The sequence below is a fragment of the Pseudorca crassidens genome, chromosome 2 (assembly GCF_039906515.1).
Source record: "Pseudorca crassidens isolate mPseCra1 chromosome 2, mPseCra1.hap1, whole genome shotgun sequence".
Taxonomy (NCBI): Eukaryota; Metazoa; Chordata; class Mammalia; order Artiodactyla; family Delphinidae; genus Pseudorca; species Pseudorca crassidens.
Window position 1 is genome coordinate 134,597,151 of NC_090297.1, and position 576,716 is coordinate 135,173,866.

Below are 576,716 nucleotides of genomic sequence, written 5' to 3' on the forward strand. Positions count from 1 at the left end.
CCGCCGGAGCTGAGCCGCTCAGCTGAGGTAATGTGTAAGGCGCTGCTCCGCGCCGAGGTTCCTAGGGGGAGGGGAAGGGGAGAGGAGGGGAGGGGAGGGAGAGGAGGGGAGGGGAGGGAGAGGAGGGGAGGGGAGGGAGAGGAGGGGAGGGAGAGAAGAGGAGGGGAGGGGAGGGGCGGGCCGAGGACCTCGCGGGGCGCCTGCCTCCGCGCTGGGACGGGGATGTGTCGGGCCAGCGTGTACTTTCGAGGGCGCCTCTGCAACCGGGTAAGCACTCCCCGGGGCCGCCGCCCTCTGCCTACCCCTATCTTGGCCGTGGCCGTGCCCGGCTGGCTCAGTGTCCGCGCTCGCCTCTTCTGCTCGGCCCCCGAGCCGTTCGCTCCGAGGGGGTGAGGGTGGACGTCTTGGGCCTCAAGGCCAGGCCGCGGGTCGCGCCGTCCCCGCCCCGGGGCGGGCCTTGCCGGGTCCCTGCCCCCGGCCGCACCGCTGCTGCTGCTGCTGCCGCCGCCTCAGCCCCACGTTGCCGACTTGCTCCCCGGCGCCTTCCGCCCGGCGGGACCCCACACGGACGCGGCTGCTGCGCCTCGGCGCCCGCGAGCTCCCGGGGACCATGCGGCTGCCTGGGCCCGCGATACGGCGGGCTGCGAGCGCTGGCCGGGCGCGAGTGAGTGAGCGGGGCGCCGGGCAGGGGCTGCTGACCCGGGGTGGGTGGGAGCGGTCGGACTGTGCGGCAGGGTGGATCCGAGCGCGCGGGCGCTCCCGGGCCAGCCTTGCAATCTGGGCTGGGTGTGCTGGTGGTTTTCCTGAAGTTTTACAAAATAAGGCGGGCGGAGGTGCGTTTGCGGCGCCGGGTCGGCCTCTCAGGTCCAGGACCGCCGGGGGCTGACCGTCTGCCTCAGGGACAGAGAAACCGGACTCTCACCTGGGCCGCTGTCCGCTTCCTCCTGAGACCCCGGGGCGGGCGTCCCGCACCCCATCCCCCAGGGCCGTGCGCTGACGCGCGGGCGCGGCGGGCTTGTCTCGAGGCGCCGGGCACATCGAAGCTCCGCTCAGCGGCCCGGAGGAGGGTTTGGCCGGGGTAGAGAGATCGGGAGGTGAGCGGAAAGCAGTGTCGGGGTGAAACCCGCATTCTGCTGCTCGAATCCCCTTCACTCGGAGTCTGGCTGGGATGGGCGGGTGGAGTGCCCAGCGCGGCGCCCGGGAGACCGCCTGCAGGGGGGCTTCCTCGCTGCTCTGCGCCTCCGAAGGCAGCGAAGGAGGGCAGGGGTGGAGAGCTGTCTTCTCTGTCAGTGCCCCATGGCTATTTACACCACCCGTGTTCTTGTGTCTCACGTGGGCATTGCTTTTCTCCGGTGAAACTGTGGGGCTCTGGAAGTTCGCTCTAACTAGTTTGATGTGGCGGGGATGTAGCCAGCCCGCAGGCTGGGGCCCCGCAGTCAGTTGAGGCACTTTCTCTCGTTCTTTCCAGTCTGCCCAGCTGCGGACCCTCCCCTAGCCCCAGGTCACGCTTGCGGCCTGGCTGGAGGACCCCGGTTGCGGGGAGGGTGGTTCTCACCGGCAGGGCTAGGGGTCGGACTCTGAGGAGGCAGACGTGTAATTGGCAGGGGTCGACGTCTACGCAGTCTGGTATCTGTGCCCTGCCCGGCCCGCCCGTGTCTGAGGTAGACCCACGTTTTGTACCTTGTGAAAGACTAACGATGGGGGACTTCAGATCCTGCATGTTCACTTTGCCTGCGATTGGCTGGGATCTGGAGTCTTGGGGGGGAAAGGCCACTTTTTTTCTGTACTAATGAAGTACTTGAAATTATGTTCAGATCTTGCCCGTTTCCTTCAAACTGACAGAGGTGGACTAAGGGGAAGAAAGAGCAAAGGAACATTCTCTGAAAGCAATTATAATTTCTCAGACCTCTGCCAGGAGGTTCCAGCTCCCGTGCCTGAGAGGATCCAAACCCACATATAGAATATAGAGATGAGGGTCGTGTTGGCACTCAGGGAGGAACTGAAATGTGGCTTCCTGAGGTTCAGCCAGGGCATTCGATCAGCAGCAGTGCCCTCCCTCACTATCACAATTTCTGCCATCCTGGGGGATGAAATGAGACAGGACCATGTGTAAATGGGAAAAGCCTCAAGTTCTTTGGGAGGAGGGAGTATTACATACCTAGATAGAAGCCCTAGCACCACTGGCATTCCTGCCAAAACTAGAAATCTAAATTTAGTGACATCATCAAAAATAGTGCTTGGGAAAGGAAAGATGGGCTCTGGTGCCGATGAGAGCAAGTCCTTCATGTTTTGCCCAAGGATGTCTGTTTTGCCTCTGACTTGCCCATCTGAAATTGGAAATGAGCTCTACTTAGACCAGAGTGCCCTTAGGCTGAATACAAACATCATCTGGCAGCAGTGGAGGCTGGCACAGAAACAGCCCACCCCTCACCCAGAGGCCTTGGGTGGGATTTTAGTGAGCTCTCCTGCTAACTTTGGAAGGAGGGTGTGGTGACTTCCAGGAGTTGGGAATCCTCTGGGTGGCCACTTAACAAAAGAGCCATTCGGCCCTGGCTGGGCTGTTCCAGGTCCTGTCAATTGTGAAAAGTGCCCTGAGGTTTAGAATCTGGCCTGATGATTATTAACACTAATGAAACCTGCTACTATTTGTTAAGTACCTTCTATGTACCAGAGATAAAGCTTTGCAAAATCAGTATTATGATCCCCATATTTCATGTGAGGAGACTGAGTTTGGGAAAGGCTAAGTAATTTGCTAAGATCATAAAGCTAGTCAGTAGCGCAGCTGTGCCTGGAACCCAGGTCTGTCTAATTCCAAAGTCTCTGCTCCTTCCACAGTGCAACACTTCTCCCACTAAGAATAGATGCACATGTGGTAGCTGAAAATCTAGAACATTGTGAATAAAGACTGTTATTTGTAGGTCCGAGAGATGTTTGTGACCCCATTAGATTTCAGAGAAAGTGCTGGCCTAGTAAAACTGGATGCTTTCTTTTCCCAGTAGGACTCAGGCATTTAATTCATACACAATGGATTAATTTCTTTAATATGTAAAGTGTAAGCTGCAGTGACATATTTATTTACCTTTCAGTTAGCAAACATCAAAAAGATTGATAAACTGTTGATGAGATTCTGGAAAAATAGGCAGTTTCGTATATTGCTGGTTGGAGAGTAAACTGGTACAACTCCTTTGGAGAGCATTTTAGAAAAGTATATCAAAATTAGAAATGCCCATGCCATCTGACTCAGTGATTTCATTTTTAGGAATCCGGTTTGCCATTGTTCTTGCATGTGGCCACAAAGACGTGTATATTATAGCATTGTTTGAACTATGAAAGAACAACCTACATGCTCATCAAAGGGGGACTTGTGGTACTTCCTGATAGTTGAATACTGTTCTGTTCATCCATAAAAAAAGATTTAGGAAGCTTACTATATAACTGATATATGACAGTTTTCAAGATATAGTGGAAAACATACATAGGGTGTTTATAATATGCTACTCTTCATGCTATAAAAGAGGAGGAAGAATGAGCGGTCCAAGATATTTGCTTGCATTTGCATAACCATATACACAAAACCTAATAATACCTGTTGCCTCCAGGGAGAGCGGACCTGTAAACTCCTTTGTACATTTTGTAACATCTTTATTGGAATATAATTGCTTTACAATGGTGTGTTAGTTTCTGCTGTATAACAGTGAATCAGCTATACATATACATATGTCCCCATATCTCCTCCCTCTTGCATCTCCCTCCCACCCTCCCTATCCCATCCCTCTAGGTGGACACAGAGCACCGAGCTGATCTCCCTGTGCTGTGCGGCTGCTTCCCACTAGCTATCTATTTTACATTTGGTAGTGTATACATGTTCATGCCAGTCTCTCACTTCGTCCCAGCTTACCCTTCCCCCTCCCTGTGTTGTCAAGTCCATTCTTTACGTCTGCGTCTTTATTCCTGTCCTGCCCCTAGGTTCTTCAGAACCTTTTTTTTTTTTTTTAGATTCCATATATATATGTTAGCATACAGTATTTGTTTTTCTCTTTCTGACTTACTTCACTCTGTATGACAGAGTAATATTCCATTATGTGCCACATCTTTATCCATTCATCTGTCGGTGGACACTTAGGTTGCTTTCATGTCCTGGCTTTTGTAAATAGAGCTGCAATGAACATTGTGGTACATGACTGTTTAAGAGGGGACTGTAAGTCCCCCTATGGCTACTTTCTGGAGAGTTTTTATCATAAATAGGTGTTGAATTTTGTCGAAAGCTTTTTCTGCATCTATTGAGATCATCATATGGTTTTTCTCCTTCAATTCGTTAATATGGTGTATCACATTGACTTGCATATATTGAAGAATCCTTGCATTCCTGGAATAAACCCCACTTGATCATGGTGTATGATCCTTTTAATGTGCTGTTGGATTCTGTTTGCTAGTATTTTGTTGAGGATTTTTGCATCTGTGTTCATCAGTGATATTGGCCTGTAGTTTTCTTTTTTTGTGACATTTTTGTCTGGTTTTGGTATCAGGGTGATGGTGGCCTTGTAGAATGACTTTGGGAGTGTTCCTCCCTCTGCTATATTTTGGAAGACTTTGAGAAGGATAGATGTTAGCTCTGCTCTAAATGTTTGATAGAATTCACCTGTGAAGCCATCTGGTCCTGGGCTTTTGCTTGTTGGGAGACTTTTAATCACAGTTTCAATTTCAGTGCTTGTGATTGGTCTGTTTATATTTTCTATTTCTTCCTGGTTCAGTCTCCGGAGGTTGTGCTTTTCTAAGAAATTGTCCATGTCTTCCAGGTTGTCCATTTTATTGGCATATAGTTGCTTGTAGTAATCTCTCATGATCTTTTGTATTTCTGCAGTGTCAGTTGCTACTTCTTTTTCATTTCTAATTTGGTTGATTTGAGCCTTCTCCCTTTTTTTCTTGATGAGTCTGGCTAATGGTGTATCAATTTTGTTTATCTTTTCAAAGAACCAGCTTTTAGTTTTATTGATCTTAGCTATGGTTTTCTTCATTTCTTTTTCATTTATTTCTGATCTGACCTTTATGATTTCTTTCCTTCTGCTAACTTTAGGTTTTTTTTGTTCTTTTTTCTCTAATTGCTCTGGGTGTAAGGTTAGGTTGTTTATTTGAGATGTTTCTTGTTTCTTGAGGTAGGATTGTATTGCTATAAACTTCCCTCTTAGAAATGCTTTTGCTGCATCCCATAGTCTTTGGGTCGTCGTGTTTTCGTTGTCATTTGTTTCTAGGTATTTTTTGATTTCCTCTTTGATTTCTTCAGTGATCTCTTGGTTATTTAGTAGTGTATTGTTTAGCCTCCATATGTTTATATTTTTTACAGATTTTTTTCCTGTAATTGATATCTAGTCTCATAGCGTTGCTGTTGGAAAAGATGCTTGATACGATTTCAGTTTTCTTAAATTTACCAAGGCTTGATTTGTGACCCAAGATATGATTTATCCTGAAGAATGTTACATGAGCACTTGAGAAGAAAGTGTTTTCTGTTGTTTTTGGATGGACTGTCCTGTAAATATCAGTTAAGTCCATCTTGTTTAATGTATCATTTAAAGCTTTTGTTTCCTTATTTATTTTCGCTTTGGATGATCTGTCCATTGGTGAAAGTGGGGTGTTAAAGTCCCCTACTATGATTATGTTACTGTCGACTTCCCCTTTTATGGCTGTTAGCATTTGCCTTATGTTTTGAGGTGCTCCTGTGTTGGGTGCATAAATATTTACAATTGTTATGTCTTCTTCTTGGACTGATCCCTTGATCATTATGTAGTGTCCTTCTTTGTCTCTTGTAATAGTCTTTATTTTAAAGTCTATTCTGTCTGCTGTGAGAATTGCTACTCCAGCTTTCTTTTGATTTCCAATTGCATGGAATATCTTTTTCCATCCCCTCACTTTCAGTCTGTATGTGTCCCTAAGTCTGAAGTGGGTCTCTTGTAGACAGCATATATACAGGTCTTGTTTTTGTATCCATTCAGCCAGTCTGTGTCTTTTGGTTGGAGCATTTAATCCATTTACAGTTAAGGTAGTTATTGATATGTGTTTTCCTGTTACCATTTTCTTAATTGTTTTGGGTTTGTTATTGTAGGTCTTTTCCTTCTCTTGTGTTTCCTGCCTAGAGAAGTTCCTTTAGGATTTGTTGTAAAGCTGGTTTGGTGGTGCTGAATTCTCTTAGCTTTTGCTTGTCTGTAAATGTTTTAATTTCTCCGTCCAATCATGTTTACTATCATTACTCTGAATTCTTTTTCAGGTAGACTGCCTATTTCCTCTTCATTTGTTTGGTCTGGTGGGTTTTTACCTTGCTCCTTCATCTGCTGTGTATTTCTCTGTCTTCTCATTTTTCGTAACTTACTGTGTTTGGGGTCTCCTTTCTGCAGGCTGCAGGTTCGTAGTTCCCGTTGTTTTTGGTGTCTGCCCCCAGTGGGTAAGGTTGGTTCAGTGGGTTGTGTAGGCTTCCTGGTGGAGGGGACTGGTGCCTGTGTTCTGGTGGATGAGGCTGGATCATGTCTTTCTGGTGGGCAGGTCCACGTCTGGAGGTGTGTTTTGGGGTGTCTGTGACCTTATTATGATTTTAGGCAGCCTCTCTGCTAATGGGTGGGGTTGTGTTCCTGTTCTGCTAGTTGTTTGGCATAGGGTGTCCAGCACTGTAGCTTGCTGGTCGTTGAGTGGAGTTGGGTCCTAGTGTTGAGATGGAGATCTCTGAGAGAGCTTTCACTGTTTGATATTACGTGGGGCTGGGAGGTCTCTGGTAGTCTAATGTCCTGAACTTGGCTTTCCCACCTCAGAGGCTCAGGCCTGACACCCGGCTGGAGCACCAAGACTCTGTCAGTCACCCAGCTCAGAAGAAAAGGGAGAAAAAAGAAAGAAAGAAAGAAAAATAAAATAAAGTTATTGAAATAAAAAATTAAAAAAATATTATTAAAAATAAAAAAGTAATTAAAAAAATACAAACCAAAGAACAAATCCACCAATGATAACAAGCGCTAAAAACTGTATTAAAAAAAAATGGACAGACAGAACCCTAGGACAAATTGTAAAAGCAAAGCTATACAGACAAAATCACACAAAGAAGCATACACATACACACTCACAAAAGGAGAAAAAGGGAAAATTATATATATATTAAAGAAAAAGGACGAGAGCAACCAAGTCAATAAACAAATCTACCAATGATAATAAGCTCTAAATACTAAACTAAGATAAACATAAAACCAGAAGCAAGTTAGATGCAGAAAGCAAACCCCAAGTCTACAGTTGATCCCAAAGTCCACCTCCTCAATTTTGTGATGATTTGTTGGCTATTCAGGTATTCCACAGATGCAGGGTACATCAGTTTGATTGTGGAGATTTAATCCACTGCTCCTGAGGCTGCATGGAGAGGTTTCCCTTTCTCTTCTTTATTCGCACAGCTCCTGGGGTTCAGCTTTGGATTTGGCCCCCGCCTCTGCATGTAGGTCGCCTGAGGGCATCTGTTCCCTGCCCAGACAGGATGGGCTTAAAGTAGCAGCTGATCAGGGGGCTCTGGCTCACTCAGGCTGGGGGTAGGGAGGGGTACGGAATGCGGGGTGAGCCTGCAGCGGCAGAGGCTGGCGTGACGTTGCACCAGCCTGAGGCGCGGCGTGTGTTCTCCCTGGGAACTTGTCCCTGGATTACGGGACCCTGGCAGTGGCGGGCTGCACAGGCTCCCGGGAGGGGAGGTGTGGATAGTGACCTGTGCTTGCACACAGGCTTCTTGGTGGCTGCAGCAGCAGCCTTAGCGTCTCATGCCCGTCTCTGTGGTCCAAGCTGATAGCTGCGGCTCACGCCCATCTCTGGAGCTCATTTAGGTGGTGCTCTGAATCCCCTCTCCTCATGCACCCCGAAACAATGGTATCTTGCCTCTTAGGCAGGTCCAGACTTTTTCCCAGACTCCCTCCTGGCTAGCTGTGGCGCACTAGCCCCGTTCAGGCTGTGTTCATGCCGCCAACCCCAGTCCTCTCCCAGCGCTCTGGCTCTGACCGAAGCCCGAGCCTCAGCTCCCAGCCCCGCCGGCCCCGGCGGGTGAGCAGACAAGCCTCTCGGGCTGGTGAGTGCCGGTCGGCACCGATCCTCTGTGCGGGAATCTCTCCGCTTTGCCCTCTGCACCCCTGTTGCTGCACTCTCCTCTGTGGCTCCAAAGCTCCCCACCCCCCACCCCCCACCCCCAGTCTCTGCCAGTGAAGGGGCTTCCTAGAGTGTGGAAGCTTTTCCTCCTTCACAGCTCCCTCCCACTGGGGCAGGTCCCGTCCCTATTCTTTAGTCTCTGTTTTTCCTTTTTTCTTTTGCCCTACCCAGGTACGTGGGGAGTTTCTTGCCTTTGGGGAGGTCTGAGGTCTTCTGCCAGCGTTAGTAGGTGTTCTGTAGGAGCTGTTCCACATGTACATGTATTTTTGATGTATTTGTGGGGAGGAAGGTGATCTCCCATGTCTTAACTCCTCCGCCATCTTGAAGCTATCCCCCATTAACTATTTTTAAAAAACCCTCTTTCCTTGCCCTGTGTCTGACATATTCCCTTAAGCTCTTCTCCAGCTGAACAGTGTGGGGCAATACTGCCCCTCAGGTTGCTTGAGAGGTTCCCTTTGGGATAAAAGCCAAAGGGCTGTGAGACCACACAGGGCTCATAGGCTCTGAGCCATCTAAAATTCCTTTAAATTTAACTGTGCAAGTTTTCTTGGAAAGCTGGGGAGAGAGGTGTCTTTAGCCTCTCTGAGCTGGGTAGGCAAGATATGAACCTCTAATCTTGAAAACAACATGAAGAAATAGAAACTATCCTTATTTTTACCGCCCTGCTGTTTCCCTATACAGAATAAAGTATCAGTGCCTGGACAGCACTAGGTGAGGGCGCAGGAGGAGCACTGGCTGGACATCAGAGAGAGCAGAGGAAGGTCTATTTCTGGCGTTGCATTTGGTCCTCAGAAAGGAGAGGAAGGGAGATACGCTTGAAAGAAAAGGTTTGAAAATTGCTCTGGGGTCTCTTGGGCTGTATTGCCCCAGAGAAGGAAGGAAGGTAGGTTATTGATGCAGTTGTCACCTGCATCAATCAGTATGTCTCTAGATGCCCCTTTGGCTGCTTCCCATCTGCACAGATGCCCAGTTCAGTTTTTTTCCCCCCATGCAGCTTGGAAGCCACCAGATGCACGAAGGGTGTGGGGACAGGTATTAGGCACTGCCTTCCCTGCTTCATGTAGGGCAGCTGTTGAATAGCAGAAGCAGTGGAAGAAAGACTTGCTTCTAATCACACGAGAAGGGGTCCTCCAGCACTGTTAGGTAGGAAGCCTTCACTGAGAGCTTTCTCTGTTCCCATTACTCTGCTAAGCACTTGCCTACATTATCTCATTTAACCACTTGATCAGGTACATGTGAGAACCCAGGCTCTTTGCCAGCAAGCAACGACACCTTTATGCTCTCCTTTCAATGACTTTTCCAATCTCTGCACAGTAACCAGCAACACAGCCACAGCAGCATCACAGAGGTGCTCGCATACTCAGTTTGGGTTATAACAGCATGTGGCTGAGCTGGAATCTTTGCAGGCTGGATAGGTTTGTATAAGGCATGGTTCAGGGACAAAGCAGTCAGCGCTTTTGGCTTGGATTTCCATCTCTCTTGCTTCTGTCTCTGTGTGTGCATTAGGGCTGGGTTGAGTGGACTGCAAGTGTGATGTTCCCCAGGGACAGAGGGAGGAGGGGTTGTCTCTGCTTTGGTCCAGACGCCAGTGGTGTGGAGGGCTGTGAGGATGTGCTCGGGAGGCCCGATGTCTGCCGCCAAGGGGGAAGATGAGCAGGGTGGCCCCTGAACGCCAGGGCTGTGCTGGGAGTCTGCTGTTTGAAACAAAACATCCTGAGAACTGAGAGCCTTGCTCACTGCAAACCTTTCTTCTCCCATGCAACTCACTGGCTAGGACTCACCTCTGACTCCCATTCCACTTCAAAAAAAAACAGCTTGAATTTTTCTCCAAATAGATTCTGGAGCACACAGGCAGCTGCTCCTTCTATATGCTCTGTTGCCAATAGGGGTGAGAGCGAGAAGCTGGACTGGGCTCTCAGCTAAGGCTGTCAGAACCTAGCCAGAAGGGGGAAAGCCAGATACCACAGCTGTTTTTTAAAAAGTCACCTTATGACACACACACAAATGGTATTTACATATATACTAGTAGTGGATGATCAGCCTAACACACTTCTGTTCAGAAAATGCCTATTGTTCAAGGCACTGGAAAGACAGAAAGATGAGCAAGGCCTGGTCCCTGGGTTTGAGTTGCCTGCAAGGCAGTGTGGGAGAGGAACAGTCATAACGTCAGCAGGACTCTGCAGACTAAAGAAGTAAATGCCAAGTAGAGGTACAGGCAACGTGCTGTCACATGCAGAGGGGCTAAAGTGAATCAGGCTGGCCCCAGTAATTCTGGTAGATCATGAAGGTATTTTTGGAGGAGCTGATTTTTGAACTGAGCCTTGAAGGTTAAGTACGATTTTGACAGACAAGCTCAGGAGAAAGGGCAGAGGTGGCTAAGAGAACAGCTTGGGCAAAGGCACAGGGTTACGATAGAATATGGAGTGTTTAAAGATATACTTGTATCAGTAAAATGTCATGATTTACCCAACTTCAGCTACAGACATAATACATAGCATTTTTAGATGCAGAATAAAACTTTCTCTCCACATTAAGTAGGCAGTCACTATGATTTTTTTTTTTGTGGTAAAATCAACAGGGCTTAATGATGGATTAGATATTAGAAGTGAAGCTCACAAGGGCTAGACCTGTAAAGTTATAATAGGTTTATATCGGATTCATTTTACTTTTAAAAATAACAGTGGATGGTATTTTCATATGTAAAATCTACGTTTCCGTTGTATCAAACCACTGTGTCACTGAGTTTTCCAGTTGGGAGGCAGCAGAGAATAGGAGGAAGAGCACTGAGGCTGAGGATTTAAGTTCTGTCTTCCTATTTTATTCGGTCTTTTATTCACTCAGGCATTTATTCCTGCATTCAACAAATGTGATCCATGTGCCTGGGCCATGTGCTGGGCTCACTAGGGAGAGGGAGAGGGAGAGAAGGAAAAGCCACAGTCCCTGTACCCTCCAGGAACTTGCAGTACATGAAAGATCACAGGAGAAGGTGATAAATGCTATAGTAAAAATAGGGACAAAGGGCAATGGGAAAACGTAATATTTTCTCAATAAATGCTGGTTGCTAGGGAGTTACCTGGTGGCGCAGTGGTTAAGAATCCTCCTGCCAATTCAGGGGACACAGGTTCGAGCCCTGGTCTGGGAAGATCCCACATGCCTTGGAGCAACTAAGCCCATGTGCCACAACTACTGAGCCTGCGCTCTAGAGCCCACGAGCCACAACTACTGAGCCTGTGTGCCGCAACTACTGAAGCCCACACACCTAGAGCCCCTGCTTGCTGCAACTAGAGAAAGCCCGCGTGCAGCAATGAAGACCCAACTCAGAAAAAAAAAATTTTAATAAATAAATAATATTAAAAATAATTTTTTAAAAATGCCAGTTGCTATGAATAACCAATATGATAAATTGTATGAGATACCACCAAGAGAACAAATCAGAAAACTAAAAACTTTTCTTTGGATTTGGCCAGTAAGTCTCAAACACTTGTTCATGTCATGAAACCCATGGGAATCATGGTGTTCTTTGGAGAACACCATGATATATTTATATATTAAAATGGATGAATTATAATTTTGAACTAAATCAGAGAGCATCCTATGCCAGATTCTACCACAGACATAGGAGAGTAGGTGTCACATATTAAGAAAACTTTCTGAAACAAAATCTTTAAATTGAGAATGATCTGTCAGCTCATTTTTTCCCCTAAGAATTGGGGAAAGACTGCCAGGTGTCTATTTTAGTGCAGGAAACCCTCAGTCCAGCTGGTAGAACATCAGGACTCCACAGGAGTACAGTTTTGGCATGTTGAAGGTTGTTGACTTCAACAAGGGCAATTTCAGAGAAGTAACGAGGCCAGAAGCTAGTTAGAGTCGGGTTGAAAAGTGAGGATCGCATTTTCAACATGTCAACAAGTACTTATTGAGTATCACAGGGGATACAATGCTGAGGGGGACAAAAACCAAAACAGTCAAAGCCGCAGCCTTCATGGAGCTTGAAGTCGCTTGCGGGAAACAAATTTGTCGCAAGGGAAATGTAAAGTGACACTGTGAAAAAAAGCTCTAAAGTGGAGAACATGGTACATTATAAGAGGGTTTAATGGGAGGTCTGGGGCCATCCAGGGAGGACCTGGGAAGTCATCCTGAGGGAGTGATGATTGAGCTGAAACCTGAAGAGTGAGCAGGAGCTAAGGAGGTGAGGGGACTTGGGGAGCTGGAAGAGGATATTCCAGGAATGGGGAAAGTCCCTGGCTACAGGGAGCATGGCATTTTGAGATGCCAAAGGCCTCGCAGTGGACTGGGGTGCAGAGAGTGAGAGGGAGAAACACACGAGATGAGCAGGAGAGGTAGAAAGGAGTTAGAACGTGCAGAGTCTTATCAGCCACAGTGAGGATCTGATGTTGATTCTGAAGCAGTGGGTAGCCACTAAAGTATTAAGCAGGAGAATGACATAGTCAAATTTTCCATTTCAAAGAGATGACTCTGGTCGTATGGTGTGGACAGTCTATTTGAGGTGGTCAAGAGTATATCCAGGGAGACCTGTTGGGAGACTCACTTGATACTTCAAGTGAGTCCAGGTGAAAGATGACAGTTGTTTAGGCTTGGACGTGTATAGTGGAGATGGAAAGAAGTAGGCAGATTTGAGAGGTTTAGAGGATAAAATGGACAGGATGTGATGGCTTGGATGTGAGAGTTGAGAAGGAAGTATTGAGGATAAGTCCTAGGCTTCCAGCTTTGTGTGGTGGATGGTGGTACCATTCCCTGAGGCAGGAGATAGTGAGGGAGAACAAGACTTTAGGGCAGGGGCTTCCCTGGTGGCGCAGTGGTTGGCGGTCCACCTGCCGATGCAGGGGACACGGGTTTGTGCCCCGGTCCGGGAGGATCCCACATGCCATGGAGCGGTTGGGCCCGTGAGCCATGGCCAGTGAGCCTGCGCGTCCGGAGCCTGTGCTCCGCAGCGGGAGAGGCCACAGCAGTGAGAGGCCTGCGTACTGCAAAAAAAAAAAAAAAAGACTTTAGGGCAAACATCACGAGTTCAACCTCAGCCATGTTGTACTTGAGGAGCCTTTGAGCCATCTGAATGGGGAGATCAGGAGGGCAGGTGGATATATAGGCAGGAGTTTTGAGAAGTCTGGGCAGGAAATATACCACTGTTAAGTCATCAACATCTAGGGGTAATTGAAGCCATGACATGGATGAGGCTGCCTATGGAGCAAGGATGGGCTTAGAAGAGAAGGCCTGGCACTAACTTCAAGTAGAGGAGGATGAAAAGTAACCAGAGAAGGATGGTCCAGGGAGATAAGAGAAAAACCAGAAGGCGAAAACTTCATGAAAGCCAAGAGCAGAGGGTTTCCTGAAGAAGAGAAGAGAGAGCATAGGTGCTGCTGAGAGGTCAGTGAAGACAAGGACCAATAAAAGTCCATTGGCTTTCACAACATGGAGATCACAAGTGATTTAAGCAAAAGCTTCAGCGATGTGATAGGCAAAAGTCAGATTGTAGTCGGTGGAGGAGAAAGTGGAAAGTGAGGAAATGGACACTGCATGTATAAATCTTTCCAGAGGTTTGGCTGTGATAGAGAGATAGGGTGGTTTAATTGTTTTAATGGGAGACAGCTGAGCACATTTAAATGCCAGTGGAAAGGATCCAGTTGAATGGAGAAGTTATAGGTTAAAGGAAGGATAATTCACAATGTGAGATTCCTAAGAAGATGGGAGGACAGCATCAAACGTGCAGGTGGAGGGACGGGCCTTAGGGTGGAGAGGGACCACTCGTGGGGCTAACTGGAGAGGAGGCGGGTAGGGTTAGGGCAGATGTCAGTATGCTTGTAAGTGATGCTTGTAAGCGGTGGTGGCAAGATGAGGGTGTTGCCATTGATGAAGAAAAGGAAGGGTGAATAGAGGGGAGACAGGAGGAAGGGCATTATCTTAGAATGGGCATGGTGAGGACAGTGAAGAGAGAGTGAAGAAGCTAGAGAAAGATGATATTGAAGCACTTATTAGGTGTGTGACATTGAGCCCGTTTTCTTACCTGTAAGATGAGAATAATACCCATGATGCCTACTCCAAAGAGTTATGCCTGGCACGTAGAAAGTGATCAACAAATGCAGGCTCCCCTTTTAACTTTTATCCTCACCGTCGGTGGCTAGCTGTTGAACACATAATTGGTTTTAGTATGAAATAGTCATCAATACTCCCCGGAAGTTAGTAGCTAAGAAGTAGATGGACACCTCTCCATCTGCCACTTGTCTCATGTCCCATCTCTGAAGCACCAACCTCTTTTTTCTCCAAGCGCTTGGAAGCTTTTCTACTACTTAATGCTGAGGGATTTGTACATGGTGCTTAGCCAGGGCAGATTCTATTAGGGGATTTAATCATACGGGCAGGGCACTGGGCCAGGGTGAAAAGAGAAGAGGTTCAATTAATTCGAGAGCCCAATCTCCTCTGACCTCATTCATATACAGAGGAACTCATTTCTTCATTCCTTTCATAATGTTAGTTGAAGCCAACTTAGCACCAGGCCTGCATCCGGGGCTGAGATACAGAGATGAATGGGAATGGTTCCTACTCTCGTGGTATTAATCTGATCAGATAAATGTTGTAATGACTGTATCACATGCTAGGAGCATGGGAGGAAGAGCCCCTGGCTGTGCCCAGACAAGGCAGGGAAGGCTTTCCGGAGCAGGTAGTGTTTGAGCTGGAACGTGAAGATGAAAGTCTTTGCAGACGAGAAGGGAACATCTTTGCAGACAAGGAGGGAAGTCTCCTGGATCTTGCAGTCAGAGGGAGGCCTAGGAGGCTCAAGAAATGGCAGGAGGAACTGGAAACTGCATATAATCAGTAATGTCAGAATAGGAAATGTTAGATTATGGAGAAGAAATGAGAGACTGGGCAGAGGGTGGCATGCTGCCTCCCTGGCTAAGGACCCTGACTTGACCCTGTAGGAGATATGGAGCCACTGTAGATTTTTGAATAGAGGCAGAGTGATGGGTCAGAAGACAGTGGTGGTAGTCTAAGTGAGGGTTGACCAGAGCACAGTTTCAGTGATGTGGGTCGAAGCATGGCCATGGTAGTAGATGAGTAAAATGAAATTAAAAGCCATTGGTGTTAAGGAAGTTTGAGGCTAGGCTGTTAGAGAGGTCATCTTTGTACATGTTGAAACTTTCTGGGATGATGGCAGAAGCTTAGGTGATGGGGAGACAATTGCTAAATCCTCAATGAGCGAGGGAGCAACAGTTGTGGGGCAAGGGGTAGAGTGAAGAATACTCAAATAGCATGGACCTCAAAGGACTAAGGATTTTTGCTAGATAATGGAAATAAAACACTCTAGACTCGACTTCTGGAAAGCAGAATAGACTCATGAAAGACTTTAACTGTTGCTTATGTCCAAGGTGAGGCAGCCACATAAAACAGCACATATTTCCAAGATCTCAGGCCACTGAGTACTGCTTGAGGACACCCTACAACATGACAGATGGGTACCCACAGATTCAAGATTCAGCTGAGTCGTCATGATAACTCCACAAGCCATGACGTTGTCCTTGGTGGACATTTCCCAGTCCGTCAAAGAACCATTTCCAGCTTCTTTGCTGAGGTCTTGTCCTCTCACTATGGCAAAGGAGTTGGGCACACAGCAGCCATCATCTCAGGGCACTGGCTGTTCAGCACCTGTCTTCTCTTGGCAGATGTGTCTCATTGCCGACTCACTTCTCTATTGGTCATCCACTCTGTACCCAGTGCTGTTCTGGGCACACTGGAGGATTCAGAAAACTACCAGACATGGTCCATGCCCTCAAGGATCGCATTGTCTAATTAGAAAAGCTAGACTGGTACACCTGGAATAGTAAGAGGCAATAGTAAGAGGCCTTGTCCAGTTTAAGGGGTAGGTGTTGGGTACAGACAGTCAGGAAAGGAGGTACGTGTATTCCTACTATCTAGTCAAGAGTTCAGGGGGTTGGAAGAGAGAGCGTAAGGAATCTGAAAAGACCTTCAGATTTTTGGATGGGAGGAGGTGGCGTGGGAAGTGGTGGTGCCGTTTGGAGAGACAGGAAGTACAATAGAAGAGATACTTGGAGGGGAGGTGAAGACCTCTGATTTGGAAATGGAGAGTTTGTAGGCTTATTTAGGTGGATGTGGGACTCATTTTTCTATGTTGATGCAATGGAAAGTTCTGAGCGTGCATTAAGACTAAATGTCTTAACAAAAGGAAAAAAGAGTTAATGAGGAGCCAGATGAAGACAATGGTAGTAAAAGGATGGAGAAAGCACATATTCTAGAAACAGTCATGAGAAAAATGGGCAAGATTTGGTAATTGATCAGATGTGAGGGGAGAGACTGGGATGACTCCAAGTTACTGGGCATGGGGACTGGGTGGACAGTGGTACCACTAATTAAGAGGAGGGAAAGCACGTTGCAGAGAAGAGCAGGTAAAATAATAAGGCCTGTTTTGGAACATTCGAATCGGAGATTACTGCGGGATAACTAAGTATACAGTGTCTAGGAGCCACTTGGTGGTGCAAGTCTGAAACTCAAGGAGTATTCAGCCCAGATACATAGCTCTGGGAATCATCTGTAAACAGGTGAGTGCCTGAGGCAGGCATGGTGGAGTAAGGAGGGAACCTTGGGAAAGACTCATGTTTATGAGGGGAATGGTCTAGAGAGAGGTCCCCAACCCCCGGGCCTCGGACCGGTAGCAGTCTGTGGCCTGCTAGGAACGGGGCCGTGCAGCAGGAGGTGAGCAGCAGGCGAGCGGGTGAAGCTTCATCTGAGGCTCCCCATCGCTCCCCATCGCCCACATTACCGCCCGCACCATCCCTCCCGCCCCCCCACCCCCGTGGAAAAATTGTCTTCCTGAAACTGGTCCCTGGTGCTAAAAAGGTTGGGGACCGCTGGTCTAGAGGAGACAGTCAAAGAAGGAATAGTCTGGATGGTGTGAGTTGAACCAGGAGAGGTAGGATCATGATTGAAGAGGAGAAAAGTTAAGGGCTAAAGAGTGAGGAGTAGGAGTACTTTCAAGTAGCAGTGAGTAGCCAACAGTAGATTGCTTGGGAGGGGCAAATGGGGTCATTGATGACCTACGTCAGAGCAATTTCAGAGTAGTGGTGGGAGTTGGGAACCAGGGAGTTCAGAAGGAAGTTGTGCGAAAGTAGAGAAACAAATATTTGAGAAGTTTTGCTGCAAACAGGCAGAGACAGGCAGCAGTAGCTGGATGAATATTATGAGGATGTGGAGACAGCAAGTGTAGATTTTTATTTCTAGTAGCTTTGTTGGGAAGAAGCAAGATTGTTGGGACAGTAACTACAGGGGGATATGAGAAGAAGCAATGGGTTGTTTTTAAGAGTGGAAGAAACTTGATCAGGCCCATGGGCTGAGGGGATAAAGCCAAGAGGAGAAAAGGGGAAGGTTCAGTCAGAGAGGGTATTCAGTGGAGCCTGGACTGGGAGGAGAGGGAGGTGGTGGGATCTAGATCACAGGTAGGAGGCTGGGCTGACCAACAGCAGGAGTCTTTCAGTCTTTGTAGAGTCAGGAAAGAGGATGAGGGTTGGGGTCGGCCTGGGTAAGATTTTGTGTTAGGCTAGGGACGGGGAAAAGCAGAGCAAGTAGTTCACCCTTGATGGTGTCAGTACCCTCCATGATGGAGACAGGGTTGTGTGCTGAGAATGAAGAGAATGGGGGTCTGGTGGGAGCATGGGAAGGAGGGTGAAGGTTTAGAACAATCCCTAAGGGGAATGGAAGTACTATGGAGTAAAGGCTTCCGGTTATTAAGCCCAGACAACTGAACAATGATGATCACGTTGACAGAAATTGGAGTTGTTCAAGGGAAAATGGGGAGGAGAATGCTAAGGGTCTTTTGAGCATGTTAAATTCAGGGTGGTGGCAGGAAATCCACAAGAACAAGTCCTACGGGTGATGAGACTATCTCAGGGTACATGACTCCTAAAAGCCAGCATTCTTTCCAGCCTCCAGGCTCTGCTAACAGAGCTGTTTAGCCCAGCCACTGCACAGAATGTCCCCTCAGACAGAGGAAGTGATGAAACCAGTGAGATGTTCAATAACATGCTATGAGAGCGTCTCTGAACACCAAGTGATATGGGCTCATAGATGTTGGTATTGTTATTGATTCTTGACGCCTTGTTAATTGAAAGGTCATATGGGGAAAGATAGGTTGGGCGAGAACTCTTCTTGTAGCTTTTTTTTTTTCTTCTTCTGTCTCTATTAACAAAGTCTGAATCAGAGAACATGCAGCTCTGCCTTGGGAGAAAATGCTTATCTGGTTGCCAGAGCTTTCCTCAGTCCAGATCATCTTCCCAAATGATTCCCTACTGGCAGACAAATGGTAACTGTATCTTCTGGATCTTTCAGAATCTAAAAGAAGGTATTTTACTACGTACAATATTTGAGGACAAAAGGCTGCTGTTTCTCCAAAACAGGCTTTTAATGGTTTAGGAGAAAACAACAGAAAAAATAAAAGCTAATGTTTCCCCTAACCCTATCACCCCTTCTCTCCACCCCGTCTTCCTGTCTGCTCATGCTTCCACCAGTCTGCATGCCTCCTCTTACTGGGTGAGCTTGAGTAAGTGTGAAGGGTACAGGAATGTATGACTATGTAGATGCTATAAATAGTTCCTCTAGTCCCTTTCCTTTCTTCAGCTCACTAGCTACTTCATTGGTGTTCCTGGCCTTTTGTCCACCCATCCATCTGTCTTTTAGCAGTTATGTATTGGTAGGGCCATGCAGGTTATTACAATTTTTATATACTTTCCTGTTGGATGGTAAATGGTCACTTTCTGGAGTTCTTTGAGTCTCCTACCCCTGGGGCTGCTCTAGCCCCTTGCTTAAGACTCCCAGATTTCCCCATTGTCCAGCAACCAAAAGGGTAATTAATGCCTGGCACAGTGGGGGCCTCCTCTTCATAGCCCCAGTGCTGTGGTGGACATCAGTACTGACTGGTCATGATGGGCCCTACCAGTTATTTTTCCATCCTGAGACTTACTGTGTATCAGATACCGGGCCAGGTGCTGGAGATGCAACAGTAAACAAGGCAGGCAAGGCCCCTGCCTTTGTGAAACCCATAGTCTAGACCAATGTTTCTCAGTCTCATCACTTGACAAGCTTAGGCCTGATAATCCTTTGTTGTGGGGCTGTCCTGTGCATTATAGGTTGTTTAGCAGCATCCCTGGCCTCTACCTACTAGATGGCTCGTAGCAACCTCTCCCCGCCCCCCGCCCCCCATCGTGACAACCAAAAATATGTCCAGACATTGCCAAATGTCCCCTTGAGGGCAAAATACCGCCCCTTCCCCACTGAAAGGATAAAAAGTATTATCAAACAATTGATCACAAAGATAAAAATACAAGGACCAAGTATAAAGATGCTCTGAAAAAAAATGAGCAGATACCATGATAGAGTGAAAGGAGACTTACTTTAGGTTTGATTATGAAGCAAGGCCTCATTGATGAAGTAACACTTAAGCAGAGGCCCAGGGGAAGAGAAGGAGCCAGTCACATGAGGAATGAGGGGCTGAACAAAGGGCTTTTGCTGTTTGAGGACAGAAAAAGAGACTCCTTTACTGGGGCCTAGGGACCAAAGGGAAAAGTGGTGCAAGATGAGTGTGGAGAGATAGAGAGGGGCTAGATTATGCAGGGCCTTTTAAACCGTGGTATTCTAAGAGTAATCCAAATACTTGTACAGTGTTTTAAGTAGGCAAGCAATATGCACAGGCTGATGTTTGAAGAAGGTCATCTGTCTGCTGAGTGGCAGCCAGTTGGGAAATGATTACAGTGGTCCAGGCAAGAGATTGAGGGTAGCCTGGGTCAGGGCAGTGGAGATGGAGAGATGTGGATGGATTTGGGATTTGCCTTGCTTGTTCCTGATGCCTCACACATTTTGGTCATATCCAAGGGTTGGCAGTACTGGTTTGGGGACTACCTTTACTTTATTCAGTAGCATTTATTGAGTGCCCACTGCATGCCCAGTGAGTAAGACACTGACCCAGGCAGCTCAGAGTCTAGTAGGGGAACAAACACAATATGATGCCAGAGTGTGGAGGTGCCATGACTCTGTCAGCATGAAGTGTTGTGGAAGTCTGTGGAGGGGAAGCTAACCCAGCCTGCGGGGAGGAGAAGAGTCAGGGGAGGACTGGAGGAGGTGGCACTTAAACTGATTTATAAAAAATAAGTTAACCAAGTGAAATGGAGGAGAACGGGCATGCCAGGCCTAGCACAACCCAGCCGAGACCCAGAGGATGCAAAGAGCATGGCAGGGCAGAAGCATAAAAACCAGGGCAGGGGCAGATGAGAGAGGAGGCTGCAGGGGTCAGCAAGGGCCAGACCATGATGGCAAATGCAACCTTTGGGTCTCAGGGGGCAACTGACAGCGAGGGGAAAACAGGAGCAGATGAGAGGTGTGGGGTCTCCAGCTCCCCCTCTTGCTACCAGAGGGTTCTCTCTAAGGTCTAGAACTACTTAAGACCTCTCAGGGTTCCCCTCATCTTGTATGTCCCACAGAGTTCCCCACAATGGCTCACAGTTGTCCTCATCGCACTCAGCTCCTGCCACACCAAGTGACATTTACCTTTACAAACCCGCCACTCTCTTCCATGCCACGTACCCTCTCTCATGCGGCTCCCTAACTCCCCCCAAAAAAAACCAGAAAGAGAAAGCACGAGATTGTCCTCACAGTTAAAATAACTAGTATCGACGGAAATGTTTACTGATCAGGGATTTCTTTAGTAAACTAGCAGCCACTTAAAATGATGTACAAACACACTTTACATGAAAAGTTTACATGATCTGTAGCTAAATTATAAAGTGGCATGTACATAGTGTAATCCAGTAATAAGCATGTGTGTATATGTGGGTATGTGTACGAGAGTATAATAAAACGTTAACTGGGCTTATCTCCAAGTGAACAGTTACAGGTGATTTTAATTTTTATCTTTTGACTTAACGTATTTTAAAAATTTTCTAATACACAATTATTACTTTCATGATGAGAAACAAACAATGAACAAAGCTGCTCTAGAGATCTGGCTGGCAAAGTTCCCAAGAGTGACTGACCTCTGGCTGGCTACCCTGACTGCTCGTTGTAGACACAGCAGTATTTTTCTCCAGGAGGACTGCAAGCAAGACTAATTCATTAAGTTCTTTCAGTCCTGAAGATGACAGGAGCCAGGAAAGCATAAAGTCTTGTTACTACGACAGCCGGTAGCCTTGATGTCTGTGTGTTTATTTATTAACAGGACTTTATGTATCCATCCTCCCACCAGTTCCAGGAGCTTCACAGCTGACTTTGATACAGATCACATTCTCAAAATGGTACAGCCCATCCAGTCAGAAGAAAGACAAGGCTGGCTCACCAGAGAATTAAAACAACAAGAACACGATCCTAGGAAGCAAAACGAACTTGCAAGATTTTGACTAGGGCTGGTGAGGTGTTAGGAGAATAGCATGTTGAGGAGCAAACTGGATTCTTGGGTCACTTTCTTTAAGCTAACAATTATTGAATGCCTTTATCGTGGCAGGCATCGAGTGTAGTTCTGTATACACTTCTCTCCCTTTAAACTTTGCAACAGTTCTGTGAGGAATTACTCCCATTTTAGAGCTGTTGAAACTGAGACTCAGAGAGGATGAAGAATTAGTTAATAAGAGCTTAGGTTTTAACACAGCTATCTCTTCAACGAAACATACCTCCCCACACATACCCCTCCCTACTTAATGGATGTGGCCTAAAGGAAGGGAATTTTAAGGCTTGGAAAATGCCCTATTGATTTTGGCCTAGAAGTTACTCAGCATGGAGTAGATGCCAAATGCTCTTGTTGAATGACTGGTTGGATGGATGGATGGATGAACCAAGAAAGAATGATTTTTTTTTTTTTTTTTACGGTACGCGGGCCTCTCCCTGCTGTGGCCTCTCCCGCTGCGGAGCACAGGCTCTGGACGTGCAGGCTCAGCGGCCATAGCTCACGGGCCCAGCCGCTGCGCGGCACGTGGGATCTTCCCGGAACGGGGCACGAACCCGTGTCCCCTGCATCGGCAGACGGACTCCCAACCACTGCGCCACGAGGGAAGCCCAAGAATGATTTTTAAAAGGTTTTATAGGGCTCCCCTGGTGGCGCAGTGGTTAAGAATCTGCCTGTCAATGCAGGGGACACGGGTTCAAGCCCTAGTCCGGGAAGATCCCACATGCCGCGGAGCTTAGTAAGACCGTGCGCCACAGCTACTGAGCCTGTGATCTAGAGCCTGCGCGTCACAACTACTGAAGCCCGCGTACCTAGAGCCCATGCTCTGTGACAAGAGAAGCCACCGCAGTGAGAAGCCTGCGCACCTCAACGAAGACCCAACACAGCCCCCCCCCCAAAAAGGTCTTACAATCATACAAAGGCACAGAGAAATAATCACATTATAAATGTGTCTCATAGACAGTTCTACAAATGGATGTGGCCAGGATTGTTCCCTACCAAAGACTTACAAGTGTGTGCCTGTAATGGGAGTAAACATCAGGAGAGTCATTTTTCGAGTGCTGGAGAGAATTGGGATCATGCGGGGTATGTGGGTCAATCAGTTCTATCACAGTCTGGGAAGGAGAGGTGTTAGCTTGGTAGAGTTCCCATGCACAAAGCTTAGATGTCTCCTGTTCTCCTTTGCAAACTGGTTACCAAGGTCCTACCAGGTCCTACCAGTTTGCCTGCATTGCTCTATTCTCGTGGTCCTGGGACACAAAGTAGCAAGGAGACCTAAACAGTGCTGCTTCCTGGGCTACTTGTGAGAGAAATGCTTTATTTCATTTTATTTTTGAAGGTTGTATGAGACTGACAGCTTTCTGTTGGCTCAAATGAAGAGCTGTTTTTCTCCGTGTGTGCTGTCAACTTTAGGAATGCAGGAGATTGGTTATTGGGTCAGCAAGTAGAAAATGAAGGAAGCGTTGGTTCACATCTGTTATCTCCTGAGTCATCTTCCTTGCTCTGCATAGAAGAGGTTCACATATTCCTTTTTCCAGCTCTGCCTTAGTCAGCCAGCAACAGGAATGAAGGCCATTGTGTCCAGACCACTGTGGGAGCCTAGAAGAGAAATACTTCAGGCGACGTGATGGTCCTTGTCTTCTAGGGGTTCACAGCTTCCTTGAAAAGAGAGTGTACACCAACTTTAGATCACAGAGCAATGCCACTGAAGCAATGATGAAAAGTCTCTGAGTGAAGGGGCTGCAGAACACTGGACTGACTAGTTTCTTCTTATGAAAAAATGAGGGCAGTTTGGATGGACTCTACTTTTTCCTATTCTCTTTCTGCTTTAAGAATGTGTACTTCTTTAATCACAAGCCTAATGAGGTTAATCAAGGAAGACCTGAAGAAGTTAACTTCTGAGAAAGGGCATAGGACACTTGGAGAACTGCATCTCATCCTGGGAGGAGACACATGGTCTCTGGTGGTAGGCTGTGGCAAGTCCCACTTTACAGATGTGGAAGCTGAAGACCAGACATCCCCCATACCCCCTGAAAGTGGCAGAGAAATCCTAATGCTTGGACTTGTGCAGTGGCTGCAGAACAAATGCTTTCGCTTGTATGAGAAGAAGAGGTCCTTTCCCAGAGGCCTCAGCCAGGTGTGTGGAGGGGTCTGAATTCCTCTCCTTGATCTTCCTGCACACTTTTTCCCTGGTGCTTCCTCACCAGCCCCATCCAATTTGGATTGGGGAACAGCTTTTCAAAGTTATTTCTAAAAGATCACACACACACATACACACTGAGTGAGCTCTTTCTTTGTATTTTATTCGGGAAATCATAGATGGCTCTCAGGCTAAATAGAAACCTGAACCAATCAAATGAGTTTCCCAGGGGCTCAAAAGAAACAAGATTCACAGAACTGGCTGGCAGTACTGCAGAAAATAGAGCTGATGGAGACCCCCATGTGGGTGTGGGGTGACCTTGACAAGGAAAGTACTAGCTGGTATTTTTATCCGCCTTCTTTTTCTCAGGACATTGATGCTGTTGAATGCACCAGTAACAGACTCCTGTTTGTTCTCATAACATCTGGGCAGAAGGGATGGGGAAGACAGCGTATACTCAGGTGTGGAGTAGGGAGGAGTAGCGAAACTGAGCCATAGATGGAGAGCGAGCCTTGTTTAAATTCCTGTGGACAGGATTTCGGGTTCCTCAACTAGAAACAGGTTACACACACTCTGATTCAGTGCTCTAACAGCTCGAATTCTATAATCTCAAGTATTTCCTATTACATTTAATTTCCTTTCCTTCTGTTTCTCTTCTGTTACTCTTCTGTGGGAGGTGAGGTATCAGGTATCGGTACGGCAACCAACTTGCCCAAGACTCCCAGTTTTAGCACTGAAAGTCTCACATCCAGGGAACCAACCCTCTGAGTTCCGGGCAAACCCAGATGGTTGGTCACTCTAAAGGTATGTCACTGCTTCAAAAGAAACTCCTGTGGAGTGAGATTGTTTCCCCAAGTTTTTTCTGGAGGTGGTCTCACATGGTAGCTAAAGTATGGGCTCTGGGCACATGGCCAGGGTGCACATCCTGGTTCTGGCAGGCGTCCCTGCCAGACCTGGGGCAAGTCACTTGACCTCTCTGTGCCTCAGTTGCCTCATCTGTAAAATGGGGATAATGATAATCTGTATCTCAAGACGTTGCTATGTGAAATCATGTAAATCAATACTTGTAAAGCACTTTTAAAAGTGACTGTTAGCTATAGTTATTATTTTGTTAATAAATTACAAAGATCGCAGGATCTCAGAATTGATGGGATGCCTTCTTAGATTTCATCTGTTACTAAATGCACTTCACACATTGTAGTGAACCCATTCTGTGTCTACCTTCCCCCTTTTCTGTGTCTCCCCACAGTGGTGACAACTGCAGCTGGTGGAGGTTAGTCTGATCGGCCCCTGTGTGGATGCTACTCCACTTCACCTGGTGGCAGGGGAGTGGGGCGTGATGGCTAAGTGTGGTACCTCTCAGACGTGAACGTGCACACAGATCACCTAGGGATCTTGTTAAAGCTTGTTAAATGTGAATTCTGATTCAGCAGGTGTGGGTGAGGCACAAGATTCTGGTGTTTTTTTTTAAAGATTATTTTGATGTGGACCATTTTTAAAGTCTTTGTTGAACTTGTTACAATATTGCTTCTGTTTTATGTTTTGGTTTTTTGGCCACGAGGCATGTGGGATCTTAGCTCCCTGACCAGGGATCGAACCCGCACCCCCTGCATTGGAAGGTGAAGTCTTAACCACCGGACTGCCAGGGAAGTCCCAAGATTCTGTATTTCTAACAAGGTCCCAGGTGATGTTGCCGGTCCAAGGCCCACACTGTGAGACCAAGGCCATATCGTATGTCAGCCTGTGTGGGTCTGAGCAAAAGCCTGTGAAATTCATGCCCAACAAGTTCCTGAGATTAGAGAATTAGTCCTGGGGGCTGGGGTAGGAATTTTTGCTTATTTTCAGCCTCAGAGCTGGTTCAAGACTATTGCTTTAATCCGACCTCCTAGCCCGCTTCTGTCCATGGCTTTGCTCTCTTGAATGGTACACAGAGGGGTGCAGTGCCCCACCAGTGCCCAGGAATCACACGTGGTGAGTAGGGCTGCAGAAAGATTCAGAGCTACTGGCCTGAAGAGACAGGAGCCCCCAAACCTAGGACTCTGGTGTCCCACCCCATACTCCCTCAGTGACCTTGCCAGAGGGAGGCGTCTAACACTTCCTCAGCCACCTCAGAACATGAGTCCAGATCTTATACCTCTGCTCTGGATCTATGGACCCAATTCTCCCAAACAATCTGAGTACCAAAATAAGCATAAAGAGCAGACTCCTCACGTTTGAGGAGTCTTTACTTCTTTTCCAAAACCTTGAACAGGAGTTCTCTTGCCATCCGTCTTCCCTCCAAGACCCTATCAGGCACGAAGATAATATCACCGTCTAGTGCAGTGAATCTGTTCTCTGCTCTCTGGCCTGTGCAGATGCGGGAGGAAACTTTGCAAGAGAGGTCAAAGAAAAGGAGCTGGAAGACCAATTCTGCCTGCTGCTTCCTGGATTCCCTGAGGCCAGACTTGTGCTAATTTGAAAAATGGCCTTATGATAATGAGCGCTAAAAGCACTCTGCAGACCCTGGTACCCTGGGAGGAGACTGGGGGACTCAGTCTTCCCAGCTCCCTTCCCTGCACAGCCGCTCTCAGCATCCGCGCACGTTTAATCTCCCACACGTCTGCCGAGTGTACTACACATTTGTATCTGTCACTTCAGATCCCCCCGCATGGCTGCTCCCGGCCAGCTGGGCTTTCTCCTTTATTCCCATAATGTTCCCCGAGGACAACCCAGCCCGTGATAAAGGCTTCCACTTTCTTTTGTTTCTCTTACTTTGCTGAACCCCAGCCCCCAACTCCAGCCATACAGGACCTGCCCAGCCCCCTGGCGCCCCCTACCGGCAGCCTGCCTCCCGATGGATTTGGCGGAAGTTGAGAAGGTTCCGAATACAGCTTCCCTCCCACCCCATTTCCCTGAGTGGCTCTCTGAGGTAGTGGCGTTCTGAGGCGCCTCCCAACACAGATCACACTAACAGCATCCTAGAACTGTATTACGCGCCTCCATTTCCTGCAAGCAGAATGGACCTCGGAAGTTGTTTTTTTTTGTTTGTTTTTTATTGTGGTAAAAAACATAACATAAACTTTACCGTCTTAGCCGGTTTTAAGTGTACAGCTCAGTAGTGTTGAGTATATTCACATTGTTGTGCAACAGATCTCTGTAGAGCTTTTTCATCTTACAAGACTCAAATTCTATACCCACTAAACACTAATTCCCCTTCTCCCTACCCCCAGCCCTTGACGACCACCTTTCTACTTTCTATGATTTTGACTCCTTTGGATACTTCATAAGAGTGGAATCATGTAGTATTTGCCCTTTTGTGACTGGCTGAATTCTCTTAGCATAATTTCCTTGAGGTTTATCCATGTTGTGGTATGTGAATGATTTCCTTTCTAAGGCTACAAAATATTCCATTGGGTGTATCCACCATACTTTCTCTATCTGTTCATCTGTTGATAGACATTTGAGCTTCTTCCTCAGGTTTTTAACCCCTTATTTTGCAACTGGTCACCCACTTAAACTAAATGACTTGTCTAAGACCACGCAGCCAATCAGATGTCAGTTGTTTTAGGATTTTATTGTTGTCTCCTGGGTTCCGGCATCAGCATTTGGGGAGATCTGGTTCACCCTGAAGTTATTGGGATGGGCCCTCCAGGATTTTTGCAGGCTTCAGAGGCAAATGATGGCATCCAGGCAAGTCCTGATGACTATGAGCCTATGAGAACATCCAGCTTCGGCTTTGGTGTGGCCAAACACCCTATGTATATGGACACTGGATTTTTATGATATTAGGCAATTATCATTCATTTGTTTAGGGGTGCTAATGGTATTGTGTTATATGTTTTAAAAAGAACCACTTTTAGAAATACGTACCAAAATGTTTATAAATTAAATGTGTGGTGACTTCGGGTGTGCTGCAAAATAATCAGCAGAAGGTATGGATGGAACAGGCTGGGGGCGCATTATACCATTCTCTCTACTTTTGTATATGTATGTTTAAAGTTTTATCTAGTAAAAAGACTTTAGTCTTTTTTTTTTTTTGCGGTACGTAGGCCTCTCACTGTTGTGGCCCCTCCCGTTGCAGAGCACAGGCTCCAGACGCGCAGGCTCAGCGGCCATGGCTCACGGGCCCAGCCGCTCCGCGGCATGTGGGATCCTCCCAGACCCGGGCACGAACCCGTGTCCCCTGCATCGGCAGGCGGACTTTCAACCACTGCGCCACCAGGGAAGCCCAAGATTTTATTCTTTAAAAAAATTTTCTTAATCTTACATTTGGTTAGGGTGACACATGCCGACTTTCCAGGAACTTAAATTCTTGCTGAAATTGGAGCACTTTTGACAGTTATCAATGGTATATTATAGAGAATAAAATACTGCCACCAATGGGCAAATAGTGTAAAAACAAGCAAACAAACAAACCAACCCCTGCAGGTTGTGGGATGACACCAGCAAACAGGTGTGTAGCCCTTTGGCAGAGGGTCAGTGGCATGAAGGGCTCAGATTTCTCTACTGGAGCATCACAGGCTCTGGGCTCAGTTCTTTCATCCTGAACCTGGGGAGCTTCTCCACCAGACCCTCCTGTCAGCAGTCACCAGCTTCCCAGCTTTCAAATATTTGGCCACAGTGCGAAGCAAATATGTCAGTTTGTTGTTCATTTGTTTACATATTCATTCATCTGCCCATCCCCAATTCATCCCATTTTCTAACCACCCACATCCAAGCAACACTATCTGTGATTGAATTCGGCTTCTAAATATCTTGTATCTGCTCACTTTAACCCATAGCCGTGGCCGCTACCCTAGTCCACCCCAGTCATCCTTAGCTCTGTTATTCTAACACCTCCTAATTGCTCTCCTTATCACCACTCTTACTCTCTTCTACTCCTTTCCATCCATTCTTCTGATCTTTTCACTCATCCCTGCTTAATTAAAACCCAGAAGATCTTCCTACTGCCCTTGTGATGAAGTCCAAACTCTGGCAGTGCCTTACAGAGTCCTTGGGAACCTGACTCTAATTGCCTCTCCAGTCTCATTTCTCATTCTCACCCCATCGTTCCCAGTGCCCCAGCCTCCCTGAAATTCTTTCAGTTCCTCAAAACACCATGCATGTTCTCATTTCCAGGTCTTTGCACAAGCTGTTCTTTCTGCCTGGGATACTCTCCCTCCCCACCCCCTTCTCTGGGTAACTCTTTCTCATCCCACAGGTGTCAGCGAAACCTCACTGCCTCCTAGAAGTGTTCCTTGACCCAGTCACTTGGTGTTCCTGCTCTGAGCTCATCACGTAATTCTCCCATCACAGCACTTACACCCATTTGGAGGTGTTCTGTAAATATTTTTTGAATTGACAGAGTAAATTTGGTTTGAAAGAAAGGGAAAATATAAAAATGTATATTCCAACAAGTAGGTTTACAGTATCTCAGTCCCCAGATACCCCCTGATCTGTCAATCAACCCACAAATATTCCCTGGTCACTGAAAGAAGTTTTCCAATTGCTGCTGAGTCCATTGTGCCGCCCTCTGCTGTAGGAACCTGCTTGCTCATGGTGTGATCTCACCCTCTTCTGAAATTCATTCTACTGAACTTGTCACTCCCCTCACTTCCACCCCACCACCATGCAGGACCAGCACAACACCCTCTGGCCACGCCCCCTTTCATCAGGGGAGCTGGGCGTTCCCAGCTAGTGGACGTTCCTGCCCAGATGCATCTCCTGTGCTTGCAGCCCTGCCACCTCTGCACCCACAGAGCCCTACCCAGCAGCGGGGTCCTCTCCTGCCCCTTAGATGCTCAGAATCCATCAGCCTTCACTCTCTAATCTCTGGGCCTTTCTGTGCTGCTTCTACGAGAGCTGCTATCACTGTTAATCTCCCCTTCGCAAAGTTTCTGTCCTTCCCTCCTTCTCTCATCTTGTCTCTGAAGTGTCCCTCTGACCTGTACTTCCAACCCCATCCTCCCCTTCCTCATTCAGGACCTTGTGCCATCATTGCCCCCTTTTTTCTAGTATCTAATCTGTCCCCCTCTTCCCTGTGTTCTTCCCTTCTGTCTACACCTGTGCTTGGACATCCATCTCTTATAAAATCCCCCCCCACCCTTCTGACCCCCATAAGTAAGTGAACATCCTGGCTCTCTGCTCCCTCTTCTCACCAGAGGCATCTCGCCACCTCTGTCATCACAGCTCCTCACCCCACATTGCCCCACCACTGTCACCAAAGCCACCCGTGCCCATTTAGTCTCAAATCCTAAGTGGTCTCCGTGACCTCTCTGCTGCCTTGGATGCCAATGACATCCTCTTCTCTCGGGCACTCTCTTCAGGTTCCCTGGCACAGCACAAGCCTGCCTTGGCTTCTGTCCTTGTCCACACATTCTGACTCATCTGCTGGCACATCCCCATCTTACCAACCTCTGAATATAAGTTTTGTTGAGATTCTGACCTCTGCCTACACCAGCTACCCAGCTGCTCCGAAAGACCCCTCTAAGTGGACACAGTATCCAGGCCAAGCATCTCTCCTGCTCTTGTTTTGCATTTCAACTTTGCTGAATAAGGCTAAACTCAAACTGCTCTCCTCTAAATGGCAACTCTTATGGACTTTCTCTTTCTGTCAGCAGTACTGTCATTCTCTGCTCCTCCAGGCTCAAAACCCACAGCCACCTTTGGCACCTTCCTCTGGCCACATCCACTCAGCCTCTAGGTCTGTCACTTATGCTCTCCCCAAGGTTCTCACATCTATCTCCTTTGAATTTTTCCTACCCCACCCTTAGTTTAGGTCTCACTGCCACTGGCAGAAACTGTTTGCCCTCTTTCCTTCTCCCCTAGATCCTTTTATTCTGGCCTTCATGCCTCCAGTCCATTGTACACTCTGCTGCCAAGTCCATGCATTTGAAGAAGTCGTTCTCAAGGTGCGGTCCCTGGACCAGCAGCTTCAGCATCGCATACTCTCAGGCTTCAGTCCAGTTTCTACTGGTTCAGAAACTCTCTGAGTGGGGCCCAGAAATCTGTGTGGGGTGATTCTGATGTATACAAAAGTTGGAGAACCACTGACCTAAAACATAGCAATAAGCAAATTTCTCCTCTGCTGAAGAACCTAAACATTTTGTTTAGTTAGGACTCAGTTCAGCTGGATATAACTTTAAAAAGTGGCTTAAACAAGATAGAAATTTGTATCTCTCTCACTTAAAAAATGTCAGGCCATAGATAGTGCAGGGATATAGCAGCTCCATGGTATCACCAAGAACCTAGCTTTCTATTTCAACTCCTGGAGCATGGCTGTAGTGGTCCAAGATGGCTGCTAGAGCTCTAGCTATCACATCTATCATTTTTGCTCCAATTCCAACATTTAGGGTTTGTTTGTTTTGGTTTTTTTTTTTTTTTTTTTTTTTGCCACACCAAGCAATTCTCAGACACCAGCTAGGTGTCCTACAATTCGACCCAATTCTGACACTGTCTGTCCAGAGATAGCATCAGATCCCACAGGGTAAGGGCTTAGTCTCACAAGACTGCCACCACCCCCATTCTTCAGATGCCAATAGCAAGTCCAGGTTGTCACCTGTACTTCTGACTGATTGGCTGTAGGTTAGAGGTTCCAATGACCCCCTTCCTTGGGTTCGATTAATTTGCTACAGTGGCTCACAGAGCTCAGAGAAATGTTTTGCTTACTAGATCACCAGTTTATCATAAAAGAATGTAACTCAGAAAAGCCAGATGTAAGAGATGCCTAAGGCAGTGTATGGGGAAAGGGCATAGAGCTTCCATGCCCTCTCCAAGTGCGCCACACTCCCCCAATCGCCACATGTTCATCAACCCAGAAGCACTCCTAACTCTCTCTTTTTGGGTTTTTATGGAGGCTTCATTTCATAGGCACGATTGATTAAATCATTGGCCATTGACGACTGAAGTCAATCTTCGGCCTCTCTCCCTTCCCAGAAAGTTGGAGGGTGGGACTGAAAGTTCCAATCCTCTAATCACAGGGTTGGTACCCCTGGCAACCAGCCCCCATCCTGGGGGTTTTTGCTTTGGTTACGTAGGGGTTTTCCAAAAGCCACCCAATTAACAGAACCAAAGACACGTTTATGCTCTCATCACTTAGGAAATCCCAAGGGTTTTAGGAGCTCTGTGCCAGGAATGGGACAATTATGTATTTCTTATTATAAATACCACAGTATCTCACATCCTAATACAGACCAAGAGGTTAAGCAAAAGAGCCAAAAGATGGACTCTTCCAGATGAGTCCCTTTAAGCAGCCACCTCAAAAGACCCAAGTAACACTTCCACTTAAATCCAGTTGGTCAGAATTTGGACACATGGCCGTATTGGATACAAAAGAAGCTGGGAAATACAGTTTTTGTTCTGCGCGGCAAAATGCCCAGCTAAAAATGGAGGTTCTCTCAAAAAGTTATATACTGTATGATTCAATTTATATAAATTCTCAAAATGGCAGAATTATAGAAGTGGATAACAGATTAATGGTTGCCAGGGGTTGGAGAATGGGGAGGAAGGGAATTGACTCTGGCTATCAAAGGGCCACAAGAGCCCATCCTTGTGATGGAGCAGTTCTGTGTCCTGACTGTGGTGGTGGTCACACGAATCTATACGTGTGATAAAATTGTATAGCGCTAAATATACATGTGCAGACATGCATGTGTTCATATAAAGCTGGTGAAATCTGTATCAGTGTCAATTTCCTGGAGTGATGCTTCACTATAGTTTTGCAGTGATCATTGGTGGAAACTAGGTGAAGGGCATATGGGATATCTCTTTATTATTTATTGTAAACTGTATATAAATCACAATTATCTCAAAATTAAAAATTGAAGAAACAAAAAAAATTGAGGTTCTGTTACTGATGAGAAAGGGGAGATGTTATAAACAACTAGCAGTTTCTGCCATAAACCTCACCCATTCTCCCGTTGTAATCAGTGCAAGCTTGTTAGCATAATCAAGACCTTTATAATCTAGCAGTAAGGAACCTCCCAAGCAACCCATACCTTATCACTGTAGGGGAGGGAAAACTCCCTGTACAGTCCTAGGTTCAATATCTGGGTCTATGAAATAAATTGACAATATTCAGATTAACAGGATAAAACACATACAAATTTATTAATTTTTAATATTATGTGTATGGGGGCATCCCAGGGGAAAAAAGATGACTATCCAAAAAAGCAGTGAGGGACTTCCCTGGTGGTGCAGTGGTTAAGAATCTGCCTGCCAATGCAGGGGACACGGGTTCGAGCCCTGGTCCGGGAAAATCCCACATGCCATGGAGCAACTAAGCCCGTGTGCCACAACTACTGAGCCTGTGCTCTAGAGCCCGTGAGTCTCAACTACTGAGCCCACGTGCCTAGAGCCTGTGCTCCGCAACAAAGAGAAGCCACCGCAATGAGAAGCCCACGCAGCGCAATGAAGAGCAGCCCCTGCTCACTGCAACTAGAGAAGGCCTGCATGCAGCAACAAAGACCCAACACAGCCAAAAATAAATAAATAAATAAATAAATAAATAAATTAGAAGAAAAAAAGGTCATGAGATTTAAGAGCTTGTATATGGTCTTAACAGGGGAAGGGGAGAGGGAATGTAGGAACTTAGGGGAGAGTAAATGATTTTTAGGAAGGATGAATGGGCCCTTAGGAGAATAGATGGAAGATATGACAGTTTGTGACAAAGTTTGTCTGCATGTGGTATTGACTTCTAGTATCCTCTCTTGTGATAGGAGTCAGTCTCTGTGAAGAAACTCTCTGGGGATTTATGACCATTGAGTTCCTTTTGGAGGAACTGTCCTTAGGCAGATAAGGGGAGTTAAGAGAAAGTCTCTCCATGCATTTACTGCTTTTCAAGTGCCTTCAACTCAAAATAATCAATATGCCAAAGTGGCATTTTTTTAAATGGCATTTTAAAAAATTATAGTTGATTTACAATGTATCAGTTTCAGGTTTACAACATAGTGATTCAATATTTTTATAGATTGTATTCCATTTAAAGTTATTATAAAATATTGGCTATGGTTCCTGTGATGTACAACATATCCTTGTAGCTTATTTATTTTATGCATGGTAGTTTCTACCTGTTAATTCCCTATCCCTACCTTGCCCTTCCCTCCTTCCCTCTCCCCTCTGATAACCACTAGTTTGTTCTTGATGTCTGTGAGTCTCTTTCTTTTTTGTTATATTTATTCCTTTGTTTTATTTTTTAGATTCCACATATAAGTGAAAACATACAGTATTTGTCTTTGTCTTATTTCAGTAAGCATAATACCCTCCAGGTTCATCTATATTGTTGCAAATGGCAAAATTTCATTCTTTTTTATGGCTAATATTCCATTGTATATATACACCACATCTCTATCGATTTATCTCTTGATGGACACTTAGGTTGCTTCCATATCTTGGCTGTTGTAAATAATGCTGCTATGAACATTGGGTTGCATGTACCTTTTCAAATTAGTGTTTTTTTTTCTTCTTCAGATATATGCCCAGGGGTGGAATTGCTGGATCACATGTTAGTTCTATTTTTAGTTTTTTGAGGAACCTTCATAATGTTTTCCATAGTTTACATTCCCACCAACAGTGTACTTGGGTTCTGTTTTCTCTGCATCCTCGCCAGCATTTGTTATTTGTGGTCTTTTTGACAGTAGCCATTCTGACAGGACAGGTGTGAGGTGGTAACTCATTGGGTTTTGATTTCCATTTCCCTAATGATTAGTGATGTGATGTTGAGCATCTTTTCATGTGCCTATTGGCCATCTGTATGTCTTCTTTGGAAAATTGTCTGTTTGGGTCTTCTGCCTATAATATAGCCAGGTTGTTTGGTTTGGGTTTTTTTTTCATATTGAATTGTATGAGCTGTTTATATATTTTGGATATTAAACCTTCATTGGACATATCATTTGCAAACATTTTCTCCCATTCAGTAGCTTGTCTTCTCATTTTGTTGATGGTTTCTTTTGCTGTGCAAAAGCTTTTAAGTTTAATTAAGTCCCATTTGTTTATTTTTGCTTTTGTTTCCTTTGCCTGAGGAGACCAAGCCGAAATAATACTGCTACAATTTATGTCAAAGAGTGTTCCACCTATGTTTTCTTTTAGGAGTTCTATGGTTTCTGACCTTGCATTTAAGTTTTTAATCCATTTTGAGTTTATTTTTGTATATGGTGTGAGGAAATGTCCTAATTTCATTCTTTTACATGTAGCTGTCCATTTTTCCCAGCACCACTATTGAAGAGACTGTCTTTTCTCCCTTGTATATTCTTGCCTCCTTTGTCATAGTTTCATTGACTGTAAGTGCTTGGATTTATTTCTGAGTTCTCTATTCTGTTCCGTTGATCTATGTGTCTGTTTTGGGGCCAGTACCATACTGTTTTGATGACTGTAGCTTTGCAAAGTGGCATATTTTGGGGTGACATGTCCTGAACTCTGTCACCATGTCTGTGTTGTTTGTGTTAAAGCATAAACCTCTAGAAGGCAGGCTCCAAGGGCATTTATGAAGCATTTATCTTTTCACTTACAAGGTCCTGAATAGAGCCAATGAAACAAATATTTTTCTCCCCTTCAGGAGCTTCCATTCTGAGAAAGTACCAAGATTCCTAGGTGTGTTGCCAACCTAAAAGAGAATGAAAATGGCTGTTTTCCAATCAAAAGGGGCAGTGAGCAAAGAGGGACTTTTTTTTTAGATCCATATGTTGCTGTAGTGACTATAGTGAGAGCAGGAAGAACTGAAGCATATTTTAAAATGACTTTTAAAGAATTCCATCCTGTCATCTTTCTCCCTGTTCTGATGCTATTTCCTGAAGGCATTACCCAGCACCAGCTGCTTTCTCACCTCTGGGCAGCTTTGTTGAACTTGACTGTGCCCCCACGGGAAGGAATTAAGCTGCTTGTTAGGAGCTTCTGCTCAACCAGAATCCTGCCCAGAGGCTTCTCCCAACAGCTTTCTGAGCTGCTCCAAAAGGGGCAAAGAAGGTGCTGAGGAGGGAGTGAAGGAGGAGGGTACAGGACCTGGAATGGAGCCACACCATGGAAAAATGGTGCCTTGGTGGCAGAAAGATGCTGAAGAGAGAGAAGGGACAGACATCTGAAGAAAGAATAAAGGGATGTAGGCACAGACCTGGGAGAACGAGGAGGAAGGATGGAGTCAGGCAGAGCCAGCATTAAGGGGCCCGGAATGAGAACCTGGAGGCCTGCCTGGCGGAGCTGTCCTCGCACCTGAGGGGCAAGCACAGTATGTGGCAGAGGCTGCCCGCTATGGAGAGGCCTACTGGGCTGTAGGTCAGGGCTTCCCAACCCTGAGCCACGGACTCCCCAGGGGGTTCAGGGTTGGGCTTTGGCTGTCCCATGAATTCCCTGAACTGGTAGGCAGAATTCTGTGAGTATGTGCTTTTTCCTTTAGAAAGAGTGTCCATGGCTTACATCAGACTCTCAGAAAGCTCCATATACCCCTCAAAGCTGAGAATACTACTCAGTAATGTAAAGGGAGGGCGCTTTGGAGGGAGGAGTGGTGAGGGAGCTGTAGGTAAGGGCCAGGTGGAACAGGGAAGTAGAAAAGCCTGTGAGAAAGTACTAAGCTGTGGCTTGTAGGCCAAGCTGGTACAGGCAACATCCAGTTCCCTGTGAGGACAGATGTCCTGACCTGTGCTCATTCCAGGCAGAAGTCATGGCCAGGGCAGCAGGACAGCCTGCTTCCACTCCCAGGCCCTGGGAAGCCCCTCTCTATGCTGGCTCCTCCTGATCTAATCCTTTGTCTCAGCTTAGTGAAGCCCTCAGCCTCAGGGAGAACTTCCCTGATCCCCCAGACCCGTCTGTTCCACTGAAAGACACTCCCTAACCCCCACTGCGTTTCCCTGTCCAAGCCCCAGCACTTGTCACTGTGGCCAGTGTCTGTCGTTCCGTCTGTATGGAGCCCTCCTCTCTTATTCACAGCTGTAGCCTCTGCAATAGCCTGGCCCGGTGCCTGGCATATGATAGACATTCGATATTCAATAAATATTAATTGGATGGATGGATGGATGGATAAAAATATAAAAGAGTATGTTGCCTTACGGGTGAGGACATGACACCCAGGGAATAGTTTGAGGCCCCTCAGAGAAACAGCAGAGGCTGACCTTTAATCCAGCAGGGAAGAATGGGAGAAAGATGAGTCTGACTTTGTGAAGTAACTTCATTGAGGTAAAGCCTAATTCTACCTACAAGATATACCCCATGGTGTCCTTGGCAGGAAAGATTTATTTTCATTAATTCTTTGCTATAAATTCAAAAGCAGATGAGGCTGAATGAATTGATGGGGTGGGGAGACATTAGGGAAATAGTTACATTTTGAGGGTGAGTGGAATAGGTGAGTCATGGATTCAAAACAAAAGCCTACTTATTTGTGGTCTAGTTAAGCAGTCTGCATTTTAGGAGTACTCATTGTGGGCCAGGTGCTGAAGAGATAAAAGCAGTATAAACCTGAGGCAGGACTCAACGTGGAAGAGAAGGAACCTACAACTTTACCACCCTCACATTCACTATCACCTCAGCTCTGCCCTATAAGGAGGTGAGTGTTGGCCTTGGTGAAGCTCTCTCATCTCCACAAGGATGTCAGCTCTGCCCTCTGCTCAGTCAATTGTCAGGTTGTGAAATGGCCTTTAATTGGCAATGCTGATGATCTGCCCTTCAAGTTTTTCTGTTTAATTTACTGGAGTGAAATTCACATAACATAAAATAACCATTTTGCAGTACAAAATTCAGTGGCATCTAGTACATTCACAGTATTGTGCAATCGCCACTTCTATCTACTTCCACATTTCCGTCAAGCAAGTAATACCCAATAACCCACTAAGCAGTTTCTCCCCGATCTGCACCCCGTCTCTATGGATCTGCCTAGTTTGGAAATTTGATCTAAATGGAATCACGCACTATGTGAACTTTTGTGTCGGGCTTCGTTCACTTTACAGTGTTTTTGAGGTTCACCCATATTGTAGCATGTATCAGAATGTCATTCCTTTTTATGGCTGAATAATATTCCATGTTATGTATATACCACAGTTTTTTATCCATTTATCTGTTGATGAACATTTGGGCTGTTTCCACTTTTTGGCCGTTGTGAGTAGTGCTGCTATGAACACACGTGCACTTGTATTTGTTTGAGTACCTGCTTTTATTTCTTCTGGGTATGTACCTAGTAAAGGAAACCCTCTACGTTTTTACCCCAAAATTTAAAAATGAATTTAAATTCTGCTGGCAATTGCTTATCAAAAGCTCAGTGAAGAGAAATGTTACTCGTGACGGGTTTTTAAGCCTCAGTTTTTTGCTGGAAAATCCTTTTGTCAAACAGCTGACCCCAACTCTAATAAAACAGAAAAGCAGAGATGCTCTGGGTGAGGCAGGTGAGGAGGTCAGAAGCCCTGTGAGATCAGCCTTCATACAACACCACCCCCCTCATCCACTGCCCAAGACCCGAGGAAGCTCCCCAAACCTCCTAGGCTCTGGGCAGCAGCTGTCAGAACCGCTGCTCCAAAAACCCTAAGCCCCAGATCAAGCTGCCCTGTCAGAGAGCTGCAGATTTAAACGCTGCCACCTTCAGGTACACTCCCTTTCAGAGAGTTGTCCCTGGGTGTTAGGCCCTTAGACTACCCTGGGAGATAGAGTAAGAAGCTGCTTTTTTATATATGTAATGATGTAGTAACAAGTTTCCCCTATAGATCTCGTCCTCCCCTTTAAGAGGGTCCTTGGAAGAAACTCCTCTTAAGGCTTAGTGGAAACAAAAGCTGAACTCCTCCTAAACTCTGATTTGTTTTAACTGACCCTATTTCCCTTTTTGCTTTGGTTGCTAAGAAGCTTAGAGTTAAATTTGCAGCCCACACATACCCAGCAATTCTGTATATCAACTTTATGACTGGCCGGGCATTGTTACGCTACCCTCCTTGCTGTCTTTTTTATTCTACTGGATGGTATGCATTTCTGAAGCACCAGTCCTTTTTGGGTTAAGGTAAGATGTAAGGAATCATTTTTTTCATCTTGGTAGTCATGAGTATAAATGTCCTCCCATCATTAGAACCCCAGGTGGCCTAGGTTAGATCATGAGGTGGCCAGAGCAGCCCCCTCACACCCTGCTGGCCCTGACTCCAAGGAGGAGACGTCCCCTGGGACAAATCAGGTGAAGGTGGGTGGGCCCAAGGCCTGATATCATCAGTTTCAGTTCAACCACCCCTGTGCACCTGCTTGTGAGCAGCACTTTATGGAATAAAAGACAACATAAGGATGATCTCAGGCCACTAGGGATTCTAGAGGGCAAGACAGTGTGGGCATTAATGACCATGATAAGTACATAGAAGTGGAGTGCATGCCCCAGGAGCAAGGGGAGAAAGAGACTTTTCTGACCATGGGATCTGAAAAAATGAAGATTTATTCTGAGTTTTCGGACAAGTGGTGGTAGGAAGAATAATAGCATTTCAGACAGCAGGAGTCACTTGAGCAAAGACTTATAGGCAGATGTGGGGGGAGGTACATAGATTAGTGTAGCTAGACACACAGGCTATAAACTCAAAGGCCTGCATGGGGTGTGCAGTTAACATACATGTATAAGGGGTGTGCGTGTGCGTGTGTGTGTGTGTGTGTGTGTGTGTGTGTGTGTGTGTGTGTGTGTGTGTGGTAGTAAGTGCCAAGAGGCTTGTAGTGGAGCCAGGTACCACCCACCCCACCTGTAACACTGTCCTTTCAAACGCTATGGGGAATAATGAACCAGCCCGTCAGACACATGTCTGATGGCTGCGTGACTCAGGCTGCAGGCTAGGATCACAGGGTTTAGGAAGGAGGTTCATAAGGAGAGATTAGATAGACCCAGGAATTCAGGGAATGTTTAGGTTTTATCTTAGAAGCAGGAGGAGCCTTCAAAATATTTAGGCAGGAGAACGATATAGTTGTATTTTAGAAAGTAACTCACACTCAGCCATAAAAAGGAACGAAATTGGGTCATTTGTAGAGACGGGGATGGACCTCGAGACTGTCATACAGAGTGAAGTAAATCATAAAGAAAGAAAACAAATATTGTATGTTAACACATATATGTGGAATCTAGAAAAATGGTATAGATGAACCAGTTTGCAGGGCATAAATAGAGACACAGGTGTAGAGAACAAACGTATGGACACCAAGGGGGGAACGCAGCAGGGGGCGGGGGTGGTGGGATGAATTGGGAGATTGGGATTGACATATATACACTAATGTGTATAAAACAGATAACTAATAAGAACCTGCTGTATAAAAATAAATAAATAAAATTTAAAAAAGAAAACAGTGCTCTCAATATACACTCATGTGTTGAAAATGATAGAAAATATTAACAGTGATTATCCTAGATATTAAGAATCTGGGTGGTTTTTATTTTCCTTATACTTTTTGTCTTTACTCATGTTTATATGATTAGAAATGGAGTCAATAAAAGTTATAGCAAAATAAACATTTAATATTTTATATGGGCAGTAATCTGCGAGGGGTCATAAGGCTCTGAACCAGGACATTGGTAACCAGGACATTGGTAGAAAGACGTGGGTGAACTTGAGCCTTTTTTGAAGTGGGAGTTAGCCTAGGCAGAGAGAGAGAGAGAGAGAGAGAAAAGGGTTGAACATGGGCTGGAGCAGTCAGGATCACGCCTTTCCTTTGTGGTCAAGCAGCCCCTGGAGAGCCCAAGTGCCCCCCTGGCCCATCAGTGTCCCTGCTCCCCTGCTACTTTAATGAGAATTAGTGAGGTTGAGGACTGTGGTGGCTCTTAGCTGACACAGAGAGCTGCTTCCTCCCAAAGGCCTTAAAAGCCCCAGTGGGACTTGGTTAGTGGGTCTCAGAGAAGAAGCCCAGGCAGTGAAGAGATGATGTTTCAGCTAAATGAATAGACTGAAATGTTCCAGGGAACATGTTCATTCATTCCGGGCATTTGAGACTAAAAACTGAATACTAATAGGCATTCACATTTCCTGCTTATCTGCTCCCATTGGTTTTTGCTCTTCACCTGTAGATAAACAAATTTATGTTGTTTTCAAGTGGAGGTCCCAAGGCCTTCATAATGACAGGTGGGGTTTTTAACTCTAGGAATCCATGTGAATGATAAAGTGGTAATATGTGGCCATGGCCTTGGTTAGAGGGCTGACTTCACCTCTGGCTGGGGATCTCAGGAAAATCACCTCAGTAAACTGAGTTGCAGTTTATTTGTGTGTTAAATAGAATAATAATGCCATTCCTTGTGTCATAGTGTTGCTTGAGCTTTATAGTAGATGATGTGAACATACTATATAAAGTATAAAGAGCCGTGTGTGTGTGTGTGTGTGTGTGTGTGTGAGTGTGTGTGTAGTCACTGTTATGAATATTACTGTTTCTTCTCAGAAGAGATATGGTTGTTTTTACAAAGAGTACATGCCCCTAAGAATGCCTGGCCATGACCCAAAGTCTCATGTTGGCTCCATCTCTGAAGCAAAACACGTGAGGGGCTGGGGCCAAGCAGGTTCATATGGATATTATGATACAAGCCATGACACACATGTTCAAAGGAGAACCCTGTAGATGATGGAACAAAAGGGCCCAGGACTACGTGAATGTATATTTATGTTATGGGTAGACATCTCAAAGGTGACCGTAACTAGTAGGAGAATATAATCTGTAAATTCACAGTCACGCTTGTGTTCAGAAAGGCAATTATTTACTATTTGATCATGCCCTTTGCAAGCACATTAAGGAGTTGCTGATCTTGGATGCCTAGTGTGAAATGGAAAACTTTGACCATAAAACACACTTATGAAGATACAAGCAATGTTATTTACCAATGACTGTATTCAAGACAAGATGTCAACTTAATTAGCTTGAAGGAGTGACATCTAAATAAGCCAACTGCATGAGGTGGGTGACTCTTCTTCTTTGCTATGGCCATTAGTCAATACAGGGATGGTAACCGTGCATGTACTGTGTCAGTGGTTCTCCAAGTGTGCTCCTGCACCAGCAGCATCAGCATCACCTGGGAACTAATTAGAAATGCACGGTCTCAAGCCCCACCCCAGGCTTGCTGAATCAGACACTCGGGGGCTGGGGCCGGCAATGCATTTTAACAAGCTGTCCAGGGGATTCTCATGTTGGCTAAAGGTTGCATGATTCCTGTCCAGGTACTTGCCCCCCAAACAGTTGGCATTAATTATGTTGGTGGTTTCTCGTGTTTGCTTAAAATGCCTTATTCTAAATGCTAAAATAAGGTTCTTGACATTGGTTAAACTTCTAACGCTAACTACTTATATCAGCTGGACTAGAATTATATTCCCAGGCTTAAACCAAAGAAACAGGAGTGCAGTAGTGCGGGAACAGAGGGCACCTGTCAATCACAATGTGTGGCAGGAACCCAGGAACCTGCAGCATTTAAGTGTTTTGAGATCTCAGGAGTAAAAGCACCTGATGTGTCTCATGCAAAGGTCTCCTGGTACCCAGTTATGAAGAAATCTAGAGATGGGGAGGGGAGAAGTAGGTGTGTAGGATGGCTCTTAAATCCAGTGATTTAACTGATACAGAAAGTAGATTGGTGGTTTTCCAGGGCCTGGGGAAGAGAAGAGAATGGTATGGGGTTTCTTTTTGGGGTGACGAAAACGTTCTAGAATTAGAAAGTAGTGATGGTTGCACAACATTGTGACTATGCTAAAACACTGCTGAATTGTATAGTTTAAAATGGTTAAAATTTGAGTTTTACTATGGGAATTTTATCTCAAAAAGTGTTTTTTTAAATTTATTTTTGTCTGTGTTGGGTCTTTGCTGCTGCACGGGTTTTCTCTAGTTGCGGTGAGCAGGGCCTACTCTTTGTTGGGGTGCGCAGGCTTCTCATTGCGGTGGCTTCTCTTGTTGCAGAGCACAGGCTCTAGGCGCACGGGCTTCAGTCGTTGTCCCTTGAGGGGCTTATCATCTTGTGAAGGCATGCGGGCTCTAGAGCTCTCTGTTAGTTGGCTGACTGCTCTGACCCCTGAGAAGGGGGTTCAAATGAGCAGGCACCTGGGGATTAACATGGTTGGACTGCGGTCCCAGAGGCAAGCGTACCTTTTCTTGGAATAAATCTGCACCTCTGGTTCGAGAGATTCCACTGGGATCATGGAGGGGAAAAGTGAATGCAGGTTAGAGAAAGATGACTTCTTGCTTTGAGAGCAAGTTGTTTCCAGTTCCCTGTGATGAGCACAAATCTGTTTATGCCATCAGAGGCAAAGCTTGGAAGGCCAGCTGCTGATCCTTGATGTGGAGAAGGCGCCTCTCCTGGGCTGACTCCTGCCAGCCGCAGACAGCCCCAGGGAACCTGGCGGGATGATCTCACGGTTCTGGGTCGAGAGGGCATCACGGACAAGGACCAGGCCCCTCTGCTCGCAGATATAATCAGCTTTGATGGGCAGAGGCTGAGGCATTTTTCCAATTAGGGTTGTTAGAGGATTCTGGCAGGGGCAGCAGTGGGCTTAATTTAACAGACCCGCACTCATTGAATTAGCCAGTGGAGAGGGGATGAGACGGGCGCTGGTGTGAGGGATGCTGGAGCAGAGACGGGGCAGGGATGATGGGGACCCAAAGGGTGAGTCAGCAGGGACACACAAGTAAGGCCTGGCCATGTGGTCAGGGGGCTGCCTTTCCATGCCTCCTCATTTGGTGAGGAAGCTTTGCAACCAGGTGTGGGGTGGAGCCTCTTCTGGTACCGATAGGGCTGCCTGGGAGCGCTCTGCTTGTGGGGAACTGGATTCTCAAAGGCCATCGGCAGGGTTCAGGACAGTGTCTTGTGCCCATCTGCCTTCCCAGGGACCTGCAGCTGCTGCCGTCTCCCCCCGCCTTCCAGAACCTCCAGTTCTAGGCCGCCCCGTCAGGCAGCCTCCTGTTTTGAGAACAAGGAACATGAGCACCATTCAGATCCTTAAAGATCCTGAATCCACACCTTCCTTTTGCAGAGGAGGAAACTGTTTCCTAGAGAAGTTTAGGAACTTGCCTGAGGCCACCTAGTCTATCAGAGGCAGTGGAGGGTTGCAATTCAGGCCTCCCTAAGTCTATCTTTCCTATCCCCCAACATTCCGTTGAAATAATAGAAGAAATAGGAAGAGATAATCCCATTTTATATATGAGAAAAGCAGGGCACAGAAAGGTTTTAAAACTTGCCCAAGGTCACATAGGTATTAAGTATTAATATAAGTAACAAATCTAGAATCTGATCGTAAGTCTATATGAACCCTCAACCACTGTGAGGGACTGCCACATGCTTTGTACTTTTTTATACTTTCCAGATTTTTTACAATCGAGCATATAAAAAACCTAATTGTACTTCCTGATGGGCTAGGCTAGGTGGCTGTAAGGAACATCCCTCTGATTATACCTCCCGACTCCAGAATTTGCTCAAACATTGGCCATTTTCACCCTCAAGGACACATTTGGAATAAAAGTCCCTAAGGAGAGATGTGCAAGTGAGCTTCCTTCCTCCTCTGGGCTTACTAAGGCCCGTCCATCTATGTAGGAGCCGGAGGTTGGCTCTGGTCTGCAGTGACCAGGCTGGAGGATTCCTGGAAGGCTGGGGCAGATCAGGGTTGGGCAGAGTTGGTCATAATTGAAGACAAGCCCGCTCTATACCTACCAGAACCTTGGGCCTTCCAGAACCTCCTGTCCTCTCCAAGAATGACCTGGCCACAACTACACTTACTTGTCCCTGTCCTCCTCTTGGGCCAGTGCCTCCTCTTTGAGAGCAGTGGTGGAAGAGGTGAGTGTGGGATCCAAGCCACACTGCTAAGTTCACAGCCCAGCTCGCTTCCCAGTGGAGTGACCTGCGCTAAAAGTTACTTTAATCTCTCTGAAATACTTGTCTGAAAATAAAGACAATTTCGCATTATAGAATTTGTGGTGAGGATGAGCTAAATTTGCAGTTACCGCAGTGCCTGGCACATGGAGGCTATCCTTCTGCTGTAACCTTCCGCAGTTCCCTCCTGTTCTGTGTCCAGCATTGCCCCAAATACCTACATACCCAAACCAGAGAAAACATGACATGGCATCGTCCCTTGAGGGGCTTATCATCTTGTGAAGGCAAAAACCCTGCACATATGAAACTTGGAAAGAAAAGTAGGCTAACATTTGCTGAATTCCTGTTATATGCAGAGAAAGAAAAAAGATACTGCATTGCTTTGATACAGAAGATAGCCCAGAATTGAGATACTCACAGTGTATGAGAGCTAGATGCTAGGGGTTTAGGACCTTCCTTCCAGTCACCTTTCCTGTGATTATTGTATTTCACTGACTTAAGTGACTTGAATCCTCCCCATTCCTGTCCTTTCAATTCTGCCAAGCAAGCTGGACTCTTCTGTTGCTTGGCTACCAGGCGGGTGGTCTCAAATGTGGAAAAAAAAGGCTGCCCAACCTTAGAAATTGGCCATGGACGTCACTGCGGGAGCACAAATAAATATAGAACATGAAGGGATTATTCATTTAGAGCCCAGCTCCTCGAACACCTCCCTGCTGTGATTCACCAGATCAATTCAAGATGCCGTAATTCAGTGTGTCAGGGAGGCTGGGAAGAGAACAGATTCACCCTCTCCTGCTGTCCCCCCCCCCCCCCGTCCACATCCCCCTCCACTCACCCCCAGCCCTCACCCCCGCCTCTGACCAGATTTGCTCCTCCCTTGCCTGGGATGTAAGTTACTACAGCTTGTTTCAAGAAAACCAATTGAAAAACCATACATTGTGGTGGACTCGAAGGGTCACTAAACAGGCTATAAATACAGGTGTTTCTAAACTGTGAATGGAAGTCTATCTGAAGCCCATTCTCTTCTCCACACCCACGTCTTCCAGCTGAGGCTTTCCTTTGATAAACGGAGAGCACACCCAGCCCAGGATCAGAAAGGCAATCCCTGGGTTTTCATTCTGCAGCCTGCTGTTTATAGTGTACCTGTGAATTCTGAACTCTGGTGGGACTGTAGGCCTTAGGCACCCCAGCCGGACTCCACGTTTTATTTTGTTTTTCTTCATAACAATCATTTCTCCACAATGCATAAAAGATATATGAGTTCAAGGTAAAAACTTAGAAAACACTGCAAAGCATAATGGGGAAATAAGAACCTATAATTCCACCCCTTAAAACAAATCTAACATTTTAGGATATATTATTCCAGGCTTTTTTCTCCCTAGGCTATATATATATATATATATCCATATTTGTTTTTCTTTACAAAAACATGCTTAAAGAGTATCATTTAGTGATACTGTTTGGAGCCTGCTTACTCAGCAATATTTATGTTAATGTTATTTTTCCATAGTATTCTCTATGTACCAGAATGTATTTAACCTTCTGCTGTTAAGCATTTAGATTGCTTCTAGATTGTCTCTCACATATAATGCTGCAGTGAACATTACTGACTTAGAGTTTGCATATAGCCATAATTACTTCTTTTGGGTAAATATGCGAAGTGGAATTGCTGGACCCCTTTATTTTTAAGACTGGTACATGTTGCCAAGTTGCCTTCTAGAAAGGTTGAACCTATTTCCGGTTCACCAGTGTATGCTTGTGACCATTTGCCCACACCCTTGCCAAAAACTGACCCTTGTTATGTATTTTTTAAAATCTTGACCACTTTGTTGGGTTGACAAAAAGAGCTCATATGGTTTTAATCTAAAAGCCACTTAGCATCTACTAGCACATCACAGAGGCTCCCAGAACCACCAGGAACTTGACCTGGAGTGGATGCCCCTTCCTCCCACCCTTGGCTAGGCCTTCTGAGGTCCTCACCCTCAGGAGGGTGGCAGTGACGGCACTGGGGCCTCAGGTTCCCCCAGGACAGATCCAGAGCCAGCACAACGGCCCCCGTCCTGATCATCCCTAAGAAGAAGGACACTTCAGGGCCAGCCACCAACCTGGGCTGCAGGCCTGAGGGTCACGTATAAAGTGAAGCACAAATTTGGATGGGAACCTTACCTAGACTGTGGGCTCAGGCCCAGGGCCTGGCTTTTCTGCTTCCCTACCAGAGCCTTCAGTTCAGCAACAAAGAGGGGTCTTGGGGCTCAGTCTCTTCAGCCACATGTGTGTGCAGCACATAACCACCTGCTAAGCCCTTTGACATAATTGTGTCATTTAATCCTCAAGACAACCCAGGAAGGAAGATACAAATATTATCCCCATTTACAAATGAAAATATCAAGATTCAGAAAGATTGAGTGATTTTCCCAGGGTTGGAAGGAAAACCAGGATTTAAATCTAGACTTCAGACCCCAAATACTAAGCATTTCCAGGGTGACCTATAACATATCTGGCCCCTGGCATTTCTCAGCCCAGGAGTACTGTCCTCATCCTTACGTACTTGTGTGAGTTTCAGGACCCAGGAACTCCTTCTCGAAGGTCCGGCTGTGGAACGTGCTGGCTGGGAAAGCAGGGTGCCTGAGCCGTCGCTGACACCCCGTTCCCTGCCAGTTCTGCCTGCACCCCGGCCACATCAGGCCTGCTGCCAGGAAAAGGGAGCGAGATCTCCTTAACCATCAGGGCTGTGGTAGGATTAAAGTCCATTAGGCAAACCTTGACATCCTTTGACTTACAAAGCAATATTATTAATAATGTTTGAAATGAGATTATATCAGAAACATTAAGTGGTCATGGAACAAGTGGTATCAAACCCAAAGCAGAGTCTTCCAGTTCCTAAGCAATCTCTTTAGTCCAAGGCTCCTCTTAATTTGTAATAAATACGCCAAGCTATTTAGCTGTGCGATTAGGTCTTTGAGCAAGGAGAGCTCATAAACATATCTATTCTTGAAACATGCTTGATCTAAAGTGAACATAAATGGCAGCTCGAGGTACCTGCATGCATGTATGCATTCATTCATTCAGCTGGTGTTTATAGAGCCCCTACCATGTGCTGGTCCCTAACCAGGCATGCAGGATTTGGAAATGAAAAGGCACAGCCCCCTGCACCGAGGGCTCCCTCCCCCAAATTCTTGTGCAGTTAAATGTGTCTGTAATCCCTGAGAGCAGTGCTAATAGAAGACACACAGCACCTGCTACAGGCCTGGGGCGAAATCAGGAAACACTTCCCAGAGGAGCTTTGCAGGAGTCGGGTGGAGGTGAGAGTGGGGTCTAGGCACACCACTCTATAGCTCCCCCCAAGCTCCAGGCTGTAGCCTGAGGGAGGCAGGGGAGGGATCAGATGTGTGTTAGGGAACTCGGTCTGGTGGCAGAGTGGAGAAGGGAGTGGGAGGGGAATTACTGGGGACAGGAGCCCAGCAAGGAGCCCACTGCAGGGCCCAGGTGAGAGTGATGGGCGGCAGTGGACACTGGCCTGGCTGAGAGCAGCAGGGCTCAAACCCAGCTCCCCATGGGAAGCCCCGTGGGAGCATTTAACCATACAGCTTCCACCTGCAGAATTCTGATTCCGTTGGTCTGGGTGGAATCTGGGGACCTGCATGGTAACACAGCTCCCCAGATGACGCTAGTGCCAGCTTGGGAACTACTGGCCCATGTGTCCTCCAGCTTGGCTATTCTAGGAGACAAGTCAATATATAGGCTTTGTAAGCTGTAAAATGTTATGCAAACATGAGTGATATGTTTCTCAGGATTTTCTGAGTGAAAGTAATTTTACCAAACACCACCTGATCACTTCTCTCAGTGTGTAATCAGTGGCAGGCTTGACCTTCGGTCTCTGACACTCTGCATCTGTTTCTCTGGTCCTCCAGCCTCTAACAGTCCAGGCAAAACAGAATTCTTCTTCAGCCAAGGGAAACAAAAAGGGGATAATTTTGACAGTAAATAATCCTCTCTCTTTCCCACCACTCACTCACCTGTTCATATATTTGGGAAATCCAAATGATATTCCTCTGGTTTTAAATAAGACCATTTTATTCGCAGACTGCTCTTGTTAACCATCCAGAGTCCATTTACCTCTTCCCGGGGGCTTCCTCGACCTCAGCCTCACAGGCAAAGCCTGCTCTGGCCAAGACCTGCTCTTATACTGACCCTATGACTGTCTTGTACTGGCCAAAGCTTGCAAGAGCTCTAATGGGCTGAGTCCAGATAAACTCGTGGTGTGTGATGCTTTGGGGCAAATTTAGGTGCCGATCTGGGTCCTGCCTCTTACCAGTTGCATGGGTTTGGACAGGTAATTTAAATTTCTGAGCCTCAGTTTCACAACCTCTAGAATGGAGGAAATAAGACCTATATCCCAGGGATCATATAAGATTGCAATGAAATGATGCGTGTCCTGTGCAGGGTATGGCATTGTGCAAGAATACTGAGATGCAGAGCTGCAGCTTTTGGGAGGAGAGGTGTCACAAAAAGTGAAAGGGCTCAAGAAGTCTGTGAACAAGGCACTCTGGCTCTGTGAGCGCTTTCCCATGCAAGGCCTAACCCTCCAGCCTGCCTCACTTAGCAGGCTGTGTGCTCACCTGGCACAGAGAACTGTCCCTCTCTGGACACTATGTTCAGGCCTCAGACCCTGTTGGCCTCCCATGTTCCCTAAAACAGTCTCCTTAGTTAGTACATATCAGCCTCCTACCTCCAGCCCCATGCTCATGCAGACAGTGTGGTCTCCATGTGGACACATCTGTTACCAGATCCCCTTCTGTGAGCCCAAAGATGGTTCTGGTCAGTCATCAAATCAATTTAAAATAAGTGAAAATTTCTGGTTATTTCATCTCAGAATCTTCCAGTGCATTCCTAGAAGAGATCAAATTCTTCTGTCTCCTCTTCTTCTACCATCCTCTTTTTTCTTTCTCCTTCTTTTTCTCATTTTAAAATGTTGTTAAGTCCTGGCTTTGATCATCTAGCCAGGAGGAAGTTTGCTTTGAGGTGTCTCTTAAAAGAGAAGGACAAAGAGTATCCTGGACCAGACCTGCAAGGACTAAAAATTTAATATTTGCAGAGTGATGTAAGCTTGCAAAGTGCTGTCACATTATCTTAGTTGGTCCACACAACTGCCCTAGGAGGAAGGTAAAGTCATTCTCTAATAAAGTAGTATTACCACCCCCATTCTGCAGGATGAGAACACAGACTTGAAAGCAATTAAGAGCCCTGTCCAGGGTCACACAACTAATAAATGGCACATACTGGGTTTCAACCCAAGATATCTGACTGGCAGGATTCACAAATAGACCAATCTGGTTTGAACCGAAGACTCATTTCAGATGGTGGTGAAAAGGAGGACGAGGATTACATTTTGCAGGGCTGAAGAGCCAAGTTTGTGTTTATGCAGTGGGCAGTGGTGAGTCCCAGAATGTTTTAGAGGAGGGAAGGAACATGACCAAAAAATGATTTAGGAAGGTGAATGTAGCAGCACACAAAAAAGTTGGAAAGAAGAGATTAGTAGGAAAGGGACAAACTATTTGATTTCTTTATTTTTTTAAAAAATTTATTGAAGTATAGTTGATTTACAATGTGTTAATTTCTGCTGTTCAGCAAAGTGACTCAGTTACACATATATATATTCTTTTTCATATTCTTTTCCATTATGGTTTATCACAGGATATTGAATATAGTTCCCTGTGCTATACAGTAAGACCTTGTTGTTTATCCATCCTATATATAATACTTTGCATCTGCTAATCCCAAACTCCCAATCCTTCCCTCCCCCGTTCCCTCCCCCTTGGCAACCACAAGTCTGTTCTCTATGTCTGTGAGTCTGTTTGTATTTCATAGATATGTTCCTTTGTGGAGTATTTTAGATTCCACTTATAAGTGATATCATATGGTATTTGTCTTTCTCTTTCTGACTTACTTTGCTTAGTATGATAATCTGTAGGTCCATCCATGTTGCTGCAAATGGGGACAAACTATTTGAAATGTGACCCTCAACGCAGATGGTGGCAGTAGGCATAGAAAGGAAGAGACAGATTAAATGCGGGAGACAAGTAAAGGATGTCAGAGATAGTACCAAGGCTCCAAGCCTTGGGATGGAAGGAATAACAACAACAGAGGTAGGAAGTATTATTAATAACAGCTGACATTTTTTTTTGAGAAGCTGTAATGTCCTAGCCACTGCAAAATTAAGAGCTTTTTGTGAATCTTTTCATTAAGTCCTCCTGTTGGCCCTGTAACATAGCTAAAATTATCATCCCCATTTTAGAGATTTTAGAGGTAGAAAATTGAGACCCAAAGTGATTACATGATTTGCTTAAGATTACAAAGCTCGTAAGCTATGGACCAGTATTTCAACCCAAGTCTGGCTCACAGTCTCCAGAATCCACATTCTTAACCCAGCACTGAACAGCACTTTCAACCCACCTGCAGATATAAGCTGGGATAAAGGGAGAGTTGGTTTGGTGAGCTAGGCAAACCTGGCCTCTGTAGCTGCTGTCACCCCTAAGAGACCAAGTTCACCCTTCCACTGACCTGGGTAGATGGCAGTCAGTTCTCATGGAAATTGGGATTTCTGTTTAAGATATTTGCTAAAGAAAAGGTGTACTGTAGACTGGGGGTGGGGGGTGTGAGGGGAGAAGGCAACTTCAGTTCAGATTCTGGACAGACTTGGGAAGATAGTGGCCTTTAGAACATCAGAGAATAAGGAGAGGATGGAGCTAGAGATTATCATACTAAGTGAAGTAAGTCAGAAAGAGAAAGACAAATACCGTATGATATCACTTACATGTGGAATCTAAAATATTGCACAAATGAACCTTTCTACAAAACAGAAACCGACTCGTGGACATGGAGAACAGACTTGTGGTTGCCAAAGGGGAGAGGAGGAGGGGGAGGGATGTACTGGGAGTTTGGGGTTGGTAGATGCAAACTATTAGATTTAGAATGGATAAACAACAAGGTCCTAATGTATATCACAGGGAACTATATTCAATATCCTGTGATAAACTGTAATGGAAAAGAATATAAAGAAGAATCTATATATGTGTATAACTGAGTCACTTTGCTGTACAGCAGAGATTGGCACAGCATTGTAAATCAACTATACTTCAATAATAAAAAAAAGAAAAACAGAATAAGGAGAGAGAAGAGATCAGTGGAAGAAAGTTGTGGGATAGAGGAGAAAAATTCCCCAAAGCCCAAAACATTCTTTTAAGTAAAGGACTTTGTATGGGCAGCCAGGCAGGGAGAAAAGAGCAAAAACAAAAGGAAATGAATTCATTTCCACCAGTTATTTTATCTGGGTTTCTCCAGCAATATTCCCTTTTAGGCCACTGCACCCAAAGTCTGACAGCCTAGCAAAGCTTCCCTAATGCCTAGCTCAGAATTATCCACCGTAGATGTCTTTGTCCCAGACAGAGGATTTTGCTCTTAAACTCAGATAATATAAACATCCAAAAGAAAGGAAAGACCCAAGGAACTTAACATCATGGGACTCTCATATTGGAAGTAGCCCTTAGACCCAGGCAAGAGAGGCCTCTGCCCTGGGTCTCCTTGGCCACGCCCCTGCTCTGTGAGGACAAGTCTGTGGGGTCAAAAGGACGTGTCTGTGCCTTCTCTTTTAAACCATTCCTTTTCCCTGTCCAAACAGCCCTGAGCTGCTTCCAGGACCTGTTCAGACCTCTTCTCCCTTGTCTGTCCTTCCACGGGTACGCACACATCTGTGCAGGGTGGCCAAGAGGCAATTCTTTGGGGACAGTGAATGGTGCCTGGACTTTTAGGCTGGAGTGTCCACACTCTGTGCACATGAGGTCCCTCATGGGTACAGGAGCAAGTCTGGAGTGGAAAAAGGAGGGGGGTGAGCTGCAGGCTAACAACTGGACCAGCTGTCCCCATGCTGCCTCATTTCAGCATGGAGCTCCAAGTAGTCTTGGCATTCTAAAATTGAAACTGGATGTCCAGGTGTCCAAGTATATTTATCATGGCAGGAGGGTAGAACACTTTTTATCTTACAGGTGCTAGCTTGATTTTTAACTTTGAGATATTTAGACATATGGTCTGTGGCCTCCATTTGTCATCTTGCCCTGGGCCCCACAGATGTTAGGAGGAAGAACTTGGATAAAAGAAACCATAAAAGTCATCTGCTTCAATCACCCAGCCAAGCTTGGGATCCCATTAAATGCTTAAACACCTCCAGTTATGATTGGCATTGGTCTCACTGCCCCCTGAGTCACTAGACTACTCTGTCTCAGCAGTTTCTCACTTCTAAAAAGTGCTCCTTTCTTTTGAGTGAAAGTCCATGTTCCTGTTCTGGAAATAACATTTAGTAGTACTAACTGAAGGCTTACTCTGCCAAGTAATAGGGTGCTGAGGTCAATGAGCTTTGGTGTCACATAGACCAGGATCCAAGTCCTGACTCTGCCGCTTACTAGATGTGTGCTTTGGGCAAGTTTCTTAATCTCTCTCACGTTCAGTTCCTTCATTTGTGAAATGGAAATAATAATTCCCACTTCAAAGGATTGTCATGGTTAATAAGTATCTATGATCGACACTATTCATTCCTTTTTTAAGGTAAAATTGACATATAACATTATATTAGTTGCAGGTGTACAACATAATGATTCCATGTTTGTACACATTGCGAAATGATCACCACAGTAAGTCTGGTTAACATCCGTTACCACACATAGCTAGTGGGAACCTGCTGTACAGCTCAGGGGGCTCAGCTCGGTGCTCTGTGGTGGCCTAGATGGGTGGGATGGGGGAAGGTGGGAGGGAAGTCCAAGAGGGAGGGGATATATGTATACATATAGCTGATTCACTTCATTGTACAGCAGAAACTAACACAACATTGTAAAGCAACTATACCCCAATTAAAAAAAAAAAAGATCCACTCTCTCTTAGCAACTTTTGAATATGCAATACAGTATTATTAACTGGTAGTCACCATGCTTATTTATTTATTTTGTAACTGGAAGTATGTACCTTTTATTTTGTAACTGGAAGTATGTACCTTTTTTATTTATTTTGTAACTGGAAGTATGTACCTTTTAACCACCTTCCCCCATTTCTCCCACCCCCCAACCCCCTGCCACTGGCAACCACCAATCTGTTTTTTGTTTCTATGAGGACAGTATCCAGCCTTGATATCTTAATAGAAGGTCCAGTCCCAGTGAGGAAGGACATAGTTAGTGCCAATAAATAGTGGCTTGCTTGTTATTGTTGCCTAGGTGCTCTTACACTTTTTCTCATGGGTAAGAAATTGGCATTCGACCTAGAAGACCAGAGAAGCAGTCTGCAACACCACTTACTAGTTGTGTGACCTTAGATGAGTCACCTGTTCTCTCTGAGCCTCATTTACCTCATCAACGAAATGGAGTTGATGATGACTCCATCACCTCACAGAGCTCTTATATTAAAAAGCTCCTACCCAAACAGTCATTTTTCAGTTTTTCATTCTGTAAACATGCATGAAAGGTCTACTCTGTATTAGGTGCTGAAATAGGAAAGTGTGCCCCAGCTCCTGCCCTCAAGGGCCCTACACGCTAGTGAATGAGACAAAGAGATAATAATAATTTTTTAAAAAAGAATACAGTGTGATAAATGCTGGCAGCCTGATGGAGGGGACAATTGGCTCTGTCTCGGCAAGGTTTCATGGAGGAAGTTGCGCTTGAAAGAGGTGGAGGCAGTGGCGGGGGGGGGAATATTATGAAAAAGAAAGCATGGAGTCACATCATTTAATGGAGCAGAAATACAGCACAAAAATAAGTCTTTCTTTTAAGAGACAGGTCTTCAGATATTTGACAAAAGTTATCATAGCCTCTCCTCCCATCTTTTCTCCAACATCTTCTCTATACAAGCTCAACAAGCCCAGTTTCTTCAACCATTGTTCACTTGATTGGCTGTGAACATGGTCCATTCCCTATATGCTCCAATGGCAGGGAATACTTAAAGGTCTATACATATCACATAATCACCATAACCAGTTTATTAGCTATAGAATAATTAAAACCTTATTTTAAAGCCATTTATACTTTCCAAAATTCCAGGAGTCTGTAAGCTACACTACAAATCAGGACGTTCATCATCTATTCACATAGTGGTGTATGGGCTTGTCTCATGGACATAGAAGAAGTATGTGTGTGAAGAGAGTATAAGGCATATAGAAAAGAGGAAAAGAATGTGTACACGCTCATGCAGAGATTTTGTGGACTTCTGGCTTAATGCTATTAGGAGACAATGAAAACCTCAATTCTAGATGGTGTCTTATTAAATCTCAAGGGATCTTGGTGGAATAGGTCAGAGACTAGGCCAGGTGTCATTTTAAAACTCTCTTAGGCTCAAAGGTCTCAGAATTGGCTTTGATGGAACTGGGTGCTTTTCCATGATTGTAAATTAAAAGGAAAAGCAAAATGAACAGAAGGAAAGTTCCCCTGGAAGGAAACAACAGCCCAACCACAGGAGCTGGAGGCCCTGCTGCTGTCTTAAATATCACACTGGGCATTGGGCAGATGACAGAGCCCCACCACAAGCTAGGTGGCTCTTGTTGGCCCCAGGCTGTCTGACTTAACATGGTGTTCATTCTCACTGTTGAATATGGGGCATTATTTGTGTAAATGAAGTCCCCTTTAAAGCCCCATCTCTGGGTGAAAAGAGCCTGGTCCTTGAAGGATAGCTGGAGGGGTACACTGGCACCAGTCCTGTCCGTTTCATTCACGGTGACCACAGCCAGCATCTCTCAAGGTAGCAGGAGGCCATTGTGGGACAAGATCTACCTAGGACACTAGCTGTCCTTGCTCACACTCTCAGCCATCTTCTGCTTCTGCCTACCCCAATGGTAGTACTGTAGCTGCCTGCTCAGCCTGTCAGTTCAGGGCCTTGTCCTTGCTGTGGCATACTAGGGAATTAAAGGAGGGAAGATACCTGGTTTCCATCATGAAAGAATTAGAGCCTTGGGCAGTGGTTCTCACACTTCACTGTAAAAGGAAATACTTGAAATGAGGGTGACTATCCTGGTTTATGCCAGTTGTCCCAGCATAGTTATTAATAGTGCCCCCTTTTACTCAGAAGTGTTCCAGTTTGGGCCATAAATTGAACAATCACCCTACTTAAATTCAGATAACCAGACCTCACCCACAGAGAGTCTGGTTTACTAGGTCTAGGGGTTACCAGGAATCTGGATTTTAAACTAGCATACTCAGTGTTTCTGTCGCATGCTTTAAGAAATTCTCATAGTGAGGTAAAAGCGAGTAGAAACAGAAAGAAACTATAAAAACAGCCAGAAGACAATTAACAAAATGGCAACAAGTACATATTTATCAATAATTACTTTAAATGTAAATGGACTAAATTCTCCACTCAAAAGACATGGAATGGCTGAATATTTTTTTAAAAACAAGACTCATTTATATGCTACCTCACTTTAGATGTGAGGACACACACAGACTTAAAGTGAAGGAATGGAAAAAGATATTCCATGCAACTGGGAAACCAAAGAAAGCTGCAGTAGCTATACTTATATCAGACAAAACAGACTTTAGAACAAGACTATAATAAGAGACAAAGAAGGGCATTTATGACAGACATGATGATGTAGGGTCAATCCAACAGGTTGGTATAACATTTGTAAATATTTATACACCCAACATAGGAACAACTGAACAACAACAATAAAGCAGGTATTAACTGACCTAAAGGGAGAAATAGACAGCAATACAATAGGAGTCGGGGACTTTAATACCCTGACTTACATCAATGGATAGATCATCCAGACAGAAAATCAATACGAAAACATCAGCTTTAAACAACATGTTAGAACAGTTGGGACTTAACAGATATTTACAGAACATTCCACCCAAAAGCAATAGAATACACATTCTTCTCAAGTGCACATGGAACATTTTCCAAGATAGGTCATGTTAGACTACAAAACAAGTCTTAATAAATTTAAGATGATTAAAATCATATCAAGCATATTTTCCTACCACAATGGTATGAAATGAGAGATTAATTACAGAAGTAAAACTGGAAAACTCATAAATATATGGCATTTAGACAGCATGCTACTGAACAACCGACGGGTTGAAGAAGAAAAACAAAAAGATAAATTAAAAAATTACCTTGACACAAATGAAAATGTACATGTAACATACCCAAATTTGTGGGATGCAGCAAAAGCAGTTCTAAGAGGGAAGTTTATAGCAATAAATGCCTACCTTAAGAAACAAGAAAAGTCTCAAATAGTGAAGGCTTACACCTCAAGGACCTAAAAAAAAGAACAAATAAAGCCTAAAGTTAGTAGAAGGGGGGAAATAACAAAGATCAGAGCAGAAATAAATGAAACAGTGACTAAAGAGATAATAGAAAAGATCAATGAAACTGAGAGTTGGTTCTTTGAAAGAAATCAAGAAAATTGACAAACCTTTAGCTAGATTCACAAAGAAAAAAAGAGAGAGGACTCAAATAAATAAAATCAGAAATGAAAGAGGAGATGTTACAACTGATACCACAGAAATACAAAGGATCATAAGAGACCACTGTGAAATTATATGCCAACAAATTGGATGACCTAGAAGAAATAGATAAATTCCTAGAAACATACAACCTACCAAGACTGAATCATGATGAAATAGAATATCTGAACAGACTAATTGCTAGTAAGAAGATTGAACCAGTAATCAAAAACCTCCAAACAAACAAAAGCCCAGACCAGACAGCTTCATTGGTGAATTCTTCCAGTCAAAGAAGAATTGGTACCAATCCTTTTCAAACTCTTCCAAAAAAAAAAAAAAAAAAAAAGAAGAGGAAGGAACTCTCCCATACTCATTTTATGAGGCCATCATTACCCGTATACCCAAACCAGACAAGAATGCCACGAGAAAAAAAATTATAGGCCCTGTCCCTAATGAATATGAATATAGATGTCCTCAACAAAATATTGACAGACTTAATTCAACATTTAAAGGATTTAATTAAAGTACATTAAAAGGGGGGCTTCCCTGGTGGCGCAGTGGTTGAGAGTCCGCCTGCCGATGCAGGGGACATGGGTTCATGCCCCGGTCTGGGAAGATCCCACATACTGCGGAGCAGCTGGGCCCGTGAGCCATGGCCGCTGAGCCTGCGCGTCCGGAGCCTGTGCTCCGCAATGGGAGAGGCCACAACAGTGAGAGGCCCGCGTACCGCAAAAAAAAAAAAAGTACATTAAAAAGATTATACACCATGATCAAATGGGATTTCAGAGATGCAAGGATAGTTCCAACATCTGCAAATCAGTCAATGTGATATACCACATTAACAAAATTAAGGATAAAAATCATATGATCACGATCTCAATAGGTGCAGCACATTTGACAGTCTTCACCATCCATTTATGATTTAAAACTCTCAACAAAGCAAGTACAGAGGGCACATACCTGAACATAATAAAAAGCCATATATGGCAAGCCCACAGCTAACATCATACTCAACGGTGTAAAGTTGAAATCCTTTCCTCTAAGATCAGGAACAAGATAAGAATGCCCACTCTTGCCACTTTTATTCAACATAGTATTGGAAGTCCTAGCCAGAGCAATTTGGTAAGAAAAAGAAATATAAGGCATCCAAATTGGAAGGGAAGAAGTAAAGCTCTCACTATCTGCAGATGACATTATATATAGAAAACCCTAAAGATTCCATCAATTAAAAAAAAAACTGTTAGAACTAATAAATGAATTCAGTAAAGTTGTAGGAGGCAAAATCAATACACAAAAATCTGTTGTGCTTCTGTACACTAATAACAAACTATCCGAAAGAGAAGTGAAGAAAACAATCTCATTTATAATTGCTTCAAAAAGAATAAAATACTTAGAAATAAATTTAACCAAGGAGGTGAAAGACCTGTATATTAAAAACTACAAGACATTAATGAAAAAATTGAAGACACAAATAAATGGAAAGATATTTCATGCTCATAGAATGGAAGAATTAATATTGTTAATATGTCCATACTACCCAAAGTAATCTACAGATTCAGTGCAATCTCTATCAAAATTCCAGCAGCGTTTTTCACAGAAATAGAACAATCTTAAAATTTATATGGGGGCTTCCCTGGTGGTGCAGTGGTTGAGAGTCCGCCTGCTGATGCAGAGGACACGGGTTCGTGCCCCGGTATGGGAAGATCCCACATGCTGCAGAGCGGCTGGGCCCGTGAGCCATGGCCACTGAGCCTGCACGTCCGGAGCCTGTGCTCCGCTGGGTCAGAGACCCAGGTGCAGGCTGTGCCTTGGCCTAGGCTGGGGCTTATGTTGGCTTGTCCCAGAGGGGCTACTTACTAGGAACATTTTGAGAAACTATTTATCATTTATGTTTCCTACCAAATCCCTATCTTCTTTGTGTCTTTCTGTTTAGGAAGTTCATAAATGCTCATCTCTCTGTCTCTTTTCAACTTTACCTAAATTGGCATCCTCCCATCTCTGAGAATTACTGGTAATTCCTACCGATCATTTTTCTTTGGACAAGTCATCCTCTTTTATGATGATAACCCTTGAAAGAACAGGAAAAGTTGCCTGTGGGCTCAGTCTCTTCGAGGTGTCTTATTTAAAGAAACTCAAATCCAATATGCAAAACATATGTGGAAAGCAATTTAAACCTTTATTGAAGATTTTGGGGAAGTCCCAATGGGATAAATTTCATTCATAATATACAAAAAAACTTAAAAAGTCTCTTTCCCATTTCCATCTCTCTCAATATCTCACGCACACAGCAGCCACCTCGAGTCTACTCCTCCCTGCAGTCTCTCCAGAATGTTTTTCAAGTACCTTTCATGCCAGCTCTTGAACTTCTCCTTTTCTCCTTTCATTGTCTAAGTGTATTCAGGTCAGGTCATATCAGTTCAAACAGCATGGTATCTCCCGACTTATCTTTTATTCTCCCCAGTCCAGGACATGAGCTGGTAGGCAGAGTTTAGCAGAAAGCAGAGGATATAAACATTATATGTTTCCCTGTTACACAATATGTTTTCCTATTGCACCAAAAAATGTAAAGTTGCTCTTTTAACCTGTTTTTTGAGAAAGCATGGCTCATCTGGATCAGCCTAATAGTGGAGGCTTCCCTGATGGGTAATCTGGCCACATGCAGTTTTCACCCACTTCAGCCCTCAGGGGCCAGTGGATGAAATGGGACTCCTGTCTCCATCTTCACTTCTGGGGGGCAGTTGGAAGCTCAATTTAGAATCAGCACAAGCCTCCCCACCGCATCTACAGGGTGCAAAGTGAGAGATTCCGCTGGAAGAGCCATCACAAGCCCCTCCCATGGCCAGAGAAATTAGAGCATGTAATGCAGAGAGAATTACGATTCATGGAGATATAACTACTGTTTGCTTAGTTTTGCTCCCTCTGGACGACAATATGTTGATAAGTCAAGTAGGTCAGTTTTTAGAAAAGTTTAACTTGGAACTTCACGAAGACATCCAAGGGATTAGTTGAGAATTAGCAAACCCAGAATGTGGAATAGGAACCATATATATTGTGGGATGCAGTTGACTTGAGTGTGTGTATGTGTCAACTATTAAGAATAGGAGGCATATTTGGATGTGAATTTCCCATTCTGCTCACTAAGCCCACGGGGTTCTGCCAGGAGCTCTCCCGTGGTTTTCGTGGAGTCCCGCGCCCACCTGCACAAGTAGCAAAAGGTCTGCTGCCTGCATCACTTCATCACCTGCAAATGGACTTTTGAGAGTCCTCCTCAGGGCCCTCTTGCCCATTTTAGAATGTTTTCATTGAAGTGACTAAGGATCCTGAATAAATCCTGGTGCAATTGTTAAGGCCCCCAAACCCTGTAGCTGCCTCGTCACACCCTCATCCTGCCCTCAGCCTGGTTCCATCAGACCCGACTGGCAGGATGAATGGACCAGGTCTCTGGGCTGGAGGACAGGAGAGGAGGCAGCTCAGTAGTGCTTCCCACACCTCCCTGTACCACATGGGTTGACAGTTTTCCAATCTTCCTGCTACATTTGTTTGTGTCCTGTGAGATTTGCCTTAGATTTGGTCTAAATTTTCCTTGGTCTACTTTTATCCCATTACTTCAAATCCTGTCCCCTTGGAGCACATTGAGCAAGCCTCCCCCTTCCTGCTACTCTGAGTTAGATGACTCTAGGGTCCTGTGACCAGTCCCTCACAGGCTAGCTCCCTCTGGCCCACTCATTAGCCTAATGCCTTGCCCTTCCTTATCTCCATCTGGCCTCAGAAATCAAACTCTCTGTCCCTTCAGTGGCCTGGCTTCTCTTATTTGTATCTCTTCCAGTCTCCTGACATCTTGCCAGCAAGGAGAAACAAACCCCATAGATGCTTCTGCCTTTCCTAACAAGCCCGTTCAGTAGTCATCAGGCTGGAGGCCTGCTGCCTGGGGATCTCGGAACACCTTCCAAACAATAGTAGAGATCGAATGGAGAGAAATCCAAGCGTGTGGTGCAGAGCAATGCACCTTGTGGAAAGGAAAAGTGAACCCCTTCCCAACACACAGGCCATGGTGCCCCTGAGCCTCCTGCAAATGGTCAGGTCAGGAAATAGAACGTGGAGTCAGAACTGGGGTGGGACAGAGATGGGACCCATGGCACAGGGCACATGTTCCCTGCAGAGCTAGAACTATGCTAGTCATGGAAGAATGGTGTGGGCAGGGTGTCCCAGCTCTTCCCAAAATAGCTGTGTGACCTTGGCCAAGCCACTTGGCCTTTCTGAACTTTTTGCTTTCTGTGAAATAAGAGAAATCAAAAAACTGCCATGCCTGAACATCAAACAAGATGAACATAAGAAAACTATCAGCAGTAATGAACGTTGTTTTGAAAGGCAGAAACGGAAAGAGAGCCAAGTCCAAGGTGAACAAAGCCCTTGATACTTTTACTGGCTTCTGCACCCGTCTTTCCGAAGCAGAGAGAACAGATCCATGATCAGGAACCCTGACCCCAAGAGCTGCAGGGACAAGTGTCATCTGCACAAAATAGCCCACACCCATCTAAAATGACACATAATTAAGTCCCTCCGTGCCCTCTAGACTATTAGCACAGTGGGAGTTGGCAGGCAGAGAGCTCAGGGAAGGCTGAGAGGTGGGGCAGGTGGGGCTTGGAGGTGCCGTGAGATGCTCTGTGGCAGGGGCGGTGGGTGGTGGGCAGTGGGCAGTGGGGGTGAGCGGGGGGAGTGGCGAGGAAGACCTCCCACAAACCTGGCATGTGTCTATTCACTAGTCTCTTTGTTTGACAAGCATGTATTGAGCATCTACTACATTCTAGGGCTGGGGATTCGCTGGCAGACACAAAGCAGTGTGCTTACTGGGTTTTAGATCAAAGTCACACCCCCTCCCCAGCCTGAGGGGCCCATAGCCAGGTTCTTAGGCTCTGAAGGTTTGAGGGCTCCTACACACATGCACCCACTGTTCTTCCACGATCGGCATGGTTTTTATTGGGGGACCACACAGGGCAGCCCATCTTTGGGACACCCTCGTCAGGGAGGAGGTGAGCTCAGCCTCACCTCTGACAGAGGCATCAAGGACACAGGCAGCACCTCTGGGGTGACGCTGGGCTTTGAGGAGCAGGGCTGTCTCCTCTTTGCTGTTTCTCTGCAGCAGATACTCGCTGATGACCCCGAGCACTGGATGAGCAGCTCTTCCTGCCCCAGGGAGTTTGCAGCCTCACGCACTGTGTTAGGCTGATAGGAACTGCAGAGTCACCCCCAGGCCTTCCATCTGGGGGTCCTGGGACCTGAGGACAGACTGTGCCCACTACTGTTTACTAGTCTCCCAACCTGTGAGCTCCTTGAGAGCACTCTGCCTGTTCATCTTTGTGTCTCTGGAGCAGAGCTCAACGCCAGGCACTTACTTAGTGCTCAGTAAATAGCAGATAAAGAATAAGTGAGGGGAATAGCACAGTTTCCACGAGTATCATGCTGAGACAACAAGGTCCGAGCCAGAACGCTAGTCACGGTCATGATCAGGGGCCTTAGGGACACATTTAATCTGAGAGCTAGGTCTAGGCTAGAACAAAAGAGGAATGACCATCTATTTTCACATGCAACACCTCAGGCATAACTCGTATATCAGCTGGGATCATGTGTTCTAAGGATCTAGATCGGACTTGCTCTAACCCCTGTTCCAGGGCTCATAGGAAGCCAGAATCTGTCCCAAGGGCCATCGTTCTCACGGTGACCTCTGGCTCTAAACTGCGCACACCAAATTAGTTCCTGTGTCATCTGCGTTCCACGGATATGCACCCAGGTCTGAGCTCAGTGCCTTCACTGGATTGCCACAAACAAGAAAAATATCCCTCACATTTGTGAGTTACCAACAGTTTGCGAAGACAATACAAAAAACTTAGAGACCTCCCAAATCTTAAAAGGTTTTCTCTCAAACTAACTGCTGGGGTTTTATCTGGCCAAGAGGCTCAGCAGGGTCCCCCAGTCTGGGCCATTCTTTCTGGCTCCTCTCTTCCTCACGCTGCCCTCCCTGCTCTTCCTGCCACCCTACACCCCAATAAATTCTTCTCACTCTCTTACACCGAGTGGTCCAGCTCTTACCAGGGTCTGCTCCCCAAACTTGGCATAGCCAATTCATCAAGGGATGAATGAGCACAAAGGGCCATCTCTCCTGTTAGCAGCACAGAGGACTTCAGGGACTCTGAGTCCTTGGAACAACACCCACCCTCCTTATAAGGCTGCAGCATTTTAAATAACCACACCCTTTCCCCTAATCCTCACCTCGTAAGGGAAGATAAATCATTTACCTTCGTTTTGTAGATGAACCTCAAGGAGATCATTCATTGTCCAAAATCGACCAAGCAGTGAGCGTAGAAAACAGAATTTAACCCAAAATCTTGGGACTCTTAGCCTTGTGCTCTTTCCACTGCATGCAGCAGGTGAGACCAGAATGGAAGGCTGTGTGTTGGGACAGCACTCTGCATGCAAAGCAGCTTCCCATTTGACCTGCCATCCCACTGTCTAGAATGTGAGGAACACCAGGCATTGGGAATGGAGCTTTATGAAGACAAAAGATTCCAAGTCTGTGCCCTCAAATGGTCTGGAATTTAAGAAGGAAGCAAAATACAGCCACTCGACACCAGTGTGTCAACAATACTGTTACCTGAGAACAAATAGGAAGGTCAAATAGAAATGTGCAGCATTGAGTCAATCATGGAAGGCCTCCTGGGGGTGGTGAGAGACCCCTTCTTTCTTTTTTGAGTTGGACCTCAGACATAGAAGGTTAAGTTAATTATACTCCTCAGTGTTACTTCTCAGATAGTCCACATTATTTTTCATCATTGGTCTTGGCAAGGCCCCTCTCCTCTATTATTTATTTTTTTCTCTTTTATTCTTATTCCTGTTCTCATTTTCCTCCTTCCACAGTCAGCCATTCTAGCATATTTAATGTGTATACATTTTGGGGTATGTGTTTTCAGTTTTGTTTTGTTTATTGAGGTATAATTGACATATAACAGTGTATTCATTTCAGGTATACCACATAGTGATTCCGTATTTGTATACATTGCAAAATGATCATCACAATAAGTCTAGTTATCATCCGACACTACACATAGTTGCCAAAAAATGTTTTTCTTGTGATGATAACTTTTCAGATCTACTCTCGCAGCAACTTTCAAATATACAGTAGAGTATTGTTAACTATAGTCGCCATGCTGTACATCACTTCTCCATGACTTATTTATTTTATAACTGGAAGTTTGCATCTTTTGACCCCCTTTGCCCATTTCTCCCACCTCCACTCCCACCCCCACCCCTACCTCTGGCAACCACCAACCTGTTCTCTGTATCTATGAACTTGGGGGGTTTTTGTCTTTGTTGTTTTGGTATATGTTCTTGAAAATGTAAATTGTTGGTCTGTGTGCCTGTATTTTAAATTTATATAAGCAGTATTATACATCTTTATACATCTAATTCTGGGGTTTTTTTTTTCACTTAGCCTTCTGCTAAGGTTTATCCTTGTTGCTCTGTGTTACTATGATCCACTTGGTCCACTGCTTTCAGCAGTTGCGTTATCCTCTGAGGTGTGCCTCTACCTGACTTTACCCCTCCACTCTCTAGTGATGATCACTGAGCCTGCTTCCAATTCCCTGCCACCATAAAACACAGTGATGAACGTCTCCACACATGGCCCCTTATGAATATATTGAGAAATTTGGGGGATACAGACCCAGGAGCAGAGTTGCTGCTTCATGGGGTCTGAACTTAACGTGACCAAGTAGTGCCAGGTCTCTCCCTCAACAGTTGTCGTAACTACACTCCACCAGCAGTGCCCTTAAATTCCCACATCTGCTCCAACACGTGACATTATCCAGCACCCTAATTTTTGCCAGTCTACCAGTGTAGAGCGATAGCTCACTGTGGTTTCAATTTGCGTTTCCCAGATTACTAATGAGTTTGGGCATCTCTTCATTTTCTTGTTAGCCTTTTGGATTACTTTTTTTATAAACCACCTGTCTATTACCCATTATTATATTGAGGGTCTCTTTTTTTCCCTTGATGATTTGCAGAGTCCTTGTATCTCTTAGAGAGGCCCCTTCTCAAACAGCACAGGCCTCTCTTTGCTGCTGTAGTACCTCATCTGGAGCAAAGGAACCAATCTGACCACCAACTCTTCCCACCCTCATCCGCGGGGTCCGGGCTTGGTGATGGCCATAAGTACAGTCAGAGTGAAAATAGCCCCTTCCTCTGATTCCCTCTGCCAGCAATGCCTGAGCATTGATGTCCGACGAGACAGGGAACAAGGAAAAAAACTGTTCCTCTTCTCCCGGGCTGCTAACCTGCTGTGTCAATTTCATGAGTTAATAAATGACTGGAGAAGGCTTAATTGCATCGGAAGAAATTGAGATCAGCCGGTGCTTAGGCCCCACTCAATTAACTTGTGCTCCTAAGGGGGCCAAGCAGGGTGCAGGGGGCAGCCAATCGTTAATTACATGTGCTAGGGCCAGCTACAGCAGGTGTTCTGCCACTGTTGGTCCAGGCAGTGAGGGAGGTGACCCTGCCTCTGGGCGCTGAAGTCACTGAGGGCAGGGGCCCTTCAGAGAGAACATAGACCCCTGGTCTTATGGGGAATGGGAAACCCATTTCCAGCACATTCTACCAGGGTGGCTTTTAATGCTCCCCCAGCCCCATTCTTCCCCTAGAAGAATGGCCTTAAGGTTCCGCATCCTGACCTCTTTATTGGCTCCAACCCACCCAGAGACACCATGTACTTTTTGTTCTCCTTGCACTCCCTTCCTCCTCCTTCTGGCCTGCTTGGCCCGAGGACACAGAATCCAGAGCCAGCCTTGTTATGGGCAGCAGATGATGCCACAAACTCTGCAAGGTCACCCGCCTCCCCTGCTGCCTCCAGCCACCTCCCCTGCTGCCTCCAGCCACCTCCCCTGCTGCCTCCAGCCTGAAATCCTCCCAAAGACCTTCATTCCTGCATCATTTCCCGAAAGGGCCAGATAGTAAGACTCAAACCTGTTAAAGACACAGATTCTGGGCCCCTCCCCTGGAGATGCTGCTTCAGTAGGTCTGGAGTCTCTGCTTTAACATGTGGCTCAGGTGATTGTTACCATCAAGCCAATTTGAGAAACCCTATTTCAGGGGACACCTTAGCTCCTGGGGAGACAAGTGCGGATGTTTTAGGAGGAGAGACAGCATCCTAATGGCAGGGCCCTGGACTGGGGCCAGGAGGCTTTGCTCCCAGCACCTCTCCAGCTCCATCTCTATCTTGCTGTGTGTGGTTAAGCAAGTCACTTGTCCTCTCTGAACTTGGTTTCTTCATCTAGAAAAGTAAAGATATTGGGCCAGATCTCTTAGAGTCCTTCTATTTCCATGGACCATTTTTGTGTAAGTAACTGGTTTGTTAAACAAGCATATTGCATGGTTTATGCTCAAAAAGCAACTTTGATTTTTTTTTCTTCTAGTATCCCTTTATTTTTTAATTTTAATTTTTTTTAGTATACCCCTCCATTTATTTAGTAACCTTTAAAAGTCTTTATAGGCTCAGTGCTTTGTGACCGCCTGGAGGGGTGGGATAGGGAGCGTGGGAGGGAGGGAGATGCAAGAGGGAAGAGATGGGAACATATGTGTATGTATAACTGATTCACTTTTTTATAAAGCAGAAACTAGCACACCACTGTAAAGCAGTTATACCCCAATAAAGATGTTAAAAAAAAAGTCTTTATAAAAATAAAATTTTATAGATTTCTACATAAAGTCTCTGTATAGCTTGTGTTATGTATATACCTAGGACCTAATAATTTTATCATCATTTTATATGTCTTTAAAATTACATTTTCTTACTGTTTTTTTGCTAGTGAAAAATGGTAATAAGATGACTTAGAATGTTTCTTCTTTTTCTGTTATTGGAATGCTCTGTGTAAGATAGAATGATTTCTTTATTAAATGTTTGGTAGGTGTTTCTGGTGAAGCCCTCTGGGCCTAGGTGTTTTCTTTTCTCTTTTTCTTCTTTTTTTTTTGAAAGTCAATTTTCGATGATTTGATTCTTCACATTATGTTTCAAGTAATTTACTTCTTGAGGAGGTGTTAGTAGGTTACATTATTCCATGAATGCATTCATTTCATCTGTATTTTTAGATTATTGGCATAAGGTTGTTTTTAATACCCTTTAGTTTCCTTATGTTTGCAGCATATGTGGTAATATCCATTTTCATTTCTCCTAGTCTGTAGTTGTGTTTTCCCTCACTTTTATTGATCAGAATCTCACTGAAGGTCTATCACTTTATTTTTAAAAAAATTTTATTGACATATAGTTGATTTACAATGTTGTGTTAGCTTCTACTGTACAGCAAAGTTATACATACACATATCCACTCTTTTTTAAAAAAAAAAAATTTATTTATTTATTTATTTTGGCTGCGCTGGGTTGTGTTGCTGGGTGTGGGCTTTCTCTAGTTGTGGCGAGCGGGGGCTACTCTTCATTGCGGTGCGCGGGCTTCTCATTGCAGTGGCTTCTCTTGTTGTAGAGCATGAGCTCTAGGCATGCAGGCTTCAGTAGTTGTGGCACACAGGCTGTAGAGCGCAGGTTCAGTAGTTGTGGCACACGGGCTCAGTTGCTCCACAGCATGTGGGATCTTCCCGGACCAGGGCTCAAACCTGTGTCCCCTGTATTGGCAGGCGGATTCTTAACCACTGTGCCACCAGGGAAGTCCTATCCACTCTTTTTTAGATCCTTTTCCCATATAGGTCATTACAGAGTATGGAGTAAAGTTCCCTGTGGTATACAGTAGGTCCTTATTAGTTACCTATTTTATATATAGTAATGTGTATATGTCAATCCCAAATCTCCCAATTTATCCGCCCCCCCTTATCCCCTGGTGACCATAAGTTTGTTTTCTACATTTGTGACTCTACTTCTGTTTTATAAATAAGTTCATTTGTACCATTTTTTTAAGATTCCACATATAAGTGATATCATATGATATTTGTCTTTCTATGTCTGAGTGACTTCACTCAATATGACAATCTCTAGGTCCATCCATGTTGCTGCAAATGGCATTATTTTGTTCTTTTTTATGGCTGAGTAATATTCCATTGTATGTATGTACCATATCTTCTTTATCCATTCCTCTGTTGATGGACATTTAGGTTGCTTCCATGACATGGCTATTGTAAATAGTGGTGCAGTGAATATTGGGGTGCATGTATCTTTTTGAATTATGGTTTTCTCCAGGTATATGCCCAGGAGTGGGATTGCTGGGTCATATGGTAGTTCTGTTTTTAATGTTTTAAGGAACCTCATACTGTTCTCCATAGTGGCTGTACCAATTTACATTCTACCAACAGTGTAGGAGGGTTTCCTTTTCTCAGCACCATCTCCAGCATTTATTGTTTGTAAATTTTTTGATGATGGCTATTCTGACCGGTGTGAGGTGATACCTCATTGTAGTTTTGATTTGCATTTCTCTAATAATTAGTGATGTTGAGCATCTTATCATGTGCTTTTTGGCCATCTGTATGTCTTCTTTGGAGAAATGTCTATTTAGATCTTCCACCCATTTTTTTATTGGGTTTTTTAAAATATATATTGAGCTGCATGAGCTGTTTGTATATTTTGGAGATTAATCCCTTGTTGGTCAATTCATTTGCAAATATTTTCTCCCATTCTGTGGGTTGTCTTTTCATTTTGTTTATGTTTTGCTTTGCTGTGCAAAAGCTTTTAATTAGGTCCCATTTGTTTATTTTTGTTTTTATTTTCATTACTGTAGGAGGTGGATCAAAAAAGATCTTGCTGCACTTTATGTCAAAGAGTGTTCTGCCTATGTTTTCCTCTAAGAGTTTTATAGTAGCCAGCCTTACATTTAGATCTTTAATCCGTTTTGAGTTTATTTTTGTGTATGGTGTTAGGGAGTGTTCTAATTTCATTCTTTTACATGTAGCTGTCCAGTTTTCCCAGCACCACTTATTGAAGAGACTGTTTTTTCTCCACTGTATAGTCTTGACTCCTTTGTCATAGATTAGGTGACCATAGGTGCATGGGTTTATCTCTGGACTTTCTATCCTGTTCCATTGATCTATATTTCTGTTTTTGTGCAAGTACCATACTGTTTTGATTACTGTAGCTTTGTAGTATAGTCTGAAGTCAGGGCGCCTGATTCCTCCAGCTCCATTTTTCTTCCTCAAGATTGCTTTGGCTGTTTGGGGTCTTTCATGTTTCCATACAAATTGTAAAATTTTTTGTTCTAATTCTGTGAAAAATGCTATTGGTAATTTGATAGGGATTGCATTCAATCTGTAGATTGCTTTGGGTAGTATAGTCATTTTCACAATATTGGTTCTTCCAATCCAAGGACATGGTATATCTCTCCATGTGTTTTTGTCATCTTTTATTTCTTTCATCAGCATCCTACAGTTTTGAGTACAGGTCTTTTGTCTCCTTAGGTAGGTTTATTCCTGGGTATTTTATTCTTTTTAAGGCAATGGTAAATGGGATTGTTTCCTTAATTTCTCTTTCTGATCTTTTGTTGTTAGTGTATAGGAATGCAAGAGATTTCTGTGTATTAATTTTGTATCCTGCAACTTTACCGAATTCATTGATGAGCTCTAGTAGTTTTCTGCTAGCATTTTTAGAATTTTCTATGTATAGTATCATGTCATTTGCAATCAGTGACAGTTTTACTTCTTCTTTTCCAATTAGGATTCCTTTTATTTCTTTTTCTTCTCTGATTGCCATGGCTAGGGCTTCCAAAACTATGTTGAATAAAAGTGGCGAGGGTGGACATCCTTGTCTTGTTCCTGATCTTAGAGGAAATGCTTTCAGTTTTTCACCATTGAGAATGATGTTTGCTGTGGGTTTGTCATATATGGCCTTTATTATGTTGAGATATGTTCCCTCTATGCCCACTTTCTGGAGAGTTTTTATCATAAATGGGTGTTGAATTTTGTCGAAAGCTTTTTCTGAATCTATTGAGATGATCATATGGTTTTTATTCTTCAATTTGTTCATGTGGTGTATCACATTGATTGATTTACATATATTGAAGAATCCTTGCATCCCTGGGATAAATCCCACTTGATCATGATGTATGATCCAAGTATCCCTTTACTTTAAAATGTATTTAGTGAGAGAAATCTGCCCCTGCCCCTAGATTAAAACTTGTGCCAGCCCCATTGCTTTTTTAAAAATTTATTTATTTTTGGCTGCATTGGGTCTTCGTTGCTGCATGTGGGCTTTCTCTAGTTGCAGCGAGCGGGGGCTACTCTTCATTGCAGTGTGTGGACTTCTCATTGCGGTGGCTTCTTTGTTGCAGAGCACGGGCTCTAGGCACACAGGCTTCAGTAGTTGTGGGTCATGGGCTCAGTAGTTGTGGCTCGTGGGCTGTAGAGCACAGGCTCAGTAGTTGTGGTGCCAGTCCTTGAGGCATGAAAATGTCTGTCCTTTGACCTCCAGCTTCTGGCTGAGGCAGAGAACCTGGAAGTGGTTGGCCCTGTCCTTGTGGAAGGTGGCTCAGTGCATCCCGTTAATGGTTGAGTTCCCTCCCCAGTACAAATACACCCAGTGGGGCACGTCCTTCTCAGGACAGTGAGCAGGGGCCCAGCGTCACCACCAGGGGGTGTCCTTCCCCCCTCCACCCCACCCTCACCCCATTCCCAGTGTAAGGCCTAGATGCTCCATGTTGAGTGGGTAAAGAATTTTGGCTTGAAGGGACCCCCCAGTAATTAGACTACACTGGGTTCCTCAATAGGGTCTCACCTCCCCCTCCTCCATCAGCACATCTGCGTGAACTTACCCATCCAACTCTCTGGTTGGTGGGTTGGCCTGAGGAAGTCGGGATATTGGAGTAAGAGAAAGGAGTGATCAGCTCTGGGCACTGGGAATACGGACAGGCCCAGGAAACAATGGGGAAGGAGATGGGAAAGAGGTGTGTGGGGCCAGAGAGAGGGGGATCGGCCATGCAGCCACCAAGGACACATCCGCCAGGGAACAGGTCGGCATTCTCCAGTGGAGTATGAAAGAGGCAGCTGGACTCCCTTCCCCCATTGAGCCTTGCTTCCCAGAGCAGGGAGAGGCTCTTGTCCTGATGGTGCATTGGGCAAGGGTTCCGGACAGCGACACTGAGGGAGGGAAACAAGGACGGGATACGATGTGGCCTTAGAGGTCTGACCTCAGGTTCTTAGGCTCAAGGACCTCAGACCAAGGCAGCCGTGGAGGTCAGGAAACAAGCCCCCTTGGGGATGTCCACTCCAGAGTCTTGGGGTCACAACCAGGTGCCAGCGTGTGCCCGTCTGTCCTCTCAGCCTCCCTTTCCAGCTCTCACTGACCTTCCCCTCTCTTCTCTGTCAGGGACTGACACCCTTGGCCATGACGTGCCCCCAGCTGCTGTCTGCTCAGGCACAGCCTGCGTGACTGGGCCGTCGCTGCTCCAGCTGTTTCACGTAAGTGTGAGGCACAGGAGAAGGTGCCCGGATGCTGGGTAGAGAGAGGTGTTGGTGGAGAGGGAGCTCCAGAAAGTCCTGGTCACAGAGGGCGGGCCCCGGGGGTCTGCAGTTGGCAACAGGTTTGTCCTTGTTGGCTGTCCTCAGCCCCTGAGTTGGTCACTACTGAATCCATTCTGTCCAGAGCTCCTAGACCCTGCAAGGGAACGTAGGGACCTTGTTCTCAAGGCCTGAGGAAATTAATCAGGCAACTGGTGCGACAGAAACTCCACAGCACTGGCCCTTGGGTCCTGACTCAGACACTTGCTATTGTATGACTTTAGGCAAATCGTATAAAGGTCTGGCTTTCCCTCCTGTGAGTGGGGTTTTTGTATGGTTCAAAGGAGGTGTGTTAGTTATCTTGCGCTGTATAACAAACTACCACAATTTAGCAGCTTGCAAGAACACACATCGATTATCTCACAGTTTCTGTGAGTTAGGAATCCAAGCATCGCCAGCTGGTTCACCGTTTCAGGGTTGGTCATGAGGCTGCATTCAAGGTGTCCACTGGGATTACAGTTTAATCTGAAAGCTCAACTGGGGAGGGATTCACTTCCACTCTCACTTAAGTGGCCGTTCGGTTCCTTTTGGGCCATTGGATTGATAGCTTTAACACCCTGCTGTCCATTGGACTGAGGGCCAGAGGCCATCCTCAGTTCCTTGCTACAACATGGGCCTCGCCAGAATCCAACTTGCTGCATCAAAACCAGCCAGGGCGAGAGCTGGCTCACAAGAGGGAAGTCAGAATCTTTGAGAATCTACTCACAGAGTGACATCCCATCCCCTTTGCTGTATTCTGTTAGTTAGAGGCCGGTCACAGGTGGCACCCCTCCTCAAGGGGAGGGGAGTACACAAGGCATGACTGCCAGGGGAGAGGCTCATTTGGGGCCATCTTAGAACCTGCCCGTCATAAATGGGGACAGAAATGGAAACACGTTGTAAACTGTACAGTGAATGCTGTTTAGATTCAGGGAGTTATTGTGATCATATGCATCTAGTTGCAAAGAGAAAATAAGCACCCCTGAAATCATAGAGAGCCACTGGGTGTGGGAATTTAAATGCTAAGTTGCACCACCAGGACTGGGCCCTCTGGGAAGCTGGCTGGGACCTGGCTAGTTGACCACATGCACTTCACATGTGCCTTCTTGGTTTCTGACTGTCAGACCAGACTTAAGTGATCACAGAATGTCTGGGCCTTCCTTCTCCCCACAAATAACCGTGTTTGAAGGACATCTTAGAGGTTACAAGGGGCCCTCACATACATGAATCTTTTTCCTGAGTTTTTTGGTAATCGCTCTTTTACCACGAGAAAGAAGGTCAGTTTCCAAGATGGGATGTCCGCTAAGCGGCACAGTTGGGCCCTGAATGGGCCTTCAGCCCTGTAGCTCTGCCTGCACTGCAGTGCTCCCCATTTCCAGGCCACTTCTGCTGTGCAGTCTTCATGGTACTGAAAGAGGGAGGCCAGGCATGGAGGGCAAAGAAGGGAGGGCTCTGTTCTTGTATGGCTTCATAATTCCCCGTTCTCTAAAACAGCCTGGACACATCCCAGGGGACTAGGCCAAAACTTTCAGTAGAGTGGACCACGGCTGCCTCCTCCAACTTCAGGTCACTAGGCCTCTCTGTCTCCTGAGCAGCCCTCAGGGGTGAGCATGCAGGGGAAGCAGGGGAGGGTGGAGTGGTGTGGCTGTGATGGTGTGTAAGTCCTCCCAAGGCTGAGGTTCACCTGCCCGCCCCCAGCGAATACCCCAGTGAACCCTGAAGCATGGCTCACTGTGCATTTGGGCAAAGTCAAATTGGTCTTGAACAAGGATGCTCTGGTCTGCGTATCAGATGTGAGCGGAGAGATACAACTTGCTGCCCTCTGGTGGCAGATCAGAGTCATTACTGCCAGGCCTGTGAAAGAAATGCTGTATGGTGAGATGATTACCAAACTTTTAAGTACCCGCTGTGTGCCAGGCACTGTGTATAATGCTGCAGGAGGATAGGCTACAGTATAAGATGCAACTCCTGATCCCAGAGGACTCATAATTTAGCACAGGAGTCAAGATGTTCCCACATGAAAGTTGACAAACATCATACCAAGACAGGATTTGAAAAGTGGCACATGGAAAGGCATTACAGTAGAATTCCAGCAGGAGAGAGTGCAGCACCATGAGGCAGTCAGGGAGGGCTTCTTAGAGCCCTGAAGGATGGGCAGAATTTAAATAGATGGAGACAGTGAGAGCATGCTGTCCCCTACCGAAACCCTTCAGGAACCCCCACTGTCTTCAAGAGAGTTAAATCCTAATTCCTTGCCTGCCTTACAGCCTCTCCAGCTTCAACCCTACCCCCAGCCTTCCCGGATTCCTTACAGTTCCCGGAGCCTCTGTGTTCTTTCACACTCCTGGACCGTGCATTCCGTCCTCTCCACCTGGTCTACTGGACAAGCCCCCATTCAGCCTTTAGGAGTCAGCTCAAATATAACATGTTCCATGGAACTTTTCCCCGAGTGGTTAGCTGCCCCCTCCTCTGTGTTCCCACAGCCCCTGGTCTGTGCATCTCTGGTTCGTAAGGTATATTAAGTGTCTTTTCATCACTTGGCTATAAGCTTCTTAAGAACTGAGACTACCTGATGGGCAGAGGATTCATGCAGGGGGGACAGTGGGCGGTGAGGAAGAAAAGATAATTGGTGGTGAGCATGCAGGGAAGTGGGAGAGGGCAAGGCCTCTGAAGCTTAGTCTAAAAGTCTCCAGAGGAAGAGGGGTGCAGGGGCATGACGAAGGGCTAACTGTGGGTGATGTGAAGGGTGCTCAGAGACAAAACCGGCGAGATCTGTTAGGAAACCTTTGCACCAGTGCAGGTATGCGGTGCAGAGTCATAATTGGTGTGAAGAACAGAAGACTGGAAGAAACCAAAGAAGAATTTGAGGATTTGAAAGTCTGGGCATCTAGGGGAACACGCCACAGCTTTGTCAAACTCTAATATGCAAATAATCACCCGGGACCTTGTTAAAACGCAGGTTCTGACTCAATAGGCCTGTGGTGGGGCCTGAGATGCTACATTTCTAACCAGCTTCCAGGTGCTGCCAGGCTGTGGTCCACAGACCGCCCTGTGAGCACTTTGAGTGATTTAGAAGCGGAGCCAGGTGCACACAGGGCTCCAGGAGCACAATGGTGAGGAACAGATGGTGTCTGGGTGAAGACAGGTGCCCCTTCCCCAGGTGAGCACAGCAGGGCGCCCGGCTTCCTGAGCAGCTGGCGTTCCAGCCCTCACTTACCCTTCGAGTAACCAACAGCCTGCAAAACCCTTTGTGGCAGCCCTGGTGGAACCACTAACAGAGGGGTTGGAGGCGGGGAGCCCACCTTGGAGAGAGGGCGATGACAGCCTGTCATAATTGGGTTCGAGGTGCCAGTGTGGGCATCTGAGGGACAAGTCTGTCCACTAAGCAGTTGGAGACACAGCTGGAGCTGCAGATTTGGGACCTCTAGGCCTGTTGATGATAGAGCCCGTGGTGAGAGAGCAGGGTGAGGTGAGGTGGAGCTCAGGGATTAATCTAACCCTTGGGGCCTTTTTCAGGCTAACACTCTTCTAACAACATCTCCGTCCCTTTCATTGTCTTGCAGGTCACCGTTCCCTTTATGAACGTAAGTGCTTACAGTCATTCTGTCCTCAAGATGCCAAGTCTCCTCACACGTTCCTGCTCCGTTGACACAGCCCACCTTGGTCCCCGTGTGCCTTGGGGGGTCAGGAATCCCCGTTCAGTGGCCTGAAAGGGGATTCGGCCCTCAGACAGCCTCACGTCCGGAGCGCACCTCCACCTGTTAGCCCCCATTAGCAGGACCCGTCTGGCCAGCCTCGCCCCAACCTTCCAGGGGCCAGAATGTGCCTGCCGGCTCCCTCTGAGCTCGCCTTGCCCTTGTTTTACCCAAGAATTGGAAAGAAAGGAGATATGCCCCTCAAATGAGTTGGAGCCAGGGTGGAACTTCTGAGGTTCAGACCCTGTCCCCTCCACCTGGGTCAAGGGCTCGGGGACCGTCAGCTCTTGTGCCCCAGAGGGCAGTGGTTAAGAGCATGGCCACCGGGGTGAACCAGGCTGGGTGGACTCTCAGTCACATCAGTCAAAGCCCCAGTTCATCGTGAGTGAAGTAAGGATAATCAAGAACTATCTCAAAAGGTTATTTTTTTTTCAAAAGGTTATTTTGAGGGTTAAGTGAGATAACCAGGGGAGTGCTTACCACAGTGCCTCACACAGACTAAGGCCTCAGTGAACAGAAGTTATTATTCTCTGTGTCTCGGCCCCGTGGGGTAGGGGAAGGGGTGAGGGTTAAGCCTGATGTGAACAGAGGGGAGAGGGGAGAGGAGAGGGAGAAGAGAATTAAAGCAGAAAGACAGCAAGAACCTTTGAAACTGGATGGAAACAGGGAGCAGAATCACACCTTCAGTTAGCTCTGTGCCGCCTCTCTTCCCTTCCGCAGCTATAAGCCCCACAGGTTAGGCTGGCCCAGGCCACAGCTACCCTCTGTCTTCAGGAAGCCCCTGGTGTTCCAGTGCCCAGGGCCCTCCCTGCTCTCGGGTCCCCCATGCCTTCAGCTGAGAAAGTTCCAGGAGGGCTCCCGGCCCCATGCCCAGGAGGGCAGCTGCCCCTCACCTCTCCGCACACGTCTTTGCAGAGTTTGATGGGGCGTCGGGCGGATGACAGCGGGAACGGTTGTGATCACTGGCGGAATCCTAGCTACGGTCATTCTCCTCTGCATCATCGCCGTCCTGTGCTACTGTAGGCTCCAGGTCAGTCCCCTGGGCCTGTGGCCAGAGGCCACCAGCAAACCACGTCCCCAACATGGGGGCAGAACCTGGAGGCCCACTGCGGGCGTGACAAAGCCCAAAGCTGTGGAATGTGGGAGGCGTAAGTCAAGGGGGCTGGGAGTTGGGGGGCTGTCAGAAGGGAGCTATGTTCCCCTCACGCCCTGCATACTTCGGCACCCAAGAGGGTGAGCTGGGAAAATACCGGGTCACTGTGTTGTGTCTCCCGCGCGTCTGAGATTTCTGGAGTGCTGGGAAGGGCACCGTGTGGGAAGACTCTGAAAGCAGCTCCCCGCACCCCAGCCTGTGCTTAGTAGGATCTGTATGTCCCTCCCTCTCTGCCTCCCCGCTCTCTCAGCCTCCGCCTGCAGTCAATGCACTAGGAAGTACGGGGAGGAAGAGGGAAGGAACTGGTCTTGCAGGGCTGGGAGGACATCGCTGTGGACCGTGGGCCTCTGGTGTTGAGTTTTCTCTCCGGGGCCAACCAAGCGCCTGGCGCGGGGTCCTCAGCGGAGCAGGGCCGTGGGCACCTGTGCGCAGCCAGAGGGGGGCATTCAGCCCTCAGGCAGCCCTCCCCACTCTCCCCTCAGTATTACTGCTGCAAGAGGAGCAGAGCCGAGGATGCACGCGAGGAGGAGGAGGAGGATCACGACCTGCCCGCACACCGCAGAGGCCCCACCTGCAATGCCTGCAGCTCCCAGGCCCTGGACGGCCGAGGCGGCCTGGCGCCTCCCACCAGAGAGCCCTGCGGCCAGCCGTGCGGGGTGGCAGCCAGCCACTGCACTGCCTGCTCCCTATACAGCTCTCCCTTTTACATACGGACGGCTGACATGCTGCCCAACGGGGGCGGAGGCGAGAGGCTCTCCTTTGCTCCCACATACTACAAGGAGGGGGGACCCTCATGCCTCCAACTGGCAGCGCCCCAGAGTTACCCGGTGACGTGGCCAGGCTCTGGCCGTGAGGCCTTCACCAATCCAAGGGCTATTAGTACAGACGTGTAACCCCTTCCACCCCCGCCACGCACCAGCGCTGCTGCCCCAGCAGGAGCAATGGGGACAGCGGACGACACCCCCCAGCACGGCCCACAAGGACGGTCTCAGTTTTCCTGGCTTTCCTTTTCCCACAGTGGAGGGCTCACCCGGATTCAGGCTATTGAGGGCATTAAGAACCAGGGCAGGGCCTGGCCCCGCGGTCCACAGGTGGCGGCCTGACAGGTCGTGTTGGCAGCTTAGACAGTTTCTCTTTTGGGACTGTCCTGTGGCCAGTGCCAGCACTGCCACCACCCTCTCACTTCCCTCAGTCCCCTGGCTTTGCCGGGCCAGGGGAAAGCTGAGCAAAGGCTCTGGGGGTCTCCGGAGTCCTTGGGGGATGGAAGGAGAAAGGGGGGTGTGTAGGGCAAAGGGAGAGGCCAGAGCTGAGGCATTGGCAGAACTCGAGAAGGGAGAGGAAGGGGTTAAAGGGACTCTTCAGGACCTGCTTGCTGAAATGAATCCAAGAGCTAGTTCACAATCTAGTTTTGTACTTCGCCTCTTCTAGAGACTGCACTCCCTGTAGCTGTTCCAGCACGGATATTGCTTTCTGAAACACATCACATCTGCATCTGCCTCTGTTTTCACAGAACACGTCAACTGGACTTTAAAGGCTGTGGCATAAGGTTATTTGTGAGGAATGCACCCAAAATGGATGTCTCCCCACAAATCCTCTTTCTCTGCCTCGGGAACCAGCTGCCCTGGCTGGAGAACCTTTTGCAAGTTTTGTTACTAGAGTTTGAGTAGCTTAGCAAAGGAAAGCCTACTGATGGTCTCGGGGCCCTGGTCCACCACGCTGAGCACTGTGCGTGGATGCAGCCCTGCGAGGACGTGTGCATTCCCAGGTGTGTGCACACGGGCCTGTCACCAACAGTGCACACCAGGACTTTGCCACCTGCAGGAGCTGCAGGGCGGAAGGGTCTCTGATGTACCAACTAGAAAGAAAAATCTGACTCCAGACAGCAGGAGCGAAAGGTGATCAAGGTGGCAGCCAATCCCCACGGCAGCCAGCTGGCTGGTACAGGAAGAGCCTGCAGAGTCTCCCCTGGGATAATGCTGCTGCGTGGAAGCCACGGAAGCCCCTCCAGAGACCTGGTGTTCTCCCTGGGCATCCAGCCACGAGGCCACAGAGCAGGACCCCTTCGTTTCACCATGGATGGCAGCCCTCGCTCTGAGGATGGGAGGGATTTGACTTAGCAATCAGGTTCCATGCTGGCTGCCCTCCCTCCGCTGACCCACCCCCCAGTCACAGGACAGGGGCCTGTTTATTGCTGTGTCACTCTAGCCCCAGTCCAACTCCCAGTTGTAACTCAGCTGTGGCCTTATGCTGCTTGAGTGAATGCATCTGATGAGTTTCCCAGTTGCCTCTGCAGTGAGGGGTGGCTGTCCCCCCACTTCCTAAGGGCATTAGGAACCCCCAGACTCTCTTGCGTCACCGAATGCTGCAGAGCGTGGGGCAGGGAGGGAGCTGGCCCCTCTGCTGAAATCTTGATTTTTGCATTTGCGACAGGGAGGGTGAAGCTGGGGAAGGGGAAGAGAATTCGCCGCACCTTTTGCGTCACTCTGGGCACTTGTCACCTTGCATCTCAACCTGTAATCGAGGATCACAGGGTTGAGAATCAGAGGAGCTCTAGGACCAGTCTCTTATCTCCTCTGAGATTCCATTTTCTCCAGGGAAATGAGACTTGTGCAGGTGGACTCTGAGGACCCTTTAATGCTCCATGAAGCCAGCACTCCCTGAAAAGTTCTGCCAGCCAGACCACTCTTTCTTGGCGCAGTCCTGGCAGGGGCTGGATGCGCTTGCCAACTGCCTGATCCTGTGTGCAGAGATTTGTGTTAATGCATGAAAGACCACAGTAAAACACAGGGTTCGCAGGCAAAACCATTTTAATCATCAGTGGAAAGCAGACATGTTTGACCGTCCTACTGAGTGACCTCAAATGATAACATTTCTCTGCTACCAGGAGACAGCTCTAGGTGGGGTAATGAGCTGTGTTTCAGAGCCGGGAGGGACCAGCTGAGGACGGCAGCTTTTCATGCCCATCCCACTGCCAGCCCTTACTGGGCTAAGCACGCCCCCTTGACACTAGCTGCTGGGCCTGGGCATCCTCGCCGCTTCCTGACGACCAGCGCCAGTGCCTTGCTTGCCGCCCTGGGAGTCCACGGTCACACAACCACAGCAGGGGCTGCCCCTCCTCACCCAGAAGTTCCAGTGCCACCCGCCTTGGGAGAAATCAAGACCCAGTCAACTCTCACCTGCTTCTTGGCCCTGATCTGTTGGGGTCCCTGAGTGAAAAGCATCTCGTGCAATCCTGTCTCCTCCAGAGCTTTCCCAGCCTAAATCAACCCACATATCAAAATCTGAGTTTGGGGCATTGGAGAGATGGTGGCCGCGGCCCTCGCCACACAGCCGCACGTTGCTCAGGGCACAGGCTCAAGGTTGCCTGCCCGCCTCCCTGCAGCCACAAGGGCCTTGCCTGTGGAAGAGGAAGCTCACCCCACTCAACCGCACTGTACTTTTTAGCTGCCGAGTCTGTGCTCTGGGACGCTATGTGGACACTTTTCAAACTGCACCCTAAACAGGAAGAGGAGAGGCAGGGGACACGCTGCTCTCTCCGCCTTTTCGCTCCCCTCCCACTTCACTGCTCCTGCTACAGGTTTCTTGTCCTGCGTCTTTGATAACTTGGAGTCACAGCTAAGTGAATGTCAAAATAAAGGAGGAATTGGACATAGAAATCCCACAGGGTCCTCCGTTCTTTACCTGGGGAAGGGGCAGCTGGGCATGGATTTAAGAGTGAAAGCCCCTTCTCATCGCCCAGCATGTCCTTTTTCAACACTGAGATCTACCAGCTTCCTCTCCCTTCCTGCTTCCCTCTGCCATGTCCACCCCGACACCGTGTCCTCTACCCGACACCCCCATCCCTTTCCTTGCCTCCGTCGGAGCTCTCATCCAGGAAGGATGTGTCATTTGTTGGGAGAGGGGATTGAAGGGTAGCCACGGCTGTCCCTGAGGCGGAAGGAGCTCAGTCAGTGATGCGGAGCCCTGGGGAGCAACCTGCCTCCACTCCACCCTCACTGTCCAGGCCCCTGGGGTCCTACCTGTAATTCGGGTCAAGGTCCCCGCTCTGAAGTCGGAGGAGGCCTCTGGGTGTCTCAGGGTGCCCAGCACACAGCACCGTCCAGCCCCTCGTCCCCCAGCCACAGCTGGTGTGCTGAGCACCACAGGAATCAGGGAAGGAAGAGCTGCTGGGTCACAAAGCCTCCTCTTTCCCTGTGACCTAACATCCCAGCAATCTAGTCCTGGTGGTCAGAGGTGGAGTTTTGTGTTAGACTTCACTTTGAACTCTGGTTCCACCACTTACCGTGTGACTTTAGGGAACTTTTTGGACTTCTCTGTGTCTCAGTTTCCTTATCTGTACAACTGGGCTCACGATGCCTACCTTATTCCATTGCTGTGAAAATTACGTGAGCCTGGCGCACATGGTAGCCACTGTCGTTAGTAGGATTTGGTGGGGACTCAAGTCTGAGCTGTGGAGGCAGCTGGGATTGTTCAGGCATCAGGGTGGAAGCCTCCTGGGGGCTCTTTTTCATCTCTCCCCCAAGCCTTCCAGAGCCTCTCCTCCCTCGCCACTTCTCCCTGCCTGTTCCAGACGCTGCCAGGACCACCTCTCTGCCCATTACTGCCTCTCCCTTCATTTGGAAACTCCCTCATAACTGCTTGTGACTCTTTGAGAGACCAAGGGTCCTATCAACCTAGGACTGAATTTTGGCCTCACATTTGCCCCAGTAAATTGTACGAACGAGGGAGAGAATATTCATACGTACAATGGCTCAGCTCTCAGCTTGGCACTGTGCATATTTCATTGGTTTCCAAGTTCAAGGCTTGGGTTTGAAAGTCAGGTCAGAAGGGGTCCAGAGGACATCCAGCTCCTCCTCTTGAGCCTGGACTCCCCAGATTGTCCATCCGTGGCCCTGCTGAGCCTCACTCAGAACTTGCTAGACGTTCTGGCTGCTCTGCTCCCAGGTGTTAGTGGGGAGGTGAGAGCGGGAGAAAGAGCAGGAGGGAGGGAGTCCCAGTGCCTGGTTGGGAGGAATGGGAATGTGCTTCTGTAGGACACCATCTGCATCTTCACAGAGTTAGGAAACCAGAGGAGAACTGGACCTGCCTCTCCCAGTGCTTTTTAGATGGGAGGAAAGAGAACCTGTAAGTATAATGTTGACACTTTGATCCTGAGTTTTGTTCTGGATCTAACTACACAACTCAAGGTTAAACAGAGGCCTGAACCTCTTCACAAAGTCTTCTGAACTCTTCTCGAACATAGGGCCCAACCAAAGGGAGAGGCCATCTCCAGACAACCCACTGTTCCCCACAGTAACAGTGTAGCTGAGGAGGCCACGACTCAACCCCCAGGGGGGGTTCTCTCGAACTCTTCCTCAGGCAGGACTCCTGAGCAGGGCAGGGTCCTGGGTGAGGGTGGGAGGAGGGTGGAGAATGGCACCTCCTCCTTCTAATCTCTAAAAGGCACGATCATCAAAAGCAACCACACACAGGCTCTGAAAAATCTCCACGTTCTCCCAGTCTGTGAAGGCACTGTCCACAAACAAATTCAAATACATTCAAGAATAACAGACTTATCATGAATATTCTTAAGGGTAATATTTTCTGCCTTTTAACCCATTTGTTGGGCAGCCGTGAACTCTTCCTGAAGCTTAGGAGAGGAACATTCACCCTGCCCTAATCAAGGCGGAAGTCCCCCTTTCTCAAGCAAACTGCCCCCCACAGTCCAAGGTGAGCCTGCTTCCCCAGGATGTCCTTTTCCAAGGGTGGCTGGTCTCTCGGGGATAATCTGCCCAGGCCTCCAGGGAAGTACTTGGCTCCCAACTTCTTCTCCATCCTGTCATCCCCCCCACCTCCTTCCTACACACACACTACCATCACCACCACTACCCCCAGCAAGGAACCACAGCCACAGCCAGGAGTTGGCAGGTAGATGAGGCAGCCTTCTCCCCGAGCTCACTGGCTCCCAGGCCTGCTCCACCCAGTGGGCAGGACAGTTCCAGTCTTCACAGGGGTGAACATCCAGAAGCCGGGTGGCTGGATCGCATTGGGCATCTGAGATCACCTTCCCCTCCAAGTCTCAACAGAAGATGACACAGCTCATCCAGCGCCGGCCATGGGCGCCTGAGGCCTTGGAGGCACACAGGGCTCGTGTGCTGGCCTGCCTGCAGGTACGAGCCAGGTCCCACATCCGCGCCAACCCATCCCAATATCTGCATATCCTCCTGGGCTGCGTTTTGCCTTGGGCCAGAGGTTTTCTTTCTAACCATTGGGAATTCCATCCTTGTTTCTATCAAAAGATCATTCCCTGAGAAGATCTGTGTTCCGGGTCTAATCAAGCATCCTGAAATTATAGCAGAGGCCTGACCCTCCTCACAACATCCTCTGAATTCTTTCTCCAAACATATAGGGCCCAACCAAAGGAATCCAGCATGGTCAGAAGACCCCAAAGCCCAGGCCCCTGCATAGACACCGAGGGTCTCACCAGACCCTCACCCTCCTCTTGCCTCCTTCCCACCATATGTGGCCCCGGTACCCCTATCTGAGGAGGAGCCCTGAGCTGGTGACAACAAATGAGCAGGAACCCAAAAAAGAAAATTTAAGAATTGAGAATTTCCAATGAGGTCAAAAAGTGGTAATATAAAAGGTTGGACATCGGAAGGATACATAAAAAACAAATACAAATGGCTTCCTATTGGGAGGGAGTGGGGAATCAATAAGATGAAGGTAGAAACAAAGCTTTTCAGTGTATGCCTGGTTATATTATTTTGACTTTGTAACTCGACATTTTGAAAAGTTTTTTCGTCTGTTGAATTATACCAAACTGTGCCTGAGAATAAGCGAGTACCTTCCTGGCAGTCACATGCAGGTACATACCCAGCTGTGAGCAGAGCCCTTGGGGGGAAGCCTGCTGAGGCCCGTGCTCAGAAGCCTAACTGAAGAGAGGCTGAGTCTCCTGAGATGCTGCCGCATTTGGATCCTCCCAGCCCTGGGGCTGGGTCACAGCTTCTGCCTGGGGACCCTCCACAGGCAAAGAGGCTTCTGTGCAGCAAGTAGGGAGCAGTCTTCTCCCCACAAGGCCAGCAGGCAGAAGGCTAGAGGGAGAAACAGTGTCAGCCAGCATAGGTCCTATCAGATCATTATTTTTTGAATATTTTTTGTTGTGGTAAAATATCTGTAACAAAAATTTACAATTTTAACCATTTCGAGGTGTATGATTCAGTGGCATTGGTTCAGCAGTGGACTGATTTATTTATTTATTTGAGATACAATTGACATATGACATTGTATTAATTTTAGGTGTGCAACATAATTTAATATCTGTATATAATGCAAGATGATCACCACAATAAGTTTAAAGGCCATTAGCACATATAGGTACACATTTGCAGTTGTTTTTTGATGAGACTTTTAAGATTCTCTTAGCAACTATCCCATATACAATATATATATATTTTAATACAGTATTGTTAACTATAGTCACCATGCTGTACATTACATCTCCAGGACTTTTTATCTTATAACTGCAAGTTTTACTTTTTTAAATTTGGTAACAACTTAAGTTCAAACACATTCTAAAGCTACTTTTTTACCCTCACCGCCCCACCGTGCTATGTTTTTGTTGTCACAGTAGGTTCTTTTAATACTGTGCTTCTCCAGTTCACTTGCTAGCTTTCTCCAGTAGAGAAGGCAGTAGCCAAGGGCTCAGGATCTAGGCTCTGGTCTCAGTTTTGCACTAATAACCACGTGGCCTTAGATGGTCACTTAGTCCCTCAGTTTCCCCATCTGTAAAATGAGGGATTTAGACTATACAGCTATTCCAATCATTTCATTTTGGTATTTTACGCCCCCTTTTTTTAGAAGCTTCTAGGCAATGAAACTCAAAGCCAAAGTGTAAGGAGCCTATTGGTTCTCTAAGTCCAATCAAATGATGTCAGAACATTTCAGTAAAGACAAAACAACCTGGTTGTCAGAAACCTGACTTGTTTGTAACTTTCAGGAACTGATGTGTTGCAGAAAGTTATAAATGAAGTTCAGGGGCCAGAAACCATCATTCCCTTGGTGATCCAAGTGGTTCCCTCTGCAGCCGTGTCCACAGCTTTGAGCCATGTGACCCAATTCTAAGGGTGAACCAAAGTGCTCCCAAGCTGAGCTAGGCAGGAAGGCCAAAGGGCACAAACTGTGGAAAACAGCCATGAGAGAGAAGGACTAACATAGGCAAAACTGTTCATTCAACTAGCATTTGCTGGGGATGCAACACTAGGTAACAAACATTGTGCTAGGAGCTGGAGAAATATAACTGAAAAGTACCACCCCTGCCCTCAAGAGGTTTATACTCCAGGGTGGAAAATTAACACATATTTCACAGGTAAAATACTAAACCCTCCAGGTATTCACTTGCCCTGGACTAAAACAGAGACTGGAGACTCAAAGGGTAGAAGATGGAGCTCATTATCCTCAGACTGGCATGGTCAAAGACAGGAAGGGGCAGTGTTCAGCGGCTGCCAGATGTGGCACCATTACTTTAGGAAATTGATACCAGCCTCAGCACTTCTTTCCTGCCAGACATTGTCCTCATGTTAGAAAGAGCGAAGTTGCTAAGTCAGCTCAGGCTGACAAATGACCATAGATAGGTGCCTTAAGCAACAAACATTTATTTCTCACAGTTCTGGAGGCTGGGAAGTCAAGATCTAGGTATTTTCAAATATGACGTCTGGTGAGGGCCCACTTCCCAGTTCATAGATGGCCATCTTCTCACTGAGTCCTCATATGGTGGAAGGGACGAGAGAGCTCTCTGGGGCCTGTTTTATAAGGGCGCTATCCTATTCATGAGGGCTCCACCCTCATGACCTAATCACTGCCCCCCCAAAGACCCCACCTTCTAATACCATCACGTTGTGGGGTAGGATGTCAATACATAAATCTTGGGGAGACACAAGCATTCAATCCATTGCAGATGGGTCTCAGGTCACTGAGACAAGAAACCATTGATCAAGGCCATTTGTAGACAATGAAGAGAGACTGAAATTCAAGCAGAGACAGGTACAGACATGCAGAGGATGTGCTAGGTTAAAGGCCTTGAGGAGGTGAAGGTACATAATGTGGTGAATTAAAGAGACACAAGAAGAAAGAAGATAGACTCTAAGACTCGATCCCAGCTGTCAGGATCACAGAGTCCTAGGGCTAGAAGACAGTCAGAGGTCACATAGTCAACCCCACCTCAATGCACTGTCAACGCAAATAATCAATAACCAATCTAAAAATAGAGGGGAGTTTTACTCAAGCCAAACTGAGAACTAGAGCCCTGGAGACAGCCTCTCAGTAGCTCTGAGGAATTCCTCCCGAAAGCATGGTTTTCAGCACAGTTTTATATCTTATCAGAACGAAGAACAACAAACATGACAGGGGTACATTCCTTCAAGTTTTCCAAAAAAGACAGATTAGCAAATACACAGTGAGTCAGTATGGCCTTGGCGCCTGGGAAGGGAGCCTTATCATCAAAGGAGTACTAGCATTGATGTCCCAGGAAGGGAGGCATTTATCTTTATCTTCAAAACGGACATTCTTTACTTCTGCACAGTGCACCCTCTTCTTTAATGGTTAGGGCAGATGTACAGTGTATGTGTGATGGGCCACAGACAGACTGTCCTAGTTGGCATAAAGTTCAAGCCAAATCGCATACAATATTTTAATTTTAATTTTAATATAGTGTGTTTTTGCTATATGACTATGAAAATTCCTGACAGCTGATGCTACCAGGTGGGGTTGGTGTATGGAGAGTTATTTAAAACACTAAACAACATAAATCTAGAAGTTTAAATCCTTCCTCTGCAAAAGGCCATCCATGGACTTGAACAAGCCACCCGACTAGTCTTTATTTAGTGTTCTGTGTGCTGTAAACTTAGGCTCGATGCTGCCCACCAGGATGTAGGGAACCAGGATGTAGGGAACCAGGGTGTAGGGAGGGGCAAATTATGGGGACTGAGTGCTGTCTGGACCATACCTGTGCATGCTCTGCACCCAGTTTGCTCTCCCCGTTAGATCATATCTCTTCAAGACCTTTCTGAAGGGCAGCTGTCACCTTCCCACTGGGCCTGAGAGGGTCACCCCCTCAGAGGAACACTTGCATTTTCTTTCTGTGTTTTGTGTTTGGGTGCTGTCAGATGAAACCCTGTCAGGGAATAACCAGCCCCAAAACACAACTGGGAACATAGTCTGCTGCAATGAGTGATTTGCAGGCTCTGGTGGGGTCGATCATCTCTAATGCAGGGCTGGTGACCCCTCCTGTAGCCTCTTGAAACCACGATGCTATTAAGCCCCCAAATATCAATCTCCTTCTTTCAGACTTTGGACAGCATGTTGTTTATGGGTATGTGACTGTCAGCAAGAAGGACATTCTGCCAAATATAAATTCTTGGTCATACTTCCTACAGATAGAAGAGGCAAGATCCTATTCAAGATTACCAACTTTGGGGGTGGAAGAAAATATTCTCCCAAACCAGGTGAAAGTATTTTCCCGTTGCGGAGCACAGGCTCCGGACGCGCAGGCTCAGCGGCCATGACTCACGGGCCTGGCCACTCCGCGGCATGAACCCGTGTCCCCCACATCGGCAGGCGGACTCTCAACCACTGTGCCACCAGGGAAGCCCCAGGTGAAAGTTTTGATTTTTCCTAAGTCATTGAGATAGCCAATGTTCTGTTCAGTTCTCGGCACACGGTGGGCACTTGGGAAATATTCACTGAACTGAAGGTAGCCTCATGCCTAAGATTACAGAAAGCAAAGTCAGGGGAGGAGAAAGAGCATTACAGGATGGGGGGGGGGTACTAGGAGAAGACTTAAAGACCACCAATAGCCTTGGTAAGAGGGCATTTACAGCCTTAGGCCAGGAACAAATATTCTCATAGAACTTCTGTTATTCATCATTATTTGCAAAATAATCAGAATTCCATGGGAGAGGGGCTTCCTTTCACAGAGAACCATGGTAGTTAGCGAACAGCATAGGCAGTATTGTTTTCTGTGAAGATCCTCAGTGAACTGAGTGATTCCAAAGATGAATAAACTCTCCCACTATTGGGGGTTGGGTGGGGAGGGACGGAGGGATCACTCTTATATTTGAGTGTGAATAAAATTGATGCTTTTATAGCGCAAAAGCTAAGGACTTCAGCGTACGGTAGGTTTTTAGATTTGAGAAGCACATTTTCTAGCCTCTTCTAGCTACGGTGTAATCAAAAAAACAAGACAACCCAAACTAAGCAGTTTATTTGCTTCTTGGATATGCAGAGTAAATGTCAGGAAGATGCCAGTTTCCCACCAGATCATTAAAAATTGTAATACAATCCCCATGAAAAACTCTAATCTTTTTTAGACAAGGCGATTTTAAAGTTCATTTGAAAAAATAAGTAATAATGGTAGGAACTTCGTAAAAATAAATAAATGAACCACCACCAGTATTAAAGCTCCAATAATTAAAACTGTGGTGTTTATGCCTAATGACCAGCTCAATGGATCAGAAAAGAAAATTCAGAAACAGGCACAAACACATATGGGAACTAAGTTTGTGACAAAGTGGCACTTCAGATCAGTGGGGGAAAGATAGATTCTCAGTAAATGATGTTTGAGCAGCTACAGTAATTCAGTGAAGTAGGTCACTCTGACTTTTTGTTAAATGTGAATATTCACTTTCAAATATGTAAACGAAGTCTATAATGTAACTCAAAGTTAAAATCACCATATGTGATAGGTTTGAAAAATCTATCATTTAATTTAATAAACAGTTGTCATTGTAAGAGTAAAATACTGAATCAGTTACGTTTGTGAAAGTTGTTAATTTTATGTAAAAAATATGAACTTGGAAACACTTAATAGGGAAATAAATTGACAGTTGATATGAATATCAAGAAAGATACATTTAGGAGAATAACATTACATTCTTTTTGAGATAAACACCACTTATTAAAATGTAAATAATAATAAGGAGATGTTGGTCAAAACTTTCAGCTGTAGGTTCTGGAAATCTAAGGTACAGCATGGTGCCTGCAGCTAATACTGTATTGTATACTTGAAATTTGCTAAGAGAGTAAATCTTATGTTCTCACCACAAAAAAGTGTAACTATGTAAGTTGATGAATATGTTAACGACTGTGGTGATCATTTCACAATATACGTATATCAAATCATCATGTTGTACACCTGCAATATATTAGTTTATTTGCCAATTATACCTCAATAAACCTGGAAAAATAAATAATTCAAAGCAGATGAGAGATTAGATATAATTTTAATCTTCCTATGATTATTTGGGGTGCTATTAGTTAACAAAATAATCTTTAAACACTGTATTTAATTTTTAAGTATGTAATAGGGAAGAACCTTCGTATTCTATTACAGGTTAATCACTAAAGGAATGTTGCCTATAAGCTTAAATTAGACATAATGGCCCATCTCTGGGAACCCTGCCTCCCAGGTAATGAGCATTAAGCTAAAATGCTTCGCAGGAATCATCCTGACCAGGCCCACCTGTGAATGACTGCAGGAGGAAAGAAATTATCACATCCTCCCAGAGGCTGATGGGAACCAGGAAATGCTTGACTCTGCTCCCTCCCCTTTTAGTATAAAAGAAGCCTGAATTCTAACTCAGGCAGGATGGTCCTTTGTGACACGGGTTCACCATCTTCTTGGCCTGCTGGCTTTCGGCATAAAGTTGCTATTCTTTGCCCCATCAACTCGTCTCTCGACTTACTGGCCTGTCGTGCGGTGAGCAGTACAAGCTTGGACTCAGTAACAGGTATTTATTTCCATTTAGGTCATGAGTCTTTCGTTTTTAGTCTTATTAGGAATTTTTCAAATCTTGTACAGATGCATTAAAAATAAGATGTCAGGGCTCCCCTGGTGGCGCAGTGGTTGAGAGTCCGCCTGCCGAGGCAGGGGACATGGGTTCGTGCCCCGGTCCGGGAAGATCCCACATGCCGCAGAGCGGCTGGGCCCGTGAGCCATGGCCGCTGAGCCTGCGCGTCCTGAGCCTGTGCTCCGCACGCGTACCGCAAAAAAAAAAAAAGTCAACTTTGCCACCTCAAACTATCATGGGGAGGAAATAATTCCAAAATTATGTATAAGAACACCTATGAATCAGATATAATAAAGAACAGAGTGTATGAAGAAAAGAAGTACAATATAAATGCTAACAACCCTTATTAAATAATATTCATTATTATTTAATAAAACAAAGGGACATTTAGTCATATGAAAAGAACACTAATGGTTTTGACAGCATGCTGGACTGATGATGAATTCATCTGTGCTTCTGCTTTTCTTGCTTTCTGAGAAATTTCTGAGAATTCCTGATCACTCAGAAAGCAATATGGTGAAAATCTGATTGAAGAAATATACACCTTATCTATGCTGTTTCTTTTGTAATTGGAGTAGCTAACCACTTGGTAATCATGCCCCAGACTTTCACCACTAAATAATAACCATTGAACTGATGGCGCTTGTCAAAGGTACTTTCCTTCTTTGTTTAAATTTGCTAATTCAGGCATTAAGTTTAAAGACAACTCTATAGGAAGAAAGACTATTACCTCGAGTTCACTTGTAGTGATTATTTGGGGTGATATTTTTTAATTAAAACAAGGGGGAGAATCATTTTTCTTCCTATACCTACCAAGAGTATAATGTAAAAAATGGCACCAGCTCTTGTGCTGTGGCTCCTGTTTATTCTGGCTGCTGCTGTATACTTAAATTTTTAAATCAAATGCAGTCGCTAAAGTTTTTTTGTTACTTCTTCGTTAGTTTCCTGTAAGCGTACTGACATTCTTCTAAAAGCCATTCATCTAGATTTTACCTGGAGAATATTCTACATACAGCTTACTTTCTCAGTGAAACTCATAAACAAATGGATGAAAAATTGATAAAATGTGCAATATCATTGACAATAGACCAACATGGTGATTTAGTAACCAGAAGCATATGTTTGCACTGTTCAGTAATGTGTCTGACAAGTAATTATAGCCCCACATCGTGTGATGAAATTACTGGCTATAATCACAAAGACAGTGGGGCATATTCAAATTATCTTTCTCCAGCCAAACTACATGGCATATAAGAAATTATGAAACTAACTTGTAGCATACTTACAGGAGGCATTCAAACAAGATGTTTTTTTAAAAAGCTGCTTGAAACCAAAGAATTACTGACTTTTTGTGGATAACAATACTAACTTTGCAGGGCTTGCCTAGCAGCCATCTTGCTTATATAACCAAACTGGTGTGCCTCACATGGGGCACACCAGAGCCTCTGCCTGACTGGATGCAGGCCCAGGAGGCCTATGGCTTTAGCCCCACTCGGCACTTTGTTTGTACCGTTTCTGATCCTTAAAGGTGCATCTCTTGGCTTTGTGTTATTTTTGTTTTTTAACTTTATTGAAGTATAGTTGATTTACAATGTGTTAATTTCTGCTATACAGCAAATTGATTCAATTATACGTATATACATTCTTCTTCATATTCTTTTCCATTATGGTCTATCACAGGATATTAAATATAGTCCCCTGTGCTATACAATAGGACCTTGTTGTTTATCCATCCTATAAATAATAGTTTGCATCTGCTAATCCCAAACTCCCAATCGTTCCCTCCCTCACCCCCTTGGCCACCACAAGTCTGTTCTCTATGCCTGTGAGTCTGTTTCTGTTTTGTAGATAGGTTCATTTGTGTCATATTTTAGAATCCACATGTAAGTGATATCATATGGTATTTGTCTTTCTGACTTTCTTCACTTAGTATGATAATCTCTAGGTCCATCCATGTTACTGCAGATGGCATTATTTCATTCTTTTTTATGGTTGAGTAATACTCCATTGTATATACATACCACATCTTCTTTATCCATTCATCTGTCAATGGACATTTAGGTTGTTTCCATGCCTTAGCTATTGTGAATAGTGCTGCTATGATCATAGGGGTGCATGTATCTTTTCAAATTAGAATTTTGTCTGGGTATATGCCCAGGAGTGGGATTGTAAGATCATATGGTAATTCTATTTTTAGTTTTCTGAGGACCCTCCGTACTGTTTTCCATAGTGGCTGCACCAACTTAGATTCCCACCAACAGTATAGGAGGTTCCCTTTTTCCACACCCTCTCCAGCATTTGTTGTCGACTTTTTTTTTTTTTTTTTTTTTTTGTGGTACGCGGGCGTCTCACCGTTGTGGCCCCTCCCACTGCAGAGCACAGGATCCGGACGCGCAGGCCCAGCGGCCATGGCTCACGGGCCCAGCCGCTCCGCGGCATGTGGGATCTTCCCGGACCGGGGCACGAACCCGTGTCCCCTGCATTGGCAGGCGGACTCTCAACCACTGCGCCACCAGGGAAGCCCTGTTGTCGACTTTTAATGACGGCCATTCTGACTGGTGTGAGGTGGTACCTCATTGTAGTTTTGATTTGCATTTCTCTAATGATTAGTGATGATTGATGGCTCTGTGTCTTTCAATTTCCCGTGAATTTATTCTATTATTGTTACATGTTTGGAGTTACAAAAAGATGTTAAAATGGCATCTTAGGTAATATAATAATAAAAGGCATTACAGAGTTGACGGTTCATCTTAAGTACTGGTTTGTATATTAGAAAATCAGGGATCCTAAAAAGTGTCAGGCTACAGGTCAAAAAAGACGATTTGTGTCTCATTTGTACTGTTTGTGTGGATGAGGGCCTCCGGAGGCCCTAAATTCATGTATCATGTGGGTGGATTCTTCAGTAAAGTGTGCCCTGCCCATATATGAAACAGGATCTCCTTAAGTAGCTAAGGACTTCACTCAGTAGCTAAGATCATTCCCTAGTTTAGCTTGATGAAGCTACTTTGTTAAAGAAAATAATATCCAATGACGCATGTTAAAAATGGTAAGGCAGACTTGATTCAGGACCCTCATTATAGGTATAGGGACCACTGCAGTGGGATGTCACAGTGGGGAGAGATTGGGTTCAACTCCAAATACAGCTTGGGCAAGGAGGAATTTATAACCAAGGAGCAGGGATGGAAAACAACTAAGAGGAAACACCAAGGAAACGGGGGTTCTGGCTAAACTGACCTATCAGGCCAGAGTGATCAGACATCACCTAGGGGATGCTGGAAGATGAGGAGCCAGGTAGGATATTGAGGGTGTGGGGTTCTAGTTAAATTGACTTAGCAGGATTCTTGCTAAAACTGTGTTTTCCAAAGAAGTACACAGATAGGCCTAGAAAAATATTCAGGAGGCTGACTAAAGTTTGGTCAAGCAAAGAACCATTGTCAGCTTCTGCATCAAACGTTCCATGACCCAGACTGCAACTTCAGACTTGACATCATTTTTATCGTACACTATTTAAAATTACAATTCCTACAGTAACTAAATAACTCATAGCACCTCTCTTCCTTATTAAGCAGTTTTCACAGTATTGAGGCTTAAGTCTGTTCCTACGTATTTGGAGAAGTATCTTAACATCCTCTAGTTGTGAGTTTATGAATTAAAAAATCACGTTGCTGAAAACCCTATGTTCTTTGCCTTCAGGCTCATCTTGTCCTTTGACTTTAGCCCATTCCACTGAAAGCTCTTACTTAAGACATGCTGACTCCCAAGAGTTCCTATTTTTCTAAACTGCAGGAATAAATCATATTTTCAAAACTGAATTCAGATTTGGTGGAAAATTGTTCAATAAAATGTCGATAGGTCTGTTGTTTTTAGTGGGGTACAAACAGTGGGGACAGAAAGCTGGGAGAAGGGTGGGTGAGGGGCTGAGATGGGTATTCAGGTGCTTCTGCGCTCTAACTCTGGTTTGACAACATTTTACGGCAGAAATTCTTAACACACTGTCCTCTCCCTCCCCCGACACACAACTGAAAAATGTCCACTCTTAAGATTAACACATTCCCAATCAGCACACCTAGGTTAGGAGCAATTCCCAGAGCTCTACTTACAAGCCCTCCCTCTCTCCTACTGAAGAAAACCTCGTTAAGTAGAAAGAGCAAACGAAGAATGCTAAATGAGGCCTGCAACTGATGGCCTGGTGCCTCCTGACACTCACAGGATTCTTTAGCTCTTGAACTTGTTACCAAAGGAGGGCAGTTTCCTTCCCCATCATTAATGACCATATGCCCATTTCTATAAACTTGCTACTTGGGGAACTATAATCAAGAATGAGTCAACGGAGAAAAATTAAGGAGATTTATTTTTCGTAAAACCACACAACTAATTTGAATAAGGCACTTTCTTCAACATCTATAAGAAACAAATGCAAACACAATCATGGTTACATAAGGAAGAAGGGGGATGCCAAGAATTTTGACATTAATACTGGCAAAGCCCGTTTCTTTTTGTTAGGCTAAAAAAAAAAAAGCAAATTGCAGTTGTTTGAAAGTTAATGTGCCGTTTCTTTTATGACAGGGATGGCAAACAGATTTAAATCTCCTGTAATCCGCTCAACCAGAAGCAGCTGCCTGGAGCTTTGGGCTGAGAAGGCTGAGGCTAGTGCGGGCACAGGGAGAAGGAAGGCTGGAACTGCCGCGGGCCTTCACATCTTCTTGCCAGCTCTACCCTACCTACTGAGCCCACTGCTTCCCAAGTCCAAAAATATTCTTTTTGGTTCAGGTAACTGCTCTTAGCCAAGGGCAAAGTTAGTTTATGAAGCCTCAATGAGGAAAAGTGGGAGATCATTTCCCAGTATAGGAACCAATCTATGGATTTTTAAAGACATCAAAACAAGCTGAAGTAAACACAACATATAATCCTGGAAGGAAAGGCATTGAAAACTGAATTATTTATATCTTTACCAATTATTTACAGATTAGGGGATACTGGTTGTGTTCTCAGGCCCTTTGGATAAGGCTAGTGCTCTTAACTAGTTTGTATATTTTTAAAAACAGATCGAGAAGCACTGCCATATACAGAACTGATAGGGCCGTGTATTAGTTGGAAGTGAGTTTCAGTAGCCCAGTCTCAGTCTGAATGAGGCAAATTTAGGCCCACATCATCAGCTACTTTACAACCTAATACCTAAAACTTAACATAATAGGAATAAGGCATATTTTAAAGTCATCTGGAAAAACTGTTTTACACAGATATCTTTAGTTCTGTCTAGAATTGGTAACACCTTCTTTGCAAATATATTATTCATAGCAAGTATTTCCCACGTGACTCATAAGCCTCAGTATTTCATAATCTCATAGATACCCTTAGAAATATTTTAGAATAATCATTTCATCATATTTCTATGGATTATGATAGTGATTCATAATCATTAATATTCACAATACATATATAAAGACAAACATCAACATTCCCATTGAACAAGTGATAGTGTTAAAGGTACTTTAATTTTTGAAAAAAACAAAAACAAGAGAAAACAGAACCACTAACTTTTCAACAAATTTCAAAATGAAATATATTATGCTCAGATTGGTGGACAAAATATTAAAGATTAATATTTAACCATACATTCAACATGAAAAGCAGACTAAAACTGCTTTTATAAAATGACATATTGAGGGCTTTACAAAGATGTCTTGGTTTATTTTTATAATTGTTAGATTTTATTTTCAGATGATAAAAGAAAAAAGGTATCATGTTCCTATTTGAAAGTACTTCTCTACAAATAAACTGTGTATGGATATAAGCTTTATTCCCAATAAATGATAATCAGCTATAATGATTATATCTTCTGCTTAACATTACTTTTTGAAGTACTAGACACCTGACTATGCTGCATAGAAACTGGTCAGATGTATGCAAATATAGTCCCAGAGAAGATCATCTTGCTGAATTAGTATCACTTTTACATGCTGAATTTGTTATATTTTATCATCAATGCTCCTTATGTTTCCTGTATAAAACAAACAAAAACTGTGAAAGGGTCAAAACCACCTCAGCTGCTAACACTGTTCAACTGTGTCATTACCTGGAGGATGGTGGGTCACAGGCCTGCTGAACCTTACCACATAAGCTTGGCAGCTTTCAAATGAAATATATTTAAATTACTTTATTGATTTAAAAATTAGAAGTAGAAACAACAGCATTGCTTGGGAGCTAACTGGGAAACCTAAAATTTACCCCACAGGGGAAAAAACTCAAGTCGAGAGACAGTTTATAATTCTACCAGTTGGTTCTAGAACTCTGGTATCACTCAAGAAGTGATTTATATTAATATATAACATAATTAGAGTTGTTCTATGATAATAATTAAATGGTGATGTTTGGGTATCATATATCGTATCAAATGCCCACAAGTCATTGTTCTAAGTCAAACAAGCAAACTATCTATTATAGTAATGAAAGATGAACTACTAGACACACAAAAGAAAATTTAGAAACTTGAAAAATGTAAAAAAAATAGGTACAATTGAATAGAAATTAACCTAAGGGTACATTAGATAATAGATTTTATTTGTACATTTAAAAAATATAAAGTTTTATGCTTTAAGAATAATCATTTTATTCATGAGGACACAGAGCTAATATACTGCTTCTTTTAAAAATGATTTTTGAAATAGTGGACAGAAAACTGACAACAGTTTCAGTTGATTGCACTTATACATGGAAGGAGACATGTTTTTTTAACAAAGGCTGAACAGTAAAAAAAAAATTGTGACATTTGGAAATATTTTCTAAATTATACTGAAAGGAAATGATGAAAAACCATATTCAACTGAATGACGAAACCATCTTTGTCTCAGCTGTGATCTGAGTCACTGACAGATTAGATGTGCACACTTCATACTGGTTCTTTATAAATCTGAGGTAGCACAGGTCAGCAGGCACCAGTTCTACAAGGCACCAATGGTTTTGTGTGATGTAATGCTAGCATCTGAGATCCAGAAATATCAAAAAATATTGAATATGGCATACAGATTTTTCTTCAATTTCCACTGATTTTAAATTGGATTGATATTATATTCACTATGCTTTAACTTTTTGTTCAGGAAGGTCTCTCCTCAAATCTAGCGGAAGAGTCCTTCACAAAGTCCCAAATGAAAACAGTTCCTTTAGGTATGGCCTTACGTTCAATTGAGCACAATGTCAGGTCTTGGTTAGAACATATCTGTTTTTCCTGTGACAAACACTTTCAAATAGATTCTTCCCCCCATGTCTTTATGCTCTCTGTTTAGGCATCAACAAAGACCCCTATATCTTCTTACTGTTTCCGAAAATCCTTCCATAATTTAGTCACATGACTTCAGAGGCCAAAACCTAACTGAAATATTCCAGGTTCATGGTGATAGTTCCTAGGTATGCCATGTAATGGGACAAATCCTTCATTAGGTCAAGATCATTTTACTAAAGTTCTGCCTTCGGGGTTGAGATGCAAATCAACAATCACTGTCTCCATAAACATCTTTCTCAAGCTTTCTTACAATCACAGAACATGGTCCAACAATTAATACTAGCTGTTAAAACCTCTTAGAATCTATCTACCATTTCCACTTCCTCTCACTAAGTATAGCATCTCTTGCATTTTTCTAATTGTTAACCTAATCATACTTCTAACTAGCTGGCCAAGAAATGAACTGCATTAGATAAACGTTCCATCACTGTATAATAAGTAAACAGTATGGTAAAGTTATGCTAATGTACCTATATAAAAATCTATGATTCAACTGGTTATTAAAATCTGTTCTGCTTAAAGCACTCAAACTCTCATTGTAGACAATTATAAAATTCCATTCAGGGGAGACAGAAATGATAACAGAGATTAACCAAAAGCATAGAAATATGCTAGTAAATACTAGTTTATACATTCTGCTATTCATCTGTAAGTCTTCATTCTTCATAAATAGCATGTCTCTTGATAAACCTGTATTTTATTTTCAACCTACTCATGAGTTTTAATATTTTCATTTTTTTCCTATCTTCCAAGATGCTTTTTCACTTAATCAGTGATTTTCAAACTTCATTATTAGTGGAACTCTTTATTCCAATTAAATCCAATTAAATCTTACGGGGGGAGCCCAATATATAAAATGGGAAAAAGAAGAACTTCTTTGATACAAAGGGGAGGGGTGCCAGTAGACAGCCTGAAAACCACTGCTGTAAATCATTCAAGAAAATTGAAGCGAAGACACAGCCAATTGGAATTTCTTCATTTGCAGTGATTATAAACAATTCCTCCATTGTTTTCAATTTTTAAGAACACTCCTTGAGCACAGCTGCTTTTCCCTCAGAGCTCATTAACGGAACAAAAACACAGTGCCTTACATATAGTATTTAGGTAAATAAGTATTTGAATTCTTATTTCCTTTTTCATACTATTCAAAAGTGCAAAAAAGCATAAGATGTAATCCCACAACTAGGTTATTAAAATGAATTTTAAAAATATTTAACATGTGATAGAAATTTTTTTTTAATTTTCAGTTTTATAATTGTAATTGCTTTAATCTGAGTCCAAATACTATCCAAAAGGCTCCTTAGAGCCTCAAGAAAACAAAAATCACTCCGTAGTTACTGAGAAGATTATCTTCCCATGTAATGATTCTGTTGCTCTACTTTTGGATTGAAGAACATTCCTCAGTTATATATACCTGATTTGCTTGAAAGGCAAGGAAAAAAAGTCAGGTCAACTTTTAGCTTTGTCAAGCTTAGATTAGAAAGATTTTACAAAAAGTAAAAAATGAAAATTTCTTTTCTCAAATAAGCTCATTTGTGCTTTCCAGGCTATTTCCTCACATTTGTCAACCTCCTTCCATATAAATGGAAGGCTTTTAAACTGACTTTTTAATAAACCCATGCTGAACATAACCAACTCTGTGCTTAGCTTATAGAAAGCAGCCCTGTTCTTCTATGCTCCTCACTGGCTGGACAGGCAGCACCAGGTGGGAAATACGGCTCCACAGTCCACTCAGTTTGTCTGAATCCATGTGGCGGAAGGAGCTGGGAGTGTTAGAGTTGGTAAACCTCGCCCAAAGTAAATCTCGCACTTTCTCTTCAGTTTCCCTTGGGCTGACACTTGCTTCTAATGTTTCCTCCTCCAGTAGGATGGTCAGGACCAGGGCCACATCTTTAAAGGCAGCGTTCTCATGGTCACAATACTTGTAGAAGATCAAGGTGGAGCCTGCAGGAAGGGATTCAAAGCGGTGGACCACAGCAGCCTTCTGGCCCTTCTCAAATCCATAGCTCAGCTTCTTGTCAACTGACTCCTTGACCTTATCACTGTCCTGAAAGGTTTTTCCAGCTCCATCAATCTGAATGGCAGAGACTTTCTGGGCAGATGTGTAGGCATCCGCAATGTGGTGGCTGAGGCACTTCAGGGTCTCTCTTCCCTCTTGAGCTGCTGTAAATATGATGGTGGCTGGCTCAGTGGGGTGTGAAGCATTGAGGTGCTTCTGGAGAAACTTACGTCCTCTCTGCCACAGAAAGGAACTCTGGCCTGGAAATTTATCCTTCAAATGGCTGAAATGAACCAAGAAGGCCTCCAAAGCTGGATTTTTGGGCACTTGCTGGGCCGGACAGGAATAATAGCTACTAACAGAACTTAGCAAAACAAGAATCAGAACCAGGAAGCCAAGAAAGATGGAGCCTATCAGAGAAACAGAAAATAAAAGACAAAATTAGAATGTGAGTCAGAAGTAAAGCCTGTGGTAAACTGAAAAAAGGCAGATACGCTGTCAGGTTTTACTGGCCTGTGGTGAGTTTCTTTTGCCTAAGTCCTTTAAACTTTCAGCTGTTGAAATCTACTGGAAATACTTTTTCTTTAATTTCTTAAGAAGAAATTTGAAGGTAACAACATCTTTGTTAAAAGGTAAAATCTAAGTTTATATGTTTTTTGCTGTAGCTACTGATGTGATTTAGAAATGAACTATCAGTATATTCTTCTACCATCTCAAAAGTATCTACTACCTACCTGTAGATAGGCCATTTTTTCCTAAACAGTCAAAATGTAAAAATGCCATTTGAGAAGTTAATACTTTCTTTTTCATTGAAAAGACAGCTTTAACAGGGAACTATATTCTTTTTTTTTTTTTTTTTTTTGCGGTACGCGGGCCTCTCACTGTTGTGGACTCTCCCGTTGCGGAGCACAGGCTCCGGACGCGCAGGCTCAGCGGCCATGGCTCACGGGCCCAGCCGCCCTGTGGCATGTGGGATCTTCCAGGATCTTCCCGGACCGGGGCACGAACCCGTGTCCCCTGCATGGGCAGGCGGACTCTTAACCACTGCGCCACCAGGGAAGCCCTATTCATATATCTTATAATAGCCTATAATGGAAAATAATCTGAAAAAAATATACATATATAACTGAATCACTTTGCTGTCCACCTGAAACTAACACAATACTGTAATCAACTTTACTTCAATTAAAAAAAGAACAGTTTTAGTTTCTTGTTTATGAAAAGCCCTTCCTCAGGTGGGAATTCCCATTTTGTTAAGGATGGCAAAATATTGGCTGCCACCCCTAAGGGAAAAATCCCCAGAACTCTATTGCTCTATTCTAATTTTACTATCAAACATTAAAAAAAAATATTAAAACAATGTTAAAACTATTTAAATCTGCTAGTTTTCTAGGTACTTCTCTGAGAATTTCTGAATGTGAATCACTACAGTAAGACTAGTTTTGTTCTTACCATAGCTCCGAAAATCCTTTTTATTAATCTTCCTTATGGTATCCTGTACATTCTCCTTGTTTCCTTCCAATTTTTGTGTTTCTTGTTGATGTCTCTCAACCTCTGGGGAAAAAAAAAAAAAAAAGGAACATTATTTTTAGACAGTACACTAATGAGAGTGTGTATACCTTTATACCTCTTACCGAAGCAAAGAATTACCTGACAGGATTTCCATACTTTATAAAATTTAAGCTAACTTCCTGTCTTTTCCTTACGGCTCACCATTACCTTTGTTCTACTTAGAATAAAATGAAATGCTGTGAAATTCACTTCAGGATAGTGTTGCTACACCCACAATCCTTCACTGGCTCTTACATCAAGGACAAAGAAACAAGCATCCTAATATTGCAGCCAAACGTATCTAACATGTGATTTAAGAAGGGATTTAAGAAATAATGTACACAAGACTCAACATCACAGGGCAATGATGCTCTAATTCCAGTGTTCACATCTCAAAAGGCTCCTGAAGACCCCCTAATATACAAATAACAGAGACATTAAGTTTAGAGACAGGAGAGATTACTGTACAGTAATAGCTTACCTTTGCAAAATAGCTTACAAAAGCAAGCTTGAAACTTAGTGAACGAGGTATACAAAGCAAGGAATACAAGGTTAAGAAAAGTTATGAACTATATAAAAATGTAGGTGTGGGGTGAGACACCAATCATAAAATGTGTGGGTGAAAAGGAGGGCGGTATTTTGTAGACTCTGAGCTAAGTCACTCTAGAGTCTAGATGTGTGCTTGACCCCAGCCAAGTACCTCATATAACAATGAAAGCTGACTACTGCCCATAACCCTTACTGGAGAAATAACTCAAATAACATACTCTATTAACATAAAGAAGTAGAGTCATCCTCACCTATAAACGATAGTTCATTTAGTTATATCACACCAAAACACGGGTTTTTAAAATATCATGTCACAGAATTTAAGGACTGAAAGGATCTTTAATGATCACCTACTGTAGCCCCCTACTTTACCTATTGTGACAAAAGGTCCAGGGATGTTAAGGGCTTTGCCCAAGGTCACATAAAGAGACATGGCCAAGCTGAGATTAGAATGAGGTTCCTCATTTCCTAGATTAGCTCATTCCATTATATTATGTTGCTTCCCACACATAAACTGCATTTTTAAAACAGTATTTTCTTCCTCTACTCAGTGACCCTGCATACCGGTGAAAGTCTGATGGCAGATAGTGGTCCATACAAATCATATCCATTCATTCACTTAACAAATATTCATAAAGTCACTTCTCTGTGCCAAGTGCCACAGAAACACAGTAAATGAGAGAGACATAGCCCTTGCCTTCCCTGAAGTTACAGACTATTCTAATATTAACTAATGAAACATATATTTGAGACCAGACATTGACTTATGGTGAAACATGGAATTCTAGCCCTTAGTCAAGTCCCTGATGAACAGAATGTCTTATATTTCTTTGCTCTGGCAAATAGGCATTTCAGACTGAGCTTTCAGAGTACTTATAAAATACAAATCCACACAGTCCAAATCCATAAAATCACAGAAGGTAAAAAAAGCTGGAAGAGACCAGCTGGATAGCATCTTGTCCTAATTCTTCAGTCTGCAAATAGGAAACTGAAGTACCAGGAAGTTGAGAGATGCCTAAGTTCACCCAAGTTAGGAAGTGGTAGGGCCACAACTAGAATCCACATCTCTTGAGTTCCCGTGTAAAGACTTTGCACATTCCAACTATTATCTTTGTAAGGAATGATACGATGCTGTTCTCCTTAATATACAAGTGGGGAAAATCAGGTATAGAAAAATTAATCTGCTTAAAGTCCTATAAAACTGAAAGATGACCGAGTTAAGGGTCCTATACCACTGATGTTGGTTTTTAAATATACCTATCTCTTGATTTATGTAGCATTTAGTTTCCCCCAAAGTAAAAGATTTTAAAAAGTGAAAGTGAAGATATGCTCATTAGAAATAAAGAAAAAGCCAGAGGTAAATTTTTTAAAAGTCATGCCTTTAAAAAAAATCATACTGGATTAATACAGACAGCAAATAAATAAAAACCGTTAAAAAATGCAGCTTATGTGTGGGAAGCAACTTAATGTAGTGGAATGAGCTAGTTTAGGATATGAGAAACCTCATTCTAATCTCAAGTCAGTTATATCTCTTTATGTGACTTTGGGCAAGGTGCAAAGGCCTTAATCCTATGAAGGAAAGAGAAGTTCTCTGAAAAGAACAGTACAAAACAGGACAAGCTCAGGGGTTCTCTCACCTGGTGCCGGCAGTCGCTTCCTCAGTGTGTCCTGGCTCTCCAGCCCTGCACTAGAATGCCCAGGACTCTGGGTATCCTGAGGGTCAAGGACAGGTGGCTCCCGCAAAGCTCCGGGTCTGTCGCTCACATGCTCAGGGAGGGCTGCAGAGCTGCTCACTAAGTGTGCGTCTGTTCTTCCCACCTTGTCACTTGGAGAACAGTTGGGTTCTGGATCCAAGAGGTCTTCACCCAGACTTTCTGAAGGGAGCGGATGCCCTTGTTCTCCACCCTGGAAACTCTGGCTGTTCTCACCTTCTGTATCCTTTGGATATTTCCTATCATCTGTTTCATCTGGACTTTCTGATTGATCATCTGTATCTGTACTTCCTGGACCAACTGATGCTACCTCTTGGTGGTCTTTGTTAAGACCAGAGGCAGGGTTTGGGGTCTGAGCTTCTTCAGTGGGACTTGCTGTCACTGTAGTCTCCTGTGCCTGACAATTTATTGATGGATCATTTTCCAAATCCTTTTGAGGGTCTATTGAGATAAAAATTTGTAATTTTTATTTAAAAAATTTCCCTATATTTTTGTATTTTAACAAGGTCCCTGATTAATAAAAATATTTATATAGATTTTTATGGCTTATGAGGCACTCTTCCTAAACATTACTTCTCTTGATTTTCACTAAAGGTGACTGATTAAACAAATTCACTATCATGTTAATCTAACAAATAATATGAATGTAAAACTATTTTGAATGACAAACCAATTTTTGGTAGTATTAAATACATCCTCTTCCCTAATGAAATAACAGACCTAGGCAATAATCATCAACAGCAACTAAAACCATTATGCAAAAGGATAATGAGGAATTTTATGAACGAGATGAGTGAGACTGACAACTGCTGAACCCACTGATCAATCTTAACACCACAAAAAGAAGGAAAACCAGACATTACTATAACCTCCCGAATTCAATGCAATAGGAAGTACACCATACCACTTATGAAGTATTCTTGCCAAACTGAATCTGAATCTGATCAAGCTTCTAGAGCTAACTACCAGTTTCCAAGAAACACAGGGATAGAGGGATACATTAAATTATGCCTCAGGAATGTAATCAGCAAAACCCATAATGAGGGAAATTCTAAGGGACAAAAGACTTTGTTTATTTAATAACAGCAGGAAATAAAAATAAATGGCAAGAAAAAAAAAGGAGTAACCTATTGATTAAGAGGTACTTGAATACATCAACAATGTGTGGACCACACTGTTTAGATTCACTGTCCTGCAAACCAGTTGTTAAAGAAATATTTATGATATAATCAGAAAACTTTGAACACCAGATATTTGATGAGACTCAGGAATTATTGTTCATCTTCTATTTATGATAAAGGTATTGTGATAGTGTTTTTACAAAGAAATCCTTATCATTTAGAGATAAGTTTCAAGTATTTATGGCTAAAATTATGTGACACCTAGAATTTGCTTCAACTCAATGATATGGGGGTAAGGAGAAGTAAGGGAGTATAAATGAAACCACATTAGCCATATGTTGACAGCAGATGAAGCTGTTTGATGGGTACATGAGATTCATTTCCTCTCTCTACTTTTATATGTTTGAAATTTTCCATAATAAAGCTTAAAAAAAAAAAGAGCAACCAAAAAGATGTATCAATCAAATGCAGTATGTGGCCCAAATGTAAAGAAAAAAGAATTTAAAAACCCAACAGTGAAGAAAAAAAAAAATTATGAGACAATGGGGGAAATGTGAATACTGGCTGTATATATGATGACAGCATGGAATAACTACTAATTTATTTTTTAGGTGTGATAATGCTATTTTGGTTCTTTTTTTTAGTTTTTAAATCTATCTTTAAGAGATGTAAACTAAAGTATTGACAAATAAAATGATATAATGTCTTGGGTTTGCATTTAAATATTCCAAGGCAGGCAGCAAGAGTACTATTAGGTAGGTAAAAGTTGAAGTTAGATTTTGAGTACATGGGACTTCATTATACTGTTCTACTTTCATATATTTAAAAATATCCTTAATAAAATATTTAAATATACCCTTCTCTTCTGAAAAACCTACTTCATATTTTGCCTATTTTATATCATATATATATATATAGACACATACACGTAAGTAGGATGAAGAATTTAAATTTCATCTTTCCTTATAACTGAAAGATCCCCCTCTAAATATATAGCATATAGCTTACCTGATTTTTAAAAATGTAACTCTAAAGATCTGTCTACTATCTTTTTTTATGATGCATTGTAATTTTTCCAATACTATAGGTTCCTACTATGGGAGTCTCTAAAATATAACTCTTTTTCATAATTAGGGTCTGGTATTATGGTAAAATTCAGTAAATATCAAAGAATAGGAATCATAACAAATTAAGCAATTAAGTTAATTTCTTTTTTACTTCCAAACTTCAGTTTTAGTCACCAGAGACTTTTTCTCTAGCACAGCCCTAGTTTCCTACAGCACAAACCTAGTGTTGTACAAACTAGTCTTACCCTCTGGAGGATCCCTAAGTCCTCTGTCGGTCATGTTTGCGTTTTATCTCTTCAGACTTTGGGATACTTTTTGTTAGTGTCTGGTTTTCCTTGTGCAGATGTCTTGTTTTCTTCTTGTCCCAAGTCCCAACAGGCTCATGCTTCCCGTGGACCCAGGAAACAAGGTATATATACAGTGACTAAAATAAAATGAAAAAAATTAAATGACTTTTTTATTCATACATGGGAGAAATGCCAATTTCAGCTTTATTTACTAAATCTGTTTAGTTTGAGTAATATTTCCTCTCTGAAACTTTTCTAGTGAAGAGAAAGTGTTTTCTGTCTTTCATGAGGATCATATTCCAAATCCTAGACTACACACTGAAGAAAAGCTTCAGATTATTAACCTTGTATAGATGCCATAGCCTTCTAATACATTCCAATGTGTCTGGAAGGATGTAAAAAGTAAGACCAAGTGACCAGAATCTTGAAGAGAACATCTTTGAAACTGAAATGAAAAGTAATTCTAAGAGTAAAAATTGAAATGAAAAGTAATTCTACGAGTAAAAATTTAAGTCACTGTTGAGTTAATCACTGCAGATTTCCTTTATGTCTTCAATTTCTGTCCCATATAAATTTCTCAGAGTTTGCCTATCAGAAGCTTTCACTTATCATTAACAAGTAACAATGCACACGGGCTACCTACAAACTAAGATGGCTGTCTTGGTGTTAGGAAGAGGAAATACACATTTTGTGTTTAGTCACTGCCTTCTTAGTGGTTTTCACACAGTATTCTTTTGTAAAATATGGAGACAGGTATCTCTTTATACAATGCCCTTCTATACAGTGCTCAAAGAAGACTAAATATAAATGATTATGATCTTAAGACATTGTGTTTACTCTATAGTCTTTAATTAAATGTTTCTGTAAGAAAAAACAAAAAAAATGATTATGAGCTGTATATAAAAGGAATAAAAATCAGAGGCAATTTATAAGCAATAAAAACTTAATCATGTCATTTTATAGTTAAATCTTATTTTTTGTCAAAAACCATACCACTCAAAGTTACTTAACCTTCACTATCTATAAAAATGATTAAGGATTGCTATGATGACTAAATATAAAAATATGTGTGAAAGAGCTTTGTAAAGTGCTACATTTTTTGGATAGCCTAGTTGAGAAGTTAGTCAACTAGCCTTTTTTGTGTCCTTCTCACAACACTCTTTTATAAAATCTAATTTTACAAGTTAAAAAATTTAATCCCAAATGCCTAGCACAGATCTTAGTATACAGCAAGAACCCCATATTTTAATTTAAAAGAATATGAATAAGTGAATGAATGCTTGAATGTACGAATAGAGTGGTGTCAACTATAAACTGAATGTGAAGGGAGGGGTTAAAAACAGGCCTCCTTTCTGCTGGTGTGAACACTTAGAAACAAGTCTCAGATTTGGAGGGTTCCTTGTCACCCTTTTATCTGCTTCAGACTCCTGGGACTAGGCTTATACATCTCCTTTTCATTACCATCATATGTTGCAATGAGGGTTACCTCCTATCCTATTTTGTGATAGAAAATAAAAAGTCCCCAATCCTTTAAAAATAAAGTCCGGTTACAAAAATTTTAGAAAGCGAAGATGCTATTCACAATAACTGTAAGGTACCTCATGATAAAAACTAGAAGGTACCTAGTAATAAATCTAACAACACATATGCAAGAATTTTAGAGTAGGGTGAAGTTTATGGTATGTAAATTATACCTCAATAAACTTTTAAGAAAAGAACTTTTAGGGAGAAAAGTATAAAACTTTACTGAAGGACATAAAAAGGACCTAAATAGAGAAATACATATAGACAGTAAGACTCAAAGCCATTTAATGCCACTTCTTTCCAAATTAATCTATAAATTCATTGCAATTTGAAACAAAATCTTGAGACAATTTTTTTATTGTTATATGTTTCTTATGGAATGAACAAGTTGACCCTAAAATTCACAAAGAGCAGTAAAGGATTGAGAAGAGTCAAGATAATTCTGAAGAAAGAAAAAGGAATTTTGAAGAAGGGGGGATATTTTTACCAGATATAGCAAGACGTTAAAAACAATAGGGCATTGGTGTAAGAAGAGACAGATTACACAGAATAGAGAGACAAGAAATATATGCATACATAAATAAAGGAAATTGAGTGACAAAAGAAAAAGAATGGATCAGTGAATAAATAGTTTTGGGACAAATGACTTTTCAAATGGGAAAAAAATTAGATTTCTACCTCCACAAAAATCAATTGCAGATAAGAGACCTAAATGTAAAGAGCAAAACTTTGAAATTTTTGGATGAAAGCATGGAATACCTTTATAATCTCAAGGTTTTCTTGATCAAGATATAAAATATACAAACCATAAGGGGAACTTGGACAAATGTGATGACGTTAAAAATGTTAATCTCTAGACAAATCATCAAAATCATGGTTAAAAAATTCACTGACTATAAAGATATCAGCGACACATATAATCATTAAGAGATTAATATCTAGAATACATAAAGACTGCTGCAAATCAGTAAGAGACAAATAATGCTATTTTAAAAGCAGTGGGCAAAAGAGATGAACAAGCAGTTAAATAAAGAGGACATCTAAAAGTCTACTGAATTGGTAAGAAACTTAGTCAAGGAAATGCAAAATGAATTAATGATGAGATACCATTTCACAACCACCAGATTGGCAAAAATTTTTAACTCAGGCAATACCAAGTGTTGGTGAGGATTTGGAGATACAGAGATCTTTACCGGCAATGAAGTAAACTGTTATAGCTTTGGAGAGCAATATGGCAATACCTAGTTAAGACACACACACATTCTATAAATCGGCAATTCTTTTAGACATATACCTTAGAGAAACTTTTCTTCAAGTGCCCAATGATGTTTGTAGCAGCATTGTTTAAAATGAGGAAAAATGAGAAAATCTTAAATGTCCATAAATAAGGAAGTGGAATTTTTAAATTGTAGTATATTCTTTTTTTTTTTTGTGGTACGCAGGCCTCTCACTGTTGTGACCTCTCCCGTTGCAGAGCACAGGCTCTGGATGCGCAGGCTCAGCGGCCATGGCTCACAGGCCCAGCCGCTCCGCGGCATGTGGGATCTTCCCAGACCGGGGCATGAACCTGTGTCCCCTGCATCGGCAGGTGGACTCTCAACCACTGCGCCACTAGGGAAGCCCATTGTAGTATATTCTTAAAACATAATATTGTATATAAATTAATGAGTTAGATATCAAAAATTTATAAAGGTACAATATTAAAGCATTTATATAAAATTTAATAAACACAATAATATATAGAGTGATTCAAAAATAATTGAACAAGTAACTATATGCTAATAAAATGGACAACCTGGAAAAAATGGACAATTTCTTAGAAATGCACAACCTTCCGAGACTGAACCAGAAAGAAATAGAAAATATGAACAGACCAATCACAAGCACTGAAATTGAAACTGTGATTAAAAATCTTCTAACAAACAAAAGCCCAGGACCAGATGGCTTCATAGGAGAATTCTATCAAACATTTAGAGAAGAGCTAACAATCTATCCGTCTCAAACTCTTCCAAAATATAGCAGAGGGAGGAACACTCCCAAACTCATTCTATGAGGCCACCATCAGATACCAAAACCAGACAAAGATGTCACAAAGAAAGAAAACTACAGGCCGATATCACTGATGAACATAGATGCAAAAATCCTCAACAAAATACTAGCAAACAGAATCCAACAGCACATTAAAAGGATCATACACCATGATCAGGTGGGGTTTATCCCAGGAATGCAAGGATTCTTCAATATACACAAATCAATCAATGTGATACACCATGTTAACAAATTGAAGGAGAAAAACAATATGATCATCTCAATCGATGCAGAGAAAGCTTTCAACAAAATTCAACACCCATTTATGATAAAATCCCTCCAGAAAGTAGGCATAGAGAGAACTTTCCTCAACATAATAAAGGCCATATATGATACAAACCCACAGCCAACATCGTCCTCAATGGTGAAAAACTGAAACCATTTCCACTAAGATCAGGAACAAGACAAGGTTGCCCACTCTCACCACTATTATTCAACATAGTTTTGGAAGTTTTAGCCACAGCAATCAGAGAATAAAAAGAAATAAAAGGAATCCAAATTGGAAAAGAAGTAAAACTGTCACTGTTTGCAGATGACATACTATACATAGAGAATCCTAAAGATGCTACCAGAAAACTACTAGAGCTAATCAATGAATTTGGTAAAGTAGCAGGATACAAAATACACAGAAAGCTCTGGCATTCCTATATACTAATGATGAAAAATCTGAAAGTGAAATCAAGAAAACACTCCCATTTACCACTGCAACAAAAAGAATAAAATATCTAGGAATATACCTACCCAAGGAGACAGAAGACCTGTATGCAGAAACTTATAAGACACTGATGAAAGAAATTAAAGATGATACAAACAGATGGAGAGATATACCATGTTCTTGGATTGGAAGAATCAACACTGTGAAAATGACCCTACTAACCAAAGCAATCTACAGATTCAATGCAATCCCTATCAAACGACCACTGGCATTTTTCACAGAACTAGAACAAAAAATTTCACAATTTGTATGGAAACACAGAAGACCCCGAATACCCAAAGCAATCTTGAGAAAGAAAAACGGAGCTGGAGGAATCAGGCTCCCTGACTTCAGACTATACTACAAAGCTACAGTAATCAAGACAGTATGGTACTGGCACAAAAACAGAAAGATAGATCAATGGAACAGGATAGAAAGCCCAGAGATAAACCCATGCACATATGGTCACCTTATCTTTGATAAAGGAGGCAAGAATATACAGTGGAGAAAAGACAGCCTCTTCAATAAGTGGTGCTGGGAAAACTGGACAGCTACATGTAAAAGAATGAAATTAGAACACTCCCTAACACCATACACAAAACTAAACTCAAAATGGATTAAAGACTTAAATGTAAGGCCAGACACTATCAAACTCTTAGAGGAAAACACAGGCAGAACACTCTATGACATAAATCACACAAGATCCTTTTTGACCCACCTCCTAGAGAAATGGAAATAAAAACAAAAATAAACAAATGGCACCTAATGAAACTTCAAAGCTTTTGCACAGCAAAGGAAACCATAAACAAGACCAAAAGACAACCCTCAGAATGCAAGAAAATATTTGCAAATGAAGCAACTGACAAAGGATTAATTTCCAAAATTTACAAGCAGCTCACGCAGCTCAATATCAAAAAAACAAACAACCCAATCCAAAAATGGGCAGAAGATCTAAATAGACATTTCTCCAAAGAAATAGACATTTCTCAATATACAGATTGCCAACAAACACATGAAAGGATGCTCAACATCATTAATCATTAGAGAAATGCAAATCAAAACTACAATGAGATTTCATCTCACACCAGTCAGAATGGCCATCATCAAAACATCTACAAACAATAAATGCTGAAGAGGGTGTGGAGAAAAGGAAACCCTCTTGCCCTGTTGGTGGGAATGTAAGTTGATACAGCCACTATGGAGAACAGTATGGAGGTTCCTTAAACTAAAAATAGAACTACCATATGACACAGCAACCCCACTACTGGGCATATACCCTGAGAAAACCAGAATTCAAAAAGAGTCATGTACCAAAATGTTCATTGCAGCTCTATTTACAATAGCCAGGACATGGAAGCAACCTAAGTGTCCATCAACAGATGAATGGATAAAGAAGATGTGGCACATATATACAATAGAATATTACTCAGCCATAAAAAGAAACAAAATTGAATTATTTGTAGTGAGGTGGATGGACCTAGAGTCTGTCATACAGAGTGAAGTCAGAAAGAGAAAAACAAATACCATATGCTAACACATATATATGGAATCTAAAAAAAAAAAAATGTTCATGAAGAACCTAGGGGCAAGACGGGAATAAAGACACAGACCTACTAGAGAATGGACTTGAGGATACAGGGAGAGGGAATGGTAAGCTGGGACAAAGTGAGAGTGGCATGGACGTATATACACTACCAAACGTAAAACAGATAGTTAGTGGGAAGCAGCCACATAGCACAGGGAGATCAGCTCAGTACTTTATGACCACCTAGAAGGGTAGGATAGCGAGGGTGGGAGGGAGGGAGATGCAAGAGGGAAGAGATGTGGGGATATATGTATATGTATAACTGATTCACTTTGTTATAAGGCAGAAACTAACACACCATTGTAAAGCCATTATACTGCAATAAAGATGTTAAAACAAATTGAACGAATGAAAAAAAAATGAACGAACTACTGATACATACCATAACATGGATGAATCTAAAAAGTGTGATGAGCGAAAAAAGCCACACACAAGATTATATGCCAAATGATTCCATTTATATGAAGTTCTAGAATTGCCAATGGTCTGCAGTGATGGAAAACAGATCAGAGGTTCCTAGGGGAAGGACTACTGACTGGAAAAGGGCATGAGAAAACCTTCTGGAGTAATGAAAGTGCTTCATATTTTTATTGAGGTAGTGTTTGTCACCAAACTTAAAATCTGTACATTTTATTGCATGTAGAATATCCTCAAAAAACTTTTTTTCAAATAACAACTGAATGCTTTAAAAAACGTATTACTTGGAAACGGGGTTGTGGTCAATAAGCAGTCTGCAAAGAAATCATGAGAGATATTTCAATAATCTTGCAAATGTTCAATATACACCTTTCTTGTCACAAGGCACACATCATTCCTATAGCCCATTTCACTCAGACCCTTTGTAACATCGTTGTACATAGCCAAAACGTAGTCCCTCGAGGCTACAAGGAAGAAGTGGTACAAACACAGAGGTTCTTGACACATCCTCACAAAAAGTCACATGGTGGGGTATCTGGGAGATCTGGAGGCCACTATTCCAGAGGCAGGTCAATCTTTTCAACAGTGTCCAATCAATACCAGGAAATGTATACATTAGGAATCTCTGGACTGTGTAATAGAAGTGAGGCAGAGCCTCATGCTGATGGAAAATAGGCATGTTGGAGACTTTCTGCAGCTGTAGGAAAAACCACTCCATAAGAATGTCCAAAAAAAAATACCTTTGATGGTATCTTTTGCAAAAAGGAACTGATGAAGTGAGTCCCTTTCAAGTTAAATTGTGAAATGTTGGTTTTCAGTGCCCCATTTATGGAGGTTATGATTCATTTTTCCACTTAAAGAAAACAGCCTTATCACTGGTAGTTATCTCCACTTCTCTGTGACCCTGAAATCTGCACCAAAACTTATTGTTTTGCTTTAACTGTCTCCATGAGGGCGTGAACCAGGTTAAAGTAGTAAGGCTGCATTCTCCATAACTGGAGAAAATCAACAGATAGTAGGCTGAGGGATGCCTACTATTTCGATATCCTGAGACCTCCCTGAAGAGGGACACAAATTTGCCTCAGTGCCTCTTCTTCTGTTGTGGCTACCCTGTGCTCTGTCTTTAAGATGCACCTTTTCTGCTCCATCTCAATGTACCAGTGGTAATGTTTTGTCAGCCTGGTAGGTGTTCATTGTCTGGTATATGGAATGACCTTTGCACTGCAGTAATACAACCAAGTTTAGCAGACTCCAACACATAAAATTAAATGTTGTAAGGTTATCTCTACAGACTGATGCATAATACATGTTTATATATGAATGTTACTGAGTAATAAAATTTTGAAAGTGTTCAACTATTTTATTGCTCTGTACATTGTTTAAACACATGAACAGAAAGGATATATGCTTGCTTCTATGGAGGAAAGGACAGGAATAGGATGAGAACAAGAATCGGTTTCAACTGTACCTGTAAAGCCTCTAAAAAAAAGAAAAAAAAGGTATATGTGGCAAAATGTTAGCGCATTTTATCTATTTTTTCAAATTGAAGTATAGTTGATTTACAGTTGTGTTAATTTCTGTACAGCAAAGTGATTTGTTATACATATATATACATTTTTATATTCTTTTCCATTATAGTTTATCACAGGATATTGAATATAGTCCCCTGTATTATACAGTAGGACCTTGTTGTTTATCCATTCTGTATATAATAGTTTGCGTCTGCTAACCCCAAACTTCCACTCCACCCCTCCCTCCACCTTCCCTCCCCCTTGGCAACCACAAGTCTGTTCTCTATGTCTGTGAGTCTTTGTTTCGTACATAAGTTCATTTGTGTCATATTTTAGATTCCACATATAAGTGATATTATATGGTATTTGTCTTTTTTTTTCTGACTTACTTCACTTAGTATGAGAATCTCTAGTTCCATCCATGTTGCTGCAAATGGCATTATTTCATTCTTTTTTATGGCTGAGCAGTATTCTGTTGTATATAGGTACACCTTCTTTATTCATCTGTCAATGGACATTTAGGTTGTTTCCATGTCGTGGCTATTGTGAACAGTGCTGCTATGAACATAGGGGTGCATGTATCTTTTTGTTTTTGCAATGCCATGCACCTTGCAGGATCTTAGTTCCCCGACCAGGGATTGAACCTGGGCCCTCGGCAGTGAAAGCACGGAGTTCTAACCACTGGACCGCCATGGAATTCCCTATCTTTTTGAATTATAGTCTTGTCTGGGTATATGCCCTGGAGTGGGATTGCTGGACCATATGGTAATTCTTTTTCGGTTTTCTGATGAACCTCCATACTGTTTTCCGTAGTAGCTGCACTAACTTACGTTCCCACCAACAATGTAGGAGGGTTCCCTTTTCTTCACACCCTCTCCAGCATTTGTTAAAATTTGTAAACTTTTTAATGATGGCCATTCTGACTGGTGTAAGGTGGTGCCTCATTGTAGTTTTGATTTGCATTTGTCGAATAATTAGTGATGTTGAGCAGCTTTTCATGTGCTTCTTGGCCATCTACATGTCTTCTTTGGAGAAATGCCTATTTAGGTCTTCTGCCCATTTTTCAATTGAGTTTTTTTTTGTTGTTGAGTTGTATGAGCTGTTTGTATATTCTGCAAATTAAGCCCTTGTCAGTCGCATCATTTGCAAATATTTTCTCCCAGTCTGTAGGTTGTCTTTTCGGTTTGTTTATGGTTTCTTTTGCTGTGCAAAAGCTTGTAGATTTAATTAGGTCCCATTTGTTTACTTTTGTTTTAATTTCTATTGCCTTGGGAGACTGACCTAAGAAAACACTGGTATGATTTATGTCAGAATGTTTTGCTTATGTTCTCTTCTAGGAGTTTTATGGTGTCATGTCTTATGTTTAAGGCTTTAAGCCATTTTGAGTTTATTTTTCTGTATGGTATGAGGGTGTGTCCTAATTTCGTTGATTTACATGCGGCTGTCCAACTTTTCCAACACCACTTGCTGAAGAGACTGTCTTTTTCCCATTGTATATTCTTGCCTCCTTTGTTGAAGATTGACCATAGGTGTGTGGGTTTATTTCTGGGCTCTCTATTCTGTTCCATTGATCCATATATGTTTTTGTGCCAATGCCATGCCATTTTGATTACTGTAGCTTTGTAGTATCATCTGAAGTCTGGGAGGCTTATGCCTTCTACTTTTCCCTTTTTCCTCAGGATTGCTTTGGCAATTCTGGGTCTTTTATGGTTCCATATAAATTTTAGGATTATTTGTTCTATTTCTGTGAAAAATGTCATGGGTAATTTGGTAGGGATTGCATTAAATCTGTAGATTCCTTTGGGTAGTATGGCCATGTTAACAATATTAATTTTTCCAATCCAAGAGCATGGGATATCTTTCCTAAGTTAATGTATTTTAGACCTGGGTACATAGGTGAATGTTATTTCCTGCACTTTTCTATATGATTGATGTTAATATATTTTTTAAATGAGTAATCAAATAAAAATATATTAGCTTCTGTGAGGAAAAGTAAAAATCAAAAGAAAAGGCCTGTGGTATGATGAATTGGGAGATTGGGTTGACATATATACACTAATATGTATAAAATGGATAACTAATAAGAACCTGCTGTATAAAAAAATAAATAAAATAAAATTCAAAAGAAAAAAAGGAAAGGCCCGTAATGGTAACTCTGAGCCCACACACAATGAACTTATGTTACAGAGGCACACTTCAACCACAGCCTCCTATACATTTTGTCATATCCAGTTGAGAAGAGATAGGACAAAGAAAAGCTACCCATGAGAACAAAATCAGAGCTGGGAGAGCAGTAGGACCTCACCCAACCTACTCCATCCTGGAAACCTCAATCTTATGATGTATGGACTATTAATATTCCTTCTATTTTACAGATAAGGAAACTGAGATATAGAGATGTTAAGAATCTTACCCAAGAACACACAACTAGTAAAAAATATATATATGTATCATAAACATACTATAAGGCATCCTGATTCTATATTTGAATTGTGACTCTAGCACATATGACCTGGGTAAATTTGCACATATTCTTCAACTCTTCTCAAATTGCTTATTTTGGTGTTGTGAAAGTCTCAAGTGATATAATAAATCATGTAGCAACTACATCTACCACAATTATGATTATAAATGGGCCTAAAAAATGTGACAATGATTTGCCTTGGGTCATTCATCCCACCAGGCCTCTTAATCTTTACATCTAAGACCATTTGACATACATAATTACAGGATCGACCTCAGTCCCAAGATTAATCTTGTTCTTCACCAGGAAGGATTTAAGAAGTTTTTAACAATTCAGCATCAAGTTCTAACAATTGGCTTTAATCCCTGTTCTAAAACTAAGACTCTCCCTCATCCCTAGTTCTAACTTCTGCCTCATTCTCTTATACCCTTCCTAGTCCTAAAGACGTACTACATGCCATATGATTGACGTATGTTACCACATTTAAACCTCACAACAGTATGAGGTAGGTATTACTACATAACCTATTTCACAGATGAAGAAACTGGATACAGAAAGGTTAAAATGCCCAAGGTCATTTAATAGTGCCAGAATCAGAAGACAAACCTAGGTCAGCTGGCTCCAAAGCTATTATTTTTCCTCTATAACAAGTAGTTTTCAAGCTGTGTTCCCAAGCTTCCATGGAGACTCAAGGGCTGCCAGAGGAGACTGAAGAGATAGAAGGGGTATGGCTCAACTCACTTTTACAGATATCTGTATTCTGCTGATTGCCACATACACTTTGGATGTCATGGAATTCTTTCTTGCGTGCCTGTCTGCCTGGGCTACCTTCTCCTACAACTTAGAGATGAATCTTAACTTAGTCACGCACAACTCAAGACAGACTCTGCTTTAGTAGGTACTTTCCAGTTGCCCCAACACAGTTTCCATTAAACTTCCACTCCTAGGTCTGCATTAAAATAACAGAGAGTAGTTCTAGAAGTCTAGAAATGGCCACCATTACGTGTAAGTAATTATCAACTCTCCTACAGTACAGAAGTATAGATTATTATGGCTCATATAATCCAAAACAGTGAATCAATTGTCATGAGAATTTTAAGAATACACTTATACTTTAAAATTCATTATTCATAACTATGAAGTAGAGTATTTTAGAATAATCTGCAATATTTTAAGCCAAGTAAAGTCATACTTAAAAAGACCGAAGCTGAAAAGCTACAACGCTTTCTAAATTTTTTCCCTTGCTCAATTTTATGAACTCTACCCCATGATGTTAGTTCTGAGAGCTGACCATATATCAGGTATGTAATGATAATCATGTATGAAGGCAAAGTACCCTTCTTAATGTAATTTTAAAATTAGTATTTTTGATTCCTTTCTCTTGCCTATATACTCACATACCTTATAATGACAACACACAGAACTGTTTTTGAGGAGGGCTACAATAGAGCCCTCCTCACAGTTGAGAAAAATGACTGAGTTACAACCTGAAATATCAGCAGTGACCTTCACTCTGATGTGAAACCTCTTTATATGTCACCGGCAAAGTACAATAACTATCACTACCTTACAGTATTATGAGTATTCAGTTCCTATTCTTTTCTTTTTTGTGTGATACGCGGGCCTCTCTCTCACTGTTGTGGCCTCTCCCGTTGCGGAGCACAGGCTCCGGACGCGCAGGCCCAGCAGCCATGGCTCACGGGCCCAGCCGCTCCGCGGCATGTGGGATCTTCCCAGACTGGGGCACAAACCCGTGTCCCCTGCATTGGCAGGCGGACTCTCAACCACTGCGCCACCAGGGAATCCCTCATTTCCTATTCTTTTAAGCCAGATAACTAAATACCCTGGATATGCTGCTATGGTATTTCTCAAAGTATAGTTCATAGAGTACCTGCATAAGAATCTCCTGAGGCACTATTTGTAAAATGTAGCTACCTGGGCCCCACAAGCAATCTAAGGAATAAAAATTTCTGTAAGATCGGAAAATTTGCATTTCTGACAAGCTCACCCAGGCACTGATTTGAAAACCAATTGTATAAATCCATTTAATATGTCCTTACTATTTAAGAATGAGATTGGTTAAAACAAAGACCCTTTCTCTATTTTGCCGATATTTAAAATTGCACACATGTAGTGCTTTTTGGTATGTGTCTGAAAAAGTTTAGGAGACAATAATATTGATCATAACACCACACTCAAAAGCAATACCTCAAAGTAAATTTTCACTTTTTAGAAAGAGCTTTAGGATAGTGTAGTTCTTAACCAATGGTAAATGATAAACTAATTAGTCTTCACTCAATTTAGCAGTCCACACAGTTTATTCAGCAATAGAACAGAAGAGAACTTCCATCATGACAGACATAAGGCAGATACAGGGCAGATCTCTGGGGTACATTCTTTAAGCAGACTAACAAGTGACTTTTTAACATGTGGCAGGCATGATTTGTTGCATACAAATAGCCATTCATTCCTTACTTCTTCCTTCCTAAAAGAGCCCTGATTTTATTAGGGGAGACAATGTGTCCTACCCAGGCAGTGCAACTCCATTCCCCTCTGCCAGGTTTCCCAGGTTCCTTTGTGAATCAAGGATGTAAGAAAAAATCTGTGAGGGACTTTTGAGAAAGATCTTCTTCCCAAATAAAAGACACAGACTTGAAAGGAGAAAGCTTTTTGCTCCTTACTTCCAGCCTTTGACTGGGACTGAAATGTCTGGAGCAGCAACAAGCTACATTATACTCGGTGAGAACTATGAGGACAAAAAGCCAATATGCTAAAGATCCCAGAGGGGAAAGATAGCAAGAACCTGGGGCCTTGAGAACATTGTTGAGTTGCTACACAAGCACTGGATTATCTAGAATCTTAAGTGGAATTTTTAAATTGTTCAGTGGCCTCTGAGATGTTTTCTAAGTTTCTTAACCTGAACTCTAGTTTCATGATTCTTATGAACAAGTGAAGGCCAGAATGAGGCCAATGTCAGGTAAGACCTTCTTAGTTCTAAGAAAAATGCTTCCCCTAAACTGTTCATAATATATATGCAGTCAAGCTGCATATATATTATCGTCACCTATCTCCTAGGACAGGTACTTTTCCATTGCCAGGGGAGGACATTCTAAGTTCAGTCACCACAAAGACAGGATAGTCCTTGCTTATGTAGAGCCAAGGAGGTGTAGACAGAGGCATTTCTGCATGTTTTTATTGTCACCTATATAGGTGCTGCCTGACTGAATGTGATTCCTCTGACAGTGACCAGTTATGGATAACGTCATAGCCACACTGAGGATGAGCTAAATAGAGCCAATGATGAATAAATGGTTATATATGAATAAATTTTATATATATATATATAATTATCACTGATTAATATTTAAGAGGTGGAATTTAGAACAATATAGTTTATTATTAAAATGTTTAGTTGTTTTACTGGAATAATCTAGAATTCAGCTACAAGGATGCTTTCCCAGAAAAGTTTTCACTAGAATATAATGAAAGTACACACAGTATGGGGCTTCTCCTCCAGGACTACCATGTCATAATAACGTCAGTAATTAGGCTGTGGAGATTTTTAGGAGTAAGCTAATTCCAAAACATAGGAGATATGGATTAGTCAGGTTCTAGATGAACAATCTGGCTTGGAATACTGATTAAATTCATGCTGAAGAAGAGATGCACAGACCCTGGAAGCAGATCCAACAACAATTTAAGCAGTTTCCCAGAGTAGTGACAGTCTGGATCAGATATAGAAAGGAGTCATTTTTCCATCTTCCTTGGGCTACTAGTACAAAACCCTCTAGAGTCTCCATGATTTTGACTGTTTCAGAAGTTATTTGCTTTGGCCAAGTTTTTTGTTCAAGGTTTTATCTGTTCTGGTCAGGATTAACTGTAATGCAGGGTTAAAACCAGCAACTCTAGAGTCATGTATCCTTTTTCTAACCAGTGGAGGACCCAGAAGAAATGGGTGGCAAGCTTTTTCAAAGGTCCACCTGGTAAGATTTTGGGGAGCCCACTCAAGTGGGAAAGACCAAGGAAGAACAAGGCTTCTATTAGCAGGATTATCAGGATAACACTCAGGGCAATAATCAGCTCTGTTAATACGGTCTAAGAATACTTGGTAACATTCATTCTCAACCAGTTCAGTTTGGTACAACCAGTGGCCTAGTTCTAAACTAGGGAACCACTGCTGTCCACAGTCAGGGCAATGTGAATTATCTGAGAACATTGGGACCTAGAGAGACAACACAGAAAGCAATGTAACTGTAAGAGGCAACAATGATAAAGAGAGACACCCAAACAACCAGTCCTATTACAGGTTTGGTTTAGCACTTTCTCAGTCCAACCACCATTACTTGGAGAGGGTAAAATGTGGCTTGCACCTCTGTGCAATTCTTCAAGATTTCGTTGTCTATTTTTCACTCACTTGCAACCCAGTCTCTGAACTCAGGGACTGATCCAGTCTATGTTATCAGTCACTTACTAACAGCACAGATCTCAGAATAGCTCCTTTAAATTCCAGCTTCTCAAGAAAAGATAGGGTTCTAGTCTAAGTTAATTATTTTTTCTTGTGTGTTATCAGCTGGTGGTATCATGCAGAGGCATCTGGCTTACTCTGCTTTGCTGGTAAGTTATTATGTCTGCTTGGTGAAACAGAGGAGCTGACAGGTCCAATGGGTCTTTGGTGGGCGCTGGCACTCTTGCCGTTGTAATACACGTACCCAAGTCTTAAGGCCTTGGCACTTTATAGCGATGTAGAGGGGTCAGGAAAACCTGGCAGAGTCCTCTTGAGCGTGGATCCAATGAAGTCTTTCTTGGGAGGACCTTAATCAGGACCCAGTCACAGGGAAGTAGCTGCTGTTGAGTTGGTTGAAGGGTCTGGGAATGCTTCACATACCTGTAAATAATAAAACTTCAGACGACTCATGTGGGCTTTGAGTTGCTCACAATATTATTAGAAACATGCATTTGGATGAGAATTGTCTCATGGGTTTCCCCATAACAACTTCATATGGGTTCAAACCAATTTATCTGTTGGGAGTTATTCTTATGCTTGATTGGGCAACAGGGAGGATTTTGGTTCATTTAAGGTTTGTATTAGCTTAATTTTATTTTAGGACTATATATTTCTTTTTCCTACTCCTTTGGAACTTTGGGAATAATAAGGTCTGTATAATCATGGTTAATGTGGTAAAACTTTGAGATTTCTTGTCTCTCTTCTGTGAAATGGGTGCCGTATATATAGTTCTCCCATAATGGGTGGGATAACATTAACAATGGTGACAGCCTTCTAAAACAGACTTCAATCCATGCAGGGAAAAGCTTACAAAATTATTAGATAATATTCTTAATAACTAACCATAGGAAGTTGGATGAAATCCTTTTGAAGGCTGAAAAAGAAAACACAAGGGACACGTCTCATTGTCCACATCTGCCTTTATAGGCTCATATGCATTTTAAGTTTAAGAAGGCAATTAAGGCACGGTCCTGAGCTATTCTTGGAAAATATATAGTAAATCAGTTGGAATTTACAGATGCTTTCATCATCTTTGTACTCCTTCATGACACTGAATGTAACAAGTAAACAAGGTAGGGTAGAGCAGGATGCATGGAACAACTAGACAGGCACCTAGGAAGTGCCACAGATCACCAGAGCACAATATATAGTCTGCCTTTCTCCAGTGTTCTTTTGTGAATTCTGAGGCCTGATCCTGTGAGAGCACTAAGGGACACTGGGGAAGATGTGAGTGTTAAAACTGTATAAAGATGGGGCTTCCCTGGTGGCGCAGTGGTTGAGAGTCCGCCTGCCGATGCAGGGGACACGGGTTTGTGCCCCGGTCCGCGAAGATCCCACATGCCGCGGAGCAGCTGGGCCCGTGAGCCATGGCCACTGAGCCTGCGCGTCCGGAGCCTGTGCTCCACAACAGGAGAGGTCACAACGATGAGAGGCCCATGTACCGCGAAAAAAAAAAAAAAGATATAACCTGAAAAGCAGAGGGAGTTATAACCCTTAGCTGTGATCAGCCAAAGCATTTTCCTTACAGACTATCAATAGCAGTTGTGATTCTCAGATTTTAAAACGGCAACTTTAAAAGACAACTGAAGAGCAGCCTCTGCCAGTGCTGCAACCTGGGGTCAATAGTCTGATGGGAGCCCCGGATGGGGTGGGATAGAATCAGTGTAGATACACTGATGTGTTTTTTGAGGTTAGGTGACAGTATGCATGAAGATTACCAACTCAGCTCCTCAGGCAGAGTGAACAGAAAGTAGGGTTCCTGACCTTTGTGGTGACAACATAGAGTATAACAGATTTCCCTGAGGGTCTACTGTCAAGAGCCACTACAGTAAAAGTTTCAGTTGTTGAACTGGGAAATCTTGGATGTCTAGTACATGAAACAAATAGATGATGAATAAAACCCACATGATTGTGGGGTTTATCACAGAAGTTAGTAGTAAAGTTATATGACTAAGTCTGACATTGAAAAGGTATAGAATTTTGGGTTTTCAGAAAGAAAAGGGGAAATTCAATTAAAACCACAACAAGATACTGTATTTCACATCCACCAGACTGGCAAAAATTAACAAGTTTGACAATGTGGGCTCTATATACTCTAGGCAAGACTACCCTCCCCTCAAACTCCACATCTCTGTTGGCTAAAGCTCCATTCCCTAAGCTCCAAATGCTCAGAATGAAGCATGGCCTTCCCCCAACCTTCATTTCTCTATCTTCAAGAGTTAAGCAAGACTAGAGCTCCAAGTATTCCTGAATCAAGAGCAATCTAGTGTTCCATATGTTCCCGACAAGACCACCCCTCCCCTCATCCTCCAAACCACAATGGGCAAGAGGGGAGTCAAAACAGGGCTCCAAAGCACTAAATGCTCAGAATAAGATCACCTATTACCAGCCTCCTAACTCATTCCTTCCTGAAAATACTCCTGGCAAGATTCTCGAACTACCCCCCCCCCCCAGCCTCACAAGCTTCACTACCATTATCTGCTTGAAAGCCTGAGGACCAACCAATCTCATCACACCTGTACCTCTTTTTATGTCAATCACCACATGGAGCCCAGAGCTTCCTGGTTATACTTCATCCTCTTATAGTCTCTAATCCCCATATGGCTCTGACAGCAGTAAGATAATATCCCCTTCTCTTCTTTACTTTTTTTCCCATTAAACATGTACCATTTTGATATTAAATATTTTAGCTATTTGTCTCTACTAAAACCTAAACTCCAAGAGTAGGGTGTTTTTTTTTTATTTACTGCTGTACATACCCAATAAACATTTCTTGAATGAATAAATAATGAGACTATAGAGTAATTTGAATCCTTATACCCTAACACTAGGAGCATAAATTAGTATAACCACTTTTGGAATTAATTTGGCATTATCAGGTAAAGCTGAGGATGTGCACTTCCTGTAACTCAGTAATTACCTGAGAGTAGTCTCAGGTAACTACCCTAGAGAAAATTACACGTTTATTTAAAAACATGAATAAAAATATTCAAGGTAGTTCTTTGTATAACAGCAAAATAACAACCAAAATGCCCAAGACAGTAGAATGGATTAAAAAAATTGAGATAGTCCCACACAGACATAGATGAAACTCAAGAATATTGAGCTGAAATATAAAGAGCAAGTAGCAGAAGAATACACACATACTCACTCTCTTATATAGTTTCCATTTACATAAAGTTTCAATATATTGCTTAGGAATAAATGCAATAAAGCTAAAAAAAAAGGATAAGTACAAGGATAACTATTACCTTTGATGGGATAGGGAAGGGAATGGGATTGAGAAAGGCATACAGAGTATTTCAAAGATAACTGTAAACATTTTTTCTTTGAATGGCTGGAGGTACAAGAATGCATCATAAATCATAATAGTTTACATAATCTCTATTCAATATTTTATTTTTTTCTACTTCTGTCTTCATTTTTACTTTTTTTAACTTTTAATTTTTATTGGAGTACAGGTGATTTACGATGTTGTGTTAGTTTCAGGTGTACAGCAAAGTGGATCAGTTATACATCTACATATATCCACTTTTTTAGATTCATTTCCTAAATAGATCATTACAGAGTACTGAATAGAGTTAGTTCCCTGTGCTATACAGTAGGTTCTTATTAGTTATCTATTTTATATATAGTAGTGTGTATACGTTAATCCCAATCTCTATTCAATATTTTATAATTAAAAAAAGAAAAGAGTGGAAAATAGCAGTGGGCTAGAAAAAGAGATTAATAGGCAAAACCAACTTTCACCCTGTGGACAAGAAGACCAGGAGCAGTTACTCTGCTCAGAGGCAAAGTGGGTGACTGAGGAAAACAGGAGTCCTACAGAAAGACATGGATCTTTGTTTTTCTCATAATATTGGAAGCAACTATCTCTTCATGGAAATAAAGTAACAGAAAATATATTGTAAATCAACTATACTTCAATTTTTAAAAATCTCTATGGAAAGAAAAAAGAAATAAGGTAAAAGAGGCCTACCTAATGTTAATTAATGGAATTAATTTTTCCATTAGGCTACCTAATGGAAAAGAACTTCACTTGGCCAGATATTCAACAGAAAAACTCCATCTCTGAAATAATACTTTTTTTTTTTTTTTTTGGCCACGCATGGAGCATATGGGGATCTTAGTTCCCAATCAAGGATTGAACCTGCGCCCCCTACAGTGGAATTGCAGTCTTAACCACTGGACCACCAGGGAAGTCCACAAGATAATAATACTTAATAATAATAGCTAATACTTATTGAGCGTCACTATCTGTTCTAATACATGTAATACATTTTACATCTATTAACTCATGTAATTCTTACAATAATCCACTCTATAGTTAAAGAAACAGAGAGGCTGAGCAACTTGCCCAGAGCCACACAGGTCTTTGTAGAGAAATCAGTATTTGAATTCAAGAAGATTGGTTCCAGAGCCTGTACTCTTAACCACTATAAGACACTGCCTTTCTGAAGCAGTGACTGTTGAGTTTTAGAAAACCCTTTCATAAGCTATTTGCAAAGCTACAGGATACTCTTCAATTGTGTGTATTATATTAAAGTGGGGGTGGGAGAAACTCTCTCCCATAATTTTCCACTTTCACACAAAAAAATCCAGGATACATTTCAGGGAGTCCTAAATCCCCTGAAATTACATATAAATTTTTTTATGTACACATGTGCATTTTTTTCTGGAAAGAGAGTACAGCTGATCCTTGAACAACGTGGGGGTTAGGGGTACCAACCTTCAAGTAATCAAAAATCTGCATGTAACTTACAGTCAGCCCTTCGTATATGCAGTTCCTCTGTAGCCATCGTTCTGCATCCTCGGATTCAATCAACCACAGACCGTGTAGTACTGAAATATTTATTGTTGAAAAAAATCTGCATGTAAGTGGACCCACACAATTCAAACTGTGTTGTTCAAAGGTCAACTGTACACACTTTTAGATTCCCAAAGGAATGGTTCAGAACCATTGGGCATGAATGGTTCCTAATCATTTTACCATCAAAGGCAATTTTTATTCCTGGCACCCCCCTCCCCAGATCTCAATATGGAAGGATCCCTGAACAACTACCATTCTTGTAATAACTTCGTTTTCTCATTTTATTAATTAGACATGTAGGTCTGCCAATCAGAACTTCTAATAAAAACAAGAAAAAAACTAGTGTTAATAGCCCTGATTTAGAAATTTTCAATATTTTAAATTACAGATAATATTCAAAATGCCTATAACATAAAGTCAGAGAGATTTCGGCTACTCTGGATTTGTTTCCTTCCTCAACTCCATTAGCTTAAGTCAAAAGTGGTTGATCTGGGGAAAAAAAAAAAAAAAAAAGTGGTTGATCTGAGGTAAATGTATGATTACCACCAGGCTGGTAGAAATGCAAAAAATACCTTGGGAACCACCATTACTCAACTGATTATTGTTTAAGTTATTGAGGAAACTGCCACGTACTAGGCCCAATGCCAAATACTATACATACAGAGAGAAAAATCTTACAGAGCTTCCAGATGTCGAGGGAATCCAGATTGGAACCAATGCTTTAGGTAAAGGCTAAGAGCTTTTCGATAGATATAAAAAGACTGCCTGTAGAGATCACAGGAAATTCAGGAAGGCCCACAGAAGTTGGAATGTCCTTATCTTCAAGCGAACCTTGCAGCCAACAACAGTGGGCAAAAAACAAATTTAAAGGGCTTCCCTACCACATAAATGCTATACAGTCATCTTTCAGTATCAGTGGGGGATTCATTCCAGGACCACCCACAGATACCAAAATGCAAGGACCAGAGGGACACTCAAGTCCCTTACATAAAATGGCGTAGTATCTGCATATAACCCATGCACATCCTGCTGTATACTTTAAATCATCTCAAGATTACTTATAATACCTAATGTAATGTAAATGCTATGTAAATAGCTGCCAGAGCACAGCAAGTTCAAGTTTTGCTTTTTGGAACTTTCTGAATTTTTTTTCACAAATATTTTCTATCAGATTTTTTTTTTTTTTGGGCTGCGTTGCGTGGCTTGTGGGATCTTAGTTCCCCGACCAGAAATTGACCCTGGGCCTTGGCAGTGAAAGTGGCAAGTCCTTAGCACTGCACCAACAGGGAACTTCCCAGATCAGACTTTTTGTGTATGAGAACTAAAGTAAATTTAAGTTTCATCCTGTAGATTTATTAGAGGAAAATTTAGAAAATAAGCGCTTTAACATCAAAATAGAAAATGCAGTTCTATTCAAACCAGTGAAATTTACACTATTAATGATGGCAGCTTAATACATATTAAATAATTAGCATCTCTAAATATTGAGTCTGTATCATTCTTCGCTATTTCCTGAATTGATGTTAGTAAGCTAGCTCAAATCTGCCTCTGATAAACAAAAATTCTCTTGTTCTTTTTATTTATTTATTTAGAATATTTATTTATTTGGTTGCAATGGGTCTTAGTTGTGACAGCTGGGCTCCTTAGTTGTGGCATGCATGTGGTATCTGGTTCCCTGACCAGGGATCGAACCTGGGCCCCCTGCATTGGGAGCTTGGAGTCCTATCCACTGCATCAGCAGGGAAGTCCCTCTTGTTCTTTTTAGTGATAGGATAATATAAGTTTCAGATTGAGTCAGGACTGGGATGACTGCTCCAGGCAAATATATCACTTAAACTTCAGCCTCAGCCAAGTCCTCATATGATATATAAAATCAAAAGAACAGACACATAGAAAAAATATAAATACTCTAAATTTTCTTGCATTTCCATTTTAAATATTTTCTCCCATGGAATAATTTATTCTAACACTACTCAATAATCAAAACTATTTTTTGTATGAGACAGCTTCTCTGATAAGTTTCACACACGAAGTGAAATCTCAAGAGCTTCATATTTCATTAACTAGTTCTGAATTTAGATGTTGGGAGATTAAGGAGTATGAAAAAAAAGAATCACTCTTCTTTTTAAATTCACATAATCTAAAATAATTCTTTGCTTAAAATATATTATGAAAATACATGCTCCTGAAAAAAGGTTTCAGCCTGTTTTGTGAGGAACTACTTTTAATTTGGCAGTCTTGAGATCACAGAGAGAAGGCACAATCTTCAACACTGTTGAGCACACACACTGTTCCCTCTTACGAAAATAGATAAGCCAAACAAAAAATATGATCTTGAGTCACCCAGGAGTTGAGAAACAGGGAACTCCCTGGCAGTCCAGTGGTTAGGACTCCGAGCTCTCACTGTCGAGGACCTGGGTTCAATCCCTGCTTGGGGAACTAAGATCCCACAAGCCTTGCGGCGAAGCCAAAAATAAAAATAACAAAAAAAAAAAGGAACTGACAAACATAACAGGTGTGTGTGTGCATTGCTGGCATCCCATAAAGGGGAACAACTGGTTTAAAATTTTACTGGTGCACTTCAATCTACTTTGCCCCAATGGACAAAAGTCCATGGTTCAAATTCTATTTACAGTTTCAATTTAAAACACCAGCAGCCAAACCTTTAAAGTTAATATGCAGTTTTCAACAGTGAGACCTAGTGCTAAGGTTAGGTATTTATATACTTGTATCAGCTATTTGTGTCTGTGTTGAAAACTAAGTATCTAAGTCTTGCCCACGCCTCTGTACCATATCCATTGTCATAATATGCCAGGATTATTATTTTCAAGATTTCCCACTCATTTCCCAGTGTTTTCACTAAATAGTACTTATTCCATATTTTTGAAGGGGAGGTTGAGAAAGTACTAAAAACTAGAAACAAAAAGCACTCCACTTACTTTCTTAGGGAACTGTTTCTTATATAGGGACTGGATGTCTGGAGCAGTTCAGATATAAATTTTTTCTGAGGATAGAGAAAAAATTTCCTTTCCTTCTTACCCTTCTTACTCCCTCGATTTGCATTTCACATTTAGGCTGACCCACGCAGAGGCAAAAAGCAACACACAAAGATCAAAGAGTTTGCTACGATTTCCAACAGTGGGTGGCATAACTGATTCCCAGTTTTAGCTCAACTCCTCTAATCATCTTTAGTATCTACAGGAAGCCAGCACATTGTTATTAAATGTTTTATTTTGAACGAATTTTAAACTTGTAGAAAAGTTGCAAAAATAGTGCAGAGAGTTCCTTATACCCTTTACCCAGTTTCTCCTAAAGTCAACATCTCATAAAATACAGTTACAAAACCAAGAAATTAACATTGGTACAAGTCAATTAACTAAACTACAGACTGCTCGAATTGTACCAGTTTCTCCACTAATGTCCCTTTTCTGTTCCATAGTCCAATCTGGGATCCACCACTGCATTTAGTTGTCAATTCTCCTGAGTCTCCAATCCGTGACAGTTTCTGTCTCTAATTATCTGTGACTTTCCCTGGTCTTTGTGACCTTTACACTTTTGAAAAGTACTAGCCAGTTACTTTGTAGAATGTCCCTCAATTTGTGAGTAGAAAGATAAAGAGTTTATGCATTTTTGGCAAGAATAACACCACAGAAATGATGTTGAGTCCTTCTAAGTGCATCATATCACTGGGGTCATGATGTCTGTATGTCTTATTACTGGTGATGTTAACCTCAATCAGTTGGTTAACACAGTATCTCCACTGTCAAGTTACTATTTTTCCTTTGTAGCTAATAATTATATTGGGGAGATATTTTGAGACTATGCAAATACCCTGATTTTCCTCAAAATTTCACCTACCAGTATTATAGGTAGATTTTATCTGCAATAATTACTACGCGGCTGTTTGTCTAATAGTGATTTTGTTTCCTTTTTACCATGTTTACTCATTGGAATTCTTCTCTAAGAAAGAGCTGTCCCTTCTTGAATTCTATTTATTTATCAACTATGTCAGTATGGACTCATGGCCACTTACTTTACTTTATTCTATGGGTTAAAATCCAGTACTACCATTACTCATTTTATTACTCAGGTTGTTCCAACTTTGGCCATCAAGCTCCTTCAAGTTCCTCCTGTGTCCTTTCAACAAGCTCCCAAACCTTTTTGAGCATTTACTTAATTTCAAGCACCACAAGATGTTCCAGGCTCACCTTGTATTTTCCCTGACTCAGACCTGGAATCAAGTACGTCTCAAAAAAAAAAAAAAAAAAAAATCCTAGTTCCTTTTATCAGAGGATAGTGTTTAAAAACAAGAGCTGGGTGCTCATTGCTACTGGGGTTTCACCATCGGGTCAACAATTTGGACAACCCCCACTATTATTTGTTTCCTTACTAAACTCATTAGCTGGAAATCATTAGCATCACCTGGGAACCTATTAGAAATGCAAACTCTTGGGACCCACCCCAGACCTACCAGACTAGAATCTTTGAGGGTCTGGTGCAGGAATTTGTTTTAACAGGCTCACCAGATGATTCTGATGCTCACTATAAAATTTAAGAAACATGAAACACTGCTTTAATGAAGAAGAGTTAGCTTTCCATCACTATAAACCCTATGTTTACTATATCTATCCCTAATAAAAAAAGGGAAAATTTACTCTTAATAACTTGTGCATAAATTATATTTTTACTGCCACAACTAATAAAACTATAGGTGAATGCCTCATCTGTTAAGGCACTGAACACTTCCCTACTCTTGTTTTCCTACAAAATTTTTTTTACATGTGGTGGTCATGGTAGTTATAAAGTACAAATATTGTTACTCTTATACAAAGAAGTTTAAGTCAGCCTGCAGGACCATCTCCTGCCTACATATATGACTCAACATCCATATAGTGAATCTATAAATATGAAATCCTCCCAGCACAGTCCTCTAAAGTCAGACTGCCTAGGCCTGAATGACCGCTCCAGCACCTGACTTGGTGAACTCTGCTCTATTTCCCTGGTTTTCTTAACCACAAAGTGGAATAACTACCCAGATGAAAGAAGCATTATGAGGGTTAAAGTGATAATGTGCAGCACTTACCGCTATGGGGGCACAAAAGAAGTCTCAGGATGTGTTTATTATTATTTGAACTGTTAAGTAGAAGTGCAACTAGACGTTTTATTTTTCGGAATGGGGAAAGCAAGTGGACACTGTGCTAAAGGAAAGTTCTGCTGTTTCTTCACTAGTAGATCAAAATAAAGGCAGAACCAGAGAGCTCTATTTATATAATTAAAACAAAACCCTCAGAAGTTTACAAATTAATGTTTTAAATTTGCCTTTTGGCAAAAATGTTATTATATTTACATTATGTACACCCATGATCAAGAGCTAAAGAAGAGTATATAAAAATAAAAACAATTTGATTTGTTCAGGTAGTGGAATTATTGGTGAATTTTCTTCCTTTCTATTTTGATTATCAAAACCATGTGCCACTTCCTTTAATATTAGTAAAGAAGAAAGTAGTCCAATTAGTAATAACTGTTTCCACTTATTGAGTCCTTAAACCCATTTAATATTCCAAATAACCCTATGACTCTCCACTTTAAAGATGAGGTAATGGGCTCAGAGAGATAAAGCAACCTGCCCAAGCCACAAATTGACAGAACAGGAATTCAAACTCAGCTCTGACTCCGAAGTCTACGCTCATAACCAATGTTGGAGACATCTTTCTTTATTCACAAATGCTTGATTTGCTGTGCAAAACTTACGATAAAGTATAATCACTATATTGACTTATCTCTTGTGGGACACAGTAGTCATTATAAAATATAGACTATTAACGAAATTTTAACACAATTAAAATTCTAAATGAAAAATGAAAAACAGCATAAAGCAGACAAGGCTTCTCTCAGCAAACTTTCCTTCAGGAAATTCAAGTGGCACTTCAGAGAAATGTGGATTTCCATGGTATACAGTTTAAAATTACCGCCTACGCAAAAATAAATTACATACAAGACGCTATACATTATTTAAATACCCAATAATCCTCAAATAATTAGCTAAATTCTTCTTACTTTATTTGTTACTTATAGAAGCTCTCAGGCTAGTATTATCTCTACACTAGGAAGAAAAACAAGTGAAGTAGAGCTGAACTGAGTCACTTATGGTTACGATAAACCAGAGTAAAAGTGGTAATCAAGTTCTGGGCTCTGCATTCAGCATAAGCATTACTCAGGAGAGACTCCCAAAGTTTTCACAGCAAATGTCAGTTTTCAAACCGTTCTAATCCACACAAAGGCTTCCAGGAAAATTTTTAGTTCCTCTACCAGTAAGTTCCTTTTTAAATTAGAGTATTTCCCACTGACCATTTATATAGTAATCCTGTGCTTGAAAAACAAAACTGATAAATACGGATAACAGCCACAGCCCTAATTCTTAACAAACAGAGACAAGGAAAGGATCTCTCATATAGATCCAAAATAAAATGTTTTAAAACCTAAAGACAGGTAAAATTGAAACAGTGTGTTGAATCAGATTAACTGATTTCTGTAACTGTGTATAAAGTCTAACAATTAAGCACTACTGATTAAGTAGAGAGTAAACTTTTTTGAAGGAAGGAAAAAGGGGTAAACTTTCTCGGGTATGAAATACAATTGGGACTACATATATAATATGTAATTAATTGGTAATTGCAGGGTCTTACTAAAACTTCTCTCTTTTTAGCACCATAAAGGCTAAAAGGCAGGGGTGGCAAGTGAGGGATGGCGGGGCGGCGGCGGGGGAACGCGGACACTATCTTATAAAGATTAAAAAGACGAATGATGGGATCCTGTTAAGCATGAAGGTAAAGGGAGTAATCAACACCTGCACTGGTAGATTTCCCGTTTACATTTGAACCTTATAGGAATTCTGCTTCTCGTCTCAAAGTCCAAACCAAACATTTATTCCCACCTTATTCTGTTTAATGTTTATATGATTCTGTTTCTCTTTTTTCACTCCAAAACAAAAATATACCTCCAACCTGCTCCGTTTAAGGTTTTTGCGGTAAGGAGGTGGGGGTGGGGAAGGACCGTTTCTGAAAGATATTTAAAAAGAAGGTATCAGATCAAATATTAAAACATGGAAAAGTTGTATACAAATTTTACTTACAAATTCTAGCGGGGTTTTAAATCGTCGACTGTCAATGTCAGGAGAGCCCTTAGAGTGTTCTTTCTGCTCCACAACGCTGAGCTGCACCCCTCGGACGCGGCGGAACAGAATGTCGTCCCGTCCCTGCCCACGTGACCGCGACCTCCGCGGGGAGGGTAGGCGCCCGCGGAATGCTGGGACTGGTAGGCGCCGGCCCCTCCTCCCCGCAGGCGGCCAGCGGCCGAGCTGGAGGCTGGAGGTGCGGTGAGTGCAGCGGCAGAACCGCAAGCCTCCCCGCGTTCTCAGGCTGCTACCAGACCCGGAGGCAGGCATCCCTGCAAGACCCTGGAGGACCCTAAACCCTCATAAAGACCTAAAGTTCATAGGCTCGAGGAACTAATGGAACCAACACAGTGAGAGGTACTAGCCAATGATACTGGCAAGCACCAGTCAGACTTGACTTAGAAGCCGGCCTCTACCATTACGAGGTGCATGTCCTCAAAGGAGTTGCTTAATCTAAGCCCGAGTTTGCTCTTGTCAAATGCAGACAACGCTACATACATAGTACCTCATAAGGTGGTTGTGAGTAAATGAGCTAATGTACATAACAGTGTCTACTAAACGACATTAGTAAATGATGAATAAAAAATAGCTATTATCTTAATCTATTAATTTTATAAAAATGAAAATTGAGAGATGGCAAGCAATTTACGCAAGAACACATAATTGGTTAAGGGCAAAGTCAAGTAAGTCTAAAAGTCCTGTTCCTGACCTGCACCAATTCAATACAACATAGAAGAAATCTACTCACATAAATCTCACTTCCCCTTTCCTGATTTTTCCCCATAACACTCCTGACCAACACACTATTGTATTTATTTTGATTTTTATCTGACTCCCATAGAATATAAAAGCCTAGAAGGCAGGGAGGGTTGCCTTCTGGTCTCTTCTTTTACTGCTGTATCCCCAGCACCTAGAACAGGGTTTGCCTAGTACATAGCACTAGCTCAATAATTTACTGGATTACTGATTCTTCATGTAACTGATTTTTTGGTGTCTTCACCTCTCAACCATCCTTTTTTTGGCAGAAGACACGGGATTTGGGAACATTCTTAGACGCTGTTTAATTGACTGCAATTTCTAATTCAACAAAGAATAAGTGGAAGACTTATATTCTAATCACTTCATTTCTAGACATTTTCATTTGTATTAACCGTCTTTAAAGTATTTTTTCTATCACTTGTGAGGATGGGGAATAAATGCAGCTAGCTACTGTCTTTACTTCCTCTTATTTAATATTTCAATCTTTTCCTTATTAAAAATAACAATGTTTCCTCCTTCTACTAAGATATAATCCCAAAGTTATTTCTCTGATCAAAAGTGTAGATATTATGTACAATTAATTGATAAATGCTTTCTCAGTAAACAACAGGATTTCTGCTTACCCTAAACAAAAAACTCATGTACAAAAATTATCTTATTGGGGTTTCCCTGGTGGCGCAGTGGTTGAGAGTCCGCCTGCCGATGCAGGGGACACGGGTTTGTGCCCCGGTCCAGGAGGATCCCACATGCCACGGAGCGGCTGGGCCCGTGAGCCATGGCCGCTGAGCCTGCGCGTCCAGAGCCTGTGCTCCGCAAGGGGAGAGGCCACAACAGTGAGAGGCCCGCGTACCGCAAAAAAAAAAAAAAAAAGCTGCTTTATTTAGAAATCCATTGTCAAGAACATTAGATTTCTAGACTTAGGCCTAATAGCTAGGTCCTTAAATTGCCAGTCATTTAACCTGAATTATAATTTTTTGTATATCTGTCTTCCCTAGTATATGGCAAATTTCCTCAGGGTAAAGAACACTCATTAATTTAATTCATATATTTATTAAGCATCTATTCTGTGTTTAATAAATATATGAATTAAATTGATGAGTACATTCTTTGTTGTAATCATTTCTTCTCTTGTTCTGTTTTGATTCACTGAATTCCTCTACATATCTCAAACTCCCAAAGTAATTGTTTAACATCTGGAGCTCATGCTTCCTCTCTTGGTATTGGCAGCCCAGAAATTCCCTTATAATATTAGCTATGAGTCTGTCTCTGTCTCACCTCTTTTGGGCCACCCTTGTAGTTTGGAAAACAGCTACAGCAGAATATCTGGTTTGACAAGGGTTTACCTTTACCTCTCAGTTAGTGATGAAAGTTGCTATTTGTAAAGTTGCTAAGGCGTGGGAGGCACGTATGGCAGGGCTAGGATTATGTATCCTTATTACCTAAAGAGGGAAAATCCTAAGCAAATATATGTGTTAATGCTAAATTAAAGTTGCCGTTCCTCTGATTTTACTTCAAGCGTCTCATGATCTGTTTCTTTGAAAACCATTCCTAAACTCTTACAAGCATTTTTAATTACAAAATAACACATGTACTGAATATTCAATAATATATAGAACCTCCTGTCCTCTCTTTTTTAATATGTCCCCCCAAACTAAGTTTTACAATCTGTAACCAAGTTTCCATATAGTCACCTGTCCTGGTAACTGTTTTAAAGAGGCTCTTAATATATGCATTACTGTTCATAATATGAACTTTGTATATTAATACTATAAAGTTTTATATTCTTTAATAATTTCATTACAGAACTTTTACTATTATATGTTAATAATGAGTAATATAGTAGGTACCTCATAAAGCATTAGTTAAATAAAAGCCAGGTATTAACCAAGTATCAACACTTCTCAGCATTTTGTCAGAAAAGACTAAGTCCCACGAATCTTGCAAATATACTATCTAACTCAGGCTGAAGAGGGAGAACATGCTTTTCATTTTCCCTTAAGACAAAAGATTTTTTTAAAAAGTAGCATCTCCCATGTTGCTATTCCTTCAGTTTCTTTGTCTATATTGTATACAGTAAAAACAAAAGCTCAACTAAATGAATCTCCTCACAGGCAAAAACCTAGGTGATTCTCTAAAGCATGTAATTCCTCTTGTCTGTGGCCAAATTTTTGGACAATTAGTGAAAACATTGAACACCTTAAGATTTAATTAAATTGAAATCTGTGCCCAGCTTGGACAAATGAGTTGCTCAAAAACATTCTAAAGTGATTTTAAATACATGAAAGAATAAACAAATACCTTCAAATTTTTCAGGCTCGTTCATTATAATTGCTATCCAAATTGCAACTTTTTAAATCTAGTCACTAAAATCAATTATAGAAAGCCGTCCAAGAAGTGTGTGTATATTTGAAGGCAAGATTAATCTTTTTTCAATAATTGTTCAGACTTTATACTAAATTAACATTCCTTCAGTGTGTCTAAATTTGGTTAGATATTTGCAGATTATCCACATCTGCAAATACGATACACAGAGGTGGAACATAGGCTTTTATCATGCTTTCTTATTCAGTAAACTAAACGCAGGAAAACCCTATATCAAATGCAGTATATCAAGTCATGCCCAGAATCAAAGTAAAAATAATGGATCACAAGTGAAAATTACAGTGCCGTCATTAATTAAAGTATTTGTTCATTTTTCACTGTCCATAACACAGCACTAGCAAGCTTTCTGAACAGTGCTGCTGGACTAGAGCTTTTATACGAAACCAGGAATAAGACTGCTTGCTATGCGCACATTTTGCAAATGTTAATCCACCCCACTATGCCTGTAGATCCGATTTCGTACACTCAACGAGGGACTTAAAACTTAAAAAGTGGTTAAATGCCTTCCCAAGGACCTTGAAACTTAATTTTCTCCAAGATGACACCTGCAAAAGTATCTTTCTTATCAACCCCTGCTAAGAAACACTCGGAAAGGTACGGCGGAGGCAGCAGTCGATCAGAGGCTGCGGGAAAACTGCGCAACAGCCTGGGGGTGAGGACCGAAACTTCCCCTCCACTCCGCCTTTCCCAGGTTCTCGGTACTGGGGGACGGGCCGGACGTCTCCTGCGTGCCGGCAACAGTTGCCAGGAGCAGCGGGCTGAGTACCGGCACTCTGCCCAACCAGTGGTCTCTTCTCCGTCGTCCCCTCCTTCCCTCCCTGAAGGCCAAGGACAGCGACGTCCTCCTCCCTCTTCTCCTCCTCTTTGGTGCCTTCAGCCAGGAGGCGGGAGTGACCCGCGGCAGCTGACCCAGCGCAGGCACTGCCTCTCTCACAGCCCTCAGAACACACTATGGGCCCAGAGGCGGGTTTGCAGCACAGCAGCGACGACGCAGGCGGCAGCCCCAGCGACTCTCAACTGCCTCCCTGACCGTCGACACCACTGCCGAACACCCGAAAAACCATCGCCACCAACGGCGGGAGACTTTACAGGCCCTCCAAAACACCTTCTCGATCGACTCAAGCTACGTCAACAACTATGGCAGGCGAGGGGTGGCGGGCGGAGCCGGAGAGGGAAGGATGGGGGCTGTACGTCACGCCCAGGGCTCCGCTACGGGAGGCGAGGCCCCGGCTCGCCCCTCAAAATGGCGGCGGCAGTGACGCGCCTGCGTATAGATCTCCTACGCCGTCGCGCCACGGCCGGCGGGAAGTGAGGTTCTCAGAAGAGCCGCCCGAAGTGTACGGCGACTTCGAGCCCCGGGCGACCAAAGAAAAGGCCCCGGTGGGAAGACAAATTCCGCTAGAAGAGTTCCGGCCCGATTCGGCGAAAGAGGAAGTGAGAGAACGCTCCTATTACCTTCGGTCTCGGCAGCGGAGGCAGCCGCGACTTCAGGAAGCCGAGATGAAGACGCGAAGGGCTACTCGCCTCCAGCAGCAGCAGCACTCACAGCCGCCTCCGCTGCAGCCGTCTCCGGTTACGACCAGAAGAGGATTACGGGACTCCCATTCATCCGAAGGTGAGGCCGACAGAGGTAACAGTCTCAGCCCCGAGCCAGGAAGGGAGTGCCGCGAGCGTGCGCGCGCAGAGGGCGTGTGCGCCTCGGCCGGGCGTGTGCCTTTCTGGACCTCACCCCCTCGGGGCTCCTCCGCCCGGATGGGCGTGCGACCCGACGCCCGGTCCGCCCCGACTGCTGGCGGGAAAGCGGCAGGGGCGGGGGCACTGGAAGGGAAGGCAGTCGTGCGGAGCTACTTGAGCAGAGCCGTGGAGCCGCGCGCATCCTTGGGCATCAATTTAGGGGTGTCAGGATTGCCTCTTTTCTGCAGGCTTGCACGTTGGGACGGCGAGTTAGGCGGCAGGCGGGACACTGAATCACTCCGGGCTGGGTTTCATATCGGTTCTCTTTGTCCTGCGGATGTTTCTACCAAAGCCACTTCCATTTCCTCCTTTAACTCTCAGATGCCAGAAGTCCCTAGCTGAGAATTTTGGTTCTCATCTAACCTTCCAGTCTTTTTCCATCACTACCCAGGTGGGGAGAGAGGGAGGGGAATTTTGTGAGTGGCCGTTTTGAGGACAAGTGTAGTTGATGAATTGATTTGAGGGCCCACCCAAATACTTACACCGAAATAGGGTAAGGCAGTTATCCTGAACTTGAAGCTTCCCAGTGCCTGATAAACTTGAGCTGATCGCTCTTTCTAGAGTGTGGTGGTCTCTGGCAAAAATTCGCATGTTGGGGACCGTCAGTGGTTAAGTAGTAGCCAGACAAAGCAAGACTTTTAATTAGTTGTCGTCTGAATGGGCCGCAAGGATACTGACAAGGTGATTGTATAGTTTTAGGAAAGTCACAGATGAATCAGCTCCCTTAATCCATCCTCTCCCACCCTGCCCCCTCTCCCCTATCTAACACTGAGTCACAGATGAAGTTTCATGTTGGCTCCCCGTAGGGCACCTATGAGGTAAAATCGGGGGATTTGAATCATAATGGAATTACATAGTTAGTGATAGACCTTTGATGGATATGATGAAGAGGAGATGGATTTTCAGTTTAGAGCAGAGTAATAGGCTGCACATTTACGAGCTAACACGTGAAGTGCTGCCACATTGGAAGATGTGTTGATTTTGGAAACTATGTTAAAGATAATGTAAATTAGTATTGGGAGTAGCAATTCAAGACAGTTTAACCCATATATATGTTAGTTTTATCTCTCTTTTAAGATTGTCAACTTCTGAAGACAAAGACCCTACATATATATTTATGTATTTGAAGAACCACGTTATACTTCCGTGCTTATGTTCATTCTGTATCTCCAATATCTGGAAGACTGCTTTAGAAGGCAAAAAATATATATGTTAAATTGTATTGACTCTCCCACACAGGCTGGTGCAGTTGTATAAGCTAATTTTTTTTTAACACATAAAGGATATACTTCTATTTTAGTAAATCTATAAGGATCTACACGTTTTTCATTCTTCTGCTTTAGCCCATCTTTTAAATTTTCTAAAGTAATGTAATTTTGTTGTAAAGCATCATTGGTGAATAGTTTATTTTTATATTGTCTTAAAGAGTAGTTCTGGCTAGTTAAATTCCTAAGTTTTGGTAAACCTAATAACACATTTCTGAAGGGATGAATTACTTGCATTTCTGTTTATATATTGCTGTTAATATACATAATCTCTACTCAGTTCACATATTCTGAATTTTAAAATTGTCATATCTTTTCTTTAGAGGATGAACCACCTTCACAAACTGTTTTAAGCCCAACCGTCTCAAAGAATACTATCAGGAGGACACAGACTGCAGGTAAGAAGAGTGAGTTTATTGTTTTCCTTACGTGGCTGCTTTTTTTATGTATAGATGATAGCCTGGTCTATCAAGGGTCGCAGATCATACCTCATTCAGGGTTTCAGTGAATCTTCTGTATAGGTGTTTATTGAATTAAGCAATAGTAGGATGTGTCAAGAAAAGACAGGGCACATACCTGAGTACCTACTAAATACCATATACTTGGTGTATGTTAATTCATTCACATAACTATGCAGGATAGATGTACCCATTTTTTGGTGAGAAAACTGGAGCTCAGAGTAGCTAACTTTTCTCTAAGATTACTTGCTTGTAACTGAGCCAAATTCAGACCCAGGTTTGTCTTCTCCAAAGCCCTTTCATTTGCCCCAAGTACCTCACTGTCACTGTCCCGTGTAATAATTACTACTCAGTAAAGCTTGTTAAGTGTTGAATGAATGAATATGTCACACTACTTTCCATTTGAAACGGATTAAGGGCTTCCCTGGTGGCGCAGTGGTTAAGAATCCTCCTGCCAACGCAGGGACACAGGTTCGAGCCCTGGTCCGGGAAGATCCCACATGCCGTGGAACAACTAAGCCCGTGCGCCACAACTACTGAGCCTGCGCTCTAGAGACCGCGAGCCACAGCTACTGAAGCCCGCGCACCTAGAGCTGGTGCTCCACAACAAGAGAAGCCACCGCAGTGAGAAGCCCGCACACCGCAACAGCGAGTAGCCCAGCTCGGCACAACTAGAGAAAGCCCGCATGCAGCAATGAAGACCCAATGCAGCCAAAAATAAATAAATAAAATAAAATGGATTAAATGGTCTGCATTGTAAAATCATGACACAATATGGTCGATCTCAGTTTGATAATATATTTCATCAAATCTAAATCTCATCAGTTGTAAGATATACTGTCATTGTTTTATGTACCACCTAAGAGGAAGAAATGCTGCCAATTAAACTGTAATATGCCTTAGATTTTATGATACATCCCACTTTCAGAGATGTTAAAGTGTAAAAATATTTGCATCTTAGTATCAATGTAACATGACAATAGGGTACATTTGATAGTCTACTTAACGTTTTAAAACCTGTTTAAACTATTTTGAAAAGCAAGGGAAAGGATTAAGTTGTCATTAACGCGTAACATCCTTTGGTTTTTAGTTCCATTTATTTTCAGTTTGCTTTTTTTGATATTAGGAAAGTCCACAGCAATAAATGATTGTAGCTATTGAAACTGATCATCTCTGGCTTTTTATTTTTAAACGCAAATCCTGACTTCTTTCCTTACCCATTGCTTCTAATAAGATTATTCCTTATAATTTAAACTGTTCTGTTCTCAGTTTAGAATGAATAAATATCTGGTTCAAGTTCAGTTCCAAATAACACACCCTTTATGCTTAATTCCTTGAATAGCCTATGGTACTGTATTAAGATTATAAACTACCTTAGGAAAATGCTTTGAGTGATAGGTGCTATAAACAGATTTTCCAGGCCATTGTTTTTTTAAGATTTGTTTATTTATTTTTGGCTGCGTTGGATCTTAATTGCTGTGCGTGGGCTTTCTCTAGTTGTGGTGAGCAGGGGCTACCCTTCGTTGCAGTGTATGGGCTTCTTATTGTGGTGGCTTCTCTTGTTGCGGAGCACGGGCTCTAGGCACACAGACTTCAGTAGTTGTGGCACTCAGGCTCAGTAGTTGTGGCTTGCGGGCTCTGGAGCACAGGCTCAGTAGTTGTGGCACATGGGCTTAGTTGCTCTGTGGCATGTGAGATCTTCCAGGACCAGGGCTCGAACCCGTGTCCCCTGCATTGGCAGGCAGATTCTTTTCTTTTGTTTTTGCAGTACGCGGGCCTCTCACTGTTGTGGTCTCTCCCGTTGCGGAGCACAGGCTTCGGACACGCAGGCTCAGCGGCCATGGCTCATGGGCCCAGCCGCTCCGCAGCACATGGGATCCTCCCAGACCGGGGCACGAACCCGTATCCCCTGCATCGGCAGGCAGACTCTCAACCACTGCGCCACCAGGGAAGCCCCAGGCAGATTCTTAACCACTCTGCCACCAGGGAAGTCCTTCTAGGCCATGTGGAAAAACCATATTCTTGAAATTTTATTTACTGGAGATTTAATTCATGTCCCTTATACCGGGAGGAACAAAAATCTCTCATTTTTAAAATCTACAGTAAATTTATAAAAATTATGGAGTTAAGTAAATTGATGTAATGAAGACTGTTGAGCACCAGCCTATAGACCATTATAAAACGATTATAAAATACAATGTCTCGTACAGTCTTTTGGAGTTCACATTAGGCCTGTATTTAAGGACTGCTGTTGAGGTACATGGCTGCATAATGTTGTGGAAAGAGCACTGGACCTTGGTTGAATTAGCTACTCACCTTGAACCTCAGGCCTTTATCTGTATGACTTACCCAGCCTAACTCACAAGGCCACTGCAAAAATGATATAGTACTTGCCAAGTCAGTTTGTACCCAGTAAAACATACAGATATAAGGTAGGGTTTTTTTCCTCACAGCACTTTACAGGAGATATGAAGTTCATAAAATTTTGCTTAAGCATTTCTTTTTTCTCAAGAAGCTTATGCTATAGTTGGTAACGGAAAAGACAAAACATTTCCCAGTATAGATGATAGATCGATGGAACTCATGCATAGATTACCTGGAATATATCGATATCATACTGTGCTACAATATAACTAGAAATAAGGATATGTGCATCTTTGGGAGACTTGAGATACTCGGGGTTCTCTTACTCTAAAAGGTGCTTTTAAAAATTATACTGCATCTAGCACTTGACATGCTCCTGTATCATTCCTCTTAATAAAAGGAGAAAGAGTTTAGGGAAGTCATTAAATGAATGGTTATAAAGTCTTTCTAGCAAAGGAATTATTTAAACAGGAGTCAACTTTGATGGAAAACTGCTTTAAGTGCAAGTTTAAGGTAGGCCCTTCCTTGTTTGAGGGAATGTAAATTGGTGCAGTCACTATGGAAAACAGTTTGGAGGTTCCTTAAAAAAACTAAAAATAGAGTTGCCGTATGATCCTGCAATCCCACTCCTGGGCACATATCCAGAGAAAACTCTAATTCGAAAAGATACATGCACCCGTATGTTTATAGCAGCACTGTTTACAGTAGCTAAGACATGGAAGCAACCTAAATGTCCATCAACAGCTGAATGGATAAAGAAGTGGTATGTGTATATGTATATGTGTACACACACAACACACAATGGAATACTACTCAGCCATTAAAAAGAATGAAATAATGCCATTTGCAGCAACATGGAAGGACCTAGAGATTATCATACTAAGTGAAGTCAGACAGAGAAAGACAAATATTATATCACTTATATGTGGAATCTAAAATATGATACAAATGAACTTATTTACAAAAAAGAAACAGATTCACAGACTTAGAAAACAAATTTATGGTTACCAAAGGGGTAAGCGGGGTGGAGGAAGGATAAATTAGGAGTTTGGGATTGGCAGATACAAACTATTATATATAAAATAGATAAACAACAAAGTCCTACTGTATAGCACAGGGAACTATATTCAGTATCCTATAAGAAACCGTAATGGAAAAGTATATGAAAAAGAATATATATATATATAACTGAATCACTTTGCTATACACCAGAAACTTAATACAACATTGTAAATTGACTATACATCAATTAAAAAAGAAAACAGATAGTCCCTTCCTTCTTTAGAATCATAGACTTTCAGTTTAACTTTGGTATTCAGAGTTGTGCCATAATTGTATATAGGGCCAGTGGTGTGGTCTGAGAGAACTTTATCCAAAAATGTCCTTGAAACTAATGACCTAAAGCAAGGGACCACTTTCTAAAACAACCTAATAAAGACAACTACATCATTTGTCATCCTGTTTTTGAAGTTGTGAAAAAATGTTGATTGTATTAGTTTAGAATAGGGATATGGTTTAAACTCTGCTTAATGTTTGAAGTTTCAGAATTGCATTATTTTCACATTGAAATAGCCATTAGGTTGTTCAGTCAGTTCAGTCCACAATATCTATATAACTTCTTCTATGGCCAGGTTCATTCCTTTCATGAAACTAATTTCATAATCTAAAAATACAGTAGGAAAATTTCATTTACTTTTCCTAAAGTTAAATATTTTTAACAGTTATGGTTTCTGGCTAAATAATTATAGTTAAATATTTTTAATACCTTCTATTTTGTCATCAACATTTGATTCTTTGGCTCCTGTAGTTACAGCATTCATCCATTCTCCAGATATTATTGAGCACCTACTTTATACCAGTCCCCTTTCTAGAGCCTGGGGGTGCAGTGGTGAGCAAAAGCAGCAGACAAAGGAAGGAGATTGCTACTAAAGAAGGGTACTTGTTATTTTATTCTCTAATACCTCTCTGGGCTACTCTGTCTCCTTCAAGTATCTTACATAGGGCTATATATATGGTAGAGCATACAAGAAAAGCTCAAATGAAAAGATGGGGACTGAAATAGTAATTGATGTCTATAGAGTAAGTTAAGTTTTAGGTTTTAATTAAACCTGAAAAGGATGGGAATACAGAGGAGAAAAAGAGGAAGGTAGTTGTAATAATAAGAGTAACAGACATGTACAAGATTTCTTTTTAAAGCTGCTTATGTAAGTTCTAAATACCTGATATGTGAAATTCTAACAACTGATAATAATCTTAGAACTGGAAGATTTAGGGAAGTCATCTACTCAGAGTTTCTATCAGTGTAGGTGTCCCTCTGTTAACATGTATCTGTGCATTGTTGATCATCTGCAGTGATGTGAAAATCACTCCCTCACTCTCCATTCTGTTTTGGAGACAACACTTAATTTGGTTGTTTTTCGTTTTACTATTGAACTAAAAGCTACTTTGCTGTAACTTTCTCTTGATCTTAGTTCTGTGTTTTTGAGCTACACAAAGTCAATTTAATTGTTTCTCTACATCTCTGTCTTGAAGATGTACAAAATCATGCTCAGTAAGTATTTTTAGAACAAATGAATGGGTGTCCCTTCAAGATTTCTCTTCTTGATACTGTAAAGGGAAATTGGATTAAGCCAGTTTTGTGAAAACAAACATGGGCAGCCAGTGTAATGGCAGGGGTCAGGGATAGCTGGTTCGGAATGTGGTTTTTGCACTTCTCATACAGAGCCAAACATACTGCTTTTTTATAGAAACAAATGAAACAAAGCATAATATAACCCAAATTTAGATGTAGATTGCATTTTATTTTATGTTGTGTGAGGCTGTTTGAGGAAACACACCTTGGATTTCTAGGCTAACATTAATATTTTATTTAATGGGATTGGCTTCCTCATTAACCCTATGCCATTGAACCATAGACAGTCTGAAACCTGGCTAACATTAACATTGTTTTAAAAATTGGAGTTTGCATTTCCTGAACACACACAAGGTTAAATAATTGGAGGGAGTGTATTAAGTCTCAGGAAGTTAACCCTCAAATTAAAATATGACATAAATAATCCACAATTAGGGTATGCCACAAATGGGGTAGATAATTGAGTTGGTGCTATGGTACAGATTTTGGTTCTTAATTGAGAAATTTAGAAGAGTGTTATTTGATATTCCTTTCTTGTTATACAAATATGGTCCGGTGAGAAAAACTGCAAAATTTTCCATCAAGTCCATAAATTTTTTATAGCAGGAAACTTTTCTCTAGTTCACTATTGTATTCCCATACTTAGCAAAATGGAAAGCTCAGAAAAAACTTGGCTGACTAAATAGATGATTGTATAATAAATCTAATATGTTTGACATTTTATATATTTTTTTAATGTTTTCTCTTCCTGTATTAGTGGTGAGTAAAGATCCTGTAATCGGCCTGTGTAGACCCCCTCTAAGAAGCTCAAGATCTGGTAAGAGACTGTTTTGTCTGTTGGTTCAACTTTCTTATATTTTTAAATAGAGTACTACATGTATTCATATGGTTCAAAATTCAAAAGTTTCTATAAATATACAATGAAAAGTCTCCCTGCCCCTTCTGACCTTTGCCCACCCAGTTTCCTCATCAGAGGCAACTAATGTTGTCAGTTTCTTAGGTATTTTTCCAGAGGTATTTTATGGAGATATAGGGAAATTCATGTATAAATGATATTTTCCTCTCTTTTTTTAACCCAAATTTTAGCCCAATAAATACTCCTTTCTGTACTGTCTTATTGTTTATTTATTTTTACTTAAAATATATTGAGACGTCTTTCTATACAAGTGTATAAAGGACTTCCTCATTCTTTTTAAGAGGTTGTGTCTTATATGTTGCTATGATTCTTTTTGTTAGCAAAATGGTTTTAAATTAGGGTCAGGGACTTTTTATTCTTCCCAGTATAATGCTAATAAAAAATTCAAGACTGAGGCTTTGTGGCTCAGGGCTATAAATTTTCCCTGCCTTAATTACGTTTCTTTTTGACTAAAACCTTAAAAGAGTATTGCCCTTAAATTGATTTCATGACTGTGAAAGAAAACTAGTAATGTCATTCCAAGAGGTCTACTTCTACTTAATTTTTAGAGTTTACAGACCCATAAGGGTGCTTTATCATGGGAACTAAAAAGGAAGCATATTTATCTTCACATGAGGTTTCTACTCCTCAATCATTCCCTTTAAAAAAGAATTCGGTTGATTTTTTTTTTTGATAGATGGCTGTCCTTTTAAGTGTTATAAATGATAAAAATCTGTTAAGGTTTTGATGATGAACCTGTGGTAAAGAACCATATGATGCATTTCCTTTTCAGCTCTAATCATTTTCTTGCTATCTCTCTTGCAGATTCGTCATATAAAACAAATGGAAATACTAAAATGAGTGAATTAGGTTTGTTTATCTCTAATTCTTGTAGGTTCTCTTTGAGGTGTCTAATTATCAGTAGAATACAGGAGTACATTCATTTGGCCACTGGCTTGAGAATATTACTTTGTTCATTATCTCAGCTTGAGGGGCAGTGTCCTTATGACCATAAACTTTCTTAATCACCTGGGTTTTTATTCTCTCTAAAATTATGTCTTTTGTTATATTATTGTTTAAATTCATGTAAGAAAATATAAGAACATATATTTTAGTTTTTACTAGCAGTCAAGTTCACACTATTGGGAGAAAAGGATATCAATTTACCAATTAAGGTTTTTCCTTGATTTAGAAAGTGAATTTGAGCTTTTTCAAGGTAAGTTCAGTGTTCTTTGCCATGTTTGTTGAAGTGGTTTATATTCTTTTCAGTGTTTGCCTTGGTGTAAGACATGAGCTACCAAGATCTGCGGCTTTAAGTGAATTTACATTGATTGTGGTTGGACTTAGGTTACAATTCTTTTCTAAATTTGGAGATGAGTCAAAAGGAGGGAAGCTTCATTTTTCTTTATAAATAGTTGCAGCTTGTTTTAAATTTCTTTCACTTAAGCTCAGGCTAATTTTTTTTAGAGACTTCAGCACTTAGAGTGTCTGGGTACTGAAAATGATCCTTGTAGTACACAACTTATCATGTGTACTTTCACCCACCAGTTTCTCAAATGCTCTATTTAAAAACTTAGAAAAAAAATTTTTTAAGTCACAGAATCTTAATTAGAAGAGAACTTGGAGCTGAAATAATCTAGCACTTTTATGTTCTTTGTATGCTAGATTTAGAAATCATTTCTACAAGTACTTTATAATAAAAACTAACTTTAAAAAAGTGCTTTCCAGCTTAAAGGGAATTTCTGTGAGATCAGTATAGGGAATGACACCCTCTTTTTTTTTTTTTTTTTAATAGTAATGCTAGTACATCTTGGAGTATATAAAATGGCTATTCATGGAGCTTGAGCACTAGTGATACTTCCAAACTATTCTTTATTCTCTTTTTCTTGCAGCCCCACTCTGTTCTCCAAAACATGATTGGCACTGAATAGTCTTAAAAGGTACCTTTCTTGAAGGTATCTATAGCAGGGGTCCACAAACTACAGCCTCTGAGTAAAATCTGACCTGCAATCTTGTTTTTGTACAGCCTGTGAGCTAAGAAAAGATTTTTACGTTTTATACTCACACACACGTGTGTGTGTGTGTGTATGTATGACAGAGACCATATGTGGCTAGAGAAACCTAAAATATTTACTATTTGGCCCTTGATGGAGAAAGTTTGCCAACCCCTGATTTTATCAGTGGCAGAAATAAACACAGCATATCACCCAAATTAGCATTTGTTTGTTCTAAGTAAATTCAGAGAGTTCCATACTTGTCTGGACATAGATTTATTGCAACATTCCACACTAGGTTTTCCTGACAACACAAAAGACAGGAGACACAGTGACTCTCCTGTATTCTATCTAGTCTTCTCTTTGAGAAGGCATGATAGTGTCACTTCTGAATCTTCATGTCTTTGTCCCACACAACACAAGTGAAGTTTATATTTCCTTGAGTACCCTTCACTACTCACACGAACACATTCCATAAATCTCTAGGAATAGGAAAGTCTATAGTAGAAATATACCTGGGACTTTGTGTTTTTCTTAAAAACGATGACCAGGAAAAAGAAAGTGAACAGAAAGTGATACAGTTAGTGGATGCTCCACCCACCAGAGAAAGTGGTTGTAAGTGGTCTACGTTTACAGCAGACATAAAGACCTGGGACTTCTGAAAGTACCTTTTCCTAATTGGTTGAAGTTGTTAGAAAAGTGACACCTCCTTAATAGCACATTTAATTATTGCCATTTGTCTAAAAGCCACAGCTTTTATAATTTAATAACTTTTTTTGATTAAGGGTATTATTGCTCCAAATGGGATTTTAATTTCTTAAAGTTTCTGCATGAGTGTAGGGAAGAGTAATACCTTTTTTAAAAAAAATTTTTTTAAATGCTCTAACCTTCCACATGTAGCAGCCAAGAAGTTTAAAATAAACGAAACTGAATGACAAAAGAGGGAAATGAAATTAAAAGCTATGTAGTCATAGATACTGCTGATTCACCATGAGATTGTATTTGAGATTATATTTGAATATTTATCTGTACATTCTCTGCAGCTTGGGTTAAAAAAATGAAAATTGTTTTAAGTATTAAAATAGTGGTATATATATATATATGGTAGCCTAGAGAAGCTCCCTACTCTGGAAGAGGTCAGGAAGGTTTTATGGAGATGGCATTTGAATTGAATTTTGAAGGATGAATAGCAGGCAAAATGGGGAAGGAGAATTACAAATATTGCCAATACTTGTAATTGTTTTGTAATAGAATGTCACTCTTTTACCTTTAGAGTTCAGGCAATATGAGAAACTCCTTTACATTAGAGGCAACACTCACATTAACTGTGGCTCTTTGAGATATTTTATGTTAAATATTTTTCAGAATGACATTCTAAATTGGTAGACTTGGGTTTCTAGAGTTTCATTTTCTAGAGTGAGAAACATGTTTAAAAATGTATATACAGTCAAGACGAAAGCCTATTACAGTGATGATTACTTGTCAAATGTACAAGAGTTATTATTATTTAAGCTGTCTAATTCATAAAATATTACTGGATTGTAAGGCACAAAATAATACATTTTTTGTTCTTAGTGATGTTATCAAGATAGCCTAACTTGACAAGTTATTGTTTATGTCTTGTGTAGTGCTGATAAATATTTACTGTTAGAAACATGGAATTCTAAAGAAAGGATTTTTAGACACAGATTAAAAGTCTTTAAAGCGTTCAAAAATAAATTAAATACTTCAAATATGATAATAACATATTAGAAGTATTAAAAGTAAATGGGGAACTCTGTTTTATAAGCTGGTTAAAAAATAATTCTTAAATCCTCCCCCATGCTAATTAGAACACTAACATAAACAGAAAAAAAGGAGATTGAATTTTAGGCAACCTGGTATATGGACTGATTATTAGTTAATTGGCTCTAGACAAATTGACCTGGAACTTCAAAAGTATTATGGAAATAAATTGTATCAGGATGAAAAAGGGAAGGATTACTGTATAATTTATTTTTTCTGATAGTTGGGTGAATGAATATAAATCTTCAACATACTTTTCTTTCCATTAACGCAGACTCAAAAATCAGTTCAGCCTTAAAGAAAGTTTGCTACACCAAATAAATTTTAAACTATATAAAACGTAATGCCCTAATATAATTGTAACTTTAGCCCAGCTGCTGTATTACATGACTTACACTTAGGTGTTGTTGGAACCTCTCATTTTAGGAGGAATTCACATCTCAGCCTTTTCCCATCATTCATTCATTTATTCAAAAAATTATTGAGGAAGGGACTTCCCTGGTGGTGGTGCAGTTGTTAAAACTCTGCTTGCCAGTGCAGGGGACATGGGTTCAAGCCCTGGTCCGGGAAGATCCCACATGCTGCCGAGCAACTAAGCCCATGTGCCGTAACTACTGAGCCCGTTTGCTACAACTACTGAAGCTCGCGCACCTACAGCCCATGCTCCGCAAGAGAAGCCACCACGATGAGAAGCCTGCGCACTGCAATGAAGAGTAGCCCCCAGTCGCTGCAACTAGAGAAAGACTGCACGCAGCAACGAAAACCCCATGCAGCCATAAATAAATAAATAAAATTATTGCGGAAGACTTTTTGGTTCCACGTGTAAGGAGCTTGGAAGTCACCACTTCAGCCTAATAACAAGTCAAAAACTGACAACTGAAAAATCAACAACTCTTAGATCCATAACAGAGGAGATGACACAGGTAAAACCACTGACCCCAAGATTGGAGAAACAGACAAACATAGGAAGTCATGGCTTACTGGAGCCAAGATTCACAAGCAGAAGCCTCTGCAGGAGGTAGTGCTGGGTAGGAAAATCTGAGCTGCAGCTGGTGAATTGTTGGAGGCTCAGTGTGGACAAGTCTGAAGAGTTAAAAATTCCAGGAGGACCCAGTCAAAGGTGGGCCCCTACTGTATTGTGAAATTTACCTCCAGAAGCTCAGCCAGGCTCCCATAATGAATATCAGCAAAAAATCCCCTCGTACTTATGCAAGGTAAAGGGAGAAAGGAAACATTTTGAAATATGCAAGGGCATTCTGTTCTTCTTAACAAGGCAAGCCCTCAAGGAAATCTAGTTAACTGGAACCTAACCTACTCTATTATTATTAAAGCCCGACTGACCTGAAGGAAGGGAAATACGCAATGCCAGCCCACTCTGAACATCCTGTCACACCTAAAAGGGAAGGGAAAAAAGGTGAGGAACTGTTTTGAAGTTCACAGTCCAGAGGCATAAGCTTAACCAAAAACAGAGACCTAGAGCTATAGAATACTTCCCCTTCCCCAATACCTGACCACCACCTTACTAAAGATCTATTTACAGCAGTTCTTTTTACCCAGTACAGCATGTCCAGCTATCAAGAAAAAAATTACGAAACATGCCAAAATGCAAAAAACACAATTTGAAAAGATACAGCAACATCAACCAGACGTGGCAGGGATGTTAGAATTATCAGACCAGGAATTTAAAACAACTATGACTAATATGCTAAGGGCTCTAATGGATAAAGTAGACAGCATGCAAGAACAGAAAAACAGTGTCAGCCGAGAGATAGAAATCCTAAGAAAGAATCAAAAAGAAATGCTACAGATAAAAAAGCACTGTAGGGCTTCCCTGGTGGCGCAGTGGTTGGGAGTCCGCCTGCTGATGCGGGGGACGCGGGTTCGTGCCCTGGTCCGGGAGGATCCCACATGCCGCGGAGTGGCTGGGCCCGTGAGCCATGGCCGCTGAGCCTGCGCATCCGGAGCCTGTGCTCCGCACCGGAGAGGCCACAACAGTGAGAGGCCCGCATACCACAAAAAATAAATAAATAAATAAATAATAAAATAAAATAAAATAAAAATTGGCACGTTAAAAAAAAAAAAAAGGACTGTAACAGAAATGAAGAATGCTTTTGGTGGGCTTATTGGACTGGACATGGCTAAGGAAAGAATCTCTACAGGATATATCAACAGACTCCTCAAAGAAATTATAATTATGTGACATGATGTGTTAGTAAGTGCTATGATGACAATCATATTGCACTATATAAATGTATCAAATCAACACATTGTACACCTTACCCATAACACAATGTTAAGTATCAGTTATATCTCAATTAAAAAAAATAGAATCCTTGAAACCAAAAATCAAAGAGAACAATGACTGAGGAATACAGAATATCCTAGACTGTGTGACAGCTACAAAAGGTGTAATAATGCATGCATAATGTGAATAATAGAAGGAGAAGAAAGGAACAGAAGAAATGCTTGAAATAATAATGACTGCGAATTTCCCAAATTAATGTCAAACACTAAATTCAGATCCAGGAAGCTGACAAACACCAAGCAGGATTAATGCCAAAAAATAAAAATACACTTAGGCATATCCTTTTTAAACCACAGAATGTCAAAAATAAAGAAAAAAATCCCAAAAGAAGTCAGAGGAAGACAGCACATGACCTGTAAAGGAATAAAGGTCAGAATTACGTCTAACATCTCCTCAGAAATCATGCAAGCAAGAAGAGATTGGAGTGAAAGATTTAAAGTGTTCAAAGAAAAAAACCCACCAACCTGGAATACTGTACCTTGCAAAACTATCCTTCAAAGGTGAAGCCTCTACCCGAGCTAACTAAGAAAAAAAGAAAAGGAAAGAAGAAAAAAAAAGGGGAGGAAAAAAAGTGGGACACAAATTACTGATGTCAGGAATAAAAGAGGGGACACTACAGATCCCATGGAAATTAAAAGAATAACACAGGAATATTATGAACAACTCTATGCCACAGATTTGATAACCTAGATGAAATGAACTGACTCCTCAAAAGACGTAATCTGCTAAAACTCACTCAAGAAGAAATAGGTGATCCAAATAGATCTATATCTCTTAAGTTAATTGAATCAATAAATAATAACCTTCCAAAACAGAAAGCACCAGGCCCAGATGAGTTTCCTAGTGAATTCTGTCAAACATTTAAGGAAGAAATTATACCAATTCTCTACAATCTCTTGGAGTATAGAAGCAGAGGAATTACTTCCTAACTCATTCTGTGAGGCCAGCATTATGCTAATACCTAAACCAGACGAAAACATCCTGAGAAAAAACTATAGACCAATGTCAGAAATACAGCAGAGTGAAGCATCTACCTTTGCCTGTCCCTTTCACTGTACAACCAGTGAAACATCCACAACTTAACAAAGGTGCCTCTGCCCAAAACAACAGGATGCTGGAGAATTCCACACAGCTGTACATCTAAAGCTGGGTGAATTTTAACACTTAGTGGAAGTGGAACTGAGGGAACAGTAGAGATGGGGCCTGCAATTTGAGTCCCTTAATGGGACAGCAGAGCCCACAGCTTCAGAGAACGCAGTAACTGCAAGAAAGGCTACATGCATGACTTGAGCCAACTGACTGCACCAGCACCCATGGCCACAAGTAACTGGTGGGTAGCAGCAGTGGGGCCTAGGACCCCATCACAACAGCTGCTGAGGTGCCCACATCCACAGCCCCCTCCACCTCCTATTCACAGTGGCAGAGCCTGCAAACCTTACAACAGACAAGGTAGAGTTGCCTGCATGACTCCAGCTCCCTCTGCCCCCTCCGTCCTCTCCCCTTCCCCCGATGGTGGGAAGTGACCTCTAAATAGAAATCTAGAAATGATACAAGTAGAAGACGAAAGAGAAATAAGGTGTTTTAAAAACGAGGAAATCCTATGAGAGAAGTCCAACTCTTTTAGGAAGGGCAACGTTAGGATAATGGGTATCCCAGAAGGAGAAGGGAGCAGAGAGGTTATTTAAAGAAATAATAGCTGGGCTTCCCTGGTTGCGCAGTGGTTGAGAGTCTGCCTGCCGATGCAGGGGACACGGGTTAGTGTCCCGGTCTGGGAAAATCCCACATGCCACGGAGCGGTGGGGCCCGTGAGCCGTGGCCGCTGAGCCTGTGTGTCCGGAGCCTGTGCTCTGCAACAGGAGAGGCCACAGCAGTGAGAGGCTCGCGTACCGAAAAAAAATAGTAATAATAATAATAGCTGAGAATTTCCCAAACCTAGGGAAGGAGCTGCATATACAAACCCATGAAGCTAAGAGAACACCTAATTACCTCTATGCAAAAAGACCTCCTCCAAGACATAATATTAAAATTCTCAAAATTCAATAACAGTATTCTAAAGGCAGCCAGGGAAAAAATAATGGTGACCTACATACAAAGGAACCCCCCATTAGACTATCAGTGGATTTCTCAGCAGAAACCCTACAGGCCAGGAGTAGAATGACATTCTCAAAATACTGAAAGATAAGAACTGTCACACAAGAATACTCTATCCAGCAAAGTTAACATTCACATATAAAGGAGAAAAAGACTTTCCCAGACAAAAGCTGAAGGAGTTCATCAACACTAAACCTGCCTTGCAAGCTCTATTGAAAGGAGCTCTTCAACCAGAAACAAAGTGGCCAAAATATACAAAACTTTGAGCAAGGTGATAAATAGAACTAGAAAATTGCAACGGTCTGTCAGATTTTTTAAACCCTCTATCATCACATAAAGGTTAAAGGGAGAAAAAAAGCAGAATAATATAACTATCTCACCTTGAAAACAAACTCATAATATAAAAAGGAATAACTTAAGACAACAAAAACATAAAAGGGGAAAAGGACAGAACTTGTATAGGTAAATGAAGATATCAGTAGAAAAAGGACTATTTTAACTAAGGTGTTTTATACAAACCTCAGGGTAAACACAAACATTAACATAGAGCAGAGACACACAACATAACGAGAAGAGCCTGAGAAAAATATCTTAGAAAACCACCAAACCAAAATGGCAGACAGGGGACTTCCCTGGTGGTCCAGTGGTTAAGACTTCACCTTCCAATGCAGGGGGTGCGGGTCCAATCCCTGATTGGGGAGCTAAGATCCACGTGCCTCATGGCCAAAAAACCAAAACATGAAACAGAAGCAATATTGTAACAAATTCAGTAAAGACTTGAAAAAAATGGTCCATATCTAAAAAGAAGAAAAAAAAAAAATGCCAGACAGAAGCACTAGGAGAAACAAGGTATAGATCAACTAGAAAAAAAAAGATATGATGGCAGTACTATATCCTTATCTATCAATAATCACCCTAAATATAAATGAATTGCACTCACCAATCAAAAGACACAGAGTGGCTGGATGGATTGAAAAACAACTATATGTTTCCTCTAGAAGACATAGCTCTAAAGACAAACATAGGCTAAAAGTAAAAGGATGGAAGATGTTACATCAAGCAACTAGCAGCCAAAAGAAAGCTGGTATAGCCATACTCATATCAGAAAAAGTAGACTCCAAGCCAAAAAAGGTAACAACAGACAAAAATGAACAGTATGTAATAATAAAGGAGACAATTTATCAAGAAGACGTAACAGTGATAACATAACAGACAGATCATTCAGACAGAAAGTCAACAAGGAAACACTGGCCTTAAATGAAACATTAGACCAGATGGAGTTGATAGATTTTTAAAGAACGTTCCATCCAAACACAGCAGAATATACATTCTTCTTGAGGGAACGTGGAACTTTCTCAAGGATAGACGATATGTTAGACACAAAACAAGTTTCCGTAAATTTAAGAAGATTGAAGTCATATGCCATCTTCTCTTACCACAATGGAATGAAACTAGAAATCAACTTACAAGAAGAAAACTAGAAAAATTACAAATATATGGAAACTGAAAAACTATTGGATCAATGAAATTGAAGGAGAAATAAAAAATTACTTGAAAACAAACGTAAATGAAAATACAATATACCAAAATCTATGGGATGGAATAAAAGAGGGAAGTTTTTTTTGTTTTTTTTCTTTACATCTTTATTGGAGTACAATTGCTTCACAATGGCTTGTCCCTCTCCGCTTCACAACAAAGTGAATCAGCCACACACATACATATGCTCCCACATCTGTTCCCTCCTGCGTCTCCCTCCCCCCCACCCTTCATATCCCACCCCTCTAGGTGGTCACAAAGCACCGAGCTGATCTCCCTGTGCTATGCGGCCGCTTCCCACTAGCTATCTATTTTACGTTTCGTAGTGTATATATGTCCATGCCACTCTCTTTCTTTCTCACAGCTTACCCTTCCCCCTCCCCATATCATCAAGTCCATTCTCTAGTAGATCTGTATCTTTATTCCTGTCTTACCCCTAGGTTCTTCATGTCATTTTTTTTCCTTAAATTCCATATATATGTGTTAACATATGGTATTTGTCTTTCTCTTTCTGACTTACTTCACTCTGTATGACAGACTCTTCGTCCATCCATGTCATTACAAATAGCTCAAATTCGTTTCTTTTTATGGCTGAGTAATATTCTATTGTATATATGTGCCACATCTTCTTTATCCATTCATCCGATGATGGACACTTAGGTTGTTTCCATCTCCGGGCTATTGTAAACAGAGCTGCAATGAACATTTTGGTACATGACTCTTTTTGAATTCTGGTTTTCTCAGGGTATATGCCCAGTAGTGGGATTGCTGGGTCATATGGTAGTTCTATTTGTAGTTTTTTAAGGAACCTTCATACTGTTCTCCATAGTGGCTGTACCAATTCACATTCCCACCAGCAGTGCAAGAGTGTTCGCTTTTCTCCACACCCTCTCCAGCATTTATTGTTTCTAGATTTTTTGATGATGGCCATTCTGACTGGTGTGAGATGATATCTCATTGTAGTTTTGATTTGCATTTCTCTAATGATTAATGATGTTGAGCGTTCTTTCATGTGTTTGTTGGCAGTCTGTATATCTTCTTTGCAGAAATGTCTATTTAGATCTTCTGCCCATTTTGGGATTGGGTTGTTTGTTTTTTTGATATTGAGCTACGTGAGCTGCTTATAAATTTTAGAGATTAATCCTTTGTCAGTTGCTTCATTTGCAAATATTTTCTCCCATTCTGAGGGTTGTCTTTTGGTCTTGTTTATGATTTCCTTTGCTGTGCAAAAGCTTTGAAGTTTCATTAGGTCCCATTTGTTTATTTTTGTTTTTATTTCCATTTCTCTAGGAGGTGGGTCAAAAAGGACCTTGCTGTGATTTATGTCATAGAGTGTTCTGCCTATGTTTTCTTCTAAGAGTTTGATAGTTTCTGGCCTTACATTTAGGTCTTTAATCCATTTTGAGCTTATTTTTGTGTATGGTGAAAGGGAGTGATGTAATCTCATACTTTTACATGTACCTGTCCAGTTTTGCCACCACCACTTATTGAAGAGGCTGTCCTTGTTCCACTGTACATTCCTGCCTCCTTTATCAAAGATAAGGTGACCATATGTGTGTGGGTTTATCTCTGGGCTTTCTATCCTGTTCCATTGATCTATCTTTCCGTTTTTGTGCCAGTACCATACTGTCTTGATTACTGTAGCTCTGTAGTATAGTATGAAGTCAGGGAGCCTGATTCCTCCAGCTTCGTTTTTTGTTCTCAAGATTGCTTTGGCTATTCGGGGTCCTTTGTGTTTCCATACAAACTGTGAAATTTTTTGTTCTAGTTCTGTGAAAAATGCCAGTGGTAGTTTGATAGGGATTGCATTGAATCTGTAGATTGCTTTGGTTAGTAGGGTCATTTTCACAATGTTGATTCTTCCAATCCAAGAACATGGTATATCTCTCCATCTGTTTGTATCATCTTTAATTTCTTTCATCAGTGTCTTATAGTTTTCTGGATACAGGTCTTTTGTCTCCTTAGGTAGGTTTATTCCAAGATATTTTATTCTTTTTGTTGCAATGGTAAATGGGAGTGGTTTCTTGATTTCACTTTCAGATTTTTCACCATTAGTGTATAGGAATGCCAGAGATTTCTCTGCATTAATTTTGTATCCTGCTACTTTACCAAATTCATTGATTAGCTCTCGTAGTTTTCTAGTAGCATCTTTAGGATTCTCTGTGTATAGTATCATGTCATCTGCAAACAGTGACAGCTTTACTTCTTCTTTTCCGATTTGGATTCCTTTTATTTCCTTTTCTTCTCTGATTGCTGTGGCTAAAACTTCCAAAACTATGTTGAATAAGACTGGTGAGAGTGGGCAACCTTGTCTTGTTCCTGATCTTAGTGGAAATGCTTTCAGTTTTTCACCATTGAGGACGATGTTGGCTGTGGGTTTGTCATATATGGCCTTTATTATGTTGAGGAAAGTTCCCTCTATGCCTACTTTCTGGAGGATTTTTATCATAAATGGGTTTTGAATTTTGTCGAAAGCTTCCTCTGCATCTATTGAGATGATCATATGGTTTTTCTCCTTTAATTTGTTAATATGGTGTATCACGTTGATTGATTTGCATATATTGAAGAATCCTTGCTTTCCTGGAATAAACCCCACTTGATCATGGTGTATGATCCTTTTAATGTGCTGTTGGATTCTGTTTGCTAGTATTTTGTTGAGGATTTTTGCATCTATGTTCATCAGTGATATTGGCCTGTAGTTTTCTTTCTTTGTGACATCCTTGGCTGGTTTTGGTATCAAGGTGATGGTGGCCTCGTAGAATGAGTTTGGGAGTGTTCCTCCATCTGCTATATTTTGGAAGAGTTTGAGAAGGATAGATGTTAGCTCTTCTCTAAATGTTTGGTAGAATTCGCCTGTGAAGCCATCTGGTCCTGGGCTTTTGTTTGTTGGAAGATTTTTAATCACAGTTTCAATTTCAGTGCTTGTGATTGGTCTGTTCATATTTTCTATTTCTTCCTGATTTAGTCTTGGCAGGTTGTGCATTTCTAAGAATTTGTCCATTTCTTCCAGGTTGTCCATTTTATTGGCATAGAGTTGCTTGTAGTAATCTCTCATGATCTTTTTATTTCTGGAGTGTCAGTTGTTACTTCTCCTTTTTCATTTCTAATGAAATGAAAAGATATGAGTGTTCTCCCTTTTTTTCTTGATAAGTCTGGCTAATGGTTTATCAATTTTGTTTATCTTCTCAAAGAACCAGCTTTTAGTTTTATTGATCTTTGCTATTGTTTTCTTCATTTCTTTTTCATTTATTTCTGATCTGATCTTTATGCGTTCTTTCCTTCTGCTAACTTTGGGTTTTTTTTGTTCTTTCTGTAATTGCTTTAGGTGTAAGTTTAGGTTATTTGAGATGTTTCTTGTTTCTTGACGTAGGATTGTATTGCTATAAACTTCCCTCTTAGAACTGCTTTTGCTGCATCCCATAGGTTTTCGGTCGTCGTGTCTCCATTGTCATTTGTTTCTAGGTATTTTTTGATTTCCTCTTTGATTTCTTCAGTCATCATTTCGTTATTAAGTAGTGTATTGTTTAGCCTCCATGTGTTTGTATTTTTTACAGATCTTTTCCTGTAATTGGTATCTAGTCTCATAGCGTTGTGGTTGGAAAAGATACTTGATACAATTTCAATTTTCTTAAATTTACCAAGGCTTGATTTGTGACCCAAGATATGATCTATCCTGGAGAATGTTCCATGAGCACTTGAGAAAAATGTGTATTCTGTTGTTTTTGGATGGAAAGTCCTATAAATATCAATTAAGTCCATCTTGTTTAATGTATCATTTAAAGCTTGTGTTTCCTTATTTATTTTCATTTTGGATGATCTGTCCATTGGTGAAAGTGGGGTGTTAAAGTCCCCTACTATGAATGTGTTAATGTCGATTTCCCCTTTTATGGCTGTTAGTATTTGCCTTATGTATTGAGGTGCTCCTATGTTGGGTGCATAAATATTTACAATTGTTACATCTTCTTCTTGGACTGATCCCTTGATCATTATGTAGTGTCCTTTTTGTCTCTTCTAATAGTCTTTATTTTAAAGTCTATTTTGTCTGATATGAGAATTGCTACTCCAGCTTTCTTTTGGTTTCCATTTGCATGGAATATCTTTTTCCATCCCCTTACTTTCAGTCTGTATGTGTCTCTAGGTCTGAAGTGGGTCTCTTGTAGACAGCATATATGGGTCTTGTTTTTGTATCCATTCAGCCAATCTGTGTCTTTTGGTGGGAGCATTTAGTCCATTTACATTTAAGGTAATTATCGATATGTATGTTCCTATTCCCATTTTCTTAATTTTTTTTGGTTCGTTATTGTAGATCTTTTCCTTCTCTTGTGTTTCTTGCCTGGAGAAGTTCCTTTAGCATTTGTTGTAAAGCTGGTTTGGTGGTGCTGAACTCTCTCAGCTTTTGCTTGTCTTTAAAGGGTTTAATTTTTCCATCAAATCTGAATGAGATCCTTGCTGGGTAGAGTAATCTTGGTTGCAGGTTTTTCTCCTTCATCACTTTAAATATGTCCTGCCACTCCCTTCTGGCTTGCAGAGTTTCTGCTGAAAGATCAGCTGTTAACCTTATGGGAATTCCCTTGTGTGTTATTTGTTGTTTTTCCCTTGCTGCTTTTAATATGTTTTCTTTGTATTTAATTTTTGACAGTTTGATTAATATGTGTCTTGGCATGTTTCTCCTTGGATTTATCCTGTATGGGACTCTCTGTGCTTCCTGGACTTGATTAACTATTTCCTTTCCCATATTAGGGAAGTTTTCAACTATAATCTCTTCAAATATTTTCTCAGTCCCTTTCTTTTTCTCTTCTTCTTCTGGAACCCCTATAATTCGAATGTTGGTGCGTTTAATGTTGTCCCAGAGGTCTCTGAGACTGTCCTCAGTTATTTTCATTCTTTTTTCCTTATTCTGCTCTGCAGTAGTTATTTCCACTATTTTATCTTCCAGGTCACTTATCCGTTCTTCTGCCTCAGTTATTCTGCTATTGATCCCTTCTAGAGTATTTTTAATTTCATTTATTGTGTTGTTCATCGTTTCTTGTTTCATCTTTAGTTCTTCTAGGTCCTTGTTAAATGTTTCTTGCATTTTTTCTATTCTATTTCCAAGATTTTGGATCATCTTTACTATCATTATTCTGAATTCTTTTTCAGGTAGACTGCCTATTTCTTCTTCATTTGTTAGGTCTGGTGGGTTTTTATCTTGCTCCTTCATCTGCTGTGTGTTTTTCTGTCTTCTCATTTTGCTTATCTTACTGTGTTTTGGGTCTCCTTCTTGCAGGCTGCAGGTTCGTAGTTCCCGTTGTTTTTGGTGTCTGTCCCCAGTGGCGAAAGTTGGTTCATTGGGTTGTGTAGGCTTCCTGGTGGAGGGGAGTAGTGCCTGTGTTCTTGTGGATGAGGCTGGATCTTGTCTTTCTGGTGGGCAGGTCCACATCTTCTGGTGTGTTTTGGGGTGTCTGTGGACTTATTATGATTTTAGGCAGCCTCTCTGCTTATGGGTGGGATTGTTTTCCTGTCTTGCTAGTTGTTTGGCATAGGGTGTCCAGCACTGTAGCTTGCTGGTCATTGAGTGAAGCTGGGTGCTGGTGTTGAGATGGAGATCTCTGGGAGATTTTCACCGTTTGATATTATGTGGAGCTGGGAGGTCTCTTGTGGACCAGTGTCCTGAGGTTAACTCTCCCACCTCAGAGGCAGAGCCCTGACTCCTGGCTGCAGCACCAAGAGCCTTTCATCCACACAGCTCAGAATAAAAGGGAGGAAAAGAAAGAAAGGAAAGAAAGAAGTGAGGGAAGGAGGGAAAGAAAGAAAGAAAGGAAAAAAGATAAAATAAAGTAAGATAAAAAATAGTTATTAAAATATAAAATAATTATTAAGAAAAAAAATGGACGGATAGAACCCTAGGACAAATGGTGGAAGCAAAGCTATACAGACAAAATCTCACACAGAAGCATACACATACACACTCACAAAAAGCGGAAAAGGGGAAAAAATCATAAATCTTGCTCTCAAGTCTACCTCCTCAATTTGGGATGATTCGTTGTCTACTCAGGTATTCCACAGATGCAGGGTACATCAAGTTGATTGTGGAGCTTTAATCCGATGCTTCTGAGGCCGCTGGGAGAGATTTCCCTTTCTCTTCTTTGTTCTCACAGCTCCCAGGTCTCAGCTTTGGATTTGGCCCCGCCTCTGCGTGTAGGTTGCGGGAGTGCGTCTGTTTTTCGCTCAGACAGGACAGGGTTAAAGGAGCAGCTGCTTCGGGGACTCTGGCTTAGTCAGGCCGGTGGGAGGGAGGGTTACGGAGTGCGGGACGAGCCTGCGGCGGCAGAGGCCAGCGTGACGTTGCACCAGCCAGAGGCACGCCGTGCATTCTCCCGGGGAGTTCTCCCTGGATCCCGGGACCCTGGCACTGGCAGGCTGCACAGGCTCCCCGGAAGCGGGGTGGGGATAGTGACCTGTGCTCGCACACAGGCTTCTTGGTAGCAGCTGCAGCAGCCTTGGCGTCTCATGCCCGTCTCTGGGGTCCACGCTTTTAGCCGCGGCTCGCGCCCGTCTCTGGAGCTCCTTTAAGCAGCGCTCTTAATCCCCTCTCCTCGTGCACCAGGAAACAAAGAGGGAAGAAGAAGTCTCTTGCCTCTTCGGCAGGTCCAGACTTTTCGCCGGACTCCCTCCCGGCTAGCCGTGGTGCACTAGCCCCTTAAGGCTGTGTTCACGCCGCCAACCCCAGTCCTCTCCCTGCGCTCCGACCGAAGCCCGAGCCTCAGCTCCCAGCCCCGCCCGCCCCGGGTGAGCAGGCAAGCCTCTCGACTGGTGAGTGCCAGTCGGCACCGATCCTCTGTGTGGGAATCTCTCCGCTTTGCCCTCCGCACCCCTGTTGCTGTGCTCTCCTCCGCGGCTCCGAAGCTTCCCCCTCCGCCTCCCGCAGTCTTCGCCCACGAAGGGGCTTCCTAGTGTGTGGAAACGTTTCCTCCTTCACAGCTCCCTCCCACGGGTGCTGGTCCCGTCCCTATTCTTTTGTCTCTGTTTTTTCTTTTGCCCTACCCAGGTACGTGGGGAGTTTCTTGCCTTTTGGGAGGTCTGAGGTCTTCTGCCAGCGTTCAGTAGGTGTTCTGTAGGAGTTGTTCCACATGTAGATGTATTTCTGGTGTATCTGTGGGGAGGAAGGTGATCTCCGCGTCTTACTCTTCTGCCATCTTCCCCTCGTCCTGTCATTTTTTTTCTTTTTTTTAAATTATTTTTATTGGAGTATAGTTGATTTACAGTGTTGTTTTAGATTCAGGTTTACAGCAAATTGAATCTGTTATACACATATCCACTTTTTTTTTTAAGTTTCTTTTCCCATATGGGTCATTACAGAGTACATCCATGTCTTCTTTTTTTTAATTAATTTTTATTGGAGTATGGTTGCTTTACAAGGAGGGAAGTTTGTATCAATAAGGTCTACCTCAAGAAAAAGGAAAAATCTTAAACAATCTTACCTTACACCTAAAGAAAGTAGAAAAAGTAGAACAAACGAACCCCAAAGTTAGTATTATTAAGGAAAAAGTAAAGATCAGAGCAGAAATAAATAAGAAACTAAAAAGACAGTAGAAAAGATCAATGAAAATAAGAGGTAGTTCTTTGGAAAGATAAACAAAATTGACAAACTGTTAGCTAGATTCACTCAGGAGAAAAGCAACAAGGCTCTGATAAATAAAATTAGAAACAAAAGAGGGAAAAAAAACAATACCACAGAAATACAAAGGATTTTAAGAGAGTATTTTTAACAGCTGTACACCAACAAATTGCACAGCCTAGAAGAAATGGACAATATCTTAGAATCATACAACCTTCCAAGACTGAATCAGGAAGAAATAGAAAATCTGAATAGACTGATCACTTGTACAGAGATTGAAACAGTAATAAGACAACTCCCAAAAAACAAAAGTCCAGGGCCACATGGCTTCACAGGTGAATTCTACCAAACATTCGATAAAGATTTAATACCTATCCTTCTCAAACTGTTCCATAAAACTGAAAAGAAGGGAATACTTCCTATCTCACTGTAACGCATTATTGACCAGAGATGCCACAGGAGTTAGTTTCTGCAGAAATCCCCTGGTCAATAATGTGTTAAGAGGCCAATGTCACCATGATACCAAAACCAGAGGATGATAACAACAACAAAAAGTTACAGTCTAGTATTTCTGATGAACATAAATGCAAAAATCCTGAACAAAATATTAGCAAACTGAATTCAACAATATATTGAAAAGATCCTACACCATGATCAAGTGGGAGTTATTTCATTCAAGGATGGTTCAACATTATAAAATCAATCATTGTGATACACCACCTTAATAAAATGAAGGACAAAAGCCATAAGATCATCTCAGTAGATGCAGAGAAAGCATTTAACAAGATTCAATACTGATTTATGATAAAAATTCTAAATTTGGAATAGTAGGGACACACCTCAACATAATAAAAGCCATATATGATAAACCCACGACAACATGATACTCCATGGTGAAAAATTGAAAGCTATCCCTCTAAGATCAGGAATAAAACAAGGATGTGCACTCTTACCACTCCTATTCAATATAGTATTGGAAGTCCTAGCCAGAGCAATTAGATAAGAAAAAAGAAATGAAATGCGTCCAAATTGGAAAGGAAGAAGTAGAAATAATAAATGAATACAGTAAAGTTGCAGGATATCAAATCAATATATAAAAATCTGGGGATTTCTCTGGTGATGCAGTGGTTAAGAATCTGCCTGCCAATGCAGGGGACACGGGTTTGAGCCGTGGTCCAAGAGCATCCCACATGCTGCAGAGTGACTAAGGAAACAATGTGCATAGCATGGGGAGATCAGCTCAGTGCTTTGTGACTACCTAGGTGGGTGGGATAGGGAGGGTGGGAGGGAGACGCAAGAAGTAGTAGATATGGAGATATATGTATAGCTGATTCACTTTGTCATAAAGCAGAAACTAACACACCATTGTAAAGCAATTATACTCCAGTAAGAATGTTAAAAAGAAAGAAAGCCAGCAATGTCACTTACGATTACAATAAAAATAATAATATACGTGGAAGTAAATTTAATCATGGAGGTAAAAGACATGTACAGTGAAAAATACAAGACACTGTTGAATTGAAGAAGACACAAATAAATGGCAAGATATTCTGTGCTCATGGATTGGAAGAATTAACATTGTCAAAATGTACTTATTACCTAAAGCAAACTACAGATTCAGTGCAATCCCTATCAAAATCCCAAAAACATTTTTCACAGAAAAGAACAAAAAATTTTAAAACTTATGTAGAACCACAAAAGTCCCCAAGTAGACAAAGCAGTCCTGAGAAAAAAGAACAAAGCTGGAGGTATCACACTCCCTGATTCCAAACTATACTACAAAGACATAGAAACAGCATGGTTGCTATGGCAGGAAAACATACATAGATCAATGGAACACAGTTGAGAACCCAGAAATAAGCCCACACACATATGGATATTAATTTATGACAAAGGAGCAATGAACATAAAATGGGAAAAGGATAGTCTCTTCAATTAATGGTATTGGGAAAACTAGACAGCCAAATGCAGAAAAATGAAACTAGACCAAACCATACACAAAAACTAACTCAAAATGGACTAAATATTTGAATATAAGATGAAAGCGTACACTTCTAGAAGAAGCAGAGACAATATACTCTGTGACATCAGTCTTCGCAGTATCTTCCTAGATACATCTCCTCATGCAGGGGAAACACAAGCAAAATTTAACAAGTGAGATTATATCAAGCTAAAAAGCTTCTGCAGCAAAGGAAACCATCAATAGAATGAAAAGACAACCTACTGAATGGGAGAAAGTATTTGCAAATGACATATCAAATATGGGGTTAATATACAAAATATATTGAAGAACTCATACAACTCAAAAACAAAAAACCCCAAACAACCTGATTAAAAATTGGGCATAGGGGCTTCTCTGGTGGCACAGTGGTTGAGGGTCCGCCTACTGATGCAGGGGACACGGGTTCGTGCCCCGGTCCGGGAAGATCCCACATGCCACGGAGAGGCTGGGCCCGTGAGCCATGGCCGGTGAGCCTGTGCATCTGGAGCCTGTGCTCCGCAACGGGAGAGGCCACAACAGTGAGAGGCCCACATACCGCAAAAAAAAAAAAAAAAAAAAAAAAAAAAAAAAATTGTGCTGGATAGGAGCTGAATAGACATTTTTCCTAAGAAGACATACAGATGGCTAACTGGCACATGAAAAAATGTTCAACATCACTGATTATTAGGGAAATGCAAATCAAAACCACAGTGAGATATCACCTCACACCTGTTAGAATTCTCAAAAAGGCAAGAAATAACAAGTGTTGGCAAGGATATGGAGAAAAGGGACACCCTCATACATTGTTGTTAGGAATGTAAGTTGGTACAGTCACTATGGAAGACTAGAGATTCCTCAGAAAGTTAAGAATAGAACTACCATATGATCCAGCTATCCTACTTCTCGGCATTTATCCAAAGAATATGAAGATACTAATCTGAAGAGATATCTGCACCACCACCCTCCCCCATAATCATCACAGCATTATTTACAGTAGCCAAGGTACAGAAACAACCCAAGTGCCCATGAACAGTTGAATGGATAAAGATGTGGTATATGTATAAAATGGAATACTACCCAGCCATAAAAAAAGATAAAATTTTGCTATTTGTGACAGTGTGGATGGACCTTGAGGGCATTATGCTAAGTGAGCTAAGTCAGACAGAGGAAGACATACATATGATTTCATTCATATGGGGAATGTAAAAAAACTAATAAACATTTAAAAATAAGTTAACATACCAAACAAAAACAAACATGTAGATAGAACAAAGTAGTGGTTATCTGAGGGAAAGGGGCGGTGGGGAAGGGAAAATGGGTAGAGGGGATCAACTGCGTGATGGATGGAAAATAAGTTTTTTTTTAATAAATTTATTTGTTTATTATCTATGTTTGGCTGCATTGGGTCTTCGTTGCTGTGCACGAGCTTTCTCTAGTTGCAGCAAGTGGGGGCTACTCTTCATTGTGGTGCATGGGCTTCAGTACTTGTGGCACACAGGCTCAGTAGTTGTGGCTCACGGGCTCTAGAGCACAGGCTCAGTAGTTGTGGCACACGGGCTTAGTTGCTCCACTGCATGTGGGATCTTCCCGGAGCAGGGATCGAACCCGTGTCCCCTGCATTGGCAGGCGGGTTCTTAACCACTGTGCCACCAGGGAAGTCCCAGAAAATAAGTCTGTGGTTGTGAGCACATTGTAGGGTATATAGAAGTAGAAATAAAATGCTGTACACATGAAACTTACAGATCAATGTTACTTAAATTTTTTTAAAGATGTTTAAAACATATTTCTCATGAACACAGATGCAAAAACCTTCAACAAAATGTTAGTAAATCAAAATTTTAAAAGTACGAAAAGAATTAATACACTACAACCAAATAGGATTTATCTCAGGTGTGCAAGGCTGGTTTAACATTTGAAAATCAATTCATATAATCCAACACATCAACAGACTAAGGAAAAATCATATGATCATATCAATAGATGCAGAAAACAACATTTGATAGAGTCCAACACCCATTCATTATAAAAATCCTCAGTTAGGAATAGAGATAAACTTTGTCAGCTTGATAAAGACTGTCTACAGAAACTACACCTAACATGTGTAATAATGGTAAGAAACTGGAAGCTTTTGTACTAACATCAGGTACAAGGCAAGGATGTCCTTGCTCACCAGTTTTCAATATTGTGCTGGAAGTTCTAGCTAATGCAATAAGACAAAGGAAATAAAAGGTATACAGATTGGGAAGGAAGAAATAAAACTGTCTTTATTCACAGATGACATGATTGTCTACGTAGAAAATCCAAGAGAATGGACAAAAAAACCTTCTGGAACTTATGCAGTTATGCAAAGTTGTAGGATACAAGGTTAATATACAAAAGTCAAGCACTGTCTTATATACCAGTAGTGAACAAGAGATACTTGAAAATAAAAGCACAATATAATTACCATTAGCATACCCCAACATGTAATACTTAGATATAAATCTTAACAAAACATGTACAAGGTCTATATGAAAAAAACTACAAAACTTTGATGAATGAAATCAAAGAACTGCTAAATAAATGGGGAGATATTCCATGTTTATGGATAGGAGGATTCAATATTGTCAAGGTGTCATTTCTTCCCAACTTAATCTGTAGATTCAGTGCAACACCAGTCAAAATCCCAGCAAGTTAATTCATAGATATCAACAAATTAGTCCTAAAGTTTGTATGGAGAAACAAAAGACCCGGAATAGCTAACTCAATATTGGAAGAATAAAGTAGGACAGTACTCAGCCTCAAGCTAAACTAAACCTAAAGCTACAGTAATTGAGACAATGTGGTATTGTCAAAAGAATAGACAAGGGGCTTCCCTGGTGGTGCAGTGGTTGAGAGTCCGCCTGCCGATGCAGGGGACGCGGGTTCGTTCCCCGGTCCAGGAAGATCCCACATGCCGTGGAGCGGCTGAGCCTGTGAGCCATGGCCGCTGAGCCTGCGCGTCCGGAGCCTGTGCTCCGCAACAGGAGAGGCCACAGCGGTGAGAGGCCTGCGTACCGCAAAAAAAATAAAAAATAATAATAAAAAAAAAAGAATAGACAAGTAGATCATTGGAACAGAATAAAGAGCCCGTAAGTAGACCCACATATAGTCAACTGATCTTTGACAAAGGAGCAAAGGCAGTACAATGGAACAGAGAGTCTTTTCAACAAATGGTACTGGGACAACTGGACATTCACATGCAAAAAAAAAAAAATCTGAACACAGACCTTAACACCTTTCACAAAAATTAACTCAAAATAGATCATAGACCTAAATGTAAACACAAAACTATAAAACTCCTAGAAGGTTACATAGGAGAAAAATCTAGATGACCTTGGGTATGGTGATGCCTTTTTAGGTATAAACCAAAGGCATTATCCATGAAAGAAATAACTGATAAGCCGAACTTTGTTAGAATTATAACTTCTGCTCAGCAAAAGACAATGTCAAGGGAATGAGAAGGCAAGCCACAGATTGTGAGCAAATATTTGCAAATGACTTATTTGAGAAAGGACTATTATCCAAAATATACAAAGAACTCTTAAAACTCAACAATAAGAAAACAACTTGATTTAAAAATGGGTTGAAGTCCGTAATAGACACCTCACCAAAGAAGATACACAGGTGGCAAATAAACGTTTGAAAAGTTGCTCTACATTTTATGTCATCAGGGAAATGCAATTGAAAACGAGATACCACTACATACCTACACTAACAACACCAAATGCTTATGTGGATGTGAAGCAACAGGAAATCCTATTCATTGCTGTTGGGAACGTAAGATGGTCCAACCACTTTGAAGTTTGTTTTACAGTTTCTTACAAAACTAAACATACTCTTACCATACAGTCCAGCAATCACATTCCTTGATATTTACCCAAGGGTTGAAAACTTATGTCCACACACAAACCTACACACACATATGGCAGCTTTATTCATAATTGCCAAAATTTGGAAACAACCAAGATGTCCTTCCATGGGTGAGTGGATAAATAAACATCCAGACAATGGGATATTATTGTGTTAAGAGCTATCAAGCCATGAAGAGACATGGAGGAACCTTAAGTGAATCTTACTAAGTGAAAGAAGCCAATCTGAAGAGGCTACATACTGTATGATTCCAATTATATGATATCCTGGAAAAGGCAAAACTCGTGAGACAATAAAAAGATCAGTGATTGCCAAGGGTTTGGGGTGGGGGTGGGAGATGGGGGAGCAATGAATATAGGTAGAGCACAGAAGATTTCTAGGACAGTGAAAATACTCTGATATCATAATAGTGGATACATGTCATTATACATTTGTCTAAACCCATAGAAGGTACAACATCAAGATTGAGCTGTTATGTAAATTATGGTCTTTGGGTGATTACGATGTGTCTGTATAGGTTCATCAGTTGTGACAAATGTATCACTCTGATAGGAATGTTGGTAATGGGGAAGACTATGCATGTCTGGGCACAGGGAGCATATGGGAAATCTCTCTCCCCCTCAGTTTCATGAATCTTAAACTGCTTTTAAAAATGAATTTTAAAAATGAATTTAAAAATAAATTTAAACAAATTACTGAGTGCTTACTATGTGCCATTATGAACAAAATTGATGCAGTGGTAGAAGGGTAGTAGACTAGGAATCAGAAGAGTCTGTATTCAAGTCCTTTTTTGTCACTTGTTAGTCCTGCCACCCTTAGACAAGTCACTTAGTATCTTTGAGCCTTACCTCTATGATAGTATTCCCTTATGACATTATGGGAATCAGAAAACAGACATGAAGTTTTTTGAAAACTAACTAGCAACATGAAAATATTAAGGACTTACTATTATTAAAATAATAACTAAGACATGACCATTGACTCTTAAGAAAAAATTTTTTTTGCATGCTATGTGAATAGTTGTATAAATGAATAAAGCAAAACAGCTGTCCAAAAAAGAAATACTGTAATGGTTATGCACTTAGAAAACAAAACTTCAAAAAGGGAACAATACCTTTTTATGTGAATGGAAATATTAACAAATTTTAAGGGAATAGCACTAAGACAAGTTTGACTTTCCATTTTTCTGCTTGGAGGAAAAAGATAAACTGAAAAGACAGTCTTTCTAAGGAAAGAGTAGCATAGTATTACTAGCAATTTTCTCAGGGTTAATTAGTTTTATAGCAGAAATGTTGGCAAATACTGATTTGCACTTGCCACTATTAAGAGTAGTTTGACTAGTATTATACCATCTAATTAAACTGATTTTTAAAAAGTATTTCCAAATTCACCATATAATGTTTTGGTAGTTGCTTTCTACAGTACAGTTTTTTTTTTCTTTTGTAAAGCAAATGGGGGTTAAAATCAATAGAAGAAAATCTGAAAGCAAACACAAGTTTTCAGCTTTGTGGAACATACTACTTCTCATATGATCATTCAGCAGTATTTTAGCCCAATTGTGCAATGCTTGCATTTGGGTATATCTTCCTTTATTAAAAAAAAAAAATCACAGAATTCCCTGGCGGTCCAGTGGTTAGGACTCTGCGCTTCCACTGCCAAGGGTCTGGGTTCAATCCCTGGTCGGGGAACTAAGGTACCATAAGCTGCGGGGCACAGCCAGAAATACAAAAATAAAAGTCAGAATAGCTGATGTAAAAATACTGCATTTGTTTGACACATTTTGCTCGTTTATCTTTGTCCAGATTCTCTGGCTCTTAGAAATAGTGGTGTATGTGGACCTGCTGGAACTAGGAGAGTTTCTTTACCTTTCTTACATCCTCTTTGGATGCACTGATTCATTAAAGAACTGGTTTTTCAACTCTACTGGTGTGGTTGGCTTTTCAAAAGAGTATAGGGAATCTAGCAGATATGAGAATAAGAATACAGTAAACCTATAGGGACTGTATTTATCAACATGGAGTTTCATGTTTTCTGCAAACAAAGGTTACATTTTATAATACAAACAGACCTCTGGGTGAAGGAACAGTAAACTCTTTCTGATTCTAGTTTGTAGCAGACTTATTCCTGAAATAATGTGAAGGGAATTAATTGATTCTTTTTTTATAATTTAACAAAAAAAGTTTAATTGGTGTGATGTAATGTTCACTTCCCTAAATTAAATGCTCTTATTTATTCCTGAGCTTTGGCTTATGATGTTACATACAGCATGTATGCTTCTCTCTTCTAGAAGCCACCAGTGTCCAACAGAAGATCAATTTCTCAGAAGAAGGTATTTTCTCTTAAAATATCATGCAATATATTCTAAATCTTTTTGTTAAGATTAGAAGCAATTTTGCTAAGTACTTAAGAGAGAGAGCAGAAAATAGTGTCTTTTTGGAAAAAAAAATTCATGATTATCTGAACTGTTAAATGGAAGGTAAAATAGGATAGAATGGTGGTCTTTCTGTGCATTTTTTTTTTTTTTTTTTTTTTTTGGTACGAGGGCCTCTCACTGTTGTGGCCTCTCCCGTTGCGGAGCACAGGCTCCGGACCCGCAGGCTCAGCGACTCATGGCTCACAGGCCCAGCCGTTCCTCGACATGTGGGATCTTCCCGGACCGGGGCACGAACCCGTGTTCCCTGCATTGGCAGGCGGACTCTCAACAACTGCGCCACCAGGGAAGCCCCCTTCCTGTGCATTTTAAGCATCTTTTGTCTGTTTGAGTTAATTTAAGCAAAGCTAATATTTTCTGTTTCTGGCATGTGCTGGCCTTTGATTATGGTATTCAAATAATCAGTTTTCAAATTCTCATAACCAGTCTATGTTTGAATAGTACGGTAAAATTTAGTCCATTTTTAAGTTCACCATAATCTGAGATTAGTCACCTGCATACAGAAATGTTTGTGTATGGGTGTATGTATCCACACCCTGTTTGCAAACACACACACATATATGCAAACACATATGCATGCATATACTAATCTTGTCTGAATTTATACACTAACTATATGTACTTTTCCTCCCCATAAGTTAAAACTTTTCTTCTATTTAATGTTCATTTGTTTACTTTTCAACTCTACATTAAAGCCTCAGAATATAATCTTATTGAATATTCGTTTCGGATATAATTATTTACCTCAGAGAAAATAAAATAAATGAGCTCAATTTTAGCTTATTTTGACCTTTGTGACTCAGGATAGTAAGCATAATAAATAGCAATTCTATATCCGATTATTTAAAAGGTTTCATTTTAATGTTGAATTACTTGTTTTTATTTTTTAATCCAGATCTTTAGAGCCTTAGAATAAAGACTATACTAGTATATTTTTATTTCTTTTTAGGGGAAACGGAGGAAAATGATCAAGACAGTTCTGCCAGTGATGTTACGGTTGTTAAGGTCAGATCCGGGGATTCTGTTGAGTCTGGAGGTAACGTTGCTTTATGTACATATGACTCTTGTCTTAGGAGCTGTATTTTTAGTTAAAGTATAAAGGTATTCTGTGAATTTGCTTTTTTAAAGTATTTATTAAAACTACTTTTTAAAAAGTTGTGTGCTTTTAAACATTTTTTAAAATTACTGATTCCATGTATACATCTGATTAGTAATGTAATATCTAAACAAACAAATCACTTTTACCTTGCTTTGTTGTTTATGGAACATAAGATATTTTTGTGCTCAAAAGAAGAGTTATTTGTGATTTTTTAAAAAATTTAATAGAGAGACTTCCCTGGTGGCGCAGTGGTTAAGAATCTGCCTGCCAATGCAGGGGACACTGGTTTGAGCCCTGCTCCGGGAAGATCCCACATGCCGTAGAGCAACTAAGCCCGCGAGCCACAACTACTGAGCCCACATGCCACAACTACTGAAGCCCACGCACCTAGAGCCCATGCTCTGCAACAAGAGAAGCCACTGCAGTGAGAAACCTGTGCACCACAACACAGAGTAGCCCCCGCTCGCCGCAACTAGAGAAAGCCCACGTGCAGCAACGAAGACCCAATGCAACCAAAAATAAATAATTAAAAATTAAATTAAAAATTAAAAAAAAATGTTTATAGAGAAACTGATCACACTGGCATTGACTCACTACACTATCAGGAGTATTAGTTAGCTTTTAGGAAGTTTTAATAAACTTAGATTACTCCTTTTATCTCTGATTTGTTCAAATTCACATCCAGTTAGCAATAACAATTTCTGATTGTTCCTGTGAATTGATGTTTAAGTTTATTCAAGGAAAGAACTGACTGAAGAGAAAAAAAATACCAACTTGAGACTTATGAGGGTGCTGATTAAATTTGTAAACAGTGGAAATAATAAATAATTTTATATTTTAGTTCCATTATAGAGTAAGTCTCTACTTACCCCTCACCACCTTTTGAGAATTTCTGTAATTCCTATGTTTTACTAAATCATTCCATTTTAAAAATAAGCTCAGAAGCTGGTTTATGGGCATTTATTCTACATATTTCCCACCCTTCCTCATTTTTCCCCATTCTTTCTTTCTTTTTTTTTTAATATTTATTTATTTATTTGGTTATGCCAGGTCTTAGTTGCGGTACACAGGATCTTTATTGCCGCATGTGGGATCTTTAGTTGCAGCATGCGGGATCTAGTTCCCTGACCAGGGATCGAGCCCGGGCCCCCTGCATTGGGAGCTCAGAGTCTTAACCACTGGACCACCAGGGAAGTCCCTCACCATTCTTTCTTGATACAGAAATCCCAAAGGAGATATGCAACACTGTAGCCTAGTGGTTAAGATCTTGGGCTCTGGAGTTTCACTGGGTTTCACTCTTCCACTACTAGGTTTGTGCCCTCAGGCAGTTGCTTAACTTCTCTGTTCCTCAATTCCCTCATCTGGGTTGTTGTGAGGCTTAATTACTTAGAGAGTACCTAGCACATAGTAAACACTCAAATTGAGTGCTGTTGTTAGTTTTCATATATGCATACATACAGCTCTAAAAATTAGAGACTAATTAAGTCATGAATTATATAGCCAGTAGCTTGATGCCATTGCTACCAGTGTGGCTCTTTGACGCTACATAAACCCCAGGCTCTGTGATCCCTTTTGAATTCTAATAAATTCTTATTGAAGCATGCATACCCCATACAGAAGAAAACTCTAGCTAAAGAACAAAGATGTGAGGCATATTCAGAAGAATACTGATCTTTCTAGATTGTCTTCTGGGCCAGTTATTACCGAAGAGGTACTAGAAGGTCCACTGGAGTGCAGGAGGAAAATACTAGAATTTAGTTATATACATCTTTTATTTCATCCATTTAAAATGTCTATTTTAGTTTGTTTTATAATATATACAACACATTAGTTAATATATTATTTTAGTAATGCTTGTATATAATATTAAAAATATATTTTGGAGATAGATGCTCAAAATTTTTTTAGAGGAGTACACCAACAAAAATACTTAACCACCACCTGGTTGTGTCAAATGCTTTTGCCTCCAAGATAGCAGTCTGACTGCTTTTAGACATACTTTGTTATAAATTCCACTTTTAAATGAAAAAAAAAATAAGATTTTTAAGAAGGGAAGGCTAAAATACATAACATATCGACTACTTGCAAGAAGAATTTAAGACAAAATGGATAGTAATGATTTCCAGAAGATCCATTATTGTAAACTTTCAAGATTTTCCCCAGCTCAAAGGTTTCATTATCTTCTTTACCTCATGCCATGCCCTATATCTTTTTTTCTCTTTAAAAAGAAAAGACAGATAATTAATTTTTTAGACATAACTTGACCCTTTAGAAACTATTTTTTAAAATAAATTATACATTCAAGTGTTGAATTCCCTGGGGTTTATCTGAATATTCTTGCTCTTTTGATTATTCATCATTCTCTGGTTAAATGTGCACTTAGAAAGTTAAATATGCTTTATAGTATACTATATTTCTTTTTTGTTTTTAGACCAAACCACCAGATCATCAAGTCAATATCCAGAATCATTTTGGCAGTCATCACAAAGTAAGTAAAACCATGATTTTTACTCTTAAAAGTCTACCTGTGGGTGTGGTCAAATGCTATTCTTATTTTTGAAGATCTTCTTTTGCAGTTTAATGTAAAATGTTGAAAAAGAGGTATAGTGAATGCTAAAAAAACCCTCATCTTGCATCTTGAATTTGCTTCTTGAGTTAATCACCTCTGTACCCAACCTTGATTTTGAATTAAAAAAAAAACAAAGGGCTTCCCTGGTGGCGCAGAGGTTGAGAGTCTGCCTGCCGATACAGGGGACACGGGTTTGTGCCCCGGTCTGGGAAGATCCCACATGCCGCAGAGCGGCTGGGCCTGGGAGCCATGGCCACTGAGTCTGCGTGTCCGGAGCCTGTGCTCCGCAACGGGAGAGGCCACAACAGTGAGAGGCCCGCACCGGGTAAAAAAAAAAAAAAAAACTACTTCCTTCTTTGATTTGTTGAATGTCCTCATTTGCAATATAAATTTGTTGATTGTAGTAGTTTGAACCTACTTATATGGTATGATTTAAACTGTGTTGCGAAAGTTTGGAAGGATGAATAAATAAGTGGTAAATCAGGTAAAGTAAAAAGTTAATGGTAAGTTAGTTGGTGTGTATATAAAAGTCTTACAGCCCAGCTTACAGCTTTGACAATTTTCATAATAAAATATTGAGAAAATGTAACACACATGAAAAGAATGGGAAGTAGTATGCTAAAATGCTAACAGTGTTTGTTCAGGATGGTAGAATTGTTGACATTTTTCGTTTACTTTTTTTCTATAGTTTGCAGATTATCTACAATGGATATGTATCTCTTAGGTTAAGCAGAAATGACACTGTTTTTTCTTTTTCCATTTTTAAATCAAGTCCCAGAATTCAAATTAATTATTAGTCAACCAGAAATATCCTGGAATGTAAAATCTTCAAGAACTTTTTTTTCCTTCCACAATACCATTTTAAAAATATGAGACTATGTTTAAAGAAAAAGTCTTTGGAAATCTGTTTTCTAATCACTGTGTTCATAGAATTCCACTTTATACATGTGTGTATATATATATATATATATATATATATTTTTTTTTTTAGTTTTTAGTAGGTTCTGGGTTTGGAATTAAAACTGAGACAAACAAAAGCAGGTGAAACAAAAATCAGTCATTTATGGAAAATTACTCTCTGGATTATCTTATATGTTTGCCCTTTGTTATTCTAAATCTTTGATCTTTGGAAGCTCTGAAATGTGTGTCCCTATATTAATTATGCTATACTTATGCAATGGTATACTTTTCAGTTATGGAAAATGAGTTGTTTGTATACAATTAGGTATATATTTCCTTGAATCTAAAATGCCATTGCTTTTATGTATTACTGAGAAAGAAAACCATCCAGTTAAACTGTGTCATATCACTGATTCTAAGATGCAGCCCTAAAGCAAAGGTGTTTTTAAAAAGTTACTTCACAGAGTCAGTGAAAGACAATACAAAAAAGTGTGTCTAGTTTTTTAAAAAGTTCTTTGTTAGTGTAGACTGAAAACAAATCTGGAATATACATCTATCTGTCTTATTCACCACGGTTTTCCTACAATGTTTTGCATGTAATAGGCACTTAATAGATATTAATGAATTTTTAGGTTATGCATTTCTAGAATGGTGTATTTCTGTTACAGCCAGCACATACTGCATTTTTAGTCAGAAAATAAGTCGAACATAAATTTATACTGGTACTTGTATCAGTAGCTAGAAGTAACTTGTTTCTTCAGGGCAGATTTGCAAATTTACCATGTTATAATTGTTTGTAATAACATTTTCTAATTATCCCATTGTATCATTTTATAGTTGTCCTTAAATACCATCCCAAAACATAAAGTAGCATCTTGCACTGCATAACTGCTTTGCAGTGTTCACAAATTTGCTTATATAGTATATACCGTTATATATGAACTGCCTGGGTTTATATCTCAGTCCTACTACCTTTTACATATGTAATCTTGGAGAAAATTATCAATTTCAGTTTACTTATTTGTAAAATAGGAATAATAGTATCTACCACATAAAGTGTGAGAGTTGATAAAATTATACTTGGTACCTGGTAAGCATTCAGTACATTTAGCTTTTATTTTGATGGCGTTGCTCTTAAAGCTGGCTTCTTATTATCTAATTCCTGAACATTTTGAAGTTTAGAAAAGGGAAAATACATATATATTGTATATGTTTGGGACTGATGAAAGAAAGTTTTGATTGTTTTTGTTTTTGGTGTCAGTAGTAAACAAGTAAAATGTTTATGCAACATCTTCATTGTTTTTATTTCCATTCTTTATTTTCTATGACCTTATCTCTGTTTTCTGTTTCAGGTCCCGACTTCACAGCTTTTGATAAGCAACCATTAGTGCTAAGTAAGTGGTTGGTTGTCTATTCTTTTATCAATCAACCCAGTCTTACTAGCCAACAAAAATTTGAATAGAATTCAAAGTCATTTTACCCTCTTTGCCTTTTAATCCACCACAGATTGATACTATATGTAATATTGGTACTCTGTGATGTAGAAATGTGTTTAGGACTACTTTACTGAAAATAATTTATTTACAAAAGTAAATGGTTAACCTTTTTCTTCTTAATTAACACCAAAGTGTTAATGAAGTTCAAGTGTTAATAAATGCAGTCATAGACCATAGCAAAGGACTTGTACATAGTTTTGTCTATTAGGGGATTATGTATTTATTTGCTGCCTTTTTTGCTGTGGGAAGTAACCCATCCGCACTGATGTGATCCTTTGACATTATCTTTTACTTTTGAACCTATTGCTTTGGTTGTTTCCCTCGCCAAATTTGTTTTGCCTTTCTGATAAATTTACCTTATAACACTGAGGTATAGTATACATTTTCAAAGTATGTGAAACGATATCTTGATATATATATCTGTCTCAGGCTCGGGATATCAAAAAAATCCTCAGGAATGGGTTGAAAAAACCACAAGAATAAGGACTAGGATGCAAAGTAAGTTGATAAATCTCTACCTGTTATTGAAGAAATTTTAAAATTGCTACCTGTTATTGAAGTAATTTTAAGTTTATTTGCTGTTTTTTTGACTATTTAACATATAAAACTGTTTAGTTCATCAGATAAGCATTTGGGTTGCTTGTGATCTCATTAATAAAGGACATTTATGATTGCTAGTTTAGTTATTTCCATCTACTTGGACTGGCAGGAGATGGACTGGGTGTAGAATGTAGAATCATGGTGTGAGAAAACCAGTGGATGATAGGTCTGTACTTGACAAATTGTCAGTTCTGTCTAGCAGCAGTACAATCTGCACATGAAAATGAAATTCTAATCTTTTGATAGTGCCTGTTTTTATTTTTAACAGTTGTTTACCGTTATATAAATAACCACTTAGAGCAGCTTTGCATACCCATTATTTTAAGGTATAAATGCTGAAATCCTCAAATTGTATTTTCATGTTTGGGTTTAGGATGGATTAAATGTCATAGAATTTAAGAAATATTGAAGAAATAAATAGGTGCGATAAAACATACTTTGAATTCAGTGTCTATCATAATTTCTATAGCAGTGTGTCCACATTAAACCTTGACTGTATAAAAAAATCCATGCCATGCCTTAAGTGACCTTTAACCTCTATCCCTTCCTTATTCCTGTAGCCACAGTAGGTCTTGAGGTCATCAGGTGTCCCTTACTTTTATTTAGATAATATAAAAATCCCCATCATATAGCTCTTGCTCACAAAATAACTAACTGTAATTGGACAAGATAACCTCTGTGGCTTTGTTTTTCTATCAGTAAAGTAGTAATGATTGCAATTCATTTTTTCCCCAGCAGTGAAGTATTACCGTACACGTAAGTGAGTTCTTCAGCTGTCTAAAACTGAAATAACTTTTTGCCCTCGCCTTATTGTTGGCTGTTATTTTTTTTTGGCCATGCTTCGCAGCTTGTGGGATCTTAGTTCCCCAACCAGGGATCGAACCAGGGCCCTCAGCAGTGAGCGCGCAGAGTCCTAACCACTGGACTGCCAGGGAATTCCCTGGCTGTCATTTCTTATTGCTGTATATACTTGCTATTAGAAGACCATTTCCTCTTAAAATTTGTCCTTCTTGACCTATTATAGTTAGGAAACCAAATATTAATTCAGCTTTTTAAGATTATGGTTATAGCCAATATCAAAAATTAAAACATTCTGAAGATCTAAGAATTACTCTTGGAAGCAAAACTGCACGAGTTTAAGTGTATATACTATGAAAAGCTCAGAGTTTTATGATGTTATTAGTTCTTAACTATATATTCTGGGTAACTAATAGCAGATAAATTACTTCCAGAAAAGTGAAGTGTAGTACATATTGTTGTCAAAAAATGTTTGCATTGTCCTCTGTTAAGACACTGTACAAATGCAATGCAGAAGGGAAAATCATTATATTGAAGGTCTAGCTGGAATGTAGAAATAGATCTTTATGGTTGCTAAATTGATAGCTTATTTATAGTATTTTCTCTGTATTCCTATTTTGTCTTAAGTTTGTATATTTGTTATGGCTTAAATAGTTGTATACTGGTTGATAGACATCTACTATATATACAGAACTTCCAGAGTTAAAGAGAAACTATATAGCAGAAATTTGCACATTCGGGTTCAGGTAACAAAATTTTTTAGATTTTTGACCACAGAAGGACTTTAAGATAAGAAGAAAGAATTTTCAATCAGAGTAGACGATTGCAGGAAGAAAGAATTTTCAGTCAGAGTAGAAGATTGCAGTGATTTCCAAACAGCCTTATAGATTTCTCTTCAATCTAACATCATTTGAAAAAAACTTTTCCTTGGCATTCCAAGTTTCATATCTTATTGTCTTAACTATACACTTCTGCCTGCTTCAGTGAGAAAAAAAAATTCATTTTTAGGTTTAGGTGTTCAAGAACCTGGATTTCAGATCATTATCACCCTATGTTAGTACCAGTTCTCTGGGTAGACAGGTCCCAGTTCAGGTTTCTGCAGGTATCCAGATCTTTGGGGAAAGATAGAACCACTGTCTATACTTTTGCTGTGTCCCAGATGATAAAACAGTCAGGCCTCTGAGTCTGTGCTTCATTAATATACATGCTTTGGAACCTGTCTCTAAAAGTGGTGTAGAGAAAAGAGGAGAGTTTGGAGTTAGAGCTATTGGGTTCCAGTCCCAGATCTTCTACTAATTGAGTCATCTTGGTAAAGTCTCTTAAACTTTGTGAACCTCAATTTTCTTAACTTTAAAGTTGGGACAATAGTGCCTATAACTAGGTTATTCTAATGAGCTTATTATATATGTGAACACAATTTTTTAAGTCTAAATGTACCACATAAATAATTAATGCTTATTTATTGTTAACAATATATTGTGTAATAATCAGTAGTAATAACTATGAAAGATTCATGCCCTCTGCTTTTGACTTTATAGAGTGATTGATTGTTACCATACTCTTCATACTAGAAAAACTCTGAGCTTTATCTTTTTAAAAAGATCTTTTTTAACGGAATTTTTATTACTGTCTCTAAAAATATTTTTAATGAGGATAAAGTTTACCTTTTAGTGTGTTGCCTCACCAGTATATATACCCTACTAAGTTTGAGTTCTTCAAATTATATAAATGTTTCATATGGTATATAATAACTGTTACTTATCTATTCTATATCATTAAAATCATCATAGAAGAGCACTTAACATTTTATGTATTGTCTCATTTGATCTTTGCAACCATGGATTAAAGTATTCAAGATAAACATTATCTTGATGGATTTATTTTCTAAATTGTTTCACATACTCTTTAACTGTAGGTTAAACTATTGAAGTATGATTGACATACATTCATTTTGGTTTTTAAAATATTTTGTTAAAGTATAGTTGATTTACAATGTTGTGTTATTTTCTGCTGTATGGCAAAGCGATTCAGTTATTCATATATATATTACTTTTCATATTCTTTTCCATTATGGGTTGTCACAGCATATTGAATATAGTTCCCTGTACTATACAATAGGACCTTGTTGTTTATCCATCCTATATATAATAGTTTGCATCTGCTAATCCCAAACTCCCAGTCCATTCCTCCCCTACCCCCACCTTCTTGGCAACCACAAGTGTGTTCTCTGTGTCTGTGAGTCTGTTTCTGTTTCATAGATATGTTCATTTATGTCATATTTTAGAATCCACATATGAGTGATGTCATATGGTATTTGTCTTTCTCTGACTTACTTCGCTTAGTATGATAATCTCTAGGTCCATCTGTGTTGCTGCAAATGGCATTATTTCATCCACTTTTATGGTTAATATTCCATTGATTATATATATACCACATCTTCTTTATCAATTCATCTGTGATTGACATGCATTTAATGTATACAACTTACGTATTTACTGTATACAACTTGATGAGTTTGGAGATAAGTATATACCTGTGAAACCATCACCATAGTCTATGCCGTGAACATATCCATCACCTCCAAAAGTTTTCTCCCACCCTCTTTATTTATTATTATGTGTGTGATAAGAACACTTAAGATCTACCCTCGTAGCAAATTTTTAATATATAGGACAATAAATATAGGTACTATGCTCTACAGTAGATTTCTAGGATTTTTCATCTCATTTAACTGAAACTGTGTACCCTTTGACTGATATCTCCTGATTTCCCCCTCCCCCAGGCCCTGGAAACCACCTGTTTCTATGAATTTGACTAGGTTCCTCACATAAATGATAGTATGAAGCATTTGCATATCTGTATCTGACTTATTTCATTAGGATAATGTTCTCCATGTTGTCCAGAGTGGCAAGATTTCCTTCTTTTTTAAAGCTAAATAATAATTCCATTGTGTGTGTATGTGTGTGAATACATGTATATGTATAAATATATCACATTTTCTTTATCCATTAATTTGTCAATGGACATTTAGTTTGCTTCCCTGTTTCGGCTATTGTGAATATTACTGCAATGAACATGGGTGTGCAGATATCTCTCCAAGGTCGTAATTTCTGTTCCTTTGGATATATATCCAAAAGTGGGATTGCCGGATCATATGGTAGTCCATTTTTAACCTTTTGGGGAACCTCCATAATTCTTTTCCATAGTGACTGCACCAATTTATATTCCCACCAACAGTGTACAGGGATTCTCTTTCCTCCACATCCTCTCCACATACCTTGCACTTTTGTTTTTTCGATAATAGCCACAATACATTTGATAATGTGAGGTGATTTCTCATTGTGATTTTGATCACATAAGTCATGTGCTTTTTAAGTTTGATGTAATCCCATGGTCTATTTTTACTTTTGTTGTCCATGCTTTTGTTGTTATATCCAAGAAATCATTGTCAAGGCCAACTTCAAGAAGCTTTTTCCCCATGTTTCTTCTGGGAGTTTTATTGTTTCAATTCCTAATTTAAGTCTTTAATCCATTTTGAGTCGATTTTTGTGTGTGGTATAAGGGTCCAATTTCATTCTTTGTATGTGGATATCCAGTTTCCCCAGTACCATTTACTGAAGAGACTATCCTTTTGCTATTGTGTAGTCTTGACACCCTTGTTGAGGATCAGTTGACTATATCTTCATGGGTTTATTTCTGACTTTCTATTCTCTTCCATTGGTCTATATGTCTGTATTTATGGCAGTATCATAATGTTTTGATTATTCTAGCTTTGTGATATATTTTGAAATCAGAAAGTGTGATGCCTCCAGTTTTGTTCTTCTTACTCAAAGTTGTTTTGGCCTTTCAAATTTGGGGTCTTTTGTGGTTCCATATGAATTTTAGGATTGTTTTCTGTTTCTGTAAAAAATGCCATTGGAATTTTGATACAGATTGCACTGAACCTGTAGATTGCTTTCGGTAGTATGGACATTTTAAGAATATTAATTCTCCATTCCATGACCATGGGATGTCTTTCCATTTACTTGTGTCTGCTTTAATTCCTTTCATCAGTGTTTTAGAGGTTTCAGTGTATAATGCTTTTACCTCCTTGGTTACTCTTATTCCTAAATATTTTATTCTTCTGATGCTATTGTAAATGGGAGTTCTTCTTAATTTTGTTTGTGTTAATTTTGTTTTCTTAATTTTATGTTCTTATGAGTTATATGAATGTTACATATGTTTCATAATAACTGTTATTTAGCTATTCTCCATTATTAATATCATCATGCACTTCACAGCATTTTCATATATTATATCATTTGATCTTTGCAACCATGGAATGAGGTATTTAAGATAAACATTATCTGATGGAAATTTTTTTTTTTTAGTAAGACAGTTTTAACTTTGGTTACCTAACTTTGAAGCTTCTAAATGATGCCATTTCCTAGACTAACCTAGTAATTGCCAAACAATATGCCTTTAGAGTTAAGGTTGATGTCATTTTGTTTCATTTGAGGTTTTTTGTCATATGACCAGAAATAAGGCTATTTCTGTAAAAATATATATAAAATAAATAAATCAGCAATGCTAATTTTATTCCTCCAGTTTCGTCCAGTGTTTCTCAAATGAAAACTGTTGATAAATACTAGGAAGATCACTTATACACATAAAGTTATAAAACTCCAGGCAAGTGCTAGATGACAGTATTGGTAATGTAGATCATACAGATGAGTAACTCAGCCTCTTCGCTTCCTGAACCCTGTCGTTCCATTTCCTCTCTCTTAGATGGCTATGCCAAGGAGGACGGAGAGGAAAAGGAAAGAGCTTTTCATTTGTTTTCTAAAGTATGATGGAAATAGAGATTTGATGGAGTTGTGGGAAAATTATTTTTGAAATCTGTTGTTTAACCACAAAGCTAAAACAATTACTTGTCTATTACCAGAAATGGTGAAAAGTTTTTCAGTGTAATTTCTAAAATATTACTGATATTTGAAATGGTCAGAAGCACCAGAGGACGTATTTGAATCAGATTGAGGTAGAACTTAGTGAAGATTAAGATTGAGTTTTACCTTAAAACCCCTTATCCAGAGAGCTCAGTAATCCATAATCATATTTTGTCCTTCTTTCCCTCTTTACAGCATCATCACCAGGCAAGCGTTCAATATATGGCAATTTTTCAGATGGTATTATTTGTTTCCTTTTATTATAGTTGTGCTTATTTTCTTTGTCCTCTTAACTTTGTCCCAGAAGTTTCACCACTCCCATTAAATAATTTGGGTCAAGTTCTTCAAGGCTTTCTCACAAAACTAATGTGTTAAGAGTATGCTTTGTACTCGACCATTACATTAATTATGAAAGAAACCAATCTTGTGTCTCAAGCAGCTGTCAATCTAATAGACACTTGAATCTTCTGCTTTTTCTTCTGTTTCTGACAGATCTCTGCCTTATTTTCTCTTGGTGAAATTTGTATTCTCTTTTTCTGTTGGAAATGCTGAAATTATGAAACATAAATTGATAGTCTTTATTACTTCTATCATTAGATGACGGTGTTCAGAAATCAGAGCTTGGAAACCAATCTCCATCAGCCTCCAGCCAACGTAAGTTTGTCTATTCAGCTTGCATTAAACGAGTCTCTAAAATTGGTGAACATAATGATTTTTTAATTTTTTTGACACCAAAGAACTTCATGCTATTTGAAGAATGATATTTTAAGTACTTCAAAAGAAAAAGTATATATTTTACCAGCAGTAAAAGTCTTTAAGGACAAACTGTGTGAAAAAACATCTGGCTTTCCCCTTTACTTTATTATCCATAAGACCAAAAGTGAAAGTTAACAAGTAAAGCAACTAATACTGTTAACCAAGTGAACCTTGTTGTCAAAAGAAAGATGCACATAGCATGACATAATGGGAATACCATAGTTTTTTAGAGTTCACAGACCTGAATTTGAATTAGTTTGGACCACTTACCTTCTGTATAGCCTTGGGGCAAGTTTCTTTAGTTCTCTAAGCCTTTTTATTATCTTGAAAGAGTACTAAGAAAGTAACAGTGATTCTCAGATTCTTTGGTCTCAATACCACTTTCCACTAGCAAAATTAATAAGAACCCCAGAGACCTTTTTTAAAAAGAGACTTAAAAATATATATATGAGTTATATCTGTCCATATTTACCTAGAGATTAAAATTGTAAAAAAAAATTTTAATGTTTGTTAGTTATTTTTAAATAATTTAGTAAGGAGAGTGGTAGATTGCTTTGTATTTTCTCTGATCTCTAATGCCTGGCTTAATAAAATGGAGCTGGAGTTTCATTCTGCTTCTGTATTCAAACTGTTACAATATATTGGCGATTTTGGGTTTTTTTTAATTTATTTATTAATTTATTTTTGGCTGCATTGGGTCTTCTTTGCCGCGCACAGGCTTTCTCTAGTTGTGGTGAGCGGGAGCTACTCTTCATTGCAGTGCACAGGCTTCTCATTGCGGTGGCTTCTCTTTGTTGCAGAGAACGGGCTCTGGGTGCACAGGCTTCAGTAGTTGTGGCTCACGGGCTCTAGAGTGCAGGCTCAGTAGTTGTGGCACACGGGCTTAGTTGCTCCGTGGCATGTGGGATCTTCCCAGACCAGGGATTGAACCCGCGTCCCCTGCATTGGCAGGCGGATTCTTAACCGCTGAGCCACCAGGGAAGTCCCAGTCAGTTGTTTTCTTGAAAACAACAGGCTCACATTGTTTGTTTTCCAGAAAAAGTGTCCCAAATATGAAAGTCTGACTAACCAGTTTGTCACTTGTCTTTTCAAGTAAAAATTCTATGAAAAAAGCACTATTTCAGCTCACAACTCAGTTGCACAAAGTTCTGTTCTTTGAGACAGCCATATACTGTTCTATGTAGCAGAAGTGCTTTATATATATGTCCCATTTCTTCACATAGAATGTTAAGATTTCTACTCAAGGTTGAGTTCTAATAAGATAAATTCTTTTAAATGCCTCATGAAGGATGTCCTTAAGTGAAACTGATAACCTGGAATACATGGCCATGAAGAATACAAAGACAGTCCTAGTTTGGTGCTACTGCCCTGTGATTCATCTAAAGTATCAGTTATTTTTCCTACCATGGCTTTTTACACCATCAGTGCAGATGTCAATATGGTGGAAAAAGGCAAATAAGATCTTAGTGTCGGGAGAATAGTTTTAACCTCAAGGACCCCCTTGAAGAGATCTTGAGATACCCCAACCAGTCACACTTTGAGAACTGTTGCTCTAGAGGGTCCATGGTACAATTATTAGTCTAAAGCAGTCAATAAATAGGAAGTGTAAAAATACTGTTGCTGTCATATTAAATTATTAAATGATGTGGTATATGAGAAAGTGCTTAAACTGAAAAGCACTAGGTAAATGTAAATTCATATCATCATTGCCAGTAATAATTAGGAATGAGTTGCAAACTAAGTTTTACCAGTGTTAACTTGCATACAGCAAAAGATAGGCATCAGTGCAATTAAAGGGACAGCTAGCTATTATATGGAAGATTTCACTTATAATGCATCCTTTTCTTTATTCCTTTATATACATAAACATTCCACCTTGGATAATAATCCATGTTAGTTTCTAAATTTAAAACTATTTTGTAAAGTGTCTTTTAATATTGTTTACCTCCCAAATATTAGCAGTAGTAATAATAGTTTTGCTTTATAAATTGTATTCTTTCTGACTTGCACATGCCATTACATATACTTAAATTCTACTTTTTCCTCTGAGTCTCTTTATCATTTTGACATTGAAGAGACATGTGCATACTCATACAAGTAACTTAAAACACATGTGCTAAATTATTTCTTTAAGAAAGTAAATTATCAGCTCCCTTCTTTAAATTCCTTCCTCTCTTATCTAATGTTTATAAAGATTAATATTGGCTTTAAAAGTCACTTGCTCTTGAATCTAAGAAAATAATATTTGTGTCTATCATTTCTTTTTTTCCTGAGCAGAAGTGACTGGACAACCCCAAAGTGCATCTTTTGTCAAGGTGAAGTGGTGGTGGCCCCTTGTTCTGATAGCTGGTCTTCTCATTGGGTGTTTTTTGTACACTCGTACTCCTGAAGCAGAAACCACTGCTGTTCAAGAGTTCCAGAACCAGATGAAACAACTTATGAATAAGTACCAAGGTCAAGATGAGAAGCTGTGGAAAAGGAGCCTAACATTCCTGGAAAAACATCTTAATAGCTCCCACCCTCGGCCTCAGCCTGCTATCTTGCTGCTCACTGCTGCCCGAGATGCTGAAGAAGCACTCAAGTGTCTGAGTGAACAAATTGCCGATGCCTATTCTTCCTTCCAAAGTGTTCCTGCAATCCGGATTGATGGGACGGGCAAAGCAACTCAAGACAGTGATGTTGTCAAACAAGAGGTAGATGAGGAACTGAGCAACGGATTCCGAAATGGCCAGAATGCAGCTGTGGTCCACCGCTTTGAGTCACTGCCTGCAGGCTCTACTTTGATCTTCTATAAGTATTGTGATCATGAAAATGCAGCCTTCAAAGATGTAGCCTTAGTCCTAACTGTCTTGTTAGAGGAGGAGACACTTGGAACCAGTCTAGGCCTAAAGGAAATTGAAGAAAAAGTGAGGGATTTCCTCAAACTCAAGTTCACCAACTCTGATACACCCAACTCCTACAAACATATGGACCCAGACAAATTGAGTGGGCTCTGGAGCCGTATTTCTCACTTAGTCCTGCCAGTACAACCAGAAAATGACCTGAAAAGGGGCATCTGCTTATAAGAGGAGACAGAAGAGAAAATCATGTCTCAAGTTCTGAGAATTTTTCAAACTTTCTAACCATAGACAGGATCCAGAGCTCTTTTTGAAAGAACTGGTTTCTTTTTAAAGGAGGTTAAGTTCTTAAGTAAACGTGGAATATCTAAATTGTTTATTCAACCTAATTATCTGTTTTTTGAGAGAATTGTTTCCTTGTTTCCATTGAGATCTGTGTTAATGATATCTGAGGACTGTAAATTATATGCAGTCCCATAGAGGATCTGCTTAGATTCTGGGTTGAATCATTATTGCTATGGTATGACCAGTGGGAGGGATTAGGCTCCTTCCTGTGAATCCACCCAATTTTTTAACTTAGATTTTTTTCACAGTTTGTCGAGTTATTAGTAAGACAGCTCCCTGAACATAACTGTGGGTTTTCCCTTTTGTCCTCTTCTACATCGTTTAGATGTGAATTCCGTAGTCAGCTTCTGCTTATAGGAACAAAAATAATGAAAGACCATCCGAGTGTGTGTTTGGGATTTTTGGTTTTTGGTTTTTTCCTTTGATTTTGGAGGGCAAGGAGAAGGAGACATGGGAAAAGTTGTGGAACGGGGAGAGAAAGGGGGGAAAAAGTCTTCAAGGTGAAATGTTAAAATAAGCCACTGAGGGAATTCCCTGGCGGTCCAGTGGTTAGGACTCCACACTTTCAATGCCGAGGGCCCAGGTTTGATCCCTGGTCAGGGAACTAAGATCCTGCAAGCCGCCCCACGTGGCCAAAAAGAAAGCCACTGAGGCTTAGGGTTAGTCAAACATAGTTATATGAACTGCATTCTCAGTGAATTCTGTTGGGACTTGTTTCTCACATGTCCTTTTTTTTCCTTTAAGAAATTTTTGTTCCTCCCAGAGATTTTGAAGCATGTATATGATGAGGTTTAGTATATTTGTTCACTTGGCTCTTAAGAATGGGTAAGTTCAGGGCCATTTATTTTGGTCATGTCCTGAAAGTTTTGTTAAGAAATACAATTTCAGGAATTGGTAAACCATTTGTTAACCAGCTCTCCTGGGCTGTTGAAGAAGGATTTGATTTTCTGCATGTCTACTTGTTGCATTCTGAGTCCTTTAATGACACTCTTGTAACAAGAATAAAGATTTACAATGCACGTGATAAATTCTACTAAGAGTGCCTCAAGCGAAAAAGAAAGTGAAGTTTACCATATATGAAGAATGTTAAAATGTACTACTGTACATTACTGTACTACTATAGAATTTCAGTTTTAACTTAGCATCACTAACAGCTTTCTCATCCATCAACTGCTTTGGTTTTCTTAGAAGCTTAAAATTCTGGATCCACTTTATTTGTTTATTGTCTACAAACCTTTAAATGAAAATATTGTTTTTAGAATACTAGAGCCTGTCAGTGGCTTCATCATTTACCTTTTAAGGATCCCATGACTGGTGGTAGAGTACAGTCTCGTTTCTTCCCACTAGGACTACCAGTATTCATAAATTTATACCCCTTATTGTAATTTGTTCCTGACTGTCAGAAGTCAAATATTCTGATTTATAGAGGATTCTAAAACAAGAGTTTTTGAAAAGACTTATTTTATACCTATATATATTATATGGAGAAACATGTTTTTTTAAATGTTTCATTGACCAAAATAACTTTAAAGTAATTAATATTACTTATATCAGGAAAAATAATTGTAGCAGCTGATCTGTAAATGACTTTAAAAGCTATTTTAGTAATTTAAATAAATTTACTTTCTTGGTTTGTACTCTTGTGTGTCATAAACTTAATGATTCATATACCTTTAAAAGAAATTATTCCTAGAGTTTTCTTTACACTTGACCAATTTTAGTGACTTCTGCTAGGAGAAACAAAGGCCAAACAAAGAATTGCAGCCACTCACAAGTACACTGGTAGGAAATATAATCAGTATGATTTTCTGTTTCATCCAGGGATTTTGAATTATCACTAAAATGGAATTAGTTTAGGTATTCCCCACTTGGCAAAAGAATCCACACCATGTTTCTCAAATTTTTCATTCTCACCTCTCTGAAGAACCTTTTTAGATTTTTGTTTTCTAATCATCTACTCCCATGAAATTTTAATACTGCATATATGCTCTACATCTGTTTATGGACTGCATATTTTTATGCTTTATATACCTGAAGAATAAGATTTTTTTGCCCCCATTGAAAGTGCATGCTCACGGACATCTGTATTTTATATCATTGATGCCTAAAACATTTTGTTTTGTTCATGTTACCATAATCCGTTTGGAGGGGAAATTTTAATAAATCATCGGCTTGAAAATAGGAACTTGGGCCTCTAGGAATTAGGCACATTGTGACTTTGGGTGACAACATTGGCCCAGGGAAAACCACAGTGCAAAACTGACCTTACAAATTTCTAAAAACTTAATCTGCTTCCCTTCTCTTAATGACTTACTTATATTACTCTTAAGGAGGTTTTCTATACCTCCAGTCCTCAATGATAGGAAATAAACCTGATTTTCATTCTACGAAGAGAAGTGAAACTTAGAAAAGGTTTGCATAGTTAATACCTACACTAAAGATATAAAGCCCAATTTGCCAGTGACCTTAGGTCTTCTGAAAGCGGCCTTTGTGTTGTCAATATGAGGAAGCATTTCTCATCAATTGCAAAAAAAACAGTGGACTATTCTTCTACATTGTCCTTATCAAGGCCACAGAGTCAAATCTTATGGTATGAAGATTCTACTGGCATTAGCCACCTGGGATGAAGGTGTGAGTCCTGGGTCTGGGAAACCAAACTAAGTCTTCCATTGACAACCATTGACTTGGAAAAAAGAGGAAAGTCCTGCCTGAAACCTATCTTTGGCCTGGATTCAGAGAAGTCCTGGTGGGCTTGCAGGTTCTTCTGGATGGTAGGGGAAATATAGCCCATCACCTGAGTATGAACAGGGAGAAACCTCTTGCAATTTACAAATTAAAATCTTGTCTTTTGCACACTCTTGGACTCCTCTGGAATATTTTTCATATCTTGCCTTCTCCCTTTTCCCAGCCTCACGCTCTGCTAATTCTTATTTGTTCTGAATGCTTTATTTTTTTTCAGACAGAACTTTACTGAACCTAACCTAATTCCCTACCCTGAAATACTGGTGCAGGTGCCTCTTCTTTACACGCTTGTTCATCCTGTATTACCCCTGTCACAGCACTTAGCACACTCCCACAACCATATGCCTCTTTTTTAAAAAAAATTTTATTAGTATAGTTGATTTACAGTGTTGTGTTAATTTCTGCTGTACAGCAAAGTGATTCAGTTATATATATTCTTTTTCATGTTATTTTCCATTTTGGTTTATTACAAGCTATTAAATATAGTTCCCTGTGCTGTACAGTAAGGCCTTGTTGTTTACCCATCCTACATAAAATAGTTTGCATCTGCTAATCCCAAACTCCCACTCCATCCCTCCCCTCCCCCCCCACCTTGGCAACCACAAGTCTGTTATCTTTGTATGTTTCTGTTTCATAGATAGGTTCATTTGTGTCACATTTTAGATTCCACATATAAGTGATATCATATGATATTTGTATTTCTGACTTACTTCACTTAGTATGATAATCCTAGGTCCATCCATGTTGCTACAAATGACATTATTTTGTTCTTTTTTATGGCTGAGTAATATTCCACTGTAAATAGTGCTACTATGAACATAGGGGTGCATGTGTCTTTTCAAACTAGAGTTTTGTCTGAGTATATGCCCAGGAGTGGGATTGCTGGATCACCATATGCCTCTTGAGAGCAGGAGAGTGTGATCAATCTACGTACAGTGGTAATCACATAAAGTGCTCAAATATTTGTTAAATAAAAATTGCAAGCCCTGTATGGTTAGCAAAAATAGGTAAGTCGCATCTTTCTCAGTATTTTGCTTTTTTTCTGTTATTACTGAGCCTTTTTTTTCTAAATCTTTTTTATATAAACTATTTCAACCTGGATTCAGTAGGGCTATGAATAATTTCAGGAAAGAGGAAGGGGACCAGTCTCAGAAGGGAAACCTGGCCCTTTTCTGATGGAAGCAAGGATCATTAGTGTGAGAGGTCCCCGAGGGGAAGGTGAATGTTAAGAAAGAAAACTGGGAGGCCTTAAGGTCTTTCCACAGTAAGATTAGGAATTTGAGTTTTCTTAAAAGAGCTAGGAAGTTTCCTTACATCTTTTCATGTTGCCTGAGGGTAATTGTAGTCCAGATAAGAGATGGCTAAGGATGTGGAGAGAAGATGGATAAGAAAAATATTTGAGACGTAGAAATGACAAGGTCTGGTAATCGAATGTAATGTTATAGAGAAAATACCTCATAGAGGACTCTTCAAAGCGCTGTACTACTAAAAATACCTCCTCAATCTATTTAGCTCATCTATCTTCTCTCCCCAAATACTAAGCACACAGTGGTAAACTAAATTCTTATCTCTGAATGTCTTTCTGTTGACTTTTAGCAGTTTGAAGTAGAGACTCACATATTTAGTCAGGAATTATTTGATTGTAAATAAAAACCCTGTCTAATCAGCAAAAGAGGAAAGGAAGGGTGAGGTGGGTATTGTAAGAATATACATCTGAGACTCCAAGACAGGAAAGTATGGGAACTGTGAGGACTGCTCTGGACGGAGACCTCACAGCCATTCCCTCTGCCTCTCTACTTCTGGCTTGCTATGCCTCAGCAACTTCCCCTTGTGTCTTTTTTTGTTGTTGTTGCGTTGGGTCTTCATTGCTGCGAGCAGGTTTTCTCTAGTCGTGGGGAGCGGGGGCTACTCTTTGTTGCGGTGCGTGGGCTTCTCATTGCTGTGGCTTCTCTTGTTGTGGAGCACAGGCTCTAGGCGCGTGGGCTTCAGTAGTTGTGGCACGCGGGCTCTAGAGCGCAGGCTCAGTAGTTGTGGTGCACGGGCTTAGTTGCTCCATGACACGTAGGATCTTCCCAGACGAGGGCTCAAACCCATGGCCCCTGCATTGGCAGGCAGATTCTTAACCACTGCATCACCAGGGAAGTCCCTTGCTTCTGTTTTATGTCCTGGTTTTTTGGCCACAAGGCATTGGGATCCTAGCTCCCCAGCCAGGGATCGGAACCGCACCTCCTGCTTTGGAAGGCGAAGTCCTAACCACTGGACCACCAGGGAAATCCCTTTCTTCCCACTTTTAGAGAGCACCATTCTTAGACTAAACTCAAGAAGAGAAACTGCTCCGTTCTATATAGCCCATAAGAGAATATTTACTCATAGTAGTTATGTGCATTTTTTGATGAGCAATTTTTTTAATCTACTCTCAGTTTCGTAGTTTAAATGGACTTTCTCCTACTTTGTATACCATGAAGATGGAAAAGATCTATATCGAGACCTTTGAATATGTATTAAGTTGTCCCTCACCATTTTCTAGTTTTTGTTACTATTTATTGAGTGCTTATTAATGCCCCAAACACTGTTTCAACTTCTTTACATGTATTAACTGATTTAATTCTCACAATAATCCTGTGAGGTGGTAATATTATCCCAACATTATAGACAGGAAACTGAAGCACAGAAAGATAAAATGACACCCAAGAATACCCAAGTAAAAAGTGGTGAAGCAGAGATTTGAACCCAGGCTGTGTTTAAAACATCTATTCTTACCACTATGTAGAGAGTCTCTAGAACCCCATATATGATGTTTCTCCCCAATCTATTCAGGCTCTATACAGGTTGGAGTATTTTTCCAACATTGTAGAATCTTTTTTTCAATTGAACTATAGTTGATTTACAATATTGTGTTCATTTCAGGTGTACAGTGAAGTGATTCAGATATATATAGATGTATAGGTATATATATATTCTTTTTCAGATTCTCTTCCACTATAAGTTATTACAAGATATTGAATATAGTTCCCTGTGCTTTACAGTTTTTTATTCCTTGTTTTTTGTCTCTTTCATATATAATGGTGTATATCCCATACTCCTAATTTATCCCTCCTCCCCTCCTTTCCCCCTTGGTAACCCTAAGTTTGTTTTCTCTGTCTGTGAATCTGTTTCTGTTGTGTAAATAAGGTTTTAGATTATTTTTTAGATTCCACATATAAATGATATCACATGATATTTGTCTTTTTCTGTCTGACTTACTTCACTTAGTATGATAATCTCTAGGTCCATGCATGTTGCATGAAAGGATATTTGATACTTTTTTATGGCTAATCTCCTATTATTATATATAGGATATATATATACCTTATACTATATATATTATATATAGTATATTATATTACTATTATATATAGTATAGTACATATAATATTTATATTATATAAATATTATATATATAGGATAGGATATATATCCTATATATAGGATATATATATATAATTATATATAGGATATATATATATATATAGTATATGTGTATATATACCACATCTTTTTTATCCATTCATCTGCTGATGGACGTTTGGGTTGTTTCCATGTCTTAGCTATTGTAAATAGTGCTGTTATGAACATTGGGGTGTATGTATCTTTTCAGATTAGAGTTTTTGTCTTTTCTGGATATACGCCCAGGAGTGGTGGGATTGCTGGATCATACTGTAGCTCTATTTTTAGTTTTTTAAGGAACCTCCATATTGTTCTTCATAGTGGCTGCACCAATTTACATTCCCACCAACAGTGTAGGAGGGTTCCCTTTTCTCCACACCCTCTCCAGCATTTATTATTTGTAGATTTTTGCTGATGCCCATCCTGACTGGTGTGAGGCGATACCTCATTGTAGTTTTGATTTGCATTTCTCTAATAATGAGTGATGTTGAGCATCTTTTCGTGCCTGTTGCCATCTGTATGTCTTCTTTGGAGAAATGTCTATTTAGGTCTTCTGATTTTTTGATTGGGTTCGTTTCTTGATATCGAGTTGTATGCCAACTTTGTAGGTTCTTATTTGTGATTTTCCTTTAAGCCGTTTTCTTTCCTCCTTGCTCAGCTTTGTGGAATTCAATATTGCACACACCCAGGGTCTAAAGAATTTTGAGTGGAGTGAGACACACACCTGTTGACTCATATTTGCATACATTGACATCATGCTTTTGTAACTGGAGGCCTGAAATGTTGACTCACAGTTTATCTTTTACGAAATACCTACACATAGCCTAGGTGTCAGCTGTCCCTGTATACCATGGAGGCTTTGTTTTGCCTGCCCTCAGCCTTGATGCAAAACAGCACTTCTTGGAATTCCTAAGGAAGAGTCCAGTTGCCTCAAAAGCATTGGTAATTTCACATAAACAGTTGGGAAAGGATGATAAGAGCACAGGCCCTACGATCCCAGCTCCAACACTTTTCTCACTGAGTGACATGGGCAAATTACTTCTCTACGCCTCAATTTCCTCATCTCTAAAATGGGGGAAATAACATAACTACTACCTTAGTGGTGTTATGAGGATTAAGTCAGTTATACATACAAAGCACTTAAAAAGTGCTGAGCACATCAAAGGGTACAATGTTAGCCACTTTTGTTCATCTAAATTCTTACCAAGGATTCTCCTCTCCCCATCTGTGTGGCATCAACTGTGGCTGGCTTATATTTCTGCCTCCTAAGTGACCCTTATTCTACAGAGTACCTGGGCTTTCTCCCAGTTTACACCTCCATCACAAACCCCAATCCATCACAATGTTCATTAAACAAAGGGCTTCCAGTTACCAGAATCCACCCTTTCCAAAAATCTGGGAACTTACAAAGAACAAAAAAGATTTCCATCACATGTGGATAGCTCTTTCATATTTCCATGGCTTATTCTTATGTAGCTTCACTGTCCTACGCTCAGCCTTAAAGACCTCATTTTTATTCAAGCAACTGTAATTTGTTGAGATTATTTTCCAAGTGCTGCACAGACCACCTTGTGTTAAACACAGAGATGTGCCACTTAGACCCTCTTAGAGGAAGAATTTGTTGTGCCAGCTGCTGGGAATACGGTTGATGGACAGCCTTCACCATCAGCCACTTCATGGATTGCTTCAGCTGCAGAGAGTCACTTTACCCAACGTCATGCCACGGGGGTAGGGGGTGTACATCCAATGGCTGATTGACGGAATATAGAGGCTCAGCCTTCTCAGCCCAACACAATGCAATTTGGACAGGCCATTTGTACTCCAGAGCTTCCGCATGAGGTTGGCTGAGGCTACAGCACCTGTATCATAGTGTGACATCCTGCTTCCTTCTCCTCCCTTCCACAGGTGCTCATACCCAGTGCATTCCCTAGTAAACATCCAGCACACTAAGCTTTGTTTCATAGTCTGCTTCTCAGAGACCCCCACCTGTGTCACACTCTAAGCTTAGTGTAGTATATAAATGGGATGAATAACTAATGTTTATTGAGCACTAAATATGTGCCAAGCACATACTTATGATAGGCACCGTACATATAGTAGTATCTCATTTAATTTTCATAATCCTTTGAAGTAAATACTGCTACTATCTGACTGTTATAGATAAGGAAACAAAGATACAAAGCTATACTGTTAGTAACCGGTAGAGATAGAATTTGAACACAGATCGTCTGATCCAGATCCTACATTTTTAACCATCATGCTACATTCTATCCTATAATAATATCTACTTCTTAAGAAGTGAAAATGATATTAAACCATATCTTATAAACCATAACATATGATGGATGTAAGTTAAGGAAACATAGTGCACGACCTATAAGATCACTTCATTATCTGATGAAATTTATGCTTCTCTATAGAGATAAAACCTGGTAAAAACATTTGAAACTCTATTAGGAAGAATATCTTTCTAACAACAAAGGCCTACTGTGGTTCTGATTTCCAAAATTTGAATGTAGGTTGAACTAGAGGTAGGTTGAGTTAAATCTCTGTCAATGCTGACTATAAAATTGACAAAGGTTATAATATCTGAAAATACTGTAAAGCCCAAAGTATTTGATGTTGCCTCTGAAAGAGTCTTTATCTCTTGTAGCCAATAATCTGTCCATTGTTCAACAGATGACTCAAGCTGGGTTTGAGTGATGTAATACTTGCCACTTGAAATACAACATCCTTAGTGAGCAAATTCCAGTAAAATCTTTCCCTTTGGAAATAGTCCCAAAGGATTAGATTTTCTGTTGTTAACTGGTAGGTTCCAAAGACCAAAGGTTTGCTTCTCTGACATATTTTTATTAGCCTTGGATAAGCAGGTTGACAGACACAGGGAATGAAGTACTTTCATGTTCAGGAAATGTAGCCAACCTCCTACTTCTGACTTCACCTCTAAGTTTTCACTGTTATTGAATCAGCAGCTCTGCTCTTTGAGTCATGTGGGTTATTACTGAAGTAGCCCTTCTACCCTTAACATTTGTCTTGAGATCAGTGTGTGTTAGCTGATTGGACTGTAGGTTTAGCTCAGATTTAGTTCTAAGTAACTAATCTTTTGCCCTTATAGCATGTTATCTCATTCCTCTAGAAAAGGGACACAAACATCAAAATTTACAGCAGTCTCAACATCTGCCTTAAATCTTTCACAGAGTGTGCAGGGAGGAATATGCATCTGTGCATGCTAAAAATTAACTTTTATAATGAAATAAAATATAAATAATGCAAATAAGAGGGATAGATAGGTAAGGCTAATATCACTCTCATAGCTATAGCTGTCTCCTATAATTAGAAGTTTGTTTAAGTGACTTTTCATTTGTTTCAAATCTTAAACAGAAGCATATGAGTTTAAATAAATGAACAAACCAAACATAAGACAAATTAAATCATGGTTTCCTCAAAGCATCAACTCTCCTCAAAACAACACAAACAGAACAAGGAAGTTAAAATACATAAAGAGTATAAATAGAAATGAATAAGGCCAAAAGGCAATTGAACAAGAAAAGTTTGGAAATAAGGCGCTGGAATAATCAGCAACCCTGGTAAAGTCCATTTTTTCAGACAGTATGAGGTCATGCCTCAGACAACAAAATACTTCTGGCACCTTTCATCTGACTTCTCCAAATGCTTTGCTGACATTATCTAATAGCAAATATTATTACCCTCATTTTATAGGTGGAGAAACTAAGATACTAAGAGATTAAATAACTTGCTTAAGCATGCACAAGGAGTCGCTGATGGAACCAGAAATTTATTTCAGGAATCTAATCTACATTTCTGTTAATATCACTAGGTCAGCTTTCCAGATACCAAAAGACATTTATTGGTGTAAGTTTGTATTAAATGTATTTTTAAAACTGATATTATCTTCTGTAAACAAGTCAATGAAAATGCTTTTGTTGAAGGTCATGGTTGCTTTTTGTGGGAGGAATTTAAGAGGTGATTTAAAAATAAATTCTCCCAGATTCCAGAGTATCCACCTTAGGTTAAGGTTGTTTAGTAAAACCCATTTTCGACATCTAATACAGAACCATCCTGAAATTATGTCAGTTAATATCCAATGTCCTAATGGTTATTTCGTGTGTGTGTGTGTCATACATTATTTTTAATAGGGTGAGGCTGAACAGGAGAGGTCTAGGAATTATTCTATGCTTTCTATTCCCACTCAACTCAGAATTGTCCCTGAAAATTCTATAATCTCTATGGGAACATATTATGGGAGACGGGGTGGTTTTTGGTTTTTGTCCTTTCTCAAGAATGTTACTCACTTTTCCCCTTTGTCCTAATATCCAAGCGCCTATAAATCTTTGATAGTCTGCCTCACGAACACAAAATTTTCAGTGCATAATTGATATTACTACTTCTGACAAGAATCACAAATATAAATTGTTTATATTCGACTAATAGCAAATATTTGTGCTAAAAGTAAACTGTTCACAGGACAAATGCAAAGTTTTATAATATTAACTGCATGTAAACTCTAACTACATTTCAAAATGGAGAACTAATAAATTGCTTCTTCATTTTGGCCTGAACTCGGGGTTAAAGTTATTGACCAGAGGTCAAGGGCAGAGAGCTGCATATGAACATCCAGAGATATACACTTCCTTTATCACTGGTGTGTGCAGGTTAAAAGGTGACTAGAACTATACTTCAGTTAAAAAAAAAAAAATGGTGACTAGAGAGCTTGGGGGAAGAGAGGGATCCTGAATTCAGCAAAATCCAACTATTTCTCACTTAGTCACTCATATCCTTTTTATTCAGAAATCCACATCCCAGTGTTCTTTCGAAAGAGCACCTAAATACTTTTTTTTTTTTTTTCTGGCTGCACCACAGATCTTAGTTCCCCCACCAGGGATCGAACCCATACCCCCTGCAGTGGAAGTGCTGAGTCCTAACCACTGGACCTCCAGGGAATTCCCACATCTAACCGCTTTGAGCAACCACACTGTGTAGTAGAAGAGGAATATGTTCTGGATTCAGAAGGTGAGTTTCCAGTGCCAGCTCTACCACCCTCCAACCTGTGACTGAGAGCAAGCCACTTCACCTTTCCTCATCCCTATGATGCTAATACAGCTCAGGTTTTCATGAGAATTAAACAAGACAATGTCTGTGAATAATAGAGGTTATTAGAGTTTATACAAGAGCTATTTATATAGTGTACACTATATAAATACATATATTAGTTATATAAAATACATATGTAATAGTTATACCAGAACCACTTATATATGTAAAATAATTGTCGACATATGTTACATCAGTTTATATGTTTGCTTTGCACAAATTTTTCAATTCATGCTTGACATATGCAATCACTTATATTTCCAAAACCAGCTACCTCTTCACCATCACTCTCATTTCTTCCTGTCAGTTTTTCTGTCGCACAGTTCCAGCTGCTTTTGCCCCCTTATAATATTATGTGGACCTTCTGTTCATGCACTAGGATTTGTAACCAAATGCTCACATGTTTTCTTTTCTTGTTCAACAGGTGGGGAGCACTCAATCCTGGGATTCCAGGAGTGTTTTTAGTGGCTGATAAGCCTCATTAAAACCTGTGGGTCTTCTTCCCAGCTGCCTTTTTCTATTTTTGGAATGGCCACAGAAAATGTCCTGTCAAGAGTTTAAAATTTTCCACCGCCTGTACATAGGATGGTTTACCCCTTGCAAAACATAACCTGGTTTGGTTACATATAACCTCATTCTGACTTACATTCTTCAGGTTTTTTTTAATTGCACCTATCTTGCTATAAGATATTTCATCACACATTTCATTCGTATAATTAGTCCATAAATCAGCAGTGAAACCGAGAGATGCTCTAAAGAGTGATGTTTTTCTCTTTAAGAGTGTTCTAAGAAACAGGGCTTACCTTTGTACAGTAAAGGGATTACCATGTCTGTTAGCTAAGCTATTTACAAGCAATGCCAGTAGGTAAAATACCAAAAAGAAGGTACTCAACATTAAAAGAGACTAATCTTTGAAGATTCTTGGAGATTAAATACAGGAAAATACAATCTTTAAAGCTTAGAAACTTTTCAAAATCACACATTTCAGAAGTACTTTTGTTCTTAACAAGTATAAAACTTAATTTGGGGAAAATGGGAAAGGCTTAGTACTTAGATTTAAATATATTGGTTGTCTCATTCATAAATCTTGTTGAGGAAAACTAGGAAGATAGAAGTAAATCATAGAGATAAAATGATCAAAAGTCAGCCTCACCCTGATCCAGATCTGCTCCCCAACACCAGAGTTTATCATTTTTATGTATTGTTGTATACTTGTATATATACATGTACCCACAGAATAAGTATAGAATCATTTTTTTAATTTACATAAATGTCAGAGTGTAGACATCTGTTTAAGCAAGTTGCTTTTTCACACTCAACAATGCTTTTATTAAACAATGTTTTTGAGATGTACCCATTGTTTCTAATGTCTCACAATTGCTACAATGAATGAATCTATGATTCTAATCCTCTATATTAAAAAAAAAAAATGTCAGCCTCAGGTTTGTGCTAAATCCTGGTTTGCTTTTGACCTTACCAGAAATAGAGGAAGGAAGAAACTATCTAACGTCATTGCCTGGCTCTATTCCAAGAGAACTTCAGTATTCATCTTAAGAGAGGGATTATCTATCAAAAGTAAAATGTGGATTTGAAGCAATTTTCCAGATAATTCAATCTCCCCAAAGCTCCTTTGATCTGAACAACCAGATATTTAAGAAATGGATTTTGTTCTTCCTTAGACTTCTGGCTAGTTCTCCTAGTCTACTTCACTGATGGAATGAATTCATCCATCCATCCATTCAATGAGTTTTTATTAATTGTTAGAGCTAAATGCATAGCACTATGTTAAACAGGTCTATGTTTTCTTGTGATTGCAAAGAAGGGCATGCCCTTTGTGAAGGGCATGTTTGTCCTTTTCATGTCAACTTTACACATTACAGCTTCCTAACTCCTAGCTACCTTTACCAACCACTATGAACCAATAACTCAAAAACAGGATGGGAGAAAGTGTAGGTCCTACCACTGATTTTAACTGTTTGCCCTACAGTTCCATCACATCTTTGAGTCATATGCCATACCACAAAAATAGAAATACACCCTAAAACCAGAATCCCTGCTAACACTAGGTCCATCCAGGTTAAATTCCTTGTTTAAGAATCATAGGGCAATTGGGTGTGATTGGGACTTTGGAATCAGATATGATTTGAACCAACAATACCCTGCTATTCGAATATGACAGTTTCAAGTCCTTATGAATCCTGAGTTATTTTATCACAAGAATTTCATTCTCAGCAACTGGTTTATGCAAACCCAATGTTAATTGTATCTATACATTATTTGGAGTGGGGATGTTAAGATCTTTTTTTTTTTTTTTCGGCTGTGCTACGAGGCTTGTGGGCTCTTAGTTCCCCAACCAGGGATGGAACCCAGGTCCCTGCAGTGAAAACGCTGAGTCCTGTCCACTGAACCGCCAGGGAATTCCCGTTAAGATCTTTTTTAAAGTTAGAAAATAAATTTCCAGACCATCCAAAAGTAAGTTTGTGCCTATTTGGGTTGTTTGCTGCTAAATTCATTTAGCTGCAACATACATTGAAAACCTCTCTGATCTCTTTCTTAAGAGTGATGTCTCACCTTCTCCAACAGGGTTAAATCTTTTACCTAGCAATAAAGCAAAAATAATGTTTTAATATTTACTCAACAAGAGGTTGTAAGTAAATTGAGTGAAGTGAAGGTCTCTGTTTTCATTTTGCTAGACCCTGCTTAATGAGGATTTCTTTTCTTCCAAGCTATGGCTTTCTGCAATGGTCCAGTAACCTTTCACATTTAAGAAGAGTGAGAGGGACTTCCCTGGTGGCACAGTGGTTAAGAATCTGCCTGCCATTGCAGGAGACACGGGTTCGATCCCTGGTCCGGGAAAATCCCACATGCCATGGAGCAACTAAGCCCATGTGCCACAACTACCAAGCCTGCCCTCTAGAGCCCAGGAGCCACAACTACTGAGCCTGCATGCCACAACTACTGAAGCCCGTGCACCTGGAACCTGTGTTCTGCAACAAGAGAAGCCACCACAATGAGAAGCCTGCACACCGCAGCGAAGAGTAGCCCCCGCTCCACGATGAGAGAAAACCCGTACGCAGCAATGCAGACCCAACGCAGCCAAAAATAAAATAAATAAATTTATTTAAAAAAAAAAGAAGAGTGAGATTCTGAGCCATGGGTGAGCTCAAATCCTAAGTCCTCTTTTCACTGAGGTAGACAAACACTGCTGCCTTATTGGTGGATTCTATCTGTGACTTGAATGGCTGAATTTTCAGAGAACTTTAAGGTGTATTCTTACATTATGTATTTCTGATCAGCAGTGGGCCTCATCGTGTGTCCTCTCACAGAATCTCAAAATCCCAGGGCAATTCCTCTGAGCTGAGTCATGGTCTCAGGACTGAGTGGCATCCATCATGAGAAACATAATACTTAGAGTTATACCTACAGGTTTGTCCAGTGAAAAATAGATTCTGCTGAGGTGGTCCAGTGTATTCTTACCAAAGGCAAATTCTTGCCATGTATTTCTCCTAGGGCTATTGGGATGATTAAACAAATGGGCTAAATCCCACTGCAAACACTGCAATAATTGTGTGTAATTCTTAGCTGATGTCTAACTAGTCTGTACTGGTTTAGTTGTTTAAATATTAAAACAGTTCTACACTAGCTGCTGAATAACTGCTGTCCCTCAGCAAACTGATTCCCAAGGCCTAACAACTAAGGAGTTTATCCCCAGCCCAAAAGGGGAGCCTCTGACCCTGCTCCATTCTGATTGGCTCCAAACGTTACTGGACATTATGAAGTTTTAGTATCACTTTTGCGTAAAACAAATGTGAAAATAAAAGTGAATGATGTAACAAATGCATATACAAGTAGACTAACTACATTTTACAAATTTAATGTCCCATTATTAATGCTGCACTACAAATTATCCTTGAAATTTAGTAGCTTAAATAACAATATTTTACTCACAATTGTACAGTTTGGGCAGGACTTGTCTCTCCTCCAGTGATGTTAGCTGGGGTGGCTTAAAGCCTGGTGTGATGGTTAATTTTATGTGCCAACTTGGTTTGGCCACAGTACCCAGATATTTCATCAAATGCCAGTCTAGATATTGCTATGAAGGTATTTCTTAGATAAGATTAACATCAAATCAATAGATTTTGAGTAAAGCAGATCACCCTCCATGATGTGGATGACCCTCATCCAATCAGTTGAAGATCTTAAGAGAAAACAGACTGAGGTCCCACACAGAAGAGGGAATTCTGCCAGCAGACTACCTCTGAGCTGAAGCTGCAACTTCAATTCTTCCCTGGGTCTCCAGCCTGCTGGCCAACTCTCAGGCATTGGACTTGCCAGGCTCCACAGCTGTGTGAGCTAGTTCCTTAAAATAAATCCCTCGCTCTCTCTCTCTCTCTCTCTCTCTCTCTATATATATATATATATATATGTGTGTGTGTGTGTGTGTGTGTGTGTAACATATACAGAAAATATACATACATTTATAGATAGCATTTTATTGACTATTCTATTTTTATTATATATACATATTTACACATCCCATTGGTTCTATTAGACGCTGATTAATACAGATCAGGACTGGAATCATCTGGAACCATCACTTTTTCATGTGTCTGGTGGTTAATGCTGGAAAGACTATTAAATAATTGGGAACAGGAATACCTGGGGCTCCTTGGGCATCTCTATCTCTATGTGGTCTTCCAGCATGGCAGCTTCAAGTGGGTTTTTTTTGCATGTCAGACAAGGATTCCCAAGGCACATGTCCCTAGAGACAGAGCACCAAGCAGAAGTGATATTGCTTTTTATGACCTAACCTCTGAAATCACATTGCATCACTTCTGCTGTATTCTGTTGGTAAAGGCAGTTACAAAAGTCCATCTAAGCTCAAGAAGAGGATACACAGACCCCACATCTCAAGAGAGGAATGTCAACATCCCATTTTAAGAAAAGCATGTAGGATGAAATATATTGGTACAGCCATCTTTGGAAAATACTATCTGCAGTATTAATGTTTCTAAGCTTCTGAAATATATTTTCTATTTATTTAAAGTCACCAGGCTTCCCTGGTGACGCAGTGGTTGAGAGTCTGCCTGCTGATGCAGGGGACACAGGTTCGTGTCCCGGTCCGGGAGGATCCCACATGCCGTGGAGCGGCTGGGCCCGTGAGCCATGGCCGCTGGGCCTGCGCGTCCGGAGCCTGTGCTCCGCAACGGGAGAGGCCACAACGGTGAGAGGCCCGCGTACCGCAAAATAAATAAATAAATAAATAAAGTCACTAATACTTGATTCTCTACTTTTCAAGTAGGTCCACTTATTGACCATTCTTTTTTTTTCTTGACTTAAAATAGGTATTTTATTATTAGAGAAATGTATACTTAAAAATCAAATTTCTAGTTTTTCCAGTTTTAGTATCTTGATTTTTTTTTAAGTCACATAAAGTAAGTCTAAAGCGAAACTAAAAACTTTTCATGTGACCTTTAGGCCTAGGAAATTTTTGACCAAAATAAAAACAAAGATGTAATAAGAGTATAATTAATAAATGCCAGAGAAGACAATTTAATTTTTGTCTTGAGCTAATCAAAATGTGGACAATGTTAACATTATCTTTGAGATTCTTTGCAGTTAGAACCAGCTGTACTGCTTTTTCACTGACACATCTTCCTCTCATAGGAATGTAGGTAGAGGAGGGGCTGGGCTCAGGTGATAGGATGACCTCTCTTTGCTGGTATGGGACAGCAGCTTTGAATCAGGAGACCAGTCAAGTTGATTCTACACTAGCATCCCCTAGGTGACGGTTGCTCCTTACTTGAACTGCAGCTAATTTATGCCCAAGGCAGTTACTACTGCTTTTTCTTGGCTTAAACTCTGATGAAAAGAATGACTGTACTTTTCTGCCCAGTGTTGTAAAGTTGAAAAGTTTCTTGAGCCCCAGCTTTGTAGGATATCATTTCTACTGGGTGAAATTACATTCTTGTGCTCTTTTACTCTTCCATCTTGCTGTTCCTGCTCCCATTCCCCACATAGATTTTTAAGTTGTTTGTTTTTATGTTTAACGTATATTATTTAATATTTTGGATATAAAAGCGCGATGAAAAAAATAATACAAACATCTGTATATCCACACCCAGCTTGAGAAATAAAAACATTATCAACACAGGAAGTTGAAGCTTCTTGCGGTCACCCCTACCACGTATTGATTCCCCTTCTGCTCCTTCAGAGGTAATGGCATTTCCAAATTCAGTTTTTTTTATTCCTTGATACTTAAAAATATTTTGCTACATTTGTGTGTATTCCTGAGTAAGCTATACCAATATTGCACATGTTTTTAAGCTTCACGGAAGTGGTATTATGTATATATCCTTTTGCAATTCGCTTTTTAAAAACTATGTTTGTGAGATTTATCCTTTAATTTATTTTCATTGTTGCTTAGTATTTTATTGTATGAGTATTCCCCAGCTTACATACCCATTCTCCTGCTGATGGACCTATTATTTCCTATTTTTGAGATTATAAACAATGCTTTCATAAAATCTCTTGCACTTGGGTTTCTTATAGAAGTTAACTATTTAATACAAGTCTGAGGTGAGATAAGGAGACTGTATCAGAATATAAATCAACGTATCATTTCTTTTTATTTATTTATTTACTTACTTGGTTGCACCAGGTCTTAGTTGCGGCGTGCATGTGGGATCCAGTTCCCTGATCAGGGGTCTAACCCGGGCCCCCTGCATTGAGAGTGCGGGGTCTTATCCACTGCGCCACCAGGGAAGTCCCATTGTACCTTTCTTTCATCAAGAAAGTTTTATCTCAAAAAAAAAAAGTCAGCTCACCTAGGCGGTGTGCTTACTGATGTAGTTGATTTACATCCTTGCACAAGCTCTTTATCTTACTGTGGTTCAATAACAACGAGTTTGAGAATGTGGACCACTTTCAGTGAACTTGTTGGGTCATAGGCACATCTTCAACTTTACTGCCTATTTCCAAAGCGTTCTCCCAAATCGTTGAACCAATTTACATAGCTATCAGAAGTGAATAAAAATTCCCATTGCTTCACGTCTTTGCCAACATGCGGTATTATCAGACTTTTAAATTTTTTGCAATCTGGTGGGTGTGAGACAGTTCTTATTATGGTTTTATTTTGTCTTTCCCTGATTGCTGGTGATGTAGAGCATCTTGCCATTTAGAAAAAATTTTAAATTATTTTTTATTGAGATATAATTGACATATAACATTGTATTAGTTTTAGGTGTACAATATAATGATTTGATACATGTATCTATTGTGAACATACAGTATTTGTCTTCCTCTGTTTGACTTATTTCACTTAGCATAATGCCCTCAAGTTTGTTGCAAATTGTTGCCTCTTTTAAAAATTGGGTTTTAGTTTTTTTTTTTTAAATCACTGAACTTTTCTGGACTGTTGCTACTAATCTTTAATTTTGTCTTTAACTCCTTTTTCCAAAGGCGGATTACGTCTGCTATTGCTTCTTCTGTTATGTCTTCTTGCTTCTTCTCCCTCTTCTCTTTCTTTCCCCACTGTTGATCATTCCATTCTTGCCTGTGGAATGTTACTAATGCACCTATGACTGATTTTCTGCTTTTCTAAATCCACTGTCACTCTTTGCTGGCTCAAGTTCTCTCAGGATCTGTCTCTACTTGTGCTAAAGGTCATGTAATTCCATGCTGAATAAGCAAGACTCAGGGGTGTGATAATAAAAACAACTTTACTTTGTTCTTCCACTGTCCTTCTCTATCCGTTCTGTGAGGGAAATCCTTCTCTTACTCCTGGATAAAACTCAAGAAGTTCCCATGACTTTTCTGATCAATTTTAGTTAATAAAAAGTCAGAACTCACGTTAGCTGACAAACAGTGTTAATTCAGTAATAAAATGTCCAGTGCAATATATGAATCAACATTTCTATCTTTACCCAAAGGTGTGACTGCTACCCTCTCCTGTCTAGGGCTTCCTGCATTTTTGCTGTCTCCTTCCAGGAGGGAGCAAGGTGCTTTTCTTTTTCTGTCTGGACTATCTCCATTTCCTCAAGTTTGCTGCCCTACCCGGGGTGGAAGGCAGGAAGTCGGGGAGGCGTGGAGGAGCTGTGAGGCTTATAAGAACATTCTCACCTGACTGCTACTGTTGTCAGGTGGATGTTTAAAGCCAATTCTTTCTCTTGGGGTATTTCCCTGGCTTCTTTAAAGGATCTCCTGCCTGGCTGCCATAGCTGCAACTCCCTGGATGTGCGTCTTGCCTCTCCTTCAGCTGGCCACTCCCAAGGTCCCCTCATCTTTGGTTCCCAGACAAATACTCTTCTTTCTCTGGATTTCACTCACTCCTTCAGCCACCCTCTTGGGAGGATTCCTTCCATTTTAATTTCTTTTTTTAAAAAGGAAAATACCTATTCTTTATTTTCAAATATTTATTTTTTTGAATGGTTCATATAGTCACATTTTTTACTGACAAGTTGCTCTAGTAACCCAAAGAAGTGAAGGAGAAATCAGCTGCCTCACCACCCAGATATTGATTTGTTCAGACGTTTCAATGCCTTATGATACAATAAAACCACGAACATTTTCTTAAAAAAAGTTCGAAATTTTAAAAATATAAGAGACTACAACTGATAAGTCTCCCTCTTACTCCCTGTCATTAGTTTCCTTCCATATTGACAGCCAGTGTTAACAGTCTCTTCTGTACCTCTGTAGAGATATTATATGTATGTATAAGCAAATGTTATATATCTTCCCACCTTAAGTCGAAGAGTAGAATACTATTGACATGGGTCCCACAGCTAGTTCCTGGGATTCACTAATCTCTGGCTCCCCTTTTAGAGCAAGGAATACTTAATTTCACGAGTACCGTCAGATACTCAGAACAGAAGCTGCTGTACTTTTTCCAGGCCCAATTCCTGGAATAGTCTCAGACTACTCCGGTGTCCAAATTCTGAAGCACATATGTAGCTCTCCTCAAAGCCCCTCTCTCACTAGCTTGAAGTAAGGAAAAAGCTACCTCTGCATTTCCACTGCCTGTTCTCCCCTCAAAAGTCTTCCCCTCAAATCCTCTGAATCTACAATCCCTCAATTCTTTCATATCAGTGACCAGGTTGAAGGATCTTTGGTGAAGTTATGTGAAGAATCACATAACTGGTCTCATATTACTCCTTTGAAAATGTGCTTCTTGGAGTCCCGTCACATAACTTACTCTGGTTGCTGCTATCAGTTTGCCTTAGGGCTTCACTCAAAAACTGTAATTTAACATTTTTCCAAAGAAGACATGCAGATGGACAACAGGTACATGAAAAGATGCTCTATATGGCTAATCAGCAGGAAAATGCAAATCAAAACCACAGGGAGATGTCACCTCACACTTGTTATAATGGCTATTATCAAAGAGACAAGAGATAACAAGTGCTGATGAGGACATAGAGCAAAGGGAACCCTTGTACGTTGCTGGTGAATATGTAAATTTAGTGCAGCCACTACTACGGAAAAAAATATGGAAGTTCCTCAAAAAGTTAAAAATAGAATTGCAATATGATCCAGCAATTCCATTTCTGGGTATTCATTTTTTTTTTTTTTTTTTGCGGTATGTGGGCCTCTCACTGTGTGGCCTCTCCCGTTGCGGAGCACAGGCTCCGGACGCGCAGGCTCAGCGGCCATGGCTCACGGGCTCAGCTGCTCCGCGGCATGTGGGATCCTCCCGGACCGGGGCACGAACCTGTGTCCCCTGCATCGGCAGGCGGACTCTCAACCACTGCGCCACCAAGGAAGCCCCTGGGTATTTGAGGTATTTCATTTGAATAAAATGAAAACACTTAACTTGTAAAGATATATTCACCCCATGTTCATCGCAGCATTATTTATAATAGTCAAGATACGGAAACAAACTAAGTGCTTATCAACAGATGAATGGCTAAAGAAAATGTGATATACATATATATATATATATATGCCACAACATTCTATTATTCAGCCATAAAAAAGATGAAATCTTGCCATTTGTGACAACATGGATGGACTATGAAGGCATTGTGCTAAGTGAAATAACTCAGACCGAGAAAGACAAATGCCATACAATCTCACATGTGGAATCTAAAAACAAAAACAAAAATAAAAGAAAAACCAAACTCATAGATACAGAGAACATACTGGTGGATGCCAGAGGTGGGGAAGTGGGGGCAGAAGAAATGGATGAAGGAAATCAAAAGGTACAAGCTTCCAGTTATAAAATAAATAAGTCATGGAGTTGTAATGTACAGCACAGTGACTACAGTCAGTGATACTGTATTTCATATTTGAAAGTTGCTGAGAGAGTAAATCTTAAAAGTTCTCATCACAAGAAAAACAATTCTGGTACTATGTGTGGTGATGGATGTTAACTAGATTTATTGTGATATCATTCTGCAATATATACAAATAACAAATCATTATGTTGTACACCTGAAACCAATATAAAGTTTTGTATGTCAATTATATATCATTTGAAAAAGGAATGATGAAATTAAAAATTGCAACTTAATATTCTTGTTAATAACAGTCAAATATGGTTAAATGCTGCCTTTATAGATATCCCTATTCTCCTTTCACTCTCTGGATTTCCTGTCAAATGACTTCTCTGACCAATATTACCTTGGCTTGTGTGCTCAAGCATACACACTCACACATACACAAATATTTATATATATGAAGATAAATGACTATGTCTCTGTTTTATTGTCAAAGAAAGTTCTTACTGATAAATTTTAGTTTTTTTATAGTTCTGCACATCAGAACACCAAATGCCCTAGAAAATTCAAAACTAAGCCAAAAGACTGAATCTAGAAAAAGAAAGTAACCAGAAAACCCATCCCTAAATTTGGTGTCTGCATAGTTTGTTAGAATTGAAGGGAAATTTGCAGTCTGAATGGTTGAATTTATTATTGAAAAGGTGGTGGACAAGAATACAGATCAGATTTGACACCTAGGCTTGACATTTCAATTGAAATGTCTTTAGCCATTCCTGACACATAATTTCATTCAATTAACCTCAAATAGCGAATGACATCACCATAGCTATATCTCTCTATTTCTCTATTTGTTATGTCTAGAGATCAATGTCAAATATTACATTCTCAGGAGAGAAAACATGTAGCTATTCACTCCAAATTTAATTAAATCCAACAAACATTCAATTAAATTCAACAAATATTGAGTGCCTAGTATATGCAAGGCACATATTCAGTTGATAAAAAATAGTAAAAATAACCAACATTTTTGAGCACCTTCTGTGCACGAAGTACCATGCTATGCTATGTCCTTTACATGTGTTGTTTCTTTTAACCCTCACAAAACCTTATGGAGTAGTAGGTACAATTGTAATCTCTACTAGACAGATGTGGAAACTGAGGCACAAAGAGGTTAAGTAACTTGACCAAAGTTATTTGATTTGATCCAGGTCTACGTGACTCCAAAGTTTATGCTCTTAAACCACTGTGAAGGAAACAAAGAGCTTTATAGTCTAACGTGACAAAGGTGTGTAATATAAATGCAGAACTATCTATGGTAGGTACAGTCCTAAGGAGGTACACAGCATTGTGGAGTTCAGGGGTGCACTCAGTACCTGCAAAGGATGAACAGTCATGGAATTTTTCCTGCAGTAGGTAGCTTTTGAGCTCGTACTTAAGGAATGTGGCAGAAATTGCAAACCAGGGTGATATGTGATCCAGGTTATGGAACAAAGGTCTAGAAGTAGGAATGAACGGGCCATGTCTGAGATGGAAACTGGCTTGAACATTACATCCAGTTAGGGAAATAATAATAGCCACTCTTTATTTCTCTCTTTTATGTGCCAGGCTCTTGACAGATGTTATTTCTAATCTTTAAGACAACCCTATATGGTAGGTATAATTAGTCATGATTTATGGACAATAAAATGGAGGTTTTTGAGGTCATGGGCAAGTGATGGAGTCAAGATTTGAATTGGAATCTTCCTGACACCATATCCTTGCCCTTTCTATTTTTTTGTGCTGCCTTATTTTAGGAAGTTAGAAAGCTTGGATGGTGTCATATTGAGAAAAGCCTTAACGACTGAGGTGAGGAATTTTTACTTACCTTGGCAGGCACAGGCAGGGCAGGGACAAAACTCAGGCTGAACTCTAGGAAGACTGCTGAAATCATTTGGGCAGGAGAAATGAGAGCCTGAATTAGAAGAGCAGTGGTGCACCTGGACAACAGGGAAGTGGATTTAAGAAATATGTATTATTGGTATTTAGAGACAATAGCTGATTGGGTAGGAGCAAGGCATAGAGAAGAATATATAGTATTTTAAAACTTTTTATTCTCTTAGTTCTCAGAAGTGTGTTTGCAATGGCCATTAACAGAAATACAGGACAGAAAGAGGAGCTGGCTTTGTGGGATTGAGGAGTGGGAAAACACATGAACTTAATTTGGGAGTTGGAGGTACCGATGACTTCTGTATCTATGTGGAGATGGGTAAGACAGTTGGAGATTCAGTCTGAAATTTTGGGCTAAGATCAAGTTCTCCAAGAAAGTTGAGAGTCAAAGCTACAGTACTCAACAAAGAATATAAAGACTATAAAGACACCAAGATCTTGGTGTCTTCTAAGAAGTAGGAAAAAAAGGGAGCTACCTTAAATACCTATTATGTGCCTAGCACTACTGGCAGGGTAACAAACCTTTCCTCATTAAGCTTCCAATCTTGTTCAAGAGATGAATTACACTCATGAAAGAGCAAACAGTACAAAACAATATACTCAGGAGCCAACCTGTAGGGTATAAACAACAGGAGTTATGGGATGTTGAAAAGGAGAGGGGTTGATGTGCTGAAGTTCTTTTCAAAGTGAAGGAGAGGCCAAAGATCAGTACAAGGTATAAGAGGTGGAAATTGTGCATAGGCTGATATGAGGATAGCATTGCTCCCTACACAGTGACAGGAATTTTGGTGTTTTCTCTGTTGCCCAGGGGGTAGTATGGAGGTGAAAAAGATATAAATAGCCTTTGGAGTAAGGGAGACCTCAAATTTTACATCTGCTTTTTATTGATGGTGTAATATTGGGCAAATTACTTAGCTTTTCAGCACTTTAAAAAAATGAGTATAATACTTAATAAGATGGTTGAATAAATTCAGTAAAATAACATGAAAAGCATCTATCCCACTGCTTTACATAGGAAGGTTGGGGAAAACTTAATTAACTCTCTCCTTATGTTGTTTTTCTTGCTACCACTTGCACCACTGGGATACCCACATTTCCTGTTTTTCCCCCCAGCACAGCTTCCTGGAGACACAGTACACATTTTACATATGTGCAGGATTTTTGTACATCCATTTACCTCCTATTCAGGCACAGCTATAGGCCCTAAGAGAGCGGGCAGTTACTGCCTCCAGCTTTTATTAAGATCCACTCGACAAGCATTTATTGAGCACCTACAATGTTCCAGTTACTATGCTAGGCCCTGTTGGTGTATAAAGAGAAGAGAAAAAAAAGAGTCCTCAAGATGAGAAACAGTCTCTGGATAAATAGCTATATGAGTTCAGAAGGTGGAGGAAAGTGAAGGGTGGAGGGCTTGTGTGCAGTGAGCACCTAGCAAAAGGTGGCATTATTTGCAAAAGAGATGTCATTTAAGCTAAGTCTTCACAGATCATAGAATTCACCATGTAGAGATTGGGGAAAGTGGTTAAGGATGGTAGAAGATATGGTGATCATAGAGTCTCTTAAAGCACAGTTATATCAATGCCAACACCTAAGGGGAGGAAACTCCGTTTTACTTGCTCTGGAGTCTTAAGCCACTAGACAGAGTGCGTGCTGAACAGAATTGTAACCCTCGCGAATGAAACGGCCACAGTGCCAGCAGTGGGTAACTGCCGCAGCCGCAGAGCTGCAATTACTCTGAAACTGACTGGGGTACAGAAGATTTATTTGGACAACTGGTGAAACATCATAAACACTGAGAAGCTGCAATTTTCAGACTTCGAGCTTATCCTTGTCATAACCCCAGCTTGTTTTTTTTCGGCCGGGGGTGAAATGCGCAGCCAGAAGGCCCACTTAGATGAAAGAGGGCGGGGGGGGGGGCGGGGGGTGAGGGGAAGGTCTCCGCTGCGGATCTACTTTGGCTCCTCCCAAGACCTGCAAGGCTCAACCTTCGCCACACCAAACATGGCGCCCTCGAGCTTCCTCTCCTCGTTTTATCTCACACTCGCCTTTTGGCCACACTTAGCATGGCCCTAACCGAAGGTTGCATTCCTCTGGAACCGACTCGGGACACTTCTCGCGAGTTTTGCCTGGACACACCCCCCCGCCCCCCCCCCACTGCTCCCGCCCTGCCTCGCGCCGCCGCCACCGCCACTGCCGCTGGCGCCGCTCCTCCTCCGTGTCAGTTGTTGGGCTGTAATGGCGACTGGGCCGCCGCTGCTGAAGTGACTCCCGGGCGGGGGAGCCGGGCCAGACCTGCGCCAGAGGGAACTGCAGAGAGCCGCAGCTCAGGGGGTGGCTTGCTGTGGGGGAGGGGAGGCAGCCTTTCCGCCTCTCCTTCCTTCTCTGCAGACCCGCGGATCCCGGGAGCCGGTGCGAGGCGGGCACCCGGTGCGTCCCCGGAGCGGGGAGGCCAGGGCCGGGCAGCCCTGGGGCCGGTCGGGGCGGCGTCACTGCACCCTCCGCCAGGCCCCGCGGGATGCACCGTGGGGGCCGAGGGCGGAGGCGACACTCTCAGGTGAGCTGCGGGAGGACCTGGCTGGGACCGCGGATGCTCGCTTAGCCTTCGCTGCCTCTGTCCGCGGTCCCGGGTCGGCGGGGGAGGCGGGGCGGGGCGCCAGGAGCCCTGGCCCAGTCTGGCGTCCCCCTCGAGGAGCCTCCCTGGGTCCTAGGCTTTGCTAGGAGGGCCATTCTGAGACCTAGGTTTCAGGTCCCACCGGTGCCTGCAGTAGACGGGATTTCCTTCCTTATCTGCCAGTGCCTGTCCCCCCCTCCCTCGCCCCTCCTCTCTTCTGCAAAAGGTGTGAGATACCTCTCGCCCTTGCTCTCCGGAGAAGTGTCTCGTCTTCATTTGGATATCTGGCATATTTTGGGAAATCCCGGGGTACTGGCTCCAGTGGCAAGGATGACTAGTTTCTGTTCCTTTTTGGTGGGGATAAACATTTTCAAGCATAGGGAAAACTTTGATCTTCTTTGGCAGCTGCTGAATGTAGTCTGTCCATTAATTCACAAGTGATGTAGGGGGAGATTTAAAAAGCTTGTACGCTTTGAAAGTTGTCACTATTTTCCCCTGGCCTCTTTGAAGTGTAGCCTAACATGCTAAATGATATTTAGCTAATGTCACAAATATGGGTTGGAATTTGGCTGGCTTTTCGGATAGGAGGTTGCACATAGGTATAGATTTTGATGTGGTTTTTGTGTAGCAGCAAATCCTCCATATAGGAAAAAACACGTTGTCAGGAATAGTGATCAGTATCCACGTCTGTACTCCACCTGATTGTTTTGTTTTGATGGTGATCCTCGTTTTGAATTTGGAAAAGTCGTTAATGGTTATGTTGCCATGTTAACGATACCTCCTCCAGCCCTGTATTTTAAGGGTTTTTAAAGAATGGCTATTTTAGGCAGGCCTAGTAAGAGCTTGAAAAGCTTTGTAGAGCAATTAAAATACTCTCCATTAAAATAATTTCTTAGTTTAAAATATTGTGTTTAAACAAGGCAATGTGCTGCTAATAACATGAGATTGTGACTTTGGGGGATTGGTTGTTAGACCTATGGTAGAAGTTGCTTCAAGCCCATGGGTATGTAATAATTAGTTTTGGTGTGCTAAATTTACAAACTCCGTTCAGTGTAATAAAATAAATCTGAACCATTGAACCGTCATTGCATTGCATTTAAGATACTTTAATCAGATACATAAACATCAAGCTAGAATACATTGTATGTGTGGATAAATACATATGTATCTCAACTTTTCATAGTGAGTAGCACGGCTTGTGTTTGTAATAATGGTGAGTTATAGTATGTATACAATTTCATACATATGTTGAAGAATTTTTCTGATTCTCTGAGATATATTGGTGCGTAGTGTTATGTAAGAGCATTAATACTTGAACAGCCAGCCTCCTGTGGGGTAATTAATTTATGAGTTATGAGTTTAGAATTTTTTTCTAATGGTCTGATTGCTAGTCTTTTGACCATTTTATAACACTTTTACCATATCATGGACAGAAGAAAGGAGATGAAGTCCCTATCTAACGAATTTTGTTGTTTGTTACATAGCTGTAAGTTATAGTGGGAGCAAAAAGAAACTGCTGTCTAAAATAACTTACATCGTTTTTTGGTGTGCCTCTACATAAATTATTTAGTGCTCAGAGCAATTTTGTGAGGTAGATTTGACAAATGTCCTTATTTTGTAGTTGTGGAAATTGACAAGGAATAAATAAATGAACAAGGAAGTTCATTTATTTATGTGAATGATGGTCTTATTTCCACAGATGATCTAAGACTTTAAAATTTTTCTTTATTTTTATTGACATACTGGTTTCAGGCGTATAGCATAATGATTCGACCTTTGTATTTATTGCAAAGTGATCACGTCTAGTTAACGTCATAGAATTAGTTTTATTTAAAATTGAATATTAATATAGATACTTCTGGCATTTGGTTTTTTAAAATCTAAAAGATTGTGACAAGCTACTAGTTCCTTACGTGGATAACTGTCGGTACTTTAAAAACATTAGTATTTTCATAGCATTATGTTAATTAGTAACAAGCTATGAATTATTGTAGTGAATTGCTCTACTTCTGTATGTACTTTTTGCTTGAACAGTGTTCTTAAGAAATTGTAGTTAATTTGTCATCTCTCATTTTGTTTGGATACTCAGAGTCCTGTCATCTTTTTTTTTTTTTTTTTTAACATCTTTATTGGGGTATAATTGCCTTACAATGGTGTGTTAGTTTCTGCTTTATAACAAAGTACCTGTCATCTTTAGTACTTCAGATCGTTTATATTCTTGGTTAGCTAAAACAAATATTCAAGCCACATGGTCAGCAGCATAACTGAAAAGTAGGGACATCTTGGTGATTTTATTATAGAATTGATGATTTAAAAAGTTAACTTACCATCTATACTTGTGATTGCTATTTTTGCCTTGTGGGGCAAGTCGTGAAGTCATTTTCTTTATTGACTTTTTTTTACAAAGTCAATTTCTAGTGTCACAAATCACTCCCGAAACCTGAATAATCAAAAGATTGCATAGGTTTTTTTGCATTAATATTTTTGTTCGTTATCACAAGTATAACTTCACATTTGCTAGTGGTTACTTTGGGTTATTATTTGCCTTTCTCATCTAGTGTGTAAGTTCCATGATGGCAGAGATTGTCTATTAACTGTTGTGCACCCAGTGCCTAGCACATAGTAAAATAGTCAATAAATATTGGCTGAATAAATTGACTAGAGAGTGGTCTTGGCATAGTATTTAAACAAAACAAAACACTAGTTCATGGTTCCTAGGCACACATCAACTCTTCTTAGGAATATAGTCCATAGATAAAGTCAAGTTTGCTAGGTGGCAGGGGAATGACAGACTGGTATTAAAAGGTTGCTGAGAATAAGCCACAGGTAGATCCTGAAAACTTTATTGACTATTTTAATGATTTGCTTAGATGTTCTGACAATAGTTATTGTAATTTAAAGAAAATGGAAGCTTTAAGACCCTGACCTGTTATACTAGTACTATAATTATAGGCTTGTAATAATTTTAAGTCTCTTTTAATTACAGCATTGGGAGTTTTAAATCTTAAAGGCTAGCTAGTCCAATTCCCACGTTTTATATGTAAGTAAACAGAGTTCATATGGAGGAAATATCTCACCCATAGTTGATTTCATAACTGGATGAAGACTCCACTATACAGCTGTGAAGTCTACATTTGTTTAATATGAAGATAATTATCCAATTAGAGGATAATTGTGAACAACCGGCAATCTCTTCTATGTAAGTGTTAACTAAAAACTCAAAAAACAGGCCTCACTCTTCATGAATCAAATATTTATTTATTTATTTTTGGCTGTGTTGGATCTTCGTTGCTGCGCGCGGGCCTTCTCTAGTTGGTGGTGAGCGGGGGCTAATCTTCGTTGTGATGCGCGGGCTTCTCAATGCAGTGGCTTCTCTTGTTGCGGAGCATGGGCTCCAGGCGCATGGGCTTCAGTAGTTGTGGCACGTGGGCTCAGTAGTTGTGGCTTCTGGGCTCTAGAGTGCAGGCTCAGTAGTTATGGCACATGGGCTTAGTTGCTCCGTGGCATGTGGGATCTTCCTGGACCAGGGCTAAACCATGTCCCCTGCAGTGACAGGTGGGTTCTTAACTGCTGCGCCACCAGGGAAGCCCCCCAAAATATTTTTTAACCTAAATATGAATCTCAAACTTCTCCTCTGTCATTGGGACTATAAATTGGTGCAACTGTTTCTGGAAGGAAATTTGGCATCACCTATCAAAATTAAAAGTGCACATATTCGTTGATAGAGTCATTTCATTTTTAGGAGTTTATCTTACAGAAAATTTAACACAAGAGCACTAGAACAAATCTATAAGGATGTTCATTTTAGCATTATTACAAATAAATGTCTACAACATTTATAAGTAACAAAAAAAAATCCTAAATGTTTGTTGGTAGGGGAATAGTTAAAATTACAGTGACATACAATGCACTTGTTAATAGATTGAGGGATAGATATATTTACTTGATGAGAAGTAGCTGAGTGTTTCTTTGAGCACAGGAACCATGCAGCCAACTTTCTGGGTTCAAATCCTAACCATTTATTAGCTGTGACCATTAGCAGGTTACTTAAACTCATCTATAAAGTGGATATAATTATAGTTCTCACCTGACAGGGCTGTTGTGAGAATTAAATGAGTTAATATTTAAGCCCTAAGTAAGTTCCACATAGGTGTTTGTAATTATTATTATGTTCTGACAAGGAAGAATGTTCATGATATAATATTGAGTGAAAAAAATAAGTTGTACTACACTGTGCAATATGATTCAGTGTTAAAACAAATACATAGGCAAAGAAATGTAGTTTGATTTTGTTTTGATTTTGTATGTGCATAGGAAGGGCTCTGTAAGGATAGACATTAAACTATTAGCTGTGTTTATTGCTGGGAGAGTGGATGACTTTCCTTTTTTCTTTACTTTAGGTACTTTTGTGTTGTTTATTGTAAGTGGCATTATCATTTTTGAAACTCTTTTTTCTGAAAAAGAAAATATCGAGGCAGAATTTTTCTACTATTATACAGTCACATAATGTAGTTTTGAATATAGTTTTTCAGAGAGCTACAGAGTTCATCCACAGAATATCACATGATTAGATTCTGTTTCAAAACTTTTGTTGAGGGAAGGTTAAAATTAATCTATGAAAATTCCTGATGAATGTATTTATTTTTATTCTAACTTTGTGACCTTACGTCTTATTTCTTAATTTACAAAGTAAGCACATAGGCTAGATCAGTGTTTTGTAAACCCAGGATCCCCAGACCGTGCCATGAGGTACCTGGGAGCACCGTAGTAAACTCACATGGGCACTGTTGAATACTTTTAAATTTTTGAGGGAAACTAATATTTGACAACTGTGGGTTATCTGTGGGATATTTGACGTCTGTGAGACCACTGCTTAAACTATTAGTTTGAGGTACTGTGCATGAGATTGTGCCACATTCCTTTCAATGACAGTTATGTCTTCAAAAAGCTAGGTTTTGGGGGTTGCTGTGATTAAAAGAAAGTTCTGTGCAGAAATCAGTGTGAAACAGTAAATGAAAGTGGCCGTGTCCAAAGTGATTTCAAGGTCTGAGAAATTATGTAATGTCTTTTAGGTGCACACATCCCATTAATAAGTAATTGTGGTTATTTAGTAATTAAAAGATTTCTTTTAATTTATATGTATTTTTCAAGCTGCTACTAAGTTGTTAGGACATAAATACTTACTAGGTTATATGGACCTAACTACCTAATAAATGAAACTGTTAGGTAATTTTTTGGCCTGTGGGCACTATGAAAAAATTACTGAGACACTAAGGGTTCTGTGAACTGAGAAAGCTTGGGAACCTCTTGAACTCTTTTGACTAGGACACCCATAGTAAAAAATAGATTTTCCATGGGAACATAATATACATAGATATGTATATATCTATATATAAAATGAAATGAAAGTTTCACCTAAAAAATACCCTTGCTGCTTTCAATACACCCTGATATTTTCAATTCAGTTTTATTTGGTTTCATTAAAAAATGCAGGCTCTAACGTACCAGATTGATTCTTTTTGATCTACTATGTGGTACCATTACTACATATTTGAAAAACATGAGATTAGATGACCCCTAACTTCCAGCTCTGATATGCTTTGTTCTCTGATTAGTTATAAATGAAGTTGGACTACACTTAAAACAATATAGATGAATCTCTGAAAAGTTGTGTAGATGCTACGCTTTCTTGTATGATGAATCATTTAAAATTCTATAGAGAAATAATGGTGTAAAGGAGATCTTTTTATAGATGGAAGGATATTTTTGCAACCAGAAGAGTCGGATTTATCTTTGATAAATTTGAGGTTAGGTGATTTTTAAAAAAGTTAACCACTTAAAGTTTTTGTTGTTGTTGTAAATGGACTTGTAAAAGCTCCTTTGGAATCATGGCATCTCTCCCTTTTAAAAACTAGATTGATTGATTTTTTAAAACCTACATCCTACTTTCCTTAAGCAACCATGTTTGTTTGCTTATTTACTTACTTTTGGCTGCGTTGGGTCTTTGTTGCTGTGTGCAGGCTTTTTCTAGTTGTGGTGAGCAGGGTCTACTCTTCATTGCGGTGCGTGGGCTTCTCATTGCAGTGGATTCTATTGTTGTGGAGCATGGGCTCTAGGCTCCCTGGCTTCAGTAGTTGTGGCACGTGGGCTCAGTAGTTGTGGCTTGTGGGCTCTAGAGCGCAGGCTCAGTAGTTGTGGCTCGCGGGCTCTAGAGCGCAGGCTCAGTAGTTGTGGCTCACGGGCTTAGTTGCTCCGCGGCATGTTGGATCTTCCTGGACCGGGGCTCGAACCCGTGTCCCCTGCATTGGCAGGTGGATTCTTAACCACTGCGCCACCAGGGAGGTCCCTAAAAACTAGATTTAAAAATCATGAGTAATAGCACTGGCTTCATTTAACTGGCTTCATTTCATTCATGATTTTCATGTCTAAATCTATAAAATAAGAGTATTTTTTTAAAGAATTTCTTTTTAGTTTTGGGCTTATTTTGAAACATAAAATGCATATGTACACATATAACTATTATTTTACTTATTGTTTTTTTACATGTTACCATGAAAGAAATTTTTGGCTTACCAGTGGTTAACCTCTTCATATATGAAATACCTGTGGGTTTTTTTTGCCCTGTTTGCATTTGAGAATTGGATTCTTGAGATTTATCAATGGGACAATCATTCAGCAGACAGGTCTGGAGCACCTAGTGGGTGCTGTGTACTGTGCATGGACTAGGGATATAAAGAGGAATAAAACATCGTCCCCACAGTGACATGTAAGAGACAGATATGTAAATAATAGTATGGAGGTGGGGCGGTAAGAGGAAAGATAAAGTGGGAGCAACTATACAGCGGCTTCCAGTGAAAGAAAAAGTTGTTATATTTGTTTCCTTAACAGCCTCTAAATTAGCTAAGTTATTGAATGTTGAAGGAAACTTCTCAAAATTATTTTTCCTTGTTTTTTTCCTTGAAACGTGATAAATGTATCTGCTTTTAAAAATTCGAAAACATATCCACTGGAAAATCTGCTTCCTTTCTTGGATTCTCAGTCCCTCTCCGCAGAGTTAACCAGTGTTAATGGTTTCTTCTGTATCAGGAAGCTTTTGTAGTGAAAATTTCATACTTTTGGGACAAAAAATAATCCTGACTTGCACTATAAGACACATTTATAAGGATATATTCCTTGAGATTAATTTAGAAGAGTAAATATTCAGGATAACTAGATAGAGGGTAAACAAAGTATAGGCTCCTATTTTTAGGTTTTTTTAAGTAAAAGACTAGGGGTACTTTTAATCAGGCTCTAGTTTAGCTCTTCATTTCATATCAGTGGGGGACATTGTGTTCTTTGTGATCCCTATCCAGTCTCCTATACGCCAGAGGCCAAGCTGGTGCCAGATGTTATAGTTTCTTCTGGGTTTCCTGGATTATAGGAGGTCATTCTTAATTGTTAAAAGTAGTTGTTGAGGTTTGTATTTTATACGTAAAAAGAGGTGAGGCTAATTCTCAGGTCATTTGTTTTTGTATACCATATTATGGGAGTATTGGTTATTCTGAGAATTTACATGGAACAGTGTAGTAGGTCTGTTTTAGAGCCGGAATGTTTTCCACTTTTCCTAGCCTGGTCCCTACTAAATTTGTCCATTTTATATTGAGACTAGATAGTATGACTGTTGCAGGGTTGTTTCTTTTCAGCCTTTCAGGCATAGATGGTTGTTACATTGGGTCTGATAAAGATGAGAGAACAGAAGCAAAGTTAAAATAACTCTGGGAGAGCCAGAACGAAGTCGTTTCTTTCATTTTTCATCGCCAGTACCTGCACATAGTAGGAGCCCAATAAATAATTGAGCTGAATGAGTCTATGTGACTGAATGAGAGCACTGTCAATAAATGTGAAAGGAAAATTTGCTGCTTGAAGATACTTGAGAATTGGCTATTTCAAAATGTCATATCTTATTTGTATATACATATGATAGGTATAGATCAGAGTTTGTCAAACTTCTTGGTGTCAAGGAGACACTTTATACTCTTGAGTTATTGAAAACTCAAAGAGCTTTTATGTGGACTGTATCTGTTGATATTTGTTGTATTAGAAACTTTAAACATATTTATTAGTTTATTTAAAATAACCATAAACTGTATCATATTAATACACAATTTTTAAAATAAAAATATATTTTCCAAAACAAAAAAAAATTTAGTGAGAAGAGTGGCATTGTTTGACATTTTTCAAATCTTTATAATGCCTGGCTTAATAGAAGACATCTGGATTCTCATATCTGCTTCTGTATTCAGTCTGTTGTGATATCATATGTCATGGAGCCTTTGGGAAACTCCACTATACACACTCCTAAGAGAATGAGAGTGAAAAAGACAAATAATGTCTTAATATTATCATGGAAATAGTTTTGATTTTAAAGACATTCTTGAAAGGGTCTCATAGACCCTCAAGGATGCCTGGACCACGCTCTGAGAATTGGTGGTATAGATTATTAAATTCAAAGGGGAAAAGGATCTTAGAGGTCATATAGTATAATCAATCACCTCTTGTGGATATTTCTTACTTGTGCAACTGGAGTGTGATAGGGAATACCTCAAGTTTGTTTTTTGGGAATAATCATGACTTGGCTTTTGGAGATGATGAGTTTGATGTGTCTTTGAGATTTCTGAATAAGCAGTTGGTTATGTGGGTTAGGTTATCAGAGATAAGATCTGACCATAGTTTCAGAAACCAGTAACACAGGATCTATATCACTGTCTTGCACTTTGCCTCCTTACTATACTGCGAACTTAATTTTCAGAAAGCCTAAGAATACTTTTGTTATTTATGTGACTCAGAGTTTTATTTTAGTGACCATTTTACAGTGAGTTTAACTGGCATCTTGTAGAGAAACAAGTTGTTTCAGGTAAAAGTCAAAGCATAAATGAACAATACTGCTTTGTTCAGACTAAAGTCGGATATCACAAGAACTAAAAAAGACCCTGTATTTGACAGGGTTCTATTTGCATCATGTAAAATATAAATAAAAGCTCCAAACAATGGCTCAAAATATAAAAATGGCTTATGTGTGCGTATGGCGAGGAGAGGGCTGCAAAAGCAGTGGGGAGTGGTGGTGCGGGAGGGACCTAACTAACTTCTAAAAGTTAGCTAAGGATGACTCTAATTTGCCACAGAGAATGGAAACACAATTTCACTAGAGCTATGATAAGTGATATAAAAAGAATCCAGTTAAAAGTGATATAAATAAAAAGGAACACCTATAAATCAAGTAAGGATGCAACTTCATAAAACTATTTACTTGCTAGCAAACATAAAGCCAAGGAGTCCACACTTCATGAATCACCAAAATATTGACCTCATAAGAGAAGTACAAAGGCTCAGAGAAAACTAACCAGAGCTGAGAAATTGCCCTCTTATTATGTAGGCTAAGAGTTCATAAATAGCGAGAATGGAAAAAGAACAGAAAAAGTAACTTTTAGAGGAAAGGAACTATAAGAATACTTCGCCTGTTTCAAGATTTCCTCGCCTCCAGTTTCTCTCAAGAAAGTTCAACCATCAATTATATTTTCTCTCGTATATCTCTAGCCTCCTCCCCTCCCTGAGATTCTTCCTATCAGCATTTATACTTAATCGATTAAGTCTTCTTACTTAAAACAAACACAAAAAAACCCTCAATCCAACACCCTCCTCCATTACTGCTCTCTTTTTCCTTCACAAACTTCTCAAAAAAATTGGTTGAATACATTCAGTTTCCACTTAGAAGGTACTTTTCAGTCATTCTTCAATTACAGTGTGGTTGCCACCCCATTTCTCCACATTTAGCTCTCACTAAAATCACCAAAGACCTCTTTATCTCTAAACCTAATGGGCATTTTCAAATAACAAGCCCTCAACCTGCTTGGCCTTTTGGCAGCATGTTTGACCACTCTCTTGAAATACTCTTTTCCCTTGGCTTACATACACTACACTCTGATTTCCACTTCTTCTCTACTTCTCTTTCTCAATCTCCTTTGCCAGCTAGTCCTTCTCTTTTAAATCTTGAGGTGCAAGAGGGTTTGACCTTGGGCTCTTTTCTTCTCTAAAACTATACTTTCTCCCTGGGTAACTTTATCTATGCCCAAGGCTACCATCTATACCATCTATATGCCAATGACTGCCATTATATGAATGACCATTAGAGGCTTTCAGAGGTTTGAGAGAGAGAGAGAGATCTAGATTTAATTTCCAGTTCTGTCTCATTACCTGAATGACCTTGGACTAGTTGCATAGTCTGTCTGATACTCTTTCTTCATCAGTACAATGAATATAGGGATAGTTGCCTCATGAGATTGGAAATAGTGTCTGGAAAACAGTATAGCCCTTGGCCCACATAGAAGAAACACGGAAAATATTAGCTATGATTATTACCTATTAACTGCCCTCATGGTCATCCCCCAGAGTGTTAAGAGGTCTGTAATTTTGGCTTCTGCTTTAAAATGATTGTTGTCTTTTTGTTTTGGCTGCTTTGGGTCTTTGTTGCTGCGCATGGGCTTTCTCTAGTTGCGGTGAGCGGGGGCTACTCTTCATTGAAGTACGTGGGCTTCTCATTGCGGTGGCTTCTGTTGTTGCAGAACAAGGGCTGTAGGTGCACAGACTTCAGTAGTTGTGGCACGCGGGCTCAGTAGCTGTGGTGCACGGGCTCAGTAGCTGTGGCGCGTGGGCTCTAGAGTGCAGGCTCAGTAGTTGTGGTGCACAGGCTTAGTTGCTCTGTGGCATGTGGGGATCTTCCCAGACCAGGGCTCAAACCCGTGTCCCCTGCATTGGCAGGCAGATTCTTAACCACTGCACTACCACGGAAGCCTGCATTTATTTTAGTTTTAAAGTGAAGTCTGCCCAAAGAAAACTTTTGTCACATCATTGACAGATTATTTAGTAATGTAGAATAACTCATGTTCGTTTAGTTATCACTTGACACTTGGCCAGACCACAAGTATCTTTGTGAGAAGGAGAGTAAAGTGAGTTAATTTTTTTAACTGTGTTGGTAGCTGATTAAAGTTTTTATGGTTAGAAAATTTTTTTCTCATTACAAAAAAACTTTATGTTTTATGAAGTAGTGTACTTCTCATACATATAAAACACAAGTTGAATCCAGGTACCCTGTTTGAAACAGTCTGCAGGAACCATCTTGTCACATATGCATTGCCGCTAGAGATTGGAATATGCACAGTGTTGGTTACATACAATAAAGTCTGATTAATCTTTATTTTTTAATAATTCATATGTCATAGAATACAAGTCAATCAGAAAATTACTTTCAGTAAAATTTCGCTACCAGATAACAAAATGCAGTCATTAAGAATCTATATGACAGATACCAAATAATAATTAAGAACCCAATTTTCTTTGCTGAGTTGGACTTAAATAAAATCTTCACTTAATCTTTGGAAGGATAGCTCTTTGTCATTAATTTTTGTTTTTTTTTTGAATTTTAATTTTTTATGCAGCAGGTTCTTATTAGTTATCTATTTAATACATATTAGTGTATATATGTCAATCCCAATCTCCCAATTCATTCCACCCCCCCACCCCTGCTTTCCCCCCTTGGTGTCTGTACATTTGTTCTCTACAGTATGGTTAGAAAATTTTTTAACTATTGGCATATTTGTTGATTTTAGATTTTCTACTACCCCTGTCTGTTTTTAAAAACCTAGATTGACTTTTCTTGTATTATCTATGAAAATTTGTATTTTAGAACATTTTTGAAATTTTTTTCTGAGAAATTTATAAACCAGGATTGTTTACTAAAGGAGAAAATAACTCCCTTAAAATTAATTATACCTTTAGTTTTACGTGTTTGGACTTAGTAGGTAGGCTTTTCCTTTTCTTAAATTAAATTAGGGTCTTTAATATTCACCATATTGAACTGCCATTGAAGAAAATTATTTTTATCAAATATGACAAAGGTTTAATATATTTATAATGTAAGAACTCAGCAAATTAAGAAAAACTTTAATATCCTGGTAGGTAGGTGGGCAAAGGACAAGAAAAGATAATTCACAGATGAAGAACTTAGATTAAGATCTATGGCGGAATGTTTAGTCCTGCTAGCAATCTACTAAATTCAACTTAAAGCAACCATATTCTTCCCTAATAGGAATATAATTAATATTCCTTAGTAATCAGCAAAAGTAAAAAGCATAGTTAATATTGAAATATATTAATGAAACTGTTGGGTTCATGTTATTGTAAATTGGAAAACAGTTCAACATTGGATCTCTAGAGTAGCATGTTCTGTACATTCTTTAGTTCAGTTTTAGCACACTTTGTAGATCCTGTTTTAGATAAGTGATCCAAATAAGCATTAATGTACACAAATATGTTCATTTCAGTGTTATTTATAATAGAGAAAATGAGACATAATACTGTATTGATGATCTCTTGCTGGCTAACACCACTTCCAGGATAGTTCACTCATATGGCTGTAGGCAGGAAGCCTCAGTTTTTTTGCCACATGGACCTCTTCATAGGGCTGCTTGACTGTCCTCATGACATGGCAGCTGGATCCTTAAGAGAGAGGGAGAGAGAACAAGCAATGCCTTTTATGACTTAGTCTTGAAAATCACACTGTCACTTCCACCACATTTGATTTGTTAAAAGTGAACCACTAAGTCCAGCTTACATTCAACAAGAGGAAAATTAAGCTCCTCTCCTTTGTTTTTAAAATTTATTTATATTTTATTTATTTATCTATTTTTGGCTGCATTGGTTCTTCGTTGCTATGCACAGGCTTTCTCTAGTTGCGGTGAGTGAGGGCTAGTCTTTGTTGCAGTGCGCAGGCTTCTTATTGCGGTGGCTTCTCTTGTTGTGGAGCACAGGCTCTAGGCACACAGGCTTCAGTAGTTGTGGCATGCGGGCTCAGTAGTTGTGGCGCACGGGCTTAGTTGCTCCACGGCATGTGGGATCTTCCTGGACCAGGGCTCAAACCCATGTTCCCTGCATTGGCAGGCGGATTCTTTTTTTTTTAATTTAAAAAAAAATTTATTTATTTTTGGCTGTGTTGGGTCTTCATTATTGTGTGCAGGCTTTCTCTAGTTGCAGTGAGCGGGGGCTACTCTTCGTTGTGGTGCACAGGCTTCTCGTTGCGGTGGCTTCTCTTGTTGAGGAGCACAGGCTCTAGGCGCACAGGCTTCAGTAGTTGTGGCACGCAGGCTTAGTAGTTGTGGCTTGAGACCTCTAGAGTGCAGGCTCAGTAGTTGTGGCACGTGGGCTAAATTGCTCTGTGCCGTGTGGGATCTTCCCGGACCAGGGCTCGAATCCATGTCCCCTGCATTGGCAGGCAGATCCCTAACCACTGGGTCACCAGGGAAGCCCATGATATAATTTTTAATGGTTTAGTTTTCCAAGCAAAAATAAAGTTGTTAGATTATCAGGAACTCTTAAGAGAATACAGATATAACTTTAAGAGATGACAAAATTCTTTTCTGACTTTCATGAAAGGCAAGATAGGGCATTTTCTTTACTAATATTATAATACTGATTTTCAGTGAATGCTGATGATGTGATTGCAGGTAAATTGGCAGGATGAGGAGCAGCAAATCAAAAGAGGTGCCTTTACCAAATCCAAGGAACTCTCAAAGCACGGATACTGTTCAAGGTATGATTTGTTTTTTTTTGAAACTGAACTTAATGATTTGTTTAGGTCATGTGCCTAAAATTCTGGGCTATTCAGTAAATGAAAATTATCCTTATGCTTTGTTTTATAACAAGTGGATAAATAATTTTTAAAATTCAATTTTGTTTTAAATATACAAGATACTTTATGTTCAAAGGCACCCAATAGTAAACTGTTTTGTAAGGGAAAACATCCTTTTTAAAAATGAATCAGTATATGTAAAATTAGTTATATACAATATCTTACAAATTCTGACTTAATGTTAATAAATATCATACAGCTCCCAATATAGTTATAGACTTGTAGTGCACAGATAACAAAAATAATAGTCTCATTGAACTCTTTTTTTTTTTAAATGATGCATTGAGGGTGACTTTAATTTAGGGCATGATTTTTTTGAGGGACGTTGACAAACTGGAGTATATCTGGAGCAAGATTATTGGGTTTGTGAGGGATCTGGATATCACGTCACATGAGGGGCATTTGGAGGAGATGAAAATAGTTATCCTAGAGAAGGATGACTCAAGGGAAATATATAGACTTAAACTCTTTGAAGGGCTGTTATCTGAAAGACTAAATAGATGTTACCTTGTTTCTACTAGTAGATTGAAGTCTGGAGTAGTTTTCCAATCTTTTCATATCATAATATGAAATGCAGTACAATACTATATTTTGTATTTGTTCAGCTCATTGGGATAAACTGAGGATACTGCTTATTGTTAGAGATGTCTGATGGAGTGTAGGTGGCAGGGGCGTGTTAGTCCAGTTGCCCTAAGGACTAGTGGGATCAGTGTCTAATACAACTAAACCTTATATTGGGAAGCTTGGCTTTAGAGGATGGGAGAGGAATCATGTTTTGGCTCAATATAATAAAGCACTTGCTGGGGAATAGTTCTGCCTAATAAAGTGATTCTCAAACTTTTGAGTGCATTTGGGACCTATTAAAATGCAGATTCCAAGGTACACTTCAGAGATTCTAAGTCAGTAAATATCAATATTCCCCAGCAGATATAACCACACCATGGGATGCACTTTCTCAGACCAAGGCTGCTGTAAGTAATTATAGGTTCCATTTATTTCTTTCTAGTCTAAAATTGATTGCCTGTTATGATTGAATAGATTACAATTTTTTCCTGTAGTGCTTTTTTGATAAGAAAATAAGGTTAAACATTTCTGTAAGAAGTTATCTATATGTTACAAAATGAACATTAATGACAACTATTAGACAGTAAAGCAATAATTAAGACACTAAGTATCAGAAACATTAACACTATGGCATATAAAAGATTAAGATAATTTGTACTCTTTATTCTGCTTTAATAAATTTGCTCAATTGGTATGTTGAGATGAAGATTTAAAACATAGAATGTATTTTAGAAGGTGGGGCTTTGTCTATGTAAAAGGCTCAGAGTCAGGAAATGAAAGGAACAGCTTTTCCTTGAGTGGACTGTGAGTTACCTCCTCTTTTTTTGTGGCAATAGCAGTCTGTTTTTTCTTAGCACTGCTGAAGAAGCATGATTATGGGCAAATGTTCTCATTTATGTTCTGTCCAATCTTGTCTGGAGTTTAGAAATCCAAATTTGGCAAGTGATACATAGCTTCTTCAAAGAGAGATCTTTTCCTTTTTTCTTTTTCATCTGCTCTCTAGGCAAATTACTCTTCTAATATATATTTTGTTTGTTTTCTTTTGTATTCTACCTGAGTTCGAATTATCTATTTCTTTACTGTCTGAATATGGTGTTTTCTGTCCCCTAATCTTTTGAACTGGTTTGAAAATCAATCTGGAAAAGGTACTATAACCTAGGTTTGGTCATAATGCAGAGTCAAATTTTGGCCCCGTGAATACAGCAATCAGTATATATTCTCTCTCTTCTACTTGAGTATTGTACATCTATAACATAGGAATAGTTTCTATCCCCAGTTTAATTTAGAGCTAAACTAATTTAGAGATGAACTGTTAATAGTTGTTTTCCAAAAAAATTATGGGGCTTTTAAAAAGAATTTTTAGGGATAAGTGGTTCATAATATAAATGGGGGAAAACGTCTGATACAGAACTATTAATATATAAAGGATTATTCCAATCTTGTGAGTACATTGCACTGCAAAAATCTGAAAGAAGATAAATCAGAATTTTACACAACGTTTCTATCTCTGTGTGGTGGAATTTTGATGATTTTAATTTTATTTTTTTCTGTTTTCTGTTTTTTTCAAGTTTTCTCCTGTAAGCATGTGCGGGGAAAATGCTATTTAAAATCATTGGTGGTAATATCAAAAGTCGACTTAAAAAAAAAAAAGAAAAAAAGTCGACTTAAATTGTAAAGCGTATGGAAACCTGAATTCTATCTTGTGAATTTTGTCCTTATTGTGAAACTTATTCTGTAGATATAAAACTATAAAAAATTGTGGTGGGCTTCTCTGGTTGCACAGTGGTTAACAATCCACCTGCCAATGAAGGGGACACGGGTTCAAGCCCTCGTCTGGGAAGATCCCACATGCTGCGGAGCAACTAAGCCCGTGCACCACAACTATTGAGCCTGCGCTCTAGAGCCTGCAAGCCACAACTACTGAAACCCGTGAGCCTAGAGCCCGTGCTCTGCAACAAGAGAAGCCACTGCAGTGAGAAGCCCGTGCACCACAACGAAGAGTGGCCCCTGCTCGCTTCAACTAGAGAAAGGCCGCGCGCAGCAATGAAGAACCAACGCAGCCAAAAAAAAGTTGTGGCTATTTGAATAGTCCTAAATTTTAGTTTAGCTGAATTGTTTTTTCCTAATTTTTGCATGTAAAATGCATAAAATATATAGAAATGCACAAATATGTAGCTTAATGATATGCAACATACAATGTCAGAAAATTTACTGCTTTTAAAAAACTCAATGATTAAAAAAATAGGTCAACAGGACAAATAGAAACTCCTTGATGTTCTACAGACTTTTTGATTTTTCTTGTCCAGATTTGGGCAGCATTGAGCCAGTTGTTAGTAGAGCTTAAGTAGTAAATAATGGGAAAACTATTTTTTTAAATTAAAATAAAGCATTCCTAAGTTTTTTCTACTTTAGAGAAAGGTGTTGGACAATATAGTTTTAAATAACTAATTAAATTGATGGTAGCTGGTTAATTAATAGGATTAACCTGTTTGTTTTGATGGTGTTTAAACTTTAGCTGAGACACATTGAAAACAAATTGGAAGTAGCCCCTACAAGTACAGCTGTGTTTGATTCTGTCATGGATACCAAGAAATCTTCTGCAAGTGCTACCAGAAAAATAAGTAGAAAAGGTATGTATGAGGTTAATTCCAAAGATATAAATACATTAAATATGAATTTTGATGTTTTATTTCAACTTAATTTCTTCTTATAGTCCCATGTATTTCCTTGTTCTTTTGTCAGAGACTATATACCTCATCAGCATTTAGGTTTTTTTTCTTTGGTACTGAGTAGTTATGAAGCAGCCTTGTATTCAGTGACTGTAGATGACATTTTCACCATCTTTTGATCAGGGACTTAGCACCACTGCATCACCTTTGATAGTGAGTTTTCATATGTTGTTAATGAGAATTTGATTTTGAGCCTTTAGGGTTATAATGTCTTTTTTTTTTTTAATTCACAGGTATATCACTTTGAAATTTAGTTGACTTAAGATTTATATTTTTTTGTTGGGGTTTAAAATCAAAATTCTGTCTTAGAGATACTATCATAAATTGACACAGTGTAAATATTTTCTTTGGTTACTTTTCATATATTTAATTCTGTGGTTGCATAATTAGTGGAATAAACCTGCAGGTTAGTACTTTCCACCGATACTGTGATTCTTTTTTATTAATCTGTGAGTCTTGGGTTTTATCTGATACTTCTTTTTTTTGGGGTCAGAACTTTTGACAAAAAGGAATTTTTTATGTAGAATTTTATTTTGCATTGTTTGCTCAGAATATAGTCTTTCTCTATAAGTTGAGTTACTGTAATAATTTAACCTGAATTTTTCCCATCTACTTATATAATATCCAACCAGGGATTTCAGAAATAATAGATACCTAAGTTATTGTCTTAAATACTAGCTGCATTCAGAGACAGTCGTATTTTATATCATATGTTCTCATAGATTTCCTTTTTCTTCAGATGGTAGATACCTGGATGATTCTTGGGTTAATGCTCCAACCTCCAAATCTTCTAAATCACAAAAAGAGAAATCTCGTAGTCCTCTCAGAGCTACCACCCTGGAGAGTAACGTAAAGAAAATTAATCGTGTGGAATTTCGTGAACCTTTAGTTTCTTACAGGTTAGTGTTTTTTTGTTTGTTTGTTTTGTTTTTTAAAAATTATCAAATAGAGTTAATCTGTAGTATTTATAGTAAGAGTATAGTTTATTTTCTCAGTTTTTCATAGCACTCTGGATCTAGTATTATTACCTTTTTCATTTCCCAAAAAGGTAAAGCAAAATCTTTTATATTATGAAATGCTGACTTTCTGTTCTTTTACAGATGGAATATTTGGGGAGAAGAAGTAGTAATATTTGCTCCAGACCACTGCCACTGTAATAAATATGTTTCCTACAAATGAATTATTCAGTTTCTTTTATCACCTACTGTATGAAACATTGCCAGATCTGTTTCTACCCCAGTTCATTCTCCAGCTTATTTAACCCTTCCTCTGTGCTTCCTCTTCCTCTGAAAGAGCACTTTCATGTTGGCATTATATTTTGATTCCATATCTACCCATTACATTAGTTTATCTAAGACTGTAAATCTGTCTTATTCTCAAAGCATTATCTTAATGCCTGTTATTTACTAAGTATTCTAGATATTTTTTCGAACATTTTATTATGAAAATTTTCATATTCATAGAAAAGTTGAAAGAACTGTATAGTGAATATTTAATGAGTAGTGATTGAAAGACTGTGTGAAATTACTTTACTTTTTTTTTTTTTTTTGGTAAGTTGTTCTTTTTAAGATTGAAGCATGGTAGATAACCTACCATTTTATGCTTTATTTTATTCCCTACATGTGCTAATTTTAGACCTGTGAATTGTTGCAGTCTGGTCAAGATAGTGAAAATAATTGAATTTAGTCTTGATCTCTACAGAGAGAAGCTACAGAACTCAGTTCTCAGCCCCCATCTTGTTTAATAGTCAGCCATTCAGAACAGGGTCTAATGTTTTTTGGGTCATGGACCCCAGTGAGAATGTGATGAAAACTGTGGACTATCTCCTTAGAAAAATGCACACACTGTGCACTCACAATAGATACAAAATTACCATATTATGCTGTAATAGAGTCATGACTCTAAGAATTTTTGTGGCATTTAGAGTTTTATGCCTGTACATGAAACATTTAGATCAGTACTTACAATGGAACCATTAATGTGAACCACACATATGTAATTTAAAGATTTTTAGTAGTCACATACACACACACAAAGATGTTTTACATTCTTTTTTGTTTTAAATCTTTAAATCTGGTATGTAATTTACATTATAGCACATCTCAGTTTGGACTAACCACATTCAAGTGCTCAGTTGCCACATGTGGTAAATGCTACTCTTTCAGACCTTGCAGGTTCAGATGGTGGTTTATCTGCTTTTATAACTTTGTTGGATAGTTTTTATTTTTCTTTTCTTTTTAAAAAATTTTTTTTTATTTATTTATTTTTTGGCTGTGTTGGATCTTCGTTGCTGTGCACGGGCTTTCTCTAGTTGTGGTGAGCACGGACTACTCTTCATTGAGGTGCTCAGGCTTCTCATTGCGGTGTCTTCTCGTGTTGCGGAGCACAGGCTCTAGGCGTGCAGGTCTCAGTAGTTGCAGCATCCAGGCCCTAGAGGGTGTGGGCTTCAGTAGTTGCGAAGCGTGGGCTCAGTAGTTGTGGTGCGCGGGCTCAGTAGTTGCAGTGTGCGGGCTCTAGGGCGTGCGGGCTTCAGTAGTTGTGGCACGCAGGCTCAGTAGTTGTGGCTCACGGGCTCTAGAGTGTAGGCTCAGTAGCTGTGGCACATGGGCTTAGTTGCTCCGCGGCATGTGGGATCTTCCCAGACCGTAGATCGAACCCGTGTCCCCTGCATTGGCAGACAGATTCTTAACCACTGCACCACCAGGGAAGTCCCTGTTGGGTAGTTTTTCATGTATTCTTCCTACTGCTGAGGCTTGTCTTCATTAACCTCCCTTTTAATTAACTGCTCTGTTCCTAAAATATAACTTATTAGAATGATATGTAAAATAAAAATAGTTCGTGAAGGAATACTTCTGCTAGTGTTTTTATGAGTAGAGAACATGGACTTTGTGATATGTCCTTTGGCTGTGTCCAGTCTTCTTTGCTTATTCTGGTGTTTCTAGATATGCTTTACATAATTTGAAGCTGCCAGAAAAGTTGTCTGTGTTTCAGAGAGGTTAAACTTTACTAACCACATTCATTTGGAGGAAAATATTTACTGTACTTCCACTTTATTTCAACTTCCAATCTATTTGCTAATATGGTACATTATTTAGAAGTTATACATATGAAATGTCAGAATTTGAGAACTTTTTTTCCTAGTTCTTAAGATTTCATGGAGAAGTAAAATGTACATTTTGGTAATAGTGTCCAGTGAATATGCAAAGTCAGATTGTAATCCTGTTTTCTGGGGTTCTTAAGGAAATCTCTCTATGTATCTTTTGCATATTTCTTATTTTATAATATGCAGATTATGATTTAGATTATTTGCCATAATCTAAACTTTGATACACAGGAGGCATTGAGCATTGATTTTTTTTTTTTTTTTTTGCGGTACGCGGGCCTCTCACTGTTGTGGCCTCTCCTGTTGCGGAGCACAGGCTCCGGACGTGCAGGCTCAGCGGCCATGGCTCACAGGCCTAGCCGCTCCGCGGCATGTGGGATCTTCCCGGACTGGGGCACGAACCCATGTCCCCTGCATCGGCAGGCGGACTCTCAACCACTGCGCCACCAGGGAAGCCCTGAATTTTAATAGTAGTTATTTTGTTTTTTTTAACTTACTGGAACTTCTAGGATTTTGGGGTCTCTAATGTTAGCTTAGAGTTCTCTATTCAGTTTGTATGACTGGTTTTTGTACTCTTTATTCAAAGCTAATTATTTTTTAATAACAGGGAAGTCCATGGTACACCGTCCAACATAAGTCCCAGCCATTTAGAGTCAAAGCATATATATTGTGTGGATGTTAATGAAGAGAAGCCTGAGAGTGGGAACCGGATGATATGCAGTCAGGAAGATCGGAATATACATTGCTGTGATTTTGAGAGCTCCCAGTCATCTGTCGTCAATGATACAGTTGTTAGATTTTTAAATGATCGACCAACAATTGATGCATTGCAAAATTCTGAATGTTTGATTAAGATGGCAGCTCCTATGAGAAGTGATGAAGAAAAGCCTAATAGAGCAAAAGGAAATGAGAACACTTTGAAGGCTTCTGTGTGTAACATGGGCCGTGATGTTGATTCAAAAGTGTTACGGTTAACTGATTCTTCTCCGTCTTCTACCAGTACCTGTAATTCCCAAAGATTAGATATCCTAAAGCGGCGACAACATGATGTTAAATTGGAAAAACTCAAGGAGCGGATTAGGAAACAGTGGGAACACTCAGAAGAAACAAATGACCAGGGCCAGAATCTGGGTCATATTGAGCATCCAGTAATGGTTGTTAATGTTGATAGCTCAGTGACAGCAAAGGTCAGGAAAGTGGCAACAGCACCACCTGCTCCAACATATAAAGGTTTGTAATCAGTCTTTGTGTCTTTTTCTGTCTTCCTGCCTTCTTGTCTCCCTTTCTCCCTTGGATGTATTTGAGTAGAGAGGACCATCTTTAGAACAGGGTGTGATTCTCAAATCTAATGCCTTAAAAAATTAATTCAGGATGCATGCTAAAAATGCAGATTCCTGGATCCTACACTGGATCTAAATCGGAATTTCTGGAGATGGGGTCCAGAATTGGAATTTTTAACAAGTCCCTCGACGTTCTTATAGTTTGAGAACCACTATATGAACATTTAATAAGTTGAACAAAAGAGAAAATAAAAATTAGTACAACTTTCAGAGAACTGAAAGAATATTGCTCTTATTCTGCCATTGTATTTGGATTGTTATTAGGAATTCTTTCAAAAGTAATGTTTGAAAGATAATTCAGTCAGTGCCAGTTAATACTTGGTTATAGAATATTTTGCCACTGACATTTGGACCCTGTTGTTACGTTAACCTTCGAATTTTGACAGGGGTTTTCTCCATGTTTAAGAAAACAATATTTAAATCAGATTTCCACTGAGAAGATGCTTTTCAGAGAGAATATCTGGTTTTGGCCCAACTCAAGTTTTTATATATGGTGGTTTTTAGGAGTTTGCATTTTTTTGCTCCTGAAACTATTTTCACAGGGTCACCCATATAAAATTTTTAATAAAGAGTTGATTCATTGATGAGGTTACTCAGTGTTAGACTTTTGTCTTAAAATTCTTGCCATTCTGGCCTTTCTTTTGTGATATTTTTTCAAGTTCAGTTTTTAGTTTGGATAAATGTATGAAGATCAAAATATAGCCAAGATTTGTTTCTTCTGTTAATTTTAACAGAACAAATTTAACTATATAAAGTTTGAGCAATTATCAGTTTTTTGTGTTGTTTATTATGTTTTGCTAGTGCTATTCATTGTGAATTAGATAGAAGATAGATAATTAGCATTTTATTCTACATAATTTGTGATAAAATAGTGGGTAGTTCCCTTAGTAAAATTCTTTCTTATCCTTCTAGTAGTTTGTGTGCCATGTAGTAATAATTGTCCACACTGTTGACAGAGCACATAGCAAATGGTGGGGTCAGAATGTTCTTGTTTGTTCTGAAATAGTGATTATCCAAAACTTTGGCTATACTTATATCAGACCCATTAAATACAGATTGTACCTTTAAGGTTTGTTCATTCTAGAAGTCAAAGTTCTGAAATTCCAAAAGTTATTCCACTAAGGCAAAGTCAAGATGGTTGATTTGAATCTATATTTTATTTAATAATTTATAAAAATCTAAAAGTTAAAAAAAACAACCTTAAATAACCAGAGTGAAAATCTTAAGTATAACTTCCTTTGAGTTGTGACTGGATTTCGTGTATTCCTTTTACTTACTAATTTTTAACATGTTAATTTTCATATTAAAATATATTATGAATACAACTTTTGGGAGGCTAACTAATGACATGTAGTATACATTTCAGAAATTGTAACAGAATATGGTTTCCAGTGTCCTGAGCAATGGATTTATTTTTTCCAACGGTGAAGAACTGGTTTTCTGCCAACTTTTTGTCCGTGTAAATTAAAACCCTCTTAATATATTGTATTCTAAAGTGACATTTTAATTTCACTTGTTCAAATACATAATAAATTCACTTGGTTCACAATTCGAAAGATGAAAAGGATGTACATTGAAAAGCTCTATCACTCTGGTGCTCCAACCACCTGGTCCCCTTTCTGGAGGTTACTTGTGTTAACAATTTGTGTATCATTCCAGAGATAATTTTCTCATTTACAAATGAGAGAGAGAGGGTGTGTGTGTGTGTTTTCGTTCTCTCTTTTTTTTTTTTTGCGGTACGCGGGCCTCTTACTATTGTGACCTCTCTCGTTGCGGAGCACAGGCTCCAGATGCGCAGGCTCAGTGGCCGTGGCTCACGGGCCTAGCCGCTCTGCGGCATGTGGGATCCTCCCGGACCGGGGCATAAACCCACTTCCCCTGCATCGGCAGGCGGACTCTCAACCACTGTGCCACCAGGGAAGCCCCTCTTTCTCTTTTTATACAGTTGTTAGCATATGAAACCGCTTCTAAACTTTGTTTTTACATTTTTGTGTATGTTTAAAGTTTGAAGTAGTGAACACAGTGGCGTTTATGTGATTCTTCCTTATACTTAGTGGTTTGCATATCTTTTTCTTTCTGGTTTAAATGCCCAAGAAGGTTAAGAGCCTATTTTGGTCATCTGCATTTTATTTAGAGCTTAGTACAGTGTCTTGGACACAAGTAAATGCACAGTATAATTTTATTCTGTTCAGTAAATTCAACTAGTAAGAAAAAAATGTGCACAAAGAGAATGGAAATAAAAACTGGGAAACAGAAAGAGAAACTGATGTAGATATTGAAAGCTTCTTAAAGTTAACTTGTTAGTAAAGATCAAATATAAAGAAAGGCTCCCATAGAAATAAATGTTTCCTAAAGAGGAGAGAAGAAAAAATGATAGGGTTGAATATAGAGAGATGGAATGAGGGTGAGAAATGTTGGGAGGGAGGTAGCTTTACAAGGAATTGCCACACTTTCTTGTTACAAACTGTGGTTTGCAATAGACTGAACACTATGTTTATAAACATTTTCCTTATATATCTATAGGCATAATTGTGTGTGCCCCATGCTACAAATGTCAGGTAAAATAAAGCTTATGCTGTTGTTCCTAAGAGCTGAATAGATTATTTTTTATTAGACATGTAATTAATTTACCAGTACATTTTATCTAACACTTCTAAAGTACTTTTACCAATTTTTGACTCCATTCTTTATATTGATTTAATTTTACAAAATATTTAATGGCGATTCTTTGGTGAGTGGAGCCCATTTGAAAATATAAATCTTTTTACTACTCTGGTTAATCATCCATATTCGATACTTTATTATTTTTTTGCAAAATAACATTCTAAGTTCTGTATATTTCTTAAAAGAGTAGTGATAAATTTGAAGTAGGAAATTAGAACGATTTCTAGGAAATAGCACATGTGTAATGTTTGTTGAGAAATTGAACAGGTATGTTTTAAAGAACTGTTTTCCACACTTTGGCTGCATTTTGCCTGTGTAGACAGCAGCTTGTCCATTTGTTCAGCCATAGGCAAAATCAGACAGATGTTAGCAATTAATGCCTGTATTCAAAGAAAAGGAGAATGAGTAGCATTGTCTCTCTTTTAGTCTTGAGTAGGGTAGTTTGTAGCTCTGATATCCATAATTTATGATTGCCATTTTTTTATCATTTAATTTAGTGCATCTCCATTTCTAGTCTTTTTGAACAAATGTATATTGCTTTGTCTCACTGAAGCTTAGTTCTTCCAAACAGTATTTGTTAACATATTATGTGGTAGCTAATGATGCATTCTTCTTTTGAAAGCTTATAAACCTTTTCAACATCATTAGTTATTAGGGATACATAAATCAAAACCACGGTGAGATACCATTTCACACCTTCTAGGGTGGCTATAATAAAAAAGACAGACAATAACAAGTGTTGGTGAGGATATGGAGAAATTGGAACCCTCATACATTGCTAGTGAGAATGTAAAATGGTGCAGCTGCTTTAGAAAGCAGTTTGGCAGTTCCTCAAAAAGTTCAACATAGTTACTATATGACCCAGAAATTCCACTCCTAGGTATAATACCCAAGGGAATTGAAAACATATACATACACACACACACACACACACACACGTGCATTAATGTTTATAGCAACATTATTCATAATAGCTGAAAAGTAGAAACAACCCAAATTTTCATCAGCTGATGAATGGATAAGCAAATGTTGGTATGTCTGTACAATGGAATATCATTCAACAATAAAATAAATAAAGCTTCTATATGTGTTATAAGGTGGATGAGCTTTGAAAACAAAATGCTAAGTGAAAGAAGCCAGACACAAAAGACCACATATTGTGTGATGCTATTTTTGTGAAATGTCCAGAACAAGCAAGTCCATAGAGATAGAAAATAGATTAGTATTTGCCAGGGAATAGAGGGAATGGTGTGGGGAGTGACTGCTAATGGGCACAGGGTTACTTTGCAGGGTGATGAAATGCTCTGGAATTAGATAGTGGTGATAGTTGTATAACTTTCTGAATATCCTAAAAACCAGGAAGTTGTACACTTTAAAAGAGTGAATTTTATAGTTTATTAATTTTATCTCACTTATAAAAGAATATAACAAACAAAACTTTTAATGCAACTTTAATAAGAATGTTCTGTATTGGTTATATATTAGGCTTCAATCCTTCAGAGACCAAGATTCGAACACCTGATGGGAAAGTATGGCAGGAGGCTGAGTTTCAAAACATGAGTAGAGAACTGTATCGTGACTTAGCACTTCACTTTGCAGGTGCGTGTAGAGTGTTCCTAGGTTTTGAGTGTTTTATCATGCATACTGTCTAACGTGCAATACTTAAACATAAAATTGTCACCAAACTAAAGATATTTCCCTTTTCTAACTTCATGGTATACTAAAGTAGTGATGGTGTCAGTTGTAAGGCTCTTTTAGCCTCTGGGCTCTGCTCCAGGGTTAAAATTAGCATACATAGCTGATGAGGCAGAAACTAGGCTATTTTTAAACTAAGGGTCTTTCTGAGCTGGGCTTGTCTGATCTGAAGAAAACATAGTAGAGTCTAGTTGAAGTTCACTTCTGCTAGACCTCTGAGGTCTTTGAAATGGTCAGTAATTTGGCAGGCAGCAGATAAGATAACTAACATGAAGGCAAAATGCAGGAAGAGAAATGAACATTATAGGAAGGGAATAATGTTAGAGGATTGGAAGGAGGAACTTATGGAAATTGGAAGAGGGAAATAGGAAGGTCATACTCATAATGTTACTATTATTAAACACCTTGTATGATTCTGGGCAAGATGCTACTGGGTACTTAGTCTTCTGAATGTTTTACGGTTGAGGAAATGTAGGCCCAAAGAGTAATTTTCCCGAGGTTGCATAAAGTTAAGAATTGAAGCCAAGGTTCAAAACCAAGTCTGTCTGACTCTAAAGCCTGAGAATTTTCTAGTAAGCCCCAGTGGAGATTTTGCTAATAAATACTGTGGCATTAACTGTCCAGTCCAATTTTCCTACTGTTACTGTTGGAACACTATTTTCAAAAATTTTTTCCCATGTGGAGAGGAAATATATTAGTTAAGAGCAAAGATTTTGGAATCAGTTTACAGGGGTTCAAATTCTGGCTCTGCCACATATTAGCTATTTATACTATCTATGTTACATAACCTCTCTTCCTTGGTTTTCTCATCTGTAAAATAGGAATAATAACTATATAATTCATAGAACAGTATCATTATAGACTAGTGGAATGACGTATGTCAAAAAACTCTTAAAGAGGTCTGTGGATTATAATCTGCCTTCTCTTTTGATATGGTGGGTGAACTCTGCCTGGTCTCCTATCTTAAACAAACAAACCCATCTACTTGTGTTTTATATTCCATTTGCTCTTGTGTATTGAAGGACATTACTTCAACCTTGTTTTCTTTCTTTTGCACCATCAAGTTTTCCCTCTCTATGAGGTCATGCCCATCAACATACTGTTTGATAACATGCTGTTATCTCAGCCATCATAAAAGAACCCCTCTTTTGGCCCTACTTGTTTTAGCAACTACCTTGTTTCTCTTCTTTTACTTACAACAGAACTTCAGAAAGTTGCCTTATCTTCATTGTCTCCAATTTTTCTCCTCTGTTTTACTCTTGAAACCTTTCTGTTAGGTTTTTGCTCCTACATGTCTGTGGACTGCTGTTATCAAGGTCATCAATGACTTCCACTCTTCCACATTGCTAAATCCAATGTTTAATTCACATTTGTCAACCTACTTGATCTCTCAGCATCATTGGGCATCACTGATCACTTCTTCCTTGAAATTCTTCACTTGGCATCTGTGTAGGATACCATAAGTGTTTAGTTTTCCTCCTAAGTCTAGCTGCTCCTTTTCAGTTGTTTTTTTCCTAATCAACTCTGTGATCTCTGAACATCAGCATGTCCTGGTCTCAGTGCTTGGATCTGTGCTTCTCTTTTCTTTATTTTTCTTTTCTTTTTTTTTTCTCTTCTTTACTCCTCCACCCCTTTCTTTTTCCTTTTTTGTTTTTTAAATTTTTTGTTTATCTATATACAAACTCGGCAAGCTCATCTAGTCTCAGGACTTTAAATATGCTCTGTTGCTGATGATTCCTAAATTTATGTCTCTGGCCAGACTTCTCTGAACTCAGATTGATATCCAGCTGCTAACTCTGCACCTTCCCCTGGATGCATAATAGATTTCTTAAGCTTAATATATCCAAAAATGGAGCTAGCTAACTAACTAAATGGGGTCATGGTACACCCCTTAAACTTATTCCTGTGGTAGTCTCTCCATTTTAGTTAATCTTATCTTTCTAATTGTTCAGGTCCCAAATCTTGAGTCATCCTTGATCACTCTATTTCTCTCACACCTTATATCTAACATTGTCTGAAATATAACCGCTTTCCCCTACCACCTAGGTCTAAGCCCTCCACCATCAGTCTCTTGGTTGGATTACTGCAGTAGCTTTCTAACTGGTTACCCTGCTTCTGCCCTTCTTCTAATGGGTCTGTTTTCATCGCAGCTGTGAGAGTAACCTTGTTAAAATTTAATTTAGGTCATATCACTCCTTTGCTCAAAAATTTCTTATCTTATTTTTGAGTAAAACCTGAAGTTCTTACAATGAGCTATAAAGCCCTACATGATCTTGCCCTCGGTTATGTCTCTTGACCCTAGTTCTTACTGCTCTTCTCTTTGTTCACTTCATTCACACTGGCTTCCTTGCTGTTTCTTAGACACTAAGTATGCTCCTGCCTCAGGGCCTTTGACTCACATTTACTTTTTCTTTGCCCAGAATGCAGAGCTCTATATGTATTTTAAAGTACATTTATCCAGATCTGTGATTGAGATTAATTTTCAAATTTATATGTTCAGTTTATTTCCCCAGATTGGAATTTAAAAATTAGTGAGTAATTTATGTGTGTGTGAAAAACCTTGACATATTTCACTAGCATAATCATAAAAGGGCCTAATGTAGGAATATTGAGTATTTTATAAAGTTTTACTTTAGGAGGTCATGAATGTCTCAGTTAAGTAGGAATTTTTAAATGAAAAGGAGTCTGTGAAAGTGTTCACCTCTGAGATTCTATAAATGCTATGATCTAGCTTGGAAAGCATTACTGTTGCAGCATCTTCTAGTTTGTGAAAGCGAGGTGACTTTCTCAAGGGTTTCTTGAAAAAAATAACAAAGAATTGGAACCTAACAGTGGAGTAATGGTGATCTCTAGACTTTGCTGTAAGAGGACTTGGCATTGTAGCCTTTGGGTCAAAGAAATAGCATCAGTGAAGATTTCTCTCTCTCTGCCTGAATCATATACTTTATACAGATTTTTCATACTGGTGGGGAGGATGAGTGGATAGGTAGCAATCGTTATAATATTTGCTATATATGTTTCTGCTTTTCAGGTGATAGCTCTATGAAAGAAAAACCTGCTGAGAAAAGTAAAGAGAAGAAAGTGGTCAAGCCAGTACGAAAAGTCCAAAAGGTAGCACAGTTATCAAGTCCAGAATGCAAAACAGGTTGGTTTTCTCAATATCAGGCCCATCCTAAAGTTACATATTAGTGAAATGGCATCTACATGGAAATAAATGTTCTCATTCGACACGTGCAAAAATTCAGTATATTTTATGTATCATTATTTTGTATATGTGTGTTTGATTGAGGTATAATTGACATAGAGTAAGTTATACATATTTAGAATGTATAGTTTGATAAATCTTCATGTATGTGTATACTCATCAAACCATATATTCACCATGATACTGAACAATGCTCCCCTCCAATTTTTTTCTATCATTATTTTTAATAGAAATTAACCAGATTAAAGGTAATGATTTTTATGTAGTGAACTTTTATATACAAAGGGATGGCTTATGACCGTAGCTAAGTTCCTTCACTCATTCTCATAAGAGAATAAATGTTGCACAAGAAAAATCTGGCAGTCCATGCTAGTAGTGATCAGGCTGGACTCTGAATAAATCAAAAAGGGGGAAAAAGAGAATTCCCTAGTTCCATAGTGATTAACATTTCAGGCTTGATCCAGATTGCCTGGGATTTATAACCTGGCTCTATAACAAATAGTTAACAGTGATTACCTTTGAAGGGGATGGTATTACAGGGAGTTTCACATTCTATTTTACAGATATATAACAAAACTACACACTACTTTTTAATGCATAAAACAATGACATTCAAAAAGCAAATATCATCAACACTTTAAATTGCCCTCATTATAAAACTTCATAAAAATATATTTCAATAAATACAGCTGTTTACCAAGAGAAAAAATTTTCATTTATTAGCTTCAGATTGTAAAAAAATTAACAGACCATTATTTCAAAACAGATGGTAACATAAAAAACAAAAAATGACGTGAAAGACCATTTACAAAATAGAAACCATTAAAAAAAACTGAAATAAATATGTAAAAGTGTTTAAATGCAAAACAATATAAGAAATGTAATGGAAATGAAAATAATGAAGTAGCACTTTAAACCTAATTAAATTAGAAGAAAATACTTTTATATTCATAGCCAAAGCTGGTAAATTTACAATAAAAATCACTCATAAAAATCATACTTATACCATGCTTGTTGAAATATCAATGGATATAGTTTCTCTAAAAAAAAGAAAAAATAGTATTATATGTCAAAGTGCTCATTTTCCTTGATCAAATAATCCAAGTAATATATCCAACAGAAAGAAAAAAAATAAATGAAAATGTTCACTGTATAATTTTTTATAATATCAGAAGTAACCTAAATATTGAATGGTAGATAGTTAAACTATGTTTCTGTTAGAAGGAGTATTGTGTGGCCACTTCAAGTTATAATTTCTGTAAGAAATAACAAATATTCTTGTCATAAGATGCTAAGAGAAAAAGGTAAAATTTTATGGATACAATGGCTACAATCACCTACTACTGATCTTTAAATTACTGTAAGGAAATACACAAAATAATACTAGTACTTTGTTTAAGTAAGGGCAGTGGTTTTTAATCTGTCTTCTTCTATTTTCCAAGCTTTCTGTGATACTATTTTATTGATTTATAATTTTAAAAAATACCATTTAGAGTTTCATTTGAAAGTTTAAATGGAAGTATACATTTAATGAAAACGTCTATTATTAAAAAACATGAATTATAAAGGTGTGCTATTTACTTTAGAAATGTTTTTGTACCTTTTTATTAACCTTAATCGGTCTATCTAAAACATTTAAAAGGTTTTAAGTCTATTGCTCAATCTATTTATACAGAAACTTTATGTGAAAGGACTTTCCCTCATAGCACTTAAGAAAACACAAAACCACCCCCTCACGCCCCTGCGCATTTCTGCGGAGGCTAGGATGCCTGACAGAGTGTAGCCTTTTATCTTGTTTCAGGATGCATATTTATTACAAGTGCTCTGGTTAAATATTGAAAAGTTACATGCTGTAGTTTAGCATTTTGCCTTTGTAATTTACAGAAAGTATTGCAGAAAATAAACTTTTGTTTCATTTTGCAAAAAAAAACCTTTATGTTCTTAAGCAAAATGAGAGAGCAGGCTTCTCTTCAATTTCAGCTTAATTTTCTGAATCAAGAGCAAGCAACCACGAATATACTGGGTAGCTATTTATAAATGTTGGCTTCCAAATATGCTGGGTGGTTATTTCTGAATTCTGGCTTTCTGGAATAGTCTCATGTAGTCATTGGTAGAAAAAGAGGACTTTCACTATAGATAAACTTAATACAGCTTTAATACAGTTTAATGACTTTCTGTCTTGGTCACTGGCACAGTACACACATGGAAATTAGCCCACCACAAAACTGGATAAATACAATCCAAGATCAGTATTTGTAAGTTATAAATGGTCCCAGTGCTTCATTTCAAACTATGCCCCTGACAACTAATATCACATGAAAAATACTTCATTATACTTTTTTAATGTAAGAATTAGTGTAGTTTACATTCACATAATTCATGTTCTGAGAGCTAAAATTTAAGTTGCAAATTCAATCCAATATATATATTTCTTTTTTTTTTTTTTTTTTTTAGGTAGCAGTCATCTGATAAGTACATCTTCTTGGCGAGATGGACAAAAATTAGTAAAAAAAATTCTGGGACCTGCACCTAGAATAGAGCAAAAAGAGCGAAGAATAGCATCAAGTGACAGAAGTGGAAGAGAAAGAACTACTAAATCTGGTGAGTAATTAAATTAGTAAATTAAATTACTCAACCATTAAAATTGTTGAGCAAAGCAATTAAAAGTTGCTTGTGTAAGTACTTTGAGAGGTGAAAATACTCTTAAGACTTTGCATTATAATTGTGAATGTAGCTCATAAAAGAAGAAATTGGGCTTGTCTGTGGATAATTTCCATATATAGTTGTTATGATGATCTTTATTAAGAATTCTGTTTGTGTTATATTAATTACATTTAGCTGTCATTATGAATAAATAAATAAAGCATCATGTAATCAAATATTATTAGACCTTTAGAGAATCAAGTCCAATCTGTCTTATCTCCACAGACATAAACACAGGTAGACATTCACAAGGTTGGATTTTTTTTGTTGTTGTTTGACAGATTAGGAAACAGGCTCTGAGAGAGAAGTGAGTTTTCTCAAGGGTATACAGTCAGTGGGTGACAAAATCTGATCTAGATCCACAGGTCTTTAGTTTGACCCTCAAGTCCATTGCTGTTTTCTTTTTGAAACGTCTTGAGTGCCATTTGAAATAACTAGTTACTTTTTCACTAATGAACACTAATTTTGGGAAATGAAATATAAATACCTACAAGCCCGCTTTCCTTTTCAATGGCAAAAATTTGCCTGAATTTGAGCTTCTGGAATGGATTCAGTAAGAGATGCAATTCGGTATATAGAAGTCAATATATATTTTGTGTTTGTTCCTGTTCGCTTTCATCTAGCTTATAAATAAACTCACACCGTCCTTAGCCTAAATTTAAGCCACATCAACACACATTTAGATGATAAAATGATTGTTTTTCTATATATTTAATTTTTTCTGTTATTCATTGGAGAGTTGTGGCAGCCTGTAACATTGTCAGGTTTTTTTTTTTTTTTTTGCGGTATGCGGGCCTCTCACTGTTGTGGCCTCTCCCATTGAGGAGCCCAGGCTCCGGAAGCGCAGGCTCAGCGGCCATGGCTCACGGGCCCAGCCGCTCCGCGGCATGTGGGATCTTCCCAGACTGGGGCATGAACCCGCGTCTTCTGCAACTGCAGGCGGACTCTCAACCACTGCGCCACCAGGGAAGCCCACATTGTCAGTTTCTTAACAACTATTTGAGGGTTTGGTGAGAGAGAGAAATAGTAACATTAAATATGCATATGGGAGAGAAATAGTAATTCTCTGTTCATATTAATAAATATTCATATCAACAGCAAGATATGTCCTTATTTCAGAAATATTAAAAGATGCACTTTTTAAAAATGCTGAGGAAGTATAGTTTCTAAGAGTATTGAAATTCTTCTCTTACTGTTTTTCTTTCCTTCTAAAATATTCCTTAGGAGACTTTATAGGATATTTGAATTTGAGTTTAAGATAAAGCGAAATTCCTAATTTTCTCCTTAGTGTGATAAATCTTAGGAATGAATATAGAATTTTAATACATCAGTAACAGTTCATACTTTGTAGGGGGTCATATTGGAAGAGCAGAATCGGATCCCAGATTGGATGTTTCACATAGACATCTTCCACGAAACTCAGAACGTTCAAGAAGTAGAGTTCGGTCAGAAAATAATGTAAAGAAATTAGTTCCATCTCTTCCAGATAATAAACAGGAGGAAAATGCTGCCTTAAATAAGGACTTTTTACCTGTTGAAATTCGTGGAATTCTTGATGACCTACAGCTGGATTCAGCAGCTCAGGCTGCAAGGCAAGAGACAGGAGAGTTACAGAATCAGAAGCCATCACCATCAATACAAGCTCCTAGGAGTCATAGCCCAATAAAAAGAAAACCTGACAAAATAACAGCTAATGAAGATCCCCCTGTTATTTCCAAAAAGCGTCACTATGATACAGATGAGGTACGACAGTACATTGTTAGACAGCAGGAGGAAAGGAAGAGGAAGCAAAATGAGGAGAAGAAGGCTCAAAAGGAGGCCACGGAACAGAAGAACAAACGATTACAGGAGCTCTACCGGAAACAAAAAGAAGCCTTTACTAAAGTGAAAAATGTGCCTCCTTCTGAGCCATCAGCAAATAGGCGACTGCAGGAAACTTACTCCAAATTGCTTCTAGAAAAGTCATTGCTTGAAGAGCCAACTCATCAACATATGCAGGAAACACAGGTAATAGTAGTGACAGAGATACAAAGGGAAGTAATTCATGGTTAGGAAAAACTTACTTGCTATACTTTAAAAAAATTACTCACCATTCCTAATATTCAGACATATGCTCAGACAGTATTTATAATAGTGATGGCCTTTCCTGAAGTTTATTCTAGATAAATACGATTGAAAATAAGTGCTCAGTTAGTTTCCTAGAGTGATTGGTACTGATCTGTCTCATCACTGCTGTTAGTTATATCCTTGCCTAGTTTTTACTGTATTACTGAGCAAAGTTAGACTGTATTAATAATGAAAAGCCTAGTTTGTTATCTGTGTTGAAATTAGAGAATATCCTACTTTAGTGTGCTAATTTTATGACTTTTGCTGTTGTTTTTAAGGGTAAGAATAACATTTGAGTCTGTACCATATACCACATACTGTTTTAAATGTTTTACAGGCTTAAGTTTCAGTAAATTCTCACAGCCCTGAGAAGGGTAGGTACTACTAGTATTTCCACTTATTAGGTGAAAAAACTGAGGTTTAGAAAGAGTATTATTTCCTCCGAATTATGCAGTGTTAGGTGCCTTTGTTGGATTTCAGGTGTAATTTTGCTGTTAACTGTAATGGCTGCTTTTAAGACAAACTAAATTTGAATTGGTTTTATTTGAGAGAAAAAAGCTCCTGCATTTCGTGATCTTTGTAAAGTTGAAGCAACTTAATATTTATTTTATGTGCTCCTTGAATATATCTTTATGATGGGAGTCAGACAACTTTGATGTCCTTTTTTCTTAGACCAGACCAGGGTATCAGCCATCTGGAGAATCTGACAAAGAGAACAAAGTGCAGGAACGTCCCCCAAGTGCATCTTCCAGTAGCGACATGTCTCTGTCAGAACCTCCACAGCCTCTTGCAAGGTAAAAAGGGGAGAATGAAAGATGATTAAGGTTCTTTCTTTCCACGATATTAGTATAGTGGTCTATGCTCAGTGAATTTTATTGATTGACCTTCTTGTGAAGAAGAGGTTTATTTAGAAATTGGTTAATATCTTCTGATGAATATTTAAGCATGGTATACATCTATACTTACTGCATGCTCTATTCTTTTGTTCAACTCTTGCCTGTTCTTTAATATCTGGTGTAAATATCAGTTCTCCTGGGGATCACCTGCAGTTGGAAGCATTCTTGCCTTCTCTGATGTAAACACAGATAAATGTTTGTCAGATAAATGAATTACAGTGAAATTAATAGTTTTAAGTATTTGTGTTGAATATTTTTCAAAAGGCATTTCTGTATCCATAACTATTCAAAATTTCTTCATATGACTCTTATATCAACATATCTTACCTCTCAAAGACTATATTTGGATATGCATATGAACACACGGACAAGGACTAAAAAGGGATTTGATTTGAATTCAGATTGGTGAATGAGGGCTATTTTACCTTAAATTAAGAAAAAAAATTTTTTTTTGCTGTAAAGTGTACAGTAAAGTAAAAAGAAAAAAATAACAAAAAACCTATTTGTCCATGAAAGTTAAGATGATTTTCAGATTACATGGTTATAAGTTATACTTTGAAATAACCGTTTTGGGAATAAAAATCAAGTCACTTAACCAGTTTTGGGTTAATACATATGATCCTCTCGCCCCCTTGCTGCCCCCTTCACCTCCCAAGAGAATAATAATATTGATAAAAATAGCTAACATTTATTGTTTGTTACGTTTCAGTCTCTGATCTAAGTACTTTGCTTGTATCATTTTATGTAATCCTTGTAGTTCTTTGAGTTCTCTCAGTTAGTTTATGCTTAAAAGCACAGCATTTCTTTTCCTTGCCCTTCATGTTCCATCATTCTGCATTAGCTACCTGGAAAGCTCCAAATTACCTACCTGACCTTGAAGACCTTGAAGATCTAGCTCAAAAATCAATTTCCTTGGCTATCAGAGTTCATTGTTCCCTATCTATACCCTATTCAACTTTATATATCTTTATATTAGTACTTAACAACATCGTGTTTAGCTGTTTATTAGTCTCTTATCCCTGCTAGATCTTCTGAAACTGAAGAGTAAGGATTAGGTCATAACTGGATTAAATCTTTTCATTTTTGTGTACTGCTATTCCTTTACCATCAACATAGAGCCTGCCACAAAATTGTCATTCTAAATACTTGAATTTAAAGATCTTGGGTTTTTATTCAGCAGTACCTTTTTATTTATAACTTCCTTTGTATTTCTGTTTCTACCAGCTTAATTTGGGCACTAATAACCTCACACCTTGCATTTGTAATAGTCTATATTCTGTGATATAGAATCTATTCACTAGTCTTCCTTTATTCTGCTTTCATAGCAGTCATTCAATATACAAGACTGCTACCACATAACCTTCAACCAAACCTTGTATTACATGCCTTTCATTTCCCTCATCACCCTGGTTACCCTCCTCCAGATGATTTTTTTTGAACTTAATTGGTAGGACTTCATATTAATTCATACTAGTTTGGTCTAAGGTTGCAGCCTGTCTAAATAACTTTGAATCATAATTCAATAATTTGTTGGGTTAGCCATGCCTCCTAACTTTCTGTCATCTACAAATTTGATAAGCATGTCTTCATGTCATCATCCAAAAATAATGGACAAGACCAAGGACAAAACCTCATGTTATTTTTTCTAAGGATCTTCTTAATAATTAACACCAGTCTTTAACCTATGTATAGTATTCCTTAGTATACAGGGAGGTTGTCTATAATCTGGAAATATAAGTGAATTATATAATGTCATCTAGGGCATCTTTATTCTGTTTCTAGCCTTTAAGGATGCCCTATCAATTTTTCTTAGAACTAGATTGTAATAATCTCATTTCTTTAGTATGTACAATGTTAAACATAACTGTTTGGTGTTTATTAAATATGTGTTGGTTAGAGTAATATCATGCCTACAATCTTAAGCATTTCTCTTTTATGTAACATTATTTTTAAAGAGAAAGGTAGAGCCAATATTGTAAAAAATTTTGTCCACGGAGTTTTAAGGGTTATAATGCCTTCTCCTCAATAGTTTAAAAAATGTGTCTTAGTTGAAGAAAGCTGTTTACAAAACAGTATGTATGATAAGATTTCATTTTCGTGAAAATGACATGAAACACAACATACATGTAGAAAAATGTTTAGAAAGATATAATTATTTTTTAAAAAATTATTTATTTATGGCTGCATTGGGTCTTCATTGCTGCGTGCAGGCTTTTCTCTAGTTGTGTCGAGCAGGGGCTGCTCTTCGTTGCAGTGCATGGACTTCTCATCGCAGTGGCTTCTCGTTGCAGAGCACGGGCTCTAGGCGCATGGGCTTCAGTAGTTGTGGCACTCAGGCTCAGTAGTTGTGGCACACGGGCTTAGTTGCTCTGCAGCATGTGGAATCGTCCTGGACCAGGGCTCAAACCCATGTCCCCTGCATTGGCAGGCAGACCTTAACCACTGTGCCACCAGGGAAGTCCTAGAAAGATATAATGAAATAGTGATAGTGCCTCTTTCTCATTGGTTAGCTATGAGTGATCTTTATCTTTTTTATCCTTTGTCTGTCTTTTTTTGTGTGTGTGTGTGCAGTGGCTATGCATTACTCTTATAATCAGAAAAAACAAAACTTAAAAAAAAGGTGGCTTAGTTATGAGGTCCTGTGTTAACTAACATATTGTAACTTTCATTTCCAGAAGGGATTTGATGGATCCTACATGGATGCAGCCTGACAGACTGAGTCCACGAGTCCACCATTCTCAACCACAGCCTCTTGTTGGAACAGCTGGAAATTTATTTTCCCATCTCTTGAGTCTAGAGCATGTAGGAATTTTGCATAAGGATTTTGAATCCATTTTACCAACTAGGAAGAATCATAATATGGCTTCAGGGCCATTATCTTTTACACCTCAACCATATCTGACCTCACCAGCTGCTCATCCAGATGCCTTGTTAAAACCTAGTGCTAGCCAATATAAGAGTAAACTGGATCGTATTGAAGCCTTGAAAGCAACAGCTGCTTCTTTGTCCAGCAGGATTGAAAGTGAAGCTAAGAAATTAGCTGGGGCTAACATTAACTATGGGTCAGTATGGAACACTGAGTATGATGTGCAGCGAACACCCCAAGAAGATGGACATTGGACCAAGGCTATAAGTCCACTTGTGAAAGAGGATGCAGAAGATGTTTTCTCTGCTCGAATTCAAAAGATGCTGGGAACCTGTGTGTCTCATGCAACTTTTGATGATGATCTTCCTGGTGTAGGCAACCTTAGTGAATTTAAAAAGCTTCCTGAGATGATAAGACCTCATAGTGCCGTATCAAGCTTCAGAATGAGATCCCCTGGTCCCAAACCAGAAGGGCTGCTGGCACAGTTGTGTAAGAGGCAGACTGACTTTTCTAGCTCTGATATGCAAGCTTGTTCTCAAGACAAAGCCAAAATGTCTCTTGGTTCCAGCACAGATTCAGTGAGTGAAGGGCCTCTTCTTAGTGAGGGTAGTCTCTCTGAAGAAGAGGGAGGTCAAGATGCACGGTCCCCTTTGAAGTTAGCAGAAATCTTAAAAGAAAAGGAATTTTGTGCTGGAGAAAGAAATGCTTATGAACCCATCAAAGAGTTTCAGAAGGAAGCTGAAAAATTTTTGCCACTCTTTGGGCCCATAGGTGGTACACAAAGCAAAGGACCATGGGAAGAATTGGCGAAGGGAAGTCCACATAGTGTCATTAATATTTTTACAAAATCATATAAATTATATGGAAAAGGTGAGAAAAATAAGTAACCTTTGTAATATTTGTATGTTATCTTAAGATAAATTATTTCACAATTCTGCACAAGATAATATTTAACTGTAAATTTTCATCATTCATTACAAGGATAGTAGAGATTTATTATTGTCCAAATTAATCTGAGTTATCTGCAAGCTTCAACTAGAGTATTCTAATTTAATCTTTAAAATTTTAGTTCTTAGCTGTTATTGTCATAAAACAATGGTTGGTGGTTATAGAAATTTTAGTCTAATTTAGAGAAATTCTTAGGTGATGTTCAGGATTGGTATGTATCAAGTGTATACTAGGTTTACTGTGACCAGAGTTATATATTTAGATAGAAAATAAGTATATTTCTTAAAACAGTGATTTGTGTGTGAATCACTGGAAATATAGTGGTCAAGGATTGAGAGGGGCAACTGCAGTAACATTTCTAATGTGGAAACAGATCTATTACTGTTTGTCAAAACTAATTTTAAAAACAGACTTTGAGAGTAGTGTAGCTATATATTTGGATCCTGAAACAATAACTTTTAAAGTTCCCTTCTTATCCCTGAAATCCTGCAACACAACTTTTCCTTTTCTGTGGTGGCCTCAATTCCTTCAAGTCCCTTTCTCTGTTCTTCTACTGTAGGTGGATTCTACACATCTTATGCTAGTATAACCTTAGAATTCCCAGGTTGGAGAGTGAGGCTGAGCCCTAAGTCAGCCATGGATACTGTGGTTTTTCATTTCCATCAACATATCTGACAAATGAATTGATTTCATCTGTTCAGCTTATGCTTAATTGGGTATCCCATTGCATTTTCCTAGAATTTATATTTAGCCACTTTGGTATGATCTTGTGCAGACCTATATGTGCTTTTGATCTCTTTTGTTTAACACTTATTTCTATAGGTGATAGTTTTAAGGTTCTTTGGATATTAAAGTTCTTTTGGTTATAGCAAAGTGCTTTTAAATCAACACCCTCCATTTTTTTTTCACAAGGAAGTTGGATTTGTCCTTAAATCCTTCTGTTAGATTTTCATTAAGATATTATACTGAAATGTTTAGAGTTGAAATGATCTGTTATCTGGGATTTGTTTCAAAGTAATATTTGGGGAGAGTTACAGATGGAGGGAATAGGAAGTTTAATTGAAACTAGATTGGTCATGTATTGATAATTGTTAAAGGTGGGTGATGGATGCACTGGTTTCATTATATGATTCTCTCTACTGTCATGTATGTTTGAAAATTTCCCTAATAAGAAGTTAAAAATGTATTGTTAGGTATAAAGATAACTTGAAAAGAAGCCCTAATGAAAGCAAACTAAAATGACCCTAAATCTGTGTTGTTAATCTCCAGGTTATGGAATGCGTTGCTTATAGTTTTTTAAATTTTTGTTTTAAAACACATTTTAATTATTACTTTTGACAGGATTTGAAGACAGGTTGGAAAGAGGAACATCAGCATCACGGTCTTTGAATGCCATCACAACCCCTCTAAGCAGCATTTCATATGAAGATGATTTTGTCTCCTCTGCAGGGAGTGGGACTTTGACAGAAAAAAAGTCAGCTCTTGAACCCAAGTAAGAAGAATATGTTGACAATATGGAGCAAAATCTGAAGAGTGAGAAAAATGTACAAATGAGAACTATGGTCTGAATATTTGTCAAATTTTCCTTGTTTAAAGATAGCATAGTGGTTATTAAGAGCGTGGGCTCTGGATCCAGACTGTGTGGGTTTAAATACTGGCTTTCCTAATTATTAGTTGTTTGTCTTTGGGCATATTGCTTAATTTCCCTGTGCCTCAGTTTTCTTCTCTGTTAAAGTGTTATGAATATTCAGTGAAATACAAAGTATGTAGAACAGGGCCTGGCACATAATAAGCAAAATACAGGTTGTTAAAGCAATCTGTGAATCCCCAGTAGAGGTTAGTATTGGGAAAACTATCCCATGGTATATTAATATGAGATGATTAAGAAATGGTTTTCTGTGATAGAATTGAAGATGACTAGATAGACCCTTGACTTCATGATCCTAAGTAATCAGTAAATTTTTTTATAATTGGGATAACATCTAAAATTTTGCAAATCTTTGAAAAATAGCAACATTATAACATTAATATTTATTGAGCACTTAATGTACAAGGCACTGAGAGGACTGAGTGGGCTTTACCTGTATTAACTCATTCTTACAATAGCCTGATATAAGTATTTTTGTTATTATTCCTACTTGAGAGAGGAAACTGAAGCACTAAGGTTGTTACTTGTACAGCGTCATATAGTAAGTGAATCAGATTTTGCCAGAGAGAATTTCCTCCCTAAATTTTGTTACCATACAAAATAATCTGTAATTACGCACATGCAGTGTAACTTTCTTCACAAATTACAAATTGTAATGCACATAAAATTATTGGATGATCTTTTAAAAATTAGTTATATCTAGCTGGATTAATGAAAATAAATATTATTAAGATTATAGCAGGAGAAGTATAATTTTAAATTTTGAACTTTAAAGAAAAGACTAATTTTTAAATCAAGACTTGCAAGGATTTAATTGTATTGACATTTAATATCACCAGTCAATATGATTTATTGCATTTTTTTCTCAGTTGAAGTAGAGCATATTAAATTATTGTTCCCTATAAGATTATCAGAAGGAAGTTAATAAATTATAAATTTGAATAGAAATTGAGGCCACATTTTTCAGTATCCAACATTATATTTTTTTCTCTTATGTGTCTGAATTACCCATTTTTATTGGTTTCACTTCAGTAAAAAACTGCCTGAGACTTTTCTCAGTAATAAATTGAGCCATAGGGAATAATCCAGGTTTCTGGTAGTAAGAAACCAAGAAAAATGGAAAGCGTGTTTGATTATAGTTATATTCTCCTTGTGACTAAATAGATTTTAAAATATCTATAGTTTGAGCTGTGATTTGAGACTTTTTATTTCTTGCTTTAACCACTATTACTTATTCTTTGACAGTATTGGTAGTAACAGTTTAGGCGTTCAGGAGGATCATTCTAGCAGAAAGTCTGCCTATGATCTTTCCTCTGTGGATGTTACCTCCCAGCACTCATCAGGGGCCCAGTCTGCTGCGTCATCTCGTTCATCTTCTTCTTCTAAAGGAAAGAAAGGAAAAAAGGAAAAGATAGAATGTAAGTGGAATTCTACATGGTAATTTTTTTCTCTTACCAGTGACTTTGTGATAGTGATCTAAAGTTATGATTTCATTTCATAAGTTAGATGAATTCTTTATGATAATGTAATTGGCTTTCATATTTATCATTACAACAATACCTTTTGATATATGACATTATAAATCTTACGCTTAGTACAAAAGGAATACATTAACAATGATAAAAAATTAAGGATTGTAGATAAATAATCATGCAAGAAACATAAATCCCTATTGATTCTTCTGCTCAGAGGTAACTACTATTAATGTTTTTGATGCCTATTTTTCCAGTATATACATAAAATCAGGCACACTCCCACATACATTTTTATTTAAAAAACAGAAGTGAAATCATATTGTCTTGCAAGTCCTTTTTTTTTTTTTGCGGTACGCGGGCCTCTCACTGTCGTGGCCTCTCCTGCTGTGGAGCACAGGCTCCGGACGCGCAGGCTCAGTGGCCATGGCTCACGGGCCCAGCCACTCCACGGCATGTGGGATCTTCCCAGACCAGGGCATGAACCCGTGTCCCCTGCATCGGCAGGCGGACTCTCAACCACTGCGCCACCAGGGAAGCCCTGCAAGTGCTTTTTAAAAAACTTTATATCATGTACATTTCTGAGTGTTATTGAATAAATATAATACTCAAGTTTCCTTATCTATAAAATGAAGATGATAATAGATGCTTTATATGGTAATTTCGAAGCTTACATGTATAATGCGTACATCTCATTTGCTCTGTAAGCCTAGAGGTGAGAAGATAACAGTAATTAGGCAAAGGCTTCTTAAGCTTACCGGATGGTCCCTAGGGAATGATTTTGCCTCCAAAACTATTTTTTCTGATAGTAAAAAATTGCTCATTGAGTTAAAAAAAAAAAAAGGGGGGAGGAGAAATCTGTAAATATAGAAAATATTTAAAAATTAAAAATCGCCTGTATTCCCTCTACCTAGAGATAACCAATGTTAACATTTTTTTAGGTTTTATTTTAGTTTATTGTGGTAAAATATACATAATGTAAACTTCATCATTTTAACCATTTTCAAGTGTACAATACAGTGCTGTTAAGCACATTCACAGTGTTGTACAACCATCGTCATTACCTCATTTCAGAACTTTTTCATCATCCCATTGCTGAAACTCTGAACCCATTAAGCAGCAATTTCCCTTTCCTGCCTTCCCTGAGCCCCTGTTAACCACTGTTCTTTCTGTCTCTATGAAATTGACTACTCTAGGTGCTTCATATAAGTGGCATCATGCAATATTTGTCTTTGTGTGTCTGGCTTATTTCATTTCACATAATGTCTTCAAATTTCATCCATGTTGTAGCATGTGTCAGAATGTCCTTCCTGAATAATATTCCATTATATGTATATACAACGTTTCGTGTGTTCTTTCATCAGTTGATGGATATCTTGATTGTTTCAACCTTTCGGCTATTGGGAATAATGTGGACATGAACACTGGTGTGCAAATACTGTTTGAATCCCCACTTTCAGTTCTTTTGTGTATATACCCAGTTGTAGACTTGCTGGATCAAAAGGCATTTCTATATTTATTTTTTTGAGGAACTGCCATACAGTTTTCCATAGCAGCTACAACCTTTTACATTCTCACCAGTAGTGCACAAGGGTTCCAGTTGCTCCACATACATACTAAAATGACCCTTGTTGTTTTCTGGGTTTTTGTTTTTTTTGAAGAACAGACATGCTAATGGATGTGAAATGTTAACATTTTTAGTAAGAATCCTTCTAGACAATCAGTAGGCATATGTAAATAGAAAACGTTACATGTACAAGATCACATTTTATGCGATTCTTTTTTATGTTAGTGGGTTACAGATGCCTTTCTGTGTTAGTAAATACGGATAACCCTTTGTAGTGACTACCTAGTGTTCTGTTATTTGAATATATTGTAATTTATTTAGCCAATTCCCCATTGCTAGACATTTAGGTTCTTTTTTTTTTTTCCTATTATAAACACTGCTGCATTGAATATCCTTACAAATGCATCTTTATGCATTTGATCTGGTTCTTTCCTTTAAGAGAAAATCCTAGAAGGGAGATAATGGGACACTGAGTATGCTGTGCTTAAAATTTGGATACATTTTGCCAAATAGCTCTTCAGAAAAGCTAGTGCCACTTTATATTTCCAATGTGAGAGTGCTAGGAATAGATTCTTTTTAAAATCATTTACCTAGTATAATTCTCTTGCAGATTGGAAGTGTTCTGAAAGTCTTTGGCAGGAACATTAGACATCATTTTATCAACACTTCCCAAAGCCTGTCTTTTCTTGTGAAATACTGATTCAGTGCAATAGGCTGTTTCATAAGTATTCTGAGGATAAAAGAGCTCCATGGTTCCATAAACTTGGGAAAAGCCTTTAGAGTGAAACAGGTTTCTTTCTTGCAGGGTTCATCAACACTTTTATTTTTTTTTCTTTTAATTTTTTACAGCTGTATTAAGGGATAATTGACAAATAAAATTGTAAGGTAATTAAAGTGTACATCGTGATGATTTGATATACATATATATTGTGAAAGAATTCCTTCCATCTAGTCCATTAACTAACACATCCATCACTATATATATATATATTGGTGAGAACATTTAAGTTCTACTCTCCTAGCAGATTTCAATTATATGATACGGTGTTATCAACTACAGTAACCATGTTATACATTAGATCCTTGGACCTTATTTATCTTATAGCTGAAAGTTGGTAATCTTTTACCAATATCTTCCTATTTCCTCTACCCCTGACAACTACTTTTCTACTCTGTCCTTTTACGAGTTTGGATTTTTTAGATTCCACATATAGGTGATATTATACAGTATTTGTCTTCCTCTGTCTGACTTATTTCACTTAGCACAGTGCCCTCAAGGTCCATCCATGTTGTCACAAATGGCAGGATGTCCTTCTTTCTCATGGTCGAATAATATTCCATTGTATATGTACCACCTCTTTATCCCTTCATCCACTGATGGACGGTTGTTTCCATATTTTGGTTGTTGTGAATAATGCTGCAATGAACATCAGAGTGCATATATATTTTCGAATTAGTGTTTTCATATTCTTTGGATAAAATCCCAGAAGTGGAATTGCTGGATCATATGGTAGTACTACTTTAGTTTTTTGAAGAACCTCCATACTGTTTTCCCTTTAGAAAACTGTCTATTCAGTTCCTTTGCCCATGTTTTAACTGGATTGTTTGCTATTGAGTTGTGTGAATTCTTTATGTATTTTGGATATTAAGCCCTTATCAGGTATATGATTTGTAAGTATTTTGCCATAGGTTGTCTTTTTATTTTGTTGATGAAGACAAAATGTGGAAGTTTTTTAGTTTGATGTAGTCTCACATATTTATTTTTGCTTTTGGTGCTTGTGCTTTTGGTGTTCATCAACACTTTTAATGTGCTAATATGGATTATTTATTTTAGGATGAGGATGAGGCTATAGTATGAAGTATTTTTCAAATTTATTTGACCACAGAATCAGTTCTTCTGTCAGCATGTTACATTAGAATTGAGCAGAATATGTTTTGGGAAATGCTGATCTTGCTCAAAAATGCCGATCTTTGTTATGTTAGTGTCTCACCTAAGGTTACTAACTAGTTACTGGCGAAGCCTAGATTCTGGCTTCTAACTCCTGAATCAAGTGTACCTTCTACTGCAATATATTGTACAAGTTAAGATATCATGATATATTAAATATATGAGTACAAACAATATGATTCAGTATAGGTTTTAAAAATTATAATCTAAAACTTGGTTAGATGAAATACAGGTACTGTTTTTGGCTTTCAGTTTCCCTGATCCCTCTCACAATGCCTTAAAAAAAAAACATATATTTTACTTCCCACAGCATCAACTTAAACTTAGTACTTTATCCCAGAGTTCTGAGATGTGTAAATTTTGTTGTATATGCTCCATCTGGTGGTGGAAAAGATTGTCTGCATGCTCACTCAGCTCCTTCCCAATGTAGTTGAAAATAGTTGATAGATTAAAGTGGTAATCATAAGAAAAAATTATTTATCTTAATTTAACTTTAAAACATATACTTTCCTTTGGCAGTCTTTTAAACTGTGGGCAAACGTTTTCTTTGCATATAGGTCCCTTGTTTGGAGTTTAGGTCTTTCTTGCTTAGACCATTATATTGTCTACAATTTCTAGTTTTTTGAAATCAAGAACAATTTTTCAGTTGTATATTTATGTTTGAAAAAATATATTAAATGAATGAAGTGTTTTTATTATAAGAGTGCATCTGCATTATGGAAAATTTAGAGATAAACAGTATTAACAGCTTGCTTCTAGCCTAGGGATCATGAATAGATTTTAGATTATAGAATCCTTTCTCACTGATTAATAATCGTCTAGATTATTTGTGTGTTTTTCTCCCCATTATGATAATGCAGTCAGCATATTTAATTCATTGTATATATCTTTACATAGCTTCCTAGGATGAATGACTATGAGTCAGGTGGAATTTCTGAGTCAAGGGCTTGGCTGGAAAATGATTTGTATATATTTTTTGAGTTGTCCTCAAGAAAGGATATATGAGTTTGCACTCCCATGAAAATGGTTTATGAATATTATTTCCTGTGTGTACTGAATGACACTCAAGGTTTCATTACTTTAAAAATATTTGCTAATCTAATAATGAAAAATGGCATCTCATTGAAGTGATTTGCATTTCTTTGATTGATAGTTGGCTTTGATATTTCTCATATGGTAAGACTGTTCTCCTTTTTCCTTTTTTAAACCAAATTTTAATGAAAAATTGTTACCTTATTACTATCACTACAGCATAATATAGCATAATTTTTAAATTAACCTATTTTTTATTGGTAAAAATAGCTAACATAAAATTTGCCATTTTAACCATTTTTAAGCATACCATTCAGTGGCATTAAATTTATTCACACTGTTTGCAACGAAGTTTCACTACCATAGGTCTCCAGAACGTCTTCATCCTCCTGTACTGAAACTCTGTACCTATTAAACAGTGACTCCCTATTCCTCCCTCTCCAGCCCCTGGCAGCCACCGTTCTACTTTCTGTCTCTATGAATTTGACTAGGAAATTTAACCATTGTTAGGTGTCCAGTTCAGTGGCATTAAGTACATTCACACTTTTGTGCAACTATCACCATTTTATCCATCTCCACAACTGTTTTGTTATCCCAGACTGAAACTCTATACCCACTAAATAATAACTCTCATTTTCCCCTGCCTTTAGCACCTGGTAACAGCTGTTCTACTTTGTGCATCTCTATGAATTTGCCTACTCTAGGACCTCATATAGGTGTATAATCATACAGTATTCGTTCTTTTGTGACTGGATGGCTTATTTTACTTAGCATAATGTTGTCAAAGTTCATCCATGTTGTAGCATGTGTCAAAATGTCCTTCCTGGGCTTCCCTGGTGGTGCAGTGGTTGAGAGTCTGCCTGCCGCTGCAGGGGACACGGGTTTGTGCCCCAGTCTGGGAAGATCCCACATGCCGTGGAGTGGCTAGGCCCATGAGCCATGGCCGCTGAGCCTGCGCATCTGGAGCCTGTGCTCCTCAACGGGAGAGGCCACAACAATGAGAGGCGCACGTACTGCAAAAAAAAAAAAGAAAAAAGTCCTTCCTTTTTAAGGCTGACTAATGTTTCATTGTATGTATATACCATGTTTTGTTATTGCAGTCATTGTTGAAGGACACTTGAGTTACTTCTGTCTTTTGGCTATTGTGATTATGCTGCTGTGAACATGGGTGTGCAGCATAATTGTTTTTTTCTTTACTTTTCCATTTTCTTTTGATCTTTAACCATATATCTGCATTAAAATTTTTTTTTAACTGTCATTAAAATGTGCACATGATTCTTTTTTCTGCTTTTTTTTTTAACCTAGCAAATATTTTTCTGTGCTGCTATTGAAACATATCATCAAGATGAACAATGCCCTAGACTTAGAGTCATGAGGCCTGGATTTATGTCCCATTTCTGCTATCGACTGTGTATCCTTAAGTTATTTAGCCTCATAGATCTCTAGTTAACCTCATCAGCAAATTAATTATATGGTACCCACTTCATAAGGTGTTTAAGAGCAATAAGGTAATATATATGCAGTGCATTTTAAATTACAGAGTGCTATTTAAATATTCAAGTTACTATTATCTATGTAATATAGACAGTTCTATTGTTGGAAATGTAGGTTGAAATTTTTTTTTAATTAACTTATTTTTGGCTGTGTTGGGTCTTCATTGCTGCGCACGGGCTTTCTCTAGTTGCGGTGAGCGGGGGCTACTCTTCGTTGCAGTGCTCGGGCTTCTCATTGCGGTGGCTTGTCTTTGTTGCAGAACATGGGCTCTAGGCACGTGGGCTCAGTAGATGTGGCTCTCAGGCTCTAGAGCGCAGGCTCAGTAGTTGTGGTGCATAGTTGTTCCATGGCATGTGGGATCTTCACAGACCAGGGCTCGAACCCATGTCTCCTGCATTGGCAGGCGGATTCTTAACCACTGCGCCACCAGGGAAGTCCCGAAATTTTTTTAATTTTAAAGTTATGCATTGAATGTCACGCACAATTTGTGTTTTGTTTGTTTCAATAATCTCCTTAAGATACCCCTGTAAGTAAGATTATTCTTAGAGAATATGAACAGTTTTATGAATCTGGCTACTTAGTTCTTGCCATAGAGTTTTTTGAAAGGATTATGGTAGTTCAGTTGGCAGTTGATACCATTTTTCGCTTACCTCTGGGTTTTATCCTTAAAAAATTTCCTTTTGGTTACTTTTTTATAGGGATAGAATAGTACTTCATTCTTGTTTAATATGTTTGTCTTTCTTTTTAAACGTTTGATCTAAGAACAATTTATTTTTTAATAGCAAGTGGGAGATATTAATGGAAGAAATTTCACTTTGCTTAAATGGAAGCAAAGAATGAAGAACTGCTTTATCTTACATATGAAAAACAAAATTTTTTAAAGTCCATTTTAAGATAGTCTGTACTTTTTGTTATTTGTACTTTTTGTTATTTTATTGAAATCTAGATATCAATTATCTCTCAGTAGCTTCTAATATTGGGAATCAGTTTTATAAGAAATTTACTTTACAGGGCTAGATTCACTCACTGGAAATATTCAGAACTCGCTTCTTGATGAAGAAAAAGTACACTCTAGTTCAGAACGTGGCTCTCATCAAGGAAAGAAATCTGGGACCAGTAGCAAACTTTCTGTTAAAGATTATGAGCAGACTCTTGACACTGATAGCACTTTGGAGGATCTTTCTGGGCATTCTTTGAGGTAAAGTAATGCATATTTTATACTGTAATTCATATTTAATTAAAGTTACAATATCATTGATGTTCAGAGAATTCACTTAATAAATTTATGTTTTTTTGTGGTTTTGTTCATAGCTCTAGTCGTTATCTATATTTTAGAATATAGTCATCTCTCACCTAAACAATTACAACCACTCCCACAGGAATTCTCTGCCTCTAGCACAACCTACCTTTCTATTCTAAATGCCATTGCCACAGTTGTTTTCTTGACTCAATCCTTTGACCAAGCAACTACTCTCCTTAGGGTACTCTGGGAGCTCACAGTTACCCCAGAGATCAACATTAAGAGCTTAACTTTATTTGAAGTGTTATCACTAGGCTACCAAAGACTATCTTATTTCCTTTGTTTATACAGTTTTCTTCTCAACTGTATTCTTCCACTCTTTAAACACAACCACTTAGTGTTCTTTTGGTATCATTGTTTATTTGTACCTCTGAACTTTTCTCTTCTGCTCCACTTATTAGATGACTCAAGCAGATTTTGAAGTCTCACTCTTACATTGATTATGGAACTTGTACACTCTGTTTTTTTACTTCTTTTTAATATCATAATATATTATGCACTTAGCCTATTGCTTACACATAACTATTGCTTTATGTACAGTTCCTACTCTGTCTCCATGACTTTTTATCTGCTGCACTGGTTTTGTCCTTCTGGAAATTTAAGCTCTGAGAAGACATGAATATTTCTTTTTTATTTTAAAACTATGTGCTTTTTCTAGTACAGTGTCACATACAGATAATCATTTTTAATGCTTTCATGTTGCAGATAATGCTGTATCATTAATACCATCATTGCTATGTTTAAAGTTGAATTTTAATTTCTTTGTCAATGATTTTGGAATTCAGAAAACTTTACCTTTCCTTAAGAGATACTCTGATGATTTAATTGGCAAAATCTACCAAGTTAAACATTTCTGAAACAGAATCCATAGCCAAATAAGTTGATAAATGCCCCATACTGTAGTCTAGACCCCCACTTTTCCACCTGTGGAGATTCACAGTGGATAAAACAATTTGAGGTTTTGATACAAAGGAGTCCAGATTTTTAAAAAATTATTTAGCCTATTTTTTTCTTAACTTACATGGCTGTAGACACTGTCTACACACTCTTTCCCTTTGTTTCCTTTTTATTTTTTGGAAAACTTAACTAACATCATTGGAAACGCTAATCTGGGGAAGTCTCTGCAGAACAAATATAAATTCATCTTGTAAAACCATAAGGTGAGATTCAGACAGAGTAGTTTGTTTTGATGTTGTGTTGGAATTCTTTCATGGAGATCTATTAGGAGACAGAAGTAATGATAATTCTTTTTATGTTCCATAAATGAAATTGTCAGACTGTTAAAAATGTATTTCTCTAAACCGTCAGTAGAAAATTAAAGGTCACTGGAAACAAGTGAGTGCCTCTCAAGACTACTTTTATTCAAATATTTAAATGCTGGTATAAGAGAAATGTTTACCTTTGAAAACCATCTCATAGTTTTATTAAAGCTAAAAGTAAGCTTGCTTTAGTATGTTGAAATATGCTAACTGCTAACATGCTTTATAGGGTATTTGAGTAATTTAGTCAGTAAATAAATGGTTAGTGCAAGGCAGCATGCTTCTTGTTATGAGAAACAATACTTTTAATGAGCATAATTTCTCAAAGAGGGGCTAGACATGTGCCTTGTGTCCTTGAGTTGTTTTCATCAAATTGGTATGACAGGTTACTTCTTAGAAAGTTCAGGAAAGAGCTATAGCATTAAAAAGTGGACAGAAACAAATGGACATATATAAAGTATTTAGAGATGGTTAGTATGAAAAATTTTTGCTGTGACTTTTTGGTTAAGAGGAATAACGAATAATTTTTGTCATTTAAACATTTTTAACACAAAATGGTATTTTATTCTCTTTCAGAGATATATTTTAAGATGTTTTTTATAAAATAGGCTTGACCTTGCCTTTTTGTATGGTTGTAATTTTATAATTGCTATATAAACTCCAAGTATTCTAGAGGATTTTGCCTGATACTACAATAAGTGATTCATGATAAATGTACATTGTAGAGGAAAGAGTTAAGTGCCAATTTAATCAAGAGACTCCTTTTCCATATTATTTTGGGCAGGGTTTGTCCCTAGCTTGTTCCCCACTGTAAATCTAGCAGTAAGAGGAGTATTCATAGTCATTCACTCAGCATAGCGACTCGGTTAAATGAATAAATGCCTGAATCACAGCTTTTTAAAGCTAATGTTAATAAAGTTATGCATGTTGTTCTTATTAATTGTTTAGATGGTTCTTGAAGTAGTTTTCCTTTCTATAATGTCTTTATGAAACAAAACTTCTAGTGTCTCATCAGACAAGGGAAGATCACAGAAAACTCCAACTTCTCCCCTATCTCCAAGTTCCCAGAAATTGTTGCAGTTTGACCTTCCAGGAACTTCATTAGAAAGATCTAAATCCTCAATAGTAGTGACTCCAACTATAACAGGATTTAAGCCTAATGCAACTTTTGCTGATACGAACCTGGCTGCCAGCAGAACGACAGAGATGGCTTCAACACCAGGCAAGTAGATCCATGCAGCTGTAAATTAAAAAATAAGGTATTAATTTTTTTCTGAAAATTTCTTTTCTTTCAATTAAACCATAGAGAAATGTTGTTTCAAGTGAATGCAATTACTTTTTGAAAACAAAAATTGTGCCCGAAAATAAATATTGAAAAGCGTGAGAGATTCAATAGTGGTGACTTTTCCCATTTTGCCAGCATTATTCAAAAGACACTTGAAAAATGTATCCCATATATGTACTCCTAAGTGTTCACAGGTATATATGTATTATGTACACATGCATGTATGTGTGCTCATCCACACACAAAAGAAGTAACTATTAAGAAACATTGTACTAATAAGTCACTCTCTTTCCTAAAGAGGAAAGCAGACTTGTTTTTGGACCTTAAAATGAGAAATGAATTTTAGAATTCTGAGATGTAATTTCATGTGAACTTTGATATTTGACAATTATATGCCTTCCAGGTTCTAAGCGCTTTTCTCCTGCTGGCCTCCAGCATCGTATGGCAGCAGAACTCAGTTACTTGAGTGCCATTGAGGAGTCAGTGCGCCAACTATCAGATGTAGAAAGAGTTAGAGGCATTTCACTTGCTCAGCAGGAGAGTGTGTCTCTGGCTCAGATCATAAAGGTATTTGTGGAGTTTTCTGCATTTTTTTCTCTTTTCTTTGCTATTCCAAATACTTTTAATGATGAGTTAAAAAAACAACAACTTTAACTTGCCAAGTAGAAAAAAATAGTCTGTCATACAGTACCTATAAATAACCCTGAGAAAAACTACCATATGCTAAAAAGATAATTAAACATGCAGTATTTGGCAGCAGAACAATAATACAATCATTCTCTTTCAAATACTTCATTTTCCACATTCTCTACATTTTTCATGACTGTGAAAATCAGCTAATCAAACATTTTCAATATTTTCTCTTTTTTGTGACAGGTCAGAAATGGTTGAGTTTTTGTTTCTTTGTTTTGTTTTTTAATACTTTATTTGTACTAAAAAGAAAAGTTTCTGAGATCTAAGTATTTGGTAATGCCAGGATAATAGGACTTTCCCTTAGCTAACAAAAATCCAGTGTTCCTTGGTGGGAATGCTATTGGTATATATATTTTTAAACTGAAGTAGTATTTAAATATAATAAAATACACAGAATTTAAGTGTATAATTTGATGAATTTTGAACATGTAACAACCATCCTAATCAAAATATAGAACACTTCAGTCACCCAGAAGTTTTACCCAGGCCCCTTTTCAGTTAATCTCCCCTCCTAGAGGCAATTAGTATTCTGATTCATATCACCATAGTTTATTTTTGCCAGTTCTAGAACTTCATAAAATGGAAGTATACTTTGTACTCTGTTGTGTTTAGCTTATTTTATGCAATATAACGTTTTTAAGATTAATCCATGTTATTGCATCCATGGTGTTGCTTTTGGTTTTTTTGCTGAGTAACATTCCATTGATGAATATATCACAGTTCATTTATCCATTCTCCTGTTGATGTACATTTGTATTATTTCCAGTTTTTGGCTACCATAAGTATTCCTGCTCTGAACACTTTTTTGCAATGCCCTGTATACAACACGTATTTTTATTTTTCTTGCCTAAATAGCTAGGAGTGTAATTGCTTGGGTTAAGTGTATGTTTAACTTTATAAGAAACTGCCATTCTGTTTTCCAAAATAGTTGTAACATCTTATACTCTGACAGCAATATATGAGAGTTCTAGTTGTATTATATCTTTGCTATCATTGTGTATCGTAGTGAGAGTGAAGTAGTATCTCACTGTGGTTTTAATTTGCATTTCTTTTATGATTGATGAGATTGATCTTTTAGTATATTTATTGATCAAACTTATGTCTTCTTTTGTGAATATCTGTTCAAATCTTTTGCCTATTTCATGATTGGGATGTCTTACTTATTGAGTTGTAGGAGTTCTTTATATATTCTAGAAACAAGTCTTTTTCAGATATATCTCAAATATTGCTTTTCATCCTTGATTTGCCTTTTCATTTTTTTAAACTATGTCTTTTGAAGAGCAGAAGATTTTAATTTTGATGAAATCTAGTTTTTAATTTTTTTCTTTTATGGGTAGTGCTTTTTGTATTCTAAGAAAACTTTGCCTGCCCTAAGATATTAAGGTACTCTAACAAAGATATTCTTTTATTTTTTCCCCAAAGCTTTATAGTTTTGGCTTTTATATTTAAGTGTGTGAACCATTTCAAGTTAATTACAGGTTGTGAGGAAGGGGTCAAAGTTAAATTCTTTCCTCCCATATGGATGTTTGGTTGTTCTAGCACCGTTTTCTTCAATTACCTTGGTACCTTTATCAACATTTAAGTAATCATTTATGTGTTGGTCTGTTTCTGCACTCTGTTCTTTTCCATTGACTTATTTGTCTAGTACCATACTGTTTTTCTAGTACCTTACTATTTTACTATAGCTTTATTAGTACCATACTATTTTTGTTTCTTTTTTTTTCAATTAAAAAAATTTTTTATTGGAATATAGCTGATTTACAATATTGTGTTAGTTTCAGGTGTACAGCAAAGTGAATCAGTTATACATATGCATATATCCACTCTTTTTTAGTTTTTTTTTCCCATTTAGGCCATTACAAAGTATTGAGTAGAGTCCCCTGTGCTATATAGTAGGTCCTTATAGTAGGTCCTCTATTTTATATATAGTAGTGTGTATATGTCAATCCCAATCTCCCAATTTATCCCTCCCCCATAGTGAGTCTTGAAATCAGGCTGTAATTACTCCAACTTTGTTCTTCTCAAGATAGTTTTGGCTATTCTACGTTTTTGCATTTCTGCATAACTTTTAGAATCAGTTTGTCAGTTTCTACAAAAAATTTTAAAAGCCTGGTGGCATTTTGATTTGAATGACGTTGAATCTATAGATCAGTATGAGGAGAATTCACATATTAACAATATTGCATCTTCTAGTTCATGAACATAGTATCTTTTTCTGTTTGTTCAGATTTTTAAATATTTCTCTCAGCAGTGTAATTTTCAGTGTAGCGGTCTTACACATTTTAAAAATTATTCTTAAATATTTTATGTCTTTTGATAATAAATGATTTTTTTTTCAATTTCATTTTCTAGTTGTTCCTCTTAAAATACCAATAGATAGTTCGTTTGTATGGAACTGTTCAACCTTCCTACATTCCTCCCAATAAATAACAATAGTGCTGTCCATTCATTGTGACAGTAAAAGCTCTCCAGACATTTCCAAATGCTCACTGGTGGACAGTGGAGAGGGGCTGATACCAACTTTATTTAAAAAAATCACTGGATTGAGGAAATGGCCCTATTGCAGTTGTCATCCTTTCCTTGAGATCTGAAAAACCGCTGACGTTATCTACCATTTTAGGGATACATTATATCTCTGGGTTTCCAAATACGGACAGGGTATTGTATGACTTTATATACAGCCTTACCACCTTTAGAGAACCTATATTATTTAGCACTATACCAGAAGAAATGAAAATATATAAATTTATAGATAACATCGTATGGAATAATTGTAAGAAAGAGTCCTGTTGAGAAGGAGACGTTTTGGAGGGCAGCATTTTTATGAAGCTGCTCCTTCAAAGTCAAAATAAAGGAATCATAAAATTGTGAGGGGTGGGCTTCCCTGGTGGCGCAGTGGTTGGGAGTCCGCCTGCCGATGCAGGGGACGCGGGTTCGTGCCCTGGTCCGGGAGGATCCCACGTGCCGTGGAGCGGCTGGGTCCGTGACCCATGGCTGCTGGGCCTGTGCGTCCGGAGCCTGTGCTCCGCAGCGGGGGAGGCCACGGCAGTGAGAGGCCCGCGTACCACAAAAAAAAAAAAAAAAAAATTGTGAGGGGTGAAGCATTATCTTTATTCTTATATTTAGGATGTTTTAATCTCCTCCAAAGAGTTAGGTACCATAGCTTTTCTTTTAAACCAGCTTTTTGATATGAGTTCTTAGTCGTGCATGTCTTGGAAATTTTTTATATTACTACATTATTTGATACACAGTAGGTGGTCACTAAATATTTAGATAAATGGTAAATGGTTGATGTCTCCGCTATTTCCTGTCTTTCCTTTAGGCTCTGATTAGTTGCTTCAAAAGATCTGTGTTAGGAAAACAGCATTCTATTTAATTTAGTTTCTGCACTGAAATAGATTAGTGTCTTAGAATTAATAGTTGATCATTTCTTTATTTTGAAGGCACAGCAGCAACGCCATGAAAGAGACTTGGCCCTTTTGAAATTGAAGGCTGAACAAGAGGCTCTGGAGTGTCAGAGGCAATTAGAAGAAACCCGAAGCAAAGCAGCTCAGGTAGCTTCTTTTGCAAATTTCTGTCCTTGAAATCACTTTAGTATTCTTTTAGTTATATAGGAATAAAAAGGAAAGATGTAAATAATAATGTTTTAGTACATTATACCATATGAGTTAATTTCATGTCATTTGATTCTTGTAGCAACCCTGTGAAATTAAGTAGTCAAGGCCTATCCCCAGTTTAGAGAAATGGAAACTGAGGTATACAGTAGTTACTTGTCTACAGACACATCAACTTGTGAACAGTGGAGTTAAGACTTAAACTTCAGCAGTGATTTTAAGATTCCAGATTTTAAAATCTAAATTTTAAGACATGAAATCAAGATAGTAGTCAAAGGTTTTGGGTTTTCTTTTCCTCAAGGCATTTGATCCATGAAACAAATTTACAAGTTAAAACTAATGTGGGTGGGATGAGACTGAGACATAAAGTAAGTTCTCTTTTCACCCTCTTTTATTAACAGGTCCATGCGGAATCATTGCAGCAGGTGGTTAAATCACAACGGGATGTAACTGAAGTCCTGCAGGAAGCAACTTGTAAAATAGCTGCTCAGCAAACAGAGACTGCTCGCCTGACCACAGATGCAGCACGCCAAATCTGTGAGGTGAGAGCCACTGAGAATGCTTTTCCTTTTAGTTCTTTTTAGTCAGTCTGATTACCTTTGGTCTTAGCAGTCATGGGTTTCTAACATCTAGCGAATGCATACTTTTGATAAGTGACTTTCAATGAGGGCCATACCCTATAGAAATGAGGCATCATTTATTGTAGTGTGTTGTCCATGTGAACGATATAGGGGGCAGAAAAAAGACGCAGAAGAACTCTATATTTTGGCCCCTGAGTAAGCTTTTTAAAAAAATATTAATTTTATTGATGTGTAATTTACAAACAATAAAATATATCCATTTTAAGTATACAGTTTTATGAGTTTTGACAGATATAGGTATCTATATATATTTCTTTATTGTATCTATCTATTCCTCTGAACACCACCATAATCAAGAAATAAAACTTTTAAGAGTATTGGAAATATTCTTTCATGCCCTTTGCAGTCAGTCCCCAATCTTAGTCCCACGGAACCATGGGTCTGTTTTGTATGAAGATGTTTCATTGTTACCCAGAGTGATATTAGTGTCCTTTTTTTTTTATTATACCAAAGATAAAGCCAGAAATAGTTTTACTGCTTTCTCTATATAGGATATCATAATCTATAAAGTTACAGTTTATTTTAGCAGTTACTATTTAGGACTGTTTGTGAAATGATTCTGTTATTAAAAAGCCATGAACCTACTATATGATGGGTACCATGGGGTTGTGCAAATAAGTATAAAGTCTCTTTTCTCAAGAAAATTTTAGATTACAATTAACAGAGATTTCAAAAACACTTCAATTCGTCAAAGCAGTGATTGAATAAATACCAAATGAGTAATACATGGCAATAATGGCTAAGCATAGGGAAGATGTACTTCACATTGTTGGTCAGAAAAGACTTAGATAGGAAGTTCTAATTGAATTGATTCTTGAAGGAAGATTTAATTTTTGGTTTACTGTGGCTTATTTTGGATTTGAAGGTTTTCTGTCTAATAATTCATAGATTGTTATAGCTGGGTGAAACCTTAGAAATCATGTGGTCTAGCTCTATTTTTATAAGGAAGTTGTTGAAACTTAAAGAGTCTAAATGACCTGCCCACAATATTTTACCTAATATGGCAGAATTTGCTTGCTCTCAATCCAGTGATCTTTCTAAGACACTCTGCTCACTCTCAGTTCTTCTGTGATGTTACCTTTTTATATCTACTTTGCCTTGTGTGTGTTCATATTTAGATGGCAGAGTTGACTCGAACTCGTATCTCAGATGCCATCACTGCTTCAGGAGCTCCCCTAGCAACGCTATATGACCACCAGCGGCAGTATGCTCCAGACTTCGTGAAACAACTAAGGACAAGAGCTGAAACAGATAGGTTAATATCCAGTCATTCAGCAAATATGTCATGAGTATCGTGTCCCAGGCACTGTTGTGGGTACTGGAAATACAGTTATGGGCATACAGTCTCGTGGGGAAGAGAGACATTAATCAAATATCCTTTAAGTGAATGAACACTTACAAATTAAGCATTATGAAAGAAAGGAACATATGTCTTTGAGATATACAACAAGGAGTTTGAATAGCAAGGAGGTCAGAGAAGGTTTTCCTGAGGAAGTAAAGCTTATGGTGAGATCTAGTGGATGAAAGGGAGTCAGTGATGTAAAGGAGGTAAGGAATAGGCAGGTCAATACATGCAAAGGTGGAGCAGAGGATGAAGGAAGACCAAAGTGACTGGGGGCAAAGGGCAAAGAGGAGAATGGTAGGAGATGATGCAGGGATCAGATTATGGTAGAACTTTTCAGATCTTATGGATTTTGGAGTTTATTTTAGGAGCAATGTAAAGTCATTGGAGAGTTTTTTAGGCAGGGCTGGGTGATGTCATGTTTATGTGTACTTTTTTAAAATAAATTTATTTTATTTATTTATTTTTGTTTGCGTTGGGTCTTCGTTGCTACACGCTGGCTTTTTTCTAGTTGCGGTGAGTGGGGGCTACTGTTGAGGTGCGTGGGCTTCTCATTGTGGTGGCTTCTCTTGTTGCGGAGCATGGGCTGTAGGAGCGCGGGCTTCAGTAGCTCTGGCACGTGAGCTCAGTAGTTATGACTCAGGGCTCTAGAGTGCAGGCTCAGTAGTTGTGGTGCACGGGCTTAGCTGCTCCGCAGCGTGTGGGATCTTCCCAGATCAGGGCTTGAACCCGTGTCCCCTGCACTGGCAGGCGGATTCCTAACCACTGCACCACCAGGGAAGTCCCATATGTGTATTTTTTTACATCACATTTTGACTGTCTCTAATTCATAGATTTTAATTCTCTATTCACATTCATTGATACTTGGGGTGATTTGTGTTTATTTCTCCTAATAAATAGAAGATATTCTTTAATGTGTTGTACACTTTTCTGTGAGCAAATGCCTTTCTTTCTCAAATACTTTGCAACAGTTATTTCATAATTTCTATTCATTCAATATTTTATCTCATGTTAATATTAAGCAGTACTTAAAAATCTTTCTCTTGTTTGAGACTTTAAATGTTTTAATCAGTTTTTATTTTCTTTGTAGGAAAAGTCAATCTGGTCCACTCTCTCAGAGTAAAGAAGGGACCCTTGACTCCAAGCATCAGAAGTTTTCTCCTTCATATGATAGTTATTCTGAGTCTTCAAGACACAAGAATCGCGATAGAAGGTAAAAAGACTTTGATTTAATAAAGTCTGATAAATGGCTTAGACATTGCTTGTTTTGGATTCCTTAATCTTGTTTCTTTAAGCGAAATAGTGTCTTCCCTTCTGTTCTGGCTTCCCCATTTAATTAGCTGATTTACAAAATAGTTGTTCCATGTAATAATATAGCTACCATTCCTTGACAGTCGACATTGTACAAGTACTGTGTAAGTTGTTCTTCCTGCATTTAATCTTCACAACAATCTTCCAAGACAGATATCCTCTTTTTATAGATAAGGGAACTGAGGCTCATGAAGATGTTAAGAAACTCACCCACAGTCACATAGCTAGCGGCACACCAAGGAATTGAACCATGGTTTGTCTGGCTCCAAAGCATGTTGCTTTGCTGACATCCATATTTTTTGACATTTCTATATGTACTAATTTTTATCATTATGAAAGAAGATTGAATACTTTGTCCTTGTACTTGGCACAAGTATTAACATCTATAATTTTCAATTGTGGTTCTGTCCTTGGATTAAAAGGTTTTAGAGGCCTCTTTCCAGCATTCTTAGAGGTAGGATACCTATATTGTCAAAGTATACTAAAGCCTCAATTTAAAAATTAAATCATGAGACTAAAAAACATGAAGATTAATGTGGGGTAAGTACCAGCAGTTATTAAGTACTTACTCTGTGTCTGGAACTATATGACTTTCATTTAACCTTCACTGACACTTAATTTAGGCCATCATCTGAGTTACTGCAGTGGACTCCTAATAGGTTTCCCTGTCCTGTAACCTTTTCCCACTTCATACATTAACCACATGGCAACCAGAGTGATTTTTCTAAAATTTGCAGCCAATTGGTTACTTACCTGTTTGAAACCTTCAGTGTTTCCTCAGAGCCACTTAGTATAGTGTGAAAGTCCCTTTATTATTAAGTCTTTAGTCTATCTCCAGCCCTGTCACTTGGCATTTCCCCTCTTACCATATTCTACTGGTTCTAACTACTTCCATTTCTCTGAAGAGCCATGCTCTCTTTGTCTCCTGTGCCATTACATATGATGTACCTTCTTTCTGGACCCTCCCCACTCCATTTCATTTAGTTTACTTTTACTTGCCCTTTAAGAATCAGTATTACCCCTCATCTGCTTTAGAGATCCCTTCTGTGTTCTCCCACAGCACTCCGTGTAACTATTACAGCCTTTATCACCTTCTATATTCTCACTCCTTTACTTATCACTTGTAGACTAGACTTGGAGTTCTTTGAGGGCTTCATTTTCATCATCCCCAAAAGAAACCCTGTACCCATTAACAGTCACTTCTTATGTCCTTTTCCAGCCTCTGGTGACAGCTAATCTACCCTCTATTTCTATTTTATATGGATTTTTATCTGTTTTGGACATTTCATATAAATAGCATCATACAATGTGTGGTTCTTTGCTACTGGCTTCTTTGACTTACCATAATGTTTTCAAGGTTTGTCTATCATGTATCAGTACTTTATTCCTTTATATAGCCAAATAATCTACTGCATGTATATACCACAGTTATCCATCAGTTGATGGACATTAGGATTGTTTCCACTTTTTGGCTCTTATGAATGGTGCCACTGTGTACATTCATGTACAAGTTTTTGTGTGGTCATGTGTTTTCGTTTCTCTTGGGTATATACTTAGGAAAAGGATTGCTGGGTCATAATAGTAACTCTGTTTAACATCTTGAAGATATGCCAAACTGTTTTCCAAAACAGCTGCTCCATTTTATATTTTCATCAGGAATATAAAAATTTTCCACATCTTTACCCACACTTGTTGGTAGGCTAATGAAGACTGTGTCATTCTTGTATCCCCAGAGCTTAACGAAATGCCTGGCACATAGTAGGCAATCTACTACATGTTTATTGAGTGAATGGTGTGTAACTGCTAGGTGGAAGAATTGAGATTAACCCCATATCCTACTGACTCCAAAGCACTTGCAGTCTCCTGCATTCTGTCTTTTACCTTATAGCTTTATTATACAGTTTATCCTTTCGAAAACATTTATTAAGCCAGACAAATAATTGCGCAATATTCTGATAAATACTATCGTAGAAATATGCACAAAAAAACAGTATAAACACAGAGACAGACCTTCCTTGGGAGTGGAGAAGGGGTCCACAAACAATTTGCAGAAATGATACTTCAACTGAGTCTTGAATTCATTAGGCAGAGAGGGAAGGAAGGGCATGTCACAAGAGGAAATAGCTTATTCAGAGGATCTCAAAACCTGGCTTATGATTGGCTATATATTTATCTTTAGTGAATGGATAAATTAAGGAAAGCAAAGAGGGAGGAAGGAAAACACTGAACTTGAAAACAAGTTCACTAAGCATTTGGAAATTTGAGGCTTAAAGTCAGGGGAAGGGTGGAGCTAGTGATATAGATTTGAGGCTCATTCCAAATGATAGCAGTTGAAATTATAGAGATGCATAAGATTGTCCAAGGAGAGTATATAGCATAAAGGAGAAAGGAACCAAAACCAAAACCCTAGGAAGCACAGTCATTTTAAGAAAAGGTAGAAAAATTAAAAGGACGCGAAAGAAACACAGGAAAACTTGCTAGGGAGATAGGAAGAGAAGCAGGTGGGAGTAGAGTCAGGGAATATAAGAAAGGAGAACCCTTTTATTTATCATTTAATTTTGATATAATTTCAAGCTTACAACAACTTTGCAAGAATAATATAAAGTTCCCAAATATCTTTCATCCAGGTTACCCTAGTGTTAACACTTTACCACATTTGCTTTAGTGAACTTTTAAAAAAGGAGATAAGAGGTTCATACCTCTGATATTGTAGAAAAAGAAATTATCTATTGGATTTGACAATTAGAGTTTAGGTGGAGTTTACAAGAACCGTTCCAGTAGAGTAGTTGGGAATTGAAGCAGACTGCGATAAATTATGAGGTTTGTAATTTAACAGCAGATAGAAGCCTCTTTTCCCAGTAGATTGATTTTAAAATGAAAGGAAAAAAGGGAGTGATAGCCTGAGAATAGTGGTTCCCCATTATGACTATTTAAAAGTGAAACCTTCCTTTCTTCTACTCATCTTTCCTGAAACAATTTCTTCTCAGACTTATGTCTACGTAGCATTTTTATGTTTCACATCTTTCGTCATTTCATATGTTGATCATAAGGCACATTTCCTTGGCCAGATAAGTTTACTTTGAAGTTATGATCCTTATTTTGTTACCTTTATTTTTTTTCTGGTTTGTTTTCATAATATCCTTAAACAGGAGTAGTAGTGGTAGCAGCCGTCAAGAAAGTCCTTCAGTTCCATCTTGTAAGGAAAATGAGAAGAAACTTCATGGTGAAAAGATGGAGAGTTCTATTGATGAACAGGTCCAGACTGCTGTGGATGATTCTCTACGAAGTGATAGTGTACCATCTCTTCCCGATGAGAAAGGTAACTTTCTTTGCACATGTATGTATAATCATTGTTTGGGGAGGCTTCCAGAACCCTTTGAGATATTTGTGACTGAACTAATTAATATAATTAGGCAAGGTTTTATGTCTGATATTAAATGTATTCAGGTGAAACTGTTTGAAGGCCATACACCATACCAGTAGTAACCTTGCTAATATTTTACATGGTTGTGTGTCATGATTCTGAGGGGAGGCAAGACTAAATCTAGGTGATCATGCATGTGAATGGAATATATACTCAGTACTGAAAAAAATTACTTTTATCCTATTGTAGATGTGTAACGGGATCATAAAAAGGAGAATACATTATTAGAACTTTAAATTTTAAACAATATAATAAGGTACAATTTCTTATAAATGATAACATCAGATATATTAAATAGATTAAAATTCATTACTTTTCCTGGATCATAAATTAAAGCTGTACTCCTATCAAATCATGGGTAGTAAATAATATAGCAAAGAAAACAGAATCTGGCAACAAATGGCACCTTTAAGACATTAAGTTGGTAAATTAATGGCCTCCATTCTAGATTTATTTTTTAAATAACTGGTCATTAAGTAGTGCTTTTGATTGATAGTGTAGAACCGTAGTCTTCAAAGCAGGATAGGCAAGACAGTCTTTGGAGTGTAAGAAGAAAATATTTAAATTAAAAATTTTTTCATCCTTTAAAACTCTTTTCTGTAAATTTTATAGTGACTATAATATAGGGATATAGTAGTCTATAGTTACGGCAGCCCTAGCTGATTAATACAGATGTTGGTACCTAGAAGTTGGGGTGATGCTATAACAATTACTAGAAGTGTGGCAGTTGCTTTGGAACTGGATGACGAGTAAAGGATAGAAGAGTTTTGAGGTTCATGCAAGAAAAAGCCTACACTGCCTTGCAGAGATTGTTGGTCATTAAAGGTGATTCCGATGAAGTCCAATAAAGGTGGAAATGAGGAACATGTTATTGGAAACTGGAAATGAGGAACATGTTATTGGAAACTGGAGGATAGGCAGTCCTTGTTATAAAGTGGCAAAGAACTTGACTGAACTTGTTCTAGTGTTTTGTGGAAAGTGGAAGTTAAAAGTGGTGACCTTGGATATTTAGCTGAGGAGACTGCTAAGTAAAATGTTGAAGGCATAGCCTAGTTTCTTCTTACTGCTTATAGTAAAATGTGAGAGAAGAAATAAACTGAAGGAATTATTAAGCAAAAAGAAACCAGAATTTGAAGATTTGGAAAATTCTCAGCCTATCCATATTGTAAAAAATGAGAAAGTGAGTTCTGGAGAGAACACCAAGGGTGTAACTGGACAGTTACTTCCTAAAGACATTACCCATGGATTTAATCAGCCATCTCAGCATGTTCAGCAGAAGCCAGGCACAGAGATGGGGTTAGACTAGCAGAGACACAGCCAGTTTGGACCAAAGGGCAAGAGACAGGATGAAATATAGGAAAGCTTTCAGACTTCTGGGATTCTGTGGGATGGGACAATAGAGCTATCCAGCTGTGAACACGCCTATCTTTCAAGAAAGCTAAGGTGGCTAGAATTCATGGGGCAACCAAAATCCAAAGAAATTAAAACATTGAAAAACTCGTATGAAGAGGAAAACGGGAAAATCTAGGTCACTTTGGTTTGGCAATGATTTCTTAGGTACAACACCAAAAGTACAATCCATGAAGGAGGAAATTGATAAGGTACACTTTGTTAAAAATTAAAAACTTCTGCTCTGTAAGAGACATTATTAAGAGAATGAAAAGCCACAGACTGTTAGAAAATATTTGTAAATCACATTGGATAAAAGACTTACATCCAGAGTGTATAAAGGACTTTTAAAACTCATCAGGAAAATCAGCAACCCAATTAAAAAATGCGCAAAAGAGCTGAACAGACACACTTCGTTGAAGAAAATATACAAATGGCAGATAGACATGGGAAAGGTCTTCAATATCATATATTTATAGGGAAGTGAAAATTAAAATCTCAACGAGAGGGCTTCCCTGGTGGCGCAGTGGTTGAGAGTCCGCCTGCTGATGCAGGGGACAGGGGTTCGTGCCCCGGTCCGGGAAGATCCCACATGCCGCGGAGCGGCTGGGCCCGTGAGTCATGGCCACTGAGCCTGTGCGTCCGGAGCCCGTGCTCCACAACGGGAGAGGCCACAACAGTGAGAGGCCCGCGAACCGCAAAAAAAAAGAAAAAAAAAAATCTCAATGAGATACTATAACTTGCCTGTTGGAATAGCTAAAATCCAAAATAACAACAAATTGGTGGCAAGGATGCTGAGCAGCAGGAACTTGAATTCATCACTAATGAGAATGCAAAATGGCACAGCGCCGCTGGAAGACATTTACACAGCGTTTTACAATGACCCAGCAATCACATGCCTAGGTATTTGCCCAAGTGATCTGAAAACTTATGTCCACACACAAATCTATATGCAAATATTTGTGGCATTATTATTCATAATTGCTAAAAAAAATTGGAAGCTATTCAGGGCTACTAATTGAATATCTACTGAAAACTGTTATAATGATAAAATCTACTTGCTCCATATTCTTTTATTATAGATTCAACCTCTGTTGCAACAGAATATTCCCTGAAATTTGATGAATCCATGACAGAAGATGAAATAGAAGAAAGATCATTTCGATCTTTACTACCTTCTGAGAGTCATCGCAGATTTAACATGGAAAAGAAAAGAGGCCATCATGATGACTCTGATGAAGAAACTTCCCCAGAAAAGACTACACTGTCCTCTGCCAAGGTGTGTTTCAGTTTACCTGTGGAGATACTTTATAAATAGTTGTGGATGTGTTCTCTCAAAGGTATGAGGAATTATTTTGTACTTGAACTCAGTTGTCAGCTACCAGAATGATTTTCCTGAGATATCAATTTTATGTTATATTTTTGGTATAGATTCTGGCTTTGCTTCCCTTATAAAGTAGCTTACAAATTATTCCTTGGAATGATATGTAAGGCTTTTGAGGATCTGAGCCAAAGTTATGTCTAGCTTTTTCACTTACTTCACCCTTACAACACTGTATTCCATTTAAAAATTTTCATTTATATCTTTCTTCTTATTAAATTGTAAGCCTTTTGAATAACAGGGGCAAATTCGTACCCAGTTTTACACCCCTGGGACAATACCTAGCTTACAGTAGTTGTTTGTTAAAATTTTATTGGGTGAATAAATTAGCAGATGAATGTTACTGGCTTTCACATGCCTTTTTTTTTTGAAGAATGTTCTTTTACGTGGTTGGCAGCCTTTTTATATACATAATTATTTTTATAAGTGCATACCTCTTTTAATGAAGTTAATTAAGTTCCAGAAGGTTTAGATGGTGATAAACACGACATAAACTCTCTAACTCAGGAGCTGAGCATGCCATTCTCAGGAGGACAAGACAGCTTTTCTAAATTTACTATGGAGATGGTTAGACAGTATATGAAAGAAGAGGAAATGAGAGCAGCTCACCAGTCTTCACTCCTGCGTCTCCGTGAAAAGGCCTTGAAGGAGAAAACTAAAGCTGAATTAGCCTGGCTAGAGCATCAGAAAAAGTAAGCTCTTTCAGTGAACATAGTTTTGACTGTTCGATTTCTCCTTTCATGAAAAGGAAGTGCCTTGTTTTCAGTGAACATAGTTTTGACTGTTCGATTTCTCCTTTCATGAAAAGGAAATGCCTTGTTTTTAGAGATGTTTTTGTTTCCTCATCTAATTTAATTTGATCAACCCAGTTTCTCAAGCTAGAAATACAGCAGTCATCCTTGAATCATGTTGCTTTCAAGACATCCTAAACATATAACATTTTCTTTGCATTTCTCTTTTATCACTTAACTGACTCTTATATTGTTATTTTATACTTAATTCCTTTACTATGTTATAAATTTCTCAAAGCTATTTTATCTTTAAAGGACATAGTCTAGGGTTTGCATGTATCATATATCCAATAAAATATTTGTTGGGTTAGGAGTTGCTGCATGCGGCAACTGTTTTCCACATTTGAAAATGCTAAATGGGTTAGAGATTTGTTAGTGGTTGAGAATTCTTGACAGTAGAATAGAAATTCAATCTAATCTTTGTCTCAATGGGAATAATTGCAGACATCTACGAGATAAAGGAGAAGATGATAAAATGCCCCCACTCCGAAAGAAACAACGTGGTTTGCTCTTAAGGTTGCAGCAAGAAAAGGTATGTTAGGAAAAACACTCCTTTAAGAGAACGTAAGGTGACAAGTTAGATTGTGGAATCTATTATTTTGCCTGATCTTTTTCTTACTATCACATTAAAGGAGATTTAGTTGATATTTACCACTGTTGATACCTACTACTATAATTACAGGAGTTGCTTAGTGGCCTATTGTATTTCTCCTAAATTAAGGTTGTGTTTCACTGCTAACTGAATACAATATAGAGTAAGACCTTCTGCCTTCATTTACTATGTAAAATAAAGTTGTGCTTTGATATGCATATTTTTAAAATTAAGATGTTTGTGAGTCTAATTGGATTAATTTTTTAGTTACTGTTTCCCCAAACAGATTTTCAAGACATATGAATTACAAATTGACAAATATTTTGGCTTAATGGACTCAGAAAGACGTGGCATCTGTATCCTGGAGAGGCAGCATGGTGTAGTGGTTAAGAATTCAGGCTCTAGAGTCAGACTGCCTAGATTAAAATCCCAAACCTTCCAATTATTAGTTTTATAATCTTAGAAAGTTACTTAACTTCTCTTTTCCTCAGTTTCCTTATTTATAAACCAAGCATAATAATGATAACATACTTTGTAGGGTTGTTAAGAGGAATAAATGAGTTAATACATATAATAACTTAGAACAAACCTTGGCACAAAGGTAAGTGCTCAATAAATGTTAGTTGTTATTATTTGAATTCCAGCTTCATCTGTTGCAAATGCGTATTCATGGTCAAGTTTAAGTAACTCTCTGAGACTTAGTTTCCTTATCTGTTGGAGTGAGATTTTATTTCATATGGTGGTTGTGAGGATTAAATGAGGTAACATATGTAAAATCTGTTTCACGTTGCCTGGTAAGTATTTAATAGATTCTAGTTTTCTTTTCCTTTATTGACCTGTTTTCAGGTACTAGCTACTGTGTTGGATGATCTGTGAACTTAATCATTTGAGTTATATATTGGAATATTACTTAATATTTTTTTTAAAACTTTGTCCTAAGAGGAACTCCCTGGCAGTCCAGTGGTTAGGACTCGGTGCTTTCAGTGCCGGGGCCCGGGTTCAATCCCTGGTTGGGGAACTAAGATCCCGCAAGCTGCGTGGCACGGCCGAAAAGTAAAAATGAAAAATAAACAAAATTTGTCTTTGATTTTTCAGTAGATTTACTATGATTTGCTTAGGTGTGGTTTCTTTTGCACTGATACTATTTAGAGTTGCAGAGCTTCTTGAATCTGTTTTTTGTAGTATTTCATCAGTTTTTGAAAATTATCTCTTCAGGTGTTGCTTTTGTCCTATTCTCTCATTCCTTTCCTTCAGAAGCTCCAAGTAGACAAACGTTAGACCTTTGGACAATATACCACGTCTCTGTTCTGCTATGTTTTGTTTTTTGTTTTGTTTTTGTTTTGTTTGGGGTTTTTTTTGCAGTTTGTGGGCCTCTCACCATTGTGGCCTCTCCCGTTGCGGAGCACAGGCTCCGGACGCACAGGCTCAGCGGCCATGGCTCACGGGCCCAGCTGCTCCACGGCATGTGGGATCTTCCCGGACCGGGGCACGAACCCGCGTCCCCTGCATCGGCAGGCGGACTCTCAACCACTGCGCCACCAGGGAAGCCCCTGTTTTGTTTTAATGTCATTCTTTAAAACAGTAAAACAACCACGGCAACAACATCATCAACTACAACAAAAAACCACTGTGCTTCTGTTTAGAAAGTTTTTATTGACCTGTCTTTGAATTCGTTATAGCTTCTGCACCGTGATGTGTACTGTTAAATCTATCCAGTGAGTTCTTAATTTGATTTCTTTTTTAGTTCTATAATATCTGTTTCGTTCTTTTTTATAGATTTTAATTCTTGTTGAAATTCTCTACCTTTTCATCTGTTTTTTGACCTTTTTCTGTTACTTTTTGAACACATTATTCATAGTTATTTTAACTTCCTTATCTGCTAACTCTATCATTTGGACATCTTTGTGTCCGCTACTATTGTCTGTTTATATTTTTTATTATCACAGGACCCTTTTTCTTAAGATGCCTAGTAATTTTTTTTATTGAATGCTGGACACTGTGTATAAATAACTGCAAAGGCTCCAGATGATGTTATCTTCCCCTAGAGAGGATTTATCCTTTTCTCTTCTATGCAGTTAGTGTGGTCAGCTGTTCACTTTATTCCACTCAGGGGCTGAGCTGGGTTGGCATTGGGTTGCGGACTTGGTAAACCTCAGTCTAACACTGAGTTGTGACCCCAAAGGGATTTCCGTTGAAAACCAGGTTAACCGTTTTTACCAGCACAAGAGGCTGTTGGGGATTTCTGCTCTGCTGTTGAGAGGTTTCTGGCTTAATTCCTTAGCCTTTTTGCCTATGCTGCTTTAGAATTGGTGGATGTTTTGAGGTGAAGACAGAGTTTGAAGGCTGAAGTCTTAAGACTTAAGTTTAAGACTTAACTGTCTTGGGTCTTCAGTTTTTGTCACTGCAGTTCTCTGTAGCTGGTGGGAGTGTTAACTGGTGTAACGACTTTCAGAGCAGTTTGACTATAACTAGGTAAATTGAAGACACAATTTATGACTCAGCATTTCTATGTGTTGGTAAATATCCTAGAGAAGCTTTTACAGTATATAGGGAGAAGTGGAAACTATTTCTTCAGTAAGAGAATAGCTGAACCAGGGCATATTTCTGCAAGAAAATATAACACTGCAGGAAAAAAGAATGCATTAAAATAAGAACTGTTTAATAATGATAATGTTCTGTATCTCTGCTATCCAATACAGTAGCTACTAGCCACATGTAGCTTTTGTTAAAAAAAATTATTTATTTATTTTGGCTGTGCTGGGTCTTAGTTGTGGCACGCGGGATCTTTTTAGTTGTGGCATGTGAACTCTTAGCGGCGGCATGCATGTGGGATCTCGTTCCCTGACCAGGGATGGAACTCGGCCCCCTGCATTGGGAGCGTGGAGTCTTACCCACTGGACCACTAGGCAAGTCCCCACATGTAGCTTTTGAGTACTTAAAATGTGGCTAGTGCAACCAAGAAACTGAAATTTTAATTTCACTTAAAATTAATCTCAATTTAAATAGCTACATGTAGCTGTTGACTACTGTATTGAACAGGACAGCAGTAGGTCTTATCAAAGATCATAATATTGGGACTATCCTGGCAGTCCAGTGGTTAAGACCCCACGCTTCCACTGCAGGGGGCACAGGTTTGATCCCTGGTTGGGGAACTAAGAATCCCTCATGCCATACAGTGAGGTGAAAAGTTTTTTTAAAAATTATAATATTAGTTATTACAGAAAAACAAGATGCAAAAGAATATGTACAATATGATACCATTCTTGTAAATTTTTAAAAGTCACCAATTAGTAATATATGTTCCATGGAATCACTCATGCATCAAAAGTACACAGCACATGTAGGGATGATATACTTCTGGAGAGGAAAATGGAAAAAGAGATTGGGGTAGAGTTTAGGTTTCTCTCTAATGAATTAATTTTGAAACAGATTTGAAACAAATGTGCAAACTGTTCAATCCCAGTGGTGGGGGTTCGAGTGACTAATTTTTCTGCATGCTATGTTTATAGGAGGCCAGAATGCTTTTTAAGTAAATGTGCAAAAAGTATTCTTTGATCCAACTAGCTGTTACAGACCAGGGTTCTTAGCCTCCTTAATCAGTAGAAATTGATCAGAGGCCAGACAAGAAATTCAGGCAAGGCTTTATTGGGGCCCCTGCTGTAGCAGGGGGGAGTGAGAACAAACAATAGGTTCCCTTGCTTGCTTGCTGCTTTCGGAGGGCTGGCGAGTTGGTTCCTTATGTGGGGTGAGGGTAGGGGTGTGTCCAGGGGTCGGGCGGGAGGGGTGGCGTAGGTGGTTTGCCCACCCCTTAGGTGGTGCTGTGTGCAGGGGACATGTGCAGCACCCTGCTTTTGCTCCAGGCTCTTCAAAAGTGGCAGTTGGTTATTTTGGTTTCTTTGTATCTTTTGGGTCCAGAATTTGCCCTAGCATGTAAGCAGTTATTTTTGGTCCCATATAGTTTCTTTGTATTTATAGCTTAAGGAGAGGTGTCCGGGTGCAAGCTTTGCAGCATTGTAGCAAAGGTTCCCAGGTCCCAGGCCTGTCTCACAGCTACCCCTAGAAAATTGCCCTGTAGGAGTAAAAGCACCAGAGTGTGAGGATGTAGGTACTGAGATACTTACTGCAGTTGTATCAGTAGGGATTATTTTGACATGTAGTGAGATGGCTGTGAGGAATTTGGCCACATATCTTTGCACAGCTGTATCCAACAGGAACATATTTTCCTTATTCTTTTTTTTTTGAGATGAAATTCACATAAAATAACCGTTTTTAAATGAATATACCATTAACCATTTTATTTATTTATTTATTTTTAAAATATTTATTTAGGCTGTGTTGGGTCTTAGTTGCAGCATGTGGGCTTCTTAGTTGCGGCATGCAGGCTCTTAGTTGTAGCATGCATGTGGGATCTAGTTCCCTGACCAGGGATTGAATCCGGGCCTGCTGCATTGGGAGCACGGAGTCCTACCCACTGAACCACCAGGGAAATCCCACCATTAACCATTTTAAAGTGAACAGTTTACTTGTACAACCTTATGGCTTATTCTTAAGAGAGATGCAAACACTTTCCCCTTAGAACCCCTTGAAAAAAATCTTTTCTTTCTTCTAAGCTTGGATTGGGTGAAATTATACATTAATTGGTTTAGAAACTCAGGCCTAAGCTAGTAGCAGTTTTCAAAAGGTGTTCTGTAGAGCTCTGGGGATTCCTGAGACCCTTTCATGGGTCAGGGAGATCAAAACTATTTTCATAAGGATAGTGAGATGTGAATTTGCCCTTTTTTGTGTTGACATTTGCACTAAATGGTGCAAAAACAATGGTGGTAAAACTGCTGGTGCCTTAGCACAGATCAGGGCAGGGGCACGAAACTGCTAGTAGTCATTATATCTTCCACTGCCACATACTTGCAGCGAAAAAAATCTAGTTCTACTAAAGAATGTCCTGATTAAGTAGTAAAAATTATTAATTTTATTGTGTTGACTTCTGAGTACTTGTTGTTTTCATATTCTCCGTGACAGGAATGGGAAGCCCACAATTAAGCACTTTTCCTAGATACCAGAGGAAGGTGATTAACTCATGGGAAAGCATTTGTGTAGTTTGAATTGCAAACTGAGCTAGCCAGATATTTTTCATGGAATACCATTTTTACTCGAAAGAGTTATTCAGAGACAAACTGTGTTTGTTCAGACTAGGGTATTTGACAGTCATTTTCTCAGAAATGAACAAAGTGTGCTTGTCACTTCAAAGAAGGCAACTGACAGTGTTTGTTGCCAATGATAAGGTTCAAACTTTCAAGCAAATGTCAGAATTTTGAAAAATTTCTGTCTACCACCTAATACTAAAGAAGTTTTTTCGAGATCACAGTGATATTAATAAATGTGATTTGGGGGGATTGCATAATGAAATATGTGAACATTTGGAAGATCTGCATAACTGAGTGAACTAAACATTTTCCAAATGAGCAATGCATGGTATTTAAAAAAATCAAGCCACGGAGATGGGGAGGGATAAATTAGTAGTATGGGATTGACAGATACAAACTACTATACATAAAATAGATAAGCAACAAAGATTTACTGTATAGCATAGGGAACTATATTCAATATCTTGTAATAACCTGTAATGGAAAATAAGCTGAAAAAAAAATTAGTGTATAACTGAATCACTTTGCTGTACACCTGAGACTAACACAGTATTATAAATCAACTATGCTTCAATTAAAAAAAAAAACCCAAACCAAAAAAAAAAAAAAAACCAAGCCAGACAGTAAAGAGATGTGCAAACATCTACATACTATTTTCACTAATTTTGTTTGTTTTGAAAATTATAGTTATTTTCTTCAAAATGTGAATAAATGCCATTGTACACTCATGAGAGAATGAGAGTGAAAAGGCAAATAATGTCTTGTCTTAGTATTATGAAGATAGTTTGACCCTGAGAGTCTCCAGAAGAAGAAGCTTCAGGGTCTTTGGACCATACTTCGAGAACTGGTGCTTGAGAGGAATTCATACACGTGCCCAAGTAGACAAAAAGTATAAGGCTGTTGATTATAGTATTGTTTGTAATAGTAGACAACAACCTTATCTAACCATAGAGGTAATAGATACATGAAATCTGTATACCTCCAGTGTAAATTTATGCAGCATTTAGGGGCAAATCAACATGGAGACATATAAAAGCAATGTTTAGTAAATAAAGCAAGATTGAAAAAATATATGTATGATATAACTTATAAAATATTTTAAAACATACAAACCAAACAGTATATATTTTTTTGCAGGTAAGTACAAATATTTGTAGAAGAATTTTAAAAGGATGTATACCATGGAAGGATATATACCATGATAGTGGTTACCTCTAGGGAGTTGGAGCAGGGACTTGTAGACTGGTGTTATCTGTAATCTTTTATTTCTTTATGAAATTAAAGACTAAGAGAAAATATGACAGTATTAACAACTGTTAATTTGGGATTTTGGAATTAGATGTTTATTGTGCACTTTTCTGCATTTTCAGATAGTTTAAAAGATCTCTTTTTAAAATTTAAATAAATTGTAACAAGTTATTAATATCTTTATTATGCTTACTTTATTGACAAGAAAATGGATTACAACAAATTTACGAAAAAAATGGACAGTCTGTTAAATTTTATTATTAACAGTGAAGTGTATCATTTTTTGCCCACTATTAGCAAAAGAAAACAGTAATATTCTGTGTGGAGAGAGTTTGGTGCAATGTAGTCTTAAATGTTTCTGGTGGCATTTTATGTGGAGAAAATTCTTTTCTGAAAGCAATTTTAGAAACTATTCTAAGGGCCATAAAATCATTCATTCTCTTTGACTTGTTTGTCCTACTTTTTGGAATCTCTCCTAAAGAACTAATCCATAGTATGAAACAATTTATAGGCATTAAAGCACTATTCGGAATGGAGTTTAGCAATAGAATAATGATTACATTAATTAGTTTACTTGATATGCAGTTATTAAATAAATGTAAAGACTAAATGGCACTATGGAAAAATATAAAGGGGTATGTTAAGTTTTAAAAAGGGATATGAAATTATCAGTCTGTTGTAATTATAATTGAATTAAGGAATCATGTTAAATTATTTTAGAGTGATGGAGTTATGTGACTTTTTTCTTTCTCCACTGCTTAAAAATTTTTCAGTATTATTTTTATCTTGAAATGCTGTATGTATTTATTTTTGATATATGTGATGATTGGATTTTCTTTTTAAAATATTATTTTGGACTTGTCTCCTCCAAATTTCAATCCCTCGCCTAACTCTTTAAACTTTAGGCAGAAATTAAACGTCTTCAGGAAGCCAATAAGGCAGCTCGGAAGGAAAGACAGCTGATTCTTAAACAGCAGGAGGAGATAGAAAGGATCCGACAGACCACCATAAAACTTCAGGAGAAGTTGAAGTCTGCAGGGGAGAATAAATTGGTAAATTACATGAAATTATTATTAATTTGTTTTCTGCCTCATGTTGCTTGCTAATAACTAACTCTACCTCATCTTCTAATGTGGTGGGTGTGTTCATTCTAGCACTGTGATACAGTAATGCACCAGGATAAAGTTCTATGTATGTGCCTTTATGTAAAGTGAGTCTTTTTTTTACTCTCATGGGATATTCAAGTTTTGAAAGGGACATGTAGGTCATATATTAGTTTAAAAATGTTTTCCATTTATAAATTCAGTTGGGACAGAGAGCCTTGTTTTTGCTTATCAATCCAAATATCAATATCAATATATATTCCTCAGAATTAATGGGAATATATTCAATCCAAATATATTCCTCAGAATTAATGGGAGGAATTAATTATTTTTGCTCTTTACATAATACTTTTGTCAGCTCTCTAATGCCTAATATAATGATACAAGGTTCAAAGGAAATATTCAGACAAAAACAAAATTTGGACCTATTCTGAAATACTGTAAAGTGTCAATATAGTGTTGGAAAACTCAGCCTATATAGCAATACAGTTAAATAAATCTCTTAATATTCACTGCTTTGATTTTTAAAATACACTTTAAATTTTGAAACAGTCTCAGATTTATAGAAAATTTCAAACACAGTGCAAAGGGCTTTGATTTTCTCAGTCGAGAGTTACGTTGCCAACAAATTAATATTGACACATTAGTTTTCATTATCTCTTTAATCTCTTTCAGTCTGGAAAAGTTCTTGACTCTCATGACCTTCACACTTTGGAAGATTACATGCCAGATATTTTGTAGAATGGTCCTCAAGTTGGGTTTGTCTGATCTTTCCTCATAATTAGATTCAGGTTGTGCATCTTTGGCAGGAATATCACGGAAGTGATGCTGTGTTGTTCTCTGCATTCAATCAGGTGGCACCTGATTTTGATTTATCTCATTACTGATGATGTTAACTCGAACACTTGATTAAGGTGGCATCTACCATACTTCACTGTATAGTTACTCTCTTTCTCTTTGTAATTAATAAGTGCATTGCATGAAGGTATTTCGAAGCTACATACATTGCTGTTCTTCGTCAAAGTTAAATTTATTCTTTTATTTATATCAGTATGAACTCACGGATTCGTGTTTTACTCAGCATTATAATCTGTTACTATCATCATTTGTTTTGATGCTCACTTTTTCTCAAATTGGGCCATTAGGAGCCTCTTCAAGCAGGTTTCTGTGTCCTTTTGACATGTACCCATCAGTCTTTGAGCACTTTCATGTTTTCTGGAACAAGATGTTTCAGGGTCATCTTTTACTTTCCCTGCCTCTGCCTTGGAATCAGCTGTTTCTCCAAGGAGGCTAGTTATTTAAAAATCAAGATCTGGTGCTAAGCATGCTCACTGCTATTCAGGTTTTGTTGCTCCTAAGCAACAAATCTAGGGACTATATAAGTACATGTATATACATTTTACTTGTGTGATATAATTTTGTCTTTTAAGTAATACCTTAATTTCAGCTATTTTACAAATACTGTTTTGAAGATAAATTAATTTTGAAATGACAGTGTTTAAATCAGTTTGAGATCTTAAATTCCAGTATAATTATAATACTTTACTACCCCCTATTGTTTGCAGGACTCTCATAGTGATGATGATACAAAGGATAATAAGGCAACCAGTCCTGCTCCAACTGACTTGGAGACCCGCAGTCCTTCCCCCATTTCAATCTCCAGCAGTGAAACTAGCAGCATTATGCAGAAACTGAAGAAAATGAGAAGCCGCATGGATGAAAAGTAATTCATTTAAAAAAAATATCTCCTATTTACACTGAAAGTAGTAGCAACAAATAATATTTTTAATGTATTTCATTAGATTAGATTGATACAACATAAAATTTTATGGATTCAGTTGCATTTTAGCAGAGTTATTAAGTCATCCTAGGAGTCAGTTAACTGTAGACCTTATTTATAAAACAAATTTTCTTGATCTTAAATAGAGACAGGTTTCTTATTTTAAAAACCAAAGTAGTATTTGCACATATACCCGTGACAGCGTTTTCTCCTTTCTTTTATTAAAAGTTATGAGTAAGTGTGAAATTTTTACCTTTTCTGAAATCTGAGGACATATCCACTGACTTGAGGGAGCAATTTAATGGTATATCTTGAGATCTCATCCTGTGACTCTGACAACTGTGAGGCTTACTCAAGTAGAAGAGTGAAATTTTAAACTTGTGAGTGGGTCTGAATTGCTCGATTAAAACCAGAAAGTCTGAAATTCTCCTGGGATGTTGAATGATTTGGCAGTCTACCATTCTTCTAAAACATTTCTAAGCGTTATTTTTTGAAGACTCTTTTAAAGAAAGCTACTCTTACTTAGATATAGCTCAATTATGTGTCAGCTTTGACCGTACCAAGTGACATTTACATGAGAGTTTACTCCTTTGCGTGTACATTTGATTAAATACGCTTATAAAGTAGCTGCTTGTGGACTATTTTCTACCTTTTTTAAGTATAGAAGAGAGGTCCATTAAAATTTTTGTTGACTGCTCTTTTATTTTAAGTTAGCAATTTGAACCGCAGATTAAACTTAAGTTGTATCTTGATATCCTTTGGCAGTATACTGCCCATCACCAAATTTAATAATACTCTATGTTTATATGTGACATCAACCTATGATTTAGTTATTTTCTGAACAGTCAAGCAGTTGTAAGTCAAACCTTACTTTCTATAGGTACAGTGTTGTACACTGGCACTTCATTGCTTAATTGAAATTGCACTTCAGTAACTTAAAATTGGCCTTTGATAACTTAAAAATACCTAAATAGATTATGAAGATAATTTTAAATAATAAATAGAAATTTTTAAAATAAAAAATATAAGGGGGTGAAAACTGAATAGTTACAAATGTGTAAGTGTACCTTTTGTATGATTTCCATGGGATAGACCAATTAAGACTCTTCAAATAGGAATTCTTTTTTACTTCCTGATAAAAATTTCCAGTAGCCAGTGTGAGACATACTGGATTGCTCCAGGGATCTTTGAATTCAGAATAATCTATCTCATAAATTTTTATAACTGATTTGGCATTTTATATCTGCCTCTAAATGCCTTTGGATCATAAATGTTGGAGGAAGGACAGCTTCAAGGGAAATTTCTTCATCGATTCCTTGCTTGTCTATACCAGTAAAATCTTCATTGCTGGTCTCTATGAATAATATTCCAATAATTTTAATCACATCCATGGAAGGAATTGCTAATCCTATTCTGTTTGTGAGATTAGTCAGTTTATGTGGTGTTTATTTGAGATTTGGTTAAAACTTTAAAAACCCTAAATAACAAGTTAAAGGTTGAATTTATTGACTTTGTTCTAAGTTTTGTTATTTATTTTCTCAGAGCCCAAAATACTAAAGACCTAGAATTTTTTTTATCATTGCTCTACCTTCCTTTGTCAACTACTGCAGTAAACTTTTGAGAAAAGGCCTTGAAGCATTCAGTGACTTACTGATTTGTTGTTTGAAGCAATGCAGTTGTGTTTGTGGTAGGGCTGGGGTAAGAACAGTAGTTGCAGAGAAATTAGTTTTAATGTTTGGAAGATGATGCTGAAATTTGAGGATGAAGTGGAGTATTTTCCAAAATTAGCAGTGCATTAAAAACGGAGATCACTGTTAATTTTTTTTGATCTCCAGAACAAAGCGCAGTTGGTCCTTGAGCAGCGTGGGGGTTGTGTTAGCAATGTTGCCCTTCCGCATAGATGAAAATCTGCCTAAAACTTGCGTAGTCGGCCCTCCATAATCGTGGTTCCTCTATATATGTGGTTCTTCTGTATCTGTAGTTCTATATCTGCGGATTCGGCCAACCACAGATCATGCAGTACTGCAGTATTTGCTACTGAAAAATATTCACATGTAAGTGGACCTATGCATTTCAAACCCACTCACTGTTCAGGGATCCACTGTAATGTGAAAACTAATTTTTGAATACCATTCAGGTTACCAAAGCTTCAGAGTTACTTCTCTTTCAACAATGTTGGAATGTCACCTCAGTAGAGTGAGTTAATTTTGTAGTCATTTGCTACAGTAGATAACTAATAAAATTATTTGAGCCTTTGCTACTAGGCACTATTATTTGTTTTGTAGATTAGAAAAGGCCATCTTCTAAGAGATTACTATTTTACTAATATAAAACACTTGTCAGAAAATAGTCACCCTTCTCAATAAGTTTAGCTAACTTTGGGAGGAACTTTTTCATATATATTACTGTTTATTGTTAACTCTCTGAACTTTGATTCTATGATAAATATTTTTCTGAAGTGGTCAAACTATTCTTGGCTCCAGTGAAAGATTTCCTTCTTTAATGTTTCACTGAGACAACAATGCCTTTGTTAAAGTTTGTATTTCTAATCTATGGCTTTTCTTTTTTTTTAAATAAATAAATAAATTTATTTATTTATTTATTTATTTTTGGCTGAGTTGGGTCTTGTTGCTGTGCGCGGGCTTTCTCTAGTTGCGACCAGCGGGGGCTACTCTTCGTTGCAGTGCACGGACTTCTTGTTGCAGAGGCTTCTCTTGTTGTGGCGGACAGGCTCTAGGTGTGTGGGCTTCAGTAGTTGTGTCTCGCGGGCTCTAGAGCACAGGCTCAGAAGTTGTGGCACACGGGCTTAGTTGCTCCGCAGCTTGTGGGATCTTCCCGGACCAGTGCTCGAACCCGTGTCCCCTGCATTGGCAAGCAGATTCTTAACCACTGCACCACCAGGGAAGCCCCTCTATGGCTTTTCTTGACCTGTGTACTGAGTTGACATTTTAGAAATAATTTCCATTTCTATAGTTAAGAGCAAAAGAAATTTAAACTATGAAAGAGGTTAGTAATAATGAAAATATGTTTGCAAAAGCCACAGACTGACTAGCCCTCAGTTTTTTGATAATTATTGGTAAATGAAATCTGAGTTTTGTTTACTACTGTGAGGGGCATTATTTACAGTATAAAGCTGTGAAACAGATATTCAGGGGAAAAAACATACAGTTGACTCTTCCTGTTAATTTGCCAATTCTGTTTTAGGAAAATTATTTACTGAGCAAATGAAACACTGAAGGAATGGTGTTTATCTTCTTCTTTAAGTGTTAAAATAGGATACAGTGCGTTTTTTTCTTTCATTTGTTAATAGCAGCTTGTTCTTCTGTATTATTTATTAATTATATACTTATTCCCTCAGCAATTATTTTTTGGGAAATGTGTGAATATAGTAGGTTCTGAGGGATAAGAAGATGAATCAAACATAAACCCTGCCCTTGAAAAGCTTATAGTATAGGTGGAAAAAAGAAGAAATATCAGGTTCCTTTAGTGAAGTATATAAAAATCTATTGCTAAGGAAGCTCAGAAGAGGAAGAAATTTTTACTGAAAAGAGTATATATATCAAGGAAATTTTCTTGATGAGTGTTCAGAGTTAAATACTTTGCATTTGCAAGTGAAGGCTTTTGCTATTCCATTAAAGAAGACATTTTTATTAAAATTTTAAACAATGTATTAAATATCATTGCCTTAAATTAGAAATATAGTTTTCTTAGAGAAGGTTCTAGACTAAGTGTAGTGGATGAATAAATCCTGATAGTCGGATAGTGTGCTTTTTTTTTTTCTTCCTAGATTAGGGATGATGTACCTGTATTATTTAATTTATTTAAGTATATGCAGATTATTAAACAATTTAATAGATTTTGCTGTAGGAAAAATAGACTGTATTTTCTTTTAGGTCAGTACTATCCATATGCTCATTTATCTTCCTTTTTGAATATCATTTAAAATGCTTAAGTACTTAAAAGAATTGATCCATTTTATAATTAAAAGCACTAGTTTTCATTTTTACTTGTGACAGTATAGAGTTAAAGAATTGTTTAGATCCAGAAAGAATTTTAAAATAATTTAAGATATTAAGTTTTTATTTTGTTTAACATCTTTCATAATCAAATGATTTTAGAACTGGAAGTTCTATTTAAAATTTAGATCATAATTTTGCTTAAAAAGTGTGAGGAAGTACTTAAATGAAGAAGGAATCATAAAATGTTGGAACTAGTCGGTCCTTAGGGAGGTCATCTAGTATAGTCCCTTGGTTCTACAGGAAGAAATTGAGGCCTGCAGAGATTAAGTGCCTTGTCCCAGGTCAGGTAGCATAATGGCAGAGCTAGAAGAACTGGAACCCTACTCTCTCGACTTCAGCCAGCTAAAGTGAAAACTGAGTTAGCACATCTGCTTCCAACCTTGTAGTTTTTTTAAATAACTGCATTGATGACTTAAAGGTATCTCAGTAGAAATTGACCCTTCAAAATAGTATTTGTTGAAACTGGCAAGGTGCTCAGTGCCTGATTACTACGGTTGAATAGCTGCATAGCTAAAGTTTAGAGTGTAAAATTTTGACTTTAAAAGTGTATTACTTACTTTTGAATTTCTAAAGGTTAAACATTATAGGAACATAATTATTTCCGTACTAGATTAAATCTATCATATGTCTCATCCTAGTCCAGTGTTCTGTAACTGTCAGAGGCCTTGTTGGGGAATGCCTTGATAATAGCCATAAAGTGTATTAGTAACATTTTCTATTAATAGTCATTTATGTTTCCATCATTCACAAATTTTGTTTATTTCTTACTTGTGCAGCATCTTGAAGGATTGTTAACTCTAGTGTTAAGTGCTACTGCTTCTTTTATCTCAATTTTATACAACTTTTAAGAGACACTTGAATTCTAGAATGTATGTATATTAAATAAGGAACGTGTGTTTCTGGGATGAAGTTCCAACTTTAAGTTAAACTTTTCTTACACTATCTCTTAAACCATTTTCTTTTTTTTTTTTTTTTAGCCATTTCTTTTGTTGTTCATTTCTAACCTAGAGCTTTTGAATATGCTTAATCTTTGTAAATGGAAAGTAAATAATTAGTATTTGTTCTAATAGAGAAAATTATTATCCTCTATATTGGGTTGGACAAAAAAATTTAATATGTATTTTTTTTACAGTTTATTTCACATCTTCCAATGTTCTACTTTTTGTACTAGGTCATGCATGCATTTAGCAGTTATATACTTGAGAGGGTGGGTGATACTTGAATGTTATGAATAGATTTTTTTGGACCTTTTCCAAGTACATTTGTTTTTGCATAATTGGCATCAAAATAAGTTTATTATACATTCATAAAGAATGGCAAGGAAGATTGAAGTGTCTTATTGAAACTTGGCAAAATTGCACAAAAACTTCAGTGCAGAAAATCAAGGCAATCCAGATATGATAGAGAGAGAGAGGGAGGGAGGGAGAGAGGGAAAGGAAGAGATAGAGCGAGTATGTAACTGAACAGAGGGAAGGTGAAATATTAAGTTGTATGTGGAGAAACAGACGCTGAAATCATCTGTTATCTAAAGATATACATGTAGTCAAGATTCTACATACTTTTTAAAATTCAAATGAATGACTGGATTCATACCTAGATTTTCTCACTTCTTTGACTTACTGGTATTATTCCTTGCCCTTCCAAGGCAATAAATGTTGCCTTGATCTACAGGTTATTGTTGTGTGCATGTGAACAGGAGCATGCTCTGTCAAAGAGAATTAACCTTTCCAAACCTTTTATTAGACTTATTTATCCTTTCATATATACAGTGGTCTATTTACTATTAAAAAAAGAGAGAAACAATTGGTTTTTTCCTACTTTTATAAGTTTAACATATGGAATTTCTTCTTACTTTTAACTTTATTGATTGAATTGTCCACAGCATGATTTTTTTTTTTTTTTTTTTTTTTTACTACTGGTAGTGTTTATTGGAACTAGCTTAGTTTATTCTTAATTATGCATCCTGGTTTTTTATAGAATGGGTATTGTATTTCAGTATTATTATTTAAGTGGGCCTTTGTTAAATATAAAGCAAGATACCTCCAGTAGGTCCTGTTGACAGTAAGTTTTATGTTGTAGATGTGAACAAGGTATTTTTACTATAAATTGACTTTTTAAACTATATAACTATATTCAAGCTTAGATTATAATGGTAAGGTTAAATAAGGCAAATGTACTGCTTTTTAAATTTAAATTCAAGCTTAAAATACATGACAAGGTACAGATATAAAAACTACTCGTTGAGAATTACATATGTATATACAATTGCTGATATGCTAGGTTCATGCCCATAATTGTTGTACTCTGTGTTAAAGCTTATGAGAAAACTTACTTAGCTTCACACTCTACTTCTCATTACTTTACTCACAAACAAATAAATTTACCTGAAAGTATACGTGATGTTTAAGCAGGAACTGAGAAGAAAGGCACGTATATTCAGAAATCTTTGGTAAGATCTATAAAAGTATATGTTTTATATGTCACACAAAGTATAACACTTGCTTTAACTGAGTAGCTTATAATGTTATTCAGGAAGCATATTAAAAAGTTCTGCACTCAGCTCTTATGCTTTCCCTTTTTCATTCTTTCTGCCTCTTGATCTCTTGGTTTTAAAATCTTCCTCCTTATTTTGTAGACACTGCTCTCCTGTTCACTACTTCTTCTCTGTCTTTACGTCTCATCACTGGGCCTCTCTCAGTGTCTGTTTTCCCAACCTTCATCCCAAATTCCAGCTGTATATCTACAACCAGTTGGTCAGGTAACTTTGCACCTTTTTCAGTGCACTCTTTGATAGAGCATGCTCTTTTTGTTTGTTTTTATTGCTTTTTTTTCTTTCTTTTTTTTTCTAACAGCCTAGGGGCCTCTTGTCAAATGTCCCACAGATTTTACCTTTTTGTTTCCACATTAATTTGACATGCTGATTGTTTAAGAAGTGGAGTGATAGTTCTTGTGCTTTTTATTAAGTGTTTGTTGGATATGTGAATGTATTTTTGTTGATTAGCTACCACTACAGATCTAACACTTACAATATGAGCAGCCCACCTTTCATTTAGCTGTGGCGTCTACATTTGAGGAGAGCAAATAGTAGCTTTTTAACTACTCAAATAACTTCCTAAATCAGTTATGTCCCCTAACCCTTTGGAGCTAAGATATATTAGGCTGTTTAATTCTAGAGATTGGGTTAAATTGAGAAGTTTGAGGCATTTGGTGCATCCTTTTACTCAAGTAAATAAATAGTCATGTTTTATACATAAGGCATCTGACTGTGGTTCTCAGTGTTCTCTCCATGAAAAACAGGTAGACTGTCACCTGACACTGCATTTCCCAGGTAGTGAAAACCAAACTTACTATACCTGAAGCAAAACCAGACTGAATTTGAATATAAAAATCAAAAAGGGACATGAACAGGTTTTTTGTTTGCTTGCTTGTTTGGGATTTTGGGGGTTGTTGTTTTTGTTGTTGTTTTGGTCTTCGTTGTTTTGAGTTTGTGTGTTTTCTGGTCTTAGCCTTCAGAATAAATTCCTTGTATCTTCTGTTATGAAAAAGAATCACCTATGAAGAATGAATACATTAAGTACTATCAGTCATGGTTAGCCAAATATTCTGAAGATTTTTTTTCCTGAAATTACCCCACAGTTTTTCCTTTGCTAAATTTCCAAATAATTAATTACAAGTAAAATAAATAAATTCTCTTACTTGCCGAATACTATCACTTACCAAAGCTCGTATTATCTCAAACTTTTTTCAGAGGAATACTATGAATGTCCTGTTTTATACAACTTTTTGATAACGTAATGAGTAATAAAGCTCTCAAAGTGATTTCTGCCTATAGATTTGTTCTCTCACTGTTTTTCATGGTGTAACCATAGGTTTCTGACAAAGCGAGAGCAAAAACTAATGCAAAGGCGCCAACATGCGGAGGAGCTACTAGAGTGGAAGAGACGTTTAGATGCAGAGGAAGCAGAAATTCGTCAAATGGAAAAACAAGCTTTGGCTGCCTGGGACAAAGAATTGATAAAACCTAAAACTCCTAAGAAAGAACTGGAGGACCAGAGAGCAGAACAGAAAGGTAATAAAGACTAACTATTCAGACTACATACTAAAAGTCTAATGTAACTGAAAGATTTACTTAATTATTTTAAAAAATGGTGAATGATTAAGGGTGAAGAAGGTGATACAACTATGAATGCTACAGATATTGAAAAGATAAGAGAATACTGTGAATACCTTTATGCTAATATACTTGAAAACTTAGAAGAAATGGGTAAATTCTATGAAATGGAAATGGGTTGTTCTAGGACCACGTGGGGTTTAACACCAACTAAAAATTGATAATGTGGTGAATTACTTAAACAGATTAAAGGAGAAAAATTACATGATATCTCAGTGGATTCAGAAAAATCACTTGATAAAATCCAAAAAAGCCTTTGGAATAAAACAAATAAATCTCACATCAAATTAGCAATAGAAGGGGACTTTCTTTACCCAGTATAGGATATCTATTAATGAAAACAAAAAACCAAACCTGCAGCAGACTTCATACTTAATAATAAAACATAGAAAGTTTTCCCTTTGAATTTGGAAATTAGACAAAAAGATGCTTATTTTCACTTACGGAGTGAAAGGAAGAAGCAAAACTCATTATCTTATTGAGAAGAGCAGATGAGAAGGCTATGCACATAGAAAATCCAGCATTTGCATGTCAGTTATTAGAATTAGTGAGTTTAGCAAGGTTGTGGATATAAAATCCATAAACAAAACTCAATTGCATGTCTGTAGATAAGCAGAAATTGGTTAGAAAAATCTAATTATTAAAAGATGCCATTTATAAATTTAACAATAAGTATTGAAGATCTTTACGGAGAAAAATTTATAATTTTATTAGGAGACCAAATTTTTTATTAGGAGACTAATTTTATTAGAGAAGACCAAAATAAATAGAACTTTACCATATTCACAGATAGCTTCAGTGTCATAAAGATGTTAATTCTCTCTGAACTTATTGGTAGGTTCAAGACAATTTAAATCAGAAACCTGGCAAGATTTCTTTGTAGGGTTTGACAGGCTCATTTTAAAATTTATATGAGGGCTTCCCTGGTGGTACAGTGGTTAAGAATCCGCCTGCCAGTGTAAGGAACACGGGTTCGAGCCCTGGTCCGGGAAGATCCCACATGCCTGCAGCAGCTAAGCCCATGAGCCACAACTCCTGAAGCCCACGCACCGCAACCAAGAGTAGCACCCACTCACTGCAACTAGAGAAAGCCCGTGCGCAGAAACGAAGACTCAATACAGCCAAAAATAAATAAATAAGTAAATTTATTAAAATAAATAAAAATAAAATAAAATTTATATGAAAGAGCAAAGGACCAAAAAGCAGAGACATTCCTAAAGAAGAACCACAAAATGCAGGAACTTACCAGTTTCAACACCTCTAAGAGTATAATAATTAAGACAGTATGATATTTGTTATCAGAGACAAATAGATTATGAAACAAATAGCTCAAAAAAGATCTGTGCATATATGGAAAGTTGACTTCTGACACAGGTAACTTAGGAGACTAGTGAATAAAGGAGGGACTCTCCAATAAATTTTGTGTGAGGTAAAAATAAAGTTGGGTCCCTACATGACAGTATAAAAAGATCGATCTCAAGGAGGGAGAAAGGTGTAAATGTGAAATTTAAACTATAAAACTTCTAGAGACAATATAAGAGAATATCTTTATGACATCAGGGGGAGGGAAAGATTTCTTTAACGTTATGCAAGACAAAAATCATAAAGGGAAAGATTGATAAATTTCACTTTAATAAATTAAGAATTTCTGTTCATTAATACATATAAAGAAAGTAAAACAAAATAAGATACTTGCAATACATATGAGTGACAAAGGAATAGTATAAGAATATGTAAGCAACTGCTATGAATCAATAATAAAATGACAACCACATTAAAAAAAACAGGCAAAAGAGCAAATGGTTCACAAATAAGAAACTCCAGTCAGTAAACATATGAAAAGGTGTTCAACTTCATTAGTAATCAGAGCATATAAACCATAAAGACATACCATTGCATGCCTGTGTTCACTTCCTAGGGCTGCCATAACAAATTACCACAAATTTGGTGGCTTAAAACTTTTTTTTATTCTCTCGCTTCTGGAGGCCAGAAGTACAAAATCAAGGCTTTGGCAGGACTGTGTGCTCCCTCTGAAGGGTCAAGAAGACAGTTCTTTCCTTCCTTCTTCCAGCTTCTGGTGGTATGCTGTAGGCATTCCTCGTGTCTGCTTAACTAAGTCTCACACAGTCTTCTCTTACATGTCTGTCCTTCTCTTTTGTCTCACAAGGAAACCTGTCATTGAATTTAGGGCCTACCCAGATAATCCAGGATGATCTCATCAGGAGATCCTTAACTTAATTACATCCGCAGACCTTTTTTCCAAATAAGATGATATTCACAGGTTTTGGGGGTTGAGACATGGACACATCTTTTGGGGAGCCATCATTCACCCCATTTTAAAAAATCCATCAAACCTGTTGGTATGTAGGTGGAACAAAGAACTGCTGGTGTGAGTGTTAATTGTTAAACCTAGTTTGAAAAACAGGTTGAAAGGCGAGGCATTAAAAATAATCAATAAAATGATAAAAATAATAAAGCCAGGTACACATGTCCTACAGTTCAGCAATTCCATTGCCAAGTATAAATCCTAGAGCAATGGTTCTTAAAGTATGGTCCATGGTCTCTGAGATCCTTTCAGAAGATCTGAATAATACTGACATATTGTTTGCCTTTTTCACTGTGTCAGCATTACACTGGTAGTATAAAAATAATGGTGGGTAAAATTGCTGATGCCTTAATATGAATCAAGGCAGTGGCACCAAATCATATAATAGTCATTGAATTCTTCACCACCCTGTACTCACCATAAAAACATGCCATTCTTACATTTTATGTAATTTTAATTTAAATATTTAGATAATTTAAATATTAATTTATTGAATCTCAATTTTGAGTACATATCTTTTTAATATTCTATGTGACGAATAGGAAATATTCATAAAGCACTTGTGTTTGCCAAAGCATGATGGTTATCCTGAAGAAAAGCACTTACTACAGTTGTTTGGTTTGCAAGCTGAACTAGCAATTTTTTCATGTAGTACCATTTTTACTTAAATGACTAACAAAATATGGTTATTCAGACTTGAGTATTTGCAAACAATGTTTCAGAAACACATGAAGCAACTCTGACTCTTTAAGAAAAACAACTGATAGTGTTTATTGTCGGTAATAAAATGTAAACTTTCAAGTGAAGATTTAAGGCTTTTAGAAATGCTGTTTCCCCTACTGTGAGCTTGACAGCTTTCCAATACTTTAAAGACTTTCCTGGTATGAGTAATGATATCAAAGTCATCTTTTCATATTGTGTGATAAAATGTGCCAATATTTGAAAAGATCTTCCTAACTCAGTGAATCAATATTTTCCAAATGACCCGTGATGATTAGAAAATCAAGTATGGGTAAAAGATCCATTTAAAGTGCAAGATAGGGGTGGAGGGAGACACTAGAGGGAGGAGATATGGGGAGATATAGATATATATAGATATATATAGATATATATATATATCTCTGATCACTTTGTTATAAAGCAGAAACTAACACACCATTGTAAAGCAATTATACTCCAATAAAGATGTTAAAAAAAAAATAAATTGCAAGACAGGCCAATGGATTTTAATGGAACAGATTATGAAAAGTTCACAGATATGGTTTCAGATTCCACATTACAGCTTAACATTTAAGAAACTACCAATTGTCCACTTTTGGTGTGGCATTAAAAAAGGATATCCACAATTACCTGTAAATACTGTTAAAATACTCTTCCCTTTTCTAATTATGTATCATTTGTGTGAGGCCAGATTTTCTGCATATACTTCAGCCAAATCAACATATAGCCACAGATTGCATACAGAAACAGATATGAGAATCTGTCTTCTGTTAAGCTAGCCATTAAAGTTTTTAATTTAATGTAAAATAGTTTCTCTCCTTTCAACTAAACTTTTTTTAAAAATGTAGCTATTTTGAATTTTAGGAAATGTCGTTTGTAACATAGGTTTTTTACTGTTATTTTTAAATAAATTAATAAATATTTTTATTCCGTTTTAATTTCTATTGTAAATATTGATAGATATAACTGTATCTATAACCATATAAACTAAAGCTTTTGGGGGTCTTCAGTACTTTTTCAGAGTGTAAAGTGTTCACTGAGGCCAAAATGTTTGAGGACTGCTGTCTTACAGCAATGTTTTTCGAGTTGTGGGTTGTCCCATTTGCGATGTATGAAATCCATTTAGTGGATTGAAATCCATTTAGTCAGCATTGTTTAAAGTTGAAATAAAATAGAAAATATCATTATGTCACACATAGGTTAAATATATTATGATTAAGGTAAAAAATCTGAAAGCCACTGCTGTAGAGAACTTTTTTTTTTTTTTCTCGGTACACGGGCCTCTCACTGTTGTGGCCTCTCCCGTTGCGGAGCACAGGCTCCGGAAGCGCAGGCTCAGCGGCCATGGCTCACGGGCCCAGCCGCTCCGCGGCATGTGGGATCCTCCCGGACTGGGGCACGAACCCATGTCCCCTGCATCAGCAGGCCGACTCCCAACCACTGCGCCACCAGGGATGCCCTGCTGTAGAGAACTTTTACATAGATAGATAATAGATTGATATAAGTATATCTATCTGTACTTATATATATATATAAGTATATATATAGAGAGAGATATACATATAGATATGTATACATATTTATACTAGGAGATATATATGACATTGTTCGTAGCAGCAGTATTTGAAATAGCAGGGAAAAAAGGAAACCACCCACATCAGTAGGAGAATGGATAAATAAATTGTGGTATATTTACATATTATATCATGCTCAGTAAAGAAGAAAAAATTACAGCTAAACAAATCAACATACAAGAATCTTAAATCACAGAGGACTGCAAGCAGTTTGATTTCTTTTATAGAAAATTCAAAGCAAACAAAACTAAGTGATATATTATTTAGCTATACATACCAAGTGGTACATAAAGAAAACCAATGATGCAATAAATATAGTTCATCTGTAGTGTTCCTTTTTTCTTCAGTTTATTCAGCAGAGGCTGACTTCTGTGTCAACTTCCACATCCTCATTCTGTAGCCTCAAATTCTGCTGCAGACTACTCCTTCTTGAAAGGAAATTTAACAGGACCGAGAAAAGAGATTCAGTGTCTCAGGTTTCATCATGGGCTGTAACAGAAGTAGAAAACATTTCTGACTATGCCTGGAAGGCAAATTAAGACTAGTTGTTGTTCAAGCCTCCATTTGTCAGGAACTGTTGGCCTGTGTAATCTTAGAAAGTGTTACTGGGTAAATGTGATAAAACGAAGGCAATTTTAATCTCATCAAATATAGTTTAGGAATAGTGTATTTAATGAGCTAAAATGACATAAATAAAAGAAAAATTAAGAAAAAGAAGAAAATACATTATAATGAAATGACAGTGTACCCCTCAGGGCACATTGTTGCAATAGCTGAAGCTGACTAAGATCAAACAGAAAAGTAACTTACTAAAGGCTGTGTATTTTATGGCTCATAGAATTTTGAGATGACTGGAGAGCCAGCTCCACACCAAGCTTCTAGGAGCAGTGCTAAAACCACACCACAGAACTGGCCTGCTGAGAAAACTGCTCTAGCAGCTACTCAGCAGAGCCCTGAAGGAAACTGCTGTTTTGGTGTTCCCTCTTTGCCTGGCAAAGAATAAAGCCACCCTTTCTTTTTCCGCCAAAAAAAAAAAGAAAACTGCTATTTTGTATCATTTCCCCACTCATGCCACTTCTGCACCAGGGACTCAATTTTGCAACCACTGAGAAATCCACTGTCACTACCAAAAGCCACCTAAATTAGAGTCCACATGGAGCCGCCTTCTTCAGGATACTCAATTTTAAAATGAAATCTTCTACAAGGACATCAGATTGGAGACACCAGATTTCAATGCCTAAGTTCCAATGCCCAGCAAGGAAGGCTGGAAATTTCATTTTCTGGGTTCTGTCTTGGGTGACAAGAACTCATGTGGCAGGAAGTTTATCAAATATCAGTGAGGGATTAAAAATAAGCTTGGGCTCCAAGAAACATGACATGTCCATTGTTAAGGAGTTTATTTAAGCCATATACCTTTCTTTCATAAAGCATTATAAAATATTGTTCAGGAAAGAACTCCGAGACTTTTTTCCAAAGCCTGATTTTTTTCAATGGCTACTAAACACTTGAAATTTGTCTAGTAGAACTAAGAAACTGAATTTATTTAATTTTAATATTTAAGTAGCAACATGAGGCTGATGGCTACCATATTGGACAACACCTGCAGATTATACATTTTAAAAAGTTTTGGTGTTTCTTCCATTTTGTTTTATGTCACATTATATAGGGTATATTTTAAAACAAGTGCTGAAGATTGACTGCTATAGTCCATATTTTTTAAAAAGCGTACAAATGTTGCTAGACTCCTACTGACATGTAACTCTGTCTTCAGCAGTCAGGGATACAGTGAAATATTACCTCACATCTCTTAGGATGGCTGTTATCAAAAAAGACAGAAGAAAAAAATGTTGATGAGGATTTGGAGAAATTGGAACCCTTGTGCAGTGCTGGTGGGAACGTAAAATAGTTGTAACTGCTATGGAAATAGTAAAGCAGTGCCTCAAAAAATTAAGAATAGAATTACTATATGATTTAGAATTTCCACTTCTGGGTATATACCAAAAAGAATTGAAAACAAGTTCTCAAAGAGATATTTGTACACCCATGTTTATAGCAGTATTATTCACAATAGCCTAAAGATGAAAACCCAAGTTTCTAGGAACAGATGAGTGGATAAACAAAATGTGGTATATACATACAGTAGAATATTATTTAGCCTTAAAAAGGAAGGAAATTCTGAAACATGTACTAACATGGATGAACTTTGAAGACATGTTAAGTAAAGTAAGCCAATCATAAAAGGGCAAATATTGTATGATTCCACTTATATGAGGTACCTGAGTACAAATTCATGGAGACAGAAAGTAGAATGGTTGATGCTGGGGTTAAGGAGAGAAGAGAATGGGGAGTTATTATTTAATGAGTACAGAGATTCAGTTTGGGAAGGTGAAAAAGTTCTGGAGATGGACGGAAGTGATGGTCACACAACCACAACAGTGTGAATGTACTTAATGCCACTGAACTGTATACTTAAAAGTGATCCAGGGACTTCCCTGGGGGCACAGTGGTTAAGAATTCACCTGCCAGTACAGGGGACATGAGTTCGACCCCTGGTCGTGGAAGATCCCACATGCCGTGGGGCAGCTAAGCCCGTGTGCCACAACTACTGAGCCTGTGCTCTAGAGCCCGCGCACTGTGACTACTGAAGCCCGCGCGCACACTAGGGCCTGCGTGCCGCAACTACTGAACCCACATGCTGCAACTACTGAAGCCTGTGCATCTAGAGCCCGTGCTCTGCAACAAGAGAAACGACCACAATGAGAAGCCCATGTGCCGCAACTAGAGAAAGCCTGTGCACAGCAATGAAGATTCAACGCAGCCCCCCGCAAAAAAAAAAAAAAAAAAAAAAGGGATCCAGATGGTCAATTTTATGTATATGTATTTTACCACAATTTTTTTTTTTTTTTTTTTGGCTGCGTGGCTTGTGGGGATCTTAGTTCCCCAACCAGGTATTGAACCTGGGCCCACAGCAGTTAAAGCACCAAGTCCTAACCATTGGACCACCAGGGAAATCCCTTTTTTTTTTTTTTAACCACAATTTTAAAAGAATAAATTTTTCAAAAGTCAGGAAGTATAGGAAGAGGTCTGGAAAGACACACACCAATCATACCTGACTGCCAGTGGTTTACTTTGAGGTGTGGAAATTGGACAGCTGAAAGTGGTTGGAGAGGATCATGTGAAATAATCACTCTACGTTCTTCTATGCCGTTTGAAGTTTTGTTTTGTTGGGTTTTTTCAACTACATTCATGTACTACTTTTATAATTTCAAAAATAAGGTCAAGGGCCAAAAATGAAGATTTCCAAAATGAATTCTTCCGCAAAGACATCAGATTGGAGAAGCTTCTTCAGTGGTTCTCTCTCAGGAGGTGGTGGTACATTCATTTTCTTCTTTATACAACTTTTATACTGTCTGAACTTTTAAAATCAGTGTATGTTACTTATTGAATAAAAATAAAATATGTTAAGGGGTATAAAGCAGGAATGTAGAGGATTCTTCTCTTCCCTACTACCTAAAATCATTTTTTAAGCCGTTTAAAATTTTACCCACATTCTATCTTGGAGTAGATGAATATCCTTGAGGATTTTAAAAATTCCTTCCTTATTTATTCAACCATTCTGATTATACTACTCATTCACAATGTAAAAATGTATCTTTTTTTAATAGATCTTTATTGGAGTATAATTGCTTCACAATACGGTGCTAGTTTCTGTTGCACAACCAAGCAAATCAGCCATATGCATACACATGTCCCTTCCCTCTTGAGCCTCCCTACCCCCTTCCCTATCCCACCCCCTAGGTCATTACAAAGCACCAAGCTGATCTCCCTGTGCTATGCGGCTGCTTCCTACCAGCCAGCTCTTTTACATTCGGTAGTGTATGTATGTCAATGCTACTTTCACTTTGGCCCAGTTTCACCCTCCCAACCCATGTCCTCAAGTCCATTTTCTACCTCTGCCTCTTTATTCCTGCCCTGCAGCTAGGTTCATTAGTTCCTTGTTTTGTTTTGTTTTTAGATTCCATATATATGCGTTAGCGTACGGTATTTGTTTTTCTCTTTCTGACTTACTTCATTCTGTATGACAGACTCTAGGTCCATCCACCTGACTACAAATAACTCAATTTCATTTCTTTTTATGGCTGAGTAATATTCCATTGTATATATGTGCCACATCTTCTTTATCCATTCATCTGTCGATGGACCTTTAGGTTGGTTGCATGTCCTGGCTATTGTAAATAGTGCTGCAGTGAACATTGTCGTACATGTCTCTTTTTTAATTATGGTTTTCTCAGGGTGTATACCCAGTGGTAGGATTGCTGAGTCGTATGGTAGTTCTATTTTTAGTTTTTTAAGGAACCTCCATACTGTTTTCCATAGTGGTTGTATCAATTTACATTCCCACCAACAGTGCAGGAGGGTTCCCTTTTCACCACACCCTTTCCAACATTTATTGTTTCTAGATTTTTTGATGATGGCCATTCTAACTGGTGTGAGGTGATACCTCATTGTAGTTTTGATTTGCATTTCTCTAATAATTAGTGATGTTGAGCATCTTTTCATGTGCCTCTTGGCCATCTGTATGTCTTCCTTGGTGAAATGTCTATTTAGGTCTTCTGCCCTTTTTTTTTAAGAAATGAATGTTTCATTAATTTTCAGACTTTTTAAAATATAAATTTATTTATTTATTTATTCATTTTTAACTGTGTTGGGTCTTCATTTCTGCACGAGGGCTTTCTCTAGTTGTGGCGAGCGGGGGCCACTCTTCATCACAGTGCGTGGGCCTCTCACTATCGCGGCCTCTCTTGTTGCGGAGCACAGGCTCCAGATGCACAGGCTCAGTAGCTGTGGCTCATGGGTGCAGTTGCTCCGCGGCATGTGGGATCTTCCCAGACCAGGGCTCGAACCTGTGTCCCCTGCATTGGCAGGCAGATTCTCAACCACTGCACCACCAGGGATACCCCTTCTGCCCATTTTTTTTTTTTTTTTTTTTTTTTGCCTTATGCGGGCCTTTCACTGTTGTGGCGTCTCCCGCTGCGGAGCACAGGCTCCGGACGCGCAGGCTCAGCAGCCATGGCTCATGGGCCCACCCACTCCGCAGCATGTGGGATCTTCCCGGACCGGGGCACGAACCCATGTCCCCTGCATCGGCAGGCGGACTCCCAACCACTGCGCCACCAGGGAAGCCCTTTCTGCCCATTTTTTAACTGGATTGTTTGTTTTTTTGATATTGAGCTCCGTGAGCTGTTTGTATATTTTGGAGATTAATCCCTTGTCTGTTGTTTCATTTGCAAAATTTTCTCCCATTCTGAGGGTTGTCTTTTTGTCTTGTTTATGGTTTCCTTTGCTGTGCAAAAGCTTTTAAGTTTAAGTGCCATTTGTTTATTTTTGTTTTTATTTCCGTTACTCTAGGAGGTGGGTCAAAAAAGATCTTGTTGTGATTTATGTCAAAGAGTGTTTTTCCTATGTTTTTCTTTAAGAGTTTTATAGTGTCTGGTATTACATTGAAGTCTTTAATCCATTTGGAGTTTATTTTTGTGCATGGTGTTAGGTAGTGTTTTCATTTCATTCTTTTACCTGTAGCTGTCCAGTTCTCCCAGCACCACTTATTGAAGAGGCTGTCTTTTCTCCATTGTATGTTCTTGCCTCCTTTGTCGTAAATTAGGTGCCCATAAGTGCGTGGGTTTATCTCTGGGCATTCTATCCTGTACCATTGATTATTTCTGTTTTTGTGCCAGTACCGTACTGTCTTGATTACTGTAGCTTTGTGGTATAGTTTGAAGTTGGGGAGCCTTATGCCTCCAGCTCCATTTTTCTTTCTCAAGATTGCTTTGGCTATTCAGAGTCTTTTGTATTTCCATGCGAATTGTAAAATTTTTTTGTTCTAATTCTGTGAAGAATGCCATTGGTAGTTTGATAGAGAGTGCACTGCATCTGTAGATTGCTTTGGGTAGTATAGTCATTTTCACATTATTGATTCTTCCAATACAAGAACATGGTATATTTCTCCATCTGTTTATGTCATCTTTGATTTCTTTCATCAGTGTTTTATAGTTTTCTGAGTACAGGTCTTTTGCCTCCTTAGGCAGGTTTATTCCTAGGTATTTTATTCTTTTTGTTGCAGTGGCAAATGGGAGTGTTTCCTTAATTTCTCTTTCTGATTTTCCGTTGTTGGTGATAAGAATGCCAGATATTTCCGTGCATTAATTTTGTGTCCTACAACCTTACCAAATTCATTGATTAGTTCTAGTAGTTTTCTGGTGGCATCTTTAGGATTTTCTACATATAGTATTATGTCATCGTCAAACAGTGACAGTTTTACTTCTTCTTTTCCAATTTGTATTCCTTTTATTTCTTTTTCTTCTCTGATTGCTATGGGTAGGACTTCCAAAACTATGTTGAATAAGAATGGCGAGCGTGGTCATCCTTGTCTTGTTCCTGATCTTAGTGGAAATGCTTTCAGTTTTTCACCATTGAGTATGATGTTTGCTGTGGGTTTGTCATATATGGCCTTTATTATGTTGAGGTAGGTTCCTTCTATGCCCATTTTCTGGTGAGTTTTTATCATAAATGAGTGTTGAATTTTGTCACAAGCTTTTTCTGTGTCTATTGAGATGATCATATGGTTTTTATTCCTTAATTTGGTAATGTGGTGTATCACATTGATTGATTTGTGTATATTGAAGAATCCTTGCATCCCTGGGATAAATCCCACTTGATCATGGTGTGTGATCCTTTTAATGTGCTGTTGGATTCTGTTTGCTAGTATTTTGTTCAGGATTTTTGCATCTGTGTTCATCAGTGATATTGAATTTTCTTTTCTTGTGATATCTTTTTCTGGTTTTGGTATCAGGGTGGTTGTGGCTTCGTAGAATGAATTTGGGAGTGTTTCTACCTCTGCAATTTTTTGGAAAAGTTTGAGAAGGATCGGTGTTAGCTGTTCTCTAAATGTTTGATAGAATTCGCCTGTGAAGCCATCTGGTCCTGGACTTTTTGTTTGCTGGAAGACTTTTAATTATGGTTTCAATTTCATTACTTGTGATAGGTCTGTTTATATTTTCCAGTTCTTCCTGGTTCAGTCTAGGAAAATTGTACCTTTCCAAGAATTTGTCCATTTCTTCATGGTTCTCCATTTCATTGGCATATAGTTGTCTGGAGTAGTCTCTTATAATCCTTTGTATTTCTGCAGTGTCAGTTGTGATTTCTCCTTTTTCATTTCTCACTTTATTGATTTACATCCTCTTCCTTTTTTTCTTGATGAGGCTGGCTAAGGGTTTATCAATTTTGTTTATCTTCTTAAAGAACCAACTTTTAGTTTTATTGATCTTTGCTCTTGTTTTCTTCGTTTGTGTTTCATTTATTTCTGCTCTGATCTTTATGAATCTCTTTCTTTCTACTGACTTTGGGTTTTCTTTGTTTTTCTTTCTCTAGTTGTTTTAAGTGTAGGGTTAGATTGTTTATTTGAGATATTTGTTTCTTGAGGTGAGATTGTATTGCTATAAACTTCCCTCTTAGAACTGCTTTTGCTGTGTCCCATAGGTTTTGGGTCGTCATGTTTTCATTGTCATTTGTTTCTATGTATTTTTTAATTTCTTCTTTGATTTCTTCAGTGATCTCTTGGTTATTTAGTAGCACACTATTTAGCCTCCATGTATTTGTGTTTTTTACAGTATTTTTCCTGTAATTGATTTCCAACCTCATAGCATTGCGGTCAGAAAAGATGCTTGATACGATTTCAGTTTTCTTAAATTTTCCGAGGCTTGATTTGTGACCCAAGATGTGATCTATCCTGGAGAATGTTCTGTGTGCACTTGAGAAGAAAGTGTATTCTGCCACTTTGGGGTGGAATGTTCTATAAATATCAGTTAGATCTATCTGGTCTGTTGTGTCATTTAAAGTGTGTGTTTCCTTATCTATTTTCTATTTGGATGATCTGTCCATTGGTGTAAGCAGGGTGTTAAAGTCCCCTACTATTATTGTGTTACTGTCAATTTCTCCTTTCATGGTTGTTAGCATTTGCCTTATTTATTGAGCTGCTCCTATGTTGGGTGCATAAACATTTATAATTATTATATCTTCTTCTTGGATTGATCCCTTGATCATGAAGTAGTGTCTCTCCTTATCTCTTGTAGCAGTCTTTATTTTAAAGTCTACTTTATCTCATACAAGTATTGCTACTCCAGCTTTCTTTTGATTTCCATTTGCATGGAATATCTTTTTCCATCCCTCCACTTTCAGTCTGTATGTGTCCCTAGGTCTGAAGTGGGTCTCTTGTAGACAGCATATATATGGCTCTTATTGTTTTGTATCCATTCAGCCAGTCTGTATCTTTTAGTTGGGGCATTTAATCCATTTACATTCCAGGTTATTATCGATATGTATGTTCCTATTACCATTTTCTTCATTGTTTTGGGTTTGCTTTTGTGGGTCTTTTTCTTCTCTTGTGTTTCCCACTTAGAGAGGTTTCTTTAGCATTTGTTGTAAAGCTGGTTTGGTGGTGCTGAATTCTCTTAGCTTTTGCTTGTCTGAAAAGCTTTTGATTTCTCCATCGAATCTGAATGGGATCCTTGCTGGGTAGAGTAATTTTGGTTGTAGGTTTTTCTTTCATCACTTTAAGTATGTCCTGCCACTCCCTTCTGGCCTGCAGAGTTTCTGCTGAAAAATCAGCTGATAACCTTATGGGGATTCCTTTGTATGTTATTTTTTGTTTTTCCCTCACTGCTTTTAATATTTTTTCTTTGAATTTAATTTTTGTTAGTTTGATTAATATGTGTCTTGGTGTGTTTTTCCTAGGGTTTATCCTGAATGGTACTCTCTGTGCTTCCTGGACTTGAGTGACTATTTCCTTTCCCATGTTAGGGAAGTTTTCAACTATAATCTCTTCAAATATTTTCTTTTTCTCTTCTTCTTCTGGGAACCCTATAATTCGAATGTTGATGCATTTAGTATTGTCCCAGATATCTCTGAGATTGTCTTCAATTCTTTTCATTCTTTTTTCTTTCTTCTGCTTCCTGGCAGTTATTTCCACCATTTTTTCTTCCAGCTCACTTATTCATTCTTCTGCCTCAGTTATTCTGTTATTGATTCCTTCTAGTGTATTTTTCATTTCAGTTATTGTGTTGTTCACCTCTGTTTGTTCTTTAGTTCTTCTAGATCTTTGTTAAACATTTCTTGTATTTTCTCAATCCGTGCCTCCATTCTGATTCTGGATCATCTTTACTGTTGTTACTCTGAATTCTTTTTTAGGTAGATTGCCTATTTCCTCTTCATTTATTTGGTTTTGTAGGTTTTTACTTTGCTCCTTCATCTGTGACATATTTTCTTCCCATCTCCTTTTTTTTTTTTTTTTTTAATTTTAATGAGTGGGATTGTGTTCCTGTCTTAATGTTGTTTGGCCTGAGGCTTCCAACACTGGAGTTTGTAGGCTGTTGGGTAGAGCTGGGTCTTGGTGCTGAGATGAGGAGCTCTGTGAGACCTCACTCCGATGAATATTCCCTAGGGTCTGAGGTTCTCTGTTAGTTCAATGGTTCAGACTCAAATCTCCCACCGCAAGAGCTTTGGCCCAACCCCGGGCTCATGAACCAAGATCCAACAAACCGCCTGGGGCAGCAAAAAAAAAAAAAAAGAACAGTAACAAAGTAAAAAATAAAGTTAGACTAGGAAACTAACAGATATGTTAGGAAGAATATAAAAATAAAAATATAGATGAATCAACACCTGGAAGGTATATCAGTACCACAATAGTAAAAAAGAGGAGAGAAAAGAAAAAAGGGTGGAGTAGGGGGGAGGAAGGCCTTGGCTGTGGAGGGCGGGGCCTAAGCAAAGGCGAGGTTTGGGTGGTGGGCGGGGCCAATGCTCAGGACCCACAGGGCTGGAAAAGGCCCTGGGGGCTGTGGCGGTTGGGGCTTAGGCTCAAGGAACAGAAGGGACCCAGGTGTACCCCCCACCCCTGGTCTCAGAGGGCAGGGTACCTCACTGGGAGTGCAGCAGGCTTCCTGGGCTCAAGTGCGTGGGGCACACACCGTCCTGTCCTCTCCTGCTCCTCCAATCTGGGAGGGTGCCTCCCCGCTGACTTTCCTGATCTCCCTGCGTTCCCTCCTATGCCCCCAAGGACCTACGTGGCCTGGAGGGGGACTTTGGAGGACAGGGGACAGGCCTGGGAGCTCAACAGGCTCCCTCTGCCCAAGTGGGCGGGGCAATTGCCCTCCAAAAAGACATCTTTTAAAATTTTTAACTGAAATGCTTTTAGATGTTAGGTCATCCTTGTTTACTGAAGTGAAACATTCTTTGGGATATAGGTATTTCTTTTGCTAAATAAACTTATTTTATGAATTTCAGGCCCAAAGTCTTCAGTGATATTTTTGGAATTGAGTATACCAAATGTTATCAGTATTGACCCAAAGTGTGATATAACCTAATCTTTGTGGGACATTGTATCCATAGTGATAAAGAAGGAAAGCAGTGTACATTCTTAAGGTTAGACAAGTATAATGTCAAGAATTTTATGTTAAGTGTCAAAAATATTTGTTTTTTTAGAGGAGAGGCCACAATGGACAGGAAATTCCAGAGGCAAGGCAGTGCTACAAATTCTGAAAGTGCTGAGTAAAATTCATAATATATCTCCATCAGTGCATGCAGTTCATTCATTTTTATTGCTGTGCAGCATTTCAGTTTATAAATATACCACAATTTACTTATTTTACTTAGTTTTTGACTATTATAACAATACTACTAGTAACCATCTACATGTTTCCTGCTGCATGTATACAAGATTTATCTAGGATTTATACCTAGAAGTGGAATTGCTAGATCATAGAGTGTTTTCATCTTTGCCAAATACTCCCAAATTTCTTTCCAAAGTGGTTGGATTGATTCCATTTCTAAATGAATATATGAGTTGTAATTGCTGTGCATCTTTACATTCAGGTTGTCAGTCATTATCATTGCTGATTATATGTTACAGATATCTTCTCTCAGTTTGCATCAGCCAAAATTCTTAGACTAATGGATATTATAGTAAATGTGATTCACTAAGTGGTGGGATTAAAAATTATATCTAAATGCAACTAATGAAATTATGCTGAAAACAAATGTGAAGTTTAACAGATGAACATGTCCCTTGACCAAGATTGTGTACTTTTTCTTGTTTTCACCCTCTTCTAGAAATAGTGAGTGAAACAGAATCTCCAATACCTTCCTACTCTCATCTACACAGTGAAAGCTCTATTCCAGAAGAATTGGGCAGCCCTGCTGTTGAATATATACCATCTGAATCTATAGTTCAGGAGCAGCCTGGAAGTCCAGATCACAGTATACTTACTGAAGAAATGGTTTTTTCACAAGAACTGGAATCTTCTACCTCGCCTAGTAAACATGTAAGTTAATATATATTTATATCTTAAAGCTTCTTTAGAAAAAAACCTGCCTGAAGGTATATTATTAACAGTTATATTCTTGCTATTAAAGGACAGCATTGACTATCACCCATACCTGTAACATATACTATATGACATTTGAGTAGAAATAAAGCTTTTCCTTGACTCCTAAAGATTTATAAATATATGAATTTTAGCTTTAGGGGCAGTTATAAAATTATATGCTGTGAAGTTTTTAATATTTAGGGGATAGGAACTTCTAAAGTTTTTAATAAAGATAATATGTGAGACAATACAAGTTCTTATTATAGTCTGTTTTGTCATGTAATAGAAACAATAAGACCTTAAACCACACCAGTGTGCCTTTTCTTTTTTTTTTTTTAACATCTTTATAGGAGTATAATTGCTTTACAATGGTGTGTTAGTTTCTGCTTCACAACAAAATGAATCAGTTATATATATATATATATATATATATATATATATATATGTTCCCATATCTCTTCCCGCTTGCGTCTCCCTCCCTCCCACGCTCCCTATCCCACCCCTCTAGGTGGTCACAAAACACTGAGCTGATCTCCCTGTGCTATGCAGCTGCTTCCCACTAGCTATCTCTTTTACATGTGGTAGTGTATATATGTCAGTGCTACTCTCTCACTTCGACCCAGCTTATCCTTCCCCCTCCCCGTGTCCTCAAGTCCATTCTCTACGTCTGTGTCTTTATTCCTGTCCTGCCCCTGGGTTCATCAGAACCTTTTTTTTTTTTTTTTTTAGATTCCATATATATGTGTTAGCATACGGTATTTGTTTTTCTCTTTCTAACTTACTTCACTCTGTATGACAGACTCTAGGTCCATCCACCTCAATACAAATAGTTCAATTTTGTTTCTTTTTATAGCATAACTATTAAATATTATAAGTGAACACAAACATTGTTAAAGCCTCTTTGTGTTTAAAAAAAAGAATCCACCTAAATTCAGTGTGTCTTAAAGTCACTTCTATAATAAGAAGTAATATTTATTGAGTGTTTACTTACCAAGTGCCAGGTAGTATGCTGAATGCCTTATGTAGATTATCCTCACAACAATTCTTTAGATTTTAAGCCCCACTCTGAAGCTTAGCAGGCTAAGAAACTTGCCCATAGTCACAGGGATAGGAAGTGGTGATAGCTAGGAATCAAATCAGACATTCTCACTTCCACTTGATATCAAGGTAGAAATTACACCCTTTCTAATAAATAATCTCATTTGGGCAGTCTTCTTATGCTCTTTTCTTCCCTTCCCGCTTCCATTTCTCCTTCTTTCCTTCCATAAAAGTAGTACATTAGTATATTTAAATTTTTTTTCAGTTTTATTGACATGCAATTGACACACAGCACTGTGTGAGTTAAAGGTGTACAGCATAATAACTTGACATATATATATATATATTGTGAAATGATTACCACAATAAGTTTAGTTAATATCCATCACCTCATATAGTTACAAAAAGTTTTTTTCCTTGTGATGAGAACTTTTAGGATCTACTCTTTTAGCACCTTTCAAATATACCATATAGCAGTGTTAACTATAGTCATCATGTTGTACATTACATCCCCAGTACCTATATGTCTTATAACTGGAAGCTTATACTTTTCAACCAGCTTCACCCAGTTCCCCCACCTCTCCACCCCCACCTCTGCTGATCACAAGTCTGATCTCTTTTTCTATGAGTTTGGGTTTTTTTAGATTCCACATATAAGTGAGATCATATAGTATTTGTCTTTCTCTCTCTGACTTATTTCACTTAGTACAATGCCCTCAAGATCCATCCGTGTTGTCTCAAATGACAGGATTTCTGGTTTGTTTGGGTTTTTTAATGGCTGAATAGTATTTGTGTGTGTGCATGTGTGTGTGTTTGTGTGTGTGTGTGTATGTCATATTTTCTTTATCCATTCATCTGTTAATGAAGACCTACCGTATGATCCAGCAAATTCAGTTCTGGATATATATCTGAAGGAAGTGAAATTACTATGTCAAAGAGATATCTGCACCCCCATATTTAGTATTTTTAAAGTTAAAACGAATAAGGGGGTAAGTATCACTGATTCAGTAGCCACTCATAATTTATTATAAACATTTTTTAAAAGCATGCTTTTTTATAACTTTTTTCTCTACCTTTAAAAAGTCAAGATCTTATCCTTAGTATATTTTGCAAACTTTTTTCACTTTTTATTTCATAAAGTTATTTAAAACTCTTTGTAAATATTATCTTCAACTGGTTCGTATCTTGAATTTTAAATAGAATTTTACAACTGTATCACAAAACGGTTCCCATTTGATTTTCTGTTTGAACAGTCACCTCCTAAAAGCTGCACATCTGTGTCAAAGCAGGAGTCTAGCAAAGGAAGTCATAGAACTGGAGGACAATGTCGTCTACCCGTCAAGTCCCATCAACACTGTTATAGTTGGTCAGATGAGTCATTATCTATGACACAGTCAGGTAAGACTAACAAGGAGGAGTTAGTTTTCTTTGCACTATATTTGAATTCCTCTTTAATAAGCTTTGTCTAACTGTACGGCTGGTAAAATGTTATTCTTTGTTTCCTTTGTAAAGACTTTTTTCTTGCCAAGACTAAATCGCATAATTCTTTGCTTTTCATTGATAATTATATCCCTAATTACACCAATATGATAAATTGTTATATTCTTGGATGTTAATAGTCATTTATTCATCACACATTCTTTGAATTTTTGGTGTGTGTCAGGCACTGCTTATGTGTTCCCATAGTGCTCTGCTCTTCAACTTGTTATACAAGGCAACACATAAATTGTAATCAAACTTTACACAGCAGGTTTCCCCTACTAGAATATAGACTTCTGCAAAGGAAAGTCCTATGTTTTAACAGTTGTAGCACCAGGCCCTAGCAGGTACTTTGCATTGCACATAGTAGGTATTTATTAAATGTTTCTTGAATGATTTAATGATGACAGTGAGGAGAAATAGGAGGTGGTAGAGCAGGGTAGTATAAGACTAAAGGGAGGAAAAGTAGAGAAGAGACTGCACATGGCAGTGGGGAGCATTATCTGTTTTCCCATAACCTCTATCATACTGTAAATCTCTGTGGCATATAGATTACGAAAGAATAAACAGCCTTTACTCTAGAAGACTTGATTCAAGGCATTGATCGTGGGAGGCATATCTAGATAGACAATACTTGGTTTATGTAGGATTCTGAGGAAGATTAATACCATGTTGAGTGTATGTCTTTTGAGTTCATTTTCAGTTTTCTTTTGAGAGTAGACATTTAGTAAAGGAAAAGTGAAAAATACTATTCATTTTTTGATCTTTGATTCTATTCTGTACCCCCTTTGTTTTCAATGTTTTAAACAGTAATAAATCATGGATTTTTTCCCCATGCCCATATTTATAGATCTCCTTTATTCTTTGAATAACTGCATAATATTTCAAAGGGTAGGTATACCATAATTTATTTAACCATTTCCCTAGTGATAGTCATGTAGGTTTTCTCAAAATTTTCAATATTTCAAATAATGCTGTAATGAACATCTTCATTTATATAGATCCCTGTTGAATATTTCAGTAGGAATAAATTCTTAGAAATGGAATTACTGGATCAAGCCAGTAATTAAAGTTGAAGAATGTTGTCTGTCATATTTAAATTGTTTTTTTTTAAGATTTATTCATTGTTTATTGTATTTATTTTGGGGTGTGTCAGGTCTTAGTTGCAGCACGCGGGATCTTTGTTGAGACATGGGGTATCTTCATTGTGGTGCATGGGCTTCTCTCTAGTTGTGGTGTGCAGGTTTCTCTCTAGTTGTGGCATGCAGGTTTTCTCTTCTCTAGTTGTGGCGCACGGGTTCCAGAGCGTGTAGGCTCTGTAGTTGGCAGCATGCGGGCTCTAGTTGAGGCGCGTGAGCTCAGTAGTTGTGGCACACAGCTTAGTTGCCCCGCGGCATGTGGGATCTTAGTTCCCTGACCAGGGATTGAACCCATGTTCCCTGCATTGCAAGGCAGATTCTTTACCACTGGACCACCAGGGAAGTCCCTGTCTGTCATATTTATCTGTTGCAAGTGATTAGCATTTTTATATATTTGCTTTCATGTACTCTGGTGAAAAGTTACTGCCAGTAGAATAATATGTCAGTGGACATAAACTTGATACTTGGAAATATGGATTCTCATCATGGCTCTATTACATACTGATGACTCTCTTTAAGTTTCCTTCCCATATTAGATAATCTTTTCTATCTGTAGCAATGGAAAATAATATCTTAACCATCCTTGCATGAGTTATGCAACAAGGATTGATGATAATATTTATAAGATACTGTTTTATTGGTAAAACATATTTAAGCAAGAACAGCTTTAGAAAAACAGCTCTGAGATTTTTCAACTATAATGCCATCTACCTATTCATGATGACATCATTTATATGCAGTATTTATGGAAATGGTAAATTTTAATGTAGTGGAGTTATATAATACCTTTCTCACTTAAGTGATGGAGAGTTTGTTATAAACCAAATTAATACAGTCAGCATGTGTCAGATAATCAAACTTAATTTTTTTTTTCTTTTTTTTTTTGCGGTACACGGGCCTTTCACTGTTGTGGCCTCTCCCGTTGCGGAGCACAGGCTCTGGACGCGCAGGCTCAGCGGCCATGGCTCACAGGCCCAGCCGCTCCGCGGCATGTGGGATCTTCCCGGACCGGGGCACGAACCCGTGTCCCCCGCATCGGCAGGCGGACTCTCAACCACTGCACCACCAGGGAAGCCCCCGAACTTAATTTTTGATTGAGTTATTCTGTCCATCTGCTTATTCTGTCTTGATGTGTTTCAACAAACTGAAGTATCATTTACCTGCCACTTCCCCTGTCCCCTCACCTTCCAAAAAACCCTGTAGGAGAGAATTTCATAAAGACAATTCATTCATCTAGAAAGTCTCTTGGATTAAAAAAAAAAAATTATAGAGATTCTCTTAGATGTTACTGATGATAACCACTGTTGTAATACTAGATTTGGGCATATATAAAATGTATTCCCATTCACTTTCATAGACTTTTACTTAATCTCTACCCTTCATTTGTAGGATTTTCGTTTCTTTAGTACTTAAAAATAAAAACGTTTCCCAAGGTCTTTCATCTAAAACTTGAAGTTTCTCATCATCTGCTATTAAATCTTCACAATCATAGATGATAAAGATATTTTTATTTTAAAAAATCACTGTTGACATATCCAATTTTTAAAATATATTCATTTAAAATAAACTTTTTGGGGGCAGAGTTGAAACTAAGTCTGTGGGAGTGTAGTAGTCTCCTATAAAATTTTATCAAAGTAACATCTCAAGTTTTGGAAGCACATAAAGAATACACAGTTAAAAGAATACACAGCTGTAGAAGATGCAAAGATATGGGTTTATACTTCATTTTAGAAAGATTATAATTTTTTGCCCAGCCTACAGTCCTACCCCCAATTATTGTACTAGAATCATCAGTTAAATCACTGTAAAGCTTACCGCTAAGGTTCAGAGTCTTTTAACCCTGAAACCAATTGATTATTTTCTTCAGAAATTAAAAGAAAGCATGAGCAGGATATTCAGTTGATATCTCATCTCTACAACCTTTTTTAGTTTTAAACCAAAAAATATGTTACATAAAATATGGCTACATAAAAATGTTTGTTTTATGTGTGCTAATACTACCACCATTTACTGAGCTGTAATAGTAGTCCAGGTACTGTGCTTCATGCTTTATATACCTTATTTAATTTTCACATCAATTCTAGAAATTGGTAAGTGTCAAACACCTTACCGATTACGTAATAGATCCTGAGTTGAAAATGGCCTTTATTGTTACTTCATTTTATGAGTGTTGATCACTAAGTAGTAAACTTTGCCCATGCTAAGGGCTCAGTCTGATGCGACTACTGGTATAAGATGGATATAACTTCCTAGTATACCTTAAGTTAGGACATAAAAGTGGCAGGAACTTAGATGTCATTATTTGTAATCCAGATATTTAGATCACATTGCAAAAAAAGACTATTATCTTTTTAAAATAAATTCTGTGACTAGTTCTATGCAGTTTAATCTGAAGTGCTTGAAAAAACCTGATTGTTTATGATATAATGTTGTAATGTACATCTGAGTCTTCAGATTTGTATACAATAGTATTTCTCTTATAAGACTATTAAATGTCTCACTCATTAAATGACACCATTGTGTGATTCAGGGAGGAGGTGTGAGGAACAGTCTTTTTTTTTTTTTTCTATGTAATTTCCATGTGTAGTGAAATAAACAGTGTTTTTAAATGATACTTATTTTTATAAGATATGCATGACACTTAACAATGAAATGTCTTTTTCACGATTTTGCTATGACTGGACATCTACTTTATGTGTATATATGTGTCTGAATTGTTGGGAAGAAAATAAGATTTAACTAGTTTCATTTCAGTTATTTTAAATATTTTAAGAACTTCCAAAGAAAGCTTACTGCAGAGTATATTTCTTTATAATTTTTCTCTCTCCTTTTATGTGATGTTAAGACATCAGCTGATGACTCACAATCAATTTAAAATGTTAAAATTCCACTTTGATTTTAATATGACTTAAAAACTATCAAACTACTATTAATAACCAAGAGGAAGTACAGTTAAATATGGCTGTCTTGTCACCAGGAACTAAATCCTTGCAGAATGTCCAAAGTTTACTAACCAAAGTTTTTCAACTTCCAGCTGCTTATCTTATCAAGAACAGGGTACCTTGAGATTTATTTGCAGTTTCAAATAGTGCAATTAGAAAGTGAAAACAGATAGGAAGACACCCACCCTCCCCATAGAGATTTAGGGGAAAAGAAAGGATGCAAATCACTAATAATTTTTTTCTGAAGCTCAAATTTTAAATGTTAGATTGACTTTACATTGGTGCTTTTTATTAATAGTTACTGAGTTAACTTTATTTTTAAGTTAAATAAAAAGATTCTGTATCTCTTTTAGAAACTACATCTGACCAGAGTGACATTGAAGGTAGGATCAGAGCCCTGAAGGATGAGCTGCGGAAAAGAAAATCAGTTGTGGACCAACTGAAGAAGGAACAGAAAAAAAGGCAAAAGGAAAGACTGAAAGCCCAAGAAGCCAGTCTAATCAAACAATTGGAGGTTAGAAATAAGAAGAAAGGGGTTTAATTTCAAGGCTAATGTAAATGTGAACCCTGAAATGTTTTTAGTGTTGTTAATAAAGTAATGGATTAGAATTTTTCAATATTAATTTTGTACCACATTTTAACCTAACTTTAAAAAAAAATCTGAACAAACTCTTGCTTGAAAGATTAAATTAAATATTAAATTAAAATGTTAAATATTATAATATCAGGTATTAAAGTAAATAGTAAAAGTATTAAAATAAGTTTTTTTCTAAAGAAGAAAGATTAGGCCTATGAAAGAAAAATTGATATCCGTGTCCTCTAAAGCAAAGAACCATTAGATACATAATCCTAGCTATTGGAACTGTTACTGCCTTTTTTTTTTTTTTAAAGCGGAGTGGTGTTTCATGCCACACGACTTATTAGTACGACTCTTTGTACTGTTTGAATGGCTCCTAAATAATAGCTCTAAACTTGACTTTCCTTAACTCTAGCAACCTTCCCTGATCCTACCCCAGTCTGGAAACCTAGTTTTTATGTCTTCCTCATTCTGTTTTCTCCCATCCATTCAGTCACCAGATCCCATTGGTACTTTTTTCATAAATCTTCTTGCTTGTCCCTTTCCATTCCTACTGCCATCAAGCTATTTGGGGCCCTTATGTCCTCCTGCCTCTGTTGTCTACATAGCGTCTTAAATGTCCCTGCCTCTGGTCGCTTCCCTATAGCTTACATGCATTCTGCCAGCCTAGTGTTCCTAAACACCACATTCGTTATAGAACCGGTCTGAACTTCCTGCTCATCATAAGAATCCCTTCTCATGGCCTGACCTGATCATTCAGCTTCTATCCAGACACTTCCAGTAATAGCAAATTTCAGATTTTCAAGGCAGTTGGTTTCATTGGTTGGACTCGAGGTGCTCTAAGTGTTAGAAAGCTCTTTGTTATGCTTAGCCAGAATTTCTGTTCTTTTAATCATCCTTGTGTGGTAACACCAAACATGTGTCCTCCTACATTAATTAATCAGGTGCATATTTATGTGCTGGAAACTCAGCTAATTACTTTACACGTATTTTTCATTTTATCCTCAAAGTAACAAGGTGTAGATATTACTATCCCTCTTTTACAGATGAGGAAACTAAGTTTTAGTGAGATTAATGATATCCAGAGACACACAGCTCACATGTGTTAAAACTAGGATTTTAATCTAGCTCGAATTCCAAATTCTGTGCCCCTGCTGTTACACTACATTATCTTCCACATAGAAACTAGACCTGCTAACAGATCTGGAGAAGATAGACGTTTACACAGGCACACAATACAGAGATGGGAATGGGAATTGTAACTTGCACATATGTTTAGAAGTAAGAAAAAGTGGTTAAGATTCAGTGGCCATGCTGAGAAGTTCATGTTGGAAAGTAGTGAGGAACAAAATTTAAAAATAAAGATCATGTTCAGGGCCTTAGAAACCAGACTGATAAGTTTGGACTTCATCCTGTATAGGTCTGTAGCGTTCAACCTGACTATACATTAGAATTAACTGAGGAGCTTTTTTGAAAAATACAAATATCCAGGCTCACTTCCAGAGATTTTGATTTAATTGGTCTAGGGTGGGGCCCAGGATTTAAAAGTACTGCTATAGGTCATGTGGAACCATTGAAAGCTAAATGAAATACTGTTAGATTGAATGGCATTGCCCAAAAAGTTCATTAATAGGTATGTCACCCGGAAGGATATCTAGAGAAGGATACAAAAGATCCATCTCATTCAACATTCTATTAAACGGTTTAAATAAAGGCAAAAGAAAGTTCTGTATTTAGATTTTACAATTATAGTATATGATAGAGAAATATATAATACATAGCAGTTCATACGAAAAAAACCTTTTGGATTTTATTTGATCACATATTTAATAAAAGAACTACACTCATATAAGTATAGCTTTCAGATCTGAGAAATCATTGTCCTTATGTATACCTAGCTAGCCAAATCATCTAGCTGTAGTATATGTTTAATACCAATGTTTATCAAAACATTGACCGTTCAGAGGAAGGTAACATAGACGGTGATAGTTATAAAAATAGTGATTTTAGCCTAAGTTTTAGGGAACTGCAGCAGTTGACAAACATCCATCTGCTCATTCACTCAGCCTTCTTTGAGCCAGACACTGTGAATAGGTACTGGACATATCGTGTTGAGCAAAACAGCTGTGGTCTTAAATGTGAGAGAAGTAAAAGTAGGGATTAATTTTAGGCTAGAAAACTGAGGAGGTTTTTCTAATAGAAGGAGGGCTTCCCTTAGATTTCATTCAAGTTAGAATTATAAATTAGTGAAGTTTTGTTTACAGAATGGCTAATGACTAAGAAATATTTTTGCAATTCTATATTATCATACTCCCAACCACTCCCTTCTCTCTCCTTGAAATTTGTATTCCTGAAGTGCTCACCCCTTAAGAAGCTTACTGCCATTGAAACTTAGTGTAAAGGCTAAACTTCTTAAAAACACCGGGAATGTATTAAGGCATCCTTTAAAGAATAATTATATAATTAGCTAAAGAAGTTTTTTAATGTGGCACGGCCTGAACTATTGCTTCAAAAGTATTAAACTTCTGTAGACTGAGACTGTTATTTCCTAATTGATATTAGTATTACAATTATACAGCTTGCTTATACATAGACTATTTCAAGAAGGCTATACAAGTAACTGATTTTAGAACTCTGGGAAATAATACTGATGCAGGGAGAAAGAATTTTATATCTTTTTTACGGTTTGAATATTTTACCATAAAATATACTATTTTATAATTTAAGATAGTTTAAAAAATTCTGTGTAGTGACTCCTTTGATTTTTCTAAACTTAGTCATATGATGAATTCATTAAGAAAACTGAAGCCGAGCTTAGCCGAGATTTGGAAACATCACCAACAGCCAAGCCTCAGATTAAAACGCTCTCCTCAGCTTCTGAAAAACCCAAGATCAAGCCCCTTCCACTACACAGGTAGAAATTTTTGATAACTAACCTATATTCTGCCTTGTTTGAGAAAGGAATAAGGAAAGGTTTTAAGTAGAAGCTATCTTTTAGGTAACTGTGAAATTGTAGAAGTGAAAATATTGGTTTATATTTTCAGTTTCACTAAAGTAAATTTGTTATTTATGATATAATCACAAATAGAATTTATAATAAGATACAGATTTTAAAATATATTTTGAATCCTGAAATCTGATGGGAGCTGTAAAAATAGTACTCTCCAGCATTGCTATTATAGCATTGTAGGTTGGTATAGTTGTTTTGGAAAACAATTTGGCAATGTTTCAAAAGTCAAAAACAATCTGTAACTTTTGACTCAGTAATTCCACTTCTGAAAATCTAGCTTGAGAAAATATGGGCTATCAAAAATATCTATTTACATGAATATGTTTATAATAACATCTTTTATATTATGTTTATAACATAAACACTGGAAGCAGCCTTTATGTCCAGAACTGGTGAATAGCCCAGTAAAGGATGGTTCTTTCCAGGGATAGAATATTATGCAGTCAGTGAATACAAATACAGAAGATACAAAGTAGCACTATTAGAATATATAATATGGTATATAAGAAAGTCAGGTAGTAATATTTAAACTAAATTTTGAGTGAGTAGAGGTTATATAGGTAAGTGGGACTGAGAAATAGGGGATATTTCAGAGAGAAGGGCACTCATGAGTGACCAGAAGCAACAGAGAGCTTGGCATATCATGGAAGCTGAACATCATAGGATGTAGCTGGAGTTAGGAGAAGAGACTGGAAAAATAAAAAACAAATTGTGATAACCTTGTACTCACGCATTCTTAGTAGTTTCTAATTTACTTTTTTAGAAGATGTGACGCTGTTAAATTTTTTTTAAAAGCATATTTTAGGATATTTTTTAGAAATATTTTAGAAATGTTTTTTAGAAATGTTATAGAGGCTCATTACAATTAATTTAGCATTACCTGGGTTTGAATCCTGACTCCAGTACCAGCTAGCTTTTTAATTTGGGGCAAGTTATTTAACCTGTCTGTGTTTCAATTTTGTAATAGGGATTTAGATCCCTATACCAACACCTGAGTAATAAACTTGTTATGAGAGTTAAAAGACTTAACGTAGAACAGGGCCTAGCACACAATTAGCACTATGTATTAGTTGTTATTATTATTGCTACTAGAATATTGAGGGAAGTGGTAAAAAGATAAAAGTTTAAATCATATCATACCTAACTATCCCAAAACAACAAATGTCAACAATTAGATATATTTCCATCTAGGTTTTTTTTTTTTTTTTTTTTGCGTTACGCGGACCTATCACTGTTGTGGCCTCTCCCGTTGCGGAGCACAGGCTCCGGACGCACAGACTCAGCGGCCATGGCTCACGGGCCTAGCCGCTCCGCGGCATGTGGGATCTTCCCAGACTGGGGCATGAACCCGTGTCTCCTGCATCAGCAGGCGAACTCTCAACTACTGCACCACCAGGGAAGCCCCATCTAGGATTTTTTATGCTTAGATTTTGTGTGTAATTTTGTTACTTATACATTTTTCCTTTATATTACATTATACATAAGTTTTATTTTAATTTCTACAATCCATTGAATGGTTTTATAGTTTTATTAACCAGAGAATGGTAGAATCAGATTTCTGTTTAGAGAAATCTTTCTGACTACAATATGAAGGAAAGATAGAAAGGGGTAAGTTTAGAAGCAGGGATAACAGTAGTCTAAGCCAGCCCTCAGATAATGCACTGTAATAAGAATAGAGAATAGGAGATCGATTTTAGGAATTTTTAAGAAGTATACTTTACAAATTAAAGTGCTAGATAGGGAAGCAGGAAAAAGCTGGATGACTCCCGTGTTTCTCTTAAATAGTAGTTTGTTGGGTCAAAGTTCCACTAACCTAAATGGAAAATTAGGTGTTCTTCGGTGGGAGTCTTATGATTTTGGTTTTAAAATGTTAATTTTGAGGTACCTGTAGTTCATCTAAGTGGAATTATCCAGGAAAGATGTAAGCTTTTTAATTTGGGGTGATCAGCATATAGATGGTGGTTGAAGCTATAAATATAACAACATTTGGGTGAACATTTGGGTGAAAAAGGTCTGCAAATTCAGAGAGAATAAAAGGGAGCCAAGTACTAAATATGATAAAATAGCAACATTTAAGGGGGTTATAAAGAAGTAGGAGTAGAAGCCAAATATTATGACTTAGCAAATAAAAAGAAAGCAAGAAAATGAAGATTGTGAATGTCAACTTAAAGCATGAAAGAGGACAGTAGCACCAGGTGGAGGAATAAAGAATTGAGGGGGAAAAGTCTGCTCAGTATTCTTTAACAACCTAAATGGGAAAAGAATTTTAAAAAGAATAGATATATGTATAACTGAATCACTTTGCTGTATACCTGAAACTAACACAACATTGTAAGTCAACTACAGTCCAGTATAAAATAAAAACTTTAAAAAACAAGGGAAGAAAAAGATCGGGGTGGGGGTGGATTTTTTGAGGCTTGAGGCATGCATATAAGCTGAGGGGAAAAAAGTCACCAGATTGAAGGACTAAAGATTGTAGGAAAAAGAATGGACAGTTGAAGAGTACCATCAATGAGGCTGTGGAAATGTATGGGATTTGGGGCAGAAAGAAGTTTGAACAAATGTGAGAGATACACCTTTTTCTTCCTTGCAGACAGGAGGAAAGGCAGTTGGGATGGCTGTGAATATAGATAAATTTGTAGGTAAAAAGGTTGAAGATAAGAAGGGTCATGCTGATGGCCTCTGTTTCTCTCATTAAAAGAGGCAAGATCATCTACTGAATGTGATGAAGGCCACAAATAGACTTGGTGGAAGTGGCAAAGGTTGGAATACTTCCTGCGAAGAAGAAAAAAGAAGCAGTTGTCTAAGAATTGACTGCTTTTTGTTACCAGTTATTACAGTATCAGCAATACATTTATTTCTGTTTATTAATTTTTCTACTTTAGATCTGAAACAGCAAAGAATTGGAAATCACTGACAGAGTCAGAACGTTCCAGAGGATCCCTGGAGTCTATTGCTGAACATGTTGGTATGTAACTAGAAAAAATAATCACATAGTATCTACATAGACTAAAGATTATACAAGTTACAAAATTCCACCTCTGCAGCTTTTTGGTTAAAAAGTGAATTTCTTAAAGATAATAGATTATTTAATATTTTAAGTTACTTTTACTTTTATTTTAAGTTATTTTAAGTTACTATTTTAAAGTGATTTGTTGGTTATGCCTAAGTTATGTGAATCAGTCTTTATTGTCCCAATAACTGATGAAAACTGAGGCATAAAGACATTAATCCAAAATGGCTGTGAGTGTATCGTCATTATCTAAATTCTCCCTTAATCAGATTTTGTATCTGATTATATATATTTTCAGCCTATGCTGTTTCTCGGTGTAAGTAGTTACATACATTTTTTTTCAATTTAATCCAAAGAAAGATAAGAACTATTGAAAATAAAGTGTAATTCAATGAGGAAATAAAACTGAGACATGAAAAAGCCTACCTAGTAACAATGACAAAACAGAGATTTGAATTTAAAACTTGTAATTCGTGGTTTGTTAGTTCATCAGACCTTATTTTCTTATTTTGCAATTTTAGCTCTTAAAGTGCTATAGTTGCAGAAATAATTGATTTTTTTTCCTTTTTTACATTCAAGAGGTTAGTTGAAGTCCCTGCATTTGTCCTTCCTTCATTGCTTTTGTTTTCGAAGAATATATGTAATATCCATCATACAATTCTGTTTTTGCATGATTTGAGGATTAACATTTCCATAAACTTTGATCCATTTTTCTTTACTTTGTAAGTTGACAACACTTAAAAAATTATACCAAACTTTAAATTTTCAGTCATTTTTTAAATGTTCTGTTTATTGTTGGTACAGTATATTCTCTTAAAGGAAAAACTTACCTTATACTGTAACCTGTAAAACAGGTCCTATTTATTGACCAGAGCTTTTTCTCACCAATATTTAGCTTTTATTTAAACTTTGGTTCCAGAAATTGAATTAGATAATTTTGATGTGATCTTTTTTTTCCCTTTAAGATGCTGCATTGGCAGGTTCTGAGAGATCAGTGTCAGAAAGCTCTTTATCTGCATATGCAAAGAGAATGATTGAATTGGACAGTCGAACAGAAGAGCACTTTCAGACTTCTTCTCCAATTCTCAGATCATCAAGGAGAACCAGAGCAGACTCTGGAGATTCTCTAGAAAATGTCCCTTCATTACCTCTTCTCAAAGAATTAACTGCCTCTAATAGAATTCTTGATGTGTCAGATGCCAAGGTTGAAAAAGAATCTAGTCAAAAATCAGAAATACACGAAGTAGAATATGCAAAATTGGAGGAGAGTGCAATTGAAGATGCCTATTCTAAACAATCTAGGAAGCCTGATGTCTTCCTGACACTAGACCTGGAACAGGGAGATTCATCTGAAATTCTTTCAAGGAAAGATCTTTCTTTAGATTCTATAAGTGTTCAGAAAGACTTAGTTAGATTAGCCATTGAAAATCTTCATAAAAAAGAGTCAGAAGAGAGACAGTCAGATCAAGATATGGGTCATAGTGCAACCATCCAATCAGAAAAAGACACTCACGTACAAAAGAATATAAAGGGCAGAGACTCATCTTGGTCAGAACATCTTTTTGCATGTAAAGAGATATCATACTCTGAAGATTTTGAAGTATCTTCTTTCAAGAAAGACATTTCAGCTGAATTGTACAAAGATGACTTTGAGGTGACATCTTTGTTGTCACTCAGGAAAGACTCTCAGTCTTGCAGAGAGAAGTCACAGGCAACAAGGATCTCTAGAAGTAGAGCCACTAGCTTTGGTAGTGATGATGAAATCAGTGAGTGCCTCAGTGAGAAAAGCCTTTCTATTCATAGCAGTGTCCATTCTGAAAGGCTATTAGAACTCAAGTCCCCCACTGAGCTTATGAAAAGTAAGGAGCGCAGTGATGTAGAGCATGAACAGAGACTTACTGAATCCCCTTCCTTAGCTTCAGCTTCTCTTGCAGATGAGTTACTTGATTTCCACATCGGTGATAGGGTGTTGATTGGCAATGTTCAGCCAGGAACTCTTCGATTCAAAGGTGTGACTAGTTTTGCTAAAGGATTTTGGGCTGGAGTGGAGTTGGATAAACCTGAAGGAAATAACAGTGGAACATATGATGGCATTGTATACTTTGTGTGCAAAGAGAAGCATGGGATTTTTGCTCCTCCTCAAAAAATATCTCACATTTCAGAAAACTTTGATGACTATGTAGACATAAATGAAGATGAAGACTCTTATTCAGATGAACAATATCAATACTATAATCAAGAACAAAAAGATACAGAGGGTCCCAAGTTTGACAGAGAAAAGGATGCGATTGAGTGTTTTTATAAGGAATCTCAACCTAGTATGCATGACACAGAAGCCTCAGTTGATAGAAGCCTTAAAATAGAAACAGACAATATACAGGACATTTCTGGAGTACTTGAAACCCATATTCACCAGCAGAATTCAGTGGATTCACTGATTTCTTCAAAGGAAAACAAAGACCTTGTTTCTGGTGCCACGGAAAAGGTTTCCACTGCTGTAGAAGACAATGCTTTAGGTAATACCTTTTCTGAAGAATTAAGGAAGCAACAGCAGTTTACCGAAAAGGAAGAGAACCTATATCCAGAAGTTTCAGAAAAGCTTTCTACCCCACTTCTGGACCTTTTAGCAAGAGAAAAGAACCAATTGGAAGCCCAACTGAGGTCACCACCAAGTGAGGAAAAAAAGTCAAAGGAACAACTAGAAACAGTCAGCTTACTGACAGATAGTTTACTAAAAGTCTTTGTGAAGGACACAGTCAATCAACTACAACAAATCAAAAAAGCTAGGAATGAGAAAATCCAGCTTAGCAATCAAGAGCTTCTTGTTGATGATCAAAAGAAAGTACCACCCCAAGGCCTATCCCAGAATCTTGAGGAACAGTCACCAAGTGTTCCAGGTTGCTTCTTAAGGTCTGAATTGGAAGATGAGAAAGAAGAGATTTCCTCACCAGATATGTGTCCTAGACCTGTAAGTATTTTGTCTAGAGAAAATGTCAATTAACCTTGCCTTTATAGTACATTTTAATTCTGTAGCTCCTGATAGGTTTTTTTGGTGATGTGTTATTTGTTAAACAAAGATCACTTCAGTAGTTTGTAAAGGCCATGTAGCTGTTTTTCTGTCTGAAGTATAATTGTCCTCTATTATGTCATGAGTGGTCACTATAGAGTTGTCATAAACACTGGCAGGTTTATGCTGGGTTGAAAACCCCTGTATACTGTCCACAGATTAGATTTCTTTCTGGATTCACTGAATAGATTTATTCCGTGGAGATTTCCATTGGTTCTCAACCCAGTTCTTTTTTGGCTATGAAATTATTTGTTCACATATCTACTCAGTCATAGTTGCCTTGCAGAAATTACCAGTTGTGATGTTGACTCTGGTAAAACTGAAATGTATCCATTATGACATATACTCAGACCATCAACTTACTTAGGTTGCCCATGGACAATTGAACAGCAGTAATGAATTTGAGTAACTTGAGCTAGATAATCACCAAAGGTGAGAATTTTATATCTCAGAAGCAAAACAGTTCTTCAGAAACAGAATAATGATGATAAAAAAAGGAAAAAATGATCAATAAACATTTTATTAAAATCAGTTGTAAGGCTTATGTGAGCAGAATTACAGGAAACAGGATAGTTTTTTCTTAAATTGTTCATTAGTAGCCACCATATCGTTTCTGTCTTGCTTATTTACAGAGAAATAGTGAATATACAAATAATATATTTGCTTTGTCTTTAAAAAAAAAGCCCAAACTTGTTAAGTGATCTGAGGTTACTAAATGGTGCTCTGTTTGAATGGTTCCATTTCTGTAGGAGAGTCCGGTATTCGGTGCCAGTGGGCAGGAAGAGCTTGCTAAGAGACTTGCTGAACTTGAGATTAGCCGGGAGTTCCTGAGCGTGTTAGGAGATGATCAAGACTGGTTTGATGAAGACTTTGGTTTGAGCTCTTCTCACAAGATACAAAAGAATAAGGCAGAAGAAACAATTGTACCTCTAATGGCAGAACCTAAGGGAGCTCTACAAAAGCCATGTGAAACATTATTGGCAGTCCCACATACTGCGGAGGAAGTAGAAATTCTTGTACACAATGCAGCAGAAGAACTTTGGAATTGGAAAGAATTAGGTCATGATCTTCACAGCATCAGTATTCCTACAAAACTGCTTGGCTGTGCCAGTAAGGGTCTAGATATAGAAAGCACTAGTAAAAGGGTGTACAAACAGGTATGTAACATGGAAGGATAATTCTAATTTTTAAACTTCTCTCTGTTGTCTGAAATGGATTCTTAGCCATTTTAATTTGTTTATTTTTCTCTATCAAGGCGGTTTTTGATTTAACAAAAGAGATTTTTGAAGAAATATTTGCCGAGGATCCCAACTTGAATCAGCCTGTCTGGATGAAGCCATGTAGAATCAACTCTAGTTATTTCCGACGAGTGAAAAATCCAAATAACCTTGATGAAATCAAGGTAAACTGAAAAGTGTAGAGTATCTCCTTTCTTGATTTGCTCTTCATTTGTACAGATCTGTAAATGTCGTAAAAGCAAGTATTATTATTATTATCTTCTATATTATTCACCATTCTGTCCTCAAGGCCTGTCCCATAGTAGGTATTCAGTAAATATTTGTTGATTCGTTCAGTCCATGAGCAGTAGAGGGATGAGGGTGAGAGGGAATCCCAAATCCTCAACTTTTTGCAGAACAAATATATATATATATATTATAATATTTAAGAAAAAAAATCAGCAAATATTCAGGGAGATAAATTATTGCAATTCATAGGAGTTTTAGGTGAGTTTTTAATGACTTAGAGATAGATATAATATTCTAAAAGTACATGAAAACATGTCATATATCAAACATGCCAACCCTAGACACGTAGATGTTAACTTTCCATCTTTGATTTTGGAGGTTTCAGATTGGTTACGTAGTTTTGAAATATGTGGGAGAGTAATGTGATATACAAAAAGTATTGCTTGTTGTCTGAGAAGCCCCTGAAAAGATTAAGTGCCCTTAAGAAAAGATTAAGAAAAGATTAAGCTACAAGGATTCTCAGCAAACCAACTTTAAAATCACATTGGTGGAGAGAGGGGGAAAGATGGCGGAAGAGTAAGATGTGGAGATCACGTTCCTCCCCACAGATACATCAGAAATACATCTACATGTGGAACAACTCCTACAGAACACCTACTGAATGCTGGCAGAAGACCTCAGACCTTCCAAAAGGCAAGAAACTCCCCACATACCTGGGTAGGGCAAAAGAAAAAAGAATAAACAGAGAAAAAAGAATAGGGACAGGACCTGCACCAGTGGGAGGGAGCTGTGAAGGAATAAAGGTTTCCACACACTAGGAAAGTGCTTCGCGGGCGGAGACTGCGGGTGGCGGATAGGGGGGAGCTTTGGAGCCGAGGAGGAGAGCGCAGCCACAGGGGTGCGGAGGCCAAAGCAGAGAGATTCCCGCACAGAGGATCGGTGCCGACCAGCCCGAGAGGCTTGTCAGCTCAAGCAGGGGCAGGCGGGGCTGGGAGCTGAGGCTCGGGCTTCGGTCGGAGCGCAGGGAGAGGACTGGCGGCGTGAACACAGCCTGAAGGGGCTAGTGCACCACGGCTAGCTGGGAGGGAGTCCGGGGAAAAGTCTGGACCTGCCGAAGACGCAAGAGACTTCTTCTTCCCTCTTTGTTTCCTGGTGCACAAGGAGAGGGGATTAAGAGCGCTGCTTAAAGGAGCTCCAGAAAAAATAAAAAAAAAAAAAAAAAAAAAAAAAGGAGCTCCAGAGACGGGCGCAAGCCGCGGCTAACAGCGCAGACCACAGAGACGGGCATGAGACGCTAAGGCTGCTGCTGCCACCACCAAGAAGCCTGTGTGCGAGCACAGGTCACTATCCACACCCCCCTTCCGGGGAGCCTGTGCAGCCTGCCACTGCCAGGGTCCTGGGATCCAAAGACAACTTCCCTGGGAGGACGCACGGCACGCCTCAGGCTGGTGCAACGTCACGCTGGCCTCTGATGCCACAGGCTCGCCCAGCACTCTGTACCCCTCCCTCCCGCCGGCCTGAGTGAGCCAGAGCCCCCAAATCAGCAGCTCCTTTAACCCCGTCCTGAGCGAAGAACAGACACCCTCCAGTGACCTACACTCAGAGGCGGGGCCAAATCCAAAGCTGAACCCCGGGAGCTCTGTGAACAAAGAAGAGAAAGGGAAATCTCTCCCAGCAGCCTCAGTAGCAGCAGATTAAATCTCCACAATCAACTTGATGTACCCTGCGTCTGTGGAATACCTGAACAGACAACGAATCATCCCAAATTGAGGAGGTGGACTTTGAGAGCAAGATTTATTTTTTCCCCTTTTCCTCTTTTTGTGAGTGTGTATGTGTATACTTCTGTGTGAGACTTTGTCTGTATAGCTTTGCTTTCACCATTTGTCCTAGGGTTCTATCCGTCCGTTTTTTTGTTTTACTTTTTAAAAAAACTTTTTTTTCTTAATAATTATTTTTTATTTTAATAACCTTATTTTATTTTACCTTACTTTATTTTATTTTATCCTCTTTCTTTCTTTCTTTCTACTTTTTCTCCCCTTTATTCTAAGCCGTGTGGATGAAGGCTCTTGGTGCTGCAGCCAGGAGTCAGTGCTGTGCCACTGAGGTGGGAGAGCCAACTTCAGGACACTGGTCCACAAGAGACCTCCCAGCTCCATGTAATATCAGACGGCGAAAATCTCCCAGAGATCTCCATCTCAACACCAACACCCAGCTTCACTCAACGACCAGCAAGCCACAGTGCTGGACACCCTATGCCAAACAACTAGCAAGACAGGAACACAACCCCACCCATTAGCAGAGAGGCTGCCTAAAATCATAATAAGTCCACAGACACCCCGAAACACACCACCAGACGTGGACCTGCCCACCAGAAAGACAAGATCCAGCCTCATCCACCAGAACACAGGCACTAGTCCCCTCCACCAGGAAGCCTACACAACCCACTGAACTAACTTTAGCCACTAGGGACAGACACCAGAAACAACGGGAACTATGAACCCTGCACAAAGGAGACCCCAAACACAGTAAGATAAGCAAAATGAGAAAACAGGGAAACACACAGCAGATGAAAGAGCAAGATAAAAACCCACCAGACCCAACAAATGAAGAGGAAATAGGCAGTCTACCTGAAAAAGAATTCAGAATAATGATAGTAAAGATGATCCAAAATCTTGGAAATAGAATAGACAAAATGCAAGAAACATTTAACAAGGACCTAGAAGAACTAAAGATGAAACAAGCAACGATGTACAACACAATAAATGAAATTGAAAATACTCTAGAAGGGATCAATAGCAGAATAACTGAGGCAGAAGTATGGATAAGTGACCTGGAAGATAAAATAGTGGAAATAACTACTGCAGAGCAGAATAAAGAAAAAAGAATGAAAAGAGCTGAGGACAGTCTCAGAGACCTCTGGGACAACATTAAATGCACCAACATTCGAATTATAGGGGTTCCAGAAGAAGAAGAGAAGAAGAAAGAGACTGAGAAAATATTTGAAGAGATTATAGTTGAAAACTTCCCTAATATGGGAAAGGAAATAGTTAATCAAGTCCAGGAAGCACAGAGAGTCCCATACAGGATAAATCCAAGGAGAAATATGCCAAGACACATATTAATCAAACTGTCAAAAATTAAATACAAAGAAAACATATTAAAAGCAGCAAGGGAAAAACAACAAATAACACACAAGGGAATCCCCATAAGGTTAACAGCTGATCTTTCAGCAGAAACTCTGCAAGCCAGAAGGGACTGGCAGGACATACTTAAAGTGATGAAGGAGAAAAACCTGTAACCAAGATTACTCTACCCAGCAAGGATCTCACTCAGATTTGATGGAGAAATTAAAACCTTTATAGACAAGCAAAAGCTGAGAGAGTTCAGCACCACCAAACCAGCTTTACAACAAATGCTAAAGGAACTTCTCCAGGCAAGAAACACAAGAGAAGGAGAAGACCTACAATAACGAATCAAAAACAATTAAGAAAATGGGAATAGGAACATACATATCGATAATTACCTTAAATATAAATGGACTAAATGCTCCCACCAAAAGACACAGATTGGCTGAATGGATACAAAAACAAGACCCGTATATATGCTGTCTACAAGAGACCCACTTCAGACCTAGAGACACATACAGACTGAAAGTAAGGGGATGGAAAAAGATATTCCATGCAAATGGAAACCAAACGAAAGCTGGAGTAGCAATTCTCATATCAGACAAAATAGACTTTAAAATAAAGACTATTAGAAGAGACAAAAAGGACACTACATAATGATCAAGGGATTGATCCAAGAAGAAGATATAACAATTGTAAATATGTATGCACCCAACATAGGAGCACCTCAATACATAAGGCAAATACTAATAGCCATAAAAGAGGAAATTGACAGTAACACACTCATAGTAGGGGACTTTAACACCCCACTTTCACCAATGGACAGATCATCCAAAATGAAAATAAATAAGGAAACACAAGCTTTAAATGATACATTAAACAAGATGGACTTAATTGATATTTATAGGACATTCCATCCAAAAACAACAGAATACACATTTTTCTCAAGTGCTCATGGAACATTCTCCAGGATAGATCATATCTTGGGTCACAAATCAAGCCTTGGTAAATTTAAGAAAATTGAAATTGTATCAAGTATCTTTTCCGACCACAATGCTGTGAGACTAGATACCAATTACAGGAAAAGACCTGTAAAAAATACAAACACATGGAGGCTAAGCAATACACTAATAACGAAGTGATCACTGAAGAAATCAAAGAGGAAATCAAAAAATACATAGAAACAAATGACAATGGATACATGACGACCCAAAACCTATGGGATGTAGCAAAAGCAGTTCTAAGAGGGAAGTTTATAGAAATACAATCCTACCTCAAGAAACAAGAAACCTCTCAAATAAACAACCTAACCTTACACCCAAAGCAATTAGAGAAAAAAGAACAAAAAACCCCCAAAGTTAGCAGAAGGAAAGAAATCATAAAGGTCAGATCAGAAATAAATGAAAAAGAAATGAAGGAAACGATAGCAAAGATCAATAAAACTAAAAGCTGGTTCTTTGAGAAGATAAACAAAATTGATAAACCATTAGCCAGACTCATCAAGAAAAGGGAGAAGACTCAATAGAATTAGAAATGAAAAAGGAGAAGTAACAGCTGACACTGCAGAAATACAAAAGATCATGAGGGATTACTACAAGCAACTCTATGCCAATAAAATGGACAACCTGGAAGAAATGGACAAATTGTTAGAAATGCACAACGTGCCAAGGCTGAATCAGGAAGAAATAGAAAATATGAATAGACCAATCACAAGCACTGAAATTGAAACTGTGATTAAAAATCTTCCAACAAACAAAAGCCCAGGACCAGATGGCTTCACAGGCGAATTCTATCAAACATTTAGAGAAGAGCTATCACCTATCCTTCTCAAACTCTTCCAAAATATAGCAGAGGGAGGAACATTCCCAAACTCATTCTACGAGGCCACCATCACCTTGATACCAAAACCAGATAAGGATGTCACAAAGAAAGAAAACTACAGGCCAATATCACTGATGAACATAGATGCAAAAATCCTCTACAGAATACTAGCAAACAGAATCCAGCAGCACATTAAAAGGATCATACACCATGATCAAGTGGGGTTTATTCCAGGAATGCAAGGATTCTTCAATATATGCAAATCAATCAGTGTGATACACCATATTAACAAATTGAAGGAGAAAAACCATATGGTCATCTCAATAGATGCAGAGAAAGCTTTTGACAAAATTCAACACCCATTTATGATAAAAACCCTCCAGAAAGTAGGCATAGAGGGAACTTTCCTCAACATAATAAAGGCCATATATGACAAACCCACAGCCAACATCGTCCTCAATGGTGAAAAACTGAAAGCATTTCCACTAAGATCAGGAGCAAGACAAGGTTGCCCACTCTCACCACTCTTATTCAACATAGTTTCGGAAGTTTTAGCCACAGCAATCAGAGAAGAAAAGGAAATAAAAGGAATCCAAATCGGAAAAGAAGAAGTGAAGCTGTCACTGTTTGCAGATGACATGATGCTATACATAGAGAATCCTAAAGATGCTACCAGAAACCTACTAGAGCTAATCAATGAATTTGGTAAAGTAGCAGATACAAAATTAATGCACAGAAATCTCTGGCATTTCTATACACTAATGATGAGAAATCTGAAAGTGAAATCAAGAAAACACTCCCATTTACCATTGCAACAAAAAGAATAAAATATCTCGTAATAAACCTACCTAAGGAGACAAAAGACCTGTATGCAGAAAATTATAAGACACTGATGAAAGAAATTAAGGATGATACAAATAGATGGAGAGATATACCATGTCCTTGGATTGGAAGAATCTACACTGTGAAAATGACTCTACTACCCAAAGCAATCTACAGATTCAGTGTAATCCCTATCAAACTACCACTGGCATTTTTCACAGAAGTAGAACAAAAAATTTCACAATTTGTATGGAAACACAAAAGGCCCCGAATAGTCAAAACAATCTTGAGACTGAAAAACAGAGCTAGAGGAATCAGCCTCCCTGACTTCAGACTATACAACAAAGCTACAGTAATCAAGACAGTATGGTACTGGCAGAAAAACAGAAATATAGATCAATGGAACAGGATAGAAAGCCCAGAGATAAACCCACGCACCTATGGTCACCTTATCTTTGATAAAGGAGGCAGGAATATACAGTGGAACAAGGACAGCCTCTTCAATAAGTGGTACTGGGAAAACTGGACAGGTACATGTAAAAGTACGAGATTAGATCACTCCCTAACACCATACACAAAAATAAGCTCAAAATGATTAAAGACCTAAATGAAAGGCCGGAAACTATCAAACTCTTAGAGGAAAACATAGGCAGAACACTCTATGACATAAATCACAGCAAGATCCTTTTTGACCCACCTCCTAGAGAAATGGAAATAAAAACAAAAATAAACAAATGGGACCTAATGAAACTTCAAAGCTTTTGCACAGCAAAGGAAACCATGAACAAGACCAAAAGACAACCCTCAGAATGGGAGAAAATATTTGCAAATGAAGCAACTGACAAAGGATTAATCTCCAAAATTTACAAGCAGCTCATTCAGTCAATAACAAAAATCAAACAACCCAATCCCAAAATGGGCAGAAGACCTAAATAGACATTTCTCCAAAGAAGATATACAGACTGCCAACAAACACATGAAAGAATGCTCAACATCATTAGTCATTAGAGAAATGCAAATCAAAACTACAATGAAGTATTATCTTACACCAGTCAGAATGGCCATCATCAAAAAATCTAGGAACAATAAATGCTGGAGAGGGTGTGGAGAAAAGGGAACACTCTTGCACTGCTGGTGGGAATGTGAATTGGTACAGCCACTATGGAGAACAGTATGGAGGTTCCTTAAAAAACTACAAATAGAACTACCATATGACCCAGCAATCCCATTACTGGGCATATACCCTGAGAAAACCAGAATTCAAGAAGAGTCATGTATCAAAATGTTCATTGCAGCTCTATTTACAATAGCCAGGAGACGGAAACAACCTAAGTGTCCATCATCGGATGAATGGATAAAGATGATGTGGCACATATATACAATGGAATATTACGCAGCCATAAAAAGAAATGAAGTTGAGCTATTTGTAATGAGGTGGATGGACCTAGAGCCTGTCATACAGAGTGAAGTAAGTTAGAAAGAGAAAGAGAAATACTGTTTGCTAACACATATATATGGAATTTAAGGGAAAAAAAATGTCATGAAGAACCTAGGGGTAAGATGGGAATAAAGACACAGACCTACTAGAGAATGGACTTGAGGATATGGGAAGGGGGAAGGGTAAGCTGTGACAAAGCGAGAGAGTGGCATGGACATATATACACTACCAAACGTAGTGTATATATATGTATATATACCAAAGAGGGTGGCATGAACATATATACACTACCAAACGTAAATTAGATAGCTAGTGGGAAGCAGCCGCATAGCACAAGCTCGGTGCTTCGTGACCACCTAGAGGGGTGGGAGGGAGGGAGACGCAAGAGGGAAGAGATATGGTAACATATGTATATGTATAACTGATTCATTTTGTTATAAAGCAGAAACTAACACACCATTGTAAAGCAATTATACTCCAATAAAGATGTAAAAAAAGGGCTTCCCTGGTGGCGCAGTGGTTCAGAGTTCACCTGCCGATACAGGGGACACGGGTTTGTGCACTGGTCCGGGAAGATCCCACCTGCCGCGGAGCAGCTGGGCCCGTGAGCCATGGCCGCTGAGCCTGCGCGTCCGGAGCCTGTGCTCCGCGACGGGAGAGGCCTTAGCGGTGAGAGGCCCGCGTACCTCAAAAAAAAAAAAAAAAATGAGAAAAAAGAATCACATTGGTGGAAATCTCTCTGCCTGTTAACCTATTTTTAAAATATAGCAAAGGTAGTATTTTCATTGCAGTGCCTCTCAAACTTCAATGTGCATCTGAGTCATCTGGGGATTTTGGTAAAATGCAGATTCCTTACTGTGTAGATCTGGAGTAGGACTGAAAATTATGCATTTCTATCAAGCTTCCAGGTGTTGCTGATGTTTCTGGTCCTAGGATCATTTTGAGTAGCAAGATTCTAGAGTTATGATTCTCAAACTTACTTGATCATAAGAAGCTTTTTTTTCCCCTGGAGAGTATACCTCCAATTACTTATCTTACTCGTGTATTTTCTTACATCATCCAGTAGTATATGTGGACTATCAAAATACATTAAAGGAACATATACATTTTTTCTGGTATATAATGTGAGGGGAGGCATTGTCTAAGCAATTTAGTCTTTTTTTTTCTTGAGATATAATTGACACGTAACATGTTAGTTTCAGGATTCCATCTTTGTATGTTTTGTGAATAGAGCACCACAGTAAGTCTGGTTAACATGCATCACCACACATACGATAGTTACAGTTGTTTTTTTTTCTTGTGGTGGGAGCTTTTAAGATCTCCTCTGTTAGCACCTTTGAAATATATAATACAGTATTAACTATAGAAAGCTTTTAGAAATATTTTGTACTGACAGAATACCAGCAGACATTTATGAGATATAATGTATGCTTATATCGAGGGTAGGCAAACTAGAGGCCACAGGCCAAATCCAGCCCACCACATGTTTTTAAAAATAAAGTTGTATTGGACCGTAGCCACACCTAGTTACTTATATATTGTCCATGGCTGCTTTCCTGCTACACCAGCAGAGTTGAGTAGTTGCAATAGAGACCATATGGCCCACAAAACCTGAAATATTTACAGTCTGGTCCTTCACAGAAAAAGTTTGCTGACCCTTGCTTAGATTAAAGTAAGCAGAAAAAAAAAAGTTTTCAAAGATTGACTTGATAGATTTAAAAAAAACAACTTTTAAAATGATTTTCAACTTTGAGGAATGGAGCATCAGAACCACCTGAGGAGCTTTTTCAAAACACTGGTGCACTTCATTCCTTTCAGCCCTCAGCAGTTGATACATCCTTGAATGCGTGAGAGTGTGTGTGTGTGTGTGTGTGTGTGTAGGTGGGGAGTGGTGTGGTTTGGAGGACATTGGTAGTTTGAGAATCTTCTCAAATGATTCTGATTCATAAATGTGTTTTTTTCCCTATTAAGACATTTTTTAATAGAAGAACCATAAAAACCCATTATTTTATTAATAACAAAGAACAAATACGTTGAAATAAGACAAGGTACATAATATATACCAGCATTCATCAGAATGCATACATCATTATAACACACAATGATGCTGCCTTCCAATTTTAATATTGCTATAGCATTTTGTAAAGTTTTTTTTAAGGGTGATAGTTCAAATATTGTTAGCAGTGAAATTACCATGCTTCTCATACTGAAGTGTTGATTAATAATTTTTTAATATAACGTATTCGAATCTTGGTGCTTCAAAATAAGCTATCCCAGCCAAAGCCTTGTACTTTACTCATGTTTCAGGTTCAGGGATTTATTTTATACTTTGTTTTGTAGTTTTGCCAGCTTGAAGTTAGCTAATGGTGGTTCTTGGGTAGAGGGGATTCTAAAGTGATTTTTCTTCGTAGATTCATCAATGGGTTTTACTTTTTTTTTTTTAATGTTGTGTAGAAACAAAAATTCTTGAAGTGAATAAAGTCTGAGCATTTGGGAATGCTTTTCTCTTCAGATTGCTAAGTGGAATTGTAAGGGAAAAGTTTGTATGATTTTTTTATAAATATTGTATTCTTAACAAAAATCTCTTTACTGCATTATAAGCACTAAATCTCAAGAACTTTGTTGTTTGTGTTTCATTCATTTCACTTATTTTCACAGAACTTCATAGCAACCGAAGTACTCAAGCTGTTCAGTCTTAAAAAGGAGCCAAACCACAAAACAGATTGGCAGAAAATGATGAAATTTGGAAGAAAGAAAAGAGACCGAGTGGATCATATCCTGGTCAGTGTATATAACTGAACTATTTTTATTTTGACCATCTTTTCCAAAATCAGAATGTAGTTAGATTTTAAAAGGAAAGGGAATATAATTGATCTTAAATCAATGACAGTAAATTCTTAAAGCCCTCGTGTGCTGCATTTCTTTCTGCCCCTCAGTTTTGGAAATTGCTTTCTTTTGAATTCAGTAGATTAATATTTAACTTAACAGTATTTTTGTGGGTGTGGAGAACTTGAGAAATAAAAAGTTGAGTGGAAGCAAACTTAAGGTTCTGAATTGAAGAGACCAGTGTAGACTAGGGCCAGACTCCCTGAGTTTAGATCCCTGTTCTGGCACTTTACTTGGTGTGTAATCTTGGACAGATTAACCTCTTTGTGCCGCATTTTCCTATCTGCAAAATAAAGATGATATAATAGTACCTACCTGATAAAATTATTAAGAGAATTAATTTAGTATTTATATATGTGTATAGAACAGTGCCCTGCACGTAACTCAATAAATATTAGCTGTTATTTCATCATCATTATTATTATCCTTCAGAACTTCAGCTGAATAGGATTTATTCCATTTTGCAATATATTTTCTAGCATTAGAAAAATGCCTATCAAACAACAACACCAAAAAAAAGAAAAAAAGAAGGGGGAAAAAAGGTCTTTTATTCTTTCTTCCCTAAAAGAATGTTAAGATGTTAAGTAGTAGCAGACCTTAGGAAATTCAGATGTTAATTGATTCAGGTTTATTTCCAGATATTTTCTCTCTGGACTTTATTTATATCTTGTCTATATTTATATTCATATCATGAAAAAAAACTGTAATGCTTAAATTTATCAGTTTTCCCCAAGTATGTACCTTTCTAGTGCTTCATTTACTGAGTAATAACTTCACTAGATAAACATTTGTTAAACATTCTTTCTCATGTCTTACTTGATCCTCACAATAGTTGTATGAGGTAGGATGGACTAATGTTACTCTGTTTTACAAATGAGGAAGTTTAGATTCAAAGATACTAAGTAACTTGCCCATCAAATAAGAGCCAGGACTTTAACCAATTAGTTCTCCATAGATCTTGGCCTCTCAAGGTGAACTTGCTCTCATATTTCTACAATAGCTTACAGTTTGAGTTATTATTAATTACCAAGATGTTACTTCTTCCACTTTTTAAGGAATTAAAGAAAAAAGCACATCAAGAGACATTCATTTACCCTACTATCAGTTGAATTGATCATATTCCCTATAAATCATCTCTGTGCATGCATTTAGTCAAGAATTGTGCTAATTAGGAGTGATGTTACAATAGTAAGCAAAATAGACATAGACCCTGCCTTCATGGATTTACAGTTTGCTGGCAGAAGCTAGCCATTAATATATAATTTATACAAGTGTGTAATTGTAAATTAAATGATAAAAATAGAAGAATAGGGAGCTGTTGTAAAAGCATATGGAGGAAACTGGTCTGATGAGGATGGTCAGGAAAGGCTTCCCTGAGGAAGTGACAGCTGAGCTGAGATCTTAAAGATGAATAAGCATTCACTGAGTTCCGTGATAGAGAGAAGAGCAATTCAGGGAGAGGAGACTACACGTGCGAAGTCCTGAAATGGGAAGGAGCATGGAACTGAAATGTCAGTGTGGCTGGAGAGTGAGTTGAAATACCTGGGCCTATGTAACTTTTTTCATGAGTTCACTCTTCTTAATGTTTAGTGAAATGATACTGTTAGCAACTTGAGTTAATTATTAACAAGAAATGCTAAATAAACTGGTCACCCTCCCTACTATTAGATTTAGCCACCTCTGGCATTTGGATATTCTAATGCTTGTACATTTTAGAGAGATTGAGATTTAAAACAACAATTTTCATGACACATAAAACAAAAATTTTGCCACTAGTACAAAAGAAAAGGGTCTCAAAAATAGAAATTTCAAATACGTTTTAAAAATCATATTTATTATAAAATAATCATGCTCATTTTAGAAAATTTAAAATACTGATCAGTCAAAAGAAAATAATCATGACAACCTTATCACCTAGATAACTCTTAATTATTTTGATATATAGACTTAGAGTTTCTTTTTATACTGAGAATTTTTTTTAAACATTTGGGATCATAGTCTCTTTTGTATTCTGATTGTTTTTGCTTAATTAAACGTGGATGTTTTTCCTTATTTTTAAATGTTCCTTTATTTTATATCATTTTTATTTATTTATTTTTTTTGCGGTACGCGGGCCTCTCACTGCTGTGGCCTCTCCCGCCGCGGAGCACAGGCTCCGGACGCCCAGGCTCAGCGGCCATGGCACACGGGCCTAGCTGCTCCACGGCATGTGGGGTCCTCCCAGACCGGGGCACGAACCTGTGTCCCCTGCATCGGCAGGCGGACTCCCAACCACCACGCCACCAGGGAAGCCCTTTATATCATTTTTAAATAAATTTATTCCATTTTATTTTTTGTGGAAATATAGCAGTCCATTGTAGAATTATGTAACAAAGCAGACAAAACTCAAGGAGCTTTTGCTCTAGTTAAGGAGACAGATAAGTAAGAAAAATAAATACAGAGAGAGGGAATAAGGGAATACTGGGGTGATTTGACTTACATTTTAACAGGACCCCTCTGGCTGCTGTGTTGAGGATAGACTGAAGCAAAGGTGGGAGTAAGGAGGCCAGGAGTATATTGTCATAATCCAGGCAAGTGATAATAGTGGCTAAGACCAGTTTGGTGGTATTGGAGATGGTGAGAACAGTTTTCAAAATAGAACAACAGAACTGCTGATAAATCGAATGTGGAATATAAGAGAAGGAGAGGTATTAAGAATAACTCCATTGGGTTGGTGTGAGTCGCTAAGGAAGGGAATTGCCTTTGGCTGATTTGAGGAAGACTGAGAGAAGCAGGTTTGGAAGGAACATCAGGAGTTCTGTTTTGAATGTATTAAATTTGAAATGTCTAATAAACATCCAAATGGAGATACTGAGTAGGCTATTAGATATGAGCCTGGAGCTCAGGCAAGAGACGTAGGCTGGAGATGTGAATTCGGGAGTGGTGACATATAGATGGTAGTCAAAGCCAAGAAAGAGAGTGTAGACCAAGAGAGAGGAGGTCCAAGGACTGCTTCTTGACAAATTCCAATGTTTCGAGAGTTAAGAAGGTGAGGAGGAACCAACAGAGACTAAGGAGCAGCCGATGGGTAGAACCAGGAGGGTGTGAGGTCCTGGAAGCCAGGTGAAAGTGTTTCAAGGGGGAAGAATGAATCACCTGTGTCAAGTGCTGCTCATTGGTCAAGTAAAATAACGACTGAGAATTTACCATTGGATTTGGCAATGTGGAGGTCTTTGTTGATCTTAACATCAATGCAGGTAGTTTTTGTGGCATGGATAAAGTAAAAGCTTGATTTGAGTAGGTTTCAAGAGAGAATGAAAGACAAATTAAGGAGAGCAAAATTGGACACTTCAAACGAGTTTTTTTGTGAAGAGAAAAATGGAGGGAAATGGTAACAAGAGAAGGGCTCTTTTAGCTTGAAAGAGATATGCCGATAGGAAAAAATTGTGATGATGCAGAGGAGAAAGGAGAACTGCTGGAGCAGTGTTCCTGAATAGACACATATGGAATCCATGCAAGTGGAGGGGTTGGCCTCAAACTGAATATCAGTTGCCCTTCTAAAACAATTCTAACATGATAACCTATTATATTTAATATTTCATAATAGTTGCTTTTTCCAGATTAAGAAATGTATAATTTAGCTGTTGTTGCTTGGACTAGGAAAGTCCTTAATCAGTCTGTGTGTCTTTAGGCATTATGTGAGGTGAGTAAAATACAAAGAATGTATTTTTTAGATGTTAAAGGCCTCTGTTGGCCAAAAAAGAAGAGAAATCTTTTGGCTCTAGTTCTCCTTTACTATCCCCTTACCACTTCACAAAGATATTGATTAATTTACATCTTAAGTTGGCTAAGAATATGGGCTATTTTTAGCGATGTATTCTCAAAGTATATATGATGTGGAATGAGTAAAAGTAATTAGACCAACTTTTGTATATCCTTTATATACAGTAGCCCTGGGAAATCTCCCTACTGTAGGTAGAATTGCATTTACAATGACAAATCCTGTAGTGAAACTACCTAGCTAATGATTAAATCTCCTTTACAGATTAAGATCTGATAAGGTACTCAACAGCTCCTGAGTTTTTACTTACTGTTGATAAGTTCTTTCTCATATTAAGCCTAAATTGATTTCCACGTAATGAATTATAATTTGCTTTTACAGCTTTAAGGCTTTACATAACAATTTTAATTCTTCCTACATGCCTTTGAAGCGGCTGTAATGTTTCTCAGTCTTTTTCTCCCTATTAAACATTGATATTCTCTCCTGTTGTCTGATAGCGTTTTTTTGAGCCCCTTTCAACCTCATCAGCTTTAGCTCTTTGTCAGTGTCCCTCCTTAAATACACTGCTCAGAATTGACCATATACAGGCATACCTCATTTTATTGCACTTTGCTTTATTGTGCTTCCTAGCTACTGCAGGGTTTTTTTGTTTGTTTGTTTGTTTTAACAAATTGAAGGTTTGTAGCAATCCTACATTGTCAGATAATGGTTAGATTTTTTAACAATAAAGTATTTTTTAATTAAGGTATGTACATTGATTTTTACACATAATGCTGTTGCACACTTAATAGGCTACAGTACTATGTAAACATAACTTTCACATGCACTGAGAAACCAAAAAATTTGTGTGACTAGCTTTATTGCGATATTCACTTTATTGCACTGGTCTGGAAGTGAACCCACAATATCTCCGAGGTATGCCTGTAATATTTTGTGTTATTGCTTAATTAGTACAGTCACATAACCTCCTTCTTTTTTCTAGATACTATCCTTTGATGAATGCAGTTTATAATCATGTTCGTTTTATTTTTAGCTATACCATTCTCATGGGGCTCACAAAAGCTTAGAAAAATTCTAAGACCCAAATCTCAACCTGTGCTTTTGTAGTTATTTTTTTGATCCAAGTACAGGACCTTATTTTATTCCTTCATTTTGTTAAATTTGGCCTATCATTCCAAGCTTATCAACACATTTTTAGGTTCTTTCTTTTAACATAGCTATTGTGTTTCCCAACTTTCACATCAACTCTAAAACTGAGGTACCTGCCTTCATCTAGGTCATTGCTAAAAATGATGAACTCAGCAGAGCCAAAGACAGCCATAAAACACTCACTAAAAAATGATATGCCAGATATTTATTTAACACCTTCTATTTGCACTGGCCTGGCCACTGGGAAATTATAAATAAAAAGAAATCCCACAGCCTAGCAGGAGAACAGATGCACAGAATACAAAATTCTGTAGGATAATTACTACAATGGAATATGAACAAAATGGATTGGGAGCACAGAGGAAAAAGCTCTTGAGTCTTCCAGGCAGAAGCTTCCTTCCAGGTTGATAGTTGTCTTGTCCTTCAATCCAAAAAAGTGCACATCCACCTAACTGACCTGTCTCTATTTCACTGTCTTGTTCACAGGGATATGGTGAAAGGACATATGCTTGCTGAAATTTGGCCACATTCTATTTACCACTTTTCTCTTTTCTACCAGCCTAATACCCTGTCCAAAAAAAAAAAAGTTAGACTGACTTTTTAATTTAATTATTTATATATAATACATATTAATTTACGTACATACACACATACACATTAAGGAGCAGCAGCAAGGGAAGTGTGTGGTTGAATAGAATAGATTCCCCAAACCAGAAGAAAATGGAGGCATATTTGCAGGTTGTGAGATCTCTCAGTTGCCACAGTTGAGGTTGCAAACTGGGCTTTGTGCTTTCTGATGGCTAGAGGAAAAAGGGAAACACGATGTTCTTACTGGCTGGGAGGGAAATAATTCCTGTTCTTACAGAGGAGCAAAACTTTTGCTATACTGACGAGGCACAGTGGGGACTCATCACGGCTTCACTGAGAGATATAATGGATAATGTCCTGAGCATATGTTCCTGCTGTAAGGGCAAAAATGATTACATTAGGACAGTGTTTCCTAAATTTTATTATCGTATAGGAAATTGTTCAAGGAACAAATTTAATAATAAAGGCTGAGAGAACTTAGAAAAAGGAAAGGTGTGCAACTTTGTTTGAACAGATAAACAAATTCATGGGAGATAAGAGATCTTTTATAGGGGACACACTTATTAGCTTTTCCAGAACGTGATTCTCCCTCAGCACCAGGTTGAGAAGTGTTGCATTAGGCTGTTGCTTATAGCATCCTTCATAAGAGAAGAACACCTGTTCCTTTGTATCTTAATAATATTTCTTATATAGCCACACAATTTGATTCTTTGACCAGATACATACAGGAAGCTCTGAATTAATCAAGTTCCTCTACTGGTGGACTTCTGTTTAGAATAGACTGATATACATTGCGAAACTCCCAGAGGGAGATTTCTAAAACTTATTTGACCATATCACCCTTTTTGGTGGTATTTCTGTCCAGGGAGCATGCGTTAGGGAACAAAGAAAGGGATATTTTACATAGGCTTCAAGCAGCCTCACCAAGGAGAAAGAATGCGGCAGCCGCCTTGCCACATACCCGTCAACCCCAGCCAAGGGTGCATGTCTGGCAGCGCTGCTCTCCCACACTCCAGAATGGTGTGGCCTCTCATCCAAGAGTCTTCTCGTTTCCTCGTGCCAGGAATCAGCGCACAGGTTCCCCTCTTCACTTCCGCTGCCTTTTTCAAGAGGAAATTGTGATAAGTGCAAGTTAGGAGCTTGTTGTCACATGGCTTTTGGCAAGTTAGACTTTTGGTTAGAGACCCTCGACACCGCAGTTAACTTTGCTGAATTTGTGACTAAAACAGGGTTTACAATCTACTCTCTCCACCTGGCCTCCATCTCACTCACAATATCATTACATACAATAAGTCTAACATGTTTCTCTTATAAGTAGTTTTTAAAAATTTATTGTAAACAAGCAAAACGTCTTGGGCAGTTCATTCTAATTTGATTCCTTTGGTTTACCTTAGGAATCCCCAAATCCGAAAATGCAAAAAGAGCATTTTATATAAAATATAATACAACAGTGACTTTTAAAATAAACTTAAGCAATAGTACATTTAAAGAATACTCCAATACCAAAAAAAAATGGGGGGGGGGGTGGAATTCCCTCACGGTCCAGTGGTTAGCACTTGGCGCTTTCACTACTGAGGCCTGGGCCTGGGTTCAGTCCCTGGCCAGGGAACTAAGATCCCACAAGCCACACGGCGTGGCCAAAAAAAACTCCAATGAATATGAAATTTTACTCATTTATTTACATACTCCAGAATCACACCTAATATTGTCTTGGATATATGCATTTTATAATTGTAAATCCATACATCTGAAAATTTGCATTCTTCTACGTATTCTCCTATGTCGACGGAGACAACATTCTTGTAATCCTTAATATCTATAAAAATACTGGAATATTGTCAAGGTTGACAGATTTGAAGCCAGTTTTTATTTGACAGTTGAGTTTTTTCAAACTTTTTGCAGCTTTAAAAGAGCTATTGATGTCATCATATAAATTACCTTTTTTTCTCTGAGTTATTTCCTTGGGTTGTAGTATGACGCGTGGGGTTGCAAAGTTAGTGAGTATCATTGATTCCTAGCTTTTGTGTGACAGTGATTTTCTAACCTTTCTGTTTTCTAAATTCTAGGTACAGGAGCTCCACGAGGAGGAGGCACAGTGGGTGAACTATGATGAGGATGAGTTATGTGTGAAGATGCAGCTAGCTGATGGGATCTTTGAGACCTTGATCAGAGATACTGTTGATGTTCTGAATCAGATCAGTGAAAAACAGGGGAGAATGCTACTTGTGTGACATCTTGCAAATAAATCGAACACTGAGTGCTAATATGAGTCCTGGGCCTTTCTGCCTCCTGATATACACCCCATCTCCATCATAGCAAGAGTGCTTCTGGACCTTGTACCTGTTCTTAAAGACTACTGGTTTGGAGTTCATGGGACAATGAGGTATATCTGGTATTACAGCCTTAGCCTTTAGAGACTGTCCACTGGAATAACTGGTTGTTTTCGGTGGGCAGGGTCTGATGTTGACACACAGTGTAATCCTACACCTCTTGTTAGCATCCCTACTGGGTCTCAGATGAGGGCTGAAAGCACCAGACTTACCTCTTAGCTTAGACTAGGGTATCACTTCCTTGAGTCTGAAGTCAAGCAAGAGAGGTATATAGATGTGCATCATACCATTTTTGAAATGGAATCCTGGTTTATACCATGAAAGTCATAAATGGACATTATAGTCTCTAAACAGTATTAAACCCTGAACTACTTTCAGATAGGCAAGTTTAGTAATGTGTGCCTATTTCCCTTTGTGGAGTTCATTTCATTTTGTTTTGAAGACCATTTTCTTCCATTATTGCAATTGAGCAGCACCAAGTGGACTGTCAAGTTAACAGACATCAGTGGTAGCCTTGCTTCCTGAGCACCATCTAAAGAATTTTAAACTTTTGCATTATTCTTAGTTTTTTCTCTGTGAGCATGAAAACAAAGAAGTGCCCCCACTGAAGACTGGGCTCACAGGACTGGTGCAGGGCTGGTTCTTCCACCCCTTGTCTACCCCTGCACTTTTCTTACTTCTTCTGAACCTCTGCCAGCTGCTCCCAGAATCACAGATCCTCAGGACCATCTCAGGCATCGAGGCATGGCAGAAGTGGAAATAATTCATTTTGGCCTTCAAACTTTAAGCTCCCATATCTCCCCAAGAAGTCAGAGACGCTGTTACTTGAATGATTTAGGAAATGAGTGTGTGCACCAAAGACAAAAAGATATTGTCTATTGTTTGTGTGCTTGTTTTACGCTATAGAACATTTTTTTAATTTATTTTAAGATAAATTATTAAGTTGAAAATGTATGTCCCTATTCAGAAGTGAAAGATTCTTCTTGTAATAGTTAAACTTCTGTCTTGAAGCTTCTATGGTTCGTAGTCTTTGCACAGGAAACTTAACGGTTTTAACAAACCCATACACATATTGAAGAAGGCAGTTTAATTCAGTAAAAAGAAGATGAGCTCTTCTAAGATCACCTGCAGTAGCAGGAATGGGGTAAAATGATTTAAAGACACTGTAAAATTCAGTTCTGCCTCTCTTGCAGCATTGCTTCTCACAACTATTACCTGTATCTGAAAAAAATATATAGACTCCAGCTGCTATGTTAGAGCATGTGTGATGCTCTCCTGGGACCTCAGTACCCTGCCTTCTTGACTGGTTTCTCTGAATCAGTCCTATCCTTCAAGTAATCTAGAAGAATGTGGATAATCTTAGGCGTGAATGTAAATGCCTTAATATTGAAGGTCCTGATTAGAAGCATGATATAAGACATCCACTGGATTCATACTTAGAAATATCCTGGAATGTTATAACTTCAAAATATGTTAGGAAAACCCCAAAGATGGTATAATCTTTAAGTGTGCATGTTCATTCATTTCTGCCTCTTTCCTCCCAACTTGCCTTTGCGTCTCCAATGTTTTACTATGCACACTTCCATTCCTCTTCGGTTCCATCTTGTCATTATGAGAAATTTATTGAAATAATCATTGGAATACTTGCATTTTGCACAATGACTGGTATGATAGCTCTTGACAAATAAGGAAAGCACTGAAATGTTGTGACTGGGTCTCGGGAAATGCTCAGATTGATGTTGCCAGCATTGCTTCTAGGCTTTTGATGTTGAGCTCTAGTCTTGTAGCCATAATGAGCAAATTGACTAAGAGAACTAGGGTTTCTTGGGGTTATTAACCAGTAGTGTGGAGATATTATTTTCATGTGGCCAAGGAAAAGCGAAGCCTTTTCTTTTCAGTTTGTGTTATTTGGAAGACGGAAAAACATCTTGTCTACATCCTTTGGCTGTTTGTAGGATTACATAGTCCTTATGATACTGAAACTTTACAGCTGCTGTAAATTTTTTATAAATGAATATGAAAATAATATAATAGGAATATAGGTTGTTTTTCTACATACTCATTATTTGGACCTAAATAAATTTTTAATAATGTTTATCTTTACTCTTTATGACATTGTGATTCCAAAAATGAAAAAAATGATATAAGTCCACGGAATCAGCAACCTGGACTTAAAGTTCCCTGGTAAGAATGCTGCCAAGAATGTGGCAGTAGCAGTCCTAACATACTCCAGCTGTCTTTACTGTCTTGAGAATCCTGGGTTCCAGATAAAAGAGGCAGGAATGGATCAGTCTTACTCTTTGCTAGAAATGATTATCCATAGTTTGGTAGCAGAAAACAAAGGAATCTATAATTAGCAGATTTCTTATTGCTTTAACTATTAGGGTATAATTGAAAATGGGTTAATTGTTAGCATTAGGAATGATAAACATGGATACCCAGCCACTCATTCCATATTGGGATCTTTTTAATCAAGCTCTGCCTCTTAACCAAGAATCTAAATATTCCCTCTTTGTAATCTTTGTTCCTTCTCCCCACATTCCCATCCTCTTTCACTCTTTCTTCATAATTCCTCTAAGAAAAAGATCTTTGCATCAGCAGTAATATCTTTTAGAATAATAGCACTATCAGAATTTAGCAGTAAACCAACATATAGGCTTCAGATTTATTTCTGAGTCCAAAATAATTTGTGCTATCCAGAGTACTTCACTCTGGGTTAAATAAGTACAGGGTATAGATTCCCTCTTCAGGTCTAAACAGGAATTTTTACTCTAGGGAAAAGTGGGAAGAGCTCAAAAGTAGTTAATAAGGAAGGTAATTTGTGTTTCTTTTATGTAAAAGAAAGGAAAATTCCTTCTGTGACTACAGGTCTCTGAGAAATTACCTTTCAAAAGAGATTTCATCGCTCATAAGAGTGTTGTGGCCTATTGATAGAAACAATTTTGTTCACTTTCTTGTCTTGAAAAAAAAAGTGGCCTTAGCTTTTTGCAATACTTGAATAAAGTGTGTACTCGCACAGCGTTAGAGACTCATAACTTTTCTGCAAGAAGTTCAAACTTACATCTTCTTTTACTACCTTAAGAATACTAGTGAATAAAACATTAATTCAAAGAGCAAATGATAGAAACTACAATGATGTTTAATGCAAATTGTAGAAATTTACATGTTTACAAATCATCTTAAACTGGTTGTGCAGCAATTCAATAAACTGTATTATAAAAATGTGAAGAAAAAATGTAAACTGATGTAAAGGAGGTACTGTCATTTTAATTAATCTATATTTAATAGCTTTTCCTTCTGAACTTTGCAAAGCCTTCTCGGTAAACACATTGCAAAGCATTCCCTGGGAGGCCCCGCCTCCCTGTGTGTACTGTATTGTGCAGACATGAAAAACAAACCCGTTTACTGTGTATGTGTAAATAGCCTGGTCATCAGGCCTTTTTCAGTCAATAGTCACATCCAGTGCAACTTTGCACAGAAGACTTAGGGTGTGGTTTGTAAGTATGATCTGTAAAATAACTGGGATGAGTTCCCGTGTACACCTGTGTAAATAGATTTGTTAACTGAAATGTACTTTAAGAAAAGATGAAATGTGTAAATAAACTGATTTGTAAATTAATTTCATGTCAGGTGTTCATTTTTTTCACCTTCTGAGCCAAGTTTAGAAAGCTAGTCTCCATAAAATTCACTTCTGATCTGTTATTGGGTGGCAGAGCACTTATGATCGAGCAAAAGAGTAAAGACGAGCTGCGCGTAGGACCTGTTTACATAAATGCCATCCCCACGTCCATCTGAGCAGCCTGGGCTTTGACATTCATAACTCACTCCTTCAACAGTCCTTGCGCCCACCTTCGTGTTCTGAGCACTGTGCCCAGTGCAGTGGAGAGAGCAGACGACAGACATGATCCCTGACCTTGGGGAGCTTAAAGTCTAACGAAAGAGAGTCATCAAAAAATAATTTCAAAAACAATGTATGCCAAATTGCGGCAAGCCCTGCAAAGGAAGCATACGCTGGTTTGAGAATATATATTTAATACAAGGACCCAACAAGAGTAGGGGAGTGAGTCAGAGAAGAGTTCCCTGCTGCATTATAACTTTGTGTTCTATATCGATGGACTTCTCCCCTGTAATTCAAGGCAAATGTCTTTTCTCCCAAATGACTTGAATTCTGATCACCCTTTACAAAGTAACATGTGGAAATGTCACACAATTAAGTGGGTGACGAGGAAGAACAACCATCTGATGAGGTGTGGCTATAATTTATTTCTAGAAATATAAGCTTGGAGATTAGAGCTGGAAGAATAAAAGGATTGCCAAGGTGGAAACGGTTGCCATTCAGGATTATGAATCATCTCTGGTCCAGCAAGTTAGACGTAACCACCACCATCTCACCTGAATTCCTCTGGTAGCCTCCTGATGGCTATCCCTCTTACAGCTTTAACTCCTACACAACCATGTACATTAAAGAAATTCTCAGAAAAAGATCCCGTATTGCAGCAAGTTCTAAGTTCTTCTGACTCTTATAAAACAGATATTTGAAAAAAAGAAGAAAAAAAAAACAAAAAAAAACACCAGATATTTGAGTGCCCACAATGTGCCAGATACTTTTTGTTGGTAAGTCACGATAGTAATGACAGCTTGAATCTTGGAAAAAAGACCAAGTACCTGTTTCCTTGAATCAAAATATATGAAAATAGTATTGATAGATGGGAGGATGGTGGTTGACACAGCAGAGCCAGGAATGGTGAGACCAACACTGGTGAGACTTACAGAGGTGACTGCTGGAGAAGCAAGCCAGTGCTCTATAAAATCCCAGAAAAGCTCAGAAATTGGAGGCAGCGACTGCCACAGAGAAAGCTGTGAAGTGTGGCATTGGTTCGTTGGGTGGCCAGGCTGTGGAGCCAAGATTAAAAGGCAGGTAAGTGCTACCAGTGCGTAAATCCGAGGTCACTGAGAACAGACAGCAGCACCCCAAGCTCAAGGTACTTAGTTTCCTTACAGAAAGAGAGGAGAGAAAGCACACAACATCCGGTCCCTTGCAATGCTTCGGTCCCCCATGGCCAGCAGGTCCATCCAAGGCCTGGAAGCTTAATGGGGTACCATTAAGTTGGGGTTTTGATGGCTTTGTTGTAGATGTTTGAGCCACTCACTTCAGTGTGTTTTGGGCCCATCTGTCTGGGGGGATGGGGAGCATGAAAGCTCTAGTGATGTCACAGGAGCACGTCCGTTACTGTGTTTTGGGGGCTGTGAATGTGGTGTCTGGACCACAAGGGAATTTCTTTGGATATCTGAACATATGGCAAAGTTGTTTCTTTAAGCTACAACAGTGGTCTCTGAGTCTACATGGCACACAAATATGTGTCCAGGCGTGAGTCACTGGGATCCATGACTGGGGACTTGTGGTTCCATGTGGTCAGTTTGCCACATTTGTGTTGGGCCTAAGCCTGCTTCATGTGGCCCAGTTTGCCATGTCGCACGGCCTGCCCTCGCTGACAGGAGTCACATGACTGTTCTATCTTTGGCTTTCATTTTGGGGGGCGAGTCATTGTGAGTTGGTCCATTTTTATATCTGAGGTGGACATTTATGTTCCATTCTGTGATGGGCCCAACGGGCAGTCATGGTGATTTGCTAAGTGTGTGTTAGTTTAGCTCATGAGTTCCATTTGTGTGTGTGGTTTTTTTCCATTGGTTCTTTGTTATAAGCATTAATATGAGTGATGAGCAGGTTTTTTGGTTTTTTTTTTTTCAGTCACAAGCTATTGTCTGCAATTTTCATTTGATGATGATGTCACCCAGGGAAGAAATCAAGGAGGTTGCTGAGAACAGACAACAGCGCCCCAGGCTCACGTGGTACCGTGTGTCCTTATAGCAAGAGAGGAGGAGGAGAGAAAGTGCACAAGATCCAGTCCCTTGCAATGCATTGGCCCCCCGTGGCCAGTGGCTCCACTCTGAAGCCGGTATGCACCCCACTTGGTGCTGCAGTGGAAGGACCCCAACCCCTCCTATGGGGTCTGAAATACAGAAAGCTGGGGTCATGCCAGAGGGTCACTGACACCTGTGCTGAAGTAGAGCAAGGAGTACACGTTGAGTCTGAAGCAGGGAAAGGTGATGAGACCAGCACAGCCTGTGAGGACTCTTGTCTCTTGGTAAGGAAGTGGTCCAGGCCCAGGCCCATTCTTAGGTGACCATGCAGGAGGGGAGAAGCCGTGTGTGACTGTGTTTCCCAGCGGGGATGAAAACAGAGAAATTGATTGAAGTCTGAAGGGATCAAGTAGACTCCCCTGGCACCCACCCCCACCTAGAGGATCCAGGTCACTGATGATCCCCTCTCCAATGCCCTCAGGAGATAATTTATTGTCTGGAGAAATTGAACCAGAGGGGCCCTGAATTCAAGGACACCAGGTACAACAGAGCACAAAAATGAGGCAACAGTCCAAAAATAAGGATTAGGTTAAAGTCTGTGGACTGAATGGAGAGATCCAGTCAAGCTTATTCAGAACTCCCTGTCCCAGGAAGAAGACTGGAGGACCCTCCTCTGGGGAAACAGAACAGCCTTGGAGGAAAGACCTGTAGTTACTGACATTTGGAGATTCCTCCAGGGAAAAAGTTGGATTGCCACCTGATCTCCTTCCAGTAAAGTTGACCAGTCGAAAGCCCCACCCATGCATACTGAGTTACTCATCACATCTTTAGCACATCGCCCATGTGTGAACAAATCACCACCCATCCCCAGATTTGAGGGAAACCTCCTATGTGAAACAGACCAAACCAAAAGGAAAACAAAACAAAAAGAAATTCTGGTGAGACAACAGTGCATGGCACCGAAGAAGACATTCCAAGGCACAAAAACTGTAATTAAAATTAAAATTCTAAGATACCAGAAGCAATACTGCCTGCATAAAATAGGAATGACATGGTCTAAAAGAGTGAAGAGTCAGACAACAAGATAACAGCTCTTGAAAATTAAAAGCAGAGTAGCCATAATTTTAAACTTAATAGAAAATTAGAAGATAAAGTTGAGGAAGTCTTCCTAGAAAGTAAAACAAAAAGATTGATAAAAATAGGAGAGAAACAGAGAAAATCAGAGAACCAATCCAGGAAATCCAACCCCTAATTAATTGGACATCTAACAAGAACAGAGAAATCAAGAGGAAATTATACCAGAAAAAATTCTGGAACTTAAATACATGAGTTTCCAGTTGGAAATGGTCCAATGGGTGCCCAGCACAATAAATAAACCCCCAGTGAGACACGTCACTGTGAACTATCAGAGCTCTGTGGGTAAAGAAACTATTCTAAAAGTTTTTGCAGAGAAAAATAAAATATTGCATACAAAGGATTAGGAATAAAAATATCATCACTCTCCTGAACAGAAACATTGGAGGCCTTAAGAAAATACAGCAGAATTTTCAAAAACTGAATGGAGATTATTTTCATCAAAAAGTCTACCCTTGGCCAAACAACAAATCAAGTGTTAAGGCAGAATATGGACACTTTCAGAAATGCTAAATCCTTACTTCTCAAGCATTCTTTCTCATAAACCATGACAGCTAAAGACTTGGGATCCAGAAACAAGGGATCTATGCCAGGAAGACTGTGAGGGAAATTCCCAAGGTGACTGCTGTCTCGCACACCTAGAGAGCTGTCAGTCCAGATTAAAGCAGGGGGACAGAGAACTCGAGAAGGAAGTTCTCCAGGTGGGCGGGAGGGCAGAAAAGAGAGGAGTAACTAACGTGCTGTTTTAACGATGTGAAACTTTTAATTGGTAGGCTGCTGGGAGGTGAGAAAAGACTTAGTAATGGGTTCAAAGAAGAATGAGTAATGAAAAAGTGAGTAATAGGTTCAAAGAAGAATGAGTAATGAAAAAACAAAAACAATTTTGTACAAATAGAGAACAATCACGATACGCTTCTTGGCTCACTATGAACAATATTTATAGTTACAATAATGTAAATATTGAATATTGTGATATCACTATATTGAGAGGATGGGGGAAGGGAAGGGTGGTGTCAGAGAGCTAAACATGCACCTACCATATTAGCAAGTCTGAGGGTTAATTTTATGTGTCAACTCGGCTAGGCCACAGTACTCAGATATTTGATCGAATGCCAATCTATATGTCTCTATGAAGGTATTTTTTAGATAAGATTAACAATGAAATCAGTAGATTTTGAATAAAGCTGACTATCCTTCATAATGTGGTGGGCCTCATCCAATCACGTGAACGACTTAAGAGGGAAAAAAGATTGCAGTCCCACAAGGAAGAGTGAATTCTGCCCCCAGATTGCTTTTGGACTCCAGCTGCAACATCAGCTCTTCCCTGGGTCTCCAGCCTGCTGGCCTGCTTTGCAGATGTTGTATTAATACTTGCCAACCCCTACAATCACACAAGCCAATTCCTTAATCTCTATCTGTCTGTCTGTCTGTCTCTTTCCACACACATTCCATTGGTTCTGTTTCTCTGGAGAACCCTGAGGAATATAGGAATTCAGTAGCTAAAGTATAAGAACACTAAGGTAAAGACCGGAGCAAAGATCTGAAATGACATGATGAACAGTGGGTACCTCTGGATGATGGGGAGGAGAGGAATGAGACTGAAGACACCTCTGTGTGTGTGTGTGTGTGTGTGTGTGTGTGTGTGTGTGTGTGTGTTTAATTAAAAGTCTTTTTTTGCTATGCACAAGTATCACCTTGATAATAAAAATTAATATTCCCCCTGCCAAAAAATAAAGCAACACGAAAAAGGGCATATTCAGCCTCTCTTCATTTATTTCTCTAAATGTACACAGAGCGCATTTAGATAGAATTATACTCCCTTTCCTCTTATAACTTCAACACTATTCCAGTGCTATTTTCTGCAGAAGTTAAATTTAGGTCACAGTTTTTCAACTTAAATATTTTTCATTTCAACTAAGAATTAGACTCAAGGTAATTAACACTGTTGATGTGTAATTTAAATGGTGCATTTAACACAATTAAAAATATTTTAGTACTTTTGCATATTAACAAAAGATTAAAGATGTGCATTCAATTGTAGGGAAATGAATTGTCTTGTTGTGTCATTAATTAGTAGCCTCAATGTGTCAACTTGTATAGAACTCCACTTAGGAGTTTCCCTTGGCTCTATAACACTATTACCTCTTAAAATTTATTTTGTTTTCATGATACTGGCATCTTCTGAAAGTAGATATCAAATTTTTTGTGCTTTTGTTTTGAACAAGAATATCATTTAAAAATACATTTTATAGGGGCTTCCCTGGTGGTGCAGTGGTTGGGAGTCTGCCTGCCAATGCAGGGGACACGGGTTCGTGCCCTGGTCCAGGAAGATCCCACATGCCGCGGAGCGGCTGGGCCCGTGAGCCATGGCCGCTGAGCCTGCGCGCCCGGAGCCTGTGCTCCACAATGGGAGAGGCCACAGCAGTGAGAGGCCCGCGTACAGCAAAAAAAAAAAAAAAAAAGAATGCACATCAGGAAACTCAAAACCACACTTTTAGCTCCAAACATGTTCCAGGATTCTGAGTTTCCACAACACAAAGAGGCATGTGTGATGACCCATTTTAAGCCCAGTCAAAATATTTTGAAAAATAATAATTACCTAAATAACTTCCCTAACTGGTCTGTCAGTTATTACTACTATTTTGAGAAAATTAATTTAAACACTTAGATGAACTAAGTGGAATTTTAAAACTCCAAATTCCTACTGTCTCAAGGTTGAGTTTCTTCAGTTAGAGAAAAGGGGTAGAAAAGGCATTTACTCAAGAATTCCTTGGGAGTTGCAATACTGACCGTTCCTGCTTCTGGCCTTTGAGACCAATATCTTGTTAATTCTAATACTTCCTTGAAAGTACAATTGCTCAAAATGTACATAACAAGAGAGTTTGTCTTAAGAAGTATCCATACTATTTTCATCATTTTGGGAGACCCAGAATAGAAGACAGGAGAATCTGTAAGTTTCTGGTGAAGAAGATGAAACATTTAAGAGTTTTGCTCTTCAATTAGAGGCCAGTGACTAGAAACAAGACCTTTGCTTATAAAAAGAGCTAAGGATGTCAATGTGTGAAATAACCAATATGAAAAATAAATTTTGCTGAGAACTATAGCAGCCAATATGCATCTGACTGCAAGGAACAGACTACTTGACTAAAAGTAGATCGACAAGAGGGGTTTATACTTCTCACACAACAAGGAATCCAGAGATAGACAATATCAGGGTCAGCCAATGACCGTGCAATGTCAGAGCTTTGTGGCAACCTGATTCTCTTCGATTCTCTTGCTCATGATGCCTGGGTGGCCAGAGCAGCTCCGAGTGCCTTGTCCCCATTCATCATCCAAAGTGAGAAGAGAGGGAAGGGATTTCTACTTACCTTATTCTCTGTTTTAACCCGAGAATGAAATTATTCCCAGAAATTACAAGGGGTAATTCATTTAAAATGATATCAGAGAATGAACATGTGTTCATTGAAGCCTAGGGATCAAGGCCTTTGCATTTTTTTTCTACCCTGATTCCACGTCCTCTAATTTCTCGTTATTGTTATTATTATTATTTTCTCTGCTGTTGTAATTTTTTGTTAGTTAAATGTTTTGGTGAGAAAAAAAGAATTGAGAAGTTATTCACATAAGCAAAAAGGAAATATGTGTTTACGTCAGCAAAAGAAGTTCAAAGTTCAAAATTTTTAACTTAAAAAATATTTTCAATTATTCCAATAAGTCCCAGCAAAATCCCCATTATGTGTCACGGGCCACAATGTCCTCCTGAGTAAGTGAGACTCAGAAAGCAAGTATCCAGAATTTTCAGTTTCTGAGGGCAAGTCCCACAGGTAAGGAAGAAGAATGGGGATATGACTGTTTATTTCACAACCAGCAGTGTCTGCCAATGTATATAGCCCAAGTTTCTGACTTTCTTGGCAAAGTTATGAGTTTGTGACTAAATAAAGGTGTAACTGAAGAGCACTTACTGACCTGTCATGTCATCATGCCAACACCCTTCCGTGTGCTCTATTATGATCAGAAGGTCCTTCAGAACTCATCTTCTCCATCCCTTCAGCCCCGGGTACAACCACATGCCAAACAGCCCCAAAACGGAGCAACTTCCCCAGCTTTAAATGAACTAGAGAAGAAGCCATTATTCTTTTTTTTTTTTGGCTGCGTTGGGTCTTTGTTGCTGTGTGTGGGCTTTCTCTAGTTGCAGCGAGCGGGGGCTACTCTTTGTTGCGGTGCGTGGGCTTCTCATTGCGGTGGCTTCTCTTGTTGTGGAGCATGGGCTCTAGGCATGCAGGCTTTAGTAGTTGTGGCAGGAGGTCTCAGTAGTTGTGGCTCACGGGCTCTGGAGTGCAGGCTCAGTAGTTGTGGCACACAGGCTTAGTTGCTCCGCGGCATGTGGGATCTTCCAGGACCAGGGCTCAAACCCGTGTCCCTTGTATTGGCAGGCAGATTCTTAACCACTGAGCCACCAGGGAAGCCCCAAAGCCATTATTCTTGACTCATTCATTAGCCAGAAGGTCTCCAAATTTCCCTTGCATGATTTATGATCAGGGTGTAGAGACAAAACACACACGTGTTAATAAGTAAAGGAAACCATCAGGTAACAGCCATCCAGGGATACGTTCATCTGTCCATTCATTCATTCCATGTGTCCACTATTTTCTGGCACTGTTCTACGCACTGTGGATCCCCACAGAAAACAAGAAATTGAGGTCCCTGTTCTAATTGCTTACATTCTCTAGGAGGAGAGAGACAATAAAACAAGCAATGCATAATGAGGGGAGTGGTCAGATCTGTGAAGACTGAAGAACAGGTGAAATAAGACAGGGGGTGGGCACATGAGCTCCTTTATACAGGAAGGTCAGGGAAGGCCTTTCTGAGAAGCTAACATTTGAGCTGAGGCCTGGATGATGAAAAGGAGCCACTTGTGAGAAGGTCTGAGGGAAGAGCATTCTGGGAAGAGGGAACAGCCAGCACAAAGGCTCTCAGGTGGGAATGAGGGATAGAGAATAGACAGTGTGGCTGCAGCCCCGTGAGAAAGGGAGTGTGGTAGACGCTGAGCAGAGGCCTCGCAGGCCATGGTGTGGGGTTGGGATTTATTCAGGTACAGTATGTCACCTGGGAGAGTTGTAACCAGGGGAGTGACACGATCAAGTCTGTACTTTTAAAAGCCGTTAACGTTAAAAAAAAAAAAAAAACACCTCCCTCTGGCTGCTGGGTGCAGAATGGATTTTAACGGGGCAAATGGTGAAGCTCAACAATGAATGAAGAAGCTGTTGCAGGAGATGACCGAGCTGTGGACTAGAGAGTGAGCTGTAAAGGGAGATTGGGAGAGAGAGGGAGTGCCTTTCTGAGGAGAGGCTCTGGACTGCTGCTGACTGAATGGGGTGTTGATGGAGAAAGAGACTTTGGCCCAGAACATGTGAGTGACGTAACCTGGACTCACCTGGGTGTGTCTGGCTCCCAAAGCCAAGCCTTTATCCTATGTTTACTTTTGGTCATTGTCCCTTCTATTGGAGCATCTCTCTCAGGACTCAGAATGGGTTCCATCTTCTCTCATGTAACTCTGGGAGGGCAACCTCAGGCCCCAGGTCACCACATCCTAGATAAGACCTCAAGAATGGTCCACAGCAAAGTTGAAATCTTTAAATACCTTTCTATTTGTTCAGAATAGAAACAACCCCCTCAGCATAGGCTGCAAAGCCCCCAAAGTATAGAACCCCCTCAGCATGGGCTCATGACCTCATCACATACCTACTCTCAGGTCAGCCTCAGGATCCCTGGGGGGTTATCAAAAATGCAAGGCAGTGGCACAATTTCCCAAGCCTCTGCCTGGTCCCCTTGAATGGTTAGTAGTCATGATAAGCAACACAATGAAGTATTCAGAAGCCCTTCTAAGTGTTTTGCATCTAAGTATTTACATGTATTAATGTACACAAGTCCATTTAATCTGCAAATTGCCCTGTGAAACAGGTACTATTAGCAGACCCATTTAATAGATAAGATAATTGGGGCATTGGAAGGTAATTAACTTGCCCAAAATCATTCAGCTAGCAAGTGGTGGAGCTGGATTTGAATCCAAATAATCGGGTCAAAACCATATATTGCATCTGTCCACAGACGCCTTCTAGTGTTAAGGCTCAGGTCCTGAATGTGGGTGCTTGTTTTCTTCTGAAAGGAGGCTACCGAAGCCTGACTTCCATGGTCGTGCAGAGAAGACAGAAAACCATTTGGGTCCATAGCCAGCACTTTGACCAGGCCCTTTAGGTCCTGGGTTAGGACCACAGAGATTCAATTCCTGTCTGTGAACTCAGACCCCACATCTGCACAAACAAGACGAAGGAATGTCAGCTTCAGCCTCCTGTTCTTTAGAAACCCCTGGTGCTCTCCTCAACCCCACCCTCAGGAACATCTTGCTTGAGATGGGTTTCATAGTGAGGTGAAAGTCAGCCTTTATTTCTCAATAAGAGCATTAAACTCTCATCAAATGTAGGTCTATGTTTAGCCACTAAAACTTACCTAACGTAAGACAACGTACATGGCTATGTCTGTGTGTGGGTATGAGTGTGTGCTGCAATCGTTCTCAGCAAAGGGGAAGCCGCAGACCGGTACAGTTCACAGGTGGAAGAATCTTAAAGGGAAGTAGGGAATTCTGAAGGCGGAGGCCAGATTGGCCCTGTTCCAGGACTGCATGAATCCCGACAGCCCAGAGAGTCCCGCTGGGAGCACCACAGGGCGAATCCAGCCCGAATCCCTCCCCGCTCAGCTGAGCCCTGGCCCCAGGACTTGCCATGAGGGGTCACGCCGCTCTTTACTTTGGTTCCCGCCGGCTCTGGGCTATGAGGTCAGCCTTGGGCAGCTACCTTGAGAGGCAGCTGAACCAGGCGGTATTGTCCCTGGGCCTTGGAGCAAAATCACTGAGTGACGTAGATTCTCCCCCGTAATCCTTGAAGACAGAACACAGAGGAGTCTAAGAGCTGATGTAATTTGCCCAAGTGGTGGAGCTGGGATTTGAACCCAGGGCACATGTGGCGTCAGGACATAAGCCAGAGCAGGCATCCCCGAGCCCTCAGCCTCGTGGGGCACCAGCGACAGAGCATCACAGGGTCAGCTGGATACAGTGGAAATGACCACTGTTTGACCAGGGCAGGAACAGCTGGAGGACAGGACTAGATAGCCACTGTGCAGAGCCTCCCCAGGAGCAGAGGGCCCTGACCCTGGGCAGGTACATGACCCAGACCAAAAAGGCACGGCCAGAGCATGACCCCGTTACAGCAGGGAAGTCCGCCCCAAGCCAGGCGGCCTGGGTCCACTCAGACCCACCCTGGGGCAGGAGGACCGATGGAGGCCACAGACCACATCTCTACATATTTAAAATATTTTAAAGTTATCAGTCAAGCTAGCAAGCTGTTAAGTAAAACATGTTCTCTCCTCCTACTTTGACACATAAGCCTCCACAATGACCTGGGAGGCCAGGTTTGGATATAGAACTCTTGGACTTCGCAGAGCTCTGCGTCTGACTGAGCAGGTGTGGGGAAAGTGGGCCCCAGCCTGAGGCCCGCCCTTCCTCTTCTTGGGCCCGCTCTGTCCTACCTCTTGAGGGACCTTCCCGTACGTGTGTGGACCCTGGGCCTGCATATTCAAGCTCTGCCCGTGGCTTCTGCCAAAAGCTGCCACTTGGCCACTCTTTGGGCCTACTCAGGAGCACTGTCCACCCTCAGGAAGAGGAACCCAGGGGAGAGGCCCTGGGAAGCAGACTCATGTTCATTTGTGTTGGGAATTCCACAGTCTCAGTTGCCCAAGCGTGCTTTAGAAGGTGGGTAGGGCTTTCCCCTTGGCTCCGTGGACTCTCTGCCCTGAGGGGAGGGACACCTCCAGAGCACGGCCTTCTAACCCACGAGGCCCAGGACAGAGGCACCTCAGCCTGGGTCTAAGGCGGTTGTCGTTGCCACTTCCTCATTGAGAAACTCTGAGCACGTTAATTAATCTCTCTGTTCCTTGTTTCTCACATTTGTAAAAAATAAGATCACTGCAATAAGGAATAACAGGATAAATGAGCTTATTCAGTATGGGTGAAGTGCTTAAAACAGTGCTCGGCAAATAGCAAGGGTTATGGAAGTGTCATCAGTGAAGTGTAATTATTGTTTGGACTTAGGCATCCTCGAAGTTGTTAACAGGTTGAGTGCTGCCCCAGAAACTCATTTCTTGACTGGTGATGGGCAAGGGCACTTCCTGGAGACCTGCAGAATTCTAAGAGCTAGGTACTCCGGAAGCCTGGTCTGTCCTCAGGCCAGAGCATATAATAGAACAGAAAGTTTGGAAAGGCAGGAACAGAAGGGCATGGCATAGAGGGAAGGGTGGAGCACTGGCTGCTAGTTCATTCAAAAACTATGTCTTGGGCGGGCACTTTCCAGGCCCCAGGTAGCAGAGTGCGCAAGACAGACGAGGGTCTGTGCCTTCATTAGTCTTACCTTCTTGAGGCAGGGGAGAGGGAGAGAAGGAAGCTATGTAACAAGAAAGCAAAGAAATAAACATGACCATCACCAATAGAGTTAAGGGGAGTGAATGCAATCAAATAGGGTGAATAGAGAGTGAATGACTGGGGGTGGGATGGGGAGGGGGGAGTGAGGGACGGGGAGAACTATTTTCTAAAGAAAGAACTACCTTTTATAGAAGGCCTCTCTGAGGAGGCGATGTTAAACAGAGACCTGCACAATGAGGAGGGACTGGCCATGTAAACGGTCAGGAAAGGGTGTTCCAAGAGAAGAAACTGGCTAGTGCAAGGGCCCTGATGTTGTAATGTGCTTGACACAATATAAGAAACAGAGAGAAGACCTATGTGGCTTAAAAGTAGTTTGCAAAAGGGAAAGTGATAGGAGACGGAAGTCAGAAAGGTAACGAGGGACCAGATCATGCCCTTCTCAAAATGTAATATGCCTACACACCATCTGGTGATCTTGTCAAAGTTCAGATTCAGAAGGTCTGAGGTGTGGCCTGAGATTCTGCATTCCTGATACGCTCCCAGGTTAGGCCAGTGCCACTGGTCCGTGGACCACTCTTCGAGCAATGAGGCTCTCAGCAACAGATTTCACTTTTACTATATTCAGAAGACTTCAGACGATCTTAAGTAGGAACGTGACTCTGTCTGGCTGTGTTTGTAAACCTCGCTCTTGTTGCAGTGTGGAGAACGGGTTAGGGGTAAGAGAGAAGGCTGGGTACCAGCTGGGAGGGGACTGCAGTGGTCCAGGTGAAAAGTGGTGGAGGCCTTGTGGGTACTGAGGGAGTGGGTGGAGAGCAAGTCACCAAGCCTGGCTAACTGATTGAATGAAGAGGGTGAATTAAAAACAGAAATGAAGCATGCCTGAGTATGGTTGGGCCCCGAGCAAGAAGCTGGGGCGATGACGCCTTTACTGACGTGGCCGAGGCTAAGGGAGAAACAGAGTTTGGAAAGAAAACCCAGAGTTTCAGTTTGGATATGCTAGGTTTGGGATGACAGTCACATATTCAAGTGGAAATGTGAGTCAGATAAATGAATCTTGAACTTAAGAGTGAGCTTCAGGCTGAAAATAAAAATTTAGGAGCATTGCTTTGCAGATGATGTCTTCAAGGCACACGAGTGACGGGCTTGCTTGTGGAAAAAGTGTAGGAGAAAAGGAGGAAAGCTGAGGGCTGAGGCTGTGGGTCTCTGGCACTGATGAGGTAAAAGGAGAACAAGGACCACCCAAGAGTGGACCCCAAAGATGTCCACACCTAATCCATGAAACCTGTGAATACACTACCTGACGTGGCAAAAGGGACTTTGCAGATGCAATTAAGGGTAAAGACCCTGAGATGAAGAGCTTATCCTGGATTTTCTGGGTGGGCCCAATCTTACCACTGGAGTCTTTAAAAATGAAAACGGAAGGAAGAAGAGGGGGTCCTAGAGAAATGATGATGGAAGAGGCAGAAGAGATTTGAAACACGATAGGGACTTGTCCCACCATTTCAGGCTTTGAAGATGGAGAAGCCCAAGAACGTGGCGGCCTCCAGAAGCTGGGAATAGCCCTCAGCTGACAGCAAAGACTTAGGACCTCAGTCCTACAACTGCAAGGAATGAATTCTGCCAACAACCTGAATGAGCAAGAAAACAGGCTCCCTTAGAGCCTCCAGGAGGGAACACAGCGGTGCCAGCACCTTGATGTTAGCCAGTGAGACCAGTGTTGGACTTCTGACCTACAGAACTATAAGATGACCAACTGGCATTGTTTTAAACCACTAAGTTTGTGATAATTTGTAACTGCAGCAGTAGAAAAGGGATTCATGTGGTTTAAACTAAAAGCAAAAAGAAGAAAGTGTTTCAAGAAAGAGGGGGTCAACTGCTGTGTCAAAAGATGTGCAAGACCTGGACCAGGTGATGCGGAGCTTGCAGCTAACCCTGATGGGCAATTTCAGCCACGTGGTGAGGCCAGAAACCAGACCAGAATGGGTGGAGGAGTAATGGGCGGGGTGAGGAAGTGGAAGCAGTGAACACAGACAATTCTGTTGTAAAGTCTGGTTGTGAAGAGAAGGAAGGAAACGGGACCGTATCTGGGGGAGGGTGTACGTTCTTCCAAGAGTTTTGTTTTGTTGGTTTTAGTGGGAGCCAGAGAGCATGGCTGTTTGCTGAAGGAATCGATCTAGTACCGAGAAAGTTAGGTTTGCAGGGGCGGGTGGAGGGGTTCAAGAGCAAAGTTATTGAGCCACGTGTGGGGCTGACCCGGAGCACAAGTGAAGGGGTTGGCATTGATGGGAGGAAGGAGCTGGAAGGGAGACTAAGAGAATAAGCACAGGTGTAAGGGGTTTGCAGTCTGATTGTGGGAGGAAATGGAGTTCCTGTCTGATGGCTTCTGTTTTGTCACCTAAATGACTGAAGTGAGGTCTCACGTGAGGGTACGGGACAGAGAGGCGTATTGGAGGTTTGAGGAGAGGCAAAAAGAAAATGGTTTATCTTGGAACACAGGAAGCCACCTGATTATGGAAGTGAAGTAGCATCGCTTCAGGGAGGAAGTGGCCTTTGCTATCTCTTTCTTCTCCCCCTGGCCCTGGGGCTGTGAGTGGTCTGTCGGGTCAAGGCTGGGCTCCACAGTATGCTACGTCCTAGACAGATGTCCCGGAGCGACTTTCCTTGCCTGCCTGGGCCTCAGTTCTGCGTCATCATTGCCATCAGTCTTGCCCCGCCCATTTCCACTAAAGGAGACTGTACGTGGCAAAGTGCTTTGAGGACTGTCCAGCCCTGTCCGAGTGTGAGATGTGCTCTTTCATGATGGGTGGGGTCCATCTTATGATTCCTGGCCCCGGAAGGGGGAGATCCCCTGAAGGCTGGAGAGGAGTGTCCGGGAGGGTGTCCGTCTAGCAGCAGCCTCTGCATCCTGAGATCACTCCCTTCCGTAGATGAGCCATATTCCTTCCACCTCCACCCCAGTCCCAGGAGGCTTGCGAAACTCTGGCTTGAGTTTGCCTTCCTGGTACCTGGAGCAAAGGGAGTGAAAATCTGTGTCGGGCTCCCTCTCCTTGGGGCGTTCCTCCAGCCATGTTGTCTGCAGCCGTCACCTGGCTGGTCCTGCCCTGTTCCTTGCTGAATGTCTGCTTCCCAGGTTGGGGGGCAGCAGGGGCACCAGAGTGGCAGTAAGGTTTCCAACTCAGGTTCCCTGCAAAAGCTGTCTGGTGGATTAGGCTGTGTTGTGTAGGTTGTTTGGAAAAGGGCTACCTTACAAAAATGAGGTAAATAAACCTCACTGTGACCGAAGAAAGGGAGGGTTCTCCCAGTGGAACCCTGGAATCCGAAAAGCAAGAGGACCTTGACCAGCCAGGGTCAGATACAGTTCAGCTGAGGACCTGCGGGTCCAAATCAGGTCTTTTTGACTTCAAGCTCATGTTTCTTTTCCCCCACGACGTAACACTGCCTTCTGGGATCCAACAAACCTGCCTGCTTCCCAGGAGAGGGAAGGGGAGGGAAGGCACCAGCATTTACAGAGTGTTTGCATGCTAGGGGTCATGCTTCTCTTCTGGCTCTCTTTGCAGAAGGGGAGGGGAGAAGATGCACCCCCGGGAGGCTGAGAGCCATCAGTATAACAGGGACAGAGGCTCTTTTGTGATTAAGTGCTGGCGATCCGAGATCTATAGGAGACGGGCATGCTCTGCCGTGGAAGCCAGGCTGCGCTCAACATTTGGTCCTGGTCACTGAGGGCGGAGGACCAGGGAAATAACACCAGGGCACCACGATCTCTTCTGCAAGCACCTCTCTACTCCTCCTCCCAGTCCCCTATTGCCATGAAAATGATTCCATTTTTTTCTCCAAAATGGAAAGCAAGGAGACAAAAGGAAATTATCAGGAGAATGACGATGGAATAGAATGTCTTCAAATCTCACTAACATGCAAACGGTGGAGGAGAAAGATATATAATAACTGGACAAGGGATATAAAGAGAAATAAGGAGAGAGCCCCTCCAATATGTGTTACCAAAAAGTCTCCATTTCTGTTGTTTATTCACTTGCTGTATTTCTAGATGACATAAGCCAGTTATGTGGCGGTTCTATGGACTTGTTACATTGCTCAAGGCCAAGATTCCCAAAAGGAGGTGGGAGGAACAGAATGTTGAGCTCAGCACTTTTCTCTGGCATAAAGTTTTATGTTAGAATTTTAATAAATAAATAGGAAGAGAAGGAATGTGCTGATAATACTTTTAAATTTCATATTTACAGAGGGATATATGGTAGAAAGTGCTGGTACTCTTTCAGGAAAACAGCAATAGCAACGATTCATAGTTGCCATAAGGATAATGATTATCTTTTTTCTTACCAACATCTGAGCATCGACTAGGACATGCAAAGACAAAAGAAGAGAGATCTCACGTCCCACAGTCAGTGAATGGGTAAGGGAGACCATCACAAGTGTGATTACTTTCAAGACGATTATTTTTTTTTTTTTTTGCGGTACGATGGCCTCTCACTGTTGTGGCCTCTCCCGTTGCGGAACACAGGCTCCGGACGCGCAGGCCCAGCGGCCATGGCTCACGGGCCCAGCCGCTCCGCGGCACGTGGGATCCTCCCGGACCGGGGCACGAACCTGTGTCCCTGCATCGGCAGGCGGACCCTCAACCACTGCGCCACCAGGGAAGCCCAAGACGATTATTAACATAAACAAGTTTCCAGAAAGGACAGGAAGATAGGGAACTTTTATTTTAGATGGTAGGGCAAAGTTGGGAAGAGGAGACCATGAAGGCCAACTAGGAAAATTGAGACTCACCAAATGGCTGTCAGGGCCTTTCATGTTTTTATGAAAGTACAGTAGCAGACACTGCATCCCAACTCCCCTTCTGGACCAGAGGGTACAGTGCGTAGCTGCAGATGAGGCAGGGCCAACCACCAAACAGCAGAGCTTGGCACCTCGGGAGATACGATGGCAATGTCTGGGCACAGAAAATCTAGAAATCCCATCTGTCCAACAGAAGCATCCCCTCCAGGGGCTGGGCAGAAGAGTGAAAACCAGGGCTGAAGGGGTGTGGCTGAACCATGGACAATAGCATGGAGTAAGTGGGTTCCATAAGGAAGGAGAGGTGGAGACTTGCGAAGTTCTTCAGGGTGTCTGCTGATAAGCAAGGCCATCGTAAAATAAGACTGCAACATCTGGATGCTGATGTAGTCATCTGGGAACATGAAAACACTCAGTATTTCATTTGGGCAGTTCATGCAAAAAGCGTTAATTGAGTACCTACTGTGGGCTAGGCAAATTCTTGCAAGATATCCTTTCTTCTCTATATATGCTTCTCCCCCCCTTTGCAACTAAATGGCTTGAGTCAAGTTTATCCGGACCCCTGAAAATCTCTGGTACATTCGTGACACATCTGGACATAGGTATTGTGACCTCCAGGTGTGCTCAGACCTTAGCCTTTCCTACTATTTAAAAAAACAAGTATTAGTTGAGCCCTGCTAGACTCTTTCACATTCTCCCATTTGATTCTTACACCTCTGCCTCCTGGTGCCGGACATCATCTGCTTTGGTCTGAGCTGCCTCATTTACCCTCTTCCCCTGATAACAGTACTCCTTTTTCTTTGGAAAATCGATCCTCTTTTACTCCAAACATGTAATTATGGTCGGGGCGGCCAATTATGGTGCTCACCCCCGTGGTGATATGACCTCCCTGATCGTAGTGACTAATCTAGGAATAAACAAATAATCCAAGCCTGGCCAGAGTTTTCCCCAGTATGTTTCAAACTAGGGTCAGGAGAGAAGTTCTGGCTTTTTTCCCCTCTGATCTCAAATTGAAAGCTAAGGCCAGAATTTTGGACTTTCAGAAGCAGCCCGGCTAAGAGAATAAAGCCAGTGTACAGAGACTAGAAATGCAGAGTAAGATGGTGTCATGGTGTCTCTGAGGCCAGGTATGGCTTTGCCCTACCGTTGATTTGGTTCTTCGAGGCAATCGATTCCCCTTCCCTGCTTCAGCTGATTCAGTTAGGGTTTTCTTGAGTACAACCAAGAGTCCTCCTAAGGTGCTCACTTATTCAGACAAATCCCAGAATCTCAGGCTGCCCCTTCAGCTGACCACGAGGCTCAGATACTGTTCCTCTGAGTTTCGACATCCCTTTGAAGTTATCTTGTTTCCTCTGTAGCTACCCACACTGCACTGGTTCCAGCTTATAATTCTAGACTAAATATTTATCTTAGGGATTCCCTGGTGATGCAGTGATTGAGAATTCGCCTGCCAATGCAGGGCACACGGGCTCGAGCCCTGGTCTGAGAAGATCTCACATGCTGCGGCGCAACTAAGCCCGTGCACCACAACTGCTGAGCCTGCGCTCTAGAGCCCGCGAGACACAACTACTGAAGCCCACGCGCCTAGAACCCATGCTCCGCAACACGAGAAGCCACCGCGATGAGAAGCCCGCGCACCGCAACGAAGAGTAGCCCCAGCTCACCACAACTAAAGAAAAGCCTGCGTGCAGCAACGAAGACCCAACACAGCCAAAAATAAATGTAAATTAATTAAAAAATTTTATCTCGGCCCTGCAAAGATAGGCTGGAATTTTCAAAGACTTGACTAAAATTCTGAGGGCTGACAACAAGAAAACAAATAATATGAGGTAATAAATGTATAGACATTTATTACAGATTACAGAAGTCTTCCAGAAGCTTACTGCAGGGCTTGCAGATCTATATTACTGCCTGAGCTATCTTGAAATTGCTTCATTCTAATCCTGAAGATGTGGCAAAAGGTTTTAGCAGTTCAGCCTGGATTCCTTGCTTCCTAGCTATGAGTCTGGCTCCACATAGACAGCATTGTTTAAAAAATTAAAATGTAGCAAACCAAATTGATTTTTAGAGGCAGAGATCTGATGTTGAAATGCAACTCCTCCCTCGTATAGCTGTGTGACCTTGGGCAAGTTATTTAGCTCTCTATGCCTCCGTGACCATGTCTGTTAAGACAGAGATCACAATATTATAAGATAATTCTGAGGATTAAGTGAGATAAAACATGCAAAAGGTTCAGGGTTGATAAGTGAAATTTCCACTGTACCCCAACCCCAAAAGAGAGCAAACTATAGGAGGAAGCGTCCACCTTTTTTCTGGTCCTCCCTTGCCTCACCGAGAGAGAAGACGGGTGACTTAACTGCTAAGTTTGGGGAAAGGAACTCCACCGTGTGGCTCAGTCCCTCCAGAGTCTCCTTCTCTGGAACCTGGCAGCCTATGTGTGGGCAGGTGCCGTCTCATGTCTTCTCCTCCATTCAGCCAGCTTACCAGACAGGCTCAGCCCCTGCAGAGAAGGTCTGGAGTTGGGGGTCATGTTTAATTAGGAACACTGTGTGGAAGTGCATCTAAACCACATTCTCCAATCAGCTTTGTCTGTAAGAAAGTGGAGCAGTTTTGGTTTCCATTTGTGTCTTGTGCTTGTTTCTTACTTGAGAGGGGACACAGGGGTATTATTCACTGACACCGCCCCCCATACTCCCACCCAAAGCCCCTTTACTTAGCTCGGCCCCTAGTAAGCGCTCAATAAGTGCTTGGACATCTCTTCTGGAAGCCTAAATTTCTCTCGAATCAGTCTCACAAGTACCACAAATTTGGCAAGGTCCCCAGAAGCCTCCTATGGGGAAGACTGAGCACCCTCTAACCCAGCGACTCAGCAATGTGGCCTTCTTGCTTTTGACCTCAGGCCTCATTTGATGACTTGCAGGCTCCTAAAAGGCTTCGCTCCTGATATTGGCCAGAGAGCCCGAACAACAAGGCCTCAAGCATACAGCCTTATATCTTCATTCCACTTTAAATAATCAGCTCTCCTTGGAGGCAGAGGGCGAGCGGTGGAGGATGGGTAGAAGCATGCCGGGGGGCTATAAATATGTGTATGTGGGGTGCCTATTCCCTTTGAATTGCCAACAAATGACTTAGGACCAGGAAAGCTTTACCTGAACATGGGGTTCTGCCCCAAATATCCCGTTCACAGCGGTCCCCATCTCAGTACTTCGATAGCTATGTTGGAAAGCCTGACAAGAATGGACTCTACCATGACCTTGCTATGTGGCCTTGAGCAAGTGCCTTCACCTTTCTGGGCCTCAGTCTCCTTGACAGATAAAGAATAAGACCATTGGACTAAGTCTGAACAGGAAAGAACCAGTTGCTGGGAAGGAATTGCTCAGCTGCCCTCGTGTGCTGGCTCTCTGTCTGGTGGAGGGTAGATCTCCAGTTCCCCGCTCCCACACAGGAGACTCACAGAAGGATGGTCAGGGAGTTTTGTGTTTTCCATTCTCATTTCTTGAAGAGCCCAAGTTTAGGTACAGTATTCTGCATTCTCCACCGTCCTCTAACCTGCCTTTTGTCCTGGAAGCCCACCACTGTGGGCTATAATCAGGGCATTCTCATCTCTGGCTTTGACTGTGTTTGGCCAGTGGGAGGCAATGGCAAGACAGCAGAGGACTGGGGGAGAAAGAGGGGGAAGCGAGACTTTCCTGATGCCTCCCTGCTCTCCTCCTGGCTCTGTGTCCCTGGCAGTGGCGGCATTTTGGGGTCACCGCTCCTGTTGGGTGGCCTCTCTTCTTGGACTCCAGAACCCATTGGTCTTCCTCACAGGGTTCCCTCCCCTTGTCTCCTCCCATGGAGGAGTACTAAAAGGACTTCATCCTGTTGTCAGTCGCTAAGGACCTCACATCTCTCGTCGGTTCCCTCTACCCGCACACACCTCTGGAACCAGTCCATCCATTAGCACCCCACTCAGCAAAACTTTTGAATGTGCCTTCTTTTTTCTGCCATATCTAAGTGATACAGACTCTGACTACCTGTCTTCTGACTCTCACAACTGGTATTCTAACCAACCCTAGCTATGGAGATGTTCATCTAGAAGACCAAGAGGCAAGTTCTGAAGAGACAAAGCAAAGATTCCGGGCACCTGCCTTACAGCTGCTCACACCGTCTGATCCTCAGTGCTAATGAGTAAGTGGAAAGTCATCTAATGCTCTGCTACCACATGACATATTTTACCTAACACTGTTCTTTTGCTCACCATCATTATCTGTACTGGTGTATCAACTGCATTCCTCTTACCATCTATCTCATTTTTGGTGGACAGACTCCCCAATTCCTTCTCTTTTATTTATGCATAACACATGAATGATTCACAAGTGGGAAAGTCAGCAGGTCTCCTTCGACCTCAGTCTTCTCATCTGTAAAAATGGGATAATAATACTCTCACCCTCATAGGGTTGGCATGAGGATTAAATGAGTAACATCTTTAAGTGCTCTGAAGAGCAGATGTAAACTATTAACCAATACTATCATTATCCTCTCATCTGATTTCTCTTGCCTCACTTTCCTATAGCCTCTATGCAGGAAGGGGAACAGGGAAGTTGGCTAGCTTTCAATGCTTTCCTCAGCCCACGTTTCCCCTCCACACCCCATTCCTGAGTAGATTTCCTCCTCTGCCACCTTTTCATCCCAGGAAGCTCCTGGAAGGGCAAGCAGGGAAGCTGTGATACTTATGTTTTCTGCTTTCAGTTCTAGACCAGTGGTTTTCCAATGGTAGCCTGTGGACCCCTGGGGTTCCCAAGAAGCCCCATGGACCACAGAAAGTGGTTATTGCTGTAGGTCACAACTTTCATCTTGCTTTTTTTAAAATTTATTTTTTATTAAAAAGCTCTTTTTGGAGTATAGTTGATTTACAATGTTGTGTTAGTTTCAGATGTACAGCAAAGTGAATCAGTTATACATATATCCACTCTTTTTTTTTTTAAGGTTCTTTTCCCATGTAGGCCATTACAGACTATTGAGTAGAGTTCCCTGTGCTATACAGCAGGTTATTATTAGTTATCTATTTTATATATAGTAGTGTGTATATGTCAGTCCCAATCTCCCAATTTTCCCTCCCCCCAACTTATTCCCTGGTAACCATAAGTTTGTTTTCTACCTCTGTGACTTTACTTCTGTTTCATAAGTAAGTTCATTTGTACCCCGCCCTTTTTTTGTGTGTGTGGTACACAGTCCTCTCACTGTTGTGGCCTCTCCCGTTGAGGAGCACAGGCTCCGGACGCGCAGGCTCAGCGGCCATGGCTCACGGGCCCAGCCGCTCTGTGGCATGTGGGATCTTCCCGGACCGGGGCATGAACCTGTGTCCCCTGCATCGGCAGGCGGACTCTCAACCACTGCGCCACCAGGGAAGCCCTGTACCCCCTTTTTTTTAGATTCCACATATAAGTGATATCATATGATATTTATCTTTCTATGGCTGACTTACTTCACTCAATATGACAATCTCTAGGTTCATCCATGTTGCTGCAAATGACATTATTCTGTTCTTTTTTATTGCTGAGTAATATTCCATTGTATATATGTACCACATCTTTTTTTTTTAAAAAAAAGACATTTATTCAGCGTCATGATCAGACTGTTACATTTAGCAATCAACAGCATGGGTGCAAATATATATATATATACATTAAAATGCTTTGTTGGAATGCTTTACACTTTCCACAGAACAGAAACTAAAATAACCTGTTGTACAATTAGTCACAAATACAGTCCTCGAGTGTTTTTGCCCATACACATGAGCACTGTCTAAAACGTGTCTTCTTTGTAGCAGCTCGGCCCTGCCACCACTGTGCTTGGCCGAGTTCACAAATCCATTGTAACCTGTAGCTTCCCTGTCACTTCCCTGGCTTCCTCTCCTGCTAAGCTTTGTTTCCTGGCAGTAATCAAAACCTTCTGCCACTGCCACAGCTACTGCTGCTGCTGGAACCACCACAGCCACCTTGGTTTGGGGGTTTGGCAAAGTATTGGCCTCCACCACCATAGGGGCCAGAACTTCTGCCTCCAAAGTTTCCTCTTTTCATGGGTCCAAAATTTGAAGATTGATTGTTGTAACTGCCAAAATCATTGTAGCTTCCACCACCTCCAAAATTGCTTCCATCGTTACCAAATTCATTATAGTCATCCCCACTGCCACCATATCCACCACCACTGCGGCTGCCACCAAAGCCAGCTCGACCACTGAAGTTTCCTCCACGATCAAAGCTGTCATTCCCACCAAAACCCCCTCCACGACCACCACCAAAGTTTCCAGAACCACTTCGACTTCTTTGGCTGGATGAGGCACTAGCCGTCTCTTGCTGAGATAGGGCTTTCCTTACTTCACAGTTGTGGCCATTCACAGTGTGGTATTTCTGAATGACAATCTTGTCTACAGAGTCATGGTCATCAAAGGTTACGAAAGCAATGCCACTGCCTCGGTCAGTCATGATTTCAATCACTTCAGTTTTCCCATACTGTTCAAAATAATCTCTTAGGTGATGTTCTTCAGTGTCTCCTTTAATGCCACCAACAAAAATCTTTTTCACAGTTAAGTGGGCACCAGGTCTTTGAGAATCTTCTCTTGAGACGGCCCTCTTTGGTTCCCCAACTCTTCCATCCACCTCGTGTGGCCTTGCCTTCATGGCCGCATCCACCTCCTCCACAGTGGCACACGTGACAACCCCGAAGCCTCTGGAGCGCCCGGTGCTTGGATCCCTCGTTACCACACAATCTGTGAGCGCTCCCCGCTGCTCACAATGGCTCCTCAGACTGTCATCGGTTGTTTCAAAGTTCAGACCTCCGATGCAGAGCTTCCGCAGCTGTTCGGGCTCTTTGGGTGACTCTGACTTAGACACGACGGCAGTGGAGGCGGGCGGGGGGGAGACATCAACGATGCTTACTCAGCAGCATCCACGGGCAGAAAGGAGATCTACCGAACGTATCTCTTTACCACATCTTCTTTATCCATCCCTCTGTTTATGGGCAGCTTGCTTTTATTGGAGACTCCTTTTAAGATTCTGTTCGAACAGACGTCCAAGACTTAAAGTTGAAAATCCCTGTATTGGGCTTCCCTGGTGGCGCAGTGGTTGAGAGTCCGCCTGCCGATGCAGGGGACACGGGTTCGTGCCCCGGTCTGGGAGGATCCCACATGCCGTGGAGCGGCTGGGCCCGTGAGCCATGGCCGCTGAGCCTGCGCATCTGGAGCCTGTGCTCTGCAACAGGAGAGGCCACAGCAGTGAGAGGCCCGCGTACCGCAAAAAAAAAAAAAAAAAAAAAAAAAAATCCCTGTATTGCTGTTCTGAGATATTGAAGCCCCAGATTTTACAACTCTCAAGGCTAATTTCTTTGGCCCCATTGCCAAGAAACTTTATTCCATTCAAATCATTTGTATTCTTTTCCATTTCTGATGTTCTGAAATAGACATGTGAACAAGCAAATCTTCGTGTACTTATGCGAGTTGTGCTTCCCAGGTACTCTTCATGTTTAGCCAAAACTGTCCCCTTAATTCCCAGGGAATTCCCTGGGGAAGATAACTATAACATTTTTTAACAATAGAGACATGTGAAGGCACTTGACTTTTCCTGGCCCCTGATTTAGCCACTGGAGTACTTCCACCCCTTGGAATCCAGGGTTGCTAGGGGACTATCTATGCAGTTCAAGACTTTGAACTTGAGAATATGTTCAAAGCCTATTCTCTGTTCAGGCACAGAGAATACGAATTCATGAAGGGAGCAAAGCTCCAACCTCCAGATCTCTGCCTGGAATGCTCTTATCTCACATTGCCACAAGTTTCCCTCCCATTCTTCATCTGGGTCTTCGCCTCAAATGTTATCCCGTTAGAACTGCCTTAAGACTGGGGCAGGAGGAGCCCCTACCTTGTCTTCTGAGCTCTCTGGCCCTCTTCCAGCCACACCTCTTTCCACAGAGCTAGAAGACCATGGGCCAAGGGGATGAGTCCACCCAAAGCCCCTGTGCCTCACCCCTTTTAGATCATACTGCGGGTGCACGAGACCCTAGAACTCCCTACCCCAGTAGCACCAGGCCAGCTTCTAGAGACTGCATCAGCCTTTTTCCAACGTCTGTTCTCTTAAGGAACCAAGGAGCGGCTATTTGCTGGAGGTATAGATGGAGCTCAGATGTGCAGACAGGGATGCTATAGGTGTGGGCACAAGTTCCCTTGAAGTATGGGATAGAGCTGGGGTGCAAAGAGTAGGAGGAAGGTTGAGGGCCAGGGACCAGTTACCACCTAAGCAGCCCCATTCCAGTGCACATCTTGGGGGAAGTCTGAGATTTCTAAACTTAAGTTTAGCCTTCCAGATTATTATGAAGGTATACTTGTCAACATGAAAGGACAGGAATTTTACATAACAGTTTAAATTGGTTTATAATTTTAAATTATGTAGACATATGATACGTGTGCCTCCATTTGCACTATTTACCCTGGCCCTGCAAATATCAGGGATGGGCCCATCACTGACCTCCCTGTCTAAAATAAAATACCACTTCCTCTGTCACTTTATTCTTACCCTATTGTACGTGTCTTCATAGCCTTTGTCAACATAGGATCTACATTTACATCTCTCTATCCCTATCCACACTAGAACGTAAGTTCCATGACTGTAGAGTCTTGGTTTTATTTACTGCCTCAGCCTTAGTACCTAGAGCAGTGCCTGACACAAAGAAACCACTCCGTAAATGTTGAATGAATAACAAATCTAGTCTCAGATGGCTTACAGGTGAGGTGGCCTAACCCAGCAGACACAAAGGGAAAAGATCACGTGACAGCACTCTGAGGAACGCCTGCTCCCGTTAAGATAACTCAGCACTGGAACTACAAAAGGTAGACCACAGAAAATTAATCATCAACACTTTAGTACACATGAACACAAGATTAGTTATCAGGTTACTCGTGAGAGGGATATGTAAGTGAATATGGAGATCTGTGTGTAGGCTGGAGAGTTAGATGTGGGGTACCTGGGCTGCTGGGAGCCCCAGTTGGAGGAATCGTCCTAACAACCTTGGGTGGCCAGACCTGCATGCTGAGGGAACTCTGATTCCACCCAATGGACCACGCCAATCCAGCCCAGACTAAAATGGAAGGGGGCCTCTAATTCATAATTAGGAAGCCCTCAAATAATATTTTCCTTAGATGATCACAGGCCTTGGGGAGTGCGGGGTGTGGGCACATCTGATCCCTGTGGCGTCATAGTGGTCACAGAGTCAGAGACTGTCCTACCACCCGTCCTTCTCTCCCACGTGCTTCTAATTCACAACTTCTTATCGCTTGGTGGGATCCCCAGAACCTTCTGGGAACAGCATAAATCGGTCCAATCTATTCCAACGGACTCTTTTCCGGTTGGATACGGGGCCTGTGAGAGGCCAAATGACTTCCCAGAGTCCCCAATAGCGACAGGAACGCGGGCCCGGGACTCTGCCCTGCGGATGTCTCACACCTATCGTTTGGCGGCGCGGGGGGAGCTCCGGGGCCTGGGCTGAGCTCCCCGCCTCCTGGGGCCGAGGCGGGAACCCGACTAGCTCTGAGGTCTCGGCGGACCGCGAAGGAGGCGCTCGCAGCCGGGCCCGGACTCCAGCGCCCGGTTCCGGTTTTCGTCCCTCGTCGGCTTTCCTGCCCACTGGCCGGCGGGCGGGGCGGGGAAAGGGGCGGCACCAGGCCACGGTGGGCGGGGTCACGTGGCTCCTCCCCGCGACGGAGACAAGAGGTGCGGTGGAGGCGCCCGGCACCAAGTCGTCCGAAAGTTGTGCGCAGTGGTAGACTCCGCGCAGCTGCAGAGGATGGAGTGCTGTGGACGCGGCTCCGGGCCGCAGCCGTCGCTGCTGCTGCTGCTGCTGCTGTCGCTGCTGCTGGTGGTGTCCGGCGCTGGCGCAGCCCCGCGCTCGGCGCTCTACTCGCCCTCCGACCCGCTGACGCTGCTGCAGGCTGGCACCCTGCGCGACGCCGTGCTGGACTCCCAGAGCGCCTGGGCGGTGGAGTTCTTCGCCTCCTGGTGCGGCCACTGCATCGCCTTCGCCCCGACGTGGAAGGCGCTGGCCAAAGACGTCAAAGGTGAGAAACTGGGTGCTGGGGGAGGCTCGCTCCCCTCGCCCCACCTGGGCGGATCCCCGCCACCTGCCTCACGGAGGCCCCTTCAACGCTCTCCGCTTCCTCCTGCCTGTCACCTCCGCCCATCTTCCTCTCTGCCCCTCCCAGTTCCCCCCAGTTTCTCAGCCCTCAGCTCCATCTTTAGCTCCCGCCCCTCCCTTTCTTCTTCCTCTTGACCGGTGTCCCGAGTTTTCTCCCCGTCCCCGCGGTCTGGGTCCCCAGACCTGCTCTGCTTTCCTTGTCAGTCTTCTGCCGGCTTATGGCCCCCATACCTGCGACGTGGTCTCCTTTGTTCCTCCTCCCTGACACCTTACGGCTTCCTGTAGTTCAGCCTTGTGGCAGACCCCTTCCTACCAAGTTCTCCAGCTGCGGTGGGATCAGTGTTGGCGAGAAAAAGAACTGATACTCATTCTGCCGCCGCCCCTATTCCCACTCCCTCCTTCCTTTCCCCACCCGTTGGCTAGTAGACCCTGCTGGTAACGTAGACTTCCTTTCTCAGCTGTATCTTTGAGGCAGAGTTTCCCTGTTTGCTGTTTCCCGGCCGCTCCTGACCTGCTGCCTCCAGCTCCTTAGCTTCTGGGCCACATCCTTCTCTTTCCCCCTCCTTCTGCACCTTCTCCTTCTGCTTCAACCTGTGAGCCCAGAGGCCCGACTGAGGGCAGCCTCTTGGTGTGGGTTTGGCCCTTGCTCCATTTTCTCCTTCATTGGCCTGACCACTAATACCGTATTTCCTTCATTCTAAGAGACTGTCAGTTGTGAGACCCACCATTCATTTACTAACAGCCGGAGGGGTAGAGGGATAAGACGACCGACTGCTAATAGAGTTATAGAGATTTAAAGGTGTACTCCATTACAGAAAGGTTAATGTTTTTAAAAACTTAAGATTGGAGCTGAATAAATATGGCAACAATAGTAATGAATATTTATTGAGTGCTTACTGTATTGTATGTCAGACACCTTCCTGAGTGAGTACTTGATGTGTATCATCTCAGAGTTTCCTTTGCACAGGTAAAGATCCCTGTGGTGTCATCCATCTGCCTAGACCAGGTAGTGGGTATTTGGCGGGGCTGGCGTGGCGTGATGGTAGTGGTTTGCTTCTGATTTGCTGCCTCTGAATGGAGTTATTTCCTGATAACTAGGTGATGCTAGGGCCCTAGCAGGGCTGCTGACCTTCAGCGGTCACTGAATGAGGCATCTTAGGGCGTAGGCCTCTTCCTGGAGAGGGAAGAACTGGAACTGTTGTTCCCCTGCTGTGCCGTTTTCTTGATACACTCAACTCTTTGCGGTAGAGTAGTGCATTTGTAGATGTTGGTTTTCAAACTCAGGCCACCTCTTCCCTTGAGCAGCTTGCAGGGTGGTTCCTGAAGTGGTTAGATGGAAAGATGTATCATCTGTTAGCCATATGGTCTTGGAAAGGTTTTTTTTTTTTTTTTTTGCGGTACACAGGCCTCTCACTGTTGTGGCCTCTCTCGTTGCGGAGCAGAGGCTCCGGACACGCAGGCTCAGCGGCCATGGCTCACGGGCCCAGCCGCTCCGCGGCATGTGGGATCTTCCCGGACCGGGGCACGAACCTGCGTCCCCTGCATCGGCAGGCGGACTCTCAACCACTGCGCCACCAGGGAAGCCCGGAAAGTTATTTTTAAACAAAACCGATGAACCGTTTTCCCTCCAGTTTACACGCAGACACTTGTCTGCATGCCTCTCTGTTCCCATCACTTGAATGTGCCATTTCTCAGCAGCTCTTCACACTGCATCATTTCAGTGATGTCAGCACATCTGGTCAGGGCAGGAGGTAGGAAGAGTGTTGAACTTGGAGCTGGAACACCTGAGGGGCACTAGGTGTTCAGGGGACACTGTGGGCCTGAACGTCATAAAAATTCCTACATCAGTTTACACTTTGAGGCCATAGAAGTCCCTTAATGGCCGCAGGTGGACTCAATCTAGAAGATTCTTACATCTTGAGAGTGCTGAACAGAAAGATTAGCTTCCAGCTGACTCATGGGTTTGGCCTCTGGCAACCCAGAGTTTTCCAATGAATTGCACATCCAGATTCTGACCCAGCCTGCTCCTGGATGAGGGTTGCCACTTCCCAAAGGGGTCTTCTCCCCAGTGCATGGAGTGAGAGTTTCCCTAAAAAAAGCAAATCAAAACTTAACGTCAGAAAGGAAAATGGTGTCCGTAGAGATGAACCACAGTCCATGGGAGATGGGAGATTCAGGTGAGAACTGGAAGTCTCCCATGAACCATGGAGGTGTCAGCCCCCTAAGCAAGATCATGTTGGGGGGAGCGCTGGCTGAACCTGGTGTTGGCCTACAATGATAAAGAATGCTTCCACTCCAGTCCAAGGAGGTGTTTCCTGGTGAGGCCCTTTAACATCTCCGTATTCTGAGGTTCCTTGAGAAAGTTTGGTCGTGGGCCGGCAGAGGGTTGCTCTCGCACCACCCTGGGCCCATGGGCCTGTGGCCCCTGCCCTCTGCCATTGGTATGAATGCCTTGGGTAGGAGCAGTGAGACTGTGGAAGGTCATGAGAGGAGAGAAGAATTTTGCAACCCTGCCCAACTGGCCTCAGGCATTTAATCTGACTGGCCCCGGCTCATTTCTTCAGTAAATTGTAGGCTAGGTTCTCTGCGGCAGTTGTTACCCTGGGGCAGAGCGCTTGTTTCTAAGGGTCTGGCTCACCCCTTTCTATTCCAGAGCAACTCTTACTGCCTCACCGTGTGTTTGGGAAATTGATTGTGTTCATTTTAGCCCTTCAGTCCTCGTCACTGGCTAATCAGTCAGCAGATACTTGTTGAGTGACCTCTGTGTGCAGAGTATTGTTTACATTGCCATTGGGTAAATCACACAGCAGGGAAATTGGCACCAGTAAGAAGCTGTATTTGAAAAGGGTCAAAAGAGCATAACTCAGTCATTTCTTGTTTTGGGAATTCAGGGAAGGGGAAAGTGACAGAGGCCTGGTCACCAAAGGCCTTTATCTAAGCAGTTATTTATTATACACTTGCCTTATGTCAGGCACTGTGCTAAGGGCCTCTATAGGCCACTGTTGTATATAATCTTTATGAGAAAATATCTGAGCAACAGATAACTTTTTTTTTTTTTTTAACCGATAAGTAACTTGCCCAAGATTACACAGATGCTGGAGGGGGTTCTTTTTTTATTTTATTTTTTTCTATTTTTGGCCCCACCATGCAGCATGTGGGATCTCAGTTCCCAGACCAGGGATCAAACCCACGCCCCTTGCAGTGGAAGCACAGTGTCTTAACCACTGGACCACCAGGGAAGTCCCTGGAGGAGGTTCTTTTTTTTTTTTTAATAAGTTTATTCATTTATCTATTTATTTATTTTTGGCTGCATTGGGTCTTTGTTGCTGTGTGCAAGCTTTCTCTTGTTGCGGCGAGTGGGGGCTACTCTTGGTTGTGATGCGCAGGCTTCCCTTTGCGGTGGCTTCTCTTGTTGCGGAGCATGGGCTCTAGGCACGTGGGCTTCAGTAGTTGTGGCGCACTGGCTCAATAGCTGTGGCTCATGGGCTCAGTAGTTGTGGCTCACGGGCTTAGTTGCTCCGCGGCATGTGGGATCTTCCTGGACCAGGGCTTGAACCTGTATCCCCTGCATTGGCAGGCAGATTCTTAACCACTGCGCCACCAGGGAAGTCCCTGGAGGAGGTTCTTGAACCCAGCTCTTCCTGACTCTCCAGAACCTGGGCAGGTGGAGAGCGGGGAGAAGGAGGAAGCGTACCCCAGGTGGGAAAATGACCTGTGCAGAGTGTGGAGATGAGATTTGTAAGGCGTGGGTGTTGAGTGACAGCAAGCAGTGTTGGTTTCCTCCTTTTCTCTCCCAGGGCCGTCCTCTCCTGCTTGTACCCGTGCGCTGCTAGTGCAGAGCCTGGCGCAGGGTAGCAGCTCACTGAACACTCGTGCAGACCAATGGCACAAGCCTCACGGGCTTCCAGATGAGGCTGTGAGTGACCAGGTCTTCTGGGGCTGCCGTGGCTCCTCTTGACTCAGACCTGGGGTGTCATCCAGGTGTGAGGGGCGGGGAAGGCATTTTGTCCACGTCATGACCTCACTGCCCAGAAGCCGGCAACAAGGAGGAAGGGATGTCGTGGTAATGGCATAGGCCTGGCCAACTCCCTGTGTCAGGAGGACTCCCGGAGACTCAGGCGCGGGTCTCGTTCTGACCTCTCGACCTGACTGGCTCTTGTGGTTTGGGTGGGTCTGGCCCCTGCCTTAACAGAGGCCCAGGCTGCTTAGCACTCAGAGGCCTCATCGCCATGCTTCTTGGCGAGAGTGTTTTGCCATCCAACACCCCATGGTTGTCAGAGCTGGGAAGGACTGGAGACACTTTCATCTTGGCCCTCGTGTGACCGGTGAGGAAACGGAGACCCAGAGAGGAGATGTGTGGAGCTCATGGTGCTTCGACCAGTTGCAGCTGTCTGCAAGCCCTGTGACTCTGGGTCCTGTGCCCCTTCCTGGCCTTGTGAGTGGGGTGGGTATGCCGCCTGTGACTCCAGAAGGAGCCCATCCCCCTCACCAGAAAGCATCCCCTCTCCCGCCACCCAGGGTCCGCAGCTGTGCTGCCTACACTTCCCTCCCCTCCCGTCCGCTCCATTTGCTCATTTACTCTGTCAGTGGGGAGATTACTTTGCCAAGGCAGTAATTGCACCAGGAAAGTTTTTTTTCTCCCTAAGAGTAGGGCTGGACTGAGACTGCTAATCCTTTTGGTGTTAGGCCTGCAGGTTGTGGTATTAAGTCACCTGACACTTTAAAAAGCCTCTCTCCCCCAGCTCTGAACCTCTTTGACAGCAGTGCACTTCCCGTAAATGCAGCTTTGCTTTACCAGTGGAGCACCCAGATAAGGGTCCTCTCTATTCCTGGTACCGTTACTAGAATGACGAATAGTCAGGTCCGCAGTGATTAGGGTCAGAACAGAGCTTTGTAGGTCATTATGGCTCATTAGGGTATTGACGTTGATATTCCTGGGAAACATTTCTCAGCCCGGACTCTCCCAGCACCTGACCGGCCCCAGGCTTCCCCTCCCCCTCCCCCTCGGGCTGGGGCTGGTAAGAAGAGGCACCGGTTCCATTTCGTGGAGGTACAGGGAATCAAGGCGTAAAGAGAAGGAGTCCCGGACCTTCCAGGAGCTGGGAGCTGAGAACTCTCAGGCATCACCTCCCGCCTCCATCCCCATTACTAACACCCACCCCACCCTGTCCCCTCTGAGTTTCCTGGCTGGGAACAGAGAAGCTCTCTGTTGTGTCCTGGGCCCTCTCGAGACCACCGGGGAGGCTCAGATCCTGGGTTCAGATCCCACATTCACCACTGATTAGTTGTGTGCCTCGGGCACAGTTATCTGATCTCTATTTTACAGTCTAGAGATGAATAAACACCTCCTTACTTTCTTCATAGCGTAGCTGCGCACCTACATTGGGCACATGATAAACTCTCTATATGCCTGATATCACTATCATCTAAGTGAAGGCTGAGTCTATGATATTGACCAACTCTTGGGCGTTATAGAGAATGGTATGTGGCTAGAAGAGGAAACTGTCTTCACCATTTTCTCTCTCATGGGGAAGGTTGTGAGTGGAGCAGACAGCAAAAGTATAAAGGTAGCATCCTGACCCTGGTGAGGCAGAGGGACAGAAGTGGGGTTTGGGGTCTGGTAGCCCTGGGACCACTTGGAGGTCTCTTGGTCTCTGTCCTCGTTTGTAAAGTGGCGAAAATGGTGCCCACCTCCAATGGCGGCGGTGGAGTGGGAGAATCTGGAGGACACAAAATCTGTGGACGCTCGCTGAACACTAGCTTTCTGTCCTCTCCTCTCCCTGTGCCTTCAGAGCCTCATGCCCCAGCGGGCAACAGACAACAACTCTGGCCCGAGGGATGGCGGCCTGCACTCTTGGAGAGGAGAGGAGTGGAGTGGTTGAGGCCTGCTGTCCTTGGTCCCTGCCAGGTGGCCTTGTGAGACCCCCTGCCAGGGGCCCTCACTGGTGGAAGGACACAAAAGTGCCACTCTTCTGCCCTTAGGTCTAATTGACTTGCTGATTCTTTTGAGAACAGCCGGGCCTCTCCTGGGGGTCTCCCTGAAAAAAGCCCTAGATGCAGAGCCGGAGCCAAGCCTGACATGTGCCAGATGACCCTACAGGGTGACCTGTGCTTCCCACCCTCTGCTGGGCCTCCCTTGGGCAGGAGAGGAGCCATAGAAAGGAGGCCTGGGCTGCTCTGCCTGTGATCCAGGGCAAAACCCCATCCCTGGGCAGCTCACGTCTCCTGCATTCACAGGTGACGGGCATTAACCTCAACCCCTGCCTGGACCTGAGGATAGAGTAAGGCTGAGAGAAGATGTTCCAGCCCTGTAGCGGCCCGGGACTGGGTCAGTTGTATCGTTCAGTCGACAGTCACTGAGCACCTATTGTGTGCAGGCTAATGGGGAAGCTAGGCAAGGAGGATGCAAGGATGAAGAGACGTTTAGGGATGGACAGGCTTGTAACTGTGTGGTGGAAACGAGAGCAGGGTCCTGAGCCTTGGGCTTGGGGAAAGAATCCCGTTCAAACTGAGTTGTACCTGACAACTGGGAGTTTGTTGGGAGGGTAGGGGTGGCTGTGGGAATAGCCTAGATGAGCATTGTGCTTTCAAGGAAGGAGAAAACTTTCAGCGTTCTTGGAGCATAATTTGGGGAAATGGTAAGAGGAAGCTGGGTGGGGAGGGACCAGATTAAGAATGGCCTGATGCCTGTTGGGTTTTCTTCTAGAGGCAATGGGAGCCCCCGAAGAATATTGAGTAGAGAGCGACATAGATCTGCAGATAGAAAAGATCACTGGTGTCTGGGTAGCCTGGTGATGGAGCATATTAGAACCTTGGCCAGGAGGGAAATGAGACATTTCATCTGGACAAGAAACCCTGCACTAGCTCCCTAGGAGGGTGGGTCAGAGGCGACGTGAGAGCTAAACCCGGGGAGAGGAGACATGGGGGAGGGCAGGAAGAGACTCGGGACGGGGGGGGGGGGGGGGGGGGGGGGGCGGACAGGACAGGAAGCTGGTTGGTATCATTGGTTCCGCGTGGCTGGACTGCCTGACTCTGTCCCTCCTACGTGGTGCTGGCAGTGGGGGAGGGGTCGGGGAGAGCAGAGTGTCAGGGAGGGCAGGAGGGCTGCTGTGCCGAGCCCAGTGTGGAGCAGACCCTGGTCACTGACCACAGCAGGCTGCCCTTCCAGCTAGATGTAAAGCTGAAGGATGCAGGCCGTTCGGGTTGGCGTGTATTTGTAGCTCAAACTGTTGCCCTCCTGTGCTAGGGGAGCCGATAGCTCGCCAGAAGGGGTTTGGTGAGATGGGGTAGCGGGGGATGTTGGGGAAATGGCATCGCAGTGTGTGGCTCACCTGTCTCTGCTGAACACTTCCATTCACACCCCACTCCCCCGTCCCCACTCCCTCCCTCCTGCCAGGATTCAGTGCCAAATGTCCATTGCCAGCAAGAAAGGAGAAGGGGAGAGGGGCTGGGGGGGGAGCGGGTGTTGCCTCTGGCCTGCCTCACAGTGCCAGACCCCCTCCCTCGTGTCACCCCAAGAAGGACCAGCTTAGTTGCTCTGAACCTTCGGAGCCTTTCCTTTGAGGGATGGGTCAGGGGTGTCTGGGAGGCATCCTGGCTCTTAGACTATACATCTGTTGTGGAAGTGAGGGTGACACTCCTACCCTGGGCATAAAAGGTTCTGGGAGCTCTGATGCCTTTGGAAGTAGTGGTTTTTCAGATGTTGTAAGGGAAAGGTTCTGGGGCGAGGTAAGAGGTTCCGGCAAAGCCACAGGTCTCAGGGATGTTATTTGGATATTAGTCTTCCGTCATAAGCGAGTTCTGCGTGGGCTGCCTGTGTAAGTCCCCCCACCCCATCCTGTGCTCCAGGTGGGAGGGGTAGGGCCCTGTGGGGAGCATGTGTGCCCTCCCCGACTCCTCAGGCAGCCTTGCCCCTTCCCTTATCGGCCTGGAGATGCCCGCGTCGGGGAGGGTGCTGGGGAGCCAGCCCTGAGCCCCAGGCCAGCGCGCCCACGCTGGCCCCTGCCTGCCTTCCCGCGGCATCGCCTCTGCAGCCCTGTTCACTCTCCCCTCCTCATCTGCTCACCCCGTGCCCTGGTTGCCTGTCACCTGGACTGACGGTCAGGGCTCCACTCGGTTCTCGCCTTTCCTGCCAGGCCCCTGCTTGGTGCCCAGGGTTGGTCTGCCCTGCGGCCACGTACCTTCACAGCCCCGTGCCACACGGCGTGGCACCAGCGCATCGCCAGCTCACCGTCTGTGCAGCTTCACGTGCACATCCTCCATCCTGGCGGGAGCAGCCTCACCGTAGTGTGGCACTTTGGTAGGTGCTCCCGGGGCACCTGACCTGGAACTGGAGCTCAGGAGGCCTGCCCGGTAGATGAGTTTGTTTTCTGTTTCCCAGATCCGGGGCTGTGGCCCAGAACGGTGCCATTGTTCTCTCTGCCAGTAAGTTCCAGCGGAGGGAGGCCTTGTGGCCTGGGGCCTGATGAAGGAGCAGGGTGCCCAGGCAGCCGGCCTGGGGAGCTGTTATCTTCCAGACTTTGGCCTCAGGGCCTCTTTCCCTGTGGCTTCTAGATCCCAGGTGTCTTCGCCTTCCTCCCCTGCACTTCTGCCTCCACCCCTGGCCGGGGGGCCGGTCCCCACCACCCTGTGTCCCACCCACCCAAGCTGGGCTGCTGGCCACTACCTCTGGCCTCAGAGGCCTTCACCGAGGGTCCACGGGGGAACTCAGCCCTCCTGAGGCGTGCTCTTCACCCCTCTGGAACTGATCCTCTCCAGAGGGCAGCAGAGACAGAGGCAGTATCCCAGGGGCTTTTCCCCGAGAGGGCCAGGCTCATCTCATCTCTCTCTTCAGCTCCTCCAGCCCCTGTGCCCCTCCCCAACTGCAGAACAACGGGGGACACAGCTTGCTGTTCTGAGTGGGTTACCGGAGCTATTTAACTGTGTGCTAAGCACAGGCTAAATGCAGAATAACCCAACTATCTCCGAGGCCGTGTTTTGAGGAAGGGGTGACCTTTCTCCTAAGAGCTTTGGAGGCAGGTGCCGTGGGCACTGGTGGCGGTGGGCAAGGTCAGCAGGCAGAGGTGCCAGCCCCTCTTACTTACCTCAGGGTTTTTTTCGTTTCTTTTTTTTGTCCTTTCAGGTTGGAGGCCGGCGCTGAATCTCGCCGCCCTGGACTGTGCTCAGGAGACCAACACCGCAGTCTGCAGAGACTTCGACATCCCTGGCTTCCCGACTGTGAGGGTGTGTGACCAGGAGGGGCGAGCGGGCTCGGGGGCAGTGCTGTCGGAGCACATTGTCAGCTGCTCCATGCTTCCCTGGTGTCTGCCTGACTGCTGGGCTCTGTGGTGTCCTCCCAGGCTTCTGGGCTTGACCTGCTTAAATCACAGCCCCTAGAGCATGTACCTATTTTAGAGGCAGAAAGGGATGTGAGCTGGGAGGCAGAAAAGAAAGAGGCTCACTTGGTCTGGCACATGCTCCCCATTATAAGGAAAAGGGGCTGTGTGTGGTTGTGTTGGGATGGGCAGATTGTAGCTGTGAGAACTGATCATCACCTGAGCTGGTGAGAGCTCCCAGCTCCCAGGGGCCTCTTTCCAATCAGTTCCTCTCCCGCCTGACCTCCCAGCCTTAGAGGGCTGATCTAAACCCTGTGAAACCGGGCTTTAGGCTCTGACCCACCTGTAGGCAGGATCAGACTCAGGGGGTCTCATGGTCCCCCAGAAAAGGTCCCCTGAGACAACTGGCCAACCTCATCCTCATCAGGCAAGTGCCTTGAACCCAAGAGGCTCAGAAGTGACCTGGCAGGAGAGCCTTAGCCCAGTGCCTCGGGCGGCAGGGATCTCCATCACGGGAGACATCACACCCAACACGCGAGGGCCCTGTCACCCCGCCTCTGGCTGCAGGTAGCACGGGCTCTCTGATGAGGCCCTGCCTGCCAGCCTGCCCACCGCGGGCATCAGCCACTTAATTCACATCTGGACAACTTCCAAGGCTCTCACAGCAGAGGCCCTGGGAAGCCCAGCGCAGCAAGGCTGTGCCGTTATACTTAGCACCCTCCCCAGAGCTCAGGCCCAGCCGTAATCCAGTTAGTTCTCTTCCAAATTAAAGAATCCAAATCAAAATCTCCCTCTCCACCTATAAATAATTAGCCTGCTCCCACCAGAATGGCATCTAGAAAAGCAATTTCCTCTGTGGCCACTAAGAATAATCAGGAGATACGTTCGGTAGATCTCCTTTCTGCCCGTGGACGCCACCGAGTAAGCATCGTCGACGTCTCCCCCGCCTCCACTGCCGTCGTGTCTAAGTCAGAGTCACCCAAAGAGCCCGAACAGCTGCGGAAGCTCTGCGTCGGAGGTTTGAGCTTTGAAACAACCGATGACAGTCTGAGGAGCCATTGTGAGCAGCGGGGAGCGCTCACAGATTGTGTGGTAACGAGGGATCCAAGCACCGGGCGCTCCAGAGGCTTCGGGGTCGTCACGTATGCCACTGTGGAGGAGGTGGATGCGGCCATGAAGGCAAGGCCACACGAGGTGGATGGAAGAGTTGGGGAACCAAAGAGGGCCGTCTCAAGAGAAGATTCTCGAAGACGTGGTGCCCACTTAACTGTGAAAAAGACTTTTGTTGGTGGCATTAAAGGAGACACTGAAGAACATCACCTAAGAGATTATTTTGAACAGTATGGGAAAACTGAAGTGATTGAAATCACGACTGATCGAGGCAGTGGCATTGCGTTCGTAACCTTTGATGACCATGACTCTGTAGACAAGATTGTCATTCAGAAATACCACACTGTGAATGGCCACAACTGTGAAGTAAGGAAAGCCCTATCTCAGCAAGAGACGGCTAGTGCCTCATCCAGCCAAAGAAGTCGAAGTGGTTCTGGAAACTTTGGTGGTGGTCGTGGAGGGGGTTTTGGTGGGAATGACAGCTTTGATCGTGGAGGAAACTTCAGTGGTCGAGCTGGCTTTGGTGGCAGCCGCAGTGGTGGTGGATATGGTGGCAGTGGGGATGGCTATAATGGATTTAGTAACAATGGAAGCAATTTTGGAGGTGGTGGAAGCTACAATGATTTTGGCAGTTACAACAATCAATCTTCAAATTTTGGAGGAAACTTTGGAGGCAGAAGTTCTGGCCCCTGTGGTGGTGGAGGCCAATACTTTGCCAAACCCCCAAACCAAGGTGGCTGTGGTGGTTCCAGCAGCAGCAGTAGCTGTGGCAGTGGCAGAAGGTTTTGATTACTGCCAGGAAACAAAGCTTAGCAGGAGAGGAAGCCAGGGAAGTGACAGGGAAGCTACAGGTTACAATGGATTTGTGAGCTCAGCCAAGCACAGTGGTGGCAGGGCCTAGCTGCTACAAAGAAGACACGTTTTAGACAATGCTCATGTGTATGGGCAAAAACACTCGAGGACTGTATTTGTGACTAATTGTATAACAGGTTATTTTAGTTTCTGTTCTGTGGAAAGTGTAAAGCATTCCAACAAAGGGTTTTAATGTAGATTTTTTTTTTGCACCCATGCTGTTGATTGCTAAATGTAATAGTCTGATCATGACGCTGAATGAATGTGTCTTTTTTTTAAAAAAAAAAAGAATAATCAGGGAATGCCTTTGAAGACTGAAAAGCCAAGCATTGTCCCTGGAACAAGATATCTCTGAGTTCAGGGGCTTCAGTTGCCAGGCAGAACCATGAACCATATCTGAGCCTGATGAGGCCAGGAGAATTCATCTGGAGAGCAAGGCCCCAGGCTCCTCCAGCAACATCCAGCTCTAACTCCATGTGACCTTTCTGTTCTCATGGCCAGTGAAATCCTGCTGCGTTCAGGGTTTCCACAGCCCCGGAGAGCTCCCTCCCACGCTCCTGTTACCACTTAGGGTCAGGGCCCAAGCCCCCATTCAGCTGGCCTGGGGAAGTGTCCTGAGCCCACAGCTACTGCCGTCTCATTTAGAGGTGGCAGCGGAGACATTGTTTGTCAACTGTCTCTTTTAAGTAAAAGGCTTCCATGACAGGGCCATTGTCCTATCCTTGGCCCCAAGATGTGTAACTTAAAATATTCAAAATTACTCTCCAAGGGGAGGACGGAGCCCTCTGTTCCTTCTGCTGAGGCAGGGCAAGCAGCCCCGCGTGGGAAGCTGGGGGAAGATCAGTGTGGCAGCAGGAGTCCCTGCACGGGGGAAGGGGGTTGGCATTGGTCCCGTGGCCAGGTCGGGACATCCTGTGGGGGTTCGGTGGGGGCTGGTGCCTGGGACATTCTGTTTCTGTCTGAAAGAGGCTGGGGCTCGGGGGGTTGGAAGGAGGTGGCCCAGGTATGTCGGGAGATCCAGAAGCTTCTCAGCACCTATCTGAGTCATTCAGCACACACAGCCTGAGTGCCCCCAGTGACTAATCATCTCCTCAACCGCCCATCCTACTGTGGGAGGGGTGCTGGCAGGGCCCTAAGCTGGGCTCCTTAACTGCCTTCACACTGGCGGCATCTGGCTGGGCTGGGCTGAGCTGGGCTGGTAGTGACCTGTGCATTTCTTAGGAGCTCCAGAGACCAGTGTTGTGACCTCCCCTCGGCCAAGCCCTCCCAGCCTCTCCTGAGGAGCCTGCAGTTCAGTTTCAGCAGGGAGAGGGGCTCTGTGCCCTGTCCTTAGGGCTCTGGTCCAGGGTGCAAGTGGTTCTAGCTCCTGATCAGTCTCTGTTCTAAGGCCCTAAGCAGTGGCTTTCAAACATTGTTACTGTGACCTGCAGCATTTACAGTGAGATCCAGAAGCTGGTTTGTATCTGTTAGCCCTAAAACAAGTGTTTCATAAAACACTATTCTTCGTAAGTGCAGTACATGCTATTTTCTGTTCTATGTATTTTTTAAAAAGTACTGGCTGTGATTCACTAACTTGATTTTACAACTTACCACTAGATTACTTCTAGTGTTTGGAAAACACAACTCAGATTCCAGATCTCCAGAGATTCTGGCCCGTTGAGAGCCCGGTGTGCGTGTGGGCTGTGTGGCTGGACCCCCTGGGAAGCAGTACACCCTAGAGGTGGGCCTGGCTGCCAGCAGGCCAGAGAGATGGCCCTGTACCTGTCTGCCATCCCCTGGGGACTGGAGCCTGTCCTCACTCCCACCCATCAAGGCTGAGAGCTCTAAGATGAGGACATGTGTTGAACAGGGGGAGAGAGTGTCGCTGGTATGACGGGGACAGGCCCGTACAAGAGTATGGCCACTCCCAGTAACATGTGTCATTGTCCCTTTCCTCTGCCTCCTGCGCCTTGTCTCCGTGAGCAAACAGTGCGCTTCTACCAGCCCAGCCTGTTTAGCAAACAACTGGCCCTGCAAGGCGGTCCAGCTGTGTCCGGGCCCTATCAAACTGGAGCCGGTGGCCATCTGGAAGAGAACAGAGAGGGGGAGGGAAAGGTAGCTTAAAGCTGGTTTTGGCTGGAGCTTGGGGACCTAGAGGCTGGAACTTCAGGGGTAGAGGCTTTGCCAGTGGGCTGCAGGAGTGCCCCTCAGTGGGTAATGGAGTAGGACCCTTTGTAGCCAGAGGCCTGGCTGGGATCAAGATTACAGGAAGCAGCAGCATTGGGTGGGAGAGGACAGAAGTCTTCCCTTTGCAAGATTCTGAGGAGATAACTGACACGAGTTCAAATCCTGGCTCCCCTGCTTACTGTGACTCGGGAAGTCATTTAATGCCCTAGCCGCTGGCCTCAGTTTCTTTGTCTGAAAAATGGGATGATAATATCTACCTAATAGGATTGTTGCCAACTATGAAATGAGGTCTTACGTGGGAGAGTGCCAAGACACTGTGGTATTAGCCAAAGTTCCATAAATGTTAGTTGTCTTCCTTCCTGTTGCCCTATGGGCTCGTGGTAGCCCCTCTGTGATACCCCATTTGAGGCAGTCCATCCATCAACAGCCGTTGAGTGAATATTTGCTCGGGGCACAGCACTGTGCTCATCATCATGGAGAAGCCAGACCTGTAGGCCATGGCCAGAAACATAAGCGAGGGCGGCCAGACAGGAAGGCGCTGCGCTCAAGGGCACTCAGAGCTCCCAGCTAGTTGACAGGCAGAGAGTGATGTGTACATGGTGAACGCTGGAGGAGTTTGCCTGGGGTCACTGAGTTCTTTCCTTCCCACATCAGAAGAGGACTTCATGGGGGAGGAGGAGTTCCCGAAGGAGGGGGACTTCCGAGTGGGTGGAGTTTGGCTGGGAGAGAGGAGGAATGCGGGTAGGATGTGAGAGCAGAGGATGTGGGTGGAACAATGTGGGGAGTTGAGAAGGCTGGTCTGGCTGGAGCAGAGGCTCTTGTGCGGGGCTGAGGCAGGACCCTGGAAGGAGGGAGCCCAGGGCTGGCAAGTCCTTGAATTCAAGGCTGGGAGTGGGGAGTACCGTCAGGGCTGTTACTTTTTCTGGCTCTTGTGAGATGTCAGGGAGGAGGACAGGACTCAGAAAGACATCTCCTGCCTCTCTCTGGAAAAAGGAGATAGGCCCCCCTCCCAGCAGTCACCTGCCCCCTGCCAGGTCTCTCCTCCGCTGACGGTCCACGAGGTAGGAACGGTTGAGCTGGTGCATCCTCGCAGGCTCGCTGTAGGGATTTGGAGGTCACTCTCCTTAAAACTTGTTTTGAAAGCTTGGATTCAGTGCCATTGATGGTTGCCACTACAAAGCGTGCTTTCTGTTTAGCCTTATTTGGCCCCCAGGAAGGCAGTTGCTCCTGGATAGGTTGGTAAAGACCTGCCCAATGCCATCTGGTCACCTGCCTTTGGGGACACAGGGAGGATTCCAGGGGCTCCACGGTTGGGGAGGGCAGAAGCTCCTGTGTCAGGTGTTGAGAGGAAAGGGACTGGGTGCTGACCGCTTCTGGAGGAAAAGAAACTCCCTGCTGGAGTCTTAATTGCCTGTTTCCAAGGAGTGGTAGCCCTTTCCCTTGGGTAGGGCACACGCCTCCAACAGCTGAATTAATAAGGATGCAGATTAATAAGAGGACAAAAACGTGCCCTGACTTGATTTTAATGTGATTTTTGCATGAGCTTCCAAGCTGATCAAAGGGTAGAGATTCTCTGTTCAACTGAACAGATGTCCTTTGAGTGTTTCCATGTCCTAGACACTGTGCCAGGCACTGTGGGGCTTGCAGAGGTGAATAAGCTATAGTCCTGCCCTCCCAGGTGGGAGGTGGATGGGTGGGAAGTGTGGGTTCAAGTCCATCGTAGCTGAAATGTAGGGAATGGGGGCGGGGCAGTGGGAGGTAAGTGTGGGTGGAGGCAGATCCTGGAAGGCCTCGAACGCTCTGAGTTTGGACATTATTCCTTGGCAGTAGGGAGTCGTGGAAGGGCTTTGAGGAGGAGGGACATGATCAGACCAGAATTGTCCCTTAGAAACCCAAACAAAGTGGCAGTGAGGGTGATGGCTCTATCATTTGAAAAGATGGAGCATATGACCATTTCTGAGGGCATGAGGCGGGGACAGGTAGAGACAGTTGTAGTGGCCCAGGAAGCAGGTGGTAGGCTCTGGTCTAGAAAAGGCAACTGGTCTCAAGGACTGTAGAAGAGATATCACAAAGGTCAAGTTCACAGACCACAGGAGTTGGTCTGGGTGATGGGGAGGAGGGCGATCACTGGGTGAGGGAAGGAACATGGGTGGAGAAACAGGTTGTGGGAGGGGTGACTCAGTCTTGCAGAGTGTGTGTATATTGGGGGAGGGCTGCCCTGACACCTGGAAGAAACAAGTTAAGACAGGTGAGGACCTGAGACGGGGTTCAGGTCACGAGCCATTTGGACAAGGTAGATGACATCAGCAAGGGAGACAAACAATGGGTTGGTTTGTCCATTCACCCATTTATTCACTCATTCATTCAAAAGCATAGCTTGAGCCCCTCGTTTGTGACAGCGCCTCCCAGGGCTTTTTAAACAGCAGAGTGCCATGATCCGACACGTGGCTGGAGGAGAAACTGGGGGCAGGAGATGGCACAGGAGAGGAGTCCAGAGCAAGGCTGGGACAAGAGCGAGGGGAAGGCTGTGAAGGTGGCCATGAAGGCCCGGGCAGTGTCAGGAAAACCAAGGGAAGGTGGTGACATGAAGGCAAAGAAGGAGAGTGGCGGGAAGATGTGGCACAAAAAAAAAAACCCTGGCCGAGGGGGGAGAAACAGGCAGTGATAGCATCAGATACTGCAGAGAGAGCAGGAAGGGCTGGAAGGTCATTGGACCAGCCAAAGAGAAGGTCAGCTGAGCTTTCCAGGAGTGGTCCCAGCTGAGCGGTGGGGGCATGAGCCGCAGCCAGCTTCGCGGGAAGGAAGAGGACTGAGGGCAGACACTGTTTCGAGAAATTTGGTAGCACCGGGAAGTGCTGGAGAAGCCTCTGTTCCCATCCTCCATCCCTTCGTGTCCTGTTTTTTAACTTTAGATTAGGAGGATCTGAACCTGTTTGCAGGCCTAGGGAAGGAGCTGGTAGACAAGGGGAAAGATGAAAGAGAGATTAATTGATAGGAAAAAGTTCCTCTAGAGTGTGAGGTATGGGAACCAGCCCTCACTTGGTGACATTGTTCTGGAAGGTGGCTGGGAAGCTTCTGGGGACAGAAGGGAAGGCTGCGTGACTGAAGTAACTGGAGAGAGGAGGGGGCCTTCCCTGTGGCCCTGTACCTCATGAAGGAGGGGAGCTCTTGGAATTCCTGCACTCCCCTCTTGCAGGCTCCTGTCTGACTCCCCACTGCCCACAGCTGGGGCCTTCAGAAGGCTCAGCTGGGGTCTGGGGAGGCCGCCCTTTGATGGAAGTAATGCCAGGCCCTTTTCCTAAGGCACCTGCTCAGATCTTGGAGGCCTGCTGGTTGAAGAAGAGTCAACCACACTACTTTACAGTGGCTGACAGTAACAACTGTAGCCGTGGAGAGCCACATGGCTTAAGGCGTCAAGACGTCAGTCATGTTTTTATGCCTGTGGAAGCAAGTTGAAGTCTGTTCTGTCTGTACAAGGGCACCATCGCTGTGAATAACTGCAGCTGTAAAGGTCATCCTCTGGGTTACTATCTGTGAGCAAACCAAACCTCAAATAGGTGTGTCTTTTATTTTGTTCCTGAGAAACAGTGTCAGCCCATAAATGCCTTAACATGCTTTATCTACTTGATTTCATGTCAGTCCTAGAAAACTCGGCTCGTTTTTACAAGCGTAAGGATAGCGTATACTTTTATTCATTCAAAATGTATTCAGTGACTGCGAAGAACACTCTTATGAATATATGTGGCATGTGTCCGTGGCTGGTTTTCACCCAGAATAAAAGTCTATATGAATGCTCCAAGTAGAGAGAGAATAACACAGGGTCCAGGTGAGGTCAGCAGTAGCGGGAGACGGTTGCAGGTGGGGAGAGATGGGCGGCTCCTCTGCATCTTTGTTGTTCATGGGGATGAGGGGGGAAGGTGGCCTCCAGAGTTCAGTTTTCTGCCTACAAATGGCTAGAACCGACAAATCTAGCTGATCCGTGTTTCCTAGGGTTTCAAAGGAACGAGGGAAGGGGCTGATGATGATATAATAGTGATAATGTTAACATTTATTGATTTCTTACTGTGTGCACCAGGTACAGTGCTAAGCACTTTGGATGTATTGTCATTGAATCCTCGCAGCAATTCTGCAAGGTAGATGGTGTCATCCTCATCTTAAAGATGAGAAGGTTCAGAGAGGTTAATAGAGTGCCCAAGGTCACACAGCAAGAGCATAGCAGAGCCAGGCCTTGAACCCAGGTCCGGTAGACCTGAGGGCCTACATTCAGCCACCAGCTTGGGATAAGGCCGAGCAGCTGTGCTACTCGGCAGAGGCCCAAGGTGGCTACAAGTAGCCGCGAGGTTAGGGACCTCAAGAGGAGGCCTCTTCCCAGACTGCAGGCTCTCCCCCAGGCAGTTAAGTGGCCATCTGTCAGGACAACTGAACTGTTACCTCCTGAGCCCAGGAGAGCTCAAGCCAGAGTTCTGGCAGCTCTCCCACCGCTTAGACAGGAGCTCAGATTCTAAGGAGTTGTCCTCTGTTCTCTCTGTCCTCTCTCCCAAGGAGGCAACAGACTGGGCCTGGGTGTCATGTACATGGGGAGAGAGTTAAACTGGCCCATCTGTAATAAGGCTTGTTTCTTCAGGGGCTCAAGCCCACCCCTCAGTAGAACCAAACTGGACACCCCTCCCTTCTGGAGTGTCTGCTGAGCCAGGCTGGGAGTCCTCGGTGGCCAGAGACATGAGCCTCACTGCCCCTTTTCCAAGATAAGGAGCCAGGACAGATCGCCTCAGAGAGCAGCTAACGTTGTCCAGGGTGTGCGCGGGGGGCGTGAAGCGACTTCACTTTATTTTTTTGGATGGGTCTGCATCACTTATTTATAGAGCAACTATTTTCTAGTCCCTATGTGCCGGGTCCCAGCACTTTGTAGAAACAGACCCCCCTCAGCCAGGTGTCCGAGCCGCAGCTTCCCGGGGTGCTCCAGAGCTGTGGGGGTGGGGATCAGATGCAGGACACCAGGGAGAGGAACCAGGGTCCCGCTCCAAGAGCAGAGACCTCCTGCTCTCATTTTACAGATAAAGAAACTGAGGCTCACGAAAGTGAAGTCATTTCCCCAAAGTCACCCCGTTTAGTAAGCAGCTGGGTCTCAAACACAGAGCGCTCAACTGGCGCGGGTGTTGTGCTCTTAGCTCCACTGACTCTTTTCTGTGTGTTTGCTTCCAGTTCTTTAAGGCCTCTTCCAAGACCGGCTCAGGAGCTACACTGTCAGGTGGGTGTCCCAGCTCGCGGGGTCTCATTGGTGCCGTTAGCATCTTTCTCCCCCTCTTTCGCCTGGGCTTCTCCTGGGGTGAAGAGAGCCCAGCAAGGTCTGCAGGGTGAGGAGGTCCCCGCAAACAAATTTGTGTTTTCCTGGAAATGTCGTTCCCAGCCAGCCTGGAAGATGCCTTTGGGAAAACAAGGCTGAAGAAGCCCTTCCATTTGGGCCCATCCGGGAAGCAGGGAGGGTCACACGTTCCCAGAATAGCCCTTCTTGTCCAAGTGGGGTTGACACGCAGAGGGGCAGCCAGATAGCGTGGGGAGGGCCCTCAGGGCCAGGTCTGAGGGACTCTCGCCTGCCCTGAGGGATGGGTCCCCCTGCCATGCTTAGGACCACAGGGGTGGGATGCCCCCACCCCTCATACAGAGGAGGACTGAGATGTGCTCTGCTTTGCTCAGCTCATGCTCTGGGCCCTTTGCTTCCATGAGGCAAGCTGACAAGGGCACTGGGATTCATTCTCCTCTCTTCACACCCCTTGCCTGTGTCCATCCTCATTTACAGTGGCTGGTGCTGACGTGCAGATGCTGCGGGAGAGGCTCATTGACGCCCTGGAGTCCCATAATGACACGTGGCCCTCCGCCTGTCCCCCACTGGAGCCTGCCAGGTATTTGGGGCTGGGGCAGGCCCAGGGCAGTGTGACAGGATGGCAGGCCTGGCAGTGAGAGGACAGTGGGGGGCAGCAGGGCTGGGGACCGGGCTGGTTCTTCCTGTTGCCTGAGTGGTGGACACCCCAGTGGACCGGAGCCCAGAGCTGCCTGGAGCAGCTGGTGGAGGGCTTCCCATTGCTGGAGGTCCTACCCGAGGAGCCCTGACTTCCTGGGGCTGACAGGGATGCAAGGGCCCATCCCACCCAGTGGGAAGAAAAAGACGGGAGGGGTTCTCTGGGTCATACCTGCTGCTGCTTCTCAGAACCTGGAATATCGGAGGGATGCAGCTGGATTTCACATGATCTAACCCAGGGAGGGTCCCTGAGAGGGTGGGCGTGGGGAGGAAAAAGGGAGACCAGATGCCGTTTAGAGGAAAGGGGATGGGGGACTGAGAAGCACAAAGCCCTGTAAAATGAAGGTGCTCATTTCCTGAGCCATAGCAGTGACCGGGGGATGGGGAGGTGACTCTCCTCCCTGGGCTGCAGAGCATCAGGTGGCTGGTGCTCTATATCTATCTACCTGCCCGGCAGCCTTCCAGGATCGCTTCCATTCTAGGAAAACAGGATAATGAGGTGCATGATGTCTCACTCTAACTCTCCCACAGAGGGAGACAGGTAGATTGAAAACACGAGGTCCTGCCCTTCTGGACGAGAACTCCGGATAGGAGAAAGCCCACCTTAAGGGGCCAAGAAGGAGCAAATCCAAGTACCAGCTGGGGTTGCTAGAGGGCGCCCAGCCACAGAACACAGTGAAGGTTCCGGATGCTGAGAAGGCCTCAGGAGGCAAACACTGGGGCTTCAGCGCCCACACTAAGTCTGCTGGTGTCTGGAAAGCTGAGGCCCTGCTGAGGGACTGTGTTTCCAAGTGTCAGTTGGTGTTGAATCCAACTCACAATGATTCTTTTATCATCTTTCCCAATTCTCCATCCTCCCAGAGGGCCTCATGGAGCCCGTGGACTGAGTATATGGTCTTGGTTTGGGGTTCCACAGCCAGACCCCATCTCTCCAGGAAACACCTCGCTCCTTCTTCCATTTCTCAATGATTTTGTCTCTGCCTCTCTCTCTTTCTTACACCCACCCTCCCTCATGGTGCCTTTTCAGCCCAGAAGATCTCAAAAGCAACCAGCCAGGTAAACCTGCCAGCCTCTCTCAAAGTGATCCTTCTAGAGAGCTTTAGGGAGGAGGCGGGGACCTGTGGTGGAAGGTGGGCTGCCTCTTCCAGAGTGTGAGTGGGAATGGACGGGATGGGGGCGAGTTACATGGTCAGCCGTCTGTGGGCTCGCTCTTCTGCCAGCCTTGGGGAGGTCTGGGGAAGTTGCCTGAGAGGCCACCTGCTCCCACCCCAGGGGCTCTCAGTGACCATCCACCCACTGGGGTACACTCGGGCCCCCACCTCTCTGGCATGGCGTTTGTACTGTTGCTGGGCTGGGCTCCACTGGCCCCATGTTGCGCCTTCTGTTTGGAGGTAACCACTGCCCCATCATTGGATCCAGAGGAGGGAAATAGGTCATCAGGTTGGGGACAAAAGTAGATGCCGTTGTCTCCTGTTACATGTCTAATGATGTTCTGCTTTTAATTGAAATAAGGGAACAAATCATTTTTGTATCATGCAATTGTTTTCTATTGAAACTCTGCATTTTTAAAACAGCTTGTATCTTAATTCTTTGATTTGGGGGGAATAATAAGATTTGCCTTCTTATTAATTTCCACCTTCGTCCTGGGGCCCTAGTTTCCTCGTATTAAAATAAGGAGGTTAAAATCTTAAAATAAGATTAGATAGCTTCTAAGATCTCCTGTACCCAGGACTTTCTGATTCTTTAGTTCCTTTTGTATGCCTGCTCCAGGGGTGGAAAAAGCACATCTCCCAGTTGGTAGTGGCTTAGCACAGATCAAGGCTTGTGTCTGATGGGTAGTAAACACCAGCTTCTTAGGGGACCAGTAAAAACTGCCCTCTAAGCCTGGGCCTTACCCAGAGCATAGAAACACCTGGTCTCAAAGCGTGCCTCCCCCGGTCTCCTCCTTAGACTGCCCGTACACACTCCTGATGCTGAAAAAACAACCCAAATAGGTGGGTGAAGTGAAGAACCAGGTTTCGGTAATAGGCAGAGAGCGTCTTTTGAGACTCAGGGTTTGGTTTACTCCCACTGGAGCGCTGGCATGGAGAGACTTCCTCGAAGTCTTGTGTGCAAACAGAGGAGGAGGTGTGTGTGGCCGTATTCACGGTACTGGGTCAGCCACGTCTGCTGTCGCCGGCAGTTTTGCTTTCTTCCCACCACAGAGAGAGTGACTGCCAGCGTTGTCTCTTGCAGGCTGAAGGAGATTACTGGATTCTTTGCAAGAAATGATGAAGATTACCTGGCCCTGATCTTTGAAAGGGAAGGCTCCTACCTGGGTAGAGAGGTGAGCTGCCTGCACGGTCCCACAGCTCCTGCATAGCCGCTGGGAGAGAGCCAAGAGCAGGGCTGTTCCTGTGCCCTTCTTAGCCCAGCACTGGCCTGACCCCTGCTGGGGGAAACGGGAAGTGTAGGAGCTGGACCTTTCTGTCTGCTTGGATCTTCCTCGTGGAAACTGAGAATGATAACACCTGCTGTTTATTGAGCATTGCACTAGATTGCTGACACACGTAGTTGCTGATCTTTCTAATTAACGAAGATGGTCAAATAACAGGTCGAAGATCACACAGCCAGTGAATTGGTAGAGCAGGACTTCAAACCAGGTCTGTCTGCCTCCAAAGCTTGTGTTATTTCCACACTACCTTGCCCGCAAAGAATTGGAGTCAAAAATCGGGGGGGGAGGGAACATCAGAGAGCCTCTAGTCCCTCTTGAGGAAACGGGGTCCCTTCCCAGGTGAAGCAGATCACAGAATCAGGCGGGTTGGAATCTCCACTTCATCACTTATGTGCTGTGTCTGTGATCACGTTACTCAACTTTCTTGAGCTTCGTTTCCCTACCTTTGAAGTGGTGACAGTTACCTTTTTCAGAGTATGTTTGGGAACATCAAGTGAGGCGGTTTAGAGGAAGAGCCTGGGTGAGTAACTGGCACAGAGTACGTGCTTTATAAAGAGCCGTCCCCGGCCTGATGCAGAGAGTCTGCCGTTCCACCGCTGCCTCATGGACTTCGCGGGCCACTGGGCTTTTCCCAGATGCAGAGGTGGGACAGGGTCGGTGCTTGGGAGAAGTTCCAAGGCAGTGCAAGGAGATAGAGAGAGAGGGGATGAAATTAAACACCACTGTGGACTCCGAATGGTTTTCCTCCTGAAACTCCCCAAGCACAGTTGAACGCTCTGAGCTGTCTCCAGACCTCTCAGCCCCGAGAGGGGAAGCATGGAGGTGGGATGGGCAGGGAGCTTTGCTGAAGGAGTCCCATTCCAGGCCTGGCGTCATGCCTGTACAGGTGATTGATAAATGTTCATTGGAATCAGCTCTTCCTCCTACGTTCCCCCATTCCCCTAGTCACCAAGGGCACTGGTCCCGTGTCCATGCAGAGGTGCCCAGGGATGGCTAGTTTGAGAGTCAGGAGGGCACAGTGGCCAAGAGCCCCAGCTCTGGAGGCAGATCGATCTGGGATTGACAGCCCAGCTCAGGCGCTTGCTACATGAGTGACCTGATCACATGATTTCACTGCTGAGCTTCGGTTTTTGCGTCTACTATACGATAGGAGTTTTATTTTTTAAAGAAATACTTACGTACATAACTATTTACTAGTCATTGTTAGAAGCACTTTTATAAAATTAACCCATTCAGTCTTCTTAACAGCCCTTGGAGGTGGGTATTGTTATTACAATTTTGCAAGTAAGGAAGTTGAGTCTGGGAGAGGTTTAGTCTGGGGGGGCAGGATTTAAACCCAAGCAGCCATGGTATACTGCACCACCTGGCTTGGTCTGCTAGTAATTGTTCCTATTTCATAGTAAGTATTATTTTGAAGATTAAATGAAACAGTCTATATACAGAACATTATACCTATTTAATAAATGTTACCTAACAGTATATTTCTCCTTCTTAATCCTTTCTAAAAATAAAACCGTCACGTCTAAGTATGTTTTTCCGATTTGGAATATAGACAGAAAGTCTTACAAATATCAGAACAAAACTGAAACCACTTTTATTTTCTTCCAAATATCAGATACATACACTTTTTTAATTTACTTTTTTTATTGGAGTATAGTTGCTCCACAATGTTGTGTTAGTTTCTGCTGTACAGCGAAGTGAATCAGCTATATGTATACATATATCCACTCGTTTTTGGATTTCCTTCCCATTTAGGTCACCACAGAGCATTGAGTAGAGTTCCCTGTGCTATACAGCAGGTTCTCATTAGTTATGTGTTATACATATTAGTGTATATATGTCAATCCCAATCTCCCAGTTCAGCCCACCCTCTGCTTTCCTGCCTTGGTGTCTATATGTTTATGCTCTACATCTGTGTCTGTATTTCTGCCTTGCAAACAGGTTCATCTGCACCATTTTTCTAGATTCCACATATATGCGTTAATATACGATATTTGTTTTTCTCTTTCTGACTCACTTCACTCTGTATGACAGTCTCTAGGTCCATCCACGTCTCTACAAACAACCCAATTACGTTCCTTTTATGGCTGAGTAATATTCCATTGTGTATATGTACCACATCTTCTTTATCCATTTGTCTGTTGATGGGCATTTAGGTTGCTTCCCTGACCTGGCTATTGTAAATAGTGCTGCAGTGAACATTGGGGTGCATGTGTGTTTTTGAAAACCACATCTTTTTATGCCTTTTACAAATTGTTCTCATTGGAAAGAAAATTACACCAAATTGGGACTGTCCTCAAGGATTCAAGATGTGTGGTCCGCACCATTCCGAGCAGGCAGCATTTGCACTCCTTACAGCAGGGCAGATGTAGTTGGCGGCAGGAGGCTCTCACTCATCACGATAGTCTACTCTTGGAAAGGTTTCGAGTCTGGCTAGAGCACAGCTGCCACCAGGCGCCTGCTCAGGCCTTCCCTCTGTCCAGTGGCTTGGCCTACGCACCACCAAGTGTCTCACTGTCTCTGCAGGTGACTCTGGACCTGTCTCAGCGCCGGGGCATAGTGGTGCGCAGGGTCCTCAACACACAGCATGACGTGGTGAACGAGTTTGGTGTCACCAGCTTCCCATCTTGCTACCTGCTGTTTCGGAATGGCTCTTCCTTACGGATCCCCGTGTGAGTGTCTCTCTGCCCCCTCTCTCCCCTCTCCCCACGCTCCTCCTTTCTTCCTGCCTCGAGAGGCTGCCAGCCTTTCACAGGGGCTGACGGGTTCTTTCTCCTGTGAGTCTTCCGAGGAGTCCATGGGCACCCTCTGCAAGAGAAGCAGATATCTGCCTACGGTGGGTGGGGTGGTGGGCATGCTACAGCCAGGAGTCCGGGCCCAGAACGCTGCCCCCAGCTCAGCAGTTCAGCCTCAGGTCCCCGGCACGCTCAACACCCAGCGTTGGCGCTTCTGCCCCATCCCCACCGCGGCCCTGGCCCTATTCCCCATCCTCCTCTCTCCACAGACAGACTCATTGGCAGTCTGCAAGTGCCTGGCAAACGCTCAGCTACGCCTGACCCTCCCTCCCTTTGGTTTTCTAATTGCAGAAAAGTTCATTAGGAGCCAGACAATAGCCAGTTCCGAAATGCCAAGAGAGAACAATCAGGCCAGCCGCAGCCCCTCTGTCAGGCTCCCGCTGCTGAATGGTGCCAGATGGTGCCTCAGTGCCCTCCCTGGGCAGATGATTGATGTCCACCCGGCCCTGCAGGCAGGAGTGCGAGGGCCAGGGAGACCAAGGCTGGCCTGAGATGTCCAGTGAGCCACTCCTCAGAGCCATTAGTGCCCTCCTGCACCAGGGCTGGGCAGCGCGGCCACTCGCCCTCACCCGGCCCCAGTCACCTGGCAGCACTGGGCCAGGCCTCGTCAGAGAGCGCTGGCGGGGGGGCGGTGGGGGGGGGGCAGGACGATGGCCGCGGGGACAGGGAGGGGCAGGAAGTGCCGGTCCTGGTGGGGAGCGGAGGCATTGTTTCCTCTCTTGGAGCTGGCGGAGGGGAAAATTGTTTGTGACGACGCTGCTTCTAGCCACCTGCTCGTCTGTAAACATGGGGCCGGGACAGTGGAGTGGAAAGCAGTGCTTCCCAGTGCCAGGTCCCCTGGGGTGTCCCGTCACGCTGCTGGTCTTCACATCCCTCCCTCCAGGGCCCTTGACCAGGAGGCGCCGCCTGCCCTTGAGGACTCCTCTTTATGAGACGAGAGAGAGAAATCAAAAGGATCGTCAGAAATGTCGTGGTTTGGGGTCGTTGCTGCTACTTTTTAAAAATCATGTATCAAACTCCCTTGACCTCCCTGGGGAGTAATGTCACCTCTGGTACCTTGGAGCAAGCTTGTGAGCTTCCTTGAGGCCACGTGCCACTTTGTAGCTTTGGTCTCTGGGGAGGGTCGTCAAACCCACCGTCCGGTCCGTGGCCAGAAGGAGCGCTGTCCCCAGAGGGCCCTCCTGCCCCCGAAGGTGCCCTGTCTCCCCACCTCTCCGAGGCAGGTTGAGGAATTCACGGGCCCAGCCGCTTTTCCAGGTGGGTTTTGACTTCAGACTGGTGTCAGAGAGGCTTTCCACAGCATGAGCAGTGAATAGAAAGGTTAACGTGAGGCAGGGCTGCCCCAATTTTTACCTCACTGAGGATAAGACCGATCCAGGTTCAAATATTTCTGAATAAACATTCCTGTCAGGTGAGCCACCCGCCTCCTCTCCTGCCACGAGTTAGCTCTGGGGTTTTGTTCCTCCGTGCTCACTGCCTCTCCCCCATGGTTCCCTTCCCTCACAGGCTTATGGAATCCAGGTTCTTCTACACCATGTACCTGAAGAGGTTCTCCAGGGACACCAGCGAGACTGTCCCCACCCCGACTGCGCCGAACACCTCTAGACCCATAGCCCCTACCGTGTGGAAAGTTGCAGATCCGTAAGGCCACGCCTGGGCCTCCTCTTCCCTTCCCTTCCTCACCCTCTCTTCTAATCACAGACACGCCCCCCTTCCTTCCACACTCTGTTCCTTGTCACAAGCTTGGCACGTGTCATACTGAGCCCAGACCCCCCGAGGGCTGGCCTTGGCCTATGGGGGCCCCCGGCCGCTGGCCACGCACAGGAGAGTCTTAAATGGGCGGAGGCGGCAGCGTCTGCTGACTGTGTTCTTCATGATGGAACGCATACTTTCCGATGCCCACATTCCTTAAGCTTAACTATTCAAGACCAAGTAGAATCAGCTTGGAAGGATAATGTGCAGCCTCCAAAACAACTTCCCACCCAAGCAGTTATTTCTGCAGGGCAGATGCAAGCCCTGCCCAGAGTTTACAGTCCCTTAGCAGCATCCCTTCTAGGAAGGCACCCGACCTCACTTGAATGCTTCTGGTGTCAGGAAGCTCACTACTTTTCAAGATAGCCAGTGTCATCATGCACAGTTGTCAGCACGAGGTAACTGTTCTCTCTGAGGCTCCTTGGCTGTGCCCTGGTGGTAGAATTTCTGCTTGTTGGGCAGGGAGATGGGGCTGTAGACCTCTTGCTCTGGCCCCCAGCATGGTACCACGTGGAAATGGCTGACCAGGCAGCTCAGAGCTGAGTCCAGAGAGCGGCTTCCACAAGGGGGGCTGCACGAGAGAACTGGGGGCAGGGTCACTGGATTTCGGGAAGGATTTTGCATCCCAACACGAGAGACTCTAAGGGTGGAAAGTGCTAGTGGAGAGGTTTGTAGTAAATCAGGTGGGAAGGAAAGAGAAAGTAAGAGGTGGGTATGCTCATTATAATCATTCAAATTATGATTATTCAGATCATTCAAATTGCTATTATGGCTGACACTTCTAGTCTTATGTGCCAGGCTCTGCTGGGCACTTCCGTCCATTATCTCCTCTAGTCAGGGGGCCACTCCTTAAGGCATAACACAGGAACGGAGAGGTAAACTGAGGCCCCAGGACATGGAAGTGGAGCAGAGGGAGGGGACTTTGGCACGAGGGTAAAGCGCAGGTGGCCACAGTGCTCACCCCGTCAGCTGACCTCGTTGGCTTCCCACCACCTCAGGAGGCAGGTGGGGCAGGAGTCCATTTTACAGGTGAGATCACTGAGGCCGGAGAGGCGGGTTGAGTTGCCCAAGACCCCAGAGCTAGGCCACCATAGAAGGAGGCAAGAATCTAGGGGTCAGGAGGCAGGGGTAGAGAAGCAGCCCTTCCCTCAGGACCCTGAGCCCAGATCTCACAAGAGCGTGATGGGCACGGGGTGGAGCAGCCAGCTGGGAGCCTGCAGCCCTTCCCCCAGGGCTGGGGTCAGCCCGAGAGGTGCAAGATGGAGCCCTAATGCCCAGGGTCTGGCAGCTGCAAGGACGTCAGCCAAAATAAACGTAAAACCCCACTTCCCCTTCTCCCCAGCCCCATTCTCAGCCTTGGCGGGCAGCAAACCCTTGGTCTTTCAAAGAGCACCCAGCTTCCCGAGCCATGTTGTGTGGGTGCGCCCCTGTTGGTCTACTTGTCTGTCCCTAGGGATCTTTGTTCAGAACAGAGAATGAAGCTCAACCTTCTACTAGTGGCCTGATAAAAACACCTTTAGTGAGTGATGGGAGAGGCTGGCCCTGGACCTGCAGAGGGGGAACCCTACTCTGTGCCAGGAGCTGCTGAGAGTTTTACATTTGTGCTTTTGTTTGATCCTCTCAGCAACCTACCTGTGAGCAAGTTATTACTATCCCCATCTTACAGATAAGGAATTGAGGCTCAGAGAAGTTAAGTAATTTGCCCAAGATAACACAGGTAGTTACTGGCAGAGCCAAGTGCTAACCTATTTATTTTATTTTATTTTTTTACTGAAGTGTAGTTGATTTACAGTGCTGTGCCGATCTCTGCTGTACAGCAGAGTGACTCAGTTATACACAGACAGACGTTCTTTTGCATTATGGTCTATCACAGGATATTGAATATAGCTCCCTCTGCTATGCAGTAGGACCTTGTTGTTTATCCATCCTATGTGTAATAGTTTGCATCTTTTAACCCCAAACTCCCAATCCTTCCCTCCCCAACCCCAAGTGCTAACTCACAGGACTCTGTGACCATCAGTAGTGCCTCCTCTTCTCTCCCTTTGGCCCTGGGTGCTTCTCCCCAGCCCCTGCCCCATGGTTAATACTCTTTTCTCTCCCTGGCTCCTTCTGGGTCCTTAGCTCCAAGATCTACATGGCTGACCTGGAATCTGCACTGTACTACATCCTCCAGGTAGAAGTGTCCAAGTTCTCTGTCCTGGAGGGGCAGCGCCTGGTGGCCCTGAAAAAGTTCATGGCGGTGCTGGCCCAGGTGAGCAGGACCCTGCCCTCCCTTGTCCGGCAGCCCCACACCACATGGGATCAGTGCGCATCCCTGAAGCAGGCGCCGGGCCAGCCCCTCCCTCAGGAGCTCGCGGTCGGGCTGGACACCTGGACCCGCGGCTGTCCCAGTCTACTATGGGCTGCTACCCTGCGGTCTGCGCCCTCCTCCCGTCAGCCCCGTACCACCAGGGACAACCCCCTTCCCTCACCCTGCCCTGTGCAGGGGGGTGGGTGGGACCCAGGGCCTGATGCCCTGGGGATATTCCCAGCTGGCTCTGCCTGCCTGAGTCCTCTACCTCAGGCCGAGCCTGGAGTGCAGCCTCACTCCCTGCCGCGGTCACTGGGAAAGCAGGACCCGTGGACCCCAGTGAAGGAAAGAAGGCTTTTCTGAATCTCTTTTCCCTCCCAGACTCTGGCCAAAGTCTGACGCAGCTCCCTGGCCTTAGCCGTGCCTTCCTTATTCCTTTGTAGTTTCCTGCCAGCATGGCTACTTCTCCAAGTGTGGCTCCTCCTTACTGAGGACCTGATGTGTGTCAGGCATTTAATCCTCTTAATCTCGCCGCAGGGTGGCAGGTGCCACCCCCATTTAAGAAGTACAGGTCGCTCAAGTGATGTGCCTTAGGCCTCCTGTTTGGTGGTGTCGTGGCCAGGATTTGAACCGGGGTCCCAGCTTTAGAGCCTGTACCCCTTCTCTGCCACGCTCCTTGCTCGTCTCTCAAGGTGAGATGTGGGCTGCCTCTTCCCTCTGCACCTGCCGCCTCCTCCCTCCCTGCATCCTTCTCTGCGGCTGCAGGTCCACTGCCAGTGCTGCCCTACTTAAATCCCCACGCTCTGGCTGCAGAGGACTTGCTGAGTCAGGTGCGGGCTCTGGTCCCCCTCAGAGGCTGACTGCTGACTCAGCCACCCTCGGCCCCCGGGAGCCAGGTCTGAGCCCCTCCTTCTGGCGCAGGTCTGCGGGCAGCTGGGACTACCTCTGGGGGTGGTCTGCGCCTCTCCCTCAGGAACTGCCGCCAGCCTGGTCCCTCTTCCCTCCTCACCAGGCCTGGCCCTCTGGTCCACTTGGCTTAGTGACGGGCATCTGTGGCTGCACCGAGGACCCTGTGAGGTGGCAAGTGCTGTCACAGCGCTGTTCCGGTCTAAGGCAAGACAGCTTTCAGCCCCTCTCAGATGTTCCACGCAGACTGGGCCCCTGTTCTTCAGCCCAGTCTGATAATAGAGCCTTTCCTCAGAGGCCTCGTGAGCTGCTGGGTCCTCAAGTTGCCGAGGCCCAGGGTGGCTGACCCAGAGGCTCAGAGGGGAAAAGTCCTCGAGTAGTTCTGTGTGCTGTCCTCCTGCCTGACACGTGAGGCGGGGCCCCAGGAAGCAGAGAGGGGTCCCCTTACCCCCCCAGTCCAATCCACTCTGAAGCACTCATCCCAGGGGAATTATCGTGTGCTGCTTGTATCTCTCAGCTGGACTCGAAGCTCGTTTGTGTTTGGCTCCCAGTGGGACTGTTGCAGCCAGTGTGAGGGAAAAGAATGAGACCCAGGAAATGCCCGAGCGGGGCAGAGGCTTAAGCAGCACCCTCTCCGTGGTGCCCGCCGAGCTTCTGCCCTCAGCAATGCTGGAACTGAGTTTGGGGTGAAGGAGTCCTCCCTGCCAGAAGCCAGGACCCTCTGAGAGGAGAGTGGAGGGCTGGGGGGCACGGGCTCAGGGGCATCTGCTGTGCAGCACAGCCCCTGGAGGCTGCGGAGTATTCTGGCCCTACCCTTGCCTGGGTAGCTTTATCCTGAGGAGCAATAATAGTAGCAGCTACCGTTTCTTGAGCTCTGACAAGGTGTCAGACTCTGCAAGGTACTCCTTTGTGTTTTAGCTTATCTGCATTTCTCAGAACAGACTCCACGGGGTGGGTGCTAGCATTATCCCATCACAGAGAGGGGAATGGAGGCCCAGAGGGGTAAAGCACCTTGTCCAAGGTCCTCCAGCCGGTGAGAGGCTGAGCTGAGATTTGCGCCTACGTCTCGTCTAACCCACACCCTTATGCACTCCGTGCGTGGAGCACTGAAAGGCTGAGTGAGTAGAGCTCACTCTGCCTGCTCAGCCTTAGGGACCTGTCAACTGTGAGTATGGCCAGTTGGGAGGCACTGCCCGGCGGCCCAGCCCGGGATCTCCCTGCTCCCTCACGGAAGCGGCTGGCAGGACTGGCCACTGGGTGGCGTGTGGTCACCAGGGTTTCCCTGCTCCCGGCGCAGGGTGACTCCCTGTAGTCCAGAGCCCCTTAATTCATCCTTCCTCCTGACACCGTGGCCTTAGAGGGCGTCATCCTTCCAAATCAGGACGATGGGTGAAGGTCAGTGAGAAACGCTGACTTGAAGCTGTAAATTCGTGTTGAGAGCCCAGAGGCCCGTGTGAGCTGACCAAGAGGGAGCGTGTCAAAGCACAGGATTCTTTCCGGCCACTTCTGCTGGGGGACAGTGTCCAGCCTGGAGATAAGAATACGCCATGACTTTCTCAGAGGACTGGGTCCCTTGGCAGGTTTTTCTGTTTAGGGATCAATCCTGTCTGCAGCACCCTTCTTCTCACAAATGCTTTTCTTTGCTGTTTTTCCTCCTGTGTTGCCCTCTCGACCTGCCCCTTCGTGGTTTATCTGACCTGCTCTGCTACTGCAGCCCTCTCTCTCCCTCCTCCCCCCACCCTGGGTGTGTTTGCGCGTGCGGTGCGCGCACACAGGCATCCATCCTCGTCCCTGGAGTCCTTGTGGTTTTAAAGTGCTGATACTAATCCGATTTGAGTTGACTTATTGTCAGAGTGGCTTTTCATGCTCCCCAGAGACTGTTGGGAGTTCCCATCAAGATTTGGATCTCGGCTCAAGCCCCTGCACTGCCTCGTCCCCATTGGCAGCCCGTGGAATACAAATGAAAGGCCATTTGCCAGCCTCGCCCAGCTGGTCAGTTAGCGAGTCAGCTGCTCTGTCAGAAGATGAGCTGAACAGAGGCCCGTGTGGCCCAGGGGTCCCAGCAGCCCTGGGCAGCGACACAGGAAGGTGCTCAGCCTTCCTGCCAGTGAGCGTGTGGTCGGGTCAGAACCGGAGCCTGCAGCCTGGAGAGGGGGCGGCCTTGAGGGCCTGGTCCCACTGAGCGCCTCTGCCCACCCCTCCCCCTCGCCTTCGCAGGTGCTCCAGAGCAAAGGTAGTGAGGAACCCACATGTGGGTGTTAGGCAGGATGTTTTCCCGGTGGTCTTGGAACATTCTAAAAAATGCCTCGGCCCACTTCAGCCTGGCCCCCGGCCTTCCCCAGGACTGCGGAACTCTGGGGGAATTATTTCTCACTCTCCCCTTATCGCTCCCATAGTACTTCCCTGGCCAGCCCTCGGTCCAGAAATTCCTGCATTCCATGAGTGACTGGCTCAAGAAGCAACAGAGAAAGAAAATTCCCTACGGTTTCTTTAAAACTGCCCTGGACAGCAGGAAGGAGGTGAGTGTGGGAGGGCTAAGGAGGATCTCCACCTCATGCTTGATATCTATGGGAGTGGAAGGGCTTCACCCTGTCACCTCTGACCTCTGTCACCGACCTGCACTCAGGAAGGAGGCAGTGATCGTGGTCGGGTCCTCCCATTAGGAGCGAGTAAACTGCTGTTTATTGAGCCCTCTCTGTACAGACCTCATTTAATCCTCGCAGCATGAGTGGAAGGCAGATATTATCCCCATTTAGCAGATGAAGAAACAGAGGTCAAATAAGCTAAGATCATACAACCTGTAAGTGGTTGGGCTGAGATTTAGAACCAGTTGTGAGACCCCGGTGGTGAGAGAGCTTTTTTTTTTTTTTCTGCGGTACGCGGGCCTCTCACTGTTGTGGCCTCTCCCGTTGCGGAGCACAGGCTCCGGACACGCAGGCCCAGCGGCCATGGCTCACGGGCCCAACCGCTCCGCGGCATGTGGGATCCTCCCGGACCGGGGCACGAACCCGCGTCCCCCGCATTGGCAGGCGGACTCTCAACCACTGTGCCACCAGGGAAGCCCGGTGAGAGAGCTTTCAATTCCAGCCCTCTGTTGCTCCCTGGCGTGCTGTGCTCCTCAGCAACGCTTCTGTCCAGGGGCAGCTTTCTGGGCTCCTGCTCTCACAAAGGTGGGCACGTCAGCCAGGAGAGGTGCAGAACCTCACAGACGTGTGGGGTGTCAAAGCTTGACGGGACCTTAGAGATGACCCCCCTCGTTCTACAGAGGGGAGGCTAAGGCTAGAGTAACGATGTGACCCGGTCTGTGTCACGGGTTCTCAGACCTACTGCTCCTTTGACGGGTGTCGCCAGTGGAAGGGAAATGCCACCTTCAAGGTGATAAACTGAGAAAGGGACCATTTGTTCTGGGGCTCTGTGCTGACCTGGAGTCTTCTGCAAGTTGCCCTCCCCACTTCCCACGCCAGCTCCTTTTTCTTCTCCGCATATGCATTCACGCTTGTGTGTGTCCCTTAGGGTGCTCTGACTGCCGACAAGGTGAACTGGGTGGGCTGCCAAGGGAGTCAGCCGCACTTCCGCGGCTTTCCCTGCTCCCTGTGGGTCGTCTTCCACTTCCTGACCACGGAGGCAGCTCGACAAGATGTAGACCACTCACGAGAAACAGGTGAGTCTGGGCCTGTGCACCCCTTGTGCCTCAGCCGGCCCTGTCCCGCCCTCCGCTGGCTCCCCGCTGCAGGCCTGAATTTAGGGGAGTCCGCCTCTGCAGCTGGCCACACACAAGCAGCGGGCCTGGAGTAACCACTCAGCCCTGCCCGCTGCCCCCGAGGTGGTGCCCCACCAACGGGCGTGAGGCTGCTCCCTGGCTTTCTTGTAGCCACAAGCCTGATTTATTTTTAGTCTTCCCAAGAGAGTTCTGGTTCTATTTTTTATACTCCCATAAAGAAAAGAACTATGTCTATTTCACAGTTTATGCAGCTGATACCGTAGACTCAACAACTTTACTGCATTTCCCACTGAAAAATCATTTTCTAGGGGAACCTGGGGAAGTACTTTTCCCCCTTTGCCCTGTTTCATCCCCAAACCATGCAGCTGCTCTCCACAACCCACACTGCCCCACAGCCGCACAGAGCAACTGAACAGGTGGGCATCTAGCTCACGGAGGGACCAGGCTGACGCCAGACCCTGGCCCAGCCTGGAGGATACAAAGGAGGAAGAGGCAGTCCCTGCTCCCAGTGGGCTGTGAGACAGGTGGGCACAGGGCTGCCATGCAGCCTGCCAGGGCCCAGGGGGAGAGCAAGATGTGCGGGTGGAAGAGAGGGAACGCTCCACGCCATCGGGAAGGGTGGGAGGAGGTAAGTGAGGGGGAACGATGGACAAGAGTCCCCGACAGAGGAGACGGCCTGTGCAGAGACAGAGGGAACAGGGGGAGCTGCCGGATGTGCGGACAGCCAGCCAGTCTGTCAGCCCGGATTTACGGAGTGTCTCCAAAGAGCCGGGCCCTGCTCTAGGGGTGTGGTACAGCAATGCATACAGCGAGATGTCCCTGCCTCAAGGGGACAATAGTCCAGTGGCAGGAGACAGACAGTAAACACACAGATCATTTCAGGTGTGATGGTGAGTCGGTGAAGAAGACAGAGCCAAGCGGTGGGGGAGGGGGGCTGGAGAGGGGATGCTGTGTTTAGACAGGGTTTCTGGCTGGGGGAGGCTTCTCGGAGGAGGGGCCCCTGTGCTGAGACCTGATTGGTGAGAGGGAAGCAGCGGTGGGACATCTGGGATGAGAGCCCCCCGGGCTGTCTGCTCAGGCTGCCATAACAAGGTGCTACACACTGGGTGGCTTAAACAACAGAAACGTGTCTTCTTACAGTTCTGGAGGCTGGAAGTCCACAATGAAGACGTTGGCAGGGTTGGTTCTGTTGAGGCCTCTCCTTGGTTTTGTAGATGGCCATATTCTCCCTGGGCCTTCCCACGGTCCTCAGTGGGGGTGTTCCTGGCTACGTCCAATTTCCTCTTCTTACAAGGACACCAGTCATATTGGATTAGGTTGTACCCCAGTGACATCATTCTCACTTAATCACCTCTTTAAAGACGCTGTGTCCAACCAAATACAGTCACATTCTGAAGGACTCAGGGCTAGGACTTCAACATAAGAATTTTAGAGGACACAGTTCAGCCCATAACCCAGGTCAAGGACTAGTAAGTTCAGGGAACAAGTCTGGTGTGTGTGCAGCACCAAAAGGCGGCCAGTGTGGCAGAGCCTGGGAGTGGGAGGAGCAGGAGAGGAGGTGGGCTTGGAGGTCCTGGTGTGGGAGGGAGGGAGATTTCAGTCTCTGCATTATGAGAATCTACTAGGGACCTTAAGCAGGAGAGTGATGCGCACGAGATCGGTGCTTTAGAGCGATTACTGGGTGGAGGGTGGGCTACAGCAGGGCAAGGGGGAGGCAGAGCAGCCAATTAGGAAGTTGTGGAACTTGTCCAGGAGAGGTGGTGGTGGCCTAGACTAGAGTTGTAGGTGTGCACATGGAAGAAGAAGTGGGCAGGTTTGGGAATATTTTAAAGGTAGAGCTGATAGGACTCAGTGACGGATTGGATGAAGACTATGCAGGATCAAGGACTTTGGTCAGACCTTGGACTTGTTGGGCCTGAACGTCAGGTAGTTGATGGTCCTATGAGCCGAGAAATGGGAAGGCTCAGGGCGGGGAGGGAGTAGATGGGGGAGGGTACACTTAGTGGTCTGTGCCTATTGGATCTCTGAATGGAGATGTAGACAGTTGAGTCTGCAGTTCTGGGGGGAGGTCCAGGATAGAGATACAAGTCTTGTGGTCATTAGCATATAGACGGTAGTTCAGGCCTCGGGACCGGAGGAGCCCATTAGTGGGTGGGCAGAGAAGAGGGCTGAGGCCTGAGCTCTGGGGCATTCAGCATCCAGACCTCTGCTGGGGGCGCAGGGGCCAACAAAGGAGACTAAGAAGGAGTGGCCATTGCAATTTCAAGAGGTCCCCCAACATGAAGAGTTTCAAGAGCGAGAACATAGTCAGCCAAGTGGGGAGGTGGTGTGAGGCGAGGACCTCCCTGGCGAGAGCTGTGTCAGTGGATTAGTGGAGAGAGAGGCCTGGTTGGGTTGGGCTGAAGAGAGAGGAGCCGGGAAGAAATTGAAGGTGATGGGGGAGTGATTGGGGTGTGACTGGGGTCAGAGAAGGGGTTTCTTCGTTGTAGTTCTTTTTTCTTGTCGGAAGGAGCCCATACAAGGGAGAAATTGATGATGCCGTAACACAAGAAAACATTCGCGGGAGTGAAATCTTGGAAGAGGCGAGAGGGGTGAGGTCCAGAGCATGAGCCAGGCGGAGGAGGCGAGGATAGCTGCAGGGCAGGTGGTGAGTGGGTGGCGGGGGTGGAAGCAGGAGCTGAGGGGGCTGAGGAGGTGAGAGACAAGGCACAGCTTGGCGTGGGCACTGACGTCGCCAGAACCGAGGGCACGGGCAAGGGTGGTGCATGGGACAGAGAGCTGCGTGCTGCAGTCCCAGTGGATGGAGGGGTCAGACTCGGAGTTGGAGCTTTTAAAGGGCTGGGGGGATCGCAGCAGGAAGGAGAGAGAGTTTGGAAGCAACCGACAGCAGGGAGAGTACTTCCGCCACCTCCAGCCCTGAGTGTGGAAGACGGAGGGGTTTAAGGGGAGCGGGTTTGGGGGAGCAGTGGTATCTTCAGGGAGGAGCCTGTGTCAGAGCAAGAAGAGGGCGGGTATTCAGAGCCTGTGCTGTTGCCAGGCCAGAGAGCCCAGTGGGAGGAAGTGAGGGGGCCGGGGAGAAATGGAGACAAATTAGGGAGCGTTCGGGGCCAGATCGGGATGGGCTGTGGACGCAGCATGGCACGATGGGGAGCGAGTTGGAACAGGAAGCCTAAAGCAGGAGGGGCAGAGTAGGGGCCCACGGGATGGGGGATGGGCACCGTGGCCCCTGCCTTCCTCTCCAGCCACGTCTCTAAGAGCCTGAGTGTCCTGACAACGCGTTTGGACTTTATCCTGAGTGTCTGTAAGTGATGAGGGCCTGGATAAGAGGCAGACGAGGGAGACTGAGGTTTACGAGTTTGGAAGGAGATGGGGTCAACTCGAACATGCCCCCTGGGAGGTGAAGTAGACAGGGAGACCTGAGCCCCTCACCAGGTGGGCTGGGGTGTGTGTTCCCCGTGCAGAGGCGACCACGGTGGGCCTGTGATGGGAACAGTGGTGGAGCCAGCAGGGACAGGCAGCCAGAAGGGCCCCTGTGACTGGAGTCTCCTCTCCCCTGTAGTCAAGGCCCAGGAGATCCTCCAGGCCATCCGGGGCTACGTTCGCTTCTTCTTTGGCTGCCGAGCCTGCGCTGGCCACTTTGAGCAGATGGCCACTGAGTCCGTGCACCAGGTGGGGAACCTGAGCAGCTCCATCCTCTGGTTCTGGTCTAGGCACAACAAGGTCAACGCTCGCCTCGCAGGTAAGGAAGGGCCTGCCTCCAAGGCTGGAGTCACCTGCAGAGGGAGGGTGAGGCGGGGGAGCTTTGGAGTCTGGGACCAGAGGCAGGAGTCGGGACCTTCTTTGTCCTCTAAGTTATACCCTGTGTTTCATGGTGCTTCTCAGCACCCAGAGCCCTTTCACGTGCTCTGCCAGCCCTGCTGATGTATGTCAGTATCATTAGACCTATTTTCTAGATGAGGAAACTCAGGCTTTGGCACCGTGAGACCCTGGTCTTCCGATGCCATTGCTCACTCTCTCGCCCACACCAGGGCCCCTCCCTCTGGCCTGTTGGGGTCCCTTTCCTGCCTCGCATGTCCTGCTTTCTGGCTCTTGGCCCCTTACTCAAACCAACAGAGAGGAGAGAGCTGGGCCTCTCCCCGCCCTGGGAAGGGTATAACGATAAAATATACTTGAAGAGAAAATCCTGGTCCTTCCTGGAAAAACCAGGGACTGATTCTCCCGGGAGAGGCCTTGTCTTCTGAATATACCTCATTTACAGTGTTTTCTATTCCCCGTGCACAGGAGTCAGATGGGTCCAACAGGCAAAAGCATTAAACTCCAGAGGTGGCCAGAAGCTGGTGGGTGGGGAGGGAGCCACCTGTGGATGGAGCCTGGGCTTGTCTGTGGGGAGAGAGGAAGTGTGTTTGGCTGGGACAGACCTCCCAGGGGCGGCGGGAGGTGGGGGATGAGGCCTGGGGTGCGGCCAAGGTCAAAGGAGCCCGTGGAGCAGGTGGCTGTGCAGGCGGCTGCACTTGGTCTGCATCTCCTGGGGCCTCCTGGTGGACTTCAAAAGAAGACACGTGCTGTCTCTCCTCCCACCCCTTCTCTCCCTGCCCCTGTCTGCCCCTGCCACCAGATGCTCATTTGACCCTCCAGCCTCAGGACCTGTAGGCTCCTGGCTTCTCTGGGGGCCCAGCTGCTGCTGGAGGGCCAGGAGCCCACGCCTCTCCCTGAAGGGAAGGCCGAAAGGAAGGCAGTGTCCTACTCTCTCTAGAGGGGTCCTTTCAGATCAACTAGTAACAATAATGAGCAGGTGCAAATGGAGTGCTCACTTTGCAAGGCCTGATCACTATGACTTCTCACTGGACCCTTGGAATCTACATGTTGCTCCCTCCCCAAAATAATCATTCTGATTTTTACATCACTTACTGCTGCTGCTTCCTCATTCTGGCCAGCAACTTTTTTTTTTCCTATTAAACCCTTTAGGGGAGGTACCTCCTCCAAGAGAGATGGGCTGATTGCCATTCCCCAGGTGACACTGGAAGAGGGGCCGGTGGCAGGCCCTCTGGGGCTCAGCCTGGGGCTCTGCCCACAGTGCCAGTCCTGCTTGGGGTCCCAGTAGCCTGGTGGGAAGGGCAACTTCTTGACTCTCTCCTGGGTGTCCTTTTCCCCATCCAGGCCCCCAGGCCTCCCCACACCCCACCCCTTGGGGCCCACCTGACGAAGAAATTCCACTAACTCCTACCTACCCCAGAGGGCTGCAGGGGGTAAAGGAGATGCCTCGTAACTACCATGTGCCTTGAGCTCTTGCTTTAAAAACATTTTCCCTTTGATTACAAAAAGAATGTATCTTCACTTGCGTAAAACCTGGGAAATTTTAGAAAAATGCAAAGAAGATACATACTAGTGGACCATGCAGTCTGCAAGACAGATCGTTCTGAGTCTTCTCGCCCTTTCTCATGTCTGGTCCAGGGGTACAAGCCAGCAGTGAAGTTGACAAAGAGAGACAGTGGGTTAACACGCGGAAGTGACTGGAAGGGAAACTGTGGAGTTCTGGGGGTGGGGGAGGGTAGGAACGTCCTCTCCCAGAGAGGCACCAGTGTTGGGCCCTGCGGTGGGCCAGGCTCTGTGCTAGGTCTTTCATCTGCCCTCTCTCGCGCCCATCCTTTCCCAGGGCAGCAGTGCCCCCTTTTTGCAGATGAGGGAGCTGGCATTCTGAATGGAAGAATGCGGTCTGGGCTTCCGGGTGGCCAGTGTGTCACAGGCAACCTGTGTGTGCTTCCCTCCCCAGGTGCTCCCAGCGAGGACCCCGAGTTCCCCAAGGTGCAGTGGCCACCCCGTGAGCTCTGTTCCGCCTGCCACAGTGAACTCCAGGGTGCGCCCGTGTGGGACCTGGGCAACACCCTCAAGTTCTTGAAGACCCACTTCTCCCCCAGCAACATCGTCCTAGACCTTCCTTCGGCTGGCCTGGGCCCCCGGAGGGGTGCATAGAGGATGGCAGTCCCCCCAAGGCAGGTGGAGCTGGAGCTGGCGATCGGAAATTTTACTCTGGGCCCTGAGAAGGCTGAGATCATGGCGGGCCCAGGGACAATGTCCCCTGGAACCACCATCCCAGATGTTCCAGCAGAGGGACCTGGGGCAAGTCACCCCCAGGAGACGCAGGCTGGCCTCAGCATGGCCAGAGATGAGCCAGACCAGGAAGCTCCTGAGCACATAGCGGGGCTTCAGAGGGATAAGTTGGAGCAGCCAAAGGGGCGGCAACGCTTGAGCAGGGGAGACACAGGAGCCGTGTTGTTGGCCGTGTTCTTCCTGGCTGGGAAGAACTTCCCCAGAGGCCCTTCAGAGCTGAGGCGAGTGGGCCGCAGCTCCAAGCAGCTGGCCAGCGACCCTGACGGGGAGCCAGAGGCTGGGGCCAGGCAGGGCCGGAGCCAGTGGCTGCAGGTGCTGGAAGGGAACTTCTCCCACCTGGACATCAGCCTCTGTGTGGGGCTCTCCTCCGTGTCCTTCATGGGTCTGCTGGCTGTGTACACCTACTTCCGGGCCAGGATGAGGGCCCTGAAGGGCTATGCCAGCCACCCCGCAGCCCGAACCGCCCAACTTGGGAGGGGGCAGGATAGGGAGCTGCCATCCCTGGGCTCTTCCAGCCCCCTGCACCCCACCCCTCCCACCTTGTTCCTTGTCCAGGAAAATCTAGGAAAACCAGTTACTGCAGCAGACCTCCCTGGGGCTTCTGGGAAGGGATGTTCCATAGACAGGAAGACATGTCCAGGTTCTGCCAGCAGAGGGGGAGGACAGCCTTGGGCAGTGGGGTCAGGAGACTCCATCCTGGGCCTCTCAGCACCGAATTCCTCTTTTTCAGCTTGTTTGAAGTCCTCCCTCATTCTTCCTGAAGCTTCAGTGATTCCCGCTTGGTGTTGGCCCTAAACTGGGGCAAGTGAGGCTGCAGTCTCCAAGGTTTCCCATCTCCAGAGGAGGGGCCCCTGGGGCTGGAGTGGACTCCTTACTACATCCCGGGACTCCGTCCATCCTGCTACAAAGAGCCCTTTGCACCAGAGAAGGAAGGACTGCCTCTGGCCCTCTGTGCCCGCCCGTCCTCCAGCCCCTCAGACCCTCCTGGGTGGGGTTTGGCTTTACGGTGGGCTTCGGAAGCTTCTGGAAGTCATGCTGGTCTCCCAGGTGAGGTCTGTGGGAGGAGGGCCTCTGGCCGGCTCCTTCCCAAACCTTGGGTACAGGAAGGGTACAGGCTGGAATCGGTGTGGTGATGGTACTGGGTTGGGGGCGGGGGGGGGTTAGGGAGGGCTGTTGGGATCTCTAGTGCCTTAGCTGTGAGAGGCTGAGAGAAGTGTTCGCTTTGAACATGCTTTGGCTTCTCCGCATTGGGCTCCACCCCTCTTGGAGCTGGGTCTTTTGTCTCTTGTTGATTTTCATCTCCAAAATAGATGCTAATCTTTACTGTGGAGGGAGGGGAGTGTCGTCCCTCTCAAGGGTCCACCTCCCATCCTGTAGAGGTTAACAGGGTCAGAGGGGAGGATGACGCTGTACACATGCTTGATCCCCACTCTGCCCCACGGTCGAGGGGGCTCTGGAATAAATTATTTTTGTTAAGGCAAGCGCCGGTGTGTTCCTTAACTTGCTACTAGTGTCCGGGGCTGGGTAGAATGTGCAAAACCCAGCCTGACCTGGGATGCAGCCAGCTCTCGGGGGGTCAGAGCACCCTTGTCATAGCCCCTGTCTCCTGGATGGGGCCCTCCCCCACTGTCCACAGAGCTCTCTGTGACCCAAGCCCCTCAGTCCCGCCTCCCCCCACCCCCGCTCCCCCGCCCTCCCAGGGAGCACCTGCCCTGGTGCTCTCAGTTCTGCTCCAGGAACCTTGGCCTGCGCCCGCCTGACCCCTCCTCAGGCAGGCGGCCTACATCTCCAGCTCTCCTTGGAGGAAGGAGAGAGGGCTTGTTTTCCAGAGCCAGCCTGGGCTGCCTGCTCAGCAGGGAGGAGTCAGCCAGATTGGAGAGCCTGCCCCTAATCCGGCCTGCTGGGTTCTACAGGGATCAGAGCAGCTGATAATGAACCTCATTAAGGGAGAGCAGGAGCCTCAATCCGATTTGGGGTTTTCTCTTGGACATCTTCGCTCTGCTCAGATGGCCTCGGCCCTGTGTGGAGCAGGTGGGGTGCCAAGCACGCTCCCTCTGCTGGGGCAGCTGGGGAGGGTGGAGGGGGGCAGGCAGGTCGACCCCCCGCTTCCCTGCTTGTGTTAGCCCTGTGTCACCTCCTTAGCTGCCTGGCTCCTCGGGTGGATTGCAGCCCGGAGCCTCTCTGCAGGCCTCTTGTCTGTCCAAGAGTTTCCTCTCTGTGTCCTTGCTCTAGTCACCCACCTGCCCCCTCCATCCTCCAAGGCGGGCTCGGCTCATCTCCACCCCTGCCCCATGGGGCCCTGGCTGACAGGCTGACAGGCCCACCAGAGGGTGAAAGAGGCTCCCGGGGCCAGTGCCCACTGGGCCAAGACCGCTTGAGTACGCCCGCTCCCTCACCCCCTGGAACCTGACACGATGCCAAAGCAGAGGATTTCTTCCAGCCAGCCCTTATGGCTCCAGTGACCGTATTTTCTAAAACCAGGCTCGGGTGTTCAGAATTAGGACGAGGCTGGAAAAGCTGATGGAGCAGCCCCAGCTCCACGGTGACTGCCCACAGTGGCCGAGGCAGGAGGCAGGGCCTTACGTGGGGCCACCAGGGCCCTGGTGGTGGCTGTGGGTCCCCTTCGTCACCGCGGCCTCTGGCAGGCAGCCGAGCATCTTTTCACCCTGTCCCAGCCCCTCTGATTGATAAACAGGGGTGGGCCTCCTCCTTAGCAGGACTGCTGCCTTTCACCTTGATTTCCCCAGGGCTCTTAGAAGCATCGATAAACCCGCTTCGCCCACCAGCTGGTCCCCTCCCCCAACCCGGGCTGCCAGCCTGGGAACTGGGGCTTCTGTGGTTTGAATGCAGCCCGCCTGTCGTTCTAGGTTGTTCTCTGCACCTTAGCAGAGCTCCCATGCAGGAGAGGTTCCTCAGAGGAGCCCTGCAAAGCAAAGGGCCCTTGTTCTGGGTCCCGACAGAGGAATTCACCACTGCCTGGGATGTTACATACTGAGTTCAGGGATGATTTCTGGCAGGAGGAGGGAGCTGGGCTGGGGTTTGAAGGATAAGTGGGTATTAGCAAGGAGAGCAAGGAGGAAAAGACGTCACAAGCAGAGGAGAGAGCACACGCCAAGTCCAACACAAGAAATTCTAAGCAAAAAGCTTTAAAAAAAATTTAAGGATTTTTTTTTTCCAATGCTGCACGGGGCTAGAAGCTGGGGATAAACAGAGGAAAGAGACGTGCTGTTATGGAGCTTACGCTCTAGAGGAAAAGACAGACAAGTGAGGAAAAAATGACAGACTGTGGGAAGTGCTCCAAAGGATAAAGAACGGCAGGGGGATGGGGAAGTTTCTCTGAAGCCTGAAGGAAGGAAAGCCAAGAAGGGGTCCCATGGGCAGGGCTGGAGGGACCACCAGCCTGAAGGGCTGCTTCATTCAGAAGCCACCCCTGGGCTGTGGAGGGCCCAGAGCGGGGGCCCACCTCTCGCCTGGCCCCTCCACGGCAGCCTTGGCACAGGATTGGCAAGGCTTGGCAAAGGTGGAGGCACCCCTGCCGAAAGGAGGGGTAAAGCTAAGGGGGACAGCCAGCCCATGGGGGCATAGGCCTTGGGCATGTAGAGGAAGACCAAGGAGCATCTATTTAGATTCTAGGGTGAGATCTACCTGGCAGGCCTGGCAAGTTTCCAGGTGCTTCTTTGGCAAGACTTACTCATCTCTACACTGAGAGAGCAAAAGGCCTCTCCCTACCTAGGGCGGCTGGGCTCCCCCAGAGAACAGCGGGCCTCAGTGCTGCCTGTTAACCTCCTTCCTCCACCACCGCAATGGCACGTCCTGCCCTCACCACTGTCTTCCTGGAAGCCTCTGCCACGGCAGAATTGCAGCCTGTGGTTGGAAGGGACCAAAACCTCGTCTAGGTTGACTCTGCTCTACCGTGTCCCCATCAAGTTCTCAACCCTCAGCGCTTCCGATGGTCACAGAGTTTAGCAAATAATGTTAAGAATACTGATCCTTTGATAAAAACTCAGCTAAGATCCCATTTTTACACCATACACCAGAGTAAATCCCAGTGATGCAAAAGTTAAGGCATAGGAAAATATAACTGAATACTGTGTTTTAAGCACAAAAACAGTGGAAAAGGTAACTAAGGTGAGAGTTTGAACTACTTGATAACACCAATTTTTAAAAATAAGTTAAAAATAAAATCAAGCTACCTATTAAAAGAACTGGGAAATATATGTGATAAATATCACAAAAGAGGCACTTCCAACTGGTGTTCCAGTGGTAAAGAATCTGCCTTCCAATGCAGAGGATGCAGGTTCAATCCCTGGTCGGGGAACTATGATCCTACATGCCGCGGGGCAACTAAGCCCATGTGCCACAACTACTGAGCCCATGTGCCGTGGAGCCCGTGCGCCCTGGAGCCCACACGCCACAACTAGAGAGAGAAAACCTGCACGCCACAACTAGAGAGAAGCCCGAGTGCTGCAGTGAAGAGACCATGTGCCACAACTAAAAGATCCTGCATGCTGCAACTAAGACCCAACACAGCCAAAAAATAAATTAAAAAAAATATTAAAAAGGAATATGTCCATTATGAAATATGCCATCTTCAGAAAGAGAGCAATTTGCAAGTATTGACCTAAGATGTCCAAGGATACATTTCTGTTAACATAAATATTACTATTTATTACTATATTAATAAATGTACATATTTAACACTGTAATTATTGAATGTAATTTAATGTAAATGTAAAATTATTAAATGTAATATATCCATCTATATTAATAATGTAATTTATAGCATTGTTTTATATATATATGTTAATGTTTGGCTAGAAAAAGTCTGGAAGAATATACACCAAACTATGACCAGTGCAGTTATATCTAGAAAGTGAGGTTGGGTGGACTTAAAACAGGGCAGGGACTAGAGTGATCAAGGGAGGTATGTAGGGTGCAAAACTTAAGGAGATGCTTATCTTCAGGGTCCCACTATTTCAGGCAGCCCCTGAGAGTGAGTGCCTCCTTAAATTTGGTGCCAAGGGGCCTCCATAGCCTCACCCTCATCCTGGCTCTGACTTAAACACTTAAGTACGTTTTTGAATTTTTTGCAATAAACATTTTTGAAACAAAGAAAATAACAAGGAAAATAAATAGAATTAAAGGATCTTACAGGTCTATTGTAAATAAGAAAAGCACTAAAGCCCTATTAAAAATGATGGGCCAAAGTATTAAAACCAGAAGAGAGATGCCACTTTTGTCTATCCTGTTGGCAAACATGGAAGGAAAAGAAAAAAAGACAGTGGTAGCTAGAGTGAGAGGAAATGAGATGCATCAGTTATCTATTGCTGTGTAACAAACCACTCCAAAGCTTAGCAGTTTGAAACAACAACAGTCGTTCATTTTGATCACAAGTCTGCACCTTGAACAGAGTTTAGCCTAAAATGGCTCATCTCTGCTCCATGCAGTGTATCTGAGTGTGGTCCATCTGGCAAGTTGATGTTGGCTGTCACCTGGAAGCTCAGCTATGCAGTGGGCAGGAGGCCTCAGTTCCTCTCCACGAGGGCCTCTCCATGGGCTGCTTGGGCTTCCTCACAGCATGGTAGCTGATCTCCAAGAGCAAACATCCAAAGAGAACAAGGTGGAAGTGCATGGCATTTTTATGTGCTAGCCTCAAAAGTCAAATAGCATTACTTTTGCTATTCTTCATTGGTTGAGGCAGATTTAAAGGCTCACCCAGGATACAGATACAACGGGCTTCCCAGGTTCAAGAAGAGGAGTCCCAGGCTCCAACCTTTTGATGGGTCAGTGATAAAAAGTTCTGGAAAACTATATAAGATGGAAGAGATTGTTGAGGTCACCTTCGTACAATCTGCCACAGAGCACTCTCAAACACTGCTAGTGGTAGTATAAACTGATACAAATTTGGGGATATATGTAATGTTTAATGTAATGCAACTGGTAATAAGTTTTAAAAGCTTTAAGAAAATATATAACCTTTGATCCAACAATTCTATTTTTGGAATCTATCCTAGGGAAGTAATTGAGGATATTTACTAAGATTTGCTACATGATGAATATTTATAATACCAAAACAAGATCGACCTAAAGTCCAAAATAGGAGATTGATTAAATTCTGGTACATCGCTACAGTGGAATACAAGACAGCCAACAGAAATGATTTGAATGTTTTTTTGTTAGTTTGTTTGTTTGTTTTTGCGGTACGCGGGCCTCTCACTGTTGTGGCCTCTCCCGTTGAGGAGCACAGGCTCCGGACGCGCAGGCTCAGCGGCCATGGCTCACGGGCCCAGCCGCTCCGCGGCATGTGGGATCTTCCCGGACCAGGGCACGAACCCGCGTCCCCTGCATCGGCAGGCGGACTCTCAACCACTGCGCCACCAGGGAAGCCCTGAATGTGTATTTTTTAACCTGAAAATATTTCCATATTCCATATTCCATATTCACTTCATATTGGTAAGTGAAAATATGAAGTTGCAGAAATAGTATGATCTTGTTTTTGAAAAAAGAAAACACGCATATACTTATGGATACTGGATATAGGAGCAAAAACCTGGGATATATACACCAAAAATGTTAACAGTGGTTAATAGTCAGTGGTGGAGTTATGGGTGTTTGGTTTTCTTTTTATTTATCTGTATTTTCTTATGTTTATTAAATAAATATATATTACTTGTACAATTGAAAACACTTTTTTTTTTTTTTTTTTTTTGTGGTACGCAGGCCTCTCACTGTTTTGGCCTCTCCCATTACGGAGCACAGGCTCTGGACGCGCAGGCTCAGCGGCCATGGCTCATGGGCCCAGCCGCTCCGCGGCATGTGGGATCTTCCCAGACCGGGGCATGAACCCGTGTCCCCTGCATCGGCAGGCGGACTCTCAACAACTACGCCACCAGGGAAGCCCTGAAAACACTTTTAACAGGCCAAGAATATGAACTGTCAATTCATAAAAGAAGAAATACAAAGATCAATAAATATGTGAAACAATATCTTTTCAATAATCAAGGGAGTGAAAGATTAATAAAATATCTTTTTCTATACATCATGCAACAATAAAATCTGATGTTGGTAAGGTGATAATGTAAGTTGGCAGAATATTTCTGAAAAAAATCAATCTTAAAGATGTTTATACTCTTTGATTCAGTAATTTAACTGCTCAAAATCTATCCTAAGGAAGTAATCAGAGATACTGACCAAAACCTGGAAACACCTACATGTCCACCATCAGAAGACCTGCCCCCACGGAGTGCAATGCCCACAGGGCAACTGGGTCCCCCCTTCCCAGGGCCATAGTTCCCACCTCTTCCTTTTGCATTCCCGATTTGGAGGCCAAGGGACAAGCTACCTTTATCATCACATTTGCACTGTTGATTTAGAAGAGGGAAATATTTCCAAGCACTCATATCTCTTAACTACATGAGTCATATTTCAAGAAAAATGAAGAAAGCGTTATCTGTGTGAAGAATATTCCTATATATTTGATAGGCAGAGCATATCTCTGTCTAAGAATGGAGCTAGCTCACCTCATTCCTTACCTCAGCTGCCTGCCCCTTGGGCATATGAGTTGTGACCTGATTTGAGACTCAGCTGAGACCTCACTCCTTCGGCAAAGCCCTCTGAGCCCCTCAAGCCTGAGTCAGGTGCGCCAACCCCGTGAGAGCCAACCCCATTACCACCCGGCAACGAGGTCCCCTGGCTGTGGCCTCCTCCCCCAGCTCCTCTGAGCTCCACGAGGACAGGGACAGTTTTCCGCTCTTCCACTGCAGCGCCAGGACTTAACACGGGGCCTGGCACATCAGAGGTGGCCAGCGGATGTCTTTTGAATAAATGGGCATACATCCTAGGTTCTGCATTTCTCAAAGCATGTTGTCCCTTTTCGTACCCCTTTCAGTGCCGCTCAGTGAGTGCCCTGAGCGTCAAAGATGCTTAACGATGTTAGGATGGGGGAATAACAAATTGTTAAGAATTTAAGAAATTATTGGGACTTCCCTGGCGGTCCAGTGGTTAAAACTCCATGCTTCCACTGCAAGGGGTGCAGGTTCGATCGCTGGTCGGGGAACTAAGATCCCACATGCCGCGTGGTGTGGCCACAAAAAAAAAAGAACTTAAGAAATTATTAAGTGGTATAATTATTATTACCACTGTGGATAAACGATATTTTAGAGTCAAGAGACCTGGTTTCAAATCCTGCTGCTGCTTTTTACCAGCCACATAACCTTGGCAAGTGTTCTCTGAGCCCGAGTTTCTTCATCTGTAAAGAAGCTAGCATGGGGTTAAAGGTGTGTGTGTGACAGGGCCCAGCACATCACAGGATTTCAGACAGAGTCCCATTATCGATAGCTTCAGCCTTCCCTCCTAATCACAGCGGGCCAGGCATCGGGAAGGGCGGTGGACTCCAGAGACCCAAGCAACAAGGGACAACCAGGCAGCCAACACCCCTGGCTGCACGAGGCGCCGAGGCGCCAGGCCCTGGGTGTTGGAACTGGCCTGGAGGCTTGGCCACTCCCTACGGCTGTGGAGCGGCAGAGACAGGGCCCGGCTCAGGACAGTTCCTCAAAGGCAAGAAACACTATGTTCTCAAAGTCTTCTCTCTGAGGCCAGTTTCATGGCCAGCCACAGGTCAGACCAAACGTGTGTGGTAAAATGGACAAATTATCCTGATGAGTTCCAATTTTCACTCTCCAGGAGCAATTCCCCACAGGCCTGTTCCAGAGCTGCAAGTGTGAAATGCGGCCTTCATGGTGGATTACCCGCCTAAAGGAAGCTGTCATCTCCAGGCCTCGGGGAGAGAGTGGGGCTAATTCTGCTCCTTCCTGGGAGAATTCCTTTCTGTGTCCAGCTCCTGGCCTGAGCAACCCTTCCTGTCACCACTGCCCTGTTTCTGTGACTGAAAAGACTGAATCCACGTTGTGTGTGTGTTTGGGGGACAAGAGAGGACTTGCTACGGCAGGCCACACGCGCTGCAGACTGGGGAACAGTCTCCTACAGAGGGGCTGCCCCTCACGCCTTATCTCCCTTCTAGGGGAGAGTTTTGGGTGGGCTTCTCCTGAGGGGCAGTAACAATCATAGCAGATAGGCATATGGTGCCGTCCTCAAGGAGCATGAGTTCCATTATAATTGTACCACAGGATGGCTGAGGTGCTGAGGAAACCCTGAGCTGTCACCTGCTCTTCAGGAGGGGAAGTGGCGGGGAGGCACAGCAGGTGTTCACTGGGGAGTTAGCATGGGGGCAGGTTTGGGGGGAAGCACCAAGAGTGAGTGGGAGGGACGTGGCTTAAGCAGGGATCTGGAAGTCGGGACTTGATCGGCAGGGGCGGGTGGGGTGTTTCAGCAGGAGAGGGCACCGTCTCAGGTGGTTTTCAGCAAGATGTGCCTGCTGTGAAAGGTGCAGGCCTGAGGTCCAAGTTCTCCTCAGCCAGTAACATGTAACACCTTGGTGCGGTTGCCCAGCCGTGCTCTGAATGCTTGCCCGCCTCTCCAGCTGCCTCTCTGGCCATACCCACAGGTACCCTCCCCACCCCAGGCTGGACAGTAGGACTTGTGGGCCCCCTAAGTCTCAGGATCTCTCACTCCATGGGCCTCATCTGTGCTCTTCTCCCCACCAGAAATCCTTCCCCACCAAGCTGTCTGGGATCCTAGGTCACCTCCTCTGAGAAGCCTTCCCTGGCCCTCCTTATACACCCTGCCGCCAACCCCACAGTCAGGCTCTTCCTCCCCTCCCCTCTACAGGCACACTAAGCACCCTCCTTTTCCTCTCTTGTTGCTCCTGCATTATTGAAGGTGCGTGCTGACTACACAGCCTCCCCCGTCACACTGAGAACTCTGGGAAGGCAGGGGCTGCATCCTCTCCATGCCTGTATCTCCTTGTTTGTCACCCTCGCTGCTCAATGAGTGGTTGATGAATGAATGTGTGACCTCCACACGCACTGGTAAGTAAAACACTTCCTGACTTTGCTAAGACTCATCTCCTCTCTGTCCCAGGCCAGTTCGGCTCTCTGCCCTGGCTGCACTCAGTACCCTAGGGAGAGCAGAGATGCCAAAAAGTGTTTGTTTTTTTTTTTTAATTTAGGTTCTCAGAAGCGCTGTAAGATATGTCCATTGATAAGAGTCTTTTTGGCGAGCTTTTGGCACGCGGTCTCTCCGGCAGAGCAGTTGAACATCTTATAAACACAGGGCCGCCAACCCCCCCCAAGTGCCATGCCTTCTTAAAGCTTAATCCCAGAACAGGCCCAGTGACACATCTGCTGCATTCTATTGGTTGAAGTAAGTCACAGGCCCAGCCCAGATTCAAGGGGAGGGTACCCCACAAAGGCAGATACTAGAGATGTTCATCAGACATCACTTGTGTGACACACGACCATGTGACCTCTTCTGACTAGTATAAACCCCAAAGGTCTACTCCATGAATGAGAACGTGGTGTGGTTGTATGTGCTCTTTAAGGATGTGGTCATGTAAGTGGCAACCAAATTTTTGAGAGCAACTCGTTTTTGTGTTTTCAGGAGATAGTCAACAATCTAAAATTCAGTTAAAAATCATAGCCCACTTTGAAAAAGCAAAGATCTAATCGTGAATTTTGGAGCTCACCTCTTATCATTGTCATTTCAATACATGGTGGAAAAGCAAGTAACTCCAGATGGTACAGTTATTTTGAGAGAATTTACAATAATTTGGGCGCTAACTCTAAAGCATACGTAACATACACATAGCAAAATCACACTTTCAATTAAATTTATTCGAAGGCAAAACTCTGTGGGAAGGAATAGTCCTGGGCAGAACTGCCTGGTAATGGTCCTGGCTGCCTCTGAAGAGAACCTGCCGTGTCCACACACAGGCCAGATGCGTGCCGCGCAGGGGTGCACAGACCTAATTCTGCAGGGCAGGCAGTGGGCTAGAAGTCCTCTCAGATGCTTCCAGCCTGAGGATCCAGTCCTGCGACGCCAGAGGTGGCTTTAAAAAGGGGCCAGGACTTGGAAAGAAGGAAAGAAGCAGTGTGCACCCTGGGCCTGGAGCCGCACCCTGGGGGCTGGTGGGCAGGAACCCCCCAGCCTTGTCCCAGCAAGCAGCGCTGAAGCAGGAGGCTGGTGTGGCTTTTCCTGTGTCTTGGTGTCTGGGTGGTTATCCCAGGCTTTCCCCTTCTTCTTTAACTCTCATCACAGGGATCACGTGGCATATGTAATAAAGTCCAAAGAGTGCCACGGGAGAGCAGGAAGTACATGAAAAGCCAGGGACCATTAAGGGTGAGAGGTAAGTAGGGCCCTGACAGCTGAGTCAGCCTGAGTCCCCAGCCAGCGACCACACTGATAACAGGCCCGGCAGCCTAAACAGGCCCGACAGGGCCGCATGGCCGCCCGGGGAGCAGCAGCTGAGAGCCTGCTTCTGCCCCTGGGAGGATGCGCTCCTCCCGTTCTCGGGCTGCAGCAGCGGATTGCTTACAAACTCACTCGCTCCTTCATTCGTTCGCGTAACATATATTTACAAAGACCCCATAATAGGCTGGTCCCTACACTTGGAGCTGGAGACATAATGGCAAACAAGACAGTTTCTTTACTGTCAGCAGAGGGTGTCAAGGACGGGGCCCAAGGCTGTCATAACAACATTTATTACCATCTACACAGCACCTGTTCAGGGCCAGGCCCTGAGCGCAATTATTTCAGGTGTAATCCTGAGGCAGGTGTTGCTCTCTCCGTTTTCCTGTGGTTGAGTAACTTGCCCAAGGTCTCCAGCGCTGAGGCCGCTAGTAAATGAGGTCGCCTTTGGAGAGAACAGCTAGTGAGAATCAACAGTGCTTGAATGCCTTCTCAGAGCCGCCCAAGAGGATCCCCATGACTGAGTGGCTGGGACAAGGTGCGGGCACCCAAGCTAAGGGCAGCAATGTGTGTATTATCATGGATGTTGTTGTCCTGACAATGCTGGAACCCCAGGAGGGACCTGCCCCATGTTAGCACAGGGATGAGGGGAGGGCGTTCTCAGGAAGCAGGGGCCTCGTCCACACTAGCTGGTGTGTCTGAGGCCAGAAAGCCTGGACCCTGTGGGACCTGGGCAACCTCCACGGGGAGGGCGCCAGCCGGCTCCTAGGGCTCACCTGTACTTCAGGGGCTAAACCCACACCCTGACAGTTGAGCAGGAGGCAGGGGTGGGTGGGACTCACTGGAGCCCATCCCTGGGCGGGGGTAGCTTCTCTGAGAGAGACCCTGGGCCGGAGAAATGGGCAGAGCAGTCCTGGGTTTCTCCCCGCTGCAATGAACAGCGTGACTATCCTGCACCGCGGCCTCGAGACTGGGGACCTCCTGCACTCCGCACAGCACGCACTTCCTTTCTTTCCCTCCCTTTCAGAACACCCCCTCTGCTGCCCTCCCCACAGAACACACATTTCTTGCTATTTGGGCTAGTGCAAGCACCCCAGCAATATAAAGGAACGGTTTAACCCTTGGTTTAAAAGTCAAGCTCGCTTGGGGCTGAAATTCTATGTCCTCAAGGCACTTGGGGGAGCCTTAGACGAGCCCTCAAGAGGAGGGTCACATACAATAGAATAATTCCGGCCGCGGGTCAGAGATGCTGCCGCATTATGTGTTCTCAGAACTCATTTTATGTTGCCTGCACTGATGTTTCTGCTCGTTCTGGAAACTACGTACGGGCTCTCCTCATGATACATTTCAGGTGTTTTCGCTAAGCAGATGAAATAATTTTATAGCCAGAAATGGAAGGAAATCAAGCAAACGCTTTCAATACCGAGGAGAGGAGGCCCCACGCCATCTCTTCATGGGCTGATGGCCGGCAGGGTCCAGAGGCTGGTCCAGCCGGTTGACACTGGCCCGTGAATCAGGGACCTAACCCTGGTGAATCAGGTGCCACTGGTGCTAGGAAGTAGGGGGCTGGTAAGTGGGCCTCAGTCACGGGGCCTCAATCTAGACCTTTCTGCCAAAGCTTGGATACGGTGTGGCAGGTATCAACACACAGCCAACAGCTAATAATACTATCCTGAACTTTTGGTGAACTCAGTATGTGCATTTAGGTAGCACAACAGCCCCGTAAAGTACTTGATATTATTATGATGCCCATTTTACAGATGAATTTATTTTACCAGTTACTGTTCCATTACATTAATTTATCATTACAGTGGACATTCTCCAAGTGTCATCACTTGTATTTCTCTGTACCTTCTCCCTGGTGCCAAATTCTGCCCATTCAAACCCTGCCTCTTTGTCCATCTCCTCACTTTTACTTGCGCCCTTTCGCTCACGGGAACCCCTTCTCTTCCCCCTTCTCCTCCTATCCAGATCCTTCCCATCCTCCAGCCATCTGACCACCCGGTGCCCAGTGGTCTCCTTCATCTGACCTCTGACCTCCCCCATCCCTGCCCCAGGCCTAAGCAGTGGGAATCCCAGCTCGGTCCTCCCTGGCCTTGCCTGTCCTTGTTTTCAGCCTGTGCTCTAGGAGGACAGCCAGGGGCTCACACCCTCTTGGCCACTTTCAAAGAGCCTGGGGGGCCATGAGTGGTGAGAGAAGGGTCCTCCCAGGGTGGGCTGGGGGGCAGGAAAGGGAAGCAGGGGCGGCTGGGCCCCCAGAGGCCACAGGCCCGTCTCCCCCAGCTGAGGGAGAGAGCTCACCAGGCTCTGGGGTGGAGGTGCTGGGCTGAGCTAATCACCTAAATGGACGCAGGCTGTTGAGAGACAGGCTCTATTCCCTAATAGAATTTGCCCTCAAGTGCAATTTAATTTTCTCTGAGGCGGTCTCTAGCCCCTCTGCTACCCTCCCCCAGACAGACCCTCATTTCCCCAGCTTCCAAGGGGGAGAAGAGCACCTTTCCTCAGAGGAAAGAGGAGAAGGGCCTCCCCTGGGCTCTGTCCCGATCTGTCCGTTTGGCCTCCTCCTTTGGAACAGCCCCGCCCTTGCCCCCCACGCCCCTCCCCCAGCTCCCACCCTAGATGGGGGTGCCGCTCCCCTCCCAGACACTCTCTGACTTTCCTCTAGAGCCGCCTGCACTCAGCCCGCGTCGAGAACAGCAGCTCCAGCCTCCAGTCCTCACCATGAAGGCAGAGTCTTCCCCTGACCTCTGGTAAGTTCACATGCTCCGAGAATGCTTTGTCCTGCTTAGTATCAGAGGCGTGGAAAGGAAACAGTCAGGAGGCGGGTGCGGGAGATACTGAAGTGGGAGGATAAGGGCCCACGTGCACACGTGCCCAGGCCCCGGTGGAGGCGGCAGCAGTCCCCTCGGAGCCCTGTGGTCTGGGGCAGAGCCCAGCTCCCGAGCACCCTGGGGACTTTCCTGCTCCACCACAACCTCTTCTGGGCTGGTTTTCCTTCCCCCGTATGTCCTCGTACCCCCAGATCTCAGACTGCAGTGCCCTGGAACCTGACTCTGGTCGCTGGTGGGATCAGAAGATGTGGGAATCTGGGCTCTGAGCGGTCCTGCTAGTTTCAGAGTGGACGTGGGGAGCATCTTTAGAAGCTGCTTGCCATCTCCTTCGCTAAGATCCCGTCGGGCTGTGACAGGGGCTCAGGGAGGTCTATGCACGTTCATACCTGGCCCGTGCCCATGATCTTGGATTTCTCTCCCATCCCTCCCCCTTCACCCCCCACCCCTCCTAGCAGGGATGGGGTGAAGACCACAGAGAGAAGCCTGGGAGAGGAAAGCAGAGGAAAGGGGTGGGGCCCCCAGTGTTAGCTGAGGTGGCTTTCAGGGAAGGCAGGAAGCCTGCGGGGCCCAGACTGGTCCCTGGATTCAGGCGACCCTGTGACCATCTTCTTTATCTGGCGAGCCCTGGGGAGGGAACACTAGAATTCCTTTTTCTTTGCCATCAAAGCCTTGAAAAGAGCAGAGGGTGGGCCGAGGATGACGGAGAATGGATGGGTGGCAGGTCAGGGTCAACTGCAAGGGGGAGATGGCCATTCTTCAGGCAGAGCCACCTGCTCAGCCCCGCTGGCTCCCTGCTGCAGCTGAGGTCTCTTCACCAGCGTGCGGGGCCATCTCTCATGGGGCTCCATTTGTGGGCATCCTCCCCACTCATGCACCAGCAAATGCTTATCAGTCCCCTACTCGAAGCCAGGAAATGTGCTAGGTTCTAAGGGGGGAAAAAAGGGACTGCTGTATGCGTGTGTGTGTGTGTGAGCACAGTACAGCCAGGTCAAAATGCCCAGGAACAGTACGGTCCAACAGAAATATGATGCCAGCCACTTGAGTAATTTTAAGTTTGCTGGTAGCCATGCAACTAGAAAAAAGAAATGAAATTAATAAACGATTTTATTTAACCTAATATAGCCAAAAGATTAGCATTTCAACATGTAATAAAATTTTCTAAAATCTTAATGAGACACTTTACACTCTTTTCTTTGTATTAAGTCTTAGAATCCAACATGCAATTGACATTTATAGCACATTTCTTTTCCTATCAGCCACATTTCTCAGTAGCCGCATGTGACTAGCGGCTTCTGTATTGGACAGCGGTGCCCTAGAGCATGCCCACACACAGCGGCGCCCACAGGCCAGCAGGAAGGGCGTGGCCTGGCAACTTGTTAGAAATGTAGAATCTCAGGTCCCAGACCTGCGGAATCAGAATCTGTATTTAAACAAAACTCCCAGGTGAGTTACGCACACTGTAAATCGAGGATCCTGCGTGTGCAGGGACGGGGGAGTAGAATGAACTTTCACGGAACATTTGCTTCAGGGGCTTTTCATATGATCTCATATGATCCCCAACAACCCCTTCTCAGGAGAACTATCTGAGTATTATCATCCCCAGCTAACACAGGAAAACAGAGGCTGGGACAGTGCAACTTCTCACAGCCACCAAGCTCAGAGGTAGAGTAGAGCCAGGGTTTATGTCTTCTATGGAATGCTTCCTCGGTGAGGTCTTGGGGAAATCCTTTGCCCCCCAAAGCTCTCAGTATTTCTTCTTTGACCATCCAAAATGGCCATAGTCACAGTATGTCTTTGTCCCTTCACTGCAGGCAGAAAGTTTTGGTGATGAAGGGCAGGCCCCTTCCCAGTGAACCAGGGCTGTGAAGAGAGGAGATGGCCGAGCAGTGAGAGAAGTAAAAGAAGTTCCTCGTCCTTATACACTCACAATAGCGGGCATCTGTGGGGGACTTTCCATGTGCCAGGCCCTGTGCTAACAGCTGGAGCCCTCCTGTGACAATACTAGCACTCTCCACGTACCAGTCAGTAAGTGGAGGCTCAGAGTGGGTCACCCTCCAGCAGTCAGCGAAACTGAAGTCCATCTGGTCTCGGGGTCGGGAGTCTGACCCCCGCCTCACCACTTCTCACATGAACTCCACCCCTACCCTGGCCTTTCTCCTGTCACCTCTGCCCACATCTGGCACATTCATGTTTTTTTGGTTGTAAGTCAGTTCCTGAGAGGAAACTGCTGAGTTAAGTTCCTCCAGTAAAAATTCTTTCGCCGAGATGATGACAGGGTTGTTTTATAGGTTAGCCTTGACACCTGCAGCTATTTTCAAATGGATCCAGGCTGGACTTCCCACCCCTCTTCCTCCTGCTCCCCGTTTATAGCCTCCTCCTTAGAAGCTGAGACAACATATCATCAGGTTAGAGGCTCTGGGAGTGGGCCCTGGTATGGTAGTGTAGACAGCCCCACATTTTTGCACTGTTTCCTCATCGGTAATGTGGTCGGATTACGATGGGCCCTACCTGGCTTGGGTGAGGAAAGGTGTGGGAAGGCCCTTAACCAGCTATAGAGCACCACAAAAATGTTGGTCACTGAATCATTCTTGGATTCAGGATGCCCCTGAGTCCTGGAGACTGAAGAGGGAAATGGGGTAGGGAGAAAGGGTGTCAGCTGTGCAACATCTGGACTCCAAGTTCTTTCTTTAAATGAACTTGGATATTAGGTCAACTTTAAAAACAAAGGCAAAGAGAGCATAATTGCAGGTTGTGTGGGCAGAGCAGTTCTTCTGAAGAGAAGATATAGCATCAAGTATCTCAGTGTGCCATGGAGAGGCTGTTCGGGGAAGGATGCAGAAAGAGCAGAGCCCAGTTACTGATTACGACTGTGGGTCACCTTCTTAACAACCACCACAATGACATCTGATTGCCTTCTGTGTGTTGAGCACAGGGCTCTGGGCTTTATGTGCATTATCTCTAATCCAACAAGCACCCTGCAATGTAGGGGAGGCGTTTCCCAATTTTACAGTTGAGGAAAGAAGTTGGCAAGATTAAGTAACTTGCCCTAGGTGTCAAGGGAGCCCTGATGGTCTGACCCATTGCATCAGAAGGCTATTTGCAGGGAACCCTTCTCCCAGCCACCACCCAGCTGTACCATCCTGTCTCCTTTGCTTGGTACAAAAGCTGCCTGTTTCCATAGTGGAGTGGGAGCTTTTCACAAGATGGTTAAAATTTCACCAAGGAGTAATTTAGGCACCTTGACCTCAGCTTGTAACCATGCTGTAAGAGTAGGGGTCTCCTCCGCCTCCAAAAGGGGGAAAACAAACCAATCATGGGTCTCTCTCCCAACTAACATTTTTAGGAAAGAAGAGCTCCCAAGTTCTAGTCTTTGCTTGAAAGTTCCAAGAGAGTTTCTTGCCTCTCCCATAAATATAAAACAAGAGAAAGAAAAGCAGGCAAAATACTACAGAGGGGGTACAATAATGATGCCAGCCAGCGTTTCTAGGGAAAAGCTCCCTAGGTGCTTCAGGTGACCATCTGTGAGGACAGTACTGTTGTTATTTAGCCATTGAGAAGGCAAAGCAAGGAAACTTCCAACGGTTACCCCAATTAGGTTGTACACAAGTTGGGATTTGAATGCAGGTACCCTGAGCCTAGAACCCAAATGTCTGCTAACCCAGTCTCTGAGTCCCTCCCAGCACAAGGAAGGCAGATGCACCTGGGGAACTTTGCTGACACTATGTCACCGGCAGGCTGGGAATCCTGGAGCAGAGTAGGCTACGGGCTATCTGCACCTGACACCCCGGTCATTGTCTTCCAGGGTCCAGCCAGAAGCTGGCATTCAATAGATGTTCAGTGAATGCATGAATTAAGAAATAACCTAAAATACTCTAGAATTTTGATAGGAAATCAAAAGAATGAACCCTGAGATTAGAATGAAACCAAGTTCCCCAATTCATTCCTCTGCTCCCCATACACATAGGCCATGGGGTACGATAGCTGCACAGGTGGATCTGAGGATTTGGCCTTGCCAGGTAATGTATTCTGTGTGGACCCACCACCTGGCGATGCCCAGGAACCTTCAAATAAAATTTACTTTATGGTGCTGGCAGAAATATAACCAGACTACCTATGACAATACCCTGGCTCCACTTCTTACTACCTGTGCAACCTTGGGCACATCACTTGACCTCTCTGTGCTGACTCAGTTTCTTCATCTGATGGGGATAATAATAGTTCCTGCCTCAGGGGATTTGTGAGGATTGAATGAGTTAACATATACGGAGCACTTAGAGCAGTGCCGGCGACATAAAGGTTAGCTTTTGTCACTTTCCTTCTTTCTCTAAGGATCCCAGTGCCCTTTACTTATTCCGTTTCTCAGCCACTTACTGACTCATAATCTCATTTTAAGAGTTAGATGTCCAAGTACAGGACCATCTCTTTTCCATGTCCCTTAAATTCCTGTGTCAAGGACACAGGGCAGGTTTCAGATGAGCAGTAACTAATCGGCATCCCAGCGGGGAGAGATCCCTGGAAGATTCTGGGAAGAGAAGGAGACAAATGACAAAGTGGGGGGCTCACAAAAGGGGCCTGTGACAAATGACTGGGAGGACTGGGTGGACAGATGGAGAAGAGCAAAGGCCCCTGTCCTTTCATTGGAGAACTCCTTGTGGCTCCCCGAACAAGACAGTGACTCCCCAGGGACTGGGCTTAGGGTTTGTCTCCCTGGTTTTCTCTGCTGGGATGACTAATATGGACCGGGGCAGAGGGTCTATATCAATCTAGCCCAGCAGAAAAATGAATGAAAATTGAATTCCCCAAGGAGAATCGGGGAGCTGTTATCCAGACAGAGATAAATCAAAGGATGCCACAAAGACAAGGGGGAGCAGGATTCCAACAGCAGGAGAATAATTAAGGAAACAGTTTCAAAATGCAAATGATAAAAGAGGGTTTGAGAGGAATAAGGACAGGAGGAAATAATTGGAGATGGGGTGACAAGGAGCAGAGGCAGCGAATTCATCCCTCAGTGGAGAAAGGGACTGGGCCTCAGGATTCCCGGTGTCTGAGGGTGAACTTGCCCACTCTGTGAAGTTCCTAAAGTGCAAGGGTTAGAAGACACACAAGTCTGCTGTGCGGAGTGGACAGAGCACCAGATTGGGAGTCAAAGGCTGGATTTAATTTCCAGTTGACTCTGCAACTTATTAGCAGTGTGACCTTAGGCAAACCACTTAACTTCTCCGTTTCCTGATAATCATACCCAAGCCCAGGCATGATTATGAAGATCAAATGAGATAAAATATGTGGAGGAACTTTGTAAAATGTAAAGACGAATGGAAGCTTTAATCATTTTCTTAAGTTGAATTCTGGAGATTCTTCCCTTAGAACTGGATCCACTGACATGTTGGGTTTGGTTCCCAGAAATGTAATATGTAAATGTCCAGAAAGTACCAGATACTCTTACTGGTTATTGACCAACACCCTGACAGAACTTAGACCTGGGGAAAGCCACATCACCACCAGGCCATCCTCTGGTACCCACCCTCCCATTGGGTTGTAGCTGGAAGGCACAGGTCTGAGGAGGCTCTGAGGACCATTGCTCCTGTGACGTCACTGGCCAGCCATGGGCAGCTTTCAGTGGGAAAAGCCCTGAGTCAGCTCAGAGGTTTAAGTCCGAACAGATGCACCCCAATGGTCTTCCTGGTCTATTCCACAGTAGAGATTATCTGCCTTCTGTGGGAATCAGCCATTCTTCCATTCTGTGGAGGGTAGAGACAAGCTTAGCCCCTGTTAACCTCAGTTTTTTCATCCACCAATACCACTTATTGAACTGTTGTGAATAATAGGTGGAATTATACATGTAGAAGCACTTACCCTGGTGCCTGACACAGTTTTAAACTTTCCATAAGTGTTGGTCATTATTATTACCACCATATGCTGTTATGTTGTTATCATTATCGCTATCTGCAGCAGCAGCAGGCACTAAAAAATACATTTAAGGAAAGATTTTTATTGGGGATTCATTATTAGATGGGAAGGCTAAGGCCCCAGGAAGAAAGTGAAATACCTCGACAGATGTAGATATTAGTGGAAGACCTTGGGAATGGGACTGAGCTCATACCAGGAGGCAAATACCTCTAGAAAAGTTTAGGAATGTAACAAGGGCATTTATTCGTGGAGCTACATTGCGTGTACATGTGGGAACACAGAGGGGTGCGGGGGGAGCAGTTGCTCACAAGGTCAAGAACTGAGAGCCAAACGGATCTCCCAGGGCTCCTCTGCCATTGGATAGACTTGAAAGTGGCATCCCCTGAACCAGCCCTAGGCACAGGAGAGTCTCCACCACAGTAATGCTGCCCCTCACCCAGTGAATGACTTAGTGACATGCAGTGGGAAGAGGGCAAGACCCAGGCAGGTTCATATCAGGGGAGTAGGAGCCGCAGAGAGCATTTTAAAAATGTAATATTAAATTATAAAAATAATTACCACATATGCTCTATATTTCACTGCATATAAATATTTTATCTTTTACGGATATTACTGAAAACATATAACAACTTTACAGTAAATCTGAAAAAGAGAAGAAAGAAAAAATTTCATAAAATACATCTCCCTAGTATACTATTTTCCATAATGTACTTCTGAATAGCATTCTGATATATTTCCTTCCAGTTTGTCCTGTGTTTTTGAAAACAACTTTTATTAGTTTTTTTCCACTTTATAAAATAACGTGCTCATTGAGGAAACTGAAAAAAGCAAAAAGAAGAAAATAAAAATTATAATGTACAGGTAACCACTTTTATATTTATATATATTTCTATTTACGCTTCTTTAAAAAATAATTATCCTAAAGTTCATACTGCTTCATATTCTCTTTTTTCCCTCACTTCCTTATAAATCTCAAACACTTTTCTACATTATTACTCTTGTGTTGTATTTTCTAATGACTGTATCATTCCATTTTATATACTCTAATAATCCCCTGCTGTTGGATATGCAGGTTATTCTCTTTTTTAAACGTCCTTGCAACTATATCATTATAAATATTCTTGATTATTTACTGTGGACAAATTTTTGTATGGATTGGGTCAAATCCATCACACTGTTGGGCTATAAAAGATATTGCCAAAATGCCCTCAGAGGACATTGTCCCTCTTTGCATACCCACCAGGAAACTGTTTTCTAATTTCCCCACACCCTAGCCAACAATGGGATTATCACTGCTTTTATCTTTAACATTTTTACATACTTATAATCATACAATAGTGCATTCTGCTTTTTAAAAAATTTAGTATTTCACAAGCATTTCCATGTTGCTAGGTTTCATAATTAGTTTCAATAATTGTATATTACTTTTCTTTTGTTGGATTTTTAGGTTATTTTTCTCCAAAATGTAATGCTGTAATAAGCAACTTCATGTATGAAACTTGTTTCGAATTTTATTATTTCTGTGGAATAGACACTCAAAAGTGGAATTTCATGAGCTAAAGGGTATGAAAAATTTATGGGTTTGATACATATTGCCTAATTGCTTTCCAAACGAATTTAAGAGCTTATAAGCACACCAACAATATTTGTGAGAGTAGCAGTATCAAATAACCTTCACCAGCACTGAATTCTACCATCCGCCCCCCTTTACTCATTGAACAGACAAAAAAGGTGTAAGTGCTACGATGCTTTGTTTTTCTTGTCTTTGATTCTTAATGAGGCTGGCATTTCCTCGTGTTTGTTTACTAGCTAAATTTTTGTAGAAAACATTTTGGTAAACACTGAAAATGTCACCGGGTTCTTGGCTTTTTTCCTGTGCCCTGGAGTTACCTCGCAGGTAAACAGGGCAAGAGATGATGCCAACCCAGTACTAGGTCACATAGAAGTCACTGTGACTTCACTGAAAACAAATTCTAAGCGCTGACAGCCATGCCATCCGCTCCCACACTCATGCTTGTCCCTCACCAACCCTGGTGTCCCCTTTTTGGGGACAACACCAGGAGAAAAAGCAGGGGACACGCTGGAAAGTTGGAGAGAGCACACAGTTCCCTTTCCCACCCGGGCTGGACTCCAGTATGCTGGGATTACACATATGTCTACATCTCTAGAACGAATTCCGAGTGGCGGTGTCGCGAGCTCTGGGATCCAGAAAGCCGCCGGGTCCGGGGGATGGGTGTTTCGCGTCTGCCGGTCAGGCGGCGTAGAGAATCTGATGAAGCATGAGGAAACCTCGGCGGAGACCTGTCCCAGCGGTGGGCCTTCTGTTTTATTTCCTCCAGGAACTCGCGTTGAGAATTGCTCTGTGTGTGTGTGTGTGTGTGTGTGTGTGTGTGGTAAATACCGTTAACAACACACACGCCTTTGCTGGTTAGCCCCTGGGGTGGTGTGCTCGCTGCCGCCCCGCACACACGAGGTGGGGAATTGTTCAAAACGCCCGCGGTCGCAGCGCTGAGGCAGAGCGGTCTCTGAGGACCGAGGGCAGGACAAGCTGAGAGGACGCAGGCAGAGCAGTCGGGACGGGGCGGGGAAGGACCGAGGAGCCGACTCGGGGCTGCAGGCCGTGGCGTGCGGGGGCGCGCACCGGGGGCCCGCGCCCTGCCACCTCCGTGCGCAGACCCTGGCTGCTCTCCTCGGCCCGCCGCAGCCCGCTGCGTGACTCGCGCGTTCCAGGCTGAGTACTGGCTGTCCCTGGCCCGGCCTCAGCCAGACGCGGGGGAGAGCGAGCAAGGGCTGGGAAGCGCCGGCGGGAAAGGAATTGGCCGGAGGAGAGGAGGAGGAGGAGGAGGAGGAGGATGGAGTCATCTAGTTACGGAGCACGCTCCGTCCGCCCGAGAGAAGCCCGGGACCAAAAGAGCGCGACTGGAAGACACCGCCTTGCGACCCAGGCCTCCGGAGCGCCTGCCCCGCCCTTCCCCGCCCCTTGGTTCGAACGGAGGGGCGGAGAGGACACGAACCGCCGGCGGAGGCCGGAACCCCGAGAGGATCCAGGGAAACCTGCGAGCCCCAGACGCGGCCGTCCGGGGCCACCTGCTGCCGCGGCCGAGCCAGCTGCAGTATTTATACACGGGGCGCTAGCCCGCACCGCGGGGAGCAGGGGGAACGGCCCGTGAGGCCCCGCCCCGCTCCATGCGGTCCGGCCCTCCTGCCCGGCCGGCCTCTCTCAGGGCGCTAGCACCACCACTCGGGCCTGGGTCCGCCGCTCGCTGCTGGGTGGGGGGCTTGGCTGAAGGGCGGGCCTCCCTGCGGAAAGCGACGTCACGGCCGTTCCTGCAGTGTGAATGAATCAAAATGCCTGGGTGACCGCGGCCTCCTGGGCGGCCGGCACGCGAAGGGTGGAGGGGGAGGGGGAGAGAAGCGGGCGGGGGGAGGGAGGAGGGGAAAAAAGCCAGAGCTGCAGCAACAGCGTCTCCTCAACCCGGGATGTGCACCAACCCGGGAGAGCGAGATCAAAGGGATTTGAAACAGACTGAGGACTGGCGGGGGGAGGGGGCCAGGCAGCCTGTGGAATCCTCCTGTAGAGGCGGAGGGTCCGGCTTCCACCGTGACTTCGGCGGTCTGGTCGGGTTTTTTATTATTTTCAAATTTCTGAATCCAGCTTGAGCGAGAGAACGAGAAATCTCCGTAGACTGCGACTCGCTGGCTCTCGCTCGGAGATGATGCAGAGCGCAGCTGTCCCCGCGGAGGGGGCTGTCAAGGGGCTCCCGGAGATGCTTGGTGTGCCGATGCAACGTAAGACACCCCCCTTTCTCGCTGACTTAATTTGATAACGAGACGGCCGGCAGCTTTGGCCGGTTTGGGGCGGGCCGGACGCTGCGCGTAGCCTGGACCGGAGAGGACGGGCGGGGCGAGGGGCCGGCGGCCCGGGCGTAGAGGCGGTCACAGGGCAGGGGCACCAGCTAGAGTGCGTTTGAAGGGCCTGGCCCTTGGCTTTTGGGGGCCGAAAGTGAAAGCCTCCCGGATGGTGCTTGAGGCGAGCCTAGGGATACCGAACCCCGCATCCCCAGCCCATGTTTTTTCTAGGAGCCTTGGGGAGAGTGCTGTCTGGGGACAGACACCAGAGGAAAGAGCTGCAGGCCAGGCCTAAGCGCTGGGGTGGTCCCCCAAACCCTCCTCCCCCGCCGGGGGAGGGGGCTACGGTCAAAGCTCGCAGTACCGCTAGTGCAACTTCACCCCAGCTGGCGGGAAGTTAGCGCGTCCCCCGCCGCCGGGGCTGGCGGCGCAGAAGCCCAGGCCACACGCGCTGTCCCCGCGCGCAGGGCGTGCGCGCCTGGTGCGTCCGCAGCCGCTGTTGCCCGCGGCGCCCGCCGCCTGCGCCGCCAGGGACTGCCGGCTCCTGGTGAGGAAGTCCACTCGCCATATTCCAGCTAGCCGAGGAATGAAGGGAGGGAGAAGCACCGGGACGAAGTTGTGAACTCGGGGTACAGCCTTGGCGCACGCGAGAGCAGGCTCTCAGTATGGTTCAGATTCGAAAGGAGAGAGATAAGGGTGTGCGGGCGCTTTCTTTCCCGTCCCCGAAATTAGGAAGGCGGCCGGAGCTCGGGGCTTGTTTATCCTCAGGTGAGTGCGTGTGTGTGTGTGTGTGTGCGCGCGCGCGCAGGGATTTTCCCAGTGAGAATTTTCTCTGTTCCTTGCTGGTGAACGAGGTCTTCGGTGGAGAGTCTGTGCGGAGGCCAGAGCAGGTCCCGTGGCGTCGCGCTCGCTTGGCTGGCGCCGCGTGAGCCCTGCCCCGCAGGCTCGCGGGTTCTGCGGAAAGCCCCTGGGCACGGTAGAGAGAAGAGGGGCTCCCTCACTCCGCTCGCCAAGGGGCTGTGCTTCCGCCCGCGACTTCTTCAGTGGACCGGTAGCTACATCCTTGAAGTTTAAGTAAGGACCGGCTCATCCACGGAGGGTGCCTACCTAGGAACTAGGGCGCAGCAGCGCGCCCTCCTGCGCCCCGGCTCTCCATGACATGGTTTCTGCCCCAGCAGTACCTCCAAGGCAGGCTGGCGAGCGTGTCTGTCCCCTCACACCCCTACCCCGCGACTTCCTGGGAAGTTTGTGAGAGGGGACTAGAAGAGGATAGCTTCACTCAAACCTACTTAGGTTGTTCCTTGACTATATACTACAGCTATGTTTTGTATCTTTTTCTGTCAACTGTTGGCAAACAGTTCCAAGTCTGCGCTGTGCCTTGGGGAATTTACCGTTAAGATGTATCTGTGGAAGGCATTGGGGATTCACTGACTCCTTACTACCCCAGCCCACCGAGGGCAGGAGGGAGTGGATCGTCAGCCCCTGCACGAACACAAACCCTGGCAAAGGTGCTGCAGCTTAAGTTGATTGTACCTTTGCGCGAGTGAGGGGAGTGTTGAGTGGGCGCAGGTGTGTGTGACTCATGTCCTTGTTACCCGATACAGCTGTGCTTTAATAGTTGTGGTCCATAGGTGGCCTCTGTTAGGACCGCAATGTAAGACGGTGGGTTTTGCTCTGACAGCCTTTCTTTGGATGCGCAGGACACACTCTCAGAAGGTCTCACTTTTCGTTTTTCTTACTCAGAGACAGCTTTGATTTTGTCGTCAGGAACTCGATTTCCTAAATTGCCTAGAACTCACCTTCAGAGCTACAGTTCGCCAGGCCTCGGCGTCTGGGTTGGAACTGTGGAAAACTTAATGAGGTAGAGAAGGGGACTCTCATCCCAGGGTGGTCCAGTGAGGCAAGGCTGAACCAGGAGGGGTTGGTCTGACCTTCCTTTTGTCTTGCCGTGGTTCTGTGGCCTGGGTTGGAGGAGGCACTGGCCAAAATTTAGGGGACCAATCCCTGAAGGCTTTGGGATCAGCTTTTTTTTTTTCCTTTTGGGGATGTGTGTGGATTTTACCCTCCCCCATTGCAGCAGATCTGGCTTCTGGCTATTAAGCTGTTGGTGCTGGGCACTGGGGGACTGGTCGCCTCTGGCACATATACCCGATCATTCTCTTTCTTGGGGCATCGGACCCAGTAGCCTAAGAATTCCATGGGGGGGTGGTGGACATGCCCTTGGGCCTCAGGGAGGAAGAGGGGTTAATCTCCGGCTGTGGGTGTTTAAACCTGGTAGTGGAGGAGACAACAGAAAGGCTCTCCCGCAGGAATCCCTCCAACCTGCCAACTGGAAGGGTCACCCGCCACCCCACCACCAGGTTCTGCTTCTTCACTCTGGGCCACCACAGATGGAGCACTTGGCAGCGCAGGTCTAGAGATTCCCCAACCTCAGTGCCTCTGGTGTCCTGGCCTCTAGGGGTGTTTTAGGGGTTGGAATCCAGTATAGTCTTTTGCTTTGGAGGGATGGGTGAGGCGCATTCCCTTCAGGAAAACGTTATCAAATTATGTAATCATTTCTCTCTTTTGGTGGCCTTCTTCCTTACACCCTGTACGCCCCCCACACACAGCGCCTCCCGACACTGCTCGCTCCTGGGTGGCCTGGTCTTTGAAGCGATTGCTGGCCTTCTGCTTTTCCGTGCAGAGGTTGCGGAGCGGGTCCCGGCCTTCCCGCTCCGAGAGCCCCTGGGTCGCCCGATCGGGCCGTGCCTGGCTGGGGCTTCTCCGGACAAACTCGGGGGTCTTTATCCGTTTGAGGGGCGTAGGCCTGAGCAAGAAGCTCGGGAGAATCCGGAGGGAGGAGGCTGGGAGCAATCCGAGACCAACTTTGGGTAGAGAAATAGAACACCCCGCGCCCCGCCAAAGCGCGGACTGGTGGGCGGGGCAGCCCCCCTCCCGCCGCCTCAGGTCTGTGTTTTTTAAGGAACTCGAACCCCGGCTCCTTGCTCTGAGTGGTGGGAGTGCTCTGCAGGAGGCAACACCTTCGACACCCTCGGGGTCACATCCAGCACGCGCAGAGTTCCTTGTTTTGTGGGCGCCAGTGGATAGGTTCAAAAAAGGACTTCGTCCTAAACTGATGCGTCCCAGCTACTTGGCCCACGATTTAGGGTGGCTGGTTTCTCTTGTTTCCGGCACACCTGCCTTTGTCCGGGGTCGTCCCCGCTGCCTCCCCCAGGGCTGCCAAGGTCCGAGTTCCCACAGCGCCTAACGCAGCGCTGGGTGCGCTGGCCTCTTAGCCTCCTCCGAACCTCTCTCCTCCCCGAATCCAGCAGTTCCCCCACGCACCTGGGTCCTGTCGGCCCCTCTTGCTGACCAAGACGTTTGGGAATAGTGAGGGACGTCCAGGGAGGTGGGCGTTTTATCCGCCCCTTGCCCTCGGTTTTGGTCCATCTCACACGTAGTCTCCCGGGGCTCACAGGAAAGGACAACGGACATCCCGGAATGCTGGCTAGGGAGCAGGCCAGCCCCGCGGGAGGAAGGAGTGATTCGCCGGGTCCAGGCTGGGAGTGGTAAATGAGAAGCCAGCCCGGGCGTCTCCCATCCCTTCCTTGTCTCCTAAAAGATCTGTCTTGCGCTCATGTGAACCCCGAAGCTGTGGGGAAAGGGCATTTGATTTTGTATTTGGCAGGATCTGGGCGAAGGACCCCTCAGGACGCCTCACTACCCTTTCTTCCCTTCCTGGCGCTCCTGCGTGGGGTGAGGCTCCCTGCACTGGTCGCGTTAGAATCCTCGTCCCCGACCTTATCCTCTTGCGGGCCATTTCTTAAGGGTGGAGTGAACTCACTTCCCGGTGGGCAGTTCTCTCAAACTATAGAGCAGGGATTTGCTCTTCTTCCCATTCCTGTCTTTTCTCGTGGTGCCAGGAAAAAAAAAAAACACGGAAAAAAATATAGAGATTGAAATTCCATCAGATTCCAGTACAGATATCCAAACAGCAGCCCCCGACGCCACAAACCTCCTTCCCCGCGTCACAAAAATATTGTCAGGGGCGGGCCAACTTTTAAAGGTCAGACTGGCTGTCCCCGTCGGCAGATTCGGGCCTCGCGGGTTGGGGATTCAAATTCTCCAACTGTGAGGATCCCGTCCCAGCGTCGGGCCAGAGCCACGCACCAGCCAGAGGGAGTTTGGAGAAACCCGGGTGACTGCGGCCGTGCCTCGCTTGGGGTGGCGGGAGGCCGAGGGCGCCCGAGGGGCGCGCTGGCTCCGGCCTCCTTCGTTCCCTTGCCTAGATCGGAGAGGGCAGAGAGGGCGGAGGGGAGCCCGCCTGGGAAGCCGCAGACTCAGGGCGCTCAGGGAGAGGAATTAACGATTTAACCAGGACAAAGAGCAGGCAGGTGGGGCGGGTGAGGGGCGAAGGTCTGCACTGAGCGGTCCCATGTCCGTGTCTAGGTAAGACGAAAAGTCGGGACTGAAGAGAGGAGACAGGACCTAACTCGAGTGGTTTCCTCGCTCGGTCGCCGTCCATCCTCGCGGAAAACCAGAGCCAGGCGGGGCCGGGCGGGAGCGGCGTCCTCGGGTCTGGGAGCGCGACCTGCGTGACCTTGCCGCCACCAGGGCAGAGCTCCTCCGCCCCGCGGGCAGGCGCCGGCCTGGGTGGCCCGGGGGACTGACGATGAATTGCATCCAAAAGCGTTTGCTGCGCGCCTATGGGCGGCGCAAGGTCCTGAGCGAGCCTGCCGCGCGCCCTGGGTTTTTGAGGGCTCGCTAGGGGAGGCAGGTGCGGACAGGGCGGCCCTTCCCGCGGAGCCGGCTTCGCACGCACCGCGTCCAGCCGCCCCGAGTGAAGGTCGCAACTGCGCAGTGGGCAAAAGAGGGACGGCCACCGCGCGGCGCATTAGGCATTTCTGCTCTTTGGCCCTTTCCCACCGTCCACCTTGCCCGTTCTTCTTCCTAGTTTATTATCCCTAGTGGTCTGGGATTGGCCAAACCCGGAACCAGTTTCCTACCTGTTTGCAGCCGGGCAGACTTTTTTCGCGCGAAGAGGCGCGGCAGGTGGGAGCGCGGCCAGAGAGCGGAGACAGTAAGCTCTTTTCTTGCGCATACCCGTTTCGCACCAAGAATTTGGGAAGACAAAATTAACCCCCTACGCTGGCGGCACAAGTCTTTCCGTGACTTTTTAACCCTTAGAAAGCTGTTCTCACATTTTGGGAGCGGCTCCTCCGGCACAGAGCCTGGAGGCAGCTGGCGGGTCCCTGCGCTGCGCGCGCCCTGCCCGCATTCTCGTCTGGGCTCCCAGCGCTCAGCGGAACTTGAAGAGCGCTTGAAATGTGGCAGGCTCAAGAGAGACGAGGTCTGTACCTGCGCAGCCGTTGTTGTAAATTAAATTCGACATGGGGAGGGAATTGGTAACACTGTGTGCCCGGGGAGAAATGGAGCGGGTCGCTGGTTGCACCCACCATCCTACAGAGGAAGCCGCGGCTGGCCTGGCACTCAGCGCAGGCTTCACTCTTTGGGGCTCAGCGGTTGGCTTCATCACGGATGAGACCTTTTTTTTTTTTTTTTTTTTAAAGAAGCCAGGGCGAATGTCTTTTAAAGGATTCTGAAGGGTGAAACTAATCAGGAAGAAGAATTACTAGCAAAACCCCGGGCGGGATGAAACCAGGAGCGGCGGAAGTTAAAGGAAGGAATACCAAAGCTAGTTGTACCTCCCTCTTGACACGCCGAAAACAAAGCGGGGTTAAGACAAGAATGTAGGCTGAACGCTCTGGGGATTAGAGCAACGTGAGTCCTCAAGACGTCTTGGGGACCGCCTACGCGACCAAATACCAGGGTCGATTTTTTAAAAATCGAGTCCTAGAGGTGAGGTGGGGGTCGAGGCAGGCGGGAAACCGGCAAAGCAATGGCTTTCCATTGAGTAGACAAAACACAGCCCACAGGGGCGTCTTGGATTTTGAACAGTGACCTGATGACCCCGCTGACCAGGTGTAGACAGCCTCAAGTCCTAAATATTTCCATTGTCCTAACACTTCCCTTTTGCCTCGGATTTTAGTGTCCTTTCACTCTGTGCTACAGTCAATTAGTGATTACTTAGCACCGCATTAGCAGACAGAACCCAGAGAGACTCAGGCGCTGGGAGGGCTGCCGCGGAGGAAGGGGAGGGAGACAGTCACACCTGCAGTCATCCGGATTGGGAAATTAGTTAACAGGGACTCACCTTTCTTTCTATCACGTTGTTAAGGAATCTCCTTCGAGCCTCTTGATTTAGTCAGTAATGGTGGCTATCGTGTGGTTTTCCCTGGGAAACTAATCTTCTCCAAATTAAGGAGTTGTGGAGGGGGAGGGTTGGTGGAGTTGGATGGAGGGACCTTGTGCCATTAGGGAAATTTATCAGGATTCGGGCTGAGAAGCTTTGGAATGCAGAGAGACTTGGAACCAGTTTAGCTGCTGAGTGGACGCAAGGAGTAATCTTACCCACTTTGGGAAACCTAAGGTTGGAGACAGACTGAAACAGCAGTTTGCTATGGCAGCACCAGATGCATTACTGTATATAGATTGCTGGGTTCCGAGATGGCTGGGGGTGGGGCTTACTTTTGTAATGGTTTTCTGCCTTTCCTCCCTTCCTGGAATGTGTTGTTAACAATGCCTGTAACCCAAGTGCGAGCGAACAGGGTCTACTGTTTTTAGTAAAATTCCATCGTGGCTTGAATATCTGTATTCCTTCTCTCTCTCTTCTTCCTTTATCCCTTCCTTCCTCTGTCTCTTCCTTCTTTCCTTTGTGAGATCTTTGCGGGGAGGAGCATGGGTTTGTGCAGGAATTCTGAGCACCGGGGTGCCATTGGGGGTTGAGTGCCCAGCAAGCTACAGAGAGGTGAGATCCATCTCTCTCACTGTGTTCCCAGGAGGCCTGGGAGGGAAGAGCAGTTTCTGGGTCCAGAACCAGAAGCAGCCCTGGAGCTGGGCTATTGTTTGCTGTAGGAAGAAAACCTCACATGCCGCTGTGAGGTTTTACCTGTTTTAGTCCTCAGTTTTACGGAACCCTGATCAAAATGGAACACAGATCAACCATTCTGAGGCACTGCAGTTGGGGGTAGGTGGACAGGTTGGGTTTAATTGGCAAAATTGAAATTGATTCTCCCTTGGAAAATGTACTTTGCGTTAACTGTGTTAGTGGCGGACTGGAAAATCATCTTGGGAGGCAACTCCTAACCCCTGTTGTTATTTTGGTGGATTTCTTTTCTCAGATCGCCCCACTCCCCTTCCCTCTGTCAATCTGGGTCTAGTCACAGATGTTTTACTGCGGCATCTCACGCCCAAATGCCTTTAAAGTATAATTTGTTTTCATTATAATGTTAGGGGGTTAAGGGATTGGTTCTGGGAATAGCTTAATAGAGAGAAAACTTGCGGCCAAATTAATTGAAAGTTTCTTCTTATGAGGGACCGGTTGCCAAACATGTGGAATATTGCCACAGAATGAGACATCAGAAAAATACGCTGTGGAGATTTAGCAATGATTAAATGTGAAAAATGGAGTGGAAATAGATGTGTACGGCATTTCCATAGACTGTCATGGATTTGTTTAATGTGATTTTTCTGTTTTATTTGCAATTACTGAGAATATTCAATATCCTACTGAAGATTACTAATTCTGTGTCAGTATATAATCTAGAAGATAATTCTATACCTGCAAATATATGTTTACATTTCTTATTTTATTGACTATGGGACTCCTCCTATTAAAATGTTATTCAGCCTTAAAATGGTAACATCAAAATTGTCTCCAGGATACTTTTGATCTTTTATTGAAGAGGTTACTATTTTTTGAGCTAAGCAGAAGAACAAAGGAGATTTTCAAAGGGTCGTCAAACCACCAAATGAAACAAATAGGACCCGCGGTGGGAAGGCTTCTGGAGGAGAAATGGAGGGAAAATAGAACGTTAGGCGTGATCATTTCTGATATGAAAAGGATTTTCTGACTTCTTCTAATTTACCTTAAATGTGATACCAGTGTTTTTGTTTGTTTGTTGTTTGTTTGTTTTACTTTTCCCAATATTTTTGTGGCTGGCCCAGATTACTACTATATTTAATGCTGCCATCACCATCACAAAGTTCAATAAACCTCTTATCCTTAAGTTTAAAAGAATTAATATTGGAATTTTACGCTTCAGCTGTGTTGTTTATGAGATTATTCTTACTAGGTTATTGAGATCCCTTAAGAGAAAGTTAATGAAAACATTTTGGAAAATTATGTTATGGGCTCTTCAAGATACATTGGTTTAGAATAAGGGAACATATAAATAAGGAAACCCTAAGCTGTTCAATAAAAATGGAGTGTCTTTAATAGGGAAAGAGCAAATAAAGAGCCAGGAGGGGGAAAAAAACCAGACCCATCTAGTTATGATTTGTCATATAAACTCCATCCTTGGTCTCAGTCCTCTGTTCCTTCAGTCACAGTTAGCAGGTGATTTAAAAGGGGAGTTGTGACCAGAAAACAGGATTTTATTGTCAATGGTGATGGCAGTGACTTTGATTTGGAAAGTTTTATTTTTAAAATATGTATCGAATAACAGAACTTTTAATTAATTTAATTTAACTGTACCTCTGTTATAATTCTTAGATTTGGATATTCCAGAACTTAGGTATGAGTTTAGGCAGGCCTGGTGTCATACTTATGTCCTGTGGCTTTATGTTGACACACTTTAGAATTAGTCATTCCCAGACGAAATCAAGGAGCCCCCACTGAGATTATTTTCCCAACCCGCCTTTTCAAAACCATCTTCCTTCTTACTCAGAGAACCTTAGGTAACAGAGCAGCATTGTCTGCCGTTAATTTTTCTCCCCCTTCTATGTGGGGAAGGACTAGAGAATTCCAAGAAAAACATTTGCATAATATTTCAATTATATGTGTGTTTCCTTAAAGCCCCATTTGGCTTTTTTTGTAGTCAGTAAAAAAAACTTAACAAATAAATAAAATTGTGTAGTTTTGGAAACATACATTGGCCAAATGTTATTTAAGACAGAGTTCAAAAAAACTACTTACCAGCGAAAGGATTTGGGATGAAACCCACCAGACAGAGGTGGCTTTGGTGAACACAGTTGGAAACCTTGGTCTTCAGTCAGGCCCAGAATCTATCCCAGAGAAAAAGAGGGTTCCAGCCCTAGTTTGGCCCCCAACTGTGTACCCTAAGGGAAACCCTTTTAAATGTAGATTAGAGGTTCACTTTTCTCAGGATCTCTAGGAGGAGTAAATGAGCTTGCAGATTTGCAAGTACTTGACAAAGTTCAAAGTGCTGGTGAACTTAAAGAGGAAGATCACGGTTCCGTTTTGCAGGGGGAGTCACCCTCCGCGGGCTGGAGTGCTCCTGGGTGTCTTAAGGGGATGGCCGAGCCGATAGGGAGCACTGTGGGGTCTGCAAACGGGGAACCCTGGAAGCATCTCCGCTGGACCAGCTCCCTATCCAGAAGGAAGCAAGGAAAACCTTTTCCTGGGCACTAGGCTGTCAAGCCAAATTGTTTGTGAAACAAAAAGAAGAACTCTATTTGTCCAAAAGGTAGTGAAAAAGCAATGTCTTGCAGGATTCCAAAGCGGCCCATCAAAGTCCAAATTTTACAAAATGTGAATCTGTTCTGAACACTATTCCGACCAGTACAGAATACCTGTCTTTAAAATATTACAGTATTCACTTGCATTATGAGTGCAATGGAAATAGCTGAAATTCTAAACCACTTTCCCGGAAAGGTACACTTTCTTAAATACATTTTAGAAGTCATCGTCAAGTATGTTGGTTCTAGTTTTAGTCTCTTTAGTGGAAAAAAATGTTTTTCCTCACGTTGTTCATCTTCTGTGACCAAAGAGACAGAAAGCACACTTTTTCAAAGAATTAAAATCGATCAGACCAACACAAACCATTTCTGAAATGTTTCATGGTGGCCCCTGGTGCCTTGAGAGCAGTTTCTTGGAAATGAAGAAACATTGAGTGGGGAATAAAAATGCACAATAGTTATGCTATATCACCAGAGGGCTGAGGGCAATTTGATCTACCACAGACCACATCAGACCTTTGATCTCTTCCACTTCCCAGCTTTCTGAAACTTCACTAACGGAGGAATTTGGGGATTTAAAACAGAGTCCATTGTTTGATGGGCCACTCTGAAAAACAAGCCCCTTGTACCTCCACTAGGGCACTCAGGTGATTTGAGGGCTGGACATCACGTTGTGTGTTTTATAAGCTTTCTTGATGAAGAAGTAGGTTATGGCTACAGGCAAAGTGTTTTTAGTTATTTCATATCAAATAAGAAATAGTTACTTCACCATTGGGCATTTAGTTGTCTCTAAGAAAAATACTAGAAGCCCCAAATGTTAATATGAACTCAGTCCTTTCTTACCTGAATACATTACAGCAAAAGTGAAGTGAGGTCAGGCAGTTGGTGGTCCTAACCGCCCCACTCTCACCATTCACATGTGGGGAGGGGACCAAGGTCTGGCAAATTTGCCCTCATTCTATGGAAGAAAGAATCTGACAGATTTCTTTATTCCAAAAAAACTGAATCTTGTAATGTTGCATTATCTGCTGTTCATACTCTGGGATAATGTTGATTAGAAAGGGTTGTACATTTTCCAGATGCTTTAGAACTAGGGGTGTGGAGGAGAGTTTTGAGTGTTTTGGAGGGGGCGGTGGGAAAATTATATTGGGACATAAAGAAGCATGAAATAATTTTGATACACTTTAAATATATAAATCCATCTTGCTGGTGGCTGGTCAGGAAAAGGGAGAAGGGAGCTGGCCATTGAGCTTGGACAAATGTATTACGGGGCTAAGGGTCTTATACTCATTAACTGATATGATCACACAACACCACAACCCCAGAGACTGGTGTTATTATCTCCATTTTACAGATAAGAAAATTGAGGCTCAAAGAGGTTAAGCAATTTGTCCAAAATCACATACATGGTAGAATCAGAATCTCAAAATCTGGCCTGGGATTTATTGTAAACCATTTGGCAGACCTAAAAATTTGAAGATCTAAACTCTTAACAGAACTGAAAACTTTCAAATTCCCTCAATAGTTTTCCCAAAAGGTCTTTGAGCAAAATTTTCTAGTTCCCCCTAGTTTTCTGTTTCACTCACTGCCCACTCTCCCCACCACTCCAGAGTTGGACAGCTCCCTCATTTCGGAGATCGCTTCCTTTCCATAGACACAGCTTGACTTCAGAAGAATTGGCTTTTTCCTGGAATCACAATGCCTTAGCCCTTGTATCAGGATATGTGTGTGCATGTGTTTGTGTGCATGTGTGAGTGTGTGTTAGTATCTGTGGTATATGTGTGTGTACATATGAGTATGTGTGTGTGCTAAATATGCATGTCTCAGTAGATGTGAATATGTGCAGGTGCGTTTGTGTCTAAGTGAATGTGGTATGTGTGGGTGCCTTTGTCTATGTATGTGTATGTCTCAGTGTATCTCTAATTGTGATTATGTTTTCCTCTGTGTGTCTGAGTGTATATGTGATTATGTCTGTGTTGTGTCTTTGTGTATGTTGTAAGTATGTGTGAATGTGTGTACATCTGACTTGTGTATGTGTCTGTGTGAGTGTGTGTGATGGTGTCTGCTTGGATAGCTGTGTATACACAGCTGTTCTCCCTGTGGGCTTAGGTCTGTGCCTTGGGCCGTGTCTCTCCTGGGTGCTGGTGGATGGCCCTGCAGATGGGAGTGTATTGTACTGTGTGGTCCAGCATCTCCACAGATTCCTTGCCTGTTCAAGGGATGTTGCTGTCTTTTCATGCCTGGGTTTATCCTCTGCAGAGCCCCAGCAGAGACCATCACCACAAAACACTTTCCTGCAGATAAGATAAAAATTTTCATTTTAAATGAAACGACTCCTTGGATCAGAAACTGAGTTTTTAGATCAAATGCTGTCTTAGTGACTGCAAGGATCTGCTTAAACTCCAGTTTTTAAAGTAAAATTTCGTGATATCAAATACTGCACGAATAAGTTGAGTTTACTAGGGATTTGGAAATTTTGGTTACGACTTTATTTCTCTTAGGAAACCTATATAACTTCTGTTCAGACTCTAAATTATTTTTTAAAAATCATAATTTATTGTAGGTTAAAAAAAGATTTGTTTTGTTGCTCTTTAAAATTTTCTAGTTCGTTCATATTTCACACATTTCTTTCATCTAAATAATTACATGGAGCACCGTCTCCTAAAGTGTGGGGTTGAGTTCACAGGTCCCCACCCCCTCACAGGCAGGGATGAATCTGAACTTGACAGACGCCATCAACAAGCTGGCACTTTGCAGCTGGGTGGAGGCGATCAGCCGGACAGGGGTTCCCACTGCCAGCCCTCCTTGGGCATTAGGTGTCTGTCCCCTACAACACATGCATACTCTGTGCAAAGGATGGAAATCTGTCCCTCAGACATTTCCATTTGCCTAATTGTTGGGGAGCACCAGAGGCCAGTGGCTCATCTGCTCCTGTCACTGCACACAGAGCAGCTTTGAGCCACCTCCATTTACCCTCCATAAAGTGACAGGGTAGAACCAGCCAGGTGGGGTGATGTCTCAGACCCTCCAGCTCTGGGGTTGGGTGAGCCCATCTCGCACACAGGCCCAGTTGAAATCCTGGTTCCCCCGTTGTGGGACCTTGGACACTTTGCTTGATCTCTCCCAGGCTCAGTTTCCTCATCTGTAAATTGGGGATAATAACACCTCCCTCACCAAGTTGTGCGGATCGAGGAAACATACATTTAGGACCTGGCACAGTTTATAACAGGCTCTTGGAGCCTGGTTTTACTATTACTATAGGTATATTGTGGGTCTCTTAAACCATTTCTACATTATCTCTGTTTTTAAAAATGCTCTCTCTCTCAAAATCTACAGTGGAATACAGTGGGAAAGGTTTTGTTTTCTTTTAACTTAAAAAGCACCCTTAGTATGTCTCTTACGTTTTTGCCAGACTCAAGGACCCCCAGTTGGGTCCCAGGGCCTCTCTCTGAGACCCCCTAGTGTGGGCAGCCCAGCCTGTCCCTGCCGGACACATCCCCTGCAAGCTGGAGGTCGAAAGAAATGGCTGTCTGCTGCTTTTAGTGTTGTTCCTAAGTATGATGTTGCCTCAGCTTCCAAGCCTCTAAAACTCCCCTGCCCGCCCTCCCCGCATACATTAGCCTTAATGTATTCTCTCTTGAATACTCATCATATTAAGGCTCCCGGTAGATACCTTGCTCGAAATAAATTTTACGGGCATGCATCCTCGCCCTCATCCCCATGCATTTGTGGCCAGGAGGAGAAATAGAACCGCTTTCCTCGGAGGCCAAACAACAATTAGGTGGGAATTGGTGGCCCTCTGGCCCGGGGGGAGGGCGGGGTGCGAGGAAGGAGCGGGCTCGCGCCCCGAGGGTCGTCCCCAGACCCCAACCCCCAACCGTCGGGCTCTCCAGGGGTTAATTTGCCCCCGCTGGCCGGCTGCCTGGCTCCTGGGACAAAGACATCCCTAGCGGGTCGTGTCCCCGGGGCCTATGGTCCACGCCGACACCCAGGTCGGGCCGGGCACTCTCGGCTCCGGGGGCAAAGGTTCCTGCAGCTCGGCACCCGCCCGTCGGCACACCTCTTCCCTGAGCCGGAGGGCTTCTCGTTAGGGCTTCCTTCCCCTCTTCGAAAAAGATGCCTGAGCAATCTTCCTCCACACCTCCTGGCTCCGCAGCTGCTACAGCTCCGAACGCGAATTCCTGCAGGGGAGATCCACACCCTTTCCTGCTTAATGGCCAGGTTTACCTGTGTTGTCTCCACCGCTTGCCCAGGCTGGACTTGTCATACCACAGCAGCTCCAGGTTATCCTCCCCTCATTCCCTAGAGTCTCACCTCTTCTTTCCCAACCTCCAGCTGGTAAGGGCCCTGCTCTCGGAATCCTCCCTGGCCGCTCCAGGGATGCCAGTCCCTGATGGTCCCTGGAGAGAGGCAGGCGTGTGGTTGAACGGGCACCTGCCTGGAGGTGCCAAGCACGCCTCCCCACCAACCACGGCATAGTTGCTGTGTGATGTGGGCCCTCTCTGAACCTCCGTGGGGGGATCTTGACATCTTTGCGGAGATTCTCGGTGGGAGTTCAATGAGGTCAAGCCCAGGATCATGGGCCCCTAACTTTCCTTACTCTCAGTCCAGCGGCACCACCTCGAGCACCTGGTTACTGCAGTTATCTTATCTCCTAATAATAGCAAGCCTTTACTGAGCACCTACTGTATACCAAGTCCCGTCCTACGTATATTGATTCATTTACCTTGACAACAATTCTACCAGGTACTATTGTTATCATCACCCCACTTTTACAGGTGAGAAAACTGAGGCAGAGAGAGGCAAAGTAATTTGTTCAATCTTAGGAAGCGGAGCCAGGACACAAAATTAGGCAGTCTGGTTTCAGAATCCGTGGTCTTCATCTGTGTCCTACCTAGCCCTTCTTATTTGATGGAAATTCGTGTAGCTGTCATGTGTCGAGCACTTTTCTGGGACTCCTTGGTAAGTACTTATTGGTTGAACAATTTCTTTGCCAAGGAGGAAATGTTTTGAGATAAAAAGAAAGTCCCATCTGAACTGGGACAGGTACCAAGTGTCCAGGGCTACACGTGTCTGGTAGTTTTCATGGGGCATTTTGGTCTGAGAATCAGGTCAAAGGGCAAGGAATCTAGTGAGTATGACTTTTGGGCAAATGGTGGTGGCTGCCAAAACCATGAAGGAAACAAGCTGTGCTGGGGTTTAATTGGGTCCAAGATAGACAATTGTGTGTACAGGGCTAATGATGACAGTTAGTGAATGTCCCAACAGTGTGTCTGTAAGTTTTAGATACAGATGACTTAATACTTGAGAAAGCTTTCTCTCTACATAGGTTTAGATGTGCTTAAAATTTCCCCCTAATGCTTTGAGACTAATTCCTTATTTCAACACTTTAAAATTATTTCACAACCAACAAACTTGTTACGAATCAAGAAACACTAGATTCACGAAATCTCACGAGAGATTTGGTTTTAGTACTTTTGTTGACATTTGGGGTGTGCAGGAAAAACTAGTGAAGAGCTGTTTCAAGTGAGCTTCTTAGAGAGGATTTGATCAGTAATTTATTTGGTGAAAAATATCTGTGGAGTTACTCTTGTGTGCCAGACATTGTGCTAGGCACGGATGATACAAAACTGAGAAAGAAATGCTGTTCCTGTTCCTTGAGGATCTCACCTTCTGATGGGAAAGATGGTGTGTAAAAAAAACAATTAGCAAAAATGCTATTTATAATAGAGGTGAGAAACCCCAGGGTTACCAGTCTCATGACATGCTATATCACGAGGCTACCATAGGAGGCCAAATGCTTGCACTTTTATGTTTTTGTTCTTAACATTTGTTACCTTCCCTTTTTTGAGGAAAAGGACCAGGGAAAATGGCTAGAGATGCTAGCAGTATTTGTTCATCCAGCTGTGAAAGCCTGACCATTTTGAAACTAATTCAGTGACTCAAAATACTATCAACCCCCTGAGCAATCCCTTGGTAGAGATGGGATGGCAGAGAAACAGACCTTGGATAGGAAGTCACCCAGCACAGGAACAGGGTGCAGTAGTGGTTCAGGTTCAGTTGCAGACAACAGAATCCACTTTCACTATTTAAGTGGAGAGTGATCAATTACCAGATATGTAGTAGATGACTTTTAACTCAGTGGAGCCAGTTCTGGACCAAGCTGCTGGGAATAACTCCCAGCCCCCAGAATGTTGCTGCTTCTGCCATGATTGCTCAGGACATTAAAGCCAGAGAACCCTGTAGCCTCTGCCATGATCCACACCGGCATAGTGGGAGCCTGCCTCTTGGCAGGCTCCATTCAACTCAGTTCTGAATTCAAGTCTCTTCTAAGTTCACCTGATTGGCAGACTCTAAATCACTTTTGGAACCCAAGCTGCAAGGGAATCTGGAAAAGCAGTTTCTAGTTTTCCTGTCTGCAGTACATGAAGGCATATTAGTCGGGTATGTTGATTGAGTTAATCGATGGTATCTTTTGCATTTCATTAAAATGCTGAGATTCTCTCTCAGGAGACTCTCTCAAAATACTGAGTTTCTTCAGTGGACAAAGGATTAATCTCCAAAATATATAAACAGCTCATGTAGCTCACTATTAAAAAAACAAACAACCCAATCCAAAAATGGGCAGAAGACCTAAATAGACATTTCTCCAGAGAAGATATACAGATGGCCAAGAAGCACATGAAAAGCTGCTCAACATCACTAATCATTAGAGAAATGCAAATCAAAACTACAATGAGGTATCACCTCACACCAGTTAGAATGGGCATCATCAGAAAATCTACAAACAACAAATGCTGGAGAGGGTGTGGAGAAAAGGGAACCCTCTTGCACTGTTGGTGGGAATGTAAATTGATACAGCCACTATGGAGAACAGTATGGAGGTTCCTTAAAAAACTAAAATAGAATTACCATATGACCCAGCAATCCCACTACTGGGCATGTACCCAGAGAAAACCATAATTCAAAAAGACACATGCACCCCAATGTTCATTGCAGCACTATTTACAATAGCCAGGTCATGGAAGCAACCTAAATGCCCATCAACAGACGAATGGATAAAGAAGATGTGGCACATATATACAATGGAATATTACTCAACCATAAAAAGGAGCGAAATTGGGTCATTTGTAGAGACATGGATGGGTCTAGAGACTGTCATACAGAGTGAAGTAAGTCAGAAAGAGAAAAACAAATACCGTATATTAACGCATATATGTGGAACCTCGAGAAATGGTACAGAGGAACCGGTTTGCAGGGCAGAAATTGAGACACAGATGTAGAGAACAAACGTATGGACACCAAGGTGGGTGGTGTGATGAATTGGGCGATTGGGATTGACATGTATACACTGATGTGTATAAAATTGATGACTAATAACCTGCTGTATAAAAATAAATAAATAAAATAAAATTTAAAAAAATACTGAGATTCTCTCTCCAGGAATACCTTCAGGCATGGATTTTGGTCACTACCCACCCCCAACATATCATTTCTTTTTTATGCCAGATGACCTCTCAGTCCATGCTTAGGCAGGGCTTACTTTAGAGGCTGAGGTTTTTAGCACAGATTCTACCCACTAGTGAAAATGTCATAGAAATAAAGGTGAATGTTATTGGGTCTTCCTGGCCATTGGCTGTGGAATTGCAGCTGGCAAAAGTGGAGTTAGCTGATGCTGCTAGCCTTGTGGTGCTCTTAGAAACAGGCAACCCTTTTGGGTCAAAGCCACCCAAAGCCAGGCCAGCAAAGCATGGATTGGATTTCAGTCCCAACCTACTCCTTTGACCAGGCACCTTTGTGCAGTGTACAACCTGTACAACTGTATGTGGCAGCCCTGAGGGTTTGGCTCATGTCCTTTCCCAAAACAAGCAGAATGAGAAGACATCCAAACAGCACCTGGTTAGTGGTGCCGTACAGAAGTCTTACATTGCCTCTCTCTCCTCTCTCCACAGAGATCCCCCAGTGTGCTGGCTGCAACCAGCATATCCTGGACAAGTTCATCCTGAAGGTCCTGGACAGACACTGGCACAGCTCCTGCCTCAAGTGTGCAGACTGCCAGATGCAGCTAGCTGACAGGTGCTTCTCCAGGGCCGGGAGCGTCTACTGCAAGGAGGACTTCTTCAAGTAAGTCAGAGCTGGGGGCTGCACCTTGCTCTCCTTGCCCTGATCTAATTGCCTCCCCCATGCAGTGCGGGGGAAGCTCTCAGTAGGGCAGGGTGGGGTGGGCGGGGGTCCACCCTGGGTGGGGTGGGTGAATCCTGGTGCTGAGAGGCTGTTCCTCATTGAGGGCCCCCTTTTGATCACCGGTCCCATCACTCCCTGAGGCCCAGAATCTCGGCCTCACTTGAGCTCTGCAAGGGCCATGGGTGGGGAGCCAGCAGGAGGCAAGAGCCAGACTTCTCCAGGGTGGCTGACAAAGGATCCCTGCAAACCCTAGAACGAGTTGCTCTTTCTGTCTTGGTGAGTTGGTGCCCCAGGGCACTTGGCTGTATCATTCCTGCGGCTTTCAGAGTGGTACTTTGAATTTTGTGCCCCAAATCTAGAGGCATCTCTGTGGTTGCTCCTAGGGTCTCAGAGAAGTGTTGCTCCTGGTAGGGGTTGAGCCAGGCTCAGACAGTGTCATCAACTTCAATGGAAATATGACAAAGAGACAGTTTTGTGTGACGGTTTAGAGCTCAGACCCTGCCTGGGTTTGAACTCACTTACTAGCAGTGTGCTCTTGGGCAAGTTATTTAACTTCTCTGTGTCTCAGTTTGCTTATCTGTAAAATGGGGCTGATAATCATAGGGTTGTTAGTTTTGAATGAGTCAACATGTGTAAATTCCTTAGGATTCTTGCCTGATACATGCGTATTAGCTCTTAAGACTGTCCTTGATTTTTCATTCTGGGGTTGGGTCCATCAGAAACAAATCATGTTGGAACTTTAGGTCAAAGTGAGGGGATCTCCTAGAATTTATTTTCCATGGCATTTAGTCTGAGACTTCTCTCCAAGAATTTATTACCTGAGGCACTTAGGCTGATGCCTCAAGTGATGTGGGCCAGCTGGTAACAGCAAAGCCAAGAGCAGGAGGTGGGGGGTGTCTGTCAGCGACACAGAGCCCAGTGTGGGTGGCCCACGGGGTGCGTGGAGCGTGGTGGGACTGCCGGGAGGCTCGCCAGCGCCGGGACACACTGGGCACAAACGAACAAGCCCCGGAGAGATGGTGTGCACCCTTCAGAGGATGTGTTTTCTGGAGACAGGGAGGAGAAATGGGGAGAGGTGCCAGTCCTGACACAGAACGTGATCTCTCACAAATCCTCCCCAAGGCTTAACTGCGGGGAATAAGTGATTTGAATTTCCGATTCTCAAATTTGGTTACTCCGATATGAGTCGAAAAGCACTTTAAAGATGATCTTGGTAACCACAGGGGCTGCCTCCGTGGCTTGTGTTCGGAAGGTAGCACTCATTGTCACCATCACACTTTGGTCAAATGAGCACTGCTCTGTCCTTGGGAGTGTGTGTGTGTGTGTGTGTGTGTGTGTGTGTGTGCGCGCGCGCATGCGTGCGTGCGTGTGTGTGGGCGTGTGCACACGTCTGTGTGTGTGTGTGCATGTCTGAGCTCCCTGAGGGTGGGGCAGTAGCTAGCACAGGCAAACCCAATGAATCCTTGATGGTTCCAGTTGAGGGATGGGCCTCTGCTTCTTCCTCTAAGTCTTTTCTGTGGACTGTTCCCCTTTCTCCCATCTTCCTTGTGCTCTCCCCACCTCTGACCCTCGCCCTGTTGCCTTTATTTTGGCATTTACGTGGTTCCGTCCCCTCTACCCACATCCTTTCTCAGCAGCACGTTTGCCTCTGCCTTCCTCCCTTATGGATGCCGTGGCCAAGCACCATGGCAGCTCTTATGGGCCCCTGGATGGGACGAGTGTCATCGTGCGTGGGGGGAGGAGGGCAGGAGGACATAGGTGCGTGGGCCTGGCCGTCGGGGTTTGCTGAGCTGTCCCTGCTTCCAGGGCCAGCGCATCATCCTCCTATTTGGAAATCCTCGGTGAGCTCCAGGATAGGTGCTGAGATGTCCCTGGGTCAGAATTCTGGCTGGGGTTCAGGCAAGACCTGTCAGGACCACAGACCTAGGGCTCTGTCAGCAGAGAAGCTCCTTTGAGCCCCGGCCTTGCCCTAGGGCCCTATCTGATGTTTGGACCTGGACTGGCTGCCTCCGGGTGGGGGAAAGGGAGGTGGCAGCAGCTGAAGTGTAGACTTGGGTTTGGGAGAAGTAGTGGTAAGGAAAGAGGGTCGCTCTAGACCCGGGAGGAGCCCAGGCTATGGGCTAAGGAGGGATTAGCACAGGCCTGTGAGCCGTTAGCCCAAGACCAGAAATACGAGTGACAATTACTCACCCAGGCCGTTGCCCTGGGCCCCTGTCTCCATGGCCTTGCTTATCAGTAATGTCCCTGCTCATCTCCCCACACTTTGCTGCCCACACACCTCCCCACCAGACCAGCGTCCCCCCCACAGCTCAGCTCCTGACACCCCGACCCCAGCTCCTTCGGCAGGGCCCCCTCTGCCTACAGAATATCCCAGAAGCACTGTGCCGCCAGAGGCTTCCACCCTGTGCCCAGCCTCCCATCCAGCTCACTGCTTTCCTTGGGTACCCGATGCCCCCAGCAAGATGCCCCATTTCCCAGCTGTTTCATCGTCCAGGGATGAGGTCCACCCCCTCAAGGTCTCCCCATCCTTCCATGACGGTGAGTCCAGCCCCGCAGTGGCCTGGCCACCTTGCCCCTTGTCTCTCCCGATGACTCAGCACGAGCTGCTTGCTTTGCTCATTCCTCACAAACCTGTTTGATCTTCCCCGTTGGCTTGAGGAAAGGCGTATTAGTCACTCATTTTTCTGTCTTCCCCACGCACCTGGCCCCGAGCCTTGCCCACAGGCCATCGCTGCGTTTGACGCAACAGAGAGTAGATTACATAGTGAATTCACAACGCACTGTGGGGACCAGTTTCTTCCGTACCTGGCTTGGCGTCCTGCGAGTCACAGAGGCCCAGGATGCCTCCGTTATTTAGCCCCAGTTCTTCTCCTTCCGCAGGACTGCTCTGCTTCCTAAAGTAGCCCACTCTCAGGACTGGATCCTCTTGTAAAGCCGGGGAGCTGGCCGCATATCCAGTGCTGAAACCAGGTCATTACCTCTGTGATGGGGCTGCTGGGTGGAGAGAAATTGAAAACTGAAGTGATTCTCCCACTGCCAATGGAGGGGCAATCAGACACGAAGATCGGGCACCTCTGAGGCCCTATAGGGGGGCCACATGGATTTACAGGCAGTCAGGCCTCACCCAGCTTTTGGGGACCATGGCTGTTTGGTACAGGAAGGCACATCTGCAGTACGGTTTGGTATAGCAAGTCACAGTCCTTGGTGAGGACAGAGAGGGAGAATTGTCTACGGTCAGAGCGGCCTCACCTCCCATCCACAGGGGTCTTGGGACCTGCTGCCCACTTGGGGCTCAGGCTGTGATTTGGTCACAGAATGCGTGGGTCTGCTCCTCATTACAGCTCATTAAAGGTCACCAGGCACCTGCTTTCAGATGGCACATGTGCAGAGGGACACTGGGAGCAGAGAGAACAAGAGGCGGGGCAGGAGGGGAGGGCAGTCCCAGGCAGCCCAGGTCCCTCCCTCGTCTCACACCAGGCTGCAGGTGTCACCACCAGCAGCCTCGAGAGAGGGCCAGCAGGTGCCGTGCACTTGGATTTGTACGGGCAAATCCAAGTGCCTGGTCAGAGGCATCTTCTCTATGCTCCTTGAAGTAAAAGAGAAAAAGAAAAAAGAAAAAGCAGTGTCCTTTTATGATATCTGCCCCAAAGCCTGGCTCGGAGGCAGAGGGCAGGATTCATTGACCTCACCGATCAACACTGTGGTTCTAAGTTCCAGGATCAATATTTTAAATCTCTTTGCCTATAACAAGGGGCAGGGCCACTGCTTTGCACAATTCCAGGGGCATCTTTTATTCTGTGTGAAGCTTTGTGACTCAAGACTGTAATGTGAGGAGTGCCCCGGTGGAGGTGTGCAATACCCCAAAAGTGGGGGAGGGGGACAGAGAGGAAAGCTGGAGGTTGGCTCCCACTAGCTTCCAGCCTGTGAGACATGGTCGTACTGGTGACTGGCAGCAGAGGGCGATGTTGGTGTGTGCACAGGCAGAAAGAAGTACTGTCAGAAGGTTGCGCTCTGTGGTTGTTATGTTGTTTGAAGGGCGGGGGCTGTTAAACTCTGTCTTGCTCAGTAACATTGGCTGATTTTTGCTGTTTGTTGTTTTGACTCTTGGGTCCTTGGATCCCCTTCTCCGAAGGAAATAACATTCTGGGTCCTGAGAGCAGAGGCTTAGTTGACTCATACAGCGTGCTTCTAAGATTATTACAATTTGAATCGCAAGCCAGGGGGCCCACAGCTCCTTGGGTTGCATTTGCTGAGCAGGTCTTTTCTGGACTGTGCACCCAGCATGTGGAGGATCCCTGGCTCCTTGCAAAAGGACTAGAGCCTGGGGAGAGCAGGGATCTGGGATTTGGGCTTCCGGGTCCCCCTTTTCATCACTGATTTGGTCCTGGGATGAGCCTGGCAGCTCCCTTACTCTGAGGCGTGGTGAAAACAGGTTTTCTGCTCCAGGAACTGGTTCAAGTGCTGGGGTCCTTAGGCAAGTTCCTTAACATCTCTGAGCTCCAGTGTCCTCGGCAGGAAAAATGGGAACGCTAACGGTGGCTGCTTTAGAAGACCTGGTACACAGTAGCATTTCGCAAAGGGGAGTTATTTTATCAGTGGAGTGGTCTGGTGAACCCAAACGGAGCTTGACCGAATTCCTGTCCTGTGTTTTACAAGTTGTCAGCAAACAAGTGACTAGGCCTTCCTGAAAACCTCATTCCCTTATCTGTTAAGAGGTGACATTCTAAGCCACAGAGTTGCATTTCATAGCAACTCTGTGGGTTAGAATGTCACCTCTGTGGGTTAGAATGTTGCATTTCATAGCAACTCTGTGGGTTAGAATGTCACCTCTTAACAGATAAGGGAATGAGGTTTTGGAACGTGCGGGCTCAGCCGCTCCGCGGCATGTGGGATCTTCCCGGACCGGGGCACGAACCCGCGTCCCCTGCATCGGCAGGCGGACTCTCAACCACTGCGCCACCAATGGAAGAAGATAGTGTGTGAACTGTGTCTAGCACTGCTGGGTGCTTCATGCTAGGTGCTGTATCTCTGGGTTTCTGGCCCTGGATGTGTTCACCTGACCTGCGGCCATGGAGGACCAGCTGGCAGAGCTCTCCCTCGGGCTGGGCCTGAGCTGACCTCTCCTGCCCGCTGTTCCCTCCAGCTTTGAGACCTTCCCACTGAGATGACTTTTAAAGGCCAAAACTCCTCAGATGGAGGCGGGGGTAGCCTGGCAGGTGGAGAGGGTACATGGCAGTGGGCCGGTGACAAAGATGCCATGTCAATTTACATGAAGACTTGAGAAACAAACCAGTGATTATTATAATATGAAAACAAACAGCTATAGAACCAAAGAAAGGGCAAGAGTCCGTGTATGTTTTTAAGGCAAAGCACAGCCTTTAAGAACATCCCAGGCTTGAGGGGAGCTTCAAGCCACGCCCTGGCCGCCAGGTATGTGTGCTGGCATCTGCCTGCCAGAGGGGGCCGTGGAGAAGAGTCGGAGGTATTCTGGGGTGACTGCCACTCTGGGGGTGTCTCCCTGCCCCTGAGGCCCTCACCTGCCTGACACTGCGGGGACCCAGCGGGATGGAGGGCTGCTGCGCCGTTGTCACTGGGGAGCTGTGTCCCCTCCCCCAGCCGGTCAGTCTCCAGGCGGCTGTCAGCCAGGGGCAGGTAAGCGGCGTCCTTGGGAGCCCGGGAGCTGCTGATTTATCCCTGCAGTTCAGAACAGCCTGTTTCAGCTCCGGCACGCTCTGAGTTTGGCCCAGCTGCAGGGTAGTTTTGCTGGCTCTGGCCAGGTCTTCGTTAGTGACCTTGGGCCAGTCACTCCGGTGACCAGGGCCTCCATTCCTCAGCTGGGCAGACGCCCACAGGACATCGGGCAATATGGGCCTAATGGGCCCATAAGGGCCCAGAAACCTCTCTCCGAGGTGGACGTTGAAGAGGGAGCAGGCGCTGGGTTTGAATCCAGGCCCAGTGTGAATTTGGGGCATTAGACCTCTCTGAGCCTCACTCTCCCATCTCGAAAAAGGGATGGGAATAAAAATGTCTACTTTTCACAAGTTACTGTGAGGACTGAGTCAAATGAAGTGTTCAGTAGCCGTCATTATTGGCAGCTATCCCTATGAAGGCCGTGGTGGCATATCTATGTAGGGAGGAGAAAAAAAGAGAAAAGGAGGGTCCTGGGGCAGAGGCTACAAAAGGCCTTGGGCCAGACAGGGGTCCTGGGGAGGGAGGTGGGGCCTGTCCAGTGGCAATGGCAGGTCAGGTGATTGGAACAACTGTCCACCTCTTGGTGTGCGGAGCTGCCGTGAGTCTTCCCCACAGGAGACCATCCCTCCCTGTGTGGTCCAGAGCTCCGTGGCAGTGACCGCAGCCCTCAGCCTTCGCTTCCCACAGCTGGGCTCCCAGCTCTGGCGGGAGGGTCCCGCCTGTGCTTGTGTGGCCGCCTCTAGCTAGCTTGTACTCTGTTGCCCCAGGAAGAGGCCACTTCAGTTCTGGGGTTGGTTGTGGTCCCATCTGGGGCCAGGTTCTTGCTGAGCCACTTGTTATTTTTGATAACCACACACCTGTTAGGACACACACACACACACACACACACTCTAGCAAAATGTGCTTGAAGATCTCACAAGGGGAGGGTCTCTTTGACGTGTGACTTTCCATAATTTCCGAATAGTTTATAGTCTAATTCCCTCGCTAAGCAAATTAAACCTCTTAAGGTAACGATCAGATGGTCCAGATAGTAGCCGTGCATGTGGACATTTGTAAGATTCAAACACTGGTGGGACCAGGGCCCACAGTCATTTGCAAAGGCCTGTAATCAAGGCAGAAGCAATTACTTAGCTGAGCAGTTCCCCCTGGGACCTGAGGCGGTATATCAGGCTGTGATGAGTCCAGGGATTATCTGTCTGCCTGCCCCAGAGGCCTCCCGTTCAGCGGTGCCTGCCCGCCCTCCCAGAGCCCAGGCTCTCAGTGAAGGCCTCCTGACATCTCTGGAACCTGCATACTGGAGACCTTTCTGCCTTGGGAGAATCTGTTTGGAAACAAATAGTTGCAAATCAGCCTGGGAGTCAGATGGCATCTGGGCTGTAGGAACATGGTCCCCAGGCAAAGAGGGATGGGGTGACCTGGGAATGGGAGATGGGGGCAGCTTAAAACACACCAGCTGGCAGCAGCAAGTCCCGTTCTCTTAATCACTGGGGCTCAACCTCCTCCCTCCTTTACTTCCCACCCACAGCCATTCAGGTACCGGGACATGGGGTCCCACCTCCAAAGGGCCTCTCTTTCCATTCCCACTGCCTCTCTCCTCTCTCCGTCCCCTGTCACCACACCTCTGCACCGCTGGAAGCTTTTCTAATCGGCTGTCCTTCCCCTCTCGATCCCCTCTCTGCCAGTCTGTGCCTTCCTGCTGCAGCCCATCTTTGGCCACGTTGCCCCCATGGCTCCTGAATCTCCCGAGCCCAGTGCTCAGGAACCCGTGGCCTGGCTCCACCACGTTTCCTGCTGTTTCTCTGGCCGAGGTCACACGAAGGTCCAGGGAGAGCCAGTCTCTGACTTGCCGATCTGGCTCCTGGGGTCCGTTGGTGCCCCTGGAAGCGCCGCTTTCGGAGAAGCCACAGACCAGCCTTGGACCCTGTGGCGGGCATCATGGGTCCATGCAGCGGGCTGGCTGGGGGTATGGTGGGAGGGGGTGGGATGGGGCCTCTGTCCCCGAACGTCCATCCTGCTGCCTGTCCCCGTGTCTGCCGCACCACTGTTGAGAATGAGTCCTTAGGTCTTGAAGGGCTCAAGAATCAACAAGCAAGCTGCAGATGCTGTGAGAGGGCCAAGAGCGTCCATTACGCAGGGTTTCTCAAAGAATGGTCCATGCCACAGCTGTACTGGGGTCATCCGTGTGGGGCTTGTTAAAAGTGTGGGTTCTGGGCCCAGAATCAGGAGTCTGGGGTGGCAAGCATCCCAGGTGGCCCTTCTGCACAGGGTAATTCGGTGACAGCTGGGCTAACACCTTGGCAGAGAAGAATTAGTCTGGAGTAAGGAGAGCCGATTAGGTGCCTAGAGGAGAGGAGTGGGAAGGAGGGACGATGTTGTTGGGACAGCTGGCAGCCTGTCCCATCTGTGAAAAGGGAATAATAATAGCTACCGATAAGGGCTGTTGTACGCTTTCAATGAAATAGCTCACGTGAAATCCCCTGGTGCCTACTGACTGCTTAATGCATGTTCACAAAAATTAGGAGAGATGGGCTGCACTCTCGTAGAAGAGGGTCAGATCCTACACGTCCCATTGCCTCTTGGGAAGCAAATCTCCCCCCAGCAGGGAAAGCGGGGAAGGATGGCTGGGGGAAGGGAGAGTTGGGCTGTCGACCTTTTTCTGCCACTAACTGGGCTGTGTGATCTTGGGCAAGCCCCTGACCCTCTCTGGGCTTCCCCAGTTTGCTTCTGTGTTAAATGAGGAGGTTGGACTAGGTCACTGGTTCTAAAGCTTTTCCCGTTGTATTCATCTCAAAGTAATATTGAATGCTTGTTGAAAAGAAAAACATTATATTAAAAACAAAAAGCAGAGCCTGAGGGGCAGTTCTGGTGGGCCTGGGAGCTTTATGTGTGAGTATGTGTATGGGGGAGCTGTGTCCGTATTCTCTAAGGCTCTAACATTCTCCGGTGTCAGGCCTTCTCCAAATATGGCCCCCGTTTATGTCTGGAGAAGGCTGACCGTTCTGAGCCAGAACTCTGTGTGCCGTGACATGGCTGTGGTGGTGATATATGTTGGAAATATTGGTACATACAGTAACAGTAAATATCAGCGACTTACCTGTCAAGTGTGGTGATAGATAAAAGAAATACATGGAGGGAAGTGTCAACTGGGAAAAAAATATACAGCCAGCAGTAAATCACCACCAAGCAATTAAAGCATAAAATTAAGTTGTGTGGTATTTTGTTTCCTCGGGACAGCGCACCGCACTGTGGCAGCTCCTACACATGGGAGGCTGGCGTGGGCCCGGGCTGGCTTCCACTGACTGCTCTCAGCGGCCCAGAGAAAGGAAGAACATTGGGTTCAAATCCCAGCACCACGGTCTATGGCTGTGAGGCCCCTGGCACGTTTCTTACCCTCTCTGAACTTGTTTCCTCATTTACAAATGGGGGAATTGTGCATTAATGCATACCATAGGAGTGGGTCATTCACTACGTATGACCAAATAGTCACTGAACACATATCCCGGGCCAGGCACTGCTCCAGGCGCTGGGTCCACTGGTGAACCAAACAGATCCAGCCCCGCTGTCACGGAGCTCGTCTTCTAGAGAGGGGAAAAGACAATACGATAAACGAACGAAATGCGCAGTACCTGCGTGGGAGATGAGTGCTTTAGAGAAGGGAAAGGAAGTGCTGGGGTGGGGTGCAGGGGAGGTGGTTAAGGACTGCCCCCTGAGAAGGATACATCTGAGGGGAGACCTGTAGAAAATGCAGCAGTGAGCCATGTAGATATCTGGGGAAAGAGCTCCGAGCCCAGGAAGCAGGCCGGGTGGTGCAGGATTGTAGAGGCCAGTTAGGGGACTTTGGCTTTTACTCTGAGTGAGAGGGGAGCCCCTGGAAGGTTTTGAGCAGGGGAGTGAGATGGTCCGACTCAGGGTCACCGTGTGGAAGATAGATGGTGGGGCAAGGGCTGTAGCCAGGGGATGCTTTAGGGGAGCTGTGGGCAAGGGGAGAGCGTGGCCTCAGCTGGGGAGGCAGTGGTGGAGACGGCGAGGGGTGGTCCGGTTCTTGGCATAATTTTGAGTGGTGCCAATGAGATTTGCTGACAGATCAGATGCGGGTGTCCGAGGCTGTCGGCCTGAGCAACTGGAAGAATGAAATCACCCTTCTCTGAGATGGGGAAGGTCACTGGAGGAACAGAAACATTTGCAATAGATGTTTGTTTGAGCAAACATCTGGTTGCCCATGAAATTAGGGTTAAGATTGGCTTTTCAATTCCTGCAAAATGTGCTGTTGGGATTTTGATAGGAATTGCATTAAATCTGTAAATCCCTTTGAATAGTATTGCCATATTAACAATATTAAGTTTTTAAAGCCATGAACATAGAATATCTTTCCATTTGTCTTGGTCTTTTAAAATTTCTTTCAGAAATATTTTGTAGTTTTTAGTGTGTACGTCTTGCACCTGTTTGGTTAAATTTATCCTAAAATATTTGATGATTCTTTTTGATGCTATTGCAAATGTTCCTGTTCCTGAGGAACAGATGCTGGGATCTGCATCTGGATCAGGAGTTTGGTCTTGGGCGTCCAAGTCGAGATGCTGAGGACGTCATGGGATGTACCCGTCTGGAGTTGGGTGGGGAGGTCTGGGCTTGGAGGTGGAAGTAGAATCCCTAGGGGTGTAGGGGGGGACAGAGAAGAGGTGTGGGAGGTGGAGGAGGGGCTGTCCGAGGAAGGAGCAGACCCAGGAGAGTCGGGTCCAGAGGCCAAGTGAGCGCAGCGTTCTAAGGAAGAGGGATGGCCGATGTGGTAGAAGGTCAGGGAAGATTAGGCCTGACCACTGGACTCAGCGATGCCAGGGCCGCGCTGACCTGGTCAAGTGCAGTTGGGGTTGATATGTCGGTGGCACCTTGCCTGGAGCGTGTATTATTCAGGGTTTTCCACAGAAATGCAACCAACAGGGTGTGTGTCGGGTGTGTGTGTGTGGGGGGGTGTGTGTGTGTAAAGAGATTTAATTTAAGGATTGGCTCACAAGATTTTGGAGGCTGAGAAGCCCCAAGATCTGCAGTCAGCAGGCTGGAGACCCAGGAGAGTTGATGGTGTAAGTCCCAATCCAAAAGATGGCAGGCTCGAGACCCAGGAAGGGCCAGCATTTCAGTTCGAGTCTAAAGGCAGGAAAAGACCGATGTCCCAGCTCCCGGCAGTCAGGCAAGGGGAGTTCACTCTCACTCTTGAGAGGGCCAGCCTTTCTGTTCTCTTCAGGTCTTCACCTGATTAGATGAGGCCCATCGCATTGAGGAGGGCAATCTGCTTTACTCTGTCACTGATTCAGATGTTAATCTGTCCAAAACTGCTTCCAGACACACCCAGGAAAATGTTTGAGCAAACATCTGGTTGCCCATGAAATTAACCATCGGAGTAGATTCAAGAGAAGACTGAGAGCAGGGGCATTAGAGACCCTGCCTAGAGACCCGTCTTCTGAGGGATTTTGCTCCAAGGGGAGTAGAGAAAGAGCTGGTAGATGCAAGGAGGTGTAGGGTCAAGAGAGGTTTTATTTTTGTAAGTGGCAGAACTATTGATAATAGCATGCTGTATGCTGCTGGGTAGATGTGGTAGAGAGGGGAAGTTAATGATGTGGGCGGCAAGGGGGCCAGTTGCTGGGTGAATGATCTTATTAGGCAGGAAGGAGCGGACTCTGCGCCCAGGCGGGCGGTCGGCCTTGACCAGGAGCACAGCCGAGTCAGCTGTAGGAAGCCGAGAGACCTGGGCAAGCGGCGGCGGGGCGGGGGTGGGGGGTGTGTGTGGACGGGACCATGGGAGGGCCTGGCAGGCCTTTGCTTAGAGCTCCGTTTTTCTCCTGGAAATAGGAAGCCGGGCCGCCAGCTGAGACGGAGGATGAGGGGCCTGAGAGAGAGAAGGTATGGGAAGGTGGGGGGGGTTAATGCACTAGGGAAGTGCCCTGTGCTTTCCCGGGCCCTCTTGAGGTCCAGAGCCTGCGTTTAAGGGGAGCCCGGTCAGGGAGGTGGTAGGTTTCCCTCGGCGCTGTCAGACACCCGGTGCTGCATGGAGGAAGCAGAGGACTGAGAGCGGGGCACAGGTTCGGGGTGTGGGCGCGAGAGCGATTCCTAAGGTGGACCACGGAGTCTTTGCTGGGTAAGGGGGGGACGTGAGGCCACGAGGGGAGGGAGGGGCAGTGAGAGGGGCTGGGTTGCAGGGCTGTGGGCGTCGGGCTACTGCAGGGACTGAGCTGGAAGGACAGGACGGTGCAAAGGTTGGAAGTTATTCCTGGAGGCGCTGCAGTTCCTGGTGACACGGTCCGGGGCGGACCATGGGCATGAGTGGCTGAGGAACGGGGGAGGCCATGCCTTTCAGGAGAAGAGGTCAAGGATACGAGAGGGCAGGGGCAGGAGGGACTCTGGGGACACTGATGCCACTGAGAATTATGGCAGCAGGGACGGTGAGAGCCACAGTGACCCAGGAGGGAAACTCGCCCCGGGGTGGGGCGTGGGCCGGCGTGACAATGACTGCCCCGGGGAGGTAGCGGTGTGGCCTGAGGGCCAGTTGCGAGGATCAAGTGAGGTTATGTACCATGTGGGCACACGGCAGGTGCTTGGTAAACGGGAGCTGCTCTTTAATCGTGTTGGTGACCAGAATATGGTACCTGGCCTGATGGTAGGTCAGAACTTAAAATCAGGAATGTGCTGGAACATCTGTGGTGTAGGATTTACATGCACCTGTTTCTAGAAGATGTGGTGCCTGCCAGGCCTGCCTGTCACCCTTCCTGCAGTATCCAGACACCCTGAAGTGGACAGTGGGCCAGGCAGGCCTGTCGAGAGCAGCCGGGGTGGACAGATGAATGGGCAGAGGGAACTCAGGCTGAGCATGGAGCAGAGGGCGAGGCCAAGGACACAGGCCTGGCCCTGTTCCCAGGGTCGGGGACAGCCCCTGAACGTCAGCCATGACGTCTGGTGCATTTCCGGAAGCCCAGGCCCCTCACACCTGAGCTACAGGTGCAGGAAGGTGTAGATAGGACCAGTTGGTGTGTTGAGGTGAACGCTGCGGGGGAAGCTCTTGGGGCAGCCCCGCATCGCAGGCCGGGGAGCCGTGTGCTCGGCGGCTCAGAGCAGCTGGGGATGCTTGAGGGGCACAGGGCCCCTGGAACCCACTTCCAGTCCAGAGTAGAGGCACCACGGCTGGCTGCTCCGTGATGTTTGCTGCCTTTGATGCCCACCGTGCGCCAGCTGTGCCGTCAGAAGCACCGAGTTCAAATCCTGGTCTTTTTACTCTTTGCCTGTGTGAGCCGAGGCTGGCACCTCCCCCATCTGAGCCTCAGTTTCTCGTTTGTCAGAAGGCATCATAATCCCCGCCTTCCAGGTTGGGCACTCAGGAGACATCTGTGGAATGAGTGCAATGATGAGAGCAAAGTGGGGTGGAAAGTTTATGTTTTCGTACACTTCGGGCCTCATTTCACCGGGGGGTTCAGTTCCCTTCTTAGGAGAGCTTTTGCCGGGAGCTGCAGTTATTACGGTGAGTGCTAACCCTTCCCCTCCTGCTTCGGACACGTGCTTGAAGGAGCAGTTCGTGCACTCATTCCTCCCTGCGTGCGTTTGTTCACTCCTTCGGTGGGTCTTTGTGGCTTGCCTGCTGCTCGTTGGGCAGAGAGAAGAGCATAGCCAGTGACGTTGCTCTGAGTAACGTTAGCCATGAGCAAGTCCTCCCTTGTGTCTTCTTTGTCTTTTGGATCAGCTCCAGCTGCTTTCCCCGGGGAGACCGGCCGTCCCTGAAGGCCTAGCGGGCAGGGTTGACCAGAGAGAGATTGTCCTTCTGGTGAGCAACGCCAGTGCAGTTTGCACCCGCGCGGGCAGGGCCCTGCACACGGTAGGGGCTCAGCGATAGGACGAAGGGAATGCTGACTAGAAAATTCCTCGGAAGCCTCTTCCTTGGCCAGTGTCCTGCTCGGCCCCCGCCCCCAGCATCCTGCAGATTTGGTCAGGTTGGTTAGACTCTTGGTTCTGTGGAGCAGCCAGGTTCACAGTTTTACCTGGTTTTGGACCCGGGAGTTTTAGCCGCGGTCGTCTCATTATTGCTCGTCACAGAACAAGTTGTGTAACCTCTCCAGGCCGTGGCTGCCTCACCTGTGACTCTGGCTGGTCTGAGATCTGGACACTCAGGACAGTGTCGTCATCACATCTGCAGCCCTACAGGACGGCGCCTTATTCTGGGCTCGCTGGCTCTGACCAGAAGTTGGGGTGGGGAGCCCCTCAGGACTGGGCCATGCTGGGAGAGCCCTGTGGGCCCAGGGGGTGCATGCAGTCCCCTCGCTGAGGGTCCCGCTGGCCGTGCTCCAGGGGAGAGGGATTATAAGGGGCAACTTCCACTTACCATCGGTATAAATCCCACAATCAGGAAAATTGCTTCAATTGCTAAAAAACACCGGTGGGAAAGTCCATTTATTTTTCATTTTTCTTGTGCACTTGCCACCCTCACGCATGAATCACTGTCGGTATGTAGATTAAATTTATACCCTCGTTATCTTTCATGTCTCTGGGGCTCTGGTGTCAACTAGGTTTCTGGTTACGGAAAGCCACAGCCTGCATTTTAGTGGGGAGAGGATGTGGCCCTGCCCGTGGGCGGGGCCGCTGCAGGGTCTCCACTCTGTTCTGGAGTCTGCTCAGCCCTCCTCCCACCCCCCCTCCTGCCCCCACCCCTGGTCTCCACCCCGTGACTCGGCCACAAAATAGGACTTGCTTTTTGGAACATTCTAGTTCTTCTCTGGAGCTGCTTCTGCTCCAGCCTTTGCAGCAAAGGATTTGGACCCTTGGGTTTCGGTGGTTTATTTGGGAGGGTTTTGCAGTGAGCAGGATTGTTTCATTTTGAACACCTGCTTTGTGAATTGGCCTGGACTGGATAGCAAACTACAGGCAATTTGAAAACACACTCTAGTAACACATAAACAGGCTTCCTTTCTCTTTGTCCTTCAGACACACACACACACACACACACACACACACACACACACACACACACACACACCCCACACACACACACACACACACACACCCCACACACACACACACACACACGAGCTGGGTGCCTGCCTGCCTTCCTCTCTAATACAGGCGACATGGTTAGACAGCAGCTGTGGAAGCAGCCTGGTTCTCACCTGTGCTCTGGGAGGTTCAGAACCATCTAGGACTGACAGTAGACTTTGTTCTCCATTCTCAGATTTAGCCATCTCCTTGCATAATCTCTAAAATCATGGTTCTTTATTCACTGATTTATTTTTCAACAAACTTGATCTCTACTTTTCTGGGTCCTGGACTTGAAATCTGATGAAACCCTTGAAACCCTTTGAAAATTTGTTGAAAGTCCAGGCCCCCCCTCCTGATGCACAGTTTTGAAAAAACTCAGGGGTAGTTGACAGAGCCCGTCCTGAGCTCTGGGCTGAGAACCCCTGCTCTAAAGAGGCCTTCTTCCATGCATGCCACCGTCCTCACAAAACCGGGGGGCATTCCAGGAGTTCAGAAGCCTGGGGTCCTTCCGAGCCAAACAGCTCAGGCCCTCACACCCCGACACCCTCCTCAGATCTCGTCTCAGAAGAGCAGTCCCTGGGGCCACGCTCCTGGCTCTTTCGGGGTTACCCATCTAGACTTAGAGAACCCCACTTCTCTCTGTGACCCCATGCCCCCGGGATGGGGCTGAAGCCGCAGCTGGCCGTGCCTGCTCCAGGCCCCTGCAGCCCCCGGCAGGTATCATTACTGCACAAGAGACCCATCATTCTGCATTAATCTGGGATTCATCATGATAGCCATGACCATAATTAATTTATTTGGTATTAATAGGGATGAAATATGTACTGTCCTTTCAGGGGAAATCAGGCTGCCTATAAGCATTAGTTAAAAGGACCATTAAAATCAAACCTTCCCCAGATCCATTAGGCAAAGTCTTTCATCCTGAAGAAGATAAAGTTCTGCTGTGTGAAATGTCATGAATAATTAGGTTGATTGCTGTTTTAAACTCTGCCCCTTCCTCCCTAACCCTCCCACCTCCCTCCTGCAGCAGAGCCCCCCACGCACCCACCGCTTCATCGTCACATCTGCACTGGCCCCCAGTTCCCCTCTGGCCTCTACGACCACTGGTGTGACTCTGTGTGTATGGCCAGGACAGGGAACGGGGCTTAAATGACCCAGCTGGACTATAGTTGCAATGAGTCTACTTCTCTTCTTTTCCCAACCTTGGGCCCGGGTGGTGGGGCACCTTCCTCTTGCCTCAGTGCTGCTCCAGAAAGGGGTTGATGGGAAGAGGTCTGAGGCAGCATTTTTCAAACTGAGGTCTGCAGGCCCCGCACCTCGAATGGTGGCAGGGGTATAAAACGCAGATTCCCGGGCTCACATCTCAGGGGCTGTGCGTGGGAAGGGGACGGAGGCTGCTACGGAGGGTTTGGTGTCTGCCGGATGGAGGGGAGAGGCAGGAGAGAGAACCCATCGTGAGAGGCCCGCTCTGCGGCCGACGTGTGATTTCTCCGGAGCCCCGTGTGGACCCTGGCGTGTGGCGTCTCCCGTGGGGAGCACGGGAAGAGGCGTTTCACCTGATGCTTTATGCACATGGGTGCACATGGTTGCCCGTGGGGCTGGTCCTCTAGGCCTCTCACCATCAAGCTGAAGAAACCAGGAGGCAGAGGGCGAAACTGCCCGCTCAGTGGGACCTGGAAAATCCTACAGCCCTGCGTGAACTGACGAGCTGTTAATCGGACGGTTGGGTGGCCCAGGGGTGGAGGCCCATGGACCCCCCGGAGTGGTGGGGTGGGGGAGGGACAGATGAAAAGTGCGCGCAAGCCAGACCCCGCCTCCCTGCCGCGCTCTAATCTTTTCACGCCGCGCTGCCCTTACAGGCGCTTCGGCACAAAATGCACGGCCTGCCAGCAGGGCATCCCCCCGACCCAGGTGGTCAGGAAGGCGCAGGACTTCGTCTACCACCTGCACTGCTTCGCCTGCATCATCTGTAACCGGCAGCTGGCCACGGGGGACGAGTTCTACCTCATGGAGGACGGACGGCTGGTGTGCAAGGAGGACTACGAGACGGCCAAGCAGAACGGTAATCAGCACGGCCTCCCCCCCGGCCTCCGTGCCGGCCGTGCCCCCTGTCCTGCCTGAGTCCGGGCTGCCCACCCCTCGGAGCCCTGCTCGCCCCCTGCCTCCTCTAGAACCTTCCCAGATGCCTGCAGGGAGGGGGAACCCCCAGCCCCCAGCCCTTGGCACTTGCTGCTCCACGGAAGCATCAACCGGTTTCCGGCCGCTGAGCGCCTGCCTGTCTCGCGCGCCAGCACGTTGGCTCGGGAGCTGCTGAGGACCTTGTGCCCATCATCTCGAGGCCCCTCGCTTGGGGCGGGGCTGGGAGGGTGCTCCGTCTGCAGTGGAGCTGCTCATCAGTTTCACATATCGGGGTGCACATCTACCTCTGCACCTCAGAGGCTTCGGTCAGCAGGAGCCCTGGCATTGGCCTAGGTCACCCTTGGAACGGGTCAGCTCGGTTTTCAGTTAACTGTATTGTGTTTCCCCTCTCAGACTGTGGGCTTCTCGAGGGCAGGGCCTTAGGGGTGACGACTCTTGTGTCTCCCAAGCCCCTCATATGGGAGCAGATGCTCAGCCAGTCTCCTCGTTCAGGGAGACCCCACCATCTGAACCATCTGCTCCCGTGCACCCCGCCACCCTTCCCTGGCCACCTCAGGGCCCTGTGCACGGTCTGCACAGAAGTTCGCAGCACAGGCTGAGGCTGATGTCGGGCCCCAGCCTTTAGTAACCACCCTGGAAAGCCTGCCTTCACAGGGGCGACCTGGGCAGCAGCGGCTCCTGCCCTCCAAGGCCTTGCTCCTGGGCAGCCCTAGGTCTTTCCTGGGCCTTCCCAGGGCCTAGAGAGGGCTTGGACCCCTCCCCGCCATTCCTCAGCGCTCCCCTCAGGAAAGCCAAGCCTGACTCCCCACCTCCTGCAGCCTCCCTCAGGCTTCTCACTCACGGCTGTGCCCTCCACCCTGGCTCCGAATATGGCATTTGGCCAAAGTCAACCTGGGAATCTCAGGCGCACAAACTCGGGAAACATCCAAGGTCATTTGCCTTTGACTAGAGTTTATTTCGACTCAGGTTGTTACTGCGGAACACTTTTGTTGACGGCTCTGGGCTTGATGAAAAAACAAAGGAACAACAATTTCATGTATCTCCTTCCAGGTCTTTCGTTGATCCCCACATATATATTGTATAGATATGATCAATGCATGGAGAAATTAGTCTTTTGCTAACGAATGCAGTTCAAGGGTTTGTGTTGGTGAGGCCGCGGGAACCGAGCTCAGGCTGGGAGGGACAGCTCGGCAGGGCCTCCTCTCTCTTCTGCCCCCACCCCCAGAGTTCTGGCGTTTGACATGGACCGCCCTTCAGTCTCTTCTCCTCTTTCTGGGGCCTCTGCAAGCCTGCTCCCAGGCTCTTTGCCTTAATGTATTAATCTGCTCTGGCCCCTTAAAACTCACTCGGTGCAGTTACTTTGGAGTCACTTATGGTGTCACAGAAGATTAGGGATAAACCCTCAGCGCAGATGGACTCAGAGAGCCCAAGCTGCCTGTGCGACTCTGATGCCCTTCACCAGAGACCCCAAGGATGCAGGCCACCCCCAGGGCCAGCGGCTGCTTCTCGCAGTCAGAGGCCTCCTTTAGACCCTGAGCACGTGCAGCCCGGCGTCCACTGCTGCTGTGGATGGGTCGAGAGAAAGGGGAGACCAGCTGGGGAGGCAAGAATGACCCAGTGGGGCTAACGCTTTTATCGAGGATGCTTTGCCTCGCAGCGGACCTCTGTAGGATGGTGGAAAGACACCGAATTTGGCCTCAGAGGTTGGTGGGCATCTCTGCCGGGTCATGCACTAACTTGGGGGTTCCCCCGGCAAGTTGTGTACCTGGCTGAACCTCGGCATCTCAGCTCCATAGGGGTGGGTCAGAGCACCTGTCACACAGGGCTGCGTCCTGAGATTTCCAGAGGCTGACACTTGTGGAATGGGACGTTCCACGAGGGAGAGACCAACGTGGAAAAGAAATGCAAACAGTAGGTGAGATCTGTTGTAGGTTTGCCAGCAGCTGGGGCTTACACAGTGTTTCTGGTCCGTTCCTCCTGCCTCTGGCTGTCAGTGAGGCAGCGGCCGCTCCATCCCTTGAAATCTGGGTGCTCCTCGGTACAGCAGGGGCCTTGGTCTGCTGTGGGGCATTTGGCTCTCTCTTCTTATGTTTTAATTCCTCCTTGCTAATCTAAACCCTCTTTGAGGCTTAGGTTCCCTCGCTGGTGCTACCCAAAAGACTGAATATCAGCTATTTGTATCTTGGTGTGAATGATTTCGTTCATTTGTTAGTCTCCCTGGATATTTGCATTTTCAATATAATGAGGTGGCATTTTATGCCAGGGACAAGTGCTAGGAGACCCTGCATAATTCAAAACTAACATATTTTAAGACTAATTTTCCCATAAGAATTAATGTAAAAAGTCGAGGGGCGAGCATGTATCCTGGGAGCACATAAATCCATAACCAGTGAAGTGTATCTTTGCCTTAATGCTACTTTTTATTTTCTCAGCACTATCTCAGTCTCTCCCAGATGCTCTCTCCTAAATTAACAGCCTAGGGTATCATGGTCTTGCTTGGCCTTCCTCATAGCATTTTATCACATTTAACTTCCGTACCAAAGTTATTGATTTTCGGGTACATTTTTCAGCACGAGCACTGCCACCGCTACTTAATGAATACTTGGATGATATTGTTATAGGATATAAAAAAGATTTTAAATTATAATAATAGTGAATGTTAAAATAACAGCATAATAGTCCCCATAATCACAAGAAGAAAGTTCCGCGTACGTAGCCAGCCATGCGGAACCAAGGGGCCACCAACCCAGGATGACAGGGGTTTGTCTCAGTGGCGCTGCCATCTGGCCAACCTAATGCACTAGGCCAACCTATTTTGAAATTAAGCAATTCTCGATGAATTGAAAAAATTTTTGGTGGTTTCATTATTTCAAATTTTGTACGTAAAGACCGTATGGATATTTTTAAAGTGCACCGTTTCGTATTTGCATCGAGTTCTGTCATGCTCTTATGTCTATAAATACGGGCAGACGGGAGTGATTCCTAACAACAGAATTTAAAGAATTTTGGAGGTTTTCCTCAGTGCGTGTGCCTCAGTGGCTCTGGAATCCTTCCTCCTGGTCCTGTGTCCAGGACCCCAGGGAGGGACTTGAGTGGTGGGCTTTGAGGATGACAGTGCTCTGCTGGGGAAGAAAACGGCCCAAGGAGGAGAGAGGACTGGGGGCCTTGTCCCCCCTCCGCTGTGTGCACGATTGATCGTAGTGTGAGCCTGGGCTTCATGTCATTAAGGATGACTTAATCCTAAAACGTGCCACCCACCCAGGCTTCAGAGGGGCGAGGGGACTTGCCCATGCACTCACTCAATGAGGATGGTGAACCCAGGTCTTCTGACTCCAAGAAAAACCTTTTAGAATTGTTGTGAGGCTCCTAGGCACATAAAGCTCTCAGGTCAACACCAGGCACACAGTAAACACTTAATAAACATTAGCTGTTTTTATTGTTGTTCCGAAGAGAGGGTTTTCTTGGGTGGAAAGGAAGAAAGGTAGGAAGATAGGCATGGAGCAGACCCCCTTCAAAGTACACATGTGGGAGGGGCACAAAGAACCCAGAGGGCCAGACGCAGCTGCCCATTCCCTCTTGCTTGACTCCGGGGGTGGTAGGCAGAGAACGGAAGTAAGTCTTAGTGCTGGGAGAGGAGCAAACCACTTACACCCAGTGCCTCTCTCTGTGCCTGACTCTGACTGAGAATAAACAGCCCCACAGGAACTTGATGCTCAAAATCCACTGAAGACAGTTGGTCAATCAGCATGTTGTCCTGAACACTCTTCAGACCAGTGTTTTTCCAAACATGTTGACTATGATCTACAGTAAGAGACTCATTTTATGTTTCAGCTCAGCACACAGATTCATACAGCAAGCATTGATCAAGTTTCATGAAACAATACTCGCTCTCATCTGCCTCGTCCATCCCGTCCCAGCCCATCCCATCTCACTCCATCCCATCCATTTTATTTCCTCTCTTAGTTTGCGATCAACTAAATTGACTTCACAACACACTAGTGGGCTCTGACCCATAATTTATGACCACTGCTTAGGTGAATAGTGAATGTACAGGTCACCCCTGCTATGAGCCCAGGGCTGTGGCAAGGCAGCGAAGCCGTGGGTGGGACCTGGGGGAACGGACCTTCCCGATGGGAGGAGGGGCAGGCGTCTGGGGCAGCCCAGAGCACAGACTTCATTCTGACTCCTTCACCTTTGCAGCCTTGGCAGTAACTCACATGGTTGGCCAGTCAGAGTGTTTGTCGTGATGGGGAAACGCATGGAATGGTACACCTTCAGTCTGAGGAAAGCCCCTGTGTGGCTGGGCTGGCAGGGGAGAGGCAGGGAGCTGAGGCAAGGAGGACATGGTCCTCACTTTTCAGTGACTCAGAGGGCCTGTGGGCTCCCTGGGGTTTGGGACCACGCCCCTTTGGTATTCCCCCATTTTCCCTCACTCTTGGCCATAGCAGGCAAGATTACATGGGGAGAGGAGGAAGGCGGGTTGAGACCCAGCTGCTCCAGATGGGCTTCCAGTAAGCCCACTTCCAGTAAGAAGTGGTTTTCATTGCAGATGACTCAGAGGCCGGAGCTAAGCGACCCCGGACCACCATCACGGCGAAGCAGCTGGAGACATTGAAGAACGCCTACAAGAACTCCCCTAAGCCCGCCCGGCACGTGAGGGAGCAGCTGTCCTCGGAGACAGGCCTGGACATGAGGGTCGTACAGGTGAGACACCAGCCACCCTGGCCCCCGGGCCTCCTTTGCTGACCGGGAATCCCAGGCCCGGCGCCACCCAGGCCGGGCCTGGGGCAGGGGTGGAGGCTGTCCTGCGGGTCCCTGCATCTGTGCCCTCCACGTGAGGGAGGCTTCGGGAGTGGTACCCATGGCACCTCATCAGCGGTGTCGCTGATCCCCTGGGGGAGTTGGACTCAGGGCCACAAGCCCCGTTAATTTGCCGAATCAGAGGCAGATTTCTGAGGCCCAGGCAGGGGGAGTGGTGGGCACGTCCCATTCCTTGCCCTGAGCTCTGCTGAGGCTTCGGTCTTTGTCTTTTGTCTCGGGGACCCTGGGGGCTTTGGATTCGTGGTGGACGCCCCCCGAGATTGTCCCTTGTGCTTGTGTGGCAGGTTTGGTTTCAGAACAGAAGGGCCAAGGAAAAGAGGCTGAAGAAGGACGCGGGGCGGCACCGCTGGGGGCAGTTCTATAAGAGCGTCAAGAGGAGCCGGGGAGGCAGCAAACAGGAGAAGGAGAGCTCGGCAGAGGACTGTGGGGTTAGTGACAGTGAGCTGAGCTTCCGAGGTGAGCAGGGCTGCCGGGGCGAGGCCCAGGCCCTAGGAGAGGCCCCTGGGAAACTCATCCCCGATGCTCACGAGGGGTCTTTCTGGAGGCCTGGCCACCTCCCTCCCGAACACAGCCCTCCCTGCAACTTGGGGTAAAGGGCAGGGGGGAAAGGGTAGTGGCCCTTCCAGAGGGGACAGGGCAGAGGAAACCAGAGCTCTGCTGCAGACACATGGAAGCCGGGTTCCCAGGCCCATGGGCCCCAAGGCCTCCCCTCCTTCCCTGCGGCCCGGGGCTGCCTCACCAGCCCACGCAGCTGTGCAGGACAGCTGTGTCTCTGCCTGCACCCTGAGCCCCCCCTCCTGCATTTCTCCCCTCGGCCGGGGCACTGGGCTCCCTCCCATGACCCCCTAGAGTGAGCCCCCTCCTCTCCTGGCGGTGGGAGGATATGCTGAACGGGCCCTTTGCCCCGGGAAGTCAGTATTGTGAGCGCACGTGAGGTGGGGACCGGCCTCATTCTGAAATCCCTTCCCCCACCGCTCCTGTCACCCGGTCCAGCGCACGCGCTTTGCTGCATGCGCTATGTTCAAATTTGTGCATCAGCAAAGTTGCAAATGGCTGCATGTTTTGGATCCTTCGGTCGTTTGCAGATAGCCGTAACGGTTCTCATGCAATGAGTCCTCAAATGTGGAAGGTCTTCTGTTGTGGGGCGAAGGGAAGAGTCCTGAGCTGGGGGATCAGAAATCTGGCTTCCGGTTATGGCTCTGTCAAACGGATTCACTTCTCTCGAGCCTCAGTTTCCCCATCTATAAATGGGGAATAACCACATCCTTGCCCACCTCGCAGTGTTCTTGGGGATCCATGAACACAACTGACTGGGAATGTGTTTGGGGAAAGCTCAGCACATTTTCACACTTGGAAGACACGACCATCCCCTTTAGGGAGCCGTGGCTACCACAGAGGGCCCTGGTCGCATGGGGTGACAGGTGTAGGCAAAAGGCCAGGTAATGGCCGTTTTACAGTGGAGCTGAGCCTTCAACCCCTGCCCCCTCTAAAGGGCATGACTCCCCTCCCCCTCTTCATTTTTATGGATGGGGTGAGGGACAGCCTAGGGCAGGTCGTCAGAAGGGATGGGTGTTGAAGTCCACTCAGGGGTGGCCTTGGTAGGAATGGATGCACAGGCCCAGGTGGGAATAGAAAGGAAGTCTGTGGGGCGGCAGATGGCATGAGCTGCCCGCCAGGACCGTGATGTCCTGAGAGGACTGTAGCCCAGCCCAGAGGTCTGCCCGTGGGGCCCTGGGGAGGGTTCAAGGGCCCTATGCTCACCTTCCAGGCCTCTTGGCGGGGGAGGGGGAAAGCCACTTAATCTCCTCTAAGCTGCTGAAATCAACGTCTGGAACATACAGGATTGTTAAGTCTTGTTTCATAGCTCCTTTCTGTTGGGTGCAGGTGGGTCCCCAGGTTGACATATCATTGGTCTCTCCAGGTAATTATATAATCTTCTTTTTCTTAAGACTAAAATTGCTCACTTCGGTCGGAGAGAGGAATTCTTCCCGGTGGCAAAGGTTCCATTAGATCCCCTTAATGAAATTCTTCATAAAACAAGAAGGTCATTTGCCTTAATCAGTCCAATACTTTGTCCCCAGTGAAGAGCTTATTGGTAGACAGAGAAACCAAGCACTTTAATACTGAACCTCTTTCCCAGGTAGACCAGAAGGCTTTTGTACACGTCTTAGAGAGGTCCTCAGCCCCCCTGACCGCATTGGGCCTGTTTGTTTCCCAACTAACTGAACCAAGCACTTTTCTCAGCTTGAAAACTTTCAGATGAAATCTTGTTAGCACAGAGTTTCTTCCGTTTGTGATGTGGAGAACATACGACCTCCCAAACCTCAGGCGTTCGTATTCCTCAGTGTAGCCATCTTCGTACCTGAGCACACATGGGACCAACAAACTCACCAAACATTTGTCCAGTCTTCTGGGACCTGGGCGTTTGGTCTCTGCAGGTGTGGGTTCTGTTGTTTCCCTTTGATGTGGGTCAGTCTCTGGATGCCAGGCTGACGTGTTGGCGTCTGGCTCATGCTTGGGCTTCTTTCCTGGTCGTGTGTATTCCTAGGTTGTGAAGAACAGGGGACCACCGGAGTCCTGGCGGCTGACAATAAATCTCCGTTCTTTTGTCCACAGAGGATCAAATTCTCTCAGAACTTGGCCACACCAATAGGATTTATGGCAACGTGGGGGACGTTACAGGCGGACAGTTAATGAATGGGAGCTTCTCCATGGATGGGACAGGACAATCCTATCAGGACTTGAGGGATGGGAGCCCCTATGGAATCCCCCAGTCTCCATCCTCCATCTCGTCCCTGCCATCCCACGCTCCTTTGCTCAATGGGCTGGATTACACGGTGGACAGTAATTTGGGCCTCATTGCGCATGCAGGGCAGGGAGTAAGCCAGACGCTGAGAGCCATGGCTGGGGGACCCACCTCTGACATCTCCACAGGAAGCAGTGTAGGCTATCCCGACTTTCCAACTAGCCCAGCCTCTTGGCTCGATGAAATGGATCATCCTCCTTTTTAAGCACCTCTCCTCCCCACCCTACCCGTCCTCTGGCTTGACAGAATATCTTCAAGGATCAAAAGAGACTTGCCTTTTAAGGATCAAAAGCGCGCCAATGTGAATTTCCATTATTTTCAATGGAAGTCCTCTGCCGATCCCGGGGAGGTCGCGGGACCCCACTAGGGCTTGTTTTCCTGGGAAGTGGTGGGAGAGCAGCCTCGTCTCAGAACACAGCACAGGGGCACAGAGCCCAGAGCGCTAGGGTGCTGGCTTGTTGGCTCCTCCCCCGCCCTGCTTACAGGCTTTGGCTGCACAGTGCTTGGTTGACGGCATGACTGTGTCAGGCCACCTTGCTCTTTGGGAACTCTGCTCCAACTGGAGTGTCTCGTCATGCCCCCCCGAACCACTGCTCTCACCAGAACCGAGATTTCTGAGGTAGAGGCATCACGGCCCTTGAGTATTGATAAAAGTGATTTCTGGACCACCTTAATTGAACCCTAATTTTCAAAATAAAAAGTCACTTATTAAAGGTCAGTGGAAAACTTTGATGGCCAGAGTTCGATGTTGAAAACATGCTCCCTCCTCCTTTTTTTTTTGGCTGTGAAAAATATGACTTCTTCCCTACCCAGAAATACATGCCGGAGACCATTTGGTCAGTTTTGGTTTTTACGAAATCCCATCTATATCACTGAATCCCTGACGGCAAGAAGTGCTTTTCATTGCAGGTGACTCTGAGGCTGGAGCTGAGTGGCCCTGGACCATCACAGCGACTGCATGACAAGTCCCCCTGGTACACAATGTGCCTTTTTAATTTGCCTGTATTATTTATTCCACAAGACAGGCTGTGGGTTCCAAAATGATCAAAGCTAAAATATGGAGAGAACAGAACGACAATCAGTGAAAACATTTGTAGACGTTTGGATTCCAAATATGCGGTCTGTTTAGCCAAGTCAGCAGATGCCAGTCTCCCAGCGTTCTCATCCGGTAGGGCGAAATGACATTGTGTCTGTTTTGAGGGACTTGGTTTAGATGAGCTTGTAACTCTACCCGCCCCCGCTCGCCTGCAGCCAACCCTCCTCAGCCCTTTAAAAATGTGAGCTTTCTCTGCTGTGCTAGTTGACTCAATTGGAGGACAGTCTTGGCCTCTTCTGAGTACTAGCAATGCTTCTTGGCCTATCTTGGTTGGGAGGAATCATTTAGGGAGCAGCCCTAAAATTGTCCAAAGGGTTCCAAATGGTCCCTGGCTGCATCCCTCTGGGTTGCTGGCTGGACTCATGCCAGGCCCTGGGTTGCTCCAGTTCTGCACTCAGAAAGGCAGAGCTCTCCAGCCAGTGGCAGTGCAGAGACTCTCAGCTTGCGGGTCTGCAGTAGCCCACCACCAAGCCTGAGGCAAGGGCAAGGGCAACCCCTGCTTTATGAGCTGCTGTCTCTGCAACAGACTGCACTTCTACAGGAAATACCGTTGCGAATGGTGCTACAAGTCCCACTTTATGCCACACATCTGTCCATCAGGAAGCTCTCCATGTGCATACTGGATATAGCCAGGTGGAATTTATTCCAGTCCCCTTGGGAAATGGTGGTTTGCTTCTTCTGGCCTCCCATTCTCTTAAACAAGATCAGCAGAGTGGGAAAGGGTAAGATGGCATTGCCTTTCTTTCACAGCAAGTGATGGGGCCAAAGCACCTAAGGACTCTTCCTTCCGGGAATGGTTTTGAGGACCGCAAAGATTTAGGCATAAGGTAGGCAGACTAAAGGAAGAGAGAAACACTTCCTTTTTTGGATGCTTCATCTTTTGTAAACTCCTTTCCAGGACTAAACTACGGTCAGTGAAGCTTCTTTAAAATAGATGGTCAGTAAATTCCTGGGTCAGCCTTCAGGCCATCTTTGTTCTCTGATCAATTTTGTAGTGTACCCTTATTTTTTGATGTGCTCGATTGTTGTGATGTTTTGCTTGGGGAGTCTGCAAATGTCGGCCCTCTGCCGGAGGTTCCAGGTGCAGGGATGATGGTGTGTTAAGCCTGGCCAAGTCTATGCTGTGGGGAATTCCCCAATAATGTGACTATTCGGGGTGGGGATGGAGACACAAACGCAAGGTAACAAGTCATGTGTCCATCTTTTTGGAGGACAGCTTCTTAAGCTCACTGTTCTTAGCAGGCTGCTTACAAAACACAGGAGAAAGACTGCTGGGTTAAAACCAGTTAAAAACCGCCCCACCCAGACCACTGTCTCAGCTTGATTACTTGGAGTAGTATCTCATGGGACGTCAGAGGCGCTTCGTAGTTTTGGCGAGTGCAGTACCGTGAGAGCAGGCTCTTTAAGGGGGAACATCCCCCTGTGTAGCACTGCTTTTGGAGACCAGATGAAATCGACCAGTTTTTGTTTTTTAGATGGGTGGATCATGCTCACTCCCTATTCCCTGGCAGGAGAAATGGGAGGCCTTCCTCATTCATACAATAACAGGAGTCTCTCGAGGAACCCAGTGAATAGTGCAGGTGACATCATGATGTCGGGAGGAGCTCCTTTGGTTTGGTGGGGTTGGCTAGCTGGGAGAGCTCTTGAGGGAGCCCTGGTCAGAAAGCCAGGGGAGCTGGATTTAAGTTCCCCAGGGCCACCTCGCCAGAAAGCAGCAAACACTGGTGCTGCATTTAGAAGCACAGTCACAATCGGTCTCAGATTTTAAGTGGATCTCCTTGCAAGTGGGATTAGTGTTATGCATGGGCTGGTGCTACCAATGAGCCGCAGGCCAAGACAGCTCCTTGGCTTTTCTGAGGCTCAGGGATGGAGAAGAACAGAACTACCCTGAGATTCGGGTCCAGGCACTCCTCTAACGCTCAGTAGTCTGTTATTGATGTATAAGGTGTTACACGGAAGCTGTTTTCCCCTTTGCGAAATGACACGGATGAATTTTAAGAACAAGATGAGACCTTCTGGAGGCGTTGACAATATCTGGACCTGTCTGGCTGTAGGAGAGCTGTTCACTAGCAACTGTTATCTGCAGCGCTTGGCTGATGGACCTGAGGGTAGGAGGCTTCTGAATCCAGGAGCAAATGAATAATATTAAAAAAAAAAAAAAAAACAAGCCCAAGTTTCCAATGGTAACTGATATAAGCAAAAACGGGATCTGTGGGGCTATGGAAGAATCTATATTTGCTGAAAAGTAGTAAGACCGTGGAGGAAATACCAAATGCAAAGGCTAAGCTGGCCACTGGGTAAATCGCATTGTGGGGAAGCCTGGATCCCAGCCCTTTCAGGGACTTGCCGTGCACCCTGAGGCCAACTCTTTTCTGTCCTTGTGCTTCCTCTTTCTTGCCTCATCTGACAGTTATAAATATAAAATGAAAATCAACTACCACATTGATAACATTACTCCTGCAAACTAATACCATGAAACACCAGGGAAAGAGGATAAAATTAAGACAGAAGAAAAGCATTTAGCAGTGTCTTTCAATAAGGTTTTTTTTTTTTTTTTTTTGGCCAATGTAAAACATGAACTCTGGTAAGATCCCTGGGGGCCATTAGATCTTCACAATGAAGTTCACTTTGCAAGAAGTATAAGAAATCTGACAAACAAAAGACATTACCGTCTCTGAAGCTCGAGCTGGTTATTCTGAAACAACTGCCTCCTGGCTGGAGGGGTTTAAGGCTTCAGCTTAGCAAAAGCTGCGCTGTGTGACAGGGCACCGTCCGGCCCCCCTCCCGCACGCCCCCGCTCCCGCACGCCACTCACTATAACGACAACTTGGTTATAGCCATGGAAATAATGACCATACCTCCTCAGCCAGCAGGGTCTGGAAGGACCGAGGAGGCTCACTTTTAAACATTGCACTTTAGAAATTGGAAACCGTGAGATGAAGAAAAATTCAATTAAGCGGAAATGAGTTTTGTTTTATTGCCTGCTGCTGAAGGGCTCTGGGCATGCTGAAAGCTAAATAAAAAGCACATCACTGCCTCTCTCTTTCTTGGGTTGGTCAATTGGCCCTTTTTGCAGTCGTCGCTCCAACTGTTCTAACACACTGACTGGATCCAAAAAGAGAGAGCGCAGCAAAGTCATCCCATTCACACGCTGCTTGGTAGGACCACACTGAAAGCACAGTTTCACGCTGCTAGCTCTGGTGAGGAGTCAGCTGCAGGTCTGGGAGGTGCGCCAAGCATCCTTCACCCCGGGAGGAAGAGCACAGGTGGACAGAGCGGGACGCCCCATGCTCATCCGCTGCCCACCTAGAGACAAGAAGCATTTGTACGTTCCCCACTTGAGGACGGTGTTGAGCCAAACACGCAGGTTCAGGGCTGCAGGATCCCAGAAGCTGCTCTGAACTTGTACTCAAGACCTCAAAGCCTCAGATCCCCTAAGCTCTGGATCGTTGCCCTCACCCTTCGCAGTGTAAATTTTGTACAGTTAAAAAGAAATGAAGTCTCATTTCCTGGGAAAAAAAAAAAAAAGAAAAAGGAAAAAAAAAGGACCCACCCATCCTTATTTATTGCCGTGTGACTTTGGAACACAGAAGCTGGTGCGTTTGTTTGTATGTGCCTCCTGTGTGTTGGCATGAGATGTGTATGGTAAAGCTATGTCCAATAAATATGGAAATTCTTTAGAAGACAGCGTGTCTTGCTTTTCATTTGGTTTTCTGGAAGTTTTTCTCTTGACATATGAAAAAGCTGTGCTGACATGGGTTCCTTTCGTCACCAGAAGGAAACTCAAGATACAACTCTGAATGCAGAACCACTTGCAACTGTGAATACCTGCGCTACTCTGTATAAGTGTTGGATAGAGGAAGTTCTCTGATTTTTCTAATAACAATTTTCTGGGCCCCGTCCTCTGTTTCTAGGCTTAAGGAATGGGCAGAGAAAACCTGCTGATCACATAAATTTTAGTTACTGTATGTCCTGTTGTATTTTAAAGTCCTTTTATGTGTACATTTATATGTGTACATTTTCTCCCTAGACAAGCATGTGCAAATGTCTGTTCTTGGGTGAGAGGTGGACAGAGGGATAGAAACACCTCATCAGGGCTCCTGGACAAGCTTTTCCACGAAAATCTCCATTCAGGTTTTTTCCCTGCAGGAGGCTTTATTAGTGTACAGGACCTGAAGTTTAGCTAGAGTGGAAAGAGCAACAGAGATTCTTTAATAAAAAAAAAAAAAAAAAAAAAAATTAAAGTCATAGCATTTCTTTAGCGGTGGGATTCCATCCAGGAAAAATGAGTGCTTTTTGCATTAGTGATTAGTTTTGTTTGGTTGAAGAGAAGATCCAAACAGAGGTGCACTGAGCAAGACGGTAGCTATTAGCCACTTGCGGCTATTTAAATTTAAATTGATTAAACAAAAGTTTAGTTCCTCACACCAGCCATATTTTAAGTGCTCAACAGCTACATGTGGCTAGTGGTTACTGTATCTGGACACACAGATATAAAACGTTTCTATCATTGCAGAAAGTTCTATTGGACAGTGCTGACAGTCTGGCTGAGGAGAATGGGCAGAGATAACTCATCACTTGTTTAGCTACTAGTTATCCTGGAGTACTTGCTGAAGTATTCTCAGACTCTGTGGGTAGCACCAACTTCTCTGCCATTGGATTCTGTGTGTGGCACTACACACCAGAACCACTTGCTTAGGTCTGAAGCAGGAGGCTGGGCCCTGGTCCTCTGAGCAGTCTGATGTCCTGACTCAACCCAAGTCCTAGACCCACTTGTGCCCCGCAGTCTACCCAGTTAAATAGGAAAGATACTGCCTCCTGGGCAGCATGTCCAGTGAGCCTCTTGAAGGGTTTAAAAGTCTTTTAGTGGAAACTCAGATCTCTGCTATCAAGGAAAGGGGTTGATGGTCCTTTGTCAAATCATCTCTGGGGATAAATACTTGACTAGGTTGAGAAAGGCAAAAAAACCTTTCCGGGCTATGCACTAAGGAAGGTGAAGGTGACAGCATCTAATGGAGCGAGGTGTGGGTAGAGGACCACAGGAGGTACACAGGGACTTTTTTTTCCTTCACTAGCTCAGTCCCTTGGGTGGTTGTTAGGGAAGTTTGTAAAGAGGCTATGCATTTTCCTGAGGCACTAATAACAGGGCTTGGGAATTCTGCCAGTGTGTGCCCTATGCACCATGTCTCTAGTCTGGTGTTCTCAAACCCCTCATCACCAGCCTGTTGATGTTGAGTCTTTGCTTTCCATACACTAACAATTTTGAGTGTATCAGGCTGACAATTCATTGGACCATTTCCACTTTGTGCTCTAGTGTACACAGTTCCCACCACAATGATAATCTAGTAACTTTTTGGAATTATGAAATGTGTTCTCAGCTCACAAAGGAAGGAGAGGGAGGATGTGGTCCTTTTTAAGTTTTCCTTTGGTTTGGTCACTACAGACCAGCTCCTGAGCAGTGTGATTCTCCTGACAGTGGCTTTTCAAAAGGACAGTTGTTTAAAGACAAATAAAGGAAAGAAATCACTGGCTAGAAAGAATGAAATAACACGCAAACTCAGGAGATCAAAGGCTCAACAGTCAGCGTTTTCCACCTCTTTCCCAGCTATACAGCTCAAATCAGAAAAGGATAAAAAGCAATCAAAGGCAAGTCAGTATGTTGTAAATGTTAACCAATTTCCAAACTAGAAGTAAAATCGTAAGAGGTGATCCTCAGCGTATCTGAATGTATCTTCTCAGATTTGATATTTGAGACATAGTTTAAAAATTGTCCTTTACGGTCTAAATGGAAAAATTGTTGCATCCCTTTGCCAAGCCTCCTAGAAAGGCTATTTCGGTTTTATCATTTGGAACTCCTGGTGCCTCTCATTACAGCTGTGCTGTGAGCGGGGAGGGATGGAGCTGGGTCTGGACGCTTATTTGGGTCGTGACTGCCTCAGGGAAATAAGCAATGGTCAGCCACTGCTGCTGGGGAGACCCTGTGAGTTAGGAGGGAGGAAAGAACCCCACAAAGTTTATAAAATGGGGCCAAATCATTAGGAAAGAGGGAACTTTTTATTATCATAATTCTAAAAGAAGTAATAAAAATAACCCATCCAAACTATTAAATTAAGTCTTCTAAATGATCAGCTGCTGCCCTAGGAGAGTGTATTACATCCTGTCAGAGAAAGCGGGTGTGGCTTCTGCATGTAACATTTGTCCCTTTGTCACTCTTTCACTTTCTTCTCTCGTTTTTGTCCAATGTGACTTCAGGATTTTCCTTTAAAACCCTTTCCTTTGGCCATCTCCCCTGTTAAACACAAAGACTGAATTTAGGTATGTTATTAACTGGTATGTTATTCTGTAATTAAACGGACCAGTCACAGGCCATCCCTGACAGAACCCATGTTTTCCCTTCTCATGGAAGGGGCTCCTAGGAGAAAAAGGTGTCCACGTGACTTATTCATCCTTCAGGTTGTCTAGCAGACCACTGAAATGGTCAGAACTTCCAAGGCTGATACAGGCGAGGCTGTCTCTAGAGTTGGGGGAGAGTTTTTTGGTTTTGTTTTTGTTTTGTTCGTTTGCTAAGATTTATGTTTCTCTCACTTGCTTGCCAACCCTGGACCAGGATCTCCTGTTGGTTGGGAGGGGCTTGGGGATTTTGGAAAGGCTGGCTATTGCTTCCTGAAAGATATAATATAAACCCCCAAAAGTGGTCTTGGCACACACTTGGAGTTGGAAAGAAGCAGTATTTTTTCCCAAAGGCCATTAAAATGGTAAATAGGTTTCAACAGATGGCTTCAGCACAGCAGTGGAAAGCCCAGGCAAGGACTTTGGGGTTAAATCTCATTATTTTAGTCACCTGGGACTGGCATATTATTCCAGAAAAACCAACATTTATAAAGTTGACAGCTCTCTCCTCATCTCTAAAATAGAGACGGTGAAGGTTGTCTTCTCACTGGCAAGCTGATGGGGGGGGGCTGCCTGTGACCTAGGGAATTGAATGTCACGTTTTTTGACACTTGTCAAACTACAGCTCACCCAGTCTACAGGAATATGATAACCAAGAACCTGTATTACTGATGGGCCAGGACTTTTATACTCAATATGTTGCTGGCTTTATTATTTTTTTCAGAATCATTTTAACATTTAATGCTTCTCAATTAAAGTGATTTCCTGGAGTGGATGCCAAGCTTCGTTTAGAATGCGCATTAACCACTTTCTGTATCGGTAGTTAAAGGCACTGAGGGATTTAAACAGCAATCCACAAGTCTGTTCAGTCAAGGTTTGGCGGAATAAAGCAGATTATAAACAATAATATATGTCTTTCTCTTCTTTTTTTGGAAGGGTTCCAAACTCACAAACGGAGCTAAAGTGCTATAAACATATCCAGGACTAAGCTTTGGGCTCTGCAAATGTACTCCGTGAAAGCCACGGGCACTGGCGGTGCCACTTTTTATCCTGTGTGTGTACGTGTGCACGTACTTTAAGAGAGCTTTTTATTACACAAAGTGTCCATCAACTGAACTTACCTTCTAAACATTAAAATGGGAACCGGGATTGCTACACAAGTGAGAGGAAAAATAAATCCTGGCTGCAGCGTGGATGATGAATTTGCTGCTGCTGCTGCCCAGGGCAGCCCACTGAAAGGCACCTCTCTATTCCTTAATGCCCTCACAGTCCTTTAAGTTCAGCCACTGCATCCAGTAGTTTTAGGTTCAAATGGTCTTTTTCCACCTCTAAGAGAAACCCACACTGAGTGCCTAGAGTTCTACCACGAGGCAGATGCGTGTTATAGGGGCAGGTCCTTGGATGTTTCCCTTCTGGTTTTAACCTCAGTGTTCTGGTTGAGAACTCGTGTTCATTCCTTCTAAGACATGTAGGAAGGAAACAAGGAAGATTCTGTCCTGAGTGTAAGCGAGCATGTACCTTGTGAACATCCTGATCTGGTTTTTAGGGCTGGGGGCTCTCTCTTGCTGGAAGAAGTAATACTGCCCTCAGAAATGACTCCAGTTCATGAATTTCCAAAAGAAGAGAGATTAAAAATGTAAAACGATCACTTATTTTATAACTGTGCGAAGAAAAAGTGATGTAACAAAACACAGGAAAGAAAAATTTGAATAATTTATATATAAAAGTAAAAACAGTAATAAATAAAAAACTATGAACTCGTAATAACTATGATGATCCGTACAAGGATTAAGCCATTAAGTTCTGCTTTTCAAGTAGCAGCATGACAACAATATTTCAAGAGTAAGTGAATAAAGATGAGATTAAATAGCGTTTCCTGTTCAATCCTTTAGTGTAATGCCAATTAATGCATATTTGAAAAATTGATCATACTTGGTGCATAATAAACCTTAGATGATGAGTATAACAGGGAAGCTTTTTTTCCCTTTAGTCTGATAATCACTATACTTTGACCTAAACCCCTCTGATTAAGTAGCTGTGTATGGTTACTGAAATAATTAAAGATGCTCAAGGTAAAGCTCCAGTAATGATCATAATTTTTCAAATCACATGATTATAAAAGACTGCATTGAAGGCTTTTTATGCTATAAGGAGAAAGTCCAATATGTATATATAAAATCCATGAAGAGGCCTGATAAGGCACCTCTGAGTGTGGTTGCTTTTGTTTTCATTTTCACTCGTCCTGATAATGTGGTACAGGGAAAACTTTTGGACTTGGTATTACAGGTTTGGAAAATCACCTTGATTCTGGAAAAATAAGATCATGTATATTGAAGTGTTTTATATTTATATAATAAAGCTTATATAAAGATGGGCATTTCTACTGTTTCTATTTGTATAACCTTGGACAATTTCCCTAACAATTCTGAGTTTCAATTTCCTCATTTGTAAAATAGAGAAAATACCAATTATTTCTACTTTTATAATTATTCTGAGGTTCAGTTAAGATGCTTGTGTATAAAGTCCTATACAAGGTAAGGTGTGATTACTGTTAACATCATTGAAGTTAAGATGTATTGACTATAAGATACATTAGTTTATGCATTACTAAGAAAAAAAGCTGCCAGTTCAACTATAACATTGTTTGTAAAAGACATCCCATTTTGGATACTTTAAAATGTGAAAAAACGTGCATCTTAAAAGTCATCAAATATAGTATTACGACGACTATAGAAACATCTGACACAAAACGCCTTAGGGGTTGGGATTTAAAATTCACTCAATAAATATTTAAACTTGATATTTTCATGACTGAATTGTTGGTGGGTTACACACCTTTTTGTGATAAACATTTACTTATGAAAGGCATTTTTAGGGACCTGAAGTTTGAGGAAAGCCTTCATGTTTCAACTGTTAAATGCTAAATAAGCATTGGAAAGTCTTCATGTTCAGCTGAAGCATACATTAGCCTGGGTACTAACCCTTCTGCAACCCAAGCTCAGCTCTGTTCCCATCACACACCTTGTTCATTAATCCTCAGAGATGCCATATTGTACATGGAATAATAACCTATAGCCGAGTAGTTAAACCTGGCAGGAAGCTGAGAAATACCTATTTAATGGAAAGGTTCACTGGATTATGGCAACCCTTTAGCTGGAAAATGCTGAAACATTTAAAAAAAGCTATAATAGATATGATTCTAGATATTATACTTTGGTTGTTACCCTTCTACCTAACAAGCATTAGCGATAACAGTATGTGTTCAGTTGGCTGACTTCTTATCTCTTTATTAGAGACATAGTTATAATAGGTTTAAAAGATTTACTTTTTGATTATTAACTTATTAATTTCTATGAGACTTTTCAAGATATCTCATGCTATATCTTGAGATAACATCATATAAGTACTTCTAAATTTCCATGATAATGGGAAAGGGGAATGACAGTGGCCTGGAACAGTGCCTGTCATTGAGAAGGCTCTCAAGGGATATTTGTGGATTGAAGGGTGGAGGAGCTTCAAAACTTCACGAGTTCTGTGGTCTAATAAAGGGCTGAGATTCAGCAGACTTGGTCCTAACTGTGGCTCTACTACCACTCTGTGACTTTGGGCAATTTAAGTAACCTGTTAATGTCTCCGATTCATCCTCTTTTAAGTGGCCTTAAGAGCCCTTGCACTACCTACTCTACAGGGTTACTGTGGAGGGATGACAGATTAGATAATGCCCGTGAAAGCATTCTGAAAGTCAAAAGAGCTAAATGCATATAAAAAGCCATCATTAGTCACACAGAACTGAACATGTGGGCTCATTTCTGCCCTGCAGCAGAACCAGAGGTCAAATAGGTCAGGGTCCAACTTTTTGGCCAGGGCCTCTTTAAAAATTTCCAATCGTGGTGATCAGTGATAAAACTGTATGTGTATTGTTGGAATCTTGACCAATGGTTTAAAAAAAAGATGCACTTCTCTCATTCTTTCAAATAGGCACAGCAAGACCCCATACATCATCCGGTAGAAGCACTTAAAACTGTGAAAATTGGTTCAGTCAACATATTACTGTATTTCATTCAAGAATGAAATACTGTAACAAGAAGCCAGAAAAAAGGGGTTCTATATGGGACTCACAGACCACCGTGGAGTTCAGAGATGGGCTTCAGGAGATCCTCAAAATTCCATGCGCAACACTGTGTTCTAGGGGGAGAGTGATCTGGAACTCCGCAAGAGTTAACACTGATTTAGCTGACTCAAGCAAGAGTTCTGAAGGTAACAGTGATTCAGATGCTTTTCTTTGCCTCCTCTGTAATGTTTGTTTACATGATTCTCTTTTTATTCCTTGTTTTTCACTAGTGTGTATCAAGACTACTGTGAAGGCAATCAGGGCCTCTTAGATCAGTTGATAGAGGGCAAAGTAAATGACAGCGTTGAATAAATATTAAATACAGAAAGCCATTAGCGTTGTTCTGATCACAGTATCTCCAGGAAAGAAAAAGAAGAAAAAGCAACAAATTTCCTTTTTCACTTTATTAAGGGCATAGGAAAATGGGGTTAGGTATGTTTTTATGTGTAGACACACATCTATAGAGGTGGCTGGAGGACAAGACAATAGAATAAATGTGGAACCGAGAAGGAGGTTAAAGTAGAAAGGTAAAATATAAATAGTCTGGAAAATGCAAGTTGTAAAGTAGCAAAAAGCAACTATTCACAACACTGACAAACGTCTTTAGTTACCCACTACCTAAAGATGCCTCCAAGCCAACTGGTTTCTAGTTTGGGAACACAATGGAGAGTCAATTTTTAAAATTCTCACGTACACTAAAAATAACAAATCAGAGAGTTTGAACCAAGGGTGAGGTAAACAAAATCCCAATCCCAGTAAACATTAAAAAAAAAAAGGCTGAACAATTATTTTGAAGTTCTAGTTGAATCACGACTAGAAATGAACCTTCAGGGAATTCCCTGGTGGTCCAGTGGTTAGGGAATTCCTTTCACTGCCGGAAGGCGTGGGTTCAATCCCTGATCGGGGTTGAACCCGTGCCATGCAGCTTGTGGGATCTTTGTGTTCTTTGCTTGGTGGTAATCGCTGCAGCTTTGGCAATGGAACTCATGATCTGGCTGAAGTATGATGCACTTCATAATAGTTCAATAATTTAAGGGGAATGAAAACAAACCAAGATCCAGTTTTCTCTGACATTTATGAATGAAATCTTCCCCTTAATAAGGCACAGGGAGATGATCCACAGATTGTTATATACGACAGTAAAGTTTTTGAAAATTCAGATACGGGCAACAAAAGTATAGATTTTGGAACCTGATTTTAAAATGCACTTGAAAATGTTAAGTTGATGACTTTTTTTTTTTTTTTTTTTGCGGTACGCGGGCCTCTCACTGTTGTGGCCTCTCCGGTTGCGGAGCACAGGCTCCGGACGCGCAGGCTCAGCGGCCATGGCTCACGGGCCCAGCTGCTCCGCGGCACGTGGGATCTTCCCAGACCGGGGCACGAACCCGTGTCCCCTGCATCAGCAGCCGGACTCTCAACCACTGAGCCACCAGGGAAGCCCGATGACTGTTTTTAGTGATAGCTTTCAATGCAAATATGAAACCTTAAAATAAAATGAATAAAAACCAAATTACATTCTTTATTTAAAAACAACCTGTTTTAGATGTGGCAAAACAGTTTATTAAAAACTTGTCTAATACATACCCAGGTCGAATTACAAAAGAGAAATGAAAAAAGGAGTTCCTTGATAGCTTCTTGCTCAGATAACTACCCTGAAATTGGAAATGAATAAACACTTTTTGATTTGCTAATGTCCGAAAAATGCACAAAGTAATATCAATTAAAAGCTTCATGCAACATCTTGGTCACTTTTACTGTAACTAATGAATAATGTTACTTAAAACACATTCAATTAATGTGCAAGATGAGAGAATTTAGCTGAACAGTAGGTTGCCATGTAGCTGGGACTGTGGGAAAAGAACAGATAACGAAGAGAAAGCTCTGCTAGAATTACAGTAACATTTCAGTATGTCCTAACGTGCTCATCACTTCCACAGATAATTAAGAAGTCATTTAAAAAATGAATAACCTTGGTGAGTGGTTTTGGTTTACATCTCAGAAAATAAGAGGTTAGAAAAATCACAAAATAAGCAGCATTAGTAATATGCCTCATTGCTGCTCTGGACGGGCTTGTTCCAGAAGGACAGGTTAGCTTGAGCTAATGAAACTCTTGTCCATTGTTGAGGGCTCCACTAAACAAGTTTATTACTTGCTATCTTAGGAGTGACACGTTAGAAAAATTATCTTTTAAATGGTCATCTTGGCATCTCAACTTGTTTCTTCATTTCTCTTCCTATGACAACTATCTACTTTCCTCACATAATAAGAAATGTCAAGGAATTTCCCAGATGGAGTTCTTGAGGCTTAAAGGGGGAAATGTAGGGAGCCAGTTTCACCAGTGGCATACTTGTCTATCCTTTAAATAAAACCTGTGGCGTACTTCTCTATGTTTTTAATAAAAAACAGAAGTGCTCCAGAAATAACTTCAATCACACCTAAGTACTGGGGCATTACGGCTGTTTCATATTAGACCCAAACAGGCCTAACAGTTCAGGTCTGAGCTAGTTACAGAGACCGCTGCCATATGCGACAGGAACGTGATAGCCAATTAAAAGGGTCCTAGGGAGTTTCCTCCCTGTTTTGTAAAGGTGAGTTTAAGGAATCCTGACCTAACCAGTGCATTCTTCTAGAATATGTGTTTCCATCCTCAAATGTCCAAGATTCTGAGGTTTTTCCGTAAATCTGGTTGCTCCTCTGATTTCTATATCCCTTACGTGACAAAACTCTGCCCTTTCTCTCTTTTGCTTTCTTAACAGCCCTCTTCTTTCCTATCTTCCCAATTCTGTCTGACAAAAGAATAGATGTTTTAGCTACTTATTCAGACCAGCTGTACCAAATGCCACGAGACCGTGTGAGCTCCACCATATTGGGATTTCAGGGAACTTTCCCTAACTGTCAGTGTAGTACTGCCGGTTCTACTTCCCTTCTCTATGTTTTTTAAAAGAGCAGTCGTGTTTAATATTGTGAAATATGATGCATCTCCTCCTCCCCCAGCCTCTAGAACAGTGATAAATTTCAGAGCACGTTCAGCGGAATTGGATTGTATTATGCACAGAACACATGTTCATCACCAAACGGTACTTGCTGGAATATATGTAAGTAGAAGGAATTGCTGAGACTTCAAAACCCCAGTTTCTCACAACTGATTTTATTAGCCAGTGTATACCAAAGAGGGGTGGCAAAAGAAGGGTTATTTTTGAAGTTTTCTTTCACCACTGAAGCCCTGTGCTGTTATAGACTGTGGGTTTCCAGTCTTTTGATTAAGCCTTGCCAGTCGTGTGCTGCTGTAACATCAAAGTGACCGCTCTGCACCCTGTTGCCTCCTCCGGCAGGCAGCCATCCTGGTCTCGGACTGTGGGGTCGGCGCCGGACTGGAGCAGCAGCTCAACAATGTCCAAAAACTCACAGGCAGCAGCTGACAGGAAAATCGACAAATACGAAAACCAAGTTACCATGAGACAGAGAGTACTAGACGTCAGCAGGAAAGGCAAGTGCTGAGCAATAAGGAATCCTGAACAGTGGGCGACGGGACAGTGGCTGGGGGTGATGAGGCCTTGTAACGGAACTGCGCCTGACGGTGGGTTTGCCGGTGTTAGGAAAATCAAATTTGCCTTTGTGTTGCCCAGAAGCTAACAAACAAATACATTTTTTAAAATTGTGAGGCTTCTGGACTCTATTCTTCAGGATGGGATGAAGGGAAGGAACAAAAATAGTTTAAGTATTTCATTTACTTTGATCAAAATGATAGGTTTGTAGGCTAAGTCAAAAGGCTCAAAATACTGTAAATGTCAAAGAAAGGATTTTGTTTTGTCTTTGAAGAGGGGATAACTGGGTAACTAACTGAACTTTAAAATTCGTAAATGAAGAAAGAAAAAAAGGTGGCCTAGTAATCAGACCATCCCTCTAAAGCAACCTTAAAAAAATGGTACCAATCACACAAGACACAGGAAGAGGAAAAGGGCCTACAGATATCAAGACTTATTATGAGGATGGTATGGTACTGCCCCCAGGATGGACAAACAGACCAAAGGGCTAGAAGAGAGGGCCATCCATTCTTTTGCACACGTACAGAAACTTGATTGTGACAATGCTGGCATTGAAGATCAGCGAGGAAACAAAGCTCCATTAATTAGATGGCACTGAGACAACTGGGCTAAAGTCAAAAGTAGGCATTTCACACAACATAAAACACAAATAGCAACAAACATATGAAAAGATGAGCAACCACATTAGTAATCACGGAAATAAAAATTAAAACCAGGAGATACCATTGCACACCCACTAGATAATTGAAAACTAAAAACTGAGACAATACCAAGTGTGAAGGAGGCCAGGAGCAAGGGAGACTCCCCTCTGGACTGTGGAGAGTGTACACTGTGCATCACTTTGGACAACACTTTGGACAACAAGTTGGCATTACACCTTAAACCTAAACAAATGCCTACCCTTGGACCCAGCAATTCTACTCCTAGTTATACTCTCTAGAAACCTTTGCATGTGTTCTCCAGGAGATATCTGCAAGAATGTACATATAGTAGCCCTGTTTGTGATAGACCCCAAATGTAGACAACTCAAGTGCCCATTAAGAATAACATGTAAAAATAAAATGTTGTTTACATATACAATGAAATCCCTTACCAAAATGAAAACTAATGACCTATAGCTTCATATAACATGAGTTTATCTCTAGAACAATGTTGAAGGGAAAAAGCAAATTAGAAGAATACATACAGTATGTTTCCATTTAAACACAATTTTAAAAACAGGCAAGACTAAACACCATTGTTCAGAGACCCAAATACGAAGTGAAACTCTAAGGGAAAATAGTGGTATGAAATTTGGGATAGTGCTAATCTGGGGTGGGGGGTGGTATAGGGAAGGCCATATAATTGGATAGGCACACACACGGGGTTTCAAAGATACTGGCAATGTTCTCTTTCTTAAACTACGTGGTAGGTATACAATTTTTTAAAGGTACATTTTAAATTCTTCGTATACATTTTATATACAATTTTGTAGTGTGATATATTACACAACAGCAACAACAAAAGGTTTTTAAAAGAAAGGGAGAGCAAGAAGGGTAAGTAGTTTGATTCAATGAGTATTTTACTGAATACATACCATACCAGTCCTATCAAGGATACAGGTAAGATTCCTGCTCTAAGGAACTTAGAAGGATGAGTAAACACTGTGGCAGGTGGGGACACACACACACACACACACACACCTGCAAAGGTGAGGGGGATGGGGAGAGGAGGAGGAAGCTAAGGAATCAGGAAAAATACTACAAGTAGGTGGTATGTAAGCTGAGCTTTGAGGACAGAGTAAAATTCCAGGTAAACTTAGAAGAAAAGGCATGCAGAGTGACAAAACAACATTAAGAGAAGCAGGAGAGCACAGGGAATGCTGAGAGAACTGTCTGCTGGCTCAGAGAAGCAATATAGAGTGTCAAAAGCAGAGGCTGGATTTAAGTTAAACTATACAAAGCCTTGAAAGCCATACTAAGAAGTTGGGCATTTATGAGGAGGGGAGTAGCATAATTTGACCTCTGTGTTAGGATGATAATTCTAGAGTGACTTGTAGAACCTAAGCATTTGTGGCAGTTAAGAGACTGTGGTAGTCCTTTTCGGGGGCTTGAAATTAGCTAGTGTTGGCAGGAGTATAAAGAAGGGACTGATAAATAAATGCTGGAGAGGGTGTGGAGAGAAGGGAACACTCTTGCACTGTTGGTGGGAATGTGAATTGGTACAGCCACTATGGAGAACAGTATGAAGGTTCCTTAAAAAACTAAAAATAGAACTACCATACGACCCAGCAGTCCCACTACTGGCATATACCCTGAGAAAACCATAATTCAAAGAGAGTCACATACCACAATGTTCATTGCAGCCCTATTTACAATAGCCAGGACATGGAAGCAACCTATAAAGATGTGGCATGTATATAAAATGGAATATTACTCAGCCATAAAAAGAAACAAAATTGAGTTCTTTGTAGTGAGGTGGATGGATGTAGGGACTGTCATAGAGACTGAAGTAATGACAAAAGAAAAAAACAAATACCATATGCTAACACATATATATGGAATCTAAAAAAAAAAAAAAAAAGGTTCTGAAGAACCTAGGGTTAAGATGGGAATAAAGACACAGACCTACTAGAGCAGGGACTTGAGGATATGGGGAGCGGGAAGGGTAAGCTGTGATGAAGTGAGAGAGTGGCATGGACATATATACACTACCAAACGTAAAATAGCTAGCTAGTGGGAAGCAGCCACATAGCACAGGGAGATCAGCTCGGTGCTTTGTGACCACCTAGAGGGGTAGGATAGGGAGGGTGGGAGGGAGGGAGATGCAAGAGGGAAGAGATATGGGAACATATGTGTATGTATAACTGATTCACTCTGTTATAAAGCAGAAACTAACACACCACTGTAAAGCAATTATACTCCGATAAAGATGTTAAAAAAAAAAGAATAAAGGTAGAAGTCTAATTAAAAAAAAGTTTGTGAACACTAAATTTAATAATTAACGAAACTGATATAATGTCATATTTGTAGACACCTAGCTAAACATTTAATTATTTATATTTTGCAAGTTTCTTTTTGTTTTCTGGAGCAAAGATATTTTGTTTCAGATTTCAGGTACTTTTATAGGTTTTTGAAAAGCTCTTAGGCCCAAGGCCTGTGATCGTAATGTTTACTGAATAAAACAGCCTGAGTATTTCTACACTTGATAAAATTACTGATAAATCTGATTATATAGAAACCTAAAACTGATAAATTTGAACACAAATTTAAAACAGCTATACCACACACACAAAAATACTATATACAAAAGTAAACCATAAACTGGGAAACATATTCACCTACATAACACAGATAAGAGCTAATATCCTTAATATTAAAACAAAAAAAAACTTTAACAAATCAATCCAATGGTCAAAAGAAGAATCAAAGATGACACCTATGTTTCTAGTCTTGGAGAACACATAGATGCTGGTGACATCTCTAAAATAAGGAACCAGAAGAAGCAAGAGCAAAGTTTTTGGAGGGGAACAGAAGCAGAAAATTATGGAGGGGTAGAAATAATATTGTTTGGGACATGATAAATATGTGGTACTAGGGGATATCTATATTGATAAGCTCAGTAGGGAGGTAAAATTTGAATCTGAAAAAAAAAAACCCACTCACCCCATACACACCACTATCTCCATTTTTACTGTACTGTGTGACTTTCTGAAGACATATGCTTTGGGCTCAGGATTTTTAGCAATTTTTCTGGATACTCTTTAAATATATTTATATTACATGATCACTCTGGCCAAAGAGCTACCTACCTAAGGTGGTTTCCCTTACCATGCTGGAGAAATACATTTGAAAGAGACATACAGATTATTGAAAATTCCTAATGGTGTCCTTACCAGTAGACACATTTATGTGGTTGGGAAATAAAAAGCTTAAGAGGCAAAGACTGTTAATGCCCGTTATTAAATTTTCACTTGTAATTTTTACTACAATTTACATTCATCCACTTTGGTTTTCATTGTTGATCACTAAGCATGTTTTACTAATTATTATTTTACAATTATCTCTACTGGGTTTTCTTCTCCCTGTAAACAGGCTTTAAGACTTCACTAGCTCTCTTTTTTTTAAATTAATTTATTTATTCTTGGCTGCGTTGGGTCTTCGTTGCTGCACATGGGCTTTCTCTAGTTGTGGCGAGCAGGGGCTACTCTTCGTTGTGGTGTGCGGGCTTCTCATTGCAGTGGCTTCTCTTGTTGCGCAGCATGGGCTCTAGGCGTGCAGGCTTCAGTGGTTGTGGCATGTGGGCTCAGTAGTTGTGGCCCATGGGCTCTCGAGTGCAGGCTCAGTAATTGTGGCTCACTGGCTTAGCTGCTCTGCAGCATGTGGGATCTTCCTGGACCAGGGCTCAAACCCATGTCCCCTGCAGTGGCAGGTGGATTAACCACTGCGCCACCAGGGAAGCCCCACCAGGGAAGCCCCACCAGCTCTTTAAAAGCGCCATTATCAAGCCTACTTATAATGATTCTCCTTTGCCACACCTGGTCTTCTCTCTCCACCAGGCTTTCACTAGACTCTACTGCAGTGAGCCTGCATCAGAATCACCTGGAGGGCTTGTTGGACCACAGACTGCAGGGTGCCCCCCCCCCCGCAGTTTCTGATTGGTAGGTTTGGAGCAGGACTGAGAATTTACATTTCCTAGCAGGTTCCCAGGTGATGCTGATACTGATGATCTGGGACCTCACTCTGAGACTCAGGGCTCTACCAGCGTGCCTCCTGCCTCACACTATTGGTCAATTTTCACAGCTAGAGCCACTTAACTCACACGTATTGATAATGCCCCACACAGGTAAGAAGGAACACAGGCCTCTCATTGGTTCGGTGGGACGTAACTTTATGTCGGATGTGACGTGGGTAGCAGAGCTGAGCCTTTGCTGAGTTTTCCAGCTCCCGTACTTCATCCTCTCCTGGATTCTTTGCTGAACACGCTATTTCCTCTGGCACTAGGACGCTTTGATTTCCCTTGCTCCGTTCCTTCTGGAAGCGGAAGATGAGCAGGTAAGTTCACTTCCCACATCTGGGAATATACCTGGTTGCCTTCTGGACATTTGTGACGGTGCTGGTTTGCCTGTGCTGATTTTTTTCCGTTGTTTGTTGTTAAGACTTTGAAGTTTGCCTTTTCTGTGCCAGTGAGTCTAGTGTCCTGGGTCTGGCGTTCCGGGCCTGACTTCAAATACCCCAGGCTACCTTCTTCTCTGCTTTTCAAACAGTTGAACAATGTTGTTGTTAGTTCTATGACTGCTGCGCATTCTTTCCCTATCCTGATTTCTATATGTATTTCCAGACCCCTCAACCCCGGGCTCCATCTTCCTAATGCTCTGAGACTCAGGGCTGGCTTGGTCTTTTTCCTCTATCAGTGATTACTTTTCTGGTAAGATCATGAACCTTGGCTGGAAGGTTTTTTGTTTTTTGTTTTTTTTTTTTTTGCGGTATGCGGGCCTCTCACCGTGTGGCGTCTCACGTTGCGGAGCACAGGCTCCGGACGCGCAGGCTCAGCGGCCATGGCTCACGGGCCTAGCCGCTCCGCGGCATATGGGATCTTCCCGATCCGGGATACAAACCCATGTCCCCTGCATCGGCAAGCAGACTCTCAGCCACTGCGCCACCAGGGAAGGCCCGTGGCTGGAAGGTTTTTTTTTTTTTTTTTGCGGTACGCGGGCCTCTCACCTCTGTGGCCTCTCCCGTTGCGGAGCACAGGCTCCGGACGCGCAGGCCCAGCGGCCACGGCCCAAGGGCCCAGCCGCTCCGCGGCACTTGGGATACTCCCGGACCGGGGCACGAACCCGTGTTCCCTGCATCGGCAGGCGGACTGCGCCTGCAGGGAAGCCTGGCTGGAAGGTTTTAATGCCACCTACATGCATGACTTAGAGCCTAGTAAGTCAACTCTATTTTTTCCTTTTTAAACCTGTGTCAAGGAGGTCTATGGGCTTGCCATGCAAAGTGTAGTCTGAGGATCAGTGGCTTTCAGCATATTAGGGGAGCTTGTTAGAAATGCAGAGCTTCACGCCTCACCTCAGATGTACTGAGTTAGAATTCATGGTGTAACAAGAGCCACAGGTGGTTTTCATGCACATTGTAAAGAACTGATGTGTGGTATAGTGCCTATAGGATGAACTGCTCCCACCTGAGACTAATTATTATGACTCTCAACCTTACCAATCACTACTTTTTCCAACTTCCTTATTGCTACTGATGTAATTCTACAAACCTGTGTTGGGTGAGTTTCCTGATGACAATGTGAACTATGACCTACAACCCATGATTCTGTAGGAACCCAGAGTCCCTCTGTGTACATCTCACATTTGTTGTTTCTTAGTGTATCTTTTGCACAAGGCCTTTTCAACTATGTCAACATACCAAAGGAATATTGGCTTTTGGCCATGATCTGATGTGGGCTCGGATGACAGGCAGCCTGAGGGACCGGGGCGGATAAGTACCACTCAAGTTCAACAATAAATTTTAGGTGCTTAATGTAATGCTGGCCCACAGAAGGTGACCATCCAAATACCTCTCATCAGTAATTACCTTGAAGAAGGTGTTGAAAGTAGATCAGGCTGAGTGAACTAACCCCACCCCTGGGCTTTGGTGGTGGGTGGGGCCAGCAGTACTGGTCTGGACAGTCACCACTGAATGGCCTTGTTGCCAGAAACCATCCCTGAAGGAGCAGGACTCCAGCCAGTGACCTAGTCCACAAGTCAGGTCCAACCATTGCAGGGGGGTGGGGCTAGTAAGATACATACGGAGTGTCAGAACCTCAGTCAAGAATGCCTACATTCAGAATAGGGATACAGCTCCGAAAGGAGGAAACTGCCACATTAACCTGGAGACCCAGGTGCACAGGCCCTTATAAGTAGTGCCATAGAAAGAACATGGATTCTAGAATCCAAGCTGGGTTTGTGTGACCTTGAGTAACTATCCTCAGATGGTCTTCCTAGGCAAATGAAAATGCATGTCCAGGGTCTACTAGAGGACTCAAATAGTAGATGCTTATTAAATGGTAGCTACTATTATGTTTATTATAGAGGAAATCATATTCTTATGTGAGCCTATGGACCTCAAGGCTGCTTCAGGTTCTCTGAATTCTGATCCGCCTGGTTGGAGGGTTGGGTAGCTAGTATAGTACCTCATTCAGGATTTGGGCAGAAGGAAACACGCATGCTCAAAGCACAAGTGCTTAGCTAGGTACATTGGAGGACTTTTTTTTTCCTTTCCTCTTCTGTTCTCTTCTCTTGTCATTTGATGACTAACTTTAGAGTTTTGTTTGGATTCTTTTTTCTTTTCTTTTTTTGTGTGTATCTATGGTAGATTTTTGGTTTGCGGTTACCATGAGGTTTTGATATAGCAGTCTCTATATAAACAAGATTGTTTTAAGTTGCTGGTCTTTTAATTTCAAATGCATGTCCAATATCCTGTATTTGTACTACCCTCTTCTCACAGTTGCTGGTTTTGATATCATTTGTGTGTGGATGATTTCCTACCTTTACAGTATGTTCGCCTTTACTGGTGAGCTTTCCCATTTGTAATTTTCTTTTTTCTAGTTGTGACCTTTTCTTTTTCATCTGGAGAAGTTTCTTTAGCATTTGTTGCAAAGCTGGCCTGGTGGTCCTAGATTCTCTTAGTTTTTGCTAGTCTGTAAAGCTTTTGATTTCTCCATCAAATTTAAATGAGAGCCTTGCTGGGTAGAGTATTCTTGGTTGTAGATTTTTCCCTTTTATCACTTTAAATATATCATGCCACTCCCTTCTGGCCTGCAGAGTTTCTGCTGAAAAATCTGCTGCTAGCCTTATGGGAGTCTCCTTGTATGTTATTTGTTGCTTTTCCCTCGTTGCTCTTAATATTTTGTCTTTAATTTTTGTCAATTTGATTACTATGTGTCTTGGTGTGTTAATTCTTGGCTAAATCCTGTATGGGACTCTCTGTGCTTCCTGGACTTGGGTGACAGTTTCCTTTCCCATGTTAGGGAAGTTTTCAGCTATTACGTCTTCAAATATCTTCTCAGGCCCTTTCTCTCTTTCTCCTTCTGAGACCCCTATAATGTGACTGGTAGTGCATGTGATATCCCACTTAAACTGTCCTCATTTCTTTTCATTTTTTCTTTATTCTGTTCCATGGCAATGATTTCCACCACTCTGTCTTCAGCTCACTGATTTGTTCTTCTACCTCATTTATTCTGCTATTGATTCCTTCTAATGTATTTTTCATCTCTTTACTGTATTTGTCAACTCTGTTTGGTTGTTCTTTATTTTCTCTTTGCTGAGAACTTCTTGTAACTTCTTCATCTATGCATCCATTCTTTTCCTGAGTTCTCGGATCATCTTTATGATCATTACTTGAAACTCTTTCTCAGGTAGATTGCCTATCTCCATTTCACTTAGTTGTCCTTCTGGGGTTTTATCTTGTTACTTCGTCTGCAGCATATTCCTTTGCTGTCTCGTTCTGTTTAAATTTCTATTTGTATTTTTGTTTCTGTGGTAGGTTAGTTACATTTCTCAACCTTGGAGAAGTGGTCCTCGTCCCAGCAGTGCATTCCCCTCTCATCACTCAGGGGCAGGGACCAGCTGTTCCCAGGGTAGGTTCTGACCTGAGTTTATGGACTCAGTTCTGCAGGCTGTAGGATCGTAGTTTTCCGGTGTTTGTCTCCTGGTGGGTGAGGCTGGTCTGGAGGCTTGTGCAGGCTTTCTGGCAGGAGGGACTGGTGCCTGCCCACTGACGGGTGGAGCTGGGTCTTGGCCCTCTGGTGGGCAGGGCCATGTCAAGGGACCTATCTAGAGGTGGCTGTGTGCTCAGGAAGTCTTTAGGCAACCTATTTGCTGATGGCTGGGGCTGTGTTCCTGTCCTGTTGGTTGTCTGGCCTGAGACGTCCCAGAACTGGAGCCTAAAGGCGGTTGGGTGGGGCCAGGCCTCGGTGCTTATGACCAAGGCAAGATGCCTGCCTTCCATGAGAGTTCATGTAGATGACGCTCTCCAATATTTCTGCCACTGCCACCAGTGTCCATGTTCCCAGGGTGAGCTACAGCTGCCCCCCCCCACCTCCCCAGGAGACCCACCAAGACCAGAAGGTAGGTCTGGCCTGGGCTCCTACAAAGTCACTGCTTTTGCCCTGGGTCCTGGTGTATGTGAGACCTTGTGTGCACCCTCCAAGAGTGGAGTCTCTGTTTCCCCCAGCCCTGTGCAGCTCTTGCGATCAAGCTCCTCTGGCCTTCAAAGACAGGTACTCTGGGGATCCTCCTCCCGATGCCAGACCTCTAGGCTGGGAAGCCTGATGTGGGGCTCAGAACTCTCACTCCTGTGGGAGAACTTCTGCGATATAATTATTCTCCAGTTTGTGGGTCACCCACCTGGGTGGTATGGGAATTGTTTATATCACGAGTTCGCCCCTCCTACTGTTTTGTTGTGGTTTCTTCTTTGTGTCTTTGGACGTAGAATATCTTTTTTGGTAGGTTCCAGTCTTTTTAATCAATGGCTGTTCAGCAGTTAGTTGTGATTTTGGTGTGCGTGTGAGAAGAGGTGAGCTCAAGGTCCTTCTACTCCGCCATCTTGTCCATCCCAGATTCTTCATCCACTTTGGATTGTGCCAGTTAACATACAGAGCAAGATTCCCTGGTTTTTCTTCTTTTTTTTTAAAATTGAAGTAATATTCATTCTTCTTAAAAATTGAATTCTGGCAAATGTGTCTACTTGTGCAGCTACCATTACAATAGAGACATAAGACATGTCCATAACCCCCAAAAGTTCCTCCTGGCCTCTCTGCAGCCAATCCTCTTACCCCCACCCATTGCCCCTGGCAACCACTGATCTGATTTCTGTCCTTAGGTTTTGCCTTTTCCAGAAATGGAAATCATACAGCCTACAGTCTTCTGTGTCTGGCTTCTTTCATTGAGCATGATGCTTTTGAGATCCATCCATGTTGCTGCAGGTATGAGTAGTTCTTTCCCTTTTGTTGCTGAGTAGTATTCCATTGTATAAAAGTATGCAGGCATCTGGCTTGTGTCCAGTTTTTGGCCATTATGAATAAGATCCTATGAACACCTGGATACATGTCTTTGTATGGATCTTTTATGTTTTCACATCTTTTGGGTAAATATCTAGAGTGGGACTGCTGAGTCACATGGCAAGTGAACATTAAGCTTGAATAAGAAACTACCAAACTTCCAAACTTTGTATTCCCACCAGTATGTATGAATTCTAGTTGCTCTGTATCCTTGTCAGCGCTTGTTATTATCATTAAAATTCTTTTTAGCCATTCTAGTTATGTCTCTAGTACGTATAGTATAGGTACTATATAGTATAGTCAGGTCTTCTTATTGTGGTTTTTAATTTACATTTCCCTAATGTCTACTGATGAACATCTTTTTACATACTTATTTGCCAGTCATCTACCTTTGGTGAGTTATCCAAATCTTTTGTCCACTTATTAATTGGGGTGTCTTTTTAATAAAGTTACAATTATTCTTTATATATTGTTGGATATAAGTTTTTTCCAAATATGTTTTATAAATATTTTTTCCCACTGTGTCTCGTCTTTTATTAACAGTATCTTTTTTTGTGTGTGTGTGTGTGGTATGCGGGCCTCTCACTGTTGTGGCCCCTCCCATTGTGAAGCGCAGGCTCAGCGGCCATGGCTCACAGGCCTAGCTGCTCCGTGGCATGTGGGATCTTCCCGGACCGGGGCACGAACCCGTGTCCCCTGCATCGGCAGGCGGACTCTCAACCACTGTGCCACCAGGGAAGCCCAACAGTATCTTTTGAAGGGTAAAATTTTAAAATTTTGAATGAAGTCCAATTTATTTTTTTTCTTTTATGTTTTGTGCTTTTTGTGTCCTATATAAGAAGTCTTTGTCTATCTCAAGATCACAAAGATTTTCTTGCACATTTTCTTCTAGTTCTTTATATTTTAGCTCTTATGTATATAGGTCTCTGATCCATTTCAAGATAATTTTTGTGGAGGGTATGAGAAAAGGGTTGAGGCTTTTCTTCCCCCCAGTATGTATGTGTATGTCCAACTGTGACAGCACCATTTGTTAAATAGAGTATCCTTTCCTTCATTGACTTACCTTGGCACTTCTATCAAAAATCAATTACCCATGTGTGGTTTGGTCTATTTCTAGGTTATTTACCTTGTTTCATTGATCTATACACCTCACCCTACACCAATATCACACTGTTTTGGTTTCTGTATCTTTATAGTAAGTTTGTAGTAAGTAATAATACATTGGTCAAAGAAAAAAATATCAAAGAAATTAAATTATTTTGAACTAAATGAAAATGAAAACACAACTTATCAAAATTTATGGGATGCATCAAAAGCAGTGCTTAGAAGGAAATTTATAGCATTGAATGCATGTATTAGAAAAGAAGAAAGATATAAAATCAATAATCTAAGTTCCCACCTTAGGAAACTGGAAAAAGAAGAGCAAATTAAATCCAAAGTAAGCAGAAAAAAAAAGAATTACAACAGAAATCAATGAACTTGAAAACACGAAATCAATAGAGAAAATCAATAAAATCAAAAGGTAGTTCTTTGAAAAGATCAATAAGATCAATAAGCTTCCAGCCAAGTTAAATAAGAAAAGAGAGGACACAAATTACTAATATCAGAAATGAAAGAGGGGACATTACTACAGGTCCAATAGACATTAAAAGGATAAAAAGGAATACTACAAACATTTCTATGCCTACAAATATGATAATCTATATGAGATGGACCAATTCCTTGAAAGACACAATTTGCCAAAATTCACACAAGAAAAAATATACATTCTGAATAGGCCTGTAACTAGTAACGAAATCGAATAAATGATTAATAACCTTCCAAACTAGAATGTACCAGGCCTAGGTGGGTTCGCTGGTGAATTCTACTAAACATTTAAAGAAGAAATTATACCAGATCTCTACAACCTCTTTCAGAAGGCAGAAGTAGAGAGAATATTTCCTAAATCATTCTATGAGGCCACCATTACTCTAATAACAAAAAACAGACAAAAACATTATAAGAAACGGAAAAAAAACTACAGACTGATATCTCTCGTGGACATAAACGCAAAACCCTCAACAAAATATTAGCAAATTGAACTCAACAATGAATAAAAAGAATTATATACCACAGCCAAGTGGGATTTATCCCAGGTGGGCAAGGCTGGTTCAACACTTGAAAATCAATTAATGTAATCATTGTATCAATAGGCAAAAAAATAAAATCACATGATCATATCAACAGATGCAGAAAAATAACTTGACAAAATCTAACACTCATTTGTGATTAAAAAAACCTCTCAGTTAACTAGAAATTGAGGGGAACTTCCTCAATTTGAGAAGTTCTCAGCTATTTCTTTAAATAAACTTTCTTCTCCCTTCTCCTTCTATTGCCCTGCTGGGATACCTATTATCCTAATGGTGCCCCTCCTGAAAGAGTGAGATAGGTCTTGCAGAATTTCCTCAATTTTAAATGCTATTTCTCTTCCTCCTACTTGTATAAATTTTAGATTTCTATCTTTGAGCTCTCTAATTCTCTCTTCTATGTGGTCTGCTCTGTTTCCAATGTTTTTTTTTTTTTAAAAAAAAACATTTATTTACTTTTGGCTGCATTGGGTCTTAGCTGCGGCACATGGGCTCTTCGTTGCGGTTTGCAGGCTTCTCTCTAGTTGTGGCATGTGGGCTCTCTAGTTGTGGCACAGGCTCCAGAGCATGTGGGCTCTGTAGTTGTGGTGCACAGGCTCCACAGGACGTGGGCTCTGCAGCTGCGGCATGCAGGCTCTTTAGTTGTGGCGTGTGGGCTTAGATGACTCGTGGCATGTGGGATCTTAGTTCCCGGACCAGGGATTGAAGCCGCATCCCCTGCATTGGAAGGCGGACTCTCAACCACTGGATCACCAGGGAAGTCCCCTTTCAATGCTTTCTAATGCACTCTTTGTCATTTATTGAGTTCTTCAGCTCCAAAACTTGTTTGGTTCTTTTTTTAGAGTTTAAATCTCTTTGGCAAAGTATTACTTCTGTTCATTCATTTTATTCCTGAGCTCACTGAACTGCCTTTCTGAATTTTCTCGTTGTTTGCTGAGTTTCTTCATGTTCACTATTTTGAACTCTCTATCAGTTAGATCGCAATATTCCATGACTTTAAGTTTGGTTTCTGGAGAATTATCATTTTCTTTCTGTGGTAGTGTTACTCTAGTTCTTCATGGTGCTTGATGAGTTGTTCCTCTGCCAGCACATCTGAAGTAGCAACAGGTCAGAAATCAGAGGTTTTCAGTTTTCCAGTAGGTGGCACTATAGCATAAGCTTTTGGTTTCTCTTACCTGAGCTGCCTCTTGTTACATTTGAGAGTTAGCACTTTCTACCCTGTACTGCCCATAACATGTGGCCCCCTGCCCACATTATCAGTTCTTGCATCTCTGGGGTCACTGGTGCCTTGCTTCTGCCAGTGTTATTGGCATCACCACCTGGTGTACCAAGATGGTGGGCTCTCCCTTGTGTCTGGGATCCCCTGAGTCACAGGCTCTGCCACTGCAGGGGGAGAGTAAGGGAAGGGGGGAAGCAGGAGTTGTGAGGGCACCTCTTCCGTGTCTGGTATTATAAAGTTAGTGGGCTCTGCCGCTGCATATTCGGGGGCAGGTGGCTGGAGTGGTGGGCACATCAGTGGCTGGAGGGATGGGGTCCCAGGCCCCACTACTGCTGTTGCCCAGTTGCCTGTGGCCACAGGTGTTGTGTAGCTGGAGCCGTGTGCACTGCCTCCCCGGCTGCTACTGGGTTCTCTGGGGCTGTGGGCTCAGCTGCTGTGGTGGGAAGGCCAGGACTACAGGTACCACCTCCGCTGTTTCCTTGGTTCTGCCTCCTATATGTGTTCCAGTCCACTGACCTTTAGATGTACAGATGTGTGGAATTCTCTAGCATCCTGGTGTGTTGGGCAGAGGCACCTTTGTTGAGTTATGAATGTTTTACTGGTTGCAGATTGAAAGGGAGAGACAAAGGTAGCTTTTCACTCCACTATATTGCTGACGTCACTCCTCGGGAACTTCCTCAATGTGATAAAGAACATCTACGAAAAGGCTATAGCTAAAATCATACTTACTGGTGAGAAACTCAAAGCTTTCACACTAAGATCGGGTATAAGGCAAGGATATCTGTTCTCACCACTCCTTTTGAACACTGTACTGGAAGTTCTAGGTAATGCAATAAGACATGAAAAGGAAATAAAAGATATGCAGATTAGGGAAGAAGAAATAAAACTGTCTTTGTTTGCAGATGACATGATAGTCCATGTGGAAAATCCAAAAGAACTGACCAAAAAAACCTCCTGGAATAAGCAATTATAGCAATGTTGCAGAATATAATGTTAATGTACAAAAGTCAATTGCTTTCCAGCAATGGACAAGTGGAATTTGAAATTAAAAACATAATACCATTTACATTAGCACCCCCAAAATGAAATACTGAGGTATAAACCTAACATGATATTTGCCAAGAGCTATATGAGAAAAATTATAAAGCTCAGAACAAAATCAACAAACTAAATAAATGGAGAGATATTCCACATTCGTGGATAGGAAGATTCAGTACTGTCAAGATGTCAGTTCTTTCCAACCAAAATCCCAGCAAGTCAGGCTGTGGATAACAACAAACTGTACAGTTTATATGGAGAGGCAAAAGATCCAGAAGAGCCAACACAATATTGAAGGAGAAGAACAAAGCTGGAAGACAGACACTGTCTGACTTCAAGACTTATGATAATGCTATAATAATTAAGACAGTATGGTATTGACAAAAGAATAGAAAAACAGATCAATGAAATAGAATAGAGAGCCCAGAAACAGACCAACGTAAATACTGGATATAAATATCATGGCGTAAGTCTTTCCAGGAAGGCAGTAAAGGGTGCTGGGACCCTTCCATTGCCTTAATGCACTAGCTAGAACTTCCAGTACAATGTTGAATCAAAGTGGAGAGAGTTGACATCTCTGCCTTGTTCCCAGTCAGAAGGAAAGCATTCAGCATTTTACCATTAAGGATGATGTTAGCTATTGATTTCTTCAGGCTGAAGAAGTTCCCTCTCTGTTTTTTATTTTTTGTTGTTGTTCTGTTTTTGTTTTTTGTTGTTTTTTCCAAATCATGAAGGAGGTTGAATTTTTCAATGGCTTTTTCTACATATATGGAGACCATATGTTTTATTTTTGGTTTTGATTTGTCTGATATAGTGAAATACAATGATTTTCAGCTGCTGAACCAACCTTAGATTCCTGGGATAAACACATTTGGTTATAATTACCCTTTTTGTATATTGCTATGTTCAATTTGCTAACATTTTATTAAAGATTGTTTGCATCTATATTCATGAGACATATCAGCCTGTAGTTTTCTTTTCCTCTAGGGTCTTCTTCTGGTTTTGGTATTAGGGTAATGTTAGTCTCACAGAATTAGTTTGGCAGTGTTCCCTCCTCTTATTTTCTGGAAGAGTTTGTGTGTTGAACCGGTATTATTTCTTCCTTAAATATTTAGTAGAATTCACAGTGAAGCAATCAGGGCCTGGAGATTTTGCTGTGGGAAAGTTTTCAGTAACAATTCTCAATCTCTTCAATAGATATATGGCTATCTAGGTTCTCTATTTCTTTTTGAGAGAATGTTGTTAGTTTGTGTCTTTAGGAAGTGTGTCCATTTACTCTAAGTTATCTAATTTATTGGTAAAAAGCTGTTAATAATGTTCCCTTATTTGCTTCATAATACCTGTAGGATCTGTGTTGATGACTCCTTTTCATTTCTGAAATTAATTTGTTTTTCCTCTTCTAAATTGGTCTGGCTAGAGGTCTATCAGTTTTATTGACCTTTTTAAAGGTTTTCAATGGTTTCATTGATTTTTGGTTTTCTATTTCAATGATTTCTGCTCTGACCTTTATTTTTATTACAATGCTTATCTTGAGCTTACTTTGCTTTTCTTTTTCAAAAAATTTTTAAGGTAGAGTCTTAGATCATTGATTTGAGACCTTTCTTTTTAAATAAAAGATCCAATTTTCCTCTAAGCACTGTTCTAGCTGCATCTCACAACTTTTGGTGGCATGTTTTCATTTCATTCAATTCAAAATATTTTCTTATTTCTCTTGGAATTTCTTCTTTGACCTATGAGTTATTTAGAAGTGTGTTGAAGTTTCATACAATTAGGGATTTTCCAGATACGTGTCTGTTATTAATTTCTAATTTAATTCTGTGGTGGTCACAGAGCAAACTTTGTATGATTTCTTTTATGCTTGTTAAGGTTAGTTTTATGGCCTAGAATATGGTTTGTCTTGGTAAATGTTCCATGTGTACTTGAAACAATGTATATTGTGTATATTAGGTGTAATGTTCTATAAATGTCAATTAGGTCAAGTTGGTTCATAGTATGGTTCAAGTCTTTCAAATCCTTGCTGAATTTTTATCTACTTGCTCTATCAATTACTCATTTATTGCTTGAAAAGGGCTGTTTTTTCCGTGCTTTCTTGAATGCAGAACATTGTGTGTAGGAGGACAGAGGAGGCTGAAGTAAATAATACTATTTACACCCAGAAATGGTCATGCCTTTTCTTCTGTCATGCCTTCAGTATGGGTGTTGAGTCAATCTAGTCAGCCGTTGAACCGGGTTTGGTTTTGTTGTTACTATGTGTAACCTCAGCACATCACACACTTAAATTCCTCCAGCTGTGGGCTGCTGCTACCTTATGCTTAGTGTGAGGCCTGGGTGCCTGAGGGTGTTTTTTTTTTTTTTTTAGAATTCTCACTCCACCCTCAGCTTTCAGTAGTCTCTGCACATCTACCACAGAGGGAATCTCTCTGTACTTTTTCTCCTCATCCATCGATAAGACTGCTACTGCTTATTACTCAGAGTGAGGCTCATGGTGAGAGTGGGATAGAGTTCTTTGTCCTTTTAGTCTAGTCTCAGTCTTAGGCCCTCAGGGGTGGCAATTTCTCAGTGTTCTTGCATCCTCCCTGCCCCCGCAAATGTCAGCCAAATTCTGCCTTGTGTGAAAGAAAACATGTCTTGAGTGGGAACTCCCTGTCCAGCCCCCAGGGGCAAGAGATCTCTGCTTTGTGTCAGCACAGGATCTGGAGCCCAGGGGCTCCCTGTCCTGCCACAGTGGCAGACAGGGTTTGCTTTCACTCCTCCTCCAAAGGCAGTGGATATCTGCCTAGGCCCAGGAACAGGAAGAGAGAATAGAAGAGCTTTCTGCTTTTCCCCCAGTGGCTTAAGGAGTTTTCTTTGTATGAAATAAGGGTCTAGGGAAGTGGCAGGATTTCATGCCTGTGTGCCACTGAGGAGGGATCTCTCTGTTCTCAATTTGTCTTACAGCACCCAGTTAATGGAAAAAAGTACATGTGAAAAATCTTCTTGGGTCTGAGGCTCCCAGTTATTCTAAAATGTCATAACTGAGGCTCCCAGTTATTCTAAAATGTCACCTTAAGAATTTGTTAATTTTAGCTGTTTTCTTCTTATCTGCTTTTATGGTGGCTGCCTATTCCTTGGGTGCTCTATCAAAGGTGAAACAGTTGTTGTATCTTATAGGGGCTTGTCATTCTTTGGAATTCGGTTTACTTTGCTGACACGCAACTTCTACTATCTGATGGGTTTAAGAAAGGTTACGATTTTGTAGACTATCTAGCATTTTCTTCTTGTTAGTGTGGGAGCAATGTTCTGTTGCAGTTTTCTCTGTCTTAAGTGGAAGCAGAACTCTCCGGGAGTTTGGTCTTAAATGATTTAGTAGTGACGTTTCTTCTTTTGCACTTTGTTGGTACTCATGTAAAGATAAAAGAGCTTCTTTCTATGGCTCCCTCACCTGTCTTCTCTCCCCTGGTGGGTGCTTTCAGCTCAGGGCTCCCTGGCTATGTGCTGTGAAGTGGGCATAGAGCCAAGAGCCAAAACCAGGTTGTGATAAGTTACAAATTTGTGACAGCTTTGGTGATTCTTTATATTATCCATCCTGACAGACTGAGGTACCAAACTCTAATTTATAATAGCACAGACTCAGAGGTGGTTCTAAGGGAACAGTGGTGGAAGGCAGAAATTTTTCTGAGCTAAAATCAGACCATCTGGCAACCCTATCTCTCTGCCTTTAGTGGGATTTCTTAGAAGGCTACTAGAATTATAAATGTTAAATTAATATTTGAATAAGTGAATAGAGAGTAGGAGAAAAAGGTACAGAAAGGCAAATTTGCCTATTCTAATCCTGGGACAGGTGTTAATGGACTGAGATCATGTTTTGGGGTATGCCTTAGATAGGAAGGAAGGCAGAGACAGGATATATTTACCAATAGAGTGTTTAGGATTATAACATCCCTCTGAGAGTTTAAAATCATCTCCCCAAATAATGAACATTTTTATTTTACAGTTTTGAAAGGTTTTACCATGAATCACTGTACACCAAGTTAGATTCCAGTGGAAGACAGTCTCAAGTTAGATTCCAATGGAAGACAGTCTCTTAGAAAACATAACAAAGTTAAAGACACATTGCCAATATCAAGTAGCTGTGAATAGAGGATATTTATCCTGCCTAAAACTAGCTACGTGACATTTATATTTTAAGGAATAATCATTTAACATTTTTGCCACAGCTGTCAGTCTCAACTTGTTATGAGAAACACTTGGTTAGGTTTTAAAATTGGAACTTTTTTTTTAACATCTTTATTGGAGTATAATTGCTTCACAATGGTGTGTTAGTTTCTGCTCTACAACAAAGTGAATCAGTTATACATACACATATGTTCCCATATCTCTTCCCTCTTGCGTCTCCCTCCCTCCCACCCTCCCTATCCCACCCCTCTAGGTGGTCACAAAGCACCGAGTTGATCTCCCTGTGCCATGCGGCTGCTTCCCACTAGCTATCTATTTTATGTTTGGTAGTGTATATATGTCCATGCCACTCTCTCACTTTGTCACAGCTTACCCTTCCCCCTCCCCATATCCTCAAGTCCATTCTCTAGTAGGACTGTGTCTTTATTCTTGTCTTACCCCTAGGTTCTTCATGACATTTTTATTTTTTCTTAGATTCCATACATATGTGTTAGCATATGGTATTTGTCTTTCTCTTTCTGACTTACTTCACTCTGTATGACAGACTCTAGGTCCATCCACCTCACTACAAATAACTCAATTTTGTTTCTTTTTATGGCTGAGTAATATTCCATTGTATATATGTGCCACATCTTCTTTATCCATTCATCCAATGATGGACACTTAGGTTGTTTCCATCTTCTGGCTATTGTAAATAGAGCTGCAACGAACATTTTGGTACATGACTCTTTTTTTTTTTTTTTTTTGCGGTACATGGGCCTCTCACTGTTGTGGCCTCTCCCCTTGCGGAGCATAGGCTCCAGATGTGCAGGCTCAGCAGCCATGGCTCACGGGCCTAGCTGCTCCGTGGCATGTGGGATCTTCCCGGACTGGGGCATGAACCCATGTCCCCTGCATCGGCAGGCGGACTCTCAACCACTGTGCCACCAGGGAAGCCCCCATGACTCTTTTTGAATTATGGTTTTCTCAGGGTATATGCCCAGTAGTGGGAATGCTGGGTCATATGGTAGTTCTATTTGTAGTTTTTTAAGGAATCTCCATAATGTTCTCTATAGTGGCTGTACCATAAAATTGGAACTTTTAAAGCAGTATCAGAGGAATAAATTTCCCAGTGTATAAATCTGTGATACACGGTAACAACTACCATGGTCTGTCAGATCACACTTTAGCTCAAATCTAACCCAACACTTGAGACTGCTAAGCATGAAGATCAGGCTAAGTAGCTGTGTATTACGGCTGAAGACACTAAGCTGGCCATCTCAGACAAAGGGGCATTAATTTCATACAATCTGTATGATGATGTGACTTTCCCAGTAGTGAGATATGGTATAATCTATGAGTACTAACCCAGGAATGGAGCTTAAATTTTTAAGTTTCACATGTAGAGGACTACTGCCAACCAGCTGAGAAAAGGCTTAACTGGGCTGTATAACAATCCCCTAACCTAACAAATGTAAATGAAATTTTAGCTCAACTGTAACTATAAAGTGAGATTTAAATTTGGAATTTAAGGGGTTGTAAAATAGTACCTCAGAGTAAGGGATATGGTACCCACAAGGAAAGGAGTTTTATTAACAAATGCCTGGGTTTATGCAAAGACAGACTAATATGAGAACATAAGCAATCAGGAAGTTGTAGTAGAAAAAAAAAGACGGGAAGAGAAAGACTGATTTAAAGGACAAGGGGAAAGCACACAGGTGAATCTTACCCCAGTATGAGGAGGGCTGTAGTACCTCTTGGAGAGTCACTGTTGATAGGCATCAATTATGTTCATGTTTAGCATACAGCCTATGGCAGGTATAGGTGCCCAACAGACAGTTTTTGAAAATATATGTCTGTGCTCCCAATCAGATGGTGAGCTACTTGATTATATTCTTTTCTATATTCTCCTCTTCATCTAACACAGTATTAGGGATTAGTATTTGCTCAAAATTCATTAGTTAATTGATTTCTCTGCCTTTGGCATCTTCAGTGAAGCACAGTTCACAAGGCAGAGTCCTCTTTCAGAAATGTATGAGCTGCCCTCCCCCTCAAAATGGACAAAGACAAAGAAGATGACAGAGGGATGAGAAGGAAAGGGTGCTAACATTTTACCAAATTAATGAGGGGATACTGGTGCCCACAATGTGCTGGGAAATACAAAAACAGTCATAAGCCCATCTCGGAAAAGCCTGAGCAAGCCTATAGGGATTAGAACAGTTGCTGAATTTACGGTACCCTGGGAACCTCTATTTGTCAAGTGCCATAGATGCAGCCCTGACACTGGCACAGGTGAAGATGAATTTTCATTCAGAGCAGTGAGCCTTCTGACTCCATTAATCCTCAGGGTTTTGATGATGAATTTCTTTCTTTTTTTATTTTATTTATTTTCACTCTAATGCCTCCTCCCACTGCCCTGTAACAGCGTGCAAGGAACAGAACAGATGGTGCTTTACGTGGAAGACCAAGGGCTCATGAGGATACAAAGCCTGCCCACTCTGAAATCACATGACTGCATGTGCAAGGAAAAGCCCTGATTTCCCCTGGGAGACACAGATGCAATGATGTTAGTATTCCCAGTGGAGGGGGAGGAGGGGAGGGCTAACAGGCCATTTACAAGGAAGCCCACACTTACACTAATATACTCTTCAGCAGGGACCATGTTTAAATCACAAAACAACGGGAGGACCAATATCTGAAGATTCAGAAACACCAAAGTAAAACAGAGGCGAATGAAGGTTTTAGTATGCTGCTACGCAAAGCGCATGTAGAGCGAACTAGTAAGGACATACAGTAGTAGAACACTGGCCTCTAGTTAACCTGCCATTGGCTCTGACCCAGTTTTAATCGGAAGAAGGCAGGATTTACAACCTGCTTAAGGATGGAGTTTGACAACTGCTATAATCAGAAGAGCTGTCAACACAAGGACAGCTGTCAAGCCAAACTGTAATTCATAAAAAATAATAGCTAAGCCCCCAAGACATCCCCAACATTGTCTGCAATCACTGGATTTAACTATATTTATAGTGTTATGAAAGTTCCAAGAATAGATTAAGGGTCCTAAAATAAAATAAAATCAACAAATAGCTATTGAGTGCCTATTAAATAAAAAGATTAAATAACATTAAATGACTAAATGGATAAAATATGCCCAGCAGATTCCCTGGCATATAGTAGGTGCTTAATAAAGGGCAATTATTATTATTGTTACATGCCAAGCTCTGTTTTGACAACCTTAAAATCGGGCAAAAGTCTAGTGACCTAGTAAGAAAATATAAATTAAAAATTAATCACACCTAAAAGTGATCATTAAAGTATTAATTTCACAAAACATTCCTGAGCTGTCAGAATATTTTAGTTTTATATATTTGTAATGCCAAAACCTCTAACTAATGATATTACTGGAATGTTTAATTATCTTGATTATAACATATATGGTATTTGTTTTGTTCTTTCTACAATGAATAATATAATCTGAGAGACAGATAGAAATAGAAATCATTTTACTAGATCAATTTTGGGCAGGATTCCTGAATCAGGGATAATTTTTACGATTGTCTAAACTCTCAGTGAACAGACATAGGAATATGCAGGTGCACAAATGGACACATATATACATGTTTACTCACAAGTACAGTTTTGAAAAATAGCCTGACCCACTGACCAAGGTGACCAATGATAAAAGACTTTCATTTATTTCTATAAAAGACTATCTTCCACAAAATAATGTGTGCTTTAAAAGGATACTAGGACTGTAATTATTTACAGAGTTATGAAAAGACGACTGGAAGTGGAATCAGAAGATCTGGACAAGTGTCTTGGCTCTGCCACCTACAGCTTGTGTTACCCTGTCAAGGTCACTTCACCTATCTGGACTTCAGTTTTTCATCTGCAAATGTAGGAAAACAAGGCCTAGCTCAGACATCTGTTGGAAAGGTTAAGAGATTTTATATATGAAAACAGTAACACCACCATCTTATATCTGCCTAGGTCTGCATATTTTTTTTGTATGTGTGTAAACTTTATTAGAGTATAAAATACATACAGAAGAGTTCCAAAACAATAAACATAAACTTTCTTAAGATAAATTTATCCATGTAACTAGCACACAGATCAAGAAATTAGCTCATCATTAGAATCTCAGAAGCACCCCTGCCCTGTTAATCCCTTCCAAATGCCACCTACCCAGCTCCCCAAGGTGACCATTATCCTGTCTGCTAATGCTGGAGATGAGTTTTTCCTGTTTTTGATCTTCATATAAATGGAAGCATATAGTACATACTGAGTTCAGGATGCCAGATACAAAACAGTATGTTCGTGAGATTCATCATTTTACACTCAGTATCTCTTTTACAATTCCATTTCATTATCATTCTGTACTGCCTTTTAGAACTACCTTTCAGTTCACCATAATTTGCTTTTTTTTTTTTTTTTGGGTGCCAATTCTGCACTTCAACCTATTCATATTGTAAGATTTCTATATTTTTTCACTTACTGAAATTCTATTTGATTCTCTTTCAAATCTGCTTATTCTATTTTTGGAGTGTCTTGTTTCTGTGTTCTTGATTCCTTGATTTTATACAATCTTTTTCTGATAATTTCTATCCAATAGTTTTACTTAAATTCCTTAAAGTCTAATCCTGTGGTTTACTATGTCTGCTGACATTCACTCAGGTGTAATCTGTAATTCCAGATTGTGAGCTCATTTTCAGCAGAACTTCTTTCTCTAGGAATTTTGTGCTGCATTGGTTGAGGATGTGTCTCTCAAGAGAAGTTTAGCATTTGCTTCTGCCAGTTCCTTTAGGGGTAACCAGCCTAGTACACTTATGTTAATTTCTCAACTTGAGAATTTCTGAAACAGAGTATAAGTTTAAACCCCAAACTTGCATGAGGTGGGGCTTTTCTTCCACCCAGATTCTGGTCTGTGGCAGATAAGCTTGTTTTCCTTCCTTACACTAGTGGGTCACCTTTTTCTAATCTAATCTAATTTAACTTTTTTTTCCTACTGAGGATGCAGTCCTTTGAAAGTGCTGGTTTACTCTGGATGCAGGTCTCAGTTCCAACTTCCCATTACTCAAGAAGCAACATTTCCAGGGTTTGCTGGCATTGAAACACAAGCCCACAGTTTCCCCAGATTAGACAGTGTTAACTCACACACTAGCACTATGGTTATCAGGTCCTTGTTTACTGGCTGCGAGGTGAAGGACACCCAATGTCTGGGGACATCAGTTACCTTGAAAAGGATGTTTGGTATATTTTATCCAGCAAATAGTAGGTGCTCATTAAATGTTTGTTGAATGAATGAAATATAATTAAGTTGTATTTATAGTACTAATAGAGCCTATGGTATTTAGATTTAAAATAATTTAAATTTAAAATAATTTAAACTGAATCTTCAAATAGATACATGCATACAGTTCCAAATACAGAAGTCATTAAAGGGTTTATAGGAAAACACTTTTATCCTGTGCTTGTATTCTAGCTCCACACTTCTTCTCTTAGGCAACCAACATTCACTTTTTGTGTATCATTCCATTTACTAGCAAATGTGTACAGATATATTCATGGCAGCACAGTATATGCACTGCTCTGCACCTTATTCCTTTCACTTAACAATATATCTTAGAGATTTTTCCATATCAGTACATAAAGAATATACAGCTTATTTTGAAGCCAGTCAGAAAGACCTTTGAGGGACTTCCTTGGAGGTCCAGTGGTTAAGATTTTGTGCTTCTAATGCAGGGGGTGTGGGTTTGATCCCTGGTCAGGGAACTAAGATCCCACACGCCACACGGTGCAGCCAAAAAAAAAAAAAAAAAAAAAAAAAAAATTCCCAACCCTGCTGCTACACAGAAATGAAGTTTACACATGTCAAACTTAAATGGACACATTCCCACCTCTGTAAAGGCATTCACCCCTAATGGTTAACTAGGGATGACAGAGTGACTCATCTACGTTCTCAAGGGCATGTTTAGTCTGGTTTAACTGTTTCTACAGTTTCTGGATGGAGAAATGAAAGGAAAACACAAAACATGCCACAGAGAAGGCACTAAAAAATGTCTAATGAGTGGATGAAAGAAGGAATGAGGGGATGAAAATAAGAACTGATTTAGCACAGCATGTGGTTGCATTGGCGGAGTTGTCTTTCTAAGCCGAGCAGTGAACTCTGGACCTTATGCACGTATATTGAAATAAAAAGTTTGCCTGGCTTCTTGAAGCCAGGCATCAGGAAGAAGGCGCAGCCCTGAATTTTAGGCCGAGGGCCTCACAACCACTGTTGAAGAGTTTCCTTTTTTCCCTTTCAGATTATCTGTGGTTGTTTGACTTACGTCAAATTCAAACAGCTAGGGAGGTAGCTGAGAAACGTTTTTTCCTGGGTCGAAAATTAGAGTTAAGAGTAGCCAGCATTTGGTGATGTCAGAGGAGCTATCTGACAGAATTCTATAAACACCTTTGCAGAGTGAGAAATGTGAGTGCTGTGGAAGGAGGCAGGGGAAGGCATTTGTTTTTCTCTCCTTTCCTGGGAAATCTAGAGATATGGGTTTGAATCTCTGGCTCCCTTAGGTAAGTTTATTAACTTCTTTGAGTTTTGATTTCCTCATTTATAAACTGGGGAAAACAATAATTACTTCGGAGGGCTGTTTATAGAAAGGAGCCTAGTGATTACCTGTATACTGTGATAGACAGGCTTTTTTTTTTTTTTTTGGCTGCCTTGGGTCTTTGTTGCTGCACGCGGGCTTTCTCTAGTTGCGACGAGTGGGGGCTACTCTTCGTTGCGGTGCGCGGGCTTCTCATTGTGGTGGCTTCTCTTGTTGCGGAGCACAGGCTCTAGGCGTGCCGGTTTCAGTAGTTGCAGCACGTGGGCTCAGTAGCTGTGGCTCATGGGCTCTAGAGCACAGGCTCAGTAGTTGTGTGGCACGGGCTTAGCTGCTCCGTGGCATGTGGGATCTTCCCAGACCAGGGATTGAACCCATGTCCCCTGCAATGGCAAGCGGATTCTTAAGCACCGCGCCACCAGGGGAGTCCTGGATATGCACATTTTTAATGGCACACCTTTCAAAGGCATTTGGTAACACAGAATATACATGTATGCATATATGTGTGTATATATATGCAATTTAAATTAACTATTTTAAGTACAGAATACAGAAGAATATAAAGGCTAATTAAACAAGTTTTTGGCTATTACAAGTAATGCTGCAATACATGTTCTTAATTATGTCTCATTATATACATTTTGGGGAGTATTTCTAGGGAATATACTAGAAGTGAAATTGCTGGATTGTATGGTATGTGTACCTTCAACTTCACTAGACTTTGCCAAATTCATCTCCAAAGTGATTGCAACAGTTGACACTCACAACAGCAATGTACGAGAGTTCTTGTTCCTCTACATCCTAATATTAATCTTTGTAAATGTTTACATGGTGCCAATCTGTATGAAGTTATATATAAATGTGTTAACCTGCATTCCCTGATTATCGTTGGGAGACAATTCTCCAAGGGACTCTCATGTTTCTGCACCCCTTGTGAGCAGAGCTCATGACAGCTTTTATTCGGGACTATCTTTCCAAAAATGTTTATATAGTGAACAGCCTTCAACAACAGAGGTACTGTTTCTTTCCAGAGTGGAAGGCAGGTTTGTTTATTGTGCAGTACAATAAACATATGTGTTCTCCAGAGCAAAGGTTGAGCAGGTCTTCTGGCAGCTTATTATAAAAGACTAGAGTTCCCTAAGCTTAGGATTTCTAAGCTATGATGCACTATGTGTGCAGGACCTACCTGGGCTTTTCTTCATAGCTCCAGTGGAACTCAAGGGGAAATAACACAAACACAAAGCTCATGCTGCTTGCTGTACTGTGAATAATAGTCTTTTGTCTCTGATCCATGAGTTGTGTGTCTTTTGCCAGCATCCATAAGACTGTACCAAGCTAATTTGTTAGTCTGCAAGCAGAGTACAATATCAGACTATTCATAGTTCTTGATTTGGAGTCTATTTTTTCCATTTGATTGTCTTTTTTTTATAAATTTATTTATTTTATTTATTTATTTTTGGCTGTGTTGGGTCTTCATTGCTGCACACGGGCTTTCTCTAGTTGTGGTGAGCGGGGGCTACTCTTCGTTGTGGTGCGCGGGCTTCTCATTGCAGTAGCTTCTCTTGTTGCGGAGCACGGACTCTAGGTGCGGGCCTCAGTAGTTGTGGTGCACGGGCTCAGTAGCTGTGGCTTGTGGGCTCTAGAGCGCAGGCTCAGTAGTTGTGGCACACGGGCTTAGTTGCTCTGCAGCATGTGGGATCTTCCCGGACCAGGGCTCAAACCCGTGTCCCCTGTGTTGGCAGGCAGGTTCTTAACCACTGCGCCACCAGGGAAGCCCTGATTGTCTTTCTTACTGACTGGGAGATGTTCTTGATATATTCTGGTTTAAATATCGATGGCTGTCTTTCATTCAACCATATTCACACCCAAATAGATTAAAAGTAACAACACTTTTTCTGGTACTTTACAGTTTACAAAATACTTCAATATCTTTTACCTCACTGAAATTACCCAGTAGCTCTTCGAGAGCCATATTATTTCCATTACAGATTATCCTCTGTTTTACAGATTACTTAAGTGAAGATTAATTAACCACGCTAATCAGTTAATAGGGGAAATAAGTTAAAAAATAAAATCTATTTTTCTTCACTTCAACTACATCAAGAAAGCATTTCTTATAGGAGAGATTCTAGCCCCTAAGTGACAGTGATTAGCATCTTACTTGTCACTGACAGTAGCAAGAATGAAATAATAAATTTTCAAAAGGAGATTGGAGGAGCCTCCATTTCTATTGATTGTACAGAAATGCTCAATTTACTGTGAATGTGTCCATAAGAATTTTAACCTATCTCCAACTTTACAGGTTATTAATCTGTTTTTTTTCTTTTTTTTTTTAAGTTACTGTATTTCTGCTAGTGGCTAGGCATTTTTCTAAGCACTATGTTGGGCTGGACAAAATTGAGATAAACAAATAGAGAAAAGTCAAATATAATTAGTAATAATGTAAAAGCATCTTACCATAATGTAGAGCTGTTTGACCTTCATTGTCCTATAAAAGAAACAAACAGTATATTTTAGAACCTAAGGTATTGCAAAAGTATGAAGGTACATACGCTACAGCAAATATATATGATATACCAAAGTTCCATAGGTTTAAAAGATACAGGAAAGGAAGTCAGTTCTCTGAGCCTCACAGTAACTTCTGACCAAACTCTCCATCTAGGAGAAAAGGAGAATGCTGAATGGTGACTTGTACACTGCAGCAGCTACAGTTAGATGACAGGATGACCAGACCTGCAGTTAGTGGCAGAAAAATGGACTCTGTATATCACTTATCTTGCTAGTATTATAGTGTTTTTTTCTAAGCACATTCCCAAAACCTATCTAAGAAGTCTATGATTTACAGTAAGAGTTAGTAGCTTTTTAATCCCTTTTCAAAGATTCACTTATTCCAGGCTTATAACACTAGGTTTCCCAATCATATCAAATATCATAAAGAAATGTGATTTCAAATCACACAAAGTCCTACAAGTTGTTAAAGTCAAAAGTTCCCACATATACTCAGGAAACTCCAACTGTTCAGTTAATTTTTTTATTCCTTTAAAACCAAGATACTCTAACTACATAAACTAGTTATAGCACAGATAAGTCTTTTTTAGCAATGCTATTTCTTTTAACTTAATTTTTATTTTATATTGGAGTATAGTTGATTTACAATGTTGTTAGTTTCAGGTGTACTGCGAAGTGATTCAGTCATACGTATACCTATATCTATTGTTTTTCAGATTCTTTTCCCATATAGCTTATTACAGAATATTGAGTAGAGTTCTCTGTGCTATACAGCAGGTCCTTGTTGGTTATCTATTTTATATATAGTAATGTGTCTAAGTTAATCTCAAACTCCTAATTTATCCCTCCCCCCCACCTCTCCCCTTCAGTAAACATAAGATTTTGAAATCTCTGAGTCTGTTCTGTTTTGTAAATAAGTTCATTTGTATCATTTTTTTGGATTCCACATGTAAGTTATAACATATGATATTTGTCTTTTGCTGACTTCATTTAGTATGATAATCTCTAGGTCCATCCATTTTGTGGCAAATGGCATTATTTCATTCATTTTTTATGGCTAATATTCTATTGTATATTTGTACTACATCTTCTATATCCATTCCTCTGTCGATGTACACTTAGGTTGCTTCTACGTCTTGGCTACTGTAAACAGCGCTGCAATGAACACTGGGGGGCATGTATCCTTTCAAACCATGGTTTTCTCCAGATATACGTCCAGGACTGGGATTGCTGGGTCATATGGTAGTTCTGTTCTTAGTTTTTTAAGGAAACTCCACACTGTTCTCCATAGTGGTTGTACCAGTTTACATTCCCACCAAAAGTGTAGAAGGGGTTCCCTTTTCTCCACACCCTCTCCAGCACTTATTGTTTGTAGACTTTTTGATGATGGCCATTCTGACTGGTGTGAGGTGATTCCTCATTGTAGTTTTGATTTGCATTTCTCTAATGATCAGCCATGTTGAGCATCTTTTCATGTGCTTTTTGGCCATCTGTATGTCTTTCTTTAGAGAAATGTCTATTTAGATCTTCTGCCCACTTTTTGGTTGTTTTTTTTTTTGATATTGAGCTGAATGAGCTCTTTGTAAATTTTAGAGATTAATCCTTGGTCGGTTGCTTTGTTTGCAAGTATTTTCTCCCATCCTATGAGTTGTCTTTTCATTTTGATTATGGCTTTCTTTGCTGTGCAGAAGCTTTTAAGTTTAATTAGGTCCCATTTGTTTTTGTTTTTATTTTCATTACTCTAGGAGGTGGATCCAAAAAGATATTGCTGCAGCTTATGTCAAAGAGTGTTCTGCCTACGTTTTCCTCTAAGAGTTTTATAGTATCCCATCTTACATTTAGGTCTTTAATCCATCTTGAGTTTATTTTTGTGTATGGTGTTAGGGAGTGTTTTAATTTCATTCTTTTACATGTAGCTGTCCAGTTTTCCCAGCACCATTTATTGAAGAGATTGTCTTTTCTCCACTGTATATTCTTTCCTCCTTTGTCATAGATTAGTTGACCACAGCTGTGTGGGTTTATTTCTGGGCTTTCTATCCTATCCCACTGATCTATATTTCTGTTTTTATGCCAGTACCATATTCTTTTGATTACTGTAGCTTTGTAGTACAGTCTGAAGTCAGGGAGCCTGATTCCTCCAGCTCTGTTTTTCTTTCTCAGGATTGCTTTGGCTATTCAGGGTCTTTTGTGTTTCCATACAAATTTAAAACTTTTTTGTTCTAGTTCTGTGAAAAATGCTATTGGTAATTTGATTGGGATTGCATTGAATCTGTAGATTGCCTTGAGTAGTATAGTCATTTTCACAATGTTGATTCTTCCAATCCAAGAACATGGTATATCTTTCCATCTAAGCAATGATATTTCTTAAGCTGAGAGCAGGTGATCACATTACACGAGCAACACATAATCAGGATTAAGTACAGGTGAAAAGTAGAATTTAGTAGTTTAGTTGATATGCATTTAGTATGTGCATGGCCATTATTAAGCCCCTGGTAATTAAGAATAAATGATTAACCATTATTGTGAATAACTGAGACAGGGTGGTATTATGATTTAAATCAACTACTCTTGGACACGCCATATCTACCTTTCCCATTTCCTAAAGGCTGAATGTGGCAGTTGGTTCCCAGAAGGTTTTGGGTGTGGTTCTTTCTATTTAATCTCCTAAGAAGAAAAGCAAAAAGCTGCCACAGAGAGCTTATTTTCTGGTTCAGATAGGTAGTAAGAAAAAGGTCATGCCTTAAGGGGTTTTTAACACCTAGAGAAGCTTGGCAGGGATAACAGCTGGTGGGGGTAGAGAAACAACTTTGAGGCGATACAGTTTAATTAAACTGTTTACTACTAGGGAATAAGAGTTCTCATTGGATTTGGAGGTGAGGGGTGGGTGGGTGGGAGGAGATATGAAAGAAGTAATTTTGAGGAACCCTGTGAGTAGGGTAGACTCTTCTGAGGTGCAACAGTGGCTATGTTTGGGATGCCCATTACACAGCATAAGGATAATAATAAACTCTAAGGGGAGTAAAAGATGGAAAGCAGCATCAAGAAGTCAGGAAGAGATCATTTTTGTCTACTCCTTTTTTGTGTTTTTCAATACAGCCTCTACTTTGCTCCCAGCTCCTCTCTGCCTTGCCCTGCCCTTGAGGTTAAGGGCAGGTAGGAGAAGAGAGCTGAGGCAGGCAGCTACAGTAAACAGGATTGAAGAGATGATTATGTGGGGCAGCACAACAGTGTGAAGTTGTACTCCAGAGTATATGGACTTGCCTTGCCTGACTATGGCCAAGGGCAGTTTTGAAAGAACTGCACTGCCCGTTATGGCTTTAGACTCATATCTGCTTTGCTAGTTTACAGAGTTAATCTGTAAAAGTGTGTGTGTGTGTATATGGGTACACACATTTGATGGGTTTATACATTCACATTTATAGCTTAAATGCCCAGCATCAGAAAGCAATTTCAGAAAGAGTTTAATCTATTGCAGTTTCAAGACTCTAACTCATGCATCCATCATGCAAGGTATATTTTCCACAATTATCCTCTTTAGAAACTAGTTCTCTTGCTATTTGTGCATAACTTTCTTGTTTAATCACTGTGTTCATATATACTCAAAGTTCAGTTTCATTCTATTTGTAATTGTTTATCTTCACTAGAGAGGTGGAAGCATAATTAACTTATTTTAGTCACTTTTACCAATGAATACTAAATCTCTATCTCCACCCCAACTTCCAGCTGATTAATTAAAAATGTTTATTAAGCTCCTACTATGGCCCAGGCACTGTTCTAGGTACTGGGAACAAAGAGGTGACAAAAACAGAGAAGGTCTTTCATGTTATAAATCTTACATACTAGTGATAGGTGAAGTAGTAAGCAAATAAATCTATTCTATAATAGGTAGTGATATGTGCTCTGAAAAAAAAAGGCATAATAGAGTCTAGCGTGATGTGGGATGCTATTTTATTTTTTGTTTTGTTTTTTGCGGTACGCAGGCCTCTCACTTTTGTGGCCTCTCCCGTTGCGGAGCACAGGCTCCAGACGTGCAGGCTCAGCGGCCATGGCTCACGGCCCCAGCCGCTCCACGGCATGTGGGATCTTCCTGGACTGAGGCACGAACTTGTGTCCCCCGCATTGGCAGGCAGATTCTCAACCACTGCGCCACCAGGGAAGCCCTGGGATGCTATTTTAGATAGAAAGAACAAGGAAGAGCTTTATGAGAAGATATGTACACACAGACAATTGAGGAAGAGTCTAGGGTAGCCATGGAACACAAGCTGAGCAAATCATAGCATCCATCATCCTCCTGGTCTAAAAGCAAGCAAGTCACTCGAGCCAAATCAATTAGTTTTCTCTCAGGATTTAAAAAAAATGGAGCTAGGAGATAGAAGTGTGTATGCAGAGAAGGTCTTTTGCTCTCTGGTCAAAAGAAAATGGTGTAGTGAATAAAGACAGATACAAAAATATAAATATTGTAGCATCCCACTTATATATGAAGTGCTTAGAGTAGTCAAATTCAGAGAGACAGAAATAGAATAGTGGTTACCAGGGGCTGGAGGGAGGGAGGAATGGGGAGTTATTGTTCAGTGGGTACAGATTTTCAGTATGGGATGATGAAAACGTTCTGGAGATGGGTAGTGGCGATGGTTGCACACAATGTGAATATACTTAATGCCACTGACCTGTGCACCTAAAAATGCTTAATTTTCTCATGTATATCTTAACAGAATTTTTTAAAAAAGAAAAAAAAAGTAAAAGATGTGGGCCAAAAACTTATATAACTAGCACTGTTCTCCACTTTTTGGAGAAAACTGGTCTGCGGTAGGAGAGAATGAAGTATCCACAAAGAAGAAAGTAGTGGTGAAAGATCCAGAGAGAGTGAGTCTCTGGTTCTTGTCATTCCAGCTACGCCCTTGCCTTTCTTGGTTAGGTGAGCCAACAACAAAATACCCTCTAGGCAAATGTGATCTTTTTGTCACTTGCAAACAAGAGTCCTGACTAATATAGAACTCAAGGCAATTTGTGACCCAAGCCTTGGTCATCTTCCTCCCAATTTTGTGACTGCTGATTCCCAGTAAGAATACCTATCTCGACTCCCACAGCTGTAAATGCTCTTCACTCTGCTTGAAAACTTTCCTCCAACCTTATAATGTTTTGCTTTTTTCTCCTATTTTAAAAGTCATCTTTGATATATTTAACCATTTTAAGTAGACCTACAGTCCCTAAATTTCTTTTATTTGAGCTCAGGGAGAGGAAGCAGGTGATGCTACACGTGATGTTTGTGGTGCTGCCTGAGATTTGAGTATTATTGATTGCTTCCTGTGTGCTTTATAATTTTAGACTGTAAATTCATTTTAAGTGGGGTTTTATCTGTGAAAAATTCTGTGCTGTATTCTCTGGATTGAGATTCTGTCCCTCCAGAATGATTTTGCTTTTGTTTCTGCCAGACACCACGGAGATATTAGCAGTCTAAACACTTTAAGTAGTGTAAATTTTTTTTAACATCTTTATAGGAGTATAATTGCTTTACATTGTTGTGTTAGTTGCTGCTAAATAACAAAGTGAATCAGCTATATATATACATACATCCCCATAGGCCCCCCACTTGCGTCTCCCTCCCACCCTCCCTATCCCGTCCCTCTAGGAGGTCACAGAGTACCGAGCTGATCTCCCTGCGCTTTGCAGCTGCTTCCCACTACCTATCTAACATTTCGTAGTGTGTATATGTCAGTGCCACTCTCACTTTGTCTCAGCTTACCCTTCTCCCTCCCTGTGTCCTCAAGTCCATTCTCTATGTCTGTGTCTTTATTCCTGTCCTGCCCCCTAGGTACTTTTTTATTTTTTAGATTCCATATATATATGTGTTAGCATATGGTATTTGTTTTTCTCTTTCTGACTTACTTCACTCTGTATGAGACTCTAGGTCCATCCACCTCACAACAAATAATCCAATTTCTTTTCTTTTTATGGCTGAGTAATATTCCACTGGATATACGTGCCACATCTTCTTTATCCATTCATCTGTTCATGAACACTTAGGTTGCTTCCACGTCCTGGCTATTGTAAGTAGTGCTACAATGATCATTGTGGTACATGACTCTTTTTGAATTACGGTTTTCTCAGGGAGTATGCCCAGTAGTGGGATTGCTGGGTCATATGGTAGTTCTGTTTTTAGTTTTTTAAGGAACCTCCATACTGTTCTCCATAATGGCTATACCAATTTACATTCCCACCAGCAGTGCAAGAGGGTTCCCTTTTCTCCACACCCTCTCCAGAATTTATTGTTTGCAGATTTTCTGATGATGGCCATTCTGACTGGTGTGAGATAATATCTCATTGTAGTTTTGATTTGGATTTCTCTAATGATTAATGATGTTGTGCATTCTTTCATGTGTTTGTTGGCTATCTGTGTATCTTCCTGGGAGAAATGTCTATTTAGGTCTTCTGCCCATTTTTGGATTGGTTGTTTGTTTTGTTGATATTGAGCTGCATGAGCTGCTTGTATATTTTGGAGATTAATCCTTTGTCAACTGCTTTATTTGAAAATATTTTCTCCCATTCTAAGGGTTCTTTTTGTCTTGTTTAGGGTTTCCTTTGCTGTGCAAAACCTTTTAAGTTTTATTAGGTCCCATTTGTTTATTTTTATTTCCATTCCCCTGGGAGGTGGGTCAAAAAGGATCTTGCTGTGATATATGTCACAGAGTGTTCTGCCTATGTTTTCCTCTAAGAGTTTGATAGTGTCTGGCCTTACATTTAGGTCTTTGATCCATTTTGAGTTTATTTTTGTGTGTGGTGTTAGGAAGTGCTCTAATTTCATTCTTTTACATGTAGCTGTCCACTTTTCCCAGCACCACTTATTGAAGAGGCTGTCTTTTCTCCATTGTCTATTCTTGCCTCCTTTATCAAAGATAAGGTGACCATATGTGCATGGGTTTATCTCTGGGATGTCTATCCTGTTCCATTGATCTATATTTCTGTTTTTGTGCCAGTACCATACTGTCTTGATTACTGTAGCTTTGTAGTACAGTCTGAAGTAAGGGAGTCTGATTCCTCCAGCTCCATTTTTCTTTCTCAAGATTGCTTTGGCTATTCAGGGTCTTTTGTGTTTCCATACAAATTGTGAAATTTTTTGTTCTAGTTCTGTGAAAAATGCCATTGGTAGTTTGAAAGGGACTGCACTGAATTTGTAGATTGCTTTGGGTAGTATAGTCATTTTCACAATGTTGATTCTTCCAGTCCAAGAACATGGCATTTCTCTCCATCTGTTGGTATCATCTTTAAATTCTTTCAACGGTGCCTTATAGTTTTCTGTATATAGGCCTTTTGTCTCCTTAGGTAGGTTTATTCCTACGTATTTTATTCTCTTTGTTGCAGTGGTAAATGGCAGTGTTTCCTTATTTTCTCTTTCAGATTTTTCATCATTAGTGTATAGGAATGCAAGAGATTTCTGTGCATTAATTTTGTATTCTGCTACTTTACCAAATTCATTGATTAGCTCTAGTAGTTTTCTGATAGCATCTTTAGGATTCTCTATATATAGTATCATGTCATCTGTAAACAGTGACAGTTTTACTTCTTCTTTTCTGATTTGGATTCCTTTTATTTCTTTTTCTTTTATGATGCTGTAGCTAAAACTTCCAAAACTACGCTGAATAATAGTGGTGAGAGTGGGCAACCTTCTCTTACTCCTGATCTTAGTGGAAATCGTTTCAGTGTTTCACCACTGAGAACGATATTGGCTGTGTGTTTGTCATATGTGAGCTTTATTATGTTGTTTATGAGGTAAGTTTCCTCTATGCCTACTTTCTGGAGAGTTTTTAATCATAAATGGGTATTGAAATTTGTTGAAAGCTTTTTCTGCATCAATTGAGATTATCATATGCTTTCTATCCTTCAATTTGTTAATATGGTGTATCACATTGATTGATTTGCATATATTGAAGAATCCTTGCATTCCTGGGATAAACCCCACTTGATCATGGTGTATGATACTTTTAATGTGATGCTGGATCCTGTTTGCTAGTATTTTTGCATCTGTGTTCCTCAGTGATACTGGCCTGTAGTTTTCTTTTTTTGTAACATCTTGTCTGGTTTTGGTATCAGGGTGATGGTGGCCTCATACAATGACTTTGGGAGTGTTCCTCCCTCTGCTACATTTTGGAAGAGTTTGAGAAGTATAGGTGTTAACTCTTCCATAAATGTTTGATAGAATTCACCTGTGAATCCATCTGGTCCTGGGCATTTGTATGTTGGAAGATTTTTAATCACAGTTTCAATTTCAGTCCTTGTGATTGGTCTGTTTATATTTTCTTTTTCTTCCTGGTTCAGTCTCAGAAGGTTGTGCTTTTCTAAGAATTTGTCCATTTCTTCCAGGTTGTCCATTTTATTGGCATAGACTTGCTTGTAGTAATCTCTCATGATCCTTTGTATTTCTGCAGTGTCAGTTGTTACTTCTCCTTTTTCATTTCTAATTTTATTGAGTCTTCTCCCTTTTTTCTTGATGCATCTGGCTAATGGTTTATCTATTTTGTTTATCTTCTCAAAGAACCAGGTTTTAGTTTTATTGATCTTTGCTACTGTTTCCTTCATTTCTTTTTCATTTATTTCTGATCTGATCTTCATGATTTCTTTCCTTCTGCTAATTTTGGGGTTTTTTGGTTCTTCTCTAATTGCTTTAGGTGTAAGGTTAGGTTGTTTATTTGAGATTTTTCTTGTTTCTTGAGGTAGGATTGTATTGCTACAAACTTCCCTCTTAGAACTGCTTTTCCTGTATCCCATAGGTTTTGGGCCATCGTGTTTTCATTGTCATTTGTTTCTAGGTATTTTTTAATTTCCTCAGTGATCTCTTGGTTATTTAGTAGCGTATTGTTTAGCCTCCATGTGTTTGTATTTTTTACAGTTTTTCTTTTTCCCTGTAATTGATATCTAGTCTCATAGTGTTGTGGTCAGAAAAGGTACTTGATATGTTTTCAATTTTCTTAAATTTACCAAGGCTTGATTTGTAACCCAAGATGTGATTTATCCTGGAGAATGTTCCATGAGCACTTGAGGAGAAAGTGTATCCCGTTGTTCTTGGATAAAGTGTCCTATAAATATCAATTAAGTCCATCTTGTTTAATGTGTCATTTAAAGCTTGTGTTTCCTTATTTTCATTTTGGTTGATCTGTCCATTGGTGAAAGTGGAGTGTTAAAATCTCCTGCTATTATTGTGTTACTCTTGATTTCCCCTTTTATGGCTGTCAGCATTTGCCTTATGTATTGAGGTGCTCCTATGTTGGGTGCATAAATATTTACATTGTTATATCTTCTTCTTGGATTGATCCCTTAATCATTATGTACTGTCCTTCTTTGTCTCCTGTAATAGTTTTTATTTTAAAGCCTGTTTTTTCTGATATGAGAAACTGCTACTCCAGCTTTCGTTTGATTTCCATTTGCATGGAATATCTTTTTCCATCCCCTCACTTTTAGTCTGTACGTGTCCCTAGGTCTGAAGTGGGTCTCTTGTAGACAGCATATATACAGATCTTGTTTCTGTATCCTTTCAGCCAGTCTAGGTCTTTTGGTTGGAGCATTTAATCCATTTACATTTAAGGTAATTATCAACATGTATGCTCCTATTACCATTTTCTTAATTGTTTTGGGTTTGTTATTGTAGGTCTTTTCCTCCTTTTGTGTTTCCTGCCTAGAGAAGTTCCTTTAGCATTTGTTGTAAAACTGGTTTGGTGGTGCTTAATTCTCTCAGATTTTGCTTGTCTGTAAAGGTTTTAATTTCTCCATCAAATATGAATGAGATCCTTGCTGGGCAGAGTAATCTCGGTTGTAGGTTTTTCCCCTTCATCACTTTAAGTATGTCCTGCCAGTCCCTTCTGGCTTGCAGAGTTTCTGCTGAAAGATCAGCTGTTAACCTTATGAGGATTCCCTTGTATGTTATTTGTTGCTTTTCCGTTGTTGCTTTTTATATTTTTTCTTTGTATTTAATTTTTGATAGTTTGATTAATATGTGTCTTGGCGTATTTCTCCTTGGATTTATCCTGTATGGTACTCTCTGAGCTTCCTGGACTTGACTATTTCTTTTCCTATATTAGGGAAGTTTTCACCTATAATCTCTTCAAATATTTTCTCATTCCCTTTCTCCTCTTCTTCTGGGATCCCTATAATTCGAATGTTGGTGTGTTTACTGTTGTCCCAGAGTTCTCAGTGACTGTCCTCAATTCTTTCCATTCTTTTTTCTTTATTCTGCTCTGTGGTAGTTATTTCCACTATTTTATCTTCCAGGTCACTTATCTGTTCTTCTGCCTCAGTTATTCTGCTACTGATTCCTTCTAGGGCATTTTTAATTTCATTTATTGTGTTGTTCATCATTGTTTGTTTGCTCTTTAGTTCTTCTATATCCTTGTTAAACGTTTCTTGTATTTTCTCCATTCTATTTCCAAGATTTTGGATCATCTCTACTATCATTACTCTGTCAGGTAGGCTGCCTATTTCCTTATCATTTGTTTGGTGTGGTGGGTTTTTACCTTGCTCCTTCATCTCCTGCATATTTCTCTGTCTTCCCATTTTGCTTCACTTACTGTGTTTGGGGTCTCCTTTTCGCTGGCAGCAGGTTCGTAGTTCCCGTTATTTTTGGTGTCTGCCCCCAGTAGGTAAGGTTGGTTCAGTGGGTTGTATAGGCTTCCTGGTGGAGGGGACTGGTACCTGTGTTCTGGTGGATGAGGCTGGATCTTGTCTTTCTGGTGGGCAAGACCGTGTCCAGTGGTGTGTTTTGGGGTGTCAGCACTGGAGCTTGCTGGTTGTTGAGTGGAGCTGGGTCTTAGCATTGAGACAGAGATCTGTGGGAGAGCTGTCGCCGATTCATATTACATAGGGCCAGGAGGTCTCTGGTGGTCCAGTGTCCTGATTTCGGCTCTCCCACCTCAGAGGCTCAGGCCTGACACCTGGCTGGAGCACCAAGACACTGTCAGCCACACGGCATAGATAAATGTGGTAAAAATCTGACTTGGTGTCTTGGATTTCTCTTTGCTGGGAACATTTATCCAAGCCAGGTTCCCTTTGTCAGAAACACAGCAAGCCAAAATGCTGAGACACCCAAGGTTTGCAGTGAAGACAGTGCTTATTCACAAGGCAGCCGAGGAGAAGACAGGAGAACAAATCTCAAATCTGGCTCCTGGAAGACAAGGGGCTAGCGTATTTATGGGATAAAGAATAATGTAGCAGGGCTGTCTGAGGTGTAGCGAGTGTGGGGAGCATGGGGTTACGTGGGGAAAGGTGATTGGGTAAGGTGTGGTAGGTGTGGTAACCCAATAGTGTAAATTTGAAAAGGGCAAACCTCTCTCGATCCCACCTCCCACTCCTGGGGTTGGAGTACAGGCCAAGAAAAACTCTCCATGTCAACTCCGTGTTGGTGGGCAGAGTTTTAAAGTCTACTTCTTCCTGATGGTGGTTGCTGTTTTTAGAGAGATCTCTACCTCATGGGTACTGAGACTGGCCAATCCTTCCTTTCACGGCAGCCAGGTGTTGGTTTAAACTTACCATTTTCTTTTTAAAGCTTTGGGCTTATTAAAAATTTAAGGCTTACTATTGTAGTTTGTTTCTTAGCTGTGTTTGGTTTTGGCCCTCAGAGAACTACCCTGCATTTTTGTAAGCTCTGCTATGCATTTAAAGCGATTTTATTCTGCGTTTCTGGGTATTTTCTAGTGGGAGAATCTTCAGATTATTTAGTCTGGAATCTTGTGAGAAAAGGAAATCCCCTCAGTCTTTAAGATTCAGTTCATCTTCTTTAGGAAACCTCCTCAACTCCTTAGGTGGGGTTAGAGGCCCCTCTTTTCTACCACTGCAGCATAGCTTACACTATATGTACTTATCTGTCTCTTCCATTAAGACTGTAAACTTCTTGTATGCAAGTACTATGCCTTTCATGCAGTGCCCATCACAGTGCCTTGCGTAACATGTGTGCTCAATAAATGTTCATGAAATGAGAGAATGAATATATTACTTTAATCTTTCCTTATTGGTTTATTCTTTAATCTCTCGACTAACCTTTTTTCTTTTATCTGAACTTAAAAAAGAAGTCCCTACATATTTCCTACAGTGTAGAGCATAATGCCAGATGTAATAATCCTACAAGGGCCCAAACAGTCATGAACAGGAGACTCAGTTTACAGTTAACTCAGTGAAAAATCACTATTACTTTCAGTTTGACTTTCAGATTCCTTTTTCTCCTATGTGAACAGCACAAGTTGGTCTCTCTTGAATTTATACAGGTTATTTCTTTCTACACTAATCCTTTCTTACTTTCTTATTTTTAATCATTATCTCCATTTTATTAGTAATTATTTTCTTTAAGGACTAAGTTTTCTTCTCTCTTCAGATTGGGCATGCTATCAAATATAAGTATGTACATATATATTTAAATTTTATTGACTGTTATTTTTTAATTGAAGTATAGTTGGTTTACAATGTTGTATTAATTTCTGCTATATAGCAGAGTGATTCAGTTTTACATATATATATATGTATACACACATTCTTTTTAAAAATATTTTCCATTATGGTTTATCATAGGATATTGAATATAGTTCTCTGTGCTATACAATAGGACTCTGTTGTCCACCCATTCTATATATAAAAGCTTACATCTGCTAACCTCAACCTCCCACTCCATCCCTCTCCCAACCCCCTCCCCATTGGCAACCACTGGTCTGTTCTCTATGTCCATGATTCTGTTTCTGTTTCATAGATAGGTTTATTTGTGTCATATTTCAGATTCCACACGTAAGTGATATCATATGGTATTTGTCTTTCTCTTTCTGACTTACTTCACTTAGTATGATAATCTCTAGTTGCTGTAAATGGCATTATTTCATTCCTTTTTATAGCTGAGCAGTATTCCATTGTATATATGCACCACATCTTCTGTATCCATTCATCTATAGATGCACACTTAGCTTGTTTCCATGTCTTGGCTATTGTGAACAGTGCTGCTATGAACATTGGGGTGCATGTATCTTTTTGAATTATAGTTTTGCCTGGATATGTGCCCAGGACTGGGATTGCTGGATCATATGGTAATTCTATTTTTAGTTTTCTGAGGAACGACCATACTGTTTTTCACAGTGGCTGTGCCAACTTACATCCCCACCAACAGTGCAGGAGGGTTCCCTTTTCTCTACACCCTCTCCAGCATTTGTTATTTGTAGACTTCTTAATGATGCCCATTCTGACTGGTGTGAGGTGGTACCTCCTTGTAGCTGTGATTTGAATTTCTCTAATAATTAGCAATGTTGAGCATATTTTCACATGCCTATTGGACATCTGTATTTCTTCTTTGGAGAAATGTCTGTTTAGGTCTTCTGCCCATTTTTCAATTGGGTTGTTGTTCTTTTGTTGTTGTTGAGCTATATGAGCTGTTTGTATATTTTGGAAATTAAGCTCTTATCAGTTGCATCATTTGCAAATATTTTCTCCCATTCTGTATTGTCTTTTCATTTTGTTTATGGTTTCCTTTGCTTTGTAGAAGCTTTTAAGTTTAATTAGGTCCCATTTGTTAATTTTTGTTTTTATTTCTACTGCCTTGGGAGACTGACCTAAGAAAACATTGGTACAGTTTTATGTCAGAGAATGTTTTGCCTATGATCTCTTCTAGTAGTTTTATGGTGTCATGTCTTATGTTAAAGTCCTTAAGCCACTTTGAGTTTATTTTTTGTGTATGGTGTGAGGGTGTGTTCTAACTTCATTGATTTACATGTGGCTGTCCAACTTTCCCAACACCACTTGCTGAAGAGAATTTTCCCCATTGTATATTCTTGACTCCTTTGTCGAAGATTAATTGACCATAGATGTGTGGGTTTATTTCTGGGCTCTTTATTCTGTTCCGTTGATACATATGTCTGTTTTTGTGCCAATACCACGCTGTTCTGATTACTGTAGCTTTGCAGTATTGTCTGACGTTTGGGAGTGTTATGCTTCCTACCTGGTTCTTTTTCTTCAGGATGGCTTTGGCAATTCTGGGTCTTTTATGGTTCCATATGAATTTTAGGATTATTTGTTCTAGTTCTGTGAAAAATGTCATGGGTAATTTGATAGGGATTGCATTAAATCTGCAGATTGCTTTGGGTAGTATGGCCATTTTAACAATATTAATTAGAAGTGTTTTTTTAAATTCTACCAAATGAAGTATTGATAAAAATATTAACTTATTAAGTCACTGATAATATTGCTGTTTTCTGTGCATAAAACTCTGTATCAGCCAAGTCCTAGTTTTTTTCTACTATTAAATGCATTTTTTTTTTGCTGTACGCGGGCCTCTCACCGTTGTGGCTCCTCCTGTTGCAGAGCACAGGCTCCAGACGTGCAGGCTCAGCGGCCATGGCTCACGGGCCCAGCCACTCCGCGGCACGTGGGATCCTCCCAGACGGGGGCACAAACCCGCGTCCCTTGCATCGGCAGGCGGACTCTCAACCACTGCACCACCAGGGAAGCCCTGTTAAATGCATTTTATCAAGCTGACTCAAGAGCCTCATTTCCAAGTCTAGATCTATCTATCTATCCATACACACACACATATATATTTTAGTTATAGAAATAAAATGCTTCCTAGATGTTCTCTGTGAGCAGAAAATTCTCCTGAGTGTCACTGGGTTTCCTTTTCTTTTCTGTGAGCATAGTGACATTGATACTCTAATTCAGATCTGATCTACCATCTCTACCAATGTTACTTCTAAAGATACAGTATGCAGCATGAACCATTAAAAGAGTAATAATAGAGCTGCATAGAAGGGACAGATTTTCCAGTGTGACTAATGGGATTTTGTTCTTCTCCAGTAATTGGATATTTAGAATATAAATTCTATTTTAGTATTATTTCAAATGAATATATGATAAGGGAGGCACTCAAAATAGGTTGTGAGGAATTAGAAGTAGTGATAAAAATTCTGAGTTAGTAATATAATTTTAGATAATTTTTAATATTTCTAAGCTTGGAATGTATTGCCTCTCCTAATATGTGAGATCTGTGACTCTATATTAGAATATGATTAAACTAATCTGACAATTTAGATGTTAACAAACGTTATTTTATGATTATTTTTCTAAGAATTTTTCTGATGCATGAGTTAAAGCCTTCAGTTGGTTACAGGCATACTCCTTTCTCAAAAAAGAAAAAAGTAGGTATAGTAACACTTCATTTAACTTGCACCTTTAGAGAGTGAAAAACCTGTCAGCAGTTTTAAAAAATAATTGGAACATTACTCTTTGAGCATGCAAACATTAAAAACACCACCCTTATTAACTTTCCAAGGCATATTCTCCTTTTCACTCTACATGGAGAAGATAGGAGATGATTTAACCTCTTCTTGATGATTCAGAGTTATCATCATAAACTGATGATGTCTCTCAATGTCTTGCACCAAGTAAATGTCTGGGCATATGAGTGAACAAAAACATTTATTGTACATGCTACTCTATGAATGATGCCTTCACAGGGCATCAAGGTATATAAAGCTCTTTGGTCTTCCACTAAATGGCCCCAGACTACTTTTGCTTATTACTGAGTTTTATTTACTTATTTAAAGCTTTTCCTTAGTCATCGGATTATCCAATATCCTTTATTACTGTCAGTGCACCTAGACTCCTGATATTTTCTACTTCTGCTGAGGGTTTCTCAAGTTGTGTCTAAAATTAGGAAGTCTCTGAGCCATGGTCTGTGATGGTCTCACAACATGATCTGCTGTATTTTATCACAGATCTGTGTATTTTATCTTGGTTTTGGGCTATATTCTCCATCAGTGATTTTCAATGTATGTATATTTTTTACACTACAAAAGCTTTTGTTCATTGGAACCTGGAGTGACAAGTAATTGAGGCAAATATGAAGGTGGTACTGCTTTGCCTGAGAAGGGGAGCAACCTGGAGCTGTTCCGCTGCACACTTGGCATTCTTGCTTCTCCACCAGAAGGGGCTCCCACTGTGCAGAGTTTGATCACTTTCTAGAGACTTGAGGAGGCTGAGTAATAAGGCTCTGGTTAAGTTATATATCACTGTCTCACCTGCTCTCTTTCTGTCTCTGGACACCCATCTAATCCACCACAAAACAGGGAAACACAATAAGAAAATAACTGAAAGGAAAATAACCAAAGGCAGCACTTACTGATTACTCACTCCTTCTAAGGCAACAAAGCAGATTCACATCTACACAAATGTTCTCAAGAACAAGTTTGCCGGGATTTCCCTGGTGGCCCAGAGGTTAAGACTCCATGCTCCCAATGCAGGGGACCTGGGTTCGATCCCTGGTCAAGGAACTAGATCCTGCATGCGACAACTCAAAGATTCCACATGCAGCAACTAAAGATCCTGCACGTGGCAACGAAGATCCTGTGTGCCACAACTAAGACACAGTGTGGGCAAATAAATATTAAAAAAAAAAAAAAGAACAAGTTTGTTTTAGGAACTGAAGCTAAGATGACTTCATTGACTTCAACATGTTATTAAAATTGCTGGAGAGAGAGAGGAATTGGAGTAAAGTAGGCACAGTATAAGTGAGCAGCTGAAACTAAAGGATGGATAATAATGTATGTGCTATGCCCACAAGGTGGTCTTCTTAGGTTCATGTAATCATTCAGACTCATAAGACTACTACTGAACACACTTGGCATCAGTTTACTCAGAAGGATTTCAAACAGAAACCATTCAGAACTTGCCATCAGGGCAGTGTCAGACTGGAGTTCTTGCAGTAATTCATGTGACAGCTTGTCCAGCCATCCAAGTGCTATCTTCTCTCTAGGAGATATAGCTCAGGGGTGAGGAGATCCATATTGTTAGATGTGGGTCCATCTTGGTTTGGAGAACCTGCTGCTTTATAGGAGCCATTGTATCTTGTAACAGTAGCTTCTAGGGTCACACAATGGATATCCCAATTATAAGAAACTCAGGACAGTCCAAAGTGCAGTGTCACCGTCAGGAATTTATCATTCCTTTGCAGTTCCTTCCATTCCAAATACAACTTACCAATCAGGAGGTCATTTTTATCTTAAGTAGTGTTGCTTAGTAATATAAGTGACATCCTTAACCTCATCATGTTACCAGGGAACTTAAGACATTTTTACCTAAAGCCAGCTTTTCATCCAGCAGGGGAAGTTGTAATTAATCTCATAACATGGTTATTAAACTCATATAGCCAGATTTCCTATCTAGAAGTTTAATTTGAAATACTTTGATATCTCACTGGACTTTACCACTTTGATTATGAGAAGTTCTTCCATGGCAAATGTTCTCTCTTACTATTTTTACTTTCTTATTGCCTAAGTTCTTTGAATTGGTCTACAATATTATATTTTACTACATTTGATTGTTTAAATCAGGAGGATCTGATAGAATAAACCTAAATAATATTAAACAATATTAATAAAGCTAACTTATCTAGAAGAATAAATGCATGAAGATACTTAAGAAAATGGGGGCCTGGCAATTTCACTTCTGGGAATTTATCCCAAGAAACATGGTCCCATCCCCAAGTGTTCATGTCATTTGGCTCTACTATTTATCTAGCTTCTCAACTCAGAAATGTGAGTTCCATCCTTGATTTCTCTGTTTCATTGTCTGCATCTATTCTATAAGCAATCCTATTGGTTCTAGGTCTAAAATACATATATGTCTTCACTTCTCTTCATCCCCATTGCTACCACCTGTTATGAACTGTGTTCCCCCCAAAGACATGTTGAAATCCTAACTCCCAGCACCTCAGAATATGACCTTATTTGGAAATAGATTAGAGTGATGCATCCATAAGCCAAGGAATGCCAAGAATTGTCAGCAAATACTAGAAGCTCCAAGCGGCAAGGAAGGATTCTCCCCTATAGGTTTCAGAGGGAGAGTGACTGTACTGACAATACATTTCTGTTGTTTTAGGCCACCCAGTGTGTGGCACTTTGTTATGCCAGTTCTAGGAAACGCATACACCCCCTCAGTACAAACCTCCATCATTTCTTACCTGGACTGATGCAGTGACTTCATATTTGTCCCCCTCCTCCCCTCTCCTACTGTCAGCCTACTACAATCTATTCTTCAGACGGCAGTGAGAGTAGCCTTTTCAAAAGTTAAATTAGATCATGTCATTACTTTGGTTTAATGCCCTTCAATGACTTCCTATTGCTCTAAGAATAAAGTCCCAAATGCTTGCTATGGCCTAGGACAACAGTTCTTCACCTTTTTAGTCTCAGGACCCCTTTACAATAAGTCTTCAAAATTACTGAGGACCTCAAAGAGTTTTTGTTTATGTAGTTTAAATCTATCAGTACTTACCATATTAGAAATTAAAGTTGAGAAATTTTAAAAACCATTACATGTTACTCTAAGTAACTTAATTTCAAAAATGAAAATAAATATATTTTCCAAAAGGTAAGAAAGCATAGAAGAGTGGCATTACTTTACATTTTTGCAAATCTCTTTAAAGTCTGGCTAAACAGAAAATAACTGGATATTCGCTTCTAGTTCTGCATTCAATCTGTTGTGATACCTGTCATGTGGCCTCTGGAAAATGCCACTGAATGCTCATGAGAGAATGTGTGAAAAAGAGTACATGATAATGTCTTAAAATTATTATGAAACAGTAATGACTTTATGGACTTCCTGAAAATATCACAAAGACCCCCAGGGGCTCCCAGTCCCTCCTTTGAGAACCACCGGGCTAGGAAACCCTGCAACATTTAGCCCCACCTAACTTTCTAATCTGAGCTCATAAAATGTTGATCTTCATGCTCTTCACATGCTGGCTCCTACTTCATCCTTCAAGTCCCAGCCTGTCATCTATGTAGAGAAATTCCTCTTGGACTATTTGCTTCAAAGAGGTCACCTCCTATTGTTACTCTTTAGTTCAATCCCCTCATTGTTTCTTCACTAGCATTTATTACAATTTATAGTTAAAGGATGTATTTATTTTTCATTTGATTATGCGCTCCATAAGGTTAGGAACCATGTGTGACTTTTTTTTTTTTTAATTTATATTTTTAGATTTACTTATTTTTGGCTGCTTTGGGTCTTCGTTGCTGTGCGCGGGCTTTCTCTAGTTGCGGCAAGCAGGGGCTACTCTTCGTTGCGGTGCGTGGGCTTCTCATTGTGGTGGCTTCTCTTGTTGCAGAGCAAGGGCTCTAGGCACGTGGGCTTCAGTAGTTGCAGCACGCAGGCTCAGTAGTTGTGGCTTGCGGGCTCTAGAGCACAGGCTCACTAGCTGTGGCACACGGGCTCAGTTGCTCCGCGGCATGTGGGATCTTCCCAGACCAGGGCTCGAACCCATGTCCCCTGCATTGGCAGGTGGATTCTTAACCACTGCGCCACCAGGGAAGCCCCCATGTGTGATTTTTTGACTGTTATACTCCTAGCACCTTGCATAGAGTCCGATATGCAGGAAGCACTCAAACATTTTACTGAGTGAATGAATAAATGAATTATGGATTTGTACAAATATTTATCTGCCAAGGATGTTCACTCCTTACATTCACTCATTAACAGTTATTTCCTGAGTACCTACTGTGTGCCAGGCACTGTTCTAAGTGCAATAAATAAAAATAGACAAAAATCTCTACCCTAGTTTTGGAGGAGGGGGATATAGAAAATAAACTAAGTCAGTCAAATACATGTTAGATGATGATAAATGCTACAGAGAAAAACAAAGCAGAAAAGAATGAGGAATGCTGGAGGCAGGGCAGAATGAGTTTCAACTTAAAATAAGGTAGTCAGTGTAGGCCTTATTGGAAAGACTACTTGAGAGTGAAAAACCTGAAGGAGGCGGGAGAACAAGCTGTATGAATATTTGGGGGAAAAGCAACAGAGGAAGCAAGATGAGCAAGTACCCAGGCCCCTGAGATGGTTATGTGCCTGGCATGTTTCAGGAACCAAAAAGAGGCAAGTGTATGGCTGAGGCCAAGTGCGCAAGTTACACTGGTCAGAGAAGATGAGGTATGAGAGGTCTGAGGGTCAGATGGCATAGGGCCTTGTAAGCCATTGTAAGGATTTTGGCTTTTATTCTGAATTCAATGGGAGGTTGCCAGAGGGTTTTGAGCAGAGGAGTAACTTGACTTCATTTATGTGTTAAGAGGATCACTCTGGCTGCCAGGCTGAGAACAGACTGAAGGGTAGCTTATTTCAACCATCCAGATAAGATACGGTGGGGACTTGGGCCAAAGTGCTAGCAGAAGATAAGGTGAGAAGTAGTTAGATTCTGGACATATTATGAAGGTAGAAGTAATAGAATTTGCTGATAGATTAGATATTCATGTAAGAAAAACAGAAGAGGTTAAGGATTCCACCAAGAATGTGGCTTGAGCAACAAGGATATAATTGCCATTTACTAAGATGAAAAAGACTTGGGGAGAAGCAGGTTTTGTAGGTAAGGTCAGGAGTTTGGTTTTGGACATAATAATAGTTTGGGATCTCTATCAGACAGATATAAGAGAGAGGTCAAGCAGGCAGTTAGATATATGCATCTGAAGTTCAGAAGAGAGGTATGGGCTGGAGGTATAAACTTGAGATCCGAAGGCAGATATTTAAAGCCCAGAGACTGGAAGAAATCACCAAAGGGTTGAGTATAGAAAAAAAGAAGAGATCGGACGATTGAACTCTGGGGCATTTCAAGACAGGAGGACAAGAAAAGGAGCAAGCAAAAGGGACTGAGAAGGAACTACTGATGAAGAATGAGCAAAAGGGACCAAGAAGGCCAGTAAGGCAGTCAGAAAATCAGTGTCCTAGAACACAAGAGAATAAAGTATTGAAAGAAAAAGTAATCAGTTGTACCAAATGCTGCTGATAGGTCAGGTATGGTAAGGACTGAAAAGTGGTCACTAGATTTAGCAAAATAGAAGTTACTGACCTTCTGATAAGAACAGAAAGAATGACAGAAGTGAACACCTAATTCACGAGGATTCAAGAAATAATGGGGAAGGAGGAATTAGAGTATAAACAACTCTTTCACGGAATTTTGCTGTAAAGAGGAGTGAAATGGGGCAGCAGTCTGACAGTTAAGTGGGGTGGAGAGACAGCAGCATATTTATATCTGAGGGAACCTATACAGAAGACGGAAAACTGATAACGTGAAAAAGGATACATGCAGTAAGGTCTTTCGGTAGGATGGCACCTAGTACATTTGCAGAGGGGCTGGCCTTAGAAGCACAGATAGTTCACACATACTCATAGGAGGGAAAGTGGGCTATGTAAGTACAGATGCAGGCAGGTAGATTGGTAAGATGGTAGAACTTGTGGAAGTTCTTTTTTAATGACTCTTGTTTCACTTCAGTTAAATGGGAAGGAAGGTCATCAGCAGAGGATGAGGAAGGAGGTGTTTGAATTTTGAGGAGAGAAGAGAACGTATGAAAGAGTCATCTAACAGAGGGAAGATATAATGGAGTAGGGAAATGTAGTGTCACTGCTTGGGCAGCACTGAAGGCCCACATGAGATTAGTGGTTCTAAGCCTGAAGTGAGCATGGTTATGTATTTTTCTCCTGTCATGTGTAGCTGCATAGGTACAGACATGGAAGAGTAGAAGAATTAATTTAAACACCTATTTTCTGAAAGCCTACTATATATCAGGGACATAGTGATAAATAAACCAGTTATAGTCTTTGCCTTCATGGAGTTGACAATCTAGCTTATATACTGCAAAAGAGAACAACCTAAACATCTAAACAGTGGAATGGCTACAGTATAATGTACTTGTAGGATGGAATACTAGGCAGCCATCCTAGAAATTGTGCTGAAGAAGAATGTCTGATATGCATATGAGAAGATATTCATGATAAGTAAATAAAGTAGGATATAAAACTATGTACAGTATGATCCCATTTTTGTTTTTAAAATGTATTATCTACCCATAGAAAAAAGATAAGGAAAGCATCCAAAGTGATAACAACGGTTATCTCAAGGGTAAGACTATGGGCGACTGAAACCTTTTTCTTTATACTTATTATTTGTATTTTGTAAAAATTTCTAAAATACATTGATATCACTTTAAAATAAGAAAAAGTTACTGCTCATTTGTACTCTCTCTGAATCTGAATACCATCTATACATTTACAAACATTTTTCAGTGATTATTACTTGGCTATTGCCAATAAATACTGATCAAACCGATTAAAACGATGATCAGTTATAAATGTCTATTTACAGTTACAAGCATGATAGGGTTACCTGCCTGCCTGTACCTCCCCCCACCCCCATCCATTTCTTGTTTGCTATGCTCCTCAGATCACCATGCCTAATTTGGGGCTTTTGAGTTCAGATGTTGTGGGCTGAAGTGTTCTTGTGTTTAATGTGAAATATTGAGATTTTGGATCTTTCAACTTAGAGAGTGTCCACCTAGAAATCAATTAGAGCAGGAGCATGAACACGAGAACCTTGACTGCAATCACAGAACTGATTGGCAAGTGGGGAACAGAAAGACAGGAGGACAACCAGGTTGTCTTCTAATCCTATTAACTTTTCTGTCTTCCAAGAGTACCAGAGAAAAGGATCAGGCTTTAGAAAGACATAAAAAATTTTCCTCAACTCTGAATTGTTTATATGTCCAAGTACCTTGACATGTCTAAAGAATAGGTATGTGGGTAAAACAAAGAAAAGATGATTATTTAAAATTACTCTCTAACCAAACTGTAGTCTTTAGGGACCCAAATGTAAATTCTTCTTTTATTCATCTTTTGTATGCCTGGCACATAATAAGCACTCAAGAAATGTTTGATCAATAAACTTGATGATTATGACTCACTTAAATAAAGCCTGTTCGGGTTTTAAGCATTATTAATAATTATTTTAAATCGACTACTATATTACAATACTCTTAGTATTATGATTATGATGTTTTAATAATACACATCATCTTGTATGTGCAAAATCTTTCTCTCTGTTATTCCTCTTTGTGTGTTAAAGTGGAGTTTGTATTAAAGCATGAATATGACTCCAAACAGTTTTTTCTTGGTAACCTCAAAATAGGATATAGGAACCCAAACCTTAGTCTTTATAAACATTCTGTTTTAAAGTATATTACAAAGAATAAATGGAATTGAATGTCAAGAATGAGTAAGTGAAAGCTTTTACTCATCTGGTTTACAACTTATATCAGCTAATTTTTCTAAATTTAAGTTAATTAAATTTTTTGGTTGTTTCATTTCAAATGACCACACCAGAAGAGGGTTGTTTGTCATGGTTATTTATGCTTTTCCTTTCCACTTTAGCTTAAAGGAAATGTTCAAATTTAATAAATATAGAGTTGTTATAAACAGCAAAAACAATTCAAATAAATTAACATTGGTCATACATCTGAAATCATTATAAGGGATTATACATTAGGGTAAAGTAAAAATACTCAGTTGAATTAAAAATAAAATCATATAATAAAGTTAAAATGTAGAAAAATCCAACCATGCTTAAAAATCAAACTATAAAAGCATAGAAATGTACACCCCCTACACTATACCTACATATCCTTTGTTTCCAAATAAAAATTCATAAGGAACACAAATGAATGACAAAGTAATACAGGGAATTTAAAGACACAGACTCTCAAATAAGAAAAAGTGTACCCATGTGACTCTTTACCTAAGTGATTCTTTACCACTATCTTTAAAACGGTAGGGAATCATGAAAGCTCCCCTCCCTCTGACCTGTTCCCCTGTTCTGACGCTTGCGAACTCTAAGCTATCACCCACTACTCTGAGACTGCGTTCACAAGCCGCCACTCTTCTTTATAACTTGAAGTAGAACGTTGAGGCTTCACAATCCTTACTTAAAACTTTCCCTCATCCCCCTTCATCTTTTACCTTTTATTATTTATGAATATGCTTGTGTCCTCCTGATCTTTTGAAGGTAAGAGCTATAGCATAGTTTAACTTTACAGACTCCTAGAGTTCCTTCATCCCTTCTGTCTAGCACAAAACTTGGCATAAAATAAAAGTTAAATGAGACAAAAATAAACTACTTGCAGGAAAATCAAATATAGTTACACCTCACTAATCTAGGGGCTTGGTTTTTGGCATTCTCAAGTACCTGGAATAGGGCCCACCGTACAGGGGAAAGATGCTGATAAGAATCATATTTAAAAAGTTGTGACCAGTTGGCTCCTGTATAGAAGGATGCTTCTAGCTGGGTTGACAAAGCAACGAAAGGCCAGTCTTTGTCTATGAAATATGAGATGCAACAGGAGGCAGAAGAAACACGGAAAGTGAAAAGTGAAGGAAAGCAAGGACTAGAGAGCAGAAACGGTAGGAGGGCCAGCAGAGCCTAATGGTAATTAGAAGAAAGAATGGGGGCAGCAGTAGTAGCAGCCAGCAGAAATCAGAAGCTGTGACAGAGGTGGCAAGTTGCAGACATTTTAGACCACAGAGAATAGCCAGCCATAAAGAGGGCTGGGCTGCAAGCCAACCAGTAGATTTTAGCAATCTCAAGAGGGAAAGAGAAGCTTTGGCTCTATGCTTCACCATCTATAAATACCTGTGGTACAGCCAATGATTTAAGAAGGAGGCAATGAAGTATAGAATATATTTTAGAAAAAAAAATTTACAGAAAAAGTTAAAAAATAAAAAGCAGAATGTAACTGTTCAGCTATTTGAAACCCACACTAATCTAGAATGTTTAACTTTACAAAGTGTGCTACACAGTTGAGGATTTATTAGAATAAGGAGAGAAAAAGGAACAAACATTGGCTGAATACCTATTGTGTGCTGGAAGCTTTATGAACATCATTTTTTTAAAATCCTCACAACAACCCTTAACATAAACATTATTATTCCCATTTCCAAGCTGGGTAAAATGAGGCTCAGAGAGATTTTATATATATAACTTGCCCAAGGCCCAGCATCAAAATACATGTTTTCTCAACTGTACTATGCTACTGAAAAGGAGCAAGGGGAGTCAACACAAATAAATACAATGCACAGAAGAAATGCAGTTAAAATTTTTCTTTTTGTTAAAGACAAAAGGTAGCCTAAATTACAGTCTCATATCTAGCGTGCTTGTGTAATTCTTATTAACCATAATCTCAAAACTGACATATCACATTCAGAGAGTGCATAATCTTACTCTTCAGGACCACACATTTATTTTTACTTCTCGTTGGTTGATTGCTGTACTTTTTCAAGTATGCATATTTTGAGAAGCTGTAGCTTAGTCTATATATTTTTAGGTACACGAGGGAACAGAGCCAAACTATTTTCTCTTCTGAAGGGTGTTTTGCTTACTGCATTACTGTTTCTATAATACTATACAGTTAAAGCTCAATATACTTCAGTCTGCTCGATTCTAAATCCCTCCTATGGTAAATAATCAGACGTACAGTGGAGAAATCCAAGAAGTGATTCTTTCCTTTCCTACTCATTCACTTTTCACTTTCACAATGAAAAAAGAGTTTTTTAATTGAAGTGTAGTTGATTTACAATGTTGTATTAATTTCTGCTGTACAAGAAAGTGACTCAATTATACATATATATTTTTTCTTTTTCATATTCTTTTCCATTATGGTTTATCCCAGGACATTGAATATAGTTCCCTGTGCTATACAGTAGGACCTGTTGTCCATCCATTCCATATGTAATAGTTTGCATCTACTAACCCCAAACTCCTAGTGCATCCCTCCCTCACCAACCCCTTGGCAACCATAAGTCTGTTCTCTGTGAATCTGTTTCTGCTTCATAGATAGGTTCATTTGTGTCATATTTTAGATTCCACATGTAAGTGATTTCATATGATTTGTCTTTCTTAGTTCACTTAGTATGATAATCTCTAGTTGCATCCATGTTGCTGCAAATAGCATCATTTCATTCTTTTTTATGGCTGAGTAGTATTCCATTGTATATATGTACCATATCTTCTTTATCTATTCCTCTGTTGATGGACATTTAGGTTGTTTCCATGTCTTGGCTACTATGAACAGTGCTCCTATGAACATAGAGGTGTATATGTCTTTTTGAATTAGTTTTGTCCAGATATATGCCCAGGAGTGGGATTGCTGGGTCATATGGTAATTCTATTTTAGTTTTCTGAGGAACCTCCATACTGTTTTCCACAGCGGCCGCACCAATTTACATTCCCACCAACAGCGTAGGAGAGTTCCCTTTTCTTCACACCCTCTCCAGCATTTTATTTGTAGACTTTTAAATGATGGCCATTCTGACTGGTGTCACAATGAAAATTTTCACAGTCTGCTAGGTCCACAAAATAGTTCCACATCCACAGAGGGTGCTATGAAATAGGCACTTTCCTTTTGGTATCTGGGAAATTAGTAACTTCTGCTGTTGTTACTCAAATATAAATCCTTTATCAATTCATATCTGAATGAACAGAATGGTTTCTTCACTGCTATTCTTCCCTGTTGCCTTTCTCCCTAGTAGTAGTACACCATCACTAGATTAATCATTCTAAAAAAATCCATTATGTTACTCCTTTTTTTTTTTTTTTTGCGGTACGCAGGCCTCTCACTGTTGCGGCCCCTCCCGTTGCGGAGCACAGGCCCCGGACACGCAGGCTCAGCGGCCATGGCTCACGGGCCCAGCTGCTCCGCAGTATGTGGGACCCTCCTGGACTGGGGCACGAACCCACGTCCCCTGCATCGGCAGGCGGACTCTCAACCACTGCGCCACCAGGGAAACCCTATGTTACTCTTTTTAAAAACACACACACATGCATGCACACACAGAGTAGTACAAATTCCTTAATCGAAGCATCCATGCTCTGGATCCACCTTATCCAATTATTCTTCATGAAAAACACATATCTAGATTGAGCTGTTTCTGCTACCTAACCCTATTCCCACCTCAGTGGCCATCAAATAGCACCTAGCTTTTACAGTTCATGATAGGCCACAATTCCCTCTTGAAGATGTCTCTGACTACTGTGGTTCATACTAATTTCTCCATTTTCTTCCCCATTACCTCTTCCAAAGTACTTTCAGAATATCTCATACTACGGCACCTGATTACATTCTGGCTCCTAATTGTTCTTTTTATTTAATGAGTTTCTTATTGTCCCACTTTTTAAAAAATGCCACTGACTTATTATAGAAAGGGTCCAGTCGTTCAGCAGAATGTCCCATAGTCCAGATTTGCCAGTTTACTTTCTTTTGATGTCATTACATCATTATCACATGTATTTAATAGGTTTTATTAAATTTGGGTTCAACTTTTTTTGGTAAGAATACTTCAAAAATAGTGCTCTGTGCTTCCTATTGAGACACGGCCTTGAAGAGCACATGGTATTTGAAAGGGTGAGGATGTATGTATGTGTGAGAGGATAAGGGTGAACATTACCGGCAAAGGAAAAACATGTGCAAAGGCACAGATGGAAGTAGGTAAGAATGTGATGTATTCAAGGGAGGAAACGATCTACACTGGCTGGAGTAGGTTTTCCGTACTGTTCATGGCACTGGATGCACAGGTTTCGTCCTATCCAGCCCTGCCGAACCAGGATTTCTAGAGCTAGAGGCTCAGATATCTTTATATTTACAGATTTCCTAAGGAAATTCAGACGCTTTGCCAGGCCTGAAACCCTCTGGTCTGGGGAACAGCATACATATAAGTAGTCTGCTCTTGGTATGTCAAGCTCATTCCTGTTTCAGGGATTTGGGGCATGACTTACAGTACCTTCTCTCCATTGAAGTCTCTGTTTAACTATTACTTCCTCAGTAGAGTCTCACTTGATCACTCTGTTCAAAGTAACCAACCTACTTCACTTATTTCTTAGTGCTTATCTGATAGCGTCTTATTTATTGTTTTTGGTATGTTGCCCTCACTAGAGCGTATGCTCCCAAAGAGTGTGGACCTTGTCTGTCTTGTTCATGGTGGTAATTCCAATGCTGTTTTTTTTTTAGTTTTATAAATTTATTTATTTTATTCATTTATTTTTGGCTGCATTGGGTCTTCGTTGCTGTGCATGGGCCTTCTGTAGTTGCGGTGAGCGGGGGCTACTCCTTGTTGAGGTGCGTGGGCTTCTCATTGCGATGGCCTCTCCCGTTGCGGAGCATGGGCTCTAGACATGTGGGCTTCAGTAGTTGTGGCACGCAGGCTCAGTAGTTGTGGTGCACGGGCTGAGCTGCTCTGCGGCATGCGGGATCCTCCCGGACCAGGGCTCGAACCCGTGTCCCCTGCATTGGCAGGCGGATTCTTAACCACTGCGCCACCAGGGAAGCCCAGTTCCAATGCTTAAGAAGAGTCCTGGGTATAAAAGGTGTGTGCTATATACGCAGGACGAATGGATAAAATTGGCAAATTTAGGAAATTCTTTTTGGAACACTCCTACGTAATGTAGATAGAAAGCCATAAAATTATCCTTTAAGCCTGTTTTCACTAAGATTGGGGTTGTAAGTACCTTCTTTGAGAATTCCTCTTTGTATTTTGGATATTTTGCTTTATGATAGCTCATTTCACCTTACTGTTTAAAAGGAAAAATTGAGATAGCATTTCATAGAAGGTAACAGCAACCCTGAACATCTATCTAATCAGTTCAATAATAATTTCCAAATGTACTTAATGGACTATTAAATCAGTAATTAGAAATTAAATTTTGCTAGGCTGCAAAAGATGTCAAAATTATGTATGCTCAGACTATGATATTTTAAAATTAAAATTTTATTTAATTAGCATTCCTCAGAGAAAGATATTTTAAAATTAAAATTTTATTTAATTAGTGTTCCCATAATCTATATTAAAATTTACTTCTACCCTGATGACTTATAAAAATATAGGCAGGGCAGTATAAATACACAGAAAGAGCTCATGGTGGTTAACAAAATTCACTGATATAGAATTGTTAGCAACAACCAAAAAAAAAGCCCACAGAAAAAATGATTTAGGGTTTGAGGAGTAGGGAAAAAATATGAATAAACTTTTATATAAGCTGTTTTGTGGGGTGTTTGGAAGCATTGCTTCCTTTCACCCACACTTTTGTGAGCTAAAGTTAATGGATTTCTATTGCACTCCTGTTGTCACTATTGCCTAATGCTTTCCTATGGATGAAGCAGACACCTGGTTATTTAAGAAGGAGGATAAATGGGCCAAGGCAGCTTTCCCTATCCCCAATTCACCAGGGAGCGTTTGAGAATTCCACCTGACATGAGGACAGCACTGTGCTCTTAAACAATCTGCAGTTTGATCCGATTGTTCCCCAGTGGGGGAGGTAGGCCACAGCTCACTCAAGAGTCATTGATTGGATTAACAGCCTAATTCCCAACAGATGAATAGAATACTGATGTCTTGTCAGCCCAGATCACAAAAGGAAAACACAATCTGCTTCTACAGCTCAGAGATTTAACCCTCTATTTCCCCTGAAGCTACAATTTCAGTTTTTCATACTGTAATTTCTTCAGGACTATTTGCCGATAAATATAATCAAATGGTGGCTTTTTATCACCATCCACACACTTTCATCCTCTTTTAGAATAATTTTTTAAATCTTTAAAAACATGGGAAGATTTTTACTTCAGTTTTTACTGTCCACATTAGTCCTGCTGCCTAAATTCTTTCCTGGGTATCCAAAAGAAATATTACATAGGCTGTTTTCTCGGGACCCAATAAAAAAGGACACAGCCTATGGGAAGAGAGGTAGCAAAATCCACATATTCAAAGATAAAACTATTCTGAGCTGTTTTTCTGGCATAAGTGACTGATTTTATTAAGGGGAATGAATGATTGTATTAAGAGTCTCAATAAATGTTCGCTTTAGTTTATTCCCCTACTCTACCCTCTACCTCCCAACTGTAATTTAATAACTTTTGTGTATGGCTGTAAAACTAAGAGTCAAATAAAAAGGTATTACTTCTGGTATTGATTTAAAAATAAGAACAAAAGACTTCAAGTCATCTATGAATTAGAATTCTATAATAAACATATACATGCCTTGTATGAGTAGCAAAACAGACAAAGATGCAGTATTGTGGGCAACTTTAATGATAGTTCATTTTGTATACCTTTCTGCCTATAGCCTGCCAATATAGCAAGAAAGACTGATTTTAGTCAGTTGTGAGTAAGAACAATGATGGTAGTAGCAAATCTGTTTACTGCACTAAGCAATTTATGTGTTCTCTTATGTAATCCACGCAACAACCTCATAAAGTAGGTATTAAGTTATCTCATTTCACAAATGAAGAAACTGAAGCTTAGGTAGGTTAAGTAACTTTGTCTGAGGTCACAGGATTTATAAGGTGCAGAGCCAGAACTTAAGTCTCTGGCTTCAGAGCTTATGCTCTTAAACACTACTGGGATTTTACGGGTTTCTCTGTATATCTTCATATTTATATGGAGATTTTTCAGTATCTGAGATTTTAAAATAAAGATTCAGCCTTCTCTTAGAATCTGTTATTCTTTTGGAAAAACATCTCTGTGTGTACAAATGTTCTCTCTTGGCTTCTCTTTTTCTTTAGGACATTTTAAATGAATTTCAGGATAGCCCCCTAAAGTTAGCCACATCAAAACCAGAAAACTTTTTTGCCTATGGCTTTGGAGTCATATTCAACCTATCCCTTTTCTTTACCTCTTATACTGTCCTTCATCAAGTGAAGTTGATTGAATTCTCCTTCTGTACTGTATCTGATTCTTTCTTTCTCTACAGTAATGGACCTTAACCAGGTCCTAACCTTCTAATCCACTAATTCCTACAAGAGCCTCCCTAATAATTTATCTGGTCTCCTATCCCTTTTGCAAGCACTGTCCTAAGCATGCCATTCTTCTACCTGAAACTTTGAAGCATATTCTAATTGTCTTCAAGTCAGATAAGAATTTCTAACTAAGGATTTCCCTAGCTTTTAATAGAATTTGGCATATTTTTATGGTTTTAAAAATTAACATTGTACATATAGGAAGTTTAGATCAGTTCAAATATGAGAACATATTATACAAAATAGATTGTTTATATTATTCGGTATTATACTATTACATTACAATCTGATTCTTTATGGTAATATATGCTTCCATAATACCTATTATTGAAAAATAACAGTTACAGGAAAGAGAATTCATTTTTTGGAAAGACCAAGGAAAAAGCTCAACTAACACCAATTAAAATGCATTCACAAAATACGTAGAGCGTAAAAGATCTTTATGCTACTCCCACAGATCTTATTTATGTATCTATGTATGTACTTAATTCGGACATGTTTTCTTTCTAAAACAAGTAGTTAGAAGATACAAATATCATGAACACATTCTAAATCAAGACAGGCCCTATTAGAGGTTCCTTAGAAGGCGGAAGACCTTCAGGAGGATGATTCCCAAAGAATTCCTTTCCTAGCTATTGGAAAGAAGGTGCAATAGAGTGCATGAAGAGGCAGAAATGCTTCCTTGCATGTTAAAGACAGAAGCACTTCCATGGTGGCTAGAGACGTGATGCTCCAATGCCACAAAGGATAGTTCATAGCTATTTTTTTTTTAATGAAGGATTTTTGTTCTTTCATACTGTGTGGACTCAAATTCGAAGGAAATTTTGATAGTCCTCAATAACATAAATTGGAAAGGCAGAAATCTTTGTTCTGGATGCCCTGGTCAGGCATAAAGTTAGCTGACAATGCTGGAAACCGTGGTAGGCATGTCCACTAATCAATCTTTAAAATATAATACCCTGAAAGGTCTATTGTTTTTTAATAATACCAAGAGGTTTTCACATCCTACAGTCTACAACTTTAGATTCCTATCATGTAATACAAAAACAGCATTTTAGCAGATATTCTAAAATAAGTCATATTAACTTTAGTTATTCTCTCAAACAGTAATGTTAATATCAAACAGAAACCAAAAACCAAAACCAACCAAAAAACAAATGAATAAAAAAACCCCAAACAATTTCAGTAACAAGGAAAATCAAATCAATGGTGTATCCTTTGTGGTAACAGAGATAGACTTGTCTGATTGTGGAAACCAGGTTAAAGACAAGGGCTTGGACAACTGTGCCCTGAAACAAGCAGACTGCAGGTTTTATAAATACATACAGAAATAATTAAAATATAAGGGGTTTAGAGGGATTAATCTCCTTTAAATAATCTCTGCCACAAAGCCTGTAAAGACACTGCTGGCACCAGGCCCATGTGAGACCAGCTGTCGGATATCAGAGCAGGAGAGAGATTAACTGCTCCCACTTCTGCACTGACCTCCTCTGTGCAGTCTTCTCTGGACTCCATCTTCAGTACTCACTGCACCACAGGGAAAGGTCAGCAGAATATACCTGCTACCATGTGGATCATTATCATTTGACTTGATTACCTATCCTTAGCTGAGGACAAAAACCAAAACAAAAAAGAAGGTTGGTGCTGGAAGGGAATCACAAAATGTAGGCTCAGGACTCTAGGGAAATGCAGGAGGGCTCCGGAAAAGTGCTGATTACCTGATTCCATTCATTTAACCCATGGAAATTTCAGTCACCTTTAATTATTTTCAAACTGAGTTTTAAGTAATGCAGATAGTACCCTTACTCCCAAAGCAACTGATAACTCTTTAAAACAGTAGCATTTGGCGGCTTCCCTGGTGCGCAGTGGTTGAGAGTCCACCTGCCGATGCAGGGGACCCGGGTTCGTACCCTGGTCCGGGAGGATCCCGCATGTCCGCGGAGCGGCTGGGCCTGTGAGCCATGGCCGCTGGGGCTGTGCGTCCCGAGCCTGTGCTCCGCAACGAGAGAGGCCACATCAGTGAGAGGACTGCGTACCGGAAAAACAAAAACAGTAGCATTTGTTTTGCTTCAAAGCTAGCCACAAATTCAACAAACATATATATATATATTTTTGCGGTACGCGGGCCTCTCACTGCTGTGGCCTCTCCCGTTGCAGAGCACAGGCTCCGGACGCACAGCCCCAGCGGCCATGGCTCACAGGCCCAGCCGCTCGGCGGACATGCGGGATCCTCCCGGACCGGGGCACGAACCCGGGTCCCCTGCATCGGCAGGTGGACTCTCAACCACTGCGCCACCAGGGAAGCCCCAACAAATATTTTTAAAAGGTGACAGTGCAATGAATAAAACAAATCAGATAGATTTTGGGGGGCCTCCTCTATATTACATGGTATTTCCATAACTTTAAAAGGAAACCATTAAAAAATAATAAACAATAGCTTCGCAGATTACATGAATCAATGTTATGTATAAGTCTTTTTAAAAATACAGTTATAAAATAAGATATAAATATTTTATGAAAAAAGATTTGTTTGAACGGAATTTACTTGGACAGATAGAAGAAAATAAAAGTGTGAAACAGAAGAACATTACGAATCACTATAAAGCATTTAGACACTGTAAGAACAGATATACATGTACGGATTAGCATACGTATTCTTCCACCAGAAGAAAATGAGACTGAGTGCTGCACTACCTTCTTTAAAAGGGTCTATCTAAGGTTCCTAAGTTTCTTTCTTTCCAGTTTTGCCTCTATGATTTTCAGACACCAACAAATCTCTCTGCTATTATAATTTCTTCTCGTCAAAAGGTGATTATTTTTGGTCTCCTATTTACTTCACAGGTACATTTTAAGGACAAATGAATAAATAGTATCTAACTCTCTAGACTCTTGAGTAAAAGTAGGCTATTAGATCAATTCTAAGTATTTCAGAGGAAATACTGCTGATATAGCTAGAGTGAAATATTCTGGATAACACAATTACCATTATTTCTTACACAAAAATCAAGTTTCAAAGAATCAGAATATCAAATGTAGTTTACTTTTTTAAAAACTAATAAGAAGGTGCTTTGAGTTTTTACATAGTTAAAGGGCAGAAGTTCTCATTAAAAAGAAAAATTTAAATATCAGGATACCATAAACAACAGCTTCATTCTACTATTAGGTAATGGATCATAGAAAACTTATGTTCAGTTTCTATTTTTTTCAGTAACATAGAGCTCCCATACTTTTCTCTCCTGCACTGTCTCTAAAACGAAAGCTCCATTGTCTTTATGTTTTCCTTCCCTTTGGAATGGGTTTTAAAGACTGCCAAAGAGAAAGCCAAATGTCAAATACACGCCTCTCCACTCAAGACTTTATTGATGCCCATCAACACATTTTTCACACATCAGAGTGCTCTCAGATGTTAATGACTTTCAGGCTAAGTGATTTGATTCAAATTTTGAACCACTGATCCAGAGGTGAGTATCCTTTCAGATCCCCTAGGCCAGTGGTTCTCCAAGTGTGGGCCTCAGAGGAGCAGTATCAGTTCCACCTGGAAACTTGTGAAAAATGCAAATTAGGCTCCACCCCAGACCTATGGAACCAGAAACTCTGGGGGTTGGGCCCAGAAACTTGTTTTAACAAGCCCTGATGATTCTTATACTAGTCAACATTGGAGGACCACTGCCCTATGCTAGTATATTCTCTGTAAATGAGCACCATCTTTTGGACAAATAGAAGTAAATATCAACAGCAGTGAACAAACTGAATGTAACAAAAAGTTCACTAAATTACTTAAACAATTTATCTTTTCCTTAATTTTTAAATTTAAACATACTTGGCAGGATTTCTTTTCATCTTCCAGGGAAAGGCTGCCCATCAGAAAGACCATTATAGTCTGGTGCACTGTTTTTATAGTTCTATAACATAAACTGACATTTATTGGAGCTTCACATAAGATTTTTCCATCAACGGATGTGTTGGAAGAGCAATAACCAAGTATGCTGTGTTGGGCAAATACCTACACATCAGGATACTTTTCAAAGCCATCAGGCAAAGGGGGTCAGTTGAATTTTTTTTACTGCACAGGCTAATGCTTTAAAAGTGTCTTGATGGAATCAAGGAAATTGGATTGTCCCCCCATTTGCTGGGCTAAAACAAGCCTTTTTTACTTATCCCATTAGAGGAACACAAGAGAAACCTTTTAAATGTCACTAAAAATTTCCCTGCATGGCAGAACCCAGTCAAAAGGGTTTTAATTTTCTCTGAGAATTCTTAAGTAATGCAGTATGTCAAGGTTTAATAAATTGTAGGTGGGGATAGTTTTTGTTACAGGCAACAGGCATCTTTATTTTTTTTAAACAGGTGCTTAGACATCTCTCTATTGAGAGAGGTTAGGGCACTCAAACAAACAGTAGAGAGCTCAACTTCAGTCCAAATAACAAAAAAAATGAACCATGATGGAATCTGTAAAATATCTGAAACAAATTTTTAGGACACTTATAAAAAAGAAAATATTTTAAAATGTATTGAAAGTGATGGTTAATCTTTTTATATGTGATAGTTTCGTATTGAGCTTCCTGAAAAATTTCTTGACAAATTTGGCCTTGAACAAAAGCCCAAGGAGAGCACAGAGATTAGGCATTCAACCTTCTCTCAAAAGAAGGAGGTACTGCAGAGCAAAGACTGTGTATTCCCAACCTGTAATGGGGTAAAACCCCACATTATACAACTTTCAAAATACTGCAGAAACATCAATTAATAAAAACAAGTTGATCTATGTTATATGGATTGCACACATCTATAGAAATATATATATGAAATATACGAATATCTACCGTCTATGATCATATATTTATTTTGGTATATTTGTTGAATGGATATAACCGTTAAACATTATGGGATTTTTGTTGTTGTTGTTGATTCTTTCCCTCTTCAATAAAATATTAAAAGTACTCCCAACCATAATATAGAGGGAATGCCAGAATGGAGGACTTAAAAAAAAAGGGGTGGGGGGCTATCTATAAATAAGGGTGGTTCCTTTCTGAATCATCACTTTAATAGAAATATTTTTAACCATGCTCAAATGAGTATCATACACCTTACTCTGTCCCCCAGCTCCCCACATAAAGAAGAAAAAGAGGAGAAACCATGCCAAAGAGAAAATATATCTATTATTTTGAAATAAAATTATTAATAATTAAATTATATCAACTATTCCTCTATTATTATTACCTGCTTTTAAAAAATACTTTTAGCTCACATCAGGATCAGATGGTATGGGGTTCAAAAACAAAATAGTTCTACAGGGGAATCCCGCATGCTTTACTAACCGCTCGTGTTTTGAGTCTACCCTATGACCACAGCTATTTCAGAGGGAGGCTTAGCGAAGTACCTACCAGCTGACAAAAGAAGGATGTGAAGCAGGTGGGGAAAAAGAAAGATTACCCTTTTGTCATGTCCAATCAGCCATCCCTACAGTTCTGATAAATATGCTTTATTAATTAAAATTTGTACTTAAAAGCTAGTATCCTCTTTAATGGAAACTTCAGCTTTATTAAGTTCTTAACAACTTAATGCATTTCATTATTATTTATTCTATCCTGGATATATAGGGAGAGACAGTTTTCTTTTTTTTTTTAGCTGTTAGCAATAACTCAGAAGCTCTGGATGAAATTCTAAAGTTGTTAGGCCTTGAGAGTTGAGTCACTGAATGTCTCCCAAGTCTGTCAACTTTTGTAAAAGAACCATCAATTAGAAGAGAAACTAACAAGCAACCAAAGGGAAAAGAAGCTGAAAATGGCAGTAAGGGAGTATATTATGAAATTCTATAACGAATATTTAATCATTAAAAAACCCTGTCACTGACTTAACTTTACTGTTGCTTTCATAGGAGGACCTTTGCTAATCCCCAATCCTTACATTCATGTGAACAGAAAAGCTGAGAAAATTCAGTGTCCTTTTTGCTGGAATGCAGGAATTCTTATTCTGGATTCTTAGATTCCTAGGACATCCATGGAAGGGCTTCAGCAAGTATATGAACGTATTAAAACTGTTTGCGAAAATTCTACATCCATATCCTTTCTCTTTGGTGTTCATAGCTCTCCTTATATTCTTCCTAAAAAGGTTAAAGACCACTATTGTAGGGTAGAAGTATAGATTAAAAAGACTGGCCATGAATTGGTAATTGCTGAAACTGGATGATGAGTACACAGAAGTTTGGTGGTATATTATTCTCCCTAAGTTTGCACATGGTTGGAGTTTTTGTAATTAAAAGATTATTTTTTAAAACACTTCTGTGAAAGGAATTCATTGTATACAAGCCAATTCTTGATAAAAGGCTGTGGTAAATCTAAGCAAATTGCTAATGTAAGTGATAATTCTGTCTTTCCTTACATCATAAGGTAAGTCAAATGAAGGTAAGGGATTTGGAGTTTTATAAAACATAAGTGTGGAAATGGCAAAACTTTCAATGATGCAAGTTACCTTACTTTTGAAATCATTATTCTATTTCACAAAATGTCAAAATTTGACACAAAATCACGAAAAAAGAGAGAAAAGGTAATTGGTAAAGCAAAGACTGCAAAGACAAAGGAGGTGGTGGTTTGGTGCTTGAAGGGGAGGGGGAAAACTGAAAGGAATAAAGTGGTGGGTTTAATCAAATCACTTTTAAAAGCTGCAGCCTCTCAGAGTTAACCTTGCCAATCAGAGTAAGCAGAAGCAGAAGCATGTTTGTGCACATTAAACTTTGCCTGTGTCCTTGAACCTATGGTGCACTTCCTCCTCTCAAGCAGCCTGGGAAGGCTTCATAATGCTCACCCTTAGAGAGAACCTTGAATTCCATTAGAAAGCTCCACAGGAAGGAGAAACCCTCAAGTGGCAGCTTGAACCACATAGACAGCTCATACCCTTTACTGATATTAGAAGTGAGCTCATGGGATTAAGTCTGCAAGTCCTGGAAAATTAAAAAGTATGAACACACTGACAAATGCCATTATACAAACAAGATATCTTTAAGTCTTCTTTCCTTTTTTTTTTTTTTTTTTTAACAGAAATGGCAAATATTTCCAATGATAACATAAAAACTGGTTACTAAGTCTACAATGAAACTCTATAACTGGTCTGGCTACAATCTAACTAATATTATAATGGTATTTACATCTGTATCATGCTTTGCTATAAAATCATTCACCCATTTGATGGCCTAGTACATTTTACACACAAACTATACTTTTGAATAAAAGGAAGTATGAAGGTAGATAGCTTGTCTTTCATATCACATCTATTAAGTTACTATAGTTCTGCTTTGTTCAGTACTATGAGAAAGTATTTTATACAATGTACAGTTTTAGTACTGCATGTAGGCCAACTCAGACTCAAGGTGTAGGAGTTTCTAATAGCTAGAACTTTCTAAAATGGAACAGGCTTTTACTTTGTGAAGTAAACAGAAATGCGCAAACCGAGGCTAGCTGGCTTAACCACCTTTCGAAACTTTAGCAGAGAGAATTCCTGCATTAGGCTGGAAGTTGAACCAGATGGTCTTTAAATTCCCTTCTACCTTTAAGATTTTACAATTATGCTTTATTCAAGGTCACACAATTAGTAGCAGAATAGAAACTGGAATCTAGGTAACCTGACTCCAAACCTAGTCTTTCTAAACATAAGGTTATAGACCCCTTATATGTCCTCAGGCAGTAAACAGAAGAGTGAGGTTATTAATTGGGTCAGGGAAGCAATAGTGGGGTGATGGGAACTGGAGAGCTCAAGGGCTGTCAACAGAGGGCAGTAGCTACTCAGCTCTACCTGATTGTTGTCCTATGGGAATTTGTGGAGGATTACCATATTTTCAGATTTTTCAAGAGAATCCTAATATCTGTATTTTATGTGAAATCAACTGACAGTTAATTATAAATAAACTGTGTTGTAACACTATAGGTGCTAAACAAAAATAAATCTTTGGGCTGTATATGACCCATGCCCGTTTGTGACCATGAGACTGTCCTAAAACATTCCATTTCCAAACTACTGATTATTTGAACTGTTTCTCTAGATTCTTCAAATTTATCAACACCCTTTATGAAATATAAAAGTCTAAGTTTTATATTAACTATAGTCGGCTACATATGTAATAGTATTTTGCTCTGGTTTTTATAGATATTCGTTACTACAGTGGTGGTGTTATGTTGGCTTTTCGAAGAAACACTACGTTGCAGTCTCATTGTTCACCTACTGTCCACAATAACTGCCACATTTTCTACAGATAATATTTGTGCATAATCGATCTCTATACCTGTGCATATGAATTAGTCCATAAATATTCTATAGCACTTATTTTACAGAAGGATCACCTTTTCTTTAAAGAGTCACTTTTTTTCCCTGAATTCTTATTCCCATCTTTCAGGCATTATTAACCACTCTCGGAGTGTATCAGTTTGATCATCAAAATGGCAAGCTCACCAGTTCCAGACCTTATTCTGTTGACTCATTTGGGAGCATTTTGTTACTTTGTGTAACTCCCTCACCTTTAATTCATCCTTATAATGTGACATTTAGAAGAATATTTTAGTCTCAGCAACACTGAGCACAGGGAGGTATATTTTATAGAGGCAGGGACAAGATGGCAGAGTGGCAGAGTAGAAGGACATGAGCTCACCTCTTGCAAAAACACCAAAATCACAGTGCTGAAAAACCACTGACAAAAACAAAATGCTGGAACCTACCAAAAAAGATACCCTATTATCCAAAGAAGAAGCCACAACGAGACAGTAAGAGGGACACAATCACAATAAAATCAAATCCCATACCCACTGGGTGGGTGACCCACAAACTAGAAAATAACTATACCACAGAAGTTCTCCCACAGGAGTGAAAGTTCTGAGTCCACGTCAGGCTCCTCAGCCTGGGGGTCTGGCAATGGGATGAGGAGCCCCCACAGAATTTGGCTTTGAAGGTCAGTGGGGTTTGATCGCAGGAATTACACAGGACTGGGGGAAACAGAAATTCCACTCTTGGAGAGTGCATACAATGTTTTGTGTGCACCAGGAACCAGGGAAAAAAGCAGCAGCCTCGTAAGAGCCTGGGCCAGACTTAACTGCTGGTATTGGAGGGTCTCCTGTGGAGGCGGAGGATGGCTGTGGCTCACTGTGGGGACAAAGACATTGGCGGCAATAGTTCTGGGACTACTCATTGGTATGAGCCCTCCTGGGGGCCACCAATTTCTCACCAAGACCTGGCCCCACCCAGCAGCCTGTAGGCTCCAGTGCTGGGTTGCCTCAGGCCAAACAACAGGGCGGGAACACAGCCCCACCCATCAGCAGACAGGCTACTTAAAGTCTTCCTGAGTGAGTACACAGTTGCCCTCTAAACACACCCCCTGACACAGCCCTGCCCACCAGAGGGACAAGACCCATTCCCTCCTACCAGGAGGCCTGCACAAGTCTCTCAGACAGCCTCATCCACCAGGGGGCAGACAGCAGAAGCAAGAAGAACAACAACCCTGCAACCTGCAGAACAAAAACTGCAATCACAGAAAGTTAGACAAAATGAGACAGAAGAGGAGTATGTCCCAGATGAAGGAACAAGATAAACCCCCAGAAGAACAACTAAGTGAAGTGGAGATAGGCAGTCTACCCCAAAAGAATTCAGAGGAATGGTAATAAAGATGATCCAAGATCCTGGAAAAAGAATGGAGGCACAGATCGATAAGATACAAGAAATGTTTAACAAAAACCTAGAAGAACTAAAGAACATACAGAGATGAACAATACAATAACTGAAATGAAAAACACACTAGAAGGAATCAATAGCAGAATAAGTGAGGCAGAAGAATGGATAAGTGAGCTGGAAGACAGAATGGTGGAAATCACTGCCATGTAACAGAATAAAGGAAAAAGAATGAAAAGAAATGAGGACTGTCCCAAAGACCTCTGGGACAACATTAAACGCAACAACATTCACATTATAGGGGTCCCAGAAGGAGGGGAGAGAGAGAGAGAGAGAGAGAGAGAGAGAGAGAACCTGAGAAAATATTTGAAAAGATAATAGCTAAAAACTTCCCTAACATGGGGAAGGAAACAGTCACCCAAGTCCAGGAAGCGACAAACCCAAGGAGGAACACCCTGAGACACATAGTAAGCAAACTGACAAAAATTAAAGGCAAAAAATATTAAAAGCAACAAAAGAAACAAATAACATACAAGGAAACGTCCACAAGGTTATCAGCTGATTTCTCAGCAGAAACTCTGCAGGCCAGATATGTTTAAACTCTGCAGGCCAGATATGTTTAAAGTGATGAAGGGACTTCCCTGGTGGTACAGTGGTAAAGAATCCACCTTCCAATGCAGAGGACACGGGTTTGATCCCTGGGAGGAACTAAGATCCCACACGCCATGGGGCAACTAATCCTGCAGGCCACAACTGCTGAGCTGAGGCACCTCAACTAGAGAGCCCACATGCCACAAACTACAGAGCCCACACACTCTGGAGCCTGTGCACCACAACTAGAGAAAAGCCCATGCATCACAACAAAGAGCCTTCGCACTGAAATGAAAGATCCCGCATGCCACAACTAAGACCCGATGCAGCCATAATAAATATTAAAAAAAAATAAAGCAATGAAAGGGAAGAACCTACAACCAAGAATACTCTACCAGCAAGGCTCTCATTTAGATTTGATGGAGAAATCAAAAGCTTTACAGACGAACAAAAGCTAAGAGAATTTAAAAAAACCAGGCCAGCTCTGCAACAAATGCTGAAGAAATTTCTCTGGGTGAAAAAGAAAAGGCCACAACTAGAAACAAGAAAATTACAAATGGGAAAGTTCATCAGTAAAGGCAAACATATAGTGAAGGTAGGAAATCATCCACACACAAATATGAAATCAAAAACAGCAATTATATGGGGGCTTCCCTGGTGGCGCAGTGGTTGAGAATCCACCTGCCGATGCAGGGGATGCGGGTTCGTGCCCCGGTCCGGGAAGATCCCACATGCCGCGGAGCGGCTGGGCCTGTGAGCCATGGCCGCTGAGCCTGCGCGTCCGGAGTCTGTGCTCCGCAATGGGAGAGGCCACAACAGTGAGAGGCCCGCATACCGCAAGAAAAAAAAAACAATTATAAGGAGAGAGTACAGGGCTTCCCTGGTGGTGCAGTGGTTGAGAGTCTGCCTGCCGATGTAGGGGACACGGGTTCATGCCCCGGTCTGGGAAGATCCCACATGCCGCGGAGCGGGCTCGCTGAGCCTGTGCGTCTGGAGCCTGTGCTCTGCAATGGGAGAGGCCACAACAGTGAGAGGCCCACGTACCGCAAAAAAAAAAAAAAAAAAAAGAGTACAAATGCAGGATACTGGAAATGCATTTGAAATTACAATACCAGCAACTTAAAACAATCTTGTTTATATATAGACCGCTATATCAAAACCTCATGGTAGGGACTCCCCCAGTGGTCCAGTGGTGAAGAGTCCACCTTCCAATGCAGGAGACGTGGGTTCGATCCCTGGTTGGGGAGCTAGGATCCCACATGCCATGGGGCAACTAAGCCTGCACACCACAACTACTGAGCTCATGCGCTTCAACAAGAGAGCCCGTGAGCTGCAAACTACAGAGCCCACGTGCTTTGGAGCCCACGTGTCACAACTACAGAGCCCATGCGCCCTGGAGCCCACACGCCACAACTAGAGAGAGAAAACCCACACACCACAACTAGAGAGAAGCCCGTGTGCCGCAACGAAGACCCAACGCAGCCAAAAAAAAAAAAAAAAAAAACCACAAAGGAAATACTAAAAAAAATAAGATTAAAAAAAAAGCCCTCAAGGTAACTGCAAACCGAAAGTCTACCATAGAGTCATACACAAGAAAGAAAAAGGAGTCCAAACACAACGCTTAAGTTAGTCATCAAATCACAAGAGAACAAATGAGGAAGGTAAGAAAAAAGACTTACAAAAACAAATCCAAAACAATTAACAAAATGTAAGTAAGAACATACATATTGATAATTACCTTAAACGTAAATAGATTAAATGTTCCAACCAAAAGACAAAGACTGGCTGAATGAATACAAAAACAAGACCCGTATATATGCTGTCTACAAGAGACCCACTTCAGATCTAGGGACACATACAAACTGAAAGTGAGGGGATGGAAAAATATATTCCATGCAAATGGAAATAAAAGGAAAGCTGCAGTAACAATACTTATATCAGACAAAATAGACTTTAAAGACTGTTAGACAAAGAACAGTACAAAATGATCAAGGGATCAAGACAAGAAGATATAACAAGTGTAAATATATAAGCACCCAACAAAGAAGCACCTCAGTATATAAGGCAAATACTAACAGCCATAAAAGGAGAAATCGACAGTAACACAATAATACTGGGGGACTTGAACACCCCACCTTCATCAATGGACAGATCATCCAGACAGAAAATAAGGAAATAGAGGCCTTAAGTGACACATTAGACCAGATGTACTTAATTGACATTTATAGAGCATTCTATCCTAAAGCAGAATACATCTTCTTCTCAAGTGCACATGAAACATTCTCCAGGATTGATCACATATTGGACCACAAAGTGAGCCTCGGTAAATTTAAGAAAATTGAAATAATATCAAGCAGCTTTTCCGACCACTGTGCTATGAGATTAGAAACCAGCTACAAGAAAAAAAAACTAAAGAACACAAACCCATGGAGGCTAAACAATATGCTACTAAACAACCAATGGATAACTCAAGAATTCAAAGAGGAAATAAAAAAATATCTAGAGACAAATGAAAACAAAAGCATGATGATCCAAAACCTGTGAGATGCAGCAAAAGCAGTTCTAAGAGGGAAGTTTATAGCAATACAATCTTACCTCAGGAAATATTGGGTTGGCCAAAAAGTACTTTCGATTTTAAAGTAAAAAAGACACATTTTTCATTTTCACTGAGAACTTTATTGAACAACATAGTCACCCTCTTGTTCCACTCCCTTCTGCCATTTTTCAGGCAACTTCATAATTCCATCTTCCCAAAACTTTTTATCTTTTTGAGCAAAGAACTGTTCCAGGTGCTTTTTACAGTCTTCCAGGGAATTGAAATTTTTTCCATTAAGAGAATTTTGTAAAGACCTAAATAAATGGGAATCTGAAGGTGCAGTGTCTGGTGAATACAGCAGATGAATCAGAACTTCCCACCCAAGCTGTAACAGATTTGCCTTGTCGTCAAAGAAGCATGCGGTCTTGCGTTATCCTGACGGAAGATTATGCATTTTGTAGAAGTTGACTAATTCTGGTTGCTTTTTGTTGAGTTCTGCTTTCAGTTGGTCTAATTGGGAGCAGTACTTGTTGGAATTAATTGTTTGGGTTTTCCAGAAGGAGCTCATGATAGAGAACTCCCTTCCAATCCCACCATATTCACAATATCACCTTCTTTGGATGAAGACTGGCCTTTGGTGTGGTTGGTGGTGGTTCATTTAGCTTGCCCCACGACCTCTCCACGATCTCTTCCATTCCTCATTATTATACAGTACCCACTTTTCATCACCCATCACAATGTGTTTTAAAAATGGAACATTTTCATTACGTTTAAGTAGAGAGTTGCATGAGGTAATATGCTAAGAAGGTTTTATTCGTTTAACTTATACGTGGAACCCAAACATCAAAGCAATAAACATAACCAAGCTGGCGCAAATGATTTTCAGTGCTTGATTTGGATATTTTGAGTATATTGGCTATCTCCTGTGTGGTATAACGTTGATTGTTCTCAATTAATGTCTCGATTTGCTCACTATCAACTTCTACTGGTCTACCCGACCATGGAGCATCGTCCAGCGAGAAATCTGTAGCGTGAAACTTCACAAACCACTTTTGACATGTTCAATCAGTCACAGCACCTTCTCCATACACTGTACAAATCTTTTTTTGCATTTTGGTTGCATTTTTACCTTTCTTGAAATAGTAAAGCATAATATGCTGAAAATGTTGTTTTCTTCCATCTTCAATTAAAATGGCTACACAAAAATTCACCAATTTTGATGCCTTTCTTTAAATGCTCGCCAATATGACAGCTGTCACATACAGTCTAATAAAACTGTTTCGAATGATGTTAAAGACAACTAAGTCTTTAATGTTAATGACGTTAATGTCTTAATGATGTTAAGACAACTAACTACAGCCATCTTACGGGAAAAAAACAAACCAACCTTTTGGCCAACCCAATAAGAAAAATCTCAAACAACCTAACCTTACACCTAATGCAACAAAGGATCATAAAAGACTACTACAAGCAACTGTATGCCAATAAAATGGACAACCTGGAAGAAATTGACAAATTCTTAGAAAGGTACAATCTCCCAACACTGAACCAGGAGGAAATAGAAAATATGAACAGACCAATCACAAGTACTGAAATTAAAACTGTGATTTAAAAACTCCCAACAGGGCTTCCCTGGTGGCGCAGTGGTTCAGAGTCCGCCTGCCGATGCAGGGGACATGGGTTCGTGCCCCGGTCTGGGAGGATCCCATATGCCGTGGAGTGGCTGGGCCCGTGAGCTGTGGCCGCTGAGCCTGCACGTCCGGAGCCTGTGCTCCGCAAAGGGAGAGGCCACAACAGTGAGAGGCCTGCGTACTGGAAAAAAATAAAAAATAAAAATAATAAAATAAAAAAATAAAAACTCCCAACAAACCAAAGTCCAGGACCAGATGGCTTCACAGATGAACTCTATCAAACACTTAGAGAAGAGTTAACACCTACCCTTCTGAAATATTTCAAAAATTGCAGAAGAACGAACACTCCCAAACTCATTCATTGAGGCCACCATGACCCTGATACCAAAACCAGACAAAAATACCACAAAAAAAGAAAACTACAGGCCAGTATCACTGATGAATATAGATGCAAAAATCCTCAACAAAATACTAGCAAACCAAAGCCAACAATACATTAAAAGGATCATACACCATGATCAAGTGGGATTTATCCCAGGGATGCGAGGCTTTTTCAATATCCGCAAATCAGTCAGTGTGATACACCACATCAACAAATTGAAGAATAAAAACCACATGATCATCTCAACAGATGCAGAAAAAGCATTTGACAAAATTCTATGATAAAAACTTCAGAAAGTGTGCACACAGGGAACATACCTCAACATAATAAAGGCCATATATGATGAACCTATAGCTAACATCATACTCAGAGGTGAAAAGCTGAAAGCATTTACTCTAAGATAAGGAACAAGACAAGGATGTCCACTCTTGCCATTTTTTACTCAGCATTGTTTTGGAAGTCCTAGCCATGGCAATCAGAAAAGAAAAAGTAATAAAAGGAATTCAAATTGTAAAAGGAGTAAGGCTGTCACTGTTTGCAGATGACATGATACTTTACATAGAAAATCCTAAAGACAAAACTAGAAAACTACTAGAGCTCATCAATGAATTTGGTAAAGTTGCAGGATAAAAAAATTACTACACAGAAATCTGCTGCATTTCTATACACTAACAGATGAAAGATCAGAAAGAGAAATAAAGAAAAATCTCATTTACCATCGCATCAAAAAGAATAAAATACCTAGGAAAAAACCTACCTAAGGAGGCAAAAGAGCTGTACACTGAAAACTATAAGACACTGATGAAAGAAATCGAAGATGACACAAACAGATGGGAAGATATACCATGAACTTGGATTGGAAGAATCAATATTTTCAAAATGACTATATGACCTAAGGGAATCTACAGATTCAATGCAATCCCTATCAAATGACCAATGGTATTATTCGTAGAACTAGAACAAAAAATTTTACAATTTGTATGGAGACACAAAAGACCCTGAATAGCCAAAGCAATATTGAAAAAGAAAAATGGAGCTGGAGGAAGCAGGCTCCCTAACCTCAGACTATATTACAAAGCTACAGTAATCAAGACAGTATGGTAGTGGCACAAAAACAGAAATATAGATAAATGCAACAGGATAGACATCCCAGAAATAAACCCACGCACCAATGGTCAATCTATGACAAAGGAGGCAAGAGTATACAATGGACAAAAGGAGGCAAGAATATACAATGGAGAAAAGACAATCTCTTCAACAAATGGTGCTGGGTAAACTGGAGAGCTACATGGAAAAGAATGAAATTACAACATTCTATAACACCATACACAAAAATAAACTCAAAATGGATTAAAGAACTAAATGTAAGACCTGATACTATAAAACTCTAAGAGGAAAATATAGGCAGAACACTTTTTTTTTTATGGTACGCGGGCCTCTCCCGTTGCGGAGCACAGGCTCTGGACGTGCAGGCTCAGCGGCCATGGCTCACGGGCCTAGCCACTCCGCGGCATGTGGATCTTCCCAGACCGGGGCATGAACCCGTGTCCCCTGCATCAGCAGGCGGACTCTCAACCACTGCACCACCAGGGAAGCCCGGCAGAACACTCTATGACATAAATTGCATCAATATCTTTTTTGATCCATCCCCTAGAGTACCAGAAATAAAAATAAACAAATGGGACCTAATTAAAATCCAAAGCTTTTGCACAGCAAAAGAAACCATAAACAAAACGAAAAGACAATCCAAAAACTGGGAGGAAATATTTGCAAATGATGCAATTGACAAGGGGTTAATCTCCAAAATACACAAACAGCTCATGCAGCTCAATATCAAAAAAAAACAAACAACCCAATCCAAAAATGGGTGAAGACCTAAATAGACATTTTCCCAAAGAAGACATGCAGATGGCCAACAGGCACATGAAAAGATGCTCAATATCACTATTAGAGAAATGCAAGTCAAAACTACAATGAGGAATCACCTCACACCAGTCAGAATGGCCATCATCAAAAAGTCTACAAACAATAAATGCTGGAGAGGGTGTGGAGAAAAGGGAACCCTCCTACTACACTGTTGGTGGGACTGTAAACTGGTACAACCACGATGGAGAACAGTGTGCACGTTCCTTAAAAAACTAAGAGCTCTACCATATGATCCAGCAATCCGAGCCCTGGGCATAAATCTGGAGAAAACCATGATTTGAAAAGATACATGCACCACAATGTTTACAGCACCATTTACAATAGCCAAGATATAGAAGCAACCTAAATGTTCACTGACAGATGAAAGAAGAAAGACGATGTGGTACACATATACAATGGAATATTACCCAGCCATTGAAAAGAATGAAATAATGCCAGTTGCAGCAACAGGGATGGACCTGGAGATTATCATACTAAGTGAAGTAAGACAGAGAAAGATAGGAGGAGCTTCTAGATGGCAGAAGAGTAAGACGTGGAGATCACCTTCCTCCCCACAAATACATGAGAAATACATCTACATGTGGAACAAGTCCTACAGAACACCTACTGAATGCTGGCTGAAGAGCTCAGACATCCCAAAAGGCAAGAAACTCCCCACGTACCTGGGTAGGGCAAAAGAAAAAAGAAAAAACAGAGACAAAAGAATAGGGACGGGACCTGAACCACTAAGAGGGAGCTGTGAAGGAGGAAAAGTTTCTACACACTAGGAAGCCCCTTCGGGGCGGACACTGAGGGGGTCAGAAGCTTTGGAGCCATGGAGGAGAGTGCAGCAACAGGGGTGCAGAGGGCAAAGCAGAGATTCCTGCACGGAGGATTGGGGCCAACCAGCACTCACCAGCCCGAGAGGCTTCTCTGCTCACCCACCAGGGTGGATGGGCGCAGGGAGCTGAGGCTCTGGCTTCAGAGGTCAAACCTCAGGAAGAGGACTGGGGTTGGTTGTGTGAACACAGTCTGAAGGGGGCTGGTGCACCACAGCTAGCAGGGAGCGTGTCCAGGAAAAGGTCTGGAGCTGCCGAAGACACAAGAGATTTTTTCTTGCCTCTTTGTTTTGCGGGGTGTGAGGAGAGGGAATTAAGAGTGCCACCTAAACGAGCTCCAGAGATGGGCACGAGCCACAGCTATCAGCGCGGACCCCAGAGACGGGCATGAGACGCTAAGGCTGCTCCTGCAGCCACCAAGAAGGCTGTGTGCGAGCACAGGTCACTATCCACACCTCCCCTCCCGGGAGCCTGTGCAGCCTGCCACTGCCAGGGTCCTGTGATCCAGGGACAACTTCCCCAGGAGAACACATGCTGTGCCTCAGGCTGGTGCAACATCACACTGGCCTCTGCCACAGCAGGCACACCCCACATTCCGTACCCCTCCTTCCCCGGCCTGAGTGAGCCAGAGCCCCCTAACCAGCTGCTACTTTAACCCCCTCCTCTCTGGGCAAAGAACAGATGCCAGAGGGCGACCTACACGCAGAGGTGGGGCCAAATCCAAAGCTGAACCCCAGGAGCTGTGCGAACAAAGAAGAGAAAGGGAAATCTCTCCAAGCAACCCCAGGAGCAGCGGATTAAATCTCCACAATCAACCTGATGTACCCTGCATCTGTGGAATACCTGAATAGACAACGAATCATCCCAAATTGAGGAGGTGGACTTTGGGAGCAATGATATATATATATATTTTTTCCTTCTTCTCTTTTTGTGAGGGTGTATGTGTATGCTTCAGTGTGTTATTTTGTCTGTATAGCTTTGCTTTTGCCATTTGTCCTAGGGTTCTATCTGTCCGTTTGTTTGTTTTTTATAGTATAGTTTTTAGCGCTTGTTATGATCAGTGGATTTGTCTTTTGGTTTGGTTGCTCTCTTCTTTCTTTCTTATTTTTATTACTTTCTAAGTTTTTTATTTTTAATAATTACTTTTTATTTTAATAACTTTATTTTTTTAATTTATTTTCTCTTTTTTTCTCCTTTTTATTCTGAGCCGTGTGGATGACAGGGGTCTTCATGCTCTGGCCAGGCGTCAGACCTGTGCCTCTGAGGTGGGAGAGCTGAGTTCAGGACACTGGTCCACCAGAGACCTCCCAGTTCCACATAATATCAAACAGTGAAAATCTCCTGGAGATCTCCATTTAAACGCCAAGACCCAGATGCACTCAATGACCAGCAAGCTACAGTGCTGGACACCCTATGCCAAATATCTAGGAAGACAGGAACATAACCCCAAACATTAGCAGAGAGGCTGCCTAAAATCATAGTAAGGTCACAGACACCCCAAAACACACCACAGAACTTGGTCCTGCCCACCAGAAAGACAAGATCCAGCCTCATCCACCAGAACACAGGCACTAGTCCCCTCCACCAGGAAACCTACACAAGCCACTGAACCAACCTTACCCACTGGGGGCAGACACCAAAAACAACGGGAACTACGAACCTCCAACCAGTGAAAAGGAGACCCGAAACAGAGTGAGTTAAGCAAAATGAGAAGACAGAGAAATAAACAGCACATGTAGGAGCAAGGTAAAAACCTACCAGACCAAACAAATGAAGAGGAAATAGGCAGTCTACCTAAAAAAGAATTCAGAGTAATGATAGTAAAGATGATCCAAAATCTTGGAAACAGAATGGAGAAAAGACAAGAAATGTTTAACAAGGATATAGAACTAAAGAGCAAACAAACAATGATGAACAACACAATAAATGAAATTAAAAATTCTCTAGAAGGAATCAATAGCAGAAGAATGGATAAGTGACTTGGAAGGTAAAACAGTGGAAATAAATACTGCAGAGCAGAATTAAGAAAAAAGAATGAAAAGAAATGAGGACAGTCACAGGGACCTCTGGGACAACATTAAACACAC

At 42.1% G+C, this 576,716-nt stretch overlaps 10 protein-coding genes and 1 long non-coding RNA gene across 28 annotated transcripts in view; 7 read left to right on the top strand and 4 right to left on the bottom strand.

Moving 5' to 3' along the window:
* The first annotated feature begins 217 nt into the window (after nucleotides 1-217).
* LOC137219751 (protein FAM163A) lies at nucleotides 218-79,921 on the top strand. Its single transcript, XM_067728785.1, has 5 exons — nucleotides 218-267; nucleotides 71,269-71,360; nucleotides 75,002-75,022; nucleotides 76,049-76,163; nucleotides 76,769-79,921. Exons 4-5 carry the CDS (start codon nucleotides 76,071-76,073, stop codon nucleotides 77,177-77,179), a joined length of 504 nt encoding a protein of 167 aa, XP_067584886.1. The 5' UTR covers nucleotides 218-267; nucleotides 71,269-71,360; nucleotides 75,002-75,022; nucleotides 76,049-76,070; the 3' UTR covers nucleotides 77,180-79,921.
* A 14,665-nt stretch (nucleotides 79,922-94,586) lies between these two features.
* Nucleotides 94,587-136,183, bottom strand: LOC137219753 (torsin-1A-interacting protein 2-like). 3 transcript variants are annotated; one of them, XM_067728799.1, is made up of 5 exons: nucleotides 136,043-136,183; nucleotides 104,634-104,812; nucleotides 102,126-102,641; nucleotides 99,841-99,942; nucleotides 94,587-98,798 (listed from the first exon to the last, which is right to left on the bottom strand). In XM_067728799.1, exons 2-5 carry the CDS (start codon nucleotides 104,665-104,667, stop codon nucleotides 98,038-98,040), a joined length of 1,413 nt encoding a protein of 470 aa, XP_067584900.1. In that variant the 5' UTR covers nucleotides 104,668-104,812; nucleotides 136,043-136,183; the 3' UTR covers nucleotides 94,587-98,037. The 3 variants fall into 3 exon arrangements, with proteins under 3 accessions (XP_067584900.1, XP_067584898.1, XP_067584897.1); XM_067728797.1 differs by lacking the exon at nucleotides 136,043-136,183 and adding an exon at nucleotides 131,405-131,544; XM_067728796.1 differs by lacking the exon at nucleotides 136,043-136,183 and adding an exon at nucleotides 119,668-119,807.
* Nucleotides 117,258-119,674, bottom strand: LOC137219754 (torsin-1A-interacting protein 2). The gene has a single exon (XM_067728800.1). The coding sequence runs from the start codon at nucleotides 119,172-119,174 to the stop codon at nucleotides 118,779-118,781; it is 396 nt and encodes a 131-aa protein (XP_067584901.1). The 5' UTR covers nucleotides 119,175-119,674; the 3' UTR covers nucleotides 117,258-118,778.
* Nucleotides 135,317-187,508, top strand: TOR1AIP1 (torsin 1A interacting protein 1). 9 transcript variants are annotated; one of them, XM_067728786.1, is made up of 13 exons: nucleotides 135,317-136,202; nucleotides 137,910-137,984; nucleotides 143,798-143,857; nucleotides 144,761-144,805; nucleotides 169,403-169,444; nucleotides 170,496-170,582; nucleotides 173,077-173,133; nucleotides 175,467-175,508; nucleotides 176,040-176,108; nucleotides 176,946-176,966; nucleotides 182,129-182,173; nucleotides 182,531-182,587; nucleotides 184,967-187,508. In XM_067728786.1, the coding sequence occupies exons 1-13, from the start codon at nucleotides 135,725-135,727 to the stop codon at nucleotides 185,752-185,754; spliced, it is 1,866 nt and encodes a 621-aa protein (XP_067584887.1). In that variant the 5' UTR covers nucleotides 135,317-135,724; the 3' UTR covers nucleotides 185,755-187,508. The 9 variants fall into 9 exon arrangements, with proteins under 9 accessions (XP_067584887.1, XP_067584894.1, XP_067584892.1 ...); XM_067728793.1 differs by lacking the exon at nucleotides 170,496-170,582; XM_067728788.1 differs by lacking the exon at nucleotides 176,946-176,966 and having other exon boundaries at nucleotides 135,319-136,202.
* Nucleotides 187,509-211,475: 23,967 nt separating this feature from the next.
* Nucleotides 211,476-351,395, top strand: CEP350 (centrosomal protein 350). 4 transcript variants are annotated; one of them, XM_067728801.1, is made up of 39 exons: nucleotides 211,476-211,848; nucleotides 225,441-225,526; nucleotides 226,550-226,596; nucleotides 228,705-228,819; nucleotides 229,658-229,817; nucleotides 232,629-233,251; nucleotides 237,511-237,624; nucleotides 240,752-240,865; nucleotides 243,380-243,526; nucleotides 244,980-245,635; nucleotides 246,407-246,528; nucleotides 249,306-250,366; nucleotides 251,786-251,936; nucleotides 253,338-253,510; nucleotides 260,617-260,803; nucleotides 263,169-263,386; nucleotides 263,853-264,016; nucleotides 267,586-267,696; nucleotides 268,158-268,298; nucleotides 269,516-269,652; nucleotides 270,830-270,952; nucleotides 274,200-274,369; nucleotides 276,946-277,142; nucleotides 277,752-277,936; nucleotides 278,480-278,567; nucleotides 285,922-286,068; nucleotides 287,685-287,842; nucleotides 294,554-294,676; nucleotides 295,788-295,987; nucleotides 311,870-312,081; nucleotides 314,418-314,562; nucleotides 319,078-319,238; nucleotides 322,079-322,215; nucleotides 325,197-325,279; nucleotides 326,290-328,292; nucleotides 329,141-329,548; nucleotides 329,647-329,793; nucleotides 339,722-339,844; nucleotides 347,513-351,395. In XM_067728801.1, exons 2-39 carry the CDS (start codon nucleotides 225,454-225,456, stop codon nucleotides 347,675-347,677), a joined length of 9,489 nt encoding a protein of 3,162 aa, XP_067584902.1. In that variant the 5' UTR covers nucleotides 211,476-211,848; nucleotides 225,441-225,453; the 3' UTR covers nucleotides 347,678-351,395. The 4 variants fall into 4 exon arrangements, with proteins under 4 accessions (XP_067584902.1, XP_067584903.1, XP_067584904.1 ...); XM_067728802.1 differs by having other exon boundaries at nucleotides 226,553-226,596; XM_067728803.1 differs by lacking the exon at nucleotides 294,554-294,676.
* Nucleotides 351,396-373,709: 22,314 nt separating this feature from the next.
* On the bottom strand, nucleotides 373,710-377,085 carry LOC137209363 (heterogeneous nuclear ribonucleoprotein A1-like). Its single transcript, XM_067710994.1, has 3 exons — nucleotides 377,022-377,085; nucleotides 375,923-375,974; nucleotides 373,710-374,942 (listed from the first exon to the last, which is right to left on the bottom strand). The coding sequence occupies exons 1-3, from the start codon at nucleotides 377,083-377,085 to the stop codon at nucleotides 373,952-373,954; spliced, it is 1,107 nt and encodes a 368-aa protein (XP_067567095.1). The 3' UTR covers nucleotides 373,710-373,951.
* Nucleotides 377,086-377,742: 657 nt separating this feature from the next.
* On the top strand, nucleotides 377,743-419,133 carry QSOX1 (quiescin sulfhydryl oxidase 1). The gene is made up of 13 exons (XM_067728805.1): nucleotides 377,743-378,111; nucleotides 387,310-387,410; nucleotides 396,833-396,878; nucleotides 397,428-397,530; nucleotides 399,882-399,972; nucleotides 402,607-402,752; nucleotides 404,382-404,516; nucleotides 406,749-406,878; nucleotides 410,220-410,342; nucleotides 411,337-411,484; nucleotides 415,104-415,283; nucleotides 417,315-417,534; nucleotides 418,383-419,133. The coding sequence occupies exons 1-12, from the start codon at nucleotides 377,841-377,843 to the stop codon at nucleotides 417,512-417,514; spliced, it is 1,674 nt and encodes a 557-aa protein (XP_067584906.1). The 5' UTR covers nucleotides 377,743-377,840; the 3' UTR covers nucleotides 417,515-417,534; nucleotides 418,383-419,133.
* LOC137219757 (heterogeneous nuclear ribonucleoprotein A1-like) lies at nucleotides 387,420-389,736 on the top strand. The gene has a single exon (XM_067728806.1). The coding sequence runs from the start codon at nucleotides 388,331-388,333 to the stop codon at nucleotides 389,399-389,401; it is 1,071 nt and encodes a 356-aa protein (XP_067584907.1). The 5' UTR covers nucleotides 387,420-388,330; the 3' UTR covers nucleotides 389,402-389,736.
* LOC137219758 (uncharacterized) lies at nucleotides 402,760-404,290 on the top strand. Its single transcript, XR_010941232.1, has 2 exons — nucleotides 402,760-403,374; nucleotides 403,759-404,290. It is a non-coding gene; the product is annotated as an uncharacterized lncRNA (long non-coding RNA).
* A 22,274-nt stretch (nucleotides 419,134-441,407) lies between the features above and the next one.
* Nucleotides 441,408-483,914, top strand: LHX4 (LIM homeobox 4). The gene is made up of 6 exons (XM_067714527.1): nucleotides 441,408-441,483; nucleotides 459,015-459,186; nucleotides 475,803-476,005; nucleotides 480,632-480,786; nucleotides 481,188-481,359; nucleotides 483,520-483,914. Exons 1-6 carry the CDS (start codon nucleotides 441,408-441,410, stop codon nucleotides 483,912-483,914), a joined length of 1,173 nt encoding a protein of 390 aa, XP_067570628.1.
* Nucleotides 483,915-498,433: 14,519 nt separating this feature from the next.
* Nucleotides 498,434-576,716, bottom strand: part of ACBD6 (acyl-CoA binding domain containing 6) — a 230,215-nt gene continuing 151,932 nt past the window's right edge. For 2 of the 5 annotated variants that reach the window (XM_067728811.1, XM_067728808.1), the window contains 2 exons: nucleotides 526,448-526,478; nucleotides 498,434-498,721 (listed from right to left, as the gene is read on the bottom strand). In XM_067728811.1, coding sequence (XP_067584912.1) covers nucleotides 498,567-498,721; nucleotides 526,448-526,478 — 186 coding nt within the window. In that variant the 3' untranslated portion in view covers nucleotides 498,434-498,566. Of the gene's footprint in view, nucleotides 498,722-526,447; nucleotides 526,479-557,333; nucleotides 558,708-576,716 lie in introns of those variants that run through there. The other 3 variants (XM_067728809.1, XM_067728810.1, XR_010941233.1) reach the window with 2 other exon arrangements.

Coding starts and splice junctions, on each gene's coding strand:
- LOC137219751 (XM_067728785.1), top strand. CDS start 76,071: ATGACAGCGGGAACGGTTGTGATCACTGGCGGAATCCTAGCTACGGTC. Junction 76,164..76,768: donor TGTGCTACTGTAGGCTCCAG/GTCAGTCCCCTG, acceptor CTCTCCCCTCAG/TATTACTGCTGCAAGAGGAG.
- LOC137219753 (XM_067728799.1), bottom strand. CDS start 104,667: ATGACCGACAGAGGACTTAGGGATCCTCCAGAGG. Junction 99,943..102,125: donor GAAGCGACTGCCGGCACCAG/GTGAGAGAACCC, acceptor TTTTTTCCCCAG/AGGTTGAGAGACATCAACAA. Junction 98,799..99,840: donor AAAGGATTTTCGGAGCTATG/GTAAGAACAAAA, acceptor TTTCTCTGATAG/GCTCCATCTTTCTTGGCTTC.
- LOC137219754 (XM_067728800.1), bottom strand. CDS start 119,174: ATGTTCTCAGATAATTCACATTGCCCTGACTGTGGACAGCAGTGGTTC.
- TOR1AIP1 (XM_067728786.1), top strand. CDS start 135,725: ATGGCAGGCGAGGGGTGGCGGGCGGAGCCGGAGAGGGAAGGATGGGGG. Junction 137,985..143,797: donor CAGGAGGACACAGACTGCAG/GTAAGAAGAGTG, acceptor TTCCTGTATTAG/TGGTGAGTAAAGATCCTGTA. Junction 175,509..176,039: donor TAAGCAACCATTAGTGCTAA/GTAAGTGGTTGG, acceptor TATCTGTCTCAG/GCTCGGGATATCAAAAAAAT.
- CEP350 (XM_067728801.1), top strand. CDS start 225,454: ATGAGGAGCAGCAAATCAAAAGAGGTGCCTTTACCAAATCCAAGGAAC. Junction 277,143..277,751: donor CTACACTGTCCTCTGCCAAG/GTGTGTTTCAGT, acceptor TCTCTAACTCAG/GAGCTGAGCATGCCATTCTC. Junction 287,843..294,553: donor AGAAGCCGCATGGATGAAAA/GTAATTCATTTA, acceptor CTTATTTTGTAG/ACACTGCTCTCCTGTTCACT.
- LOC137209363 (XM_067710994.1), bottom strand. CDS start 377,085: ATGCAGGTCTGGCCACCCAAGGTTGTTAGGACGATTCCTCCAACTGGG. Junction 375,975..377,021: donor TGGGGCTCCCAGCAGCCCAG/GTACCCCACATC, acceptor ATGGTCTTCTAG/CTCTGTGGAAAGAGGTGTGG. Junction 374,943..375,922: donor CAGAGAGCTCAGAAGACAAG/GTAGGGGCTCCT, acceptor CTGCTGAGTAAG/CATCGTTGATGTCTCCCCCC.
- QSOX1 (XM_067728805.1), top strand. CDS start 377,841: ATGGAGTGCTGTGGACGCGGCTCCGGGCCGCAGCCGTCGCTGCTGCTG. Junction 399,973..402,606: donor GCTCCTACCTGGGTAGAGAG/GTGAGCTGCCTG, acceptor CTGTCTCTGCAG/GTGACTCTGGACCTGTCTCA. Junction 415,284..417,314: donor GGTCAACGCTCGCCTCGCAG/GTAAGGAAGGGC, acceptor TTCCCTCCCCAG/GTGCTCCCAGCGAGGACCCC.
- LOC137219757 (XM_067728806.1), top strand. CDS start 388,331: ATGGCATCTAGAAAAGCAATTTCCTCTGTGGCCACTAAGAATAATCAG.
- LHX4 (XM_067714527.1), top strand. CDS start 441,408: ATGATGCAGAGCGCAGCTGTCCCCGCGGAGGGGGCTGTCAAGGGGCTC. Junction 441,484..459,014: donor GCTTGGTGTGCCGATGCAAC/GTAAGACACCCC, acceptor CTCTCTCCACAG/AGATCCCCCAGTGTGCTGGC. Junction 481,360..483,519: donor CAGTGAGCTGAGCTTCCGAG/GTGAGCAGGGCT, acceptor TTTTGTCCACAG/AGGATCAAATTCTCTCAGAA.